Source organism: Rattus norvegicus, chromosome 14 (assembly GCF_036323735.1).
Source record: "Rattus norvegicus strain BN/NHsdMcwi chromosome 14, GRCr8, whole genome shotgun sequence".
NCBI classification, from domain to species: Eukaryota; Metazoa; Chordata; class Mammalia; order Rodentia; family Muridae; genus Rattus; species Rattus norvegicus.
In genome coordinates this window covers 101376607-101953322 of record NC_086032.1, presented here as the reverse complement: position 1 = coordinate 101953322, position 576716 = coordinate 101376607, and the positions used below count along the sequence as shown (strand labels likewise).

The window sequence follows — 576716 nt, the reverse complement described above, 5'->3', positions numbered from 1 at the left end:
TCCTGTTTTCTTTCAGCCAGTTATGGGAACAGAGTGTTCTGCTTTCAGGTGTGTAGTCGTTCCTGTCTACTGGTGTTCAGCTGTTCCTGTGGGCATGTGTCCTGAGTCCACCAGGCAGGTCACTTGGAGCAGAAAAGTTGGTCTTACCTCTGGTCCTGGGCCTGAAGTCACTCCTCAGGGCTGGGTTTCAGCTCTCCGTGAGGGCAGCAACCAGAATAGCAATGAATAGACTAGTAAGAGCACCAGTGGGTCCCTGTGTGCAGGGGGCCCTGATGGCACTAAGTGTTTTCCTCTAGAGTCAGAAATGTGGACAGAGAGCAGCAAACCACTGAACTGAGAACGGGACCCCCATTGAAGGAATCAGAGAAAGGACTGGAAGAGCTTGAAGGGGCTCGAGACCCCATATGAACAACAATGCCAAGCAACCAGAGCTTCCAGGGACTAAGCCACTACCTAAAGACTATACATGGACTGACCCTGGGCTCCAACCTCACAGGTAGCAATAAATAGCCTAGTAAGAGCACCAGTGGAAGTGGAAGCCCTTGGTCCTGCCAAGACTGAACACCCAGTGAACGTGACTGTTTGGGGGAAGGTGGTAATGGGGGGAGGATGGGGAGGGGAAGCCCATACAGAAGGGGAGGGGAGGGACTAGGGGGATGTTGGCCCGGAAACCGGGAAGGGGAATAACAATCGAAATGTAAATAAGAAATGCTCAAGTTAATAAAGATTAAAAATGAATAAAGAAAAAAAAGAAAAAAAAAAAAAGAAATGTGGGCAGAGAGTAGTCTCCTCTGGTTTCCCAGGCGTGTCTGCCCCTCTGAAGGTCTAGCTCTCCCTCCCACGGGATTTGGGTGCAGGAAGCTGTTTGACCGGATCCCTTCAGATCCAGGCACATTCTGGACCGCAGGGCTCCTGCAGCTTGAGCGCCTATCTTCCTGTTCCCAGAGGTCCTATCGACATAGCCTATTCTTAAGGAGCCTCGATAAAGCCCTGCTACCTTCACCTTCCTCCCTTTTGTCTAATCTGTAGCTAAATGTCATGCGGTAGTTTGAATCCTAAGGATAGGAGCGGTTGTGGTGTTTTCTCTTTTCTTCCACATGGGATTTCGAATTCCGAAGGCAGACAATCTTGTGTGTGTATTCGTTTCAGTTTGGTGGGTGGAGTTGGATTTGGAGGCGCATTGTCCAGAGATTGTCTCACGTCCAAGATGTTAGTCAACTAAGAACCACCCACATTCCAGAGCCAGGTGCCTCCCCACCTTCAGCGACTCTGCACTAATGCCCCGTCATCACTTAGAGCCAGTGTGGCACGTTTCCAGGAACGAGTATTTTCCCTAGGCACGTGCTCCATAACCCTCACAAAGCCTACCAGCACAACCCAGTTGCCACTGTCTCCATCCCTGCTCAGAGGCAGCCGTTCTGTGTCCCTCCTCCCCAGTAAACTCCTTGCATAAAGTCTGTGTCCTGCGGTATGATGGTTGTGGCATTCCTTGACCCCTTTTGCAGCAAAAGTCTTCATGAGTGGATTGACTCAGACAGGCTTACTGATGGTGTTGCTCCCTTCCAGGGGGTGAGCCACACCAGGACCCTATCCCATCCACTCCACCCTCGACAAGACCCTTCTGGCCTTCATCCATCACCAGCAATTGCTAAAGCAATTACTCTCAGTCAGTGTAAATGCTTTCTTGAGTCCAAGGAAGTAACCATTGAGCATTGGGAATCCCCTCTGGTACTCTTGGAGGGAGACATACCCTAGCCACAGACTTTAAGGCCACAGAGGACCCTCTTCAACTGACCCCACCCCTACCCTTTCTCCTGGGTGAGACTTCATTCTTAAGCTTGGTTTTTCACATTTGAACATCACTCGAACGCCCTGGTATCAGACACTGAGTCTTCTCAGGCTATTAGTCCCTGGCCCCTGCTGAATGCAGTGATGACCCACTGGGAAGCTTGTGTCTTCTCTTGGTCCCTGAAACACGGGGACACCCACAACTACAGGTTTAGGACCTTCTTCCCTTCCTTCTTTACAGGAATGGTGTTTTCCATATCTTCTGCCTTTTAGAAAACCTCCAGACTCTCTACCTGGTACCCAACCTGAAGGACCTCAAATTTATTCACTTTTGCAATAAAAAATCGCCTCAAATATCCCTTAGATAACCAATCCAAATGGCTGTGGCATCCTAGATCTCAATACTAGTTGGGACTTTTACAACACAGGAAAGTAAAGGGATTCTCCATTCCCTATTTCTCTTTTCTTAGCTCCAAGCCCTGTTTTGTCTGCTCTCCCCCATGTACTGTAAATGCCCTGTCTTTAAGTTACTATTGATCTATAAATTTGTTACAAAGTGGGAGAGAGGAGCCAGATCTATCAGGAAGGGGAGAAAGAAAAAGTAGGCCACCTGCAGTGTGCATCACACACACACACACACACACACACACACACACACACACACACACACACTTGGTGGTAAAGCAAAAGTCCTCACAAGAAAGTTCCACAGATCGAGTACCAACACGGAAAAGAACTCACTCTTTCTGCATAAACAAAAAGCTCCAACCTTTATTGCTCAGAGAAACAAAAAGCTTCTACAGCTAAATGAAAGAAACCCAAGTGTGTAAGAGAAAAGCCCTGTCCTTGTCAGTAAGAAGAAGCCCTGCTATAAAGCAAAAAAAACTGTCCCACGTTAAGAAAAAGCCTGCCTGCTCTCTCTGCAGCGCCTTCTGCGTTCTCCTTCTCTTCTTCTGCTCTCCATTGTCCTGGTTCTTGTTAACACAGTCTGTCAAGAAGCAAATCATCTACCTAGTGTCTCATAGATAAATCAGGTCAATATTTTATCTTCTGTCCTTTCACGTGCAATAAATTTTTATGACCATCCGATAATGGTTTTACAGCCTGAAGAAAGGTTTTCCTTAATTGCAAATCTCCTGCCTGCTTTCTATCTTAGTGCCAATAGCCCATGACACAGGAAGGGTTCCAGAATCCTAATTGCAGTTTTCAAATTACAGAAGGCTCGACATTACCTGTATAATTTTAGGAATTCCATATAATCGCTATTCGGAATTAAGAAACCATGTCTTTGTCTACATAGCATTGCTACAGAAAAGCACATCTTCGTTCATCTGCAGAAAATCTGCCCAACAGGCTAAAGCCCAGGAATTGTTATACTAATTTAATAATGACAGGAAAGGCATATCAGCCTCCTAGAGCTCATCCATCACAGTCCATGCAAAGGAAGGTGGGTCATCTCAGGAAAGTTGTCTGCTAGCCTTTAGCATATTCTAGATGGCTCCTGACATCCTTTACTCTCCCCTCTCCCCTCTCCATCTCCTCACATGGCCTAATTCAGGGTCACGTTAACTCTGGACTTTCCCAGATGTCCCTGGCTCTGGCCTTGTTCTCCCTTTTATCTATAATAAAACTTCTACACCATACCTAGAAACAGTCATGTACTTCCTTTTTTCATTCATCTGGTGCCAAAACCACAGGATGTGTGTGTGTGTGTGTGTGTGTGTGTGTGTGTGTGTGTGTGTGTCTGTGTCTGTGTCTGTGTCTGTGTCTGTGTCTGTGTGTTCTCTTCCAAGGACCCCAACCAAGCTGCTGATTTGACTCTCCTAAGGTATGTATGGATAATTTGTTTCTGCTGACTCCTGCCATCCGTTGAATTTGATCCCAAATTCTAGAGTCTACCTTCTCAGCTACTTCTCCTCTGCATGTACCCTTAACCATTCCTCTTCTTGTGTATGCCATAAATGTCTCTCCGGTTCCTAGTTCCTTCTATAGGCTCCCAGGGTACCCACTGGGCACTCACCTCACATCTCTTGGCTCTGGCCTGCTACACATGTTTGGATGTCTCTCCTAAAGGCACTCACTGTCTTCCTTTCCCCCTGCTCTCTGGTGTGCAATCCCGTAGCTTCCTTAACCCTGCCCCAGATTGGGAAACCCTACTCTCCTATCTCTTGGCTCCTGCCTGCAGTTCTACAACTTCTTCTCTCAGCTTATAAAAATTCCCTCTAGCAGAGTTTTATTTTTTAGCACCTACCCTTTTTTCCTTCTTGGACTACAAACAGCTTGGCCTCAGTAAGATCAATCACCAAAAATTGGTGTACTTGGTTTCCAAATTGTCACAAATCATGACAATTTACAGAAAGAAATAATCCCCAAATCTAAACTTACTCTGCTCACACTTCCTCAACCTCCTATTCTTTTTTTTTTTTCTTTTTTTTCTTCGGAGCTGGGGACCGAACCCAGGGCCTTGCGCTTGCTAGGCAAGCGCTCTACCACTGAGCTAAATCCCCAGCCCCTCAACCTCCTATTCTTAAAATCTGTTTAACTCTGGAATTTCTCTGTACCATAAATCGTCTCTTTAAGACTATGCTATAAACTCTAAATTAAGATTTGTAGATTCATTGGATGCAATTAAAAAGAAACTATAAAATTTGTAACAAAATTTAACTTAAACCTGTAACAAAAAATTGACAGTTAAAAATTCATGCATAGGGGCTAGAGAGATGGCTCAGTGGTTAAGAGCACTGTCTGCTCTTCCAGAGGTCCTGAGTTCAATTCCCAGCAACCACATGGTGGCTCACAACCATCTGTAATGGGATCTGATGCCCTCTTCTGGTGTGTCTGAAGACAGGGACAGTATACTTATATATAATAAATGAATAAATTTAAAAAAATTCATGCATAGATATGTGATTTAACTCTTGTTTAGAAATACTATATATGCAACTTAGATTCAACTCTTGTTTAAAATATATCTAAAAAATAGATAATTTAAGTAGCAAACACATGGTGGTTAATGCTTTTAACTCAGAATCATTTCTGGGTCCCCAAGATTTTACTATGATGAAAAGGCTTGAGTCTATTACCTTTTCAACGATGTGAATTTCAGTACAGATTACCAACAGAGGTAATGCTAACATACCTAAAACTTTTATCTCTTTTTTATGAAGCAAAAATTTTATGTAAGTTTCAGGGGATCAACTTGAATATGCCTCTCACAAGTCAGACTCCAGGTAAGTACTCCTACGTTTTCTCACCTGTCTACTCCTGAGGGGGGTGGGATCTCTCTCTCACACACACTCTCTCTCTCTCTCTCTCTCTCTCTCTCTCTCTCTCTCTCTGTGTGTGTGTGTGTGTGTGTGTGTGTGTGTGTGTCTGTCTCTGGGTCTCTCTCTGTCTCTCTCTGTCTCTCTCTCTGTGTCTCTGTCTCTGTCTCTGTCTCTGTCTCTCTCTCTCTCTCTCTGTCTCTCTCTCTCTCTCTGTCTCTCTCTCTCTCTCTGTCCTTCTCTGCCCCCAACTTGGGCTTGAGATTCTCCTCTCTAAACTACTAGAACTGTGGTCTCAAGATAAACGTTTCTCCTGAACTCCCTAACTTTACCGTGTCATATATGTGTGTGTATGTATGTGTACGTACACATACATACATACACATACACACACACACACACACACACACACACACACACACACACACATTTTAGTGGATTTCCATCTGACTGAGGACTTCAAACTGCTCCAGTGTGGTTTACCTATTACCTTACCTCTCACGATAAGCAAAAGGGAGGAATGTTTGTCAACTAAGAACCCCCCACATTCAGGAGCTCAGATCCTCCTCACCTTCGCCTTCAATGACTCAGTGCCTCCAGCCCCATCACCACTAAGGGCCAATGCAGCACGTCTCTACCATCTCCACGGGCACACATTTCCCTATACACATGCTCCATCCCCATATAAAGCCCACCATTGTGACCTGATATCTCTCTCTCTCTCTCTCTCTCTCTCTCTCTCTCTCTCTCTCTCTCTCTGTTTTTCCATCCCCACTTTTGTGCTCCTCTCCAATAAATCTCTCGTGTGAGGTCTGATGGTGTGATTTCTATGGTGCTCCTTGGCCCTGACCACCATGACACTCTTTCACTTCTGAATCCTGTCAGGCATCCTCCCCTCTCCCTTGGCTTTCATGAGCCTCTGCTCTTCTGCCTGAGTTAGCAATCAATAAGAATCCCCACATTTGTTCAGATTAACTAGTCAGATTCATGGCAGCTCAATGCCTAATCTACATGTAGGTAGAAACAAACCGGCCTATTCCAAGAGGATAAACTTATGGTCTCCAAGCCACTATTTAGCATTTAATTCTTAATAGAGCTTGTTTGTTTGGCTGTCTTCTACTGTCCTCACTAATCAGGCATTCTGTATGATCATGAAACAATAAATTCAACTCCATCCCAAGAAAAGGGTAACACAGTGGTAGAGAAAAATTATTTACGGTTTTGCTGAATTTGGGGGGGGGCTCTAATGTCATCACTGTCTTGCCTGTGGTAATCTTACAAATTATAGAAAGTCATGAGACAAAGGCTAAAAGACAAGATCTAAGTGTGAGGCGAATTAAAGGTTTTCTCCATTATATGTTTGGAGAAGCAGGTCTATTTTTGGGGGTTTTTTCCTAAGTTTTAAAACTATGAGCATATGGTATCTGTGTGTGAATACGGCATGTGATCACAGTGGCTTTGGAGGGCAGAAGAGGGCATCAGATGCCTGGGGTTACAGGTGGCGGTGAGCTGCCCAATGCTGGGAACTAAACTGCAAGAGTAGTACATGCTCTTGACCTCTGCGCCTTCTCTGCACCCCTACCGGCAGCTTGATTTTCAATCCCAGCCGAGGAAAATGAGGTATTCTAGATCCCACATACTGAAAAAGAGAACTGGATTTTGTGGGATCTACAACCTCTTTGGCGTCTTCTCTTTGGAGGTCGTCTCTTGGCTCCCACTCCTGCATTCCTGTTCAGCGCACTAATTTTGCAAGGTACAAAGATGTCATAGCCTCGCAGTCAAGAGAAGAGACATGGTGACTCTGGCTAGAGCTCCAGGACACGGCCATGCTGCAGTATCCACGTGCCATACAATTTGCGCACTTAAATGGCACAGTGAAATATTTTTGCTATTTGGTGTCAGATCTGCACCCTGATGCTGGTCTCTGGAGTCTGATTCCTGGGATTCTTCAAGTGATTTCACTACCTCTCACCCCTATCCTAGGTCTTGTTCCCACACACATCTACTGCCCGTGTGCCCAAATCTTCCTCATTACCTACCCAAGCCATGTGCAGCTGAGGCGGGAGGTAGTGACTGGAATTTCGTGTATATCTTACGGCTGTCCTTCCAGGAGGGAAATGGTAGCACACACATTACTATTGCCATAGATCAGCTATCAGCAAGAGTACTCTGCTCGTTTTGTTGCCATGACTGTGGCCAAGGTCTTCTGAGGAATTCTGCTGCAATCCTGTTTTGTGACAGTGATGGTCATATCACACGTGAAGGAAATAACCATATCAGCATCCAAAAGACCAATTGGACTCTTTTAGATTTTAGACTTTTGGGGCTGGGATGCTCAATCAGTTTACTCAGCTTTGCACCCTTCATCACAATCGAGTGTTCTAGGCCACACTCATTACACTCACCAGTAGTCGATCCAGGCGTCCCAAGCCCTAGGCAAACACTCATCTACTTCTTGTCTTAATTAATTTGCTGCTCCAAACGTATGAACGTGTGAGCATTTTCCATGCCACTCTTCTGCATATTTTGGTCTACATCCTCTTTTCTTTATTCCTGTTACGTTTGTTGCAGGGTATATGCATGTGCGTGGGAGGCACAGATGACTTGTGGGTATCAGCTCTCTTCCTTCAACATGTGGATCCCAAACATGAATCCCAAACAGATCATCAGGTTTGGTGTCAGGTGCCTCTAACCACTGGGCTACCTCACCAGCCGCCTAATTTTCTTTAATCTTCTTTCAATACTTTAAAACAAGAACAATACCCAGAGTTTAAGCCTTATAATGCTTTGACCTGTATAACATCCATCTTACTCATCTTGAAATTCAGCTCACAGATATGGCCCCACTGATAGTTTCTTTTCAGAGACACCAAATGCTTGACTATTCTAAGCCTATTAAACTTGTACACAGCTCAACTTCCTAGTTTGTAGCTCTTGACTTGCTGAGTTGGGACATGTCAAGAATCATCCAAAATATCGGACACGATTTGTTAAACAGAATGAAATAGAAAGATAAAGAAATAAAAGGAGAATTATCTATAAAAATTCCCCCTTGAGAAATATGGCACGCTATTTAAACATTCATTATAACTAACATTTTTCAAGAACAAAGACTTTTTTTTTTGAACTACTTGTCCTCATCAATTAATTATTTGCTTTCATTATCAAAACAGGGCCCCTGACTGGAAACTACCAGCTTGCCTTGCTTATTATAGCAATTGGTTATAGTGACTTCTAGTGAGCCCTTGGGTTCTTTCCCTACATACTAAAGAACTATAAGATTTAAATCACCTCTCTATTGCCGCTCAAAAAAAAAAAACAAAAAAAAAAAAAACACCCTAAGTTTTAAGCTCTGGCTTAAAACAACAATAACCATCATGTGGTATTTATTGTATGCGTTTAATGGGTTAGTAATTTAGGAGGAGCTCTAGGAGATCATTTTGGCTTTTTTTGTTGCTAAGCAAACACCTAAGAAGAAGGGACAAAGGGATGAAGGATTTCTTTGGGCTCGTGGTCTTTGGGTTCATAGACCATCATGGCAGGGCAGGCCCGGTGTTTGGAACAGTTCAAACTGTTCCTTGCTACTCCCTCACTTTCCAAGGGAACAGGAGCAGAGGGAGGTAAAGAAACAAGACCAAGCTCTGCCTTCCCCACCCCCACCTTTTCTACACAGCCCTCACCACCCGAAGGTTCCACAGTCCCTAAAACAGCACCGCCAGCCTTGGAGCAAAAGTTCAAGCACACAAGCTTTCTGAAGATGTCCTACATCCAAATCGGGAAAGGATTTGTCATGCAAATGACTGTGCAGGAGAACTTGAGAACTAGAAGAGTGGTTGCCCTGACGAAGCAACTCTCTTTCTCCACGTGTGGATCTCCCCACATGGTCCTTCTACACAGGCTGGTTGTGCTTCCTCACAGCATGGCTGAAGTAGGAGAGGAATGAAAAGGACGTCCCCCTCCCCCCCCCCAGGAGTCTGGCTGGTCGAGGCCTCTTGCCAGCTAAGTAACACTGGCGGCACAATTTACATTAGCAATGAAGGTTATTGACATAAAGATAATATTCCTTTGCGTACAGATAGTTCATGAGTTCATGTTACGATGGTGGTGAACTGGGCTTAAGGCGTGAATGTCTGTGACCCGGGCTCAGGCCTCATTCCCCTTACAGACATTTTTGCCAAGCTTACCGGAGATGATTTGTCAACAGCGAAGCTATTCTACCGCTGCACCTCTCTTCGTTCTAGGCTGTCCCCTGACGCCCGCGATCCTGGAAAGCGTCGCTCAAGAGCCACCCACTCAGCGTCTCTAGCAGTCCTTTAAAGATTACAGATTCAAAATACGAACTCAACGTTCTGGGTACTGGAACAACAAGAACGGCCGCTACGTTCTAAACAGTGTGTCGTGTGTTGCTCCTTTGGGGCAGTAGTTTGGAAGGTCAGGCCCTCTTTTTACTTCCAGTAACGCAACAGGAAGTAAACATGCCTGGCCACGGCGCCCATGGCAGATTAGCCTAGTTAGAAAAAGTGAATCTGGGGCTCAAAACCCTGGGTTCGGTCCTCAGCTCCGGAAAAAAAAAAAAGAAAAAAGAAAAAGTGAATCTAAAATTTTGTTCTGAGAAGAAGGCTTCTGTAATCTGACATTTTCTTCTTCTGTTTAAAACTATATCAAACCATCCTAGTGAAAGACCCCAGCTTAGCAGCAGTAATGCCATTTTACAAGGCTATATTTAAGACGACTGGTTCAGAGAAAGGTTAGAACACTGAGTACACAGCAGCTGCCAAGCAGGATGTGTTTGGTTGAAGGCCTGGCAACAGGACGACTTCGGTTGAGCACCTGACAATGAAAAAAAGCCCCGGGAGAGGTCCCACACCCTGGTGGGGGGCCGAGTCAGTCATTATGTTCCAAGAAGGTAGCTAAGAAACTTGCCCCCGGGCTAAACCATTGGGGGGCCGAGTCAGCCGTTATGTTTCAGGAAGGTAGCTAGGAAACTTGCTCCCGGGCTAAACCCTTGCCATATTAAAATCCACCAATTATATCCCTGTAACCATGCATCTGCTTCTGTATGCTTGCTTCTGCTCCCCAAAATCCTATAAAAGCCCATCCTTGGTTCCGTGGGGCGCGCCAGTCCCCCGAGAGACTGAAGCGCCCGCAGGTGCCTGTGCCTGTGTATCCCGACAATAAACCAAATCCTCTTGCTGATTACATCCTGTGGTGTCTCGGTCTGGTCTTTGGAGTTAGAAGATCTCCATCCCGAGGGAAAGTTCTCCCTGAGAGCTTTTCATTTGGTGCATTGGCCGGGAAAGGAGATCCTCCACCCAGGGACCACCGACCACCCACTGGGAGGTAAGCCGGCCGGCGTCTGTCTGTCTGTCTGATTTTGTCTCGTTCTGCCTTATTCTGTCTGTTCTGTGAGCGCTCAGCCAGGTCTGTTCTGTGAGCGCTCAGCCAGGTCTGTTCTGTGAGCGCTCAGCCAGGTTGTTTGGAATTTGGGCGGGACGAAGAAGGAGCTGACGAGCTCGGACTTCTCGCCCCGCAGCCCTGGAAGACGTTCCAAGGGTGTTGGGGCCCGACTTTTCAGGGCCCAATCTGGGAGAGGAGAAAGATCCGGACTAACGGCACCTCTGTCTGTATTTTTGGCTTTCAGAGGGCCCCGGACCTTTGCCACCTCCATCTGACTTTTTGCTTTCATTTTGGTACCAAAGCCGTGCAGCACGCCTGTCTGTTGTTTGTTTGACTGTTGGTGTTGTTTGTTTTCTCTGTGTTCTAATCTTCCTTAGAACTAACATGGGACAGTCCCTAACAATGCCCCTAAGTCTCACTCTTGATCATTAGAAAGACGTCCACGACCGGGCACACAACCAGTCCGTCGAGGTTAAAAAAGGAAAATGACAGACTCTCTGCACATCCGAGTGGCCCACTTTCGGAGCGGGATGGCCAGTGAATGACACATTTAATAAGATCATTATTTTACAGGTTAAAGATCGGGTCGTCCACGGACATCCTGACCAGGTTTCTTATATTATCACTTGAGAGAGTCTCGCCTTAAACCCCCCCCCCCGGGCGGAACCCTTCGTGGACCCGAATTGGCCTCCCCTCAACCCCCAGCCTGTCCCCTCGGCCCCGCCCGGTCCGCCGGCCACGTCTTCCTCTCTCTACCTTTGTGAAATCAGAGCCTTCTAAGAAACCTGTCCTCCCGGCAGACCCAAACTCCCCTCTCATAGATCTTCTCTCTGACAGGCCCGGCTAAAACGGAGGAGGCAGAGCCGCCGGCCAGATCAGTTGCCGGGCCACAGTCTGATAAGGGTTTCTCCCCTGTCGCAGGGAGATTGCGCAATAAGCGCGAGGTGATGCCAGATTCAACCTCCCAGGCTTTCCCACTTAGACAGGGAACCGGTGGCCAGACCCAATACTGGCCGTTTTCAGCAGCTGACATTTACAATTGGAAACAATACAACCCTTCTTTCTCCAAAGATCCGGTGGCACACACCGACCTAATAGAATCTGTTTTACTTACCCACCAGCCTACTTGGGATGACTGCCAACAGCTCTTACAGGCCCTCTTAACCTCAGAAAAAAAAAAACAAAGAGTGTTCCTAGAGGCCAGAAAACATGTTCTGGGAGATGATGGGCGTCCCACCCAGCTGCCTGAAAAAATTGATGCAGCATTCCCACTTAAGAGACCAAACTGGGATTTTAATACAGCTGAAGGTAAGGGACACCTACGCCTTTATCGCCAGTTGCTTCTAGCGGGTCTCCGAGGGGCTATACGACGCCCTACTAATTTGGCTCAGGTAAAACAGGTATTACAGGAAGCAGGGGAAACTCCCTCCGCCTTTCTAGAGAGACTTAAGGAGGCCTACCGTATGTACACTCCCTATGACCCAGATGACCCAGGACAAATGATGAGTGTCTCTATGTCCTTCATCTGGCAGGCTGCTCCAGATATCAGGACTAAGTTACAGAGGTTAGAAAATTTACAGGGCTATACATTACAGAATTTACTTAAAGAAGCTGAAAAGATTTTTAATAAGAGAGAGAATTGAGTCGAATCTTGGCCGCCGTAGTTCAGGGCCAAGAAAAGAAGGGAGATAGGGGGGAGCTCGAAAGGGGCTGAAGCTGGATAAAGATCAATGTGCCTATTACAAAGAGAAAGGGCACTGGGCCAGAGAGTGCCCCAAGAAGCCTGGCGGACCCCGAAAGCCTCGACCACGAACCTCCCTCTTGGCTCTAGATAAAGATTAGGGAGGTCAGGGCCAGGAGCCCCCCCCTGAGCCCAGGGTAACGCTTAAAGTTGGGGGGCAGCCGGTTACTTTCCTGGTAGACACAGGAGCCCAACATTCAGTCCTCACCCGAGCTTCAGGACCGGACGGCCTGGGTACAAAGAGCTACTGGTGAAAAACAATACCGATGGACTACGGACCGCCGGGCTCAGCTGGCTACCGGTAAGGTGACCCATTCCTTCTTACATGTTCCAGACTGCCCGTACCCTCTGCTGGGCCGTGACCTGCTCACCAAACTAAAAGCACAAATTCATTTTGAGGAAAGAGGGGCCCAAATAACTGGCCCCCACGGAACTCCCCTTCAAGTTCTAACCCTATGAACCTGGACAGGACACTGGCTTGGACAGAGACTGGTGAGATGGGGTTGGCGCTCCAACAGCCCCCCTTAATTACAACTCCAGTCTCCATAAAACAATACCCCCTGTCATATGAAGCTTATCAAGGTATAAGGCCTCACATTACGAGGCTTCTAGATCAAGACATCCTAATCCCCTGCCGGTCACCTTGAAATACGCCTCTTCTGCCTGTTAAGAAACCCGACACTAGAGATTATAGGCCAGTACAAGACTTGAGAGAGGTCAACAAGAGGATAAAAGATATTCATCCGACTGTTCCAAACCCTTACAATTTGCTCAGTAACTGTTCATTGATGAGAAACGGGTATGCTAAAGGGGTCCTAACACAAAGGTTGGGACCCTGAAAACGCCCTGTGGCCTACCTGTCTAAGAAATTGGACCCTGTGGCCTCTGGCTGGCCACCGTGCCTAAAGATGGTGGCTGCTATTGCTGTCCTGATCAAAGATGCTGGAAAATTGACTTTAGGACAGCCACTCACCATCCTAGCACCCCACGCAGTGGAGGCCTTGGTAAAGCAGCCCCCAGACCGCTGGCTCTCTAATTCTCACACCAAGCCTTGTTACTGGATGCAGAACGGGTTCAGTTTGGGCCCGTAGTCGCCTTCAATCCTGCCACCTTGCTTCCTCTACCTGAGGAGACAGAACAGCATGACTGCCTAAGTACATGGAACCAGGCCGGACCTATCGGACCAGCCTCTTCAGAATGCTGACCACACATGGTACACGGATGACAACAGCTTCTTGACAGAGGGAGAGCGAAAGGCTGGAGCTGCGGTCACTACGGAGGACAAAGTGATTTGGGCGAAAGCCCTGCCTGCTGGTACCTCCGCACAACGGGCTGAACTCATCGCCTTGACTCAGGCGCTCAAGATGACAAAAGGTAAGAGGCTAAATATATATATACAGACAGCCGTTATGCCTTTGCCACGGCACACATCCACGGGGAGATCTACCGGAGGCGGGGGCTGCTCACATCTGAGGGTAAAGATATGGCTAAAATTCTGGCCCTCTTAGAAGCCCTATTCTTGCCCAAAAGACTGAGTATTATACATTGTCCAGGACACCAAAAAGGACACAACCCAGAGGCACGAAGAAACCGGCTGGCCGATGCCACGGCTCGAGAAGCGGCCATGAACAAACAAATCTTGCCCTTAAATAGCCCAGACCAACCCACGCCCCCACCAGTGGGACAAACTAGTTGGGTTTATGCCCATGAGGACATAGAGCTCCTAAAAAAATGGGGGCCATCTACCACCCTCAACTAAAACAGTGGGTCTACAAAAGACTTTTGAATTGATCTCCTTTTTACATAAGAAGATAAAAACCTTACTAGATCGAGAAGAGATAAATCTGTGTTTTTTTTTTTTAATTGGGACAAAGCGATACAAAAGGTGACTGAGAGTTACAAAGCGTGCGCTCAGGTTAACCTGGGAAGGACCATGATTGGACAAGGAGTTCGTCCTAGGGGACACCGTCCCAACATCCATTGAGAAATTGATTTTACTGAAATTAAACCAGGTATATATGGATACAAGTATCTCCTAGTGTTTGTAGACACCTTCTCAGGATGGGTCAAAGCCTTCCCCACGAAGCACGAGACTACAAAAATGGTCACCAAGAAGCTCCTCGAGAAAATCTTTCCCAGGTATGACATGCCTCAAGCGTTGGGGTCGGACAACGGGCCCGCTTTCGTCTCCCAAGTAAGTCAGTTGGTGGCCAAATTGCTGGGGATTGATTGAAAATTACATTGTGCCTATAGACCCCAGAGTTCAGGTCAGGTAAAACACATAAATAGAACAATTAAGGAGACTTTATCCAAACTAACGCTTGCAACTGGCTCAAAGGATTGGGTGGCCCTCCTTCCCCTAGTTCTATATCGGGCCCGGAATACCCCGGGCCCCCATGGTCTAACTCCTTTTGAAATAATGTATGGAACACCACCCCCATTTGTCCATTTCTTTGATTCAAACATTGCTGATTCTGCTGACAGCCCTTCTCTGAGGGCCCATTTACAGGCCCTACAGATTGTGCAGAGAGACGTCTGGAGACCTTTGGCCGCTGCTTACCAGGACAAGCTTGAGCATCCGGTGGTGCCACACCCGTTCCAGATTGGAGACACCGTGTGGGTACACAGACACCAGACCAAGAATCTCGAGCCACAGTGAAAAGGACCCTACACCGTCCTCCTGACTACCCCGACCGCCCTAAAGGTAGACAGAGTCTCGGCTTAGATCCACACACCACACGTCAAGACAGTCCGGTCTGAGGAATTGACTAATCACAACACTACACCCCAGACATGGAGAGTTCAGCGCACTCCAAACCCCTTAAAGTTAAAACTCCTACGTGGCTCCTCCTAGCCCTTTTGTGGCCTAGAGTCAGTGAGGGAATAAGCCCCCACCAGACAGAAATTTCTTGACCAAGTCGAGTGAAAGATTTCACTCAAAGTTAACAAAAAAAAATGGGGGAATGAAAGACCCCAGCTTAGCAGCAGTAACGCCATTTTACAAGGCTATATTTAAGACGACTGGTTCAGAGAAAGGTTAGAACACTGAGTACACAGCAGCTGCCAAGCAGGATGTGTTTGGTTGAAGGCCTGGCAACAGGACGACTTCGGTTGAGCACCTGACAATGAAAAAAAGCCCCGGGAGAGGTCCCACACCCTGGTGGGGGGCCGAGTCAGTCGTTATGTTCCAAGAAGGTAGCTAAGAAACTTGCCCCCGGGCTAAACCATTGGGGGGCCGAGTCAGCCGTTATGTTTCAGGAAGGTAGCTAGGAAACTTGCTCCCGGGCTAAACCCTTGCCATATTAAAATCCACCAATTATATCCCTGTAACCATACATCTGCTTCTGTATGCTTGCTTCTGCTCCCCAAAATCCTATAAAAGCCCATCCTTGGTTCCGTGGGGCGCGCCAGTCCCCCGAGAGACTGAAGCGCCCGCAGGTGCCTGTGCCTGTGTATCCCGACAATAAACCAAATCCTCTTGCTGATTACATCCTGTGGTGTCTCAGTCTGGTCTTTGGAGTTAGAAGATCTCCATCCCGAGAAAAAGTTCTCCCTGAGAGCTTTTCACTAGAATAGTGTTGTTTAACATATACATTGCATTGCTATACATGAAATAAAGTATGTGTTTTAGATATTTAATAAAGATGACAGCTTCAAGCCAGGTGGTCTTATTGTGCATACCACACTATGTTCTTGGCGATTTACTTCCTTTTCAAAGGCCCAAGAAAGGATCTAAATCACCTCTATATGTATGCATATTTCTGATGCATAAAGTCTATATAAGATGTCTCTTAAACTGAGTGTGGTAGCACTTGTCTTTAATCCCAGCACTTGGGAAGCAAGGGCTGGAGAGTTCAAGGCCATCTAGAGCTACAGAGAGAGTTCCTGGCCAGCCAGTACTACAGAGTGAGACCCTATCTCAGTAGTGAATCAATTATAATTATGACTTTTAATAAATTCCAACTCTGCTTCACGTTAGATTCTCCTACATGATTTTCGGTGTCAGTCCCAAGGATCTGCTTTTACATGAGTTGACACTCCTTAGAGGGAAGGGAACTCCTAAGGCTGCTGCAAGTGACAGTGTGTGTTTCCATCCCTGCAGCCATGACACAGACAGCCAGGGAAAGTCTGTATGCCCGAACGGTTGCATAGCACGGCTTCTGCCGTACTCTAACTGGTCACCTAGTCAATGTGACTTAGCCCAGCTTCAAAGAAGCCACAAAACTCTCCTCTTTATGGGCGAATGGTTAAGGAAGTTGCAGAAATATTTTAACATTGCCTGTACCTCTAGCTTTACTGGCTACATTCATTGGTTTGTGTAATAATTTCTCATCATTTTCCTCCACTCCCATGACGCCCTCTAAACGTTTGAAAATTTAAGATTTCAGCTTGACGTATTGTACTTGGTTCTTCTGTGTTCAAGTGCTAGGTCTAAATCTTTCCTGCAGCTCTGTGCTACTCTGCCTACTTCCTGTTTGCTTAACGTTTTATTTCCTGTGCTGTGTCAAAAGGCTTGGTCAGAGTTGTAAACTTCGATTATAACGTAGGAACTGTGTTCTATATTCAAATCTGCCAGCAGTCTTGGGCAAGAGTAGGAATATAGGAACTGTTAAACATAATACAGGAAACGAAGTTTAAATTCTGTCCCTTTTGTTGGCCTTGTTTGTTTTGCTTTGCTTTGGTGCGTTGACACTTTGTAGCTTAAAGTTGCCCAGAGCGTTGTATATCTAGACTGGCCTTGAACTTGTAGCAATTCTCCCGCTGCAGCTTCCCACTTGCTGCAATTACAGGTGTTAGACACCACACTTGGCCTGTCTTTATATTGATTGAATTTGTCATGTGTGGTGGATGGGGCATGCCAACAATCCTAGCCCATTGGATATGGAGGCATGGGGATCAGGAGTTCAAGGCCAGCCTCAGCTCCATAGCAAGTCTGAACCATCTTGTACTGAGATTCTATCTTTAAAAGGAAATAGAAAGAATCTAATGGCCATTTTAAAGAAATATATGATTTAGAGGAGACCGTTTCCTGGGAGTTCAGGTCTCAATCTGTTCACCTGCTCTAGCTTTTAGCTAGACCACCAAGGATCCAGTACACTCTGACCTCCACACACGTGCCACAACACATACGTGCATGCAAAATAATAAGTTTAATGTAAAAACCCTCAGAATCTTCCCAGATTTTTCTTCTCCGAAGTTTGAAGTATGTTGGCTTTATCTTTAAGTAGCGATCTTAAGATGACGTTTATAGTTTGTCATATCAGATACAGTAAAGGCCAATGAATTATGAATGGAAAAACCAACCTCTTAGTCTATATATTGTAACGAAATATAAAAGAGTAGGACATTAGATAAGAACAGAACAATGTTTTCTCCAGATAGATGGATGGGTGGGTGTTGCAGTAATTATTAAAAAGTGGTTTTGGTTTTTTTTTATCCCATGCTAGTGCCAGCACCATAGGGCCACATGGCATCTGTGGGATATTTTCATCTCAGTCAGCAAAGGGTCTCACCCGCTTTGCTCCATCCCATCTCACACTGCCGAAGTCTACTCTCTGAGCTGGACAGCAATCTCTCTAGTTCCCAAGGCTGGTTGCTGCTGCACCAGTTTCATATAGAGACCGTCTATCTTGCGGCTCTCTTCCTGTGGACTCTGCTCACATTCCCAGCCTCCGCTCCCTGGTCCCAGCTGCGGCTACCCTCTGGTAACTCTCTGCCACTGCCCTGTTTACATTCCCCATATCTGCCCCCTAATCGTATGGGATAAACTCCCAACAACCTGTTAAAATCAAGACTCAATAAACTGTAATTTAGTAATCAGATTTATATGTTAAATTCTCAATCCACAAGACATCCACACAATAAACTCCTAACCAATTGATAAGGATATAAACCTCCCACCTAGATAAATTTGCCTACAGAAATTCATCCCAACTACCTTGGTAATTCAAGACCACCTGGATCTGGGTCATCCTTCTCCGTCCCCATCTTGATTCTCCTTCCTTTTTTTTTTTCCTCCGGAGCTGGGGACCGAACCCAGGGCCTTGAGCTTGCTAGGCAAGCGCTCTACCACTGAGTTAAATCCCAACTGATTCTCCTTCCTTTTCTCCTGCTTCTCCCTCTCCTTCTAAAGCCTCTGTTCCCACCTCCCTTCCTTCTTGCCCAATGGCAGGCCATGTTTTATCTTGTCTGCCTTTACCTGAAAATGACATCAGCCTACAGATGGGTGGATGGATGGATGGACAGACAGATGGCTGGATGGGTGGATAGATAGATGGATAGATGACTCGCTAAGTTCAGTTTATGCTGCCCATATGATTGCACTGTGAGGCTGTCTCACCTGCCTTGTGGCCAACTCCTCCTGACTCTTTTTCCTGGGTTCCCTGACTAGGAACAGAAGCACAGTCTTTCTATCTCTTCTCCCTAGTCATTGGCTGTTCAGCCTTTGATTAACTAATCAGAGATAACTGGGGAGCATTCCTTATAGCACATTGATACAGGAGATTCTTCAATATTCATGACAATGCCTGTGCCTGTCCTGTAACTAGATCTCAGGGCACAGACATCAGCATCTAAGTACACAGAACACAAGACCCTCTCTAACATCTCCCCCTTTTAGTCCAATAAAAGGCTCTTTTTCATATTAACAAACCATAGGCAATAAACAACTATGAAACTCTCAGGTAAGAATTACAATCATAATTGTTCTGGTAGTAAGCGTTCAAGACTTAGATGGGAAGGTGGGAGTACTAGAAGAAACTCAGTGGTCATATATTACAAGTGGTAGCCCAATGGGCTGGAGCTCCAGTGGAGGAAGACATTGGAACCGGTCTCTAGAAACTGTACTCACGATGCACTTAGAAAAACTTTGAGCACAAGCAGTGCTGACTGAGGTGTATATACTACAAGTGTCATATGCTGTTTGACAGAGGAAGATCTTCTGTGCTAAATAAATCAGGAGAGAAGAGATCATGCTTCACGGCCTTGTGCCCATTTCAAGTCTAATCACCTTAACTGGAATGGCATATCCACAATCCCACTAGAAAGTAAGACACTAATGCTGGGACTTAATCTCTCTTCATGCTTAGAACAACGTTTAGCGTGAAGTGCATACTGAATCATGGGCTGATTCAACGAACGTTTATTTTTTTATTAGATATTTTTTTATTTACATTTCAAATGTTATTCCCTTTCCCAGTTTCCAATCCAAAAGCCCCCTATCACCTCCCCCTCCTCATTCTTCTATAAGGGAGTTCTCCCTCCCCAACCATCCCCCCTCTCACCTCCCCACCCTGACATTTCTCTACACTTGGGGAGTCCAGCCTTGGCAGGACTGAGGGCCTCTCCTCCCATTGGTGCCCAACAAGGCCATCCTCTGCTACATATACAGCTGAAGCCCTGGGTCAGTCCATGTATTGTCTTTGGGTAGTGGTTTATTCCGTAGGAGCTCTGGTTGGTTGGTATTGTTGTTCCTATGGGGTTGCAAACCCCTTCAGCTCCTTTAATCTGTTCTCTAAATCCTCCAATGGGAACCCAGTTCTTAATTCTTAATTCAATGGTTGGCTGCAAGTGTTCGCCATCTCTGTATTTGTCATACTTTGGCTGAGCCTCTCAAGAGACAGCTCATCAATATTGTCTAGTTTTGGTGGATATATATATAGATATAGATATAGATATAGATATAGATATAGATATAGATATATAGATATATAGATGATATATAGATATATAGATGATATATAGATATATAGATGATATATAGATATATAGATGATATATAGATATATAGATATGGGCTGGATCCCCAGGTGGGGCAGGCTCTGAATGGCCATTCCTTCAGTCTCTGCTCCAAACTTTGTCTCCATATCTCCTCCTATGAATATTTCTGTTCCCCCTTTTAAGGAGTGAAGCATCTGCACTTTGGTCTTCCTTCTTCTTGACCTTCACGTGGTCTGTGGATTTTATTTTGGCTAATATCCAGTTATCAGTGAGTGCATACCATGTGTGTGTTTATGCGATTGGGTTATCTCACTCAGGATGATATTTTCTAGTTCCATTCATTTGCCTAAGAATTTTATGAAGTCATTGTTTTTGGTAGCTGAGTAGTACTCCATTGTGTAGATGTACCACATTTTCTGTATCCATTCCTCTGTTGAAGGGCATCTGGGTTCTTTCCAGCTTCTGGATATTATAAATAAGGCTGCTATGAACATAGTGGAGCATGTGTCTTTGTTGTATGTTGGAGCATCATTTGGGTATATGACCAGGAGTGGTATAGCTGGGCCCTCAGATAGTACTATGATCAATTTTCTGAGGAACTTCCAGTCTGATTTCCAGAGTGGTTATACCAGCTTGCAACTGGAGGAATGTTACTCTTTCTCCACATCCTCACCAGTATCTGCTGTCACCTGAGTTTTTGACCTTAGCCATTCTGACTGGTGTGAGGTGGAATCTCAGGGTTGTTTTGATTTGCATTTCCCTGATGTCTAAGGATGTTGAACATTTCTTTAGGTGCTTCTCAGCCATTCGATATTCCTCATCTGAGAATTCTTTGTTTAGCTCTGTACCCCATTTTTATAGGGTTATTTGGCTCTCTGGAGTTTAACTTCCTGAGTTCTTTGTAAAGATCTTTTCCCAGTCTGTTGGTTGCCATTTTGTCCTAACAACAGTGTCCTTTGCCTTACAGAAGCTTTGCAGTTTTATGAAGTCCCATTTGTCGATTCTTGATCTTAGAGCATAAGCCCTTGGTTTTTTTGTTCAGGAAATTTTCTCCAGTGCCCATGTGTTCGAGGCTCTTCCCCACTTTTTCTTCTATTAGTTTGAGTGTTTCTGGTTGTATGTGGAGGTCCTTGATTCACTTGGACTCAAGCTCAACAAATGTTTATTGTTAGATTTTCACTTCTATATTCACAATCCCATGACAACTTACAGAATTAACGTGATGAAGACAAACATTATTTATTTCATTCAGTAAATCTAGGGATATATAAAAGTACACTTTTATTAATTATATGATTACTTCAAGTGAGCACTAAATAACACTAAGTGTACCTAGACACAGGGGTACACAGGGGTACTCCTAGTACCTGGGAGGAGGCAGGAGGATTGAGACTTTGAGGCTAGCCGGAGACTTACAATGAGATATTGGCTCAAATAAATAAATACATAAGTAAATATGCTTACTATGAAAATGAAAATATTATCTGGAATATGAAAAAATAGATTTCAGTGTTGGATTAAAGATATACCTGTCTTCAAGTTACAGTAGATATACTAATCTCCAACCTGAAAAGAACAGCTGCCTCAGAATGTTCCCATTTCCCTGGAAAAGCTATCCTCCACCCAGCTCCTCTCTTAGAGCTCAGTAATAAAACCCCTGTAGCACAACAGCAGGATGCAAAGTATAAAAATAGGTGCCTGCTGCATTTGCCTGTGAGTCTACACACTGACCCAGTGAAAGTCATGTCATGATATATTTTAAATGATTACTATTGGAGATCATCAAACAGGAGTGGGAACCAAGTTGACTCATTTTCTCTGCCTTAATGTTTGACTGGGATCTGGGATCTGTGTTGTAGCCATGGCCCTAGGTGGAAACAGGACATTTCACACTGCCCCAAGATGAGTGTAAAGAGAACACACACTTCTATATTCTACTTTTTGTCTTCTTTCATTATTATCTTATGGGTAGGATTGTTTTATCTGAATATATGTACATCTGTTCACCACTTGAGTGTCTGGTATCTGAGGAGGGCAGACGAGAGTGTTAGATCTCCTGGAATTGGAGTTACAGTCATGCCCTACGTGGATGTTAGGAAACGAACCCAGGGGGTTGGGGATTTAGCTCAGTGGTAGAGCGCTTGCCTAGGAAGCGCAAGGCCCTGGGTTCGGTCCCCAGCTCCAAAAAAAAAGAACCAAAAAAAAAAAAAAAAAAAAAAGAAGATATGACAGCCATTACAGATGGTTGTGAGCCACCATGTGGTTGCTGGGAATTGAACTCCTCCTCCTCCTCCTCCTCCTCCTCCTCCTCTTCTTCCTCTTCCTCCTCCTCCTCTTCCTGTTCTCCTCCTCCTCTTCCTCCTCCTCCTCCTCCTCCTCCTCCTTCTTCTTCTTCTTCTTCTCTCTCTCTCTCTCTCTCTCTCTCTCTACTTGAGTTGTTAACTTGAGTTTCATTTAAAGAATCATTAAAGTCATTTTGATCTTGTTTATGATCAGAATTTCCAAGTTTCTAAGACAGAGCCATACATGCTCGTGGTATTTTTGCATTACGTGTTTATAAAGCAGCCTTTTCAGCATCAACAGTTATGAAGACACAATGTTTATCAACTTTGAAAAGCACTGAAGACATTCTCTAGTGTGTGCTATCCACAATTTAACTAACACTGTTGGGAGCTGCTGTGGAATTCACCGTGCAGCTCACGGTGGCCCTCAACTTGTGGTAATCCTGTCTTGGCTTTTTGAGATTAAATCTGTGAGCCACCATACTTGGATAAGAAATATAGTCTTATGTAGCACGTACTGTCCACCAAGCTCTTTATTAGATAACGATGACCTTCAATTCCTGATCCTCCTGCCTCTACCTCCAATGTGGAGAGATTACAGGCTTGGGCCAACACACCAGTTAAGAATTTTTTTTAAGATTTATTTATTTCTTATGTATACAGTGTTCTGCCTACATGTATGCCTGCAGGCCAGAAGAGGGCATCAGATGCCATTACAGATGGTTGTGAGCCACCATGTGGTTGCTGGGAATTGAACTCAGGACCTCTGGAAGAGCAGTCAGTACTCTTAACCATTGAGCCATCTCTCCCAAGAATTATTTTAAAATAAGTTTCTCTGTCATTTGCTATTAGTAAATGGTTTGTAAATCTCTTTGTGTATACATATATATATATACATATACATATATATACACATACATATGTATATGTGTATATATGTGTATATGTATATATGTATATATATGTATATGTATGTATATGTATACATATATACACACACATTTAAAAATGTAATAAATTTGTTACTAAAATAAAAGCATCCCTCTCCCCCATGAAACAAACAAAATACTCCATTGATATTTTCCTTATTTCCTTTTTTCATAATCTTATATATACCCATATTAGTCAATATTAGCTACTTTACCAAACATAGAAGTTCAATACAAGGGAGCTAAACAGAATCTCTACCTTTTTAATTTTTTTTTTTTTTGAACTGTTTGCTCCACACAATCACTTGGGCTCCTTCCGTCTCGTTTCTCAGGCATCTCTAGAAGCCTACCTCAGCAATGGAAATGGAGCTACATGCAATATAGGGTCTGCAGCTGTAGTAGGCTCTACAGATTAGCTTAGTGTAGGACAGAACTGCTTTCCTCAAGCCTGTGGCTGACGCAGCTGAAATGTATCCCTGCTGAAGAAAGAAACACTGGGTGCTTACCTGGCAGTGCAGAGGCCATGACGGTGACGGCAGCTCTCCCAGTGCGAGGCTTAGCCACTGTACTCCAGAGCTGTTGGCACCGTGACCTCTGCAGATATGGGAGAATCAACTGCACAGCTGTTACAGTGAGGAACTGTATTCAAACTCTTCCCTGTTGAAGAAAAGTAAAAGAAAAAAAGAAAACGTGAGAGACGGAATGCAGCGGAGCAAGTATCTATTACGTTACACGTAGAAATTTTGGTGAGAAGATGGATTCAGATCGGGTCTAACTACGTAGCCCAGGCTGGCCTCAGATTCACCGTGGAACTCCTATCTGATTTCGCCTTACGGCAATCCTGCCTTAGCCTCTCGAGCACCACCGTCTGTGGCTTTGAAAATGATGATAGAACGGGCTGGTGGGCTTGCTAGCTGTTTTCCAGCCAGTTCCTCGTGCCAAGAGATCTCATTCAGTCTTATGGTGGGCCTATGGAGCAGGTATCGTACTACAGCCCAGTTTACAGATGAGCAAACAGAGGTGAAGTGACACCTTTAATGACTCACAGTTAATTATCTCAGTCTCAGATCCAAAGCCAGGCCTGTGTGCTTGCAAAACCCAGGCCGTTAGTATAGGACAAAGGTAGTGGACAGATCTTCTCCCAGTTTCCGGTCTGGATTAAAGACTCTTACTTTGCCTGACTTCTTACTCACCCAGAAGTCTTGCAACTGCCTTGGGAAACAGCTAGGGCCCAGGAAGAGGTGCCTCGGGACTAGAGCACGAGCTCCCCTTCCTCACACAGCTGTTCTCAGCTCTCAGCTGATACTGGAAAGAAGACACCATCTAGCCCAGGTGTAGGAAGTGTAGGAAGCGCACGGCCTGTCATTTCCGCTCCAGTCTTTGAAAGATTTGCACTCTGATAGGCAACACTTAACCTTGTGCTCTCCAGTTACCGCCAAGTACTCTTTTAGCCCCTGAGACCAGATCGTTTTCCTTTAGCCTCCATTACCACCATTACCGGCTGAGCTGTTTTCATTTTCCATAGTGGTAGAAGGCCATACAATGTTCATTCCTTGGGATTTTCCTTTTGTTTATAATAAAGATCCAGCAATAACATTCTTCCTACAATGCTGCTCCTACATCTTCATGCTTTACAACGTGAGAACGCTAAGTGATATCTCTAGGTTTACATATTCTTAGACGCTGGACCCTGTTGAGATTTTATAGCATTAAGTTGAAATTGCATCACTGTGTAGCTGAGGCTAGCCCCAAGCTCATGACAATCCTCCTGCCTCAGCTCCTGAGTGTTGGAATTACAGATGTCAGATATCACACCTGACTCGATGTTATTTTTTTATTAACTTCTTTCTTTTTATTCTTCCCTCCTATTGCTGTTAGAGCATTACCTTGACTTATTTGAAAGTACACATTTAAGGTAGATTTTGATTTCACTGCAGTAAGTAAAGGGTAATATCAGATGCATAAGTTATTAAACATGGGCACTGACCTGATAAGGTGGAGAAGAAATATTTTGATACTAATGAATATGCCTTAAGCATAGAAAACAATTCTTTTGACAGGTTCTCACTATGTAGCCATGGCTGGTCTGGGACTCATTGTGTAGACCAGGCTGACTCAGACTTACACTATATAGATCTGCCTGCCTCTGCCTACCAAGTGTTGGGACTAGAGGTGTCTAGGACCATGCCTGCACATACACACATACACATGCACATATACATGCACAGGCACACACACACCTTATAGTTTTTAATAACACAGCAGTGAAGAAGTCATAATTCAAGAAACTCACAAAGCTAACAAATGGATATTTCCTGGGTCCATGACCCCAAATAAAATATCAAAAGAATAAAAAAAATGTTCCATGAGATTTTTGTTGAAAGAACAAAGACATAGCTGCCATCAAACTGAAGAGATGGATTATAATCAAGTTTCAGAATAAACTCCAGTATAGAGTTAAACTATAGTATAAAGTCCTCCATAGGCTCAGAACTGTAGTGTAGACTCCTGAGAACCAATGAGTGTGTGCGGGGGTCACAGCTGGGACAACGTGATTATTTACAATACTGACATTTGCACTCCACAGACATGGCACATCTCTAGAAAGGAGTATTCTGGGCAGAGGAAGAAGAACGAAAGCAGATAAATAAGAAACCACCTTGTTTATACATCTCAGGGGCTATAGAACAGTTCAAAAGGTATAAAATACAAGATCTAGATAGCAAGAAAGGAGGCATGGCCTCCTGGAAGTGGCCAGAGACTAGAAGCCATGTGTTTGGACCCAAGGATGGTTTTAAATCACAAATGTGGTGTGGGTAACTTTTACAGCAATAAATTTGAATCGGCTTTTAAAGGGGACAGGAAGAAAAAAACACTTAGAACATTCCAGTACTTCAGAAGAGACTTAACAAAGATTTCCCAATGACACTGGTAGTCAAAATGAAGATGAGGCTCGCTGGCATAGCTCAGTGGCAGACTTAGGGTGCTTAGAATGTTTCCACGTGAGCCTATCCTGCATTCCATGGGCTATATGTGTCCTAGGATAGTTATGGGGCAACTCAGCACAAAATCATGAACAGTTAAAACAGCATGAGCAGATTTTTTTGCAAGTTTTTTTTTCAATTTAAGTATGCTTTTCCCAAGTATGAACTTTATAGGTGACAATGTATAATAACAATGTAAAGAGTGGACATTTCTCCAAGCCTTAAATTTAATCCCTAGCAACAAGAAAAGATGAAGACGACGATGATGACAATAGAGAAGAAGGAGGAGGAGGAGGAGGAGGAGGAGGAGGAGGAGGAGGAAGAGGAAGAGGAGGAGGAAGAGGAAGAGGAGGAGGAGAAGAAGAAGAAGAAGAGGAAGAGGAAGAGGAAGAGGAGGAAGAGGAGGAAGAGGAGGAAGAGGAAGAGGAGGAGGAAGAGGAGGAGGAGGAAGAGGAGGAGGAAGAGGAAGAAGAGGAAGAGGAAGAAGAGGAAGAAGAATTAGAGGAAGAAGAATTAGAGGAAGAGGAAGAAGAAGGATTAGAGGAAGAGGAAGAGGAAGAAGAAGAATTAAAAGAATTAGAAGAAGAGGAGGAGGAGGAGGAAGAAGAATTCATTACAATAGGCTATATGGTGAATGGATGCTGTAAGGCAGGCTGAGGTGGTAGGAGGGTCGATCACGGCTCCCAGGCTGGAGAGACATCTCACTAAGTAAAATGCGTGCTAAGCAAGCGTGAGGAGCTTCTTTCCGGGGAGGGGTCAAATGACCCTGTTACAGAGGTCACATATCAGATAAACTTCACATTGGCTATTTACACCATGATTCATAACTAGCAAATTACAGTTGTGAAGTAGGAATGAAAATAATTTTATGGTTGGGGTCACCACAATAGGAGGAGCTGTATTAAGTGTTCCAGCATTAGGAAGGCTGAGAGCCATCGCTTTAAAGCCTTTTAGAAACTAGTGAGTAGTCAATGCCTTTTAGCAAAGGCAGCTCCTACATTCCTGCCTTGGAACAGCAGCCACATCCTGTTCTAGCACCATCTGCACAGGAAAGCTCCACCCTGGCATCACCCACCTCCCTCACTACCTAGTCCCAACTTCACCCTGCATGATGAAAGGCCTGGGAACCAAACTGCCATGCCAGAGACTGAAGTGCTTACTGATACTTTTGTTTGTTTGCTCCTTCTGCATTTTCAGTCTTACTCTGTAGTCCAGATTTCCCTGAAACTTGTAACAATCCTGCTCCAGTCTCCTAAGTGCTAGGATTATAGCTGTAAGTCAATAAGCCTGGTTCTGATTTTCTTTTGCCAGTTTCTTTTTCCTAATCTCTTTGGAAACTAAGGTACTGTGTACTAGCCTGGTGTGATCTGGCGTGATCCTTTTCCCTCCCTTCGTAAGGCAGCCTTAAAGCTGTTACATATCTGTTATGGGCATATGTGGCAGAAACATGGACGGACATGTTTGTGTCTTTCTACAATGTCAGAGTGTACTGAGCAAAAATAAATTCACAACCTACATCGGTTTTGTTGGCTACAATTTCCCAAGTCTCCAGCAGACAGTTGGAAATCAGTTCTTTTAACTGTAATCATTAGCCTTGACTCTTAGATCACATAATACATACGTGTGTGTGTGTGTACACATGCATGTATGTAACAGGTTAAATGATGTCTGAGAAAGGGTAAGAGAGGCTACAGAATCCAGAGGCTTTCCTGAAGTCAAAGGCAGAAAACAGATGCAGGCAACAGGAAGAGTTTGCATGGGTTGGGCAAGACGTCTTACAAACCGCGGCCTGGAGTTGTTCACATTAAATGCCAGTCCAAGTGACAAGACATTTCTAGGGTCAGTCTGATGTGAGCTGAGTGTCACCTGTGGGAGACTCTTCGCTTTATCTGGAGACTGATGTGGAGGCAAAATGAGTCCTTGAGGACTCATAAAGGCAATCATCCTTTATGAGGCTTATGACAGGTCACTGGGGGACAGTTAGCATGCCTGTCATGTTTTGGTCTTGGGGTATTCCTTCTTTTATAGTCCCTGGGTCAAGGGATTGATTACATGCAACGTGTTGCTTAGTTTGTGTGTGCTGTGCTTCTGACTACCAATTGATACATCTAGCTCTCGGTTTGTGTCTCGCAGTGTGCTGGCAGATAACAGTTGTTTGCTTGTGTAAGCAAGATGCAGACTCACTCTTTCTTGGCACTCATACTCAAATCGGAGTAACTCTGGTCATGCTTGTTGCTTTGCAAAATGGAATAACTCAAGGCAACTGTGGTGGTTTGAATGAGAATGCTCTCATTAGGCTCATATAGTTTAACTTGGTTTAGAGTTGGTACTATTTGGGAAGGATTAGGAGGTGTGTCACTAGGGGTAGGCTCTGATGTTTCAAAAGCCATTCCCAGTCAGCTTTCTGCCTTGTGGTTGTTGTCACAAGATGTAAGCTCTAACTACTGCCCCAGTGCCTCCATGCTCCCCACCAGGATGGCCATGGTCTTGCCCTCTGAAACCATGAGCCCTCAAACTCAATGCTTTCTTTTACAGATTGCCCTGATTGTTCCTGTGTTTTATCACTGTAACAGAAGAGTAACTGAGGTCATGAGGCTTAGCCTACAAGGTGATAATCCACATCATAGACTTAGTGAGAGCAGGCCCAGCTGAAGATGCCTGGGTCACTCCTGGAAGGGAGCCAGTCAACTCACAGGGGACTTTGGCTAACTTATTAAGCCCGAGGTTGTCACTGATAGACCTGAGCATACTATAATCCCACTCCATGCATTAGCTAATACTCCATTTCTGTTTTCTTCAACACTCTTCCAAAAGTTTATCTCATCCGTCAGTCTCTCCTTAACCAGCTTCATTTCGGCTTTTATACTCATCCTCTTTAAGGCACAGCTCTCCACTCACGAATGACTTCCATTCTTTATTTCATAGGCAGTCTCTCCATATAGCCTGGGCTAGCCCTGAACTTTGGAATCTCTGGTATCAGCCTGCCTAGTCTTGGGGTTACTGGAAAGAGCTGTGCCACCACTTTAACGACTTCCGTTTTGTCAAACTCTAGTTCATTAAAATAAAAAAATCCTCAGCTGCTTTTCAATTTTAGCAGCTGACTCTGCCATCAAACATCCGGCCTTCCTTTCACCTCATCTTCTGCACAAACACTAGTCCAACATCATGGTTCTAAAATTTTCATTGTGGCAACAGCTTAAATGCCCTGCCCTTGCCCCTCGGAAGCATATGTTACAGTGTAACATACCAGCCAAGATAAAATCTCCGAATGAACTGGTGCATCAATTGCATAGAAGTTTCCAGGAGCAACCACTGACTCAGCTGAAACATGGCTTCCACAGTGTCCTTCTGTAGAGCCCAAATGATTTCTACTACCCCCACCACCTTATTTTTATAGAAATACTGTAATGTAAACATTCATGTACGCTTGTGTTTGAGACAGTCTCCCCATAGCTCTGGCTGGCTTTGTAAACTCATTAGATATCGGAGTGTGATCTTGAAACTCTGCTATTCCTACCTCTACCTCCCAAATGCTGGGATAACAGACATTGCCACACACTACTAAAACTTCCACACCAGTCTGTATAAAACCCAGGCAGCCTTTCAGGTGTAGAGTGACAACCCTTCCCCCAGCACAAGATCTAAAAATCTCCATGAGAATTTAAACCTCCCTTTGCTTCAAGATGTATCTTCCTAGTTACTTCTTTGAATAAAGATAGTAAGTAGAAACTGTGTCATATGGATATGGTTGTGTCAAAGGCTGAAGTGTGTGTGTGTGTGTGTGTGTGTGTGTGTGTGTGGTGTTTTGTGGCTCAACCTAGCTTAAAAGTTATGATCCTGCGGTTTTGGCCTCTGGAGTGCTGAACATAATTAACTCTGCCAACTGCTTTTTTTTTTTTTAATATTTAAATCTTTGAGGCTTGTCTACGGTTGTGTTCAACCTAAAAGACAACTCTATTTATACTCTTTGTGAAGACACTTTGAAATTAGCAGATTTTAATAGTTTCTTTCACTTTGGGGGAGTTCTACAACAGGATTTTTTCTTTTTGGTATGAGAGAATAGTATATATTTTAAATATCCAACGCCCCTCCCCCCACACGCACACTTTGGTGCCCTTTCAAGCGCACGCGTTTGGGCACATGCAGAGTTAAGAGGACAACTTTTGGAAGTTGATTCGGTCCTTCCCTGATCAAACTCAGACTGTCAGGCTTGGTGGCAAGTGGTTTCTCCCTAAGACACCTTGTTGGCCATACAAGTCTATTTCCCGTCCATTACTTATTTTAGTAAGTGACTAGAGAACGCAAGAGGCGGAGCCAGACAAGCCTGAGTTATTTTTGTTGTTGAGACAGTCCACCTGCCTCGGCCTCCCGCGTGCTGGGAGTGCGCTAAACTGGACTGGATAATCTTAAACTTAAATCGTGCGTTTCCTTTCTAGAACTCTAAAGTACCGACAAAGCTCCTCTGCTCCTCCAAACCCCAATCAACTCCAATACTCGTGTATGCAATGAAATGCTAATAGACCAAGAGAACAGGTGCCTATTAGCAAGGGAAGGCGAATAAGATTCCGCCAGACCTGTCAAAGCACTAAAAGTTCGGTCCAGGCCACAGGCTGTGGGTATCTCGGTCAATCTCTGGACGTCGTGTTCATTTATACAGGATGGGGCACCGGCCTCGCAGCGCAGCTGAAAACCTCTGCTAGGTAAAGACGTAATGTAGATATAGAGGGAAAATAAGGCTGCGGGGGTCCCCGTATGCAAATCTGTGCCTTACAGCCGAACGCGGGCGCCCGCGCTTCCGCACTTCCCCTCCAAAGCCACGCCCTCCGGCGCGGGGGCGGAGATTTGCATGTGCGAAATAGGGAATAGGGGGAACCACCGGTCGAAAACCCCGGGCGGGCCTCTGGCGGCCAAGGAGCGAGCCGGCTGCACCGCCCGGCCCGCCTCCGGCCACTCGGCCAGCGTAACGTCACGGACACGCCCCTCGGTTTTAAGGACTCCGGAGGAGGGGGATTTCTCAGAGGCCAGCGGCTTCTCACGCGCGGAGCCGTCGCCGCGCGCCCCCGGGAGCTCCCCGCGCGAGCGCGCAGGCCGCCGTGGCTCTGCCGGGAGCGGAGCGCACTAGCCGGAGCCGGGAAGCGCGCCCGCCGCGAGGCTCCGCCCTCGTCCCGGGTAGGCGGTGGCGCGGGTGACGTAGGCAGCGGGAAATCCCCCCCCGTTCCGCCGGGCGGTCCGCTCCGCCCCCTGCCCCTGCCGCGGCATCCTGGCAGGGCGACTCCAGGACACTAGTGACCGGAGCGCGAAGATTCGGGGGTGGGAAGGTGTGAGCCGCAAACCCAGAGGGGCCGGGAAAGAAGAGGAGGCCCGGGGGTGGTCGGAGGACTGGGGTCGCGGCTGCAGAGGCTGCTCGGCCTCCTCCCTGGCTGGCTGGCTAGTTGGCTGACTGACGGGCTAGCTGGCTGGCTGACTCACTCACTCACTGACTGGCTGGCTGGCTTGCAGCCTCTGGCCCGACGCTGGAAGCTGCGGCGAGCGGCGCGCGAAGCGGAGCCATGGCCTCGAGTGAGTACCGGGGCGAACACCTGCGGGTCAAGGGAAGGAGCTGTCGGGGGCTCGGTTTGGGGTTGGGACGGTCTGCCTTTCAAGTCTTTTCATCTGGCAAATTGTCAGCCGTTTAAAAAGTTACCTGCTCCAGGGTTTGCGTGTGAAATCAAAGCGGCGCAGTGTAATCTGATCTCCTGGTAATAGCCAGAACCTTCGAAATTCCCAGCCGCGTGCTTTTAGGATCACAGGGCGTAATCTCAGTAAAGGCGAGCAGAGAATTCTCGAGTTTAAAGACTGAGTGGGTATGGAGACCCGGTTTTACATTTTTAAACTAAAAAGAGGAACCTCCGGACCTCAGACGAGCTTTCTTTTTTAAGTCCAATCTTGCTAGTTACTGATGGCTCTTGGTACAGAATGTGGTGTGGCTGTAAAAGTCCTCAGTGGCGTTTTAATTCGTTCCAAGCGAAAGCATTACCTCCGCTCCCAGGAACTAAAGGAGATGCTTGTCTAGTTTATAGTGTAGAGACCTCGATCCACTCAACCCCTAACCCCAAACCTGCGCCCACATTCAGCAAGAGGGCGAGAGGATTTTTTTCACTAGGTACTGGTAGGGATGAAAATGTCATCATTTGATGTCAGTGTTTATATGCCACTAGTAAGTATTGGATCGCCTGCTTTGAGGAGGACACATTTATAAGAAACAGTTTACAGGACAGGGGCGTCTAGTATGACAGCCCTGCAATTTGTAAAGCAGGTGCTTCAAGCAGCTGAGGTGGTGGTGGGGTGCTTTCCATCGTGGGAGCTAAAATGACACCTTCAGTCTGTAGCAGGACTCTGACCCTTATCTTCCCAATGACCCACAGTAGAAGGCAGCCGACGTCTGGCAGAGAAGAGGAAGTAGAAAGCTTAGTGACCGCTTTAAGAGTTGAGCAGAGCAATGCCATAACTCCTGCTGTAGGCCGTAAAGGAAACTGGGGTGTTTCACATGACACTTGATTTCAGTTTGTCTGTGGTTTTCATGAGAAAACAAGTGTAGTTTAAAATATTTCAACTTTCTCTTTACCCATTTAAATGAACCCAGACTTTCAGATACTCTAGTAAATTCGTAAATTTAACTCGTGTTCAGATTAAGAAGCACGGAAAGGCTTTAAATGTTTAATTCATTGGTAATCCGAAAGAGATTTTTGTATGAAATGTATAGAGTGGCAAGCTTTGTTAAAACAGCTCTGCCCTTGTCTACTTAACAGGATTTTATTAATAGAGTGCACGACTGTAATGCTTGAAATTTTTCAACAGAAAAATCATTTATTAAAGGACTGTAAGACAGCTATGATTTTAAAAATTAATACGAATGCAGTTTGCCTAAGGACACATATTATGTGCTGTTATAGAAATGATTCCAAAAGTTAAAAGGGGGAACTTTTAAAAGAAATAGCAAGTTTTAAAGATTTAGAAGTTGGGTTGGACTTGCCCAGCTTCTGTGAAGCCCTGGGTTCAGTTCTCAGTACTGTCAGAAAAAGAAAAAAAAAAGAAAAAAAAAACCAACAAACATAGAAACAAATCTGAAACTTGTAGTGTCATTATCTTCTTGCTTTTTGATCTTTTGTCAAGGGTTGCACTAAATGAGACTATTTTAAATTGTAATTTAGACTATAATTTAAATTGTAGTTCGGTTATTTGAAATTACTAGGTGAAAATATAGTTTAAAGGAGCCTAGAAGCCGTATCAGTTATAAAGACCATATAAGAGAAAACTTATGAAATACATTTAAAGTTCCCATTCCATTTGAAGTCATTTAAAAGCATCAAACTGCTTATTTTATCATTATGTAATTTAGACTCTTGTTTTCGATGTAGTACTGAAACCTTGAGAAGTGTTTCTGTCGATCGCCAGGTATTTACGTCCATTCGTTCATTCCTTCTCCGGATGTCATATGTAAATAGGTGTGTGTAATTTAATAGGTGGTGCCTTATAAAGGCAAAGTGTCATAGATCATACTCTCATGAGCAGAATTCTATAAACGTCCTGAGTAGACAGGGTTTTATATGATGATTCTAATTATTGTTCAGGTAAGTTAGCAAATTAAGACCTCCTAGCTAGCCCTTAAGCTGACTTTCATTGCCTTTTAAACAATACTGTCCTTTGATTCTGGCCTTTTGATGAGATTAATCATAGCAGGCAAAGTGCAGAAAAGTGTTCCCGATCAAAGTCTGCATATTTAGGAAGTCATTATCCACGCAGTTCTATTCTATTTAAGTCACTTTGTGTCCATGTTTAAAACTACTCATTATTTCCTAAAAAGAACAAAATGGAGGGAGGTAGCCCCTTACTTTGTGAGGCGAGTACTACAGGTTGCTAATGATTGCCACCGTCTTCGGTGAGATGCACTTTTAAATGTAGAAAGTTTGTATTTAGTCACACTTTTCCTTGAATATGATTCTGCTGTGTCACATAACAGGAAGGAAGAAATTATCTTTGTAGACCTTACTACTCACTAACTTTTTGTGTGTGAATTGCAGTAACCCTCCCCCCCCCCATAAGTGAACATAGCTGTGGGACCGCTTACCCTTTAATAATGGAGCCGGGGGCTGGGAGTGGCTGGCTGAAACAAATGACTTCCTTTTTTTTTTTTTTTTTTTTTTAAGTAAGACAGCTCACAAATACAGATATTTCAGAAGCGAAGCACATGGGAAAGAGCTAAAGGTGTTATAATAATTAGTGAGGTAAAGAGAATAAATGGAGAAAATGATGGGGCACGATCACGATTAAGAACGCGGGATATATGTGATCTCTTAAGTACTACCTAAGGGACTCAATTGCATTTCATTCCAGTTTTCTCCCGTCTGTGTTCTATGCACGATCGTGTTGATGATGAGATCCTGTCTCAAAAGGAGAAGGATGTAGCTCAGTTCGTAGAGTAGCTGCCCAGCCTTAAGAAGTCCTGATCTGACACAGCACTGGACCAAGTCTGTGATAGTGGAGCCTGTAATTTCAACACTAGGGAAGTGGGGGCTGGAGGCTTACAAGTTCAAGACCAGCCTAGGCTACAAAACAAGTTAGAGGTTAGCCCTAGAGAGATAAGACACCGTCTTTTAAAAAAAAAAAAAAAAAGGAAAGAAAGAACACAATAGTTAATTTTCCCTAAACTGATCTTTTTTGGAATAATTGTGTTATACAAAAGTACCATGATTGTTGGTCTACAGGATAGAAAAGTTACTTCCAACTGGAGAATATGGACTATAAATTCTGAAATGTGTTTTTGCATGAGGCTTGTTATCAATGGAGAGTTCATTTTTATTGTTGTTATACTTTTGCTTTTTTTTTTTTTTTTCGCTTTTCAAGACAGGGTTTCTCTGTGTAGCCCTGGCTCTCCTGGAACTCTCTGTAGTCCAGGCTGGCCTCAAAAATCAGAGATCCACCTGCCTCTGCCAACCCAGGACTGGGACTAAAGATGTGCCCAACCACTGCTTGGCTCAATGAAGGATTTCTACAAGAAAAATAAATATAAATGAATGATATTACATGACAATATTTAGGTAATTCTTACTACTTTAAGTTATTTTTTAAAAAGTACTTAACTCTTAAGTTCTTTGTATTTTATAGTTTTATAAATACACTCTGAGGGGTTAGGGATGTAGCTCAGTGGTAGAGCGCAAAGGCCCTGGGTTCGGTCCCCAGCTCCGAAAAAAATAAATAAATAAATAGATACACTCTGGTTTAAAGAAATGTGTAACTTGCTTTGAATGACCCTACAATGTTTTTTATACTTCTCCTTCAAAAAAGGTAACCAGCTACCAGCAATGATGTCATTACATATCAATTTCCCATCAGAATACCTCTTAAGTAATGGGCTGGGATTTATTTGACCTTTTAGTTCAACCACATAAGTTCTTTAAGATGCCACTGAAAAAAAAATCATGTTGAATTTAACGTACTTGAAAAGAAAGGTGCGTTCTCTTAAGTAAGTCCTACAAGAATGCATAGGCTATGAGATATTTAAAACTAAAAGGTAATTTTATACATACAGTGATACACAAGTTGTAAAATATTCATTTGCCTTATATTTCAGTACTTAGTATGGATTTGGTTGGTTTAAAATAGTTTTCTCTTTCTTTTTTTGGTATTTGTTGTTTATTTGAGTTCTTCTGTTTTGTTTTGTTTCTGGTTGGTACTGAGATTGAACCCAGATCCTTTGGCCTGCTTCCTGTCCTTTGAATAAGCAAATGAGTGATAGATTCAGATGCAAGAGGTCTAAATCAAAATGAGTAAAGTTAAAGGTAGCAGTAATACATTATTGAGTAACTCAGATCTCTGTCTGTCTGTCTGTCTCTCTCTCAGACACACACACACACACACACACACACTCTGAACTCCAAGGTTCCCCCTGTCTCCCCTCCAGCACTGGGCCTACAGGGGTAGGCTATGCTACCATGCCTGGATGTTTTTATGGATGCTGAGGCTTGAACTCGGGATCTTATATTGAAAGCCAAGCACATTTCTGACTGAGCTGTGCCCCTTGCCACCCGTGATTAATTTCCCTTTGATGTTTAGATAGCAAACTATGTCAGCTTCGTTTTATGAAACACTTTTTTTCTTATACCAGCCATATTTCAGACATGCCCACATTTTTGCTCGTGTGACAATACTCTCCACTTAATGAATGTTTGATTTTCTTCAGTTCATTTATTTGTAATCAACCGTGGTTCAAAAATATTAAAAGGAAAATTTCATAAAGTTTTAAATAGCTTGTTTTAGTAGTTCGTTATAACTGTTCTATTTTATTGTTGTTAACCTCTTATGTATGTATGTATGTATGTATGTATGTATGTATGTATGTATATTTATAGGAGAAAAATGTGTGCGTGTGTACGTAAGTAATGTTTGAACTGATCCTTTTTTTTTCTTTTGTAATCTATCTACTACCTCAGAATTCTTACTCTAGAAAGCTAACTTGAGCTTGTGATTTCCCTGATTAAAGCACTGATTTCTCTTCACGTGTACAACGAAACGCCTATCACCAAATGCACTTGGACTCTGGGTTCTCTTTCTAAGAGTGGAATCGCTCCACTTCCATTGGTGGTTGATGGGATGGACAGTTACTTCCCCTTTTCTAAAATGGCCTTCCACTCTTGTTACATTTTCCCTCTCTCAAGCTGTTAGATCCTCTTTTGTTCTTATTATAATTTTCTGCAGAACTTTGGTAGTTTCGCCCTTTCGTACGCTAACACAATGGTGGCCCGTGCCCATCACTGCTTGCTGTCGGGTACAAAGTCCTTCAGAGCAGCAGTTGTGATGGTGGTGATGTCACTGCCTTCTGGAGAGCATCTGAAGTACAGTCGTCCCATTTACTGACCGCCTCTTGTCTGTGTGACATTGGGGAGAATTTAACACACATCTTTTACAGAGAATATTAATAAGAAGGTATTATTAACACAGTTTTGCTGGACTCTTTTTTTTTTTGGTTCTTTTTTTTGGAGCTGGGGACCAAACCCAGGGCCTTGCGCTTCCTAGGCAAGCGCTCTACCACTGAGCTAAATCCCCAACCCTTTGCTGGACTCTTGCTGCATCTTACTTTGTCCTGATAATAGAACTCAGGAGGCAGAAGCGGGAGGATCACTGCAATATCTACATAGTAAATTCTAGAAGGAAAGAGAAGGGTCTGGTTTGGAATAGACCTCATCTCATACTATATTTTTAAAAAAAGTCATTGTTTTACCGTCTCTGAAGCTCGTTTGTATTCTAACAGGATAAGCCTTAGTGAAATGGATGTATGGCTTGGGGAATTTATACTCCTAAAATAAAATCACATGGTTACCCGCCCTAACTTAAAATCACAGTTGTCTATATTGAACTTCTATTTCCATGACTTAGCTAATTAAAAACAGGGTGGAGATGCATATATTTTAAAAGTTTTATTGACATATACTTAATTCATTGTAATGTAATAATTATATCTAAACTTTTTTTGTCTTTTAGTTTTTTGATACAAGATCTCATTATGCACTCCTGACTGGCCTGAGACTTACTATATAGACAGGGCTGGTCTTGAACTCACAGAGATCAGCCTACCTCTGTCTTTGAGATTGCAAAGATTAAAGGCCAGGCCCTCCACACTTAGAATATAATATGTATGTGTGTACATATACATGTGTGTGCACACACACATATCATACAATTAAAACAAACTTTCTCTTCTTCCAAGTTTAGATAAATAGTGCTCAGCTTTCTTTCATTATAGATTGGCTTACATATCTGGAGTTTCATGTAAATGGGTGGTATAGTGTGTGCTTGTTTTCGATTAGCCTCTTTCACTCAACACACTCACGTTGATAGTTCTATTAATAGTGTTTTATCCTAAGTTGCATGTGTTCAGCATATGAATTACATTTGTTATGGAAAGCAAATGACTTTATTAACTCCACACTGTATGTTACATTCTGGAGGAGATTTAGATAGAACTAATTTGAAACTGTAGTTGAGCCCAAAGTCAGTGTACTGTTTTGGGATATTGCGTACAGATCCTTTGGTGTTCCAGACTTGCCCATACAAGGACATAATAAGTACATTTTAATTTTCAGGGAATGTCCTTTCACGCAGTGGTAGTGTAAAACAAAGCAGTTAGGTACATTTTACTTGGTTTTGGACTATAGTGTATCTCTGAATACTGTGTTCTTCGCCCTTCTTGGGAAATGTTGGGAGAGAAATCTTCTGATTGGCCTCAGGGGGCAGGTGACTCTAAAAGTTGTTACCTGAGAACTTCATGCACTTATTAGGTACAGACGTTAGGCAGCAGAGCACTAATCAGTTATGCGTCACTACTACGTAGAAACTCAGTCTGTACAAGAAAATGGTGTCTTCCTCATTTAACCTTTGATGATTACATTTTTTTAACCTTGTCATTTAATGTGGGGAAGGAAAAAGATCTTTCGGTGTCTGTTTTTTTTGAAAACCAAGCTGTTAAAGTCCATCGTATTACCATTCTAATCTCATCGCCCCGCTCTTTTTAATACTTTCAGGCGGATATAATCCCTACGTGGAAATCATTGAACAGCCAAGGCAGAGGGGCATGCGGTTTAGGTACAAGTGTGAAGGTCGCTCAGCCGGCAGCATCCCAGGGGAGCGCAGCACAGACAACAACCGGACTTACCCGTCTATCCAGGTAATGGGCCTTTCTTCAGGATCTCGCCTTTAGTGCTTCATTCTGTCTTATTGTCTTCTAGACAGGGTCTCTGTGTGGTCCTGGCTATCCTGGAACTCACTCCATACACCAGGCTGGCCAGAGATCTCCCTGCTTCTGCCTCCCTCCCAAGTACTGAGTTAAAGGTGTGCATTACCACCGCCTGGCTGAAGGCTCAGTCAGTCTCTTAACCGTCTTTCGCAAGCCCATGCTCTGGGCCCCCCCTTTTTTTTGTGCTTGTTCTTCATTAGCTAGATGTATAGGGATCTCTTAAAACTGTCGACTCTGTCCTGCTGTATAGTTCATGTATTAATGTAACCGCAGTGATTTGCAGGGCTTATCACACACTGACAGCTTAGGAGCCAATCCCTTCTGTTAACACAAAGCACTTGATGAGGAAAAGGCATTCTTTACGCATATTGGCGAGTGCAGTTAGTGTATATGTTAAAGGTAGATTTGGATCATCTTTTGATATTTTAATCATGCCTTTATAATGATCGCTGAAACTCTTGCGTTATTAGCATCGTCTAAAGTATCACTCTCTCTGCGTGTGTGTGAAGTGTGTGAGCGTATGCTCGTCTTGTGTGTGTGAATGTAGACACTTGGGTACCTCAGTGCCCCGTGGGAGTCAGGACAGTTGGGTGGGTTCTGTCTCATTCTTCTGTTTCCAGACAGTGCGTCTTTGCTGTTTTTCCACTTTAGACACCTGGTCCACCAGCTTCCAGGGTTCTTCTGTTTCTGATTCTCATCTCCTTAGAGGAGTGCTGCTGCTACAGGCTCGAACTGCTGGTCTCTCTCTTTCTTTGACAGACAGTGCTAGGGATTGAACCTAGAATCTTAGGAATGCCAAACAAGTGTTCTGCCGCTAAGATATATATCCCTAGCCTGCAAAAACAGTTTTTGGGTTGGAAATAAATTTAGCAAATGTACTATATTTATTAGGTATGTTTATATTTTATGTTTATACATCATATACACTTGCCTTTTCATTTTTATAATTTATTTATCCATGTTTAGTGTTTTGAAACAAAATTAGCCCCGATCTTGTAGTGACCTCGCCTCCTGCCTCTGCACCTTCATACTGGAATTGTAGACATGGGCAGTCATGCCTAGTTAGTTTTATCGTTTGAGTTCCAATTAAAAACCTGAATGATGAGTTGCAATGGTAGCACGTGACAAACATTTGGGAGGCAAAGCTAGGTAGGTATTGAGTTGAGAACTGCCTGGCTACATAAGAAACTCCAGGCCAGTCTAGACTATTCAAGCCAGACCTTATCACTGCAAACAAATGGAAACAAAGTTACTAGCACATCAGGGGCAGTGTCACCCACCAAAATCTCATCTACTTGGGAGGCCGTGGTGGGCAGATGGATAAAAGGAAGACACTGTCTCAGAATGGATTTTGAGATATGGTTCTTAATATTCCATCCATAGATCTGAAATCACTGTTTTGTGACTAGCTTATTATTTGCAGTTTAATTTTATTGAACCTAAGAAGAATTACAAAATTAAAAAATAAGTCAATTGCCAAGTTGTATATTGATTTCCAAATTTCTGTTTTTATATTTTAACTGATATATATATATATATATATATATATGCTTAAATTATATATGTTAACAGGATGCCATGTAATATATGATACACGTATGCATCATGTAATGCTTCAATCAGGTTAAACACACTTAGCTCCTCAAACGTTTATCATTCCTTGTGGAAACACTCAAACCCTCCTAGTTTTTTGAAATATACTCTGGTCCTATGGATGGTCAGTGCTCTTAGCTGCTGAGCTGTCACTCCAGACCCATAACCTCATGTTTCCAAATCACATTTTTTTGCAACAATATTGATTTGTATTATCTGAATTCTTTTTAGGTGTTCACATGAAAGATACAGTGAAAAGTTAATTTAGAGTTCTATTCTTCCAACCCTGTGAGTCATTTTTGGCTCCTCTTAAGAAATTTTCTGTTCCTAAATTAAAGCATTCCAGAGGAGAGAGTCTTTATCCTTACTCCCCTACTCCAGTGTATCCTGGTAGATCTGGACGTTAGTGCAGGCAGCGCACAGCACATCTGCTGCTGTCTGCAGCATACGACAGACACTGCAGCTCTGGAGACGGTTTTCAGACATGTTTTGAGAGGATGTTTCAGATACTTTGGGAAGGAGGTGCCTCAGAAAGGCAGGTCCAGGTCTTGCTCCGTTTGTGGTCTCACCCTCCACCAAGATCCCAGCTTTCCCCTCACCTATGGTGTGGGTATAGCCAGGGGTGAAATTCAAAACCTACTTCTGTTTTCACCTTCCTTTGCCACAGGATTTTCATGGGCAATGTGGTCTCAGAGAACGCTGGCTTTTTTTTTTTCTTTTGACACTTTTATTTCTCTCCTCCTCCTCCTTCTCCTCCTCCTCCTCTTCTTCCTCTTCCTCCTCTTCCTCCTCCTCCTCCTCTTCTTCTCCTTCTCTTCCTCCTCCTCCTCTTCTTCCTCTTCCTCCTCCTCTTCTTCTTCCTCTTCCTCCTCCTCTTCTTCTCCTTCTTCTTCTCCTTCTCCTTCTCTTCCTCCTCCTCCTCCTCCTCCTCTTCCTCCTCTTCCTCCTCCTCTTCCTCCTCTTCCTCCTCCTCCTCTTCTTCTTCCTCCTCTTCCTCCTCTTCTTCTCCTTCTTCTTCTTCTTTTTCTTCTTCTTCTCCCCCTCCCCTCCCCCTCCCCTTCCTTTCCCCCTCCCCCTTCCCTTCCCCTTCTCCTTCTCCTTCCTCCTCCTCCTCCTCCTTCCCCCCTCTCTCTCCCCCCCCTCTCTCTCTGTGTATATACACACATGTAGAGGTCAGAGGACAACTTGCAGGATAGTTCTCTCTTTGTGCTACTGTGGGATCCAGAGGTTGAAGTTGGTGGTGGCAGGTGCCTTTACCTGTCTACCATCTCACCAGCCCTTAGTACTTTATGCATCAAAACTATATGTAAGGTTTGTCTCTTTTCTGTCCTAATAGGTTTTTGCTGTAGTAAATATATATATAATCAGGTTTTTGCTCTGCCTTGGATCATTCAGTTCCCAGATTAAAAACTTAAAACCGTTTATTTATGATAAGCCTTTAAAACAGTAGAGCTGGGCAGACGTCTGCCCTCTATGATATTAGTGTCTACTTCCTATCAATAACCCTGAGTTACAATTTTCCATGTTCTGCCTGGGCCACTCTTACCAGTTGGCCAGCCCTCTTGGCCATGTTTTCATGACTCACTTACCCCATGGCATCTTCTCTTTCCACCTTCTCCTCCTTCCTTCATTGTCTCCTGCCCCAGTGCCCAAGCCCAGGAACCAAAACTCCACCTATCTCCCTTCTGCCCAGCCGTGGGCTATAGGCATCTTTATTGACCAATCAGGATAAGTTGGGGGTAAAGGTTACATAGCATCATTTGGTGTCCATGAGGATCACCCCTCTCCTGAAGCAGCCAGGGCCAGTGCATTGCAGTGCATAGCAACAGACAGTTTTAAATTAAGAAGCAAGCTTCGCCCACCAAAGTCTGGTAAATGTGAGAATCATTTATTTTGGATTTTTGAGGCAGGGTCTCTTTGTGTAGCCCTGGCTGTCCTGCAGCTCACTCTGTAGACCAGGCTGGCCTTGGACTCACAGAGATCTGCCTGCCTCTGCCTCCCAAATCCTGGGATTAAAAGTATTCACCACAGTGCTCAGCCCACTTACCTGGTTTAAAAGGAAAGTTTTATAAGATGATAAAACTAGATGAAATTAGGGCAGAAAGAATCATTTTAGGAATCGAAAGGTGTGTTTCCCTGCTGACAATACTCTCTGAAAACTTTAATCTCCAACAGGTTGCCGAATGTTTGAACTTCATGACTTGCTGACCACATTATATAAATTGAACTTAAATTAATGGATCAGTTCTTTTTATTTGCTTGCTTTTAAAAGAGGGCATTATGATATGTAGAACTGGCTGGGGCATTATTGTAGGTAGCCCAGGCTGGCCTTGAACTTGTGCTGATCTTGCTTCAGCCTTCCACAAGATATATTTACAGGTTGTCTATTTAATTTCTCTTTTCAGATTATGAACTACTATGGAAAAGGAAAAGTAAGAATTACATTAGTGACAAAGAATGACCCCTATAAGCCCCACCCTCACGATTTAGTTGGAAAAGATTGCAGAGATGGGTACTATGAAGCAGAATTTGGACCGGAACGCAGACCTCTGTTGTAAGTAGACAATGACGGAAATCTTCAGCAGTAGGACCAACAGATAATTTTAGTTTTTAGCCAAATAAATTAGTTTTGTATTTAATTTACTATAAAATGTATCTTTACATTTTATTTTTATCCGGGGGGAGGACACATGTGGAATTGGTTCTTTTCTCTGCCACGTGGACCCTGAGGACGAAACCCAGGTTGCAGATATCCTTTACCCTCTGAGCTGTCTCACCAACCTGATGTTAAAATTTTTGTTTTTAACATTTGCATTCACTCTTTATTAATAGATACCACACATGATAGTTAGTAGACGCTCTTCCTGATGTAGCCTAGGCTAGACTCAAACCTATTATGAAGAATGACTGTACTTATAGTCCTGCCTCTAACACCCAAGTCCTGACATTACAGGAAACACCCCTATCTGGCTCAGCAGGAGGATTTTTTATGTTATTATTTTGGGTTTTTTTTTTTTTTCTCAAAACAGTTTCTCAGTGTAGCCCTCACTGTCTTAGAACTCGCTCTGTAGACCAGGTTGGCCTCATGCTCAAAGATCCCTGCCTCCCCAGTGCTGGGACTAAAGGCATGTGCCACCTCCACCTGGCTTTTATTTTTTTTCTTAGGCCAGAGTTTCCTGTAGAGTTTCAAGTACTGACATTACAGGTATGAGATCATAGCCATAAGACCCTACCTCCAGCTTATGCAGATTGAACGTGAGACTCTGCACGTTAGGCTAGAAATCCGCCGACTGCTACCTGTCTGCCACTTCCTATTTTTACATTTTGACTGTTTTAAGACAGAATCTCACTGGGTAGCTCAGCCTGGCTTCCAACTTGTAGTTCCTTCCCCAGCCCCCAGAGCCCTGGGATTATAAGTAAGCATGCATTACCATATCTGGCGAGGCGTACTTCTTTATTATGATTGAAAGTAAAGAAAACATACGTTGTGATTGATCTCTTCATTCTGCATGATCTATAAAAAAATGTGTGACTATCCCGGAGCAAGACACTGTCTCCAAAAAAGTCCCTCTTACTAATAACACAACAAGCACATTTGACAAGAGAGATTGCTGCCTGCGTGTCTCGGCCTTCCAGCAGTGTTTTAGTCAGTCATTTGCGTCTTGAAACACTCTTTCTTGATTTTTGTGAAGACAAACCTAATTGTAACCTGTAGTTTCCTGGCTATAGCCCTAGGTATCCTGGAACTCACTCTGTAGACCAAGCTGGTCTTGAACTCAGATCTACCTGCCTCTGCCTCCCAAGCGCTGGGTCTAAAGGAGTGCGCCTCCGCTGTCCTGCTTAGTACCCCTCGTCTTACATCGTGGGCATGAGACCGTTCTTCAGTTTTCTCTACTCACAGTTTTCTTTCAGAGGAGCCTTTTTATTATCTATTTCTTTCGTCTTTCTAGTTCAGGTCTTACTTTTTTTTTGCATGTGATTAGTAGTTCACAAGACTCGAGCTAGCAGGGTTGTTTTTTGTTTGTTTGCTCATTCGGTAGTTCTTTTTTTTTCATCTTTATTAACTTGGGTATTTCTTATTTACATTTCGATTGTTATTCCCTTTCCCAGTTTCCAGGCCAACATCCCCCTAACCCCTCCCCCTCTCCTTGTCTATGGGTGTTCCCCTCCCCATTAAAGACTAGTAGTATCATAGGCCTTGTAGGCTCTTTGCACTCGATGTCCTACTCAGTGACAGGAAAGCAGGGACAAAAGATGTGAGTGAATGAACATGCTTGCGTTCCATACAAACTTTTATGTGCAAAACGAGCAGTATACTGAATATGGTCCATGATTTAGAGTTTGCCAACCCCCCACCCCCATCCCAGACATTCAGCTCCATAAAGGGAGAAAAACTTCTCTCCGTTCCTTTCGAGAGTTTCAGTGCACAGCGGGACCCTAAGCGTGTCGAATGACTATGAAGGTGGACACTGAGTGAACGATCAGATGTCCCGTGATTCTTGGTTTCCTTAAGTCAAGGGCTTTCGCCTCTTTCCCTTCTCCTCTTTCTTCCAGTACCAGCTGATTCCGGGTGGTGGCGAGTGCTAGACAAGCACTGCACGACTACGCTAACCCTCGCTCTCAGCATCTTAAAAGTCCCCACTGCCTTTCATATTCTTTCTATACCTACCAGATACGATCGTCCAGATGAGAGAAAGCCAAGTAGTGCGTGCGTGCTAGGGTGAAGAATTATTTTGTTGTAGGATTTCAGGAAAGGATTTAGAATTCGTAACTTTTTTTTTTTTTTTTTTTTTTTGTTACTGGAGGAGGAGGAGGAGGAAGGAAGTGGTAAAGTTATTTTCGATGCTGATGAAGTCACAGGTGTGAGTGCCAAGCACGGAGCATGAGCGTAGAGCAGTGTGAACATGGAGTAAGGCGAGCCAGGCCGCCTCTGGCTGCAAGTGCCAAACGAAATTTGAAGAAGTCGTGATGTTCTTATCGTTGAGTTTTGCTTCCTTATTCACACCCACCCATCTCAAATGATGTCATGGTTTTTCCATGTGGGAACAAGTATGACTGGGTGGTGGCAGGGGAGTCCCCTTCATGATTTGTATCACACATATGCAAATGAGTAATATTTGTAGCTATTGAGTTTTCCATAAATGACCCTTTGAAATTGTTGCTAAATATTGTATCAACCCTCTCTAATAAAAATACTTCATTTCCTCTGTTGTAATCATATAACATGGCATAGAGTGAAAACTCTGTAGTCTATGAAAACATGGAAGCCAGGCTAGGGCCCACAGCCAGACCGTGTATAGCTGCCAGCCATGTCATCATGGCACACTTTTCAGTGCCGAGCTAGGCAGGCTGCATAAAGGATCAGGGAGAATTAGATATAAGAAGGCTAGTCTGGTCCCTCGTCAAGGTGGACAACTGTGTGTCGATGGGGCTACGGGCGCTCAGCTCTGGCAGACTGCCTCTGTGCCCACGTGGTGCTAGCAAACCTCTGGAATGTTCGTGAAGCCACAGGTACCAATGCTCAGCTCCGGTCACTTGACTCTTAAGTTTGGTAATATATATATAGATTTTTTTTTTAAATGCACTAGTTGCTCCTATACAATTTAAAAAAAAATACAAAGGTTAACACTGCTATAAGTTCAGCAAAACGTACCTGCATATTTCAGGATCTGGCTGTCTTTGTACCTCTTGATACACCAATTTTAGTAAATTGATCATGAATTTGGTTGGAAAGTGAAATTTTGCTTCTTGGTAGTTTTAGTTTGTTTGGTATATTTGACTAGGCATATTGGCAAAATGTAATTATAAAATAGTATATTTGAGAGTTATATAGGACGCAATATACTTTTTCAGTTTGGTCTTTCAAGACAGGTTTTCCCATAATCACAGGCTAGCCTCAAACTTGAGAGGTAGCCAAGGTAATCCCGTGCCCCCACCTCCCTAGTGCTGGGGTAAAGCATATCCCCGAGTGCTCGATTTTTGCATTAACAGTTCTCTCAGACAGGCCTACGTCTGTTTCTCGTGTCTCTTTATTTTCACAGTTAAAAACAGGATCTGTGACCCCGTAGCTGGTGTGTGGTAGGAAGATGACTTCTCAGTGTGGAGTACATTTGATTTCTGTCACGGTTTTATTTGACTATGATGTGATTGTGAAAGTTTTGTTTTTTGCTTTTAGTTTTCAAAATTTGGGTATTCGGTGTGTAAAGAAAAAAGAAGTGAAAGAAGCTATCATTTTAAGAATTAGCGCAGGAATCAATCCTTTCAATGGTAAGCGTTTTGTCATCACCTCTACTGTTTATATATCAATGCACTGTGATTTGTATTTATATGACAGTTCCACTTGTTGGCTTATATTTAAGTGGGCGCCTCATGCCCTCCCTTGCTGTTTATTTTGACATAAGGTCTTTCTGTGGAGCTCTGGCTGCCCTGTCACTCAGTGTGTACACCCCAGACTGGCCATGAACTCCTAGCCGTCCACCCTCACTCAAACAGAAACCCCCAAATGAAACCTCCTCCAAGTGGTTTTGTTTTTTTTGTTTTTTTGTTTTTGTTTTTGTTTTTTTTTTTTTTTTGATTCTCTTTCGGTATGCTGCTCCTTTATGCCTGTCTGCCAGCTGTCAGGATTCACCCTGCCTTCCGAGTGTTGAAGGGACACTGTGTTATAAAGTATTGGCCTCCCTTACCACCACCATTGTTTCACAGTGATCTCCTACAGCCCAGCTAACTTGAATTGCTGTCTAACTGAGGCTGGCCTTGGGCCCTTGAACTTTGGCTCCCAAGTTGTCATAACAGGCATGAGCTCCATTCCTGGCCACGCAAAATATTCTTTAGACTTCTTTTCAATTTTTAATGAGTGTTTTGCTCGTGCGTATGTAGTATGTGTACCACATACGTAGCTGGAGGGCAGAAGAGGGCATCTGATCCCCCAGAACTTGAGTCGCAGTTGTGAGTCGCATCTCCAGGATGTGACTTGGAACAAACCTAGGTCCTCTGTAAGAGCAACGAGTACTCTTATTTTTGAAGTATGTTTTTGTATTGGTAAGATAGGTCCTACTGTTCTGTACATTTTATCATGAATAGCATTTACTAAGTAAGCATTTTTTTTTAATTTTCTTGTTTTGGGGACAAGATCTTGACATAACAAAGACTAACTTCAGATGCCCCACCTGAGATTTTCTCTGTGTTCAAGTCTCCCTCCTGCTGGGGTTACAGGCATACACCACCATTCCCAGTTTAAACATTTGATTTTTGTCGTTGTTGTTGTTATTGTGTTTTTGTTTGTTTTGTTTCTGCTTTTGAGACACGCTCTCATGTGTTCTGCGCTGGTCTCAAACTCACTATGTAGCCAAGAATGACCTTGAATTTCGTCCTGCTCCACCTCCCGGTACTGGGATCATTCACGTACATCGTGACACTTGGTTTTGCGTCCTTGGAGATTGAACTCTGGGTTTTGTGTGCGCTGAAGAGGTGCTCTGCCAAGGGGGCTGCTTCCTTGGCCCTAAGAACATGCTCTTTATGACACTCTTGGCTATGGCATCTGGTACCTTTTTAGCATTCTATTTTGTTGAGTAGATGAGTGATTTAAAATCTCCATTCTAAAGCCCTCCGTCGCTATTGACTAGTTTTGTTTGCCTAGGCATGATAGAGCACGTGTGTATTTCAAGCTACTTAAGATGGCATCCTCAAACTGTCTGCGTAGCTGTGGATAATCAGTCTGTATGAAAACTCCTGTCTTCAGTGTTTAGTGAAAATACGAAGATGCTACATTCAGCCATTCTGAGTTCCTAAGACTTTGCCTGCTAGGATAGACTCAGTACTTGAAGGTGACAGCCATGTAAGATAAAAACCTTAAGTCCAGGTCTGGTGCTGCACTGGTTGAGAGAGAAGGGATATTTCTTCTATTCCAGGATGAGGCTCAGACTTTGTAGAAAATTAGCTCAGGGTAGGGAGTATGACTAAGTAAGTACAGAGCCTGTGACATAAGCGTGAGACCTGAGTTCAATTCTAGCATCCATTTGGAAAGAGCTAGGCATTCCCAACACAAGGGAGGTGGCTCCCGGTGGATTTCTGGGGCTGTCAACGTTCAGCGATTGACCCTGTCTCAAAATACAGTGGAGGGCGGTCGTCCTGATCTCTGCCCTCCACATGACTTATCTGTACATGCGTGTGCACAGACCAGGCAGTTCTCAGTCGAGCTTTCACCCTGTACTGAGTCCAGGGCTCGCCTGTGGTCCCTGGTCATCAGTGATTTTTAACCATGTTGTACAGAGACGGGAATGATACTGATGCAGTGAAACGGTCTCTCTACATAGAGAAAGAGCAAAACAAAATTCCCCAAATGATAATCCTTTGTGAAAATAGAATTTCTTGCCTTTGATAGAATCATTGTGTGGCTAACTATATTTATATTTTAGGTTATTAGCCATTTTATTTTTCGTTTATATATCACTTTAATTCTTTAAACTCTCATTGGCAAATACCTGCACCCAGATACAGCCTCTCATGTAACCTCAAGGCAAAGAAACATTTCCCCACCCACAAAATGGCTTTGATCTTTCTTAGTCAGCTCTCTCCTTCATGTCCTGCCCCAGTCAACAGCTCCATTCCTTTCCGCCAGCACACCTAACTTTTCTAGGGTTTTATAGAGTTGGAAGTATATTCTTTTCTAGTCTATATGTTTCCCTGTCTGGGTCCATTTGGTCTTACTGTTTTTGCAGTGTGTATTGTTGGAGTGTATAGCCACAGTTTGTTCTTTACTGCTGGGTGTTAGTCCATTCTATGACTATACACAGTTTGTCTCTATTAACATAAATTTATTTGTAAACTCAGGAGCACCTAGCCATTCATTGATTTTGTCTGTCTGTCTGTCTGCCTGTCTGCCTGTCTGCCTGTCTGTGTTTCTCACTAGCCTAGAGCTTGACCAATAGTCCTGCTTCTGCCTTCCCAGCCTGGAATTATTACCCAGGAGCCTTACTACTGCACCTGGCTTTATCGCATGGATTTGGAGGGCTGAGCTTGTACTTACAAGGAAATTACTTTATCCACTGAATTATTTCTCTCAGCCCCATTTTGACCTTTCTAGTTGTACGGGTATGTTTTCATAGACCCAAATGTTAGGCCTAAGAACACTGACACTGGAAGAAATCTCAGTGTTAGGATAACTCCTGAGACTGTTTGACTGACATTGTGTGAGATACTTTTTTTTTTTTTAAATTACTCATCACCTGTAAGACTGGGGAATTTAGCTAGTTATTTTTCAAATTTAATCTTTTAATTTTGATAGCTGCATCCCTTCCAAGTAAATTTTTCATGTAATTTAATGAATTTCGTGCTTTTAAAATATGACATATATTAGTAATAATGTATTGCTACAGGCCTAGAATATTTCAAAAGGCAGCAATATTTTGTTTTAGAAATGGACTTCTTTTCAAATATCAGTGCAAAGAGGCTATTCACCTGCAATATTCTGTGGCAAGGTTTTATATTTTTTCAGGACCGTAAAAGTGCCCCGATGTGCAGTTCGTTTTTAAGCTGACTTGATTTACACATTAAGTTAGATCACCGGTATCTTTTTCTCGTTGCATCTCTAAAATGCCGGGGCATAGTTAATATGGCCCCTCTGGTTCAAATTCCCACACTATTATTTAGCTGTAAAATTTGGGACAAATAACGTCATCTCCTTAAAATCCGTGTCTCACCTATAAGAACACGGACGATGACGGTTTCTGCTAGATTAGAAGATAATTACAGACTGGGCGAAGTACTGTGTTAAATGAAGAGTGCCTATTTGCCACCACCTATGAATTGTGTCCACATTTAAGATTTTTGCTTTATGGTGGTCAGTTTATGGTTCTGACCTTAAGTCTCTGGTCTCTGGTGTGGTCTCTCCCTGAGCATGGCTACAATTTACCATAGGCGGTTAAATAGTGAGTGCACAATGAGCTGTAAGGAAAGCTAATCTTGAGACGGTACACCATCCTAGTTCTCTGCAGACAGAGGTGCAGACTGAGCTTATTGGGTGTTGGGGAGAGAGAAAGACAGCAGGATTTTGGTCTTATGTAAGTATTAGTGTTATGTGTTCTCCGCTCTAAGCCTGAGATTGTACCATTCAGTCCCTGAACAGCAGCTGCTGGACATTGAAGACTGCGACCTCAATGTGGTGAGGCTGTGCTTCCAAGTTTTCCTTCCTGATGAACATGGTAACTTCACAACCGCGCTGCCTCCCATTGTTTCCAACCCGATTTACGACAACCGTAAGTGCTTTGATTTTTTTCTTATGTCTGTACTCTTAGCTTGTCTTGTTTCCTTGACTGCTGAAAGGTCTAAAGGATTTTCATAACTTGAAAAGGAGTACATTAGGTGGGATTAGTGGTTTGCACATATAATTCTAGCAACCAGAAGTCTGAGTCAGAGGTAAAGTTTGAAGGCATTATGGGATGTACGTTGAGACCTCATCTCAAGAAACAAAAAGAAGCCAGTGGTGGTGCATGTCTTTAATCCCAGCACTCAGACACAGATCTCTGTGGGTTCAAGGCCATCCTGGTCTACACTGTGATTTCCAGGATTAAATCTTATTAGATTATTATTAAAATTATAAGATTATTATTAAATCTTATTAAAGAGATCCTGTCTCAAAACAAACAAACAAATAAATAAAGCAGTGTCCATTACAGAAAAAAATTCCTCAAGTATATACACATATATAGGAAGAATAGCAAATGACTGTTAGTCCCCTCCAAAATGGCCACTGTCCTCAAACACACATTGCAGTCCCTTTGAACAAACACAGACACCATCCTTCTCAGCACTCTCATTCACCCACTGTGTTTGGCAACTTAAAAAAAAGGATCAGTGATCTTTTAAAAAACCTTTTTTCAATCCTTCGTGGTAGTGCATGCCTATAATCATGGCACTTGGGAAGTCGAGGCAGGCAGATCAGGAGTTAAGTTTTCCTTGGCTGTGTTTAAAAATAGGAGTTCAAGACGATACTGTGTTACATGATTCCCCAATTTTTCTCTCACAATGTATCTTGAACCTTTTTCAATCACATTTTTCTTTTTCTTTTCTTTTTTCCTTTTAAACACTGCCAGCAATTGAACCAGGTCGTCGTACACAGCTATACCCCAAGCCCCACTTAGGTTTCCAGTAGCTACATATTTTCTTTCATCCATCCATCCTTCCTTCCTCCTCCCTCCCTTCCTCCCTTCCTTCCTCCTCCCTCCCTCCCTTCCTTCCTTCCTTCCTCCTCCCTCCCTCCCTTCCTCCTCCCTCCCTCCCTTCCTCCCTCCCTTCCTTACCTCCTCCTCCCTTCCTCCCTTACCTCCTCCTCCCTCCCTTCCTTCCTTCCTCTTCCCTCCCTTCCTCCCTTCCTTCCTCCCTCCCTCCCTTCCTTCCTCCCTTCCTCCCTTCCTTCCTCCCTCCCTCCCTTCCTTCCTCCCTCCCTCCCTTCCTTCCTCCTCCCTTCCTTCCTTCCTCCTCCCTCCCTCCCTTCCTTCCTCCTCCCTTCCTTCCTTCCTTCCTTCCTTCCTTCCTTCCTCCCTTCCTCCCTCCCTCCCTTCCTTCCTTCCTTCCTTCCTCCTCCCTTCCTCCCTCCCTCCCTTCCTTCCTTCCTTCCTTACTTCCTCCTCCCTCCCTTCCTTCCTTACCTCCTCCTCCCTTCCTCCCTTCCTCCCTCCCTCCCTCCCTCCCTTCCTTCCTTCCTCCTCCCTCCCTCCCTTCCTTCCTTCCTTCCTCCTCCCTTCCTTCCTCCCTTCCTTCTTCCCTCCCTCCCTTCCTCCCTCCCTCCTTCCTTGTTTCCTCCTTCCTTTCTACCTTCCTTCCTTCCTTCCTTCCTCCCTCCCTTCCTTCCTTCCTCCCTCCCTCCCTTCCTTCCTTCCTCCTCCCTTCCTTCCTCCCTTCCTTCCTCCCTCCCTCCCTTCCTTCCTCCCTCCCTCCCTCCTTCCTTGTTTCCTCCTTCCTTTCTACCTTCCTTCCTTCCTTCCTTCCTTCCTTCCTTCCTTCCTCCCTCCCTCCCTTCGTTCCTCCTTCCTTGCTTCCTCCTTCCTTTCTTCCTTCCTTCTGTTGCTTTTCTTTTTCTTTTTTTCAAGAAAGGGTTTCTCTGTGTATCAGTCCTGGTTGTCCTAAACTCCCACTGTAAATTAGGCTGCCCTTGAACTCACAGAAATCCACCTGCCTCTACTTCTGCCTCTGCCTCCCATGTGCTGGTATGAAAGGCCTGTGCCACCTTGTTCAGCAGCATGATTTTATATGGCTATGTATTAATTTTAAGAACTCATTAATATGATATTTAAGAATATATTTGGTTTGTTTCCTTTTTAAGGATTTATTTATTATTATATTTATATGAGTACACTGTAGCTGTCTCTGTAGACACACCAGAAGAGGGCATCAGATCCCATTAGAGATGGTTGTGAGCCGCCATGTGGTTGCTGGGATCTGAACTCAGGACCTGTGGAAGAACAGCCAGTGCTCTTAACCACTGAGCCATCTCTGCAATCCACCCTCACTGCTTTTGATGATGAACTATTACATGGAACCATGAGTGAATTAGCCCGTTCCTCCTCAAGCTGCCTTTGGTCATGGTGTTTCATCACTAGCATTACAAGACAGTGCTGAGACCCACTGTTTTTAATCCTCTGCATTTAGGTGCCCCAAATACTGCAGAATTAAGGATCTGTCGTGTGAACAAGAACTGTGGCAGTGTCAGGGGAGGAGACGAAATATTTCTGCTCTGTGACAAAGTTCAGAAAGGTATTTATCAGTTTTGTTTAATTGAATTAGTAATATATGTTTGATTAGTATATGTATTTTACTGTTCCCCCATTGTCATTATTCTTTGGCCTCTTATTCACTAGATGATATAGAAGTTCGTTTCGTGTTGAATGACTGGGAAGCCAAAGGTATTTTTTCACAAGCTGATGTGCACCGCCAAGTTGCCATTGTTTTCAGGACGCCTCCATACTGCAGAGCCATAGTGGAGCCCGTGACAGTGAAAATGCAGCTGCGGAGGCCTTCCGACCAGGAAGTCAGCGAGTCTATGGACTTCAGATACCTGCCAGATGAAAAAGGTAGACGAGAGCCGGGGGTGACGTGTGTGTGTGTGTGTGTGTGTGTGTGTGTGTGTGTGTGTGTGTGTGTGTGTATGTGTGTGTGTGTGAGGTGTGTGTGTGTGTTTGTGTGTGTGTGTGGTGTGTGTGAGGTGTGTGGTGTGTGCGTGTGTGTGTGGTGTGTGTGTGAGGTGTGTGGTGTGTGTGAGGTGTGTGGTGTGTGTGAGGTGTGTGTGTGTGCGTGTGTGTGTGTGTCTGTGTGTGTGTGGTGTGTGTGTGTGAGGTGTGTGTGTGTGTGTCTGTGTGTGTGTGTGTGGTGTGTGTATGTGTGTGTGTGTGTGTGAGGTGTGTGGTGTGTGTGTGTGTGTGGTGTGGTGTGTGTGTGTGGTGTGTGTGAGGTATGTGGTGTGTGCGTGTGTGTGTGTGTATGTGTTTGTGTGTGAGGTGTGTGTGTGTGTGTGTGTGTGTTTGGGTGTGTGTGGGGTGTGTGTGGTGTGTGTGTGTGTAGTGGTGTATGTGTGTGTTTGGGGTGTGTGTGGGGTGTGTGAGGTGTGTGTGTGTGTGTGTGTGTGTGTGTGTGTGTGTGTGTGGTGTGCGCACATGTGGGTGGACTGGAAACAGACTCATGTAGCCCATGCTGTCTTTGAACTCCCTATGGAGCTATGGATGAGGATGACTCTTAGCTGATCATGGGGATTACGGCAGTGTGCCCTGTGCACTCCCTGCTGCCTTTTTAAATGTGGTGCTAGGAATTGGGCTCAGGTTTTTATGTGCACTGGCAAGTGCTGAGCTGACCGAGTCCCAGTCTCTCCTGAAGAATAGATCGTTGTCTTAAGCTGATCATGTTCGCAATATTGTAAAATAAATATTTCAGTATAGTTTTATATATTCAGAATCTGTATTTTTTCCTTGGAAGTTTTCAGTTGTATGTTTTTGTCTTGGTTTGTTTTTTTCCTCATAGTCTTTGCATTTCTTAGGAGAGTTTGAATAATTGTAGAGTTCTTGAACTGTTAGATCATATTTTCTATGTATGTATTTTAGGAATTTTTTTTGTACTTTTTGAACCCTTTTATAGGTGGGAAATTTGTTAATCATAAAGCTGTATCTATTGTGGTTGATTGTGTTAGTTCATGTTAACTTTTAGGTGTTTTTAGGTTGAAAAATGACTATTTTTAAGCTTTTTAAAATTAAAAGTGAAGTGTCCTTTGTAACCGATATGGATGTATTGTACAATAACGTACTTAGAAGCCTGTATCACTCACGTGTATTTAAGACTTCCGTATGCCGCTGATAGAGCGCATGTTACGGTGGGGGAGCCAGAATCCCATGGTTCACTGCTTTCCCCTTTCTTTTCCAATCAGATGCCTATGGCAATAAATCAAAGAAGCAAAAGACGACTCTCATTTTTCAGAAACTGCTGCAAGATTGTGGTAAGAACACTTTGATTGAGTTATATTTAAGTAAATGTCTTCTACTTGCTTTATTCTGTCTTTAAATTTTTAAAGTGATAAACTATTTTTTCAAAATACATTTAATAATAGAAAAACGTATCATACCAAGTCACTTCCCTGAGAAAACAAGAGCTGTCCCTCTGGAGTCAATTGGAGAAACAAGATTCATCAAAAAAGGTATTCTATCCCTGTAAAATACTGTTTGTGCGTTTTTTAGGAATAACTTCTTTTTAAATCTCTTTCTTCCCCACAGTCCCTCACATTCTTACTGTTGAGACTGGGCCTCTGAAGGCTATGTTGGAACTGTTATATTTCGGGGATAGGCACCTGTTTATAACTGTTGAACTGTCGAACATGGCTGAGCGCCCTTGGTTGTGTACTGTCTCTCACGGCCATTTTAAAATGGTGCTAGGGTAGGACCTGTGGCATGCTGACCAACCACTTGCCGTGCCCAGCCCCAGGCCAGACCAAGAGTCCCCTCTCTCTTCTGCTACAGCTGCAGAGCTGGACAGTTCCCACAGAGGTTTTCCCGACACAAACCTTAAAACGATCTGCCTTTTAAAGAGGGTATTCTGTAATCCCCTAACGAATCCTTAAATGGGTTCTTTATCCTGGTTTTCATAGTACTTGTGCAGTTATAAATAAATGGAGGCATTTTTCCTCAGTTTTCCGTGATGGGGAATTCTGTAAGACCTCAGGGTCATGTTCTCCATCCTCCCCGAAAGCAGAGGCTATAAATTATAAGATGATTTGGGCTTTCGGACACCTGATTCTCATGTTTAACTAGAAGAAAATTACATATGCCAAAATAACTCTGAAATCATTTGCATGTATTTCTGTGACCATCTGCATGCTACAGAGTTTAGTCTTGAACTCAGGTAATAACTCGTGTGCTTTAATTTGTTTGGAATGCGTCACTTCCCTAGGAAGGTTTTAGTATGTTTTTATAATTTCAATTCAGAAATAATACTTTACATCAATTTGTTCATCTTGCTCTGTAAAATATATTTTTTCTTCTACAGAATCCAACTTGTTTTCTCATGGTACAGTTTTACCGGAAACGCCCAGGTCTTCAGGAGTTCCAGGGCAAGCTGAACCCTACTATTCTTCTTCCGGGTCCATCTCAAATGCATTGCCACATCACCCGTCAGCCATGCCCTCCATGGTCCATCAGCCTGCAAGCTGGTCACCGGTGACACACCCCACCTCACACCCAGGCAGTACTAACACCCTGAGCAGCTTCCCGGCCGGACAGCTTTCCTCTAACTCACAAGGTGTCCTTCCGTTCCTAGACGGGGCTGGCATGAACGACTTAAGTGCCTCTAATGCTTGCCTTTTTAGTACTGATAACCTGGCTAGGATGGAGACGCCGTCCATGTCACCGACCGACTTATACAGTATTTCTGACGTCAACATGCTGACGAATCGGCCTGTGAGTGTGATGACAAGCAGCACTGATGGCATGGGGGACACTGATCACCCAAGACTTGTGAGTGTCAATCTTGAAAACCCCTCCTGTAACTCCAGGTTAGACCCAAGAGACCCGAGACAACTGCATCAGATGTCTACTGCCAGTATGTCAGCAGCAGGCACCAGTTCCAGTTCTGTTTTTGTTTCACAGTCGGATACATTCAATAGACCCCACTTCAGTTGTATAGATAATGGTCTGACAAATGAACCCGGATTAGCAAACGACGCACATCATCCTAACTTTGCCCAGAGCAGTCAGTACTCAGGTATCGATGCTCTGCAGAGTGAGCAGTTGGGCGACTCCTTCGAGTATAGTTTTTTCAAAATATAAGTTGTAGGACTTAAATAGGTGTACAGACTATTAAGAGGAAGTTCAGATGTCAGAACTTTAAAGCTGCCACTGTTTCTTACTTTGAAAAAGATATGCCTGAAGTACATGTGCTTGATGCGAATTGTTTTTCTGTATTTCCCCAAGACCAGCTATGGGTCTTTATAATGTATTAGTTAAATGAAAGGATATTTGCTTTCAAGCAGATTTAAAGTAAAACATGTAATGGCTATGCCATTGGGAAATAAACTCATTGTTGTTGAGGCCCATAGGCCAAAGTGACCCCTAAGGGGTTTTCTGAGGTTTCTTGGTATTTTAGAGGGTGTGTGTGTGTGTGTGTGTGTGTGTGTGTGTGTGTGTGTGTTAAAGTAAGCTTTCAAGGTATGGAAGGTTTTTGTTCTATTTTATATTATTTAGACCCTTTAAAGTTACATGTGAAATTAGCTTGATATCTGTATTTTCAAGAAAAAGTTTTCTTGAGCCTTTTCTTTTTAGATGCTCTCACTCCCTTTGATTTCTTAAAGCCTGTCTACTTATCTATAAAGAATCTGACCAGGCATCCTGGGCTCATGTCTGTGATCTCTGTATGTGAGATTGTAGGTTCACAGATGCCTGAACACATGGCAAGCTCAATACCAGCTAGAGCGGCTTACGGAAAGCTTGTCCCAAAGAAGAGAAAAGACCAAGCGTGTGACTCAGTGCTGGAGCTTGCTTAATGTGTACAAGGCCCATGTTCAGCCCTGTGTAGGAGAGACTAAGTAACAAACTTATTTCAGCTCAATATATCCATACAGAGTGTTGAACTTTTCTCAGGACTCGTTTCTTCTTCAGCCTTTACCACTCTGCACATTTCTATGCCATGCTTCCAGTTCCTGAGGCAAAAGCCTTGGTGTCACCTCTATGCTTCTCCCTCCCACATCTTTCTCATCCATCATTAAACGCAGAAGGCCATTTCCTCTGAGTGCCTCCAAAGCTCCCCGTCTCCTCTGACCTTCTGATCTTCCTGCTCTGCCTCTGCAGCGCTGGGATTGCTTGCGTGCTCCACCACACTAGATTTGTGTGGTACTAGGGATGAAAGATGGGTCTCTGCTGGGAGAAGTCTTCTCACAGTTGAGATACTTGCTCAGCTCAGACTAACTGCAGTCACTCTGTATTAGTGACACTGACAGACCTGGACATAGCTACTAAGGAGCTCAGCAGATGTTACTTGCACATCGACTTATTTCAGTTTTTCCTGTAAGGTGAACTAAGGTATGTCTACATCTGTGTTTAGAGCATTTTCAATTGATGTTTTATTCTCAGGTGCTACTTACTGATCACAGCATTCAGTGTATAACTTCCAATGCATTTATCGACCCGTTTTTCCTTTGCGTCTGGCTGCATTTGTATCTCACGTGTTTTGAGAGAATTGGCCTTCTTTTCCAGATCTCACTTGTGCACTACATCCCTCCTCCTGTTCCCAGTAGCCTCGTATCACCAGTTAGTTCTTGCTCTCTTTGAACAGAATAAATATCTTCTTGAGCTTAAAAGGAAAGGCTGAAAAATATTCCCATCCAAGTACCAAGAACCCTTCCCCTATCACACCCTGTCCTTCCACGTCTTCACCTGGAAAGTGTCCGTGCCTCCATCTCTCTCACTCCCTCCTTCTCCATCCACCTCGGCCTTTAGTCCGCCCCACCCCGTCCCTTATCAGCCTTCACCCTCTTCATCTGTGCTGTCCACAGCCTATCACCTTTTGATGAACAGGATCCTGTGCGTTCCTAACCCCAGCCCAGCCTGCATGGGCTGTTCTGTGTGCATCTCAGCACCACAACTTCTCCTGCTATCCGAATGCTCATGACATTACTGCTGTCACGGAGAGAATTCAGTAGAGACTTCAAAGTCATATCTGGTTGACCTGCTTTTGAGTCTGCCTACTCAGTGTCATGCATCTGCCCCTTCTGTTACTGGCAAGTCTTTATTCTTTTTCTTCAATGAATATCTTTTCCATTTGTTTAAGTTTTTTTAATAGCTTATTCCTCTTACACTTTGTAGTTGGGACCTGTTGAATTTATTCCCACAGGTAGTGTGTGTGTGTGTGTGTGTGTGTGTGTATGTATGTATATATATATATATATATATATATATATATATATATATATAACCTTTTCTGCCTCTGCTCCCAACACTTACCAGCAGGCTTCTCTGCAGGGTTTGGTCATGCTGCCACAGTTGAGAGGGGCAGGGTAGTCAGTTAAGTGTTTCTCACTTATCTCTGGGACTCTAGCACTTGACGTAGACTCTGGCCTAACCGGTGCTGAATAAATGTTTAGAAAGGGGGGATGATTATACATATAATGATCATATTTGATTTTAATGGGAAAGGTGCTTCACCCTGCAGGGAAACTAATGATGCCAGATCATCTTTCCTGTGAGATATACTTCTCTTCTGGCCAACCGCTGCTGCTGCTGCTGCTCCTCCTCCTCCTTCTCTTCCTCTTCCTCTTCTTCCTCCTCTTCCTCTCCCTCCTCCTCTTCCTCCTCCATTCTCCTCCTCCCCCTTCAAAAACTATGCAAAGACTGGGACATAGCTTCATGGTAGAGCATGGCCCTGTGTTTGATACCCAGAATTGCAACAATAATAAAATTATAATAGGAAAGTATGTAAACTACCCTGAGGCTCTTTGATACCCAAAGCAGCTCTCTCAGAAACTGTAGTACCAACAGTATATATAGTATCAGGTAGAAATCCCAAGTACCCCAGTGGTACCCCTTGACAGTTTACTGTGCATAGACATGTTAGTAGCCTGTATTCATGTAAGCCATGTGACATTTTTGTAACTGTATATTATACAATGTACCATGTTCCATGTAGAATATAAGAGGAGAATGGTATTCAACTCTTGTTCTCAAAGAGGAATCACACATACAGTCAATCACATAAACATGGACAGAGTTTAAGGTATAATTTGAAGAATTTTGGATTATGTAAAGACTATGTAACTACTATGTTTGGGACCCCAGAAGTTCTCCTCCATTCCTCCTGGTTCTGCTGTTCTGATTCTATCATGAGAGCCTGCTGACTTCCAATCCTAGCCACCTTTTCATTTGCCTGCTAGTTCTCCATTCAAAAATCTTAGTGTGGAGTAACTGGCCTGTCAGTTTGTCTTCCTATGCTGTGTTGTGTTTCTGCAGCCTCGGCCACATGATATTTTCCCTGGTGAGACTTAAAATTGGTGATCCAGGTTGTCTCTACCATACCAAGTTCTAATCATAAGTTGAAAATTTGCCATAAGCTATCAGACAGCATGAAACAAGGTAAAGAAGAAAGACTGACTGTAGTCAGTTAGCCTAGATGGAGCTGTTGGTCCTCTGACACTCAGACAGAAGATCACAAGTTCAAGGCCTGCAGAGTGTGCAGAGTGAGCGCAAGGGAACAGCTTTGTGAGCTCTTACCTCAGAATATAAAGTGGAAAACAGGTTGCGATGCAGCCGGGTGATAGAGCACCTATGATTTACAGCTGAAGACCCAGAGAAATGAAAACCTGGCCTTCCTACGTCCCAGGTGTGTTTTGTGTTGTCTGAACTGAAACACTGAGTTAACGAAACCGATAGCTGTTTCTCATGGGCCCTGATTAGTGTATTACCCAAACATTCCTAGTCACTCAAACCCAGAGAAAAATCACGGGGTGGGTAAACGCTTTGTGAGATTATGACAGGTTTCTCTTTAGACAGACGTCTAAACTGCCCCCTATGGAGAAGGTCTTTTTTTGGACCTCGCTCTGTCAGAGCACACTTTCTTACCGAGGGAAGTCAGTTACTGGCTTTCCTTTTGGAATTTTGTGACTTGATTTCTTTGTAGAAGTTGAGAGTTTTGGGGAGTCCTTTGACTTTTGTGATGCCGCCACTGCAAGATTTCGGGTTTGCTCAGAGGTTGGATGTGTAAAGAAGGGGCTAGAATGCTTTTGTATCTATGAATGAGAAGCCCATGCAGCAGTGGGCCAGGAGGCACAAAGGCACTCCTTGTGTTCATCCCTTTAATTGAATATTTAAGCTGAGCGCAGAATTTAAACCTCGAGGTCAATGGTGGAGAAGACCTAATTTTTTTCATGTATGCAAAAAGACCACAAACCCACACATGTCCTCACCACCTTTTTGTCTGTGTTTTGTTTTGTTTTAGGGAGGTTGAGTTTGTTTTGTTTTTTTCCAAACAGGGTTTTCTCTGTGTTGCCCTGACTGTTCTGGAACTCACAGAAGTCATCTTCTGTCTCCCAAACAACTTCAGGAAATTTTTTTTTTGTTGTTTTTATTTTATTTTATTTTATTTTATCTTTTGGAACTTTAAAGAATCACAAACAAGCCAGGTGGCAGTAGCACACTCCTAAATTTAATCCCAGCACCCAGTGGGCAGAGGCAGGCATATTTCTGTTACTTCGAGGCCAACGGGTCTACAGAGTGAGTTTGAGGCCAGCTGGGGATACACAGAGAAAACCTGTCGCAAAAAATAGCAACAAACCCAAAACCAAAACAACAACAACAAAAGAATCATAAACAAAATAAAAGAAATGTTTACTTCTTAAATTGAGTTTTTAGCAGATACATAATATTTGATGAAACACCAAATTGCAGATACATAATATTTGATGAAACACCAAATTTATCTAGGCTAATTTCTTCCTAAGCTTCTTTAACCAAAATGCAACTCTTCCTGTAAACGGAGTGAGATAAGGCTGGGGTACCGTGGGCTCTCGATGGCATTCGTCGCTGCTCTTAGTGAACCAGCTGTGGCAATACATCCTGTAGCTCCAACCCGTGGAAGACGGAGACCTCAGCCAATCAGTCATCAGTCCAAGAACTTTAAAACGCTGTTGGCTAGGGCTAATAGACTGCAACAAAACGGTGAACCCTTTGCTGTTGTTTTGACTTTAAGTTGAGTATCGACCTGCCTCTCTCTCTCTCTCCTTTCTAAGTACTAGGACTACAGGCATATGCCACACACCTCCCCGGATGTAAAATACTTAGATTGTGGAGAGGAGAGGAGCCTCACGCTGGGATTGAACCCAGGGTTGCATACAACTTAGGGTTAGTGTCAGTACTCCACCACTAAGTTGCCTGCATTTGAAAATGATTGTATAGGCTTGATGATGAATGAATTTTAAGGCTCTGATAAAAATATTTTTTAAGTTCTCAGATGTTGGTCCTAAGAAGTTAAGCTTTGTATCAAGATGAAATATTTTTTTAAATGTCAAGATACCCTTTATTATATAGAATGAATATTGTGTTACTTTTGTAATATCTTTGTATACTGTGATTTTTTTCTTGATGTAATAAACTATTTTCTAAAAACGCTTGTTAGATTTTTACTACTTGCTTATAAAATATCAGTGAAATTTCTTTTTTTTTTTTAACATTTTCGTTTTTTAAGGGGTAGCTATTTGTTCTCAGAATGTACTTCTATCTATAACTACTCTTGGAAACAGTAGCCTCAAGATGTAGTTGAAAAGCCCTTTCAAGGATTCTTGGGTGGGTTTGTTTGAGACCCTTGGGGTCTCACCGTGTCGCTCAGGCTGTCGTGGAACTCACTATGGGATCAGACTCTTAGACACCAGTGTTCAAGACACTGCCCCACACCTGTCCCCTTCCCTGCCCCTCCAAACTCATTTCCACACGCGAAGAGGCAGCAGTCTCCCTGTTGCTGTTTGTGAGATTCTCCTGGCTTGCAGGCGTCAGTGCCCTCACAGAGGTAAGGAAGAAGAGACTGTGAGAGCAGACACTGAGATCGAGCACTGTGGTTTCCTCCCTCACAGAGTTTTCATTACATTTTATTCATACCGTGGTGCAAGCACATGTGGAGGCCGGAGGACAGCTGCAGGGTTAGTTCTCTCCATCATGTGGGCTCTGTGAACCAGACTCAGGTCACTGGATCTGTTTGAGGCAGGTGCTTTTACCCACTGAGCCATCTCGCCAGTCCCATTTTTACTTCTTTAAAGATAACCACTGCCCCCACCGCCCCAGTTGTGTTCTTTGCCTAAGCCACTTCCCCAGTTCCCCTCAAGTCCATCCCAACCGTCCAACATCCCATTCTCTGACGTCAGCGCTTTAAATTTTCATGCATAAATTGTGTCATGTGAGATTCGTCTTTTCTGTGCCTCACTTACTCTGTGTTTATCTAAACTGTTACAATGGACAGGATTTCCTTTTTTCCTTTTTCTTTTTTTCCAGAGCTGAGGACCAAACCCAGGGCCTTGCACTTGTTAGGCCAGCCCTCTACCACTGAGCTAAATCCCCAACCCCAGGATTTCCTTTTTTTTAAATGGCTGTTACCATTTCATTGTATATTTGTAATGTATTTTCTTTTTTTTTTTTTTCTTTTCTTTTTTTTTTTTTTTTTTTTTTTTTTTGGAGCTGGGGACCGAACCCAGGGCCTTACGCTTGCTAGGCAAGGGCTCTACCACTGAGCTAAATCCTCAACCCTTGTAATGTAGTTTCTTTATCTATACATCCCTTAATGGGCACCCTGATTGGCTTATTTGGTTGCTATAAATAATGTCATGGACATGGGAGAGTAGACATCAACGTGCTGACTTTCCCCTTGGGATACAGATACAAACCCAGTGCTGGGATGGCCAGAGCACACAGCAGTTCTGCTTTATTTGAGGAACTCCCACAACAGCCGAAGCAGTGTCCATCCATTCTCAGCAGCACTGAGGGTTTCCTCCTCCGTGTGCTTACCCAAACTTATCTGTTGGATGCTGGGGACTGAACTTGGATCTTCTGCAAGATCAGCAAGTGTCCTTACCTCTGAGCTGTCTCTTCAGCCCTTGGCTTCCCTCTTTTGGACAATAGCTATTCTGGTAAGTATGAAGTGGTATCTCGTTTTAGTTTTAACTGTATTTCCCTGATGGTTGAGTTTTCTTTCTCATAGGCTTGTTGGCCCTTTGTCTTCCGAGAACACAGGTACTAGTAGTTCTTGATCCATTTTGTCAATTACGAACTTTTTCTTCCTAAACATGTGGTCTTAGACTCACTGAGTGGATCAGAATAGCCTCCAACTCAGAGCTCTGCCTGCTGCTGCTTCCAGAGTCTTGGAACTAAAGGATGACCTCACACCAGCGCATCCTGTTTCCTTGCTATTGGAGTGAGTTTTGGCTAGCCACCTCTTACCAGATGTATACTTTCAAATATTTTCTCCCATTCTACGGGTTTCTTTCCACTTTATCTTTTCTTAGATGTTCCAAAGAAGCCTCTTTGTTTGTTTGTTTGTTTGTTTTTTTGTAACCCCATTTATCTACTCTTGCTGGCTGTTCCGTTGGTGGCAAACACAAAATCACAATTGTCTAGACCATAGTCAGGGTGCTCCCCCCCAACCCCTTTTCTCTAGTTTTAGTTTCAGCTTTGAAAATGTGAGGTGATTTTTAGGCGACCTTTAATATGGTGTGATTTAAAGGAACTTACTGTGTGCATATGCAGGTAGACCCAGGTTCCCAACACCTTGTATTGTTCTTTCTCCATTGTGTTCTTGACATTTGTCAGTAATCAGCTATGTGTAAATGCATGAACTTAATTATGCACTGGAGTGTGTACACTTGGGCAAATGACTACTGTTTGGATTGCCAAAATGTTGAGGTACATTTTGAAGTCAAATGTCATAGTCTAGGGTGGCTTCAAATTCTGTGTCTTCTGTGTCATTGAGGATGAACTTGAACTTTTGATTCTTCTACTTGTCCCTTGCAAGTGCTTGGGTTTGGGGCATGAACCGCCATGCTGTTTTAACAAGGTATCGAGCATAGAATCCAGGGACTCATGCTTGCTAAGCAAGTCCTTCAGGCATTGCTCTGTATTATTTTGGAACAGGGTCAGGCTGGCCTGAATCTTGCTGTATACCTCAAATTCATGGTCTTCCCACCCACTCCATTTGAGTCCTAGGATTTCAGGTTGAGTCACTATTCCTGTCTTTCCAACTTTGTTCAGGTTTAAGCTCACTTTGACTGCTTGGTATCTCTTGTGATTCTATACATATCTTTGTTTGATGGGGCTGCTAAAAATAGCATTGGAATCATGATTACTTTTGTCATACTGAACCATCCTTGAATCCTTGAGGTAATCCCACATGGTCATAGTGAGCTACTTTTGAGTATGCTGTTGAATTTGTCTTGCTAACATCTGAATTCTTTTCCTTATGTTCATCAGGGGTACTGGCCTGAGTTTTGTCTTAGTGATGTCTTTGTTCGATTCTGTCACCAGAATTTGGTCGTATTTCTTCTTTACTTGCTTTAGAAGACTTGCTGCCAAGCTCAACCCCCAGAACCCACATGGTGATCAAGAACTGAACTGACTCCCACAAATTATCCTGACCGCCACATGTATGCTGTATCACATATAGACAAACACATGGTGAATGTTGTATGAAATTTATCCTAGAAAAAAAATACCGTTTTCCACAAAAGGCATCTGATCGTCTTAGAGAAACTGCCTATTCCGTGGCTAGTGCTGAGGGAATTCAAGGAGAAGCATCTTTGTTTTGTAAGAACATGCTCAAAGAATGATGATGCAGATAATGTCAAAAGGACGGGAAATGAGCTTGAGAATTCCCACTGCGCAGACTGATACCTAGAAATAATATCAGTGACAAATTACCAATCCACTGAATAAAATGAGACTCTACGAGTGGGGTATGTAGCCTGTGACAGTGCTGCTCTGTCTTGGTTCAGTCCCCAACACCATAAAAACACAGCCCAGACCACAATCCACATCTACGCAGTGAGTAAACGAGAGAAGGCCCTGCCTCTCAGTGCCAGGCCAATCAATACATGTGGAAAGAATGACAGGCGGTAGGAACCATATTCAGAATCAGTAATAACTGTGTCAGGTAGAGCTCTTCGGTGGCTTCCAATTGGTAAGACTGGAGGAGTTTGATAGGCAATACCTTACCCAATTACCAGATTTAATTACCCACACCCACCCCTCAGGGACTGGGAAATTTGATAAGGTGCAAGGAGGAAGCATATTCTCTGTGGTGTTCTCACATGCCTAAATCAAGTATGGGAGCTGAAAGCGGTCTTCTGAGTAACTGGTCTGAAGTTGTACAACTGCTTCATGAATGTCAACATACACTGACTACAAAGTGGGAGGGCTTGGTCATGAAGCCTGTGTCAGACAGACAGACAGACAGATGGACAACCTGAGTGATGCCTTCAGGCTAGGTAATGGTGGTCTATCAGAGCTTACTTCTTGGTAGGGTGGGTGGCCTGTGATTTACAAGACGCCTTCTAGGAATTACACACTATGTATTTAAGATGGTGAGGTGGTGTTGACTCAGCAGCTCTGTGGGAAAATTCCTTTGTACTTTTTAGTACTTTTAAGTTTTGAATCATTTTGAAATGAGAAAAAAAATTTAAAGCTATGAAAGTAATTCTTTCTTCATAATAAAAAGCAGACTCTGCCAGCTAGTTCTTATGTTAACTTTATACAGGTGAGGCAATCTGGGAAGAGGGAATCTCAACTGAAAAAATTCTTCCATAGGATCAGCCTGCGGTGCAATCGTGATTAATGATTGATGTGGGAGGGCCTAGCCCACTGTGGGCAGGGCCAAGCTCATGGCCCTGGGTGCTATACAAAAGCAGGCTAAGCCGGATAGAGCAAGCCAGTAAGCAGTATTCATCCTTGGCTTCTAGTTCAATTCCTGCCCTGACTTCTGTCAGTGATGGAAGAGCAAGAGAAACAAACCCTTTCTTCCCCAAGTTGCATTTGGTCGTGGCGTTTCATCACAGCAGTGAGAAACCCTAACGAAGCAAGTACCACTTTAAACCCAGTCAGAAAAGCTTGCATCTGGACTAGGGGTTGTAGCTTGAGAGTGTAATCCAGATACTTTGAGAGGCAGAGGAAGGAGGATCATAAATTCAAGTCCAGTCCAAGCTACAAAGCGAAACCCTATCCCGGTGACCTCCAGCACAAAGCTTACTTCACATGGTTCATCTCAAGTGTGGATTTAAAAATAAGACTCAGGAGTAGAAACAGTAGATGAGCTGGCTTGTGAAGAGTGCTGAGACATAACCCTCTCAACAAGATGACTGTAGCAATCAGGACCTCGAAGTACCTACAGAAGCCCACGTGGGTAGGGAGTAGATTGGGGGCCCTGTTCCACCCCGAGGAACTTCTAGCTGCTGATCGATGCTGAGCGGGCAGTCTCAAATGTTGCATCTGTGTGAGCATCTGTGTGTGAGCATCTGTGTGAGCATCTGTGTGTGAGCTCACTGTTTTACACCTATGCCCACAAAGGTGGTTAATCCCAGCGGGTCACAAAACAAAGACATGAAGGTGGGAAGGGGTCTTCTAGGGAGGGCTTCTGTTGGGGATGAGGGAGAGAAGATGGGGGTCAGTGTGCTGGTACAAGTCTTGAATCCCAGTGCCTTGGAGGAAGAGGCAGGCAGGAACCTGTGGGCTCTAGGACAATCAGGGCTACAGAGAGAACCTTGTCTCAGGAATAATACGAAAAAAGAATGGGGTATGTGCAACCACTGTGTGATATTCATGTATGAAACTGGCAAAAAATAAATTTAAAAACAGAGAATAAAGCTCCAAGTGAAAGAAAATGCTGGCTGTCTCTTAGGACATGGAAATTTAACTTATTAAGTCACTTAACTTAACTTGCAAAGTTACTTACTAGGGAAATTCTCCTCTATCAATCAATTCTATTTTTTTCTTGCCTTTCTAGCTCTCCAGAGTTGGTGTGTGTTTGGTTGTTTGTTTGTTTTTTTTCTGAAAACAAGCTACAGGTTATATTTGCAGCAAAGATAAGAACAGGGAGCTCATTCTACAAATAACATAAACACTGCTTCTAACTTAAACAAAGCATACAGAAGAGGAACGAACACTGAGCAAAGGGAAGCAAACCCACAAGACTTCCTAACCCTTTGTCCTCAGGTCCACATTTGGAGTAAATGTCTATTGCTACCGTTTACCTTTCAACGGGAAATAACTCAAGGAATGCTTTGCTGGAAGTTCCTAACCTTCATGTTTTAGGTCCATTGCATTTAAAACTGAGCTTTAAAAAAAAAAAAAAAGGCATGCTCAAAGACTCCCCCAAATTATTTAACTCTTAGGAGCAAAATTTCATCAGAAGCTGAGAAACATCCAATAGACGTCTTTACCTTTTAAATTTTTTCAGTTAAATTCTGTTATACCCTTTGCAATTTTCTGACAATGAGAAATCCTTTGCTATTCTTCATATGATGAAACCTGGTTTCAAAGGATCAGGCTGCCCTTTTCATCCCAATCAAAAACATTTGCCTGGTAAAATACATCTTAAGGACTGGTGTGAATTGTTTCCAAGATGAGAAACGTGAATAGTCAAACACTATTCAAATCAATGCATCAAAAAGAGTCAAGACGTTGCATTAACTGATGAAAGTTTTATTTAAATCTAAATTTTATTGAGCTTCCCTTCTGGCATTTTTAATGATTAACTCTTCTTCTTCTGGTTCAATATATATTTAAGATTTCTCTCCATCATGCCATTACAAGTGACAATTATATGAAATCATATAAGACAAACATTAGCCACTTCTTGGGGGCGGTACTTGATATCCAAATTCCAAAAGCCATCCTCCTGGCTTTGTAACCTAACTGGCATTCTTGAGGGCACTGTCATCCACAGTGTGGCAGGTGCTCCTGACAAGGGTTTACAGAAAGGATCCTGGAGATACAATGGTCAGTACCAGAGCTGGTTACAAGAGTAACTAAGTGTGTCATTTAACTTTTGTTTCCTTGTTTGTGCTTGAAATTAGAAAATAACTGAAACACTTAAATAAGCTTGTATTGGTTTAGCATAATCAAATTTTCAAATTTGTAACCCTGGGACAAAAGTTACTGAAGGCACTTGTTTCTGTTTACTTAAAGACAAAAGACATAGGCAGTGTCTAGAGTACACCTCCAGTGGTAAGGCTGTCACTTGCCTTTACAGGAGACACAAACTGACAATTTTCGATTGTCAAAATAGTAACATGAGGTCATAAGGACTATGACAAATCATTCCTTAAAGTATTTCTATTAATAATAGAAGCCTGCTGGAGGGTAATTGGGAAATATTAATACAGATTTACATTTGACATGTTGGAATATCCTAGGAAACTCTTCCACATGAGTCTAGTTGTAACATTTACACAGATGATCTCATAGCCTTAGCAAATTGCTTTAAAGGAACCGCCTCCTGGAGGAGACTGTGCTGGAGGAGATCGAAGCTCTCCTGATTGACAGTGCCTCCCACTGCATGCCTCCCACTGCATGCCTCCCACTGCATGCCTCCCACTGCATGCCTCTCGAAGGAACACGATTTAGAAGGAAAATGGTTTGATTCCTCTTATTTTGGTTTTGTGGTCATGAGACAGGGAATGAGAAAACATAAGACATTCTTAGAACAACACAACACAAAATATGCGTACACGTAGATCCTGAGATGTTACAGTGAACTTTAGGAACAGATCAACATGATCCAAGTGGTTTTGAAGACACCGCTATGGTGGGTAAACAGCCATTTTCCAGACTATTCCACATCATGCCAGGAACCCCTCTGTAGTCAAATGCGACAGCTAGTCATCCAGAGCTGGCGGCCAGTCAACATCTACAGACTAAGGGAGGAAGGCAAGCCGTTAACACAGAAACTCGGCAAGGATCTCTGGGACAGTTTTACCATAAAGTAAGGGGGTTACACTTGCTAAGAGCAGCAAAACTGGCGGCCCATTTCTGAACTGACAGAGACATGATCACTATTAGACCTCTCAACTCCTAAGAGAAGAAACTGAAAAACTAGAATGTCAGTTATGAGTGAAGTATAAACAAATTCAAAGCTGTGCAGCCACACTTCTCCTCAGAAGGAAACTGTTGCTTTGACATCCTTCATTCTACCATCCTCCTATTTAACATAGCAAAACTGTAGGGCCTTGTGCTGAGAAATGTGTCATTCGGAGACTCCATCGCTGGGCAAACACCACGGTGTACTTATTCAAACTATGGTATGATGTCACTAGGTGACACTCGGTGGGACCACTGTTGGCCAGAATGGCACATGGTTCAAGCAGCCTGTGACTAAATGTGAGACACATAAATTCAGAAAATCAGCAGAACCAGAAAAGTATCAATTATCTTCTCATCTTCTCATCCTCAAGCCAGATGTCACAGATGTGCCTGGAATCTTAGCACTTCAGAGACAGAGGCAGGAGGATGGGAAGTTCACAGCCTACCTGAGCTCTATCAGACCCTGTCCCATATCATCAAAGAACTAAATAAATCCAATTAGTCTCCACTGCTACTCACCCTCACTCCGCTCTGGTAGATAAAAGTTAGAGCAAGCAATCTCTTCCAGCCCACAGCCACATTCCAGACACACCAAAACACACAGACTCACATTCCGGGCAGGTTGAACACACCCTGTCTTAGTTTCTCTGTGGGGCCTTAAGAAAAGCCTTGCTGGATGCAGTGGTGAGCATCTGTCCTCTCAGCGCTGGGCAGTCCGAGTCAGGACAGATCAGCAGACGCTAGCCTCAGCCACGAGGCAAGTTCCAAGCCAGCCTGGGCCGAGTTAGGACCAAACAAAAGCAAAAGCTTTCTGTGGCTTACTGAGACACGCGGTCACTAGCCCATGGGTCACTTCATGCTCCAGATCCCCTAACAGCAGAAAAGCCAGAGAACCACTGCACAGGTCTACCCAGCACAAAGCTTTCATAAATTCCAACACGTGTATGTATGTGTGTGTGAGTGTATGCATGCTCATGCATACACACGTGCCCCTGCTACGACACATGATGACGTGAGAGTGGGGTCTCTGCTTCTACCGTGTGGTTCCCAGGGACTGAATTTAACGGAACCTAGGCAGCAACTGCCATTACTGAGATGAGCCCAGCCCCAAAATCATCCATCCAACCCAATATTTGAGAGGGGCTATCTCTAAATTGCCCAGGCTGTCCTGGAATTGTGTAGACCAGGATGGTCTTCACACACACACACACACACACACACACACACACACACACACACACACAAATGTAACCCTAGCATTCGGAAGGATGTGTGAGGCACAGTTACAACTTTATTTCCTTGTTTTCTTTAGGGTTTTAACCTGACGCCATAGGTAAATTAGTAAACGACAGGACCTGATACCAACTAGTAAATTAGCTATATAATCCATAAGTATCTCAAATGGGATCCTGGTTTGTGGTTTGTTTTAATAAGAATTCCAAAGATAATTCCTTCCAGTATCGGGCTGGAGAAATGCTCAGTGGTTAAGAGTTATCAGCTGCTCTTTCTCAGTACCTACGTCCCATTCTCAGCACCCACGTGGTGGCTCGTGACCGACCATCTGTAACTCTGGTTCTAGGGGACCCAGCACCTCCTTCTCAATTCTGGGAGCACCAGGCACAGACACATGCAGACAAAATACTCACAGACAAAAAAAAAAAATAAGTCTAATACACAAAACACCCTTCATATAAAAATACCTATGGAGACAGGTTTACTGTCAGAAGACCTAATGGCTGAGTGTGGCTTTCAGATGTGCATCCCCCAGAAAGTACTTTACCTCCACATCTAGCTCAACAATGTCTGCAGTCACGTTCATCAGAGAGCCAATGTTTGGCTTGGTTCTCCCGAAGTCTCCGTGTACAAATTCTTTAATGTAACTGGGTCTCTTTAAGGAAAAGACTACGCGGTACTGCTTTGGCAAGTAGAAGGGAAAAATAAATAGAATTTAAAAATGTTATGAGAGGCCATTTCTAAACTCTGACTTGAGATGTGTATCTTAAAAAACAAGCTCTGGCAACCTGGTTCCCAAGCAGCCTGATGCCAGCACACAGCCAGGCCTGCTTACATCAAGCCTACCAAAGGCTCTGACTTGAGTCAGGGGTCGTGCAGCCCAGACTACAGAACTTGACTTCAATCCTCTCTCCCACTTTCCAAGTGAGGGATTGGAAACACTGGTGACCCGAAAACCCCTATCCCCCAACCTCAGCCCAGGTTTTTGTTTTTCTAATTAGCTCATCCTAAAATTCAAAGGTTTGGGTATACATTAAATCAGCTATATAATTGGATATTTTTGTTTGTTTTTGAAACAGCATCTCACTGTGTAGACCCGGCCTGAAGCTCTCTATGTAGACCAGGCTGGCCTCAACCTCACAGAGATCTGCCTGCGTCTCTCTCCTGGTGCTGGGATTAAAGGCATGCACCACAAAGAACTAATGCTTACCATGATTATGATGATGGTGATGATGCACGTGTGCCTTGTGAGTGCATGGCACACACATATGGGTGATGCTGGAAGCCAGAGAAGTGAGTGGGAGCCCCACCCCAAGCTGGAGTTACAGGCAGGGTTTGCTTGCTTCTTTGTTTCTTTCTGTGCTTACACCTCTAGGTGTTCTGCTTGGACCCACTGAGTGGAGTGCGCGAGGACCCGTGCCTCAGAGCTGGCTGAATTCTTCTGGGGGCTGGCTTTAGCAACTTTGCTTTCTCCACACAGGTCTTACATTCTGAAGGCAATGGCTAAAGCTGGAACTTGTTATTAAGATTAGCAGTCTACAGGACTCTACTGTGGCCCTAACTTTAGCTGAAAAATACACCTTTTCTCCATTGCTCACTAAAAACCAGACAGGCAGCACTGGTAAACCCACAATGGAGTAGAAGGCAGCCAGGAGTGTGCACAGGGAGGGAATGGCCGCAGCCTCCAGGGAGCTAAGGAGGAGCAGCACAGGCCTTCTCACTGCTCCACTGTATGTGTGACTCAGACAGTTACCTAGGACCTCCTTTTTCCTTAATTCAGAATTCTCTTCAACCATTCTTTTTCTCTGGTTTTCTTCAGAGAAAGCTAGTAATAATAGTAGTAGTAGTAGTAGTAGTAGTAGTAGTAGTAGTAGTAATAATAATAATAATAATAATAATAATAATAATAATAATAAAAAGCAGCAGCCAAAAAGCCCCAGAAGAAGCAGTTGAAAGGTCTGGACCTTGTTCATGCTGGCGGGGTGGACGGAGGGCAAGCAGGCCTGGCTCTGAGCCACACACGACCAACGGTTGAATGAGTGAGGTACTATAGTTGTGCCAGTTTTTCTGAGCTAATGTATTAAGTACATGCATGTGGCTGTTTCCAAATATTTCTTGACACTCTTGAAAAGGTATTAGTCTTTCCTCTAGGTATGTAAAGCTAAAGACAGCACTCGCTTTACTTTGGTTTAGAATCTGAGGTAGGTTGTGACGCTCATGGTAGGGTATGCACTTACTGTGAATGAGCCCTGGGTTCGTCCCCATACCAAAGTGAAAATAAATCTGGACATGTGGTTTCTTTGAATTCCAAATGTGCTCCAGACAATAAAGGTAAAGCAAGCTGCTCACTAGAGTCTACACAAACCACCCCGGATCCAAACTACACGGCTTAAAAGCGATTTGGAGTACATAGGCTCTACCTCCAGCCCAGCGGGGTCAGTCCAGGCCACTCGGGGGTAATACAAAGGAGGAGGGAAGGGGTGTGTGAGAAGGAGAGGCATGTGCTTGTAGCAGTAAAGAGGGGAGAGCGAGCTTCTGGCTACTCGCCTCACTCCTCCCACTCTGAGAGGTTTGTGCTGTACACAGGACTGGCATTACCTTCATACCAGTTAGAAGAAATTTATCATTTCATGCGACTAGATCTGGGTCTCTGGATTTCTCTCTCCCTCTCCCTCTCTCTTTCACACTCTTCCCCCCCTCTCTCTGACACACACACACACACACACACACACACACACACACACAGGCACGGTGAGACATGCCTGTTATCCTGGCACTTAGAAGGCAGAGGCAGAAGCTCAGAATCTTGAGGCCAGGAAAAGCCTAGTATTCAGATGTAGTCTTGTAAGAAAGTAACTATTGAACTAAGCCTAGAACACTGACATTCTCCAATTAAAACCTCAGTTCTGACCCCAATGACACGAGTCAGAGTAGCTTATACACAAACACGAGCTTTAGCACGTAGATATTTAGCACTCTAAGTTCCCATCTTTTCTACTTAAAACATAGTCAAATGTTGAAATGCTAACGCAAATATATTGTTGCTTAAGTAAGCAACATGTAGTGCTTCTTTTCCTTTTTCACGAAAGGCCAGTATATTAGCTACAATCAGTATGTGCAGAAGCACTGGAGACAGCCACGTGTCTGTCTGATTCCTGCTGTCTTCCTGGGAAGCGGAAACAGAGAATTGCTTAAGTTTCTCTAATGAGCCTGCCCAGGCAACACCATGAGAGCTTGTCTCAACTTTAAACAAAGTAAAATGCCACAGTTTCCTTCTACCACCTGTCTAACCAGTTGGGCAAACACTGGAACACTTAGGGGACCAAACAGAGTTACATGTGACTTGTAAAACATGTAAGGACAGCAAATGAATCAAAAGTACTTCCTGAATATATCATATGTTCTACAACGGTAAGACACTGCAACACAAGTGTGGACTCCAAAGTTGACATTGAACTGACAGATACCTCACAGTTTAAAACTTTGCTTTGAAACATAAATAGGAAGACAGGCATCAAACGAAGGAAGTGTTGATTCTACTCCAAAATACTGAATACACTCAAGTTCTTTTCAAAATATCCCAGAGCACCTGAGGCGCCGCGGGCCTGTAATCCCAGCACTTGGGAGGATCAGGAGTTCACAGTCAGCCTGGAGTACATGAGGTCTGGGGTATATAAGAACACATTTCAAATGAACAAGCGACACCCACCCACCCACCCCCCGCACCCAATCAGTAGCCCCTTATTTCTAGGCCCCTGCGGGGCGGAGGATACGTCCCTGCCTGGGTCTTCAGATGCAGACGAAAATGGTGCTCATCCAGGTAGTGTGTCTTCATAGAGTGAATGGCCCGTGTTCTCACAGCCAGAGGCCTGCGGTGAAGGACCCGCAGAGGTGTTTTCTGGTCAATCTTCAAGTCCTAGAGGAGGACACAGAGCAATCGGAGTCAGAGGCAGCCTCACAGCAAGGCCTCAGTGCTGCCTTGGCCTCCCGTGGTTCAGCACAGGAGTTCCCAGCATTGTCGGGTAGGTGGGGAGGCTAACGTCGGAACCAGCTACACCTCCCAAGCTCTAACTCGTGGGACTTCACAGAGCCTAGTCCCAGCTACTCCTTTCTGAACATCACTACTACCCATACATAAGAGGGGGCTCGGAAGGGAGACATCCCGAGGGCTCCCTGCCTTGAAACGCAAGGAATCAGTCAGGATTCTGGCGCAGGACTTTGCTAGAGGATAACACTGTTACCTTGGTCTCTTAATGCTACTAAGTGAGGACTGGAAGAGAAGTGGCAGGGGGACGGTGGGACCTGAGTGTCACTTGTGTGTACGGGAAGTGGGCACATCTTACAGACAGTATACTCCTATTTGGGGGTATCTGGAAAGGAGCATCAGTGTTTATCAAAATGGTTCCGTTAAGTAAGCGTGACTGAGTCTGTACAGTGACTCACACTCCTCCAGTATTTCTTAGCCCAGACTTACAAACATAATGTCCGCTGATATTTTAGCAATTCAGATGTTTCTCGGAGATACAGGCTGCTTTTTTCTTATAATTATGTCCAATTAGAGATTTCCCCTCATGTTGTAAATTAAGAAACAGGGATTCATACTATAAAAGGTCAACTACTTCAAGCTTTTAAAAATAGATTTTAGGCAAACCAGAAAAGTCAGTTCTTAAGAACTCTGAATTCTGTCTTGCTGGAACAGCTCCTCCTGATTTGCATTACTGTGAGCGGCCGCTGCTCTGCTCAGAAAGGAGTCTGCATTCCCTTCCAGACGCTAGGCCAAGAGCAGGTTCCAACAAAGACCACACTCAGAGGGCATGTGGATCTGGAAAAGCAGTCAACAGCCCCTCCCCACTGTGATTCTATAATTCTTATGAGATGGGTTGTCTAGGAGGCTTGACTTTTCTCTAGTAAAAAGGCAACTCTGCTCAAGACTGAGCTGAGAGCACTCACAGGATGGACACAGGGATGTGCAGAAAGCAGACACAGCTGTCCTTTAAGTTAGCAACTACTGTTGGGCATGGCAGCACATCCTTTAATCCCAGCACTCTGGAGGTAGAGACAGATGGATGGATCTCTGTGAGTTTCACGCCAACCTGGTCTATATTATGAGAGCCAGAGCTGCATAGTGAGTCCCTGTTTAAAAATAACTAACAAAACATTATAATAAGTAAGTAAATATCTAGTGAGAGCTCCTCTCCCTGCTTCTGTTACTCCCGTGTCAGGACTGACACACACTGACCACCAGAGCCAATCCAGACACAGCACTCATCAGCTTCAGGCCATGTGTCCTTTTAGATCTGCCTTTCAGACCACAAAAGGAAACCATTACACCCACTCTTAGCACTGGTCACATACAAACACACACACACACACACACACACACACACACACACACACCACACACACACTCAAACCACACACACACACACACACACACCCCACACACACCCCACACACACACCACACACACAGACCACACACACACACACACACCACACACACAACACACACACAAACCACACACACATACACACACAAACCACACACATACACACCACACACACACAGACCACACACACACAGACCCCACACACACACACACGCACACCACACACACACACACCACACACACACACACCACACACACACACACACACCACACACACACACACACATTCTTTCTCAGAAGCTGCTCTTGAGGAGGAGACAGCAGTGGACCTACAGTGCTGCTTTTCTCAGAATAGAGAACTCACTCAGCTTTATCGTTACAGCAGTGGGAATTTTATAAAAATATAAAAGTGTTACTAGAAACCACCCAGGCCCAGGAGTGTGCCTGGGAGTGGCCTCTGACTTCTGTCTCTCTATAAAATCACCTTTCTCTGTTAATTTCCTGCCCAGATAACCCCCATATGCTGGTGTGGTTTTGTTTCTGCTGGGAATCACACCCAGGGCCTTGCACCAGGCAGGCCCTGTCACTAAGCTGCAGCCCCAGCCCTTGAGTCTGTTTTTACTGGATTTATTTTTCACTGAACCTCAATGCCAGCCCCTAAACTTATTGTTTGCAATGACATTTTTTATCAGCATTTTAAATGATTCCTATATCTACGTTTGCAATGACATTTTTTATCGGCATTTTAAATGATTCCTATATCTATGTTTTTTTGGCAGGTTTTTGGTTTGTTTGCTTGCTTGTTTTTTTAAATAGACAGGAACTCACTCTAGACCAGGCTGGCTCTGAACTCAGAGATCCATCTGCCTCTGCTTCCCGAGTGCTGGGATTAAAGGTGTGCACCATTACACCTAGCTGATTTGTAAGTGTGAAGGATTATGTGGTTCACAGGGTTTCTGGATCTGTCTGCACTGTATCCTCTCGTCTGTGGCTGGAGATGTGGCTTTGGTGCAGTGTGTGTGGTGCCCCGGGTGCAACCTCTAGCGCGGTGTAAAAAGCAGGTCTGGCGACACAGTCCTATAACCCAGCACTCAGGTGGATCAGGAAGATGAGAAGGGCAACATGACCCTTGTCACATAGTGAGGTCAGTCTGGACTATATAATAACCCCATTTAAACCTCGACATCATCAACTAAAACCTCAATTAAAACAAAAACAAAACAGAGAAACAAAAACCCAATGTTTTTAAGTTTTTTTTTCTTTTTTTTTTTTTTTTTCGGAGCTGGGGACCGAACCCAGAGCCTTGCGCTCGCTAGGCAAGCGCTCTACCGCTGAGCTAAATCCCCAACCCAACCCAATGTTTTTAAAGGCCCTAGACAGCAGGGCCAAGTACAACGCCTGCAAAGGGCGGCCATCTCTTGGTGGACAAGCAATGTGGGCTTTCCCTTCAGCTCCCACGGCCTTGCTTTGTCTGGATGAACTCTAGCCCAGGTTAAGAGCAAGCTCGCCCTGCTCCTGCTGCTAACAGCTGTGAGAAGCGTGTTGAGCCCAGCACAGGCTCACTCAGGGTGTGGCCTGTTCCCTCAGTCTCTGCAGCCCTGCTTGTCCTGAACTCACGCCCTTTATGTGCTGTGTCACTTCATCCAGCCAACACCATCTTCTTCCAGTTTGGTGCTGTTGAGTCAGGAAGGCCCCTTTCCTGCACAACCTTACACAGGAGCCATGCCCCTCAGAAAGGGTACGCTGGGCACACAGAGGCTTCTGAGACTTCGTCCACCTCTGCTGTCAATCTGTCCTGCTGTCAATCTGTTCTGCTGCCAATCTGCTCTGCTGCCAATCTGCAGCTCCTCCCCACCCACTCGTCATGGCTCCACTGGCTGAAGGGAAGAACATGAAGTCATGCACTACTGTGTCCTAGAGGTGGAGCTGCACTACAAACCACGCTGGGTCACCCCGGGTTGCTCCTTTTCCACCATCTGCTCCGATCCTTCACCCATTTCTCTCTAACCTACTGGGTGCCTTACTCTCCGTAACTAATGATAAATCCTATTTTTGGAAACTTTTGCCATATTGTTTTCTCCATAGCCATCCGTGTGTGTGTGTGTGCACATGATATGGTTGGGTGTGCTGAAATCACAAGGCACATGCTCCCAGTACTTCCCCTAGCATCTAGGACAACGCTTTCCGTATGCTAATAACCATCACTTTAAACACTTTGGTTCTTTCCAATAGAGTCTCGCTGGATAGCCCATGCTGGCTTACACTTGTGATCTCAACCTTCTGAGCCACCACACCCAGCTCTACCCCGTGATTTAAAGATCTGGGTAGTAAAACTCCATTATACAGATAAACTGTGTGTGTGTGTGTGTGTGTGTGTGTGTGTGTGTGTGTGCACGTGCGCGTGCATGCGTGCGTGAATGTATGTGCGCATGTGTGTATAGTGTTATTTAGTAGGTCATCTAGACTGCTACAGAACACTGCCCATTTAAATAATATCAGATAATGTTGTGCTCATTTATGCTCCTTCAAACCTTGCACTGCAATTCTCATTCTCTGCCTTCCCCTTGGCTCACAGCCCCCTCCCCTATCCCACATGCACTCTCCACCTTACTCCTCTCAGACGGGCTCTCACTGAACCTGGAGCTAGGCTGGCAGTCAGCAAGTGTCAGCAATCCCCTGCCTCTGCCTCCCACAGCTCTGGGGTTTCAGCATGCATGGCCATGCCTGGCTTTAACACAGGAGCCAAGACCCAGTCTTGGGTTCCTGTACTTGCACAGGGAAGTACTCTTGGCCACGTGACCACCTTGCCCGTCCTTCACAGTGCCATGCTTCCAGAATGCTTCACACAGTTCCTGCATGTATTCATTCATATGTGATCTCAGGATCAAGATCTAGTAACATGCTTTGTTTATATTTAACTTTTATAGATAACCAAATATAATAGCATTACTGAGTATTTTCTAGGTAGTTGGTTATGGGGTAATGGACCATGAGAGAAGGCTTGGTAAGGCTGAGCTAAGGTTGGAAGCCCCAGAGACCCTGAAGGGACTATAGGAGCTTTGCCTGCTCCTGCAACCAGACCCCTGTCACGTAGCTGCAGTCCCCCACAGGCCTGCCCCCCATAGAGAGGTCTGTGGCCATCAGTCACGTAGAGGCAGCACCCCAAGCCCTCCCACATGTAGACCAAGCCAATAGGAAGCACCTACTGTCAGACCCTGACCCACCCCAAATCCAGAAGGAATAAAGGTGTGTGATAATTACTCCACCTTCTGAGAGCTTCTGTCCTAAGAGCTATTAACACCTCTGCCAGGGAAGAGACCTGCTCACCTGAAATGCTACCAGACGCTCACACCCCTAGCTGGCCAGTCAGCCTCCTGCCGGCTCAGAAACGCTTTGTGTAAGTGAACTAATTTAATTTTTCTAAACTAATTTTACAGATGAAAGCATAAAGAGGTTAAGGAATTTGTCCAAAGTTGCACAATTTGTTCTAAGAGTTGACCCTAGCGTCTGTCTTCAGAGTCAGCAACACTGACTGCAAGCGTTAGACCACCGTCCATCCAATCACTGGGCCAGGGAGTGGGAAGCCAGGATTTGATTGCAGGTCACACCAACCTGAAAGCCTGGGCTCTACGGTGTGCTGGGAATAAACTAGAAGACGATGAGCTTTTCATAGGCAGAGGAGAAAAGCAAGCAAAGAGCTGCATGCTGTACCTTTAAGTCATCCAGGAACCCAATGTCCTTCTTCTGTATGGCTCTATTCGTCCATATCAAGGCACTGTAGGTCTTAGTCTTTTCTTCTTCGCCTTCCTTCATATGCCCAATTGCCTCTCTAAACAGAAACAGCAAAGGAACTTTTGTGTCAACACATAAAATACACACAGACCTTGTCCCAAATCTGTGTCCTTACAACAGCCTGGCTGAGGAATAACTTGCATGCACTTCCTCCACTAAAAGGACACTTCCTATGAATTTTACTGCTTCTGGGGATGTGCATCTAGCATAATCTAACCTATGACACTTCTGTTGCCCCCAGAAAGGCCCTCCATACCCATGACACTTTCTTCCCATTACGTTCCCCAAGACCTGAATACCTACTACCTGACTTTCTATCTTTACCATTTCCCTAAAAGTTTCTTGTCAGGCACAGTCACAGACTGCATGCCATCTGGTGACTGGACTCTGCATTTAACAGTGCTGTCAAGGTCAAGGAGCATCTGTAGGGCAGTATGAACCAGTACTCCATATCTCCATATCAACCAGCACCAAGTAAGTATGTAGGTTCCCTTTATCCCTGGGTTCTCTTTGCCTGCTGTCAACCTCAGACTAAAAGTTATTATGTTCAACAACTTAAAATGAGCTCTCTGTACCCAGATCCCCTGGGAAGAGAGCTGGATTCTCAGAAGTGCAGACAATCCTGAGAGCACAGGTGAGACCACCTCTTCTGCTCACATTCCTGGCCCAAGAGGAACAGGCCTGGAGCCCTCTGGACATAGGAACCCAGGAGCAGTCTGGGACAGGATCCTTATAGTTTCTGCCTACCCCAGAACTGACCCTGTGACACAGCTCTCTGTACCCAGATCCTGCTGGGAGAAAGCAGGTCTCCAGGAATGCTAGCTGACACATGGGCTTACAGGAAGGTCAAGCCACTGTGAGAGACAGCAAGACCAGCCAACACAGGAGATAAGCAGATGGCGAGAGGCAAGGGCAAGAACCTAAGCAACAGAAACCAAGGCCACTTGGCATCATCAGAGCCCAGATCCTCCACCACAGCAAGTCCTGGACACCCCAGCACACTGGAAAAGCAAGATTTGGATTTAAAAATCACAACTCATAATGATGTTAAAGGACTTTAAGCAGAACATATATAACTCCCTTAAAGAAATATATGACAACACAGGTAAACAGGAAGGAGCCCTTAAAGAGGAAACACAAAAATCCCCTAAAGAATTACAGGAAAACACAGGAGAAGGAATTGAGCAAAATCATCCAGGATCTAAAAATGGAAAGAGAAACAATAAAGAAATCAGAAAGGGAGACAACCCTGGAGATAGAAAACCTAAGAAAGGGGCTGGGGATTTAGCTCAGTGGTAGAGCGCTTGCCTAGCAAGCACAAGGCCCTGGGTTCGGTTCCCAGCTCCAAAAAAAAAAAAAAAAAAAAAAAAGAAAGAAAGAAAGAAAAAAAAACCTAGGAAAGGGATAAGAAGTCATAGACACAAGCATCACCAACAGAATACAAGAAATAGAAGAAAGAATGTCAGGGGCAGAGGATACCATAGAAAACAAAGACACATGATGTGAAACACAAGAAGCTCCTAACCTAAACCATCCAGGAATCCAGGACACAATGAGAAGACCAACCCTAAGGATGAAAGGGATAGAAGAGAGTGAAGACTCCCAAATTAAAGGGCCAGTTAATATCTTCACCAAAATTATAGAAGAAAACTTCCCTAACCTAAAGAAAGAGATGCCCCTAAACATACAAGAAGTCTACAGAACTCCAAATAGATTGGACCAGAAAAAGAAATTCCTCCTGTCACATAATAGTCAAAATACCAATGCACAAAACAGAAAAGAATATTAAAAGCAGTAAGGGGAAAAGGTCACGTAACATATAAAGGCAGATCTATCAGAATTACACCAGGCTTCTCACCAGAGACTAGAAAGCCAGAAGATCCTGGGCAGACATCATATAGACCCTAAGAGAACACAAATGCCAGCCCAGGCTACTATATCCAGCAAAACTCTCTCAATTAACATAGAGAAACCAAGATATTCCATGACAAAACCAAATTTACACAGTATCTTTCTACAAATCCAGCCCTACAAAGGATAATAGATGGAAAACTCCAACACAAGGAGGGAAACTACACCCCAGAAAAAGCAAGAAAGTAATCTTCTTGCAACAAACCCAAAAGAAGAGAGAGACACAAACATAATTCCACCTCTAACAACAAAAATAACAGGAAACAACAATCACTATTCCTTAATATCTCTTAACATCAATGGACTCAGTTCCCCAATAAAAAGACATAGACTAACAGACTGGATAAGTAAAGAGGACCCAGCATTTTGCTGCCTACAGAAAAAACATCTCAGAGACAAAGACAGACACTACCTCAAAGTAAAAGGCTGGAAAACAACTTTCCAAGCAAATGGTCTGAAGAAACAAGCTGTAGTAGCCATTCTAACATCGAATAAAATCGATTTTCAACCAAAAGTTATCAAAAAAGGTAAGGAAGGACACTTCATATTCATCAAAGGAAAAATCCACAAAGATGAACTGTCAATCCTGAATATCTAAGCTCCAAATGCAAGGGCAACTATATTCATAAAAGAAACCTTACTAAAGCTCAAAGCACACATTGCACCTCACACAATAATAGTAGGAGATTTCAACACCCCACTCTCATCAATGGACAGATCATGGAAACAGAAACTAAACAGAGACGTAGAGAAACTAATGAAAGTTATGATCGTAATGGAATTGAATGGGTATCTACAGAACATTTCATCCTAAAACAAAAGAATATACCTTCTTCTAGCACCTCATGGTAACTTCTCCAAAAGTGACCATATAATCAGTCACAAAACAGGCCTCAACAGATACAAGAAGATAGAAATAATCCCATGAATCCTATCAGATCACCACAGACTAAGGCTGGTCTTCAATAACAAGAAAAATGACAGAAAACCCACATATACGTGGAAGTTGAACAACACTCTACTCAATGATAACTTGGTCAAGGAAGAAATAAAGAAAGAAATTAAAGACTTCTTAGAATTTAATGACAATGAAGGCACAGCATACTCAAACTTATGGGACACAATGAAAGTTGTGCTAAGAGGAAATATCATAGCTCTGAGAGCCTGCAAAAGAAACAGGAGAATGAACACATCAGCAGCTTGACAGCACACCTAAAAGGTCAAGAACAAAAAGAAGCAAATACACCCAAGAGGAGTAGAAGGCAGGAAATAAACTCAGGGCTGAAATCAGCCAAGTAGAAACAAAAAGAACTATACAAAGAATAAACAAAAACAGGAGCTGGTTCTTTGAGAAAATCAACAAGATAGATAAACCCTTAGCCAGACTAACCAGAAGGCACAGAGAGTATCCAAATGAACAAAATCAGAAATGAAAAGGGAGACATAATTACAGAAACTGAGGAAATTAAAAAAAAATCATCAAATCCTACTATAAAGGCCTATACTCAACAAAACTGGAAAACTGGACAATTTTCTAGACAAATACCAGGTATCAAAGTGAAATCAGGATCAGATAAACCATCTAAACAGCCCCATAACTCCTAAAGAAATAGCAGTTATTAAAAATCTCCCAACCAAAAAAAGCCCAGGACCAGATGGGTTTAGTGTAGAATTCTATCAGACCTTCATAGAAGACCTTGTACCAATACTGCCCAAACTCTTCCACAAAATAGAAACAGACGGAGCACTACCAAATTCCTTCTATGAAGTCAAAGTTACACTTACACCTGAACCACACAAAGACCCAACAAAGAAAGAGAACTTCAGACCAATTTCCCTTATGAATATCGATGCAAAAATACTCGATATAATTCTCACAAATGGAATCCAAGAACACACCAAAACAATCATTCATCATCATCAAGTAGGCTTCATCCCAGGGATGCAGAAATGGTTCCAATATACAAAAATACAACAATGTAATCCACTATATAAACAAACTCAAAGAAAAAAAACAAATGATCATCTCATTAGATGCTGAGAAAGCGTTTGACAAAATTCAACACCCCTTCATGATAAAAGTCCTGGAAAGAATAGGAATTCAAGGCCCATACCTAAACATAGTAAAAGCCATATACAGCAAACCAGTCCCTAACATTAAACTTAATGGAGAGAAACTTGAAGCAATCCCACTAAAATCAGGGACTAGACAAGGCTGCCCACTCTCTCCCTAACTATTCAATACAGTACCTGAATTCCTAGCCAGAGCAATCAGACAACAAAAGGAGGTCAAAGGGAAGAAATCAAAACATCACTATTTTCAGATGATATGATAGTATACTTAAGAGACCCCAAAAATTCCACCAGAGAACTACTAAGCCTGATAAACAACTTCAGTTGGATATAAAGTGTCTGGATATAAAATTAACTAAAACAAATCAGTAGCCTTCCTCTACTCAAAGGATAAACAGGTTGAGAAAGATATTAGGGAAACGACAGCCTTCACAACAGTCACAAATAATATAAAATACTTCTAACAAAGCAAGTAGGACAAGTATACTTTGTATAACAAGAACTTCAAGTCTCCGAAGAAAGAAATCAAAGATCTCAGAAGATGGAAAGACCTCCCATGCTCATGAATCGGTAGGATTAATATTGTAAAAATGGCCATTTTGCCAAAATCAATCTACAGAATCAATGCAATCCCCATCAAAATTCCAACTCAATTCTTCATAGGTTTACAAAGAGCAATGTGCAAATTCATCTGGAATAACAAAAATCCCAGGATAGGAAAACTATCCTCAACAATAAAGAACTTCGGGGGACTCGCCATCCCTGACCTCAAGCAGTAGTACACTGCAATAGTGATGAAAACTGTATGTTTGCCACGTGAATGCCTGGTGTCCTGTGAGGCCAGAAAAGGGAGTCAGATCCCCTGGATCCAGGGGTACACGTGGCTGTGAGTCACTGTGTGCACTGGGAACTGAACCCAGGGGCTCTGTAAGGGCAGCAAGTGCTCTCTCTGCTTCTGACTTGTTACCAATTCTATTAGTCAATCCTTTTCATCACCTGTGTGCAGGACAACATACTATTCATAGATTCAGTGCTAGTTACAGTCGCAGGTGTTCACAGGAAGTCTTGGGATTTCTAAGGATCAGAAGGGATGACTTCACACTGTGGTTTTCTATAGTCAGACAAATAGTATCTACTACTACCTTTTTTGTTTTTTAACATAAGAGCATTATATAACCCAGGCTGGCCTCAAATTCACTACTTGCCCATGGATAGCCCTGAATTCTAACCTTCCTGCCCTGACCAAGCAGTTGGTAGAATTACAGGTCTGTATTACTACTGGCTACTTCTCTGCTTACAAAAACACTACTATAAACATCTGAGTGTGGTCTTTGATATATACTTTCATTTCTATTGTTGATGTGATATCTAGAAGTGGAACATCTAGGTCATACGGTCATTGTATGTTTGAGCTTACGAGAGACTGTCAAAGTGGTCGCACTTTCTTTCTTTTTTTTTTTTTTTTAATTCTTTTTTTCGGAGCTGGGAACCAAACCCAGGGCCTTGCGCTTGCTAGGCAAGTGGTCTACCACTGAGCTAAATCCCCAACCCCAAGTGGTCCCACTTTCAACCCCATTAACAACACACAAGGCATTCCTCTATGTCCTTGCCAGCAATTGATATTTTTCTGTTTTTGGTAACAGCCATTCTCCTGGGTGTGGCTGATTTGCACAGCCCTAGTGCAAGATGGTAGGCATTGTTTCATGTTTACTGACTACACATACATCCTCCTTTGAGAAAGGTCTGCTTAATCTCTTTCCCATTTAATTGGGTTGTCAGACTTTTGTTTTCCTTAATAGACTCTGTATGTAATTCCCTTTCACATACATGATCTTTGGAAAGTTTCCTTTTGAACTCACTCTAACACATCCATTCTTACCTGGTGACAAGCTGCAAGTCACGGACTTGGATTTTGTCAGATGATTTATTAATTTTCTGCAGTAGAGAAAGAACAGTTACCGGCTCAGTCCCGCTCAGGCACAGAGCTGACAAACACAGGCCTGGCATGGCCATGCAGCCCTCACCTGCTGCAGCTCCTTAATTTCTTGTGAAGTGAAGTGCACTCGATGAGGATTCAGCAGCTCAACCGCAAAGGGCCTTCCTAGCAGGCACGCCGGCGGGAAACAAAACCGCGTTCACAGAGTTACCATTTGGGCAAATGCAGGAGGTGTGAGAAACAGGCTGAGTTCCAGAGGACTGAGAGGTTAGAGCAATGTGGTGCCCTACATCTGGGGGACTGAAGGACACATGAGTGATGGGGCGTCTGGGCCCTGGAGCAAGGAGGCTGCTCAACCCCATGCAGGCAGTGAAAAGGACTGCGTCCCCAGAGGTCCTCACACAGGCTTGTGCCAACTACAAAACAAAACTTCAGTAGCCACTGACTAAGGTGGATACACTGATGGAACTAACATTGTCCAGAGAGCACTGCCCAGAGACACCAAGGTGAGGTCCATTCTCCCAGCCACTCTTCTAAGTGTGGATGGGTGGAGAGGGAGAGGGAGAGAGAGAGAGAGAGAGAGTCTTTGTTTGCTTCTGAGACAGGTTCTATCTGTATAGCTGTGGCAGTACTGGAACTCACTATGTAGGCCAGACTGACCTAGAACTCAAGAGATTTACCTGCCCTGTCTCACCAGTACATCACCATGCCCAACCCTGAGTTAGTCAGTCTCTGTCTCTCATGCGCGTGTGCACGCACGCACACACACACACACACACACACACACACACACACACACACACACACACTCTAAGACATGACTTCTCTAGGTAGCCCTGACTGTCCTCAAACTACATCTGCCTGCTTCTGCCTCCCAAGTCCCAAGTGCTGGGATTAAAAGTGTGTGCCTGAGAAGCTCTTAAATGGAATAACTAATAAACTTTGAGGGAAAGATTTCCTTCTTAAGGCACATACAGTCATCACAGCCTGCAGGCTTCCGGTAAGAAAGCCTCCAAGGAAATGACTGTCGTTTCAGACAAAGCCCATAGTCTGCAAAGGCAGCTGCATACTGCACAGGGCTCCCCATCTGCAGGATCCTGGCCCTCCCTTGGTTCTGAGCGGCTATAGTAGCAGGCAGGTTCTAACCAGGTTAGAACGCCATCTTACCATTTCCTAAAGTTCTCACATCTACATCTTCTCGTCCAGAGGATGAGAAATTAAAACCTGTAAGAGAAAAAGATGAGACCCAGCAGCTCTGCAATTCTTTGTTCCAACCTGTGGTAGAAATCATCCCAGCAATCCACAGGAGGTGACCTCAAGGGGTGAGGTCCACCCCATCTCTAATCTCAATCTTGGCTAAAATAGTAATGGTAATAATAAAAAAATCTATGCCCCTTGCTGGGGTAAAACTATACACATCACTTTAATTCCTATTATAACTTCACGAAGCATTAAACAAATGAACATTAAATTCCGTAGATTTAGGCAATATTCCCAGGGCCAAACAACCCAATGGCAGAGCTACACAGTTCTGATGCCAGAGCCGGAGTTCAGCTAGCACCTATGCCCCATTCTCACGGAAAGTCAAGGCTAGGAGGAAGGCCCATCTTCCTGGCCACTGGCTCTCTGCAAAAACTTTGTCTTTTTTCTCTCAAGTAAGCAAGTCTAACATGAGCAATCATGTTAAAATTAAACGCTATGGGAAGAAATTGAGAGAAAGATCTACCCTTTAAATAGCAAATTAGTTACATAACCAAACCCACCATGGAGCCATGCTAAAACCATGCATAACCCAAGATGAATTTATCCTCACAGACCAAACACTGAAAACGTCAAACAGGGGGATGGGTTTTAAAGATCTACATAACGAAGCACACAGGTTCAGATCAAGGGAAGCTGTCACTGCCACAGCAGCCGCCATTGCAGACATGGTGCTCTCCATCTTCCTTCTAAGGAAGGTGGACAGGCAGGACAGGATTGACAAATGCAGATCTGGTCGCAAGGCTGGTGGATCCAGCACTCTGACACCAGAACCCATTAACCACTCAGTCAGACTGGAACCAGCGAGACAGGAGCAGAGGATCGGGTTGAGGACTGAGAGGGGCTGGGACGCATTGGCTGCCCTGAGCAGCCTCTACAGTGCTGAACCAATGTGGGAGACCATCAGAGTCCTGCCTCACAAAGGCACTGCTGCATTCCCTCAGGATGTCTGCTATGGCAACACACTGTGCTTGATGTCAGAGACAAAGATGTTTGCAGTCCGCATCCTCAGAGAGAAGCCACTGCTGGAAAAGTCTGATGTGACATGTAGACACAGGGTAGGAGACAAATGTAAGAGCCCCCTGCACACACATTCCTGCGACGGAGCGCAGTTCCACATCCCACCCTTTATTCTGTTTACTGTTATGTTACATGTGGATATGTCTGTGTGACGCGTTATGGTACCGGCATGTACCATGGTGTTCACGTGGAGGTCAGAGGACAGTGCAGGTCAGCTCTCTCCTTCTACCATGAGGAGCTGGGGACCAGACCGAGGCCACCAAGCTTAGCAACACATGTCTGAGCCATGTCACCAGGTCTCTTTAGAAAATGTTTCAAACTTGAAAGCTAAGAAAACAAATGGAGCCCTAGATGGAACCTGGAAGCCATTTATGGGGGAAGCCTCCAGACCTTGTGAAGTGTGTGATGAGGACTAGTTGGGGGAGAAGTCTGTAGTACTAGAGAATACACGCTTAAAACTTACTTTTCTGAACCGGAATTGTGACTTGCCTTGTCCCCTCTAGTTCTACATCTTAAGGAAATGTCAAAGGAAAGGTCATGCCAAAAGCAAATGAAGAACGAGGATTATCAGGGACCATTAAGTGGTAGGCCCGCTCTGCGGTGGCTCTCAGACCCAGGGCAGACGGCTGAAGGCTTGAAGGCTGCAGGAAGCCAAGACACAAGGCTTTGACCACAGGGAACTGGCCCAACAACCGTTATTCAGCAAATAAGGCAGTGAATGTAGTGGTAGGGAAAAGCTTCCTTGATTCATGGACCTGGAGAATGCGTCAATACGCAGTACTTATTACCTACAGCATTAGCAGGCACACTAACAGGATGGACTAGTTCAAAGCAACCGAGAGACAAGTGTATCTGCCCTCCTTAGGAGGCAGACGGCTGTGTAGGAAGCAAGGCCGCTCCATTCAACACTGGTTTGTTCCATACACTGTCAAACTCAAGGACGTAACCTTCAAGCTCGTCTTCCCAGAGCCCTCAGATATGAACCACAGATCAGAAGTTACAAGCCACCCAGCTGAGAGACATGGCTGGCCAATGATGGTCATCAACCCGGGATTCTGGACAAGCTTATAACCGCACACCACTACCACACAGGAGCCAGTCACATGCAGGCCCAGACGACTGCTGTCTCTCAGCAGCTTGTCAGTTTCTCAGGGAGCACACTGAGCAGACAACCTATTTTTGTTTGTATGTTTGGTTTTTTGCTTGTATGTTTTATTTTTTGTTTGTTTTTTGAGACAAGATTTGAGTATCCCTGGCTGTCCTGGAACTCTCTATGTAGACCAGGCTGGCCTCAAACTCACAGACACCCACCAGCCTCTGCTTCCCAGAGCACTAGGATTAAAGGTGTGAGCCACCACCACCTGGTCTGTTTGTTCTGAGGTTCCTGTTGTCGAGAGTGGGTCCCACTGTATACTTCTGGTTGTCCTGGACCCTTAGAGATCAGACTGACTCCGCCTCCTCAGTGTTGGGGTGAAAGGTGTGTGCCACCATGCCTGGCCTGTTTTTATTTATTCGTTCTTTGAGACAGAGTCTCAGAGACCCCAGACTGGCCTTGAACTCACTATTTCGTAAGGATGACCTTAAACTTCTAGGTCTCCTGTCTCCACTTCCTGAGTACGAGGATTCCAGGCCTACACCACCATGCCCAACTTACTGGTGCTGTCAATCAATCCCAGAAACAACTGAACTACATCCTCAATCTCAGGGTCCATCTATTTTCAATTAGGGACAGCATTTCCCTCTGCAAGAGGAAAATGACACCCCCCCACCCTCACCCCCACCCCCCACCCCCCACCCCCACCCCCCACCCCCACCCCCCACCCCCCACCCCCACCCCCCACCCCCACCCCGCTAAAAGGATTACCTTATGAAAACCTGAAAGGGGAGTTTCAGAGCCTCCAGCAACCCTGGAACTCTGAAGAAGCGAGGGGTTTCTTTGGGACCTAAGTAGCCCAACTGAAGATTCCAGAATCCTTATAGAAAGGAAGTGAGGGAGCCCCCCCAAAATGTGAGCAGGACTGCTTTACGTTTTTATCTTTGATGCAGTGCTGTGAACTAAAGCCAGACTCTAGTGCACACTGAGTGATGCTGTCAGCCCAAGCTGGGCTTATTGTCAAGCCTTCATAACCCTTATAAAGAAAAAGCAGTTTGTAAATATTAAGTAAAAGTTCGAGGGGTTGGGGATTTAGCTCAGTGGTAGAGCGCTTGCCTATCGAGCACAAGGCCCTGGGTTCGGTCCCCAGCTCCGAAAAAAAAAAGAAAAGAAAAAAAAAAAAAGTTCGCAGCAATGCCACAGTCTTCTTTCCTAAATATTTGGGAAATATTAGTCTTCTAGGTCGCTTTTCTCTATTCAGAAAGAATGCACGGCAGCTAGGGAGACAGCGAGCCACAGTAAGTGCTTCCTGCATAAGCGTGAGGACCCACAGCCCTGTCAGCACCAGGAGTCCTAGCTGGGGAGATGGCTTTGTGGTAAGAGCACCAGCTGCTCTTGAGCAGGACCTGAATTTGGTTCCCAGCAACCAACACCCAGAACTCCAGCTCCGTAAGACCCAATGTTCCTAGACCTATGGGCACAGCACTCATGTGCAGAGAGCCCTCCGCCCCCCACATATATGCACATACATGATTTTTAAAAGTCTTTAAGACAGCGAAGGATGGCTACATGCGTCTTTATCCCTGGTACTTGGTGGGCACATGAACATGGCAGATCCCTGGAGCTCAGTGCCTAGCCTGGCTAGCCACCTCGGTGAGCCCCAGGTTCAGCTCCTCTTGTCTCATAAAGCCAGGTGGAAAGCGACTGAGGAAGACATCTAGATGTTCTGGCCAGTTGTGTGTCAACTCGACACAAGCTAGAGTCATCAGAGAGGAAGAAACCTCAGTTGAGGAAATGCCTCTGTGAGATCCAGCTGAAGGCATTTTCTCAACTAGTAATCAATTGTGGGTAGGGCCGTCCCTGGGCTGCTGGTCTTGGCTTCTATAAGAAATCAGGTTGTGCAAGCCAGGGGAAACAAGCCAGTAAGTAACATCTCTCCATGGCCTCTGCACCAGCTCCTGTGTCCAGGTGCCAGCCCTACCTGATTCATGTCCCGCCTTCCTCTGATGGTGGCCTATGATCCGAACAAACCCTTTCCTCCACAACTTGCTTTTGTTGATCATAGTGTTTTCTTCATAGCAATAGGAACAAGACAGCAGCCAACATTGACCTTTGGCCTCTCCATGCACGCTCATATGTGCCAATTCATAAGAGTGAAAATAATAAAGTAAATAATAAAAGTGAGCTTAGTCCTACGACAGACAATAAATCACGAGTGAGATGTAGTCTGAAGTGTTTGTTCCTAACAAGTCAGAGGGCTAGACCTCTGCCTGACTTTAGAGCATGCTCCTCGATGTTTCTCAGAGAGGAAGGCAGTGCCTAGCCGATCCATGAGAGGCCTCACTCCAAAGACTGGCATCGCCCACTGGGTGCAGTTTTTCTTTACAACTGAAGTCTTGGACCTTTCCTTCTCCTTCAGGCTCCCTCCTACAGAAGACACAAGACCTACGTGCCCACCTTTGACATACAGGCCTGTGAGCCCAGGAGGACATAAGCTTTCCCAGCTGACTCACCCCACAAGCCTGGCTCATTAAAACACAATGCACTCCAGAAAACCTCTGTAAACAAATGGCTGTTCTTGATTCGTTTTCTCCAGTCCTGAACTTCCAAGTCACTGTGCAGGTTAAGGCGCTAAGTACTAGAACAAGCACTAGACATGAGAGGCGAACTTCTTCATGTTCCCCCAAAGAAACTTGCCAACATTAGGGATTAATGCATTTGTCTAAAGCAGTCTTGGGTGTTTTGAGTTTCCCAGGAGAGAGCAGTCACTGAGAAAGGACAGCTATCCTTGGCTATCTGGAAAGCCTTCTGAACATTGACAGTAACTATTCTGGGGAAGCCTGGAGCCAAGGAACCCAGGCTGGGCCTAACTAACCAAATAGAGACATTTTTCCTGGAGCCTCAAAGGCATCCTCATGAGTGACAATGTATTTAAAACACGAGCAGCATCTTAACACTTACTCTCTGCTTTGAATACTGCCAGCAGATGATCTGAAATTAATTCTTCCACCGAAGATTCCATTTTCCTTTCCCCATCAATTATCCAAGGAGTTTGTGGCAGATTCCTGGAGTATTTATTGTATCTGCCTGCCAGAGAAAGATCAGGAAGTTGGAGGATGCTGCGATTAATGTGTGAGGACAAACTGGGAGGCAACAACTACTTAGTAAGTTTGCTACGCTGGATGCTAGGATAGAAAAGAAGGTCCAGCCCTTAACTAACAAACAGTCTAAGGTGGGAAGCCGTCACATAAACATGGAGATAATTAAGGTTTAAAGTAACAATAGAATAGCTAGCTTAGAAACAGAGACAGTGTATCAAATGACTGAAACGATTACTAATGTGACTGGCCGGCTTAAAGAGTTACACGATGCTGTGAAACACAACAATAAGACTGCCTTTCCAATCATTTCAATATCATGGTCATTGCTGATGTATTACAGAGAATTAATTCTGTGAAAATTTTAAGGACTTCTAATTTAAAAAAAAACAAAAAACAAAACTCCCCTACCCCCTAACAAACTATGACTCACTGCCTTTAAGAATAAAGCTACCAAAAAAATAAAATAAAAGCAGCAACAAGAGGCAATCAAAAGTAAAGAGCAATTTCATTTAAGCTTTTATTATAGAGCAAATATAACTTTTGAAACAAAGCAAAAATCTGTTTGCTATATACCAATTAGGAAAGTCAATACATTTTCTTTTTCTCTGGATAAAGCCAAGTGTTTAGACACAGAGAGGAAAGTGAAATTAGTTTTCTTAAGTTGGTTTTTCATGTTACTAAGTGCCCTCTGCCTTCCTAGCCTCCTCTTGCTCAGGTTCGGGCCTCCCTACATCAGTGAGACCAGAGTCAGCAGACACGTTCAGGAAGGGGCTCACAGGGTATGTATGTCTAGATGAAATATTTACCAGCAACGAAAACAGCACCATGCGTGCATTCAACTTCAAGGACAGTGCATATAGTTTTGGGGGAGTCTGGAGGACAAGGAAATTGCCTGAAAAACAAAATAAACTTTATGGACACTAATATTTGAGACACACATCACAGAACCAAGCTGCGTCAGCCTGGTCTGAGAAACTCAGAACTCAAAGATGGTACCTCTCCCTACCTCAGAGGTTTAGAGCAGAGAGGGTTCTTTGGGCCTGCTACTTTTCAAATTTTACTGTGTTGTTTTAAAGATTTTTATGTACATGGATATTTTGCCTGCATGTGTGTCTATGTAACACATGTGTTGAATGTCTATGGAGTCCAAAAATGGTCGATGGATCCTGGAAATTGAACACAGGTCCTCTGAAAGAACAGCCAGTGCCCTTAATCACAGAGTCATCTTCCTGTCCCCATGTCTGTTTAGACTGAGATAGGGCCTCGCCCTGTATCCCAGGTTGGTCTGGAACTTGCTATGTTGCACAGTCTGGCCATAATCCATTTGACCTAGCCTCCTGAGGTCTAGGTTACAGGAATAAGCTATGACGTCAGCTACTGAGTGCCACCTTCTTTTTAAGATTTATACATCTGTGCATCCCATGTGTGCCCGGTGCCTGAGGAGGCAGTGAACTCCCACGTGGGTGCTGAGTTCTACTTCTAACACACAGCAGTGGTACCAAACAAATTGGGGTTTTTATGCTGCCCTACACAGTCAGGGGATCTTATCTGCCCAGTGGTAATCTCTAACAGCCTGCAGACTTCTGGGGAAAACCCACACACACACTGTAGAAGCCCCTCTAGGCTCTTCAGTCATTTTGTTCTATCTGGCACTTGCTGCTGGCTTAAACAACCCTGCATTGCCTGGGTAGAGCTGCCCTGTGGTGGCAACTGCTCCCACTTATGGGGGTGTGCCCTACCTATGGGGACTCCTCCTGCACTTTCCCTCCTCCTTCCTTCTCATTTCAACTGTGACTGTGGCAGTTACCCCCCAGAGTCCCGAAAATCGACAAGCGTGGGTGCTACTCTCTTTGCCTTTAGTCTGAGAGCAGAAGTAACAACGTAGCCTCTGTCCATCATTTAGGAAGTCCCAGAGCAGGACTGGAGGCTACCTGCAAATAATCAAATTCTGACCTAACCCCAAACAGGGGCTTGGAATTTCTCTACGATTTCCCAACATACCTTAACAATAAAATCATTTAGAAACCCAGGAACTAGTATTTATATAGTCTCCTTTTTAATTTCAATTTTCTGTGTATGAGTGTCTTGCCTGCATGTATGTCCCTGCATCATGTGCCTGCCTAGTGTCCTCGGAGGCCAAGAGAGAACATCGGATCCCCTGGACTGCGTTACAGTTGTGAGCTGTCATGTGGGTGCTGTAACTGGCCCCAGTCCATCTTTCTAGCCTTGACATACAGTACCCCGTACTTTATAAAATTTAATAAAAATATTTCTATTGTAAGACTCATTTCTTACTTCATAAACAATAAGAAGCCCCATAATTTTTTGCTTGATATTTATTCAAGAATCTTCTAGAAGGGAAGCTATAGTAATCCATTTTTTTAAAGCACTGATAACTAAAATAGAGTTCATTGCACTTCTACATACACAGAAGACGAGATAACTAAGATCCCTAGTGTGGCGTGCAGAACAGATCTGAAGCCAGGCTCCCTGACTCTCCTGCCACGCTCCTCTGTCCACGAGGACACTCGCACGCCTCCTCTCTCTCCTTCAGAGATGGCCACACTACAAAGTATCAGATTTGGGGATGGAGCAGGAAAAGCACTAGGCCTATGGACCAGTAAATTACTCAGTTGAAAACCTCCCTTATTGGAAATCAATGTCCTCCTCTCGAAATCAAAAGTTTGGGTTTTGGTCCCAAGGACTGGATCCAGGCTCAGCTCTGCCAGGCAAGTACTGTCCCAGGGAGCCACTCTCTGGCTCCTCTTCTGTGAGACACGGAAGTCCGGGCTCGCGTGTTCATGTGATGAACATTTACTAAATGCTGCACGTGTCAGGTGCTGTCAGGCTAGGACAGGCTATGAGGAGGCCTGAGAAGCACACAGCCTGAGTGACAGCCAGGCTGACATTCCCACCGCTTCTAAACGTGCTCAGTGCTCCGTTTCTGAACTTACGTGAGGAAGTCTTCTTCTTTTATCCTACTCAACGCTTTCAAAACGGCCATTCTGGTGAATACTGACTGTATGGTGTGAAATGAAGAGATATTCATCAACTAAGCAAGAGCTGAAACACAACTGATTAGAGGAATTACATCACTCTAATATTTAAAATCAAGAAATACGTAAGAGTCCGGGCCCCCAGAAAGTGAGTCAAACTTAAGTGCTCTTAACTTTAGCCTGTACCTGGCATGCCTCTCTAGGCCTCTTCTTCAGTCTACATTCTTAACAAAAGCAGCCAGGGCATCACGGCATCAGGAAGAAAGACACATGGGACACTTGGATTCAGCTCATTGTCTCCTTCTTGTACAGTTCTGTGAGCCGAAATCTTTCCCTCCAAAATATTCTGTCAGGGTGTTTTATGCAGCAATGGGAAAGTAACCAAGGCAGGGTCAGCACTGAAGCTGCCCCACTGCTGGGTGATGACCGGACTTGCGGCAGGAATGTGGAAGAGCTGGGAACCCTGAGGAGAGTAGCTCTTGAATGTTCTACAGAGCCTAATGGGCCACTCTCATGGAAGGGATAAGAGAGCTGTGCAGAATGTGGGAAGTTCAGGCCTGGTTCATGAGGTGTCAGGCAGAACAAAGCTTCTGTGAGGACAACTAGGGGCCACTTGTGGGACCTCCATTAAAGAGATGAAGAGAAACCTCCTGCCCAGCACTGGGACACAGGAAAGGTGTCCCGAGGGCAAACCTCCTGCCCAGCACTGGGACACAGGAAAGGTATCCCGAGGGCAAACCTCCTGCCCAGCACTGGGACACAGGAAAGGTATTCCGAGGGCAAACCTCCTGCCCAGCACTGGGACACAGGAAAGGTATTCCGAGGGCAAACCTCCTGCCCAGCACTGGGACACAGGAAAGGTGTCCCGAGGGCAAACCTCCTGCCCAGCACTGGGACACAGGAAAGGTATTCCGAGGGCAAACCTCCTGCCCAGCATTGGGACACAGGAAAGGTATTCCGAGGGCAAACCTCCTGCCCAGCACTGGGACACAGGAAAGGTATCCCGAGAGCAAACTGCACACACTGAAGGTTCCACCTGTGAAGGGTCAAATTCATCCGAAGGAAGTAAGCCTAAATCAAAGGGGTTCTTGGTTCCTAGAAGTGTTTCCCCAGGGTCACCACACAGAAGATGATACAACTGTGGGCCAAAGGAGCCAGACTCCAGCCTGAGCCAGCAGCAGAACCCAGCAGTGCATTCACAGGGCACTGGTTTGTTAGGTACAGAAGATGCAGGATTCAGGGGGTTGTGGAGCCCGGCTGTGTGGTTTCTGAGAACTGCGACTGGGTAATGTATGGAATGACTGCAGTCCTGCAGAGAGGCCCTTAGATGGATGGCTACAAGTTCCAGGCCAAACAAGTTTATACAGGTTGTTCTAGGTGACCCCGAATAGGCCTGTCTCAAAACCCCAGAAGAAAATAAATAAATGCATAAGGTAAAAAAATGCATTGACCAAATGGAAATATCTAAAGACCAGTTCTTGTGATGTACCAATGCATATTCACTTCACTGGTAATATAACAAGGAAAACTACCTACCTGTTTGTTTTTGGCTGGTTTGAAACAGTCTGGGCAAACTTCACCTCTGAAATAAAATTTGAATTAAGATAAAAGTTTAGCCAGGTGGTGGTGCACACCTTTAATCCCATCACTTGTGAGGCAGAGGCAAATGTATCTCTGTGAGTTTGAGGCCAGCCTAGTCTACATAGTGATTTCCAGGACAGCCAGAGCTACAGAGTGAGACCCTGTCTGAAAAATAAATAAATAAATAAATAAATAAATAAATAGGAGGAGGAAGAGGAAGGAAGATGAAGAGGAAGAGAAGAAAGAAAGGAAGAAAAGGAAGAAGAATCTTTAATGAAATTATATTAGATTGACATAATCAAAATACATCATATATGCCTATATTTATATATTTTTATATATTACATATATATACACATATATTTGTGAGTTGCATTGGTTTCTCCAAGGAATCTCTACAAAGGGGCATATTTTAAATCTAAGACATGACAAGTTCTAAAATGCTCACAAGAAAGAAAAACAATACTATCCTCATAAAAAAGGGAAACATTAACAGCTTTACATAATTGACACTTTTTATGGGGCAACTTACAGGAAATGGCAGTCTTGAAGTGTTTCTGGGTGAGCAAAGACCACACTCACTTCGAACAAGCTCTACAAATGACAGAAGGTTTTCAAATGAGCAAAAGGAAACTAGCAGTTACCAACTATGAATGGAACAGAAGCCAACCCCCAAGACTGCTCAGAAGGGCTGCAGGGACCTAGAACACTGGTATAGCACTCTCGAGCCTGCCTGTTTGCTTTAGGAAGGAGGCGCTACTTCTAAACCCAGTAACCAGTGAGACTAGCAAAACTTAAAACTAAGGTTGTTGCTTTGTTTGCCTGTCTTCTGAGATTGTAATATCATTCTGACATTTCTGTCTTCCCTTCCCTCCATCCAAAACTCCCGATACCCTTCCTCCTAAATACGTTTTTAAGTCAAGTCAATCTGTGTCGGTGTTGGACAAATGCATACATTAGAACAGAGATGGATTAAAAATTCAGGCCTGGAAGGACATAATTAAAAATCGAAGAGACCTTCCAGGTCCCTACTGACCAATTACTAGCAGGAAAAAAACATTTTGTTCAATTCTTTCAAGAATTCTGCATGGAGCCTCTGTGTGTGTGCGTTGTGTGCGTGTGTTGCGTGCGTGCGTGCGTGCGTGCATGCGTGCATGCGCGTGTCTATTTGGAGGCTAGAGGCTAGCCTTATTTTCTGAGCTGGGGCCCTCGTACTGCAACTGTCCCTCACCAGTTAAGCCAGGCTGGCTGGCCAGCTCTCTCTGGGAACCAACCTCTGCTTGGCTCGTGTGCAGTTCTGACGATCCTCACTGTGGTCCAAATGTCTGTGTGGCAACACCAGCAGAGCCATCTCCCCAGCTTTTAAGCTTATTCTTAAAGTATTCAAGTTTGGTTTTTTTAAAAATGTTCTTAATTTTTGTTTTTTCAAAAGTGACACTTCCCCATTATAAAATAATCGAGCACACTCCCACCCCTCAGTGTGACGCCATGAGCTGTTGAGTGTCTCTCTTCTATTAGACACACCGTTAGACATTTTAGAAAGCTGCCTTAGTAATTGTCTAACTTCATGGGTAACTTTCAGTTATAAGGACTGTGAGACATTAAGTTATAGAAAATAGTCAAATTATTAAAAAAATTGCTGCAGCAAAAATGTCTGTATGTGAGTAATTTCATGCTATATATATCTGACCTCTGCAGAGACTATTCAGGACTTGACACTGAAGCGAAAACTACCACAGCCGACTGTCTTTTCATTGAGCTCTCACTACGTCTACCAAGCCTGTCTCTGGAAACACAGTAACAAACGGTTCCTGTTTTGTTCTGTATCCTAATCTACAGGATAAAAATAAAACTAACCAAGTATTTCCTACTCAAGAAAGCCAGCTGGAACCTACGCACACATTACTAGGTCTTTTGTCTTCCACTTTCTGCTCTTTGACTCAGTATGTAAATTCTAAAATTGTCTGCTTCAAAATTGAAATTTGAGGTAAGAACAGTTTATTAATGACTTCGCTAATTTCCAAAGTACTTTTGTTACTTTGTTTCCCTCTCAGACCATCTGTGAGGTAGTTTTACTGAATTCTTTCAGTATTCAGTTTAAAGAGCTGATCCTTCTGGTCTTAGTCCTTAAGAGGGGAGGCAAAAGGGTCAGGAGTTCTCAGCTCTACAGTAAGTTCAAGGTCCACCTGAGTTATAAGACCCTGTCTCAAAAAGAAAAAAAGGGGGAGATTATTTTTTTACAACCATATAGAGCGTATCGTTGAGAATGGTTTTTAAAAACCTGATTAGCTTTAAAGATGGCATTGTGACTTTACTTGAGTAGGGATCTATCTAATACTTGGGTAATTCCCTTCATGCAAAACGAGCAGTGAGCCTGGACTAGGGAAACCTACTGTCCTATGAGCTGGGCATCTGTGCCGTGTTTACACAGGGAAAACCTGGCAAGCTCTCCCAGGACTGAGGCCAGGCGATCTCTAGAACTGAACAGAGGTCAGGTGTCCCTGATTCAAAGGCCTAAATCACAGAGTCTTGAAGTAACTCAGGTATTATGGGATGAACCCACTTCACTGTTTTTCAAAATCTAATGTCAATGTACTTGAAAGCAAGATTAGGCACAGGTCAGTCAAAATTAAATAGTCTCGAGTTAATTCAATTCTTGCTTAGATTTAAAAACCCTGTGTGTGTACATATGTGCACATGCCTGTGCGTGTGTATGTGTACACGAGTATATTTTGTGTGTGCAGTGTGTGTGTGTGCGTGCATGCGTGCGTGCGTGCATATGTGTGAGTGTGTGTGTGTGTGTGTGTGTGTGTGTGTGTGTGTGTGTGTAGGTCAGAGGGTAAACTGTAGTAAATGATTCTCTTCTGTCACCGAGTGGGTGTCAAGGACAGAATTCGGGTCATGAGGCTTCATGGCAAGCACCTATACTCCTGAGCCATCTTGCTGGCTCCTTGATCAGTTTTTAATAGATTGCTCTTTATCAGTACATCTGTCCTTCCAGCTAAACTGCAAATTCATTTCAGGTAAAGATTCGGTCCTAGACTTTTAAGGTCAGTGTGTTCCCAGTATTTGTTATCTTCCTAAGTGTCCTGGACCACAAAGAGAAAAAACAAGCAAGAGGCCCTAGCGTGAATTTTGAGAGTTCTAAGTGAACAGTTAAGACCTTCAGAGACATCACTGAGTTACATAGCTTTTGGTTAACCAGGCATCCAGCACTAATGCGGTGGAGCTGTGAGTAGAGGTCACCATGGCACTGCCGTTGTCTGATACCTTCCCATCAGTGGGGACTCCCAGCTCCTCTGAAAACAGGGGGTGAGTTATCCACTTGTAGGCTTCCTTCAGCTGAACGACATCATTTCTTCCCAGGGACAGGCTCTGCTTTCTGAATAACAGAAGAATTAATTTACTGCGTGAAAAAGTCACTGTTCATGTTAACGAGAAGAACAGTTATTTTAAAATAATGAGTACCTACTATGTGTCAGGCACTGTTTTACATAGTAGACAGACCATTAAATAAATGCGACAAAAATTCCTCGCCTCATAGGCCTGTATTTTAGAGACAGCAAAGAACTGGCATTTTTAGTGGTGTGTGAGCCTATTTTTGAAGATCCAATGAAAAAAGCACACTAATTTATTTTCCTGAGTTGGAATCGCCAGATTCCAAGATTTACATATTCTGGAAAGGTCAAATAAGGTGAATGTTTACTGCTTGGAATTACGAAAGTATCTAATACAATGTTATATCCATGTTACAAACATTTATATCTCCTCCCTTGCTGAAAATGGCACTTATTTATGGGAATCAAAGTAAAAGTTGCTGCCTCTCCAACCCCTCATTGCTTAGGAAGAAACATTAAATCCTGAAGTATCAACATTCTAGAATGTTCACCAGTGTAATATGAATTACATAAAAATCTCACATTCCCCTAAAATCTACGCATGAACCAATACATCCGTTTTGATAAATGCCCAATGTGAGAGCTAGCTTTAGTATGCAACCTGCAATTGTTAATAAAAGGGGATTAAGGAAGTAAATACAGAGTACAACATTACCAAAACCCATCTACTTTGTCGAGAACCCCCAGTTATTACTAAATAACAAACACGGTGAGGGCTGGTCACAAGGCTTGTGACAACAGATAGGGCAGAGTCCAGTCATGAATAATCTCTTTTGTTTTTGTTACTGTTGTTCAGGGACAGGATTTCTCTATGTGGCCCTGGCTGTCCTGGAACTCATGTAGACCAGGCTGGCCTCGGACTCTGGTTCTAGTGCTGGAATTAAAAGTGAATGCTGGCACACTCCACCCTGAGTCACCCATCTTCCCGTCTAAATCTTCACTGACAGAGTTACTACCTATAAACAATGCAATCGGCAAGACCAGCCAAAACTACTAAGTCCGGTAGGTAAAGTTACAGTGAGTTGATCTGGAGAGACTGTGGGTACTAGGAGTCGAGCATGGACCCTCTGGAAGAGTACCAAGTGTTCCCAGTGTGGAGTCATCTCTCCAGCCCCAAGAAGTATATTTTAAGGGATTAAAAAGTAGAAACAGAAAAATAAACTATTTTGAAATTGTTTATAAACCCGAGAATCTAAAGAGCTAGAGCAAAAGCTAACCCTGTTAAAACATTGTTCTCTCTACACTTAAAAAAGTTGTTATTCCTAAATTCTAAGGCTTTGAAACTTAACACCTCATTAAGCCTGCAATCTTTGATAAGTATGTGGCTATTTCTCCTTTGAAAAGGGAAGATGCAGACATGAAATACAAAACAAACAACAATAACAACAACAACAAAAAAAAAGGGAAATCTCTGAACCACCGATAATCTTCTAATATAGAAAGCTCTGTTTCCTTCTGGGTTTTTCTCACTGAAGTACATAGGAAACGCCAGTAATCACACAGGCCCTCTTTAAGTCACAGAATGTTTAGTTAAGAACAAAACAAAACCGAAGAATTAACAATGTTTTTTAAACAGGATTTGGCAACCAAATCCTGATTTGAACATGTAAGATTCTGTTTACATAACCTGATGTGTGACGTTTTCTTCAGTACAGGAATGGCTCATTTAACTACATAGTGCCACCCTGAAAAGGGTATACATTATATGTGGTATTTAACACCATACTACATTCCTTAAATCCAAAGATCTAAATTCCAAGGCCTATTTGTCTTCTAAGAGACTGCCCGTAAGTGTTCTCTGCAAACTCACTGTTGCTCTGATAAGCAGAATGTTACTTTTTATGGCTTATCCTCTAGTTTTATAACATAGCTTCAAGTACACATCTAAAATTTGTTATCTTAAGATAGCCTCCCAAACTACATGCAGAACTGCCTGATGCTTGTAAATCTGTGTCTATATTAGATGAGTCTGGTCCTGGCTGCTGTATAAGGAAGCCAACTAGGCCTGGTGCGTACAGAAAGTAGCCCTGTGCCAGCATCTCTGTAGCTGCTGAGTGTACCCTACAAGGTGAGGTGGTGGCAGTGTAGTAAAGGTGCCCTAAGAACTAGGTGGCTTGCATTTAAATGGCAGCAAAAACTCCCTACCAAAATTACTTACCCCATTTCCTGTTTTACCAGCAACCATGCAGCATGCTGTAGGCAAGTTAGTCACACCCAGAAAGGAGAGAAAAGGGAAAGTGTTCAGTAAAAATGAAGCTCCAACATCATTAGCAAAGGGCTTAAACAATTTGCTAATTCAACTCCTCTTACTAGAAGATGAGACAGTATTTACTGCAGCAACCTCAGGCTCCGTTCAAATAAAAACACCTAAGATTTCATTTTGCAATGCTGACTTGCTGTGCTCTAGGGATTGAAAGTAGTAAGGCCTCGTGGTATATACACTTGGGAGAAGCAGGAAGATCAGAAGTTCAAGGCCAGCCCTGACTGCCTAGCAAGTCTGAGGCCAACCTGATTGACATAAGACCCTATCTCAAAACCAAAGAGCCCACAGTGACTGAGCATACACACTGCATCTAAAGCAGAACTGAAGGGTCTGGTTTCAGTTTTCTTCTATAACTCCATCTGGCTCATGATATATTTACATGGTCAGGAGTTAAAGTAGTATCTGCCTTCAACTCTCTGAAAGACAACAAAAACCAAGACAGATTTATCCAAATGAAAGAATAGATAAGCTGGGCGTGGTGGCACACACCTTTACTCCCAGCACTGGGGAGGCAGAAGAGGCAGGTGGAGCTCTGAGTTCAAGACCAGCCTGGTCTGCAGAGGGACTCACAGGAAAGCAAGGGCTACACAGAGAAACTGCGCCTCAAAAAAAAAAAAAACAAAAAAACAAAAAACCAAAAAACAAAACAAAACAAAAACCAAAAAACAAAACAAAAAAACCAAAAACCAAAACAAACAAAAAAAAAACCCAAAGAAAGAATAGATATACAACAAAATATATAGTAAAATGGTAATACTTATGGAATCTAATGTGGGTTGACATTTCTTTCAACTTTTTTCATGCATTTAAAAATTCTACAGTGTTAGGGAAACTTAATCTGGGAAAGAATAGTTAAAACTTGCGAACTTTGGAGGTTAAAGAGGCAGCTTAGGTTATAAACAGAGGCTGCCCTTACAGCATCCACACAGGAGCTCACCTCACTACTCCTCTTCTGGCCATGGGGGCCAGGGATGCACATACATACAGGCAGGCTAAACCTTGTGAGCACACACGTCATACACATTAGCCATTACAGCTACAGAGTGTGAGCTCTGACTAGTCCACCACGGAGAGGCTACGGTTGTTACCTTAAGAGCTCACCTACAGATTACAGAACACAAAGCAGATGCCCGCTTATGTCTGCAGGAGTTGATCACTCCTTTGCATCCCCAAACCACTATGGTAATTCCGGAGTCTCCCTCACTGATCAATATGAACTATAGAAACCCTTTGGACACAATCTCTTATCCCTTTCTCTGCACTTCTGTTGTTTTGAGACAGGTTCTCTTTGTGTAGTCCTAGCTGACCTAGAACTCAAAGTGTTGGGACTAGATGTGTGCCCCACCACACCTGGCTGTCTGTACTTTCTAGTGACCTTTCTGTCTCTTCTTCTGAGTTACTTCCTCATGATGACATCAGGGTACACCGTGATTATAGAGTGTCAGAAAACTGGAGATTGCCGAGGGAAAACAAACAACCATGTGTAATACAAAATTAAACCAAAAGCCTTCATATCTGAGACTTGCTAACAAGTTTTCCCTTCCTAATCCTCTGCCGGTTCCCTGCTCAAGCAAGCTGCAGGTTGTACAACACTAATCCCACAGCAGGAGATAAAAGGGTGAATCCCCCAAGAAGTCAGTTTTTACCACATGCTAATAACTGCCCACACCTGTTTCTGCCTAAGGAAAAAAAAGAGCATGTCTCTCCTTTTCAGGTCACCAAGAGAACTTTAATAAATGTTCTATTCTTTTTTTTTTTTTTTTTGGTTGTTGTTAATTCTTTTTTTTATTGGATTTTTTATTTACATTTCAAATGTTATCCCCTTTTCCAGTTTCACATCCATAAATGCCCTTTCCCATCCCCCTCCCCCTGCTTCAATGAGGGAGTTCCCCACCCACCCACCCCTCCCCAGCCTAACATTCCCCTACACTGGGGTATCTAGCCCTGGCAGGACAACAGTCTTCTCCTCCCATTGATGCCCAACAAGGCCATCCCCTGCTACATATGCTGCTACAGTCCTGGGTCTCTGTGTAGTCTTTGGATGGTAGTTTAGTTCCTGGGAGCTCTGGGGTGTCTGGTTGGTTGATATTGTTGTTCTTCCTACGGGGTTGCTAACCCCTTCAGCTCCTTCAGTCCTTTCTCTAATTCCTCCATTATGGACCCAGTTCTCAGTTCAACGGTTGGCTGCCAGCATCCACCGCTGTATTTGTCAGACTCTGGCAAAGCCTCTCAGGAGACAGCTATATCAGTCTCCTGTCAGCATGCACTTCTCGGCTTCATCAATATTGCCTGTTTGGTGGCTGTATATGTATGGGCTTGGATCCCCAGGTGGGGCGTCTCCGGGTGGCCTTTCCTTCAGTCTCTGTTCCAAACTTTGTCTCCGTATTTCATCCTGTGAATATTTTTGTTTCCCCTTCTAAGAAGGACTGAAGCATCTGCACTTTGGTCTTCTGTCATCTTGAGCTTCATGTGGTCTATGAATTCTATTTTGGGTAATCCAAGCTTCTGAGCTAATATCCACTTATAAGTGAGTGCATCCCATGTGTGGGGTTTTTCTGTGTGCTTGTTACCTCACTTAGGATGATATTTTCTAGTTCCATCCATTTGCCTATGAATTTCATAAAGTCATTGTTTTTAATAGCTGAATAGTACTCCATTGTGAAATGTACCACATTTTCTACATCCATTCTTCTGTTGAAGGGCATCTTGGTTCTTTCCAGCTTCTGGCTATTATAAATAAGGCTGCTATGAACATAGTAGAGCATGTGTCTTTGTTGTATGTTGGAGCATCTTCTGGGTATATGCCCAGGAGTGGTATAGCTGGGTCCTCAGGTAACAAGCACTATGCTCAATGTTCTGAGGAACCTCCAGACTGATTTCCAGAGTGGCTGTACCAGCTTGCAATCCCATCAACAATGGAGGAGTGTTCCTTTTTCTCCACATCCTCACCAGCATCTGCTGTCACCTGAGTTTTTTATCTTAGCCATTCTGACTGGTGTGAGGTGGAATCTCAGGGTTGTTTTGATTTGCATTTTCCTGATGACTAAGGATGTTGAACATTTCTTTAGGTGCTTCTCAGTCATTCAATATTCCTCAGCTGAGAATTCTTTGTTTAGCTCTGTACTCCATTTTTAATAGGGTTTTTTGATTCTCTGGAGTCTATCTTCTTGAGTTCTTTGTATATATTGGGTATTAGCCCTCTATTGGATATAGGATTGGTAAAGATCTTTTCCCTGCCATTCTGTCAGGCTGCCATTTTGTCTTAATGACAGTGTCCTTTGCCTTACAGAAGCTTTGCAATTTTATGAAGTCCCATTTTTCCATTCTTGATCTTAGAGCATAAGCCTAAGATTTTTAAGATTTTTTTTTCTGTCCAGGAAATTTTTCCCAGTGCCCATGTGTTCAAGGCTCTTGTCCACTTTTTCTTCTATTAGTTTGAGTATATGTGGTTTTATGTGGAGGTCCTTGATCCACTTGGATTTAAGCTTTGTACAGCGTGATAAGGATGGATCGATTTGCATTCTTCTACATGCTGACCTCCAGTTGGACCAGCACCATTTGCTGAAAATGCTATATTTTTTCCACTGGATGGTTTTAGATTCTTTGTCAAAGATCATGTGACCATAGGTGTGTGGGTTCATTTCTGGGTCTTCAATTCTATTCCACTGATTTATCTGTCTGCCTGTCTCTGTACCAATTCCATACAGTTTTTATCACTATTGCTCTGTAATACTGCTTGAGGTCAGGGATGGTGATTCCCCCGGAAGTTCTTTTATTGTTGAGAATAGTTTTCCTTATCTTGGGTTTTTTTTTTTTATTCCAGATGAATTTGCAAATTGCTCTTTCTATCTCTATCAAGAATTGAGTTGGAATTTTGATGGGGATTGCATTGAATGTGCAGATTGCTTTTGGCAAGATGGCCATTTTTACTATATTAATCCTGCCAATCCATGAGCATGGGAGATCTTTCCATATTCTGAGATCTTCAATTTCTTTCTTCAGAGACTTGAAGCTCTTGACATACAGATCTTTCACTTGCTTGGTTAGAGTCACACGGAGGTATTTTATGTTACTTGTGACTATTGTAAAGGGTGTCATTTCTCTAATTTCTTTTTCAGCCTGTTTATCCTTTGAGTAGAGGAAGGCTACTGATTTGTTTGAGTTAATTTTATACCCAGCCAATTTGCTGAAGTTGTTTATCAGGTTTAGGATGATCTATTCTTTAGACAATTGGGGGGAAAAAATCCATATTCTAGAATAATCAATAAATTCTTCTGCCCCAACAGAATCAAATGGCATTAACGTTAACACGTTTAATCAAGTTGAATACCAGAGGCGATATGTTACACCTCCTGAAGGTTCAGGAGCCACTCAGTTTAGTCCTAGACTCAGCTTACCCGCAGCTGAGAACTCATTCTAGCTGGCACATCCTAGGGAAGTTGGCCACTGCTAGCTCAGGTGCTGTGTTTGCTGGTCACACACTCTGGATGCTGGTACGCATTCCTCTAGCTACAAAGAAGAGTGAGCTGGGGACTGGCACCCATCCCTCGCTGAGCTTCCTGATGGACGTAATATGACCAGCTACCTGCTGTGCTTGTTCCCACACCTTCCCGGCCACGAACCTCTGGGAACTCTGAGCCAAAATACACGCCCCACCCCCACCCCCACCCCCTGGTCTAAGACTAGTAATTAAAACAAACAAAACTGGAATAGTCAGAATGTTTTGAGTGCCAAATCAGGACATGAACCCAAAGACTAAAACCAAAAGGAATGGTCACATTCACATGCACACACCTCACACGTATATGAGAGCTACGCTTGGTCCTCAAGTCTATACAACCCATCAAGGAAGGCATCATGCAGGCGTGTCCATCGCCTTCTTATGGGCTAGCGCGGGAAAAAGATGGAGAACCTCCTGTCCTGACATTCATCACACACAGGAAATTTAGCACAAAGTCCTGAGTTTCAGGGGTCTGAGGGAGTGGAGGGGAAGGTCTGGCTTGGAAATTATCAAGATGCACTGTATACATGTACGAATTTTAAAATAGTAAATGAAAAAAATTCTAAAAATGATAGTCATATATCCCAGAAACATGAAGAGAGCCCACTCCTCATTTCTTATTTTCCTCCCTGGTCCTTACAGACATCTAAGTCTGTAAGGGAGAGAACAAACCCTTGCACAGAAGATAGGTGCTCTCTCTGAGTAACCACTCGCAAGGTGGCTTTCTCGTCAGCCCTGCATATCTTAGCCGTAAGGTAAAAAGGTTTCAACACTTTGTCATTTGTGGAGGTGCCTCCTGTGTAGTAAGATCTCACTAACATGCAGAAAGACAGACAAGTATCTGCCCATGAACAAACCATAAAAGAAAAGAAAAAGGCAGTGAAAAGACAAGAAGCATTAGTAGCATGGGGGTCGGGGGTGATAACATCACTGGGTTATATCTGAGGACAGGGGACCCCCTGTCACACACAGTTTGAGGAACTGGTTCCGAGAACTGCCTGTGTGGCCAATGGAGAACGTATACTCCAAAGAGAGGAAACTATGGTGCAAAGCCAGAGGGTGTTAGGAAAGCTCCTGGAGCTCTAACAATGCGAAGGTTGGGTGGTGAGGCAGGCAAAGGTAGACACAGGAACTTAGTTCACAGGATTCCATGCTAAGGCAAATTCAAAAGCATTTCATGGAATAGAGCAGCAGCAGGTCGAGCATATCTGTCTCCAGGAACACTCACTGTGAGTGTTCTAAGCAAACCAAAGATACCAGGCAGTAAACCAGTGATTCAAGTGAGAAATGACGTGTTTTAGTACAGCTGCTGAGGATGAAGCACAGAGGTGACTTTAGGAAGTAAGGAAAGGGGCTGGAAAGATGGCTCAGCAGCTAGGAGCACTGGATGCTCTTCTAGAGGACCCGTGTTCAATTCCCTATACCCACAGTTTACAACCCTTTCCCTGGGGTTCAATGTCCTCTTCAGGCAGGTTGTGGGCACTGTATACACAAAGTGCACATACATATACAGAGTGCACATACATACACATATGCAAAACACTCGCATGGACTAACAAAAGTGCTAAGGAGGTAAGGAAGGCACCAACTAGCAGAACGTCTGCACCAGCTGACATTTGGAAGTTTGTAAATACTACCAATGCCACTGAAAACCTGAAGCCTTCCGAAGCCTATGTGTCGTTTCAATTTATTTATAGCAAAGATGGGACAAATATGGACTTCTCCCAGTGGGAAATGCTAAGAGTTATGTGGGTAGCTGGGGGCTCACAGCTAATGTGTCACATGTATGCATGCAGAGACAGAGGGAAACGGAGAGATCCTCTGTTGTTTTTCTCTGAGGGTTGAGAAAAAGAAAATCAAACAAGACACTAAGCCTTCCTTTACTCTAGGTTCCCCACTATGCTGCAGTAGAACTGGAGAGTGTTGGAAGGCTTTGTCAGACTATAAAAGGCAGGGAAAGCAAGGACAGATCTGTGCAGACAGAATAAGCCTGCAGGGCTCAATTGGTTACAGGTCTATCTATTTACCAGGTCCCAGGAGTGGCTGCACTGTGAGTTTTATGGCTTTCCACTGTCTAAAACTGCTATTTTCTTAGCTCTGAAAGATCTGACTGGGAACTAGGAAATTCCATGAGTGGGGTGGAAAAACAGGTAGGAAAGGTGATCCAAACAGGCAGAATGCCTGAAGACTATTCCTGAGCTTTAACTTAGCATCTGAATTCTGGAGTTAAAAACACTGAAGCAAGGACATCTACTGCCGGCAGATGTAGCTGGGGTGTGCGAGTGTAGTTTCCTCTGAGCTTGGTGCTGGAACACATACCTTACGAGCGCAGCGACCAAACCTCTGCCTACAGGCTCCCGAGCCCCTGCCTTGGCACGGCACTGTTCAAGAATTCGCATGACCATCACGAGAAGACGATGAGGCGGCTCAGAGTGCAAGGGCACGGACTGCTTGTGCAGAGCACTCAGTGTGACTCTCGGGTCCCAGCTCCCAGCTCAGGCAGGTGACAACTGCTTTAACTCCAGCTTCAGGGGACCTGACCTCCAGCCTCTATAGAAACCTGCACTTGTGTGCACGCGTGCATGATTAACAAAATAAGAATAGGGCCGGTCATGGTGGCACAGGCCTTTAATCCCAACACACGAGAGGTAGAATATCTCTAAGCTCCAGGCCAGCAAGGACTACATAGTAAGACCATGTGCCAAGCCAAACAAGTAAATAAAGATCTTTAAAATGTGAGAAAGGGGCTGGAGAGATAGTTCAGTGGTCAAGAGTACTGCTGGTCTTCCAGAGGACCTGGGTTTGACTCCCAGTGGCAGCTCCAGTCCATATGACTTCCATAGGTACACCATGGCGTGGTGTGTGTGGACACACACATACACACACAGATACCACACACACACACACAACAATAGTAAAGAATTTAACACATTTTATTTAAAAACTTTTTTTTACAAAGATTTATTTATTTCATGTATGTAGGTACCCTGTCACTCTCTTCAGACGCACCAGAAGAGGGCATCAGATCTCATTACAGATGGTTGTGAGTCACCATGTGGTCACTGGGATTTGAACTCAGGACCTTTGGAAGAGCAGTTGGTGCTCTTAACCACTGAGCCATTTCCAGCCTTTAAAAACTCTCTTGTACTAATTCTAGTTCCCTGTTAAAGCTTGAGCTTTTCATTTTTATCTCATTAATTCTCAAAGCTCTAGTTATTAAGAGCACAAGCCTATCTCTCATTACACGTGTGTGTGTGTGTGTGTGTGTGTGTGTGTGTGTGTGTGTGTGTGTGTGTGTACTGGTGCTGGACGGTGCACATGCACATGAGCATGTCAGGGGTCAGCCTGGGGCTGCCCCTCACAAGCTCCCCACTTGTTTCTCAGAGACTCTCTCATCTAGGACCTGGGACTCAATAATTACACTAAGCTGATTGGCCAGCCAGCTCCGTAAACCCTCTTGTCTCCTCCACCTCCCCAGTGCTGGGATCCCAAGCACAGGTCACCAGGTGCTCCTGGCTTGGTGTCTGGGTACTAGAGATCTTTTTACATGGGCATGGGGATCAAACTCGGGGCCTCAAGCTTGTGTAGCAAGCTCTTTACTGCCTGAGCCATCTCCCTACACATTTAAATTACTTCTCTTGTTAAAATACTACAAGAGCCCTTGTTTCATTTCAAAACATTCAAAAAGCCAAGTATTCTTTCCCTAACTTTGAAGATAGCACAGTATTTGGAGAAAGAATCAAAGAAGGTACATCTGTCCTTCTGTCCTACAGACATAAAACAGAACCCGTGCTGAAAATCTGACCAAATCACAGTGGGCAGTACGGCAAGCAACAGTCACAAGAGCCCTCTTTGGAGTGGGCAAGTTCAGAGTTAAATCCTAACTCTACTGTTCATCAGTAATGCAGCCTTCAGTCTCAGGTTCATCACAGAAACAGAGAGAAGCCTCGCCTTCTTGGAGGGTTGTGATGTCATAGTGAGATTGCCTTAGTGGCAGTGGCTTACCTTCATAAGAAAAGAGTTTTATCTTGCTAAAAAAAAAAAAAAAAAAATTTATCTCCTTAAAAACACAGCACTTAACGTTTTATATGTGACCTATGCTTTAAAAATTCACATAGGTATAAATCATACACAATTTACTATAATTATTATACATGACGTTCAGATACAATCATGACAGGATTACTAAATCTAAAGCACAGTGATTATATCAGTCAAAGCAAAACGGAAAAAATGTTTAAGAGATGGTTGGCAGGGCTTCTCTGTGTAACATGAAAACTCAATCAGAACTAGGAAGAGCCTAGATTAGAAGTTCCTTGTTGTGAGACTCAGTACGCGAGGCCCCAGTCCTAAGTTAATGCACCCAAACCCATGGCACAAGATTCTCCACAGTGGGCAGGGGCCATGTGCTACTGTGGTATCCGACAGAGCCACACTTAAGGGGTCTGCTCTGCCATGCTTCCCTTTCAATTCTATACAGTACAGGTTCTGACGAAGCATTCTAAAGCTGCTATGTGACAACTCTCAGGCACACACATGCAAACCAATGCAGGAGACCTCGCATTTAAGGGCTGTTTGTGTTCTCAATGCAGCCTGCATCCGTCCATCCACACAGTGGAAAACCATGGCAGCCATCTCCTCCCTCTTGTTCTTTCTCCACCCAGACCAGCTGGAGACAGGCCAGGAAAAAAGACAGGGCTGGACATGTATGTCTTTAATCATTTAAAACACATGCTCGACTGTGCTTTCAACTGTGTTCCTGGATCTGGGATATAGTGTATTTCCATGGAGGTCTAGCCCTACGTGACCACTGCTGGATTAGAACAAAGTTTAATACAAATATAAGAAAATACCCTAGACACTTGGAAGGAAGGAAGGAAGGGAGGAAGGAAGAAGGAAGGGAGGAAGGAAGAAGGAAGGAAGGAAGGAAGGAAGGAAGGGAGGGAGGGAGGGAGGGAGGGGGAGGGAAGGAAGGAAGGAAGGAAGGAAAGCAGGCAGGCAGGCAGGCAGGCAGGCAGACCCTAGTGAAGCCTGATGCTTTGTATACTTAAAATACGTTATAAAAACAATGTGAGTAGGTAAGAAAAGGTTATTCTCGGGCTGGAGAGATGGCTCAGTGGTTAAGAGCACCAACTGCTCTTCCTGAGGTCCTGAGTTCAATTCCCAGCAACCACATGGTGGCTCACAACCATCTGTAATGAGATCTGATGCCCTCTTCTGGTGTGTCTGAAGACAGCGACAGTGTACTTATATACAATAAATAAAATCTTTAAAAAAAAAAAAAAAAGAAAAGAAAGAAAGAAAAGGTTATTCTCATGGAGCCAAAATGGTCAGGTAAAGTCAAATACACTTTAAAAGAGCAAGAAAACACATTCAAATTCCAATAACCATAAGACCATCATAGGGCCTCTATGAGCTCTAGGCTTTCTTTTCAAATGAAGACACCATGCCTAGACAAGGAAGTGGCCACCATCCTTAAGGATGGAAAGCACAATTACTTTTTTGCCAATCCACACACTAGAGCTACATTAAACTTGAAGAGGGCCACCGAGACAGTTCAACAGGTAAAGGTACTTGTCTCTAACACGAGGACCAGAATCCAATCCCCAGGCCCATATGGTGGGAGAGAGCCGACTCCCACAAGTTGCCTTCTGACCAGTACATGGCATGCACACACATACACATGTACACTCAGAAATGACACATACATACATACATACATACATACATACATACATACATGTCATGCTGGTTTTAAAACAAATTGGCAAGATGGCTTGGTGGGTAAAGGTGCTTGCTGTGCAAGCCTGGCAGAGTGAGATGGGTCCCTGGAACCTATAGTAAGGTAGGAAAAAACTGAGTTTACAAGGTGTCCTCAAACATCCACACGCTGTGGCCTGGCTCCCTCCCCCAATGCAGAACGTGCAGGAACACACACCTACACACACACACACACACACACACACACACACACACACACACGCAGAGTGAGAACTTTCAAACTGTTAAAAGGCGACCACCCTAAATACCAAGATTGGGAACTCAGACTTTTTGGCAGACATTCTCAAAGGTAAGAATGGGTTTGCACCTGGAGAGGTGCGCTCACCAGGGCTGTGATAAATCACAACAGTGTATAAAACTATCAGCTTTTAAATCAGATGCCACAAAGAGCTAGGGAGCCATGTTCTACACGACTAGCAAGGTATCTTAAAACCCTGTGATTCCACGACTCTTACTATTTATTACTGCATTCTTACTTGTGTGTGCACGTGGGCATTTGTGCACGCCCTGGTGTACATGCTGCGGTCAGAGGTCAATTCTGTGAGCACTGGCTCTCTCCCTTCCACCATATGGGTCCACAGCACTGAGATCGGAGCTTGGCCTTGGGACCTGCGATAACTTGCTGAGTCACCTCACTGGCTTCTCCATGACTCTCAAAAGTACAAAACCGCACATGCTGGTAACCCACAGGGCAAGCTCTTGGAGGTACATCTTATAGAAGATGGATTTGGACAGCTGCATAAGTATACTTGTGTGCTATGAATATCTCTACAGTTGTAGCCTGGGAACAGGAAAGATGGTCCAGTGTAGAGGGCCGCTGCCACCACAAGATGGCGCTGGCTTCCACTGCGCCCCACGTGGAAGGCCAGGATAGCTTCCACCATTACAAGATGGCGCTGGCCCCCGCCGCACCAGCCGACTTCCTTTCAGGAAGTTAACTGTGTGCGCATGTGCAAGAGTGCCTTCGTGCCAGGTCTTTGCCCACTCCGGGGCATGCCTAATGAGATCATGGGTAAGCGACCAATCAGGTGTGGATGCGCCGCGCTAGGGTGTATATAAGCCGCGCCATGCGGGCGCGTGGGGCTCTCCTTAAGATTTCAATAAAAGTTTTTGCTACAGCAAGGACTCTTATGTCCCCGCGTGTTTTCTTGCCAGCGAGAGGGCACGCGTGGGACATTTGGTGCCGAGAACCCGGGATAAAAAACGCCACACCATCGCCAGGCGCCGAGAGGGAGTCCTCCGTCCGCGGAGAGAATCCAGAAGCGGCAGGAATTGAGGTAAGCTCCGAGAGACATGATAATTTCCGAATTGTTTGATCTTGACCTATCGTATCTTTCTCCTTCTGCTGAGGGTGCTGTTGAGGCCTCTATTACATGGTAGTCTGAGGCCGGGAATGTTAGGAATTTGGCAGATGGTTAAGGATTGTTTAGGTAAAGACATTTTTCGTCCTATAATAGCGGCAGGCCAAGAGGCCCTGGACAAAATTCAGGAAAGCATGTCAGAAACGGAGCGTAGTGAAAGGTTGCAACGAAAAAATGATACTGATCGATCTCAAGCACCAGGCCCCTCTGCGGTCTTACCACCGTCAGAGGTGATAGTATGGGGAAAGGACACCCCGGGGACAGTGGCCACCTCGGCTACTGAGGGAGGGACCCTGAATAAAAAAGGGGGCCCCCCTGCTAAGATTAAATTAAATAAACAGGGAAAGGAGGAGAAAACCCCGAAAAAAAGCCTTTATCCGGTAACGGAGTTAGAGGTTTTGGGGCTTGATAGTTCAGAAACAGACGAGCTTGGCTCCTCTGAGGAAGAGGATTTAGAAGATGAGGCAGCTCGCTATGAAGAAGAAAGATATGGGCCTAGGTGGAGAGCCACTGTGAAGAAACCGAAAGTTATGGATCCTTCGTGGACAAGGCTGGTAATTTTGTTTATTTTTTTCTTTGTGTGGGAAGCCATTACAGCCGTTAGGACAGGTCAGAGGGTCCTTACAGAGCAACAAGAAAGTATGTCGGAGGGAGAAAAGGTCTCTAAAGAAAAAACGAAAAGAAAAGGAGATAAAAGGAACACAGTATTTTGGGAGAAAAATTTTGTCTTTGTGCTGGTAAAAGGTGTGATCAGGCTCTATAAGCTTTGCAGAGTCATACTGATTAGGCTTGATAGAGGCAGACCGCCTGAAAATTTATTCAGGAGAATCAAACAAAAGGACATCTCAATGCCCATGCACAGCTTGATGGAGTTAATGTAATTGGGTTGTGAGTGGAAATACTCAGGACTGTGTTTCACTTCCATACCATTTGTGAATGTCAGTTGTGCTGCTCAGATATCTTGTAATATATCTCAGTATCTTACAGGAATTGGGTTTCAACACATTGATGGACTAGTCCAGGAATTGAGACAATCCATCGTCCATACTGACTCCACTCAAGTGGATAGTCACTGTGAACACCATCTGGTTTTTTCCCTCTTTGTCTATTGTCTGTCCTTGGTGCACCAGGATGTCCCCATGTCTGTCAGTTTATGTCTGTGGTTCTTGCTTCTCGTTGTTTAAATGTTTTATGTTTCATGTTCAAAAGAAAAAATGGTAAAAACTTTATCTGCTGGTCGTTCACACCTTGATTTGGTTTTAACTCATTTCAAAAGGGAACAAATGAATAAAAAAACCAGTTTCAATCAGGCCTTTAGAGCCCTACACCTGCAGCCAGGAGTCTAGGTTAGCTGGAGAAGCTGCCCAGAGGCTAAGCGTCTGCACGAGATGATCTTAAAGGCGCCAGCAGCTTCTCAGCTTCTTTGGTACAAGAGCTGAGAGCTGTTTCTCTTAAAGAAATCCCTGACGTATTATTTGACTCAACAGGTGACAAGGTGCTTCTCTTAAAATCATAGCTAAAAAGGTAAAAATGGTGTTTGGTCTAAATATTAAAGATATGTGTAGCCACTTCAATTTTGTTTCTGATTGGTTTTAAATGTGTAAATATGCTCTACTTGCCTTGGTTATGGACTATTGGCTTTCAAGTTATTGGATATGGTTAAAAAGGTATAATATTGGTAACAGAAAGTTGACATAAAGCTGGTAATTTGGATGAAGTCATTCTAGACAACATGTGGCATGAGCCAACCCAGGGAAACAGGTTTAAATTGAGATAATATTTTTATGGAATTCTTATCCTAGAAACCAGGCTTCTAAAAGAATTTAGGACAATGTCTCTTTGTTGAGGTACTGGAGACTACACCATCGTGCGTTCATATGTAGGAATTGACAGTCAAACTTTGTACTAGATTGTTGGAGGTCGAGTTTTGCTTTCCTAGTTGTGGTTTGCCCTGAGGCTATCTGTATTTTAATGCTAATTCCACTGCCCCAAGGACAGCTGCCTAGTCATGTACTCAGAACTCAGGTGACCTTGTGGTTGTGCTCTGGTGTTACAAGGAGAACTTAAAGATTGTGATTAAGGATTGCCAGTGTTACACTGACTAACTCAAACTTATTTTTAATTAAGAAAAAATCAAACAGGTAGAGATTGTTACAAGATTTATGAAAGATTGATGAGGTTTTAGAACTTGTGAGAACATTACAGCCAGTCTGTTTACTCCAGCTGCCATTTCAAGATAGATTTAGAGGATTGATTTTGAGTTTTCATTTCGTGAGCCTGCTTATAATTTTAGAGAGCCCATAGAGTGATATCATTAAGAATGGCTAATAGCCTTATATTATGTAATTTTGTTGCTTCTTCGATGTAAGAAGTTAGAACCTTAAATCTTTCAGTGTATATGGAAATTTTTACTACAAACCTTTGCTCTCAAAATGAGCTTTTATATTTGGGGAGTAGCTGTTACACTACTCCAAAAAAAAAAAAAAAAGAATATTTAAAGCTAATTTTCAGCTTCTAAGGATATGTTAATTGGCTAAGTACCTCACCCTACCAGAGGACTTAGGTCTTTGTTATGCACATTGGAGATAAAGCTTCAGCTGTGTTAATACAGAATTGTAGGCTAGAGTCATGGAAGTATTTTAAAAAGAAACCTGGTGAAACATATCTTATTCCAAACAACAGTTAATTGGTTATTACAAAATACTGATATTTGGCCTATTACATATACAAATTTTTCAGGCAAAATTGATAATTTTACTTTTTAGATGCTTTTGTACTTCCTGTATATTTGTGCATGCAACCCATAGGAAATGCGCTTACTGTATTTATAGGTGGTTCATCTAATGAAAAGGCTACATGTATGATTGGATCACTTGTTTATTCTCTTGAGTTTCTGTTGCTTCAACACAGACTATTAAATTCCGGGCTTTAGCCACTGTTTTTAAATCAAGCTTTCAATTCATATACTGATAGCCAATGTGTGGCTTGTGGTTTACAATTGATTTCAATTACTTAATGCTTTATTAGAGGCAAGTTTTCTACGTGAAATCAGTGAGTGATTTCAGTGTAAATTGTCTGACAACTCACTGTCCTTTCAGTGCTCTGGCTCAGACAACTAAACAAAACCATAGACCGAGCTCTTTAAAAATGGTAATGGAGTTGATAACACACCCTCATGAAAAGAGGAAGACTCCATTTGCTTACTTTCAACTCCCAGCCTCACCCTGCCAGCTCAGGGATTTCTAGTAAGACTGAAATTGGACAATATTTACAAGATTTGACATTTCTAATTAATGCTTATGTTTAGGTAAATAAAGTTTGTGAAGTGCTAGAGAAATGGCTTAGTGGTTAAGAGCACTAAGTACTGTTCCTTTATAGGACATTTAAGAACTCAAACTGGATTGCCTGGGCTCCTTAACAAGGGAGGGCAATGATACCAGACAGATTATAGTTCTTACATAGGAACAATTAGTCAAAAAATCTCATTCTTTATATATCCAAAACAATAATGCTGGATGGAGACAATAATTTGGTATACAAGTCAATCTATAAATACAAGTGCTCAGTGTCCTCAATTTAATCCTCGAGGACTTACCTTAATAAATAATATCCTTACTATATCTTAATAAATAAATAGGGGGGAGTTATCCCTGTATGCTAAATAATGCTCTTTTTATTTCAATTTTAAAATTGGGATGCCAAAGTTTATGGCACCCTACAACTAGGCATACTTCTGCCTAGGTGAAATAGAGAGATCCACATATTGACATGATCCTGTCCAGATATTTTATATGGGGAAGAGGGAATGTTTGTGTTTTTTCTACAGGATGCTACAAGAGTGTGCCAGCTGCCTGAGTGGTTGCTGAGACTTGCTGATCCTGGTAACATTAAGATTCAGCTTTCGTGGTTCGGGTCCCTGGAGTCATTCCTCCGCCCTGAGAGGAAGATGAAAGATTCCCCCTCCTCATTTGTCATCACAGAGATTTTGCCGTTGCTGCAGTCAGTGTTACCGCTGCGTGTGTCCCGTCCCACTATGGCCCGCTCTCTGACCCTCTGTGCACTGCTGCTTGCTTGAGAAGACTGGACTCCATTACCCCTGTCCTCCTCATTCCCCTGGTGACTTTTGCTGCCTTAACTGGTGTTGTCATTTTACAGACTGCAGCTTCACAGGAATGCCACCTGCGTAAAGCTGCTGTGGACTGGGGAACTCTGCCCTGGTTGTACAGATCTCAGAAATGGTTCCATTGCCTGCTGGTTGTTCCAGAGATCCTGAACTGTCCTGGAAAAGAAGACCTTGACACTTTCGCTGCTATTGTAGCAGCCATTACTGCTGCAGACATTGTATCTGCAGTGTCTGGAGTTATCCTCCCCCAATCTATTGTTAGACAAGCACAGCGGGTAAACTTTCTGGAGTAGTTACTAACGATTGGGAATTCTAAAATTTTATTATAGGAGCGGCTTGACTACGGCCCTTGGAGGTAACAGCTGAAGAGGACCAAATGAGGTGCCCACTACTTATCGGGAGTGGCTCTGTTTGGTGCAGCCCTATGCTGTGGATTAGTGTTCATGCTATGGTTGGTTTGCAAACTCAGATCTCAACAAAAACGTGACAAGGCCGTTATCACTTGTGGCCATTGAACAAGTGGCCTCCCCTGGAATTTGGTTATCTATGCTCAGTTCTCTGCTCTTGCACCCCATGGATCTGTGGATCCATTGCACTGGGATGAGAGAGACTCTCTCTCGGTATCTGAGTTCTCTGCTCTTGCACCCCATGGATCTGTGGATCCATTGCACTGGGATGAGAGAGACTCAATGATCCTTTGATGAGCCCTTCCACATCGCTGAGGTTTCCTCATTGCACGTGATAGGGTGATCATGATGTTATAAAATAAATGATTTGTTATAATATAAATAATAAGGGGGAGATGTAGAGGGCCGCTGCCACCACAAGATGGCGCTGGCTTCCACTGCGCCCCACGTGGAAGGCCAGGATAGCTTCCGCCATTACAAGATGGCGCTGGCCTCCGCCGCGCCAGCCGACTTCCTTTCAGGAAGTTAACTGTGTGCTCATGTGCAAGAGTGCCTTTGTGCCAGGTCTTTGCCCACTCCGGGGCATGCCTAATGAGATCATGGGTAAGCGACCAATCAGGTGTGGATGCGCCGCGCTAAGGTGTATATAAGCCGTGCCATGTGGGCGCGTGGGGCTCTCCTTAAGATTTCAATAAAAGTTTTTGCTACAGCAAGGACTCTTATGTCCCCGCGTGTTTTCTTGCCAGCAAGAGGGCGCGCGTGGGACAGTCCAGTGGGCAAGAGCACTTGCTGTGCAAGTAGGAAAAAAAAGTCCAAACCCCTGCACCTATTTAAGAAGCCAACTACGCTGCATATGAATGGGAGCCTCAGTCCTGTGGGGCTGGTGCTTGCTAGCTGTCGCCTAGCTTCAGGGTCGGTGAGCGACTATCTCAAGGCACAGACAGGGCAGGGAGTTAATGGTAGTTCTCCTCTGGAGTGCACTCACGGGCTGTGTGTAGCTGCATACCGCATATACACAGTTGCAGTTGGTAAGGCTGAGAGTGCCTGCCGGTAAAATTCTTGCCACCAAAGCATGAGGACATGAGTTTGAGCCCCACTGTTATAAAAAGCCAGGCCTGCTGACTTACAATGGTGACAAGTGGGTTCCTGCCACTCAGGCCAGCCAGCCAGCTTAGCCAAAATGGCAAGGCCCAGGTCAGTGAGAGAGACCTGTCTCAAGTTCCAGATGAACTCCAACGTTGGCCTCTGGCTTCAGCATAAGTACACATGCACACATGCATGCACATAATAAAACCACGACTCTTTAGACTAAGTAAGGACTTTAACAGAGGACGATTTTACCAAAGAATCCAACTCAGAAAAATCCAAGGATCTGTAAATACATGCAAGACTTCGAGTATGTGCTTCTAGTTCTTTTTTCCTTTGTTTTATCACTGTATAGCCTTGGATAGCTTTGAACTCGCGATCCTCCCAGCCTCTTGACTGCTGGGTTAAGAATTACACTATGCCAAGTGAGTATGTGCATTCTTAGGACAAAGTAACCCATTATTTTCTTCAGACCCTAAATAAGATCAACGGATCCGAACTGGTAAGGAGACCACAAATTTAAATAAAACAAATGTTTAAAAATACTAATTTATGAAATTTTAAGAAAAGATAATTTCTTAAGTAAAAAAAAGTGCTGTACTTTTACTCTTGACTAATTGGGAATATTTAATGGAAAGCACAGAGACAAGAAATACTTGGATCTGACAAACAAAACCCCAACTATACCATATGGCACCTGGAGCAGAGGGAGCTTCGTATAGTCTAGCATTCATGACACACTGTAACTCATTTAAGGCCAGTAGGGTGAGCAAAGGGGTCAGCATACACTAGCTGTAGGATGGGAATGAACCAAAGTACAATATCGCCCTCTGCTGGACTCAGCTGGTTAAGATAAACCTCAAAGAATCAGCAAGACTTTTCCCAGTTCAGTCTGGGGTATCCTAGACAGCAATGTCAGCATCATGTTGAGGTGTGGCTTTACAGCAGCAACAAAGTCTACCTGGATTAGGCCCACAGCACAGGGAGGAACCGGGAACAGTGCTGCAGCCCAGGACAAACGCTCATGATGGAGAAGGTCACAGGCTAAAATGGAGAGCTGCCACTGCTCATTAAACAGTTATGTGTCTCTTGAAACGACTTCCAAACACATGTTTACGTCCAGACTGCTGCTCGCAGCCTCGCTGATGGCAGGTAATGTCCCTGTTGCAATTGCATAGACTTGCCACCCAATTTCTGAGAATAACTGTCTACTGTGTGGCATAGTACCCAAGGCTCAGTCAGACACGGAAGATAGTCACCACTTACATTGCCCTCCCCTCCGAGGCCCCAGGAACATCACAGAAGGGGCAGGAGAGGGTAGCATATGGTGTAGCCACTTCCTCTGGGCTGAAATATCCTCTCATAGAAGGGGCACGACACTCATGAGGCTCATGGAACTTACAGGAGGGCTGGCAAAAGTCTCAGCAGCTGAAGGGATTTGTGGCCAAGTCAGACAACCATCTTGATCTCTAGTACTCACACAGTTTAAGGAAATAACCAACTACTGTAAGCTGTCCTCTGACTTCCACAGACACACTGTGACAAATGCTACACACACACACACACTCTCTCTCTCTCTCTCTCTCTCTCTCTCTTCCCCCCTCCTTCTCTCCCTGCTCCCCCCCAAATATTTTAAAAGAAACAGTAACCTCACAGTTCTCAGAAAACTCACAAAAGTCCCAAGACTCACAAGGTCCCCCTCAGCCCACCAGGGATTAGATGAAGAGTAAACAAGCAAGAAAGACAAGAGACTCTTAGGTGAGAAGCCAGGCACAGGCTGGACAGGGATTCCATGAAGCACCTCTCACGGGATGTGACAAAGACCTGGGATAAGGGAGGCACCCAAGAATCAGTGGGGGTGAACTTTACAGCATTGGGGATATGGAACCTGAAAAGGCCACCTCCTGTAGCCAGGCAGGACCCCCAGTGTTGGGGACAACATACGATGACACGGACTGCCAGCAATAGGCCAGGATGGAGACATCTCAGAAGCCTGTGGCAGCTCCTTGTAAAAACTGGTTGTCCTGACTTCTACACAGGTACACACTCACACACACTCATGTATACGCATATGCACAAATAAAGCAAAATAGAAATATAAAAAGAATCAAGAGTATTAATTCCTCAAAGTGTAGTCTTTGTAATACTAGCACGGGTCAGTTTGCTGTTTAGAATGCAAATTCCTAAGCCCAACCTGACCAAATACAGACAAATCTCTGGGACAGTGTCTGGGAAACTCTTTAGGCTAGGCTCAAATACCTGGCGGCCCTTCTGCCCAGCTCCTGAATACTGGGATTACAGGCAGGAGCCACCATGCCTACCTAGGAATACACCTTATATATGTTGAGAGTTTAGGGACCTGTATCTAGAAGACACTTCAAATAAAAAGTTCTCAAATTATGTACTGTTAGCTAAATGTGATTTTTATCAATGTAGCCTTTTAAACTGGGTGACAACCACATCTGGTGTCATATAATTGAATGTGGAGGGGTTACAAGAAAAAAACCGACAGTGGTAAAAGGTGTCTGAATGTGCAACAACCAAACTTAATTCAAAATCACCTGTGTAATGAATCTGAGACACATCTGGCCATGCTCGCTCACGTCCCATCATGCAACACTGCAGCCTTGGTTCTGCACACACAACATGCCCAGGCTGGCCTCAAACTCCTCACTATCCTGCTTCCACACCCAGTGCTGAGGTTACAAGTGTGAGCCTTTATACCAAGCTTGCATCCCCATTTTTGTTTTTTAGAAATTAGAAATCCCTAGCATACACTTCACACATGCTCTGAAGTGTGCAATGACCTTACCTCTCTCACAGACAGCTGCGGTGGGAAGGACACAGATAAAACCACGCTGGTGAATTCAAACCCAGAGGCTTCAACCTTTTGGCACACCTAGAAGAGTATTACAAACAGGTAAACCCCCAAGAATTTCTGAAAATGGGGCTCTAATAATGAAAGTTCTCCAGGAGCCAACACCGGATGGCTTCCTGGCCCTCAGTCAGGAGTCGGGGGCTGAGGCTCAGCGGTGCTGCACTTGCCTAGCACGTGCCAGGCCAATCTCTAGCTCGGCCCCAAACGAAGGCAATCAAGAAACGTCCACATCTGAGTAGCTCGAGCTTGTCATAAACATCTTGAGGTTAAGTGACCTGTACAACTGACAGTTTCAGGATAACACGCTGGATGTCAGTTTTTATTAATTCTGCAGTATGTGGATACAACGATTTCAGAATAGTTGGCCTTTTTTAATGAAGAGATGTTAGTGACCCCCTGGACTAAGGCAAGCAGGTGTGAACGGTGGTGTTCAGGAGCGGTTACGGCTGACCCCACCTGTCGTCACAGCTCTGCTGAGGAATGGATGTTTACCTCTGTGATAAAGTCCTTCTCGCAGAATCCCTGAAGAATCCCTAAGCAAACATTGCACACTCTCCAATTTGAAGGCTTCGTGGCCGCCATGTTTTCATCTTCAGTAACAGAGACGCCCTCCTCTCCATTTGCACTCAAAGTATCAACCCCATCTTCGTGTAGACGAATCTTCTTCAACGGTGGGTCTGGACCTTCCAGAATTAACTCACGGTTCTCAGATTCCAGAAATGTTTGTAGATCATCGAGCAACTCCTGAAAAGTTAGTAAGAGAAAAAGCAATGACATTTTAAAGTGGCTCTGAGGGTCTCACAATGAAGCATGAAAGTCAGCCAAGAGCCATGAACCCCCTTTTTGTTTGCTTGCTTTGTTTAATCAGTAGTGACTGACCTTCCCAATAGAACCAACAGCCAGATTTGTAATCTTGTTGGGGAACCTTTCTCCTTAAAGTCAGGGTTTTAGCTTCACTGATTTATGAAATTCTTTTGGAAAAAACATTCATATGCAGTAGGCATTTGATTAGTGCATGGGTTAACTACACTAATAATAAATTCAGTCACCAGTAATGGATGATGTCACTGGTCTTGCACAAAGGACCTGCCTGCCTCTGAGCACTGGTATGAAAGGACTGCCTGCCTTGCATGCCACAGATCCCAGCCCTCTAGAGCCCACAGAGCAGGCTCGGGCAGAGGCAGCAGATAGCTGCTGAGTTCAACCCACCCAGGGCTACCAATGAGGCACTGTCTCAAAACAAGATGTAGATAAGACTAATTGCAGGCCTCACAGGTCGGCCGGGGCTCACACATCACGGGTTCATATCAACTGAGGAGTAACCAACTGAGTACAGCACTGACTTTCTAGGAATCCAACACACATGTACATACTATCTTATATAGTTAGACATGAGCACACACAAGTACATACTATCTTATTTAGCTAGACATGAGCACAAACATGAACATACTATCTGATATAGCTAGACATGAGCACACACATGTATATACTATCTATCTGATATAGCTGGGCATGAGCACAAACATGGACATACTATCTTATATAGTTAGACATGAGCACACACATGTTCATACAACTTCTATAGCTAGACAAGAACACACACATGTACATACTATCCATCTTATATAGCTAGACACGAGCACACACATGAACATACTTATATAGCTATACATGAGCATACACATGTACATACTATCTGATATAGCTAGATATGAGCACACACCTGTATATATTATATAGCTAAAATGAGCACACACATGTACATAGCTATACATGAGCACATACATGTACATACTATCTATCTTATATAGCTAGACATGAGCACACACATGGAAATACTGTCTTATATAGTTATACATGAGCACACACACACCTGGGGGGCAGGTATAGCTGATTTTTATTCTTGCTAAGTTATTTAACAACGTCCTAAGCATAGTGTGAGTTAACGCAAAATCTTATCATTTAGAGATTGATTAAGCAAAGACAATTTTTGAGACAATTTACCAAAATATATAGATTTGGTAGTACTAAAATTTGGGGCTATAATTATGTTCTATTTATATGCATTAAGCGAAAGCAGCCCTGGTCTACATTTGTGTCTAATTTCTGTCATCTGTGTATTTGAATACAAGAACAAGGATTCACTTTCAAAGGTTGCTGCTTCTGCCACTCCACCCAGCAAAACATTTTGCTTTCCTTGTGCTTCTACTACATCAAGCCAGTTTGACTCTTCAGTTGTTGGACAAATCCACTCAAATTTAGTTAGACTACACTAACTCGAGAACATTTTTTCAGTCAAACGTTGTTGACTGATTAGCAAGCACTCCAATTTTCACAAGCATCATGCATACACACATACTGGTATATTATGACCCACACGAATGTTAATTGCTAACATTTGTAACATTAGTATAAGATAGTATGTTCATGTGTGTGCTCATGTCTAGCTATATAAGACAGTATGTTCATGTGTGTGCTCATGTCTAGCTATATAAGACAGTATGTGCATGTGTGTGCTCATGTCTAGCTAAATAAGATAGTATGTACATGTGTGTGCTTATGTATGGCTATATCAGATAAATAGTATGTGCATGTGTGTGCTCATGTCTAGCTATATAAGACAGTATGTGCATGGGGTTGGGGATTTAGCTCAGTGGTAGAGCGCTTGCCTAGGAAGCGCAAGGCCCTGGGTTCGGTCCCCAGCTCCGAAAAAAAGAACCCAAAAAAAAAAAAAAAAAGACAGTATGTGCATGTGTGTGCTCATGTCTAGCTATATAAGATAGTATGTACATGTGTGTGCTCATGTCTAGCTATATAAGACAGTATGTGCATGTGTGTGCTCATGTCTAGCTATATAAGATAGTATGTGCATGTGTGTGCTCATGTCTAGCTATATAAGATAATATGTACATATGTATGCTCATGTCTAGCTATATGAGATAGATAGTATGTTCATGTGTGTGCTCATGTCTAGCTATATGAGATAGATAGTAAGTACATGTGTATGCTCATGTCTAGCTATATAAGATAGTATGTACATGTGTGTACTCATATATAGCTAGCTATATGACTGAAGCACAACAAAGTTTAAAACATTTCAGAAAAGCTTTTGAATATTTTGTTTATATTTATTCACAAAGAATATTACAAGTCAAAATTGCTACCAGTTTTATACATATTTTGAATCTAATAAATAAATATATATATACATATATATATATATATATATATAGTGTGTGTGTGTGTGTGTGTGTGTGTGTGTGTGTAAGAGAGGGGGGTGTGCAAAGAGCATATAAGAAAGGTTACACAAGGGTTGGGGATTTAGCTCAGTGGTAGAGCACTTGCCTAGCAAGCACAAGGCCCTGGGTTCGGTCCCCAGCTCTGAGGGGAAAAAAAAAAAAAAAAAAAAAGAAAGGTTACACAAAGCTGGGTATAAGCTGAGCATTTTCACACAGCGACTGTGACTGCCTACGTGCCATTACTGGTTTCCAATTGCTTGCACATACTTAATAATTGATATCATCCCTTAAAGTCCAGTGAAGTAGAAGGTGTCACCATTCCCATGCACAGAGTAGTAAACTGAAGCTGTACAGTAGTAGAGCTGAGATTCAAATCCACATCTTCTAGCTCCAAATTCTAGGCTTTGGATTCAGACACACTATTCAATTCCTAGCTTCCTCATTTAATAGTTGTTTAACTTTGGGCAAGCTGCTTAACCTCTCTGTGTTTCAGTTGCTTCATCTGAAAATAGAGACAATCATAGCATGTACTTACAAATGATTAAATGAAAGCCTGACACGTAGCAATACTAGACACACACTAAGCACTATTATTATTTCTAACATAGTAGAAACAACACAATGACAGAAAAATGATAGCAACTGCCGCATTGTTTATTAGCAACTTTGAAAATAGAAAACTAGTGTATGAGTATATTTATTTACTTACACATGTATACAAGTACTGTTAGTTCAACCATATGTCACAAGTATGTTATGTACTTTATGTGAAAGTATTCTATGCAACAGCACAGCTCTCCATGTATTACTGTAAATGTTAAAGACTCTATCTAAAGGTTCTTATGTTACCAGTTTCAGGAATAATGACTCAATAAGCACTTGCCTTTAAAGGCTTCCCACAGAGCCAGGTATCACATAATGCTCCTGACAACAGCAGACTGCACAGCTGTGGACGGTGGACCCTTAGATTACACAGCCTCATATCCTGCAGCCATCCTAAGTATACTCCATCACGTTCACACAAGCAAAGAGTCATGTCAGGACATATCTCTCAGAACATATCTCCTCAGTGAGTGAAACCAGCGGCAGGCTGGTGATGTGGATCAGTGACAGAGTAATGGCACATGTGAAGCCCTGGGTTCTGTCCCAGCACAAGCATACATATACACATACATTTAAATGGTAAGACACAACAACGGACTGGTATCGTAGGCAATACAGTATTAGGTAAGAGCACTTGTCATACAAGTCTAACGACCTGTTTGATTTCCCAGAGTCTATGGTGAAAGGAGAGAACTAATTACAAACATACACGCATACACGCACACACACACACACACACACACACAGAAGTGCTCACATCATATCATAAATAGAGAAAAATTCAATTTTAAAAAGCATAACCAACCTCACTTTCTATTTAAAAGAAGAATCAAGATTATGGCCTGCCCATCCTTGTTGCTTTGCATTAATGTATGTGAGAAGCAATATCTTGTGGTATTGTGTCTAGATGCCCTTTATAAAATATCTACACAAATATTAAACATAGCAAAAAAAAAATCCCACCAAAGGTCCCTCTCTACACTGTTCAACAGTAGTCACTTGAAACCTACTATATTCCTACATCAAATTTTTAAGGTAATTGCAGTTTCAAAATCACCTCTGTAGGAATCATTCTATTAATTAATCCTCCTTCTTAGTGAAATTATAGGCTGCTCGCTGTACTCAAAGCTAGTGACTGACATTGATTCCACAAAAAGCTTCCTTTAATTTAAAAAGAATATACCTTGTATGGGCGTTTGTAAGGGGCCGGAAGATCCACGCCGCAGAATCTGAAGATGCATCTTGGGCAGGTGCCAGACCTGAGCAGCAGCTGGGCCACACGTCTGTTCTCCTCCTTCAGTGGGAACATACTGAACAGCTCCAACTACAAGAGAAACCAAAACGATCAGTTTCAGCATTTCACAGCCACAGACAAACATGTCCTTAGAAAGATAAAGCTAGCTGTCATTTGAAAAATTCTATTTTGTACTCTACAAATACTGCTTGTCATATCTATATTCTAAAATATGAACTTGACTATGTGATTATGTGGGTTATAGAAGAGAGGAACGAAGAAAGCCAAGCTTGCTCTGGACATGACATTACGAACTTTCAGATACCAGGACTTGGGACCACTCAGGGTTGCCTGTGTAAACCTTTCAAGAAAGTACTTACAATATGGGGATATACTCTATTTAAAAAAAGTCAAGAAACTCTGTGTGATCAAGTATTTATTTCAGTTTCAGAATCCCTCTATCAGTTCACTTAACCTATTAATTTAATGTCCAATAAAGAGTCTATGAGGAGTTGGAAATAATTATGTAAAAATGCATCTTCTTGCCAGGTGTGAGGACTCGCACTTATAACTTCAGTACACAAGAGGCTGAAGCAAAAGGATCTCCATGAGTTCAAGGCTAACCTGGGCTAAATAGAGTCAAAGTCAGCCTGGGCTACATACAGAGTGAGACTTTAGAGAGAAAGAAGGGGAGGAGAGATCTTCATAGTCCCCTAACAGAGAAACTTGACTGGTTATTTTATTTTTTCCTGTTTCTGTTAATTAACATCAAATATTTGATTCAATACAGAATTAACCTTTAAATAAATATAGAATTAACCTTTAAGTAAAAAGAGAAACAAATACATTGAAAAGAAAATTATACAAATTCTAGGTTTAGAAATATAAAATTAAAAGAGTTAGCCCCAAAAGCCACAAACTCAGGGCTAAGCCCTGCCGCCAGGAATAGCAGGCCATAAAGATAAAGAAAAGGAATGCAGGATCCAGCTCAGGCTATCGAGGACTGACCCATAAACCATCCAAAGACGTCCCCCCAGCTTACTCAGAGTCATACTTTAACCAGATGTCCTCCAGACCCTGATAAGCCCCTACTTGTGCTTTTCAGCCATTGTGTCCTACAGAGAGCACTCCAAGAAACCGGACAGCCCAAGCCTAACCAGAGGTGTTTCAAATACAAATGCTCCATCAGTTTTGACAAATGTTTAAAAATAATGAGGACCTGAAGACCCTACCCTTCTCCTGATTTAGTAGCTCTGTTCCAGGAACCAGGGGGCCATAAAACCTTCTGGCGTCCCCTTATCTCCTGGAGCCATAAAACAATCTTGTAACTTGTGGTACATTCCCCTTTGACATCCCCCATCCCCTGGTGCTCACAGCCTCTGCCTTTAAATACTCTTTTTCCCAGCCTCTCGGGGCCGACACCTCTGTCTCCTGCGCGGGATTCGTGTCGGCCCGGAGATCTCTGTAATAGGTCTCCGTAATAAACCTCGCCTTTGCTTATTACATCCAAAATGGTCTCTCTGTGTCTGGGGTCCGCGATTTCCCAAGACTTGAGTAAGGGTCTCTCTGCGTGGGATCTTTCATCATCTCCCTCTAAAAAACAAGTCTGTAAGCTCTTTAAGAGGACACTTCATAGTGAAACCTCTCTGGATTTAATTAACAATATTCAAATTTAGGCTCTTCCTTTTGGCATAAAGACTGCTCTTTCTCCATAGTTCACTAGAATAAAGGCATCATGCAAAGCCAGTAAACAACACACCACCACCTCCGGGCTGTGAAAAGTTCCCAAACCTGATTAAGAATTACCAAACTACCTGTTCTGAGTAATTTGATAAGGTTTCAAACAACTTAAACAAAAGTCCTGTCTGTGTGTGTGTGTGTGTGTGTGTGTGTGTGTGTGTGTGTGTGTGTTAATAACCAGAGCTGCAAGCCCTTTTCACCTAGCAATAATCGTGACTCCTCAATCATGTAAACATTAAAAGGACATACACGTCGAAGACGAAATGAATCGTAGGATTTCGTAAAACGAAATGGGTTGTCTCTGTTACTGGATTTATCTTTGAAAACAAGCCCCGAGAAATACTTCTTACACTAAGTTTTTCGATGCGGGACTCCGCTGGTAAGAGTTTTACTGTTTGAAAGAACTGAAAAGTCACAACAAAAGTCCCTCTCAGATGTCAGAATCTCTAAAGGGATTGACTCCCTTCTCCACGCGCCACATATCTAGACCAGTCTCATCAAATGGAGAGGAAGGATTTTTTTTATATACCATATATATTATATATAACATATATATTGTATATATATATATCGAAAATATCTCGAAAAGAAGGCACCGGAAAGAGGAGGTATAGCTGAAAAAGTCTCGCGTTTCACACCATAAGATCTTTTTTTAATGCATTTCCTCATGCACAGGCATGGTTCGTCCTCTGCATGGGGGTAGGGGAAAGGTAAGGGAAACCCTGTTCTGGCCAAACAAGCTCTTAACTCCATTTGCTAAGGTTCTAGAAACTTCCCACTCCACCTGGCTAACAAACAAAAAGGACTGCGGCCACGCCTCTCGACGACCAGTCCCTAACCCCTCACCCCATACTTCATAGGCCTTACCTTCTCTCCAGATGCTGCAGCCAAGACTTAACCCTTTTCAGTCCTGGGTGGGAACGGGGAAGACTAAAGACAGCGCACCTCCTGCGTCCAGCCGTTCTGTTCCCCAAGGAAACAAGGGCTTTACAACGAAAGTACCAGGCCCCCTCACGAGAGGAATGCATGAACCCCCTTTCGATACAGGGTGATCTGTAAGCCTGTCCGGCTGGCAGCCTGGTACTCCAGGTAGCTCCGCGAACGCTGGACTGCGAGGGGCTTTACTGCTAGCCTTAAAGGGTCGACCCGCAAAGGAGCCTCCGATAGACTAGGCACCTAGGTCGTAGTAGCTGCTGCCAGAAACGTCGATGAGCCCCTACTCAAATTTGAAACCCAAACTAGGGAAAAGAAAGAGGAACATCCTGCTCTCCCCACCTCCCACACCCACCCCAGCGAATTAGCTGTTCCCTTCCTCCTTCCTCCAGCTTCGGCGGACCACACGCCTTGGCCTGACGTCAGGCGTGGGCGGGGCGGAGGGCTCGGTGCTCTGCCTGTCTTGCCTGGCAAGCGAGGCGCCCCTTCACCCAGCCGTCGCAGTCGCTGTCCTGAGCCGGAGCGGAGCAGGCGAGACATGGCCTCCCAGCCGCCGCCGCCTCCCAAACCCTGGGAGACCCGCCGAATTCCCGGGGCCGGCCCTGGGCCGGGCCCCGGCCCCACTTTCCAGTGAGTGTGATGTGCTTGGGCCGCGAGTTTGGAGGCTAGAGCTGGGACCTGGCAGGAGGCGGTTGAAGCCGTTATTGGGGGGTGGCGTTGCTTCCCGTTGCGGGCCGGGGGCGAGTGCGGAGCGGGTCTCCAAGTCCGGCGTCTGCCGGTCTGTACGGCCGCGCCTTTTTCCCCGAGGCGTCCCCGCTGGCCCCACGGAAGCCGGCGCTAGAGAGAAAAGCGGCGCTTCCTGTCCTTATTTGCGGGACTAGGGGGGCGGGACAGCCTGACCCGCTTCAAGGCATCGAGCTTGGGTCTGCTGCCGAGCGTGGCGACGTCGGCCCAGTCCGGACAGGGATAGGGAGCAAAAGTCACTGGAAAAGCTATTTACAGCCTCTCCAGAAGTTGGTTGAACGCCCCAAAGGTCACTTTTACGCAACCTGGAATCCAGGCTCATACCCTTGGCTTTCTTTTCCAGAATAATTTAGCTTAACGTTTCAGGTGGAGGGTTGAAAGAACAACTCTAAAACAGGAATTCGAAGTCTGTGGGTAGCCTTTGTGTACAAAATTGTGTGTGTGATTGCCGTCTAAGGCCTATAAAGTTTTTATTTGCTTTGATTTAAATCAGTGACAGATGAGTCTGTCACTTTTGAACGATTAAGAATTAGAGTTTCGCGAACCTGTGTGTTTTCTTTGGGTAAATAGACACCTTAATCCAGGAGACAGGATTTCAGAGCAGATTTGTACGTTTTCCTGGCGCATCAAAAAATCTCAGTACCAGTACGTTAGAGCTCTTCTCTGCTGTTGGGGAAATCTGGTGCTCTTTTAAAAGTACTAAAACACTTGGAACAGTAACTAATAGATACAAATAGAGTGATAAACTTTATTTACTATGTTAAACCAGAGCAACACTTATACTGGTACTTTCTAAGTGTGTTCTGTGCTATCCCGTTAAACTTCTCTCTACCTTAGCCTTCTGAGTTTGTTGTTGTGTGTGCCTTAAATTTTATGGTTGGCTTCTATACTGTTTGTTTGTTTGTTTGTTTTACTAATAGTATGCAATTATGGGTCATTCCATTAATGTTGAACTTACCTTGCATTTTTAAATGAATAGATTTAGCTTCCTTTTTAAAATATGTTTCCCTGAATTCTGTATTATTTTAAGGTCTTTATGTTCCTATGTGATACCGGATTCGTTTTTTAATTAGACTTTTGTCTTTATATTTGTTTTATAACAGGAAATTTTGCATTGAAAATTTTTATTGAAAAGTTTCCATTTTATTTCTTTATAGGTAGAAGGTTTTCTCTTTAAGATTTTTTATATAATACCTAGGTTCTCTGTGACATAATTATATATACATGTTTAAAATAAATCTGTGGGGCTGGGGATTTAGCTCAGTGGTAGAGCGCTTACCTAGGAAGCGCAAGGCCCTGGGTTCGGTCCCCAGCTCGGAAAAAAATAAAATAAAATAAATCTGTATTTTTTCAATCCATGTCAGTATCTATAGTATTCAGTACTCACAGTATTTAAGAAATCACTTATTTCTTTTTGTTTTTCTGTCTTTTTCTCCTTTCTGTCTTTCTTCCTAGACAAATGTCTTACTAGGGAGCACAGGCAGCCTTGAGCTCCCAGTGGTTTTTCTACCTAAACTTCCCCAGTGTTGGGGTTTACAGGCAATCACCTTGTTCTGAATTTTTCTTAACTCACCAAAGATTTTTCCATAGTTATACCTTTAAATATTGTTTGAACATTCATCTTTAAACCAGTGAGTCTCAACCTTCCTAATGCTACAACCCTTTATGGAGTTATGTTATGGTGACCTCAACCATAAAATTATTTTTGTTGCTACTTCATAAGTGTAATTATGCTACTGTTAGGAATCATAATGTAAATATTAGAGCTAAAAGGTTGCCAAGGAGGCTATGACACACAGGCTAAGAACCTCTAAATATTGTATCTGAGACAAGACGCATTATCTAGTGTGCTTTGAGCTGTAAAATACCTTCTGTTGACAACAAGGAATCTGGACATCAGCTGTCTTTAACATCAAGACACCTATTTTTTTTTCTGGCTTTTTGTTTTTAGGTAGCTTTTTGATAATTTCAGTCATCATCTTTTATTCTTGCCTAAAAATGTCCCCGTCCCTGAACCCCTGCCAGCTGCTTTCACTATTTTTCTGATTGTCCGAAGTTGTTTGGTCACTGAATAGCAGTGAACTATTTTAGGCCCCTATATGTTTTTCTTATTCTGAGTGGGAGTCATAGGAGTACTTAGGTCTGACATTGGTATCTTTCATGGATTCAGGAATTTTTCAGCAGTTTGTTTTTGGTTTGGTTTGGTTTGGTTTGGTTTGGTTTGGTTTTTTGTGTGTCTGACACAGTCTCGATAAATTGCCCATGTTGACTTCAAACTCAAGATCCTCTTGCCTCAGCCTCTGAAGTACTACTGGATTACAATAATACCTGGCTGGCCTGTGTGTGGGTGGGTGGGTGGATGTACACTCGCAGGTCTGTGTCTGTGTCTAGAGGCCAAAGGTCAACCTCAGGGATCTTCCCCTATCACTTTCCACCTAATTGTGAGACAGGGTCTCACTGAACCTGGGACTAGCCCTTTAGATTAGACTGCTGCCAAGAGAAACCCTGGGAACCTCCTGCTTCCTGGATTATAGGAGCATGTCTCCATGCCAGGTTTTACGAAAGTGCTGAGATCCCAGCTCAGTCCTTATGCTTACACAGCAAGGACTTTACCACCCAGCCAAGGACTCAGCCCTAAGCCTGGCTCTTATTAAACCAGCCATTGAGTTCACAGATGGGAAGGTTTCTGTTCATTTATAATTTCCTTTTGGCCTGACTTTATGTCGCCTGAGAAGGCCTTGTCTTTCTTGGTTTGAATATACCAAGCGCAGTTTAAGTTTGAAATCTGTTTCCTTTTCTGGATTTCTCTGTAGCTGTGGAGCTCTGTGTTGTTCAGTGTTCTTTTAAAGCAACAATTTCGTCATCACGGAGGCCCAGTTTTGTTGTAGAGAGCTGAACCTTACATAGATTATATATAATCTTCTATGACTGAGATGTCTCACAGAGACATGTGAGCTCTCTTCCTCCGGAGACTTACTTTTCACTATCAGAGCAACGTAGTGTAGGGTACTTTAATCCAGTCAAGGATTGGGCTGATTTGAAGCGTATTTTCTGTTGTTTAGACAAAAGCTGGTCTATTTCCGCTCAATCTTTTCTCCCTTACTCCTAGCACGTAGTCCTTTAAGGTCCCAAGCTGAACTTGCCCCAGGCATTTTGCTCACCGGCCTAAGCAGCTGTGTCAGCAGCCATCTCTTCCTGGATCAGACCCTACAGACGAAGCTAAGCTGGTGGACTCTAGATGTCTTCTTTCCTCTTGATTTTCAGTTTTCTCAGTACCTTGTTCTCTAATGCTTTAAGCAAGATCTGTTTCTTTTGTGACCCAGCGGCAGCAGCGGCAGCAGCAGCAGCAGCAGCTTTTTTAGTTAATTGTTTCTGAATGGAGAGCTAGTCTGATTATGAACTCCACCCTTCCCATACAGTTCTAGGTCTCCACTCTGCTCTGTGTACAACTGATTTTTTTTCTTGTATTATACTTACAAGGCATTCCCTAAAGCTGCAGCATCATGTCTGAGATTTCTAATACATTTCTTCACATTTACATGTTTTTATTTCATTGGTTTGTTTTGCGTTTTTGAGAGAAGGCAGGCCTGGAACTTCTGTGTAGTCCTGACTAGCCTCAAACTCAGGGCTGCACCGACCTCTGCCTCCTTCCCAAGTGCTAATATCAGAGGTGTCCCACCGTGCACAGCTCATTTGACTTTCTTAAAAATAGATAACATTGATGAATTTAAAGAACTAGAATCTTTGTATTGTGCTATAATTTTTTCCTTTAAATTTATTTTTAGTACTGATTTTTGTTAACCTGGTATCTTAATTTTTCTTTTCTTCATCTTCATGGATTCTATAAATTTAGGAATTTTAGAATTTTACTTTTTCTGCATAGTAGTCTCCTTGCTATTATTGCATCCATAGCACCCAATCCCACATTTACATCTGATAAGAATCAGATATAAAAACAGTGGATTAGGCCAGAGAATTACATATTAACTGTGGAAGTTAATTTGTTTCCTGGGCTTGAGGTGTGTCAGTGGCCAACCCCTTTCTTAGGTCTGTGACTTTATTTTTAAATTTTTGTGTATAATATTTTGTTTATTCTTTGACATTTTCTTTGACATTTTCATTCATACAAACAATGTATCTCGGTCGTATCATACACCTCCTGCTCCCCAGGCCCCTCCAACGTGCCCCTTCCCCCCACAATCTTTTCACATCTGTTTGTAGGGCACTGTTTGAATGTCTGCCTGTTTGAATGCTGACTTACAATGTTGTTGGCTTGATGTTGTACAGGTTTCATGCGTGTTACATAGCTGGTGAGGTGCACTCATAAGTTAGGAGGCCTGGTTCGGTCTAGAAGACTGTGTTCACATCCTTTGGCTCTCACATTTTTCCCACCCCCTCTTTTCCAGTGTGTCCTAAGCTTGTGAGCGAGGGTTGGTAGAGATGTCCCGTTTAGGGCTAAGCAGTCACTTACTCTCACTTTGACCAGTTAATGACCAGTTAAGAGTCTCTGCTTTTAACTGCAAAGACAAGCTTAAGCTTCTCTGGCCATGGTCAAGGATAGCCATGTGTATAGCACAAATATTTAGACGGTAGTTTACAACATGGCCAGTTAGCAAAACCATTTAGTATCAGATAGGCCTCCCTGTCCCCACCCCCACCCCAGAGCCTTTTATCTGACTAGCCATGAGGGTTTTTAACCAGATTTATGTACCAGACATGAATTCTTTCCTCTGGAAACCCAGGACCAAAATGTAGTTGTTTACTTGCCATTATTCATCATTGGGTGTATCTTATCTGGCAGGATAGTACACTTCTGGGTAACACCATGATGGTTGGCTCCCATGTGGCCTGCATAACACCTTCTGACACAAGCTAGATAGCCAGCAGGGAGGAAGTTTTACGTCACTTCCAGCTTGATTTCTGTATATTCTACAGCCAAAGTGTGCTGCTCCTTTGCAGTAGGATTTTACTGTCTAGTTCTGGAAGGCAACTAAGAAGAATAGCAAAACTGTGTTGTTTTGGGAAGATCTGTAACTTTCTTTTAAAAAGAAGTTGACAGAATATTTTGTAGTAGGTACCAAGGTCCCAGCTCTTAGCCCCAGTGAACACTTGAGTTCATTTGAGTAGAACCTTCACTCTTGTTATTTCTAGTTCCCTAACTCACCTTGTGATTCCTGACACAGAGGTGAGTGAACCTGTAGCATCAGCCTTCATCAAAGGCTGAAATGAAGTATGTTTTCATTTGTGTTTCGTATTATCTTGTGTCACATCTAAATAGATGAGCTCTCTGTTTTATGCTGTAGCAGCACTCCTTTGTCAGGCCTTCCCAGGCCTGTTTGCTGTTTGCTAGGTAGCCCTTTTCAAAGTTTGTTCCTCTTTGTAAAGACTACCTTTAGCTGTTTGTGTTTTTAAGTGAGAGTTCTGTAACTTGTTTATAATGTTAAGTCAAAACTTTCCGTCACATCAGATATTACCATTTTGCAACTAGACATGACACATGTGATATAAACAAGGATCAGGTGTAAGTGAGGGACATGTATCCACGCCACCTGTGTGGACATCAGAGTGCTACTTTTGGGGGTCAGTTTTCTTCTCCTAATGTGGTTCTAAGGATCAAAGTGATGTCACCAGGCTTGCAAGGCAACATGTTTTATGCACTGAGTTCTCTTGCCAGTGCTGATAATCCTACTTTAGAATATAATGGGAAGAAAAATTCAAATGCAATGCGTAAACTAAATTTATAAATTTTTTTATTCAAAAACCAGTTTTAAGAGTTATTTTGAGGGAGTTGGACAGATGGCTCAATACTTGCTACTTTTGCAGAGGACAGAGGCTTGGTGCCCAGGACCCATAGGGCAGGTCATAACCCTCTGTTAACTCTAGTTTCAAGAGATCCAACACCCTCTTCTGGCCTCCACAGGTACTGAATGCATGTAATACACATACATACATGGAGGCAAAATATTTATCCACGTAAAGTAAAAGTAAATGTTTTGTTAAAAAAGACATTTTTACTCTTCCAACTCAGTAAAAGATAAATACTAAAAGGACCATGATAAGAGGCCCGTTTAGTTGTCAGGAAATGAGGTAGCTGTGTCGTACAGCCACATCCTGGGACCCTCATGCTGTCCCCTGACCTCCAGATGCACTCCATGGCCTGTGCCCATTCCCCATATGCGCACACACAAGTAAATGAGGAACGTTTAGAGCTGTTTCTTGTGGTAGGATTGTAAGTGGCAAAGGACATAAAAAGTACTTAGTATTATTACTCTTCAGAGAAATGCAGACATAGATGATCAGAAGTTCAGAGTCATTCTTGGTTTTGTAACAAGTCTGAGGCCAGTCTGGACTACATCAGACCCTGTCTTAAAAGAACCACAGTGAGATGTAACTCTCTGGCCATTAAGTTGACTATTGTTTAAACGCCATTAATAAGAGAGAATGTGGGCAAGCTGTGATCTTCAAACTCTGCTGGTGAGAATATTTGTAAAAGTGATATGCTTGCTTTGGAAACTAGTCTGACAGTTTCTGCAAAGATTAAATGTAATATTTAGTATGCAACCCAACAGTTCACTATAGGAGTAGACTCAAGATACAAAACTGTCTATACACGTCAGTCTTTACTAGTGACTTTACTCAAAACAGCCAAAGCATTGTAACAGCCCAATGTCCCCCAAGCAATAGTCTATGGGAGTAAATATCCTTTGGCTATGAAGAGTAATAAATGTTCCAAAGTTTAAAACTTCAAGAGAGTAATGACATAATTTTATTTTATGGTTAATTTTACAGCTGACATTAGGTAATACTTTGAGGTTAAAATAAACATTTACCTGTAATTCAAGCACTTGAGAGGCTGAAACATAGGGTTCATGAATTTGAAGCTTGCCTGGACTACATGGTCCTAAAACAGCCTGCGGTAAATAGGGAGACCTTGTCTTTAAAAAAGCATATGAGTTGAGAATTAAGTAGGTACCCTACTCAGATGGGAGGAACGCCGTTGAGTTCAAGGCTCCTGAGCTACATAGCCAGGTCTAGGCTGTCCAAAGCTGTGTTACAAAAATTCATCTCAGAAACAAGCAAAAATCACAAGCATACTAAAACTTGTATGAAATTACCATCAAGCTATGTGTGTAAAAGTGTACAAAACACAAGTGTTTCACTTGAATGCCATCCCCACAACACCTCTATATGTATACCATGTTCCAGAACTTCAAATCTGAGACACTTGTGCTTTGAGGCATTTGGGGAAGAAGTTCTCACATGAACTGATTTTGATTTGTTCTGCAATAGGGTGAGCCTTGGAAATATGCTGAAGTGAAAGAAGCAAGCTTCAGATCACACCTACTGTGGGACTAACATAGACCCTCACTCTTTATAGATCCCATATTTACAAATTTGTCTACCCACCAAAATTCACTATAACCTCAAAATCAGCACTTTGTCATTTGTGTGCATGTATACATGTATAGGACAGTGAAAGATGTGTAATCACAGGTGAAGTTGAGCAAAGCAGTGTTCAAGCTGATTTTAACCCTAACAGCTGTGAGATCATGGCCATTGTATAGTCTGTTTAGTTCCGGGGTTTTCACATTACGAATTGATCTCACTTTTTAAAATGGCCCCCAAGTTAGATCTGTCTAATAATCCAAAGTACAAGGTGTATGTGAAGCTTTACTAAAGAAAAGGTGTAAGTATTTGAGTTGTTGAAGCATGAGTTATTGTGCTGACACATTATTAATACATGGACAAGCTGGTGTATGTACTAGTTGGTTGATTAAAGTATGATTTGAAAGACAGGCATGGTGGCGTATGCATTTAATCCCTGCACTGGAGAGACCAGCTACACAGTACAGTATAGGCCAGAGTGGGCTGTCTCAAAGTGATCTAAAGCCTACAGAAACCTATCACTCCTGGGCATAATGATTGGGTATTGGCAACTTTATAGATGTTTTAAGAATATTTCAACAACTGAAACCAACTATATCTGAAATACCTAGACTAGATAAGGTCATAGAGACAAAGTAAGTTTGTGTTTACCAAAGGTTAGAGATGGAAAGGAAACTGGAAGTGACTGCTGGTGAATACAGGGTATTTTAAAACTAAGTAATACAGTGTGACTGGCAACGGCTTTCATTATGGTGTTCTCAGCTATGTCCTTATGCTGTTAGGATCTATCTTTTTTTTTTTTGGTTCTTTTTTTTTCGGAGCTGGGGACCGAACCAGGGCCTTGCGCTTCCTAGGCAAGCGCTCTACCACTGAGCTAAATCCCCAACCCCTGTTAGGATCTATCTTAATTCTCATTGCCATCCCTGTGACCTCCGAGTGTCTTTCAGGAGTAATGAAAGTATTGCAACTAGGAAAATAATAAAGAATTTTATATTAACTGGGTAAACTAATGGTAACTGGATTTTACGTCAAAGCTATTTTACACTTCTGGGGAAAGGACTAGTTTATTTTTTGTTTTGTTTTTTATTAATTGTGTTATTGATTGTATGAAACTTTAGCTTTCAGTGATGGGGTAGTAACAAATGTTTTTTTTTCCCTTGGGAAATGCCTTCCAAGATACATACAGGGTAATGTATCAAGTTTAGAAGTTAATTTTGGTTATTTCAAGAATTTGTGGACCAAAGTGAGAGAAAAAAATATGGTAAGATCATAGTAGTTATTGAATTTACATTTAAAAATATGTATGTATTCCGCCAATTTTTTTCTGTTTAAAATGTTTTAAGAGCTGAGTGGAAGAAAATAGCACAGCATTACAGAAGTATCATCTGTCTTCTGTCGTGGGCTTACTTAGTGTTCTTCACTGTGCTGGTCGTGATAACAAGCAATAAACATGCCCTGGACAGTAGGCGGCGCGTGAGCGTGAACGCCATGGAGGTCAGAGGAGGCCGTTGATTCCCTCCTCACAGGGGTTACGGGTGGTTGTGAGCTGCAGTGTGTGTGCTGGAAAGCAAACCTGGGTCCCCTGGAAAACCATCCAGTGTCATCTCTCCAGCAGCTACTATACCGACTTTTAACATCAATGAAAGAGAAATGGAATTCTAAAAAAGAATACATAGCCATAATTATAATTAAAACTTACTTATTAGACAAAAGATTTTGTGCATAATAACTTGGATTTTTTTGTGTGTTAGATCTGCTGACTTGGGCCCTACTTTATTGACAAGACCTGGACAACCAACGCTTACCAGAGTGCCTCCACCTATTCTTCCCAGGCCGTCCCAGCAGACAGGCGGCAACAATGTGAACACTTTCAGACCTGCTTACAGTTCATTCTCATCTGGATATGGAGCCTATGGAAATGCGTTCTACGGAAGCTATAGCCCGTATAGTTACGGATACAATGGTTTGGGCTTTAACCGCCTCCGAGTAGATGATCTTCCTCCCAGTAGGTTTGTCCAGCAAGCTGAAGAAAGCAGCAGAGGTGCCTTCCAGTCCATTGAGAGCATCGTGCATGCGTTTGCCTCGGTCAGCATGATGATGGATGCCACTTTCTCAGCCGTCTACAACAGCTTCAGGGCTGTCTTGGACGTAGCAAACCACTTTTCCCGGCTAAAGATACACTTCACCAAGGTTTTTTCAGCCTTTGCGTTAGTGAGGACTATAAGATATCTTTATAGACGGTTACAGTGGATGATGGGTTTAAGGAGAGGCTCTGAGAACGAGGACCTATGGGCAGAAAGTGAAGGAACTGTGGCCTGCCTTGGTGCCGAGGACCAAGCAAATAACTCAGCAAAATCTTGGCCAATATTCCTGTTCTTTGCTGTCATCCTTGGTGGTCCTTATCTCATCTGGAAACTTCTGTCTACACATAGCGATGAAGTAACAGGTAAGAATAATTAAACCACATAACAATCTAAAATTTCAAGAATGATTTTGTTAAATTAGCATTCCTTATATTCATTTGCATTTCCTATTTTAATTATCCTTTTAGTTAAGAGCTTCAAAACCAGAAAAAGAATGTGTAACAGAGACAAACTTGCTGATTAATTTATTCAATTTAGTAATACACACTAACCTAACTCATTTACAAAGTGAGTACTGAAATTGATGCTATGGAATATATAAAGATCCAAGAGCACAATCCCTGTTTTTCTAAAATAATGGAAGAGAATCATCACAACAATATATAGGCAATTTTAATAGGGCAAAACTGGTTTAGTGAGGCAGAACCAGAAGCAGATCTGGGGCTAACTGATTGTTAACCCGTATCTGTCACCTGGCAAAGAGATCTAGAAGCGTGAAACCACTATTTTTGGCCATATTAACTGTGAAGAAATGGCCTCTGAGTTAGCTTTTGATAGCTCTTTATTATTGTAGGACTATAGCTCATTGGAGTGCATGTAGCCCAGGGTTCAAGCTCTAGTACCACCAAAAAAAAAAGGAAAGTTTTTATTTAGTAAGGAAATGATGGTTTTTGTGCTAAACATTCGTAACATAAATAGTTTTCTAAAGAGTTCAGCCTGGGAATTGGAGGTATAGCTCATTGGAAGAATGTTTGCTTGCTTCCCACGTGTATGTAAGACCCTGTGTCTGATGCCCAGCATATGAGGGTGGGGGTGGGGAGGAGGAAGAGAGAGCACAGTAAAGGGTTGGGTTATGTTGAGTATCTAGTAACCCGTTTGGCACATTAAAAACAAAGGCTTCATAATTAGTAATTTGAAGAATTCAGCTAGACTTGATGGAAGAGGTTGAAGACTAAATGGGGGTATGTGAGAAAGGACAGACACAGTCGATTCAGTTGCTTGTTAGGTGTGGTTTATAGAAGCAAAGAGGGAAAGTGCCACAGGCTTTTGAGCAGGTTATTATGGATATTTTACTGATTAGTCTGTGTTAACTGAATACCTAATACAGGTCAGTCACAGTTCTAGATTCCGGCAGGGACAGAAAGCACGCCTTTTGTGGCAATCTGCTGACTGGCAGTAAACAGAATATGCAGCGAGTCAGGAAATAATGAGTACTGCAGGAAAAAATATAATCAGGAAGGATGCTGGGGAGTCCCAGAGGAAAGGAGGAGGAGGAACCTGTTATAGCACCATGGATATTCAAGGAAGGCTTCCTGAAAGAGGAGTAAAGCCCTCCAGGCTACTGGAGAAATGTTTGAGCTGTAGAATCTGAAAGGTATTTCAGTAGCAGTAGCCTGACCTGATAATCAGCAAGGAGGCCAGCAAGGAGGTAGTGATGTAAGAGCGCAGGAGACGGGAGGGAAGAGAGCCGTCTGTGCTTCTGTAGAGTCGCTCTGCCTGCCACTGGGATGTTTGAGGAGGGCGGGGGACTGGGGGTGACCTTTTTTTGAGGTAGGTAAGGGGTAAATTAAGTCAGGAAATGTGTGTGTGAGTGGGTGGGGGTGAGCACCGACTAGGAGAGGGGAAATAGAGTATGATCGATTGGTGTAGTTGTCTTGGCCTATGCACATGCAGGCTGAATGAAGGCCTTGAATGAAGGTCTTACAGTAGTCTCCTGAACTGCGTTCTTAGCCTGCTTTGTCTCTTACAAGTCTTAGAGACAGGTTAGAGATTGGTGTGGGGATTCAATAACAGAGCCTTTTATAGGAAAGAGGAGAAAAGGTGACACAGAAGTAAGTCAGAAGGGGTTGGTCAGGCAGTAGAAATATTTCTGAGAAGTAGCATTGAGAAAATTTAGCTCCTATCTCTGCTCCTTAGAGCAGACGTCCACAGACAGTTGTGTGCTAAACCTACAGTTCTTCTGCTAGTTATGCTTTTCAGTAATCAGAAAAAAAGAATTTTAAAATCAGAAGAGAGGCTGGAGAGATGGCTCAGTCGGTCAAGTGCCTGCCACAGAAGCAGGAGGACTGGCTTGAATTTGGATCATCAGCACCCATGTAAGAGGAGACAGAGCCTTGCATGTGTGACTCGAGAACTAGCATGGCCAAGAGACAGCTAGATACCTGGATCTAATCCCAGCCTGCCTATCCAGTTCTATCCTATTCTGGTCGCCAAGCCCAATAAGAAACTGTGTCAAAAACACAGTAGACAGAGAAGAAAATAGTATCAACCTCTGACCTATACACACATGCTCGTTTACGTGAACACTTTTTTTTTTTAAATTCAGGTTTTTGATGTGAAGATTATAGGAAATTCAGATGTTTATAAAGTTTTATTGAAACATAGCCATACTTACACATTGCCGTGGCTGATTTTGTATTGAAACAGCAGAGTAGCTTGTGCAAAGACCTTATGTGGATTAATGGATTCACACTACTGGCTGAGCTGCACTCTACAAATCTCAAACTCAGTTCCAGTTTGGCAGCAGACAGAGTGCCATGTGTATTGTTTTGTTTTGTTTTGTTTTGTTTTTTTGTTTTTTTGTTTTTTGGTTTTTTTTTTTTCCGGAGCTGGGGACCTAACCCAGGGCCTTGCGCTCACTAGGCAAGCGCTCTACCTCTGAGCTAAATCCCCAACCCCTTTTTTGTTTTGTTTGTTTGTTTGTTTGTTTGTTTGTTTCTTTTTTTCCCGGAGCTGGGGACCGAACCCAGGGCCTTGCGCTTCCTAGGCAAGCGCTCTACCACTGAGCTAAATCCCCAACCCCCACGTGTATTGTTATAGTGTTGTAGTGGCTTGAATGTGAATGCCCGCCCCATAGGCTCATAGATTTCAATACTTAGTCACAGGGAGTGGCAGTATTTGAAAAGAGTAGAAGCCATGTCCTTGTTGAAGGAAGTATGTCAAAAGCCCAAGCCAGTCCCCGCAGCTCTCTCTTCCTGCTGCCTTTGGATGTGGATGTAGACTTCTGAGCTACTGTGTCTGCCTGCAGGCTGCCCTGCTCCCCACCGTGAGGATAATGCATTGAAATGAACTGTAAGCCAGCCCCAGTTAAATGCTTTCCCTTATAAAAGCTGCTGTGGTCATGGTGTCTCTTCACAGCAGCAGAAACTCTAAGACAGTATTTTTTGGTGGTGCAGCTGGGAATTAAATATAGACTTTAAGCATGCTAAGCTAGTGCTCTGTTCATGAGCAAAGTCACTGTCTTAGTTAGGATTTCATTGCTGTGAAGAGACACCGTGACCAAGACAACTCTTAAAAAGGACAACATTTAATTGGGGCAGACTTAATACTTTCAGAGGCTCAGACCATTATCATCTTGGTGGGAAGTATGGCGGCATCCAGACAGGCATGGTGTGGGAGAAGCTGAGAGTTCTACATCTCCATCTGAAGGCCACCAGAAGACTCATACTCAGGCTGCTAGGAAGAAGGTCTCTTCTGCAGTGGGTAGAGAGGTCCAGAGCCCACCCCTACAGTGACACGCTTGCTCCAACAAGGCCACACCTCCTAATGTTAGCACTGCCTATGGGCCCAGCATATTCAGACCACCACAGTCACATACTACGTTTCATAAAGAGGTTGTATGTAGCACACTAGATCTGAAAAGGAGGGGTTATCCTTTAAAGACACAGTACAATGAATTTTGGTAAAGTACTTGTTCACTCTGCAATGACACAATAGTTGTGTTAAATTATTACAGCTGCCAGACTGAACAGTAGTCACAGAAATCAACACTTAAAAACTAAAAATTTCCTACTCTACCCACAAAAGTAAAGGAAATAGAAGCTAAAACCAAAGTTTAATTTGCTAGCCAGTGAAGGAAATCTTAATTGATAATTATTACAACAGCCAAAGAAATTTATCTGCAAACAGTAAGTCTCTTTAAGGCTGTTAGCCTGTCAATGAGATTGGTTTCTTAACATTCAGAATGGCATTGCCACCTGAAGATAAGTGAAGGGTGCTGGCTGTATGTTATCAGAGCATGTGCTTAGCATGTGCTTAGCATGTGCAAGGACTGGTGTCAGACCTCACCTCACAGAAGAAGAAAAGGGGGCGAGTTATTTGAGTGGCTTTCTCTGGCTCGTGATAACCCACTAGATCCTGACACTTCACAGTTGCTTGAGGCGGCCGTGGTAAATCTGAGGTAATGATGTAGTTTGCCACTGTGAATAGCTATACAATATGACTAATTTTAAAACTGGAAACACTGATTTATTATAGCCTGAAGTGGAATCTACTAAGCAGTACTGCAAGAGTAGTCAAAATATGTGAAGTCTAAAAGGGTTTAGTTGAACAAAATTTATAAATCTTTGAGAAACATTTTCTAAGTTAATGGTTGTTCAGGTTCTGTTCAGCCACAGAGACTATGGGCAGTTCCTGAGGCTTTCCAGCTGCCCGGTGATGCAGCACTGTTGTCATGTCAAGTGGGGCCACAGAGATGGGGCAGCAGTTACAAACCGACTTCCCCTCCAGGATTTTCTTTTTTTTTTTTTTTTTTTTTCCTTTTCTTTTCTTTTTTTCCGGAGCTGGGGACTGAACCCAGGGCCTTGCGCTTGCTAGGCAAGCGCTCTACCACTGAGCTAAATCCCCAACCCCCCAGGACTTTCTTAATAGAAGTTGGGGATGCTGTGTTTGTCTTTTTGTTTTAATATCTGACAGGGTCTCGTGTGACAGATTACTTGGAAAGAACAAGGGGTTAACAGGAGAGAGAAGGGACGAGAGGATGGGCTAAATATCTCCAAGTGCATTGTACCCATTTATGAAAATGTCATAATGAAATCCATCACTATGTATAATTAATATATCCTAATAAAAATGTTTAAATCGGGCTGGAGAGATGACTCAAAGGTTAAAGAGCACTGACTGCTCTTCCAAAGATCCTGAGTTCTATTCTCAGCAACCACATAGTGGCTCACAACCATCTGTAATGGGATCTAATGCTCTCTTCTAGTGTGTCTGAAGACAGCTATAGTGTATTCACATAAAACAAATAAATAAGTCTTTTTTAAAAAATGTTAAAAATCAGTGAGATTTCCACTCCCATACAGGTTTCCAAGTTCAAACTGAGTCCCAGAAGCAGTTTTTGGACTTCTAGTTGCAAAGGAAACAACATTTCAGACTCTAACTGTAACTGACAAGCTCCCACTGATGTATCATTGGGAAATGATTAGTCAGCAGTGTGATAACATGGTACACAGCATAGTTGAGAAATGTGAACAGAATTATATCCTAGTCTGTCACTCTCCCAAGTAATGGGTGTGCTTAATCAAACCTGGATACCCGAGAATTGCACCTCAAATCTTACTGCCAATTAGCATTTCACAAATGAAATACAGAAATGAGTGTTTGCCATTGAACCCAAAATAAATGAAATATCCTTCCCCTGAGTATTCTTTTCTTCTGAGTAAACATGTACTACCACTTAAAATAAGCAAACAAACAAAAAACCCTGCTATTTTGAATTTTGCCTAAAAAAAAACCCATGAAATTTCTTTTTCATGTTTTATAAATAATTATATACTATCTAAGAAACTTTTCCTAGTGGACTTCAATATATAAAATGTACACTACTCACCCTCTATGAAGAAAGGGAGGAAAGAATTGTCAGCCCCTGACTGAAAGTGAGAGGGTAAGAAAGGGGAAGAGTTTGTAAGGAATGTGATAGTGTGGTAGTTCGTTCGTACAACACTAAGCCTGCCTGCCCTTCACAGTGATCCTTGTGAGGAGCTACTTAGGAAGGGAGGCCCGTCCACTTGGCAGCTGGATTTGTGCCGCTTACAAGCCACAGCCAGTGAACATCTGCATTTTGCTAACTTTTTAACCTACCATTGATTTCGTCTGTAGACAGCACCAACTGGGCAAACGGTGAGGACGACCATGTAGTTGCTAGAGCAGAATACGACTTTGCCGCTGTGTCTGATGAAGAAATTTCTTTCCGTGCTGGTGATATGCTAAATCTAGCCCTCAAAGGTAACAAGTTGTAATTATCTTTAGTTTTTAATAATTGTAAAGGTATTATTTGAAACTGAAACAAAGCACCTTACAGATGGTTACCAGAGTTTTGCTTTTGTCTGTTTTTTTTTTTTTTTTTTTTTTGGTTGTTTTTTTGTATGTTTGTTTGGTTGATTGGTTGATTTTTTTTTTCTTTCTTTTTCTTTTCTTTCCTCCTTTTTTTTTCTTTTCAAGGAAGAGATTGAGACAGGGTCTCACACTGTATAGCCCAGGATCACAAGTGTTAACCTCCACTGTCCCCGTTATCCTCTTGTCCCCTCCCAACCCTACTGACCCCTTGCTCTTCTCAACTCATCCCCTTTATTATTTTGTACATGAGACCCTGTGTCAGACACAGTAAAGTCAGAGAAAATGCCTCATACATAGTATTAGAAGACTTCCCTGTATAGTCTCTTCTAAATTCAAAATTCTTGTTAATCCCTATACAGTATACAATGCTTTTCATAGGACTATTTAGTATGCTATATAACGTATACTTACAATACTTTATTTTTTCTATTTATTATATTTTATTACTTTACTAAACTGTAAATTTAAGAATGGGATTGAAGCGTGACACTATCTATTGTCCCTACTACCTAGGAGGCTAAAGCACTTAGGTGACTGAGATTCCATCTCTTTATTTTAAAAGAAAAATGGATCTAGACCGGTTAGGTGCGCTAATGTTTGCTTTTGAGTGTGTGTGCACATCCTACTCATTTACCTGTCTCACTACAAGTTTCTGACTTTGTTTAGCATACATTATCGTAATATATAAATAAATAAATACACACACACACACACACACACATATATATATATATATATATATATATATATTTTTTTTTTTTTTTATTCCAGAGTGTACTTAAAAACTGTCTCTCTCTTTCTTCAGAACAACAACCCAAAGTGCGTGGCTGGCTTCTGGCTAGTCTTGACGGTCAAACAACAGGACTTATACCTGCAAATTATGTCAAAATTCTTGGTAAAAGAAGAGGCAGAAAAACAGTAGAATCGAGTACAATGCCCAAGCAGCAACAGTCTTTTACCAACCCAACATCAGTTAAAGGAGTCACTACCACCAATTCTTTGGAGGAACAGGAAGCTGCCTTTGAATCTGTTTTTGTTGAAACTAATAAGGTTGCCGGTACACCTGATTCTACAGGGAAAAATGGAGACAAACAAGACCTTTGATGTGTTTCATGTTTGCGGGCAGGTGAACAATATTTTAGAGTATTTTTAAAATTATTTCTTACAGAGGAATTAATTTGCGGTTGAATGAAAGCATTTGCTCATGGCTGTCCCGGGCGTTCTGCTGCTAGAAGTTATGTAGTCACACGCTAGTTGCTGGTCAAGTGATCTGGCTACACTTGATTGTCTCTTGGACCATGAGGACATTTGTTTCACTTAGCTTTTAAGATTGTGGAGATAGTTGTCGGCTCCATCTTATCTCAGTCCCCAGGCTTATTGGATCAATAAATTTGATGAACAATAGAACACACAAGTTGCCTCAGAAGGGATCACTAATGCTTTTTAAAGTTCTGAGTTAGTTGACGTGAAGTCTTCAAAAATTGAGTGATAACAACTACTTATAAGAACAGACAAAAGTCTAAATTTTTATAACCTTATAAAGAAACTAAATAATAAAAATTTTCTGATCTATATTATGTCTGGTGTTGAATTTACTTTAGGCGATGTGGTTTTTACCTGCCAACAATTGATACTATCATCTTTTATTGTATTTATAAACGTTTGTTGTTAAGAGGTCACTGGAAGCACCGTGAGGGAGATGGTTCTAGAATGACAGCTCCTTAATCTCTTTACAGCATCACGAAATGGCATCCTGAGCCATCACATGTATAACCAGATCTCATCCTGAGCCATCACATGTATAATAACCAGATCTCATCCTGAGCCAGTCACATGTATAACCAGATCTCATCCTGAGCCATCACATGTATAACCAGATCTCATCCTGAGCCATCACATGTATAACCAGATCTCATCCTGAGCCATCACATGTATAACCAGATCTCATCCTGAGCCAGTCACATGTATAACCAGATCTCATCCTGAGCCAGTCACATGTATAACCAGATCTCATCCTGAGCCATCACATGTATAACCAGATCTCATCCTGAGCCAGTCACATGTATAACCAGATCTCATCCTGAGCCAGTCACATGTATAACCAGATCTCATCCTGAGCCATCACATGTATAACCAGATCTCATCCTGAGCCAGTCACATGTATAACCAGATCTCATCCTGAGCCAGTCACATGTATAACCAGATCTCATCCTGAGCCATCACATGTATAACCAGATCTCATCCTGAGCCAGTCACATGTATAACCAGATCTCATCCTGAGCCATCACATGTATAACCAGATCTCATCCTGAGCCAGTCACATGTATAACCAGATCTCATCCTGAGCCATCACATGTATAACCAGATCTCATCCTGAGCCAGTCACATGTATAACCAGATCTCATCCTGAGCCAGTCACATGTATAACCAGATCTCATCCTGAGTGATCACATGTATAACCAGATCTCATCCTGAGCCAATCACATGTATAACCAGATCTCATCCTGAGTGATCACAGTTTATGGATTTTTGGTTTTCTCCTCCAAGACAGAAGTCCTTTAAGATTACACTTCACGATATAATCAGTACTGGCAGTAATGATTGTTAATCCTGAATTTTCTGCTTCTGCATAAGATAATTACTTTTATAAATTCCAAAATCAAGTTCAGCTTTAAATATTGAAAACGTGTTATGTTTCAGTACAGTTTCCCCACTTGGAAGCTTTATATGCTTACTGTGAATATAATTGTACAGATTAGTACTGTCAGAATAGATACAGAATTCATTTATAGATACTACTAACAGCTGTGGTTTTTTGATAAAAAGTGACTTGGTTTTGTTTCTTCCATAGATGTGTTTGTCAATAAGTAATTCTAGAGCAGTTGACACTAACCCACGTCTCACCCAAGATGTCCGGGAACAGAGAGCTGAAGACCCATTAGGAAGGAGATGACAATACAGTAGGTCATGTGTCCTTTCGACTTAGAACAGAGAAAAGCACTCAGTACTTATCTCTAGGCCGATCTTCTCACACTTAATAGGAGCCTTCCTACCACTAAGCCATGGTCCTGGCTCGCAAAACCAAGTCTTTTAACAAACTAACTTGAGACTTGAGATGTCTGAACTGTTCTCATGTCTAGACATCTAGATTAAATACCAGTAATAAAGTAGGAGTAATGTCGAGTCAACACTATTTAGGTTTGGGGTTGGTTTGTTTTAGAAGGTGAGCTTTGAAATAGGGAAATAGGGTTTGTGGCCTACATTTCAGTTGTGTAGAAAAGAGCTTAGACAATTAGGTGATAAAACTTTCCTTTAGGGTCTTTATTGTTTGGCTGACTATGATAGATTGTAGTAGTAACCTAATAACCACCTATTCCACTCTTCATTAAAATCATAGAAAAACAATTGTAGGACTGAAATGGCAGAAAATTTTGCTGTTTAGAGGAAACGAATGGACTGGTCACGGCTCCAGTATTGTTTTCTTAGGGGCTTACTGAAGTAGTGTTACTTCACAGGAAACTACATTTTCAATTAAATGAATCAGAAGATACAGTAAGAAAACAGACCTCAAAGGTTGTAACTGTATTTTGTCAGCTTTCTTTTCAGACTATACATCTTACTCGTCTGGCCAGTCCAAGTTGTTCACTCACCTGACTGCAGCTGCTCTTTATTTTGTGCTGTCTTTAATGGAAAAAGAGTACATTACAGTCAAATTTTTTATTTTAATAGATGGTGAAAACAGTTTACTGGAGAAATAAAAATATTTGAAATTTGATTTCTTTTTTCAAGATAAATGTTAACTTGCAATTCAGAGTTAACTCCCCCCCCACTCCAGGACATTGTGTATATGTTACTACAAACCGATGAGTCTTGTTCTCTTTCTTTTTCCTTCTTGCTGTTGTTGTTGTTGTTGTTGCTGTTGTTGTTGTCGTTTTAAGACAAGGTTTCTCTGTGTAGCCCTGGATGTCCTGGAGCTCACTCCGTAGACCGGACTGGCCTCGAACTCTGCCACTCACCACCACCACCACATAGCTATTTCTTTTTTTTTTTTTTTTTTTTTCTTTTTTCTTTTTTTCGGAGCTGGGGACCGAACCCAGGGCCTTGCCCTTGCTAGGCAAGCGCTCTACCGCTGAGCTAAATCCCCAGCCCCAGCTATTTCTTTTTGATTAAAAAAAAAAAAATGTAGAAACATTGTCTACAGGCAAATTAAATAAAAATACCTCAAATTTAGATTTTGAGAAACCTGGGCCACTGAAATGTCTCAGTGGGTAAAGCATGCTTGCCACGGATCTTGCCTTCCTGAGTTCAGTCCCTGCCCTCTGGCCTCCACAGTTATGCTGTATCACACACAGTGAATAAAGATGTATGTGATTTTCAAGACCTGGCTCAGATTGGACACTACACTCACTGTAAGTTCTAAGTGCCATTATTAATTTTCTGTTTCATCATTGATAACTTTGAGGATAGTTGCTACATCTACCTCTTATTGGAGCTTTTCTTAAGGATATTAAAAAGTAAAATGGTGTGTGGATCTCATGTTTTTCCCTATGCACATAAACATTTCAAGCCTTTGTAAGTGTCAGAGTATACCAGCCTAAGCCTCAGATTCACATGTATGTAGTTAGGAATTAAAATTAGGGCCTACAGAGATGGCTCCTGCAGACAGTCTAGGCTCAGTTCGTAACACCCACACCCATCTGGGATCCAGCCCCTGGGGGGCCGGGGCCCTCTTCTCGCCCCACAGCATCTCCATGTATGTAGTACACAGAGACTCATCCAGGCACATGCACATACACAAAATAGTAATTCAAACTAGTGCTGGGCATGGTCATGCAAAATGTAACTTTTTTAATTGGAAGCTGGGGGTGGTCATACACCTTTAATCCCAGAGGGGCAGGTGTTCAAGGGTAGCCTGGTCTATTTGGTGGGCTCAAGGATAGCCAGGGCTTCACAGACCCTGTCTAAACAAATTAAAAAAAAAAAAAAGGAAAACAAGTGGAATAGTTACCAAACTAAAGACATTTTCTTAGTGTTACCTTGAAAGGTCTTTTTATATTGTATAACCTCTTAATTCATCTTTTGGGAGAATAAAGTTTTGTTTAAAGCCAGTTAGTTGCTTATAAATCATGTGGCAACTTAAGAATATTTTTTATTATACATCACATTTTGAAAGAGCATTTAATTCTTACAAGTGTCTCTGCTCCCATAAAATAAATTTTGTTCTTTGCTCATAATTGTGGACGCCAGTCTCACCCCGTACTTGTCACTCCCACCCGCATTCAGTGTCTGTATCTCCTAGGTATCTTACAGACTTTGAATATATTCCTTAGAACGTTACATAAAAGTTTGTAACTTTTTAAGTTAATTGTATTGGCATTATATACTGTGTATTTTATAAAATTGGGTTTTCAAAACTTACGTATGTGCTTTTGGCCAGCAGATACAACTCTGTTGTGTCTCCATTTTATAGTCCTGAGTACTTGTCTCCCTGCTTCTGCAGGTCTGTCTCCTTAGGAGTTTACTTGGTCCCATCTTTGCTCTTTTGTCTTAGACTAGATGATCCAAGTGTTTCGTGTGTGCATATTTGCTTTAGAAGCTAACCTTTGTATTCTCTGTTTCAGTTTTCCCATCCACCAGCAAGACTTGACATTCTCTCTTCCCTTAGCATTCCCCCTTTGTTAACCATGTAAATGGTTTTTTCTCTTTAGTGTGCACTGTCTGATTACTTCCAATGTGTATTAGGTAGCTTCCTCACCCTGTGACCCCCTGACGGAAACAGCCTAATACAAGGGCTTATGTTGGGTGCCTGCAAGTATCACAGCTGGGAAGGGGTTAACGTGAAACTTGATTGAGCACAACTTTAGCAGGTGCTGGGTCTGACCAAGCTTTAAAAGCAGTAAAACACTGGGAAGAGGTTTCCACACAACAGTTACTACAACAAACCTTTACATGGCTACATGAAACTCCCGTGGAAAGTACAGCTCCTCACTGAGGCAACTGTGACCTTCACCGTAAAAATGGGTTCTTACTCACAGAGAAACGGTTTTCAGAGTTAGGGCCTGGGAGATTGGTAATAAGCATGAGGACGGGCTATATCAATCGAAACTGCAAAGTACATGGGACCTCTTTCATGAGGATGTATTCTAGCCACTGGGAGAAAAGACTCGGGATGTTAGCAAAAGATCACTAGCCTCTCAGACAACATCCACTCCAGCCTTCCAGGCGAACAGACACTAGTCATCCTCTTCCCTTGAAGAAAAAGCCTTCATGTTTAACACTTCTGGCTTCTCTGATGTTTTCTGTGAGCTGTGCCTCCTACAGGTTTACTTCTTTTGGTTAAGTGTTTGAAAAATGTCGGTTGATGGTGGCAGCAGAGCAAGTCACACCCGGCAAGCAGGCAGACCACAGGACGGGGCCTCCCACTAATGCTGTCAGATTCCAGCCTACCAACGGCTCGCCCGCTTACCGGTCAGAGACGTCTAAATGTAAATTCCAATTCTGGAATTGCCATCATGGACACACAGGTTACATGCTTTACTAAACCCATGCACTTCTCAGTACAGTCGCTAACAATATTATCCATCACGGGGAAAATACATTCTCCTTTCCCAGTCAGTCTGGTTTCTCATTTGTGGTGTATGCTTACGTCTTACTCACTGTTTTAGCGTAAGACGCTGTCTGTACTTTTAATATCACTTGCCTACCAGGTCGAGAAGTTGGAGATAACTTAGCGTTGCCGTTGGCATTTATTAATTCTTGGTATCTTTAATATAATGGAAATTCTCCCTAGTTTGTTTCGCATCTTGCTTTTCTGTTACTTTATAGTTTTGCTATAACATTTATATCTTGAATTGGAGTTGAATTTCTTAGCTGTACTTTGAAGTTTGAGCCCAACCTAAGATCTCTGCTCATTAATGGAAAAGAGTTACCCTCTGATAATGAGAGGAGGAGAAAAATAGGAGCGAGGCATAATGAGTGGTTCAGTCTTCAGTCCCAGCACTTGGAGGTGGTCAGGAAGATCCTATACCACACAGCGAATTGGAACCAGTCTGAGTCCCTGTCTCAACCCAAAAGGCAGCTGGTTCTCAGCACACATTCTGCTGCTGCTTTTGTTCTTTGCAGGACGGTGGAACTTACCTCTAGAGATTTTTCTGGCTTCATGTTTTCTGTAGCGAGGAAGTTTTAGGATGTCCCTCTGGGGACATTTCTGAGCTAAGAGATTTATGAGGGCCTTTCTCTGGTCATGCATTGGTATCAGAGATCAGAAACCTGAACATGTCTGAGACTTGACAATTGAAACGGTTGTCTGGATGCCTCATGCGCCTTTCCTGTGAAGTAGTTCCACTTATGACGTCGTGAGTTTGGGCAGGGACTGGTATTTTCCCATCCACAGACCTTGGTGGTGATGTCTGGTATTTCAGAAGGGAAGATGCAAAGGAATGGCTGCAGTATGCTGCCATTTGGTGCCTGCTACGGCTGGGTACTGTGCCCATTTTGGTTGTGTGTTCATGCAACAGCATCCAGGAGATTCTGAGGACTTTGATTTGGAATCGAAGTGCTGCGGCTCTTTTCTTTCTTTTTTTTTCTTCTCTTTTTTCTTTTTCTTTCTTTTTTTCTTTCTTTTTTTTCTTTTTTCTTTTTTTTTGACATTGTTGTTTGCACTTTGCAGGCCTCCCTCTTAGAGAAATGGGGTGGACTTTGTGGCAGAGTTGTCTGTCTAAAGTTGCACGGAAACAACCAAATGGCCAAAAAAAAGAATGTTACCTCTGCTGTGCTGTTTAATGCACTGTACCTTTCCATAAGCCTAAATGACCCTGCTGCCTGGTTATATCATTTTGAGTCTTTTATCTGAGCGTCTTCTTGCTATACTGAATAGAGTTATAACCAGCTTCCCTAATACTATCTACTTAACTACACATATTTCCCTCTTTTTGCTATGAACCAAATCCTTGTATTGTAAAATACTCAGTGTATATAGTTCCTTACCCAGGGTAATACTTTTTATCTGTGTGTACAATGTGGATGCACAGGTCTGTGCATGCCAAAGCATGTCTGTGGACATCAGGAAACAACCTCAAGTGCTTATTTGAACTCTTGTCTTCTTTGGGTCTTTTGTCTTTTCCCACTGCATAATCCAGGCTAGCTAGCCTACCAGCTTCCAGGGGATTCTCCTGTTTCCCCGCTCCGTCTCCCTGAAGGAATGCTGGGATCACAGGCACATGTACGACTACACCCAACCATACCTGAGTTCTGGGCATGCAAAACTTAGGTCCTCACACTAGCATGGCAAGCACTTCTTTACCCACTGAGCTATTTCCCCAGCTGACAAAATTGTCTTAACTTTGTAGCATGTCTTCTTATCCAACGGGAATGACTTATCCTCGTATTACTCTGCTAAAAATAACTACTTGGGAATTTTATTCTTCTGAGTGGGTTTTACCATCAGTTCAATTCCCTAAAACAAACTGATGTGATTCCTATTAGAATTGCACTGAATTTGTAGCTGAATTTAGAAAGACTTGACATAATCTTCTCTTCAGTCCTTATCCTCCTTGCTCCCTTCTGTTGAATGGACAGGTTTGTCAGTCTGTTTCATAGAAATTGTAATAAACAGGCCTTTTTATCGTCTTCCCACCTGAAAGTCTAAAGCTGCTCAACTAATTGCCATGCTTGCTGTCTTAGGGTTTTACTGCTGTGGACACACACCGTGGTCGAAGCAGCTCTTATAAAGGCTGGCTTACAGTTTTAGAGGTTCAGTCCATTATCATTATGCCGGGAAGCATACAGACAGACATGGTGCTGGAGGAGCCAAGAGTTCCACATCGATCCAAAGGCAGCCAGAAGGAGACTGTCTTTCCAAGGCAGCCAGGAGGGGAGGGGCTAGATTACACTGGCCAGACCTGAGCATAGAGCTGAGACCTCAAAGCCCTGCCTCCACAATGACACACTTGCTCTAGCAAGGCTGCACCTCCTCCAATAAGGCCACACCTCCTAATAGTGCCACTTCCTATGGGCCATGCATATTCAAACCTTTCCTGAGAAAGTATTTGGGCAAGACCTTGAGCAAATCTTGAGAAACAGAGGGTCATCCATGATAAGTGCATTTAAAAACAAACCTGGCCGTGAGAACTGGCAACCTGCCTATAATACAGTTAGAAATATTAGGTTGTGTTGGGCTTCAAGGAGGAACAGTTTGAGAGAGAGAAATTGAATCATCCCTCTAAGTGGCATAGAGTCTGGTTCGAAGGAAAAGGTTTCGGCCACCTAGGAAGAGCAGAGCCCGTTCTTTTAAGGTTCCTTGTGAGAGAATAAGGTGCAAGGAGGTAGTTTGTTGTGTGGAAATGGGTTCATGGTAGCTGATGTGGCCTAACTAGAGTAAGAGACACTGAATCCTTGTACTTCTGGCTGAGGCAGGTGTTTGAAAAGTCCAGGGACATTCTAGATAAGGCACACCTGGAAGAACAGTAGACCTACTTAGTGACAAGATCACCTGTCCTGCCTGTAGCCTTTCTCTGTTAGGGCCTTACCATCAAGCAGGGCCTGTTCAGATAGGGAGAGTCCCTGTGTATGTGACATGAGAGGTTGTCTAAGTAAACTTTACTACTTTTAACCTCTCTGTAGCACCTGCCAGGAGTGGATCAAAGGGAAATACCTCTGAGTTCCAAAATCATCTGTGGAACAGGAAAGTGCAAAGATTTTGATCAGCACATGCCCCAAATAATCAAATACAGGTAAAAATTAAGACTCAGCCATGCATCAAAAGGCTGAGATATGCGACCAGAGAGTCTGTGTTAAAGACAACTCTGGATGTCTTCCACCACCCCTCTTCCTACTACTCCACTCACCCGTTCTGATCGCTTGCACTCCCTCTCTCTACCATTTCCTGTAAGGCCACCAGTGTTTTTCATGAGCCTCAGCCACAACTAGAAATTCCATCCAATTTCCAGGCTCTAATATAAAATTACTTATAAGTTTTACCTTGTGGGAAATAATATATGGTGGATTTGCTTCTTTTAGGTGCTTAGGGTTTTGAAGTAGGAAAAATATTTCATTTCTAAAAACTAGTCCTTAATTAGAAATTAGCTGGGAAATATGCTCTTAGTGGAATATGAGGAAAGGGGACTTAAAAGACACTAATGCTAGAAAATAGAAAAGGGGTATTATGTATGAGTCTAAGGAAATGGTGTTGACAAACATTTTGTCATTTTTGTCAAGAATCTTACATCGCCTTAAACTGAAATTAGCACTTAGAAACATGTGCCTTAAGACCTGGTAAATCTCCTAAATCTTTTGTAACTCATCAGAGGAAAGGAAAATACTTTTATGTGTGGTTCATGTATGTTTTATAAATCTATAGTAATGTTCTTTGAAATCCTTGAAAATTAGCTGGCCATGCATGATAGACACATGGCAACTACATCACAAATTCATTGGAAAAACAAACCTCAACTATTGTATAAAATCGTGTTTGTTTTTCTACTTGTATGTGAAAACACAAACTTCAAAAACCAAGAAGCAGTTGGCAGTAGTGAGATAGTTCATAGGTAAAAGATCTTTTGATACAAACTGTGCGATGTGACCCAATCCCCTGACAGCCACACATGGGCCGTGCGTGTACACAGACACAGAAGGGCAGATGTGTGCACACACCACATGCACACATACATTTAAAAGGAGAAAGAGCAGGGCTGGGGCCCAGTGGTCAGGATTCTTATCTAGCGTTCACAAAGCCCCAGGTCAGGGTCAGCAGCACTGGGTAAAGCAGGTGCCGTGCCTGCCTATAATCTCAACACTTGAGGATTGGAGACAGAAGGATTAGAAGCTCCAGGTCATCCCTGCCTGCATAGTACCTTGTTAATACGAAAGGCCAGCAAATATTCCTTCTGAGCTTTTAGGTACTACCAATATTTAATTTCTAATAACTAGTCCTTAACCTGAAGTTATATATAATTCCCTATGTTGAAGGTGGATCAAGGTCTTTGATTTGGGGGGGAGGGGGCTGAAGATGAGAAGATTAAGATGTTTGGTGAATTAATAAAAGTTATTATGAACATTCAATTGGGGAGTCTAGTTTTGTTTTTGTTTTGTTTTTCACTTTGACTACTAGTCACATTTTGAAGAGCAGAATATTTCACTTCTAATCACTTTTTTAAATGTTGAGTCAGGTCTATGTTTGCATTCCAGCTTTGCCATTTTCGTAGAGTTTACCCTCGAACCCCACTTTCATCATCTATAAATGGGATAAGAATCATACTGTGTGGTTTGTTGAAAAGACTACATGTTACACACTCAGCCAAGCACTTGAACATATAGTCCCATCTTACTTTCGACATTTTATGTACATGAGTGTCTTGCCTTCATGTATGTCTGTACCGTGGGCACCAAGGTCAGTAGAGGGCAGCAGATCTCCTGGGACTGAAGTTCCGTGTTGTGAGCTCTACACGGGTGCTGGGAATCAAATTCAGGTCCTCTGGAAGAGCAGCTGGTGCTCTTAACCACTAAGCCATCTCTCCAGCTCTGAGACATTATTTCCAGTAACAATGGAGCTCCTTTTTAGTCTCACACTTTACTGTGGTTACGAATGCAGAGACTCCATCCAGAGAAGCAGGTAGGCCAACTGCAGATGGCCACCTCTCCCTCAGCTCCTCCAAAACCAGTCCCCCAGTTTTATCTCTAGCAAACCGTCTGCTGCGGCTTTTCCTCGCTCCCCGCCCCCATTCCCAGGGCACTTAGCAAATCTTGGTGGAGTATCCTGCTTTCTTCTTTCCCGTGGACCTCCTTAATACCCCTCCAGCCCATCCCTATCCCTAAGTGTCAGGTCCCAATTTCTAGAAACATTTTGCCTGGAACATCCACTAGCCAACCTATCAGGATCCTAGAAGAATTTCCTAACCATGCAACAACACATAGTCACCGCACTCTCTTACTAGAGAGGGCAACGAAAACCAAGGAACACCCAACAAAGACAAGACTAGATATCAGTACCTAGAATTACAGTCTTCCCAAAACCCATGTGTCTGGACTCAGGTGTGAAAACAACTAACAGCCAGGACAGTATGTCTCCATTAGAACCAGCAATCCTACCACAGCAGGTCCTGAGTATTGCAACATAGCTGGAACACAGGAAAACAACCTTAAAATGGCCTTTGTAAATATGATTGACGTCCTTAAAGAGGAAACTAATAAATACCTTAAAGAAATGAATAAAACAGTTTATGACCTGAAAGTGAAAATCGAATCAATGTAGAAAACCAAATTGACAGGATCTGGAAATGAAAGATGTAGGAACTTGAACAGAACCTCAGAGGCAAGCCTCACCAACAGTACACAAGGGATGGACAAGATAATCTCAGGATTGAGAACATGATGTGATAAATGGATAATCCAGCCAAAGTAAATGTTAAATCTGAAATCATGGCACGAACAACCATGAAACCTGATATATACTATGAAAAGACCAAATCTAGGAAAAATCCAAACAGGAAGGAGAAGAAACCCAGGTCAAAGGAACAGAAAGTACTTTCAACAAAACCATACAACAAAATTTCCCTAATCTAAAGAAGGAGATACCTATCAAAGTACAAGAAGCATACAGAATACCAAATATAGTGAACCAGAAAAGAAATTTCACTCACCACATATTAATCAAAACATTAAATGTACAGAACAAAGAGTATTAAAAACTACAAAGAAAAAGACCAAGTATCATATGACGGCAGACCTATTAAAGTAACACCTAACTTCTCAATGGAGACTCAAAGTCACCCTGGACAGATGTGATATGGACTCTTAAGAGACCACAGATAAATGGAATCAAATTGAAGATCCAGACATAAATCTGCACACCTATGGACACCTGATTTTTTACAAAGAAGCCAGAAATACACACTGGAAAAGACACCATCTTCAAGAAATGGTGAAAGTGAAACTGTATGGCTGCATGTAGAAAAATACAAGTAGATCCATGCTTATCACCTTGCACAAAATGGATCAAAGACCAAGACATAAAACCAGATACACTGAACCCAAAGAAAGAAAGTAGAGAATAACCTTGAACTCATTGGCACAGGAAGATTTTCTGAACAGAATACCAATAGTACAGGCACTAAAACAGCATTAATGAGTCAGACCTCATGAAACTGAAAACCTGCATGGCAAAGGGTACCATATTTGAGACAAAGTGGTAGCCTACAGAGTGGAAAGATCTTTACTAACTGCACATCTGATAATGGACTAATATCCAAAATAGATAAAGAACTAAAAAAAAAAAAGCTAGATACCAAGAAAACAACCCAATTAAAAATAGAGTACATATTGAAACAAAATTCTTTTAAAAAAGGAAACTCAAATGACCGAGAAACACTTAAAGCCATGTTCAAGATCCTTAACCATCAAGGACACACAAATCAAAACAACTACTTACACCATCAATGGCTAAGACCAATACAACAAGTAACAGCTCATGCTAGCAAGGATATGGAGTAAGGGGAACACTCCTCCGCTGCTTGTGGAAGTGTAGACTTGTATAGCCACTATGGAAATCAATGGGAGTGGATTTTCAGGAACACAAATCAATTTACCTCAAGATACAGATATATCACCCAGGCATTGTAATTAGGGTTCAGAGTGTCAAAACTTATGAATGAACTTATGCATTCATTATATTTATCATATATAGAGAAGGGAGATTTATTAGAACAATGTACAAGCTGCAGTCCAGCTGATCCAACAATGGCTGACTGTGAGGTCCAAGAATCCAGTAGTTGCTCAGTCCACAAGGCTGCATGTCTTGGCTGGTCTTCAGTCTACACTGGAATCCTGATGAAGTAGGCTCTAATGCCAATGAGGGAATGGACTTGCAAGGTGAAGGCAAGCAGGCAAAGAGCAGAAGCTTCCTTCTTCCATGTCCTTATATAGGCTTCCTGTACAATGTGAGGTCTAGACTAAAGGTATGTCTTCACACCTCAAGACCTGGATTATCCTATCTAAAAGGCCTGGATTAGAAGTGGATTTTTGTGATTGTTGGGGGGAGGGCGGTAATGGAGGGAAGATGGGGAGGGGAACACCCACATAGAAGGGGAGGGGGAGGGGTTATGGGGATGTTGGCCCGGAAACTGGGAAAGGGAATAACAATTGAAATGTAAATAAGAAATAATTAATTAATAAATTAATAAATTAATTAATAAAGGTGGAGAAGAAGGAAAAAAAAAGAAGTGGATTTTTTTCTTACTTCAAATTAAGCAAAACTTCCCTCACAGGTTTAACACTTATTTGGGGGTTTTAGTTCCAGATGTAGTCAAGGCGATAACCCAAATTAGCCATCACTGGCACTGTTTTAGTTATGGTTACTTTCATTGTCTTAAAGAGTGCAGACCCAACCTGCCCAGGGTAACTCCATCCACAGTGTGCTGGGGCCATCCCACACTGGTCATTAATTAAGGAAATACTCAAGCCTGGTGGTGTTGGCACACTCCTTTAAGTCCAGTATTCAGTGGACACCCCTTGAGGTGTGAATGACTAGCCTTACATCACCATGGACTTTTCTATGTCCTTTTTCCAGCCTCTCAAATTAGACAGTGTCCGGGGCTGGTCCTGCAAGGAAAAAAAAAAAAAAGAGCCCAAGATCAAGCCACCAAAGCCCTCCAATCCCAGGCTACCCTGGATAGCTCTGGTCCAAGGAAACCCTATGTGAATCCTTCCTCCTGCTCAGTTTGTTGCTGCTTCTCACGCAAGCATCAGCAGTCACTCTCTTGTGTCTTTCCCAATAAATCTCCCGTGTAGGGCTTGTGTAATGTGACATTATGATATTTCTTGACTCCTGACTGCCAGAACCTTTCCAGAGCTGTAACACTTGCTTCCCCCTCAGAGCTGCAAAACCCCCACTGGGGAGATGTTTATCTTCTGTCCTAGCACTTATAAGTCGCTAATTCCCTTTTTATGACCTTTAGTTAACGGTTTTACCACAGTTATAACAGTTTATAACTCTTGGAATGTGCTCTGAGTGGGAGAAAGTCTGGTTACTATTAACTGACTGCAGTCAACTGGTGACACTTGGGAGGCTGACAGAGTTCTCATTGCAGTTTTGACTGACAGAGAAGGACCTAACAGCAGTCCCACTATAACCCAGCTTAACAATCACTGACATAACTTTAGGAGTTCCTATTGGATCATCATAAAGAATTGAGAAATCATCTATTTGTACATCTTCGTAGATCTGCAGAGATCTGCTCAAAAGGGTGGGTTAATACCTAGTAGTTGTTACTAATAGCAGGAATCTCCCTAAAGCAAATCTGTCATGGATTATTTTAATCTGAGACAGATCATCTCAGGAAGATCGCCTGCTACTTATTAGCTTGTCTTGTGATGGCTCCTGACATTTTTCAACTGAGACTCCCTCTTCTCCGATGACTCTAGCATGTGTGTCCACTACAGAGACACCTGCTCAGCCATGCTTATTGCTACTCTGTTCATAACTGGCAAAAATCGGAAGTAACCTACATGTCCCCCAAGAGAAGAATGGATAAAGAAAATGTGGTACATTTACACAATGAAATATCACTTGTCCATCAAAAAGAAAGAAAGAAAGAAAGAAAGAAAGAAAGAAAGAAAGAAAGAAGGAAAGAAAGGAATCATGAAGTCCTAAGTGCACGGAAAGTGATGCAACTAGAAAAAAAGTAATCCTGGGGGAGTAGCCCAGATCCAGACAGACAAACAGAGTATGTATTCACTTATATGTGTATATCAGCTATTAAGTCATTGATAACCCAGTTACAATCCATAAGTCACAGAGGTTAGGTATAGAGTAAGGGACTAGGAGGGACATATGCAGCTGTCTCCTGAGAGGTTCAGCCAGAGCATGACAAATACAGAGGCAAATGCTAGCAGCCAACCATTGGACCCTATTGAAGGAGTAAGAGAAAGGATTGAAGGAGCTGAAGGGGCTTGCAACCCCATAAGAACAACAATATCAACCAACCAGAGCTCCCAGGGACTAAACCATCATCCAAAAAATACACATGGACAGATCCATGTTTCCAGCTGCATAAGTAGCAGAGGATGGCCTTGTTGGGCACTAACAGCCTGCCAAGACTGAACCCCTCCCCCCAGTGTAGGGGAATGTGAAGGTGGGGAGGTGGGAAGGGGGAGTGGTTGCAGAGGGGGAACACCCTCATAGAAGAAGGGGTAGGGGGATGAGATAGGGGGTTTATGGACAGGAAACCGGGAAAGGGGATAACTTTTGAAATGTAAATTTAAAATATCCAATTTTTTAAAAAAGATAGTAACAAAACACACAAAAAGGAGGGACATGGGGATTATTAGGAAAGGGAAACAGAATAGATACTTGTGGATGAGGAGCTAGAACGGGAGGCTCTAATGGGAAAGAGAAGGGAGAGGGGACAAGGGAAGAAATACCAAGAAAGACAGCCAAAATTAAGGGCCATTTGAGAACTATGGGAACCTAATACAGCAGAACTTCCTAAACTGTGCACCTACATGAAGGTGATCTAAAGGAAATCACCAAATAACGGGAGACAGAGGCCGACCCATCATCTCTTTGCTACCAAACGAAGCTTCCAGTCCTGAGATTGGGTTACATCTAATTCAGTTGTTGGGCAAATGGGTCCCATGGGAACCCCAAACAACCCCGGGCTGTTGTCAAAACTATAGGTTGCTCCCCAGAAACTGGCAATGGGGCCCCACTGTTCAAGAAAACTCTAACACAGCTCATTGAACATGGAGAAGTCAAGCGGGCACCTGCAAAGAGCTCTCACCCCATGTCGGGTACAGAAAGATACTCTACATGCTACCAAAGGAGAAACATAAACACCAACCAGCCACAAACCCTCTGATTGGCAAGGGTGTCCTACCCAAAAGACATGCTATTTTAACAGTAGCACAGAGCTTGTGGGAGTAGCCAGCCACCAAGTGTCTGATTGGCCTTGAAGCCTGCTCTACAAGACAGAACTCATACTCCACACTGCTTAGTTGACCAAGAACCTGAGGTCAAGGACCTAGGGTAAAACTAACTAGTGTTCTTTTTTTTTTTTTTTTAATTTGTTTTCTTTTTTTCGGAGCTGAGGACCGAACTCAGGGCCTTGCGCTTGCTAGGCAAGTGCTCTACCACTGAGCTAAATCCCCAACCCCTAACTAGTGTTCTTAATGAAAAAAAAAAAAAAAGAACTACTTAAAAAATTTAAGTCACAATCAAATGACTCCTGATGTCACTCTGCTGTACTCACAGATCAGTGCCTTGCCCAACCATCAGAGAAGCCGGATCCTGCAGCAGATAGGAACAAATGCAGAGACTGACAGCCAGATATTATGCAGAGAGACAGAGTAGACGGATGGATGGATGGACGGACAGACAGACAGATCTTGGAACACTCAGCCCTCAATGGAATGTCTCTATCAAACCCTTAGAGCTCAGGGTGCCCTGTGGAAGAGGAAAGAGGGTAAGCACCAGAGGGGAGGGAGGACACCAAGAAAACAAGTCCCCTAAACCAACATGACTAAAGCCCATGAGAACTTGCAGAGACTGAAGCAGCACGCACAGGGCTGCAGCCGGCCCTCAGCATGTGATATGGCTTCCAGCATAGTGTTTTCACGGGATTGCTATGTGTGAAGAAGTGGGTCTCTGTTTCTGGTGCCTTCTCTTGTCTCTTTCCCTTCTGTTTTTTTTTTTTTTTTTTTTTTTTTTTTGTCCAATTCTAGTGTGATAATTTGTGTTTTACATTTTATTTTATTATTAAAAAGGGAATAACTGTACAAGCGTCCTAGTGTTGCCACGGTGACTAAGGTATACAATAGATGCATTTCTGGCGTGTATTTGTAAGTGCTGCGTAGATGGTAGGCTTCCTTTACTTCATGGATTACCATGACAAATGAGCCCTCGCAAGTCTGGTAACAAAACCTGGGTATCCTAAACCAGGAACTGTGGACACTTGGCTGGGTATGGGATTGTGTGAGCAACTCCCCACCAAAGCTGTCCTAAAGCACGGCTGTTCTTAGAAGGGGTGTTAGAATCCTTTGGTCTCCGTGAGAAGGGAGGTAAGGTTGCCATCAAGGGCATGAGTGTGACCCAGTATTGGAATGGCTTACCTGCTGCAGCCGATGACTTGGAGGTCAAAAGCTAGATGTGTGGCCACTGACCTGACGTTCAAGCATTCTCGCCTAAGAGCAAGACAGGGGCCATTAGCTCCCAGCAGGAAGCCCGAGTCTGCCAAATGATCGCGGTGCTTCTCTTACTGTGCTGCTCAGAGCTTTGATGAAGGCTGAGGCCCATTACCAACTGTGGAAGCCTCATTCCTTGGGCCCAGTTTGGACTCCTCCTGCACATTGAGACCATCTCCCCAAAGTAGGAGGGGAGATCCATTTGAGTGGATGGAGGGAAGCCTTGGCAGATACGGCGATTAAAGAGATTAAACAAAAACAAAACTTTCAGATTCCTCTGGGAAACAAAAAGAAATGAAGATTTGATTGAAACCATAACCTTGAGACTTATTTTTACATTCTTTTTGATATACAGCTTACACAGAATAAACTGCCCGCCCTCCCTCCCCCCCCCCCTTTCTGCTTGCAAACTGGTTTGTTAGAGGACAGACACTGTTTTAGTTGAACCTTGCCAAAACCAACGCAAACTCACATTCTGGCCTCTAATCCATTTCTGTTAGTGCTCTAAGACTGAACGTTAACTAGTCTTCCAAGTTTAACATTGGACGTCATTTTCCACACTACATCTGAGAAGTCACCAGCTTTTCAGTTTACAGTATGTTTCTAAACGCCAGCCAACGCCCTATCAGAGCATATAATTTTTCTGTTGTACCTAAGCAGCTTTATAGCAAAATGAGTTATTACTCTATTCTTTTAATTCGAGCTCCCTTTATCTCCCACGTATCCCTTCTTGAGCACTTGCTCCAAGATCATGTGCTGAGGATCTAGTTGCTAAGAGACGGGACGCTGAGAGGGTGGGGACGCTGCACTGCGACAGGCCTGAGAGGAAGAGGCAGAGAGGGCAGGGTGAAGAGCAGGCTCAGCGAAGCGCTGGGCTGCGCTCTGGCCGGGCCCGCACCCACCCGCCCACAGGAGCTCGTCACTCATTGGATGCTGCGCTGCGGCGCTAGCTTGCAATTGGCCGGGCTACGCAGCCGGGCCCCGCCCCTCGGCGCTACTGCAGGACGGCTGGCTAGCGGGCGCAGGCGGGTGCGGCCGTGGCTCGTGAGGCCGCCTCAGCCGGGCGTGTGCGCCGGGTCGCGCCGTTCTGGGCGCGAGCGCGGGCGGTGCCGGCCGCTGCAGGTGACACCGGTGCGGTGAGGGCCGCCGCGGCCCTGTGGAGGTGAGAGAGACGATGAGAGGCTGGGGCAGCCACCCGGGAGCTGGAAGTGGGGCGAGGGCCGGGAGCGCCGCTGTCCATCCCGGCGGGCCGGCCGGCGGGCGGGCCGGTGGGCCGTGCGGGGCCCCGCTGTCCGGAAGCCCGCGGACTCCCGGGCGCAGCCCGCCGGCCCGCCCGCCGCCGCTCTCGCCCGCGCGCCTGGCGACGGAGCCCAGCTTCAGCCGCCGGACTCCGGCCCTCGCCGTCCCTGCCAGGCTGCTTTCCGACGCCTTTGTCTGCTCCTCTCCAGCCCGCGCCTCCAGTCGGCGCCCACGCCGCGGAACCCGGGTCCCGAGGACGCGCCGCGCAGGGAACCTCGGACCCGGGCTTGGAAGGGCTACTTACCCGGGTGGGCAGTGTTGTCCTATCCTTGAGAATCAGAGCCAACCGCCTGGGTCACACATGTGGACGAGAGTCAGGAAGTCTGTTGTAGATCAGTGTTAACAGCTTCCCTCTGCGGTGCCAGAGGCCTTCCACCTGCCCCAGTGACCCCCACCTTCCACTCCTGCCTCTCCCTAGGGGAAAAGCAAGAGCCCCCTTTTCACTGAAAAACGAATAAGCCAAAATAAGGAAATAGGTTATGTTCTTTAAAAGTGTAGTGTGTTAAACAATAGAATTTTTAGGTTTTGGTAAATGTTATTTACCAAATATGTTATGCCTTAAACGCTTTTAAAATATGTTATCATGCACGAGAGGATAATTTTGAGTTTCAGATGTTTTCTTTTGGTCATAGTTTCTTATACGTTTATACCTTTCTCCAGAATGAGATTCATGTGCCAGCTGTTTTAAGACTGAATATTATTCAGACCCTAAAGGAAACGTTCTCATAGATTACTTTAACTAGAATACACAATAGTTTTTTCCCCTTGATTGGAAGGATTCAGTTGTGTCAAGAGAAAAAAAAATTCACCCCAAGTTACTTAAAAATCATTCATTAACATGAATAAATGAGTATTATATTTAATATATAAGTTTTTTAGAATTTGATGAAGAGAACATTCTTGTAATTTTAATTAAGAACTAGGGACTTAGCTCACTTGTAGAGTATACTCTGCCGCCACCACCACCACCAAAAAAACAGAAAAGGAAATTAATTAAATTTTCTGGAATTAAAAATAAAAAAGCAGCCACAAAGGGCCTTTGTCTTAAATTCTGCTTTAGACTGTTTTCTTGCCTTTTCTCTTTCCAGTGCTGCTTGTTAAATCCAGGGCCTCACTCATCTCCATTCCCACCCTAAATGTTTACTAAGGTCCAAACAAATTATAATTAAGCACTCCTTTCCAAATCATGCATCTGTAGGAAAAAGTGATGCACACTTACCCATGTAAGTAGAGAACAATATTTTGTTCACTGAAAATTAAGATTCCACATTTATTTTCATACTGCATACATACATATTCATGTAAATTGTGAATCTTCAGCTTGGAGTGGGTTCCAAAAGATACATTGTTTCTTCAAGGCTCAGAGGCTTTATTAAGTCAGCAAACACTGGTTGGTGCTATCTGCTTTGCTGGTCATTCTTTTGAGGAATCAAAAGTAAAGAGCACAGCCCAAGAGCTGAGTTTGTAATCCCTGTGCCCTGTGCTCTGAAGTCATGAGTTAGAAGCCAGCCTGCCTTACAAAGCAAGGCCTACCCTAGGTGGAAAAAAGGAAATCTTGTTCTGGGCAATGCTTTCTAAGGGATTCAACAAATTCTTGAAAACAATTATGTCAGTAACAGTCAAAAAGAAGTTGCCATAATTGTGGTGCACATTTTACATGCTAGACACTGCTGGTTGCTCTGTGGTGTTATTTAATTCTCACAGTAATCTTAAAGGTAGTTATCGTTTTCCTTATAGCAAGTCCAAGATTGCACTGCTAAAAATGGTGATGCTTGGTAAGTATTCATAGCCTGTTTTATTCCTTTGATTGGCAGCATGCTTCATGTTAGGTCTTCTTATCTTTATGAATGTGCTTAAGGATCTCAGAAATGCTACTCCTGTAAACATCCAGTCCTCACAGTGTCAGTGGATTCTTCCACACAGTATCACAGAGAGACAGAGCGCTACTGTCTTACCTTTGTTTTGCAGATGAGGAAACGGAGACACGGATTATCTGAACTAGAGAATATCTTACTGGTAGAACCAAGATATAAAGTTGGACAGTTTGACTCCAGAATCTATTCTTGTAACTACTACACTGTGCTGGTCCTTCAGTAAGGTACAACTCCGGAAGCTATGCCTTTACAATGCTTAATGCTTTTTATGCTTCTTTTGTTCTTTTGTGTTTGAGATTTATTCATTATTTTATGTGCACCTGTGTGTTTGGTTGCTTGCCTGTATCTGTGTGCACCATATACATGTGCAGTGCCCATGAGGGCCAGAAGAGGGCATTATAGTCCTGTAACTGGAGTTACAGACAACTATAAGAAACCACTTGGGACCCAAACCCAAGTTCTGCGTGATATTATCAAAGCTGTTGATTTTTAATGTTTATGCAGACACATAGGATTGTTTTGTTTTAACAGCCATTTGATGCCCTAGGACAGCGGTTATATAAACAACTAATGCTAATGACTGCTTCTACATTTCTACTCTGGTGAGCTATTTTAAATGTCACAATCCTAGGAAGTGTCTTTTGTCTTTACATATCATGCCTCATTTGTAGCTGCTTTTATTATCTTCAGCGTACCTTCCCAAGGTGATCCTTTTTGTTCTCTGTACTGACTGTCATAGGCTTTTAGGGTGGCGTGTGATGATGCTAAAAGCCAAACTGGACCTCCAGACTAGGCACATGGCTCTTGGTCGGTTAGTCATCTTTGCCCTACATTATGCCACCCTTTTCCACAGAGCAGCTCATATTTTCAAGCGGTATTCCTAATCTAGAAACGAATGGCAACTACACTATAAAAAAACCTGATTAGCCAGAAACCTTTATCAATGTTTTCTTCTATAATTCTTTTTTTTTTTTTTTTTTTGGTTCTTTTTTTCGGAGCTGGGGACCGAACCCAGGGCCTTGCGCTTCCTAGGCAAGCGCTCTACCACTGAGCTAAATCCCCCACCCCTTCTTCTATAATTCTTGTTCCAGCTTCAGCTGCAGTGCCTGACACATAATGGAGTATTCGTAAATTCATGGATAAATTAGTGTATCTTAAATCGACTGCCATAAAGAGCTTTCTAAAATACTTTAGCTTGGATGGGTAGTTTCTTTTTCTTTTCTTTCTTTTTTATAATCTCCCCAGACCACCTCATGGGCCAAAGCCTTCAGAGTCATGTCATTGAAACGTACCTGGCTTTACAGTTCTTTCTTTCCATCCTAAGCCACCATCTCCACCCCACTCCTCCTTAGAGAATGGGGAAAGCATAGATCGAAACATGAACCTCTCCTCTGCATCTTGGTAGATCTATGGCACTGTGCAAATTGCTTGACTTCTCCAAACCTGTCTCCTTATGTTGTAGGATTAGGACGAGCTCTGCTCTCATAGCGACCACAGGTTCCTTCACCTCTCTGTGGCTGCCCCCGCTTTGGCTCTTGATATTACCCATTTTTTTGCCAGATCAGTCAGGTCCGTGTCACATTGCTTCAGAAGATAGGGTTGAAAAATGAACTTCACAGAGAGAAGTTGTCTCAAACATACAAAAATAACACAACATTGTTATAATAACCAGAGATACATTAGCCGCTATGTTAAGTTGCTAGACTGCTTCACTGTATGTCTGCAAGTTCCCTGTGCTCAGTCACAGTCCACAGTGTGCACCGTGGACAGCTGCTCCAGGAGCAGCAGGAGGGCATTACTTAGGGACAGAATGGAGTTATGATACTTTCAGCAAGCTTCACACTGAGTTCTTCATGGTTTGACTTTATTATCTATGAATAGTCCTTGTATAAACTGCCTGCTTACTGACTTTTTAGGAAAATAAAGTCTACTCAACTTTTCCTGAACATTTTAGCTAGAAAAAATTAACATATAGCAGGGACAAAGTTGGTTTTTCTTGTTTTTGTTTGATTTTTTTTTTCTTTTTTGTAATAAAAACCCAAATGCCTGTCACCTGGAGTTTGCCACTAAGACTCTGCCTTCTAAGCCAGGCATACTGGTGTACACCTTTAAGCCCAGCACTCAGGAGGCAGAGGCAGGTGAGTCTCTGAGTCACAATGTGAGTTCCAGGGCAGCCAGGACTCCACAGAGAAAGCCTGTCTTGAAACAAACAAAAGATTCTGCCTTTTTATGGCATATTTAATCTGCCCATCCTTATATACCACCTTTCAATAGTCAAAGGTTTTATGGTGGAGAGGTTTAGATGAGCAGTCTCTGTTTGCTTTATGTTAGTTCTGTCTTTTTTCTTTACATAGTGGCAGGTAACTTTTAGGAATGGACTATAACTAGTATACAATGTTCTGGAAACATCCGAATTTCAGACGTAATAAGACTGGGTTTTCCCTATTTCTAGCTCTAGAAGATGAGTCGTGGGTGTCCAGAAAACAATAATTTCCTGACTAATAATAACCAAATGGTATTGGATATGATCCTTTATCCATTGATTGGAATCCCTCAGACCATCAACTGGGAAACTGTGGCAAGGCTTGTGCCTGGATTAACACCCAAAGAGGTAAGTAGCAATCCCTGGGTCCCTCCCAAACATACAGATGGCAGCAGCGACAGGTTAAAATTGACACCCCACCACCCCAACACACACACACACACACACACACACACACACACACACACACACACACACAGTGAGATTGAAAGAAACATCCAAGTGAAAAAATTGTGTCTATTTTATTTTGTGTGTGAGTGTTTGGTCTTCATTGATTTCTGTGCACCACATTCATATAGAGTTCAAGGAGTCCATAAGGGAGCATTATATCCTCTGGAACATTAGTTTAAAATCCTAACACTCAGGAGTTCGAGGCCAGCCTGGTCTACAGAGCAAGGTCCAGGACAGCCAGGGCTACACAGAGAAGCCCTGTCTCAGTAAATGAATAAATGTTTTTATAAATAAATAAACAAACACAAATAATGTAAGAGCACAGGCTGGCCTTAAACCTCAGCTCCACCTGCCTCTGCTTCCCCAGTGCGGGATTAAAGGCGTACACCACCGTCTATGATGAACATTTGACGTATCTTTGGTATAAATTATCAGGAGAAAAGCAAATGGGCTCTGAAATACTGATAGGCTAGCTGACCTTTTTTTTTATCTTTATTAACTTGAGTATTTCTTATTTACATTTCGATTGTTACTCCTCTTCCCGGTTTCTGGGCCAACATCCCCCTAACCCCTCCCCCTCCCCTTCTATAGGGGCTTCCCCTCACCACCCTCCCCACAAAAATCACATTCACTGGGGGTCCAGCTTTGGCAGGACCAAGGGCTTCCCCTTCCACTGGTGCTCTTACTAGGCTATTCATTGCTACCTATGAGGTTGGAGCCCAGGGTCAGTCCATGTATAGTCTTTAGGTAGTGGCTTAGTCCCTGGAAGCTCTGGTTGCTTGGCATTGTTGTACATATGGGGTCTCGAGCCCTTTCAAGCTCTTCTAGTCCTTTCTCTGATTCCTTCAATGGGGGGGTCCCTTCTCAGTTCAGTGGTTTGCTGCTGGCATTCGCCTATGTATTTGCTGTATTCTGGGTGTGTCTCTCAGGAGAGATCTATGTCCAGTTCCTGTCAGCCTGCACTTCTTTGCTTCATCCATCTTATCTAGTTTGGTGGCTGTATATGTATGGGCCACATGTGGGGCAGGCTCTGAATGGGTGTTCCTTCTGTCTCTGTTCTAAACTTTGCCTCCCTATTCCTTCCCAAGGGTATTCTTGTTCCCCTTTTAAAGAAGGAGTGAAGCATTTGCATTTTGGTCATCCTTCTTGAGTTTCATGTGTTCTGTGCATCTAGGGTAATTCAAGCATTTGGGCTAATAGCCACTTATCAATGAGTGCATACCATGTGTGTTTTTCTGTGATTGGGTTACCTCACTCAGGATGATATTTTCCAGTTCCATCCATTTGCCTATGAATTTCATAAAGTCATTGTTTTTGATAGCTGAGTAATATTCCATTGTGTAGATGTACCAGATTTTCTGTATCCATTCCTCTGTTGAAGGGCATCTGGGTTCTTTCCAGCTTCTGGCTATTATAAATAAGGCAGCTATGAACATAGTGGAGCATGTGTCTTTGTTATATGTTGGGGCATCTTCTGGGTATATGCCTAAGAGAAGTATAGCTGGGTCCTCAGGTAGTTCAATGTCCAATTTTCTGAGGAACCTCCAGACTGATTTCCAGAATGGTTGTACCAGTCTGCAATCCCAGAAACAATGGAGGAGTGTTCCTTTTTCTCCCCATCCTCGCCAGCATTTGCTGTCACCTGAATTTTTGATCTTAGCCATTCTCACTGGTGTGAGGTGAAATCTCAGGGTTGTTTTGATTTGCATTTCCCTTATGACTAAAGATGTTGAACATTTCTTTAGGTGTTTCTCAGCCATTTGGCATTCCTCAGCTGTGAATTCTTTGTTTAGCTCTGAACCCCATTTTTTAATAGGGTTATTTGTCTCCCTGCGGTCTAACTTCTTGAGTTCTTTGTATATTTTGGATATAAGCCCTCTATCTGTTGTAGGATTGGTAAAGGTCTTTTCCCAATCTGTTGGTTGCCGTTTTGTCCTAACAACAGTGTCCTTTGCCTTACAGAGCTAGCTGACCTTTTTAATTTTATATTCAGAATCAAACCTAAATTTAAGAACTCTTATAGAGAAAACAGAGTCTTATAATACACTCATGGACACTAGTTTAAGATTTAGAAACTCCAGTTTTTGTTGTGCTTTGGTTTCAGTGGGCTTTTAAATATAATTTATTTAACTATTTTATGTGCATTAGTGTGAGTGTGTCAGACTTCTCTAGAACTGGAGTTATAGACTATGGTGAGTTGCCATGTGAGTGCTAGGAATTGAACCTGGATCCTGTGGAAGAGTAGCCAGTGCTCTTAACCACTAAGCCATTTCTCCAGCCCCTGATTTGTGTGTGTGTGTGTGTGTGTGTGTGTGTGTGTGTGTGTGTGCGCGCGCGCGCACATGTTACAACATAACTCAGTGTGAAGTATATTTTGCCTTAACCTCTAAAATGTTGGATTATAAAATTGCACTACTAGGAACTCACTATGTAGTTTAGGCTGGCCTGGAACTCATAAAGATCCTCCTGCCTCAGCCTCTGGAGTTCTGGGATTACAGTATCCAGTAATTACTCTGATGGTTTCATTTTTACCTATTTATTCTCAGTGTTGGGTTTTCTTGTTCTGTTTTGTTTTATTTCTTGAGTTTAGGACTCTAATTTGTCTTAATGCCACTGAAGTAAAAATCATGGTAAAACCTTCCATCATTTACAGCCCAGGCACAGACAAAAATCAACAAAAACTATTTGTGTAAAAATTGATGAGATGAAACGTGAGGTGAAACAGAAAGAATTCAAATATGAACCCAAAACTTAACAAGAAAGGCCATCTCTATCACTTATCTCCTCAAAAATGTTGTATGAATATCAAGTCAAACCTGTAACATGTTACCTAGATGGACTTCAAGTAGACCACAGGACACTGTCTTGAAATGGCCGCAGGAGGCTCTGCCATCTAACGGGTGACAGTGAAAACATTTGTTTCAAATGGGTAGACAAGGACAGAGTGGTGGGGGAGAGTCAGACTTACCTTCTATCTTTGTAGCCCGTCACCCCTGCCTTCTAGGAAAACTCTCCCCTGTGACCTGTGATGCCACCTTCCCCACTAGGTTTAGTCTAGTCCAAGATAATTCTATTCCGATCAATTCTTCTTCCTTCTGTGGCCTCCTTGGCAGCTTTGGCATCTTTGAAGGTAGAGTGCTTCCCTAGTGTGTCTGAGGCCCTGGCATCAGTCCTCAGTACGACAGCCTGAGATCTACAGTAGATGAAAAGAAAACAGAGTGTTACATGTCAGGGCCTCCTGGTTTTGCTTTCCATTGAAAGTCGGAACTTATTAGGGCTAGGGATTGCTTAGTGGCTCAGTCAGTACTCTCATCAGATAGTGGGGTCAGTTCCTAATCCCAGGGTGGGGTGAATTCTATGGCCATACCACTCAATAAACCCAGTCTCATTTGATCTCCAAAGCTAAGTGAGATTAGTCCTGGTTAGTACTTAGATGATGACAGAATTAGGTATTACTTGATGGAAACACATAATAAAAAATAAAAGCCAAGTAATCACTTACTAATATTGCCAACTGATAACAGATACATACCAAAGGGAAATATGGCTAATAAAGACAATCTTTACCCTCTTCAAGAGCATGTGTCCATTATTCCTATGAGTTAAGTACTTTTTACCTTATTTAAATATTTATGTCTGGGGAGTTTTGTCTGCATGAGTGTGTGCACCATGTACTTGGGACCCTTGGAGGCCCAGGATCTGGAATTAACAGACGATTGTGAGCTGCTATGTGGGCTATGGAAATTGAACCTGGGTTTTTTGGAAGAGCACCCAGTGATCTTAACCATTTAGCTCTCTCTCTAGCACCGAGTTAACACATTTTTTTTTTTTGGTTCTTTTTTTTCGGAGCTGGGGACCGAACCCAGGGCCTTGCGCTTCCTAGGTAAGCGCTCTACCACTGAGCTAAATCCCCAGCCCTGAGTTAACACATTTTTAAAAACAACTTCTACTCTGACTTTTAAAGGAGAAAAAAATTAAGTTACAGAATTTTTACATACTAAAACATGCAAATTTTGTTCATAATCCCCCAACAAAAAATATAGAAAAATATCTCTAGGTACTGGAGAGAGGATTCCTTGTTAAGAGCACTTGTTCTTGCAAAGGACCCAGGTTCAGGTTACAGCATTCATACAGAGGCTCATAACCACCTGGTAATCCCACTGCCGGGGGTGCAGCACCCTCTTCTGGATTTTGGGGACATCAGGCATTCACAAGGTGCACATACATACATGCAGGCAAACCACTTGCACATTTTAAATAAAATAAATAAATCTAAAATAATTTTAAAATGAAGTATCTTCAAATAGAGTCAAAAATTCTTTTTCCATTATTTTTACTTTGCCTATATAGTTATATAATCTTAATGATATTGAAGTTGATTATTCAAAACTATGAATAAATGTATCTTCTCTTCTATTAGTCAGGTCACTCAACAATATATCATTAAGTTTTATTGACTGAAGATTATCATTCATGATTACTCAATGGTTACTCTTATAGTATTGCTCAATATAATTGCATGTATTAAGATAGTAAGCTTATATGAAATCATTATGTGCTTTTTAGACTTTTTGATTGGCCCAGAAACTACCAGAGTTGCATTTTTACACAACATGGTTTTGGTTGTTGGTTGTGGTTGCTGTTGTCTTGTTTTGTTTTTATCAATCTTTGTTTTTGTCATTTTATGTCATTGCAGTGTGTGAAAAGATTTGATGAGCTGAAGAGCTGTGGAAGTTCACCTGTTGACAACCAGTATAACCCTTTAATGGCTGCCGGAGAGGGTCCTGTTGAAACTTTAGCCACTTATATTAAATCTTCACTTTTGGATGCACAAGGAGATTTCCAAGAGACTCCAGTTGATCAAGATACAGTTTCTAAAGCAGGTAGGGTTATAGAATAAAATGTAGTACTTGTCCTTATAAGTTCTAGCCAACCTTCCTTTCTTTGTTTGTAGGCTAATTCAAACACTTGTGTAAACTCTTAGTATTTTATCTTTGTGATAAAAATTCCATTGTCGTCGTTGTTTTTCAAAAACTTTAACTGCCAACATATAGGTCAAGTATTATTTCCATAACTGAATTTTAACCATACCAAAATGATTTACTTCAGTTTGTTATCCTAGTTTTTTAATATATGTTTATTTGCTATAATTTTGTTTTTTGAGAAAGGCTGTCACGATCCCAGACTGGGCTTGAACTCACTACGTAGTTGAGAATGACCTTGAACTTCTGAGTTTCCTGCCTCCTCTCTCCCAAGTACTGAGAGTGCTTGTATCACCACACCCAGCCTGTACAGGGCTGTGGAAAACCTCACTCATGCTACACAGGTCTTCCACCACTGAGCCATATTCACCACTGAGTCTTTATTCATGTATTTGAAATGAATTTAACATAGATGTTTGTAGCAAATTTATGTTTCATTTTCTATCCTGTCTCATGTTTATTCCACCTAAAAGGAGTAATAGACGTCTCCCAGAACTAAACCAGTCAGTTCGTAATCCATCTTTACTTTTACGTGTGTGTGTGTGTGTGTGTGTGTGTGTGTGTGTGTGTGTGTGTGTGTAACAAAGTTTCGGGTGGTCCAGCTGGCCGCAGACCTCTTATGTGGCCAAGGATGATGTTGCGCTCCTGGTCTTCCCAAGTGCTGGAATGGAAATATGTACCACCATGGCCACTTTAAAATTTTATTTTGTTTGTTTTGAGAAGGGATCTCTCTGTGTAGCCCTGGCTGTCCCCAAACTCACTGTGTAAATCACTAAGATCCTTCTGCCACTTCTTGCCAACTGCTGGGATGATAGGCCTATGCTTCCAGGCCAAACTACTTCAAAACAAAACCAGTAGAGAACCTTGCTCATCTCTTACATCATCTTTTTTTACCGCTAGTCTTACGAACTTAACAGAAATTCAAGTGGCACAGTGACAAGGTTGAAGAGATGTTTTCTGGAATTATGTTTGGAAGTCATAGGCTTTAGAAGCTGTCAGAATGAGTTACTTTCGTTTCAGCCGCTGTCAGAATATTGAAATAGAAATTTACTTGAGGAAGAAGAGGCCGTGCTATGCTTTTGAGCCCTTGACTTAGTTTGGAATACTACATCACAGTCTTTCGAAAATGCACTGTAACATTAGCAGTTTATGGTTCATTTTCTATGTTCTTCCATTTGCCTTTAAAATAGTAACATCAGAGCAAGAGATGCCACCTTAACTGCCTTGGAAACTGCATTTACCGTGTTACCATTCCATAAGTAAAACCCATTCTCAGCTAGAAATGCTAACCCATCCCCTTTTTCTGTATGTGTCTGTTTCTGTATTTAAGGAAGACATAGTATAGCTACCACAAGGAATTGCTCTTCAGAAAGTGAGAACTGTACTGCTCGTAATGCTGGAGAAGAGACTGGAGACTCTGAAGGGTAGGAGGCTAGTTGTTTGTTGGATGAGAGTCAATACCGATACCTCTAACTGAAAGTGCATGGTTGGTGCTAATGTTCACACTTTAGGTGCTTATGTTACACAACTGCTAAAACCCTGGAGTCAGAATCATCTGTGCGTGAACAACAAAGATGATACCTAACACATTACTTGCTTGTGTTATTATATATTTTGGGGGTTTTCATAAAAAATTGGCATATTTAAAAAATTAGAAATAACATGTACTAGCACAGAACATTGAAAAGTAAATTTCAATGCCCAAAGAAACGTCTTTTAAGTAATTAGTTCTTGAAACTTATTAATGAAATTAGGTGTTTATTTTAAAACTATTTTAATATAATTGCTATACAGATATAGCAGAATGTATTTCAGATAAACCAGAATGTATTTCAGTATGCTTCAGCTTTTGATAGTTTGAATTGTTCTGTGTATTTCTATAGGATAAGTTGTATGCACAGTAAATGATTACTTGTTTTAACAAACAGTACACCATAAAACTTATCAGCTAATGAATATATAAAACATTTCCTCACCTCTAAAATATCTTTCCTGTACCTCTAGTTTTGGTAGATTTATAACAACAGCTTTGTTATTATAAAGTTCACATATGACAAAATTCATCTACCTGGCTACCTTTCATCCTCCCCGCTCCAGTCCCCACCTCCCTTTCTTCCTGATGCGGAGGCTTGAGCCTAGGTACTGCACATGCTAGGGAAGCACTCAGCCCTGAGCAGTGTTTGCCGCCCTTAAAACTCATTCCGAGTCAGAGTCCAGCCGGGTCCCTAGTTAGCCTTGAGTGTGCCGTTCTGAGATGTGCCCCATAGTGAACATGACGGTCAGGGGTAATGGTAGAAGTCAGTTTTCTCCCCCACCAGTTGGACCCAGGATTAAACTGAGGCACCCATCAAACTAGGCACCAAGCACCCTTTCCACTGAGCCATCTTGTTGACCTGACTTTGATTATAATATTTTTCTCATATCCCAATTGTATATAAAACACTGATTTTGTAAAATTGAATTAATCACAAAGTAATTCACATTTGTAGTACTTATTTCTTCCTATTTATTTCCTTTTTGTAATGACATGAAGACAGCACATCTGGGCTTTTGTTTTTTGTCTTATATATTTTATTTATGTGTATGACAGTACATATATGAAAGCCAGAAGACAACCTTGGTTTTGCCTTTTTTTTTTTTTTTTTTTTTCTTGAGACAGGTTCTCTATGTCCTGGAACTTTCCAGGTTGTCTAGGCTGGATGCGGCCAGGTACTGATCTTCCCAGCTCTAGAGTTGAGTTACAAAGTGTGTCGTCGCACTGTGCTTTAATGTGAGCCCTGGGAATTGAGCTATATCCCTACCCCTACCTTTTCTCTTTTGGTTGATGTTGCGATTTTGACCCAGGATCTCCCTGTGTGGCCCAGGATGGCCTGGTGCTCACTATAGAGTACAGACTGGCTTCTCCCTCGTGGCTGCCCGTCTGGCACTGCAGGCTCCCATGCCTAGAGTTATGCATGTAGACTGCTGCACCTTGAGACATGTATCACTTTTACAGAGGGTAAATCCAAGGAGTATCTAATTGTGAAGCAGACTTTCAGATGCATTATGTAAACTTACTAAATCTGTACTCATTAATATATATTTCATGAATGCCTGGACCCAAACTTTGTTGATGCTAAAAGTAGCTAAGTAATACTGGTTTTTAATCTGATTGAAATTTGAATCATTTTAGATATTTTTTTATTTTCAAAGGTGTAAAGACGTTAGTCATTACACAAGAATCTAAGTCTATTATTTGCCCGCTCTATGGGAATTAAAACTTGAACAATAAAATGTAAGCTCTCTAATAATTAGTCCTTTAGTAACAATATTTTTTTAATTTCTTTACTAAGTGGACAACCTGCTAAAATTGGCCACAGTCTGAGGTACAATCAGATAGACAAGAGATGAGAAGTCCTGCATGCATGTCAAAGCCTGTAAAATATACTTTTGTGGTCCAGTCCTCAAAAGCCCTTTGCTCTCTAAGCTCCACTAAATGTCTGCTCTTGCCTCTTCTCACATTCTAACAGTCTCATTTCTGTGTGACATTTTCTTATGAAGGCCAAACATGGTGATCCATGTATGTGATGAAGCAAAAAGCTTGAAAGAAGATTTTATTTGCCCACGAGATCTTTTGATATCAGAAATGAAGTACTTTGCTGAGTATTTATCTGTGGACGCCCAGCGCTGGGAAGAGGTGGACATTTCAGTTCATTGCGATGTTCACATTTTCAACTGGCTGATAAAATATGTTAAAAGAAACACTAAGGACAGTAAAGACTGTGAGCTTCCTGCTCTAGGTAAACAAACAAACAACAATCTGTTGCTTATTTTGTGGTGAAATTTGTGTGTCACCTGGTGTCTGTTTTAGGCCCACACTGAGGTGTGGGAGTTTATTTGACTATTAGTATTTATGTTCATATTCAGAAACTGATGCTTTATGCCACCTAGAAAGGGTCTTAGAGACTCTTTCAAAGGTGCACAAGGTTGACGAGATTTACACAAGGCTGTTCAGAATGTGGAAGGCAATGCGTGCAAGATGATTGAGCTTTGTGGCCAGAGCAACGCAGGACCACAAGCAAACTGTACCCTCATTGTCTCCGTACCATGGCCGCATGGTTAAAACAGGAAAGGGGGAAAATGTATGTTCATTTGTTCTTGACAAAGCAGGAAAATGACTTTATGAAATCTCAGCGCTTGGGTATTTGTCCCTGTTGGTCTGTGTGGTCCTCAGGACTTCTGATGTATACCAGTACATGACTGTCTTGAGGGAAATCATCTTTACAGTTAAGCTATGAGCTAAGCCAGCTGACATTTAAAAGTAGAAAGACATGTTTATTTGAAAAAACCTACTTTCATAAATTATGATTATTCAGATAGGTACTTGACACTTTTTTAATATAAATAAGCTAACCATGTAAGGGAAAATAGTTGATAGTATGTGTTATTAGTGATAAAAAGCCAAGTTTTCAAGTGGGAATTAGAATTCTAGAAAATTTACCTGCTCCAGTAGTACTGACAGCTTCTCTATACACAAAATCTGTTCTGTTGAAATCCTGTTGGTCTTATTAACACTCTGACTTTTAAATACCTCTTTAGAGTGAAGCGTCTGAATATTCAGTAAGCTTTTCCAAACAAAAGTTGTCTAAAAAAGAAATTCTGTAAAGGTTTAATGACTCCCTCACAGTGAGAGACTAGTCACTGAGCAATGTAGAAGTTTATTGATAGGACTCTGGTTCTGTCACACTCAACCCTCAAGAAATACTGTTTGTCATGGTTTAGCTTAACAGCCAAAAGCAGTCTACACACAAATTGAATGCAGAAGAAGCTGACATAAAGCCAGACATGGTGGTTCATGCTTATAATTCCAGCACATGGGATGCTTAAAACAAGGGTATTGCCATGATTCAAGACCAGCCTGGGGTACAGAGTGAGAGTCTGTCTCAGAAAGACAAAAAGAAGCAGATAGGAGAGTCCTGCAGTCCGTTGAGTTAGACATTGACCAGGGAGTCACAGAAAAGCCATTCAGTGCCACTCACTGTGTCATTTTCATTTTGAAGATATTTTCACAAAAAATATGTTTACAATTAATAAGATTATTGTATTTTAAAACTGACTTCTAAAAATTTCTCTCCTTACATAATTTCTAATATGGTAGATATTGATGCATATGACCACATAAGCAAGCTGTTTAGGAGTTTGTTTTTAAGATTGTAAAGAAGTCCTGAAACTAAAAATGTGAGAGACAGTGTCCTTAATGATAATAAGGCCACTGTTAAGGGACATGTATATATGAAAATGTCATAATGAAACCCATTATTTTACATGTTAAGATAGTCATTAAAAAGAATAGTAAGTAATCTTGCAGTGAGCACAGACTTATATAAGAAATAATACAATCTACGCAACATCAGAATTCACATAATAAATACACATAATAGAGGTTGGCAGTGCGTCCCAGTGGTAGAGTGCTCACCTAGCGTTCACGAGGACTGGGGCTCAGTTCTTAGCACTGTGAGCAAACAAAAATCTACTAATATGCTTATAGTATTGAAAGGACATAAAATTTTATGATATTATAATGACAAAACTTATGGAAAAGATTTCTTTTTTTTTTTTATTAACTTGAGTATTTCTTATATACATTTCGAGTGTTATTCCCTTTCCCGGTTTCCGGGCAAACATCCCCCTAATCCCTCCCTCGCTCTCCCCCCAGCAATCTAGTTCACTGGGGGTTCAGTCTTAGCAGGACCCAGGGCTTCTCCTTCCACTGGTGCTCTTACTAGGATATTCATTGCTACCTATGAGGTCAGAGTCCACGGAAAAGATTTCTAAATAAGAATGTTTTCGATAAAAATTCTAATTCTAAGATTAAGTCAAATTTCAGCCAGGCTGGAGAGATGGCTCAGTGGTTAAGAACATTGTCCAGGGGACATAGGTTGGATTCCCAGTATGGTGGCTTACAACCATCTGTAACTCCAGTTTTAGGAGATCCTGTGCCCTTCTGTCCTCCTCAGGTAGTGCATGTACACAGTGCAGACATATATACATGCAAAACACCCACGTACAAAAAAAAGTTCTTAAACATTTTTAAATTGTCTTTTAAAAAATTTAAGCTAAAGACCAGATTTCAGATTATCTAGTCATGAATGAATGAACACACACACACACACACACACACACACACACACACACACACACACATATATATATACATATATATATATATATGGTGAATAATAGCCTGTTACAAAAAAGTAAGATTATATACACACACACGCACACACACCAAAATGTGTTTACTGTAGCATATTCATGTATAAAGAAATAGCCACTGCTGTAAATGTAATGTTTTTCTAGAAGCAGTCTTTATCTTAACTAAGAAAGGATGCTTACTTAAATCTCCTGTAATTAAGGAACCGGTTCTTAATTGGATGGTGTATCCTCAAGAACAGTTTCCCAAGAAGCTTTCCCACCAGCTTGAGAACCTTTAACTAGAACTGATACTTGGGATATGTTGGAATTACTTACCCATTGTTCTGCTACAAAGTGTTTAGAGTGATTATTGGTACCAGAATGAGGGAAAGCGGCTGGGGTTTTTTTCTTCTTAAATATATTTCACGGAGATGACAGATTTACCTTCTTCCCCTCTCTGTGTGCCGGGAGACCCACCTAGTGTGGCAGTAACGTGAGCATTTTGTCAGGAGATTTCTCATTGCGTTTCAGAGTCTTTTAGATTTCAGTATTTATTTGCCAGCACGACTGTCTTTTGAAATAACTTCCCGAATCAGTGCCCTCAGCAATTCCTGTCTGACTTCTCTCACTGTCACTCTTGCACGTCATTCTCTTCAGCTACGTAACATGGATCTAATCCAGGAAGTTTGCCACGTCTCTCTCTACCCATGGTTTAAATTAAATCTCTCCTTTGTTACCAAGTTAACCGATATAACCAAGACATAGCATTTTTATTAAAGTAACAAACTCTTTTAAGATGAAAAGAGAAGACTGAGTTAAATGTCAAAAGGAAATTTCATGCTCTTTCTTTTTATTAGAGCCAGGAAATGTCATTTCAATCCTTATTTCTTCAGAGTTCTTGAAGATGGATTCATTAGTAAGTATTCGTTTTAAATATCTAAGCCCCTTTATTGACCTAATGCTTTCCCCCTTCTGAATGTATAGAAAGCAAAATAGTTGTTAGTTCAAGAGTATAATTTGTAACAATACTTTGTTCTGGTGAGAAGGGGTTAAGGCTACTGTGTATTATTTGTATGTCTATAGTTGGAGCAACCATTGTATAATTTGTGACTAAACAGAATAAATTTTATTCCAAGATTTTTGTCCTATCACTGACAAAAGAAGAATTAATTGGAATATATTATTTTACTATTTAAATCATATTTAGGCTTTGTTTTGTTTTGGTTTTTGTTTTTGTTCTGAGACAGAGTTTCTTTGTGTAGCCCTGGATGTCCTGGAACTCATTCTGTAGACCAGGCTGACCTTAAACTCAGAGATCTGCTTGTCTTGGCCTCCTGAGTGCTGGGATTAAAGGCATGTGCCTTCCCTGCCCAGCTTTTTAGGCATGTTATATTCTGTGTCTTCCTTATGGTTCAATAAACAAAAAGCACATATCCAGCTACTAAGTGTAGTTTATGTTTACATCATATCTCATATCGATAGCTTGAATGGTTGATCAAATATAAAACTATAATATATACACATCTATTTCAAGCTATAATGTTAAAGATATTTATTTTTTATTTATTTAATAAATACTTAGGCCAGCATAGGATGCATAGTCAAACTTGATGTCACAAAACAAAAACCAAAATATCTTTAGAATTCAAATGGCTTCATATGCTCATGGTTGACATTTTATAGTTATCATTTAGATAAATGCTTGGGATTTGTTCCTGTACAGAGCTGAATACTACTTCACTATGTTGGCAGAGGAGCTCACGGCTTGCTTGGCTCTCACTAGGTACTGTACTCCTTGTCTTCTCAGGGAGTTGATTATATTGGCTTCAAGCAAGGAGTACAGGAAAAAATTCAGAGTTCTTAAACGCTGAGGTTGGAAACCTAAGCCCTAAAAGATGACTTTCACACAGTGTTTGGAAAGTAGAGACTACACTCTCTACTCTCACACTAATAGATCCACCTCAGGTTAGAACAGAAGGAAGTGAAAGGTCAGATAAAACAGGCTGAGGAAATACTTAAATGGCTGAAATTTTAACTCTCTTACCTACAAGAATGAGACAAACTATAAGAAGTCATTTGAGGGCTGGAGAGATGACTCAGTGGTTAAGAGCACCGTCTGCTCTTCCAGAGGTCCTGAGTTCAAATCCCAGCAACCACATGGTGGCTCACAACCATCTGTAATGGGATCCGATGCTCTCTTCTGGTGTGTCTGAGGACAGCAACAGTGTACTCATATACAAAATAAATAAATAAATCTTTTTTAAAAAAGGGGGGGGGGGGTTGGGGATTTAGCTCAGTGGTAGAGCGCTTGCCTAGCAAGCGCAAGGCCCTGGGTTCGGTCCCCAGCTCCGGAAAAAAAGAAAAAAGGAAAAAAAAAAAAAGAAGTCATTTGAGGGGCTGGAGAGATAGCCCAGTGGTTAAGAGCACTGAGTGCTCTTCCAAGGACCTGTGTTCAAGTCACAGCAACCACTATATAATACTGTATACAATAATACAAGATATCCTCACAGATATGCATGCAGGCAAAATACCAATGTATATAAATAAAACTAAGAAGTCATTTGAATATGCACTATACTGTACAGATTTAGATTTATATCTGCTGCTGTCACTCAGAATACACTATTGCTTTAAGTAAAATGAATTAGAAATAGTTTAGCTACGTGTGTTTTTAAATTTACCTATTTAATAGCATTCATCAACAAAATTGGCAAAACCCAGTTACTGACTATATATGTGTGTGTGTGTGTGTGTGTGTGTGTGTGTGTGTGTGTGTGTATTATATGCATGCTAGACTTTTCATGAATTTTGTCTGAAAGGTCTTACTCTGACAATATCATTTTTATTTTGTGTTTTTCAGGTTGAACAATGTATTCAGTATTGCCATAAAAATATGAATGCCATAGTAGCTGCCCCATGCAACATGAACTGTATCAATGTCAACCTCCTTACACGCATAGCTGACCTGTTCACACACAACGAGATTGATGACTTAAAAGACAAAAAAGATAAGTTTAGGAGGTAATCTTTAAACTGTCCTTTTAAACCTATTATATTTTATTAAGTATATTTCTTCTTAATTTTAGTGAGATTTCTATTTTAAAATCTATAACAATATATTTCTATTTTATTTTTAAATAAAAAGCCAAAAGCATATGGTTAAATCTTAATGATTAAAATTGTTTTATTACATTTGATTTTAGTGTATGAGTGTGCATTTGTGTATGTGTGTGTGTGAGTGTGTGTGTGAGTATGTGTGTAAGTGTGAGTGTGTGTGAGTGTGTATGTGTGTGAGTGTGTGTGAGTATGTGTGTGTATGTGTGTGTGAGTGTGTGTGTGAGTATGTGTGTGAGTGTGAGTGTGTGAGTGTGTGTATGTGTGTGAGTGTGTGAGTGTGTATGTGTGTGTGAGTGTGTGTGTGAGTATGTGTGTGAGTGAGTGTGTGTGAGTGTGAGTGTGTGTGTGAGTGTGTATGTGTGTGAGTGTGTGTGTGAGTATGTGTGTGAGTGTGAGTGTGTATGTGTGTGTGAGTGTGTGTGTATGTGTGTGAGTGTGTGTGTGAGTGTGTGTGTATGTGTGTGTGAGTATGTGTGTGTGTGTTGTGCAATGCCTACAGAGAAAAAAGATGGGATCAGACCCCTTGCCCTGAGCTGCAGGAGTTTATGAGCCACCCAGAGAGGATACTGGGATCTGAACTGGGATAGTCTGCAAGAGCAGTGTGTCCCACCTCTCCAGCCATGGTTTTAAAATCTTTTTAAAGTATTATTTATTTATATATATGAGTACACTGTAGCTGTCTTCAGACACACCAGAAGAGAGAATCAGATCCCATTACAGATGGTTGTGAGCCACTATGTGGTTGCTGGGAATTGAACTCAGGACCTCTGGAAGAGCAGTCAGTGCTCTTAACCTCTGAGACATCTCTCCAGCCTGGTTTTAGAATCTTAATACCAAATCTTATAGTGAGTAAACACAATATAACTTTCTATATACTTATTCCTAGGTATTTAATTTCTCACTCCTATTATAAATGCTATTGTAATTTATTTTCTGTTACCTAGAGAGTATTAATTAATAAAGGCTACTCATTAGTTAAAGGTTTGGCAGAGAAGTAAAATCAGAGGCACTTAAAAAAGCCAGTGAACTAGAAAGGAGGGAAACCAAAGTGAGTTCTGAAAGGGGAAGGTGACTGACAACAGTGTGGAGCACAGCTCATGCGCAGAGGAGATGGGTCCTGGGTGTAGAAAGTGTGCAGATGTTTGCTCTGAGTGGTTGCTTAGAAAAAGAAAGAGATTGGCAATTTGTTAGGGTAAATGGACTCAAAAGAGATGTTTTTTAAAGATGGTGCTAGAGTTTGTTTTTAATTTGCTAATCAGTCCATTAAAAGAAATAGAAATTGATAATGAAGAAGATTATCCAAGAATTCAGACCCTAAGGGAATGAAATATAAGGAAATTACCTAAGAACATACTTGAAAATGGGAATGGAATTCAAAATTCATATGTGGCCTTTAAGACCAACCAAAATATATTAAGGGAGATGGAGACAGGAAGGGCACATGGAGGAGACTTCAAGCTCAGTTCTAGTATGCGTGATAAGTACGTACCATTCATTTCTTCATACCGTGCCTGGCGTTACTTGAAAACAGCTTTATCCTCATGAACCTTGTGAGCTCGTAGTTACTAGCCATATTTTATTATTTTCACTTGACTTTTGTTTGATGTATCATAGAGCAGGTAGAGGCACCTGTCACTGCATACCAATGAAAGTCAGAGAATAACCTTTGGGCATCACTTCTCCTTTGCTATTATTTTCTTGGCCATCTGCTGGCCCTACTAGCCACATGTAATAGATGAGAAAACAAAGTTCAAAAAAGCAAGTTACTCAAAGTCATATGCCTAATTATTGATAGTCTCAGGCTGTTAAATTTGTAAATTGTTAATCTTGAATATTCCAGTAAAAAAGAAGTGAAAGAAAAGCAGATGTCTGTCAGCTTCTTTTCTGGTGAAATATATTCTTGACACATATGGTAACATATTCCTATAACTGTAGCACTCAAGATGCTAATGTAGGAAGACCCAACTCTGAGGCCAGCCTGAGCTACATAGTGAAACCCTATTTCTGAAAAACAAGTCAGGAAATGTGAGCAAAAATGGGTGTCCTGGTGCATGAGCCTATAATTAACATTTGAAGCAGAGGAGGCAAGTGAGTTAGGAGTTCGAGGTCAGCCTGAGCTACAGAACAAGTTTAAAGTACTTGAATTGCAAGAGACCCTGCCTCTAAAAAGTTGGCAAGATAACTCAGGGGTTAAGTGCACTTACTGCCAAGACTAATGACCCGAATTCAGTCCCCAGGACACACATGGTAGAGGGAAAGAACTGACTCCTGAAAACACTTCCCGGATCTCCATGTACATATTGTGGGGCACACGTGCGCATGCGCTCAAACACACAGACACACACACACACACACACACACACACACACACATACACACACACAATATAAATATGTAATTAAAAAAAACAGAAGAAGAGAATTTTGATCAACAATAGGCTTATTAGAAGTGCAAAAATGTAATACCCAAAGAGAAGCTCCTTGGGAAACTTGTTTTATACAGGAATGTATAAGGATAATACTTATTTTTGTCACCGTAAGCTAAATTTAGGGCTAGAGATATGGTTCAATGCATAAAATGTGTGCTTTGTAAGTATGAGAATCACCAGCACCCATAAAAAAAGGTCAGGTGTAGCAGTGTGAATCTGTAACTCCAGCACTGGGGGATAGAGACAGAAGCCACTGAAAAGGAAGGGAAAAAGGGAAGAAAAGAGTGAGGAATAAGAGAGGAAGATTTCCGGAGTGGACCTCTGTCCCCCATATATGATGCACAAGTAAACACACACACACACACACACACAGAGGCGGGGGGAGGAAGAAAGGAAGGGAGGGAGGGAGGAAGACCACTAGCTTTAAGATACTAAATATAGATATTTAATTTATCCATCATTTGTTTTTAATAGCAAACTGTTTTGTAAGAAGATTGAAAGACTGTTTGATCCTGAATACTTCAATCCAGATTCTCGAAATAATGCAGCAACACTCTATCGGTAACACGTTTTTCTTGGTGTGCTGTATAATGTAGCTGTACTACCTGCCACATTGAATTCTTTTCTTGAGTGCTTTCTAGCATTTCCTTTTTGTTACAGATGCTGTTTGTGTAAGAAACTTTTAACTAGAGAAACAGAAAGAAGAATTTCTTGCATCCCTGGAAAAATCAATGTGGATCGACATGGAAATATTATCTACATCCACATAAGGTGCGGTGAAGATTAACTACGGTTTTTACATGTGAATTTCAAGAGTACTTATAAAAACGTAGCTTACTTTTCTGGTGTATAGAGACCAAGTCTTGTTTGCTATATAGTCTAAACTAACTGAACCTAATGTCTTCCTACCTCCAAGTGTCAGAATTATATGCAGCACCGGCATACACATCCTGTGTAACTACTTCTGTAAGCAGCAGGACAGCAGCTGAGCATAAGCCTAACTAGACTTAGAAAAGTGCTGCTTCCAAACAAGGTTATTGTAAAAGCTACATGGTATTTACTAGGTGAGTTTCATAATGTCCTAGAACTTCAAAATGTTACAAATTATTCTATATATTAGTCTTAAAATATTCTGCTCAGTACCATTAAGGTGATTTATCACTAACATTTTTATCTATGTAAGTATTCTATTGAATTTTATAAGAACTAAATTTATTTTCAGCTTATTCTTGATGACTGAAACATTAAGGTACTCTATTCTTCATCTTGGTTATACTTTATCAGTATATAATACATATCATGCTTATATTCTGAGTTGGTGACATATCTCAGAAGAAGAGAAATTTTCAAGACACACAGCCTCTTTGGCAGCATCCTACTGTTAGGAACTTTTACAAAGAGGTATTACTGAGTCAATGAGAGTGTTTAACAAGATCACTCATTACTTATTAAATATATGAACTAGCTGCCCTATTTTCCAAGAAATCCAAATGACTGAAAAGCTAAAATACAGGCATATAGCTGTACAAACGCAGCAAATTTTTTTTTTAAAAAACTACTCATGTGTGCATGAGCGTACATGTGTTCTCAAAGACCAATGGCGTCAAATCCCCCAGAGCTGGCACAACCTGAGACTAGGGATCAAACTAGGCCTCTCCAAGAATAGTACACGCTCTTACGTGCTGAGCCGCAACTCCAGCCCCTGAAAGCACTTAGTGAACTTCAAGACTCAACATTTGCTCCAGGGACCTCCCTTCTTTCTGTTCATGCTTCCTGTCCAATGGCAAAATCCAACTCTTAATGTTCACAGGTGGGGCAGCCATGTTTCCCCGCAACCCAACACAGCCGAGTGTTGGGGAGAGCCAGGCCTACTGCTTCTGTCTGGATGGTTTGCCGATCAGAGGGTGACACTCTAGACCCTCTCAGCAGCCAGCCACAGTCTGCTTTGTCTCGTGGCTTGCAGTGTCAGAGTTCTTTACAGACTTCCTTCTGGAATCATTGGGATTTAAGCATCTCCACCCAACCCCTAAAGTGCTGTCCTGGACTTGCAGAATGGCTAAGCCCTGAAGATGCCATCCCAGTACTCTGGATATGGAAGCAAGATGATCACAGAAAATTAAAGTCATACTTGGCTACATAGTGGTCAGGACCAGCCTGGGATATATTTTTGTAAAAAACACTTAAAGAACATAATCACTGAAATATTAACTGTTGCTCTACATGATTCTTTTCTGTATTAAAAGTGTGTAAGTGGACTGGAAAGATAACTCAGTGCATACAGTGCTTGTACACAAGCATGAAGACCTGAGTTTGGATTCCCAGCGCCCACATAAAAGCTGACTGTGGCAGCTTATGCTTGTAACACAGAGGCTGGGGGTGAAGGATCCCTGAAGCCTGGTGGTGAGTCAGTGAGCTCTAGGTTTAGTAGAAGTCCCTTCTCAAGTCTTAGATAGAAAGTGACAGACAGACAACTAATGTTGTCCTCTGGCCTCCGTGCACATGCACATAGCCACAAGCTCCCGCAGGGACAAAGATCTATGTGCCACACATGCAAAATAGCTTTCAGAATTCATAACTGCATGCATGCTTGTATCCAGTACACACATACACACATACACACTTAACCTGACATCTGTAACCCAAGAACTTGAGAAATGAAGGCAGAAGGATCAGTTCAGATCAGCTATAACACAAATACAACTGTTTCGTTACAAAAAAGAATCTTCAAGCATTATATTTGAAACATTAAAATAAAAATACTGGGGATGGAGGACTGGAGAGATGGCTCAGAAGTTAAGAGCACTGGCTGCTCTTCCAGAGGACTGGGGCTCAATCCTTGGCACTCACATGGCAGCTCACAACTGTCTGAAACTCATGTTGTAGGGGATCTGACACCCTCATACAGACAAAGATGCAGACCAAACACCAATGACATAAAAATGAAAAATCATTTTTAGAAGATGAACTTAAAAAAGATTTAAAAAACAAATACAAAACAACCCTTAATTTGATGTTAGTATTAATACCACAGTCAACTTTAAAATGTTTTATTTTTCTCTCAGTAAGTAGTTGCAGAATTTTCACTACTTATAGGCACATGGAATCGTGTGTGTGTGTGTGTGTGTGTGTGTGTGTGTGTGTGTGTATGTCTTGAGACTTTGTCTTTTGAAAATTACTTCAATTCTAACAGCAATAACTGTTAGTAGTAGTAAGTGGAAAGAGTAAATCAGCATTAATGTCAGCATCTGATTTTGGTGTTCTAGTCATTCTTCTACAAGAAAACAGTTGATACAAACATTTTAGAAATTGTCTTTTGGTCAGTTAAGAGCACTGACTGCTCTTCAGTGGACCCATGTTCAATTCCTAGCATCCACATGGCAACTCACAACCCTCTCTTACCTCGAGTTCTGGAACATCTGATGCCCTCTTCTGACCTCTTTGGGCACTGCACAAACCTGGTGCACAGGCATACATGCAGACAAAATATTCATTCATAAATAAAAAGTAAAGGGAACAATATGTTTTACATAAACAAATTTCATTAAAGCCAGGCATGGTGGGTGTCTCAATGCCTAGAATGCCAGCATTGGGAAGAGTGATACAGGAGGGTTGTTACTACTAGTTCAAGGCAACAGGCTATAGGGTGCAATCCTGTCTTAACTTTAAAAATTGTCTTTAAATAATTTTTAAGACAGATGTGCCTGTGTAGTTCATAATAAGGTATTTACACATTATTTACTGAACTACACACAAAAATAATGAAAATTTTTAAAGTTTTAAATGGAATCTTAGAAAGAAGCTGGGTATAGTAGCCACCCCTGTGATTCCAGCATTCCAGAGGCTCGGGCATTGGCATCTCGTTTTTTGAGGGCCCACTGAGCAAGCTCCAGGCCAGCCTGGGCTATCTAGTAAGAACCTGACAGGGATACATACATACGTACATACATACACACGTACATGCATAGCTATAGAGAGATAACCTGACTCAGATAAATAAACACTGCAGTTATATATGATCATGGCAAATATGGTGTATGTCTTTGCCCAATGTTAAATGTATACAGCGAAGGCCTACAGTATTGAGACACACAGCACTTAGTAATACTATATTTATATTGCCTAAGTACTAGAAAATACTGTTGAAAAGGAATGTAATAAGTCATGACTTAATTGATTTAGAAGCACTAATAATAACAGCACACGTGCAACATGTACAGCTAAAATAAAGGTCCCAGAGTTCGTGAAATGACTTGTGGGGCAAACCTCTCACACCTGACTCTATTCCAGAAATACTGTCTCTGTACCAGAACACCCACCTCCTATTTCCTGCTTAAGCTAATAGGCCAACATCATTTTATTGACAGACGATGCTGCCATACATTGCACAAGAGTCTCTCTACAATGGTGAAAGAGCAAACCAATTCCCACAGATTGTCCTGTTGGCCTATATATGTGTTTCTGTGCACACGCACATGCGCGTGCGCGCGCGCGCACACACACACACACACACACAGTGTGGCACATGCACACATGTAAACTCAAATTCATATATAGTAAACGATTTTTTAAGTAAAGTGAAATGAAGTAAAGGTACTGTTTGACAAACCTCTCCTGATTCTTAACTACTGGCCTGTTTAAACTATTTAATTAATATTTTTAGAGAGATATTCAACAGATTTATTTATTTATTTATTTATTTATTTATTTATTTATTTATTTACTATAAGTACACTGTAGTTGTCTTCAGACACACCAAACGAGGGCATCTGATCCTATTATAGGATCCCATGTGGTTGCTGGGATTTGAACTCAGGACCTCTGGAAGAACAGTCAGTGCTCTTAGCCACTGAGCCATCTCTCCAGCCCAATTAATAATATTTTAGTTCAACAAAATAAAGATGTATTCAACATCTTCATACTTTCTTCTGTTGCCCACAAAGTTAGTGTTCAAAGGAAGTTGAACCTGTTTTTCAGTGTAGTCCATAGCACACATACCACTTGAGTATTCTTGGAAATGAGCCACAAATGCCGAAACACTTGGTTAAAACAGATTGTGTTCCTCAAGTGTATTAATCAAGGCTTTCTTTCCAGAGATAAAACCTGGGATGTCCATGAATATTTGAATAGTCTTTTTGAAGAATTAAAATCTTGGAGAGATGTTTATTGGCGTCTGTGGGGAACAATCAACTGGCTGACTTGTTCAAGGTGTTACCAGGTGAGGCTTAAGGAAACTAGTGGCGAGAGTGGAACTGCATTGTCTGTATCTGCCTTTATTTCTTTTGTCATTTTTCCCTTTCTTCTTTCTTATGTTTATTGCTGAAACAAGTGCAACAGAGTCTTTGTTATCTAATCCATTTTTTAAGGTATGTGTGTATACATATGAACACATATATTTATTATATATAAATATTTATTTTTATATAAAAATAAAGATATATATCTATATATATATATAGAGAGATATATATCTTCATTGCTCTTATTTCCAGCCAAACTATTTCTCAGTTGGGCCATAAACTCCTTTAGAAATTCAGGATCACTTTAGACCTTCTGTTGTTTTAATTTTCGAGACAAGGTGTCTGTGTAGCCTGTGCTGGCCTTGAACTTATGACCCTCCATGTCAGCCTCCCTAGTGCTGCTATTATGCGTGTGTATCACCACACCTAAATGCTTAGTGACAATTGCATTTCCTAAAATATTTTGTTCTCTCCCTGACCCCCATACTATCGTGGGCTCTAAAGTTGGGCCTCAGGCTGTACCACCGAGCTATGTTCCCAGCCTTGTTCATGGTTTTAATAATTTGAATTTTAGGCAAAAGCACAAGTGTGTTAGTCCTTGAAAGGACTTAAAACTTTTTACAGAGTCAGTCATTCCTGATTAATATTACATAATTTCAAAGTTTTCTACATAAAAATCATAAAAAACACCCTCCCTTTAGATTTTTCACTCCCTTGATTTTCAGCAGCAAGAAGGACAGTTTATCAAAACAGTCAGAGTTTGGAGTGCCAGACTGTATGTAAATCCTACTCATTATGTTCTCCGTGTTGCAAAATGTTTAACACTGGATTTATTGGAGTACATCTTATAGAGGAAACCGTTAATCCAGTTTGTGAGGTTGGTGCATATGGTGATGTTACTACCATCAGAGCATAGATCATTTCCAGTATTGGTTCCCTGTGCTCTTTTTAAAACCAGCTCCTTCTTAGTGGTTGGCAGTCACTGTTAAATTGTCTGTCTGCAGTTTCTCCTTGTCTAGGAAGTCACATAGAGTCATTCAGTATTAACTACTTGACTGGAGAGTCTTTCGTTTCGTGAGTCTATCTCCTTTCACTGGTTAAGCAGCCTTCTGTTGTGAGCATCACACAGTTGTTTAACAATCCAGCTGACAGACGTGTAGTGCTTTTAGTTTGGAGCCTTTGTGAAGACAATTGCTGTAAATATTTCCGTACAGGTTTTCACAAAAGCATGCACTTGGTCTCTTGAGTAATTGTCTACAACCAGAACAGCAGTGCACAACCTAAGTTACCGCTTTCTAAATGTCCTGCCTCCCTTTGCACTCCTTAGCTGTCTGTGAGCATTGTAGCTGGTCCTGTTAACATGCTTTGAGACTTGTCTCCGTTGTTAAACTAATTGTTAATTTTGGTTTTGCCTTTAAGTTTTTTTTTTAACTTAAATGTCTATTTATAACCTATCTCACAACCATACTATGGCAAGTTATTGTCTTAATGACTGGAAGTTAGGCCACAGGGTTATTTTTGGTTTTTTTTGTTTTTTGTTTTTTTGGGTTTTTTTTTTTTTGTTTGTTTTTTTATACTGATTCTAAGTATTTACCATCAAGAAAGTCAAGGAATAACCAAGTGAGGTAAAATTATTTTATATTTCACCAGAATTCTTAAAATTTATCGGTCAGTTTTAATTAAATGTTTATTCTAAGAACATTTTACTCATCTGAGGCTTGAGAAAGCAGCTTTGGCTTTGTTCTTAGGAAACGTCTTTGGGGTGTAAGTGCATGCCGTGAGGTTCATTATTGTATAACTCACTGATCGTAGTGAGTTCCCACGGTTGGTACCACCGACTGTACACGTTCAGTTTTTGCCCTCACCTCAGAAAGAGCATGTGAGCCTCCACTCTGTTCTCGCCTCAAAGCCTGGCAAGTGCTCCTCCCTGGGAGCCTCTGTAGACAAGCTGTTACTGTGCATGTCATAGAATGAAATACGCAGTGCGTGCTCTTCAGAGAAGCATGTTGAGATTATTTCATGGCGAGGCTAACTGTTAATCCGGATGTATTCCTTTCACAGGCTTTCCTCTGCATTGAATTCTCCCACTGTCAGTACCACTCAGAGGTGGTCGTTTACTCCAGCGCAGTGAACTCACTGAACACTGTGGGCACTGGAATTTACCCCTGCTGTAACCAGAAAGTTCTTCGATTTGATCCCACTCAGCTCACAAAGGTAAAGTGTTTAACTCTTTGAAAGTTTCAGATGTCTGTACACTGTATGTTGGTCACACCCGTGCACCACTGTCTCCAGCTCCTCCTAGTACTCCACCTACCTCCCTGACAGCCTCGTGGTTTTTATTGTTATTAATAACCCTCTGAACCTAGTTATTTCTGCCAAAGGAACTAAAGGTAAGTTTTGAATATTCTCTTTTATACTTGAGCAGCCCCTAACACTGTTATGTAAATTTTTCCTTTTAAGTGTAACTGTATCCACATAGGAAACTACAAAGAGTGCATACAGAAGTAAAGAAGGACTCAGAAATCTCCTTCCACCACTTCCTACCTTCTCATAAGTAGCAACAGTTAACAGTTTGCTTTCCCATCTTTTTTTTTCTTTTTAATCACTCTGATGATTTCACGCATGTCTAAAATCTGGATCCACTCATCCCTCTTATCTTCTTCTGTCTCTCCTGCCTCCTACTCTTCCTGCCAGGAAGTCCCATCATGCTTTCATGTCTTTCTGTATTGTATTGGCTTTTGTTTGTGTCCTGGTGCCCATGAACGTCAAAAGAGGGCATCAGATCTCCTGAAACTTGAGTTGTGGATGGTCTTAAACCACCATTTGGGTTCTGGGAACTGCACTTGGATCTTTTGCGAGAAACAAGTGCTCTTAAGGCTGAGCCTTCTTTCCAGCCTCCCTTTTAAAGATGGGTTCTCCAGGCTGTCTCCAACTTGCTAGGTAGCCAAGAGTGAGCTTGACTGTGTGTCCTTTTTGCTTGTGTCCAGAGTGCTAGAATTACAGGCCTGCGCCACCACTCTTGGTTTATTCAGTGCTGTGGGAGGATCCCAGGTTTTCTCTGTATGTAAACAAACGTCCATCAACTGAGCTACATCCCCTGTCCAAAAAGGCTTTTCTATTTGTTGTTGGTTTTTGTTTTGTTTTGTTTTGTTTTGTTTTTTGCAGTGTAGCAGGTAATTTTAAAAAGTCCACACTTGGTCCAGCTAGGATCCGGGACCAGCAGCTGCCTGTCCCTCCTTGCCTGATGCTGAAAACAGCCATCTGGCCCTGGTTCCGAGGCTGGCTTGCTAAGACACCCAAACCCGTCCTTCCTGAGAAGCCCTGGAGCTACCACTCACATTCCACAGACTGACCTCCCGGTCCTTGGCTACACCGACCGCCAATGACCACTCTGCAGTTTTGCCCTCTCTCTTGCCCCATAAATTGTCACAAATGGAAAACATCAGACAGCCTTAATATTTAATGCCAGCTAGATTTGTATCAGTAAATCTCCACCCCCAGTAAGCCCGTGCAAAGAGCGCACGATCCGTTAGAATATTATAAGCTGTGCACTACTGTGTAAGGCTGGGCAGATTCATCACTAACTGCTCTATTCCCACCCAGGAGATCCCTGCTGCTTGCAGCTCCTCCAGACCTTGTGCTTCTGCTCCATCTCCCATCTCCTCTCCTCCATCTTCCCTCTCTCCGTCCCTCCAACTCACTGTCCTCTTCCGCCCTCCTCTCTTTCTTTCTCTAAAACTTCCAGCCCCACCTTCCCTTCCACTGCCCAGTCACGGGCTCTAGCCTGTTAACCATTTAACCAGGTAACCAGTTAAGACGGGGAGCGAGTTCACATGGACTTGCCCGAGTGTGTGACCCACTCTTGGTCAGGGGCAGGAGTGGCATCAAAATACAAACAGCAGGGGCTGGGGATTTAGCTCAGTGGTAGAGCCCTTGCCTAGCAAGCACAAGGCCCTGGGTTCGGTCCTCAGCTCCGGGGGAAAAAAAAAAAAACAGCAGCCAGGAGACCCACAACATTGCAGTACTAAGACTCGAACGTAGAGCCTCACACATGTTAGCCAAGTACTCCTACTGAACAGCATTCTCACTTCCTACAGAATTCTGTCTTTTTTCGTTTTTCATGCAGTAGCTTACTTAGGCTATCTTTCATGTCATTTTATTTGACATATATCATATTTAATTGTTCTCCTAGGGAAGAACATTTGCGTTGTTATAGTGTCCCAGTAAACATCCTTGCATATAAATCATGATATGATATCTGAGTATTACTGTATGTTAGAGTCCTTGATCATCAACGTTTCTAAAAGTAATTTCGGTTATTGTGGGGTGGGGGCGCTATTGCCCCAGCGCACTTGTTTATTCAGATGACAACTTGGCAGCAGTCAGTCCTCTCTGCCATCATGTGGCTACCAGGAGTCACACCCAAATCACCAGGCTTTGCAGCCACTGCCTTACCTGCCTGACACAGACTCAACCTTACCAGCCTAGTCGCTATTCTTTAATGTTTGAACATTGGAATTTTAAATTTCATGAGAGGATGAAAGGAAGCTAATATGCACTAAGACTGAGCCATGCACAGATGTGAGAGGCATCTGTCTGTGACGTGTCACCTCATTGATCACCAGGGTTGATTTGGATGACCTGGTTGACTCGATGAGTTTCCCGTCCTCACTCACAGCTCCATGCCTGTCCTTGTTACAATAAATCTCCAAGCGCAATAAGCCCACGCAAGAAAAATGCGACTCAGCTATATAATTATAGACCGCACACCCATGAACTCCCAGCTGGGAAATCCTTGCTACGTGCAGTTTCTCCAGGACATGCACTTCTGCTCTGTCTCCTTCCAACCTCTCTCCCTCTGTCTTCCTCTCTCCACTGTCTCCTCCAGCTCCCCTCCTCCTCCTGTCTTGCCTGGAAAACCCACCTCCTCATTTTCGCCCAGCAATTGGCTGTTTGTCTTCTTTATTAGCCAATCAGATGATTAAGGAAAATTCCTCTCCATGTCCTGAAGCTGCATCTCAATGGAAGGGTGCACAAGTAAACCAGGCATGGTGGGTCACACCTTTAATCCCAAACTCTGGAGGCAGAGGCACTCAGATCTGAGTTTAAGAGGCCACCCTAGCCTACATAGTGAGTTCCAGGACAGCCAGATCTGCATAGAAAGACCCTGTCTCGGGGGGTGGGGGGGAGATAAATAGTCACAGAGTGGGGCTGGAGAGATGGCTCAGTGGTTAAGAGCACCCGACTGCTCTTCCAGAGGTCATGAGTTCAATTCCCAGCAACCACATGGTGACTCACAACCATCTGTAAAGAGATCTGATGCCCTCTTCTGGGGTGTCTGAAGACAGCTACAGTGTACTCATATATAATAAATAAATAAATAAATAAATAAATAAATAAATAAATAAACAAACAAATAAATAAATAAATAAATCTTTAAAAAAATAGTCATAGAGTGGAATACTATACATTAAAGCAAATATTACAATTACATGTGGTAGCATGGCTTAATTATAAATACATAACATTAAAGAAAACAAGGCAAAACTAGCATATATCTACAAGAGTCAAAAGGATAAAGAAAAGAAAAAAGTGACTATCAGGATTGGAATATGGGACAGAGGCTTTCTGTTGAGAGAAAGGAGACAGCTGGGTAAGATGGGGTGGGAGCAGGAAGAGTTAGAGACGCATTCTGACTCCTCTTTAAATGGTTATTACATTTTTGAGGACACATGCCATCGAGTGTGTGTGGAGGTCAGAGGACACACACAGAGGAGTGGGTTCTCCTTCTACCCAGCAGTCCCAGGGATCCAGGCAGTGGCTTGAGCAATCTCTGTACCCTAGGGTGGTTTCTTGTTAATGATGTGCGTGTGTCTGAGCTTGGATGTGCCCATGTGAGTGCAGGAACACAGAGGCCAGCAGTGTCGGGTCATCCAGCGCTGCAGTTATGGGTGGCTCTGAGCTGCCTGATGTGTGTGCTCTTAATTGAACTCTGTTTCTCTGTGTGGTGGTTTGAATAGGTGTGGCCCCACAGACTCGTGTGTGAATGCTTGGCCATCAGGAGTGGTACTATTAGGAGGTGTGGCCTTGTTGGAGGAAGTGTGTCACTGTTGGGGCGGGCTTTGAGTTCTCCTACAAATGTTCAAGCTCTGCCCAGTGTGGAACAGAGTTCCTTTTTGCTGCCCGTGGATCAAGATAAAGAACTCTCTGCTCCTCCAGCACCATGGCCTGCACACTGCAATCCTTCCTGCCATGATAGTAGACTAAACCTCTGAAAACCGTAAGGCAGTCCCCGTTAAATGTTGTCATTTATAAGAGTTGCTGTGCTTCATAGCAGTTAATTACAAGTCATCTTTCCCAAGTACTGCCATTTCCTGGTGACTATGCATTAAACATATGCGCCTATGGGGGCCATTCTTACTCAACCACTACATACAGATAACCACATTAACTGTGATTTCCTGAGTGTAGTATTCATGCCATGCCCAGAAAATAGCACCTCACAGTACTTCTTCTCCCTGTCCTACATTTCTCCCTCCTTTTCTGTAATGTTCCCTGAGCTCTGGTGTGTGTGTGTGTAACATTACTATAGGTGTCTCATGGATGGCTGACCACTGCATCTCTTAGAAGATTGTTTGTATAATGAACCTACCTCTAACAGTGTCTCTTATGTCTGACAGGGCTGTAAAGTGAGGGACCACATGGTTCTTCTTCATGACCAAGGGGAAAATGATGATTCACTTTCTTGTCCAACTGCTAAAATACTGGATGATCTGCATAAGCACAAAGATGTCATTGCTGTACCGTTTTTAAAAGATCCAGTTAGGTGAGGAAAAGGAACACTACTTTTCAGCTTTATTCAATGGTTTCCATTTCATGATCCACTGTCCCAAGTGTTTTCCCATATAAATATTGTCAGTCCTGAGATAGTTACAATTTCAGAGCGCTGAACTGAAGGGCTGGGGATATAGCGTGATGTACAACAGCTGCTTATCCTGTACAAGGATCTGGTTTGATCCCAGCATTAGAGGTCCTGTTGCTGTGATGAAACACGGCCAAACCAAGTTGTGGAGGAAAGGGTTTATTTATTTGGCTTACAGTTTCACGTCTTAGCTCATCACTGAAGGAATCAGCACAGGAACTGGGGCAGGCAGGAACCAGCAGGCAGGAGCTGATGGGGAAGCCATGGGATACTGCTTACCAGCTTGTTCTTCATGGCTTGCTCAGGCTGCTGTCTTACAGAACCCAGGACCACCAGCTCAGGGTTGGCTCCGCACCACCAAATCATAATTAAGAAAATGCCCTAAGGGCTTGGCTGCAGCCTGATCTTACAGAGGCATTGTTTTTAAATTGAGGTTCCCTCCTCTCAAATGACTTTAGCTTGTGTTAAGTTGACATAAAAGATCAGAAGAGGAGGTGAGGGTGGAAGGGAAAGAACGTTTCACTGAAATTATGATGCTTTACACCCAAAACAGGTTCATTTGACGGATAAAAATAGAAATACAGGAAGTCCAAGGTGTTAAAAAACTTAATAAAAAGAACTTAGAAACTAAAAATACTGAAATCTTAAATCCAAATTTTGAAATTTTGAGTTTGTTTCCTCCTTTTCTTAACTCCTACCCCAACCCCAACCCCACCTGGTCTCACACTGTCTCCTGGGATTAGGCCTCGGGCCTCAAGCATGCTGAACAGGCCTTCCACTGGTGCAGTGAGCTAGCCCGGTGCCAGGGACTTGTTAAATACTTGACGGGCACAAATGGGTAAGACAGAGCAGCTGGACCACCGTTCTGTAACTTAACTCTTAAATTGCAATCACTTCCATGGTTTTGTACCTGCAACAAGCTGTCAAGCTAGTCCTGGGCTAGAGGACTCTAACTGAGGCTTTCAGAAAGCAAGACCAGTACACCAGCCCTTTTCCACCCACCACCTGGCAGATAGGACTTTTCTATTGCAACTGTGTGCCTCTGATGGGGTGATCTATCTGCCAGAGCAGTTACTAAACATATTAAAGTAAATACTGCCAGCCATGGGAAGAGCAATGTAAGACCAGAGGCAGCTAATCTCTTTGTGTGAGTTTGAGGCCAGCCTAGTCTACAGAGTGAGTTTCAGGATAGCCAGAGCTACAGAGACCACCCACCTCCCCAAAAAAAAGAAAGAAAAAAGTAAATATTTAAGCGATATCCTTATAATCAAGAACTAGTATTAATACTGAGGCCACATGCAAGAACTTGTATTTCTTAAGCTGTAAGAAATATTTGCAATAACAGTAGTCTGCATGTCTGCAAGAGCACTGTTGTGCAGTGCCTAGGGAGGCAGAAAGCGTGTCACATTTCCCTAGAACTGGAGTGGCAGTGGCTGTGAGACAGGGTTAGTGCTAGGAACCAAATCAGGTTTCTCCACAAGAGTAGCCAGTGCTCTAGCCCCGCCTGTAGATTGTTGAGAAATTGATTGTCTTTCTGTAAAAATGTCTTCTTCATTTAAGTGATCCTGGGGTTGGCTCCTGTGATGAGAAGGGCCTGGAATATGAGATTTTACTGGAGCCAAATACACCGTGGGGCTCCAAAACTGGGGAGCTCAATGCTGTGAGTAACTTTTCAATTTAATATACGTATGAAGCTATGGATGACGTTATCTTTGGCAGGCACCTAGTACGTTTAAGTTGGAATTGGACTGACTGCCCAGTCATAATACAGTGGTTTGCTGGGTTATGAAACTGTGAAGAGTAATGAGTAATGTGTTATAGACTTCAGTGAGTTGGTAACTGACAGAGCTTTATGTAAAAACCCTTCAGTCTGTCTGTTATGGACAAACAAAGAATTGAGAATGGAGAAAATGGAAGTGCATACTTTGTTTCTTCTCATTCTATAGTATTTTGATATGAAATGTGTTTCATTTTTCAAAAGCTTCAAAATTGAAAACAGTTAAGGGTGAGCAGAATAGCTTTGATTCCTTGATTCAGGTGATTTTTGTTACCCAAGCCCAGGGCATCTGTTAACACTGCCTTAGATGGGGGAGACAGAATTTGCGTGGGAAAGTGAAGACCTCTGACAGCTACGCTGGTGCTGACTAGCGGTATAGGGCTTGCACGTGCACTGTGTAGGTTATAATAAGTGTAAACATGAAGATTTACAGAAAGAGGATACAGGTGAGAAAGAGGAGCTGCGTGGAGGAGACAGGGACAGGGAGGGGGGACGGGGGGAAGCAGGGAGAGGAGAAAAGGAAGGACAGCTGGGATAAAGGGGAGGCAGGGAGAGGAGAAAAGGGAAAGAGGTTCATCTGCTATCTTATACATGAGTGGGAGAGCACAGGGGAAGCAGGGCGTCTCTCAGAAGACACATTCTCAGCGAGGCAGAAGGGGAGAGGGAGAGAAAAGTGAACTAATGGAGAAAGACGAGAAAGGGAGAGACTGAGGGGAGAGAGGAGACACAGAAGAGAGAACATAGGAGGACAAAGATCAGGAGAGAGCGAGAGGGAGGGAGGGAGGGAGGCACAGTGGTCATTTTGTGCACTGCCGTAAGCAAGCACACAGACAGCTTCCCAGCCACGAGCGCTGAAGACAGGACTGCCCTGGGTAAGGTGTGTTTTCAACACTCAGCAGGGCATAGGAAGAGTAAGAGAGAGATGGAGGGGAGAAGGGGAGAGAGACAGGACAGAGAGAGAGAAAAGGAGAGAGGAAGAATGGGAGACGTGGGAAGGCAAGAGGCCAGTGAGGAGAGACAGTGAGAGGGGCCACACCTAGAAGGGCAGAAGTATGGCCTCCATTTTATACATAACTGTCAGAGCGCACTAGAGGAGCAGGATTGTTCTCAGGCAAAATGCATTCCCGCTGGTCCCAGGGCAGAAGGAGAGGGGGTGGGGAGAGAATGAGAACAGAGAGGAAAGCATGGTAGGAGAGACAGGCTCAAGAGGATGGAGAAAGAACAGAGACAGGAAACAGGAAGATGAGAGGTGAGGTAGAGAGGGACAGCAGAAAAGGAGGAGAGGAAGCATGAAGAGGACTGAGTGGAGAGACAGGAGACACAGCAGAAAGAAGGGAGAGGGCGAGAAGAAGAGAGGAGAGGCTGTTGAAGGGGACGGTGAGGAGATAGCAGGGGCAGTAGACAGAGGGCAAAGTGAGACCTCACACACGGATGTAAGCACACAGACAGCTCCAGGAAAAGCAGGAGGTCTCAGGAAGACACACGCTCAGCCCTCAACACGGTGCTGCCATTCCCAGCTTCGTGCCCCACAAACAGCCATGTAATACATGCACTACATACATGTATGCAATACACATATGTGTAAGTTCTGCGTCTACAATAAAGCGTGCAGTATTTGTCTTTCTAAGCTTGACTGAGTTCACTTAGCATAGCGCTTTCCTTCCCTTTGCAGCCATTCTCCTGCAGTCTCCTGCAGGTGCCATTCTCCCCAGGGCTCCACTCAGTCCCAGTGTGTGTGTGTGCCATGTTTTATTTGGCCACTCCCTTGGTGATAAGCACCCAGTCTGGATGTGCCCTGGCTTCTCTGACTAGTAAGCAATGAGCATGAGTAGGTGACGGTCTTGTAACTCGTGGACTCGGAGCCGCTGGGATGTGGACACAGCTCATGCTGAGTCATCGTGTGGCAGCACGAGCTTCAGTCTGTTGACGAAAGAACCTTGGTACTGAGTCCCATAGTGGCTGCACACGTGTGGGCTCCTTCTGCAGCCTCGTGTCTGCAGCCTCGCTGGCTGGCGTTGGTGTTTGTCCTCCTGATGCTAGGCAGGGATTTTTAAAGACTGACTCATTAGACTAAGATATCACCTTCAGCCTAAGTTTTGAATGAGTTAAACCTGAACTGTAACTTGTAATCATGTGAGGGTAAGGAGCCGCCATGCAAGGTTGCTAACCTGCTGTTCTTCTCCTTGTAGTTTTTGTCACTGAAAAACTGGACTCTGCAGTTGGTAAGTGGGCCGCTAGGTTCAGCGTCTGTGGACTCTTGCTTCTGCGTTGAAGTTCCATAATGCAATCATAGCATCTGATTTTACAAACTGGTTAAGTGTCTGTCTTCTGGGTGGCCTTTCCAGTTTTGCTTGTATAAAGAAAATGCCATAGATTATTTAAGAAAAACGCACACCCTGTGGTGGTGACTTAGGCCTGTAGTCCCACAATTTGGAAGGCCGAGGCAAGATTCTGGTTAGAAGACTTAAAGAAAAGATGGCTGCTTGCCACCACTGTTGGGGTGCCCTTGAAGCCAGAAGAGGCGGGCGTTATCAGAACCGCCAGCCATTGTGATCCACCTGAGGCCTGAGATGTGAACTGTAGTCCTTTGCAAGGGCAGCAAATGTCCTTGTTCACTGAGCCATCGCTCAAGGCCCTGGTTTAAAAACTTAAAAATCACCGCTAAGTCACTTTTAGGGGCTGTGATATGGCATAACAGTTAAGGGTGCTTGCCCCAAGCCTGAAGACCTGGGGTAATCCTTGGAACCCACAAGGTGGAGGGGAGAACAGACTCCTGGACGTTTTCTCTGAGCTCTTCTTACCTGTGTCCACATACTAAACAATGAAGCATATAAATCATATAAATGTGACTAAATCACATTTGAGTCTAATAATAAGTTCCTGGGGGGGGCATTTTGTTTTTTTGTTGTTGTTGTTTTGTTTTGTTTTGCTATTTGACTTCTCAGACAATTTCTTGTTGCCCAGGCTGGCCTGGAATCAGAACATGACTCTGAACCCAATCTTCCTGCCTCTATGTTCTCAGTGCCGGGATGGATCACTGGCATGTATAATTGGATTGTGTGTGTTTGTTCATTTTTCTGAGGCATAGAGGCACTGTGTAGAACAGGGTAGCCTCAAGCTTACCATACTTCTGTTTTGGCCTCCCAAGTGTTGACATTACCAGAGCCAGTACTTTATTAGTCCATTTTTAAGTATTTATTGTCCTTTGTCTGTGTGTCTGTGCACATGCATGTCTGAGTGCCCACAGAGGCCAGAGGACTTGACCCTGAGGAGTCAGTTATGGGTAGTTGTAAGCGATGGTCCTGCTGCGGGTTCAGGGAACCCACTGGTGGCCTTCAGGAGAGTAATGCACATGTGAAACTGCAGCGCCATGTCCCTAGCCCCACTTCATAGTTCTTACTGGGTAAGTGTGTTCTGAAGAGCTGCCTGTGACAGTACTGTGGAATTTGAAAGAGATGAGTCTTTCTCTACACTTAGAAACAGCAGTCGTTGTTCTCAGAGGAGGAAGAGTACACCACCGGGTCTGAGGTCACTGAAGATGAAGTCGGTGATGAAGAAGAAATTTCCAAGAAACAAAGTAATTAAAATCAACCCTCACTATATGGAGAGTTATATTCTAAATCTTTTAATGCAAACATGGGGGATTGGCTTTTTATGTCTGATAAGATTACACAAGAAAAAGGAACGAGAAGGAAGATCCATTAGTATCCCCTAACGCAGGCTGGCATGGTGGCTCACTAGGAAAAGACGCATGCTGCCTGCCGAGCCCTGCCTGGAACCCACGTGGTAGTGGAAGCCATCTTCTCCCAGGCTCACACTGGCTTCCACATGTGCGTGCGTGTGTCCACACAAGCACAGAGAAGTCGAATAGACCGATGCTCTGTGTAGAGTCTGTACTCTGGGGGTGGGGTAGGGGGTGGTTTAGAGTTGAGAAAGCTTGCTGCTCTTCTAGAAGACCCATGCTTGAGTTCCAGTACCCACATCAAGTGACTTACAACTTCTGGTCTTCATCCACTAAATTGTAATACTAACTAGTGGTCTCTATGAATACATTTCTCAGTTAAGAAAGATCCTATCAGGGTTGGGGATTTAGCTCAGTGGTAGAGCGCTTGCCTAGCAAGCACAAGGCCCTGGGTTCAGTCCCCAGCTCCAAAAGAAAAAAGAAAAAGAAAAAAAAAAAAAAAGAAAGATCCTATCTGGTCTGCATTCTAGGTTTTTGTAGTGAATGAATGTTGTAATGTAGCAAATGCTTTTTTACTTTAAGATCATACAGACTTTTTCCCTTTATAATGTCAGTCTGATATTGATTGACTTTTCAAGTGTTAAACTGCATTTGTTAAAGAGATATTATGTTTATGTTTCATACCATTTGACATGCTAATAAATTACTAAGAAATTTTTGTTGATGTCCATTGGAATGTTTTCAGCACTCAGGAATTTTTTTTGAGTTTTGATATCACATATACATAACTTCCTGAATGAAAAAGTGTATCATTTACTCTTTTGGTAGGGGTAGGAGAGGGAGTAGGAGAAGGGGTAGGAGAAGGGGTAGGAGATGGGGTAGGAGAGGGGGTTGGAGATGGGGTAGGAGAGGGGGTAGGAGATGGGGTAGGAGAGGGGGTAGGAGAGGGGGTAGGAGAGGGGGCATAGAGGTCTCAGGCTCCTCAGCAGTGTTTGTCACTGAGCAGCCCCCCAGCCCAGACATCTCTTTTCTATAATTGCATGTTCAGACTTTCTCTCACAAGTCATGATAAAAATCAGCAATGACACGGTTTGGCCCTGGAGTTTTCTGCATAGGTGGTTTTAAATTATAAATTTGATTTCTTTATTGTCATGTTGCTCAAGTTTTCAATATTTTATGTGTTTTGTTAATGCATATTGTTGAAGAAATTGTATCCATCTCTCCTAAGTCATTGGCACCAAGTGCTCGTCCTTTTGCATCTGAAGGACAGGTGATGCTGCCGTCTCTGGTTGTCATATTAGATTTGTCTTCTTTCCTTGGTTAGCTTAGAGTTTTACTACTAACGATTTGAAAGATCCAGACCTGCATGTCCTAGATTTCTCTATAGTTTGTTTTACATTTGCTCTCACAGTATGCCCTTCTGTGGAATTGCTTGGAACTGAGTTTGTTTGTTTGTCTGTCTGTCTGGTCGGCTGGCTTTATAAACACAAAATGAGTTTATTAGGATGGTTCCCACTGATCTTGAATCAGAGTGCTTTCAGGGCTTCTTTCTCCTGCAGGAGAATCCTCCTGTAGGAGCCACACTCAAGGTTGCTGGTTGTGCATGGGTAAGGGGCATCTCTATCCCAGAGGTAGGAATTTAGGCTCTGTAGCAGGTGCCTGTCTTGTGTTTCGTCTCTCCTGTTGAGGGGTGAGGGCGAGTCTTTTCAAAAGCCATGTTCTCTCTGGGACGTCATCACTGCCAGAAAGGTATTTTTTTAATTCTTAAAGTAGAAGCTTAGGTCACTGGTGTGGATGAACGGGAAGGACGTTTACTGTCCCGCTGCTTCAGACAGGGTCTCTTGTAGCCCCAGTGGCCTTGGCCTTCCATCCTCTCTGCAGTTACAGCCTCTCTGCAGTGTCCAACCAGACTGTTAGTTTCTTCTTCTAAAGTATGCTGGGGATATTTAAAATGTTTTACCCCAAGTACTACTGCTATACACTTGACAAATTTTGACCTTTTTTTTTTCATAAATACACATACATATACAGGGGTTAGAATTTGTGTGTGTGTGTGTGTGTGTGTGTGTGTGTGTGTGTCTGTGTGTGTTGCTTTAAGACAGGGTCTCATATGTCCCCAGCTAGTTTATAATTTACTGTATAGTCAATGCCCTTAAACTTGTGATCCTCCTTTTCTACCTCCTTTGTGCATGGTAGCCAAGCATCCTACCACCTGAGCTATATCCTAAGCCTGTGTTGTTGTTTTCCTTTTTGAGATGGGGCCTTGTATGTCATGTTTGCTGGCCTGTACTTGAAATGTAAGCCTAAGGCAGTCTCCCCTCAGCCACCAACGTACTAGATAGGTGTGCACCACCATGCCCCGCTTGGCTTATAGTCAGTCAGGTGTTTTCTAACTTTCCTCATCAGTCATTACTTACAAGGATGTCGTTTCCTCACCAGCCATTACTTACAAGGATGTTGTCTGATTTCCAAACTTGCAGGTTTTCCAGATACCACAGGTTTGGTCATTTCTAATGTTCTGTGTTCACACTCACTGATTCTTCTGCTAGTTCCAAATGTCTCCTGAGCTTACATAGAGAGACTCCATGTTAGTTATGCTTTCTGCTTTCTGCCCCTCACTTTGTGTTTATTAAAGAGTACTTTTCTTATAAATAAAGACTAACTAATCCTTGGATGATACTGCCCACATTCAGGGTGGGTCTTCCCTCCCCAGTGAAGCCTCTTTAGACGTATTGTCACAGACACACAGGCAGAGGAGTGTGTGGCCTCAGTCACTGTGTCCACAGTCAAGTTGACAAGGAGGATTAGCTGTCACAACCAAGAGTCCCAACAGTTTCCAGTCAGATACCAGGGCTCACTCCTTAGTGTCTCCTTGCTTCCTAAGTTCTCCATAGACTTTTAGCTGTTTTTCCAGATCCAAGTGTCAGTGCCCTCTGACACTTTAACCCAGTGATCTGAAGCTTGAGGCATGTGCAAGGATGAGTTAGTTCAGTTGGAGTCAGAGAAATCCCTGTCATCTGACCAGCAATAGTTCTTTCTTGCAAGCAGAGGTGGCCTACTGAGGGGACAGGGCTTCTCACACTGGCATAGTTTGACACTCAGCTAAGTATGTAGAGCTCTGCTCACACTTCCTTATAATGGCAGCTCTATAAGCTGCGTTGTGTCCCTGGGCAGGTCCAGGTTGGGTTCTTCCCTGTGGGTCCCTCTTTAGATAAGAGGACCCAACATTCTTATCCCACAAAGTTCTCTGGTATAAATTGCCTAACTCTGTGCCTGGCTTTGATTATTTTGATAATATTTTGTTTTCATATCAGTAACTTAGAAGGCATTGCCCTGCCCTGTTCCATACCTTTACCCTATGTCCTCTTATGCCGTCAAGCCATGTATACCTCTTGATGTATTATTATCTTGCCTTTTCCTCCTGTGGTATTCTCGGGATCATTATGTGTGCATCTTATCTAACAAGGTTTCCATGTGCAGTAGTGACAGGTTCGTCCTTGTTTCACGACAGAGCCAGTGTGGAGGTAGTAGACAGAGGTCTGTTCAGGAGAGCCAGCCAGTGCATTCTCCTTGCCTTTATACTTTGTTCTTAGAGTACTGTCCCGTCCCCAGCAGATTCCACTTCTCTCTTGACCAGAATGGACTCAGGATATTGACTTCAGAGGCCACATTCAGAATATAATTTGTCCCATCCTGCTTCCCAAACCATCCCTGCCTTACCTCCTTCCCAAACAAAATTCATTTGAAGGCGTTTGTGTGCGTACATCGATGCTCTGTCCCTTATTCTCAAATCACATTTTTTCTAAGTTGATTCCACTGTCAAATTAGATAAATAAATATGTAATTTCACTGACATTTTAAGTTAGCACTCAAAGCCGTGGGCTTGCTTACTCTGCCTTCATTGTTCAAAGCTTCTGATCAAGTACAAAGAAGAGGTAAGATTGGAATGAGCCCTGTGTGGCAACTTCAGTCTGACTCCTGTGTCGACTTTGCAGGCCCTCATCCTCTCTCTTCTCAGAAATGGAATTGGTTAAGTGTCTGTTTTATTGAGAAATAGCAGTGGCGTTGGCAGGGAATGAGACTCTTGTTCCTAATATTGTCCTTTGTTTATCAGGGAAAAAGGAGAAGCCAAAGAAATTTACTAAGCCACCAAAAAAGCAACTGTCCTCACCCTGTTCTCAAAAGAAAGAGAAGACACTGGAGAAGGTGACTCTTTGGTTTTTAGTCCTTAAGATGTAAACAAGCAAGTGCAGTCAAGGCAAATGCAGTAATGAGTAACATGGTGGTGCCAGCAGTGTTAGTAGCTGAGACTCCAGACGAAAAGAAAGGCATGAAACAAAGTATAGGCACGGTTCACCACCCTCCGTGTTAAGAGATTTCCTCCCTTGGGCATGAACCATGTACGTGTAGAGCTGCACAAGCAACTGGTAAGTGATTGTTCCCAAGAGCTTGACATGGAAAGGACTTGTACAGACACCGCATTGTGTGCGCTGCTTACCCTTCTCACCTTGTAACCAGCATTCGTAAACAGTAAAGACACCCTTAAACTGAAGTTAATTGTTTTATTACCTATAAAATCCACTTCTATTTTCCTGTGTCATAGAAGAGATAAAATGTCAGAACTGATAGAGCAGTAGTAGCTGCAGGTGACTGAAGAGAATCCCTGAGTTCCGAAATGTATTAAAGGCCAGTTCTCCGGTCCTCATGGGGCTGGAGAGATGGTGAAACACTGCACTGGTGCTTTCCAGAGGACCAAGGTTCAGTGGCACATGGCAGCTCAGAGCTGTGTAGAATTCCAGTTCCTGGGGATCCACGCCCTCACATGGAGGCAGAACACCGATGTACATAAAATTCCATAAGAAGAAGATCCACAGTAACACTGGGGGGAGTACATTCATCTTAGTCAAGAGATGACATAAGCGCAATATACATTATATAAGCTTATTAATGTGATTTTATTAAGACGATATAATCTTATGTGTAAAATATTTATAATGTATTGCATAAGCTTAGCATAAATCCAGTGAATAAACAAAGTATTTTTTTCTCTTTGATAAGTTTTTTAATTTCTCTGAAGTTAAAAAGGTGGTTTCACCACTATAGGTCTTTTTTTGCTGCAAGACTGACTGTTTGTCTGTTTAACGGAGTCTCACTGTGTAGCCCTGGCTGGCCTTCATCTCATGGAGCCTGCCTGCCGCTGCTGGGGTGATATGGGCACCACCACTCTAGCTGTTGCTGCAAGGTTTAAATGAAATAACAGTTGTAGATGTTATATATATATAGACATATATAGAGACATATATATACTCTAATTAGACAATGTTATCTTCTCTTTTCTTCAGTCAACTTCTAGAGATGTATCTCCTTTTGTGTGAGTATTTGTTCCTTGATCCAATTGGATTTATTTCTTTTTTTGCTTGTTTTTTTGGTGGTGGTGGTGGTTTTTTGTTTGCTTGTTGGTTGGTTTTATTTTCGACACAGGGCCTGTGGAAGTGCAGGAAAGCAGTCTCAGTGTTGTTCTTGTGGGATCTGTCCAACAGTGTGAGCATGCAGAAGAACAAGTGGGACGCCACAAGATCCTTGAGATTCAACCAGGATGCACAGAGAGAGGACGGTGAGTGTCGTTACCTGAGTAACAGCGAGTCAGGTAGAAAAACTGTGTGTGTTGGGGGTCGTGAGTGCAGTACCATTCCAGCCAGAAGAGGACGACAGATACCCTGAGCCTGGGCTTAGAGGCAGCCATGAGCTGCCTGATGTGGGTGCTGGGGACCAAACGTGGGACCCCTTCGAGAAGAATTTGTGCTCTTAACCACTAAACCATGTCTCCAGCCCCAAGAATTGTCTTTCATAAAGCATGCTAACTGCTTTTGAAGGTTACAAAATAAGGCCCAACATGTGCACATTCTCTAGGCACCAATCAGTTCATCACCAGAGCCTCCAGTGGGGAATGTGTCATTTATACATCTGTGACTTTAAGAGCTCTTATACTTTGCTTCTTACATAGTTTACTGTGAAAATTAGTAAATATGTTCTAGGCTGTGTCTTAGCCTTAGTGTTCTTACAACAAAATACTCAAAGCTGAGAATCTTATAAAGAAGTTTATTTAGCTCACAGTTTTGCAATATCAGTATCTCCTGGGCTCAGGTGAAAGTCTTCTGGCTACTTTCCTAGCACAGCAGACGGCATCCTGGGGATACGAGAACAGGGGAGCGAAAGAGAGCGTTTGTATAGCAACCTGACCATACAGGAACTAGGCAGGGCCATGCAGTAACAGCACTGATCTCTTCTAGGATTGCTGGTCCCAGTGAGCTTTCCACTTCCTGCCATGCCCAGCTCTTACTCCTGTAGTAGGGATCAGACTTACAGCACACCATCCTTTGGGAGACTTACTCAAACCACATCCACAGTCTGAAAGGCAGTGCAACTGTCTGTAGATTAGCAATTGTTACAGCTACCTTAAACTATTCACAGATATATGGAATTATACACCTGAAAAATAGCAAAGGATATTTTCATAAACTTTTGTCAATTATAGTCTTTCTTAAAAAATGAAAACTATGTTAGTCTCATGAAAAGTAATGTTCTATTTTTTACCTCAGATCAGCGGCGGATGTCTGAAATTACAGGGCATCTAATAAAAATGAGACTGGGTGATCTGGACCGAGTCAAGGCAAAGGAATCAAAAGAAGTAAGAATTATTTACCAGTATACTATACTTACATAAAAATGTCGTCCCTAGTTTTATTTAATCAGGAAATATGAATAAGACAATAATTAACTATTATTGTGTAGGGATACCGTGACCACGGCAAATCTTATAAAGGACAACATTTAATTGGGGCAGGCTTACAGATCAGAGGTTCAGTCCATTACCATCATGGTGGGAAGTGTGGTGGAAGTATGGTGCTGTGTAGGCAGACATGGTGAGGTAGGTGAGAGAGAGCACTACATCCAGATCCATAGGCTTGAGCATCTGAAACTTCCAAGGCCACCTCCAGTGACACACTTTCTCTATCAAGGTACCTCCTTATAGTGCCTCATTTCCTGTGGGCCTCTCAGACTGTTACACTATACTCAACCAACATGTTACACAACTGTATACTGTACCTACAGTAGTCCTGCTTTGTTTTATTTTTAGCATGGGAAATATGAAGACTTTTTAAGAGGATGTTAAAGGGGGGTTGGGGATTTAGCTCAGTGGTAGAGAAGGCCCTGGGTTCGGTCCCCAGCTCCGAAAACAAGAAAAGAAAAAAAAAAAAAAGAGGATGTTAAAGGAACATCCTAGATATTTTTATAGTCACTGCCAGTCAAAATTCGCATACAAGTTTTCGACATCTCCCATTATCTGTGGTCCATAGGTTCTCTGTATCATGCATGATAAACATATACCTTTAAAGTACAATGTCACACTGAGTGGGTTAGCTTTGCATTATTGGCCAGTGGCTGGAGAAAGTGCTGGATTTGTTACTTTCATATAATATTGCCTAGATGTCAGGTAAGATAAAATACTGCCTTGCAAAAAGTCAGACCTGCACTCTCCCTGCACTGCCTTAGTGATTAGCATCAATAATTACATATTGTCAGCATTTTATATCATTACTGTCTGTATTATAAGTGCACTGTAGCTCCTGCCCTAGTCCTGTCATGGAGATTTTTACTTCCTTACTGGGATGCCGCCCCTTGGTAGAGCGCATGGCAGAATGCGCAGGGCCCTGAATTGAATTCTCAACAGTAAAAGTCAAGTGAGACAAATGGACTACATAAAAGAAAATAAAATTTACAAAGGAAAACAAACTGTAACCTTCAGTTAGGTAACTTGTGTAGCTAAAAGGCCTGAAAACTTGTGCACATATATGCACACGTACACATGTGATCACTAAATTAATTGTGCAAAAACTTTTAAGTTCTTAGCATCAATACTATAGCATGATCCACAAAAGAATAATTAACCAAAATTCACCAAAATGAAAATTTTTCTTTAAAACCACTGTAAAGAGAACTGAAGGACAACCGGTCTAGGTGGTGGGCGACCCAGAGCCATATAGTGACACCTGTCTCAAAACTGCAAAGAAGAAAGGATAACAGACAGTTCAAACATCGTAATCAATTATGTGCAAAGCATCTGTCTGATAAAGGATTCCTGGGAAGGGAGGGAGAATGTCGTGATTAAGTTACAATCTCAAAAAACGCTCAGTAACTCAGTAGTAAAATAATCCAACAAAAATAAATAGGCAAGCTGGGCATGGTGGCCACACCTTTAATCCCAGTACTCCGGAGACAGGGCAGGGGATCCCGGTGAGTCCCAGGCCTGCCAGGTGGCAGGTGGCTCTTCCAGAGCACCCACATGGCTCACAACCCTCTGCCTGTCCAGCCCCAGGGGACCCAAGGCCCTCTTCTTGTTTCCAAGGGCACACGGGTATACAGGCAAAACACCCACCCATACATACAACATAATTAAGAATTCAAACAGTGATGCATGAGTAGACAAGGCAAAGGATCTGCTGAGCACTGTGAAGAAAGGGCTGTGGTAGCAAGGAGGCACAAGCAAATGGGGCATCGCTAGTCATTACAAAGCACAAATCAGCCTCCAGTGAGGCCTCAGACGTCGTTTGGGTGCCTGTGAGGATGTGAAGCAGACACCGTTCTGCTGTACAGTCTGTAGGACAGCACAGGAAGGGCCATTCTGTGAAGGAGCGCATTTATACTGCAGTATTCATAATTGTGAAAAGCTAGAAAGATCCCAAAACAATGTCCTTGACCTGGTAAATGTGGCAAAATTCTGAGATTGCCTGGATTTAAAAGGGCTGCAAAAGAGATAGGGGAAGCTTAACTTACAGCAGTGTGTATTGTGCACGCCTGTAGTCTCAGCACTTGGGAGGGTGAGGCTGGATGACAGCCACAATTGAATACTTTTCCTTGTATTAATTTACCTATTTATTTACTTTATGTCCTGATTGCAGGCCCCACCTCCTCCCATCCCCCCGCCCCCACACACACAGCCTCTCCCTCACCTCTCCCCTCCCATTCTCCTCTGAGAGGGTGGGGCCCCCTGGGTATCACATCAAGTTACTGCAGAACAAAGTGCATCCTTTCGTACTGAGGACAGACAGGTCAGGCCATTAGGGGAACAGGATTCACTCAGCGACAGCCTGCTCCACTTGTTGGAGGACCTGCATGAAGACATATGTGTAGGGAGCCTAGGGCCATTCCACACTCTCTCTTTGGTTGTTGGTTCAGTCTCTGGGAACCCCCAAGGGCCCCAGTTAGTTGACTCTATTAGTCTTGTTGTGGAGTCCCTATCCCCTTTGGGTCCCTTAGTCCTTCCCCCAACTCTTCTACAAGACTCCTCCAGCTCCACCTACTGTGTGGCTGAGTCTCTGTGTCTCTTTCCTCAGCTGCTGGCTGGAGCCTGGTAGACGACAGTTAGACAAGGCTCCTGTGCAGACACAGCAGACAGTCGGTTCTTGCACATGGGCTGGGTCTCAAGCTGGACCAGTCACTGGCTTGCCGTTCCCTCAGTCTCTGCTCTGTCTCTGTCCTGCACATCTTGTAAGCAGGACAGATTTTGGGTCGAAGGTTTTGTGGACAGGGTAGTGTCCTCATCCCATCACTAGGAGTCCTGCCTGGCTACAGGAGGTGGCCACTCCAAACTCCATGTCTTCTGGTCTCATCTAGAGTCACCCCCATTGCCTGCTGGGGCCTCCCCCCATACCCTACAGATGTCCATCCCACAAGGACACTTGCTCACCTGTGTTCAGTTGAATACTTCTAATTTACAGTTCACTGTACACTGACTCAGCTCCCTAGGAGCCTTACTAATAATGGAGCTGTGCTCCAGGACCTGCCCTTTCTCTAACATCTCATTAAACCCTTTTCTTTCAAATAACCCTCAGGCTTAAGAGTACTTGGGTGCTAGGGCTGTAATCCAGGTTGTAGAATGCTCACCCAGTATGCTAAAGGCCTGGGTTTGATTTCCAGTACTACATAAAGCAGATGGGGTAGCACGTCCCTGCCCTCGAAGGGTGGAGGCAGAAGGGTCACAAGTTCAAGTTCATCTTTGGTTACTTATTAGTAATTTCAAAATCAGCATGGCCTACATAAGACCCTCCCTCAGGGGAAAGGAGAGTTCGGGATTTTGCAAATAAACTACACATATTTTTAAAAAAATAAGGAATAGGGGCTGGGGATTTAGCTCAGTGGTAGAGTGCTTACCTAGGAAGCGCAAGGCCCTGGGTTCGGTCCCCAGCTCCGAAAAAAAGAACCAAAAAAAATAAATAAATAAATAAATAAATAAGGAATAGAGTCAGAGAAATCACACAGTGGCTAAAAGCAGATGAGAACTGGAGCTCTGATTCCAGCCCCAGACAAGAGCCAGCATGTTCCTGTGCCTGCCTAGAACCTAGCACCCCGGAGAGTGGAGAGAGCAGGACCTGTTGGCTGCAGCCAAGCTAAAAATAACTTGAGTTCCAGGCTCAATGGGAGACTGCACTGAGGACCACTGATACCTTTCTCTAGCCTCCACAGGAGCACAAGCGTGTAGAGTAAGAGCCGCGTGCACATATGTATCCCAACATGGACAAATTTGTACATTATGCTAAGTTAGGAAGAGAAAGAGATGGAAAGTGTCACGTGCTGCATAATTCTGTATGCCTTGTGTTGTGGGGAAATGCTAAACCATATGACGAGGGAAGAGAACGGGTGCTGATGGAGGTGTCAGATGAGTGGCCTCAGACAGACTGAGGATGTTTTTAGGTGTGGTAAGACCGGTCTGTGTGTTCATTGCTGAAGGTTATACAGTTGCATACGTTTGTCAAAGAACCAAAACTATGTGCTAAAATGGTAAGTTTTACTGTTCATAATACATCACAGGCCTGAGTTTTATAGATCAAAACTAAAATTACTTTCTAAAGTTGGAAGTGTGTCATGTTATGTGTTAGACTTTATTTCCTTGCAAGTAAATTAACCTCCTCCTTTGTTTCACAGTTTGCAGGAGGCATTTATTCTAGGCTTGAAGCCCAAGTCAAAGCCTCAGTGCCTGTCACTGCCCGGCAAAACAGCTCAGACAAAAACCAGAGGTAAATCAGCAGGAAGCAAGCAGGATGCTCTAGCTTTGCAGAGTAAATCATGTGAATACTAAAAGCGTGTAGTATGAGTTCAGTTTCTTATTTCATCAAAGTCAGAGTGAATCTTAACTTAAAATATTTTTAAAAGGTCATGGGCACAAACTTTCAAGTCAGCTGATACAAAAGAGCTGTAGTACCCAGCCTAGAGGTTTCCTAGTGCTTTCCTAGCACACCCAACACCCCGGGTTTGATCTCTCAGCACCAAACAGTAACAATACTGTGCCAGTAACAACAGTGCTGACTAGTGCTCTTCATCCAGTCGTACAGATTGGCAACACTGCCGTGACTATGAGTAGAGTGTGTGTCAGTGTTGGAGATCCCTAAAGCATCTTTCCTGTTCTGTGTATATATTCTCTCTCTCTCTCCCTCTCTCTCTCTCTCTCTCTCTCTCTCTCTCTCTCTCTCTCTCTCCCTCCCTCCCTCCTCCCTCCCTCCCTCCCTCCCTTTCGCTCTCTCGCTCTCTCTCAGTGTAGAAATAGGCAGAGTGTGTTGTGGAGTGGAGGGCAGTATATTTTCAGGCTGTGGAAGTGATCACTGACCAGAGAGAACACAGCTCACCCACATTTTAACTAGGCTTTGCATTTTTTCAAAAGTCTCTTGAACAGTCAACTTTCCTAAGGCTTTATTCTGCCCAAGTGGTTGACAGACCTGGTTAGCTCGACCCATTTGCAAAGAAGGCAATAGGATGTCTTATTCTTTATCAGACACCTTCCTGAATATGATAGCATCTTACTTCATAATAGAACTAACTAGTAGTCTTGTGCCATTTGCATAAGTTACAGAGATGTGGGCACAAGTGCGAGAGATGCTAATATGCCTGGTCTGTAATTCTGAACTCCATGAAGCTCAGAAATCAAGATGTTCAGCCATCTGTGTTCAGCTCCCTTGAACTGCAGTGACGATCGCTGTGCTTTTTGCTCTTGTCATACTCTAAGCGTGCGCTGTTCCCTGAGCAACACTGTGCTCCTTCACTCATTACAGGTCTGCTCCTGACCTGTGTATACTCTGCAGTAAACAGACTATATTCTCTTCCCAAAGATTACTTTAAAAAAATTGAATTCCAAACTGCATCTCACTCCAGGGGTTTTAGAAGACTTGTGGCGAGCAGCACAAAGTTTCACAGGATGTTGATGTTGTCAGACAGACAGACGAAGGCAGCAACGGCATCCTGCTGTTCTAGAAGCCCGAAGTCTAGAAGTCTGACTTTGTTTTCTGTTTAAAAAACCTAGGTCTAAAAGTCGTTTTGGTCAAGGGCGTCCTGCATAAAGACCCTAGATATAAAAAGAGCGAAGGCACACTCTGGACATCTGAAATGTTCACTCCTCGAAGATCTTCAGTGACTGCTAGGTGCTCTATGAGTTATCCCTGCAGACCACACAAATCATGCTACGGTGACTGCTAGGTATTCCATTAGTTATCCCTGCAAACCACAAAAATCATGCTTACACAAATATATAGTTAGGTTTCGTTAAAATCTTAACTGTATATATAAATTTTCCTATATAAATTTCTCTTTGTATAATTCTAGGCTGTGTAGAAAATAATTGCATACATAGTTAATATTCTCAATATCTGTTGCCCTTTATTTATTTGACAAAGAAGAGTCCTAAGTTGGTAAGACCCTAAGAAATTAAGGGCACAGGCCTGGGAGTGTCACTGTGCAGTACACTGACCGCTGTATGTTTGGGGAGTGTGGAGTCTTAGGCATAGCGTTGGGAAATGAATTTGTGTAATGAGCTGTCGGTGATGTTAAATTTAGCTGTGTGGATATTAGGGAGTGACAGATCCCGATGCGGTGTTAGTAGAGTTTCAAGTGAGGGCATCGCAGTACTATGTTGGTCAAGAAGGGTTCATCTTTCAGGATTATTATATGGAAAGTTCAATGTTAGTTCACCTTCTGTTTCTTTCAATTTTTCATAGTTATCTGTAAATCATAGGAGCCTAAAATGAGGTCCTTGCCCTTCTCCTCTGTGAAGCTAGTGACACTGGCCCACCGAAGGCAGCGTGAGCTGGCCTGGGGTGCTGGGTCACTTCAGCTCTGTGGCACAGGCAGACGCAGGCTTCTCACACCCACTCATCCTCTGAGTCTCCTTCAACCCCCTCACAGCAAGGGACTGCTAGTCACTTAGAGACGGCTTCAAACTTCCCAGATAAAGGAGACGTTCAAATAAAACTAGTTTACAGATCATGTTTTTAATTTTTTCTAACCAGGTAGACAGCACACTCAGGGAAATTTTGTTCCAGACTGTAAGCATGTACTGTTACATGTTTGGAAATTGTTTATGGGTCTCTGAGAACCATGAGATGTACACCGTTTCTATGTTTAGTTTTCCTTTGCCTTGTGACTCACATCTTTGGATTATTCAGAGAATAAATCTTGTAAAAGATTTACACCTAGTTCACACAAAAAAATTATAATTGTTAGTATCTTTTAGTTGCTATATGAAGCTCCTAATTATTTGTTATTTATGTTTTTAATATCTATTTGGAAATTTTATTCTGGTATACAGATGCTTTTTAGTTATCTGATACTTCAGAAATAGCTTTTATCATATTTATTTTCAAGAAAGTGTTCTTTGAATGCGATGTGTAAGTCCCATGAGTTACCAGTCTTACTGTTGGCTCCTGGATTCTCTGAAAGAAAGATTTGGATTTATGTATGTAAGCAGCTTGTGATCATTGTAATTAGAAGGAAATATGCTCTTTTGATTTTCACAAATGATGAAAGTGCTCATTGCTTCTCTGCAGAGGGGGCTGATTTACTGACTGATGTTAACAGACTTTGTTGAAATCTGATTTCATGTGGAATGTGCTTTTTATTTTGTGTCTGTCTGTGATACACGGACAGGCATTTCTTCTACCAAGTACTTTAAGGCTTTCCTTACATTAATTCTGAATTCAAACTTATTGAAATAAATGGCAATGACAAAAACTGTGGAGCAAGTCCCTTGATCTGACTCATTCTGCTGTCTGAGAAGACTGGAGGCTCTGTATTCTACATATTTCCCTGGAAAGTTAGCTGTGGGAATCCTAGGTTTTAAGATTATTATTTGCGTGTGGTGGCACACCCCATCGCTCTGGAAACGGAAGTAGGAAAATCCCCCATTCGAGACCCTGTCTGAACACTTAGCCAGGCATTTAAGGGTGAAGCACTACAGGGGACCAGGTACACAGTCAACAGCACAGGATCCCCACTGACAGGCGTGAGGGAAATGCCGCAGGAAAGGCAATCTGAGCGCTGCTGCTGCTGCTGCTGCTGCTGCTGCTGCTGCTGCTGCTGCTGCTGCTGCTGCTCGATCGCCCCAGTGTGTGCTACCTTTCCCTGCAATGTTCAGTCAGGAATTGCCAGGTACCTGAGGCTGAAATTGTCGTATGTTTTGGTTTTTTTTGCTGATGGCAAATTTAAATAAATACTTAAAAGCCTTTGTCTCCAAGCCTGGCAGCTCTTCAGCCAACCTGTTCCTATCATTGAGCAACTCCCAGGCGGAGGCACGGGCGACCTTAGCCAGTCCAGTGCTAGTGGGCTAGCCCTCCCAGTCTCCCTAAAACCTGGTCTATATGGGAGGCTAATTCTGGGATAATGTTATAGATTATTGGAAGTGAGTAAATTAGGAGGTGTAAATAGTTAACGCAGTACTTCGTGGCCTATCGTGATATCTCCATAAAGATCAAGTAGTGTTGCCCTTACGCTATTCTGTGTTTGGAAGGCAGCGTCCAGTTCTGTAAGATGAAAGTCTGTGTGCCTCTTCCTATCATCTGAATTAGAGAGTGGAGGGGGAAGGGAGGGAGAGAACGTGTGTATATTCAAGAAGAGTCATTACTTAGCCATTTTGTCAGTGCCATTCCCTAGACCTCTGCTAAGTTGGTTTGGCAAGGATGCCTACCTCCCACAATGCCCACCACGTGGTTATCATCTCTGGATGATCAGTGTCCTTGGTCTGCAGGTGATGTCTGACCACCTGGCTTGTCCTCAACGAGAATCTGATTCCATCACTTTAGCCAGAAGCATCCTCCCCCAAATATTTCCTGTTAGTTTTCCATTCACCGACTCTCCACTGATCTGGGCTAAGACTTCCTGTTTGTCAATCTCCACTACAATGCCCCATGGCATTGGTCACTGTACCTGCCTCTGCGGTCCTCAGGAGTGTCTTTCTGTTGTGCTTTAACAAGTGCTGCTGCATGTTTTTCTGCCCCGTATGTGTGTGTTCGGGCCTAGGAAGGGAGGGTCACCAGAACCTGTTTCTCTCTGCCTCACTATCCCTACCATCATACCTTTTACAGAAGTGCTACAAACGCTCTGACTCCCCCGGCTGCCACTCCTGCATTGTATAATCTGTTACAGAGCAGCTCTGGTGACTTGAAATACGAGTGAGTTTGTACTCACACTCTAATACTCTCTGCCTTACTCCAGTCCACCCAGCAATCGCAGTAAGTGTCCACTGCCTCAACTTCTCCTACTGAGCACATTCCGACTCCCTGCAGGGATGGCCCTGTAGCATTTATGCTGAGATTACACGCATCTTTCCGTCTCCCCAGTGGTTATTTTCAGTTCCCCTCTTCAGCCATTCTCCATCCTGGTCCTCCGAGAGGAATCTCTCATTCACCTGGAGTTTTCGTTTTTTCTGCTGGGGTGATGGCTAGACAGCCCCAGCATTAGGGTTATAAATACACAGCCATACTCAGACCTTCGTGTGTGTGCTGAGGGTCTGAGGGCAGGTCAGTGTGCTTGCTATGCACTTACCCACTCCGCCGTCCTCGAGAGCCACTAGTGTTGAGTCTCGTGCAATTGCTTTCCGTCCTTATATTTCATCCACCCCTTTCTCTGCTTTTTCTGTATGAAAATAATATTATAGGCTTTAGAAGGTGGCTCAGCAGATGCTTGGAGCATAAGCAAGATGCCACAGTTTAATTCCCAGAGTCCATGTTTTAAAAAACATGTATGATGTCTCCTGCTTGCAATCTCAGCAGCTGGGAGGCCGAGAAAGGCAGATCCCTGGGACCCGATAACCAGTCAATCCAGCCTTCCAGTGAGAGACTTTGTCTTGAAAAACAGTATGGCTAGCACCCCGCTTGCACACACACACCACCACACACCTGTGCAACAAACACATGATACACTCATGTTTAACACAGTAGTACAGAGAAAATGAAGTATGAACAGACTCTCAGAGATGGCGCTGTTAATCTCAGCTGGGTACGTATCGTGAATGTGCGAAAAGAATATCAAAGGGTCAACACAGCCGAAAACTTAGTGCATCTAAGAAGTTCCACAGACATCAAGTCCTTCTGTGCGTTCACAAACGCACAGTTGAGTAGCAGTGCTGAAGGACAAAGCCCCGAGAAGGATGACTCATCCCCCGCAGGAACTCCACAGAGCCACTTGCTAGAGCAGCGTGGGGCAGGGGCAGTGCTCAAAGGAGACCCTGTCAGCACAGACATTCAGCAATAGTAGACAGAATGAATATGGCGTGTGCGCGTGCGCGTGCGCACAGGCTTCCCCATCGCATGCAGGGCAGTATTCTAACCTACCTTTTATGGATAAACACCCACAGATGGAGGCTTGTCTAGGGGCAGTGGTATACACAAAGTGACCCTGCCAGCATCCTTGGGGACACTTACTAACCATCGATAACTACATGGGGCATACATAGTAAACACCTGGAAGACGTGGCCTCGAATCCTTGTCCCCCAGACTGTGATGCTTTTGTTCAGGGCCTGCCTGACTTATGCCTCCCCTCAATCTGCCTACCTCTCTGTTGTCTGAGTTGTTCTGTACTCAGCACATTGACACGGTTAGCGGTCTGCAGCTCTGTTGGAATCGTCCTGTATACGTAAGACCCATCTGAAACGTGGCAGTTTGCACATTAGTTAAATTTGAAGTTACTTGAAACTCCATTCTCACCTATGATTAAATATATTTTCTCAGTTACAAATTTAACAAAATTAACAGGTGAGGTGTAGTCACCTGTCAGAATTGATTCACATTACGTAAAGTGATGTGCAAAATGAATGTGTGAGAGAAATCCTTGGTGTGTTTCACTTTGGCCACAGGCATTGATCGTGTAGAATCATACACTTAGGGCAGAAGGCTGACTCCCTTGTCAGGATTGGACAGTTTGGGTTTTGTTGTTTTAATAATGCTTCGTTTTGTCTGATAAGTAAGCGTTAAGACTCCTCTAGTAGTGGCTCAGAGCTGGGCGTGGCATTGGTATATTAAAGGTCACCAGGTGACTCTTCCGTAAGTTAGAAATACGATGTTTGGTGTGATGCTCTTTAAATGGCCAGCACTGACCCTGCACCACCAATGTGGTCAGGAGCACACAGGAGTCGGGAGAGCCTGGACTCTGACCACAGGACGTCACCACAAGAGGCTGTGGCTTAGGCTCTGCACATACTCAGTCCTCAGGGCCAGCTCTGTATGAGGGCACCTGTGGGAACTCTGGGAGAGGGAGAACACTGTGAGAGAAAGCCACTCAGACAGAAACGGCCAGCACAGAGACGTCTAGGAGGAAACGAAACCAAACATGGGAGACTACTTACAAGGTTAACTTTACATTCTATGCCCTTCAAAAGCCAGAACTGCCCATTGTGAGATCGTGAGTTTGCATGTTTTATTCTCCAGGGTCTGTAAGTACTTGGACTCTAACTGTCCTGAAAACCTAAAGAATAGACATGCTTAAGTACTCCAAATGAAGCAAAAGAAGCAAAGAGATCAATGCAGACAAACAAAAAACACATCTCCTCTAAGCAAATATTTTTACTAACTTAGCAAAACCACAGCCTATATAATGTATAAAAGTAAGTTGCACATTACATACTTGTTAAACTGCACACTGAGTCGTGTGGCTACCCGACCTACCCTCCTAGTTCTTCCCATGGGGCAGATTTATAGCAATATATTGGCAGGGCTGGGGCAGGGTCGATAGAGAGGGTAGGACAGCAGCTAGGTGCCCGTCCTAGTGCCCAACAGCACAGCATTAGACATTTCATTAGGGATAAAATGCTCCCCCTGTCTCACAGATGACACTACCTCATCTTCCTGTCTCAGAAATGAACCTCTCCTTGAACTTTATATTTACTGTGCTAGTGAATGTCTTTATGTCTGTATTTTGCACCCACAATATAATGTAATGTACAAACCTAATGTGATGACGTCATGCTATACATATCCTTACGTAGGTTTTACGTCCTAAATTATACCTTTTAGAGTAATATATGTTAATCAGGTAACTGAAACTTATTTATAGCTTATTCAACAGTATCCTAGTTAATGAATCTCCTTAAATACATTTTTCTGTTTCCTGTCAGTAAATGTTGACATTATGGTTCAGGCTCGAGTTTGGTTTTATTCTTTCTAGGTGGTGTCTTACTCTGTGGCTCAGGCTGGCCTCAAGCTTGCACATTACCCAGGTTGAACTCATCCTCCTGCCTCAGGCTCTGGAATGCTGGGATTATAGACATGTGCCGCCACTCCTAGCTTCTGTTTTCCCTCTTACATTCCAGTACTCATCTTCTGACGGACATCAGTCTCCCACGAACACTGTTCTTGTGTGTAGGTTGTTGAACGTTTCCATTTTCAATCTGTTAAGTCTTCCTTCAGAGTTGCTCCAGCATGGACCGCTGCCAGCAGGACTGGCGACTCCGACTGGGACGTCAGTCAGGACAGTCCTGTTGCAGTAACCCCCAATCTCAGTGGCTTGGTTCACAAGTTGTTCTTGTGCATGAAGGGACTTGGCTGACAGAGGCTCCATCTGGCACTTGAGGGAGGGAAGAGTCTTACCAGGCTTAGGTGTGGCCAGTAATCTTCCTGCACAGAAATGTATGCCTTCACCTTTAACGGACCCAAACAAGTCACTCTCAGCCTTCAGGTCACAGCGTTCCCATTCCTACCCTCAGGATACTAATGTCTACAGTTTTCGTTAGTCCAGAGAGAGTGGAGTCGTGTCAGCGTTTTTGTTTGTTTGTGTGCCTTAGGGAGCTTAGTGTGTGGTTACACTTGTATGTGTACTGGTCGTTCATGTTCCTTCCTCCCGTTCTTACATTTTCTCCTGTTTTTCTAGACAGGATTTCTCTGTGTAGCCCTAGCTGTCCTGAAACTCTGTAGACCAGGCAACCTCAGAACTCACTGAGCCTCCCCACCCCCAGCCTCTGCCTCTGCCTCCCGATTGCTGGGATCGAGGGCATACGCTATCAGCTCTTTCCATTCCTAGTCCATCTGCTCATGGCTTGTGCTAACAAGCTATCCTAGAGAACAGGGCTGTTCTCTTAATCCCGCAGCCACGATCCACGATCCACGATAACCTCCTGAGGGGCGGGCTCTGGGTTGCATCCACAAAAGAGACCTCACACAAGCTCAGCCAGTGCTGTGTTATGCCTTCCAGACTAGGAAGCTGGACACAGCAGCACACACTCAGCCTCCAGTCAGGAGATTGCAATTTTGAAGCCAGCCTGGGCTACGCAGTAAGACAAAACAAAAATACTTTTTTTTTTCTTTTTTTCTTTTTTTTCTTTTTTTTTTTTTCCGAAGCTGGGGACCGAACCCAGGGCCTTGCGCTTCCTAGGTAAGCGCTCTACCACTGAGCTACATCCCCAGCCCCACAAAAATACTTCTTAATGTCATCAAAGTGATAGCAACTGAACTTTGGAGGGGACAGGTGTATTAAAGTCATTGTCTCTATTTTCCTTTAAGCTTTAAGACTGTGTGTGCTGTCTGTGTGCTTGTGCTCACACTAATCCGTCTTCCAGAACACCATATTTCTTTCCATTTTGTTTAATGTGCTTTTATTTATAGAAGGCTTTTTTCTAGTTTCCAATGTTTTGAGATGGCATGACTGACCTGGAGCCCAGCAACTCTCCTGTCTTTGTTTGTTTGTTTGTTTGATTGATTGATTGATTTTTAAGATGGGGTCTCCCTGTGTAGAGCTGGCTATTCTGGAACTAACTCGGCAGATGAAGCCGGCCTCAAACTCAGAGGTCCATCTGCTTCTGCTTCCAAGTACTAAGATTAAGGCACTGAGCCCTGCAGTGTGATCCACCAAACCTACAGGAAGTTAATTCAGAATATAATTATATACGTTAACTTCCCCCCCCGTAAGCTATCTCTTTAGGGAATCTTTTCAGATCCTTTATTTACTATAGTACTTATGTTTAGAGGTTTTTTAAGACTTAAATTTTCACACTTGGGTAGAAGGGCCTCCCTAGACTTGAGGCAGTTATCTAGGATCTTGGCGTTGTGAAGCTTGACAAGTTTCCAGACTGGCTTAGCTCCATTCATGGCTCCCTTTCAGTGACTAATGATGCTGCCTCTCACATCATCTGTCTGTGCGTACCACAGATGATTTTGCTGAATTCATTTCTTCGTCCCGTTCTGTAATAGATTCATCAAGGTTTACTTTATTCTGTGTATGACGGCATGAATGTGTGTGCAGTACCCACGGCCTCCAGAAGAGGGCACCTGACCCACCCGTGCTGGAGTTAGAGACAGCTGTGAGCCCTTACTTGAGAGTCCCTGGCAAGAGCAAACGCTCAACACTGAGCTGTCTGCTCCACAATTTCACTTTGTGTTATTGACAACTTATAAAATGCCTTTTAGCTTGTAGCCACCTTACATGTTTCATTGTTTATTTTTCTTAGCAGTTTACATCATTTATTTTGTCTGCTCCACAATTTCACTTTGTGTTATTGACAACTTATAAAATGCCTTTTAGCTTGTAGCCACCTTACATGTTTCATTGTTTATTTTTCTTAGCAGTTTACATCATTTATTTAATAAAGAGTATGAACAGACCATAGTAAGAAAACAAACTAGGTTTCCCAAGAGTGGCTTTACTATAAAGGAATTAGCTAAAGAGACATTAAATCATTTTAAACTAAAGAGGATATGAAAGTAAAGGCTGGACGGAAGAAAGCAGAATCATTAGAACAGGGGGTGGTGAGCTCACCTTTGATCCCAGTACTCGGGAAGCAGAGACAGGCGATCTCTCTGAGTTTGAGGACAGCCTGGTCTACATCAAGTCCACGAAATCCAGGGCTACAGAAAGAAAAGCCCTGTCTCAGAAAAGAAAAAACAACAAAACCAGCAAACAAACAAACAAGAGTTATTAGGACCTAGAAGCTCTGAGGAAGGGCTTCCAGAAGTATGATTCTAATAAATTCCAATTTTTTCAGGCCAGTGCGATGACTCACTGAGTAAAGGCTCCTACCACCCAGCCTGATGACCTAAGCTCAAACCCTGAGACCCACACAGTACAAGGAGAGAACTGACTCCTGCAAATTGCCCTCTGACTTTCATGCCATGCCATAACATACATGCATGCATACATACATACATGTAGACATATGTACATGCAGACATACATACATGTAGACATATGTACATGCATATACAAATTCACACACATATACTAAATAAAATGAAATTAAAAAATTAAAGTAAATACTAATCTGGAATTAGGTGAATACCTTATAAGTTCATATGGAAAAATATCTATTTAGGCTTTCTTTAAAGAACGTTCAGTTTGATAAGAGACAGACTAGCCCTACTAGGTAGGGATGTGCAATGATTCGTCTGAATCTGACATTTGAGAAGCTGAGTTGGGGCTTTCTACAAGGCCAACCTCAACTACACAGTAAGTTCCAGGGCAGCCTGGGCTCTTGTAAAACCCTGCGCAGTCTAAACTATGAAGTCTGGCGATGATAATGCAGTCAGGTCTTTACTGTCCAGAATCTAAACAGAGTGAAAGGCAGAGCCTTCTGATCTAAAGTCTGAGCAGCAAAGTCCTGCCCTGCAGCTTGGTCTTGCTAACAGAGCAAGTTACTCTCGGGGTGACTCGATTGGGAATTTTTCTGAATTCTGGCTCCAGGTTGAAGTTAGAACACGGTGCATGGATGAGCTGTATCCCCAGGCCTACATGTTATCTGGAGATATGACTGCTCCATGAACAGAATCCTTCTTAGCTCTGTGGTATCCAAGCTCAATCCCACATGATCTGTGATTATAAGCATCAGCGGATCTATCCCAGTGCCATACTCTAATCAAGGAAAATGACCGTGAATGTCATTCAGGAGCCATTGTTCCTTTGTTGGGCTGTGTCATTTTCTTTGGTATAATTTTGGATATAAGGCAGCCTTAGTAACCACACCAGCTACCCAAGGATGGTGCTACCTCTCAGAAGGTGGGTACATAGATGCCTGTAGGTCTTATCTTCTACCTCTTTCTGATATTCATTTTATTTAATATTTGTTTACTCTATGTATGTGAGTACACTGTAGCTGTCTTCATACACACCAGAAGACAACATTGTATCCCCATTACAGATGGTTGTGAGCCACCATGTGGTAGCTGGGAATTGAACTCAGGACCTCTGGAAGGGCAGTCAGTGCTCTAACCACTGAGCCATCTCTCCGGCCTGTTAGTATTCTTAAAACAAATCTGCTCTGCTGCACATACAGGCCTCTGGCATGGTCAAAAGACTTTTAACTTTTAAAATTGTAATGGAAAGTTTTAATAAATAAAAATTTGAATATCAAAAAAGCAAAATAAATCAGTCTCTATTACTGACTGATTTATTCTCTATTCTGAGCTGCGTTAGAAATCCCACAAGCAAGTTCAGGGAAATCATTTAGTATATTGTAGAGCCGGCGTCTCACATGCCCGGAGCTGGCTCTTAAGGAACAGCATCGGGACAGTTGAATACAGAATTTGAAAAGATTGAGGTTACGCCAGACTCCACACACCAGGATAAAGTGTACGTGGATCAGAGACTACAAAGGGTAGGGTGGCAGAGGGGGCAAAACCATGCCAGGTTCATTGCTAGGGCAAACAGGCGACAGGCTCTTTAAAAATCAGTATGAAAATAGCAAAGAGATGAAGGCCTAATGAAAGCTGCAGAGATCCCAGGCTGCTACATAACAATTTCAGTTCCCCCCAAAGTGTAGTAACGTGCTAAGGCATGACATAGTATGTGGACACATGCTCAAGCTTGACTTGCACTACTGACGAAACACAAACCTGGATATGCAGTAATAGTGAAATCAGGGAGCAGCAGCCAGAGATGGAAAAGCTAAAGAGTGCATAGGTAGGGCCGTATGAGCACTGAACACAGCCAGCATCGTAATGTGCATTGAGGCTCATTGCCCGCTTAAACCAGTTGCGTTTTGAAGAAGGCATTGTCTTCTGCAAAAACGGAGAATGTCATAACTGGTATATACCTATACTGCTCTCAGGAAGACACAGATGAGGTAAAGTTTACAACCATGCACCTTATCTGTGAGTACAATCCAGGAGGAAAACTACTGGAAGGAAAGCGATGTATCAATCATAAGTCAGTGGATTGTGAGCAGAACGTAGCTCAGCCAATACATGAGCTTGGCTCCTAGGAACTCATACAGAGCCAGGTACAACAGCACACATTTGTGACCCCAGCACCACGTCCACGGGAAACACCAGAAGCAAAGGTCCTTGGGAGTTTGCAGACTAGCTAACCTGAGGCACACAGCTCAGACAAGAGACTGTTTCAAGGGAAATGGAAGGTAACCGGTGCACGGTTATGATCTCCACGTGGACACCGGGGCACACTGGTCCCTGCACTTACATGCAAATGCATACCAACATCATGCACATTTTTATAAGACTTGTTATGCTGAGTGTCATGCCTTCGTGTTTGTGTCTGCGCTGCATACATGTCTGGTTCCCACAGAGGTCAGAAGAGGGTGCTGGGTCTCCTGGAACCGGAAGGCTGTGAGCTTTCATGCTGGTGTTGGGAATGAAATGAGGTCATCTGCAAGAACGTCAAGTTCTCGAAACCTCTGACGCATTGCCCCAGCCCTGAAACAGAAATTAAAAAGACAGTCAGGGGACATCAGCGGGAAGTAGATGACAATGTGGTGACTCAGAGCAGACAGAGGAAATGGTCTAGATGTGGAGTTTTGTCTTGGTAAGCCGCCGAGTATGTAAGGAGAAGCGTGAGAAAAGACTGACATCCCTCTATGCGTCTCTCACTCTTCAGAGATGGAGAAAACAAATAGAAGGAATGAGCTGTGGGTCTGGGGAAGCCAGATCTGGACTGTTTCTGAAAAGCAAGATGGGGCTGGAGAGAAGGCTCAGCGCTTAGGAGCACTGGCTGCTCCTCCAGGGCTCCTGAGTTCAATCTCCAGCAACCACATGGTGGCTCACAGCCATCTGTAATGGGATCCGATGCCCTCTTCTGGTGTATCTGAAGACAGCTACAGTGTATTCATCCAAATAAAATAAATTTTTAAACAATATTTTAAAAAAAGACTAGAGGATGTTGCATTGGTTAAAAGTGGGTTTTGCATTATCAAATACCTAAAGGTCATGAAATAGATTTATAAATCCCTATTCTTTTAGTTTTCATCTATTCTTAAACAGAGAAATTTATTAAGAAATCTTTGAAGATGGCTATATTTCCCTCTTTTTCCCCAGCAGTGCTCCAATTTTGTTCTGATATTAAGTATCCAATTTTCTTAACTGAGGCTGGCCCTTTCCTAATCCTGTAAGGCGGTATTGTGTACAGTAGCAGCAGTGAGCAGATTCCCTTGTGGTGATTCATTTAAAAATATGAATGGGGTTATGGACAGTAGCGAGAGAGCAGATGACAAACATGTCCCTGGCATTTTCAAGCAAGTGTGCTTCCCTTCCCCTGGACCTGGCTTAGCGCAGCAGAACCATACCACCTTCCTGAGGCACTGTCACTTTAAAATTATTTTGCCTTCAGTGTAGTCACGTTTACCTGCGTGCGTGCGTGCGTGCGTGTGCGTGTGCGCGTTGAATTCCCTGGAACTAGAATACAGTTGTCAGCTGCCATGTGAGGTCCTCTGCAAGGGTAGCCAGTGCTCTTAACCAGTGAGCCATCCCTCCAGGCCTTGAGTCTCACTATGTTATACTTAAATTGTCGCAGAGTTAGACACTGGGTACAGGGCTCCATTTCTGGGTTTTACTTTGTGTGGTCTCCAGCTGGCATAGAATGCTTTGAGCTCAGCCCGCTTTCCCTGTTCCTCTGTGGAATGACCTCTCCACAGAGCACCCGTTCCTCAGAGTGCAGGGGGCTGGAAACTGGTTCCCAGGTAAGGTAGCTTCTGTTGCCATGTTTCGGCTTCCCAGCCTACTCTGTGGATTCAAAGAGTGCGTAGTGTTAGGTTCTCTGTGTCTCACCCACACCACAAACCAGCGACGTGTGCTCACAGTTCTGAACCCGGTTCCATCTAAAAGGATTCGTTCGAACTCTCCATTTAAACTTGTTACCTTCCTCTTAGTCAGTGAGAAATTTGGCTATAATTATCTGAAATACAGCTATGTCTCTGCTGAATGCCCTGTATGGGTCAGTCTTCTGCCCCGTCCAGGCTGGCCCTGCGCTTCTCTAGTGCTGTCCTCATCATAGAGCATCATAGCCTACTGCCCTTGACTACTCCTGGTGACAGCATCTTATATGAGGTGCCATTGTGTCTCATCTGTCACATCAGTTGATTTTGAAGATGAAGGCCCCAGCCTCTTGTCTTAGCAGTAAACAGATACCGAAAACTGAAGAGTGGCTACTGGCCCAACTTTTATATCGACATAGCAATGTTTTAAATACCTACTCAAAACTGCTACTCGATTTTAAGAAGTAGGCTCTTAAATATTTTGAGCTAAACACTGGAATTAACAGTAAAAATACACAGAATACCACCACAGCCTAAAATGAACTCTTACTTATACACCCAAGTGACTTCTGACAAAGGTGCCAAGACAATTCAGTACAGAAAGGATGGCATTTTTACCAAATTGTGCTGGGAAGTCCTTATGTCCACATGTCAAAGAATGGACTCAGATCATTTACTTAGTGCCATCTACAAAAGTTTGCTCAGACCTTTGCATACGTAGGTACTCGGGAAAGAGTGCAGAACTGTGAGTTAGAGGTGGGACTGGCAGTTTGAATCAGCCTGAACTGGACAGTAAGATGTTTAGAAAAATTAATACAAAATCATCAAAGACTTAAATATTAGGCCTAAACCTATAAAAATCTGATTTAGCATTATTTTGACCAATGTATCAATTTCTTATATTGTATCTTCCAAGCCTGAGATTCTTTATAGACCTTGAAAGAACAACTTCATATGGAACAACAAACCCAGGACAGTAAAACAATTCTGAACGATGAAAGAACTGCAAGGTATCCCGTTCCGGAGTTCAAGTTCTACTACAGAGCTATAGTAGTAAAAATACTACGTGCTATTGGTATAGAAACAGGCAGGTCGAGCAATGGAATTGAATTGGAAAATCCTGAAATAAACCCACACACTTATAGACACTTGATTTTTTTTTATAAAGAAGCCAAAACCATACAATGGAAAAAAGAAAGCATCTTCAACAAATGGAGCTGGTTGTCTGAGGTGGACAAGAACGCAAATAGACCCATATTTATCACCCTACACAAAACTCAAACCCAAGTGGGGGAGCAGCCTTGATTACATGGGCACAGGAGACAACTTCCTGAACAGAATGCCAACAGTTCTGGCACTAAGATCAACAGTCAACAAATGGGACCTCATGAAACTGAAAAGCTTCTGTAAGGCAAAGGACGCCATTGGTAGCCTACAGAGATCTTCATCAACCCTTATCCGACAGAGGGCTAATATCCAAAATATATAAAGAACTCAAGAAGTTAGACAGCAACAGACCAAATAACCCAACTTAAAAAATGGAGTACAGAGCTAAACAGAGAATTCCCAACAAAGGAGTCTTTAATGGCTGAGAAGTGCTTAAACGTTCAAAGCCTATAGTCGTCAAGGAAACACAAATCAAAACAACTCTGAGGTTCTGTCTTACAAGGTCAAAATGGCTAAGATAGAAATCTCAAGCTATAGCCCCTGCTGTCCAGGATGTGGAGCAGGGGAACACGTCTCCATTGCTGGCAGGTGTGCGAACTTGTGCAACCACTCTGAAAATCAATCTGGAGGTTTCTCCAAAAATTGGGAATAGTTCTCCCTCAAGACCCAGCTATACTACTCCTGGGCATATATGCAAAAGATGGTCCACCATATTGCAAGGATGCTTGTTCTACTGTGTCCATAGCAGCCCGATACACAACAGCCAGAAACTAGAGAACAGATACCGAAGAATGGATAACAAAAGTGTGGTTCATTTACACAGCTGAATACTACTCGGCTATTAAAAACAAGCACATTGTGAAATTTGAAGGCAAATAGATACTAGAACATATCCTGAGTGAGGTAGCCATGTCCAAAAGGACATGCATGGTATGTACTCACTGATAAGTGGATATTAGCCATAAAGTACAAGACGCCCACTCTACCATCCACAGACCAAAAGGAGCCAAATAACAAGCAGGGCCCAAGGGAGGATGCTTGACTCTCTCTCTCAGAAGGGGAAATAAAAATGGTGGAAAGAGGGAGGGAACTGGATAGGAGAGGGGAAAGGAGGGAGGATGGGGAGAGAGGGCCTGGAGAGTGAACAGAAATTTGCTGCAGGAGGTGTGTGTGTGTGTGTGTGTAAAATTCAAACAAACAGTAACTCTCTTAATGAAGCTTTAGACTCACGTAATACACTTCTTAGCTACCTCTTAAATAGATTTCTTCTGGACCAAACTTTCACGTAAATAAAGAATACTCATCCCAGACAAAGAAACAGATTAAAGATTATAAGACTTATAAAGTAATTATACATTTATCAAACTGGAGAGTTTAACCTCCTCCTCCTCTACAAACGCACCAGCCACAGCAGTGAACAGCCCTGTGGTGCTGCTAACATGGTCTCACCCTCACATCGAGCAGAGCAGGAGAGGACTTGATGAAAACGTCAAGGGCTGGGGACAGTTCTGTAGGGCTTCCATCTCCAGCCCGACCGAAGGGAACAGGAAGAAAACCGAGCAAACGCTCCTACTCCGAGGACTCCCCAAATGCCACTTCTCACCTTTAAAAGGTGTACTACCTCACATAAGACACGCATCCTCTACGCGTCCAGCTACGAAACTGCTGGCCACGGAGGCAAAGACACCATGAAAACACGTTAACCCACAGGATGACAACCGAGAAGGCAGAGAAGGCTGGGCCTGTTAGAACAGTTTATTCGCTCACTGCACTGATTCTACGAAAATCTACCTCCAGACTTCCAGAGGTCGGGAGAGATAAGACAGCTCTGATTTAAACCGGAAAGGAAGGACAACCAGAAATGGAAGATGTGGGGAGTAAAGGAAGGATGCAAAGTTTTACATAAGATTACAAATATTAAATATGTATACATACATATATATACACATGTTATAAAGAAAAAGGGTTTCCCTTAAAACAAAAATGGTTTAAAAACTTCAATCTTGTAAAGAGTTTTGCAGGACTATCAAGCTATGGCAATACACAAAACTAAAGTATCTGGAAACATTGTGTTGCCTGTTGTCTCCTGTGCAATCACAAAGTACTCAAAAACTCTTTGACCTTTTCAACCAGACTTTCATGTTTGTCTTTAAAGTCCTCATTAACATCCAGTGTGAGGATAGGCGTCTCTTGGAGACAATCAAAGTTGGATTTCAGAGTATGATGAGGGAACCAGCTTTCGTGTTTATAGTAAAGTTTCTCTAAATATTCAAGAGGAATGCCTTGTTCTCCATCCCTTCCCCATATATATATTCTATTTAAGCCTTTCTCTGGAGTAGCTTGAAGATAAATTATTCCATCCAATTCAAGGCTTTGGCCAAACTGGCTATTCATCCAGTCATGCCAGTCTTGATATATTGCCCATTGTTTCGTTCATGCAGTCAGATTCATACAAATTGGATGCAAAAGTACACCTGTCACTATACACAGATCGTTCCAAAAATAATACAGGTTTCTCTGCATCCTTGAGCCTGCCGTTGAGAGAGGCAAGCTGGGCTCGGATCCGGCTGAGACAGGTGTATGATTGGAAGGTAAAAGACCACCGCTCGGGTTTCTCATACATCATCTGAAGAGCATTCCCACCGCTCTTCGGAGATGCTGTCAACTCCTCAGGGTTGCCTTGGGTGTTCTGCACATTGCACCACCTGGCGACGGGCTGAGGAACCACGCCCCAATCCTCACAGACTCGCTTTAGGATATTCACAAACGTTGACTTCCCAGCAGCGATGTTCCCATCGATGGAGATCTTGATGCGGGTGCCCTCAGAGCTGGTCAAGGGAGAAGGGCAGAACCTCTTAGGTGGGGTGGCCATGCTTAGCGCCAGACAGCTCGGATGCGGGACCTGCAGGAAGGCAGCGGCGCGGGTGGTGGCTCGGGGTTGCAGCATCAATTTCGCGCCAGCGGAACCAACACTTTGACTTTGGCGCTCGGAGGCACAGGCGACTGGGAGGGACTGTGAAGGACCCCTGGCAGCCCTGACTCCCACCCTCCCCATCTCACCCTTGTGGGATCTGCACTGCGTGTGGCTCCACCGGGAGGGTGAGGCGCCCCGGGCAATTATATCTTATCAATTAGATCAGAGGTTGTGTTGTGTGTTCTTTCATGTGGCCATTTAAGTTTAAGAGAGTGTGTGGTGGTTGGAGACACTAGGCTGCTACAGAATTGGGATGTGTATGTCTGACATGGTGGCAACCTGCCTTGGGAACTAGATGGGTAGAGAGATTGTTGCCAGGTTCAGAGAGAAGCCATGGGCAGTGTGATATGGGATGGAGCAAAGCCGGTGAGAGGCTTTGCTGACTGAGATGAAGATTTCTACCAGATATCTTGGGGCGCTGCGGTGCCAGACCTAGTGCGGGATAAAAGACAGCATTTATTTATTTATTTTTTTTAATTTACAGCAATATCCCACAAAGACACTTATTCAACTATGTTCATAGCAACTTTATTCGTAATAGCCAGAAACTGGAAACAAGTCAGATGTTCATCAACTGAAGAATGGATAAAGAAAATGTGGTACATCTACACAATGGACTACTAGTCAGCCATTAAAAACAGAGACTGCATGAATTTTGCCAGCAAATTGATAGAACTTGAGAATATCATCCTGAGGGAGGTAACCCAGTCCCAAAAGGACGTGCATGATATATACTCATTTGTAAGTAGATATTAGTCATAAAATACAGGTACCCATGTTACAATCCACAGACCCAAAGAAGCTAAACAAAATGGAAGACACACGTGAGAATGCTTGAGTCTCATTTAGAAAGTGGAATAAAAGTCACAGGAGGCAGGTGGAGGGAGGGAACTGGAATGGGAGAGGTTCAGGATCAGGTGTGGAAAGACAGGAGAGATGGCTAGATGGAAATCTGCTACTAACAGAAGTAAGGGGTGAGGGGCATCTCCAGGACGTGACAGAGACCTGGGGTAAGGAAGGCACCCAAGAATCAATGGGGGTGCCCTTTGCTGTGACTCACAGCATAGGGGATATGGAACCTGAAAAGGCCACCACCTGTAGCCAGGTAGGAACCCCAGTGGTGGAGTAGGAATACCAACCCACCCATCAAACCTTCAACCCCAAATTTATCCTGTCTACAAGAAATGCAGAGACTGAGGGAACAGTCGACCCACAACTGGCCCAACCTGAGACCCATCCCATGGGAAAGCACTAATCCCTGACACTATTAGTGAGACTGTTATGCTTGCAGACATGAGCCTAGCATGGCTGTCCTTTGAGAGGCCACACTCAGCAGCTGACTCAGACAGGTGCAGACACCCACAGCCAAACAGTGGATGGAACTTGGGGACACTTATGGAAGAATAGGAGGAGGATTGAGGGCCCCTAAGGGGATAAGAACTCCACAGGAAGACCAACAGAGTCAACTAACTTGAACCCTCAGGACTCTCCGAGTCTGAACCACTGTCTTAGTCAGGGTTTCTATTCCTGCACCAGCATCATGACCAAGTTGGGGAGGAAAGGGTTTATCAGCTTTCTTCCACATTGCTGTTCATCACCAACGGAAGTCAGGACTGGAGCTGATGCAGAGGCCACGGAGGGATGTTTCTTACTGGCTTGTTTAGCTTAACTTGCTCAGCTTGCTCTCTTATAGAACCCAAGGCTACCAGCCCAGGGACGGCACCACCCACAATGGGCTGGGTCCTCCCCTCCTTGATCACTAGTTGAGAAAATCCCTTATAGCTGGGTCTCCTGGAGTCATTTCCTTAAGGCTCCTTTCTCTGTGATAACTTCAGCTTATGTCAAGTTGACACACAAAACCAGCCAGTACAACCACCAACCAAAGTGTGCACACAGGCTGGACCTAGGCCTCCCTGCACATATGTACCAGATGTGCAGCTTGGTCTTCATGTGGGTCCTGAACAACTGGAGTGGGACTAACCCAAAAGCTGTTGCCTGTCCATGGGCTATGTTCTTCTAGCTGGGCTGCCTTGTCTGGCATAAGCGGTAAAGGACCGGCCTAGCCCTGTAGACACTTGATGTGCCAGGGTGGGGGGATATCCAGGGGAACCCCACCTGGTAAGAAGAAGGGGAGAGGAGATGGGGGGAAAGGATTGTGGGAGGGGGTAACTGGAAGGGGGCAGTGAGCAGGATGTAAAGCAAATAAACTAAAAAAAGAAAAGAAGGGCTGGAGAGATGGCTCAGTGGTGAAGAGCACTGACTGCTCTTCCAGAGGTCCTGAGTTCAAATCCCAGCAACCACATGGTGGCTCACAACCATCTATGAGATCTGATGCCCTCTTCTGGGGTGTCTGAGGACAGCGACAGTGTACTCGCATACATAAAATAAATAAAGACTTAAAAAAAGAAAAAGAAGAAAGAAAGTAAGTGTTCTTGGGCTCCCACACCGAGCTTCCTGCTGTAGGACTCACCCACTTGCAGACCATAAAGAGAGCACAAGGTGGAGATTCCAGAGGGAAAAGGAGAGATTGGAGCCGGGATGAGTGGGCGGGGCCAATGCCGGAAGGAGACTTGTCAGAGAAGAGGAAGGCACTCGCCGGCCGGCGAGAATGGGTCAGGGTCGGTGGCACCTGAAGCACTGTCTGGGGCCTTTGAAACAGAATGGTAAAGAAAATCAGTCAAGAACGCCAGTATTCACGTGGGAATTATCCGTTCAAGGACTCTTACGAGCCGATATACAAATCGTCATAAATCAAGAAAATAGCATATTTTCACTAAGTGAATTACATCCCCAGTCTATGTTCTATGTTGTGTCTGTATGGTCGTAGCTCATCTTTTTAAATGGTACATCGGGCCATTTCTCCTTCCAAACAAAATGAATGATGTGTGTGCTATCTGAAGTTCTGCCCGCTGTAAAGATTTTCCTTCACCAGTGTCTCAGCGTTGTCCCAGGAAGAGGCTGCAATGTGGCAGCTGTCCACGTCTCAGTGGTGCCGGCAAAACATGTATAACTCTCAGTAAACCAGGTCCTAGTCGATTTTTCCTTAGACGACCAATCACAGGGCTACTACAGTGAATGCTTGGCAGCACGCGACGTTTTAACAGAAGCAGAGACCATGACATTTTAACAGGAGAGACCACAGGCATTTGGGCATCTCCTTCATGTAACTCATTTGTGCCTTCAGGACCTGCTGTGGCCCCATTCATATATCTATATCTATGTCTGTATCTGTATCTGTATTTATATATCTGTACCTGTATCTGTATCATCTGTATCTGTCTCTATATCTGTATCTGTAACTGTATCTGTATCTGTAACTGTATCTGTATCTGTAACTGTATCTGTATCTCTAACTGTATCTGTATCTCTAACTGTATCTGTAACTGTATCTGTATCTGTAACTGTATCTGTATCTCTAACTGTATCTGTATCTCTAACTGTATCTCTAACTGTATCTGTATCTCTAACTGTATCTGTAACTGTATCTGTATCTGTAACTGTATCTGTATCTCTAACTGTATCTGTAACTGTATCTGTATCTGTAACTGTATCTGTATCTATATCTGTATCTGTAACTGTATCTGTATCTGTATCTGTAACTGTATCTGTATCTGTAACTATCTATATCTGTATCTGTAACTGTATCTGTATCTATTTATCACTTCCATTTGATAATAGTCTGCTGAGTGTATATCCCACCTTAAGACTTGGTTGATCAGATAACACCCAGTTCATGATGGGCAGCTCAGATCACATGGTAACTTGGTGGCCCACTGTCAAACATTCAGTTCTCACTAAGGCCAATAGTAGGCTAAAAGCTGTCTTTCAAAGGGCGATTGATTAGCTGTCCCCAGATGACGGAAGAGCTTTGCTCCAAAATCCCGAAGGTCTGTTCTATGATTCACCTACAGAGGCCTGCCAGAGGCTCCCAACAGTACCTCTGTCTGCCACTGACACCTCAAGTACCATCAGGTCTGCTGGATCACATGGTCCGAATGGTAGGCATCCTGTACAGCGGCCTGGACCTGATGAAGAGCCTTCTCCTGTTCCAGGCCCCACACAAAGCTAGTAGCCTTCAGAGTCACTTGATAAATGGGCCTGAGTAACACACCCAAGTGAGGAATGTGCTGTTGCCAGAACCCAAACAGACCCACTAAACGTTGTGCGTCTTTCTTGGTGGTGGGAGGGGCCAGGTGAATAACTTAACCTTTCACCTTAGAAGGAACATCTCTGCACGCCACACACCACTGGACTCCTAAGAATTTCACTGATGTAGACGGTCCTTGAATTTTAGTTGGATTTCTTTCCCATCCTCTGATACATATCATATAAGTGTTACCAGTGAGTCCAAAGTGGACGTTACCTCCTGTTCATCTGGTCTAATCAGCATGATGTTGTCAATATAGTTTGCCAGTGTGGTGTTTTGTGGAGGAGACAGACAATTAAGATCCCTGCTATGTTCTGACACAGGGCAACTGAGCTAATATGGCCCTGAGGTAAAACTGTAAAAGTATCCTGCTGGCCTTGTCAACTGAAAGCAAACTGCTTCTGGGGATCCTTATGGACAGATACTGAGAAGAAGGCATTCGCTAGATCGATAGCTGCGTACCAGGTACCAGGACGGGGTAATCCGCCCAACACCACACTGAGTACAGCAGCTGCAGTAGGAGTCACTCCCTGACTGAGTCTTCAATAGTCAACTGGCATTCTTCCCGAGCCATATGTCTTCTGCACTGCCCAGACAGGAGAGTTAAAGGGAGATGTGGTGGGAACTACCACCCTTGCATCTTTCAAGTCCCTTGATGGTGGTGCTAATTCCTGCCACTCCTCCAGGAGTATGATATTAGTTTAGAGTCACTATTTTCCCTGTCAGAAGCAACTCTAAAGGCTTTCCAACCATAACAACCCTCACTTTACAGGACAGGGAACCAATGTGAGAATTCTACCAACTTCTAAGTATTTCTGAGTATACATTCTGAGACTGCGGAAATGACCACAGGATGAGTTTGGGGACCCACTGGACCTACTGTGAGTCAGACTTCAGCCAATACTTCATCAATCACTGGATTTACATAAGTTTCTATTTTTAACTGGAGGGCCACAATGTTTCTTGAGATCTCCAGGACTAGGATTCAGAATGTACCCAATAAATCCCTGCAAAGTCCGCTTGCTTCCTTTCCTAATACAGTTACCCTTGTAAGAGGCCATAGGGAGGGGTTGGGGATTTAGCTCAGTGGTAGAGCGCTTGCCTAGGAAGCGCAAGGCCCTGGTTCGGTCCCCAGCTCCGAAAAAAAAAAAAAGAGGCTGTAGGGAGCTGTGGAGACTAACTGGGAGAAGGCTAGCAATAAAACATGCTGGTGTTTTATCAAGGTTCATCAGGGAAACCTGGCTACTCTTCTATTCCATTTGAAATCAGGCTTTTTAGTCTGGTTATCTCCTACACTTGGCTCCATTGCACTTCCTGGTGCTTGTTTCTCCCCAGCTGTACATTTCGTATTTTTCCTTGCTCAGCTTGCTCCTTTTCAATATAGATCTCTTCAGGAGTGAACGCTAATAACCAGATGATGGCGTCCATAATTAGGCTGTTTTGAGATTTCTTCTGTCAGTGCCACTATTTTAAAACTCTTCAATTTAGCCCCAGGCACACTTTTTGGACAGGGGCAAAAAGCAGTCCCATTCTTAATCAAAATATCATCAATTGGGGGCAGGGTAGACATTTCCCAGTGAAGCTTCAATGACAGCTTCGATTAAGTGAGGCAAGACCAGTCAGGACATGTTCCTAAAGATTCAGGGAGGGTAATGACATCTCGGTCCAGCTAGGGATTGCAAGGGTGCTGATGGGCCGAAGACCGCAGGCCGTGCCACAGTGGCTGGAACTTCCTGTTTCTGTTGGGGCCTCAGGGAACGGGAGAACTAAGCTTGGGGGCTGTTGGGGAAGACCATTCCCATTTTAAACTGTGTGTACAGTAGTTGTAGCTACTGTCCTATCTTTTCTTACCATCCTGCCCATCCTGTTTTGTGCCTTTATATATTTTATCAATCCTTTTAAACTATCTATGGATGTCAGTCAATCAAAGCACTGATCCCCGGTAACCTCGGTTTGGCAGATCCATCGATCTCTGTCCGCCCGACTTTCTCCACTGAGTCCTCAGTTCTTTTGCCTCTTTCTCTCTTTTTAAAGAAGGTGTCGTAGAGCCGAGGCTGGTTCACTGTGAAACTGATGGACTTGAACTCTCACGTCTCCATCCCTCGAGACCTAAGATCACAGGCACACGCCCACCATCAACACAGCTTCCTTTGCTGTGTCAGTAAAGTATTTCTTCCTTCCTCTTTCCTTCCCAACCCAGCCCCCACCCTTTCCTTTTCCCTTTTTGTTTCTTGATGGCAGTGGATGGAGCCCAGGGCCTCGCACATCCTAGGCAAGCTAATATGGAACCGTACCCCACTCCACAGAGTTCTGTCTTCAGGAAATGTCATGCGTTTGCATTTTTTCTAGACTAGTAAATCATGACAAAGCCATGTCCAAATGTTTGGGTGTAAACAGAAACCTGGCATGTTGTAGATGTGTACATCATGTTAATCGTGTTTTAGGTAACGTTATCAGAGTGGAGGGCACTGTGACCCTTGATTGCTATGTGAGTGGTTGTGCATGAAGTTCCAGGACTCTTATTGATGGGGGCTGATAAACACTCAGGGCAGGGAAGAACCTCACCCTTATCTAGTCCTCTTTCTGTTGCTGTGGTAAAATCTGAAAGGACTGATGTAGCTCACACTTCCAGGTCACAGATCATTGGAGGATGTCAGAGACCCAAGCGGGAACTTGAAGCAGAAACCACAGAGGAGGTTGCTTACTGGCTGGCTGTGCTTGGTACCAGCCACAGGGGCTGAGCCTTCCCTCAATTAACAACTGAGGCAATCCCCATGGGCATGCTCACAGGCCACAGAGATGCAGGCTCTCGGCTAACTGTGTCAGGTTGACAAAGATGTAAGGAATGCCCCCTTTTAATTGGCTTTCTGTTATTTGGTTGAGCTGATTTTTTTTTTTTTTTGTAATTTGATTTTTTAAAGGAAAATTTTTCTTTAGTTTTTAAAAATGTCCTCTGTTGTTTGAAAGTTTTGCCGTCTGTATTTTCTACACAGGTAGCCTAGAGCCTGCACAGGTGGCCTGTGAGCATGCCCATGGGGATTGCCTCAGTCTTTTATTGAGGGAAGGCTCAGCCCCTGTGGCTGGTACCAAGCACAGCCAGCCAGTAAGCTGGCTCTGTGGTTTCTGCTTCAAGTTCCCGCTTGGGTCTCTGACATCCCCCGATGATCTGTGAAGTTCATATTGCTGCTTATTTTCTCTTAAAACCCAGAGGAAGGACTTGACTCTGAGGGCAAACTAACAGGCTTTGACCGCAACTCCACAAGTTTCAGGTTTGGGTATGAATGCATTGCTGAGAGCTGTAATCTAGCTCTTAGAAGGCTGAGGCTGGAGGATTGCTCTGAGTCCAAAACCAGCCTGGACTAAACATGTGTGAGTTCCTGATCATCTGAGGCTACAGAGTGAGGCCTTGTCTCAGCAAACAAACCAGAGAAGAGTGGAGAAGACTGTGCTGGAGGTCCGAGAGGCGACTCGAGGAAAAAAACGCTCCCAGGCAACCCAGGTGAGCCTGCTGCTCTGAGCTCCTCCCTCTGGATGGACACACTCCCTCCAACAGGAAGAGGAAGTGGGAGCTCATGAGACCCAGGAAGTTCAGAAAGGCTTCAGAAGCCCCGAGACCCCAGAATCTTCCGGGATTCGACAATTAGAAAGGGCACAGTTGCTGGGGGAAATGAGTGTCATGCAGGCAGGGCACAGAGTTCCAGGACACCATTTTCCTGGGTCACCCACGCTCCTGTAAGTAACCACTCACCCACACTCCCGTGAGTGACCCTCACCAAATTCCTGTGAGTGACCCCTCACCCACGCTCCCGTAAGTGACCCCCCACCCACGCTCCCGTGAGTGACCCCTCACCCACGCTCCTATGACCCTCACCCACACTCCTGTGAGTGGCTCTCACCCACGCTCCTGTGAGTGACCCCTCACCCATGCTCCCGTGAGTGACCCTCATAGACTCATTGGTTCACCAGGTTGGACATGGGTGGAATAGCTGCGTTGCCAGTGTCCTGCCTTGGGGAATAGAGATTCGCCCACATCTATCTCCTGTGTCCTACATTAGCGTCCTTCTGTCTGTTTCTGCTTCCATCCTCCCTGCGGTGAACTCTGCTCTGCCTCATGTTCTTAGCTGAGGACCGAACCCAGGGCCTTGCGCTTTCTAGGCAAGTGCTTTACCATTGAGCTAAATCCCCAACCCCTCTGCCTCATGTTCTTGATGCCATGGTCCTCAGGCTCTGTAGTAGAGCCAGCTGCCTTGCACTGACACCTCTGCCACTGTGCACCCTGCCCATCTCAGCTCTCTTCTGAGCCTTCATTATGGCAACATTTCTTTCTAGCGATGAAAAAGAAAAAAAAAAAAAAACAACGAAAACAATAAACACCTTTGGTACCTTTTCCTTGGCCAGTGGGGATTGTGTGGATGTCTGGTTCATTTAGTTTGTGAGGACTGATGCCTCCCTACATATAATACACCTAGTAATAAGTGGTTGACCTGCTCTTTTCTGGGATGCATTAATTTTAGCCTTTGAGAAAAGCTATAAAGGAAGTCCTGGGTGTAAGTGCAAAGGTATACAGCAAGTGAAGGAAGAGCAGAGCTGCTGTGTAAATTCGGGGCAATTTCTTGGCCTAGGACTCCAGTATTCCGTTTGGGTGTTATTCATCAATACCACTGGCTTTCCTTTGTGCAGCTGGCGGGCCTGTGAGGCGGCCTCGGCAAGGCAGAGAGCAAGTCTCAAGGTGCAGTTTACCCAAATCTTCGTCTTAAGGCTTAGGTATGGAGGAGGAAGTTCTGAGGGGTCGAGAGACGCCACTGTCCTTGTGTACGGAGTGGTTGCTCTTACTGGAGCTTCTGTGGAGCTTGACCAGGCTACTTCCCAAACATTAGCAAGCGCAATTTCAGATAACAAGAAAACACGAGTTAAGGCAGAAGAAGAAAGGAGAGTGGAATAGTAAAACGGTGGGACTTGAAATATATGCCTTTTATTGCACAAAAAAAAATGTGGCTGTAGCTGTTGGACTTGTTCTGTAGTGTTAGAGGTTAGACCTAGCATCTCACATAGGCTCGGAAGCACTCTGCTGCTTGGCGAGCCACACCTGAGCTCTGGAGAGGGCAGGCAATGAGAAGTGTGTGACCTGTGGTACAGCCTGAGCTGCAGGGTAAGCGCCTGCCCAGGCTGCTCACTGCTTCAAACCTCTTCTGCCTTTGAACCAGTGCCTGTGACTAAGGAACTAACTCACCGGCCTTAGAAACTGGCTTGTAGTCAGAAAACAGTCTTATGAACAGTGAGTTCATTTATAAAGTCAGTTCCCGCTATTTTCACTCAGCTTGTATGTGTGTGTGTGTGTGTGTGTGTGTGTGTGTGTTAGTAAATGTGTTTGCTCACATGTGTATATACATGTGGGAAACCCCGATAATTAAGATTGCAGTCTACCATGGCTCAATAGTTCCTCTGAGCTCAGTGCAAAATGGAAGGCTCCCTTTGCCTGCTGGAGCTCCCTCTTCTCTGACCTTGTCTGGGGAAGCCAGAAATCCCACAGCCGATACCTGGTGCTGGAAGGACTTCTCCACACAAATGAGGCATTCCGGAACTTTAAACATCACCCTAAGAACCACCTTTCCCCACTCTCCAAGATTCCTTACATGTGTGTGCGTGTGTGTGTGTGTGTGTGTGTGTGTGTGTGTGTGTGTGTGTATCTCCCTGGCTTGCCCCAATAAAGTCTGAGCTAAACTAAAGATTGTGTTGGAGTTTCCCTGAATGTCAGGTTAACAGAATGCCTGGTTAACAAAAGCCATGCTTACAGCTGATTGGCTTTCTTTAGCTTCAGGATCTAAGTGGGTATCGGTTCTATGGGCCTCACTGAATCTTTCTAGAAACACTCTAGAACTCTCATCCTTACCTTGGGTAACCTGGCTTGCCTTGGGCGGCCTCTCGGAGGCCCCCCATTAGAATGTGGTGGTAGCCCGGAGTCTCTCCCTACCCCCATCGGGGGTTGGAATTCCAGTCAAGTTGAATCAGGGAAAAGACCGCATCAATATCGACCTGAACCTGGGTGGGCAACCCATTCGCCCCCAAAACCAAGGCAACCACCTCCTCCCCTCTTCTCAGTTGCTGACAGTCATCCTGGGCGGGCTGTGAATCAGCATGACGAAGCCTAGAAGAGCTCTAACACCCGAAGGCCTTTCATCTTCCAATTATACTGGCAAAGGCAAGTAGGTCATAAACTGTCTCCCCAGAAGATCTGGGCGTCCCGTGGCCCTGAGGGGTAGGGTTGTGGTCAAATCAGCCCAGTGAAAAGCTGAGTCGGCTCTCTCGGTGGCTTGAGCCGGACTCCAGGTTGAGTCGGGTGTTTCCTTCTTCTGCCTGCGCCCGCTGGGCAGGGGCTGCAGCAACAACATACAGAGGGGGCAAAGACCCTCCTCGAGAGCTGAAGGAAGGAAGTAAGGCCGGCCACGGGCTTGCCCTCCTTCAGAGGAGGGAAAGCAGAGAGTGGTGCAGCCAGTGACAAAAGGGGTTTCATCAAAACGGGGGCTTTCCACTAAACACTGCTACTTGATTATATAAGGAACCTGGTCCGGGTGACTATCGCTTTTACCCAGTAAATGATGGGGAGATGGAAAGTTCCCTCCTTGGGCCAGCTAACCTTAAAGCTGGGCCACTCATTCCTGCGAAGTCGATAAGTTTACTGAAACAGACGATTTGCCCTGGACCCTCTACAGTATGGAGGAAGTCCCTAAAATGACCCAGAACCAGACTCAGAGGGGTGCTCTGGTGTTTTGTTTTGTTTTGTTTTGTTTTGTTTTGTTTTAAATTGAGATGATATTGCCTAAAAACTGGTACAGAATGATCAGGAACAGAGCACACAGAGACAAACACAGAAGGACAGGTCCGGGAGAAGCAAAGCAAACCAGGAACAGCCTTTCAGACGGTTCTCAAGATTCCAGGTGAGCACACTGGGGGCGGGACTCTCTGGGGGAGTCCCCCTGAGTCCCTGTTCATTGTGTGCAGCCAGTGCGCAGCCATCCACATCTGCTTTGGCCCTCTGGGCCTCCAGGTTGGCCATAAGCGGAAACAAAAGCACAGACTGAGCACTCCCAAACTTACTCGGTGGGGAGAGGAGAAGCTCCCCCCCCAAACGCTTAGCTATTTCATTTGAGTGGGGGTCTTCAGTGCCTTCTGGGCAACACACCAAATGTTAGGGTCCACAAATTGCTTGAAGTATAATACCCCAGACTCAAATAGTGTGCAAAAGAACATTTATTGAACAAATTCCTGCATGCACCGGCCTGATTTGGTTGGGATGGAAGGACCCCTACTGAATTTGCAGGTTCAGTTTTAAAGCCAAAAGGAGGAACGTTAGGGAGGGGTAGGTGATCTATATCTTGATTGGTGGGTCCTGTCTCTGGGGGTCTAGGTGATGCTATGATTCGGACTCATTTTGCTTCCTGTCAAGCAGGAGAAGCTCTCCTCAGCCTCTTGGCTACAAGTCTGACTAACTGTCCTTTTATAAGCTGGGGTACTTTTTACATAAGCCTGCGGTTGTTACAGTAACTGGCTTGCCCAGTTCTGGGGAGTAGAAGCCCAGGCCTGGTCTCCTGACCTGATAGTTTGCAGTCTGTCAGGAGTCAGCCTGCATCAGGCCAATTCACTTCTTTCACTACTTCTGGATTAAGATGTAGAACTCTTGGCTCTCCAGCACCAGGTCTACCTGCATAATGCCATTCTTCCCACCACAGTGAAAATGGACCGGACTTCTGAAACTGTAAGCCAGTCCCAAGTAAGTGTTGGCCTTTATACGAGTTGCCTTGGCCAAGGTGTCTCTTCAAAGCAATGAAAACCCTAAGACAGAAGTTGGTACCAGAGACTGGGCTATTGCTGTGATAAACATGACTATGTTTTTGTTTGGAGGAATGTGGATTTTGGGACTTTGGGTTTGGAAATCAATGGAATGCTTTAACTGGGGCATAATGGAGCATCCTAGTAGAAAAATGGAAGGCATGGGCAATAAGGATGATTTAAATTGTTGGGGCTCGAGAGGTTTCAGAGGAGAATAATTTCGGTATGCTGCCTGGTCATCCTTCTTACGATGTTTTGGTGAAGCATGTGACTACCTTTTGCCCTTGTCTACCTGAGGCTAAAGTGGAGAAATTCAGACTAATTGCATTGACAAAGGAAGTTTCAAAAAAAAAAAAAGCTTATACTTTTTCCTCTGATTTACTCCCATGGAGAACATTTTGACCTAGCATAGCAAACGTAGAAAGGAAAAAAAAATACAACATGTATGGCTCAAGAGGCACCAGGAAGTGCAATGGAATTAAATCCTGTGTTCAAGGATATTAAATGGAATTAAGGGAGTGGGGTCAGGGCAAGATCCCACCCAGCTAGGCTTATTGTTTGTGTCTTTGAAGTTGAAGAAGGGATAGTTATATAATCTTATGCATCATTACCTGGTTATAGCTTTCATTTGTAAATTTAGTCTGGAATGAACTGCAATCCAGAAATGGAGGGCACTCTTGTGACCAAGATCTTGAGGCTAGAAGTCACAGGCTTTTTGATCTGAATCTTGAGGTATAGTGACCACGAAAAGCTTAGGTTCAGGTATGATGGTACATACACAGGAGGCAGAGGCAAGCACGTCTCTGAGTTCAAGTCCAGCCTGTTACAGAGCAAGTTTCAAGTAGAGAAAAGCTTAGGTCCGGGTGTGGTGCCTAATCTGAGTTAATCCCAGAACTCGGGGGACAGAGGCCTGCAGACCTCTGAGTTCAAGGTCGATTTACAGAGCAAGTTCCAGGACAGCTAAGCTTAGGCAATGAAGGATGTAAGAGAACAAGGGGGTCATGTTCTAGCCCCAGAAAGCAGCAGAACTTGACAGCTTCAGCCATGTGGCTCTGGCTTTAGAGTCAATACTAGAAGTAGTTACCATAACAATTAATACTGGTCAGCTGGAGCTGAGAAATTAGCAGTGATTAAGAAGACCAGCATCCCCGAGGTGAAATCTAGGAAGTGTTTTCTGAGAGCACAAAGAAGCGGGTTCTGGAGACAGCCAAGATTGTACCTCATGCTGCAGCTGTATTTGGTAATGTGTAAGGATCACCCAGGTGGTACTGGTTTTGAAGGCATGAAGGGGTCATGAAAAGCATCTGAGGCTTGGCACTGTGAGAGGCCATGGAAGGCCATTGGTGAAGGTGCAGCCTCAGTTGCAGCTGACAGCCCAGGACTGAAGGGCCATGCACAGAAGTTGGTTGATAAACGAAAGGAATGAACTGCGTGATAAACTTGCCTGGCTCCAGAATGAACAATCTAAAGGTTTCTAGATGTGCCCTTGAAGAGAACCTTCTCTCCAGCAGCCATAGAGCTCAAGTTGCAGAAAATCAAACCGAAGCCCTTGTTGTAAGTTTTGCAGAATTACAGCAAAAATTCGAGTCTCAGACTCGGAGGGTGTCAGCAGTTAAAGCGAGCACATTGATTGGCCAAGAATGGGATCCTTAAACCCGGAATGGGGGTATGTGGGAGGACCCGGTTGAAGCTGAGAACTTTGAAGAAGTTTGAGTACCTGAGGAAAAAGTACTTTTAGCCCTCGCCCGTGAAATGCCCTTTTCAGTCAAGGAAATTAATCCTTCATTGTCTGATAAACCAGCAGTGACTTTCTGAAGAAAATGTCAGGCGAAACAATATGGATGTTCCTCAAGGGCCCCCCCAGTAGTTTCTTCTGGACCTATAACCAGACTCAAGGCAAAGCTGGCCCTTTCGAGGGGATATACAGGATCCCAGATATTGAAACAAGAAGCTATGAAGTTGAAGTTGCCTTGGAGACCCCAAGATGTTAGAGACGCCAGAGCTGTGGGACACCTGCTGAGGAAAGCTGCAAACAGGGGGTGGAGCCAGCCCGAGAGGAAGAACTGTGTTGCAGCCAACAACACTGAAAGGAGATGGACAGCAGACGCGGAGATGCAGAATTGGAGTTTTCCCAGTCAGTTTTTGATCTTGTTTCTATCCAGGGTCTCTTCACAATGATGTTTGGAATGGTAACATATCCTGTGATGTTGGAAGTGTGTGATCCGCTTTTTGATTTTGATTCTGTAAGGGAATTACAGGAAAGAGATTGCATGAATATCAGAAGAGACTTTGAACTTTGGACTTTCTTTTTTTTCTTTTCTTTTTTTTTTTTTCCTCCAGAGCTGGGGACCGAACCCAGGGCCTTGCGCTTACTAGGCAAGCGCTCTACCACTGAGTTGAATCCCCAACCCGAACTTTGGACTTTTAAACACTGTTGAGACTCTAGGTACTTTGGAAGGTGGACTGAATAGATTTTGTATTTTGCTATGGCTTTGAATTAGGTATGGCCCCATAGCTTTAACAAGCCAGGGAGTAGAATGTGGTGGTTTGAATATGCTTGGCCCACAGGAAATGTCACTATTAGGAGGTGTGGTCTTTGGAGTGGGTGTGGAGGAAGTGCATCAGTGTAGGGGGGGGTGGGCTTTGAGGTTCTATGCTTAGGTGCTGCCCAGTGTTGAAGAGAGTCTTCTCCTGGCTACCTTTGGATTAAGATGTATTGCGTCTGCATGCTTTCTGTCATACCGATACTGGACTAAACCTCTGAAACTGTAAGCCAGCCCCAGTTAGATGTTGTGTGTTATAAGAGTTGCCTTGGTCATGGTGTCTCTTCACAGCAATGAAACCCAAATTAAGGCATTGCATGTAATTTAAAAAAAAAAAAAAAACAACCCATAGCTTATCCTGCTACACCCTGGACCAGCAGCCGTCCACCTACTAGCCAATGCCTCTCCCACAAATGCTGGCTTTGCCTCTCCAGAACTCCGAGATCACTCTCCTGTGGGCGATCACCTCTCCCCTGGAGCTTGGTCCTTAGCCCAACCTTCCTGTTCCAAAGCCTGGCTAAATTTGGCCCAGGCTGTGTTCTTTCTCTCCCGCCCGCCTGAGTCACTGCAGAAAACACCAGACAGTGCTAACACTTTAAAACCTGCCCGATAGCACAACGGCTAGGCAAAGAATATCCTGCCCCAGTAAGCCCGTGCAAAGAGCGCACGATCCGTTAGAATATTATAAGCTGTGCACTACTGTGTAAGGCTGGGCAGATTCATCACTAACTGCTCTATTCCCACCCAGGAGATCCCTGCTGCTTGCAGCTCCTCCAGACCTTGTGCTTCTGCTCCACCTCCCATCTCCTCTCCTCCATCTTCCCTCTCTCCGTCCCTCCATCTCACTGTCCCCTTCTGCCCTCCTCTCTTTCTTTCTCTAAAACTTCCAGCCCCACCTTCCCTTCCACTGCCCAGTCACGGGCTCTAGCCTGTTAACCATTTAACCAGGTAACCAGTTAAGACGGGGAGCGAGTTCACATGGACTTGCCCGAGTGTGTGACCCACTCTTGGTCAGGGGCAGGAGTGGCATCAAAATACAAACAGCAGCCAGGAGACCCACAGCACCAAGTCTGAAAGAGAGCAGGTTGTAGGGAGCAGGTGGGCGATGAGCTAAGATTGCTTACCTTTCTTTCTCACTTAACTTATAACGATATTATGTACCTAGGTTTGGGTGAGAATGTCCTGTTTGCAATACTTCAATATGAAAATGTCAAACATTTAGAAAAAGTAAGTGTACCACCATACCCATAATCTGTCGTTTATTTACACCACGGATGCAGAGACTGCTCAGGCTGGAGAGATGGCTCAGCAGGTAAGAGCGCTGGCTGCTGTTGCAAAGGACCCAGGTTTGATTCCCAGCGCCTACGTGGCCATTCACAACCCTCTGTGACTCCAGGTGCTACAGATCTGGCCTCTGAGTGTCCTGCATGCACACAGTGCATGGAATGCAAGTTAAACACCCTATGCCCAAAACAATAGAAGGATCAAAATCCCTTAAAAGGAAACTCCTATCCAAGACAATGTGTGGCTTTGTATGTTGGAAGTCATTTACTTCCATTTCTATTTTGTTAAGTAATTTAATTATGAACCAAAGCTAGATATTGTCAAGGGTGTCTCTCAAGTCTTTAACAATAGTACTTATGGGATCTCAGCTGACAACAAAAGGTATACATGGCCATCTACAGGGCAGTAACCGCTTAACAGTAACCCAGAACAAAATTCCACCAGCTCTGGCCAGCTCTCAAAGTCTAGGAAACTAGTAAGTAGAGCCACTTGTCCAGGATTGAACATAACTTTCCAGAAAACACTCAAAATAAGAAGCAAGAAAAACCATAATAGAACAATGACGTAATTACATTATCTTGTCCAAATGGACCCCAAAGGTCAGACTCACATAAGTAAATCCATGGCCACCAACTGTTGAAATCGCCCTCATGGAACAGATTAGGATGAGATTTATTTTTATTAAAAGCGTGTATTGTGTGTGTTCTGTGGAACGCCTGTGTGAGTGTACAGGAAAGTATGAGCAACTATGTTCACACGCATGGAAACACACATCTATTGCCAAGATTAGTACAGGCAGATTGACTGGTTAAAAAAAAGGAAGAAAGAAAAAAGGATTTCTTTTTTAGCAAGGACCAAGGTTAATTTTCAAAAACACATGCTCTCAAGGGAGAAAGTAAACCTCTAACCTGAGACAAAAGCATGAACACGACACAGTGGTAGACATTAGGACAAGGAGTAACTCACAGGAGTGCATATACTGTGGTACGTTGGAAGCCTGAGTGAATGGTTAGGAAACAAGAAGAACTGTGTTCCCAGCCTCAGACAAAATACTTTGACAATATCCCTTTAGGTGCTAACTAGTGAGCTGGACAGAGGCGGGGGTTGAGAGCACAGGGTTGGAGTCCCAGCACCCACACTGGAGGCTCACAACCATCCAGTTACAGTAGATCCTGTGTGTCCTCCATTGGCACAGGAAACAAATACATGGTACACAGACATACATGCGGGCAAAACAACCATACACGTACAATTAAATAAGTCAAATGAGTCATTAATAAGATTTGTTTCTTCCAAAATTTAACAAATTATTGCCCAGTGAGACATTGGCCCATCCTTCTGACTGTAAGACGTGACGCTCTACGCTGGGTGGTACTATTTTAATTTTGTTTTATATCTGTGGTCCTTGCCCGTAGCTTCAAATAATGCTTACTAAGGGATACCAGCCCTTGACCTTCTTTCTATTCAGGGCTTCTGGATCGCTCTGGAAACTACATAAACCCCAGCGAGGGACACTTCTGACATACATGTCAGTTCATCTGGAAAGAGCCGTGTTGGTAATTGCCCCGGGACCCAACACATTGGATCTGAAAACCTTTGAATGTGAGTGATGTTATGATAGAAACGAATGTGAGTTTAACTGTTCGAATGCCAGGGTTAAAGCAGATCAAATATGCTTAAGGGGGATTGGGGGGGGTCTTGCAGCTGATACATGGCAGCCTGGCTAACCAGAGAGGAGAAGGTTGAACAACAGCAAAGCCACCACAGAAAACTCACTTTTGGTTTAATTAACCCACCTTTTGTGTTTATACTAATTGTAGGTCTGGAGGTCTGGAGGGGTGGCTCAGCAGTTAGAGCCCTTGCTGCTCTTCCAGAGAAACCGGGGTCAGCTCCCAGCACTCCTATCACAAGGCCCTCAACCATCTCTGACACCGGTTTCAGGGAACCTGGTGCCCTTTTCTGGCCTCTGTGAGTACTGCATGCATGTGATGCAGGCAAACACATACATAAATGCAAAACACACACACGCATAAAATTAAAAGGGGCTGGAGAGACTCACCGGGCAGTTAAGAGTATCTGTTGCTCTTACAGAAGAGACAGAACGCTCTGTGAGTTTAATTCTTCCCACCTATGGCTCATAGCCACCTTAACTCCAACCCTTCTGGCCTCCACAGGGAAACCTGCACACGTGTGTGTGTGTGTGTGTGTGTGTGTGTGTGTGTGTGTGTGTGTGTGTGTGTTCATGTGCATTCAGGAGAGTGTGGGTGTGCACCCAGGACGGCAGGGGCCTGGAGCAAAACTGAGACTGACACCTATCCAAACCCTAAAAATCCTCCCCTGAGCCCAGCAGGGGTTAGGACCCCTCTCTCCCTGCTCTGGGCCTGCGTGCTCCCCTCATGTGGGCCTACAAAACCTCGACCTCCCCCACCTCTGAGGACAGTCGTGTGATCTATGGCCAGATTACAGATTCAACTCTGCCCCTCCAAGTAAGAACATGATTGGCAAGAACCTGGAATTCCTCTGTCCTAGTTAGGGTTTTATTGCTGTGAACAGACACCATGAACCAAGGCAGGTCTTATAAAGGACAATGTTTAACTGGGGATGACTTACAGGTTCAGTCCAGGCAGGCATGCCATGGGAGGAGTTGACAGTTCTATATCTTCATCCAAAGGAAGCCAAGGGCGGGCTGAATCTCTCTTTCCCCACTGGGGAGAGCTTAAATTTAGGAGCCTCAAAGCCCACTCTAACAGTGACAGGCATCCTCTAACAAGGCTGAGCCTCCTCCAATAAGACCACACCTCCTAATAGTGCCACCTCTCATGGGCAAAGCATATTCAAGCCACCACAATCCCTTTTATATAAATGAAGCATTTCGAGCACCTCAGGTTCAGCCAGTGTTGTACACCCATCCTGAAAACCTTACCCACTCCCCAAGGACTATGTAGCCCAGTTCACCCCAAATGAAGCTGAGGTGTCTCATGAAGGTAATCCTGGAAGTCAACTCATCATACTCACAGCTGTCTAGACCCTATACCCCTCCCCACACCTCTGCTCCCCTTACCCTCGTGGTCTGGGTGGCCGATCACCTTCAGGGAAGGTGAAACCCACAGAAGCAGCAATGGATTCCCTGGAGCTGGAGTTATAGGTGAGTGGGAGCTGCCTGGCACAGGTGGGAGCTGCCTGACACAGGTGGGAGCTGCCTGGCACAGGTGGGAGCTGCCTGGCACAGGTGGGAGCTGCCTGGCACAGGTGGGAGCTGCCTGGCACATCTTGATGTGGGTGCTGGAAACTGAATCCCGGTTCTCTGAAAAGAGCGGCTAGTGCTCTCAACAATGAGCATCTCTCAGCCTTGTCTACTGTTACAGTTCTTGGTGCTCCTGCTGAACTGACTGTACCATCCTGCCTTGAATGAGTTTTGAAGCAGGCATATATAAGGTTAGGCTCTAGAAAGCCATCTTCAAGTGATCCTGACAGCCTCCTGAGCTTACAGTCTGATGCCTTTGAATATAATGTAAAAACCAAAGTGGGTATCTTCCCGGTTCCCAGAATTAAAGTAACAATACATAGAAACTTACGGTATCTATCACCACATCACATTCAGTGAGGGCCAGGGGACAGGCTTACCTGCACTCAGGATGTACCCTGTCTGTCTGTACTGTCAATCTTGGAAACAGGAGCAGCTCACAGAAGTACACCCCCTCCAGCGCTGCTGTCTGCCTCATACTCACACTAAGGCCTGAAGGTGGCTTGTTTCCTGTCACACTGAGGCATGGTGTCCACCCAGACGACAGAGTAGACTGCGTGTGCATATGTGTCTACTTGCACAGCCATTAGTAGATCAAAACAAATCACCTCTGTCTTCTCAGAAGCAGCCTTGATGTATAGAATAGAATAGATTCTAGGTCTCACAGCCACAGGAGCAGGGAGTGTGGGAGAAGCTGTGTGCGCTCATCTAGGAGCCTCGGGCTGGAGGAGTCCTCCAGGAAGTGTCCTGATTCTGCCAGGAGTGTCCTCAGCTTGTACACAAATTGACCTCCAGTCCCCCACTTCCACCCCACTCCACACTACAAACTATTCAGGGATGGAGAGCCTTTCTGGATGAGATGCTCTTGCTCCGGCCCAGCCAAAGACCCCTTCTGTGGTATGAAGATCTCTCTCTCCAAAATTCACCTTTCATAGTCTGTCCCCAGAGCAGCAGGGTTGGGGCCTTTGGGTGCTGTTTGGCAGAGCCCTTGTGAACGAGGTCTGGAGGGGAGAGTGTGCTCGGCCATGAGGCTGTGGAGTGCACAGTGTGGAGCACTCCTTTCTTAGGGAGGACAGTGCAAGGCAACGGCTGAAGGGAGCCCAGACCTAGCCTAAAGGCTCCTTGATCTCAGGCTCCACCTTCCAGAGGTGTGAGGAATAAATTTCTGTCCAGTACAAAGTATCCATCTGCAGTCCTCTGAAGTACAAAGTATCCATCCGCGGTGCTCTGAAGTACAAAGTATCCATCCGCGGTCCTCTGAAGTAACAGCACGGAGTGGACCAGCGCCCTGACCCGTTTCATCTAGAGATGCTTTCCAGTGGGCAGAAGCTGCCTTGTTTTGTTTTGCCTTTGTTTTGAAGCAGGGTTTTGATAAGTGATGTTTTAAAGCATAATCCTCCTGCCTGAGTCCGCATCACTGTGCCACCACGCCTGGCATTGTTGCACGTTTTCTTAAGTTGCTTTCACCTAGGAAGACGCAGCTCTGCCCTTCCTGCTGTGGATTTACTCTCTTACCTGCTTAGGTCAGACCTGTGTTCACCTTCTGACTTATCGTCTTGTTTTATTCCTGCTTCCTTGGGCTGCGGCCTTCGCAGCATCCGGTTGTGAGTCTAGAAAGCCAGTGCGGTGGAACAGGAAAAGAGCATAGGCCGTTCCTCCTGGAGAGAAGTCCTTAAGAGACCCTGATCCAGGCGTTCCAGGTGGGTTTCAAAAGGGAGTGCACCAGTTAATCAGGCCTGTGAGAAGAATGGTTGGTGAGACCAGAGTCAGGAGAAGGAAGCTACGATCTGGAAAAGCCTTTTCTAAAAAAAACCAGCCAAGACCATGCCACATGCCCTCCACCCCACACCTCGGAGAGCAGCTATAGTCCACAGCTCCCAGAGAGGTTGGTGGCCTTCCTGCCCTCAGGTCGTGGCCTGGAGCTCAACAGTTCCATGGTTCTGTGAGGTCACTGAGAGAGAAGAATCAGGACTTGGGTCTGTCTCCAGCTGTTCCAAGTCCTCACTCCTTTGGGTTTTGGCAATTTTGGGATGAGGGGAGGTCAGCTGAGTGAGCAGTGGGTCCAAGTTCAGTCTCCCCTCTGGCCCCCGCAGTCTCTTACCGCCTTTATGAAGAGAAATTAGGCAGCGTGAGTCACTTCCACCAAAGCGAGCCGAGACTCCTCCGTGAAGCCCCACAGAGTGGGAGAACAACACCGAAAACAGCCTTTTGCTCTTCTGTTTCTAGACCTCGAAGAACAAACTAGGCTGAACAAGAATGTTTGCACAAAGCAAGTCTGAGAAAACAGAGGACATTTTAACATTGAGCACCGTGGCCTTCGAGACCAAGGCGATCACGTTCTTCATCATCCTGCTCATCTGCTTCTTTTGTATCCTCCTCCTCCTGGCGATGTTCCTGTACAAATGGTATAAGCCCCCGCTGATGGTCAGAGTAGGCCACAAGCACATCTAGAAATAACGTGAAATAGTTTCAAATAGCTGGTGGCACACACTGGTGAACACCTATAATCCTAGAGTTCTGGAGGGAGAAGGCAGGAGGGTTAGGAATTCAAGGTCCTTCTTTTTATGACACAGAGATGGCAAGGTCAACCTAGGCTATGGGAGACCCTGTCTCAAACCCCAATTGAAATAGAATTAGTAATGTAGTAAGTACCCACTTCGGGGGGTTAAAAGTGCCAGTTTCCTGTTCAAAGGCCAAAGTCCTGGACCATGCCGTAGAGCCATAGAGCCTTCCGTGTTGAAGCTTCTTTGTTATTTTAGTTACAGAAGTCAGAGCTTTGAAGAGGCAATGAGGCCCCTCTGTACAGGTGAAAACGACGATGAAAATTGCTTAGCTGTTAACACACAGATGAGCAGACCTGAAGTTAATGACAAGTAAGTCCAGAGACTGGGGAGTGGGCTTGCCGCTGAGGTATGACACCCCAAGTTTGGCTCCCAGCACCCACGTAAAATGCAAGTATGATAGCAACATCTTTAACCCCAACTGGAGGCAAAGACAAACAGATCCCAGCCCAGGGGAGCTGTGCACTTCAGATTCACTGACTGATCTCACCCCCACCCCTGCACCCCAAAAAAGCAAGGTGACGAAATGACATCTAGATGGCCACAAACATACCCAGTCACACACACACACACACACACACACACACAGTCACATACATGTACACATACACAGTATACATACACTCAGTCACACACAGATATACACATACACAGAGTTACACAGTCATACACAATACACTCTTAGACATACACACACAGACACACAGTCTCACACAGTCATGCACACATATACACATACACACACAGACATACATAGAGTTACACACACAGTCACACACACTATTATACACACAGTCGTGCACCCAGAGTTACACACAAACACATACCAACATAAAGTGATGTGGAAGTCCTGGCCATTTGTATGTGCGGTAATGTTGACTAAGACATATGATCTTTTGTTTTTTTAAAACTCTTGATGCCTTTCCAGGGTCCTACTGCACTTCGTAAACATGAACATGCCAGTGAGACCTGGCATTCTTGTACAAAGGCAGAATAAGAAAGAGATGGCCACATCCTTAGGAGACATCAAGACAGAAGAGTACAGAAACAGACAGACATATGAGCCTGCGATTTCTAGAGAAACCAAGCATGAGGTGACACATTCTCTCTCAGGGGTTGCTTGGGTTTGGTTGTGAGGAGGAGAGTCACCATGTGGGTGGAGTTAGTCATGATTAGAAAAGGCATTGTCAAGCTACAGGCTTCCACGGTTAGCTTTCATTCGTCTTAATATTTCTCCTTTGTTTGTCTTATACTCCTGGGATCTTAGAGTTATAAAAGTCCCTGCACCTTACCTAGGATCTAAACTTCTGTCATGTGGAAACCTGAAGTGAGTTGCAACTTTCCTATGGCTGTAAACAAGTGCTGTGCTCTTACTGCAGTCCCAGGAGCTTTCCACATCCGCACACAAGCACTTGTAGACTTCATGAGCTCCCCCAATGCCTCCGTAGCCTAAGGCAGCATACTAGGCCATGTTGCTGTCAGCTTTGACTACACTCCTCAGATAACATTAGTCTGAATCAATGTACCCCTGTACGGCAGGGGAATATCACTGCTGTCTGTACCATTGGGAAATTCTTGTTCTATTTCTCGTTCTCAATGTGCATATGAGCAGTGCTTTAAAACATGGGGCTCCTCGCTGTTCCTGGGTTGGTCATTTGTCCGTCCCCTTCTCTCTTCAGGGTGAGTTTGCTGAGAAAATACCCATACATGTCCACAGAACTCCTACAGATAGAAGCCAAAAAAGACCTATCAAAGGAGTGACGTTTTCTAAGGAGGTGATCGTTGTGGATCTTGGCAACGAAGATGCTACACCTCGAAGCTATGCTCGAGAGCACAAGGAGAGGAAGTGAGGTGCAGGGAAAAGCTGTTCGACAAGCGCAACCTTTGACCGGCTGGACTCGGCTGACGTACTGGGTCATGCCAAGACAGCAGGAGGATGAGCAGTGAGCAAACGCAGATGGAATCCTACCTTTGCGGGAGGAGAGAACTGTGCAAAACTCTGTACGTAAAATACTGAGCCCCAGTATAGTTTTAAACAAACAAATCTGAGTTTGGTAAGTTGACTATAATAAATCTCCTTAAATGTCCGTCTGTGACACGGCGGCGAGCTTCCGGTGCTAGACTTGGATGTTAAGATCCTTTGCATTCTTTGATCAGAGGCACTCCGTGAGCATGCTGCCACTACCATCATGGGAGTCCTGAAATCTATGTCTGGGGTCCTCTGTGTATTGCATATAGTCCAGAACCTTCCCTGTCCTGATTATTACTTTATAAGATTGGCAAATTACTGCCAGCAAAACCTACTGCTAAATTTGGCAAACTTTAGGATTAAACAGTTCTTGGTTTCTGTCCTTTAAAATTACTACCAGAGGCAGGAACAGCGACACGCAGCTGCGGTATCAGCTGCTTGGGAGATGACTCGAGTTTATGTGAGACTAGGCTGGGCAATACACCAAGACCTCATCTCTAGTAAAATGTGCTGTTCAGACGCGGGATATTCAGCATAGAGCAGAATGGCCACCTTCAGAGGACTGCGGGAAACATGAGCAATGTGCTGGGGAATGGAAAGTCTGCCGGTTACAGCTGAGGAGGCTTGACCGACCGGTAACTTGGATAAACTGAGCAGCTGACAGGGTCCCACATGAGGTAGAAGCATGGTGGGAGAATGCATTAAATTGGTCTGGGCTGAGAGAGGTGGGCAGAGATACTGAGCCTCTGTGTTCTCAGAAAGCATTTTAATATTTTACCAGCATTACAATTTTGACTTTACATTACAATGTAAGGTAAAACGCACATACACCTGACGCTCAGTGGTGGAAAATTCATTCCCGTTGGTATACGGCCACATTTCCAGCCATTTGCAGAAAACGTCTCATAGAACTGCAACACTGAGCCCCAGTGTTAGCTCCCAGTCCCTCCTCCTGTCCCTGTTGCCAGGACTTTGTCCCCGTGAATCTGACTACATGTGTTTCCTTCCGAGGCTGGCTTGTGTCGTCTAGCAGTGTCCTCACACCCTTCATCCCTGTATAGAGGAGTGACATCATGCTGAGCTCAACCTCCATGTGTTGGTGGACAGTTCTGTTGCCTGCTTTTGGACCACCGTAGTGAATATCATTTAAGGAAAAGATCACTTACCCACATCTCTCTATTGCTGTGTGTTCTGGTGTAAGCTTGTGATTTCAATGTCCAAACCAACCTCTGCATTTATGAAACCAAGTTATCTCATCCTAAACTGATGAGTGCAGGTGAGATTAATACTTAAACATATGTCGGATCAGTATTTCCTGTACTCGTCAAGGCTTGGTGAAACTCCATCAGTAGCTGTCATGGTCCAGACACACGGGCTCCCAGAAGTCCACAGGCCTCAGGACCGGAACACAGCAGCAGTGCACTTAGGAATAGCCTGTTGTGTTTTATTGTTAATTTGAATTTTATTGGTTCTGTGGTGCTGTTTGCATTTACTTGGTTCTGTTTTTATCTTGGAGTCAATACCCAGGTTCTCATTTCTTTATACTGAGGTATGGACAATTGATGGCACTAATGGGTGGGGCAGGGACCCGTGAATGGTTAAGATATGGAGATGGCTCTGGTGCCAGTTCAGGAGAGAAGGGTACAGATGTGACATTGGGAGGTGATCAAGCAAGCAGACAGGGGTGTGGTGGCTCCTGAGTTTGGAGGTGTGAGAGACTCCCGAGTGGGATTCCTAGGGGAATGATTGGTGGTATCTTTAAAGTGGATTTTAGCTCTGTTGGGTTTGTAATGTTGGTCAGAGGGTCAACTAGAGATGTCAGATGAGGGCTGGGTGTGGGTGGTCTATGCTTGCAATCCAGGCTGGAGCAGAAGGGATGTGAATTTGAGGCCAGCCTGAACTACATAATGAGATCCTATCTCAAATAAAATAAAAATACAGATGGGTATTTAAACAAATGGCCCACTGAGGGGAACGAGTAACAGATTTCTGAGTTTGAGGGTAGCTTGGTCTACATAAGATCGTGTTTCAGACCAGTTGGAGTTATATAATGAAACCCTGTTGACTTGGTTACTTTTCTGCTGCTGAGATAAAACACCATGACCAAGGCAACTTGTAGAAGAAACATTTGTGTGTGGCTTACGGTTTCAAAGGGTGAGCCCACGAGCCTCACAGTAGAGTATGAAAGCAGATAGGTGTGGTGCTGGAACAGTAGCCAAGAGCTTACCTCCTGAACCATAACCAAGAGGCAGAGAGACTGGCTTTTGGTATCTCAAAGCTCACCTCACAGCGACACATGTCCTCCAACAAGGACGACACACATCCCAATCCTTCTCAGATGGCTCTAGCCTATGTCAAGTTGATACACGGCAGCCAGCACACCCACCATTACAAAGTAAACCCAAAATGTGTTAGTCGATGTTCTATTGCTGTAAGAGACTCCATGACCACAGTAACTCTTATAAAGGACAACGTTTAACTGGGCTGGCTTACTGCTTCAGAGGTTCAGTCCATTATCAAGGCTGGAGCACGGCAGCATGCATGGCTGTGGAGCGGAAACTAAGACCTGATTCACAGGTAGGGGGAGAGAGAGAGGGAGGGAGGGAGAGGGAGGAAAAGGGGAAGAGGGAGGGAGGGAGGAAGAGGGAAGAAAGGAGGGAGGAAGGGAGGGAGGAAGGGAGGGAGGGAAGGATGGGGATTGACTGGGACTAGCTGGGGCTTTTTGAAAACATCAGGGCCCACCTCCAGAGACTAGATTCCTCCAACCTAATCCTTCTCTAAAAGAGTTCCACTCCCTAAAGACTAAGCATCCAATTATCTGAGCCTGTGGGCTATTCTCATTCCTACCAACCCGCCAAACAGCCCTATAAAGACACTTGGTAGAGTGCAGCAGCCGCCTTGCCTGGTGAGATCCCATCTCCTGAGCAAAGGGGAGGGCGGGAGGGAGGCTTAAATGCTCGTTTTGGCATTTCTAAACCAATCCAAAACCAAGATATGATTTTTTTATCTGTGAAATCCTGGAAAATGGGTGGTATTGATAAAGGGATAAATGTGTAAGTCAAAGGCTCCTTCATGATTGAGCAGGACTGATTGGCAAAGTTTCTGGAGGATAACTAGGCAGTTTGGCTTTTCTTGAGACAGTGCCTCTCTGTGTAGTCCTGGCTGTCCTGGAATTCACTGTGTAGACCAGGCTAGCCTTGGACTCATAAAGATCAATGGGCCTTGGTTTCCTGATTGTTGTACCATGTCTGGCTTAGTTTTTTAGAAAGTGTATGTTCTTTTCGAGCCAGGAATCCCTCTGCCTGGATTTTATCCTGTAAATATTAATAAAACAGTATTAATGTGTAAACTGTTTGCTTCTTCCATAGCCAGGGCTAGGGGAGGGAGGAGTGTGGGCAGGAAGATGGACAGCCCAGTCTTCACATGCTGCTCCTGAAGTCAGCCCATTGCTGTTGACCTGTTCTCGAATCGGAAGCAAGTCGTGGATCACCCCACACTCGGGAGGGTTTACCCTCTGTTCCAAGAAACAGAGAGAGGTAAGGCTGCCCACTACAGAGTCCCAGAGACTGAGAGGAGCCAGCATAAATCTCTGGGGACATTGGGGCCCGGGGGAGGTCAGCAGAGAGTAGGTTCAATATTTCCTCTGATTCTAGAGAGTGTGGAATGGGGTGGGGTATTGGCCCAGGGCCATTTCTCAGAGCTATTTCACCTCATCTCTTGAAACAGGGAACTGGGGCTAACTGACTAGGGCAAGCTGTCTGAAGAGCTCCCAAGAGATCTGCCTCTCTCTGCCCACAGCACAGAGGTTACAGGCATGGCCTTGTACATAGGTGCTAGGATCAGACCAAGGTCCTCATTTTTGGCAGAGCAAGCCATTTTCCCAATCCCAATTCCAGAGGTTTTAAAGTACCTTATGCTATTGCCTGCTGATGCTGGTGGGGAGTGGGGGGCCTTTGAGAGATAAAAGGGAAACCTAGGGTGTTTTCCAGGAAAAAAAATGTTTTTAATTTTATTCCTTTTATGACGATGAGTGTTTTGCTTGAATGTATGTCTATAACATGTATGTGCCTGTTGTCTGTTGTGACCAGAAGACAACTGGACTTACAGATGGCTGTGAGTTGTCAAGTGATTGCTGGGAATCAAAACTCAATCCTCTGGAAGAGCGCCTGGTCCTCTTAACTACAGAGCCATCTCTCCAGCCCCAAGGAGGAAGAAATATTTGAGTAAAGTGTGGCGGGCAGAAGCAAGGGTGAAAAGTGCCCACTAGGCAGAGGCTTCTGTAAGTGGAAGAAACTGGCAGCAGAGTCCAGAGCTGTGCACAGACATGTAGGAAACAACACCATAGAAAGTGAAAAAAAAAAGAAGAAAAAGCTATAGTCGGTGAGGAACTCTGCATCATAAAGATAGAAGCTGGAGCAATACTTTTCTTTAAAAATATCTCATTTTGTTGTATGTGGGTGTTTTGCATGTGGCCTGCTACCTTCTGGAGTTAGAAGGGCGTGTTGGAGCCCCTGGGAAGGGCAGCCTGGGCTCTTTTTTTTTTTTTTTTTTTTGGTTCTTTTTTTTTCCGGAGCTGGGGACTGAACCCAGGGCCTTGCGCTTCCTAGGCAAGTGCTCTACCACTGAGCTAAATCCCCAGCCCCCAGCCTGGGCTCTTAATCACTGAGCCGGCTCTCCAGCCCAGAGCAAGCTCTTTTTTTCTTTTGGGCAATGTGAGACAGTGTTTCTCTGTGTAGCCTAGAACTCTCTGTCCTGGAACTCACTCTGTAGACCAGACTGGCCTGGAATTCACATTGATCTGCCTGTCTCTGCCTCCGGAGTGCTGGGATTAAAGGCATGCATCACCACTGGTCTCCCTTTTAGTTTTAAAACTTAATTATTTTGAAGCAGACTTTCAACTCTGTCGTTTGGGCTGACCAAGACCTTACATCACTGTGCCTAATCCTCCCCAGCGCTGGGATTACACGCATGCACCTGTAATTTTAAAATTATTTACATTCTAAGGAGTAAACAAGTATTTGCTAATCACAGTTATTTACAAAAATGGGAAACAATGTATAGTTGACTAACATTCTGATGCCACCGGCAATTTTTTTGGCTGCTTCTTTAGCCCAAGTACTGCAAAGTCTGAACAAGCAATGAAGCAGGGTGGCGTACAGGCTGATAATTTATATCATGACATTCGTAAGCTCATGTGTGTCAGCACGTGCTAACCTGCCAGCATCTCTAACCACGTGGTGTCAAGCGTCCCAGCCACCTTAGATGTTCCCAGATCATAACCTGCCAGGGTAGGAACTCCAGGTCTCTGTAGAGAGGAGTGCTGCATTTCAGTCTTGCATAGCTTATTAAACAAACCACACTTGGGCTGGAGAGATGGTTCAGTGGTTAAGAGCACTGGCTACTTTTCCAGAGTTCAATTCCCAGCACCCACATGGCAGCTCTGAGACTGGAGTTAGAGACAGTTGTGAGCTGCTATGTGGATGTAGGAATCTAGGTCCCCTAGAAGAGCATCTAGTTAACCACGGAGCCATCGTTCAGCCCCAGTAAATCTCTTTATGAAGGGGGAATGCAAGAGAAGGTGCCTGGTACTCTGCTCCGCTCGCTGCATTTGTACGTGCAGGCATTTCTTGGCCCTGCACACCTAGCTGCACACACATAAACACACAGACACATACAGATTGTCATTACTTTCAAAACAACATATCTGTAGGCTTAGATTTCTTTGAAACCTACTTTAATAAGGGTTCTAAAATACCTCCACCCTCTTCTAGCCCACCATCCAAAGGTAGGGGAGAAAAGGTGGTAAATAGGACGGGGGGATGTGGACCTGTTTAGGAGTTCTTTGGAGCGATGCCAATCTTTGTCAGGATGCCAGCAGTCCAGTCCAGTAGCGTCAGGATACCCAACACCACCCAGCAGAAACTGCCAGGCCTCCACTGAATTGTCAGAGTCAGCAGGGGCAGCCGGGGATGCCTGGAGAAGATGCCTGTCACATCTCCTCTCACCGCTAGCTATGCAAGCACCCTGTCACCGTCCACTGAGTCCTACCTATTTCTACTCTCTCCAAACATCAAGTCCTCTCAGGCGTCTTCCCTCAGCTGAGTCTGCATCACATGACAACTTCCCCCTTACATATCAAACTTGCTTTTTCATTGGAATGTAGTTATTTTCCCCACAAGATCCAGGGTGTATGTATAAGCCATTTTATTCAATCCCTGGGGTCCACATGAAGGCAGAGAGCTCACTCTGGGAAGTTATCCTCTGACCTCTGACCTCTGACCTCTGACCTGAGCTGTGGACTATGGATAAATGTGAGCAAACAAACTAACAAACAGAACAAAAGAGTCTAAAGGGACAATTATCCCGTCCATGCTCTAGAGAACAGCACAAATTCAGTTTGTTTACACCAAACAACCTCCCACCAGCACCCAGTGGGCCTCATCTGACTCCACTTTTCCTGGAAATATGGCTTCCCAATGCAGTCGGTTGCCCAGGCCGTACCTCTAACATCTGTGGTTGCACCTCTTTAGTCCAGAGTCTTCAAGCTCACTGCCACACAAGGGTTTTCTTTTTGCACTCTTTTATTGTTTCTTGAAAATTAAAGAAAGCTTCAATCAACTCTGGACAATCTGAATTTCTTAAATGTCTCAAGTCTTGTCACAGTCTATAAATGCCCCCCCCCCCCAGGAGGGACGGGCACTCCCCCGTTTTGTTCACTAGCTATTGGTCCAGTACTTTTCCTACTACAATTTCCTTAGGGTCTGCCTTTCCCACTGTTTTACTTTTTCTGTTGTGTTTCTTTCCCATTGTCCCGATCCTCCCCTCCCCCCAGCTGAGGACAGAGCCAAGGGCCTTGCGCTTGCTAGGTAAGCGCTCTACCATTGAGCTAAATCCCCAACCCCTCTTTCCCATTTTTCCCATGTCTTATCAGAGGCCTTTTTTTTTTTTTTAAATCGCAGATCTGAAGACTTGCCTCAGCGTCCATTGGTCTGTGTACCTCCAGCTAGAGTCACAATCGAGTTACATTCCAGCGAATGTCTTGTACAATTTTGGTATTTACACATTTTAGTGATCATACCTAAATCTTATCATGTAATGTTTTTATCAGGAACAATCAGAACTGGATAAAAAGCAGGCCAAGTGTCTGGCAGTCATCCTTGGAGTCTTGCCTTCTGTCAGCTGTGCTTTTGCTATGATCAGATGAACTCCCAATGCCGTTTGATTTGAGGGGTCACAGCATTGCTTCAGCGGTTTGAATGTTGCTCCAGTAACACAATAGCCAATAAACACCATGGTCCTTTCAGCTCATTTTGCAGATAAGCAGACCGCTGGCTGGCACAGAGCAGCCAGGTCCTTCCCCACCTCCCGTTGAACTACGTATTTTATTTGCTAAATAAATCTCCATAGAAACACTTTCCAGATGGTTGTTTCCGGGTTGTTTTTTTTTTTTTGTTTTTGTTTTTGTTTTTTTGCTAGAAGGTGAAAAACGGTGAAAAGAATTAATAAACCCTTGTTGTAACTGTATCCACAATCCCGGGCTCTTGCAAGCACAATCTTTGAAGGTTGCTAGAGGAGCACTGCCTGAATAAAGTGTTCCTTCAGTAACCCCTCGACCAGCTCTGCTGAGGAACCTGCGCAGCTCACTAGCTCGTGGCCCAGGGACCTCAGAAAAGGGACAGCGGGCTCTCGTAGGAGCCCTGGGCGAAGTCTAGGCCAGAAGTCGAAGCCCTAGGCCAGAAGCCCCGCCGGTCGACAGGAACCAGCAGCAGGAACCAGGCGGCTCAGGGGATACAAAGCGGAGGATGGAGCCAGGGCGGAGTCTTAAGGACTGGGGACCCGGCGAAGTCGGGGGAGGAGCCTAGCAGAAGACGCCGCCGGGAGGTGCCGCATAGGGCGGGGTCTTAGGGCCGAGAGGCGGGGCGAAGTCCGGGTGGGGGAGGATCCCGGCAGAGGGCGGTGCCGGGAGGTGTGGCATATTGGGGGCGTGACGGGGTCCGCAGCAGAGTGGATGTGGGGCGGAGCGGGCTGCGGGGAGCGGGCAGCGGGGCGGGGCAGGCTGCGGCCGGGCCGGCCCGGGGCGGGGACTTCTGGCACTTTCTGGGAGCTGCGGGCGTGCGGCTCACAGACCTTCTGGCCGGAAACCCGCGCGCTCCCGCTGCCAGGGCCCTCGTCGTCAGCGCCGCCATGGCCAAGTGGGGCCAGGGGGACCCGCGCTGGATCGTGGAGGAGCGGGAGGACGGGACCAACGTGAACAACTGGCATTGGTGCGGTGGGCCCGGGGCACGAGCAGGCGGGCGGGCTCCTGGGAGGGCCGCGCGGCGCCGCAGCACGGCTGCCCGTGGCGGGAGACGGTTCCTAACTGCCCTGGTCCTCCGGCTTCAGGCTGCTCCGGAAAGTTGGGCCGAGCCCCGCGAGGGACCTTCTGCCTCACTCCGCCGACAGCTGTGCCTCGGTCGCCCCTCACCCGGCCCTCCTCGGCCTTGAGCTGCGTAGTGCGCGTGCGTGTGCCGACGGCGCTGTGTCCGTGTGCAATAGGAAGGGCAGGGACTTGGATCTCACTTTCTTTGCTTTGTCTCAGTTTGCACTGTTATCTGCCCCCTTTGTGTCTCAGGAATACCGGGAGATGTCTGCCTCTCTGGCGGGCGTTGGAGAAAGCTCAGGGAAGCAGTTCCCAGAGCAGAGCCCAGTCCGCACCTTAAGATGACTTGGCTGCCCTGAAAGAATGATCTCGTGCTCCCGGCTGTGTTCCGTAGCTAGGACACTGACTTCTCAAGCTGCTCTTTGTCCCCTTAGATGGGAACAGTAGAGAGAGTGCTTAAGATAAATCAAATATGGAAATGCCTTATAACTGATATTGTGGTTAAGGCTATTTAAATGACTACCACCATTACAGATGGCCTCATCTTAGCCCGCCCATGTCCTGGGGTGGGGGCTGGGGGGAGATTGCTGGACCCTTCTCCCCGGGACTATTGTTTTTAAGGTTACCCATTCTTATATGGTGAATAAGAGTGTCTTAAGAAACTGATCAATAGGCTTAGAAGATACCTAGTAGAGACCTCATCAGAGAAGCACATTTGCGAGTTGGAGGCTGCTTGAGTACCAGGGCTCACCTGGTCTGGGTTTGGATGGCATCTTGGCTGGGCAGATGGAGACCAGCTGGGCCATTCACCCGCGTCTTTCTGTTCTCTGGCAGGACAGAGCGGGATGCCACCGTTTGGTCCAAGGGGAAGCTCCGAGAGCTCCTGGTTGGCCTTGCTATGGAGAATGAGGCTGGCCGATGTGAGATCAGTGAGTTGAAGCAGGTGGAGGGTGAGGCTTCTTGTAACAGCCGAAAAGGGAAGCTTATTTTCTTCTATGAATGGAACATCAAGCTGGCCTGGAAAGGTAATGGGGTCCTGGCAGGAGGCAGGTTGGGGACACCCTGTGTACAGTCCGGTGTTCGGATGTGCTTGGTGTTGCTGGGTTCTGAAAGCTGCACTTCTCCACCACTCGACGCTTGAGGGGGCAGTACTCTGGGGGGGGGGGGGCTTTTTACCAGCATCTGTGACTAGGGCCTCCTTCCCTCAAAAATGTTTATTTCAAAACTTAAAAATTATTTACGTGTGTGTGCACACACTTGGGTGTCATAGCACGTGTAGAAGGCAAAGACAGCTTGCAGAATTCAGTTCTACCATGTGGTCTCCCAGGATTGAACTGGGGTTAGCAGGGTTGGTTCATAGCAAGCGCTTTTACACTCTGCTTTTACACCTTGCTAGCTTACTCTTGTTATCTTAAAAAATTATGGGGGCTGGGGATTTAGCTCAGTGGTAGAGCGCTTACCTAGGAAGCGCAAGGCCCTGGGTTCGGTCCCCAGCTCCGAAAAAAAAAAAGAACCAAAAAAAAAATTATATGTATGCGTTTGGTATATGTGTGTGAGCATGTGTGCCATAGTGGGTATGTGAGGGCCAAGGACACAGGAATTTAATTCAAGTCGTTAGGCTCCAGCAGTAAGCGCCTTATCCATTGAGCCATCTTGCCAGCCCTCCCTTGGGGATTTTATCCTGTTTGGGTTCTGTGGCTTTGCCTCAGGACAGTCCACACAGATAGACGCTGTCATATGTGAAGCTCCCTGACTGCTTTCATTGCACACTTCCATTTCATGTTGAACCGTGTTTTCATACTTCATGCTTTTTTATGTGCACTGTATGGACGGACCTTATTTTGTCTACCTGTTTACCTGTTGATGGGCATTTTTGTTTGTAATTTCCTTGTCTTTGCCAAGTTCTCCTGTGGTAACTTGACCCAGTACTTGTTGACATGACCAAGGACCAGATACAGGGAAAGGGAGAGAACAGGAAGGAGCTGGGTGAGGAAGACTGGACTTTGTTAAGAACATGGGTCTCTGCCTTGAGTTGCCTGCTTTCCATGTAGTTTGTTAAGAAGAAGCTCGCTAAGCTGGTCTTGGTCTCTTGAGTCAGGGAGGTAGGTGTTCAAACCTCAAGTAGTCCCACAAAATTCCCTACAAGTAAGGCTAGCCTGAGCCACAATAGAAAGATGCACTTCACAAAAAAGCCAAGAGCTTGGGTTGTAGCACAGCATCAGCGTGCTTGCCTGGCGCGCAGAAGACTCCAGATGAGTGCACATGCACTGAGGCAGTCTCACCGGGACTGTGAACAGACCCCTCTGCTTGGGCACTGGCCTCACTGTCTTTGTGGTTGTTGCTGGCTAGATTGTAGCAGGACTCTGGATAACTTCATGGCCTATATCTTTTCCCTTGGCCTAAACAACCACTTTTTTTGCATGACAAGAAGCATGCTTTTCCAGAAAATAGACCTCAGACCTAGGAGGAAAAAAAATACCTGCTCTCTGCTGCTGTCATGGAAACAGTCTCTGAGGCAGCATCAAGTATGTGGAAGGTCCCTCTGAAGCTCCCATCCATCATGGAGATGAATCTGTTGGTTGGCATCCTGTTGTCTGCCTATGGGACTAGACCTGGAAGCCCTTAGGTGATGGGGTTGGGGGTGGGGTCAGAGACCAAAGTGGGCATAAAGCCATGAACCCTGTGGCTGCTAAGGACAAGGGTAAGAAGTAGAGGCAAGTAGGCTGTCCTAATGACCCCATCAGCTTATTTCACTCTTTGACATCTCAGGTGGCAGAGGTGAAGGGGATCCAGAGCTGAATGATCTTTGCACTTTAGCACAAGTGTTTCCTACAACCCTCCCCTTCAGAGAATGTAGTCAGAGCAGCACTTCTGGAGCCTGGCTCTCTGTCCAAGCCACTGGAGGACTCTTCTGCTCTTAGGTTTTGCCACTGTGTACTTGCTGACACTGTTTGAAGAGGATTGCCAGAGTCTGTAGTACTCCGAGCTGGTTTACTCTTCTGCACTCAGACCCATGCCTCAGGGCTTTATGCTCAGTGGATGCTAAGTATAGTCTGTGTGGTGCTTTGTAAATAAACAGGTATTCCAGACCCTGGAAGATAAGGATTCTGGATTAAATTTCGTTTACCAACCAACAAAATGAACAAAATCTCAAGACATTTGAAGTTGTTCCATGTATGGTTTGGCCCTCAGAAAAATCAGTCATTCCCAGTGCCCCATGCAGCATAAACTTGACTAATGAGGCTGAGGTCATGAGTGGGTGGTAGAACCCTTTCTCACCTTGTCTTGTGGCAATGAGATAGATGCCCTTAGATCATGCCAAAGTATCTCACTGTGTGTGTTTCTGAATGTTGTTCCAGTTGCATGGCCTGCCTATGCACTTGGTACTCGTTTTTAGTCAAAACTATGTTAAATACTCCCCCTGGCCCCAGATGAGTATACTGAAAGAGTGATATACGTGTTGTTTGTCATTATTAATATTGACCATGTTGGCTGGTCAAAGTCTTGGTTGATCTCTGATGTGGTCACAACCCTGTAAGGGGAGTGGAGCCACATAAGGGCTATTCATTCAGGCAGCGGTCTTTTGAATAAACCAATTATTAATTGGGTCCATTTTGCTTATTTTAGGTACAGTTAAAGAATCTGGTGCAAAACACAAGGGATTGATTGAAATACCCAGCCTTTCTGAAGAAAATGAAGTCAATGACACCGAGGTATCTGCGGTGCTCTTCTGTTCTCTGGCTAAGCTTCAGCTCTAGATGCTGGGCATTTGCAAACTGCTTATTAGACTGTTTGGTTATACTGTGGTAGTTGTGAATTGTGGGGTTGTCTGCCACTGTATGAGATGTGGAGCAGAGGTGTGGGAAAAGGAGGAAGTCCTAGGAAGCTTCAGACTTCCAGGACCAAGTGTGGTATCTGGGCAGGAGACTGACAGCAGTCAGCCTAGCTCTCTTATCAGTGCAGTTAGTTTAATCCTTAAGAAATGCTTTCAGGTTAAAAGTGACCAGTCATGTGCTGGGAAGTGCTTGCTTGGGCCATGTGCATCTTACTGAATGTGACTGTTTCCCTTTAATAGGGACAGTTCTCGGCCTTTAGCCATCTTCTTGGACTCATCTCATTGCTTCTTTTTTGATGAACCTGTTGCTTTAGACTGGCTGGCTTTCCTAGTTCCCCTAAGAGGAGCCTGCTTACTCCTGTGCCCGCCTTGCCTCTTTGCATTGCCTCTGGGGTTCAAGACCATTATACAGCATCTGTAATTTCCAATCTAGACACTCTGGCAAAGTCTAACATAGACCGAGCCGTGTTTTCAGGTCTTGTCTTTACTGAAGGTCTCTGAGGCCATGTCTCAGACTTGCCTTCAGACTTAGCTTGCTCTACTCTGGTGCTGGCTGCAGTTCCCTATAGACCTCATCAGCAGTGCAGCTTTCTGGCAGCATATTAAACAGATCTAAAGTATGCTGCAGTGGGATGTAGCAGAGCAGATGCCAGCCAGACTTAGGTGCAGCCCAGCCCCGAGTTACTGGGCCCTGCAGTAGTTTGAGACTAGCACCTTCTCCAGAACTCCAGACTGCTTGATCCATCCTTCTCTCTCCCTTTCTGTTGCTCTCATCTGTATTTCCTTTCCCTTAGCTGCTTCTCCTCTCTACCAAGAGTAGATGGCTCAAGTTCAGGTTAGATGGGAACTTCTTGGTTAGTGGCTTCAGGTTTGTAGACTGGCATTATTAAGTATAAATGCTACATAATGCAATTTAAATTTCTCTAGTATCCAGATTAAAAACCAGGTAAGATAATTTTAAAAATGTAATCCATGGGAGAGTAAGTATAAATTTAGCATGAAATTAATAAATTATTGATAGGGTACTTGACTTTTTTCTTTGGTATTAAGTCGTTGGAGTCTTACAGCATAGTTCAGATCACGTACCTACCACACCAGACTGTCTCTAGATAAAGCCACAAGCAGTTTAACTCCTGTGCTTACACATACAACTTCAAAGGTAAATGAAATGGTTCGTCTTATATGCCATCCATTCACAGTGTGGCTGCCAGCACTGGCCTCAAAACTTTTTAGATTCTGTCAACTGTGAAGAAGCCTACGTCTCTGGACCACTCCCTCCGTCTGTCATCCAGAGTTCAGTTATCATTAGGATCCAGCGTTCTAAGAATACATTCAACCAGTTTTTCTTAGGTTTTTATTTTTCTGGTTTGTAGGTGAACGTGAGTAAAAAGAAAGGAGATGGGGAAATACTGAAGGATCTCATGAGAACTACAGGCACCGCCAAGGTCAGGGAGGCCCTTGGAGAGTACCTGAAGGCACTCAAGACGGGTGGGTAAAGAAGGCATCCCTTGTGAACCACAGGGCCCCTTACTATTTACCCAAGTTACGCTCTACACAAGGGCTGGATTCCCAAGTCAGACTCCTGAAACAGCTTTAATTGCAGAATAAGTTGTAGTCTGGGTGTTAAAAGCTAGTCGTGGGTAAGACAATATTAATTGATTACATGGACCAGTTTGCCAATTGTCAGTAGTTTCCTGGGCTGGGCATGGTCCCAGCACTTGGGAAGCTGAGTTAGGAAGACTGTTGCTAGCCTGGGTTATATACTAAGACCTTGTTCAAAACAACAAAAAGCCCCATACACCCCAACCCTTGGAATGGAATAGTTTTTGTGTAATTACTTGTTTAATGTCTGTCTTCCCTGCTAGACTGTATGCTCCATGAGGGCATGGAAGGTGTCTGTCTTGTTCACTGCTGTATCTCCAGCATCTAGCACAATGCCTGACACATAGTAGGTGCATAATAAATCTTTGCCAAGTGAATGAATGTGTGGATGAGAGGTATTGATAATACTAGATAACCCAGTATGTATGGAAGTGACTATGAAAAGCTATCGTCACTTCCCTAACTTAGAGGTAATAGCTGGGTAGAGTGGCCAGCAGGGCTTTTTCTGCAACTCATCCTTAAAGCTTGCTCAATTGAGTGTCCAGGTATTGGCATTCATAGGCTTGGGGCCACCACTCTTCCTGCAAGCTGTCTTTCTTGGCTGTGAAGACTGAGTGAGGTTAAGCTTTGTGAGAGGGAAGCAGAGTTCTGACAGTTGGTGAGGACCGTAAGCTATTAGTAGTTAATCATGCACAACCTAGCTATTTAGAAATGAACTTGTGGAAAGTATGCATTTTAGAGGAGTGTGGTAAAGCAAGTCATCGATAGGAACAGAATCAAAGGCCTTTGTTAACAATCAGCAATGTATGTCAAGGCCTCAGAATGTTTTTATAGATGCCAGTTAGACAGAAGGAAATAGGTTAATAAAGTTTGTTTCCTTACAGAATTTACAACAGGAATGATCTTACCAACAAAAGCCGGAGCGACCCAGGCCCTGACTCTTGAGAGGAAACTGACTGAAAACGCATTGCAGGTACGAGCCTGTGGCTGCACGGGGAGGGGGTGGGGGGGAGACACGACACGACGACACACCGGACGGACGACGACGACACCCTTAGTGAGTTCCCCACAGCCTTTTCATGAACTTGGGTTGTAGATGAGGAACGGGTGTTGATCCACACATTTCCTCTTAAGATGCTGATGTCTTTTTGTGGAAATGACAAAGTGCAGCTTTTTGGTATTGTGCCGGGTGGGTAGGTGTGGTGCCGAGTGTGCAGGCTGGTATGTGCTGGGCAGGATTCTGATCACCTTTAGCCCACGGTTCCAGTTCTTGATGAGGCCTTGCAGAAATACCTGCATTTCATCCAAACTATTAATAGCCTGACCTTAGATTCATGATGATCCTCCTGCTTCAGTTAAGCTGGCGCCTCTGAAGGTCAGATATTGTGATGAAGCTTGGCATTAGGAGAGTGTGGGGAATTCTTTCTAGAATTGGGGAATGGGAATGTATATGTGCAGTTAACACCCTGTTGTCTTACTTGGGTTTAGTAGTCTCTCTTCCCGTGGTCATGTCCTGGGCCCCTCTGAACAGGGCAGAGTATTGAGCCATAGCCTAGGAATGGAGCAGAGGTAGAGTGCTCATGGGAACACGTGTTGGGGAGCAGAGGCCTTTCATGCTGTTCTGCCATTCTCTCTGGATCTGCTCACCATCTTGAATGCCTTTCTAATCTGAGATGCAGGCTTCTCCAGTGGCACTGGGTGTGAGGATTCCCACAGTAGCTTTGCACTTGACAGAGCTGTTTGACACGACAGTGGAACAGCTGTACAGTATCTTCACTGTAAAAGAAGTAAGTAACATCTTAAACTGCTCTACAACATGAAGATACATCATAAAGAACACAGGCTGTTTTTGATGGAACAGGGACACTGGCCAGGGATGCCTTCCGAGTAACTTACGGGGACAATGATGGGCACACGTGGTGTTATCGGCACTTGGTGGTTAATACGGCTTTCTCTCCTCTATAAAGAAGAAAGCTTTGCATTTTATTTGTTAGCAAAAGCTCTGTGTCCAACAGAAGTCAAACCAAGCCCAACTACATCACTGGTCAAGTGGTGCTCATCGGTCACGGAAGACCCTGATGTTCTCGCCATGTGCACAGGGTGACAGCATAGACTGCAATAATGTGTCTGTTTTGTTGCTAGTTGGTGCAAGGATTCTCCAAATCTCCGGCTGTATTAGAAGCTGAAAAGGGAGGGAAGTTCCAGATGTTTGACGGGAACATCACTGGAGAATACGTGGAACTGGTAAGCAACTACAAGGTCACACAGTGAGCTGGGGTAATGTTGTTCAACTCATGTTATTCTTAACGTGTTTTAGAGGTTTTGGTGAGCGCAGTCTCAAATGCTTTTAGTAAGGTTCCCTGTAGAACAAAAGAAAAATGTTACATGCTCTGCTCTATCCATGGTATTAACACTGCCCCAGACACCGAGAGCCTTGGCCTGTAAGCTGGAAGACAGGGTTATAATGCTTTGTTGGATTCCTCGATCGTACTGCGCACACTTCAATGTTTTCAGTGGAATGTCTCCTTTGTTTTCAGGTAACAAATAGGAAAATCATCATGAAGTGGAGATGTAGGAACTGGCCAGAAGGTACGTTCTATGCAGTTCTACGGAAGCTAGCAACTGAAGCTGCCATAGACAGCTTCTTCCTGGTGTCATAATAAAGCTCCTGGTTTTTTCCCCAGAACACTATGCAACAGTCGAACTGAATTTTGTGCCTGCTCCAGGGCAAACGGAATTACAATTGGACTGTAAAGGAGTTCCTGTCTGTAAAGAGGAGCATATGAAATTCTGTTGGCAGAAGCAGCACTTTGAAGAAATAAAAGGTTTACTTCAGCTCACCACCCAGAATGCTTGAATTAGTTAGGTTTTTAAGGACATCCTTTTTTTTTTTTTTTTTTTCTTTTTTTCGGAGCTGGGGACCGAACCCAGGGCCTTGCGGTTGCTAGGCAAGCGCTCTACCACTGAGCTAAATCCCCAACCCCAAGGACATCCTTTTTAAAGCAGAAACCTGTCCTGTTTACTTACCTCTTCTTTCTCCCTTAAAAAGTCCCTCCCCTCAAGGCCCTTAATTTATTTTGTATTGGATGAAATTCATGAAACTATACAATCTGAAAGCATTGTTTGTCCATTTTTGACTCTGCGTTGAGTGAAATCACCTTCCATGAGTGTTTCCACGGGAAAAGTAGGTGGGGAGGGAGGCTGAGCGCCCAGGCTAGGGATGGTCAGGTGATCTGTACTGCAGGCAACTGAAGCTTCAGACAAATGAATGGCGAGTCACACTACTCCTTTATTCTAAGCCGGTTTCCAAGGTGTAGTTCTTCCGAGTGTCGCTGTGAGGGCTGCAGTGTAGGCTGCACGCTGTTACACTTCTCTGGCTCTCCTTGCTGTCTTCCAAGCAGTCACACACTTGGGGACAGAGGGAGGAGACATCTGCATGGTAAATTAACTGTTCTGGGCTGAGGAGGACTTCTCAAATAGCAGAATGGCCACATGGTTCCTTTCAGTCTCCTTCCTGCTGTCATTTGAAGAAATTGAAACAAGTTATGTAACAAAGGAAAAGTTATCACAGTCAGTTTATAAGTACACAGAGCAGCAGTCATGTCAATAAAAATAAAACAATTATTTTACATCAAGTGTGCTTTATTTCCCCCACAGGTATTCTGTTAAATAAAGCACCATTTATATACTGCCAGGCCACAGCTAAAGAGGATTCTTTACAGAATCAAATTTCTTGTGGTTGTTCCGTATACAAGTAAACTTAATTTTGATAATAAGAACCACAGCGATCAGAGGCAATCTGCCTCTCTTATTTTAAGGTACAAAACTGGCACAGAGGACACCATATTATTTATACACAGTAAAAATGCTGTAAGTTTAAATTACATCATACAGGGTCAGAGCCCTGTTTCTCCCAGAAAGCCATATTAAATGAAAGCCACTACAGTGAACTCTTAATTACATAAAACATCCATTATCTGATTGATTGCCCTTTAGAAAGTATACAGAAGATGCACATTTTTTCATCTGGAATTCTGCCTGACCAAGAATTGAAGCCTATAAATCTATCTTGCCATTCAAGCAGAGAGCACTGGACAAACTGAAGCACAAAACAAAGGAGCAAACTTGACACAGGGCAGAGGGGAGGGCACGTGAGCGCAGACATTGCCACATCTAACGTCAAGAAGCAGCTTGGTTTCCTTTGCCAGATATCCTTGTGACCACATGGATTGTTGATTCAATGGTCCTACACAGGGTATCTAAAATGTCGTGCTGCTGCATGTGACTAATGAGGCCTCTGGAATGGCCACAACTGAGTGATACAGCAGCTTCAGGGTCCTGGGAGGACAAAGCTTGACCATCACAGCTTCTCAGATCAGCTAAGTCAGACAGAACTGCAGAGATGGACGTGGAAGGGAACTCTGATTCATCGTCGGCTAGTGTAGCATCCTTGGAACTATGGTCTTTACAGCTGTCGAACCTGCCACTGTTAGACTGTTCCTCTGCATGCTGTGACCGGGTATGTGACCCGTCTTCCGAAAACGAAGATGGGCCTTCCATCCGATACTCTTTGACAGAGCCATTTTCAGGGGATGGCAGATCTTGCTCTGTCCCTGGATCAATAATCGATGAGTCTCTTGTCTCATTGTCTGAGGTGCTAGTGGGGGTCAGGACGTCCCTGGCATCTGTCTTTATGTCTCCAATGCAGCTGTCTACAGTGTGCTCCTCATCACTGCTCACTCGCCGCCTCTTAACAGGGGTTGCCCCTTCATCATCTGTGGGGGCAAAAGGACATTAAAGCAACCGTCTTCAAAAGGGGGCATTTAAACCCTATTGGGGGGGGGTCATTCTTGTTAGCCTTTTTTTTTTTTTGGCAGTGCTGGAGGTCAAAGCTAAGGACTTGCAGCACTAGGCAAGAGCAATCAGCGAGCCGCACCTCCAGCTTGTCTTCATCCCAGCCCCAGCCCTCAGCCCCAACCCCAGGCAAGACTTAGTTGACACAGCTAACCTTTCGTTTTCCTTTCTTTGGCTTCTTGCTCTTGGAGTGAGTTTCTCTGCTGCAGACAAGTCCTGCACTTGTTTAAAAGCTCTTGCAGAGTTGGAATCAGAGCTGGGTTTAACTGTTTGGGAGTGTGTACTGACAGGAGCAAAGCAAGTGCCCTCAGGTCCTACAAAAACCCAGACAGGAAGAGTTCAAATCCTGAAGGCAACATGTGGACAAAACTTCACAGTTAAATGAAGATGTTTATTCCCCAGGAATCTGTTTGGTTTCTCTGGTAATGTGTAAACTGCTAAAACCAGCATTAAGACAGTGTCCCGTCAGCTGGCATACAGCATCTTGTTAGTTAGGGGACTGCTGCTGGTGACAGTGGGTGTTCCCAGCACTGGTGTGTGCTTACTGGTGTAGGCCACATTTACTCTTAAATCAGAAACCAGTAATTTCAAAATCAAATCTCACTTGGCACACCAGAAATGTGCGTTTTATTTCATAGAAGTCAGTTTCTCAAACTCAGTTATGGTGGACGTCTCAGTAAGGAGCTCTCTGCTTATCTTGGTTTGGCTGTCGTTAGCCAACTTTGGCTGGTAAGAGTCTTGCTGGTAAGATGTTCCAACCTACGGCTGAATGTATGCAAACCAACAGTCTCTGGTGGTAACTGCCTTTAGAATCGTAAGTGAGACTGTTGTGATTACTTAGCCATAGAAAACAATACACTGACCAGTTTAAAACATGTATTCTGTGTTTGATAGACTCAGATATCTAGCCCTGCCAGGCTTGGAACTCGTGTACCAAGCTAGTCTCAAGTCGCCACCCACCTTCCTGCCTCTGCCTCTCAAGTGCTAGGGTTACAGGTATGTGCTGCCATCTCAGGTCTTACGGGTCTCACTCCCTATTATGGAATGTCCTCGGGTCTTACGTTCTCAATACTGCAAAGTGTGTGCTTTAAGTGTGAACACTTAATTAAAGCAATGCTTCTCATCATACATGACTCTTAAAACAATAATTTAAACTCATGACAACAAAGTTATACAAAGGCCAAATAAGAGCTGAATTAAGGTGAGTTTTGAGCTTTTTGACACAGTTCTTACCCCATTTAAAGAAGCACTTGCTTTTGAAATTTCAACTCGGTTGGTGAAATCAGATTGTAGGTTTTGATACTGATTTATCAGGTTTGTAATAAGGGTACTGATCAAACTGGCACAGTTTGCTTCTGAAAATACTTGACTTTGAACCTGGAAAAGAACTCACGTCCATGAATGTGTACAAATACTAAAATTCAAGACCAGCAATAACAGCCACACATAATTACACAGAAATGACATTTCAGAAGAACTACATACATACCTTTAGAAGGAAATGTGTCATGAACGTGTAGACAATATTGTTGTTTAGAAAAGTTCTTTCATCCATTAGGATACATTTAATGTACTCTGCAAAAACAGGATCCTCACACAGAAGCTTGACGCAGTTTCTTGACATAGCTGACTGCAGTGAGGAAAAGAAGCACTGCGGTTAGCAGCTGGGGACCTCAGTTTAGCAGGTAGAGCTAGAGGAAGGCAATGGCAAAGCCCAGCACATGTGTTCATCTGTGTACATATGTGTCTATCCCATGTCCACAGAGGTCAGAAGAGGGTGTTAGATACCCCATTGACTAGACTGCAGACTGTTAGCAGCCATGTGGGTGCTGGGAATCGAACCTGGGTCCTTTGGAAGAGCAGCCAGTGCCCTAAGCACTGGCCATCCCTACAGCCCTGTCAACACATACTTTAAAAGAAGTGTACCTTTATTACCCAGCACTGAGTTAACAAGGATTGGAAGCAAGCCTTACAGCACAGGATATGATTGTTGTAAGGGGACAATCAATGGGTAAACTAATAGATAACCAGACCTCATACAGACCAAGAGAAGACAAATTCTAAGAAGAAATAAAATACGTCTGCTAGGAAGTTAACTAAAGTTTACTATTGGATCTCATTTTGTCATTTGTCTCACATAGATTTTTGGGATCTCAATGTTTGGAAGTTCTACTAAAATCTGACTTTTCTGTTTTGCTGTAACTTAAACACAAGTAGTATGTCTTTCAACAGACATTCCATCTACATTACATATATGGATGTATGTATCACATGAGTAAACAAGGATTTAGACAAATGCATTTATTAACATGTTTTGGTGAGTAAGTTCAAGGCCACTCTAGAATTTAGGATTAGAATAGGGTGGGCTCTTTTTAGACCCGTAGTGCTGGAGGTTGGGGAAGATGGCTTGGCAGTTAAAAGCTGCTTTGCCAGAGGATCTTGGTTTAATTCTGGGCACCGGCATGGCAGCCCCCAACCATCTGTAACTGTCCAGTCTCAGAGGATACAGTGCTCTCTTCTACTCTTGAGGGTGAGGGCACTGTATGCACACGGTATGGTATGTAGACAAGACGCCCAATTATATAATTTAAAAAATTCAGACCACTGGTGATACCTTTATCAATGAAAAGATCAATAGTAGTGACAGAAAGGGGAAAGCAGAAATCTGCTCCAATTTATTGAACAGATGACTCAGTTCCAGGTCAACCAGTGCACCCTTAATCCTAGCATTCCTGAGACAGGCTAGAGTACTAGCATCTCTGAGTTTGAGGCCAGCCTGGTCAATACAGTGAGTTCTAGACAGCGAGAGGTACAAACAGACCGTGCCTCAAAAATAAAGTAAACCAGTAAGTTATTTTTTGTGTGCCCATCACATCAGCTAATTAGGATCAATGCCTTCTGAAGACTCATAGCATTCTTCCCTGTAACATTTGTTGTAGTAATAGTTCAGCCTTTTACTTAGTAGTTACAGTAAACGCTACTGTAGAAGCTAACACTCTTCAGGGTACAGGTGATGCCATAGTCTTAGAGTTTAGGGCATGTAATAACTACTACAGTGGCACAACATGCTCAACATGTAAGGAGATGTGCCCACCGCTGCCCCATAGGACAATGGGCACTGTATAGTTTTACCTAGGAAAGGGTCAGTCTTTCCTCTGGCAGAGGGAAGACACAACTAGGAGAAATCAAACAGTTGTGTTTGTGGAGATCCTTTGGTTCAAATCCAAAGAATGAGACACACATTACATTAGAGTAACCGGGCTTCTGGATCCTTCACAACTCTCCAGCACCTTACAAACATTACTTATTTACTATGGGCCAGCTTTAAGAACTTGACTTTTTCTTTCCTGAGGCAGGGTCCTGTTATGTAGCCCAGGCTAATCTTGTATCTGTGACTATCTTCCTGCTCCAGCATGGGCTGGGATTGCAGTTATAAGGATGCATACCATACCTGGCTAGGAGCTGACTCTTTGAAGTGTAAAGTGAGTGAGGTAGCCTTTTCTGCTGTTTGGTTTTAGCTAGAGACAGGTGGAGCTAAAGGCCAAGCAACACTGTTTCTGTTAGAGGTTTCAGTGGTGAGAAGAAGAGACACTTGGGGTGGGGGAGCGCTGGGAAGGCTATGAGCTTGCTTTCCCCAGTACTTCTGCAGCTTAGACTTGCTGCTTCTGAGCTACACATGAGAAGTCACCGACGTCATCTGAAGAATCATTTACTTTACCTGAGTCTGGCACAGCTCAGTCCAAAGTTTGGGGAACAGTGCAAGGTGAAGTGGCAAGCCTTCGTAGGCAACCAGGACACCTGAAAAGAACAGAACATCGCAATAGGTCATATGTCATAGTGCTGACCTACTGAACGGCAGACACACTGTTAACTATCTCTGTATCTCTGCTTTGAATTGCATCCTGCTGGCACTGCATAGAAAACACACAGCGATACTTACAGGAGAACTCATTTCAGTGTTTTAAGCAGTGCAATAATTTAAAGTGTGGAGTTGTGATTTTATTCATACAACCTTGAACCTCATTCCCAGAGGGGTCTAAGACAACTTCAACCAGCTGTTTGCGTCTGAGTACTGGTCTGTATCATGGAGATTAAAGTAACTGCAGTGGTTTTCAGAGCTTCTTGGAAAGGAGACACTGCATATCAGAGACTCTGCCGAGTTGTTGGGCTTCAGAAGGGCCGGAAAGAAGTAAGGAGAACTACAGTCCAGGGCACTCCACTTCCTCCTCTTCGGTTCTCTGTGTACTTAAGTAAATACTGCTGTGAACCTATTACTGCCTCTTGCCTCGTCCTCAGGATGTTCTGGAGAGATCAGACAGGACTGTCAGTGACTGCTGCCTAGGACCGTCCTCTGCTTGTGTGTGCTTCTGATTGTATGTATGTGTGTGTCTTCCTGGGGTTTGAAACCAGGGGCTCAGGCACATAAGCTACAGTAAGTACTTTACCACTGAGCTACAGTCCAAGTTCTGGACCCCCCAATTTTATCTTCTAGATGTTACACAGATGTTCACTCTATTCCTCTATCCCTCCACCTTCTTGCCTCTCTCACAAAAAGCTGCAATGTCGGCTCCCTTCATAAAAGTCCTATTGACCCTCTTTTACATCTCTTTACCCTCAGGAAAAATATAGCCACAAAGAAGACTATAAACTACCTTCCAGTTAAAGAGTATGGGTTGGATTGGGAGTGGCGAGCAGACAGTAAGTCTGGGCCTTGTGGCCACAGGATGCCTACTGCAGACCCTGAAGTCTTTGAAGGCAGCACCCAATGGCAAAAAGGGCAGCAAATGACCAGGGATAGCGGCTCCAATTACAACTTCACACATACTAAAATTTGAATCACAATTTTCATGTGTCACAAAACAGTCTATTCTAACTTTAATGTACAAATAGGAACCCTACTCTTAGCAGGCTGCTGCTAGCTTTTTAAGAACTCCTAGTAGGTAGATTGTAGTGTGCCAGTTCTTGGCCAAGACCAAGGCTTTGAGATCTTTCAATAGCAGATCACACATAGTGATATCTTTTAGAATTAAGCTTATTGGGGCTGGGGATTTAGCTCAGTGGTAGAGCGCTTGCCTAGGAAGTGCAACGCCCTGGGTTCAGTCCCCAGCTCTGAAAAAAAAAAAAAAAAAAGAACCAAGAAAAAAAATTAAGCTTATTAATTAGTCCTCTGTAAAGACATTTGTTATCATTTATTCTAACCTAGTCTGGATTACGCTGGACGCATTTATCCATAATAATACGTGTAAACGAACCATCAAACTAGTGACTACAGGAAATGGTTTCAATAGTCACATTTTCTTTAGTTGTAACTGATCATGAAATAAGGGTTGAGAAAATATGACCGTGGGGCCAAGCCTATGCTACCTGTTTTATGACTAGGTGAGTTACGAATAGCCTTTACTTTGTATTTAACTATGACTCCATGGTTTCTTGATACAAAGCCCAAGCTGGTCTTGAAACCCACAATTCTTGTCTCTGCCTCAAAGGTGTGGGATTATAGGTGTTGAACTCCTAGACCTGGGAGTTGTTATATTTTCAAGGATCAATAAAGACAAAAACATTAAAATAAACAACGATGGCAACAAGCCAAAGAAGAAGTGACCTGTTACTAGTAACCAGGTTTCCGGTCTGCCAGTCAGTTTCTGACTGCTGACTGGATATAAACTCTCATGGAAAGTCTGCATCAGCACTGATGTTGTTAACTTTTTCTTTCCTCAACAATTCTTCCTCAAAGTAGAGCAGTCCCTTATGCTTAGCTTTCAACAGCTCCAGAGAATCAGCATCAAGTGCCACAGCAAACATCCTGTACGTGTCTTTGTGATCTAAAACCCGCCTTTTAAAACAAGGAGGAAAGGAACGTTTACTGGCACCTACTTTATTAGGCATGAAAAATAAATTCATTAAAATTTCACAGGTTTGGGGAGTATTATTCAGTCCTCATTTACTTCCTGAGACAGGTTCCAGTAAAACCACGCCTGGTCTGAGTTACATGAGTCCCAGCTATCTAACCTCAACGCCCGTGTCTTTCCAATAATCTACTCGCTCCCGTCCTCCGAGCCATTGTTTTCTTAGTGTCTTGCCCACCACACTTTGTACAGGGATCAGCCCGGGGCCTTGGGCAAGCTGAATGGAATGTTCTTCTGTGGAGCTCCTCAGGCATGACAGCTCAGTCATCAGTGAACTCTGGACATTATGCCAGCCAGTGTTGGGACATGAAGCCACCTTCCAGCCCTTCCAACTCCCTCTCAAGCTGCTTCCTCTGGAAAGAAGGTTGCTCCTTCAAAGCAACAGCGTTTCTGAAACTTCTCAAAGCCAACACTGTCTTAACTCTATCTACTCCTCCGTCTCACTGACCAGGTACAACCCACATGGAGAAACAGTCACCACACACCTGAGACTGTAGAAGCCGCTATGTGGTCTGTCAGGAAAACCCTTCAAGTTCCTTTTGTAGGGAAAATGGTATGATTGTTGTGAGGTTAAAATATTTCATAGTCACAATTTCTTCTATAGCAGTGTCATTCCCACCCATGGTCATCTAGGGAAGCAGTGGCATCAATAGAAGCCACAATCAAGACACCTTAGGCAAAAAATACCAGTTCTCTGACAGAGCTCCTGTTCTCACTCCACACCCACTAAGTAACCGCCTGCAGCTCTCCTGCAGGCTACTGAGCTGGAGTCGCCAGCCAGCCACATGGGTCCTCTGGAGATGAGCAGGCTGGCATGCAGTTAGGCTGTCTCCTACGTCATCACCGTGTGCAACTCATGTGGATTTCCTCCTACTTGGCTGGAAAAGCCGTGTCTGCATTAACTGTCAGGGTCTGCAGTGCCTGAAATACATTCACCCAATAACTCACTAAACCTTCGAGAGAAGCAGGCGTCAGAGTGTGCTTTCTGTATCTGCATGTCATGAAATCCTATGTTTATTAAGGAAAATTCATTTTAGGGGAGAGACGGCTTAGCAGTTCAGAGCACTTTGCTCGTACAGAGGACTAGGGTTTAACTCTCAGTACAAACAGAGGCTCATGAGCTCCTGTAATTCTAGTCCCAGGCTGTCCTCTGGCTCCTCCAGACAGCAGAAACACATGGTGTACAGAAACATATGCAGGCAAACACTCACGTACATCAACAAAATAAACAAACTTTAAACAGTGTATAGCAGCACGCCTGGCCTTTAAACCAACCAGTCTGAGCTGGGTGTGGTGGCACTCCTGGAACTGCAGCAAGTGCGTCTCTGCGGAGAAGCCAGCCTGCTCTACTCTAAAGTCCTGGATAGCCAGAGCTGTACAGTGAGACCCTGTCTTAAAACTACTTTTGTTTTATGAGTATATGATACTTGTAAAAACATCTTTTCTTAACATATTCAGACAAATTTCATAAATAATGTTAAATGCTGAAGGCACAAGACTCTGGTTTCGTCATTAAAAATGAAAATGTTAATGATCTAAAAGAAATGCAGGAACGAAAATGGAGCAGAGACTGAAGGAAAGGCTGTCTAGTGACAGATCCACCCCATGGGCAGGCACCAAACCCTGACACTATTACTGATGTCATGAGGCTCTACCAGCAGCTGACTGAGATGGATGCAGACAGGTAAGGCACCCCTGTGGGAGAGTTGGGGAAAGACAGAAGGAACTGAAGGGGATGGCCACCCCACAGGAAGACCAACAATGTCAACAAACCTGGACCCCAGGGAGTTCCCAGAGACTGAGCCACCAACCAGTGAACACACATGGGCTGGTCCACAGGCCTCAGTACAGAAGTAGCCACGGACCTTGTCTGGCCTCAGTGGAAGAGGATGTGCCTAATCCTGTAGACATGATGCCCCAGGGAAGGGGCATGCTTGGGGGCTGGGGTTGGGGAGTACCCTCTCAGACAGAACTCTGGGAGCAGGGTGTGTGTGTGAACATTGGGTATGTAAATAAATTAAATAATCAATTTTTAAAAGTAAAAAAATAAAATCTGAATAAATAAAATGTAAATAAAGTTGAAATGTAAGGATTTAACCTGTACCTGACCATTCTACTATTCATTTCGGGGAGGGGAGAGTAATTATAACTTGCAATACCATTTTCTATATCCCTCTAAGAATTCTAATCACAAGTTGGACATGGCCAAGGATTACCCCTGTAGTAAGGAAGCAATGAAAAGCAGATCTCTTAGGTTAAGCCAGTCCAGTCTCCAGTGGTATGGCGGGCAGGGCTACATAGAAATACCCTGTCTCAAAAAGCAAACGGCCAACCACAGGATTTCACTACAAATAATTTCCCCTGTACAGGTAGGTATATAAAAGCACTCCGTGATCTTACCTCACATAATGACAGCATTATTCTCTTGGCTTTTTGTTTGTTTGTTCATCTTGATAGTGTCTCACTGTGTAGCCTTGGCTATCCTGGAACTCACTATGTGGACCAGGCTGCCTGTGGACTCAGAGGCCAGGTGGTTTGTTTCTCTAGTGCTGGTATTAAAGGTGTGCACAACCACAGGGGCCTTATACTGGTTACTGTGGTAGGTAACTCGCCCTCTGTGAGGCTGTGGTAGTAATCTTTGTGCTGCTCCCTCACCTGCTGGAGGACGGCGCTGCACACTGTCAACTCCATCTTCGGGGAGTTTTTCTTCCTCATGTAACTCATGAGATGTTACCATGTTTGTTTTGAGGACTATATAATACCAATGAAATGTCTTACTGGGTATTTTTTATTTCAATTCATATACACTATGAATAAAGTGAAAACGAACATCCTGTGTGTTGTCTTCCATTTTTATGAGGACAGAGCAAATCTCTGTATCCACTCTGCTCAGCACAAGGAAAGAACATCTAAGTTTTAACGGACAGTGCCAAACTGCCTCCCAAAATCGATAGTGTTCCATTCATTGGCTCTTTTCTCTTCATATCTGAAGAATGGGCACAGCCAAAATGTGTTCGTCCCCTAATCCACTCTCTCAGGTTAAGTCATCGTTTGTTTTTCTATGAATGAGGCCACTCCTTACACGGCTAATGAACACTGTGTGTGGGGATGACAAAACTATTCTTGCAGGGACTTTGTTTAGTTTTCATTTAATCAGAGCCCAAAACAATCTTGTGTATTGGAACCTACTTATCTGCTTAGTCTGCCAACACTTTCCCATTAAGTGCTCTGTGATTTCTGGTTTTGATTTGGTTTTGGTTTTTGACAGGGCTTTACCAGGCAGTACTGGTTTACCTTCCACTCGTAGATCTGCTGTGCCGCCACAACGACCCGCCACAACCCACCAGCACATGCTTTGTGATGTCTTCACAATCTAATAATTTCAATTTTTGTGTAACCAAAGTTATCTTAAGCTAAATATGGCCATGTTTGTATTTGCATACATGTGTGGTGAGGGTGCACGTGCTTGTGTGGAGGCTGCTAGGCACCCTTTTCTATTGATTGCGCTCTCTTGCCATCCCTGGAATAGGGGCAAAGTCTCAAGCAGCCCAGGCTAGCCTCAAACTCATTATATAGTCAACAACTATCTTGATTGACTTCTTTTTTTTTTTCTTTTCTTTTCTTTTTTTCGGAGCTGGGGACCGAACCCAGGGCCTTGCGCTTCCTAGGCAAGCGCTCTACCACTGAGCTAAATCCTCAACCCCTTGATTGACTTCTTGATCTTTTTTCATTACCCCTCAGTGTATGGCCCACCATGGTGATATAATACTACCTCTACTCTATTAATTGGATATTATCTTTAATTGTCACTAAACATGTGTGTTTGGTCTTTTTTTCCATGGTTTGAACCATTCTAGTTTACAAAATGAAAGAAAAAAAAGGACAAAGACATGAAATTATGGAGCTATTCAGGAATGTGAGGGATAACTTTGTTTTTTGTTGAAACAATCCAAGCAGGCAGGGAATGCCTAATTCTCTTGCCTTAGCAAGAGTTCTAGCATGAGCACAGGCACAAGCAACCCCATGTTTTGTTCAGTTGCCCATATAAAAACAACAAAGACTTTTCTTCAACTTTGGCAACCCAAGGCACATTTTAAGACAATCTGCCCATGGTAATACATGGACTATCTAAATTCAAGACTCAAAGGAGTAAGATGTCAGTGTAAACTCCTCAAACCTTGGCATTACTAATGCTCCTCACCACGGCTGTCATCAGCCTAAGTTTTGTTTTCCTAAGCCCTTGCTCAGGTGCCTTTCTTTGGAAACAGTGGTGAAAACTGTCACACTCTGGGCTATCCTGTTCCCACACACGGTAGGCTGCCCTTGTCCTAAAGTCTATCTAACTGCTAAGAGGATATCCAGCTTTGCGCATTAGCCAAGAATGGACAGAGGAACTTTCCGGTTTTTAATCTACGGTTTGGGTTTGGATCTAGTGGTCTCCTGACAGCCAGTCACTGGCTATGTAAATTTAGTCTCACTGGGATTTGGTCACATTTCAAAATTTCAAGCTAGTATGGCTAGTAACTGTCACCCTCTGGTAATACAGAGCAGCCAACGAGATGTGCATCGCTGTAGACCCCTCCAGAACACAGTGTGGATACAAGGAACCAACCAATGCAGAATCAACAGTGCTGCATGGTTACTTAGAGGAGTGATGGTGGGTACAGAAAGGTCATGGACGCTGACTTGGTGTGTGACTGTCAAGTGCTAACCTTCTCTCTCACTTTTACTTAGTTATGCTCGTCTTCAAAGGCTGCTTCCCTATGTAGCCCGGACAGATCTTAAATCCATGGCCATCTTCCTGCCACAGCCTCCCGGGTACTGAGAATTCAGACATAAGGGACCACATCAAGTTACCCAGATCCATTTCTAAATTCCATGCAAGTATATATTTGTGTTGACGGAAGAGACAGTCGAAAGTGGTAGGTCACTCCCTACTTGGTGAAAGCTGTCCCAAGTGTCCAGAGCGGCTCCTCACATACTTTGTTATAAATTACATAAGCACAGTTACCTGCGAGTTGCCCAAAGGTCAGCATCTTTGCAAACACCTCCGATCTGAGCATAAAGGCTCCTGAGGATTCTCTTACACCTGATCATTGCTATTGCTAAAGCTTCAGGCTTTTACCAAGTGCTACAACCCAGATGCGTACTTCTGAAACAGACAGTCTGCAGATATCCTTACCGCCCATATCTTGGCATGAGCCACAGATACGCAGGTATAATCATCTAATGGACTAGGAACAGCCTTCAAAATTGAGGATGCTCTCCTCGCTTACCAATAAGGTGACTTTTCTTAAGAGGAGCTATCCCTGACAGCTGTAACCATTTCCTTCTTCCTGGATAATGAAATCTATGACTGGATCCCATCTTTTGCCCTACCTAGAATGGCCAAAACCTTTTCCATAGCCTATTCTTGATCTAAGCGGGTAATTTCCTAGGTATCACTCCCCATGCTCTGAAATGAAATCATAGAGGCCAGAGAGAATCCTGGCCCATCCTTGATAAAATCAGAAGGCAGGACATACAGAACGTGGAGGTGCTGACCTTGAAGAGAGCCGTCAGACACTCTCTGAAGTTGTTTTCTCCCCTATGTCTCCCTGAAGGACTTGTTTTCTCGTCATTACCTGGCTCCTTTCTTCTTTGTCTTCTCACTTTGAGACTTACCTCCTAGTCACTCACATGTGCACCTCTGCTTCACTGCCAGGCCCGCTTGGCTTTGCTCGCACCAGCTGCACCGGCACTAACGAGCTCCACTCACCCTGAGGTAAGGGCCAGGGAAGTCTGTCTCTAGGCTTTCCCCCAAGCAAGGCAGGCTATTTTGGAATTCTGCTGTGAAGATGGTGGACTTAGACTCCTAAGTACAAAGTGCTGACCAGCCCTGCTCCACACTCCTTTATAGACCAGAGGAAACTTGGGGCAGAACTATTCAATGGAAACCAGTAAGTTGGTATTTTCTTAATAAAAGTTAAAATATTCCCAAGAATTCTAATTAATATTTTTAAACATTCACTTTAAAAAAGAAAAAATAATAAAGGGATTGTCATGTATTTCCCCTTCCTGTATGGCTAGGGGCTTAAGGAATCCAGCGGCGTTTACTGCTCATCTGTCATACTTACTCAGCTTAACTAACGTCTCAGTAAATTTTTCACAGTTGATTGCAACTCGGCATACTAGGTGGATGAGCTGATGGTAAGAAAAGAAGAAGTCTAGCAGCGTACGATCATAACCGTCATCTTTGCCCTGAAGGTTAAAGATGATAAAACGGTTGCACTTAAATTGTAGAATAAAGAGCATATTTTGTGCAAATGTAATAAGATTAAGTAAAAAGCTAATTAAATCTTTAACTTCTATAAGAATCTAGTTTTAAATTCCAATTTTCTAGGGTGTTAAGATCATAACTGCCCTAGGTTTATTTCCGTGAGCAGGTGCTACCTACCAGCTGTGATTACCCATCATTCCATGACTCCATAGAGGAACAGCACTGAGACGTTAGCATGGCTACGGACATGGCATCAAGAAGACTGACTTACATGTGATTTTTGAATGATCTGAAGGTATTTCTATACGGGTAACTATAATATTAATTATTTTTAATATTTTATCATAGGAGAATTGCTCAATTATACTTAAGATCCAAAAATAGTAGGCAAAAGGCAGTGTGAAGGAAGGTGTGGATGAAGAAAGCTAAAGGGGAAAAATATTTTTAAAAAAATGTTAAAGCTAGGGTAAATTATCCTATATTAACATAGCTTACCGCTATAATTTAGAATTGGCACTATTTTAGAGTAAGTGTTAGAGAGCAGAAGCCAGATGATGACTCTGTCAGTGGCCTGGGCAGTTAAGAAGACCTAACCGAGGTCTTAATTATGTGGCCAAATTAAAAACATCTCAAGTGCCTAGCTGAACGTTGTAGATTTAAATGCAGGACGTGGCTACAGTTTAGCCTGGTGTCACACTAAGGCTTACTGTTAAGCTCTCTTCTTAGCAGAAGGAAAATCTTAAGGACCAGTTCATGCTGTTGATTTTGCAAATGCCAATCAACACGTAAGAGCGCGTGAAGCGAGACGTCCAAAGGAATCTGATTATTGATCTGATTATTAGCCTTCATGAAACGTTCACATAAACCTAACGGATCCAACCGCCAGGGGGAGCTCAGATTACCTTGTTCTATAGAAATACGATTTTCCTGGCATCCCAACATACCTTACTGGTTTCCACCATTGTGGGCAAGAGGCACATATTGAGTTCAGGGCGCGGAGGCCGAATATTGCTTTTCCCTCCTATTAGCTTGATATTTTCTCGACAAGGGAAATAAGGTCCAAGAGACACTAAGACATTAAAAGTGTACAATAAGAATAAATGGAAAACATAAATCTCCAAGCTTCAGTGTGCAGAATGATACATGTCAACCACATTCAGGGATTATGTTAAATAAATACGTACTTGGTATATTACTGTGATGGTAAGTACAATGGTTGTGCTGTAGGAAGGGAACCAGAGTATGCAGAAAATCATGGGGGCTCAAAAGGACAAGTTCCTTGAGGACATCTGAAAAGTAAAACAGTTTGAGCATTAAGCACTGGGGGGGTTAGATGTACCCACTGCTTCTCCACTCCTGAGTCCTGACGAGGTTCTGGTGTGGTGAGCACCACACACTGGCGGAGCTCCTCACACAGGGAGAGACGCTCTGATGCCCAACTCAGGATCAAGAGCTACGACAAGCAGAGCGGAGGCCCTTACTTAAGACAAGACATTTAAAACACTATCCTTGCTCCCCCATCCCCCTGCTTCCATGTAGACACACACAGTCCAGTCAAACAGCAATGTGCCATATCATTCATTGCTATAAAGTCCATCACAACAGCTTGGGTCCGAGAAACAGCTGGTAACCTGCAGTCTACTATTCAAAGCTTGGTGATATTGGCTGGACTGATTCTCACCCACTGACCACACAAGAGTCAGTCTCAGGATGGGCAATTAGTTGTTTTTGCTATTCTGAGAAATTACAAACAGTTAATAGTCTAATGCTCACGACTTCAAGCAGTTCCTAAGGTAGTAAAAAACTTCACTCTGTATTTAAAACGAAGATTCTTTTAATAGTTATACATTATCATTTTATAAATGAGTGTTCGCTCACAAGTGGGTCTATAGTTACTGAGAAAAAATTATGAACAGATGAAGTACTTAAAATTTTCAATTAGAAAAATTCAGCAAGACAAAAACAAGCAATCCCTGCTTCCCCCAGCCCCCACCCTGCTCTAGCTCCTGTCTATAGAGCAAGTCACCGTCTGACTTTTGTTCCTTCTTTCCTGGCATCCGCCTCTAAGCAGCACACTCTCATTCTTGTCTTCACGAACTGAGAAGTGTTTTTAAGGCCAACAACCCACAGTGAAAGAACTAACCTTACCCTTACAGGTGATGTGGGATCAGAAGATCAGAACTGCAAGAAGCCTACGGACAACTGAAAGAGACCCCAATACTCAACACACGAGTGTGTCAACACTAGCATATTAACAACACACGAGTGTGTCAACACTAGCATATTAACAAAGAAGTTGCCTTTCTTGGGTCCTGCTTGCTTGGGTGAGTTACACAAACAAGTTTCATTGTCTTCCAAACACTGTAAATCTAATATCACAACCTATATAAACAGGACAAAAAGCTAAACAAACCAAAAATTTCAGAAATATTGGTCTATAGTTTTTTATTTTTCAAGTAACTTACCAATGCAAGCATTTCGTAATTCTGGAGGGCTGTAGGAATTAAGAAGGGTTAGAAGTTTATGGGCGAATTCAATTCTCTCCTGCCACTGGATTAGTGCCTGCTTCACATCTGCAAATATAAAAGCAGATATAAATGGGCTTTTGAATAATCACAGGCCCTCATAGTTTTTCTTCTTTCTATTGTGATACATCAAGAGTTTTGAATTAATTACATAAAACACGTTTTGGTGAAAGCTAAGTGGTTAATTTTATGAGATTATTAGATTATTACATTAAACCTACTCTTCTTTTTGGCAGGAGCAGGGTAAGGGTGGAGAGAGACTGGCTCTGCTATATATAGCCCAGGCTGGCCTGGGACTTTCCTGCTCTTGCTATATATAGCCCAGGCTGGCCTGGAACGTTCTTGCTCTCCTGGGTAACCCTCCTGAGGGTGAGGATTGTGGGTGTATGCTAAACATGTTACATCTTTTCTATTGTAAAAAAAAACTACTATTATTTGTGCATGTGCACACTGAGGGTGGAAGAGGACTGAAGACATGTGTCACGGTGCACGTGTAAAAGTAAAGGACCATCTATGACCCTCCGTCTCCCCTTCCACATTTTGGTGGGTTTCAGAAAGCAGACTTAACTGATCAGGATTGGGTAGAAAGCACCTTTATCCATTAATCCATGTCAATGATGTGAAACACACTAGATTTCCTAAAGTACTTGGTTTTATGACAATTATATTCCACTTTTTTGTTGAGATGAGGTCATGAGATCTGCTCTAGGTCTGTCTTAAATTCTAAAGCTCTAGGGATCTTCCGTCTCAGCTTTTCAAGTCACCAACACTGCAGGTGTTATATATAAGGCACTGATACATTTCATTTTCTAGATCATGATGTTCAGGACTAGTAATAAATATTTTTACACTTATTTCTACTAACACTAAAAATGACCTAATTTGAGCCATGAATGTTAAAACAAACAAACAAACAAACAAACAAACAAACAAACCCAACTTACTATTGTGTGTGGAAGCTTTTCCAATCTCCTAAATCTTGACTCTCATACTATGCCTATTGTTTTTTGTTTTTTTTTTTGTTTTTTGTTTTTTTCCGGAGCTGGGGACCGAACCCAGGCCCTTGCGCTTGCTAGGCAAGCGCTCTACCGCTGAGCTAAATCCCCAACCCCTTGTCTATTGTTTTTAAGTAGGTATGAATAAAATCTATAAGAACATTCCACTCCCCCTTTATATTGTGAGATCATGATAAACACTGTACAATACTAACTAGTTCAGGAACCAATGGCTCGGGAAGTAGGAAGTCATCTTTTGTGAGGCCTTTCATTTGTAAAACAAGTCTCTTAAATGGCAGCAAAATGGTAAAAAAATAAAAACTACACATGACCAAACCTTTTCTCTGGAGATATGGGCGTGTAGACTTCAAAACCGAAAGGAATATTGACAGAAGCTCTGCTAAGTCTCCAGTCACGTGGCAGGCTGTTGCTTCGTGGTACATCATGTGCAGTGTGTTGAAGGACTACAAGGGATTGAGGAAGCAACATTTAAACCTTCAACTTCATGTCTACTTTAGACAAAAAGGAAACTCTTTATCTTCTAAAAGGCATTTCCAGACTCAGATTACATGTGCATATACGTATACCAAACAAATGTTCTTTGTATGTGTGGTGTATGGTAAGTGCATGTATGTGTGTACATGTGTGCGTGCATCTGTGTGTGTATCTGTGTGTGTGCATGTGCGTGTGTGCATGTCAGATGTTTTCCTCAATCATTCTCTACCTTTATAAAGAAGACGTCTTGAAAAGATTTGTGTGTGTGTGTGTGTGTGTGTGTGTGTGTGTGTGTGTGTGTGTGTGTGCACGCGCGCTCACCGGTGTGCCTAGGAAGGGTAGAGGACAATTGGCAGAGCAGGGCTCTCTCCAACCCCTGTGCTGAGCGGCTTGTGGCTTATTTGTGTGGTCTTGGACAGAGCGGCTCACAGACCCTGGAGCCCGCTCACCTTCCCAGTGCTGTGGTGAGGGCAGGCCCACTGCCTGGCTTTATGTGGGTGCTAGGAGTCAGGTCCTCACGCTTGCAGAGCAGAACTTTATTGACTGGACCACTTCTTTAGACTCCAGTCTTTTTAAAATAATACAACCTTATTTTAAAGGTCCTTTACCTTCAGAGCTGTATTTTATGTAAACATTCTAGTGTAAAAAATAATTTAATAATATTTTTTAAAAAATTCCAATTATTGCACTATTTAACCTGTAAACTGGCAGACCAGGAATTATATGGTTTGTTAACTGCCACATTCTTTTGCCCAGCGCAGTACTTAGCAAAGAGTAGATATTTCAATCAGAGACAAACATTCCTTGTCTTTCAGCTCAGGGAGTAATCTATTTGAATGTTCCCCATGAACCACTGCAAAAGTTCGAAGTCTTCAAAATGTAGTTTCTTATTCTGTTCCTTCTCTATAATACCATTAATGAAACAAAACAAAACCAACAGTATATCTTAAATCATATAGCGCTCTCTGAGTGTTCAATTTTATCTTATCTCCAGCACACATCTAAAGAGTATGATGTACTTCTGGTAGCTTTAAGCCATCTTGCCCTTGTGAACTAGGAATCATGGGAAGAACTGACTGAAGGCATCAGTCTTGTACAACTTCCTCAATACCTTCTCTTCTGTCTTTATTCCACCAAATAAGGAACTCTTGGGAAATAATGTGCACCCTTGACTACAAAACACATGTATTTCATTTTTATTTACTAAGTAAAATAAATAAAACTAGTTAAATAAACCTAAATATAAAGTGAGGACTAACCTATCTACAACCCTGCACAGACAGTTCAGCTTACACGCCCTATACACATGCAGTAGGAACTCTCGGAAATGAGATGCATTCACAGTAAAAGGCAATCAGGATTTACCTCAGTCATCAGGATTAACCCTCGATTAAACACTACAAGAAGTCTGTCTTCATCAGATTCTAAGAGTATTCTGAAGGCACTAGAAGAAGAAGAGAGTCCAGTCTGAATACAACAGAACAGTCTGGTGACGACAAAGACACAGAAGTCAAATTGGCTTAAGCTCCTAACTTTCCACCACTATAAAATAAACTGACTACATCTGTTGTTTCTTAATTTTCAAGAGATTTTATTATGTAGCCTGTATTTTGTGGCAATCCTCCTGGATTAACTTCATAATCTGGAATTACAGCCATGTACACTATTTTTGAGTCTCAAGTCTAGACCACTCTGAATCTCAGACTAACCCAGCAGGTGGCACTCAGGTATGGGACATCTTACTTTTCCACTAGTACCAGTTTGCAAATTTGCCAAAGTTTAAAAAAAAAAAAAATCCTCTGAAAACACAAGCATTTCTACTTCTACGTACTCTGGGTTAAGTTCTGCAAAACAGTACATTATACTATAGTCCAAAAGCACTTATCAGTTTTGGGAAGAAAGGGTAACATGAAGTGCGGCCTGGGAGATTTACAGGAACAACCCTGAAAACCTTAAGATTAAGTCATGGGCACATTGTGACTTACTGCTGTGCTCAGAGCTCATTCTGTGAGGTAACAAAGTGCTACTAGAGAGAGCTGCAGACAGACACTTTTACTTCCACTGGATGCTTCTTTCCTTTACTTAACAAGCAGCAATACTTAAACGGAAAAAGCTGCAAACAATAAACCATGCTGAACTGAATGCCAAACATTTAAGAGAGTTCCTTTAAATGGAATTGGCAAAAAAAAAAAAAATAATAATAATAATAAATAAATAAATAAAAATAAAAAAATGCTCATTTCATTTTGTAGACCACTGAAGATGAAACTCCAAAGCCTTCTGAAAGAGATCACCTAATCTTTTCTTGGGTTCACTAGTTTAGTATTATAGTGAATGCACAAAATTGTGCCCACTGTTTTTACGTCCTCTCAGCACTACACATGTTGTGCAAAATTTAATTTCCTTAGGTAAAGAAAGTAAAATAACTGGAAGCAGTTATTGTCTGAGTCCTCAGCCAGTTCTGCAGCTGAGAACAGTTTATTGCACAGATGCTTCTATTACTTTTGCTAATTCTAAAAAGTCCAATAGCTCTGAGGAAAAATGGAAGAAATATTAATAATATCAGACTCATCTTAAGATGCAAAAGCTGTTTCCCAAGACCTCTAGACTGGAACTACCCAAACGTGGGTCTGAATGAACTGCCACAGACAGAGCCTTCAGACTTCATACATTAAGATCCCTTTAAATACTGAGAGGACAACACACAAATATAAGCCAACCAAACCAAACCAAAAAACGCACAAACAAACAAACAAGTAACTAGGTAAAGCTGTTCCTTGGTACAGAAGTGTTTGCTGATGACCTTGAGAACTCTGTAAACTAGGAGAGCCAAGCATGCAGCTCAGCTGGCACAGTGCCTGCTGACAGTCGGGAGCCCTGGCTTTGACCCCAACACTACACAAATAGGGCACAGTGGCGTGCAGCTGCAACCCCAGGACACACAATGTGGAGGCAGCACAAGGACCAGAAGGTCAAGGTCACCCTTAGGTCACAGTGCACAGTAAAAGGCCAACCAAAAGGCTACAAAAGACTGTATTTAAAATAATAGTAAAAAACTTAAAAGAACAAAGTTTTAGTTGTAATGATTTAATAAATTTTTCCTTTAGTGTCAAAAGGAGAGGTCCCATGCTCTTACTTGGAAAGCCCACCCAGAAGCTGGTCAGAGAGCCCCCCTCTCACCTTATTAAAGTGGTCCAACAAGAGCGGCCATCTAAGCAGCGCAAGTAACAGCTTATGGTTGTTTTCTTAAACTGTTTAATATCTTCTAACTCTTCTTCTCGCATGTCTGGTCTCTGCGCTATAAACAGCTGCATCAAATTAAACAGTTCTTCCACAGCCTAAGAGAGGCGGAGATAAAACGGTGATCTATGCCTCCCCACTCTCCGTGAATGTTCACTAGCCAACTACTGAAGTCATGAATCAATCTACTACTGCAGAAAGCAGGGGTCATAAGTCAGTAATCAAATGAACTTACACTTAAATACATTATATACTACCACAAGTGTCTGACCTTTAGTATTATTGCATGACATTGTCACCAATAAAGCTCTTCTCAGAACAGCCACGTAATCAGATTAACCAAATAAAACATTGTATTTCAACTTGTTCATAACTCCGTACTGGGCAGTGCCAGATGATGCTGGAGTGAATGCGAGCTGCACGCGGCTCCTAAGCCCCTGGACATGCCTGTATGATCATTAAAACTGAAACTCACCAAAATTCTAACTAGACACAAGTCTTAATGCTGCTTAAAACACTAGCATTTTAAATTTAAAGGTGCAACTAGTGACAGGCTATACTTATTCTGTTCCCATCCTTTAATAGGTGAGAAACCATTAGTTTGTTTTAAAAACATTTTTATTGAGGGAGAGGAGCAAGGTACACGTGCATGGAAGTCAGAGGAGAGCTTTCAAAAGTCGCTTCTTTCCTTCCACTCTGTGGGTCCCAGGGGTAAAGATCAGGTCCTTCATCAATTTGGGCAAACGGCTTTACCCTTGAAAGCATCTCACTTCTCGTAAGGATTTCCAACACTTAAATGAAGCCTGAATGATTTAAAGCTGTTTCTGAGACACACCTTGTACCAACATTTAAAACATTATTCTAAATTAATGCTTAGTGATAAAATATGGGAAATAATATTTAATAAAATCCTTACTGTAGCTTTATAAATTAGTTTACTTACATAAATATGAAGCAACAGTTGAGTTTTAACACAGCTACTAATGAATTAAAATGTGTAACTTTAAATTTTTACACCACAATTTTCATGAAAGTTCCTAATAGTTAAGTTCTACCACAAAGAAAGAAAGAAAGAAAGAAAGAAAGAAAGAAAGAAAGAAAGAAAGAAAGAAAGAAAGAGAGAGAGGGGGGGGGAGGGAGGGAGGGAGGGAGGGAGGGAGGGAGGGAGGGAGTGGAGAAGGGCGGTCAGAGAAGAGAAGAAGGAAAAGCCCCTCTCCATCTGACTGAAGAACCAGCTCACAGAGACAGGCAACTCACACCTGGTTTACGTGACTCCAGGCACCACGGTGACTGAGCTAAATGTCACTCATGTGAGCCATGATGAAAACTACTAGAAATGATGCTATCACGAACCCTTCAGCCTCTGACAGACACTCAATCTCTCTTCTCCATTTTCCAGTCTTAGCTTTGAAATCTCTGGTACTGAATGATGTTTCCTTTTTCCATTACAAGTACTCTAATTTTCTGAATTGAAAATTATGCTATTCTGTCTGGGTAAGAAAATCTAAACGTACTATACAGCAAATAAGAACAGTTTAACTTAATGAAGGACAGTCCACTTTGAAATTATACTCCATAAAGATGCCTTGATCTCTTCAGTAGGTACACATTGAAGATGCATTTACAAAGCATGAATCCGGGTCGGCAGTATCTGCACAGCATGGCCAAGCCCCTGGTCTGTTCCCCAACAGTGACAAACCAAAGTTAAAGCAGGAAAACTATGTGGTATGTGCCACAGGTAACAGAACTTTAATATTAGCATAAGAAAATATAATCACTTATTTTATAGATTGTATGAGGGTATCTAAGAAAGCAAACCTTTTACATCCTTACACACGGCTGAGATGGGTCTGGAGAGATGGCACAGAGGTTAAGGGCACTAGGTTTGATTCCCCAGCATCCACACGGCAGCTTGGGATCATCTACAACTCCAGGACCAGGAAATTCTACCCCTCAGAAATTGGCCTCAGTGGGCATCAGAACTACATGTGTAGCACAGACAAAACTCCCATACACATAAAATACAGTTTTAAAGAAAAATATTTAGAGAAAGAAACAAGGTTGGGAGGGAGTGCCTGGCGTGAACAGGGGACTGGGTACAGGCACAGCGCTGAAAGCTAGGTAGGGAGTGGGTAACCAGACTACTCTACAGCTTGCCAAACGTACTGCTAACCATGTACAGGAAACAGATATTAAAAGTATGAACTGTACTTACTCCAGGGTACTGGCTGGCGTGCGGTGTGAGGTTCTTAAAGGCCCACTGGATGTTCTGATGAGAAGCTAGCTGTCTAGTAAATGCAGGTGACTGCTCACAGCAGAGCCGCAGAATGCCATAGTAGGCAGGCAGCATCCCACGGTTAAAAAGCACCACATCCTGGTCGTCATGGTCAGCAAGGATGTAATTGAAGGCAATGTTCTTGGTTACCACTGGGTTCTGAACAATAAGGCGGATATTCTCTGGACACTCAGTACACACATTGTACCAGAACGAAAGCAAAGCCTGCTTATTGTGATTTGTAGCTATTGCTGGCTCAGACAGTTTAGGCTGGAAAAGGTTCCACAAATCCATGAAATATGTGGAAAACATCAGCTTCTCAGTTTTGGAAATTAAACAGTAAGTCATAAAGCTAAGATAGGGCACTAGCTTTGTAGTGCCGTGAACAGCAGCATCAACATAAAGTTTGGCTCTTGAGAGCAAACCAAGGAGCACGTTGTAGACCTGATGCAGGACTACTGTTGTGTCAGGACTGAGTGGAAGGTCACGGGTTGGGATGTGCAAAGACCTTGTTGACCGGAACATCTGGCGGAATGAATTGCTTGGTATAAGGGACACCAGAAGATAAGCTGCAGCTATAAAATGTAAAACAGAACTGTCAGATCCTGGAGCGACTTCCGTAAACTGAAGAGCACTTATTACACACAAAACCACTCTTCCCTTGATTAATAGAAATGATTAAGAATTAAGGGACATGACATCTTTCGGATATCCTTCCGATTACCTGTTGTCCAGAAGAAGGGTTCCCAAAGGACCATAGGGAAACTCTCCACTCTCCACTGCCGTGTCTAAGTGGCAACAACAACCACCAGACTCTCTTGACACCCAAGCTCACCTTCAACTCCTAACCTCTCCTCCCAAGCACTGGCATCAAAACTAGTTTTCTAGCCTATTCTGTTCAGTTTTTCCACAATGTAGAATTTTCCCACCTCAGAATTTATTTTTTCTGAAGAAATAGTATGATTTAGCAAAGAGAAAAAAAATTAGAATAAAACGGCTTACAAAAAGCACTTGAAACCATTGAATCATTTAATATTTTTGCAATGATTTAAAGATAATGCCATATAACATACGTAAGTTATAAATATATAAGAATACATATATACCACCGACACAGTATGTAACTTTTGAGGGTCCCATCCCTTTTTGGAGGGAGATGTGTTACCATGTGTACGGGCCCAGGCTGTTTCCAATCTCCCCATGGTGTGTCAAGTGCTAGGAATAAAGATACTACTAGCTAGAAGCCTTTCAATAGCCTAAGGCAACTCCCTCAGGAGGGGAACTGCTTCTCAATAAAGCTGTTTGCCCGTCTATCTTACAAAAAAAAAAAAAAAAAAAAAAAAAATCTGCTAAAGGCTATTCTAAGGGTCAAAGAGATGGCTCAGAGGTTAAGAGCACTGACTGCTCTTCCAGAGGTTCTGAATCCAATTCCCAGCAACCACATGGTGACTCACAACTATCTGTAATGGGGTCAATGCCCTCTTCTGATGTGTCTGAAGACAGCTACAGTGTACTTATGTATAATAAATAAATAAATCTTTAAAAAAAGAAAGCTATTCTAAGAGAATCCCGCCTTTTGCATGCCATTAAGCTTATAATTACTACCGCTCTGCTGCTGTGATTTATGAGATGAGTCCATTTGCATAAGCTAAAACCTGAGCTGGACACCAGGTCTTTTTTCATACTAGGAAATTTGGAATAAATTTACTTCACATAGGTCTTTGATTTGGGGGGAGGGAGAAGGGAGGGTGGCTGTGCATCTCTAGGTTTCTCCATGTGTCCCTGGCTGTCCTGGAACCCACTGTATAGAGGCCAGGCTTCACATTCAGAGACTCACCTGCCTCTGCCTCCCGAGTGCTGGGTGAATGGTGGGTGAATGGTGGGATTAAAGGCATGCACTACCACACCTGGCTACAATAGATCTAAAAATGTCTTAAATTTTGTTTATTTATATATTTTATGTGTGAGTGCTCTGTGTGCACGTAGGCCTACATGCCAGAAGAGGTGATCAGACACCCTTTTAGGGGGTAGTGAGCAGCATGTGGCTGCTGGGACCTGAACTCAGAACCTCTGGAAGAGCACGGCTGAGCCTTTCGCCAGCCTCTTTCGTGGTGTTTTGTTCTGAGACAGGATCTCACTATGAGGCTCTGGCTGGCCTGAAATCACGATGTAGATCAGGCTGGATGTGAATTTAGACCTGTGCCTGCCTCTGATTCCCAAGGGCTGATACTCCAAGCCCTAACCAAGGCTTACCTATTTTAGAGTTTTTATAAGTCCTTTAGCTTTTCATTTATGTTATTTGAATTATTTTAAAATATATTCAAACTTTTCAAGTATTTAGACCCTAATATTAAAAAAACTGTCTTTTTCTAGTTTTTAGTGATTAAAAATTTTAAACTGGTAGCTAACAATTTGTTTCCTAACTAAAGGACTTTTGCTATTGCTAAGAGCCCTGGTATTTGCTAAGCAGCTCAACTGGTATTTTAAGAGTACGTCCTCTGCCCCCATCACTGAGATCGCAGGAGTACAGGGCATCTACCCATGTCAGAGGTTACTGGACATTCTGGATGAAAGACTTCTATGCAAGTACTGAAATGGGGCATTATAAACGTTAGAGGAAGGGAATGTATTTTTTAAAGGATCATGGGACAAACAGGTGTGGCCCATTGTAAGAGTAACATTACAGTGTCACTACAATGTCAAAGAATTTATTTCCACAGCACCATCATGAACATCAGTGTAACATCTGGCTAATATCCTCCAACAGGATTGTGGGGGTAAATAAAATGTGTCTGGAGACTAAAGCCAGCGCACGGGGAACCTCCACTGAAAGGTCCTCTTTGCATACAAACCTTTGACCTCAGACAGGTACAACACAACGCCCATAAACCCCACCAAGTTCCTACCACGATTAATATCTACTATTATTATGAATAAGGAAAAAAGGCAAATTAAAGATTAGAGTTTGGGGGTTGGGGATTTAGCTCAGTGGTAGAGCGCTTGTCTAGCAAGCGCAAGGCCCTAGGTTCGGTCCCCAGCTCCGAAAAATAGAAAAAGAAAAAAAAAAAAAAACACACAAAAAAAGACAAAACAAAACAAAACAAAACAAAACAGAGAGTGTGCCCCACCCTTTTCACTGGTTGACCCGTGGTGCTTTTGCATGCTTCCAGGATCCGGCCTGGACACCCGGTATTCCACTGTCACACGGCTCTTCTTGTGCCTTTTTCTCAGAACCCCTGTGATCAACCACTCTGGCAGTTAGTTGTGAGGAGTACTGTCAGGCAGTTCAAAGAATGTCTCAAACTGAGGTTATTTGAGGCTTTTGATGGTTCAGCTCAGAAATTAGGAGTTTAGAAGAACAGAGCCTGTGACTTATCAGGAGTACACTCCTCACGTGGGCTTTCTGATGTGAGCCTTGACACTTGCCTAATGGTCATGTTTCCTCACTGTCAAGTTACCTCTGACATTTCCTCACTCTCCTCTTCCACTGTCACTAAGCTCCTATCAAGGAGGAGTTGGGGTCCACCCCTTGGGGAGGATGCAAAAATAACTCAGTAGTCTCCTTCATGAACCTGTTTACCTCATTATTTAAACTGTGTGTTGTGGGCATTTATGTCTGTGTACCAACTGGTACCACGTGCTAGCCTAGGCCACAAGAGTGCAGAGTGGAGTCACATGGGTGTTATGAGTACTGAGGGTCTGGGAATCAGTATGAACTTGTTTTTGTTTTTGTTTTCCTTTTCTCGGAGCTGGGGACCGAACCCAGGACCTTGCGCTTATTAGGCAAGCGCTCTGCCACTGAGCTAAATCGCCAACCCCCAGTATGAACTTGTAAATAGCATTTTATACTCTGGATTAAAACAGAGTATCATATTACTTGTTACTGAAATTGCTGTGTGCCACTCTTCCGTGTGCCTCTGACACAGCCACATCTTTTAGCAAACTGGGCATCTCTACACGGCACTACACTAACCCTTAAAGCACCAGTTCATTCTGACTACTGCCTGTCCTTAAAATCTGTCCTTTCTCACAGAACCATGAATCTGTATTTTACTGGAAAATGGTGTTTAGAAAGCATATGGATATTAGCTGTGTTTCTCACTGAGGTAAAGTCCTCTCAGCTGAGAAACAGCATGTCATTGACTGGAGACATTCTAAAAATTAATTTTGATTTTCATTTGTTTGAACTATAAAAAAGAAAGTACATTATGTTTACTAACAAACAATTTCCTATCTCACCCATTGTCCTTTTTCTATATGTCCAATTATCATCTAAGAATGTATCTGTTCATTCTCCGCTGGCTTACTTACAAAAAATATTATGTAACTCTCAAAATTACAGCTATGATTTCTGCTGCAATTACTATTTTAGTCTTAACATCCTCAAGAGTTAATTTTATTGTTTGTTTTTCAAGACAGGGCCTTACTATGTAGCTCTGTCCTGAAATCAAGAGTTACTTTTAAGAAAGAAGTTTCTCGGGGTTGGGGATTTGGCTCAGTGGCAGAGCGCTGGCCTAGGAAGCGCAAGGCCCTGGGTTCGGTCCCCAGCTCCGGAAAAAAAAAAAAAAAAAAAAAAAAAAAGAAAGAAGTTTCTCATCTTTTACTTTCTTCAATAACACTTAAAAACAAAACACAAAATACTCATAGTGTCAAGAATTTCAAATATTAACACACACACACACACACACCACCTGGTCTTTTATGACACCTCTCAGAGCATTGCATAACGGGCATTATCATTGGGTTACCCCCCCACCCCCCAAAACCCTAAAAGTTGAACTCTAAACAGTAAAAGAAACCTAAAATTTTGAACAATGAATAATTAGCTAAATTTTAAACATTTGACTTACAAGTCCTGACTCTAGGATAATTGTGAGCCAAAAGAAACCGCTCGACCCAGTTTTCCATATTCTGGAGCACCCAGCTGTGTGCCAGCTTATTCCGGGGTGTCTGCACTGCCAACCAGTCCAGACACTGAGAAGGATTGTATTCAATAACCTATAAATGAAATGAAAAAATACGATATACAATAAACTGAATGAGAATTTGATTTTCATTTTCTTTTGGTATATGCCATTATGTATTTATTTACTTAACTCTTTATTGATTTTGTGTATTTTACTACAAGCATAAATGTGCACCCCATGTGTGCCTGCTCCTGAGAAACGTAGAAGAGAGTGTTGGCTCCCCTGAACTGGAGTTTTATGAGTGGCTGTAAGCTACCATGTGGGTGTATGAGTGCTGGGATTTGAACCTGGGTCCTCTCCAAAAGCAACAAATGCTCTAAACTACTGGGCTATTTCTCCAGCCCATATTTTTTCTTTTCCTTTAGAGTCTTCACAAAAGTTTTACCCATCTTTTCCTACTGTACTGAATAGATTTACTTATAAGTAGCAAGAAAAGAAAAACTCAGAAAAATTTGTTTCTAGTTTACAAATTTTAAAATAATGTAGGATGAACATGAGATTCCATGGGCTTGGTAAGTTGGTTCACTTACTTAAAATTTAAATCTGTCTTGGCTGGTGACATGGCTTAATGATAGAACTAAATCCTCAATGTTATCCCCAGCACTTAGAAAAATGAAAACCCCTTTAATTTTCTAGAGTTTGTTATCTGTCATTTCCTTACTCAATGGTCAAACTAACACTGCATGAGACTAGAAGGATTGCTGTGAAGACTCTTCTCATGGGAGAAGAGTGGTTGGCAATCCTGGGACTGTAGGCCAACCCATCACTTGATTTGAACAAGCTTATTGTTTACTGCTACGTGAATGGCCTTTAGGTTACAGTAGCACAGTTGAATTGCTTCAACAGGAATGTGTGATGGCATTTGGCCCTTTGGAAAAAGGTTTTCTTACCCGGGCTTTGAGCTTTTCCAATCATCACAAGAAATCTGTTAGCACAGCAATGACCCCACAGCAAGGGGTCTTGGTCTTCCTTCTACTAACTTTTGTCAACTGCTAACAACACCTGGTTTACATTTCTAAGGATTCTAGATGCTTTATGGAACTTTCCTTCTGAGGAAAATTATTTTTTATGACAACCTGCCACTGTCTGAAGCCACTGATTAAGTAAGAAGAGAATGTACAAGGGTAGAAGCAGTAAGAGAGCGAACTCCATGAGGGAGTAGGGCTGGGGGAAGGTAGCTGAACCTTCCACTCAACTTGGTTATATTTTGTTTTTCTGTAAGTAAAATTACCCTTAATTTAAAAAAAGAAAAAGAACAAATTGAAAGAAAAAAGAAACAAACAAACAAAGGTGAATCCGAGGAAGACTGGAAACATGGACTTACCTCCCAAATCCTCTGCAGAATGTAAGATGCAAAGGGGGGCGTTCCTGGGGGCCCACCAGCAAACTCCATCAGCATGGTCAGCAGTTTAAAGAAAGGATTGGCTGCCTGTAAAACACACATGTCTTTACTGAGACACACCTATGAGCCTCATTTACATCTGCTCTGATTTCTATCTGAGCTGGCAGGGCTCAAACGGCTGGCAATCCTACCTATGGACTTGAATGACCATAAAATGTCGAGCAGTTAGAACATACGACCAATTACACAGAAGCAACATTGAACATGTATCTCTGGATGTCAAATGTACTTAGCAAAGAAGTCATTCAAGGCTGTTATTTGTTTATAAATTGACAAGTGAATGTTCATTATACTTTGAAACTCTCTCTGTGCATCATGGCTAAATAGAGCTAATTAACACGGGTTATATATTTGTCTTGTTTTGTAATAAAAATACTTAAATCCATTGCCATAGCATTTTTCAAGTACAGAAGTATGTTTTTCGCTACAGTTCAATCTCTGGAATTCATTTTTCCTGTCTAATAGAAAGAAATTTCAGTAAATTTTGGCAATGAAACAAGTATGCTTTATTGAAAACCTTGTATTATTTCTTTTGCAATTTCTGATCCTCAGGAAATCACTTACTTTGATGTTTTTTTAACATGTACTAAAAAACTTAAACGCTTCTCTTTTTGGGAAAATGACCTTTTCTTTCTTTGGGATGGAAGATGAAATAGTGTCTCTCTACGTAGCCCAAGCTGTCCTGAAACTCACTATGAAGACCAGACTGGCCTTGGTCTGCCTCCAGAGTCCTGGGATTGCTAGATGGTTTCTATCTAATACAGACGCTCAGGACACTGTTCTCCATCTTCCATTTACTCTCTACATACACCAAGTTCTGGATAGTTTGTGAAATTAGCTTTAACCAAACAACCTTGAAGTTTGGCATAGAAGCAGCACTCTGGTATATAGAATTTACATGTATATATTCACATGTAGTTGGAAAACTGTATTTGCAATAAAAGGGGAATTAACTGTTAGTTCAAATTTATACCCATTACCAAACCCTTACATACCTCAGGTGTCAACTTTGCTATTGAAGTGAAAAGCATAGATACAATCTGAAACAGGAAAAGTTGGATTTTAGAATATTATTTTTAAAATTATCAAAAAAGTTGACGATTCCTTTCAGTACTTACATGTTCTGCAAGTCGATTGTTGTACCGACACAGGCTAAAAATGAGATTACAAGTTTGTCTTATATTGATGCCGTCACGGATATGTTGAAATAAGAAGGGAAATCCCTGTTAAAAACACAAGTTGTTCGTTTAAGAACTACTATATTGTTTTTAAAATGGTTGAATTGTTTACTACTAGTAAAGGGGTTACCTTTCCTCCTGTTAGTGCAGCCATGTCAGTCTGTGACAATGTCAAATGCCTAAAAGAAAATATTAGTGGAAATAAATCTTTCCCATGTGTACTAGCTTTTAGCTATTAACAGCATGACATGCATGAAACCTGTCAAGTCTATTATACCCATATCAACTGCCACCATAAAATCTGGGGGGGGGGGGGGGATGGGGGGATGGCTAGATTTGCTTGTTAAGCATCTCAGGCAACTTGGCAAGATCGGAACATGGAGCATCCAAGACTACTGCCGAACTTCCATTTCACTAAATCAATTAAAATGTTAAAATGGGTCTAATTTTATTTTGACAGCTATTTTTCTGAAATTCTAAGAAATATTGGTTTTACTGTATAAGTTAAAGAAAATATGTTTAACTTCTATAAAAGTTTAGGTTTTTAAAAAACAGGAGAGTGTCGAGAAGCCATCATTCAAGTTCAAATTTACCCGAAGCACAGCCAATCCTGCTCCACATTTACCACCAGTCACTCAATACGCAATTCTGAGGCAAATTCCACGTCTGCGTTTTTTTTATCATTTAATCCATAAATCTCAGTACATTATCTCAGGAAAATGTCAAAATCAAAACCACAGTACCACTATTCACACCTAAAGTAAGGCAGCCGGCCTTTCTCTCTTATGTCATCAGTGAACTCATTTCCTAAAGTGTCTAAAAACTTTGTACTTGTTTTGTTCCCATCTGGATGTGAATGAAAGTCTTTGGCTACAATGGCCTTCCTTCGATGTCTTTAAAATGTTTCATCTACGGTCTCCCCTGGAGCCTCCTGCAATCTACCCTGTGAAGAAAGCAGTGTGTTTGTCCTGTAGCAATCCCGTATTGTGTCTTGCTAAATGAGTCAGTCCTGATGGTGGTGTCTAAGCACACTGCTCAGTTCCTGTAAAACAGTAGGCATATCTAAAGACTTGATGAGATCTAGGCTTCACTTTTTAATCAAGGATATTTGTAGGCTGTGATGTAGACTTTCCTCGGGGAGACACATAAAGAAGGGGTTCCACCAGAGATGACCTTGGAAGCATTATTTCACTTAGGGTCACAAAACAGTGGTTTTCTAATTCCAACACTCCTTGCTCATGTGTTAAGTTGAAACATCTGTATCGATGAACTTCCCCTCATTCGCCACTCAGTTGACATGGACGTTTATTTCTTGCAGTAAGATAAACATATACTTTACACCATTTCCAAACAAAGGTTTCATTTCTCAGTATATTTCAAACGTTGCCAACAAGTTTTTCAAGTTGTCTTTTCTGGTACCATTCTGAGATTATCAATGTAAGCATCTTGATGTGTTTACATTCCAGCACAGTTATTCTTACTTTTGATGTGTACCTTGTTCAACATAAAAGCAACAGAAACTCCTAAAGTATATTGTTGAGTCCTTTAAACATCAACCCCAGAATAGTCTGTTTAGTCTCCGTGCTTCTCATAAATAAATAGATAAATAGATAGATAGATAGATAAATAAATAAATAAATGCATTCCAAAGAATCTCACTCACTTGTTGCCCACTGCCTGGACACAGAATACTTCCAGAATAATTCTAATTATATTAGTAACAACACGATTATCAAGACAGCTTAAAATAACTTTGCAATTCCTTCTTGTCCTCTGCGTACAACCTGTTGGGAACTGACAGTGGACATGTTCTTTACCTCCTCTGCAGGGGCTATATCACCCCGACTTTGACCTCCAAACACTGCTTCTGATGTGCTTACTTATAATTATACAAAACATTTACACGATTCAAAAACTAAAGCCACAAAACAAAAACATTTGGTTTTGTCAAGCTTCCATTTCTATGCCTTCGACCGTGTTTTCTCTCAAAACCATATTATTAACTGATGATTTGATTTATAGCTAATTCTTGATAATTGAGTAGTCATGTTCTATAAAATGGTACAATGAATTACCAAAAACCAAATCATCATGCTATGGAAACAAAACACAGACCTAGGTCCCTGTGGACATGTTCACACATATTTATCAGCTGAGTAATAATACATTACCATATTTTACAGGTGTTTCTGTTTAATGACACCTCAGTTAATATGTATGATTAATTAGGTGAAATTGAACTTACAGCCAAACAGCATTGGAGCTCATGCCTGAATGAAACGTGTCTACTAAACTCATTCCCACCGAGGCACAGCACAGCCTTTGTTAAGCTCAGGACACTAAACAACACTTCAGCACTATTCTTAGGAACCATTTAAACAGTGACATAACCAAAGGAAAAGCACAAGTATTTTTTAAATGTGGCATACATCATAAAAGGTACATTTGTTTACAACATGAAAAGCAACACAAGACAGCAGGTCACTGCCTTGTTTGACCTTAGCCGTTAGCTGGGAAAGCGTGTGCCGGGAAACTTCAATTTTTCACACTCTGAATACATATGTGTCTGTGGATCACACTGAAAGCTCCTCGGTATTGAATTTTTAGCTTTACAGATAAACTGAGCAAGTCTGTGACTGTTAAACAGGAAATGCAGGAACGAGGACTGCTATATACACATACATTCTCTTTCTTAATTTTCCTTTTCCTAAAATTAGCAAATATATACAATCTTCTCTACTTGTCTTTTGAAAGGAAGAGAGGAAAAGAGAGGATGTGTGTGTATAATAAAGATTTCTGTATGTAACACAGATGAATTACACATTTCATTAAAAAAAACCCAAACAAACAAACAAACAGGCAGACAGACAACTACTGGGGACTGAATGGATTTCTTAATTTGTCAATGACTAGGTCCCCTTCTGAAGTGCACTTGGCTGTCTCTGACTTTTGCATACTAGAAATGGTATTTTAATAATTACCTCTCCAAAAATATCTTTCTGTCTTGGGGCAGATCCCTGGAAGCATAATTGCTGGGGTAAATAATGAATGTCCATTTAATTTTGTCAGACACTTTACTTAGACTTCTTCAATAACCACTTCTAGCACAACTCAGACGGGTTAGATAGAAAGGACTGAAATTCGTGAGCCACAAGAGTTGAAGTGATATTATTATTTTAAAAGATTTATGTAATAAAAACTGAATAGTGATAGAACAATTATGTATAAAAAATAAAGCCAAGCACGCTGTAAGCATTTTGAATGTTGAAACATTTCACCTTTCTGAGCGAGACTGTTCAACCAAAAGAGCAACTAAAGCTATCATCTTTTCAAGGGCAGCGGGTCTGTACTTTTCTTCTGCCAGAGAGAGGATGTCTTCTTCTTCCTCCTCTTCTTCCCCTTCTTCCTCTGACAAGACTTCAACTTGAGGCTAAGCAGAACAAAATTGAATTTTAATATGTGATTAGTTTTAATAGCATATTGAAAACAGCTGACTTGTTTTAGTATAACTATTGGAAAAGCACAGCAGGAGCATGTACCAGGTAAAATCATTCAAAGGTCAGACCCTACCCTGATACAGCATGAATGACAACTGGACAGTTAAATTTAGGTAAGCTGAAGGAACTACACAAAGCAACAGTTCTCAAAAGTATTCATCTTAGACAGACGCTGGGATGGGCTATATATGCTTAGCCCAGGCAGTGGCACTATTTGGAGGTGTGGGCTTGCTATGGGTGTGGGCGTTAAGACCCTTGCCTAACTGCCTGGGACCAGTCTTCTCCTAGTATCCTAAAGATGAAGATATAGGACTCTCTGTTCATCCAGCACCATGCCTGCCTAGATGCTGCCACGTTCCCGCCTTGATAATGGACTGAACCTCTGAACCTGTAAGTCAGCCCCAATGAAATGTCCTTATCAGAGTTGTCTTGGTCATGGTGTCTGTTTGCAGCAGGAAAACCATAACTAAGACAAACCCTTTAATAACTTTTGTTTTATTGGAATCAAGCTCTATGGATAATTAATTGGGATAAAAAATTATGATAAAATAGTATTTCCTGGGAGTAAAAATGTCAGTCACATTACAAAACACATCTTAATTTGTAGTTTCTAGATAATCTAAGTAGTAGTTCTTTCAAGAGATACTCATATGGGTTCTTGTTAGGAATGGTGGTATTCAGTTGGTCAAAGCAGGAGGTTATTAAGTCTGAGTTTAGTCAAGGCTACATAACGAGATTCTGTCTCCATCAAAGAAAGAGAAAAGCAGCCACAGCTGCCCCTGCTGTCAACGCCACAGCCACAAAGGCTGGACTTAAGGCTAAACCAACTGCTGTCCTTTAGGAGACAGCATCGTGGTTCTGAAAGAGACTTTGCAATCAGCAATCTGACTTACCGTGATCTAAGACAAGAGAACTTCTCTAAGTTTCAGCTGCCTCATTTTATGTCTGTATTACAAACATAAAAACTGTGCTTCTCTCTTAAGGATGTGAGCAGGCTTGAATGAGATGCTGCACACGGGTCATGAAATCCAATGTAGTTGTCACAGACAATACAAAATTCATCTATAAATTACTATATTATTAAATTTACTAGCTATATAAACTTTCAGAAGACTCTAAAAAACCAAACAGTAAGAACTTAAAAATATGACAATCAAACCCACAAATCAAAACAACACATTACTTCAAAGACTCTGTAGTTAAGCTGTGGCGACTAGGATGAAAGCAGTCTGCTTTGTTTCAGACTTACAATGAAAAACTTAACAGTCAACTTGTTTTACTACTCGGTATGGTACATGCACTATAAAAGCAGTAGCAAGGCCAATAAATCTAGGGCCCTTACTGTTTCCAAATACAAAAAGACAAAGACTTTAAAGGTTCCCGGGATTGGTCAGGATCCGACATGATGTGAACTATAAAAAGCAAGGTTGCTGAATGATACATAACAAAAGTGAACTTACATTTTCAGGTCCTTTGGTTCCCATATAGAAATGGACCATTGTAGATATGGCTTGCAATGAAAGTAGAAACTGGCTCTAGAAACAAGCAATTTAAAATTTTACATAAAAAACAAACTGAAAATGTTAAAAGGGTATATAATTCAAAACAAAAACCAATCAAACAAGAACTAGCTTTACCTCTTCTTCACCCATTTTGGCAAACTCATAAAGGAAAGCGAAATACTCGGTGAGATGTTTGCTGTGAGGTTTCACACCGTGCTCCATAATTAGCAACAGAGTTCTGACAAATCGAGTGACACATGAGCGACCTCCAATGTCTTCTACTGAGGCATCCATATCATCAGACCTGGAAATGAAAACAAACAAACCTCAGAGAACACAACACATCTGCAGACAGATACTATCTAGGATGAAAACTACTCTTTTGGTCTTTGTTTTGTTTTTTTTTGTTTTGTTTTGTTTTGTTTTGTTTGTTGAGACAAGGTTGGCTGTGTGGGCCTGGATGGCCTGAGATCAAAGGTGTGTGGCAGCTACTAGGGGAACAACTGTTAAAACCCAATCCTTTAATTTTTTGAAGCAAATACCAACTTAAATAATGCACATAGTTATTCTCTCATTACAGGAACTAAATCAATACAAACAAAAAGTTGTTTAGTTGGCTCAAAATCTTAAAGATGCATTTAGTTAAAACTTCAAAACTAGTCTTCCTTTCTTGAGACAACTTTTTATATTCCAGTATCTCCTGAAGTCCCCTCAAAAGCCTTGGTTGTGCGGGCCTCTTACCCGTCCTCCATCCCTGGCTGTAGATAGAGATGCGCATGCACGGGTCTCAGCCTCTGGATCACATGGATGCATAAGCGCTGGAACATCTTTAAAGGAGAAGCTCACATTAGGGGGCAGACATAGCTGGCCCACACCCACAGGAAGGGGAGCACGAGCGCCACCTGCTTGAGGCACCTCTGTGATGTCTTCAAGTGGAGGGAGACCCAACAGAAAAGTCAGTCAGGGACACAGCTTGATAGTGCCGTGGACTTCAGAATGCACCAAAGTCCCAAGTATAATCCCCAGCCCAGAAAATTATCTTTAGGAATTCAGCTTTACGGATGCTAAGAGGGGACACTCAGACTACTGGACTCAGGAACATAGATTCAGACTCTTTCGGACCCTCCTCTGCTGGTGCATGTGTGTTGGAAAAGATGCAGTGAAACTGAAGCCCACACATATCCATTTAGAGAAATGTGGTGCTGTAGACTCTCACAGGATGGAAAATGTTAATTAAATACAAGAATGACTATGTATAACCTGTTTGAAGTATATACCAAATTCCACTTTTAAATATATACCAAAACAAAATCAAAATAAACAGATCAAAATAAAATCTTACAGGCAGATGGCTTTATCTGCTTTCAAAGCAGCCAGAAAGTAGGAATACAGTTGTATGGAGGGCCACACCCTCCAACACTGATATTCTGTATTCTGAGACAGGAGGACTGGTGCAAGTTCCAAACGAGGCTGATTATCTACCTAGTGAGTTCCAGGACAGGTAGTTATACAGTCAGACTCTGCTTCAACAAAATAAGTGAAAAGCAGAAATCTCAAATGTTCAACTAATGAACAGATAAAATATTTTAACCCTTCAATGGGAAATGAGGCTGGGGGGTGGGGGGATGAAGTACGGATAGGGTTTTTTTTACTTTTTCCTGTTTGTTAAGAACAGGTCTCACGGGGTTGGGGATTTAGCTGAGTGGTAGAGCGCTTGCCTAGCAAGCGCAAGGCCCTGGGTTTGGTCCTCAGCTCTGGGGGGAGGGGAAAAAAAAAAAAGAATTAAAAAAAAAAAAAAAAAAAAAAAGAACAGGTCTCATTGTTTTAGCCCAAGCTGCTCTCAAACACATGGTGATCTTCCTAAACCCTCCTGAATGTTGGGATTATAGGCATAAGCCACCAAACCCAATTCCAGAGACACATTTTAACATGGACAAATCTTAAAAGGATTAAGTCAAAGCAGCCACTCACGGAAGAGCTCACCATAACCCTGTAAGAATGCAGAGAGCAGAGCAACCACAGAGATGACGAGCAGAGGGGCAGCTGAGAGGCAGCTTAGAGAAGCTACTAGGGATTCCCTGGGAGGGAACACATGTCCTAAGGTTACACAGTGGCTACTGATATTCTGAATGTACTATAAAAAAAGATATCAACATTTACACTCAGATTTGGGTAACTTTTAAATAAGACTTCTCTTAGGACTATGTGCTATAGGTCATTTAGAAAAGTGTATCTATGTAAATAATGATAATGTTCCCAACAAAAAACTGTCCTTCAATAACAGTTGGTAAGTGGCAAAATGCAGATAAAGGTTTTTTATAAAGATTTGTTTTATTTGTATGAATACACTGTCACTGTACTCACACACACCAGAAGAGGGCATCAAATCCCTTTACAGATGGTTGTGAGCCACCATGTGGTTGCTGGGAATTGAACTCAGGTCCTCTGGAAGAATAGTCAGTGCTCTTAACCACTGAGCCATCTCTCTACCTCAGATTAAGTTTTTGATATATGAAACACGACTTTAAAACAATGCTTGAACATTCACTGGTAACTTTTCTAATGATTTAAGGGAAACAAGCGGATCCATTTGGCACAAGAATGAATTTTCCCTATACATGTAGTGTTCTACCACAATACTCAGGGCAGACTCTGTAAGGACAGGAAAGGGACTGGCAATAAAGGCTGGACCTATCATACAAAGGGAAGAGCTCCTGTCACTTCCTAGTGGCACTTGGTATTAAAGGAGCTGGGGGGAAAAAAAAAGCAAATGACTTTTATGGTAGGAGACAGAGCTTTACAAATTATTTTCAATGCCATGTATAGACCAATTTACAATGAACTGAAAGTTACTTCTCTTTTTAAAGATCCTTCCTTACCTGTCTCACAATTTGATTGGGACACTTAATTAGTATCTGCATTGGCCACCAGTCATCATCAGCCATGCGGTCTAAAAACCACTGTAAGAAAATAGAACGTGATTTAATACTCAAACAATACTTGTTAAGTTAAAGAAGACAAATCACAAATAAAAATATTTACTTGATGTTTCCATTAGTTTAGCTCCTAAGATGACCTGTATAACTGTTATGAAGCCTTAAGCCTTTATCATAGGGCTCCAGAGACGTCACTCCATCACTGTACAGACACAGTGTGAGGTACTAGGCAGGACAGAGTGTCATGGGGACAGAAGGAGCTGTGACAATATAGAGAGACTTAAGAGAAATGCAAATGTAGACCTTGTCCAAACACTAATTCAACCCTAGTGAAAACCACTGTTGGCGGAGGACACCAACCTCTGTGCTTACTGAACACACACGACTGCTTAACTTCACTTGTTACAGATTTGTAAAGTTCTCCTCTGTTCAACATACATACTGAGTATTTATTATTAAAAATATGAAGCTTACACCTTTAATCCCAGCACTTGAGAAGCAGAGGCAGGCAGATATATCTCTGAGCTCAAGACCACCCTGATCTACTGATAGACATAATTCAAAGATAGCCAGGATTACACAGAGAAACCTGTTTGGTCAAAACCAAAACCAAAACCAAACCAAACCAAAATATATGCTATTTCTGAGAATGCTGTGTAAGCATATCTCTGACAGAAGGTGTCAGAGAGAGCTTAGGTACTGAAATTACTCTCTGTGGAAGCTGTGTAGCAGGCAAAGCAACATTTCACTTTGACTTTTCCCCATGTTACTTAAAAACTTAATGCAATTTCGAAGGAACAGGTTTTTTAACAGTGCTACCTGCTAAAATTACAGGATATAAGGAAGAAAACTCTTCAACTTAATTTCATCTTTTAGCAGCTATGCCACCATTTTCCATGTGTGAAAGAGTCCTCATTCCTGGGAAGAACTATACTTCTGTCTGCGATCAGTGACTGCATTAGGACAGGTTGTCGCTATCTACAGAGTTGTCGCTATCTACAGTAAATTACCTAGGGACACACTTCCCTTCTAACGGGGAGATTAAAAGTGGGCAAGAATCCATCTACCAGGATATATATGAGGCTTTTAAAAAAATTGGTGTGTATTACCATTCTGCATGTATATGTGTATGGTACATATGTGTGTGCATACATGTGGGAGTCAGATGGGCTCAGGAGAAAACTCACTCCTCCCATCATTAAATGGTCTCCAGGGATTGAATTCAGGCCTTGAGGCTTGGGAACCAAGTACTGCTAGGCATCTTGCTAGGTTCTCGATGTATTACTTAATATGAAAGTAAAAATTAGTTAAGAGCTGAGTGTGGAGGTGCAGGCCTGTAACCCCATACTGAAGGACTGAGGGGCAGAGAAAGACACCTCTCTGTGAAAAGGGGGAGGAAGTCCAAGAATGATGTGGACTGTCACTGACCTTCATGCAAGGTCTTACTACATAACGCCGGCTAACCTTGAACTATAACTCTCGCATTATCACTCTGTCTCCACACACACACACACACACACACACACACACACACACACACACCCCTCCATCCATCTCCATCCCACACTGGCCTCGACTCATGATTATTCTGTTTCCTCCCACCTGTGAGCAGGGATTACAATTCTGCAGGATCACACTGAAACTGATTTTTTTTTTTTTCGGAGCTGGGGACCGAACCCAGGGCCTTGCGCTTGCTAGGCAAGTGCTCTACCACTGAGCTAAATTCCCAACCCCAAAACTGAAATTTTTATACTTCTATAACACTATGAAAGACTATGAAAATGAACTGATTATAAACTTAATCTGTGTAATAGATTTGAAGTATAACTGTCTAAGTGATCAAATATTAAGAACAACATACATGAGACTCTTAACAGATAAAAACAATTTTTTAAAAAGATTTTTTTTTTTTAATGAGTACACTGTAGCTGTCTTCATGCACACCAGAAAAGGTCATCAGATCCCATTACAGATGGTCGTGAGTCACCATGTGGTTGCTGGGATTTGAACTCAGGACCTCTGGAAGAGCAGTCAGTGCTCTTAACCACTGAGCCGTCTCTCCAGCCCGAAAACAATTTTTTTGCTTTATCTAATTAAAAACAAACAAACAAACAACGTTCAAGTTAGAGAATTTTGAGCTGTGCAATGTTGGCTGTCATCTTACCTCACAGGCTGCTTGACTGTTGTTAAACTGTTTGGTCAGCAGCTCAATCCACTGAAGCATTGTTGGCTTAAAAAGGAAAAAATAGTCAAGATACGGATTTTATGCCAATGATAACAAACACCAAAACATAATTAAAATGATGTTGATGATGGTGATGATGATGATGATGACGATGACAGGCACAAAAATCTGCGGGGGGGGGGGGGGGGGGATATACACATACCTTTTCTTTTGAATGAATGAATGTCTCTAAAACAAAGGAAGTGCTTAGCTGTTAAGAAAAACAAACAAGCAGTTAAGCAATGAAAGGCTCAATTATTGCATAGCAATAAATCTGACAAAGCCATGTGAGCCAGTCATCACCTTCGCTGTCATCAGCGACACAGCTTTAGGGTCTGGTAATGTGCTAGGAATACAACTACACAGCTGCCACATAAACCTGGAATTTAAAAAGAGTTAATTAAATTCTTACAGAAGTCTTTCTTTAGAAGAAAACAAAAAGAAGACTAAATTTACCCAAACTTACCCAAAATAAGTGTGTTCGAAAATGTTTTTGTCTTGTAAAAATTGCATGTTATCATGCCAAATCCACTGGAGGAAAAAAATTGCATTTATCAGAATGCAGTTTAATATATTTTACCAATATTTTTATTTCACAAGAAAAGGTGTATCGTAAAAACTTACAAATTTACCACACCAACAAATATGCATTAAAATTCAAGTTGACTTTTTCTTCCAAGTATAATTAATATAAAAGTAGTTCCTAGATTCTGAGACATGGCTCAACCATTAAGAACACTTGTTATTCTTATGAGGAACTGGTTCAGTTCTCAACTCCCACACAGTGGCTCATAACCGTCCATAAACCCAGGTCCAGGAAGCCACTGCCACCTTCTGCCCTCCACAGGCACAAGACACATATATGGTACACACATACAAATGCAGGCAGAGTACACACATGAAATTTTTAAAAAATACATTAATCTTAAAAGAAAGGCGGTTACTGACTCTACCCTTTGTTTAAAGTTTTTATTTGATGTGTATGGGTATACCTGTGTACACATACGTGTAGCAGTAGTGTACTTCCTGCTATGGAGGAAAGAGGAAGGCTTGGAACTGTCAGAGCAAGAGTGACAGGGCTATGAGCTAACACTAGCTGGGAGCCAAACCTAGGTCCTCTGTAGGCACAGCGGTGCCTTAACCACTGAGCCACTGCTTCAGCCCCACAACATGCCCTTCTACAATTTGTTATTTGTCTGTCCATCTCAGTGGTCACAAGTATTTAACATTATTTATAAAGATTTTTAAGTATAAGCTCAGAAATCATGCCGGAAGAACAAATATGTAAGAAAATGTAAGGCATGCTATAATTTGATAAAGACAGAATTTAAAATTTGAAGATAAAAATTGTGTGGTAGATTTTAATTAGACACTGAACAAGGTTCTTGCATTAATAACTGAAGTAAAACAGTGCTGCAACTGTCCTGTCCTGCTGTCCTAGGAAACCCTCCACGCTTCCAGCCTTGTCTTTGGGGACTGGGTGCCCTGAGTGTCCTAACCATGTGCCCAGGTTCATTACATTTTAACAGACTTCTGTTCGAAATATTGCCACTGCTATGTTCATCAGCTCTACATTTCCTTTTCTTTTTTATTTTTATTTTTGAAAGAGGACTTGGCTTTAACTGTAACTGGCTTTAAAATAACAGCAGTCCTCTACACAGACTTAGCCTTCCCAGCACACACCGCCATGGTCATTTCATTTAGTGAGCACCTTTATTCTCAACTGACAGTACCGCTTTAATTCTCCAGTAAAAGCATTCCACTATGTCTACGTGCTGTCCCAGCCTGTATCGGGGCTGTGCCTCAGGGTGGCTGGGAGATTACAGGTTCCGTCACTGAATGCCTAGTGCTGCGCAGTTTGAGTACTTCTAGACTGGACGTCTGCCATGCTAAGAAAGCTTACCTTATAAGAAAGCCCTTTCCCAAACATCTTACCTTCAGTCATGCTCTCATTTCTAGTTATGTAGTAAGAGCCAGGCTCTTAGCCTCTGCTTATGGACCTAAGCATAGTGTGTCTTAGAGAAGAGTCAATACTTGTAGTCTACTTCCTAAGTAGGCCAGCTTGGTTCTCTTCCAGTCCTTTTGGTAATGTATCAATATACTGTGTTTAAAGTTAACTGGATGTATGTTAAAAGGTTAAACTTCCATACTATACTTTTAAATCTTCTCGGTTTAACCTCTTGTTGTTCAGATTTTCCTCCTCTACTCACTCAACATTACAGCAATATATCTTTTTTTAATTATTAAATATACCAATAAGCAGAATTTGACGTGTGTGTGTGTGTGTGTGTGAGCATGTACCTGCAAAAGTTAAGTGTACATTTAAAAACAGGCATTTTTAGACTATAGAAGTGTCATTTTCTATGGCTCTGAGGCCACTGGTAGTTGTGAGCTCCCAGGTGAGGGTGGGTGCTGGGACCTGCATGCAGGCCTCTGGAAGAGCAGCAAGCACTCTTCCCTGCTGAGCCACTGCCTCACTACCTCATACGTACTCACTCCACTCACCTACTGTGGCCCAGTATTGTTATACTGGGTTTGTTTTTTTTTTTTAAACTTATTTATTCTTTTTTGTTATGAGTACACTGTAGCTGCCTTCAGACACACCAGAAGAGGGCATCAGATCCCATTACAGATGGTTGTGAGCCACCAAGTGGTTGCTGGGATTTGAACTCAGGACCTCTGGAAGAGCAGTCAGTGCTCTTAACCACTGAGCCATCTCTCCAGTCCCATTATACTGTTTTGTAATTATCCTAAACTCTAACTGGGGTTACAGATCTTAATGTTACACTACTAGCTTTTATACTCAAGTATTTTTTGCACAAACACCTAATGTAATTAAAACTACTGCTAAAAATAAAAGCAATGTTTACCTCTAGTAACTCTGATGAAACGTCAAATTTGTATTCTCTGCCATTTTCTTCTTCTGGTTCCATGCGTTTGTAAAACAGCATGTATGCACTATGTGTCTTTATGAAGCAAAGAGAAAACATGATTTAATTTTTCACAAAGTAAAAAATGAAATTAAAAAATATAGGACATTGTTAAATTATTAGATATGAAAATAATGATCACCTTTTCAAAGGAGAAATCCATGAATTTATCTGTAACCGAATCATAGGTTTTTGTCTGCAGCAAAAAAAAGTACAAACATAATTTCATAAACACCCATGTGAAACTTCAAAGTAACCTTGGAAACAACATGGAAACTGCAGTAGGTTCATAGAAATCCTATACACGTGTGCACAGAGCTTACTTCAGTGGGAGGCCCATTTGAGACTCAGGAGCGCATGTGCACACATGGACATTTTGAATAACCAGCACGTTTAATCATAATCATTCTACCTCTATAATTTGATTTCTATCTTACGATTTAATTTTTTCATCTGGCTTTCTTCTTCTATCTATGTTTAGGGTAGAAATAACACTTTTAAACATTTCTTACTGCCTAGCATATACATCAAACACATAACAAATCTTGGATTGAATTAACAACAGATGTAAGTGAGTATGATGCTAAATCTTATAATTAACTAGGAAGTCATAAACTACTTACATTTCTAAATCAAACTTACCGTCATCTCGCCACCAAAGCATTCAGAGGCAAGCTGAGCAGAATCAAAAGGCTTTACCTCAGCATCGTTAAAAAGGTACCTACAACAGAGCAGATGCACTGACAAATGTGTGTGTACTGGATAGCCACGTACATACGCAGACTGTATTATTTAAAAAGAAAGACTTAGGTTATCAGTCAAATTATTTGATGAGGTAGATTCCAATAGATTCTTGTTTTTATAACACTAACCTAGAAATCGGGAGTGTAATTTTTAAGAACCAAAATCACCTTAAAAATCTAACACGTCTCTGGATGGCCTTTCCTTCAGTCTCTGCTCTACACTTTGTCTCCAGATTTCCTTTAAACAGGAGCCATTCTGGGTTAAAAATCTGGAGATGAATGGGTGGCCCCCTCCCCCAACCAGGGCCCTTGTCTAACCCAGAGCTCCCAGGGACTAAATCACCAACGAAAGAGTACACAGGGATGAACCTATGGCTCCAGCCACGTAAGTAGCAGAGGATGGCATTGTCTGGCATCAGTAGGAGGGAGAAGCCCTTGGTCCTGTGAAGGCTCAATTCCCCAGTGTAGAGATTCCCCAGGGTAGTGAAGTAGGAGTGGGTGGTCAGGGAGCTCCCTCATAGAAGCAGGGGGAGAGGGGAGGTTCTAGAGTGAAAACCATGAAAGGGGCTAACATTTGAAATATAAATACATAAAATTCAATTTAAAAAAAAAAAGAAAAATAAAATCTACGACGTCTGATTTGGAGACTTTTGCCTCACGGTGAGACAATGGAATCCATCCCTAGGGTACACACACTCATGCAATCTGACAGATTCAATAATTATTGGACATTACCAAAAATAAAGGTGTGCTTAAATATCAAACATACAAGTAACTAGGAAAGATTAAACAATGTGATCAGATATAGACATCATTTAACATATCTGAGCAGAGCAGTTGAACCCTCTCACAAACATGTCTAAGTAGATAAAAAGCATGGATGGGAGGGGCTGGAAGGAGAAGTAGGGAGCATGTGTTTCTGAAAAGGGACATTTTAGCAATGACTAAAAAATCAGACCAAGAGCTGAATGTAATTATTCTGGAAATTTCGTGGAGATCACTGAGCAGCCGTGTGTTTTGTCCAAAGCAGCCTTTCCAACAATCAGACGAAGGCCTGATCACACACACAGATCTGTACACAGGGCACTTCCTAGAAACATCTAAAGACCAGAAAAGGTCAGTCATCAAGTGACTGACCCTTACTTGATTTTAAAAAAAAAAAGGGGGGGGGGGGGTTGGGGATTTAGCTCAGTGGTAGAGCACTTGCCTAGCAAGCAAAAGGCCCTGGGTTCGGTCCCCAGCTCCGGAAAAAAACAAAAAACAACAACAACAGCAAAAAAAACCAACAAAAAAAAAAATCCCAACAAAACAACATGTGGAAGGAGTAAGGTAAAGAGAACAAACAGAGGAGATGCAGGTAACTTTTACATAGCATACAGAACACTCTGTAACCACTAGATAGATGGCATTCAGTAAACAGTGTCTGAAAGAGTGAACAAGATTTGGAGGGTACAATTTTGCCTATGGATTTCCTAAGACTGTTAATAAAAGTTTAATAAAAGACTGTTATTTTTCAAAGGAAGACTTATATTACATTCTAAAAATTTTAGACCTATTTATCAACTTAAGAATTGATTTCTAAGGCTGGAGAGATGGCTCAGCGGTCAAGAGCACTGACTGCTCTTCCAGAGGTCCTGAGTTCAATTCCCAGCAACCACATGGTGGCTCACAACCATCTGTAATGGGATCTGATGCCCTCTTCTGGTGTGTCTGAAGACAGCTATAGTGTACTTATATATAATAAATAAATAAAGCTTTTTTAAAAAGATTTCTATTTGTTTGAGAGTTGCCTTGAACTGAAAAATGTGTTTTCTAGACTACCAAGCCGGCTCAGCAAATATAGGTACTTACTGCCAAGCAGGACCACCTGAAGTGGATCCCTGTGACCAGCACAAAGTCTGACTTCAATGCATCCACCAGTCTATCTGCCTACCCATATAGACAAAACAGACAGACACACACACACACAGACACACACAGACACACACACACACACACACACACACACACACACACACACACAACACAAAGTATTTAATATTTTGCCTAATTTCATAGAAAGTTTCTATGAAACTAAAAATTCATCAGAAGGAAGAACTACCATAAACATATATCCTTAAAACTGGGATTTTATTAAAGAAGAACACTGAAAACTCACCATTTATTGTTCTTATAAGCATGAGGATTGACTATGTCTCTGATGAAGCTGTAATAGTGCCCACCATCTGCTGTTCCTGTGTGCACAGTCACTCCGATCAAGTCATACTCATAGCTCTCTGTGTCTTTTGAATGATCACCAACGTCTTTAAAACCTTTAAAATAATGTACATGACATAATAAATCATTTTGAAAACATGTAACAATGTCATTTTAAGATTATGTTTTATAAAGTATTTTAGATACAGAAAAAGAAATAAAAACTTTATATATAAAATATGTATAAGAACTATTTGTTAGGCCATAGCTTACTGATAGAAGGAACATACTATATAATTAACTGAGAAAAATTAACCATTTTTAGTTTATAATTACATACAGTCCCAACATGAACTGTGTTTAATCAGTAAACCCTTTAAAATAGTATCGCCTTTTTCTTCCAAGTTTATTTTTCCCATCAGCAAGTACAAGACCTAAAAAGCCTTAGTCATTTGTCTTATGCTAAGCGCTGCATTGACAGCATCATTCTAATTTGAAGCATTTTAAAACCAAAAAGTAACAGTGGACACTAAGCAAAGATACTGATTGATCTGACAAGTCTAAAAATGGCATAGGTCTGTGATCTATACTCCCAGCAACACACAAAAAGAGAAAACCTAAACGTAGGAGGAAGGCAGAGCAGACTGGCTCCAGTGTGCAGGCTACAAGATGCAACAAGGAAAAGTCGCAGCTTTAAAGCCATGGGCAAGGAGCCTGAATATGCGCACGGAAGCCAATGCTAAGATCTGAACGTATAACTAAAGCCTAACAAACTCCTTCAGGCCTCCATACGAGTAACGAAGCATCACATGAAAATACAATGGACGCCTAAGAGGGCATCGCACCATGATACTCCAAATGGGCTGGAAAGGTCTATGAGCAGGGTGAACATAGACAGTGGCCACTGCTCATCCCTACTTCCAAATTACTCACGGAGACCGCTTACTGCAATGCCATACAAATCCTAAGAAGACCTTTCTCCCTAACTTCGTACTCCTTCACTCTGACTGTATGCTTTCCTATCTTTGAAGAATCAGTTAGTTCTCTTGAAGAAATCAGACTATAGCTCACTGATTACATTTCTCATTTCCCGTTCAGTGAGGCTATGTGCTTACTATATATTAAAATGCTAGCACTGGAGTGAGGATTAAACTGGATGCTCTTTCCTAAAGTTAGGATAGGATACTGGCTTCCTGATTCACTAAATTTTACACACAACATTGCCTTAGCCCTCACCGTAGAACAAGGAACGTGGTGTTATGAAGAAATGCCCTTAAGGAGCCCTCTGCTGGGCTGGCTGTTGTGGTGCAAGCCTTTAATCCCAGCAGCAGGGAGGCAGAGGCAGGAGAATGAATCTCTGGCTTAGGCCAACCTGGTATATATGGCAAGTACACCCAGGGCTACAGTGAGATCCTATCTTGAAAATTAAAAAAGACTAAAAAAAACCCCAAAAGCAAATGAAGAACAAACCAAAACAAACCTCACAAAAGCACAACACACAAAAGCTCTGTGGTCCTTGAAATAGTTTGGTGGTCACTGTTACTTAGCTCTGTCACTTAAATCTGGCTTCCTGCTTTTTTTTTTTTCTTTTTTGAAGCTGAGGATCAAACCCAGGGCCCTGTGTTTGCTAACCAAGCACTCTACCACTGAGCTGAATCCCCAACTCTCCCACTTTTTTTTTAACTTTATTTTTTCCTTTTTCATTTTTCTTTTTTATTTATTTATTTTTTTTAACTTGAGTATTTCTTTTTTTTTTTTTTTATATTAACTTGAGTATTTCTTATATACATTTCGAGTGTTATTCCCTCTATGTCACCTGGCTATACTGGAACTCACTCCGTAGCCCTGGCCTCAAACCCAGAGCTCTGCCTACTCTGCTTCTGCTTCCTGAGTGCTGAGATTAAAAGAGTGCACCCCATGCCTGGCTCCCACTTCTACTTTTGTTCTAATTAAAAATCAACCCTCATGGCTTCTCATCCCGTCTCTAGTAACCGAGTAAGCTCTGGTAAGCAAGCGAGCTGTGTGTGTGTGTTGGGGGGGTGGGGGGGGACCAAGAGCTGTGTGTGTGGGGAACCAAGAGCTGTGAACCAAGAGGCAGGCAGATCTCTGAGTTCAAAGACAGCCTACAGAGTGAGTTCCAGGACAGGCAGGGCTACACATAGAAACACGGCCTTAAAAACAAATGAAACAAACCAATCTAACGGTCATATAACAAATAATAAAAAAGGACAAAACTGTTAATATGGTCCAGGGCCATAACTACTGTGCTTTAGTTTGTCTCCATAGTCATTCTGCTACCCTTGTGCTCAAGAACACGTCCCTTCTCCTCATGCTCTTACTCTGTCCACATCTCAGCTCTAGTATTACTTTCTCACAAACACTGTGATTCCTCAAGACCCGTGACACTCATAGCATTTGGCAATAAATTACAATTTCAAGCTCAGTATAAGACTGACCACGACTTCAGTTTTCCGAGGGCACAAATAAACAGTCACTGGAAAAAAAGATAGACCATGGTCCTCAAAGAGTCTGAATATGAGCTCAGTGAGTAAATACACTACATGGTCTCTAAAGCAAGTGTCCTTTCTGGGATGGAGAGAAAGCTCAGTAGGTAACAACACTGCCGGCTTTTCCATAAGACCGGGGTGAATTCCCAACACCCAAATCGTGGATCACAACCATCTTTAACTCCAGCTGCAGGGAATCTGATGCCCTCTTCTGGCTTCTCTGGACACTGTATGTATGTGCTACACATACATGCAGACAGCATGCACACAAATAAAAATACTTTTAATAAGATTTTATTTAGTTTTTAGAACCATGTAGTTGAAAGGTAGCATAAGCCCTTTTCCGTTCAGAGTTTCCTTGTTAACAAAGACTTTCACTAACAGAGGCCTGAGAAGAAGAACTTACCTTCTTTCCTATCACTCTTCCCCATGAGGAAATCTTCTGTATAGGGTGTCATGTCCAAGCGTAAGGGGAAGGAAAAGTGCGTATTCACTTTCTCTTTCATCATCGTGACCATATTAAATGTATATCTCATAGTATTGAAACTCAGAATACGAGGTAATTTCTTGAAACAAGCCCTGAGGGATGAGGAGGGAGACAAATTTATTAGATTTTCTATTTAAAAATACCTTAGTTCCATTTGTATTTGTGCTACATCTATTAATCTAATAATCAACGTAAAGTAGCAATACTACAAGTCGTCTATTGTGACTGGGGTGCGGGGAGGAGTGTGCTCATCCACACAGCCATCTATGGGAGGCCAGGGGTTGACATTAGGAAACATCTATCATTCTCTGTTGTATTTCTTTAATAGCTAGAATATTTTATTCATTGGTTGGATTAGTGTGTCTGCACATATGTGCACACTCTTGTTGAAGTGTGTGGACAGCATTTATCATACCATTGGTGTAGTATTCAGGGGATAATTTATGGAGCTGGACTTCAACGTCCACAATGTGCATCCCAACAATCAACCGTGGGCGTAGGTCTTAGGAACAGAGAGCCTTTAACCTTTTTTGGTTTTGTTAACGAAAGGATCTCTCAGTGAACCTAGGGCTGGCATTTTTACTGTTGGCATCTTCCTACTTCAACTTTATAGCACTTGGGAAGCAGATGCATATTCCCATGCTGGTCTTTCATGGTGGGGGCTGGTGGTCTAAACTTAGGTGTACACTTGCTGACACAGCAAACAATTTGTGACCATTGAGCCATCTTCCCAGATCAGTTTTTAAAATTTGTTTGTATGTGTGTGTATGTATACGTGTATGAAAGTCAGACACAACTTTTAGGAGTCTTTCAGGAGTTTTCTCTTCTCTCCTTGTTGATGCAAGGCCTTGTTTCCGCTGCACTGTATGTTACAGACAGATGGACTGTAAGCTTCCAGGTGACTGGTCTGCATGTACTGTCTTGGGTTAGGAGTACTGAGAGGATGGATGCACACGCCACCACAGCCACTGTTCTACATGGGCAGCTTCTAGCGCTGAACTCAGGTCTTAAGGCTTGTGCTGCAAATGATGCTTCTATCTGTGGCTCCATTTTACTGACTCCTCAAGCATTTAAGTAGTAAGGGAGAGACAAGAGGCTAGAAAGATGACACAGTTAGTAAGGCACAAAGCCCTGAGTTCATACCCCCAGGATTTATATAAAAGCCTGGTGCAGTAGCAGCACCAAAAAGACAGAGAAAAGAAAAGCCTTGGGACTTTCTGACAGACTCCATAAACAGCAGGCTCCGTATTCGGTAAAAGACTTTGTTTTTAAAAAAAAAAACAAGATGGAGGCTGGAGAGTTGGCTCAGAGGTTAAGAGCACTGACTGCTCTTCCAGAGGTCCTGAGTTCAAATCCCAGCAACCACATGGTGGCTCACAACTATCTGTAATGAGATCTGATGCCCTCTTCTAGTGTGTCTGAAGACAGCTACAGTGTACTTATATAATAAATAAATAAATCTTAAAGAGAGAGAGAGAGAGAGAAAGAGGGCTGGATGTGGTGGCACACAGCTTTACACACAGCACATGGGAGGCAGAAGCCGGCAGATCTCCATAAGCTAGAGGTCAAAACTGGTCTACAAAGTTGAGTCCAGGACAGCCAGGGCTCAGTTACACAGAAAATCCTGAAGAGCCAAAAAAAAAAAAAAAAAAAAAAAAAAAAAAAAAAAACCCACACAAAACAACAACAAACCCCAACAGCAATAGAAAAACCAAGACAGATATACAACATTGACCTGTGTTTTCTACACACACACACACACACACACACACACACACACACACACACACACACACACACACACACACATATATGCCTATGTGTATCCCTGCACACATGTATGCTCACACACCATAAAATCCATACTCATGTCTTAATCGTGAAAGAATAGAAATATATGAAAGTGAAAGGGACTATAATCTGGTTCTATAACTTGGTGATGGCAATGCTTCCTCTTTCTACATGCTTTGTCTATTTCTCATGGACACCACAGTACAAGCACAGTGACCCCACAAAGACTTAACCTGTTAATTCCATAATGCACTACTGCTGAGCCATCAAACGGCCCAACTGACTGAGAAACACATGGCATCTCACGTAAAAAATTTTAAGAATGAATGTGTTATTATGGCACAGGATCAACCAATGTGCAGGAAATAATCATTTTTACAATGAGACTACTTTATAAACTCCTACCTAACTGAAGTAAAATGAGGGACTTTCTCTAGAAGTACTGCGTGGGCTGCTGGAGGTACTTGGTTTAGAGGGAGTGGGTGGACACACAGTTTTCCCAAAGGCAGACAATGCTTTTTTTCTTTTTTAAAGGGTTTCACTCTCTCCTCCCCTCCTCCCCCTTTTGTCTCTCCCCAAGTTAGCCTTGGATGTCCTCGAACTCATTCTGTAGACCAGGCTAGCCTTGGATTATTATTTTTTTAAAGGTTCACTTTTACTTATATGTATTTCTGTGTGTCCATATATATGCAAGCCATATGTGGGGGTTTCCATGGGACCAGAAGGGCCATGAATACCTGTAGCTGGAGTTACGTTTCCAGTTGATGTTTGTTTGATTTTGGACACAGGACATGTAGTCCTGCCTGTCCTAAAACTTTCAAGAGTTCCATCTGCCTCTGCCTCTGCCTCTGCCTCTGCCTCCTGAGTACTGGATTTAAAGACATGTGTCACCATACCAGCCCTTGAAGCTGGAGTTACAGGCAGTTATGAGTCACAGATGTAGGTGCTAGAAACTGAACTCAGATCCTCTGGATGATCAAAGTGTTCTTGTATACTGAGCGTCTCTTCAGCCCACACTTTTGCTACTCTTTTTTAATAGTTTGCTGGGGTGGGGGTGGGGTGTTTGCAAAGGTGCATGTATGAGTGTGTGTCCTTGAAGCTCCTTGGAGCTAGAGTTAAAGACGGCTATGAGCAACCACGAATGTCCTCAGCAGGAGCACTGTGGAATGCTTACTAAGCTCCTTCCGGAGTCCCAGCTATGTTTACTAAGCTCGTTCCTGAGTCCCAGCTATGTTTACTAAGCTCGTTCCTGAGTCCCAGATATGTTTACTAAGCTCGTTCCTGAGTCCCAGCTATGTTTACTTAGCTCGTTCCGGAGTCCCAGCTATGTTTCTTTTCTACATTTGAGGAATGTTAAACTATTATTTTCCAAAAATATCTATAAGAATCATAACCCAAGGAAGTGTTCATGATAAATGCATCAAAACACAAGTAATCCAAAAGAGAATCAATATCTGTAGTGCAAGGGCAAGAACGACTTGGAAAGTTCTACAGAAACTTAGTACTTAATAATGTGTGAGTATCTGCATGTACACCTGCAAGCCAGAAGAGGGCCCAAGATTTCACTATATTTCATGGTTGTGAGCCACCATGTGGTCGCTGGGAATTGAACTCAGGACCTCTGGAAGAGCAGTCAGTGCTCTTAACCACTGAGCCATCTCTCCAGCTTTAAACTTTTTTTTTTTTTAAAAGATTTATTCATTTATTTTATATAAGTACACTGTAGCTGTCTTCACACACACCAGAAGAGGGCATCGGATCTCTTTACAGATGGTTGTGAGCCACCATGTGGTTGCTGGGAATTGAACTCATGACCTCTGGAAGAGCAGTCGGGTGCTCTTAACCGCTGAGCCATCTCTCCAGCCCCAGCTTTAAACTTTTAAACTAAAATTTTAACCTCCAAATTTAGCTTCCGCTCAGATCTTTTTCTAAGATCCGGTCAGGAGGAGACTGCTTATAAGACAGTTCCGGGCAGAGAGAGCGCAGGTTGAGCAGACATAAACTGTTCCACTCATCTGAATCTGCTGCCCTAGAGACCAACATTCGAGAAGTAACCCTGATCTTTCTGTGAAACCACACCTTCAATTGTTAAATTAAAATTGAACAAAAAACAATTTTGATATTAATAATAATGATGATAGTTAATTTACCACAACATGATGTACTGACTAAATTTAATCATGTAAAAGTACTTCCAAACTAAAAAGTGCTTTATTATCTAGAAACCAGTCACTAAAACTAGACACCTGAGTCCGTGCACACACACAAGTATGATCACTACCCTCATCTTTCATGTCTCTTCTAAGAAGACGCAGAGAGATGACAAGTTTAGAGATTCCCACTTCCCATCCTCCTGTATATGTTAAATTAAACTTCACTGAATGGTAACAGTTCCTTAGTGATACTGAGCTTAAACAGTAATATGCCTGCTTATACTATACCGTCTGTCCATTACTGACATCACATTTACACACAGTTGCTATCAAGGTCTACACACTATCCTTAGTTTGTCTTTCTATTCCTGTGGGTAATTTATCAAAGTGATAAAATTACATTCCAGACAACATACCTTTTCTCCGCTCGGACTTTCTTCCCACAATGAGAACAAGTGTACATGTTGTCCCCTTCTAAGGTATCTTTAATAGTGACTTCATCAAGAGATTCCTATGTGTAGACCAACATTGGGAAGTTGACATGATTGACAGCATGCAATTTGATGAGAATACACAAAAAAAATCAATTTCCTTTTTGGTAAAAGGCAATTTCAAATTAAATTAATTTTTTTTTGGCTCATATGAAATCTAACTTTTAAAAAACATTTACCCTTTTACTGGGAAATAAGCAATTAGATAGTCTAATACTTAAAGAGCAAAAAAAGAAAAAAATGCATGGAAACAGCAATTTCTTCTTATGACGAATCTGTTGTGTGAGTGTGTGTGTGTGTGAGTGTGTGTGAGTGTGTGTGAGTGTGTGTGAGTGTGTGTGTGCAGCATCACTCACGTAGATATTCTTCATGTCTGCCACCTGGCACCTCACGGTATAAAACTCTTCAGCAGTTTGACTGACATGTTCACAATCCTGGATGATCAACAAGCAAAAATTAGCAGTTTATTACAAGTGTCCCTACCCAAAAAAAACCTTAAAAAACAACAAACAGATATACTTACCAAAGAAACAACATTGTTTGTTATGACACCTCCAAACAGGCTTTTGACAGTATTTTTCTTTAATACAAAACAAATCGGAGTCAGTGATTGAAATTCAAATTTCAATAAATTTCAGACAAATTTTCAGTATTCTGGCACTAACCAGTTCTGGAGACATTTCTTCCACTTTGGTAATGAGGTCTGTGAAAAACTCTGTCATATCCTTCTGCTCCCCGGTGTTCAGAGGCTGCTTATCCATCGTGTACGTCTTACAGAAAGGCCTAGGGTTGTATGCTTTGCACTCACTCTCCTGCAAGAGAAGGGAGGAAGAGACTCCAGGTGAGGAACGAATGAACACCAACAACAATCACACAGTGTGGAAACGCCATGTCCTCAGCACTTAGAAGGTGTAAGGAGAAGGACCTGGAATCCAAGGCTAAAAAATCAGGACCTCCTGGATTTACAAGAGACTCTAGCTCAAAAATGTAAGAACAAAAGCCAAACAATTAAACACTGAAACAACAACAAAATCTCTGCCCCAACAGAAAATAAGACAAACTCAAAACAACAAAGCAAGTGAGAACGTTTGTTCCCATCGCCACCCTCCCACCTCCCCCCACCCCCAACTCATGGTAGCCCAGGCAGACTTCAAAATATCCCGCTGCCTGTTTTAGACTCCTGCAAGCTAGGGCTGGAGGAATTCTCCACTACCGTCAGCTGAAGACAATTTTTCCAGATACGCCCTTCACTTCTCTTGTCTGAGTTGAATGGTATTTTTAGTTTAATGATCCAGATGTTGAGATTATAAAATTTATCTTATGAAATTATTATTGGAACTAAAATTTTAATTATAAAGCATAAAATAAACTTTTGCAAGCCAAGCAAATTTCCATACACTGAACTTTATGGAATTTTCTTTAAAGCAGCTCAGATCAGAGTTAGGAGTGAGGGCACAGTGTTGATCCCAGTGCTCAGAAAGCAGAGGCTGGGATACTGCTGAGTCTGAGGCCAGCCTGCTCTACGGCTGCTCCAGGACAGCCTGCTCTATGGCTGCTCCAGGACAGCCAGGCTAAACAGAGAAACCTTATTTGGCAGAGAGGGCTTGGTTTAAAGAGCAGTTTTGGATTCTGTCACTTCAAATGTGCTCAACCTCTCTTAAAAGGAAAGTTTAACAACCAGGGCACAGTGGTGCTGTGCCTGTATTCCAAACATTCACATAGCTGGGACAGGATTTTAAGAAAAAGATCCACATACACAGCAATACCCTGCCCTAGAATGAGGCAACATCAAAAAGAACCAATATATTTTCTATTTTATTTAGAAAAAGCACATTTTTTTCAGTCTGAGATTACAGGACACTAATGACGTAATCTGTACTGAAGATTCTAACAGGTAAAACTTAGTATCAGAAGGAGAAGAGAAACACAGAAACTCACAAATATTTTGTTGACTCTAAGACCTCTAGTTGATTAGACAACAGGAAGGAAATAGAGAAAAGGTCTGAAAAGCCTTATACAAATAACCATACAAATGGAAAAGCAGCTAGGTAATGGGCTTCAAGGGCTCAATGTGAAGCTGGTTAAGTAGCATGAATAAGACAATAAATACAATACATCCTGTAAAAAGAATGAAATGTTTTAAAAACTTCTCCTGCTATGAGATATGTGCTAAACTGTCAGCTCTGAAAACATAGATACAAGAAACAGTATATCTCCTGAATAGGCTATATTTAGGGATATATATATATATATATATGCATAGATACACACAGTAACAATTGGTGGGGGGAAAGACCAAGTGTTTGAAAGAGAGCAGGGAGGGATATATGGAAAGTTTTAGCGGTAGAAAAGGGATAGGAGAATTGTAATTAAATTATAATTTCAAAAAAATAACTGAAAAGGCATGCCGTAAAATTCGCTTTCTATTTTAATCTATGTGTGCGTGCACGTACTGTCTGCATAACTAGGGAAGAAAGCTGGGTTTACAAGCAACTGTGACTGACTGATACAGTGGGAGGGCAAAACTCAACAAATACGGCGAGCTCTAAACAGCTTTTAGTGAGGTCCCAATACAGAAAAGATCTTGTTGTTTCCAGTTTTATAACTTTTATTTACTTTTACTTTCTTTATATGGAGCCGTGTCTGCATGTCTGTCTGTGCACCAAGCACATGCAGTGCCTACTGTGGCCAGAAGAGACCATCAAATCCTCGGGACCTGGTTACAGAGGGTTGTGAGCTCCAGATGGATGCTGGGAACAGGACCAGATCCTCTAGGACACCAGCTAGATTCTTTTTCTCTTTTTAAAGATGTATTTACTAGTTTGTGTATATGAGTACACTATAGCTGTCCTCAGACACACCAGAAGAGGGCACTACAGATGGTTGTGAGCCACCATGTGGTTGCTGGGAATTGAACTCAGGACCTCTGGAAGAGCAGTCAGTGCTCTTAACCACTGAGCCATCTCTCCAGCCCAATCTAGTTTTTTTTTTTTTTTTTAAAGATCCATTACTTTTGCTGATGTGAAGATAAGACTTAAAAGGGACAAAGAGACACCAGTTAGAAAGTTTGTATAAAAGAGTTAAATCAGTGCAGTGGCTGGTTTCACATCAACTTGACACAAGCTAGAAATCAGCAGAGAGGGAAAACCTTAACTAAGAAAACATCTCCGTGAGATCTGGCTGTATGCAAGCCTGTGGGGCATTTTCTTAGTGACTGATGAGGGAACACCCAGCCCATCATGAGTGGTGCAATTGCTACACTTGTGGTCCTGGTTATATAAGAAGGCAGGCTGAGCAAGCCCCGAGGAGCAAGCCACTAAGCAGCACCCTCCATAGCCTCAGCATCAGCTCCTGCCTCCAGGATCTGCCCTGTTTTGGAGTTCTTGTCCTGACTTCCTTTGGTGACAAACAGTTTACTGTGCAAGTGTAACTTTCCTTCCCAAGTTGTTTTTGGTCATGGTGGTTTCCTTGAAAAGGCAACCAGTGACAGGAAAAACACAAGAAATAAAGGACAAATTAATAGAATGTAAGTAACTCAGTTGTGATTACTGAAAGTCTTTATTACAAAGAAGAAAGATAACAAAAAACTTTGTTTGAAAACAGGAAGTCGGGGTTGGGGATTTAGCTCAGTGGTAGAGCGTTTGCCTAGCAAGCGCAGGGCCCTGGTTTCGGTCCCCAGCTCCAAAAAAAAAAAAAAAAAAAAAAAAAAAAGGAAAAAGAAAACAGGAAGTCTAATCAACAAAGTCAGTATAATATTTATGGTCACTACCTTTACTTTTTGTTTAAAAAAAATCTTAATAGTTAATTTTGCAAATTTTTCAAACATACCATTAAATATGTAAACATTTTCTGGAGTTCCAGAAGAGTAGTCTTGTGCTTCATATCTTCTGAATACTGAAAGTCAAGAGGAAACAGTGAGAACATTAAGGGTGGCAGTGGACATGCCCAGAGACCTACAATGTGAATACTGCACCTCTTCATCCTTTCAGCTGTGTGGAAGGAAACACCTCACATTTCACTCTCTCTCTCTTAGAAAACTCAGGGTATCTCTCCACCACAATAAATACAATGACGGCCACTATGATGGAAAATTGAATATACACCAATCTTCTTAAAAACTGTTCTCTAGATCTCATACCTTATCGAATCACAAGAATAAAAAGCACTTCAAGAATGTAAATTCCCCTGTAGCGTTAACTCAATATTATAAATGACAACTCAGTATCAATTAATCATATCTGTTCTTTTTCCTGGAACAATAGACTTAAATCCTAAGACAGAATATTGTTCATGATTTTGTAAACAATCTAAACATTAACATACTACAATCCATGACTGGAGACTCTGCTATAATTAACACCCTGACTGCTTTTATCTATATTTTCATTTGGTTAATCTGTGTGCGCTGTACATATGCATGCACTGCAGAGGTCGACCTTCAGTGTGGACCACAGGAGCTGCCTTACTTCAGGATGCGTTGTCTCCCACTGGGACCTCCTGTATTTTGGCTAAACTGATTGATCAGCAAACTTCGGGATAGCCTCGTATCTGCCGTCCCTACATCCGGATCACACAATAGGCACCAAATACTTGGCTTTTAACATGGGTGCTAGGGGTCCAATTCAGAATCTTTTAGCTTCCACAGCAAGTGCTTTACCCAATCAGTCATCCTTCCCTTACAAAAAGAAAAAGAAAAAGGAAACAGAAAAGACAAGTCCTCGGGTCCGGTGAGGTAGCCTGTGTAGTGCTTTGAGTAAGGATGCCCCATAGGTTTGGGTCTGAATGGGTAGGAGGTGGCACTACTGAGAAAGGACTGAGAGGTTGGGATTTGTTGGAGAGGTGTCATTAGGGTGGGCTTTAAGGTTTCACAAGCCGAAGGCAGGCCCAGTCAGTCTCTCCTCTATAATCCAGATGAACAGTCAGTCTCTCTTCTATAATCCAGATGAACAACTCTCTCTCAGCTCTCAGGTCTGCCTGGGAGCCACCATGTCCCCTGCCTTAAGGATAGCAAACATAAAGCTCTGGGATTGTAAGCATGGCCCAATTAAATGCTTCCTTTTCTAAGAACTGACATGGCGTCTCTTTATAACAACACAACACTGACTACCACAGCCTGCAGCTTGTGGTCTTCCTACCATGACCTCTCACGTGCTGGAGTCACAGTGTCCGCCACTGTGTCTGGTGGAGAGCTAGTTCTCTTTTAGGAGAGATCCCAATACAAGTCAAACACTGGATAGATAAGCCTAAGTTTCAATTCAAGTATTAAAATCACTGTGAAGGGTAGAGATGGCTGCCGCTGCCTGTCAGCCACTCATTGTGAAGCTCCTGAGAGCGCCAGGCTCAGCGTCATACACCTGCTCTCTGTGCCAATCCGGGGAGAGAGAAAAGCAGCACAGCTTTGCCGTTTACCATTATAAATGATTAAGAAAATAAAAACCTGTGTTGCGCGCGCACACACACACACACACATATGTATATATATACACACACATATATATGTATATGTGTGTGTGTGTGTGTGTGTGTGTGTGTGTGAGTGTATAATTAATTGTAAAAGGTTTGAATAAAAGGGATTAACAAATTGGGAAAAATACTTAAGAGTATGTGTACTTTCAAAGACGGACCTAATATTTGAGCTTATGAGAAGTCATTTAAAATATAAATTTCCAAACTCAGTTTTCTTTTTGAAGACAGGCTCCGTCTTGGCAGCTTTGGCTGCCCTGTAACTCACCATGTAGTCTAGGCTAACCTCCCTGGTTTCTAAGCTAAAAATGCATACTTCCACATTCAACTAAACAAACAGATTTTAAAAATACGAAATGTTACATAGATTGAAATTCAATTTTAAAATGTATTTTATTTTTGATTCTGTTATATGTGAATGCATCTGGGAGCTCCAATCACAGATGGCTGTGAGAACCCTGATGAGGATGATGGGAAGTGCCCCATTTGTCCTTTGAAGAGGAAGTGCTAACCGTCTCTAGTATTAGCTCGGGTTTAGGTCTAACTGAACACGTTACTTTTTGTTAATGCTAACTGCCGACAGTGCTGGAACTTTAAAGAGTTCTTTAACATGAACAAAACAAACAAATAAACACCAAAGCGATGACCACACCATTATCTAGAGCGGAAGAAAAGCGCTGAGAACATGACTCTTTGGTAAGTCTTTGGTTTTATAAAGCAGTCCACGCTGGGCAGTGGTGCTGCACAACTCTGATCCCAGTGCTCAGGAGGTGATGCAGGAGGATCTCTGAGTTCAAGGCCAGCCTGCTCTACAGAGTGAGTTCCAGGACTGCCAGGGCTATATGCAGAAAAGGCCTGTCTTTAAAAAAAAAAAAAAAAAAAAAAAAAGTCAGGGGTTGGGGATTTAGCTCAGTGGTAGAGCGCTTGCCTAGCAAGCGCAAGGCCCTGGGTTCAGTCCTCAGCTCCAGAAAAAAAAAAAAAGGAAGAAAAAAAAAAGTGAGAGAGCCCACCCCTGACTTTATTAATTACTCTGCTGTGCTTGCAGAGGGAAGCCTCAAATAACTGTCTCCTGAGAGGCTTCTCATCAGCAGGGGATGGAACAGATGCACAGACCACAGCCAAACATCAGGCAGAGCTTGGGGAATCTTGTGCAAGAGTAAGGGAAAGACTGAAGGAGCCAGAGGGTACACCATAAGAAGACCTAGAAAGTCCACTAACCTGGGCCACGGGGGCTCACAGAGACGGAACCACCAACCAAAGAGCATGCAGGGACTGGACCCAGGCCCCCACACATTTGCAGAAGATGTGCAAGTTGGTCTTCAGTTGAAGCCAGGGCTGTCTCTGACTCTGCTGCCTGCCAATGGACACCCTTATCCTAACTGGGCCTTGGTGGGAGAGGAGATGCAGAGTCTTACTGGACTAGATACCCCAGGGTGGGGTGGTACCCAAAGGGGTCTTCCGTTCAGAGTACTGGGGCAGGGGATTTGTAAGGGTACAACTAGGAGAAGGACGGGGAAGGAGGGTGGCAATGGGATGTAAAGTGAACTAACAAACTGATGAAGCTGAACAGAGATCTCACTCACATCACTGAAGCACTAACTACGCACGCTAAACACACAAAGCCCACAAATCACTGTCCTTGGAGAATTCACACATGACAGTGGGAATAAAATCAAATATAGGAAAGAGTCAGAACAACAAGAGTTTCCTTTCCCATATATTCTTGATATTAAGCAATATATTATTATATCAAAATAATTATGATTTATGCAAACTCTTTAAGCTTGGGTTTACAGTTCGGACCTCTACCTTAGCAGTGAAGACAGCCTGCCTCGCCTCTGGTATCATATAAAGCTGCTGAATGGTGGAAGCCAAGTAGCAAGTCGCTCCAAGGTTAGTCAGGCCGACAAACCGGCATTCTGCACGCACGTCCTCATGAGGCCAGTAGTCCCACTTATAAGGTGCATGGGCTGCTGAGAAAAAGAGGGAGACGAGGCCCCAGACAAACGTAAACACATCTGGCTCTGATTGGCAGCTACTGCCTCCACTGATTACCTAATTAACATATAGAGAATTGTAATTTAAAATATTAACTGTATAAAAAACATTTTAAATCTAATTATGAAAATTCAGATAATACTCAGAGCTTTATTTTACTTGGTATTATATTACTTTATACAAAAAAGGCACAAATATCTAGAATACATAAAGGTTTTCTACATTTTTCTAATAAAAACCAATGCTGACTATTTTATCAAATGTGCATAACAAAGTGTGTGGAAAGCTGATGCTTTAATCAATGTTCTTTTGCCTTTCCCTTCTGAGTTCAATGTACATTTGCAAGAGAAAGAAGATGCTTACACTGCATATGCTGGGCCATGACCCAGTTGTGGACTAGCCTGTAGTTCTCCACAGACCCTTTGACCATCTCTACCAACAGGTCGTAGGCCGCAGCTCGAGAAGAATGGGACTTGCACTTTGGCTGCCGCCGGTCCTTTAGACTGGGCAGCAAAAACAGGAGATTGAAGACATCTCTTAAAAATTCCTAGGAGGTAAGAAAAAAGGAAGCACCAATTATATTCCAAACAAGCTGGACGACAGAACGCCTGACTCTGATTTACTAAGGTGTCAGACATCATCATCTGACAGTCTGACCAGTGCTCTTTCTCTTGAAGACAACGAACTAGGATGGACCCATCCTTTAGTTACTCCCCTACTGAAAGTTCACATCTATCCCGACAGATTATTATTGCACAGTATTATTATTTAAAGCCTTGTTATTCCCTATTTGCCAAGTCCTACTAATGCTTCTCCATCTGGTGAACAGCAAGAACAGAAGCACCTCACGCACCCTGAGTGCCAGCCATGCAGAAAAGCAGAAACATTATTAAGAACCTTGTTAGTAGTCAAAACTGCAATGAGAACTCTGTCAGCCTCCCAAGTGTCACCAGTTGACTGCAGTCAATTAATAGTAACCAGATGTTGAGCACATTCCAAGAGTTATAAACTGTTATTACTGTGGTAAAACAGTTAACTAAAAGTCATAAAAAGGGAATTTAGCGAGTGCTAGGACAGAAGATAAAATGTTCGCTGGGTTTATCTATACAAAATTTCACTAATCACTTAGTTATGGTTTTAAACAGTCAGAGAAGCTGTGGGCTGTGCTGGTACATGATTCCAGTCCCTGAAAGTCTAGCACTCACACATTTAAAAGAAATGACCTGGGATATTAGTCATAAACTGATCAGTGTTATTTCTTAAATACTGTTATCAATCAATAAAAACTAGTACAAAAATCAGTAACAAGTAAAAAAGGGGTTGTGGAGTTTGTTACAGAGAAGATGAAATAATACAAGTTTCATAGAACCAGTACTTTTGTGTATGTATGATGTATATGTATGTGCACACACTTTACACATACACATATATACGTTACATACACATTATATGTATATATTACACACATACATACACAATACACACATATACATCACACACACACGTCATGGTACCCTTTTGCTTACAGTGTATAATATAACATGATAAGTAACCTCAAGAAAACAGCTCTCAAAATGAGAAGTAATTTCTTCACTGCAGGAGATGAGAAAAGTACCAGTAACAGTCATTAGGAGTGGTAAATATTCAAGACACATTTCAAGTAGGCCTTAAAAATATGAAAGCATGAGCAGGAGAGATGGCTCAGTGGTTAAGAGCATTGACTGCTCTTCCAGAGGTCCTGAGTTCTACAGCAACCACATGGTGGCTCACAACCATCTGTAATGGGATCTGATGCCCTCTTCTGGTGTGTCTGAGGACAGCGACAGTGTACTCACATACAAAAAATAAATAAATAAATCTTTAAAAAAAAACATAGGAAAGCAGGTGAAACCATTACATACAGAATGATTATTACCAATTGATTCTAATATGTGAGGACTCGAGCGCAAGAGAAAACATAGGTAAAAACGTTTTCACACAGGAAACGTGAAAGTAGATATTTCCCTAAGTAACAAATTAAAATTTGTTTTTACATCCTAAACATATATTCTAAGCATCTTATTTTCACTGTTAATTTATTCAGAGCCCATCACCAAGTTCTAGCAAACATGGCTTTGTAAAGCAAAAGAGAACACACATCCAATGTAAAAAAAGCTTCAATTATGATTCATAAATATATTTTAAAACATACCTGTCCTTCTCTTGAAAATTTGAAGGGTGGTTTGTGCTTAATAACACTGGTTGCAAGCCTCAGAAGCCCTGAAAGCCCATCGTCTTCGAGATTACCATCCAGGTGATCAAGGATCTCTCTACTATGAAAAGAATACGAGCAAAAGATAAAATAAAGACATTGCTTTATCTTTGTTCAATAACATAACTGTTAACTCTGCATTAGATGTTTACCTTCGAATACAGTCAGCCAAATGTCTTGCCAAAGCATCTAAATCGAGGAGTGTTGTCTTAAGGCAAAAAGAAAATACAAAATTCAAATATAGATTTATATTTGATGTGTCACAAATTAGAAAAATACAACTTATTTCATTATATATAATAAAAGTCACATTAACTAGGTCATAAACTCGATGTACCTATTCTCCTACATAGTATCAAAACCAAACAAACAAACAAGAAAAGCCCCAAAACCTATGCTTTCAAGTGTATCGCTAACGGTCCACTAAAAAGAGCAGTGGTGTGTGACCTAAATCTTGGCATACAGGAGGCAAAAGAAAAAAGAGAGAGAAAACTCATGGTAGAGTATCACAGCCACAGTAGTAATTATAGTACAGCAGTAAACTCCTGAGAAGGCACTGGAAGTTTCTTCCTGACTTCCGTTAATAAGACACAATTTACACAATTTACTTGTAATGTGTATACAGTACACTATCCTCACTTCCTTTTTCCTATTGTCATTACCTTTGATTCACGCTTTAATGATAAACTAAATATTACAGTTAATTTCTACCAGTTTTAGTTTTAGATCTGAAAAAAATAAAATTAAACCAGACTTCATAGACTGAACATAATCCAAATCAATGCTCAAAGAAACCAGAACTATAAGAGGGAAAATTATTTTGACAAAAATTCTACCTTCTTCATTAGCATAAGTAAATGGGTAATGTCAGATTTATAAGAAAATGTTTATCAGATATAACTGGTTTAAAAAGTAGTAATTACATAAGTTAAAACTTGCTCAATGTTAAATTTGTAATTACTTCCCAAACAAAAAGGCTTTACCAAGTTACTTATAAAACTGAAACCCAGACACTATAAATACCTCAGGCTATTTTTATGATGGCTATAGACTATTCTTCCATTTGTATTTTTATGTGTATGCAAAAGCTAAGATAAAATGGTTCCCAAGTATCAAAATCAATCCTCCTTAAGCTATTCTCACTTCTTTAGAATTAACACACATGCATTTCTGGTTTAACTAAATTTATATTAAGGAGGAAAATGTAAAGTCTATGTGGCAAGTTTATCTTGAAAATTTATTTTAAAAATTTATTTGTGGGGTTGGGGATTTAGCTCAGTGGTAGAGCGCTTGCCTAGGAAGCGCAAGGCCCTGGGTTCGGTCCCCAGCTCCGAAAAAAAGAACCAAGAAAAAAAAATTTTTATTTGTAGCTGGACGTGATAGGGCACACCTTTAATCCAAGCACTTATATGTTCAAAATAAAATGTTGTTTTAGATTAACTTAAAATAACTTCAATTAAAACTTTATTTTTTACTTATTTATTTTTACATATTTTAATGAACATTAACATTTATTTTATACATCCAGGGCTGTATATATCTACCTGCTATAATATATAACTTAAAAATCCAAATTTCAGGGGTGGAGAAATGGCTCAGGGGTGAATGCACTTGACGTTCTTCCAGAGGCCTGGCTCTGGTGTACAGGCCAAGTGAGACGGCATCACCACCGCCTGTAAGAAAGCCCCAGGCCCTGGAGTGTGTCAACCTTCCTGATGCTCTCACCCTTTACTACAACGCCTCATGTTCTCCTCACACCCAACCATAAAATTATCTCATTGCTACTTCATAACTGAAATTCAGATGTGGTTATGAATCAAAATCTAAATATCTGATATGAAAGACATTTGATATGTGACCCCCCAAATGGGTCATGACCCACAGGTTGAGAACCACTGATGCAGGGAATAATATGTCCTCTCCTGGGCTTGGTGGGCAATGCATTTATGCCAGCATGCATAATACATATGTCGCTTCTAATGGAGGCCTTGCGGATCTCAGATTGGTCAGAAGTACATATAAATGAAGATTGAAAGTCAAAATAAAAATAAGAAAGGAACGAGAGCAGAACAGAAAGGAATGATGTAACAGGAAAGTTAGGGCAGCACTGGCTACTTAAGAGACTAATAAACGTACCATCAGCTAAAAGGACAATTAAAAGGACAATGAAAACCATGTACAACCATGTGCATAACTTGGATATTTGTTGCATATTAACATTTACTAGGTACTTTTTTTAACATACCTGACTAGCGTCCTTTATATGTATGTTGTCCACTAATTTGCATAACAACCAAAAATATTCTTTACATCCAGGTTTTAACATTGGTTCTTCTTCATAATCATCTATCTATTAAAACAAATTTTATCTTGTAAAATCACTTTTAAAAATATTAATATATTTAAGCAGGGAAAGACTTTACAAAATTACATGTGCTTTAACAACTAAATAAAACACAAGCAAGAAGAGTGAACTCCTGGTGAACTCTAAAGATCATGAAAGCAAGAGATAAAGAAAACCAGAATATCAAGGTGCCCACAAGAGAAGACAACTGTAGTTCAAATTCAATCTGGAGACAGAATAAAACAAAAAACCAACCAAACAAAACAAAACAAAAATAAGGAAAAAAACTCCAATTATTTGGAAAAGATATAATCATAGAAAAATATGCAAACTGTACAGTGTATATTTTTGTAAATTATTATAAAATACTACTGAACATTTTATTATATAATAAAAATTATTATATTTATTATGTAATAAAAGCGTTTTACATTTTATAAAGTGTCACACTAGGTAAAACGAGAGGAATTAAAAGTCTGAAAATTTCATGAGGAATTAAAAGAAACAAATGAACGAAGAAGGTGCTCCATAATTTTTCAACTTTGAGGGAACAAACAGTATTTCCAGAACAGCATGCTCATGGCAGATGAGTCAAAGCTGACCCAATCATGCGGGTGCTGTCAGGGGCTGGAAGGCTGATGCTGAGGACGGTGAGGCATCTGCTGCGTGCTCACAATCCCAGTCCTTCAGGGTGGAGAGGGGGAAATCAGGAACTTACGAGATACCCACAAGGATACAGTACACAGGAACAAATTTGCAATGAGGTAAAATCTCACCCTTAGAGGTTTGAGTGCTTGAGCATCAGGAAGGAATTTCAACAATGTTGAGGCAGCCAAAAGAAGGAAAGATCGATGGATTGAGTCTCCTCCATCTAGGCCTGACAGAGATAGCTTATAGAGACCATTGCAAGATTCGTGGCGAACTGCAGTCTACAGGAAAAATCAGAGGCAGTCTTGAGTACTAAAAGGATGTTCACAGGCTAGGTAAACAGCTCAGTGGTAAGAGTTTCCTTTAAGTTTGCGACCCACTTTCAATCCCCAGCATTTTATCAATCAGGTAATAGTAAAGCACACTGAAATCCCAGCACTGGAATGCTATGCTCAACTACTCAGTTAGTTGGAGGCCAGACGGTCTCAAGAAATTCAGTTTATCCTAAACTGCATTATCAAACTGGGTTACATGAGACCTGAGAGAGAGGGGGGTTGGGGGGGAGGGAGAGGGAGAGGGAGAGGGAGAAGGAGGGAGGGTAAAGGGTAAAGCCTGGAATAAACACATACATACAATCCAGCACTAGAGCAGCTGACAGCATGAACAAGGCCTCGGGTTTGCACCCCAGCACTGAGAAGGGAGAGAAAGATGCCGTCAGGAACGGGAGGAGCACTTGTCTGTGTGTGTGCACGTGTTGGGTGGGGGAGAAGAGAGAGGAGAGGGAGGGGATCATGTTAGCAGAAACAGAGAGAGCTTTACTAAGTTTTTTGTTTGTTTGAAATAAAACTTCTATGTTGCCCAAGGTAACCCAAATAATAGCCTAGCGTTGCCTGTCCTCATGCTGACAACACAGGTGAGTATGGTCATCTGTAACCAAGTGTTTTGTTTTACTGAGGACTGAACACAGAGCCCTAGCACACGTAACACAAGCAAGTGCTGACTCACATCACCAGCCTAGCAATTATTTTATAGCATAATATTCTGACTACACACATATGCATGTAAACAACATATAATCATATAAAGTATTCACTAGTGCATGGCAGTACATGCTAACTTTATTTTAAAAGAAATGCTGGGCTTGGGGATTTGGCTCAGTGGTAGAGCGCTTGCCTAGCAAGCGCAAGGCCCTGGGTTTGGTCCCCAGCCCCGAAAAAAAAAAGAAAAAAAGAAGAAAAAAAAAATGCTTAACTATGGTTATAAAGCAGAAACAAATATAAAATATACAGGTATAAAATTAAATAGATTAAAGGTTTTTCATAATTATGTTATTTACGTCATAAATTACAAGACAAAACACTTTAGAACCACAAGCAACTTTTAAAACTAAAAACTTACTTTAGTCACTTCACAGATTCCAAGTGAACTATCCAGATATGGCCACCTGGACATCCGGAACACAGCACAACTTAAAAGTGACAAATAGGAGTGTATGATATTTACACTCTTTAGTTTATCAGACCCTGTATCTAAATGGTAAATAATGAAAATGACTAATGGAATCATGACCATTCCTTCACCATTATTTGATCTTGCTAATTAGCAATGCTAATAATACAAAGGCTTGTAGAAGCAGCAGCACCGATCTCTCCTTGTTATCTTACCTCAGGAATGAGGAGGGTCAGTTTTCTTAGCCAGTCTTGTAAATGATCACTGTCCGCAAGGCTGGACTTCACTAAAGAGCAGCAATGCGCCCAGCTCACCAAGAGCCACATTGAATAATGGGACACTGAAAAAAAATAAAGGCATTACATGGTTTGTGTTATAAAGACAAAATGCTCATTATTAAATACAGAGTATTTAACCATGGCTCTTACACACTTTACTTACAGATTAAAACACCTATAATACACTTTGTTGAGCTCTTACCTTCATGCCTAGACCTGTGATCAGACTGAGCTTTCAAAACCCTATAAAACAAAAACACGACATCACTCCTAATTAAATTTGGCAATGAAGTCAAATAATTAATATATATTCTTAGTTTAGAACTTCACTCCAAATAAATCTTAAATCTAAGAAATTTACATAGCTAGACTGTAATCATCACTTAATTTTAAAACTACTAGTAAGTAAAAAATTCCTGGGAAAGCAACAAGATGGTTTTCAGGAGATAGGATAAAATAGGGGGTTATTGTTAAAAAGTAAGAAACGTCAGAGAAAAGGAATAAGTTTTAAGGTCTATTACAGAGCAAAGTAATTATATGTTAATAAAAACACACTGATTGGGCCGGGCGGTAGGGGCAGTGCCTGTCTCTGATCCCAGTGCTTGAGAGGCAGAGGCAAAGATCTCTGTGAGTTGGAGTCCAGCCTGACCTACAGAATGAGTTCCAGGATAGCCTGGACTGTTTCACAACACCCAAAACAACAAAAACAAACAACCCAATAGTAAACACTTTGATCTGAGATATGGCTCACTGGTAAACAAAAGTCCAAAACCGTAACAAACCACATTAAAGCACCATGCTACTACAATTGTTTCCCTAGCACATAGTGGCAAACTCCTGTTTCTCAGATAAAAGGCCCTGGGTTTGGTTCTTGATACAAAAGCAAACAAACAACAGTGTATTTCACAATAAAATAAAAATGTCCAGTAATTCCAGCCAGTCAGGAAGCTAAGGCAGGATAGTTTTGGCCTAGCTCAGCTGACTGCTGGGCTTCGCTCCTTCCATCGGTGTGAGTTCTGAATGGCCTAGTTCCTTTATCTAAGTGGCCTAGTACTAGTACCTTTATCCTCCCTCAGCAATTTTGTTGGCACCCAAAATTAATTTCTAAACTCACTTACACATTAAAAAAGAGATACATTAATATATCAACCAAGAACTTGATATAATCACTGTGTGTATGCATGTCCCTTCAATTGCTGGTGGCAAGCACCTTTACTACTCACTGGATCGCCTGCTGACCTTTGTTTGTTTTATAACACAGGATCCTCAAATGCAGCTCAGGCCTATGCTGAACTACAGTGCTTCAGTTTCCACAGTAGCTGCGTTAAGGAAGAGCACCCACAGAACTGACCCTCATGTTTAGTTTTTATAAACTGATACTAGCTCAAGACATTTAACTCAGGAGCAATCCATATGTGTCTGCGTTAGAAAAATTTTAGTAACTGGTGAAAGGTTCCTTGGGTTACAGCTTTAGAAAACATTACAGCATAGAACTCAGACAAAATGAGATCAAGAGAAGCAGTGCTGCAAAGATTATAATAAGCCTTTTTATGTTTCTTTTAAGAATGTGTATAATAAGTTCAATCCAATAAAACATAGTATGAAATATTTAAAATTATCACTCTCTAATATAATTTATGACTATATGAGATATAAAACTAGGTCCCATATATTAACCAACCCATTCTTTTTGGCTCTTTCCTTTTTTTGGTGGTGATGGTCTTTACAAACAGGGTAGCCTATGGAGCCCGGAGCTGTCCTGAAACTCACAGAGAGCCACCTGCCTCTGCCTCCCAAGTGTGGGGATTAAAGGCGTGTGCCACCACCATCATCACCACATCTCAAGTGGCTTCTGTAAGACAGCTTGAATAATTTGAGAAAAAGAAATAATGACAATAAAGAATTTTACATAAATATTTCAAATCCATCAATAAAAATTAATACTAAGTTAGCTGAATAGCACTAAAAAGTGTGTCTCCTTCTATGATGGGTTATCCAATGACACTGAAGAAATACTCATAATTAGGAACATCGACATTTAGCAGAGATAATGTTAACATTTACTCAAGAAAAACATTTCTGATAAAAGCTCAAGTTACTTGAGGTTTTATGAGAAGCAGGAGGCTGACAACTTCAGAATGTCTTCACACTTACGGCTTATTAGAAGGGAAGTTTGGAGCAGAGAAACTAGGAATGAGTCAGATTAACTCTTAAAATTAGTATCATCAATAGCAAATGTACTATCAAAAACATGTCACTTCTGAAATATAACTACTAAAAATGTAAGAACCAAACTGAAAAATGTTCTAGAACAACCCCTTTTGTTATCTGGCCCAAGCTGGGCATAACAAACACAGGCCTGGATTCTCAGCATTCTACAGGCCAAGGCAGGAGAACTGCAACACTGAAGGAAGGCAGATCTGGCAAGATCATGTTTCCAAATTAAAAAACAAAATGGGCCTGTACTACTAAAATGTCAGTATTATGAAAAGATTGGGAAAGTATCTATACTGACAAAACAGGGAAGACATATGACAACTAATGGCATCACATGATGCTGAACCAAGAACGAATTATCAAAAGTATTAAAGGACCACGAAGATGGCCTAATAGTCACTGCTCTGCAGCATGAATATCTGAGTTCAAATACTAAGCACCACGTTCAAACCCAAGGCACGGCTGCATTTCTCTGTAGTTCCACCCCTGGAGTACAGGCAGAGGCAGAGCTCCACATAGCTTGTCTCACAGAGTATGTGGAGAGCAGTAAAGTAAGACACACACATCTGGCTCTAGGATCAGCATAAACTTACCCAATTCACAGGGGTTTTTGACTCTAACTTACTGTAAAATGCTTGTCTGGAGCCTATCGCTAATTTAAAAAAAATAAAAAAATCAATTTAATGAGACCATCTGGTAGGGACTATTAATTGAATATATAAAAACTGAGGATTTATCTTTGAGTGTGTGTGTGTGTGTGTGTGTGTGTGTGTGTGTGTGTGTGTGTGTGTGTACACGTACGTACATAAATATGCACCCATGGAGGCCAGAATAGTTTACTATATACCCTGGACCTAGAGTTATAGGCAACTAACTGTTGGCTTCTGGGAATGAATGTTGAAATCAAATTCCAGTCTTCCTAGCAAATACATTACAACCACCTGTATGTAATTTCAACTTCAAGAGACTAGAAATCCTCTTCAAATCTCTGCTGATAACAACAGTCATCACTAGTACACATCCACTCACATCCACAATATTAAGAAAAAGTCTAGTACAAAAAAAAAGTCCTGGGTTTTAAGAAACAAATATCAAAATAGTCCTACATAGCCATAATGTCTAGAACTTCGTTCATGAAACTCCATAGAATGTATAAACACACACAGGAAGATATTCATGAACATATGTTGGACAAATGTTTACAAGATATGTAAGTCTAGGTGAAAAGTAGGGCACTACGTTATAAAATCCTATAACTTCTTATTAACTGTTTTCAAGATGAAGTGGCTATTTATTGTTTTAATGTATATGATATGCATGCCACCATGGTCGGGGTGGACGTCAAGTGTCCTCTCTTATTCTCCACCTTCTCTTTAACAAGGGTCTCTTTCTTACTACAACTGGGGAATGCCGAGTTGGGTGGATGGCTAGGCCTGGGGATGGTCCTTCCCGGCTCACCTCACCTCTAGCACTATGGGTACATCAGAGCTCAGCATCCGGCACTCATGTGGATGCTGGGAGTTGAACTCAGGTTCTCACACTTACAAAAGTAAGCACTTTGACTCAGTCACCTCTCAAATCCAAAAGTAAACAATCTACCTGCCTCTGCCACCACAGGACTAAGACTAAAGGTGAGTCCCACCAGACCCAGTCCAAACTGAAGCTTAAGAACTGAATGTACACACACACACACACACACACACATGTACATACATACACACATACACACACATACATACACACACATACACACACATACATACACACGTACATACACACATATACACACATACATACACACGCATATGTACATACACACACACTACACACACTACATACACACATACACATACATATACACACATACATACACACATACACACATATGTACATACACATACATACATACATACATACATACATACACGCATACATACATACATACATACATACATACATACATACATACATAACACAAAAGTGCATACCTAGGAGCCAGATGATCATACGTATAAGCAACAGACATAAGTCGCTGAATCAAACTGGTTCCTTGGACGAGCACAAGAAACACCTTTAAAAACAAAAACATCGAGGGAGAAAAAAGAAACTTTGAATACACCAAAATACCAAATGTACTTTCATTTCCACCACCTTCCCTAAAATCATGCAACAGTAAGTTTTATTTCTTATGTGCATACTAAGCTATAATTGTTTGGTAAATAATAAATATGCGAGATCTCTGACCAAGTGAGTACATGTTCTAAATGGCAGGCCATGTCTGACTAGACGGAGGTTCATTTAGAGAGATAGCTCAGCATTAGGAACACTTGCTCATTTTGAAGAGGACCCGGGTTTGGTTCCCAGAACCCAGTGGAAGCATCCCTGTATGCATTTCCATTTTCAGGTGATCCAATGCCTTTTTCTGGCCTCCTTGGTCACCTGGCACTTACCAGGTGCACATATATACGCACTAGCAAAACACTCAATACACATAAAAGTAACCAATTTTTAAAGGAAATTATTTCAAGAGTTAGTAAAAAAGAATCACATCAATTTGGTTATTTATATTACAATGTGGAAGACTTCTTCTGGTAAAAACATAATAGAAACAAAGAAATTACCAAGTACTATTCCCACTAGTTAATACAATGGAAAGCATCTCAAATCCACAGAACTTCTTATATTTACAAGATGTAAATAATTTCCAATACTAGGAGAGATGAATTTTCAAATGCAATCTCTTAACATTGGAAAAGTGAAACATACTTTAGTTATGTTATACCAACCAATAGTTCCTAAATCTTATGTCTACCACCAAATTCCTCTATCTGTACTCATTACTCTTGTGTTTTGGGGGCAGGTATTAGATAAAGTGTACCTCTCAAGGAGTGACAGAATGAGGAAGAGATTTCAATAAGAACTCATTTTTCTTCTTCCCCAATCCAAAAAGGAGATGGTGAGGGGGATCCATTTGATTATTTGATCAAAAAACACATTGTCAAAAAGATCGATCTTGGGGCTGGAGAGATGGCTCAGTGGTTGAGAGCACTGACTGCTCTTCCAGAGGTCCCGAGTTCAAATCCCAGCAACCACATGGTGGCTCACAACCATCTGTAATGGGATCCGATGCCCTCTTCTGGTGTGTCTGAAGACAGCAACAGTGTACTAATACATAAATAAATAAATCATAAAAAAAAAAAGATCGATCTCTGTCTCTGTTTCTCACTCTCAAGACAGAATCTTCTTCCTATTAACTCTGGCTTGGCTGAACATTCAGCGATCTGCCTATCTTTGTTTCTGGAGTGCTAGGACCCTAGATATGTGTCACCACACCTGGCCCTGAGCTCTGTTCATGCTGAAAGATGTGACCCTCCACATCTGGGTTCCTAATATAAGCTGTTGTACTAGATAGTGGACTTCCTTGTTTTTGAATATTGCTCCAGAGGCTTTTGACCAGAAGAGATAGGCTTTACATATTAAATTTAATTTTATGTGCGAGTATGTGTGTATACATGTATGCAGATACTCAAAAAGGCCAGAGTAGAACATTAGCTCTCCCTGAAGCCAAAGTTATGAGCTATGTGGTGGGGTTACGAACCAAATTAAAGTCTGCTGGACACGGAGTAAGTGCTCTTAACCTCTGAGCATCTCTGCAGTCCCAGTCTTCTGCTTTCTAAAGGACTCATTTTTCTAAATCTAGTTCAACAGGTTCTCTCCGATAAGCTCCTAACTCCTTCAAAACTCCAACAATGATCTTCATCCAGCTCTAGGAATAAATAGTTCATTGCCTGGCTTCCTTTAAGACCCCATTTTAGAGTTTTAGCACTTCAACGCACATATATGAAATCTATCTTCTGCCACGTTTCCTCTGTTGAAATATGTACTTCTGAATGAATTCTGACATACTCAGACTGTACATCATAAAGTTCTAATAGTACATGTAACTGTAAAGTTAGATAACATATTAAAATGGTACACTGTGCATTTCTATTAAATGAAAAACTGAAAACTATTACCGAAACATCATTACAATGTCAAATCATGATGTTGCTGTGTTTGACGGGCGGTATTATAGCAATCACTTATGTGTTAGTGTATTTCTTCACTTTGTAAAAACCACACCACACCTTTTCTCAAGACTTGAGTAGACTTCATTAGAATAATTTGACGTGACTTTCTAAACCATACCTCTGTTAGGCGTGGAACATGGAGACTCTTGGCGTGGTCACCAGCAGCCTTTCTTGATTTGCCAGGCCAGGCTCTTTTCCTATGGCTTTCGGCTATGCCAGACCAGGCAAAAACATCATGATAAGCTAAATCCAAGTCTGATGGGTCTACTGCAAACTGGCAGATTAACTTCAGCAAGCAAGCAAGACAATCTAGCTGCCACTGCGAATGAGAAAACAATGTCAGCTCTCTATTTCATTTATGATAGGTATGACCACTATACAACTTTGAAATTAAGAGACAAAAACCATTATGGGTAGACTCTCATCAATGTGCTACATGACTTCTTTAAATTATGTAACTTTACTTTAGGAAAGTGATCCACTACAAAGTTAAACTCTCAGGAAACTCTTTACCGTGAGTTCATAAATACAGATGTTAAACAAAGCTTCCCTTTAAAGTGGTAATTTTAATACATTAAAGATAATTGTTCATAAGAATTATTTCAACCACCAAGAGGTCCCTTCAACTGTCCCCTGATAGCCACAGCATCACAGTTTGGAGTGTTGCTTCTCCATCTAGAATGTATAACTCAGTGCCTCTGTTTAATTGAAAGGGACAGACTGTATGTGGCCCACTAGGGGAGAGAACAAGGCATCTGTAATACAGACAACACAATATCAGCAAACGGCCACTGATCTCAGGACTCACTGCTTCCTAAGTAAATGGAGCTCTTAGCCGAGCACACCCCATGGGTACACTTTAATTTCAATCCCACAAGAATAAAGGGTGACACCAGGCGGTACAGTGTACACCTTTAATCTTAGCCCTCAGTAGGCAGAGGCAGGCATATTTCTGTGTTCAAGACCAGCCTGGTCTACAGATAGTTCTAGGACAGCTAAGGCTACACAGAGAAACCCTGTCTTAAGCCTCTCCCCTAAAGAATAAAGAGTAAAAAAGAAACATAAATTACTCCAACAGGCTTCTCTTCACAGGCAGCTAGGTCCTCCACACAATTCACAAGGCTGGAGCTGCTAATTAATAAAACTAAGGCCTCCTTTTCATTCTGATCTGCGGCCACTTCCACTGCAGGCTCCAGACTCAAGTTCTGCATTCAAAAGCTATTGCTATTATTTTTATTTTAATTTTCATTTTTAAATATAAATTGTAAGAGAAAGAAAATAAAATTAGAAATGACATATTTACTTCCCATGGAATTATTATAAAATGTTCTTAGTAAAAGCTAACAGGGAAAATATGCTCTAAAGAATGTAGTTTTCAAATTTATTAAAAATACTACTAGAGGACCAGGCATGGTCATGAACAATTTTAACCCATACACCTGGAAGGCAGAGGCAGGTGGGTCTCTGAGTTCAGTCAGCTTGATTTAGACAGTAAGTTCCAAGCCAAGGAAAGTCATTTTAAAACAATAACAATAACAAAAAACTAAAAGTCCCTCACCAGTAAGATGAACTGCAAAATAAATTATTACATATCGCTGCTCCTCTACGCTAGTGACTTGCTTTTCAGAAGACCCCGTGTCTCACTATGTAGATCTGACTGGCTTGAAGTGGCCCTGTAGATCAAGCTTGGGATTTAGGGACATACTAATACTCAAAAGGATGTTTTATCTAAAAATCTTACAAATGTAGTTAAGGTAAACATTCAGTAAAATAAATAGTATGAAAAAAATAAAATTTACAATGAATTTTAAGCTCTGATAACAACTCGAAAAACTTTCTTTAAACAAGTAAATTGGATTATCACTTACACACAAGAGAAGATTTTTAGAAATTTCATTACAACAATCCTTGGCCTCCTATTCTCCTGATTCCAGTGCTAAGTGGTACTTAGATCTATCTACCAGAAGAAAAGCATCCTTCCCTCAGTAATAGCAGTACCACGTTACTAAACTTCAATGTTCACCAAGACCATTGATGAGAATACAGAACAACTCCACGTACCGCAGCACGGTGTAGTAAACCCAGCTGGAGCAGGGCTGTGGGGCTGCAGGGCCCAGAAGGATGACTTTCCAACCACCAGATCAAAGAGCAAGCAAAGGTGCACGGGTCAAGGCTAAGATGAGCAGCAAGTTAGCTCTGGCCTCCACATCAGGTGCATGAGAGCCTACCAGCAGACACACATGCATGTGACCCATACACACACACACATACATACATACATACATGCCTCCACCACACATAAGAAAAATCATTCTGACCCTGCAATACATTAAACGAAATACAATTTTCAGTGAAATTAAAAACACCTCCTAGAAAATACTGTTGGCTGCTGGAATAGGCCCGGTGTGGCAAAGGCACTTGCCACCAACCCTAATGACCTGAATTCAATCCCTAAGACCCACAGAGTAGAAGGAGAGAATCAGCTCTTTAAGCTATCCTCAGATCTCCATGAGCACGCCAAGGCACAGGCATGACCACGTAATATACACGAACTAAATCACTGAGGAGTAACTAGATGAGGGAAAAGGCTGTTTAGGACCCAGAATGTAGCTTAGTGAGTAGAGCGCCTGCTCAGCACACACAGATCCTGGAGGTCAATTCTCAATACAGCGTAACACAGACATGGTGGGGCACAACCACAGTCCCAGCACTAGAGAGGGACATACGAAAGTTTAAGAACACCTTCAGCTATGTCCAGATTTACATCTCCTGCCTCTTAAAACGACACTGTCAAGCCAGACATGGAGGGTCCCAAAACATAGGAAGCTGAATCGGCAAAATGAAACATCAAGGTCATCCTGAACTACAAAACAAGACCATGTATGAAAGAAACAAACAATAAAACCCTTCAATATACACAACAAAAACATTCACCATATATATTTGCATATATAAGTATATATGTATATAGTATACACACACACACACACACACACACACACACACACACACACCTGAAAAAAGGAAAAACGAAGTCTTAAAAGCTCTTGCAGATGAGGAGATGAACCCTGGGACTCACGCAGAATAAGGAAACACTCTATGAAGCAGTGAACAGTGCATACTCGGGTCACGCAGGATAAGGAAACACTCTATGAAGCAGTGAACAGTGCATACTCGGGTCACGCAGGATAAGGAAACACTCTATAAAGCAGTGAACTGTGTATACTCAGGTCACGCAGGATAAGGAAACACTCTATAAAGCAGTGAACAGTGTATACTCAGGTCACGCAGGATAAGGAAACACTCTATAAAGCAGTGAACAGTGTATACTCAGGTCACGCAGGATAAGGAAACACTCTATAAAGCAGTGAACAGTGCATACTCAGGCCTGGAAAGTCTCAAACACTAACTCTTGATCAAAAGCAACCACTTGAAAGGATGCAGAGTAAGAAAATTCCTTTATGTTCTACAAAAGATATTCACTGAAAAACAGTTTGACAGCTTCAAATAAATTTAAATTTTCACTTACATTATTATGCAGTGATTTTATTTCCTGGAATTTACCGAAAAATATATGTGCCCCAAAAACTTATGTCTGAGGATCCATAGCTTCTTCAGAGGTCCATTAACAAGTAGATAAGCAAATTCTGGTATGTCATATAAAATACACTATCAACTATAAAAACCCACTGACTAGTAACACAATGTCAAAACGTTTTGAAACACAGACAAATGTAAAAGATTACTTAAGTACTTCTCAAAAAGTACATAAATGTATATTAACTGAAGCTTTAATTTATGATTCAGGTTTCCTAGAGCAGCTCTGTTGGAAGAGAAAGTGTTTAGGAAACAGACAGACCCTCGGGTAATGAGGTGCTCTGTGTATTTAGCATGCCTGAGCACTGCACAAGCAGAGAGGCTTCCAAAACTGCAGCGTTCTGAAAAATAACAGCAGCATTTGTATGAATAAAATCTCACTAACGGTAATGGAAGCCTCAAGGACAAATTAAAATGAGAAAACTTAGATGAAAACAATCATAAATCTTCACAATAAAAGCACAAACCTCAAAAAGACAAGCAACTTAACCAAAATTAGAATATGTTTCATGTAGGGGTTGGGGATTTAGCTCAGTGGTAGAGCGCTTGCCTAGCAAATGCAAGGCCCTGGGTTCGGTCCTCAGCTCCGGAAAAAAAAAAAAAAAAAAGAATATGTTTCATGTTACAAAGGAAAAGTTAACCATTTACTAACACAAAAGTATTTGAAACCCTAGGCTTGCTAAGAAATCAGTATCCAAAACACATATTGGGCATTAAAATTCAACAATAAAAGCATTCAACAGACCAGAAATGACATTTATGCAAAGGAGATACAAGATGGCTATGGTGGTTTATGTATGCTTGGCCCAGGGAGTAGCACTATTAGAAGCTGTGACCCTGTTGGAGTAAGTGTGTCACTGTGGGTTTGAGCTTTAAGACCCTACTCCTAGGACTGGAGAGATGGCTCAGCCGTTAAGAGTACCAACTGCTCTTCCAGAGGTCCTGAGTTCAATTCCCAGCAACCACATGGTGGTTCATCTGTAATGGGATCTGGCGCCCTCTTCTGTGTGTGTCTGAAGACAGCAACAGCATACACATACATGAAATAAATTCTTTAAAAAAGAAAAAGACCCTCATCCTAGCTGCCTGGGAGCCAGTGTTCTGCTAGCAGCCCTCAGATGAAGATGTAGAACTCTCAGCTCCTCCTGCACCAGGCCTGCCGGGATGCTGCCATGCTCCCGCCTTGACGATAATGGACTGAACCTCTGAACCTGTAAGCCAGCCCCAATTAAATCTTGTCCTTAGAAGAGTTCCCTTGGTCACGATATCTGTTCACAGCAGTAAAACCCTAACTAAGACAATGACCAATATGCACACAGAAAGTTCTTTATCTTTCTGTGTTATCGGGAAAATATAAAACAAAACCATGGGAACATCTAACTTCACCGGCCCTAGACTGTTAAAATCTCAAAGATAGTAAATGACCTTGGTGTGGAAACTAGGATAAACAAAACTGGTTGGAATATAAATGGTAGACCTGTGTGGATGATTCTTAAAATATTAAACACAATAATTGCTGAACTCAGCAATTAAAATTCCTAGGTATGCACACAGGTTGGCGATATTCACAGGAACTTCTTGATAACACCCACAAGTAGAAACACTACAAACACTCATCAACTCATCCTGCCTAACTCAATAGGTATTTGAAAAAGTATAAAAATATGTATATACAATCAGAAACACACCAAGGACCAAACCACAGAAAAAGATGCTCAGCCTTTCATAGGAACATGGAGAGACCCTACTAAAAGACAGACAACACAATCCTAAAGAAAGCAAAACATTAAAACCACAGAAGTAACTAGAAGGCAAACAGGGCGTCAGGTGAGGTGGCACAGTGGGTAAAGGCATTTGCCATCAAAACAACGCAATCTAAATTTCTGAGTAGTCACCAGAACCTAAAATGGTGGAGAGAAAGAATCATAAAGTTGTGAATATTGCACTAGCAATCTCCTTTACCTAATATAATAGCATTGTTGTTAAATTTCATAATAGTAACATAGTAGGGTTTTTTTTTGAGAGAGTACAATATTTATGTGAAATATTACAAAAGGAATAGACCCAAAAGGACATGCATGGTATGTCCTCACTAATAAGTGGATATTAGCAAATAAAAAGGTATAGAATACCCAGGATACTGTCGACAGACCTCAAAAAGGTTAACAATCCAAAGGGCCCAAGTAAGAAAGCCTCAATCCCACTTGTGAGGGAAAAGAAAGCAATCATGGAAGGGGGAGGGAGGGAAGAACCTGGGTGGAAAGCAGGGGAGTGGGGGGACGGACCCCCATCCAGTATTGGGTGGGAAAAAAGGACTGAAGCCTGAGGGCCAGCAGAAAGAATGGAAACAGGCAACCTCAGGAGGTAGGAAGTAGAATGTATCAGAGACCAGGAAGGCAAGAGACTCTCGGGACTCAAAAGGGAGGGACCCCAGATGAAATGCCCTACAGCAGGGAGAAGGAACTTGTAGAGCCCACCTCCAGCAGAAAGGCAGGGCATCAAAATCTCTGACCCATAATTGTTCTTGTCTGAAAGAACTGCAGGGACAAAAATGGAGAAGGGCCTGAGGAAAAGGAGGTCCAGAGACAGGCCCAAAGTGGGTTCCAGCTCAAGGGGAGGCCCCCAAGGCCTGACACTACTACTGAGGCTATGGAGCACTCACAAAAAGGGACCTATCATGCCTGCCCTCTGAAAGACCCAACAAGCAGCTGAAAGAGTCAGATACAGATATGAGCACCCAACCAATGGACAGAAGCTGCTGACCCCAACCAATGGACAGAAGCTGTTGAATCAGGGAAAAGCTGGAAAAACAGAGGAGGATGACCCTGTAGGAGGACCAGCAGTCTCAATTAACCTGGACCCCCGAGATCTCTCAGACACTGGATCACCAACCAGGCAGCACGCACCACCTGATATGAGGACTTCAACACATGTACAGCAGAGGACTGGTGGGTCTGGGTTCAGTCAGAGAAGATGCACCTAACTCTCAAGAGACTTAAGGTCCCAGAGAATCGGGAGGTCTGGTTGGGAGTGGGGAGGGATGGGACACATCCTTGTAAAGATTGGGGAGGGGGACAAGGGGAGAAGGTATGGGATATGGAATAGTCAGAGACTGGGAGGGGGATAAAGTCTGGAGTGTAAAAAACAAAAAATTTAAAAAAAAATAAAATTCTAATTATTATAAAAACAAAAAGGTTAATTATCCTCAGTTTCTCGATGCCATGGCAGAGAAATCAGTGTGGTCTAGAAACACTTTTTGTGTACTGTTGCTATAAAAGCAGAACTAGTCAGAACAAAAGATACTCATTTGTGAAGATAGAAGGCACTGGTAAACGACTTCTTGGGCACATAAGAGGGCCTGCATCTAATCACTGGTACTACATCCATCCAGGTAGCACATACATGTAAAGGAACCATTTTTATTGACTTTTTCTTAAACTTAGAAACAGGGTTTCATCATGTAGCTTTGGCTGTCCTGGAACTTTTTGCTATAGCCCAAGCTGGCTTTGAACTAAAAAGTTGGCCTGTCTCTGCCTCCTGAGTACTGGGATTAAAGGTGTGGGCTTCTCCTCCTAGCCTGAACCACTTTTAAAAAGCAAGTAAAGGTTGGCATAGTGGCACAAGTGTAATCTCAGGAGGCCAAGACAGCCTTGGGTAGAGTTAGTGACAGCCTGGAAGACACAGGGAGACCCTGACAAAAAGACAAACAACACAACTCAAGAGAAAGTGAAAAAAATTCTGAAACCATATAAATACTAATAAGTGATTTAAACAACTGAGAAGTAATTGTTCATGAACTTGTAATATTTCTGAATAATTAAATTTAGCACTTATTCATGTCAAGTATGTTAAAAACGCTCTAGCAAGGTGGAAGCCTGCCTTTAATCCTGGCACTCTGGAGCCAAAGAAGGCAACCTCTGTGAGTCTGAGGACAGCCAGGGGCAGTGAAAGAAACCCCATCTCAAAAACCAAAAGTAAGCAAAAGAACAGCAACGACAAGACCGAAATAGCTTATATCAAACTATATTATCACATGCGTGTGTGCACACGTGTGTGTGTGTGCGTGTGTGCGTGCATGTGTGTGCACGTGTGTGCGGGTGTGTGTATGTGTGCGTGTGTGTGTGCATGTGTGTGTATGTGTGCGTGTGTGTGTGCATGTGTGCGTGTGTGCGTGCGTGTGTGCGTGTGTATGTGTGCACATGTGTGCACATGTGTGTGCATGTGTGCGCGTGTGTGTGCATGTATGTGTGCATGTATGTGTGCATGTATGTGTGCACATGTGTGTGCGTGTGCGCGTGTGTGTGCATGTGTGTATGTGTGCACATGTGTGTGCGTGCATGTGTGTGCACATGTGTGTACGCGGGTGTGTGGGCTCGCACACAGGTAACAGAGGTGGGAAATCCTATGTAAGGTCAGAAGATAACCTGACCTTTGAAGCCTGTTCTTTCCTCAGGCTGGTACGTGAGTTCCAGGGATTCAACCGGTCATCAGGCTTGCATGGCAAGTGCTTCAGCCACGGAGCCATCTGAACACACCAAAACTAACCTCCCCTTTGCTTCATTAAGTTACATTTCAATGTACGTCAACTTACCAAAACTCTTCCTTTCTATCGTCTTAGTCAACTGAACCAAGGATGACTGAGATAAGGTAACAACTGTCATCAGCCGACATGACAGTCCACTTACCACAGTCCATGACTCATGCTCTTTAGGTTCCAGCATCGCAGAGTTGAAAATCTCTAGTAACTGCTGAAGACCGCCAGCAGCAACAAACTGTAAGCAATTTTGAGAGCAAAGGTGAAAGAAAATTAGTTATATGGAACAGTGACAATCTGTTTTGATGACTTAGTTAGCAAGTGTTTTTTTTAAAAAAAAAATTGTTTTATTTAAAAATCACTGTCTAGAAAAAAAAAATTAATTTAGCAGGGGCAGTGAAAGGATTTCTCTGTGCAGCTTTGGCTGTCCTGAAAATCACTCTGAAGACGGTTTGGCCTTGAACTCAAAGATCCGCCTGCCTCTGCCTCCTACATGCTGAGATTAAAGTTGTGAACCACCACCACCTCACTAAAAGTAACTCCTATATAAAATATTTTCAGAAATTATTTAAAAAGTCTTGTTAGAGTTTATAAACATGACTTCAAACTTTGGCTATTGAGCCTCAGATACTAAGAGGTCCTAATTTCAATGTGTGTTGGAGAACAAGGAAACAATGATGACAGTGACGTGGGATAAACACGAGTACTAAAATTAGGCTAAAACTTAGGAGAAACAAAGCATTAAATAATCTCACTTACCATTACTATGAAAAAAATGTAGTTTTCACCTTCACTTTAAGAGTAAATTAGGCACAACTAAAGACAATCACAGCTCACTCAGTAAGAGCCTAACCCTGTAAACACAGGACTAAACGCAGTGCCTGAAAACCACCTAAAAACATGATGGTGCTTATGAGCACAGCACAGGGAAAACTGAGACAAAAGTATGCCTGGGGTTTGCTGATCAGTCAGGAAGCCTAAGTGACAAGTTCAAAGCCAATGAGGCCCTATCTCAAAGGGTGTATAAGACTGACACTAGAGGATAGCCATTGGCCTCTACACATATCCCCCCCCCCCCCACTCCCCACTTCCAGAAGGCCACGGTGGTAGGAGATTTGCAAGCAGGAAGTCAGAGAGAAACAAATACTCCCCCGGCTCCTCCCTGTATTACAGTTTTATTCAGTCCAGGACCCCTCTATGGGATTGTGCCACACTTTTGGGGTAGGTCTTTTCATTCCCATTTCAGTCTCTTTGGAAACTCTATGCTAAGGGCTGTATTTCCTCGGTAATCCCAAACCCGACCAAGTTGACCATGGGAATGAACTGTCACCTGAAGCTTTAGCAATAATGTACTTCTCATCTTGGGTCCCAGTAGCACAACTGGCATTTTTGCCACTGACACTTTTCCATACTTGGATATCATCAATGGTTTATTCAACTAGTTCACAGGCAAAAAGTGTTTTCTGGGCATTGGAGACCACTTATAACAAACAACCCTGTCCCCATAGCCTGGACACTGTCCCCTATTTTTGAGTCTCTGTTGCTGGATGGGACTCAGAAGTCTTTAAGAGCATCAGGCTCTGGTGACAGGTGCTCATCACCTTGGGACTTGTAGGACACTTCCTTTAATATCTTATGGACAACTGGAGTCTTCAAGCAGGAGACCAGGAGGCTGGCTTGTGTGGCATTTGAGGGGTGGTTGCCATCCCCCACCTCCCTTTCCCTGGAGCATCTGTGACTATTCAAGAGCCACTCTCAAAGTCCCCATGATCCCTCAAATGGCTTAAATAAGCTTCTTGTCTGCCTTACATTCTGTACACACGCACACACACTACCACTCTCCACCCAGCATCTAACTCTCAGCCTCCCTCCAAGGCTGGAGACATGGTTCAGTTACTAAGAGCACACATCGCTATGGCAAGGGACTCAGGCTCCCACAGAAAGGGCTACATTCATCTCTAACTCGACTTCAAAGGGATATGGAGAACCTTCAATTAGCCTCCACAAGCAAGCATACATATATGCAAGCAAACACTCAAAGATATAAAACTAAATCTTTAAAAAATCCTTAAGATAATGATTTACAGAACCCAAAAAAAGTAGTTTTCTCAATCTTTGAAAAAAAATTATGATCAAACCTTGCAAGTCCAGGAATTTTTACTATTTTCCACTTGATCTTCACTTGAATCATCAGAATCTGGATAAAGATCACTGTAACTTCCCTGTGAGGAGGGGAATACAAGTAAGGGAGGTTATCAGGAGAGACATTACTCAGGAGAGAAAGGGTAGTGTGATTTGGAATTCTAGAGGAATAAAGTCTGTAGTGATAATACTGCATGTGTAGTTACCGTTGACTCTCTTCTTATTCTTCTGTTAGGCTTTCCGAGTGCTTCAATAATTTCAAGAGCGTATAACAACTTATGAGCACTCTTAATCTTGAGAAGTTCCTTCCAATTAACTCCATCATTACTCTTAAATTACAAAAAGAAAAACAAGTTGTTTAGCAAGACAACTTCCTAGATAATTCTCTAAAGTCTAAAACTCATAAAAATGAATACTGGAATGAAACAAATACTGCACACTTTAAAAACATCAAAATATAAGAAGACAATATCAGAAATGGTACTGGTGACATATTTAAAGCACAAACTATTCATTAAATATGGTTAAAATAAAAAATTTTATCAAAAAAGAACAGCAAAAGAATTAAATTAGAAAATTGCTGTTTGTGCTATCAATATATGAACTAATGTTTGCATAATATGTAGCTTTGAGATGTTATTACTAAAGTAATCTCTAATCACATTCCAGAGCTAATCCTTTTTCAATTCAAATAACTTAAGAAGTCAGAAGTTCTGAACTCATGCAATGGGTGCCAAATCAGACAGTCAGTGTGGTGTGTAACGACAGGCCACTTGGTTCTATATTCATTACTTGAGTCTTGCAATAGATCTTCCTTGAAGAAAACCCTTGTTACGTAGCTTTTTAAAGCATTGTTGGGCCAGGTGTGGAGGCACCCACCTTTTATCTCAGTACTTGACAGAGGAAGGCAGATCTTTCTTATTTCAAAGACAACCTAGTATACATGATGATTTCCATGTCAACCAAGGCTACCTAGTCAGTCCCTGCCTCCAACGGAGGTAGATAATGTTCCCATCCCTCAAAAAGGGGATAGAAAGATGACTAAGGTTAAGGTTACATACTGCTCTTTTGTAGTTCCCAGCATCAATGTGGGGTGGCTAAAAACCACTTGTAATTCCCACTCTTGGGGATCCAATACCCTCTTTCTGCCTCCATAGGGACCTTCACTCATGTGCATACATACACATACTCAAGAACATATCACTGAAAGAAAATAGCATGTCTTTCATTGCAAAGGCATTCTACAAGGATATCCAACACTTTTTATATGTAATCTGATACTTAAGAAACATTAACTATGTATTAAATTTTGTTGCTTTGTTTTCTCAATTCTGTCATTGGATCTGTAGAACAATCTAAAACCAGGTCTGACCTATGTCACTCCATCAAATCATATTGATCTCAGTTTTACTAGTTTTGTTGTCAAAAAGAAATATTCAAAACATACAAGTCTTTAAAAATCTCATCAATAAAAACACTACTCTGCGGCTGGAGAGACAGCTCAGTAATTAAAAGTACTTATTGCTCTTGCAGAAGACTCAGAGTCAATTCCTAGCACCCAAATGGCAGCTCACAGTCATCTCTAAGTCCAGTTCCAGGGGACTGACCCAACACCTTCTGGACTCTGCACCACCAGGCATGCACATGGTGCACAGACATACATGTAGGCAAAACACTCAAACACATAATAAATAAAATCTTTTAAAAAAATCAAATTCCAATATTTCTAAAGACAATTTAATAAAAGATTACTTACAATTTACCTAGTATGTTATGTAACTTTAAAAACAAATGGATATTTAAACTGACACTTTTTTCCTAATAAGTTAGCAAAAGGAGGTTGGTGAGATGACTCAATCAGCAATATATTTACCACAGAAGCATAAAGATATGAGTTTGGACCCCAAACACCTCTGGAAAAAGCTAGGCATAGCTGTCTGTATTACTGACACTGAGAGGGCAGATAGGAAAATACATACAACCCAAGGGCCAACTTAGCCTAATCTGTTCATAGAAAAAACAGGGGTGGGGAGGACGCCGCATACACGACTGGACAGGAATGATGATGACATCCAACAAAGACCCCTAGCCTCCTTATGTCTGTGCACACAAACACTGCCCGAGAGGGCACACAGCCTGCGGCTCACCTGCTCATCCGAGATACTCTGGAACGCCGTCAGCATGTTTGGACAAGTAGGAAGAAGCATGAGCAACTCCCACACACGCCGTGAAAGATTCTCTGCATGAAGATGAAGTTCTTCACACTTTAAACTCTACATAAAATAAGAATACTGTTTCATCAAACTAGATCAGAAGAAATTAAAAAAAAAAATTGAACGTCAATTTTCACAACTGTTTGCCAAAATTCCCTACCCTCACTTTTAACAGTCTGAAAATTTAATACTACCGAACAATTAGGTGGAATTGGCAATTTTTCCACTTTTCATCAACCTTTTCTTTGTTTGTCTTTGTTTGTTTGTTTGTTTGTTTGTTTTCATGGACGAGAGCTCTGCTGCATGTACACCTGCAGGCCGGAGGAGGGCATCAGACGCCTTCACAGGTCAGCACCATGTGCATGCTGGGAGCTCAGTTAGGGCCTCAGGAGCAGCGGCCAGCGCCCTAACTGCTGCATCTCCCCAGCCCCTCAACAGTGCTTATATTGGCATTCACTGATCTCAAGCGACTTTTGAAATTGGATGTTAGCCATTTGTTTCATAATTTCCACATCTCTTTATTTCTTCTTTGCAGATTATCATTCTATATACAACAAAGACTCACTAAATTAAATTCTGACCTATTTGTGAAGAGATTAAAGGAAAAAATAAAGTTTCATAAGCCTGATTTTTGCCATTATCATTTGATAAAACTTAAGTTGAATAAGGTGAGCAAATAAAACAAAGACTAGAAAAAGGATGTTTGCGGAAGCACATTTAAAAAGCAAGTTTTCATCCACAGCCCAAGTAAGGCAGCACTGCAGAAGGAAATTTACAACAAATAAGGTGAATTTATTTTTTATTATAGTGCTACTGCTATAACCATGGCTCCCAGTGTGAAGGAAATGCATTGAATACCAGAGAAAGATTCCCTAAGAAACAAGGAAGACCTCCTCACAGTCATTCTATAAGCTGGTATAGTGGCCCTCTGTACGTGGCGGCAGACAACAAACAACAAAAGCGGAAGGAGTCCCACTGAAGCAGCAGAGACATCAAACCTTCAATCCAAAATCTGTCCAGTCTCAAGAAATCAGGGAATGGGGCTGAAGCCAAGTCTGAGGGAATATCTAACCAATTACCTGCCCACCTTGAAACCCATCCCATGCGCAAGCACCAGTCCCTGTGTGAGGCTCCACACGGCAGATGCTGGAAACAGATGCAGACCCACAGCCAAGTAGTAGAAGAAGCCAGGGGACTCTTATGAAAGAGTTGAGGGAAGGACTGAAGGCCCCATAGGGGATAGGAACTATGCAGAAAGACTCAACTAACCTGGACCCTTGGGGCGCTCAGAGACCGAACCACTAACCAAGGAGCACTCACGGACTGGACGCAGGCACCTTGCACTAAGATATGCAACTTACTGTTTAGGTGGGTCCTGAACACCTGTCTGTGGGGTATGATCTTCTACCTGGGCTGCCTTGTTTGGTCTCAGTGGGAAAGAATGCACCTAGCCCCACAGAAACGTGTTGTACCAAATGGAAGCTTCCATCCTCTCAGAGGAAAAGCAGAGGAGGTAGGGGGTAAGGATTGGGGATTGGGGAGTGAGCGGTGGGGGGTGGGGAGTGTGATCGGGATGTAATATGAATACAATTTAATTACTTAATCCCCCCCCCACCCCGGGGGCTGGGGACCGAACCCAGGACCTTGCACTTCCTAGGTAAGCGCTCTACCACTGAGCCAAATCCCCAACCGATTACTTAATTCTTAAAGAAGAATATTAATAATAAAGACCTTAAGATAGTCGTTATCAAAGCCACTGGATTAAAAACAAGCTCTACTGACAAGCACAGTGGAGAGTAGTGTAGCCTCACTGTCAGGTAGAAAAGGTAGGGGGACTGAGCTGGGAGGCCAGCCTAAGGTACAAGACAAGAAGTGAGAGAGCAGAGAAGCATATGGATTTGAGTTGTTTCCTTGACATTCGCAACTGATAACCTTCAAGCATCCATCCTTCATTTTAAATGGAATCAAAGTAATTGGTCGAGTCAGAAACCATTCACCATTCCTACATCTTCCTCCTTAAAGACTCACTCTGTCCTCTTTTAAGTCTGCCACAAGGTGATTGTGTTTCTCACTTCAATCACACTTTGTCCACCACTGCCACACTGTGCTAGGACACTTCCAATTCTGACCTGGACAAATGTTCTAGGTCCTTACGACCTCTGAAACTTGCCAAACAAACATGCTTCATTTAAAACAAAAACTAGAGTCTGCTTCTGCCTCCACTGCGGTCACCACGGGAAGTGTTCATTCCAGAACCTTACAATCCTCCCCTCTGCCTCCCTTCCCATCTCAGCCCTTTCACTCCACTCCCTCAGCCAGTACATTGGCTGTAACCTTGTCGTGCGTGAGTGCTTCTAAGAAATGACTTCCAGGAAAGAGTGCTAAGCCTCAGCTGGGACTGCCTCAGGGTTGAGGTGTGAAACTGTGCCTCACAACCAATCACCAAGCAAGGGAGCAGATACGCAAGATTAAGACTACTGCTGGCCCTGTAACACAGCGCTGGGCAAGTTCAGACAGGAGAGCTCCAAGTGCAAGGTCAGGCTGTATGACACAAGTGGCTCACAGCAATAATAAAACAGGAAACTGCTACATGCAGATCATTTCTTGTCCTCATAACTAGCTCCTTCTTACTCCTCTAATTCAGATTTTGGGGTCTCACTGAAACCACACGTGTGGTTTTCTTTTACTAGGGTTCCCTAATTAATCCAACAGCAGTTTTTGGATTGAAAAACCTATTCTGTCTGAAAAATATTTATGTTAGCTTACTTGTAAGGCATGTCATTATAGGTCTTCCATAATTGACTCAATGAAGTATAAAATTATTTTGTAAACAATACTTTTATTATAGTATGCCCAGGTCATATTGAACTTAAATATATTAACTTGTGGATAATTAACCAACAAACAAGTGATTCCTGAGCAAGCAAAACAAAACAAGCCCCACCCCACCCCACCCCAAAAAGACCCTATTTAGGCTGGGAGGTGGAGGTATATGCCCTTAATCTCAGCACTTGGAAGGCAGAGGCAAGAGGACCTCTCTGTGAATTCCAAGACTGCCAGGGCTACACAGAGAAACAAAAACCTAAACGAATAAAAAGGCTTTCACGAGAAAATTGTTTCTTAATATCTCAAAAGAAAGATAAAAATCTATGGAAAGGAAATCTGAGCATTACCTCACTGTCATCAACTGCCACTTTTCCTGAGGGTGGTTTAAATGAAGCAAGCATTTCTAATAAATCAAAGAGAGTAGTTAAATGAGGTTCCTGTAACAGCAAAAGCATGGGAATGTTGTCCTTTTGAGGTGGTGGGAGGCAAGATGCAGGCAGTTGAACACCTTCTCCTTTTCTTTCTCTTCTTGGGGCACCCAAAGATACAAATACCATCTACAATGGGAGGGGGGAGGAATAAGAGAAATAGGAAAAAATATATTAACTGTTTTATTTAAGAAAACAATAAAATTGAGGTATAACTCTATTTACAATTTTAGTGCATAGAATTAAGAACTATTTAACCAGACTTCAATCATTAACTTTCTATGTAACATAAAACTCAAACTACAATTTATTTATGTACCTGCATATCTTTAAAACCAAGTTCATGAAGTGCTTTTTCATCGTAGTCTGTTGTCAACTCATGTCCAGAAGAGATCATCCTGACAGGCCCCATGAGGCCACCTTAAAAACAACAGAAAAGGGAAGTACATTGCTGATACCATTTGTTAGCAATGACACAACAGAGCAAAACATTCACTGTACATTACAGTTAAATCTCTAACTCCTGAGAAGCCCAGAGTAAGTGTGCCTCCTAAGTGTTTTCTATGGTCGTAAATTACCTAGGCACTAGTATAATGACAGTAATCCCTGTATTTTATAACAAGACAGCAAGAACCTTCTTGGAACTTACTGAATTTCCCTCAGTATGTGCAGAGAACTCAGATTCCTTAAATGCATTGGCTATGCGTGCGCGCGCACACACACACACACACACACAAAAGCAAAACCCCAGTTTTTCTCAAAAGAGCACCCCCTATTTTCAAACAAGAACAAAACAAAACACAGCAAATATTATAAAATAAAAACCAATCTGTTGTACAGACAAAAAAAAAAAGAATACCCTTCAAGATCTGTCAAACTATTCAATAACCTACTATTAAAAGACCAATGAGTTTGCTGAATAAATTCAGCACAGGTCATTTAAGAATGCCTAAGAGTCTGTTGCAGCTTATCTATCCCTTGAGTTCAGTTCCCATCACCTCCCCCTACTTCACAATCCATGCTTCAGCTACCAGACTCCATGCTTTTCTTGTTCTGACAGCATTTCACAATGGAGGCAGGTGAGTTTAGACTGCAGCTCTCTGTGTAGACTAGGCTGACTTGGAAATCTTCCTCTTCCTCCTAAGTGATTGGATAAAAGTGTGTGCTGCCCTGCTCAGCTCCTTGCCCTTTCTGTAAAATGTGTCGCCCCTCCACCTAAAGAAATAAAATGTCTACGCCAGGAATTCACAGGACATATAACTTGATTTTCCTCAAGGCATTCAAAATGAGAGCTACTGTGTGAGCATGAATGTCTGAGCGCCCACCTCATTACTACCCCTTCGGTTTATCTTTACTTAAAGCAAGTCTTTCTTCACCAAAGTAAAATCAAAAGTTCAGTTTCAACAGGGATGGCACGTTTCTTTTTCTTATACTTACTGATGGATTCCAGCCACTAAAACATAGTAGACACTGAAAAGAATTACTATATCGTCAATGACAATAATAATAATAATAATAATAATAATAAGAAGAAGAAGAAGAAGAAGAAGAAGAAGAAGAAGGAGAAGGAGAAGGAGAAGGAGAAGGAGAAGGAGAAGGAGAAGGAGAAGAAGAGGAGGAGGAGGAAGAAGAACAGGAGAAGGAGGAGGAGGAGCAGGAGGAGGAGGAAGAGGAAGAGGAGGAGGAGGAGGAGGAGGAGGAGGAGCAGAAGGAGGAGGAGGAGGAGGAGGAGGAGGAGCAGGAGGAGGAGGAGGAGGAGGAGGAGGAGAAGAAGAAGAAGAAGAAGAAGAAGAAGAAGAAGAAGAAGAAGAAGAAGAAGAAGAGGCAGCAGCAGCAATACTAATGTTTAATTGGGAAATAAAACAGACTTATTAAATGTAACAGAACTTATTCAAACACTGGTGTTGGTTTTGCTTTGTTTTTAAGTTAAATAAGTTAAGCTAAATAGGATCTCACTGAGAAGCCAAGGACCCTGGCACAGCTTCTTACATATGGGATTATAACCATGTGCCACCCCACACAGCTGCCATCCTCCAATTTTATCTGGTGTGAGTGATTGCTGATCACAGGTCCAGAGATCAAACCATCAGCCATGTGAAACAGGACTTACACCCTTAGGTAAACACTAATCTTGAATTTTATTAAGATAGAAACTATTTCGAGAGTATGAAGCAACTATTTTCAAGAGTAATGAGTAAAGGGTTGGGGATTTAGCTCAGCAGTAGAGCGCTTGCCTAGCGAGCACAAGGCCCTGGGTTCGGCCCCCAGCTCCGAAAAAAAAAAAAAAAAAAAAAAAAAAGAGTAATGAGTAAAACATACTATGTAACACTTCTTTACATAATGACACACATTTCTATTTTGATTATGGTAGCGAGGCTGGGGATTAAACGCAGGACCTTGCACAATCTAGCCAAGTGCTATACCAAATCAGCTACAGCCACCACCCAATAACAGGGCACAGAAGGTGTCAGTTTCTCTTCTACTTTATACAAAGAAGACTGATACAGGGAAGCATTCATTTCTAACACTGAGACTGAATCTGTCAATTTTCTTTTCCTTTTTTTTTTTTTAATCTTTATTAACTTGAGTATTTCTTATTTACATTTCGATTGTTATTCCCCTTCCCGGTTTCCGGGCCAATATCCCCCTAACCCCTCCCCCTCCCCTTCTATATGGATGTTCCCTTCCCCATCCTCCCCCCATTATCACTCTCCCCCCAACAATCACATTCACTGGGGGTTCAGTCTTGGCAGGACCCAGGGCTTCCCCTTCCACTGGTGCTCTTACTAGGATATGCATTGCTACCTATGAGGTCAGAGTCCAGGGTCAGTCCATGTATAGTCTTTAGGTAGTGGCTTAGTCCCTGGAAGCTCTGGTTGCTTGGCATTGTTGTTCATATGGGGTCTCGAGCCCCTTCAAGCTCTTCCAGTCCTTTCTCTGATTCCTTCAACGGGGGTCCCATTCTCAGTTCAGTGGTTTGCTGTTGGCATTCGTCTATGTATTTGCTGTATTCTGGCTGTGTCTCTCAGGAGAGATCTACGTCCGGTTCCTGTCAGCCTGCAATTCTTTGCTTCATCCATCTTATCTAATTGGGTGGCTGTATATGTATGGGCCATTTCTAACAATGAGCCTGAATCTGGCAATTTTCTTTGCTAGAGCATAAACCATGTAGTTAACCTATAAGGCAACCTTTGTTAGGTTTCCCAGAAGGTTTCTTGTAAAAGAAGCGGGCATCCTGGGTACTGCACTAGGCTCTTGGGTGTTCCTTCCCTGAGCATGCAAGCCATGTTACCACTGAGCTAAAGACCTGGTCTCTACAGGACACCTTTTAGCCTAAGCGTCGCTTAACAACTGTGACAAGATTTCTTGCCTTAAAAGGAAATTATCATACCAAACATGGTGGCTCATACCTATAGCCACTTATGAGACTAAGACAGAAACTGCTCCAAGTTTTGAGTTTGACAGTAATACACAGACTATTAAGCAGGAAGAAAAATATAAGATCCCTTTAAAATAATATTTTGATGCAGGAAGAAGTAAATCCTTAATAAAACTGTTTGTAGGATCAGTATATAAAATGTGCTTGCTAATAACCATCACATTCTATGCTCAACACCTGAACCAAACATGGTTAAAAGTGAGAACAGATTTTCACACGTGGTCCTGACCACCATAAGCATGCCCCGGTATGTGCCTCCCCCCAGAAGATATACACATAAATAGGACATAAAAGTATTTTAAAATAACTCTGAGGACAGGTAATATGGAGAACACCTTTAACCCCATCTCTCAGAAAGGAGAGGTAGGTGCATTGCCTGGAGTCTGAGGCCAGCCTGGTCTACACAGTGAATATGATAATGAAATTCTGTCTTAAACAAACAAACCATAATACAAAAAACAACTAATTAACCAATGCATATGCTGTATGCAGACCCTTAAGAAATATCCAGAGTAAGCATCCAAAATGTAAGACATCGTTCAAGGCACTGGAAAGCCCTGTACTAGACAAAAGACAAACAGGGAGCTTCCAGAAATGACCTCATTCTTAATCTAGGCAACATGAGTTTCCATTTATGCTAGTTTCACACAGTATTCTTTATATACAACCATTTAAGTCTGTAAGTGGTCCAAGAATGTTTCCAGGAGTCTATGTGGACAGGGGTTCCTACTCGTTTGCACACTTGCTTGTGTGCTTGCCTTTGTGTATGCCTGTTCAGGAAATGGCTCTGCTTTATGTAGCTGTCTTCTATCACTCTCCAATTAGGAATCCCTTGGCTAAATTTAAATATTATAGTACTCCATAGATAAACATACACAGAACAACACTTCTATCCAAAAGTGTTTCAAATTTCAGGATTTTCTAGTTTTTGAAGCACATGCATCCCTAATCCAAAGCCTCCAGCTCAAACACCTTATGGGATGAAACTGGATAACTAGCCAAATAGACGAGAAAGGTCATCAACAACTACAAGTGTTTACCACATCAATGCCCAAACTGCTTTTATGGTCACAACAAAAAGCCTACAGAGAGAGCACAGAGAAAGCAGGAAAGTAAATACATTATGGCCAGCCTGAGGAGCTGTTTGATTCCTAGAGCACACATAGTAAAACTGGTTCCTACAACCTGTTCCTGACCTCCACATGTACCCTGTGGCACACACATACTCACTACACGTTAGGTGGTTGGATGGATGGGTAGATGGATGGATTAAAGACAGACAGACAGACAGACAGACAGAGGAAAGTTATTTCTAGAAAGCCTGAAAAGAATCCTGTAAAAAAAAAAAAAAAAAAAAAAAAAAAGATGTCTCCAAACAACACCTAAAACCACTGTTACACCAACACCTACCTAACACTAATGAAACCAAGGGTCAGCAAAAGTAGCCCCTGAGGCCAGTAAAGGTCTAAAATTGCTACAAATGGCCTAAATGTTTATGTTCCCAAACAAAAATGTTACTGAAATTTATTTCTTCATGCAATGGTGTTTGGAGGTATAATTATGGGGACAGTTTAGGACATCAAGGCAGCATCCTTACACTTGCAGTAGTGTATAGGGGGACAGTTTAGGACATCAGGGCAGCATCCTTACACTTGCAGTAGTATCTAGACAAAGGTTCCTTTCCTTTAGACCTACTTCCTGCAATGTTAAAGACTAACACTTATGTATTGTACTGAAAGCAGAAAGCAGGCCTCGTCAGATTCTGATCTTACACATTATACCCAGACCCTAAGTCTACGGCCCCGTGAGAAACAGACTCAGGCTGCTTATACTCTATCTGGCTAGGTGTAGTGGCTCACATGTATAACCCCAAAGTTTGGCTTTGGAAGTACTAGCAGAAGAATTCCTAAGACTCTGAGTCCAATCTGGGGGACACACAGTGTGGTCTAGGACTCCACAGTAAAGATCCCATTTTCAAAATTAAAAACAAACAAAAAATCACCACCATCAACAAAACTCCCTACCATTTAAGCAAAGGTTAGAGCAACACAAGCTGGACTGGGACAGTCGTTACACAATGAAGCCTATGATGGTGTGAACCATGTTTGGTGTTAGACTTACCAGGGAATTCTCCCTTTCTGCTGCTTTGACCAAACTCCTGCAGCTGAGCTTGTTGATTTATCTGTTCTTTCTGTAAGTTTTCATACCAATGAGTTACTTCAGCCCTGAGATCTGCTACCTGGTCACTGGGGTACATCTCAATAGTCATCTGAAATATAAGATGTACCTAATTAAAATCACCAACAACCACGACCAAATGAACAATCAAAGATCTGAAAGAAGAAATGCTACCAAAGTCAGAAATTAAACCTTGGTAAATACCTTGTCAGGAAGTCCAGCAGGCTGACATACAACCCTCAGAGGCAAAGACTGTTTGTCACTCAGTGCTTTCAAGTGACTACTAATACCAGTGCCCTCAATTTGCCACTGTCTCAGATGATATGCAAACCTACAACAACACACAGAAAACCATTTTGAACATTTTAATGTTACAGAAGATTTTTTTAATATTTTACAAAATGGAAAAGACCATAAGTTATACAAATTTTAGATTCATCATGGTGACTTGAAGTTAAAGACAGATAAAAATTTATAATTAAAACACATTCCCAAAAAATTACTGAAAGAAAAAAAATCCCATTATAAAAACAATTATTTAAAAGGTGAGGAGAAAAACAGGACTCAACACAAATCGAATAATGAAATACCAAGTTATGATTTTTACATTCAAAAAAAAAAAAGATTTTAAGAAATACTCTCAGAAAAAGACATCGATAACATACATAGACACACACATACATTCATTCTACAAAAGTATTTTTTAAATATGATAATATAACTCATATTATAAAAATCAGTTTCACAGAATATGAGATTGAATTAACCCAAGAATGCAAAAATAACCTGGACTGAAAGACTAAATTGAGTGGAACAGAGTGATGCTGCTTTTCTGGACAGACCAGGGCTCGGTTCCCAGCACCCACAGGGAGGCTGATAACCATCCATTACTTCAGTTCCAGTGGATCTGACACCCCCTTGTGATTTTCCTGGACCTTGGTATATACCTGGTACATATATATATATATATATATATATATATATATACACACACACACACATAAGTAATAGGCTCACACATATAAAATATTCTTAAAAGGAATCTCCTGCACCGCCCCCAAAAGGCAGCTAGCATGACACATACTAAATACGTGAAACTTCTCTGATTCTTTTTCAGTTGTGGAAGACAAGGTTCCTGGATTTTAAATAAATAAGTAAATAAGAAAGAAAGAAAAACAAACAAACAAACAAACAAAACCAGCCAACAGGAGGTTCTGAACAAAAAAAGATGAAAATTATATCCTACAAGTGAAAAAATATCTAGGTCTATGACTGAGCAAGAGAAATTAAAAGAATGCCTTCTAATGAATATTTTCAAAATTTAGTCTTCCACCTTGGTTCCACTGACATTTTGAGCTCAATTATTTATATTGTCCTTGAAGGCAATCCACAGGCTATCTTACACACCCTAAAGTGTTTACCAGTACCCAAGGTGTCTAGTCACTCAAAGCCAATACACCATTTTCCCCTTTTGTTTGTAAGATAACAAAACAAAACAAAAAGATAACAAAGAGGAGGAGGAGGAGGAGGAGGAGGAGGAGGAGGAGGAGGAGGAGGAGGAGGAGGAGGAGGAGTTGTTTCCAGATATTGACTACTGCTCCTAAGAAAATAAGCGACTTTTGAATGAAAGTCAGTGCTGAGGTTAAACCATTTTCTTTACGATATTACTGTTACTCACTATTATATAAACATTTTTATCTACATATGTTGCATAATTTCACATCTGTAACACTAAGCACATTTAACACTTGATACACAAGGATACAAGATCTGATCTACTGGGCAATACACAACTTTTAGGCTATTGCTACAGATGTTTTTCTTCAATATTATACAATTCATAGTCTACTAGCTTCTCACAGATCGCTACATAACTTAACAGCAATATTAATTTTAGCATAAAATAAACCAAGATACGTATGAAAGACACAGCACATATCTCCATAACAGGACAAAGCTAGTGTGTGTAAGACGGGACGCTGGGTGTAAATACCAGACACTCAGGAAGAATGTTATGAAACCTTTGCAAACACAAACTAAACACTGGTAAAACTACACTGTACAAGACCTAAGATATGTGCTAACAGGACAGTCTGCTGCTCTTCACAATACAAAATCCTTTTACAAATAATTTCGTGTATCATTAAAGACAAACATGTTTGTTTCCCATGACAGCTTAGCGTACTGTTTGAGTTATAAAAGTTTGTTTGACTTTTTAATTAATTTGAATGAAACCACCATATTTGCTTATTTTTATTTTTCTAAAGTAGTAAAGGTTCTGAGGCTCTGATGTGTCAATGCGAGAACTCAAGGGTTCTCTTATACATTCTTTAAAAACACAAGAATTCAGTAAATTTCTACAACCTACAATCATACAGCAATCTTGCACTACACAAGCTTCAAACCATGTACACGTCAGGAAGAGCTGTAGGGCTAACTTGCTTACTCGGCATTTCCTTACAGTACAATAAAATGTCAAAAATATAAACTGTACGTGATTTTATAAATATCAAACTAAGATCTGAAGTTGAAAGAAGTTATAATTTTAACAAATTTTCAACACAGTTCTTAGTACTTTTACAATTACTCATCGTTAAATGACTTTTAACAAACAGAATTTTGTAATTAAAACTATCTACTCACCTTTCATTTCAGTTGATATATTCATAAATGTTAATTTGCTTTATTTCTGTATTACACAGGGTATGTCTAAATTAATTATACAGATATTCATTAACACAGAAATTTTTGGTCATGTTTCCATGGTAAATGGAAATTCAAAATTAAAATACTCTCTCCTAGTCCAGGAAGAAAAAAAAAACAGCAAATGAAACAAATGATTCAACTTGATAAAATATGAAAGATTACTTGATGCTGCTGGGGAGAGTTGTGGTGTAACCTGTCTCAGTGTTGGTGTTCCTGCCTTTTCAGTCATAATTAACACCTCAGCAGAGATGAAATTCTTGTCGAGTTTCTTACTCATGCATAACTGCTGAGACCCTAAAGACTTTAAAATCTGATTATTTATGAGGAAAGGATAGTGCCTATTCAACGGCAAAATGACAGTTTCCACAGCAACTATTTCCACTACTACCCACTTAGTTTGGGTAAAACAGGTTTCCAACATTCCCTAATAAGAACTCTCAGAATACGTTTAGACATGTTAACAATATGAATACTGAAATCCATTCATATAGTACAGTGTAACAAAATTACCTTCTCCTAAATGCTTCCAGATGTGTCTTCAGCATAAGCAATCCTCTTTCTATAACTGTGAGGCTTGAGTGTGATTCTTGTTCAAGACTGCTAGACGCTATCATAAGACTTTCCATGCACTTACTAATAAATTCTTGTTCCTTTTCCAAACCCGTTTTACCTGAAACCCAGATATATATATTCATTACACTTTTACATCTTTATTTATCTGTTTTAAAGAAAATGAACCAAACTGAAGCTTAATCAAATCTTGTCACATAAAAAAGTACTTATTAGAACTGCCATCAGTAGGACATGCCTGTTAGTCCAGCACTCAGGAAACTTAAGCAGGATGGAGAATTCTAGGCCAAATTTGGGATACAAAGCAAGAATGAGTCTCAGAAAAAGAAACACAGGCTGGCAATGGTCCGGAGGACCCAAGTTCAATTCCCAGCACCCACATGAACCATCTGTAAAAGCAGCTCCAGGAAATCTTATGCCCTCTTATGGCCTCTACAGCACTGTACACATATGGCACACATATATACATTTACACACTTATAAACATAAAATAAAAAGTATCAAAAAGTTTTAAAGAAACAAATACAAAGAGAAATCTTAAAATATTACGAAATTTTAATTTTAATTTTTAAACTTATTTTAAATTACTCACCATTAATATAGTAGGAGTTAATATACTGAATAGCTGCTCGACTAACATCACCGGATTGTGCTCTTAAGGCGATGCCCCAAAATTGGTCCATACCACACAGCTAAGAAATAAAAATCAAACATGTTTTAAATTTTATTTGTTAAATGATGACACTATCAGTAGATTAAAATATCACACATATAATTACACACTAAAAAAACAAAACAAAACAAAAAATTACTAAGTTTAATATTTTATAAAGTATTAAGAGGGCAATTTATAATATATGGATATTAATAAATAATCAACAAAAGCTTGTAAATTTTCTCAGTTAATGAAGAACTTTTACAACCAATTGTATTTATTTATGAAGGAGGAAAACAATATGATGCTTAATAAATTATATAGTACAAAAACAATTATATAAGACATGTCACGAAAGAATAATAATCTAGTGTACGGCTTCAATGCTTTGCTTTGAAGGTAAACTGATTAGGCTGCCACTTTTAAAGAATCACAAATGATTCACTGGATACAGTAAACAAATTACTGTTCATATTAGCAAGTTAACTATGAGATAACGAAAGTCATGTTTCTGCTAAAGGCTGTGTAGTAATAGCTGAAGTGAAAGTTCTCGAAACACAGTGAGAGATGCAGTCTTCCAGCGATGGCCTAATAACCTGTGAGCGTCAGCTACCGCAACAGTCTTAATTAGGCAAATAAAAACTGTGATTAACTGAAATTAATAAATGTAAACTTACTAACACTGATGTAAAGAAAAGACCCTAACAAAACAAGCCTCACCATCACAATGCAGACAAAAGCAACAGTAGAAAGATAGGAAAGCACATTTTACATCCAAGCAAAATTATCACCCTGTGAAACAACATCTCATGTTGTTCTAGAATGGCCTAAAACTCACTATGTAGCCAAGGATTAACCAAAATTCCTGACCGTCCCAGTTTCTACCTTCCAATAATGAACTAGAGGTGTGCGGCACTCTGCCTGCATGGTTAATGTGGTTCTGAAAGCCAGGGTTCTGTGCGCGCTGGGGGACCACTCTACCAACTGCATCGCCAGCTCTAAAACTACTCGTTACACCATAGAGATTATTAACTACTTTCTCCTGAAATAACAAACTACAAAAATAAAGTTATTAACTAACTAACAAGAAGAATGTGCAACAAAAAATACCCTTGAATAACAGTTTATATCAGAAGAATATAATGACAATCATTCAAATACACTGCAGTCATTCAATTTGGAGAGGAAGCACATTTTAAGGCCAAAGCTAAGACTACAAATTTATAGGAGTGTGCAGTCAGTTAATTATAATGAATCATCTCTATGGATTATATGAGGATAAAAATCAATATATATCATTTATTAGTATATACTGCTATAAGGAGAAGTGAAAAGCTTAGCTACAGCAAATAGCATTCGTATTGGATTTCAGAGCCACTCAATGGCTCAGTGCCAAAAAGAGCTAAATCTGGTGGACAATTTAGATTCCCCATGATGTGATGGAAAAAGCAGGTCGACTCCGGTAAGCTGTTCTCTGACTTCCGCATGTACAAATATGTGTACACATGCAAAGTAAGTGAAAATGTCACACAAATTAAGACTTTCATAAAATGAAGTCCAAGATCTGCAAGGAGAATAACAGAATAGGCATCTCTCCTTGTAAACAAACCATAGAGCGTATAACAAGGCTTTCTTGAAGCAAAACCACAGTTCTCGTTTGAAATTTAAAAAAAGAAAAAGAAAGAAGACAAAATCACACCAAAATTGCTTTCAAAGTAAAAATACAAAGTTTTAGAACTTGAAATGAGGTGGACCTTCGTAGCAAGTCAAAGTTTATAGCAAGAACACGTGCAACCCGATTCCAGACAGGAAGCTGGTCTCATAAGCCTTACCTCAGAGTTAGAGCCACCATCATAGGCACTGGTAGCCAACCGAGCCAAGTTACAGAGATGCTGAAACAGGTTTAAGCCAGTCATGCTAATTGTTTCAGGTTTCAGCTGGGGCATCTTAAGGAAAAAAAATGTTAACAAATTTTATTTTACTAAAGATTATTAATTTTACTAAAATCAACATGGAATTATAATTTGGATAGCCTGTAAACACTTGAATAATTAAACATGCAAAGCCTAAACAGATGCTTCAAATAAATGTACCCTGCCCAACGTGTGCTTCTATTTTCAATATATGTTATATGTGAAATTTTCATATACATAAATGACTAATTTTATATATGAAAATTTCAATATACACATACATATGAATTCTGAAAGTTGAATATATTTACATATATAACCGAACTAGGGAAAAGTAAATACAATTTGTTATCTATTAAATACCTTGACTGTAAATATTTATGAGATAACCAAGCTAAATATAGTTTGCATTAAAAGGAATAATGCATGATAAATGGTATTTATTTGCGCCTTACCCTAAAACTTATTTGTATATACACTGAGAGACACTGAGTTTGCAGAGAATCTTCCCAATCAGCCACAACAACAACAACATTAAAAACATGGAAAGAGCCAGGTGGGGGTGTCAAATGCCTTTAATCCCAGCAGCACTTGGGAAGCAAAGACAGGCAAATCTCTGAGAGTTCCAGATTGGCCTGGTCTACAGAGTGAGTTCCAGGCCAGCCAAAGCTGTTACACAGAAACCCTGTCTTGAAACAAACAAACAAACCACTTAAAAATGGGAGGGGGCAAAAATCCCTTATTTTTGAGACACAGGCCCTGGTAGCCCAGGCTGACTTGCTATCCACCTTGCTACCCTGGACACTTGAATGCCTCACGCTCTTTCCAACGCCTCTCAAATGCTGAGATCATAGACATGTACTGCACACCCAACGCACCCCGTACTATCACTCATGTTTGTTATGGTTTATCAAACAAGTGACTACCTACACCCAGCGAGAGAAACAAAGGTCCTTCCTGTCACCACTACACTTACTGAAAGGGCTTCCCAAACAGCTAACAGTGCATGCTAGCTAATAATCTGGCCAGAAGACGCCAGCAAACAGACTTAAACTATGGCCATTTAACTCAAGAAAACTCACATACATGGGTCTTATATTTGGGACCATGGGCACACATTTCACAATAAGACAACCATTTTTTAAATTAATATCTATGATTACTACCATACTTAAATATTATTCTAACTACTCCAAATTCTTGACTAAGTAATAGACTCATAAATAAAACTAAATTTACATTTAGTTAAAAATAAAATATAACAAGACAGAAAAATCTGAATTGACAAACTTGTATGAGGATTATCAAAAACTGATGTTTTTGTCCAACTTAAAAACTATGTAGGTGAGAGAAGGACAAGACAAAGAACGTTAAAGAAGTCATATTGGGTGAGATTAAAATGCATATAAGAGAATATGCAAATCAAACTTCTAAGAGGAAATTACCTTCTCCAGGAAAAGATGTTTGTAGGTCTCCATTCCCATTGCGTGTTGATCTTTACTTCGAACTTGATTTAAAAACCAATGAAGTGCATCATCATAGCACTCAGAATCTTCCACTAAACAATGCCATAAAATGTCGACTTGCTCTAAACTTAACCCTAAAAAGAGATAACATATTTTGTACTTAATTCGGGAGGTGGGAGTGTGAAACAGGGCTGTACTACACCGCTCACTCTAGTCTTGTACCTCAGCTGCCTGCCCCTTCCGAGTAATGCAATGCTGGAGAGTTGCCACACCTATGTTTTATACACAATGTTAAACAGTTCAATACTCCTTTGGATACATATGTATACGTGTTTGTTTTCATAAATATGCAGATGATAATTACTAGCTCAGTAGGAATTCCTATGGTTTTTTGTCTGGAAATTTTTAATCAGGATATACAAAACACTTGGGTGCCTAATTCACTGGGCCAAAGCAGCCAGCGTGAGGTATGTAAGGGAGCTAACTGAGCAAGCTTTATATAAAGCATTTTAAAAGAAATTCCATAAATGAACACTGTTCAAGTAGAAACATCAGAGTAGAGACAAGACTCAGCAGTAGAAGGGGACCCAGTACCTATATTGGGTAGCCTATAAGCACCTCTAACTCCAGTTCCAGAAGAACATCTCTGGCCTCTGTGAGTACCAACATACCTACATACAGACACATACAATACATAGGTAATTAAAAAGGAACTATCACCTATGCATAATCCTAATTAAAACCAAACAAGTTAAAAGCCATTATATGGCTGGGGCAGAGCACATTAGCCTAGCAGGATGAGGCCCCTGGGCTCAATCCTCAGCAAAAGCAAACAGAAGCTAAGTATTCCAGAAGAGTCGTACAGTTAATAGGTCTAAAAATTATGTAAGGTTCATGAAAGGTGAATACATCACTGAATTATGATAATAATTGGAGAAAGGTAATCACAAATATTTTTGTCAATTCAATTTAAAGTTGAGAATTGTAAGAGTAGAAGTCATATCCAAAAGCTGTCTAAGGAAATTAAGGAGCACAATCAATATTTTTTTTCACGATCAATATTTTTACAAACTACAGTAAAGATCCTTCTGAAGAACAAGGCAAAGGTGCAAGAAATGATGTGATGCAAGGATTCACTTGTTCTCACTCTATAGTGCTCTGACCTAAGGATCAAAGGACCCCTATGTATAACAAGGAAAACCAGATACAGACTCAGAAGAGGAAACATTACAGGCATTACAGGCAACCACAAGTCCAAATAAAGGGTTAAGAAAAGACAACGCAAAGGATGTTTAACTTCAGGAGTCCATTCAAAGCCTACTCTAGTTTTCTACAGTGTGGAAAGACCAAGTATGGGAATGACCAAAATCCCTCTAATTACTAAGAATCAAACAGCATTCCACATTATCCAATCATTCACCTAAGTATCAATACTGTCTGCAAAGTGTGTGTGCAGTAAGAGTAACCTCAGCAGCCAGGCCACAGGCAGAAGAATCTTCAGTTCAAAGTCAACTACTAAGACCCAGGGCCATACAGGGAGACCCTGTATCCAAAGAAACATACAGAGCTATAAATCGTTTTCTAGGAAGGATGTGTGCTGCTAAGAGTCAACATGAAGAGTTGAAAAGGTGTCCAGCAGTTAAGAGGACTTGTTACTCTGGTAGAAGAGTTCGATTTCAAGCATCAACATCTAGCGGTTCAAAACTGCCTCTAATTCTGGCTTCAAAATATCTAATGTCCTCTTCTATCCTTGGTGGTTACCAGCACATATATATGTACAGGTGTGTGTGTGTGTGTGTGTGTGTGTGTGTGTGTGTGTGTGTGTGTGTTTGTGTGTGTGTGTGCGCGCGCGCATATACGCATGTGTAAGACACACAAACAAATCTTAAAAGACAAGAGGCAACATAAACAATCAGTAATGTTTCATATGGAATTAAACAACACCGATTATTTAAAAGAGCAGGATAAATAAAAGATGCCTCAAAATAAAAAGGATGGTGGTTAATTATAATAAGGTACATAATAAGACTTGGAAAGAGTCACTGAACCACTAAAACAGTCAATAAATAATTGTAATTTTTATAAATTTTTCAAAATTGTTCTTACTGGGATATAAAAGTCTGCATTAATGTACCCAATATAACTTAATCATAACTAGACTATATTTATCTTTTGGGTGGAGTGATTTTGTTCTGACTTTCGCTTTTGGTGGTTGTATAAAGCATAAAAGCACATAAAAGCAGCTATCAAAAATTATTTATACTAATCATATTTATTTTATTTCCTATCTCCATATAACATAGTAATATTTTCTTCTTTTTTTGTTATAGTCATACTAGGGTACAAATATCTAATAAAAACAAAACATAAATATGCTATAAAAAAAAAAAGATGTTTAACTTTCGAAATGTGCTGGTATCCCAGTATTAGGTATGTTTCTTACAGTCTGAATCTGAAGGAATCCCAGAGATAAACCAGCAAGAGCAACACGTGGCACACCTCAAGCTCAGCGAAGGAGTTAAGAGTGATGGTGGCACACCCCAGGCCAGCTGCTAACTATCAACTACAGTGTATGAATGGTGGGAGTTAGGAAATGAGGCTGCTCCAACATGGAGACACAGAAAGCACATGACAGTCAGTGCAATCACAGTGAGAGCACCAAAGAGAGCAGTCAGTGTTCTTAACTGCTGAGCCATCTCTCCACTCCCAATGTTTTATTTTTAAGATGCATACTTTAACCTAAAAAAACTAACATTTGAAAGCAATGAGGCCACAAAGAAAATATATCATGGTCATTCTTATATTTTAATAATGTCCTCAAAAAACATTAATAGTTCATGTTCATTCAATGATCGATGTAAAAATACTTAAAATTGTTATAAAAACCCATGGGGATTTTATTTGAAATGTCTATCAAAATGTTTTAATTAAATGTCTAATGCCAGCATGTAGATAGGCCACTATGCCTGACAACTGGACTGATCTCATGTATTTTAAAGTGCACATACAAACATAGAAACAAACATGAGAGAAACTGCAGGCTTACTGAAGTGGTCAGGCGATCCCAGGGTTGAGAACACACAGGTCAGGAACTGAAGTCGGACCTGAACTTCCGCACTATGGCTGTACCTATAAAACCATCAAAGAGTTAACACAGGGCCTCAGGCTTTCTCCTCTTGTGTTGTCTTAAAACCAGGATCTCCGGTGCCTTAAATGAAGAATGACCTTGAACTCACAGCAACCGTCCTGGTTCACCCTGCCAAGCACTGCAGTTACAGGGCTAGGTTACCACCCGAAACGAGATGCAGTATCTTAGAATATATTTAATTTTTCTAACCATGACGTGCACTAAAAATGGAGAAACCCCCTACAGCTCATAGGGCCTCACTGTCTTTAATTTTACAACTGGACACATTGAGAAGTTCATGGAAATCTCCAGACTAGAAAAAAAACATACTTTCAAGTTAGTATTTTTAAACCTTAAAAACATTTTTTTAGATTTATTTTATGTACATGAATGTTTTGCCTGTGACAACAAAATTAGAAAAGGCCACCAGATCCCCCAAACCTGGACATATAGATTTTTATAAACCATCACAAACCCAGGTCTTAACCACTGAGCTATCTCTCCAGCCCTCAACTTAAGTTTTTTAAGTATGTAATAAAAAAACTAAAAGAAAAAAGAATTAAACAAAAAAATTCCATTTTAAAATTATAGTTATCACATAAACTAAAAGTTAACAAAGACTACATGTTCTTCTGTAACTCGAATGTTATCCTCACTATCCACGTGGATACTCTGTAACTCACATGTTATCCCCACTATCCTCGTGGATACTCTGTAACTCACATGTTATCCCCACTATCCACGTGGATACTCTGTAACTCACATGTTATCCCCACTATCCACGTGGATACTCTGTAACTCACATGTTATCCCCACTATCCACGTGGATACTCTGTAACTCACATGTTATCCCCACTATCCTCGTGGATACTCTGTAACTCACATGTTATCCCCACTATCCTCGTGGATACTCTGTAACTCACATGTTATCCCCACTATCCACATGGATACTCTGTAACTCACATGTTATCCCCACTATCCACGTGGATACTCTGTAACTCACATGTTATCCCCACTATCCTCCTGGGTATTCTGTAACTCACAAGTTATCCTCATTATCCACATGGATATTAAGCATATCCTATAAAAACTAGTGCTATAAATGTTATCTCAAACCTGAATAATTAAATGAACAAAGCTTAATAGTAACATAAGAGTTGCTGTGAGCCTGATTCATTAAGTGAGTTCACAGAGCTTTCTAGAATTGAGGTGGTATGCATCTGCCAAGCACCACATTCTAAGGGAAAAGTTTCAAAAGGTAGGCGATTACCAGAAAGTAACCAATCTGAATACCAGAAAAAAAGAGTTTTGTATGTTACAGACAGAAAAGGAGTCCCTGAAAGGTCAGGGGCAGGGGAGGAAGTGAGAACAACAGTTGGATTTGTATTTAAATATCCTTCAGCAACTCAGTGGTCTGTGTTCTGAAGGATCAGTATCTGTGGAATAAAATTAAGCCATGAGTATTTATTTGTGAGAAAAGACACACTGCCCTGCAAACTGCTCGAATTGCTGGGCCAACTACAGTAGCAGCCGATACTCGCTAATCTACATCCAAGTTAACAGGTAACTGTGACAACCCCATAAGAGAAATGCTTGTAATTTCCTACTAAGTGTAAAATTACAAGTGTCATAAAAGCTATACTATATTTACTATTAAAATTCAAGGGTTAAGGGGTTGGGGATTTAGCTCAGTGGTAGAGCGCTTGCCTAGCAAGCGCAAGGCCCTGGGTTCGGTCCCCAGCTCCTAAAAAAAGAAAAAAAAAAAAAAAGAAAAAGAAAAAAGAAAGCTGGGGAAATAGTTCAATGGTGAAAGGCTTGCCACATGCCCTAGACTGCGCTCTATTGCTGTGATAAACACAATGAGCAAGAGCAGGTTGGAGAGGGAAGGGTTTACTTGGCTTCCATGTCCCGATCACAGTCCATCAGAGGAGGAAGAGAAGGGCAGGAGCAGAAGCAGGAACTTGAGATCAAAAACTGAAGAAAACATGGATGGAGGAATGTAGTTTACTGGCTTTGCTTTTCATCGTCTGCTTAAATGTCTTTCCTATCCCCTAAGACCATTCACCCAGGGGACGCAATGGGCTAGGCCCTCCACCATCAATCACTACACAAGAAAACGTTCTCACGCATGGCCAAAGGCCAATCAGATGAAAATCATTTCTCAGGTGAGGTTGCATCTTCCCCAGTGAGTTTTGTTTGAGTCAAATTGATATCATGCAAGGGTAAAGACCAGACTTTGACAGCCCATCCCTACCCAAGAGCATGTAAAACGCCAGGTGATCCATGTCTGTGCACTTATAATCCCAAAGCAGAAGAGGTGGCAACTAGAGAGTCACTGGGGCTCACTACTGGGCAATCCTAACCCATTTGGAAAGTACCAGGTCTTAGGAAGCCTGTGTCAAAAGCTACAGTACACAGCTCCTAAAGAACAATACTTGAAGCTGATCCGTCTCCCACGGGAACATGCACACAGAAAAATAAAAAGTTAAGTAACTTGGGGTTGGGGATTTAGCTCAGTGGTAGAGCGCTTGCCTAGCAAGCTCAAGGCCCTGGGTTCAGTCCCCAGTTCCGAAAAAAAAGAACCCAAAAAAAAAAAAAAAAAAAAAGTTAAGTAACTTAAATCACTCTTTGGAGTTTTAATATCAAATAGCTAAGTCTTTTCTCTAAGAAGCCCTACATTTAAGATGCTCTTGTAGAAATGAATTGTGTTTCCTACCCAACAGTATTTTTCCCCAAACTCTCAGCACTTCTCCATTATAGTCTCCACTGGAGGTGAAAACTGCCACAAATTCCTATGATCAGTGTAAGAAATGAACATTATTACAAATCCTGGAAGAGCAGAGGAAGTACTCTAAGGCAGTCCAGATACTTCTTCTGTACTCTGAATATCCGTGAGTACACTGATGGCAATAAGCAGCACTTACTAGCACAGAGAGTTCTAGCTTGGTGTGGGAATGTACGCCGGAAATCACACCACTACTGGACGACTCTAAGTTAAGGTCAAGTTAGGTTTTTCAGTTCTAGACCAACAAAATCCTGCTCAAAACGTAAGTAGAAATTGTGAATGCTAGAAACACACTGCTAGGACATAAACCCTAGGTCCATTCTTACTCAGTGTGGGGCCTTGGGTAAGTTATCTATTGTTTCCTATCTTTAGGGACTGTCTTCCTCAAAAGGGCTGCTGTGCATCTTTAAAAGCTACCACTTAATGCTTTACTGATGGCTGTGTCGCTGTGTGAGGAGAGGCGGCTGTGGTGCACCATACTGGCAAGTGTAAGAAGACAATGACAATAAAGGGCAGCCAATCAAGCGCCACCATAGCTTTTCAGACAGGGTCTCTTGGGATAGAAAGATGGCTCAATGGATTCCATTCACACTAAGCACAGAGTGGCTCACATCTGTCTGTAACTCCAGGTTCAGAGGATCCTGTACACACTCTTCTGGCCTTCTGCAGCCAAAAGGCATGAGAGTGATAGAGCAAATCACACTGGTGGACATGAGAACAAAACACTCATACATATAAAATAAATAATTTAAAAATGTACTCATAATCTTAAAATGCAAGTCCTTCTACATTAAAAAAAATATTAAAGATTTCTAGATTTTTTGGTGGGGAGAGGAGGAGTTAGACCGGATATGGCTATGTAGCCCTGGCAGTCAAGTCACTCTAGACAGGTGGTTCTCAACTCAGGGATCCACCTCCCTCTGCCTCCTGAGTGCTGAAATTAAAGCCATGGGCCACCACCATCAATTGGTGAAAATGTTTACTTCTAACTCTTAACAACAATGACTTCCAAATAATTTCAGTTAACCAAGCCCCAAGTTAAACAACTTAACTTTTTAAGAATTAGGAAGTAACTTCATAAAAATATTGCAACATACTATCTTTGATTTCTCTTATAATTTTTTAATAAAAGGGTTATATTTTACATAGTGATGAAATAAAGGCAAAAGATTATCTGTCAGAGGACGAGAAACCACATAACTTACTCAAAAGGTTACTTACAGTGTGTGCTTTTGTCTGCCTTCCCTTATGCCCTGAATGTAATACACCAGATTGTCAAAGAAAAGCTTCATCATGTTCAGTTCTTTCTCTGCCCACCTGCCCAATTAAAAGGAAATAATCTTAAAAGGGAAAGAGACAGAGAATAAAAATATGCTTAAAAGAAAAAGTTTAAGAAATCTTGAAACGTAGAATTTTTTATTTTGGTTTGTTCTGGCTGTTTTTTGAGATAAGGTCTCTCTGCAGTCCTGGAACTTTCTCTGTAGATCAGACTGCCTTCAAACTGTTGGGATCGCAGCCATGTATCACCATGCCTGGATGACAGTACGCACACAGGAGGCAGCTGGGGCTCTATGAACTCAAGGCCAGCCTGGCCTACTCTGCAAGTCCCAAACTTGCCCAAGCTATATTATAAGACTATATCTCAAAAAAATGTTAATTTATTGGGCTGGAGTGATGACTTAGTGGTTAACAGCACTGGCTGCTCTCCCAGACACCCTGGGCTCAATTTTTAGCACCACATGGCAGCTCACCACTACTTCAGTCCCCGAGGATTAAGACACTTTCATTGGTCTCCACAGGCACTGGACCCAGTAGATGCTCAAACACACAGCCAAAGCATATCCAAACACGTAAAATTTAATTAAACAAATGAAATAATTTTAAGGTAAAGCAAACACTATCGTTTTATTTCCAAGTGTATGGGTATTTTGCTTAAGTGTTCATCTGTACAACATTTGTATTCAGTGCCAAAAGGAAGCCAGAAGAGGCTGTCAGCTCCCCCGGAGACTGGTGTTTAAGTTGCCATGTGGACGGTGAGAATCAAATCCTAGTAATGGAGTCTCTTAACAGTTGTCATCTCTCCAGCACGTAATTATAAAACTTCAACACCTAAGAAGGGACAAAAATACTGATTTTTCTTTCTTTTGCAGACTAACTCATGAACTCACTACATTCTAAACAGAAAGCACAAGGTGAAACAGGACAAAGTGAGATTGTCTCAACATGTAACAAATAATATACAAACAAGTAAAAAGCTTAAGAGATAGATATGCCACAATGCTGTGCAGTCCTACATGACATGCCAAATGCTGAGTAACGAGAAACAGCACAAGAGCGCAGAGCTTTTTCCCACCAAAGCACTGTCCTTCCAAGAATTATTCAGCACTAACTGATCCTAACTGCCTAAGTGTAAAGAGTAACACGGCAGTATTGAAGCTATCACTATTATTCTCAAACTACAAAGAAAACAAAGACCTACTAATAGATGATCATGATGCATGGTTAAAGGTCAGAAAGCGGGTGCACAATGTTTACATTATGAAGCCCCCTTTACTCCTCAGGCACAGAAGAAGCCACTGTGAAGCCTGGCAATGCAGCTTTCAGAGGACTGTGCACACGCACTTTCTATCACTCAGTCACTTACATTGTGATCCAATGCGTGTCATAACTGCTACCAAACTGCTGGAAAGTACCAAACAGCTTCGGGAGGAGACGAAGTGAAATCACTACTGATCTGAAAAGGAAAGCACAGATTCATAAGTAAAACACAGAAGTGACTCTAGATTTTCACAGAAATCTGGTCCTTAAGAATCTCAAGTGTAAAAACGATTTTGTTTCTAATGTCTAATTTATGTATATAGAGATAATTCCAGGTTTAAAACTTTCAAACCAAAATTTAGGATTCAGAGGGCATGTATGTTGGTGAACATCCTTAATTCCCACATCTTAGAGGCTGTGAATTCAAGGCTAGACAAGGCTACACAGTGAGAACCTGTCTCAAAACAAACAAAAACCCCAACTAAAAAAAAATAAATAAAATAAAAAATAAAATATCTGGGTTTAAATCCAAAATGAAAAGGCCTTTTAAAGAATATTTTTCTTCCTGAAAATATTTATCATAGTTATTATCACCTTTCTGATATTATTATTTATATTAAAACTGACCATTACTGCCTTGTATAGACTGTGTTTCTAATAAAACTGCACTTCTTATTCCAAAGAAAAACATTTTAAAAAAGGACTCACTCGGGTTGGGGATTTAGCTCAGTGGTAGAGCGCTTGCCTAGGAAGCGCAAGGCCCTGGGTTCCGTCCCCAGCTCCGAAAAAAAAGAACCAAAAAAAAAAAAAAGGACTCACTCTAAATTCTAAGGAAAGTTGCTGAAAAGACAGCTCAGTTGGTAAAGTACTCACCTTCAGGTTGGGATAGGAAACAACAGTGCACTAATATCTGTGAAATCCTGGGTACGATGTGTGGGAAGAGCGAGTAGGAGGTTGCGGGGCAGCATCCTTTGTTTTATACATTAAAATCCATACACAAAAGTTTATACTAAATACATAGTTGTTCTTAAAATGAGCCAAAGAACTTAAAAGATAGAAACACACTTCAGTGGTATAAACTAATAAGAAATAAAACAGTAAAACAGTAATGGAGATAATGACATCTAAGAACTAAGTCAATATTTTAAATAAATATTTAAAATTTCTGTGTTTTGAAATAGTCAAACATGTTTGCTAATAAGATGGCTCAGTAAGGAAAAGCTCTTATCAAGCAAGCCTGACGGCCTGAATGCTGCCTGGGAGCCCCTGGCCCTGGCCGAGGTGCCGGATATCAACCCTAGGTTTGTTTGTACAAACTAAGCAAGCACTCTATCACCTAAGTTGTATCTACAGTCTAAAATCCAGAATCATCATTAAACAGTCCTCTCTCAAGCTTCCTGAAGGATAGCTGTGTGTGTGTGTGTGTGTGTGCGTGTGTGTGTGTATGTGTGGGTGTGCGTGCATGTGTGTGTGCGCGTGTGTGTGCGCGCGTGTATGCATGTGTGTGTGTGTCTGTATGGCGTGGGTGTGGGTGTTTGTGGGTGCGTGTGTGTGCGTGTGTACATGTGTGTATGTGCGTGTGTATGTGTGTATGCGTGTGCGCATGCTTGGGTGTGTGTGCCTATGTATACGTGTGTGTAATTAAAAACTATATAGACAGCTGCTTGCATGTGCGCACTCACACCTGAGTCAAAGCATATATGTGAAGATCAATCGATAAGCTGTAGGCAGAGGAAGCATGCTTTGGGTCCTAGAGATAAAACTCAGGCTTCAGGCCTGGCATCATGTGCTTTTACCTACTGGTTCATCTCACTGGCGCAGAATAACAGGTTTTATATACTGTATATAATGTATGTGTCAATGGGAATAAAAGAGACTGTGCACATGCTGATTTTATTTTTCATTTAAAAAAAAAAAGCTGGCATAAGACTAAAAAACACACCAATTTCACTTGTCTTTACAAAAATAAAATCAATGAAAAACCAAAAAATATTTTGAGAAAAATATCATCATAAATCACAAAAGCAAATTTCAGAATTGTATATTGAATACAATTTCAATGACAGTTTTTTAAGAAGAGAAAGACTGTCTTGAGAGACAGCTCAGTGGTTAAAGCCCTGGATGCTCTTCCAGAAGACACAGGTTTCATCCCTAACACTCATAGGGTAGCTCAGAGCCACAGGACTGCGGTTCCAGGGGATCCTATACCCACTTCTGACCTGTACAGACCCCAGACACTGCCATGGTGCAGACATACAGACAGGCAAACCACTAACACACCTAATAGTAGTAGACACTTTCTAAAAAACACGAGCTACACTTAGCTTGTGTGTTTGTGCGTAGGATCCGCTTGCCACAACGAACCCGCACACTGCGAGGTCAGAGGTGACCTCTCTAAAGCCTGACCTCCCCCGCCACTGCTGTCAGCCTCGGTGGCAGCCTCTTCACACTCTGCCCTTGCCCCTACTTCCAAACACACGTCACAGCACTGCACCAAGAAAGCTGCTGTGCACTGGAAACCACTGTCCAGATGCAGCTCGTCTATGCGGGTTAATGGCAGATGTTGGAGAAGTGGGTAGTGCACGTCAGAGAGGACATCTCTTACCGACCTCGCTCGTCACACCTCAGTCATGGTTTCAGTGTGTACTCCAGACCAGACTCAAATTCACAATCCTTCTGTCCCAGCCTCTAAAGATGTGGGCTAACAGGCGTGGGTTACAATATATAGTATGCTGTACTTTGTAGAAATCTACTTTATTGGAGTATGAATGACGCATAAAAACTTTACATTATGTACTTGAGTCCCTAACCTAATTCTTTCATACTCTACAGAAGTGAGACCAAAGGGGAAAATAAACAAAAGCAAACAATAAGCCCCAACTTCATCTCCTTAGAACAAAGGTTTCTGAATGTGTACACGGCAGATGCTAATCTCACTGACGTAACTTCTTTACATACAGGTAAGGAAGCTCAAGGACAATACAGTTGAAGACAAAGGAAGCACAGCTGCTGCCAGGAGCACAGAGACTTTAGGCCGTGTGTGAAAGTACCACAACGACTCTCATTATCTTGAAAATAAGTACATGCAGACCATTTTTTAAAAAATAAAAAAAAAGTTACATCCCTTTCCTTTAGAGATAAGCTAACCTGGATGCTGAATTTAAAAAGAGAACTACCACTGAGTGTTAAGTATTGACCTTGTGCGAAAAAACATCCCTAAACAGAACATGGACAGTACACTTATTCTCTACAAAGGCACAAAAAACACTGCTGTTCAACAAGAAAAAAATTGGAATCCATCTTTACCTGTTGTTCCCTAAATTTTCAAGGCAGCCTTCAATGAATCTCATTCGAATCTGTCTATCCGTAAACCAACAAACCAAAGAACAGAGAAGTTTCTCTGCCTCATTTATTAATCCTTCAGAAAGATTAATCTACAAAAAAACACATGTAGTTATTACTTATCCTGATTGGATTTTGCTGTAAATTTTATGTCCTTTGGATTTGTGTACAACTTACCGCATCATCATCTTGCACTATATCCCACAATAAAGTATTTCCTTTCTTGCAAACATTATCCAAATTAATATCTGTCACAGCATTGCTACTAAATTGATGTTTATGAACTGCAGGGCCTAAAAGGAAGCAAGACAGCTGAATGTAACCAGAAATTACAGAATTTACAAATTAGCAAATCCTAACAAAACTTTAACGATAAATTCTGACATTATAAAATATATCCAACACAGATCTCTCACTAATGAATGAACATCAATAGGTGTGTTTACAGTGAAGGCTAAGGTAAAACAGTAGTTTTCATTTCTATTTTCTCTATTTTTAATAAATAAGATATATACTATATATAAATATGGATCATATCAAAAGAACTCTATGAATACCTAGAACTCATGAAGCATATACATGACATATAAAATGAGACTTTATTAACTGAACACTCCAGCAGATGTCCTTTGGTATAACACTTCAAAGCCTTATCCTTAGTTTGCCAGAAGAGTTTGCACTGCCTTCAGTTCCAGCACGCAGGAGGCAGAGGCAGGGTTACAGGACAGACAGGGCTACACAGAGACACCCGATCTTGACAAACAAAACAACCAACCAACAAAAATAAAACCTGTGTTGTGGGATGGGGTAGGGGAGGGGAAAAGGAGGAAGGTGTAGGGAAAGGGAAAGGGGAAGGTGTAGGGAAAGGGAAAGGGAAAGGAGCGGGGCGGGGCGGGGCAGAGAACAGCACACACCTTTCCCTCCCCCACTCAGATGAAGAGACATGTAGATTTATGCAAGTTCCAGGCCAGCAAGGTTATGGGGAGACCCTGCTACTACCAACCCCCAGTACACCTCAGGCAAAAAAAGGAGAAAGAGGGAAAAGCACTAACTGCTGTTCTAGGGGAGCCAGGTCTGATTGCCAGCACACACGTATGTGGTAGTGGTTCACAACTATTTCGTTAACTCCAATCCCTAGGGATCTGACACCCTCTTATAACCTCCACCAGCAATGAATGCACATTGCATACAGACATACACACAGGTAAAACACCCACACTCCAAAGGAAAAAAAATTAAAATAAATCTTTTTAAAAATACAAATTGGATGATTTACTTCAAGTAGCCAATTTAATCTAAAGATTCCAATTTACAAATAAGACTTTCTAATAAAATGTTTCTCCAAATCAGGTGTGGTCTTATTACTTTCAAGTTCAATTTAAGGTGATCTGACTAATCATTTCATTACCAGGTTAAAAAAACCCTTGTTCTTAGCAGTGATGTTTTCTTATCTTCCCAGCCCTCACTAAATCCAAGCAATCTGTACGTTTTTCTATAGATCTGATCACTATAGACATATCATATAAATGGAACCATACACTTTTGTGAAGATCTCTCATGTTGTATTTATCTATGGGTTCTAAATTACTAAAAAGAAGCTCTATTATAATCACATTTCCAAAATATATTTTACTTATCATTAATACGCACTGCCTTTCTCAGTTGAACATACTTGATAAAAATATAGATCCAATGGCAGAATAATTACTAACAATATAAAGAACCCTTTCTATACGACTCCAGTACCTCAAAATTAAAGGTCTCATCTATATCCAGGATGAAGCAATCAGAATGATTTTAGTCTCTTGAGAAAAAGCTATTGTTCAAATTATTTTAGCAAAACCACTTAAACATAACAGTAACAGTTCATTACTTTTAGCCATGCAGTTAAATGAGCCCTGCTTTGAACGCAGTCACATTTACTTACCTTGACTAAGATGCTCATGGTAAATCGATGCTAAATTGGGAAGATGTTGTTGAAGATGAGATGTTAGTTCTGCATGTGAATTTATCTGAACTAGTTCCTCTTCACATCCAGATTCTTCACCATCAAAATCAGCCATGTTTTTTTCTGATTTTGCACTGACCTGCGAGCTACTGCAGCTGACATCATCTGCACTTAGCATATCGTCAACCATATGTCTACAAGACACGGAAAAACATAAACTTAGTAACTACAAACCTTGTTTTAGGATGGGGGGATGCGAGGGATTAAATTCAGGTCCTACTGCAGGCTATGCAAGCACTCTTACCCCTGAGCTGTGTGGGAGCCCTTGGAACTGTAATTTCATCACACATCACAAGCATGGTTTTGGTTTTCAAGGCAGTCTCCCTGTGTGGCTCTGGGTGTCCTGGGACTCGCCCTGTAGAGCAGCCCAGCCTCAGACTCAGAGACCCGCCTGCCTCAGCCTCCCAACTACCGAAACGGAGGTTGTGCAGCACCATGCCTTGCTATGAACTTCTCTAACTCTTTTCTGTAACATTTAGCACAAATTATTATTATAATCAGAAGGTATTTTAAATAATATTATTAATACTTATATATACTATCATATAAATTTAAATTCATAGTGAAACCAAAGAGTTTGTTTGTATTTGTTCATTCTCAAATGAGAGAGCAGAGACAAATAGAGCAAGCAGTGTGAGGGAGGCAGAAATCTAGGTAGACTCGACATTACCTGAGGGAAGACTCAAAAGCATGGATCAACAGCACACCACAAACTTAACACGGACAATGCCCTGCACTTAACCCTCAGCACCACCAAAAAACTTCCAGTCTCCAGCTAACTTTGACAAAGCTCCATTGGAGTGGCACATATTTCTAAGCAATATCACACGTGGTTCTTTTCAAGATATCAAAGACAAAATGAAAACAAAGCAAGGTTCAGGGTTGATTCAGAGACTGACAAGCTATAGATTATGGAAAAGGCCTCAGGAGAAATGCAATTATTAAAACTTGAGAGGTAGACATTTAAAATATTATTACTATGGACAACATCTAATCTTTGAAAGGCAATGTCCTCCCTGCGCCTTAGCTTTACCATGCACTACCTGTTGGGTCATCATCAGCACTGCTAGAGACAGTTGGTAACGTACACATCTGTGTGAGGCAGTAAGAAAATGTTTTCATCAGTGCTGATTTAGCTCCCACAGGGATAATTACACAATGCCTATCTACATTTTTATCCTGTTCTTGTTACAAATGAGAGGTACTGGCGTCTTCAGACAGGAACTGAGGATGCTGCAACAGCATAAACAACATCCGAGAGGCACTCAGGCCGACATAAGCTCAAAACAGAAGAGTCCTCTGGTTCGAAATGTGCATGGTGCCAAAAATAAGAGACACTGTCTTGATCTGATAGCTCAGCAGTTAAGAGCACTGTCTATTCTTCCAAAGGACTCAGGTTCAATTCTCAACACCTATATGGTAGCTCACAAACTCCAGTTCCAGGGGACATACTTGCAGGGGAAGCACCACTGCACATAAACTAAAAATAAATACATTATTAAAAAACTAAAGAAACGGGGCTGGGGATTTAGCTCAGTGGTAGAGCGCTTACCTAGGAAGCGCAAGGCCCTGGGTTCGGTCCCCAGCTCCAAAAAAAACAAAAACAAAAAAAAAAAAAAAAAAAAACTAAAGAAACCGTGTCTGAAAAACTTGAATACCTTTACAACGAAAAAAGGAAAGTTACATATATACAGTTCACTTAACTGAATTTTGGAAAATTTGGAAAAATAGTAATTCTCTCTTAGAAATATATTCTGAGTCCGACAAACCAAACATTTACCTCTCACCATCAACCTAAATATATCTACTTACACTGACAATAGACCACAGGTGAAAAGTTAATTACATATTTGTGGCAAGCATAATAGTTCATGGAATTCTCGGGGTTGGGGATTTAGCTCAGTGGTAGAGCGCTTGCCTAACAAACGCAATGCCCTGGGTTCGGTCCCCAGCTCCGGAAAAAAAAAAAAAGAAAGAAAGAAAGAAAGAAAAGAAAAAGAATAGCTCATGGAATTCTCACAAGCAAACCCATAAGAGCTCCTGTTGTTGCTGTTTGCTTTGTTTTTCTAACAAAGGTTTCCAGTCATGGTGGCACAAGCCTGTAAAACCCCAAGCAGAGGCAGACGGATTAGATACTATCTCAAAGAAGAATAAAAGGAGGAGGAGGAAGAAGAGGAAGAAAAGGAGGAGGAGAGGAAGAGGAAGAAAAGGAGGAGGAGAGGAAGAGGAAGAAAAGGAGGAGGAGAGGAAGAGAAGGAGGAGGAGAGGAAGAGAAGGAGAAAGAAGGAAGAAGACAAGGAGGGAGGAAACTAAAAAATTTAAGAACTTCGTCCTACTTAATTCCGCAAATAAGAGAACAACTTACTATTAAATACCATAGATAGACTTCACAAATACAAAACCTGTTACTGCGACCATCCTTACTAATAACCTAAAATTGATGTTTTTCATCAACATTTAATCTGAATTTCCACACGTGGTCTTACATGTGCTTTCAGAAAATTGCTACAAAGAGTTGGGGAGATCCAAATTTATGCTGTCTGGTACAGTATCTGCTGTGTACCTGTGGCCATTACACAGATGTACTGTGATGCTAGCATATACACTGAGGGGAGCCAAGAACACAGCGAAGGAGATGCTTACACGGCACAAGCAAAGTACTGGACTTAAGTCCCAGCTTTGTGAAAGCAGACAGACATGCACAATGCACTGCTTAAAAAGAAAGCACTAAGTGCTCCAGTTTTGTACTGGTTCTGTATTTACCATCTTTTAAGTATTGCTTAAATAAAATATGCAACTAAAATGAGCCTTCCTTTCTTCAATGTTGTGGAGTGAACCAAGGGCCTTGGGGTACACTAGCAACAATCATATTCTTAGCCTTTGTTTTGCATTTTTTTAAGCTGACAATAAAATTTAATATTACCTATTTGAAAGTTGCATTTATATTTTGCATTGTATCACTCCTAAATAGTATTTAACTAAATTAAATAGCAATTGAAAAATTCTAGCAATAGATCACTAAAAGAAATACAAACTAGGTATTTATTTTTAAGCCTGCTTACCCATCGTGGTGGTGGTGGTGGTGGTGGTGGTGGTGGTGGTGATGGTGGTGGTGGTGGTGGTGGTGGTGGTGGTGCTGTGGACCAATGAACTGCCGACAATTAAACAACTCATTCCCAATAGTCTCCCCAAGGAAGTCCCCACTTCGGGTGATGCAAGACTCCTGAGAACCTTGTGCTATGTGAGCAGAACTCATTTCCCCTGAAATATCATGTTCTGGGTCTTCAGAGTGAGCACAGGCATCTAGCATTCGTATTCGGTTATCCACGGACGGCAAGGGCTCAGTGTTAAACACCAGGTCCTTTCCTGCTCCGCCATGTGTCCCATTCCTTTCAGATGTGGCTTGGGATTCCCCCAAGCAGATGGCTGCTTGGTTTTCTAACTTTCTGTTCCGCATTTCTGTTCCACAAGTATTTTTGGGAGGATTGTGAGCATGATCGTCATCGTCATCATCATCATCTTCTTCTTCATCATCTTCTTCTTCTTCTTCATCTTCTTCCTCTTCTTCTTCCTCCTCTTCCTCCTCCTCCTCCTCCTCTTCCTCTTCTTTAAGGGCCTCAATGTCTGCGATGTCTTCGGATTGCAGCTCACTCCCAGGGCTCCCCGCAGACTGGCTTGCATGGCTCGAGTTGACTTCATGGCTCGACCCGTCACTCTGCCCACTACTGCTACCAGGCCCACTGCTTCCGTCCTCGCCACTGTTGGCGGTTTCATCAGAGCTCCCTTGCATGGATTCCTGTATTTACAAATACAATTAAAACTTCACATCAGCTAACAAGAAAGAGACTGGCTAATTTGATCTTATTGATTCTGAGTGTCTGTATGCACGTGTTGGGGCATGCGTGTGGAAGACAGACAGCTTGCAGGAGTTGGTTCTCTTGCACTGTGGCTCCGTCCGTCTTGGTGGCAAGTGCCTTTACTTCTGCACTACCTTTTGGGCCCCACAACATACTTTTTAAAAATGCTGACAACAGCCCCGCCATGCTTCTTTAAACACTACAAAATATATATAAACCTCCAAAACCATCAAAAGTCCTATGCCAGGATGGTATTTACACTGTCAGTTCAAAGAACAAACGGCACCGATCTTTACGTCTCTGCAGAGACGTCCTCACCTCTGTGTCCGACAGGCGCTGCTGCACATGCTTGTTTCTATTGATGAGCTGCTCGTCCATTTCAATGTCACTGGCTCCACTCTGATGGGTGTCACTGTTATCACTACTTTGAGGACTCGCTGCAGGGGACCCTAAAAATAAATTCTACATTTTAGTTTCTGATTTGAATTAGCATACATCTGATAGGATACCAGGCTTTGATTCCTTGAATTATTTATCGAAGCTTATGCTAAGCGGCCAAAAATAAAATCTCTAAATACTAATGATTTTAAATAAAACTGGTAAGAGGAAGTGTGGGGCTATAGCTCACTGGTATAGCTGTTTGCGGTCTAGAAGGCTTAGGACTACTGCAAGAGAGATTTTTTTTTAAAAAGATGAATAGTTTATAGTTTAAAAATATGTCTTTTTCTCAAAATATTGTGACTGTAGCATAAACTGAAAACTTCATACTACATAAAATCAACAAGCTCAAAGATCACCAGAACTCCAAAGTCACACTGCCATGCATTTCTAAGGCTCGACTTACAAGGTGAAGGAGCTGCTCTTCTAAGCTCTTCTTCCTCTGAAGGAAAAGGAAAAAACAGGAGGGAAACATTCTAAGTGACTGAGCTTCTCTGAGATAGCACAGACGTTTATGTAAGTAAGACACAGTTAAGGAAGCCCATTATTGTGGGTGCCTGCACAGAAAATTCTAGAACAGAAGTATATGTCAAAAGAAAACTTAGGATAAAGTATATAAACTTTTAGAAACTCCTTCAAAATTACCCATACACGCAACCAAGAAGTTAGAAAAACTCCAAAGGTGGGACTGCTGTGTTCTAGTCTTAAAATTACTTAACAAAACATTTTGTTCCTTTTCCAAAGGAAAGAAAAATTAACCATGAAAAAATTTACTAACGTCTGAAAATATACGTTGTTTACAGGTTCAGCAAAGAACAGTACCCAGACATGCTTTCTTAGTTGTCTGATACACAGCCTGATACACAGGGATAGGTTCCTATCCCAAACACAGCACTGAGTGAAGATGAACTAATGTGTACATGTTGACAATCTTTTATCTGAAATACATGTGATTTTAATGTGTCTCAGATTGTGTTTATTCTAGAATTTTAGAAGTCTGAAAAAATTCGTTTTTGATTCACATACTTCTTACACAAACGTCCGTTTCATGGCTTACGAACACAGCCTACAGGTTCTTTACATACTACCTGTAGTGCACTTCTGACTAGACAGTCAGCAGCCACATCAGTAAGGATGTAGACTTCCAATGTGTGAGAACAGTCTTTACCACAGAGTTGTGAGGTTTGGAGCCTCCTGAGCACTCAGATGAGGAGTGAACACTGAGCACTCAGATGAGGAATAAACACTGAGCACTCAGATGAGGACTGTACACTGAGCACTCAGATGAGGACTGTACACTGAGCACTCAGATGAGGAGTGAACACTGAGCACTCAGATGAGGACTGTACACTGAGCACTCAGATGAGGACTGTACACTGAGCACTCAGATGAGGAGTGAACACTGAGCACTCAGATGAGGAGTGAACACTGAGCACTCAGATGAGGACTGTACACTGAGCACTCAGATGAGGACTGTACACTGAGCACTCAGATGAGGACTGTACACTGAGCACTCAGATGAGGACTGTACACTGAGCACTCAGATGAGGACTGTACACTGAGCACTCAGATGAGGACTGTACACTGAGCACTCAGATGAGGACTGTACACTGAGCACTCAGATGAGGAGTGAACACTGAGCACTCAGATGAGGAGTGAACACTGAGCACTCAGATGAGGAGTAAACACTGAGCACTCAGATGAGGACTGTACACTGAGCACTCAGATGAGGACTGTACACTGAGCACTCAGATGAGGACTGTACACTGAGCACTCAGATGAGGACTGTACACTGAGCATTCAGATGAGGAGTGAACACTGAGCACTCAGATGAGGACTGTACACTGAGCACTCAGATGAGGAGTGAACACTGAGCACTCAGATGAGGAGTGAACACTGAGCACTCAGATGAGGAGTGAACACTGAGCACTCAGATGAGGAGTAAACACTGAGCACTCAGATGAGGAGTGAACACTGAGCACTCAGATGAGGAGTGAACACTGAGCACCAGATGAGGAGTGAACACTGAGCACTCAGATGAGGACTGTACACTGAGCACTCAGATGAGGACTGTACACTGAGCACTCAGATGAGGACTGAACACTGAGCACTCAGATGAGGAGTGAACACTGAGCACTCAGATGAGGAGTGAACAAATGTACTAGCAGAAAATACCTGACACCTTAGTAATAACTCAAAATGGGAACAACTTACTTCAAACTACAACACGCTTGACTCACCTTTCTTATTTCCAATGGGCATATTAGTGTTTAACAAAGATGCAAAAGAACTCTGCTTCGATAGCTGAGCCTTAGCTGCAAGTGCATTATTCCACAAAGCTTTAATTAACATGGATGCCAAGTACAGTGTCTAAAAGAGAGAGATTAGGGTTAGCGGCACTGGGTCAGAAATCTAAGAAATTTAACATTTTTTTAAAAAACCGAAATGGCATTAAAACAGTACATGAATTCAAGTGAAGCGACTACAGAAGACAAAGCACACAGTGTCCTCATGTGTCTATTACCTGCTCAGTATGAACGCTCGGCTCAAGAGCTGAGACCAGATTGAGTAAATGTCTAAGTGGCACAGGATCCAGGTTCTTGATGAGTGAAGGGAATAAGTCATGAATATACCGACTACAGTGTTTCAGCTGAAACAAAGAGACAAACATTTAACAAAGTGCCCCAAGTAAACTAACCAACTGACATAAAAAAACCAGGTTGAAAAATCAACAAACATTTCATACACTGGAAAAAGAAACCCTAGTATCAATGCCAATAACATAAAAATAAATAAATAAAATAAATAAATAAATAAAATAAAAAACAGAAGGGACTGGGGAAACATACGCATAGAGTGTGAAACCCTGGGTTTCATCCCCAATACTAAGAATGATGGCTATAATATTGGCAATTAAAGCAAAGACGGGGGCTGGAGAGACGGCTCAGCCCTTGCTCAGCACCTGGCTGCTCGTGCAGAGGCCCAGGGCTCAGTTCTCAGTGCCCACACGGCCATCAATGTATCTCCAGTCCCAGGGAATCCGAAGCCTCCTCTGGCCTCTGTTGGGCACTGCACACATGGAGTGACATGTAGTGTGCAGACATACATGCAGGCAAAATATCCACATACATAAAAATAATCAAATGTTTAAAAAATGATTTGAAAAAACAAAACCAACAAAACAAGTAACAAGCAAAATGTTTCCAGGTAGATTATATTCTGATTACTAAAGTTTTACAAATATTTAACAATTTCTAAAGAACTACTAGAAATGCTTATAAAAATGATTCAAGACTAAACAAAATGATAAGAAAAATCTGTTTAATAAAAAGTACAAATCTAATATACACAAGAAAAATGTAATATTAATTATGAATGTCATAGTTAGTATTTTATATAATTTACATATCAAATTTAACTTTGGTAATAAAATATCTTATCTTCAGATGAAAATATCCAAAAGGAAAAAATTATAAAATTTCATAAGAGGCAAAAAAGCATTATAGGCCCCAGTTTAGGTCTGTATTTTATGAAATCCAATTGTAAAAGTACAGAAAGTCAGACATTCTATCAATGAATGACAACAAAGTCACAGGTTACACAAAGAAACAGTAAGGTCACCAGGTTAATATATACAGTTAGGCTAGGGCACAGGCCTATCTTAAGAAAGAGTAAAATCGGTGTGGCTACTGCATAGTCTGAGACAAGCTTGGGCTCATGAAATACTGCCTCACCAAGAAAAGGGGAAGAGGAAAAGAAGACGGAAAGAGAAAAGAGGGAAGGGGAAGGGAGGGAAGGGGAGGGGACAGAAGAGGAGAGAAGAGGACAGGACAATTCTATTTCAGAAGGCTTACCATCATGACAGCAACTGGACAAAGACTTTTTTCAACACCTACATTATAAAACCTTTCTAAAGCACAAGAGTGGATGGAACATATCCTTAATCCCAATATTTGAAAAGCAAAAGGAGGTGGATCTCTGTGATTTCCAAACCAGCCTGGTTTACAGATCAAGTTCATCCTACACATACCACACACACACACACACACACACACACACACACACGAGGGGGGTTTGGGGGATAAGAGCTACGCCTATCTCTCTTAGTGTACACAAACACACACTCACACACACACACTTTTAAGGGTAAATGAAGCATGCAAAATATGTAAGACCAGCAAGATGGGGCTGGAAAGATGGCTCAGTGGTTAAGAGCACTGGCTGCTCTTCCAGAGGTCCTGAGTTCAAATCCCAGCAACCACATGGTGGCTCATAACCACCTGTAATGAGATCCGATGCCCTCTTCTGGTGTGTCTGAAGACAGCGACAGTGTACTTACATATAAATAAATAAATCTTTAAAAAAAAAAAAAAAGACCAGCAAGATGATCGATGACAGCTACATGTGCTTGAGCCAAGCCTGAGAACCTCCTCAATACCTAATGGTGTACAGAGAGAACTCATTTCTGCAATTTGTTCTCTGATCTCCATACGTATGCCCTTCCCAACAGTCAAATAAAAGGGATTAAAAAAAAAGAATCTTCAACAATACAGTGTTTGAACAAAGATCATCACTAGGGAATTACAAAACAAAAAGTTAAAGAGAACACCTAGAGATAAAAATTACAATAGCTGGAATGAAAAAAAATACACTATTTGGGTATTTCTCAAAACATACTATGGGGGTTCAGAGATAGGTATGAGCTACAAGAAAGAAATCAGAGCTGGAGAGACGGCTCGTGGGTTAACAACACTCACTACCCTTGCAAAGGATCCAGTCAATAAAGAATACATATGCATCCCAGGCATGACAACAGGAGTTCAGATCCCAAGCCTCCACATAAAAACCAGGCACAGCAGACACCTGTAATCCTAAAACCAGCCAAGAGACAAGAAAGTCCCCAGGGATTGCGGGCCAAGCTAGTCTGCCTGACTGAGTGAGCGCCAGAGTAAATGCAAGACCATGAATCAGAAAGGAGGGAGGGACGGACAGATGGATGGACGGACAGACAGACCAATCACAGGTAGAGAGTAAGTGAAAAATACACCTCATACAGCCCTCAGGCCTTCATGTGCATATACTTGTGCATAGCTACAGGTAAACAAACAAAAATACACTTGAATACACCACATGTTCAGAATTAAAAGAAAAACCAAAAATCCAAAATAACTTCTCTACAAAGCAATTACATGTACAACCAAGGCAAAGTGAGCCCCCCTTCCCAAAACTAGTAAGGACACATTAATGACCACCAAATGGGGATGGGCTGGTTGAAAGTCTATACAAAATAAGTCAAAAGAATTAAAAATGTGAGCTGGAGAAATTACTCAGTGGTTCAGACCACTAGCTGCTCTTCCAGAGAGTGACTCTCACCGAACTCACGACCTCCTGTCATTCTAGTTCCGGGGACTCCTACAGTCCCTCCTGGCCTCTGGGAGGACCGGGCATGCAAACAGTACATAGACAGGAAAACATCCACACACATAAAACAAACCAAAAAAGAGAAAAGAAACGTAATGGTTAAAAGGAGGCAAACCGCCATTGCGAATGCTACACCCATATCCTCAAGTCCATCTTACTTTCTACCAAACACTTCTCTTTCTCTTAGCCCTAGGCTTAAAATCTGTATTAACTGGAATAATAAACTCTAAATCTATTTTAAACAAAGAAACAAACAAAAACATATTGTGTCAAAGAAGACAAGCATCACAACACTTCTCCAAAACCCCCAATGGCCTAAAATTAGGGCTGCTTGGACAAAATCCTAAAGAATTAAAAGAACAGCTTTTGTTTCTTTTTTTTCCAAAGAAACGAAAAAGAACATAAATTCCTGTATGGCTTTCAAAATAACACACACTGAAATACAATAAAGAAGCCAATACAGGATATAAAAATGAAATTCAATAAAGAGATATTGAGAAAGAGACTAAATGATGCTAAAAACAAAATTCAGTAACATAAGCAGAAGTCATTAGAAAGTCTCACAGGCAGAATGGACCAAGCAGATGACAGAACATCAGAGCTTAAGAAGAAGCTGGAGTAAGAGCTGTGTTCAGGTAAGAAGAAAGCATTTAAACTGTGAACAGTAAACACTGTCAAATACCATGAGAAAACCAAGTCTATGAATATACAACGCAGAAGGAAAGGGGAAGGATCAGTACTGTAATATCTGGCAAACAGGAATTTAAACTAAAAAACTAACATAAAGGATAGAAAATATTTTCAATAAAAGCAAAAGAAAAATCTGCGAACAGTCCGCATGAGCAAAGGCCCACTGGCGTACAGAGACATACAGAAGAGCAACGATACACAGGCCAGAAACGAGCGAACGACACAGTAACCCACAGCATGTAACTAAATTAAATACAGGGGCTGGGGATGTAGCTCAGTGGTAGAGCGCTTGCCTAGGAAGCACAAGGCCCTGGGTTCGGTCCCCAGCTCGGAAAAAAAAAAAAAAAAGAAAAAACAATATTAAATACAAGAATTCTTTTTAAAACGCGGAGAGTGTAAGGCTCATATAAATGCAGCCCTGTCACAGGAACAGGAATCTGAAAACTCAGAACGGCAGAGAAATGCTCATTTCAGGTTCTGATGACCACAATTATCAACTCAGGCTACCATACCCAGGAAAACTGTCATAATGATGGGAAAAGAAAACTATTACAGGATAAAAGCAGTCATTTCAAAAGATAGCTATGACCATAAGACAGTTCTAAAGAGGACATCCCAGAGAACTAATTAGATTAAAGAGAATAATAAACATTCTCAAAGTTATAAGGGAAATTTAAAAATTAAAAAGTTGCAACTATAGTTAAATGAAGATTAGTAAAACACTGAAAACTATAAAAATCAACAAAAAGGGTTGGGGATTTAGCTCAGTGGTAGAGCGCTTGCCTAGGAAGCGCAAGGCCCTGGGTTTGGTCCCCAGCTCCGAAAAAAAAAAGAACCAAAAAAAAAAAAAAAAATCAACAGAAAATGAAGTGTTACTAAAGATCTTCCACAAGTAACAATACATATTAATGGTTTTAATTCTCCAAATAAAAAAAGAACGAAGTTAGAGCTTGAGAGATGGCTTAGTGGTTAAGAGCACTAGATGGTCTTCCAAAGGACCTGGGGTTGATTCTTAGAACTCTCATGGTGGCTCACAACTGCCTAGAACTCCAATCTTAAGGATCAATAAGTAATTCTAGATTCCCATGGGTACTGGATGCATTTGGTGCACAGCTATACAAACTGGTAAAAAATTAATACATATAACCTATCTTAATTTAAAAAAGAAAAAAACTAGCAGATTAGATGACAAGCCAGGCTCCAAGTATTTGTGTCCCCACCAAGTATTTGATGCCTCACCATCAAAGCCAGACATTGTTTTAGGATGAACAGAGACATTCCAAGCAAATGCAACTGGGGAAAGAGGTGGATCAGTATTCTAAGAGTTGACACAGTAGACTTCATACCAAACAGATGAAGTAAAATAGAGAAGGTTATGTCAGATGGCCTTAATCCCAGAACTGGGGAGGTTCAAGTAGGCAAATCTCTAAGGTCTGAGGGACGCCTGGTCTACATGGTCAGTTCCTGAGCAACCAGGTTTACACAGAAAGAGGATGGTGTTAAATATACAAGATCCTAGAGCGGTGTTTCTCAGTCTGTGGGGGAGACCACTCTGGAGGTCAAATGCCCTTTTACCAGGGTAGCATAAGACCATCAGAAAACACATTTACATTATAATTCATAACAGAAGCAAAAGTACGGTCATGTAGTAGAAACAAACATAACTTTATGGTTGTGGGTCACCATGACACGAGGAACTGTATCATTAGGAAGGTTAAGAACCACTGCACTAAGGAGAGATGTGGGTTAGGTAAAAAGTAAAGCTGAGAGAAAGAAGAGCCCATACAGTCAGCAATCCCTGGTATACACCACGACTATGCAAATAGCCTCAGTTAAATAGGTGCCTCAGGTCACTGAGAAAAGGATGAGTTTCTGAACAAATGAGTCTGGGAAAAATATATTAAATGACAAAAAAAGGATTATGTACGTTTCCTTAAACCAAGATAAATTTCAGTTATATCCAAGATAAAAAGTATAAAATGCTAACAAAAAATATATAGGAAAAATCGACATTTAATTCTAAAGGGTAATTTAATTGTTTTATAATCTTAGAGGAATAAAAGCAGTTTATCCTTTCTTATTTTGTTTTATTTTCTTGTTTTTTTTTAAGACTGGGTTTCTCTGTACATACACTCTGTACATACAGTGGCCTTGAACTCAGAGACCTGCCAGCCTCTGCCTCTTGTTGCTGGGATTAAAGGTGTGTGCAGACACTGCCCAGCTAGTAAAAGGATTTTATGACACAAATGTCACAGGCCAAAAAAACATTCAATCACAATTCTGAAATCACAAACTTTAGTGTAGACATAAGCGCTGGAGAGATGGCTCAAGGGTTAAGAGGGCTTATTCTTTCAGAGAACTGAAGATCTGTTCCCGGCACCCACTTCAGACAGCTCTTACCTCCCTATCACTCAGTTTGAAGCGATCCAAAGCCTCTGGGCACCTGGAACCTCATCAGTCATGTGGCGCTCACCCCAGACAGGGCACACACACACACTAACATGATAAACTTTAGAGAACACTAGATACAGGAGACATTGGGTTGGAATATGGAACACACACACACACACACACACACACACACACACACACACACACACAAAATCAAAGGCTGGGCCACTAAGATGAACTCCCATAAGCTTTTCTTTGACCTCGTGTGTATGCCATGGCATATGTGCCCCCTCCCTCAAATAAATGTTTAAAAAGAATATTCAAACAAGGCAACTAATAAACATCAAAGAATATAAAGATATTTCCAGAAAATAAAAGCTATCAACTCCTTTCATAATACAATAAGTGCAAAATAAGATACTAATATCTTCTCATCCATGAAATTTGCAAAAGAAATAAAAACCAAGCTTAATGGCAATGCACAGTGCGCTAAGGACGGAGCGGCACTGCCTTGCCCTGTTGGGAAGAAGAAAGCACAACCTGCTTTCCTGTCAGTCCTGCTGCAGTAGGAGCTGCTACTACACAACAGCTTTGGACGACACGGAAGGAGCAACTACCACACACTACCTCACTCTCCTTTAAAAAGAGGACTTATGGGGGTTGGGGATTTAGCTCAGTGGTAGAGCACTTGCCTAGGAAGCGCAAGGCCCTGGGTTCGGTCCCCAGCTCCGAAAAAAAAAAAAGAAAAGAAAAAAAAAAGGACTTATTTATTCATCATATATAAGTACACCTTTCTGAAGTGATGGAAATGTTTTTAAGGTTTATTTATTCTATATGAGCACACTGTAGCTGTCTTCAGACACACCAGAAGAGGGCATCAAATCCCATTACAGATGGTCGTGAGCCACCGTGTGGTTGCTAGGATTTGAACTCGGGACCTCTGGAAGAGCAGTCAGTGCTCTTAACCTCTGAGCCATCTGTCCGAGAATGGGACTGATTATTTTCCACCTAAATTATGGCATATCAGAGACTTAAAAAGACTATTAACTGGCTACAGAGATGGCTCCCTAATTAACAGCACATACTCCCCTTGCAGAGTCCCTAGATTCAGCTCCCAGCACCAACGGAGAAGCTCACAACTGCCTGTAACTCTGATTCCCGGAGATCTGACACCATTATTCCTTTTTTGGTTTTTGCCTCCACAGGCTTCTGAACACACATGGTATGTGTGTGTGTGTATATATATATATATATTTTTTATCCAGGCTGAATATATATGTATGTGTGTGTATGTATGTATGTGTATATATATATATATATATATATATATATATATATATATATATATACATATATATATAAATATATTCATATTCATCCAGGCTCACACACATAGAAACTCAAAATAAATCTCTTGAAAAATATACAATGATAAATGAGATAGACAAAGACAGACAGACAAGCTGACTAAACTAATTTAACTGATTTTAAGCTGTTCTTATACCTATAATCCCCACATTCGGGAAGTTAAGGAAAGTTTAGTTCCAGGGTAGCTTAAAATACACAGCAACGTTGCCAGAAAAAAATAAAGCAAAATGACACAAGAAATGAACACTTGTCTGTTGGCATGCATTACCTGTAAAATCAAGAGAAAGAAAAAATATACATAGTGAGCTGTGTATGTATATCTGTCAGCACTAAGGATAAGAAAGCTGCTTCAGAGACGAAGGTGCATGGAAAGTACCAAATACTCTGGTATTCACGGGGATGTAGGGCAAACATCATATAGAACTAAGGGAATGCCTACTGGGTTTTTGTTTTTTGTTCTGCTTTTGTTTTTTATGGTGTGTGTGTGTGTGTGTGTGTGTGTGTGTGTGTGTGTGTGTGTGTGTGTGTGTGTGTGTTTCTGTGTGAGTACTTTCAGACGCTATAATAGGGTGTCAGATCCTCTGAGACGGCTATAAACGTTTGTGAGCCACTTGGCATAGGTCTGGGAACCAGTACAGCAGTCCTCTAGTAGCAAGAGTTCGTAGCCTCTGAGCCACCTCTCCAGCCACACTAACCACACTTTTACATTACAAATTCCTGAAGCATAGAGATGGATACAGAGTAACTCAAAAAGTTAAAGAAAAGAAGACAACAGCACACATCCAGGCATGCTGGTGAAAGTAATCCCAACAGTAGGCAGAGGATAGCCACCCAGGGCTACACAGTAAGAACCTGGTGTGGAGGAAAGGGAAGAGCAGGGGGGGAAGGCAGGTAAGCCATCACAGGAGAAAAATATAAAACAATCATGGTATCGTGATATAAGGGTTGACTGACCTTTTATAAAACTGATGTGAGTTCCTGTCACATCTTTCCCATTTCTTGGTCTCCTCTTATAAAACAGTAGCATTTGAAGCATTATAAGAAAACATTGAGTAAGTAAGGAACGTAAGCGTTACCTGTGCTGCGGCCCAAATGCAGTCGATATGCTGAGTACTGAGTCGTCCCTCTGCCGCCAAGAAATTCAAAATCACTTGGCACTGCTTGATAATCTACGAGAGGAAAACATGGTATAGTTAGCTTTGTAAGCCTCTCTGTATACAATTAAGAAAAAATCCAGTTGTCTACAAACCTCAATGTGAAGATTTGGTCCAAATATGTGCTCTATTACACTGTTGCTAATAAGCCAGTCTGCAAGTTCTTTTGCAATGGACCTAGAACCAAATGATTGAGAAAATGATATTTAAAGCCTTTTCCCATGGGTAAAAAAGGAAGACACCACAGAAAACTTCCACACAGTACAAAGAATTATAAAAACGTTTCATAGTACTACAAATCATAACTGAACGGAAACGTAACAATCATCACATTCCGTGAACTTATAAACAATTATCACTTGAAAAGTTAAGGTAACGCCACCAACTCCTGAGATGAGAACTTTGTGTCTATGAATTAATTTCCACAGTAGGCACTGGGAAAAGAGTAGCATTTAGAAAAGATTTCCCCATACCCTTCTGTAAGGAGTTAAGCAAAGTAGGAAGGAGTTACCTAAGAGATGAGCATGACGGATTGTACCCAAGAACAAACTGCATGCTCCTTCCTAATACTAATGAAGAACTGATCCATGAAGAGGTAAGCCATTCACAGATAATGGTAAAGTAGAAAGAAAAAAACCAATACTGCCAATATATTTTAACTATTTCTGTGTAGATCTACTATAGATATGATCCATAAAATTAAGTTTTGATAATTAATATATGAAATTCATCAAAATAAACTTTCAACCCTAGCCCTCAGGAGAACAAGGAGATCACCTTACATTGGAGGCCCTCATGTTCTACAGCAAGCAGGTCTGGGTTACCCAGAGCAACACACTGACTATCAGCTCAATAAAAGCAAACAAAAGAAATTGTTGGGTTACTTTTGGGCCAAGGTGAATCATTTTTAGAATAAAATTTATCCTTCCTTTTAAGGACTAGTAGATAAAGATAGTACACCCTGGTAAGAAACAGTATAAACAGTGAGAAAATTAGAACAAATAAAAATACAATGTTGAAGACCAAACTATTTTTTTAAAACTTTATTTAAGATAGACATATCACACATACTGATTCACCTATTTTAAATGAAATGTTTTCAATGGATTTAAAAAACATTTCTGGGCTGGAGAGATGGCTCAGCGGTTAAGAGCAGTGACTGCTCTTCCAGAGGTCCTGAGTTTAATTCCCAGCAACCACATGGTGGCTCACGACCTTCTGTAACGGGATCCAATGCCCTCTTCTGGTGACTGCTACACTTGTATTGTCTGTGTTGTGTGGATCTATGTATGCACATATATGGGCAAACCCATGTGTGGAGCCTACAGGTTTATGCCAGGTTATCTTAGCTAACTGCCCTCTATCTAGTGTACTGAAGCAAGCGCTCACCATTCAATTACTCCAGTCATCCAGTTTGCCTTCCTAGCACAGGGCTCCAACAGGGCCCATTTGTGTTCTAACTGGACTGGAGATCCAACTCCAGTCCTTAGGTTTATGCGCCCAGCACTGACACACAGAGCCCTCTCCAGCCCTACAATCCTGTTGGCTTGTGTTTAGTTTTATTTATGACATAATACATACCATACTTTGCCTATTTGCCAGGCTTCTATTTTAACTTATATTCATAATCCTTTCCTATTTGCTTTTTGGTGGTGCGATTTAAACACAGGACCTTGCCATGTAGGACAAGACCTCTATCACTGAGTTTCATTCTCTTTTAATCTGAATGGTGTTGTTTCATGATGTAAATTAAGCAAACGTTTTTTAAGTATGGATGTGTGGGTGTGTCTGTGTAGACAAATGAGTGTGCCTGCCTAGTGCCTGTGGAGACCAAAGAGGGCAACTGACTCTTTCCAGCTGGAGTTACAGTGGGTTCGAGCCACCCCATGTGGGTTTGTGAACCAAACTTAGGTCTTCTAGAAAAACCTACGTGCTCTTAACTGTTGAACCATCTCTCCAGAATGAATAATTCAAATTTTCTATACATTTACCAGGCTCATTAAATGGTAGTATGTATTTCTTATTCCCTAATAGTATTACATCATGCCAATATACTACACTGTTTATCCATTTATTAAGTTTATATTGTAGTATGCAGCATGCATTCTTTTATAGCTAAATATCATTACATTGTTTATGGTTTTCTTTCTCTACTCAACTGTGATTGGTATCTGGATATTTTCTACTTTTAAACTGCTAGTTTCATTCATGTGCCAGTTTTTGGAATATATGACGGCACTTTTCATGACGGGTGGTGATTAAGATTGAGCGTCATGACAGTCGGTTTGTGTTTAGCTTGAGGGGCGTCTCCTTGGTACTGCATTGTTTATTAGCACTGAGTAGTGCCCAGGTAACATTCACTGTGGCTTTAGTGTGTCCGCACATGCTCCTTGACTCTCACATTTGTTGGGAAACTCAGGATCCTCCCTTGTCTACCTACCAATGTCAGAATCACAGCATGTACTGCCACACCCATCCCTGCTTCATGTGTCTGAGCTGCTCGCCAGCTCAGTCTATGTGTGTGAGCATGTCTGTGGAAGTCCAGAGTGCTGACTCCCTGGAGATGAAGTTACCCAAAAAGGGTACCAAGAAGTGAACAAGAACACGGGAAGCAAGTGCTCTCAACTCCTAGTCCATCTCTCTAGCTCCAGTGTTTGTTTGTTTTTCTTAAAGATTTTTTAACTAACATATACTCCTCTGGTGGGATGTGCATGTGTGAACACTGGCTCATGGAGGCCAGAGGAGCACATGGGGTCCCTTGAGTTGCAGTTTGTTGCAACGCCAGTCAACTGACATGGACCTCTGGGAGACAAGCAACTGCTCCTCACCATTAACCCATCTAGCAGTTAAGTACATGCATCCTGAAACACATGTTTGAACATATTGTTCCATAAAAATTAAATTTCCAATAAACACTTAAAAGTCAAATAAAGTTGAGAATTCTATCTGTATATAAACAATAACAAACCTGTATACTCAGCCAAGGCATGGTGGCACACACCTTTGATCCCAGTATTCAGAAGACAGAAGTAGACAGATCTGAGGCCAACCTGGTCTACACAGTGAGTTCCAGGCAACCAAGGGTTTAGACTTTTTTTTTCAAATGTGTAACTCTGTATTAACTAATGCTCCTACTTACGTTTCTGTGTCTGATACCAATGATTCGTTATTGCACACATCATTGAAAGTGTGAAGCTGATTCTAAGATTGAAGAAAAGAAATTAAGGTTTGCCCTTTTAACAACAAAACTGTTAGCGAGTGCCAAGAAACAAACCCCTTACATATATAAAACACAAGTGACATGACTGCATTCATAAAATAGAAGACATAAAACTATGAGTATACTAATTTATCATGTTAAATACTAAAATTATTTGCAATAGAAATATTTATGCTTCATCTCATTAAACACATTCAAGAAAATAAAGCTGAGTATGGAAAAAAAGAGGTCAGTCCGATCGAGTCAGAACACCATCTGTCAGGACAGACAAGTCTCAGCACAGGCTTCGGAGGCCATGCTGGCTCGAGATTTACCTGAGAAAAACGGCAGAAACACTTTCTGTATTTACAAACCCAACACCTAAGTAAGCCAGATCACTTTACATTTTCATGCTCCAAAAAGAGTAAAGCCAGCAAGGAGCGGAGGAAACTGAGGGTACACCCATTCTAAAGGAGTCAACTACCTGTCCCCAGCAAACTGCTTATGCGACACTCAGTCCTCACCTATCCCCACCTCTACAGATTCAAACACACAGGTTGAAGAGTCACCCACTTTAAGTAGTACTTGACAGCAGAGTTAAATGTGCCTGCTACTCAGTGAACTGTGGCCTCTGCCTGAAAATGAGCTCACTGCCAACTACTGCTCTCTTAAGTCACTGTCTTATGCAGGTGAGATGACATGAGAACCATTAAACAGGTCACTGTGTGCACACCTGTGATTCAAATACTCAAGAGGCAGAAGCAGGAAATTCTATGTTTAAAGCCATCCTGGGCTATATAGCCAAAACTTGGATCAAATTCAAGATTTTTTTCTTAACAAACAATATAATATAATAATTTAAGAACAGCCAGCTGTGGCTGCACTCTCAGCAGCCAAGATGTCCAAGCGGAAGGATCAGGCATTCCAGACCAGCCTCAGCACATGGTGAGTTCAGATTGGCCTGGGACCACCACACAGCACGGTCGTATAAAACCTTTAAAGAAAAATGACCCCAGGCAACCGCTCAGTAGTGCTTGCTGTGCAGGCCTAAGACTCTTAATGTGGATCCAACATTAACAAAGCTGGATACAACAGCACATAACTGTCGTCACCATGCTGCAGGTGTGGCCAAGAGGAATGCCCAGGATTTAGTGGCCACCCACCCTAGTTAAACACATGCACTTCAGATTCATTAAGAGAATCTATGTCAAAATGAGGAAGCAACTGAGGAAGTCACAGATATCAACCTCTGCCCTTCACTCACATGAATACACACGCACGCACACAGGCACACACACAAACTGGAAATAGGTGTGCTGGTACACTTATAATCCAAGGCAAAGCACAAGGCTGGCGCCTGAGTGCAGGAGGAATTCAAGGCCAGCTTTGACAATACAGTAAGACACTGGCTGAGTGAACAATGCAGACAATGGTGAGACCCTGGTCTTATTTTTTTAGATCAAACAAATCTAAAGCATAAATCAAAGTTTCACTCTTAATTTTGAAATTTTATTTTTATTTTATAAATCATAAAAAAGGCCTAAGATGTCATGGATAATGAGACTCAAACCAGGTCCACTCAAGGGCAGCAAATGCTCTTAGCCACTGGGCCGTTTCTTTAGTCCTCACTGATCTCAATTTTAAAATAAGGAAAAAACAGAAATTATCTGTGAAGGCAATACAAAATAATCCATGCATTACGCCTAGCAAAATAAAAGTCCTTCTCTGGTATCATCATTATGTTTATCTAGCAAGCAAACAAAAGAGTTACCAGAAAACAAAGGAAACATTGCTTACTGTTATCTGACTCAATCCAGCCAACCTCATGGTCAGAGTTGGTGACATAAAGTACTTAAATGCAAGGTCTAGACTTTCCTTATCAAAGCACAGTGTTGTATCCAATGGCTCTTTCACTGTACTCCACATAAGGTCAGCCATATTTCGAGCCGCACTCTGTCGTAACTCCTGATCAGAGAGCTTGCATAAATACCTAAGGGTTCAAAACAGAAAGTACACGGGCTCACCAACAGGAATCCATCAACAAGCCTCTGCTGCAAATCTCCACTTAAATATCAGATCCCTGGAATCTTTGCATTTACTTTTAACTTAAAGGTTTACATTATTTACTGTGTGCGTGGTCTGTGGGGGTGTACCCCAACATGGGTGTGGAGGGCAAAGACAACTTATGGAGTTGGCTCTTACTACCACTTACATGGGTCACAGTGGACGGAACTCAGGGCATCAGACTCAACTACTTCTGTCCACTAAGTCATCTACCTAGCTGCAATTTAAACTATTTTACTTAAAACTTTAAAAACCTCTTAATTGTGAAAACATGACATTGCTTAGATTCACAATTGCAAAGAACCAAGTCATTAATCATTTGGTGCTCCATAGTGCCTTGTCACTCTCTAAAACCTGTCATATTACAGTTCCGGTTTTAGTAATTACCAGCTGACTTCATAAGAAACAGCACATTTCCTTCCTAAGCACTGGCAAACACTGTTAAGATATGCATTCAAAGCACTGGAGTTTTTTGTTTTTCTTCTAAAAACCAATAAACATATGATTCTGTAAAAAGAAGTCTGTCAGGACCTCGCTCACATCGGTGGGTGTTAACTGTCTGTTATCCAACCTTTCAACATCTTGGGATCTGTAAACATGTCACACATGCCTCTCAATGTCATATGTACAAGTGTTTACAATGTGAGGCCAAGGAGGCATCAACAAGCAATCGGATATAGGAAAGCTCGGAGCTATGGAGCTTGTCCTCTACTGCTACAGTCTGTCCTGCCATCAAAAGAAGAGCACAAATCAGACGGCATCGTGAAGAACGGTCTCTGACTGACCAACTCCCATCAAGTAACTACCAAACATGACTGAGCAGCCTGTTTGCTAACACCCATTAGGCTGCTAGCCACAGAACAAGGCTATCCTCAATCATGCAGCTTCAGCCAACCAGTCCAAAGAGTTGACTTATCTCTCCTGCCAAGTATGAGAAATAATAAACACCCCTTACTTTAAAACACTAAGGATGGAGGGAGGGGGTGCAGCTGTTTGCTTACATAGCAAAAGCAACTCACACAGGGCTTAACCCTAGACTCGCCTATATTTTCTTTCTTTTCTCTTTAAGTGACCTCATTTGCTCTACTGGTTTCTGAATACTGCTGTCATGCTGACAGTGGGGTGGGGTGAGGTTTTCATGTGTGTATGAGTGTGGTGTATGTATTATGTGCCTGTGTATACACAACCATTCGTACGTATGGAGGGCAGAGGTCAATATGGGATAGCCTCCTCAGGTGCTCTATGCATATCCTCTACTTAGTTATCTACCCACTGACTTACTTATCTTATGGATCTGTTTTGCCTGTTTGTATGTCTGAGAACCATGTGTATACCTGGTGTCTCAAAAGGCCAGAAGAGGGTGTCGTCAGTTATCCTAGAACTGTGTCACAGTTATGGGAATTAAATCCAGCTCCCTGAATGGCTGGCTGGTCAATGAAACCTAGAAATTTGTTTCTAACAACAACTAAGTGACTTTCTTCTGAACTTGGAGCTCATGTCTTCAATTTGCCAACATCATATTAATGACTCAAAAGGAGTGTAGAGTCTTACCTAAGCTTTCTCAGTCTTTAGGTCACTGATAATGATATCCAGAGCGAAAGAAAATCTGAGAAGGAGTGGGTATTTGTGTCATCTGTAGTGTTACTTTTTCTTTTTTCTTTAAGTTTTTTTAAGATTAGACTTATTCGTTTTATGTGTGTTTTGCCTGCGTGTACAGGTGACATGCGCATGCTTGGTGCCCATGGGGGTCAGAAGAATGCGTGAAATTGAAACTGAAATTACTGATGGCTCTGAACCATGGAGTGCTGGAAATTGACCCCAAGTCCTTCCCAAGCAGCCAGTGCTCTAATCCCTGAGATATCTCTCCAGCCCTGCACTTTCCTTGTTCTGTACAGCCCCACCATCGCTAACCTTAGCGACTTTATTTTCACTTAATGTATCTATTTTCAATATAGCCATCAATAATCTGGGTATAATTAATGTAATTTCTATCTACAACAAGACACTGGACTTTTAAACTAGTCCCTTAGTTTCTAGTTTAAAATGTGAACTTCATTAAAAGCCAAATTGGTCTTTTGAAAACCATTATGACTCATCTGCCCCACTGGTAATCCCGAATGCTGCCAGTAACCTACAGGGATCTGAATAACCTGCCCTTGCTAAACACTATACCTTATATCCTAAACACACCCTCCCTTCCTTACACAGCAGGCTCACACCGTACACTTCCAGATCCCCTATGTCAGACATTTCTGAGTCTTTGTCCCTGCAGTTTGTTTTCCTAGAACATGATCTTGACACCACATGATTAGCTGTTTCCCATCCTTTGTGAAGTTTTCCTATTTCCTATCATATATATTGCCTTATTTACATGGAACTTAGCACATCCAAGACATCCTGACACTCTGATACTCTGAAACACCTCGAACAGTACCAGGAAAAGTAGTAAACATTCAACACTTTAAAAGTGAATGAATGAGGGAAAATTGCAAAGAACTGATTTTTAATTTAAAAAAATTAATTCTTAGAGCTCTCACAGTTCATATCAACACATCTTCTTAGGTTTCTTTCTTAGGTTAACAATAAAACTCAAATTCACTTCCACCTCAAAAAGACCTTTCTCATTCCCAAAATTTAACTTATGTGTGTTCATACATACAAAAGTGTGGTTACAGAGGTTGACAATATCATTCTTAAAGAGACCAACACTTTCTCAGTTTTTGTTTGAAACAAGGTCTCTCGTTGCCTGGAACTTCATCAAGCAAGCTGGGGGTTGGGGTGAGGGAGTTAGGGGTGGTGTGATCTCTCGCATACCAGTTTCCAATTTCCATCTCACCTACAAACACCTACATCGCTCTCATGAGTGATGGGTCCCCTGTGCACTCAGTCCTCACACCTGTACAAGTGCTTTTCAGCCTGAGTCATCTCTGCAGGCCTTCCTCCACCCGGTACTTAAAGTCACAGTTCCCTATTCTTACTGTTCCTACTTCTGTCCTGGTATTTATCCTATGTGCTTGTGATTTTTATAGACCATAACAATTTACTTACTTTTTTTTTTTTTTTTGGTTCTTTTTTTCGGAGCTGGGGACCGAACCCAGGGCCTTGCGCTTCCTAGGCAAGCGCTCTACCACTGAGCTAAATCCCCAGCCCCAACAATTTACTTTCTAAATATGCTGTTCCATAACATAATATTTAAAACTACTTACTGAATGAACTCAGTAAAACCATAATAAATCAGTTTAGTTCTTCCTAAGCTCACATGTAAAAACCAAGACTAAATAAATTTTCCAAAATTTAAGTATCAAATATAAACTCATACACATGCATAAAATTTACTACCTCATCATTTATAAACTGAGGTCCTCCCCAGAGGATACATCTGCAAGGGTCTTTCAAAAGCAACAAAACTACTACAAATTACTCAATTGCACTACTATAAATTAATTTAATTAAAGAAATTGAGACCACTCACCTGATAACATACGTTCTAAAAGGAATAATGTGCTGCATGACAGCAGGGATATGTAGCCATATCCTAATCTGTAAGGAAGTGTAGAGAAAACAGTGTATAGTCAAATGTAAGGCATTCCAGAGTCTTCCAATTAACTTAAAACAAAAGTAATTAATATTTGGCTGCCTCTAAAACCCCACATATTTTATTTATAAATTGTGAATAGGAAAAGCTATAAAAAATAATTCCATCAATTAATCTAATTTACATACAATAGTATAAAATCAACTTGAATAATGCTAAAGCCATGTTTTCCCATATCTCTCTGTATGACAACTGTAACTCCGAGTACTGAACTATCTCTATTTAAAACCATCTCAGCCTTTATTTCATATTAAATTATATGATCTGTAGTCATTTCAAAATCCACGCGAGACAAACGTCCTTCACAGCTGCATGAACAGTACAGTACCAGTAACCTAGAAGACAGGGATCTGGCTGCAGCCGCACCACTTCACTGACCGCCGGGCTTATCTGCCAGATCTAGGGGTGTGCCCTTCTTTCACCATCCACACAGAGCTGAATACACACATACATTCCCAATTCACCATACACTGCCAAAGCTGCAGCACTCCACTCCCAAGTGGACGTCCTTCAATACGAGTCCAGAGTTCTCCCATGTTTACCTTTCCAGAAAACAATACTTCCTACAAAGCTCCAGAAATTAGAGGATAGAAAAACCTAAAGGACGATATTAGATATGAATATGCTTCTCAGGTTTACCTCTGCTAACTCTCTGTGCTAATAATATTCTAGCAAAGCTCTAACCACGTTAAATATCTCCCTAGTAGATAGAGGGAAATGTTCTCTGTTCCCCCAAAGCTTATGACAGAGCTATTTTTGATAAAGTAGCAAAATAAAATTCTTACCAAAAAACTGTCAACCTACTGTCTGATCTGGCATGCAGATATGTGAAATTACATAATCCTAAGCTAATTTTTATATTCAAAAGCCTCTGTTCCTCCACTTGTAGAAGCAGTCCATTTTTAAGGGGGGGTGGGAGAGGCAGGATCTTATTCTTGTCTCTAGCTGGCTTAGAACTCACTATGTAGATCCAGCTGCCCTCCACCTCAGAAACTCACCTACTCTACCTCTCAGTGCTGGAATGAAAGCATGACCCACCGACCTGGCCAGAGCGGCATGACAGAGTCCAGCTTACTCTGCCTACCAGGACAAGCTTACACTTGATCATATTTCTACTCAGGAACATAAGCTACACTGCTTCTGAAAGTACACTTGTACAGTTATTTGTAAAGTTTATTTATTTATTTATTATTCCTAGTTGGAGACAGGAAATTTTCAGAAAAGAGTTAAGAACTAAGAAAAACTGGGGGTTGGGGATTTAGCTCAGTGGTAGAGCGCTTGCCTAGCAAGCGCAAGGCCCTGGGTTCGGTCTCCAGCTCCGGAAAAAAAAAAAAAAAAAAAAAAAAAGAACTAAGAAAAACTACTCTACCTAGAAGCAAATTTAACATAACAGAGAGAAGAAAAACCACCACCACTGCAAACCTCTTTTAATTTATGTTCTACTACTCCAATCTGAGATAAGTGATAGGAAGCGTCCTTTCCTAAAGACTTAAAATAATAACAGCAGAAAATAACAATTTTTTTAACAATGTCTTCTTTCTGTGGCTAGATCTATTACTTCTAAGAAAGGATCTGTACAAGTGGGCTAATTGTACAGAAAATAGAAATGCACTAACCTGGGGTTGGGGATTTAGCTCAGAGGTAGAGCGCTTGCCTAGCAAGCACAAGGCCCTGGGTTCGGTCCCCAGCTCCGGAAAAAAAAAAACGAAAAAAAAAAAAAAAACCAGAAAAAAAAAAATGCACTAACCATCAGACTAAGCCAGCCAGGAATGGTGGTGTAATCTTTAATTCCAGAACTTGGGAAAGAAAGACAGGTGGATCTCTGAGATGGAAGGCAGCCTAGATAGTGAATTCGAGGACAGCCAGGACTACATAGAGAAACACTCGTCTTTGAATAATAATGATAATAATAATGATGACGGTAGTAATAATTATTAGTTTTCTTTCTGTGTTAATAAGTAAAACTCCAGACGCTAGCTTTACTGTGATACAAACTTAGCATTACAAGTTTAAATTCTAAAAGATTACAGTCACCACTCATAAAACTACTTTTCCTCAAAAAGTCAAGTACTCCATCGGGCCTACTGGGGCACGCCTTTAATGCGAGCATGGAGATCCCTGAATTCCAGGCCATAGCCGCACAGCAAAACAATGTATCAAACACCCCCAGACCCTCTAAAAAGTGAACTACTCTAAAACAGGCACAGTTCCCAGGAATATAACTCTTCCTCTATGGGGCATATGATTTACACTGTAAAAGAAATAAGGACTCATTAAGGCCAGTATATCTACACTAGCACATGTGTTAGGATTTCGAAGTTACTGATTTTCTTTACCCTTTATTGTATTCTGGGTTGAAAGCTCATGTGAATTTTTAAATTCCAAAATAGGGACAAGACTCGAGAAAAGAAATGCACGTTAACAGTGATAAGGATAGACAGGAATGGTTAACATAAGCCGGGGCATAGCAAGTTTAAGGTCGGACTAGACTAAATAACAATTTCAAACAAAAAAACCAAAGTGAGCAACAAATTACAGTTTATATAATAACCAAACAGAAGAAACCACTGTGTTCCAGCTGGACATGACAATACCCACACAAATCCTGAAACTTACAATGTCCATTCAAATGTACTGAAGACACTGTTTAGGAAGGAGTGCACTGTGAAACATGGTGTCACTATGCAGACTACACTGTCCTTGAACTCACACTCTGTCCCTCTGCAGTGCCAGGATTAAAGGTGTGTGTCCTATGTCCAGCTTCACTGCCTGTTTGTTTATAAACTTCAGAAAGAGTAGGATCAAAGTACCAAAAGCGGAGTTTTTAAAAAGCCAAAATTCCTAATGTTTATCTGTTTTTAATTTGGACAAACTGTTTCTCAATTATCTTAGTTTCTCAGAAAGGTTCGTGTGGCCCAAGCTAAACTCAAACCTGCTTTGTAGCCAAGGCTGGGCTTCAACTCCATCCTCTTCATTAACTTTTAGAGGGAAAAGGGGGCAAGAGGAAGCCAAAGTGAACAGAACGTCTATTGGCAAAGTTAGACTGACGGTCAGTTAAATACTTCACAGCAGGGGAGTAACACAGTAGTTACTAAGTGCACACCAAGTGCTGCTATCCCAACTTCACGCTGAGTCTCCTTTTAAACCTTCACTTTGTGAGAGTGGACACCAGCATGCCTGCCACCCACCGCATGTGCGAGGAAGTCAAAGGATGTGTAACTCTCAGGACCATGTTTCCTCCTGCAACCTTATGAAATCTGAGGACAGTAACTAAAGCCATCATGCCTGCCACAAGTACCTCACATCTTGCCAGACCAAGATTGCTTTTACTGTTAAATCCCATTTAATTTAATGTATAGAATCAACTAAGGAAGACACCATCATTTTCATTTTAAGAATAAAAGGTAACATTTTGGACTGGAGAGATGGCTCAGTGGTTAAGAGCACAAACTGCTCTTCCAGAGGTCCTGAGTTCAATTCCCAGCATCCACATGGTGGCTCACAACCATCTGTAATGGGATCTAATGCCCTCTACTGGTGTGTCTGAAGACAGCTACAGTGTACTTATATATAATAAATAAATCTTAAAAAAAAAAGTTAACATTTTAAACTAAACTTTAGAAAGGGAACATTTAAATTCACAAGTAAAATCCAACTATAAACCCCAAGGGGGCTAAGCTTGATGGTACACACCCTAAGTTCTAGCAAGTACCAGGCAAACACACACAAAAAGTCAAAATGGTACATACAAGAAATGTGCTACAAAAAAAGAAATGTGCTACACTCACTTTTTCTATATTAAAACTTTCTGAATATATAAAAAGCCATGGAATTATGGGTATAAAAAAGATGTTGGTAAAAATCACTTATTGCAATTAGACACACGCAGGCACACATGTACGATGTATCTGAGTGAAGCCGGCCTCCTCCCTTTCCAGAGCACCAGAGCACCGTAGAGGTTACCACTGGAGACAATGAAATACAACAGTGGCCAAGGACTTTCCACATACTGTTTTTATCTTATATAAATTTTATTTAAATAATACAAAAGTTTAGGTTTTGGTTAAGTTACATTTAACTTCATCTATACTCTTTCTACAATAACCACAGTAAGTTATTAAAGGCTGAATATATATACAGATAATAAAATTATTTCTCTGATAAAATTTCACTGTGCCCCACAGCTCTACAGTATAAGAGAAAAAGCAACATTACATCATCATACATAATGCAGAGGGAAGTCAGACACACTTCAACAGTGAAGCAGCAAACATCATTAAATAACACAAAAAAGGAAACAGAAAGCCTTCCCAGGACAAAATCCTAGCTAAGGGTTAATTTTAACATAAGCCTTTAAAATAGGGCAACCTTACCTATTTTAAATTTAAAAACTGACTAATTTTATTACCTTACATGTAATAGACTTACATATCTAGTTTTTAAATTAGGTACAAATTAATTACACATGCAAATTAATAAAAACCTGTGATTTCTGGACAAAAAATTTCATGACATTGAAATGCAAAATGTTATACTAAAAAAAGTTCAAGAATAATTCCAAACAATACTTACATTAGAAACAACTGTAATAAATGCATGTGCTATAAGAAATGGTAAAGTTTCAGGAGTCCCATATTCAAAGCAATCCTTCATGAGAGAAAGGCCATTTTTCCCACAAAACAGACAGACATAACGAAGCAAATGCAAGGGTACTTCTACATCCTATAAAAACAAAAGTGTATCATGTTTAAAGTTATTATTAATCCTGTTCAGTTTATGAGCAACACTGAATCACTATCAGATGTAAAAACTCAAAAGAGAAAACCAAACATATCCCATAAACCTTAGACTATAAGATACTTACATTCATATCACAGAATGCCCCTAATATGTTACTTTCTTGTGTCGATATATCCTAATTTAAAACAAAAAAAGTAAATATTAGATCATTATTAAATGATGACCTAAAACACATACAATTTCCTAAAGGGGACCTAGAGGTCAGGAGTGTGTTCCCAGCCATGCGCGCCCTCCTGAGGAGCCTTCCTGCAGCACGCACTGCACGGTCCCTCCCTGCCAGGCTTCCCTCACAGGACCTGCCAGGGTCAGCCAGAGCTCTACAGCTGGGCCACACCCTAACTTTCTTTCCTTTTTTCTTTTCTTTTCTCTCTCCGAGGAAGAGGGTCCCGCTGTGGAAGTGCAGAATGGCCTTGAATTTGTAATTTCCTGTCTCCCTTTTCATTGCGGTTGTGCATAACCACACTGGACTTATTATTCCTTCTCAAATGCAAACAATTTAAAAATGCAAGCTTTCCTTTAGAATCAAGATGAACTGTGCTGGGTAAGATACTGTTTAGCGGTGGAGCACTTGTTTAGCATGCATAAGGTCCTGGACTGCAACATTACCACTTGGGGGTGGGGAGGCACAAGTCAAAAGAGTCAGGGCAATTCTTATTAACACAAATTAGGTGATTTTCAACCTACACTCAGGAATTCTCTAGAGAATTCCTCCAGAGAGTGTGTGTTCCATATATCAGATTTGACTGCCTAACGCACACTCGTTGATGACCATATAAGCAAATATGTTTACGGAAGGATAAACAGTATTTATCAATATTTAAAATATGAACTGCAGATCATCTTTTGAATATTTTAACCTTAAGAAGTACCAAGGTAAATGGTGGAAATTGTATATATAATTACATTCACTGAAACTAGTAGCAAAACTAAATTCAACTAATACTCATCGATCAGGTAAGTAAACAATAGCATAAACACCCAATTTTAGAGAAGCTATCAGAAAGAAAGCACTTAAAAACTGAGATGTGGTAAAAGATTGACAAAACTGTAAGCATATGACATATAGGTTAGACCTTTAAGAAACTGCTCAAAGCACACCTTCAACCCCAGAACTCCAGAGGCAGAGGCAAGTGGATCTCTGAGTGTGAGGCCAGCCTGTTCTACAAAGCGAGTTCCAGGACACCCAAGGCTACACTGAAAAACCCTACCTCAGAATAACAAAAAGACCTGTTAAAAATTTTTAGAAAAAAATTAAATAGATCTGTATTTTCAAGAAAAGAAAGCAGTCCGGCCATGATGGCACACACCTTTAATCCCAGAACTCTGATGCCACAGGCAAACAGATCTTTGAGTTGGAGATCAGCCTGGTCTACAGAGTGACTTCTAGGACACCCAAGGCTATATCAAGAAACCCTGCCTAGGGAAAAAAGTAAGTAATAATACTCTCTATAATGTTCATTTAAGAACACAACTTATTCAGGACCCGATTATCAAAATTGTTTAAAAACAGGATCATACAGTGCTTGAGAGATGGCTCAGTGATTAAGGGCACTGGCTGCACTTCAAATCCTAGCTCCCACAAGACAGCTCATTTAACTCCAAGATCTGACACTCTAACAGGGACATATGTGCAAGCAAAACACCAGTGCACATAAAATAAAGAGGTAAATAATTCAAAAACAAAAACAAAAACAAAAACAGGACCATGCTATTGGACAGCACAGGCAAGCTAGAGTTTCGGTCCTCCTGGCTTTGGTTTACTGAAGCCAGGATTTAGGGGTGCGCAGTACAAAGCCTGCTGATTGGTTTAGGAGGATCACAGTGGGATTCGAGACAGGGTCCCACACAGCCCAGGCTGGCTTGGACTTCCCAAAGCATTCAAGGATGACCTTGAACTTCTAATCCTACTCTCATCTGTCAAGAGCTGAGATCCGAGATAATAGGTGTGGGACCAATATGTATTTCTTTTTGGAAAGTCTGTAACAATATAAAGGAATTAGGTAAAAAGCTGTGTTTGTCACTGTGGAAGCATTGAAAAAACATATCTAAGGTTCAAGTCTTTAAAGTTTTTATTTTGTATATTTTTTTAACTTGTCATACTATATATAAACTCATCTGAAAAAACTCATTCACCCATTCTTTTTCATTACCTGTTTCACATAAAGATGAATTGTTAAAATGAATCTGAAAATGACTAGCAAATCAGCACTCTCAGAACACTGCAACAGAGTTAGAATTATCTAAGGAGTAAAAGCACTTCGCAAAATAGGTATACTAAACCTAATTGTTTTTAACTTTCTTAATGCAGAGTTTCAAATCTCTTGACACGATTTTCACAGTCAAGGACCTTGTCAGTGGCAGAGCACTGGCCCAGCATGTTTAAAGCTTTGTGTGGGTTCCAGTCTCAGCACAAGCAGGAAAACTTCCCAAGTTTAACAATTCCTGTGCCACCATTAAAGTATCACGGCACTGACTCAGAACCATGCTGGAATACTAGTGTGGAACAAAACACAGGAGCTCTGACAGGGTTCCTATGCTCAGTTCAACAGGTTCCACACAGAGACCAGAGCAACTGTCTTCCTAGTGCTAGTTACCATTCTGCCTGGTCCTTCCCAGTGCACACATACACACATACAGCCAGGTTACAAGTACTCCGTAAGCAATCAGAAAAATTATACCACATTTTAGAAGCAAACAAAACTTTTTTTTTAAGTGTGTAACTAAATTAGAGACTGAATTAATTCTCTATCTAAGAAACGCTACTCAGTAACTGAGACATAGGGAACGAGAGACTACCCAGAATTAAACCTGTGCTTAAAAAGTCATAGCAGTTACGCAATTCTAGGACAACACTAAAAACAAGGGGGAAAACCTTGTAAGATCTCTCAGAAGGTGCTTGCTGCCAAGATTGACAACTTGAGTTCAATCTTCAGACTCCTCATGGTACAGAATAGGAACTGAGTCCTAAAAGTCTACTCTAACCTCAAGGGAATTTTTGAAAACACATACACAGGCACATACATACACTAGACAAAATAATAACATGCAATAAAAATACTTTTAAAAATTTATTTTATGACAAGATCTTGCCCTTGCAGCCTTACACAGCCTCAGACTGTGCCGTCATATCCAGTTCTAAGGAGGGCATTTGTTTTGTCAGAAACAGTCTCATATACAGCCCATGAAGGCCTCAAGCTCACACTATATAAGCAAGGGTAACCTTAAAATTCCTGATCCTCCATCTTCCCAAAACTAGGATTATATGCATGAACCTTCCCAAAACGAGGAACATGAAACACAATACCCAGATTACCAAGTAGAAGGAATCAAAATCAGGACTTTGTGCATGCTAGACAAGCACTATACCAGCTGAGGGGCTCATGGCCAAGTATGTCAGTAATCTTCAGGGGTAGAAGAGTTGCCATAAACTGAAGCTTGCTGAACTACTCTAAGTCCTAAATACCAAAGGTTATACAATAATAACCTCTCTCCAAAACAAAACAATTTTTTAAAAAGGGCACACACACCCCAAAAAAATAGCAGTTAGTAAAGATGCCAAAGACTTGAGTTCAAGGCTATCTTTGCCACACGGTGAACTCAAAGACAGCCTGAACTACAGAAAACTCTCCTTAAAAGTGGTAGAGGATGTGGCAAAACTTCAAATGGATGCACACCGTCTGCCTCAGCATACCGTGTATGCACAACACTAAACAAAAGGCAACCTGCTTCCCAAGGGCTGAGATTAAAGGTATGGAGCACTACAACCAGTCCCCAAGGATTAGAGGGGCTGAAGAGACAGCTGAGTTCTTAAGAGTACTTGTTTTTAAAAAAAAAACCTTTTAAAAAAAATGGGTTTGGGGATTTAGCTCAGTGGTAAAGCGCTTGCCTAGCAAGCGCAAGGCCCTGGGTTCGGTCCCCAGCTTGGGGGGGGGGGGGGGGGCAGGGGGAGTACTTGCTGTTGGAACTAGAGAGATGGCTCAACAGTTAGGACCACTAACTGTTCTTCAAGAGGACCAGGGTTTAATTCCCACATGGCAGCTCACTACCATCTGTAACTCCAAGATCTGATATCCTCACACACACATACATGCAGGCAAAACACCAATGCACTTAAAATAACTTAAAAAGTAGAGAAAAAAAAAAAGTACTTGCTGTTGTCAGGTGGTGAGGTGTACACCAGCACTGAGACAAAGGCAGGATGATCTCTGCAGGAGCATCTTTAAGTTCAAGGCCAGTCTGAACTACACACCAAGCCCCAGGTCAATCAGGGCTACAGAGAAAACTGTCCTGAAACCGTGAAAAGGAGGGCCTGCTGCAACGGCCTAGGTTTGGCTCCCAGCACCTGGGTGCTGCCTAACACCAGCAATCACTCCAGCTCCAGGGAATCCCTCCAAACACCAAGCATGCACACAGTACAAACATAGTATGCTGTAATATATGTGTAAACTACCCAAATATAATATATACTAGATATTAGATGTACATGCAAATGAAATATCATACATACAAATACTTTATAGGGGAGAAATCAAGTCATTATGTTGTCCCTCCCATCTGAGTAGACTAAGTCAACTGTAACAACAGTCACATGTCACTGCACTTTGCGCTACAATTTTTATTAGAACACTAGGGCAATAAACCATTTCCCAAAATTACTATAAAAATACCCTGCCCCCAACAATATAACCTATTTCTAATCATTAAATATTTTTAAAGATTTTTAACTTGTATGATGACATACAAGGCAGGCCGTCTGAGCCCCACTAGTTCAAGACCAGCTTAGAATAACACATCAAGACACAAAAACAATAGGTAACAACTCAGGCCTGGGCGCTGTGTCTCAGTAGGAGCACTGGCCTACCACACAGGAAGCCTTAAGAGTCAAACCCTACTACCTTACCCTGGGCTCCAACCGCATAGGTAGCAATAAATATCCTAGTAAGAGCACCGGTGGAAGGGGAAGCCCTTGTTCCTGCCAAGACTGAACCCCCAGTGAACATGATTGTTGGGGGAGGGTGGTAATGGGGGGAGGATGGGGAGGGGAAGCCCATATAGAAGGGGAGGAGGAGGGATTAGGGGGATGTTGGCCCGGAAACCGGGAAGGGGAATAATAATCAAAATGTAAATAAGAAAGATTTAAAAAAAAAAAAAACCTACTACCGCCCCTCCCGCCATCCATACGCACACAGGCTACTGTGTATATACATAGATAAACATGCATATACTACTCAACTTTAAGAGGGGTGCTAGAAAGGAAGGAGGGGAGGTGGAGCGTCTCTAAAGTTTCCAACCTATTAAATATTTGCTGTGATAATTAGTTCAAATTATCAAGAAATTGTGAAGTGTATTATAAGCCTGACTTTAAGACTTCACAGCAGTATACAGCAGAAATCTGTAAATATTTTCTCTATTTAATAAGAGCACTGACCAGGCTTCTAGTCAGTGTCAAAATATGAACAACATGAGTTTTGAACCTTTGCCTTATAAAAGATTTCAATGGAGCTGGAGAGATAGAGCTCAGGGGTTAAGAGCACTGACTGCTCTTCCAGAGGTCCTGAGTTCAAATCCCAGCAACCACATAGTGGCTCACAACCATCTGTAATGGGATCCGATGCCCTCTTCTGGTGTGTCTGAAGATAGCTATAGTGTACTGGTATATGATAAATAAATAAGTCTTAAAAATAAATAAATAAAAGATTTCAACAAGTTGGGTCTCTTAAAAATAAAAATTCAAGTAAAAGGCTTAATCAGGAAAAAAAACTGCACAAGAATAAAGTTAAAGCTGGATGGTTTATGAATTCAGAGAAAAGAAGGTTGGTCCGGGCAGCACCCCTGCAACCCCAGAGCTTAAAAAGTGGAGGAAATAAAATCTGTGTGGTGCTGAAGGCCAACGTAGGCCACATAGCGAGACGGGACCCTGCCTCAATAAATAGCAAAAGAACTAGAAATGAATCGGGACCGAGTGCCACTGCACTGCTCACTAAGCACTGGCCTTACACACTCGTCAGCACAGAAACATGGCAGATATAAATACACAGAGCACAGCAAGTGAACGAAGATTCTGCACTTCCGAAACAGCCATGATCGACAGGCATTACACGATCACCAGGCTAGAAATCACACATTTCAGGATATTTTTAACAATGAATAAGAATAGAACATTTAAAAGCATATGCCTATATAAAATTTAATACAAAAACTCCTTTACAGATCTTTTTCAGAAAAATAATTTTATTAAAGTTTTTATAAAATTTCAAATAAAAATTTTTATAAAATTTCAATAAGGTAATTTTACCTCAAACATTTTATGAAACCATTACTTTCAAACAAGTAACCACAAAGAATTACCTTGAAAAGTAGCAATAACAAGATGCTTTACTACAAACAAAAATAGAACATTTACAGAGTATTATTTCTAAAAATAAATAGAAAAGCATTGCTTAAACTGACTTAAAGAACAAAACATCAGATTCAGTATTCCTTATAGTGCTCATAAAGAATTTCTCTTTGGTTCATGTCTTGAGCCAAGGTCCTACCCTGAAGCTCAAGCTGCTCTAAACTGACATGATCAGCCCACCCTGGCCTCAAACTGTGATTCTCCTGCCTCAGTCTCCTGAGACCTGGGATAAAAGCATGAGCTGCCACTTCTAGTTTCACTAACCAACAGTGTCAACCAGCAGGGTTGGAGGCAAAGGTAGGCGGACGGTGACTTCCAGGACAACAGGTCAGCAATGCAAGCTCCGTGTTAGCCCAGTAGCTACAAAATAAGGTTCTGCCCAAAAAACTAATTAACTGAATAAAAGAATAAAATTCATTTCTGAATGAACTTCATATAACTACATTTCTTTCTTTCTTATTTTTCTTTGAGGACCGAACCCAGGGCCCTGAGCCTAGCAAGCGTTCTACCACTGAGCTAAATCCCCAACCCCATAACTACATTTCTTTTTTTTTTTTTTTTTTTTTTATTTATTATATATAAGTACACTGTAGCTGTCTTCAGATACACCAGAAGAGGGCATCAGATCTCTTTACAGATGGTTGTGAGCCACCATGTGGCTGCTGGGAATTGAACTCATGACCTCTGGAAGAGCAGTCGGGTGCTCTTAACCGCTGAGCCATCTCTCCAGCCCCCATAACTACATTTCTAATGAAAGTATTTCTAATATCTTTCAATATGAGGCTAAACACAAAACTTACATTGTATTGTAAAGATTAAATTTTTAAAAATTTTAGATTGATTTTCATTTCATGTCTGTGGGTGTTTTGCCTACATGTGATTCTGTGCACCATGTGCAAACAGAGCCTTTATACGCCAGAAGAGGGCATGGGGTCCCTGGAAAAGCTGGGTGCTGGGAATCCAACCTGAGTCCTCTAGAAGAGCAGCCAGCGCTCCTAACTACTGAACGACTGATCTCTCCAGTCCCTGAAGACCAAAGGTACAGCAATTTACTTGATAAAAAAACTCCGACATTTTTTGATATGTTAATGTATCTTATTATATATTCTTTACAAAGTTTCTACACACAAACAACACACTAAATTCTAGAAGAAAACATAATCTACTTCAAAATGTTCTTATCAATATTTCTAGTAGGGCTAGTAACCATTTAATGGGCTATGTTTTCTTAATACAGTTTAAAAATACTCCAATAAAGGACTTATTTTTCAGGTGAAGGAAAGTATGAAGGTAACAGAACATGTAAGCATGAAAACAAAAGCAAAAATAAAAAACCGAAGCTGGATGGTGCTGGTGAACAACTTTAACCCCAGCCCTCAAGGCTAGGGAGACAGAGACAGGCATATCTCTGTTCAAGGAGCGCAGACAAAGTGCCAGGACAGCCTGCTGGGTTATACCGAGGAACCCTGTCCCAAAATACCAAGGAGAACGGTGGAGGAAAGTTGGAGAAAACGGGAGGGAGGGAGGGAGGGAGGGAGGGAAGGAAAGAAGGAGGGAGGGAGGGAGGGAGGGAGGGAGGGAGGCAGGCAGCAGTAAGCAGTACCCAGGAGGCCAAAGCAGGCAGTTCTGACTCTGATGCCAGCTTGGTCTACGTAGCACACTGCAGACCAGCCCACACTACATAGTGGAAGTCTGTCAATGGGTGGGTGGGTGGGTGGGTGATGTGAGCATGTGGCAGATTCACATCTCAGTCTTATAAGATGACGATCCAAGATATAAACGAGGACTAAGGATATAGCTTAGTTGACAGGGTATTTGCCTAGCAAGCACAAAACCATATTTGATCTCCAGCATCCCATAAGCAGATATGGTAGTTTATGCTTATAATTCCAGCACCCAGGACAGAGGAGCTCAAGGTCTGCACGTACTACGCAAGTCTGAGGCCAAGTTTATAATGATAGTAGAAACTACAACACTTTGCCTTTCCTCCCCAACTAAAGGTAGAATTTATAATTTTCTTCACCATTCCTTTGAACCTAAATGCCCTTATGAATTCTATCAGTCCCCAAAATGTAACAAAACTCATTCAATGCCACTTCAGTGGCACCCAAGACGCCTTAGAGCACCTACTTTCATATCTCAAGCATATCTCATATCTCATATATCATATCTCATATCTCCTACAACCACAGAGGGAGGAAGATGCCCACCTGAGTAGGAGCAGCAGCTACGGAAGAAACTACAAAGAACAACTCACAGAGCAGCCAGGCTGCTGAGACTCTGACCTTAACCCATCCAAACACGAGATAAACACAGCACATAAATGAGCCATACAAACCTGGTAGGCGCTTCCAGTCTCAGAAAACGGCAAGTAAACTATCAAACTGACACAAATACATCACCATATAGTCTCAGTTCCTGCTTTCTATAAATATAACTATCTTCACAGATCTTAAGTTATTAAATTTCTGAAATGCTCATAAAAATAACACAAGTGGAATTAAGCAGTTGACTTACAAAAAAAAAAAAAAAATACCACTTAAGGGCTGGAGAGATGGCTCAGTGGTTGAGAGCACTGACTGCTCTTCCAGAGGTCCTGAGTTCAATTCCCAGCATCCACATGGTAGCTCACAACCATCTGTAATGGAAACCATTACCCTCTTCTGGTGTGTCTGAAGACAGCTACAGTGTACTTATATAAATCTTTAAAAAAAGAATACTATTTAAAATGTATATATAATTTGTTAAGCTCTGCTTATTAATGAAAAATTCTAGTCTAACATGTTTCTAAGGATGAAATTTAAAACTCTGTGGTTCTTTACACAGCTATTTTTTTTTAATTTTATGAATACATGTGTGCTTAGGTATGTTTTTCCACCACAAGCATATAGGTGCCCAAAGATATGAGAAGCAGGGTCAGATCCCCTGGAATTCAAGCTAGAGTTGTACATTACCTCATGGATCCTCTGCAACTAATACTTTTGCTTTTGACAATGTTGGCCCAGAGTGTAAGACCTCACGCAAATGCTAAGCAAGCACTCCATCACTGAACTGTATGAGCCCAGCCATTGTTGTTGTTAAAGTCATAATGAACAGAAAAAAAAAAACATTTAATCACTTAAAATTTAAGTTCTTCTGAGTTCAATTATAAATAGATGTTGGCAAAACCAGTAATTTTTTTCCATCAAGCTGGAACATGATTACACAGCTGTAACTCAAACACTCAGGCCAAGGCAAGTGAATTAAACTTCAAGGCCAGCCCTGAAACACACACACTGCAGAAGCATACAGTGAGATCCTGTCTCAAAGAGAAAAAGGAAGGAAGAAAGGAGAGAATGGAAGGCAGACAGAGTAGGCAGAAAGAAAATTTCCCATCAAAAAAATAGCCAGTTTCAGTCATTCACAGATAAGGAGGCAGTAGCAAGCTTAGCAGGACTTGATAATACAAGAAACATCAGACCTACTTTACATACCTCAATAGTAGGATGAGTATTATGCTTGTAAGCAGTATATAAGGGAAACTGAATTTGAAAAATTTTTGCTACACATAGTAATAGTTTTTCCTTCTCATCTGTATTCCATAAACTAAAAGGATCAGAACTCTTTGAAGATTCCTCCTCAGTCAGATTACAAATTCCTGTAGAGTTTGATTTTTTTTCTATTGATTTCTGTCTTTCTGTATGTCCTTCATTACATTCTCTATCTATACTCAGTGGTTCTTCCGCTTCATTACTCTCATCTTGCCACGTGGAATCTGTGTTAGTGGTAGTACAATGTTTACAAAGCTGGTCCCGGAGCACTTGAACTTGGGCAATCACTAAGTTAATAAGTGCACATACTACTTGGTTAAAAATCTCCAAATGCTTATATTCCTTGAAGCAGCATAGACATTGCCTATAAGAGAAAATAAAATGCAATAAATAAATGCTTCCTAAAGAGGGAACAAAATATATTTTAGTAAGTAACAAAAGAAGCAAATACTAAAATACTTTTCGTAAACATCAATTTTCCCCTTTCTGCTAGGGCAGCACGGTATTCATTTTTAAGAACAGAATCACAGGCTGGGTATGATGGTGCATGCCTTTCGTCCCAGCATTTAGAAGATGTAAGGTTCAAGGACAGCCACAGGGTTATACAGAGACTCTGTCTCAGAAAACCAAAAAATATAATCGTAATAATAACAACAATGACTTCATTAGTAAAACTGCTGGTTACTTAATACAAGGTATTTTATCACCTAACAAAATGTATTATCTACCTACATTTTTAAATGAATTTTTGAAGCCTATTTAGGATGGGTATTCTGACCCTATCTGGAAAAGCAAACACATTCAGAAACACAAAACCCTCTTCAATGTCAGTAAAAAACAATAGGAAATGTCAGTATGGTGGGTATTACACACAAATCTAGTTCTCTTAGGCATACTGCAGGTAATTAAACTTGTGTAAATCAGTAACTAAATGGTACACACACAAGTACCTAGTTCTAATTACATTAGTATCCAAACATTGATGACAGATAATCAGTCATTACTTATAACTTAGTCCTTGAAGTATGAGCAAAATGTTTCTACATTGTCGAAATAGATCACCAACATGCTGGATGACCACAAATGAAAATAATCTCATTTTTATAGGCAGGATAAACTTAGACATATGAGCACAAAATCCTTGGCACACATTCATTTAAAAGGCAAATCCTAACTTTCTTTCCCTAGAGAGCAGAAGAGATTTCCATTGAGCAAACCGTGGTAGTAAGTAAAGGAGGAGAGATCTAGGATTAGGTCGTAACACACTGCACCCACTGCCTGAGTTAGCAACACTCACGCTGCCTTCAACTAAGGCTTCCACAAACACTGACAACAGAACCTCTGGCCCCTAAAGCCTCCACATAAGTGTATCATGAATGCCTTAGTTATAGCCTTATAAGCCCATCCCAGAATCCCAAAAGTCCGATTCCACTGTAATACTGTTTCTACTTAATTAATTAAATATGATTTTTGGAAAAATTTGTTACACTGATTGATTAAACATAGGGACTTTTATTTCAAAAGTCCCTTCCAGCTAGAAAATACCATATCACCTTTTCCCCGAGTTAGGTCTTACTAAGTGGCTCTGGACAGCCTACAACTCACTATGCAGACCAGGATAACCTCAAACTCCTACGTCCACCTGCCTCTGACAAAACATAAAGGCATGTGTCGCAAAGACCAGGCCTCTCTTCATGAGTGCGTTTGCGTGTGTGAGTGTGCGTGTGTGAGTGTGTGCGTGTGTGAGAGTGCATGTGTGAGTGTGCATGTGTGAGTGTGCATGTGTGAGTGTGCATGTGTGCGTGTGTGAGTGTGCATGTGTGAGTGTGCATGTGTGAGTATGCATGTGAGTGTGCGCGTATGAGTGTGTGTGCATGTGTGTGAGTGTGAGAGTGTGTGTATGCTTGTGTGTGTGAGAATGTGTGTGAGAGTGTGTGAGTGTGTGCGTGTGTGAGTGTGTGTGCGTGTGTGAGTGTGCATGTGTGAGTGTGCATGTGTGCGTGTGCATGTGTGAGTGTGCATGCGTGTGAGTGTGTGTGCGTGTGTGAGTGTGCATGTGTGAGTGTGCATGTGTGCGTGTGCATGTGTGAGTGTACATGTGTGTGAGTGTGCGTGTGTGTGAGTGTGTGTGCGTGTGAGTGTGCATGTGTGTGTACGCGTGTGAGTGTGTGTGCATGTGTGTGAGTGTGAGAGTGTGTGTATGCTTGTGTGTGTGAGAATGTGTGTGAGAGTGTGTGAGTGTGTGCGTGCATGTGTGTGTGAGTGTGTGTGTGTGTGTGTGTGTGTTTGAGTGTGTGTGCGTTCCTATGAAGGCCACAAGATTGCATCAAATTCCCTGGACCTGCGGCTCCAAGCAGTTGTGGGCCACCAGACACAGCTATTAGAAGGTGAAGAGGAGTCCTCAAAAGAGCAATGAGCCTCCCCTCTAACCCCCACCCACAACCAATACTGTATGTGAGGAGAACAAACAGAATGACTGTAACATCAAAAGGCAGGCAGATCTCTCCAAGTTGAGGCTAGAGTGATTCCAAGTGAGCCTGGACTAAAGTGAGACACCACGCCCCAATCTTAAACAAACAAAAATTACTCATAGTGTTTTCTTATGAGCAGCCTGCCTACCTCTTATCTCCTACCTCTTTTTTTCTCTTTTCCAATACTTGGGACAAATCCAGGACTTCACATATACTGGGAAAACCCCCTTAACTGCTGAGCCACATCCCTGCCCATTTTTACATTGACAGGGTTTCCCTCAAGTTGAGGCTGGCCAGGATCCTCCTGCCTTTGACTCCAAAATTTGAGGATTATAGGCATGTAGCACCACTCCAACTCAGCTTCTTCCTATAATGCTAATGCAAGATCATCTTTAAAGTAAGAAGTTGCAGACTTAGGCAGTTTTCTTAGTAAAGCTACATTCTGAGTTCTTAAAAGATCTTGGCTAAGGCTTAGAATAGGAAAGACAAATTTACTTCTAAAAATTTACAACTAAAATTAGTTGTCAGAAAATGGGAATTGGGGCTGGAAAGATGGCTTAGTGGTTAAAAATACTGGATGCTCTTCCAGAGGACCTGGGTTCAGCTCCCATCATCCATATGGTGGGTCACAATTATCTCTAACTCCAGTTCCAGAGGGATCCAACACTCTCCTCCTCTGGCATCTGCAGACACTGCAAGCGTGTGGAGCACAGACACATGTGGAGCACAGAGGCACATGTGGAGCACAGAGACACATGTGGAGCACAGAGACACATGTGGAGCACAGAGACACATGTGGAGCACAGACACACGTGGAGCACAGAGACACGTGGAGCACAGAGACACATGTGGAGCACAGAGGCACATGTGGAGCACAGAGGCACATGTGGAGCACAGAGGCACATGTGGAGCACAGAGACACATGTGGAGCACAGAGACACATGTGGAGCACAGAGGCACATGTGGGGCACAGAGGCACATGTGGGGCACAGAGGCACATGTGGGGCACAGACGCACATGTGGGGCACAGACATACACGTGGAGCACAGACACACGTGGAGCACAGAGACACGTGGAGCACAGAGACACATGTGGAGCACAGAGACACATGTGGAGCACAGAGGCACATGTGGAGCACAGAGACATGTGGAGCACAGACACACATGTGGAGCACAGAGACACATGTGGAGCACAGAGACACATGTGGAGCACAGAGACACATGTGGAGCACAGAGACACATGTGGAGCACAGACACACGTGGAGCACAGAGACACGTGGAGCACAGTGACACGTGGAGCACAGAGACACATGTGGAGCACAGAGACACATGTGGAGCACAGAGGCACATGTGGAGCACAGAGGCACATGTGGAGCACAGAGACACATGTGGAGCACAGACACACATGTGGAGCACAGAGACACATGTGGGGCACAGAGGCACATGTGGGGCACAGACGCACATGTGGGGCACAGAGACACATGTGGGGCACAGACACACAAGTGGGGCACAGACACACATGTGGGTAAACGCCCACACACAGAAAACAGAAAAGAAAAGAAAAACAGGAATTAAGATGTGTGGTAGTGTATGCCTTTAATCCTAGAACCAGGAAGGCAGAAGCAGCTGCATCAGTGGCTTTCCAGACCCACCAGAGACCCTGTCTCAAAAACAAACAAAAACAACAAAGAAAACCATTTAAAGGGCTGGAGAGATGGCTCAGTGGTTAAGAGCACTGACTGCTCTTCTAGAGGTCCTGAGTTCAAATCCCAGCAACATGGTGGCTCACAGCCATACATATATATGAGTCCAAAGGACATGTCACTGTTAAGTAAGACTATTTTAAGGCCAGCCTGGTATACCAAGCGAAGACCAGCCAAGTTACATGATCAAACCCTTGTCAAAAAAACAAAGAGAGAGAAAAAGTCTGTTCATTTATTTATACCTATCATTTAGTACGGATCATGACTTTAAAAAGCTGTACCACCCACAGAGAATATCCAACTCACTTTGTTCTGCCCTTGTCTTAACCATGAGGGACAGCCAAGAATAAGTCTTTGTAAGAGGACAGAAGGCTCAAAATAAACTATAAACAAACTTATGTCACCAAAGATGACAAAAACAGGGCTGGAGAGATGGCTCAGCGGTTAAGAGCACTGACTGCTCTTCCAGAGGTCCTGAGTTCAATTCCCAGCAACCACATGGTGGCTTACAACCATCTGTAAAGAGATCCGATGCCCTCTTCTGGTGTGTCTGAAGACAGCTACAGTGTACTTGTATATAATAAATGAATAAATATTAAAAAAAAAAGCTTTAAAAAAAAAGATGACAAAAACAGAAAGGAAGGAAGGAAGGAAGGAAGGAAGGAAGGAAGGAAGGAAGGAAGGAAGGAAGGAAGGCAGGCAGGCAGGCAGGCAGGCAGGCAGGCAGGCAGGCAGGCAGGCAGGCAGGCAGGCAGGCAGGCAGGCAGACAGACTCTGCCTAGCTCGGTGGTGCACACCTTTAATCCCTAAATTCAAGGCAGGCCTGATCTACAGAGCCAAGACTCTCTAAAAAAAAACGGAGGGGGGTCACAATAAATGTATTTATTTCCCTCAGAAAGAAATGTTCTAGTTTCCTTTCTAGTGGATATTATTGATAAACAGTGTCCAAAACCAACTCAAGGAAGGACAGGTTTTGTCTCATCTTGTTACTTCAGGGGCTGAAATCCCTTACTTGAGCAAAGACAAGAACATCACAACAGAAACCTGAAGCAGGACCTAAGCAGAGGCCGTGAGAAGGTGCTGCTTATTAGCATACTCCATGGCTCACCCTGCTGGCTTTACCATAATTCTCAAGGCTACGTGGCACAGTGGTCTGGGACCAGTGACACAGCACTGCAATCCTTACACCAAGAATCTCCAGTCACAAGTTTGTATAAACAATTCTTACCATTTATTCTCTGCCTTGTCAATAAATGCTGATTACCCAATGGTTGGGCAGAATAGAGAATAGGGTGGCACATTCTCCAACCAGAGGAAGCAGAGAGGGAGAGAGGGAGACTTAGAGGGGTAGGCAGGATGGAGGAACTGCAGCCATTATGAAGGAGACTGAGATGAATAATAAGAAGCAGGTGTCATGGGGTGGGGCTGAGAAGTAGGCAGATCAGCAGTGAGTTAAAGGACATCATTTCTGCTCAGTTACTGAGTGCAGTTCTAGATAAAACTTGGGTTTCTCTGTACAGTCATTGGGGACTAGCATAAAGCAAAGAAACAGAGCCACTGGGTTCTTTATATACATTTGTATTAAAAATAATTCATTTACAACTTAGACATTATCAAGTTCAACTCCCCATTTGAGATACAGCCTTGGCTCCCCTAAACCACAGTTTCTGTGTGCTGACCCTGAGGAAATAAATCCTCCCCCAAAATTTCACCTCGATGATACTAGTGTCTTCTTACCCACAGCTGCTTTTTCAGCACCAGCAAACAACAGCAATAGTCTCAGATAAAGGTTTCATTTCAATGGTTACACTACCCATCCATTCAGAGCAAAGGCTTGACTGCAGCTGACCAGAACCACAAATCATTAATGCAAATGAATCACCATGAAGCCCTAACAGTTTCTGCTCCCCATGAACTCTCACAAGGCAGGCCTTCATTACCTGCCCTATCTGCCCTATTCTCAACACCATCTTCCAAGTTCCCACGAACAGTTCTGTGCACTAACGACTTTTCCAGCCCAAAGTTTCTATCACTTTCACAATACTCCCAAACAACACGGTCATGTCTGTCACTACTAGTTTTCTGGTACCCACTTTTTGTCTTATTTTACTGTATGTTGTTGCTATGATTTTAAAAAAAAATTGGCCAAGAGTGACTAGTGAAGGAGAAAAAGGATTTTATTTAGCTTACACTCCTTGATCTACAGCACATCACTGATAGAAATCAAGGCATTAAACTCAACTATGACAGGAATCTGGAGGCAGGAGATAAACAGTACCATGGAGGAGTGCAGCTTACTAACTTACCCCTTAGGGCTTGCTCCTCCCACTTCACAGTCCCTACACAAGGGCAAGCACCACCTACCAAGGGCTGGGCCTCCCACACAGTCATTAATCAAGAAATGCTTCATGATCTGCTGATCTGATGAAAGCAATTTCTGAATCAGTTAAAGTTACCTTTTCCCAGATGACCACAGACTGTTTCAGGTGGGGGAAAAATAGAGCTCTTGCTCCTCTCTTGCTCTTTGCTCTTCCCCTCTCCCCCTTTGTCCCTTCTCTCCCCATTCCCCTCCCCTTCCCTCCACGTGCTTATGACCAGCCTCTACTCCTCTTCTCTTCTCACTCTGTCTCTCTGTCTCTCTGTTTCTGTCTGTCTCCCTCTACCCTCTTAACTTCTCCTCCCCATGCCCCGAATAAACTCTATTCTATACTATAAAAAATTCTATACAATTACAAGAATTATCTATACTTTATAATACTTAAAGAACTTAACAGATATGATGTTATTGAAAGAATAAATGTTATAAAAACCATGTGAGATTATAAAACTGAGCCTTTGAAGGTGGACATGAGGCTCAGTGTTAGTTCAGTTGCCTTTGTGTTTGTGTAGCCCTGGTTTCCACCCTAAGCACCACTGGAATAAAAAAACCTCTTTAATTGTACATAGACTGCTAGTATGCCTTCTAAATAAATAATTTATCATTTTAAACCCAAATAAAATTTTAGCAACTTATAATACATAACAGAAGTTCTAAACAAGCGACTAAAGCAATCTCTCAAAAAGGAAGACAAGACTGCCAGTGCAAGAAGAAGAGAACAGAGCTTGACCAATCAATACTGACAGGCCTGAAAGACAAATGGACATGAAGGGAAGATAAAATAAAAACTCTCAAGAAGTCTTATGTTTTTATTTCAACTTATTGGAAGATTTAAATTTACATTAAAAAAACTAATGAATGATGAAAGGTGGCAACATAAAAATTAAGGGTTGAGTTTTAAGAACAACTCAAGGAAAATACTTCAATACATAAAATGTGAAAAAATAAAATTACTAATCAAAAGAGCGACTACATCTGAAGCATACTTAAAACACTAGTTCTAACAGCATAATCAGAAATTTAAGATTTTTCATGAGTGGTCATATGCTAATCCAATCAAGCACAGTTTTAAGGGGTTCCTAAATATAGCTTAGCTATCACTTACTGAGACTTATAATTTTCTGCTGGAAGAAATATTTTTCCTTCTCATAAGCCCCTTTCTAGTTTTCTGGCATTTGCCCTCCCTCCCTGCCACCTAGGTATGAATATATGCAAAGTTGTAAGATTTACATAAGAGAAGGTATGTTGTATGCCTTTATGAATCTGGGTCACCCAATTAATAAAATATTTCCAAGTTCAATATACTTTCTAAAAGTAGCAAAATTCTATTTTTCCTTACAGATGAATAAAACCCCCTTGTCTATGTCCCACATCTCCAGTCTCCATTCTTCTCGGATGGGCTTCTGCATTTATTGTGTCCCCATGCTGTCATAAAACAATGGCAGTAAACACAGAGAAGGAGCGGTGAGAGGATTTGTCTCTCAGGTACAAGTCCAGGAGTAATATAGGTGGATCTAAGGCTGGAGAGATGGCTCAGTGGTTAAGAGCACTGACTGCTCTTCCACAGGTCCTGAGTTCAATTCCCAGCAACCACATGGTGGCTCACAACCATCTGTAATGGGATCCAGTGCCGTCTTCTGCTGTGTCTGAAGACAGCTACAGTGTACTCACATGCATAAAATAAACAAGTCTTTTTTTTTTTTCTTTTTTTTCGGAGCTGGGGACCAAACCCAGGGCCTTGTACTTGCTAGGCAAGCGCTCTACCACTAAGCTAAATCCCCAACCCAAATAAACAAGTCTTAAAAAAAAAGTTCTAGCTTGTGAGGTCTGCTAGTGCACACCTTTAATCACAGCACTCGGGAAGCAGAGGCAGGTGGATCTCTGAGTGTGAGGCCAGCCTGGTCTACAGAGCTAGCTCCATGACAGCCAGGACTTCACAGAGAAAAGGAAATCACCACACTTGTTTTCATAATGGCTGTTCAGTGTACATTCCCACTTAGACCACCTCCAGCTTTTGTCCTCAGTTGTTTTATGATATTGATTTTCAGAATGAAAAGGCTTATCCAAACATACGACACTTGCAATTCTTGAAATACAAGGAAAGTATCCTAAAGCTTCCAAGGAAGGTATGAAGAGAAAGCTAAGGGGAAAAAAACTGCTAAAATTGCTGGGTATCCTGACACACATCTATAGTTCTACACTCAGAAACCTGAGGTAGAAGAATCCCAAGTTTTAGAACAATTCTGGGCCAAATAGAACTACGCAGGCAATATTTCTAAAAGGAAAAAAAGCTAATACTTCAGAAAAGCAACACTGGATCCCTGAAATTCAATGAAGCACAACTTGGACAATTCTGAGAGAAATGACTTTCCACCCAGAATCCTGTATTCAAAAACAGCATATATGACAAAAGCACACATAAAGGATACAAGCTTTAGATATGCCAACTGTAAAGACCATGTTTTCCATACAGCTTTTCTAAGAAAAGGTCATAAAATAATAATAAAGCAACAGGCACCAAAAACACACTTCTGGGCAGCGTGAGTGAGAAAACAGTAAAAGTCCAAGGATGTAGTCTGAAGGGAGGCTAGGTCATGAGCAACAATACAAACTAAAGCTCAGAGGACACGGAGCAGCAGTAAGAAATAACCCATCAGTGCTAAAACGGTGTTAAAGAGTTTAGAAAAACTGTGTGATTCACATACAGAAAATTATTTAAATAAGAACAGGTCAGGAGAGACGCCAGAAGACAAATAATGCGGCCATTTAACATTCTAGCAAATCTTTGACTAGCATTTCACTTTTACAAATATACTAAGAATTGATGGCAACTATATGGAAAAGATGTGACAAAGCAAAATCCATATGTCGTAAAAGGAAGGTCAAGATTAAAATTGACAGATGAAGCAACAGATAGATGTACAATGATACAATTTCAGAAGACAGAATATTAAACCATTAAGTTGAAAATAGAAATAGGATTGAGAAGGAGGACTTAAAAAATACTATATGCTTTTTCTTTCAATCCCATTTTGAGGTAGGGAGAGACAGTCTCACTGATCTGGTTGGCCTAGAACACACTTCTTTGACAAGGTTGGTTTCACACTCAAAAGACCTACCTCCTTTGTCTCATGTAAAAGTGCCCCATGCCTGCATCAACTACTTAACACTTGCTTGGCTTCTTGTATTCACTGTTCTGTATCACAATGCCAATCCTACCTTTTTCTCCATTCTACACCTTCTATTTCTAGCCTAATTATGAATTTATCACCCAAGTAAATAATATGCTTCATGTCTGAATTCAATTTATATTGAAACCCATGTGACCAGGGCTAGTGAGATGACTTGGTGGGTTTAAGAAAGTACTTCCTATACAAGACTAACAGCCTGAATTAAATCCCTAAAGTAGAATGGAAAATAAACAAACCCTGTGCATGCACATATGCACATCTTACACATACCCATGCTGATAAGCTTTTCAAATGCAATGACAGCTCAAAACATGTAGCTTTAATAAATGTCAGCAGTAAATGCTCATGAAGAACTGTTAAGACGAATACATTTCTTAGGACAGAGTCTAGATTTCATATGACAACACATATTTTCCCTATCCTGCTACTGTTGAAAGCATTAAAGAACTACTAAACGAGGCTGGGAATAGATGGCTCAGTGGTTAACGGTCCAGCTCCCAGAACCCACACAGGAGCTCACAACCATCAGTAACTTCAGTTCCAGGTGATCCAAAGCTCTCTTCTCACTTCCTAGGGCACCAAGCATACTTGTGTTACACATACATGCATACAGACAAAACATTAACATAAAATTTAAAAAAAACTTTACAACACAGGAACTATTCAACATCAGGGAAAAATGTCTCCAGAGTATCTGCAACAGCACCAGCAGACACCAAGGTCCAGCTGGGTCAGCCCACAGCAGATGCTCAGATTTCAGACTCCCCCAAGTACTAAAACAACTAGGTTACTTGGTTAAACCTTGGCTGAGGGCTTCCAGTTCTCAGCACCTTTTTTTAATCAATTATTTCAATTTGTCCATTTGAAATGTAATTAATAACTTTCACAGATATTCTACTGAGAAATAATTAAAAGTGTTTTGGAGTTCTAATCATATGAAGGTTATCAGAGACAATAATACTGGCTGGGTGTGGTGGGAAGTCTTTAATCCCAGCATTCAGGAAGCAGTGGCAGGCAGATCTCTGTGAGCTAAAGGCCAGCCTGCTCTGGATTCTAGTGAGTCCCAGGACAGCGTGGGCTATCTATCTATACAAGAAAAGAGAGATGGACAGAAAGGGAAAAAAGAAAAAGAAAACAATAAGACCTTGCCAAATCTGTAAATTAGCCTTATCAACTCTGTGTTACAAGTTTTCCTTGCAGACATTTTGTGTTTGTTAGACAAGATCTAACTATGTCGTCAAGAATGGCCAGGGACGTGGGAACCTCCTGTCCCTGCCCTCTAAGTGCGGGAGCTCAAGCTGAGCCAAGGTGAGGCAAACTGAAGCTTTCATCTAGAACCTCAAAAACTGTTCTATAGGAGCTAAATTCTGGAGAAAAATAATAGTATAAAATCTTTCTTCTTTTGTTTTTCTGAGACACGGTTTCTTTGTGCCACCTTTGCTGGCCTAGAACTCACTCTGTAGACCAGGCTGGTCTGGAAATCAGACTTCTGCCTTCCTCCGTCTCCAATTACAGGTGGGATTAAAGGGATCACCAACAGCAACCTTTCTCTGTTCTTCCTTCTCTCTTCTTAAAGGAGGGTCTCCTTACCATGTAGCTCTGGCCGGCCTGGAACTCATACACACCAGCTCGGTTTGGTACTCACAAAGACCTGCCTATCTATGTCTCCTACAACTAGGCTTAAATGAATGTTCCACCATGCACAAGTCAATAATTTAATTGTTGTGTGTGTGTGTGTGTGTGTGTGTGTGTGTGTCTGTGTGTCTGTGTGTCTGTGTGTCTGTGTGTACACTCGAGCAGGAGCTTTCACAGATTAAGAGGCATTGGATCCCCAGGAAGTGGAATTACAGAGAACTATGAACTACCTTGTAAATGCAGAGAAGCAGACTGGAGTCCTCTGCAAAAGCATTAAGTATTTTTAACCACTGAACCATCTCTCCCAATAAATGTATTTATTTCTATTGTTTTATTAAGGGTTTTTGTTAATTATTTATTTATTTTGGTTTTGGTTTCACTGTGTATCCCTGGCTGTCCTGGCTGTCCTCACTCGGTAGAACAAGCTGACTTAGAACTCAGAGGTCCTCCTGCCTGAACCTCTCAAGTGCTGGGATTAAAGGCTTGTGCTACCACTCCTGGCTAAGATTTATTCCTTTCTCTTTTTAAGTATTATTTATTTAATGTACATGAGTACGCTGTGGCTGTCTTCAGACGCACCAGAAGAGGGCCATCAGATCTCATTACAGATGGTTGTGAGCCATCTTGTGGTTGCTGGGAATTGAACTCAGGACCTCTGGAAGAGCAGTCAGTGCTCTTAACCACTGAGCCATCTCTCCAGCCCCCACTGTCCCTATCTGTCCACTCTTCCTTTCTTTTTAGAGTCTTTCTACATAATTCTTGCTGTCTTGGAATTTACTATGTAGACCAGTCTGGCCTCAAACTCAATAAGATCCCATTGCCTCTGACCCTCTGAGTGCTGGGATTAAAGGGGTATGCCAACACACCAAGCCTCCCACACATTATTTCTTAATATTATCTTTCACCTATCAGTACATTACAGTGGCAAATCCTGACAACTGATCCTACACTGACTTGACAATCTCTGTATTTGTTTGTGGTACTAGGAATGAAACCCAGAGTCCTCACAATGCTGAGCACACTCAACCACATTATGTCCATGCAGTCTACTGATAATACAGGAAAGCTGGAACGCTCTTCTTCATAAAAGGCCATGAATGTATTAGTTACCGGGTGTGGTGGCACACACCTTTAATCCCAGCACTTGGGAGTGAAATGCAGGGGGAATCTCTTCCAGTTCAAGGCCAGCCTGTTCTACAAAATGAGTCCAGTACAGCCAGGGCTCAGTTATACAAAGAAAGCCTGTCTCAAAAAAAAAAAAAATGAATAAACAAGAAGCGTATAAAAACACTTATCTTCATTACTAAAGAATGTTCTCATTTAATTCACAAAGAAGCAAATATAAATAATATAAATTACAAATAAAGCTTTAAGTTTTCTAGTTTGGCCATTTAGGTTAAATTCAGCTTACAGAACCACACTTCCGTTTATATTTTATTTCCACAAGAAAGTTTAGCAGTTTTGATTAAAACGAATGTTCCTTAAGCTATGTGTATGAGAAGTGGAAATGTAGCTCATACCAAGCAAGAGAGGCCTGACACGCACACACACAAGCACACACACGCACGCACACACACACACACAAACACAACCACACACACACACAACCACACACACGCACAAGAACATACACACACAAGCACGCACACACACAAAACCATTTCTTTTCAAATACAGGTAGCTGGGCAGGTGTCTCTCCACAGTCACAAGGGAACTCCTAGCGCCGACACGGCTGGTAGCTAACAACTTCAGTGCCAGGGAATCCACTACCTCTTCTGTTCTCCACGGACACAGCATCAACATGGTGGTCACACATACACATAAAATGGTAATTTTTTTGTTTTGGATTTTTTTGGTTTTATGAGACAGTCTCACTATGTAGCTTCTGCTGTCCTAGAACTCATTAATTAGACCCAACTGGCCTCAAAATCAGAGATCTGCCTTCTTCTGTCTCCAAGTGCTAGGACTAAAGGCCCAGCTAAACAAACACATTTTTAAAGACAGCACTAAACTGGGGTTTGGTGGTTTGTTTTTCTCACCAAGCAACAGCATGATAACTTCATAAATGAGTGTGTTCTCTCACAGAGGTGAGATGCTTCACCAGCATCACAGAGTGCACAGGAGATGAAGCACAACTTTAACCCACGTCTATGTGGCTCCAACGTCACCTTCCAACTCTGTTAGGAAGTAACTGATCAAGCAGAGGTTCTCACTGAGAGCAAATTCTGGTATTCTGCTAAAGTCTACTAATTACTGTCTACAACTGTACATATCAAGATTTCCTTTGGGGGCTGGAGAGATGGCTCAGTGGTTAAGAGCACTGACTGCTCTTCCTGAGGTCCTGAGTTCAATTCCCAGCAACCACATGGTGGCTCACAACCATCTGTAATGGATCCGATGCCCTCTTCTCGTGTGTGTGAGGACAGATGCAGTGTACTCACTCACATACATGAAATAAATTTAGGAAAAAAAGATTTCCTTTATAATTTCACTGCCTTTGTTATTATTTCTTTGTAATTTCATTCATAGACTCTAATTATAGGTAATATATTAGGAAAATTATATTATTTTTATGAATTTCACTTTATCCAGGTGCACTTAATACATTCTGAAATTAAAAGTTTCTCCTAGTATATTATATTGCCATCTAGCTGGGGCTACAATAAATTCGAATTTATGACTCAGATATAACTTTTCTCAACAAATCACTTAAGTTATTAAAGTTAATTTAAAATTAATATTTTAATATTGTAAAATATATATTCATCTAGTCTACTTACAACAAAACCAATAACTCAGTCCAAAGCAATGCATCTGGTTAATACTCAAAAGTCACGCCCATATCAACCTTGTATGTAAGTTTTAAATACTTAAAAGCTACTAACTTTTGTTGTTGTTGTTTCTTTTTTTCGGAGCTGGGGACCGAACCCAGGGCCTTGCGCTTCCTAGGCAAGCGCTCTACCACTGAGCTAAATCCCCAACCCCAAAAGCTACTAACTTTTACTAAAACTTGCTTATTTTACTAAGAAAAATATAGTGTTTAAAAAAAAAATCACTAGGGCTGAAGAGATGGCTCAGCAGTTAAGAGTATGTGGGAAGCAAGCACCCGGGGGCTCACAGCCATCCGTACTGGGACCCCTTGTCCTCTTCCAGTGTGTCTGAAGACAGCAATAGTGCACTACCATTAAATAATAAATAAATCTTAAAAAAAAAGAAATCACTATAGCAGGGCAGTGATTGCACATGCCTTTAATCCCAGCACTTGGGAGGCAGAGGCAGGAGGATCTCAGAATTCAAGGACAGCCTGGTGGGGCTGGAGAGATGGCTCAGAGCACCAACTGCTCTTCCAGAGATCCTGAGTTCAATTCCCAGCAACCACATGGTGGCTCACAACCATCTGTAATGGGATCTGATGTCCTCTTCTGGTGTGCATCTGAAGATGGATATAGTGTACTCATACACATAAAATAAATAAATAAATCTTTAAAAAAAAAAAAAAAAGGACAGCCTGGTGTACAGTGTGATTTCCAAGACAGCCAGAGTTAAACAGAAAAACCCTGTCTCAAAAACCCCAAAACAGGCAGGCAGGCAGACAGACAGGGAGGCAGGATGCTCATTGATCACTAACTAAAATACTTCAAGTATTTTATTATATTTTGCATTCACTACCAAATTTGGTGGTGCACATCTTTAATGCTAGCCATAAGGAGACAGAGGTAGGCAAATTTCTTCAAGTTTGAGGTCAACTGGGTCTATAGAGTGATTTCCAAGATAGCCAAAGTTACATAAGAGGCTGTCTCAGGAAAAAAAATTTATATAGATATACTCTGTGTGCCCTCACACACATGTATGTCTCACATACATGTCTGCATGCATATACTGAAGCCATGACACATGTGGAAGGCAGTTCTCTCCTTCTGCCACACATGTCCCTGGGTTGAACTCAGGTTGTCAGGCTTGGTAGTAGGAGTCTTTGCCCACTGAACCATCTCTCTATCCCACTTTAAACCTTTTCCAAACTTACTCAGTGGTACAGACCAGAAGCTGCTGGGTTTGAACATCAGTACTGTAAACAAACATTGTTTGCCACTACTAAATAAAATCACACAGAGACATAAGTTTACCGTCTTTTTCATAGTGATTGTATTAACAACTATGATCTTTGAGTTTTAGTCTGTATATTCTCAACTTAAATATTATATAGAAGCTGATCTAATATGCATAAGAGATGGAAAAATATTTACACAACAAATTTTTTAAATAAACTAAGTTTGCTATAAGCTTGTAGCTATTCCACAAAAATTTTCTTATCTTGTTGAGCAGTGCTGGTTCACCTTTGACCCCAGCCTGCTCTACAGAGAGTCCCACAGCATCCAGAGCTACACAGAGACTCTGCCTCAAGCAGTTTCTTATCTCTCAAAATGATTCCTTCTCAAAATTTTAGTGACTCATTCCTTAAGAATGAAGGAAAGGTAAAAGAAATCAATTTTTATGCTGTTTTAAAAACAATGTCAAAATTAAAGCCATGATTAAGTATAAAAATTAAATCTTGATAAACTTATCATTAATACAAAGAATGTAATAAAACATCCTAAAGAAAAATCTAATGACAATTAATAGCAGTTTATACAATCCATCCAGTTAGTCTTTGAAATACCTACGACTGCATACCTCTGAGTCCAGGAATTGATATAAGCAAATATTTTGAGAGTATGTTCCTTTCTGAGCTGCAGTCCATCACCACCTTCTAGGTCTGATACTGAAATAGAAGGATAAAAGTATGAATAAATGTCAAATGAATATTAAAGTCAATACTACTTAAAAATAAAACTTAGATACACAAATGCAAACAAACATCAAATAATTCTTTTGCTTTCACTGAAATAAAATCTTTGATTACTGGCTGTATTAGTTATTTTCTATTTCAATGATAAAGATCATGACCAAAAGTAACTTGGTGAGGAAAGGATTTATTCTGCTTAAAGCTTTCAGTCTATCATCAGAGAAAATGGCCAGAATGAAAGAGGCCATAGATAGACGCAGCTTGCTGGCTGCTCCTCACTGCTTGCTCAGCCTCATTTCTCAGTTTTTGTTTGGTTTAGATTATTTGTTTTGGTCTGTTTTCATTTTTTAGGTTTTGGTTTTTTTCTTTTTTGGGGGGTGGGGTGGAGGGAGTGGGTGCAGGGACATCGAAGATAGTCTCTTCTCTGTTCTAGGCCAGCCAAGGCTACATAGTGAGATCTATCAAAAAGAGAAAGAGGTGTATGGGTAACAAAAGCATTTTTATAATTTACGGGATCTTATATTGATGTATATGTGTGTGGCCCTGTATGGGTATGTGCTTATCATGTGCGAGCAGGATCCCTGACCATCTGTGGGTGTCAGAAGTTGAGTCCAGTTCCTCTGCAAGAGTACTAGGTTCTCAGGGGTTGGGTAAGATTTAGCTCAGTGGTAGAGCGCTTGCCTAGCATGCGCAAGGCCCTGGGTTCGGTCCCCAGCTCCGAAAAAAAGAAAAGAAAAAAAAAAAAAAGAGTACTAGGTTCTCCACTCCACTGGTCCATCTCTCCACCCAAATGAGCTACTTTAACAGCTAAATTCTAGTCCACTCCTAATGCCTATGAAATGCCTATCTAGGCCAAATCATTCCTCACCACTCCTGTGACGTATGTGTCCTTACAGTGTTTAAAATGTTATATATTATAGATAGCCTGAGATCATTTTTTTCACTTTACCATTCCATACTTCTGATCTGAATCTTTTCCCAGACTATAGATCAGGTCTAAAAACTCTGGTAATGCTAGGCAGGAAATCACAGCTCCTAAAAAGCCATATACTCATGAGGGTAATACAATTTCAATACAAATTTCTCTTTAAGTTCCCCAAATGGGAGAGCGAACAGCAATCTAAAACTCTATCTGCCAATTTATACTATTCCTGAAACATCACCAAATAAAGCTTCAAAATCAAAGGAGCTAAAGTCCTCAATCTTCTTAGTGTTTTTAACTGTACATGTGCTACTGCGGTGAATCATAATATAAATATCTGCTATGTAGGATATATGAAATGCGACCCCGAGGTCCTGAGTTCAAATCCCAGCAACCACATGGTGGCTCACAACCATCTGTAATGGGATCTGATGGGTGCCCTCTACTGGGGTGTCTGAAGACAGCTACAGTGTACTCGTATACATAAAATAAATAATTCTTAAAAATAAATAAATTGATGTTTCATTTATTTTAAAAAGAATGTGACTCCCCAAGAGGTTGAATCACACAGGTTGAGAACTACTGAGCTAGAGAGATGGCTCAGCCGTTGAGAGCCTTGGCTGCTTCTCCCAAAAACCAGGGTTCAATCCCCAGTAGCCACATGACAGTTCACAAGTGTCTCTAATTCCAGTTTCAGGCGATCCAATGCACTATTTCAACCCCAGCAGACAGTGCATGTAAGCTGTGCTCATACACGCAGGCAAAAATACCCATTTGCATAAAATAGTAAAATAAAAATTTTCAAAAATTTCACAACCTCTTAATTACCAACTCAGTAGTCTTTGTTATTGCCAAGACTCAAAGAATTAAGTTTGAATAACATTACCACTCTTTCAGACCAATAACAAACTGAATCCAACATGAGAACTTCAGATTTAAAATAAGGGTAGATTTTTACCCTCTAAACAAGCCATATTAAAAAAAAAAAAAAAGTTAAAAGCTGGGAGTGGGAGGTGAGTGCTGGAGGAAGAGCTCCGTGGTTAAGAACACTTGCTGCGGGGCTGGGGATTTAGCTCAGTGGTAGAGCGCTTACCTAGGAAGCTCAAGGCCCTGGGTTCGGTCCCCAGCTCCAGAAAAAAAAAGAACCAAAAAAAAAAAAAAAAAAAAAGAACACTTGCTGCTCTTCCAGAGGAATAGAATTAATTTGGCTACCAACATACAGATCAGGCAGTTCATAACCACCTTTACCCCCAACTTCAGCAGGAGATCAGATTCCTACTCTCTCTAGCTTCCAGGGCATCAGAGCACAAATTTGTACACACACACACACAAAAATATGCAAGCAGAATTTTTTAATGGAGCAGGTGATATGCTCATCAAGTAATTTTTGCCACCAACCCTGGAAACCCAACTTTAATCTTCAGAACCCGCATGGTAGGAGAGAACTAACCTGTGAGCAAATTGTCTGTGCTCCACGCGCCACACACACACACACACACACACACACACACACACACACACACAAATTGTCTGTCCTCCACACACCTCACACACACACACACAAATTGTCTGTCCTCCACACGTCTACACGTCTAAACACACACACACACACACACACACACAAATTGTCTGTGCTCCACACGTCTACACACACACACACACACACACATTGTCTGTGCTCCACACGCCTCACACACACACACACATACACACACACACAAATTGTCCTCCACACGTCTACACACACACAGACATACACACAAATTGTCTGTCCTCCACACGTCTACACACACACACATACACACACACACACACAAATTGTCTGTGCTCCACACGTTCACACACACACACACACAAATTGTCTGTGCTCCACACATCTCATCATACACACACACACAATAAATTTAATTTTTAAAATGGTTTAATATTTTTAAATGTTTTTAAAACTCAATTTAAGTTTTGGGTTTAGTGATATCAATTTCTATTTCTTCACCAAACTAGAAGTTGGTATTTCACTTAATATATGATTTATCTTGCTACTGCAGGAACTCACCATGGAAGAGAAAATAGTAACAAAATACCGTTAGAACAAAATAACCTTCTGTTGGCCACAATAATGTATTACTCTACGAAGCAGTGATGCAGTGTCCCATTACCTTCTTAGTTTGAATACAAGTCCAAAGGCCCTACTGTCATCACAGCATGGTAGTGTATTAGTAGACCACTAATCCCAACACTTGCATGGCTGAGGCAAGAGGATCTTGAGTTCAAGACCTTTTAAAGGGGTTGGGGGATTGGAGGTTAGCTGTGAGCATGGAGATGGCCCAGTGATTAAGGGTTGCTCTTCCAGAAGATCCAGGTTCAATTCTAATTGGGTTTAATTCGAAGCACACATATAGTGGCCCACAACCACTTCTAACTCCATTCACAGGCGATCCAATATCCTCTTCTGGTCTCAGTGGACAATAAACTAAGCTTGCACATGGTGCACATGTGCCTACAGGTAAAATGCCCATACATATAAAAGAAAATAATAATAAAATGAATGTAAAGGAAAGGCAGGCTGGAGAGTCGGCTCAGTAGTTAAAGAGAAAGTGTCACTCTTGAGAGCACGTGGTTTGATTCCCGCACTCTTAGGTGGCCCATGATTATTGGTAGCTCAAGTTCCAGGGCATCAGACTCATCTTCTGACCTCACAGGCACCAGGCATGCATGCAGTGCATACACATGACTCAGGAAAAACATTCATATACATAAATTTTATTAAAAGAAAAGAAAGACCACATGACTATGTTATAGTATGACCAAATAATGGAAAATTATAGTGAGACTATAAAAGGTATGATTTAATTGACTACTGATCAGAAAAAGGTGCTGATATTTTTCCTCTTTATTTTGTCAGCAGTCTCATTATGTAGGTCAGGATAGCCTTGAACTCACAATCTCTCAGAATCCCTAGTTTTCTATTGCTGGAATGACAGGCATATGCCACAACATCCAGCCATAATCTGTATCTTATAAACATAATTACCAGTCATACAATACAGTCATTTTAGGCTCATTTGGGTTACAAAAGATCCTGTCCAGGGGGTTAGGGATTTAGCTCAGTGGTAGAGCACTTGCAAGGCCCTGGGTTTGGTCCCCAGCTCCAAAAAAAAGAAAAAGATCCTGTCCAGATGGATGGATGGATGGATCATGGATGGATGATGGGTGTATACATGGGTGGATGGGTGGATGGATGGATGGATCATGGATGGATGGATGATGGGTGGAAGGATGGATGGATAAATACAGGTAAGATAGCTGTGGAGATAATTCAGTGGATAAAAACAACTAATGCATAAGCATGAGGATCTAAAATGAAATACCCAGGCATGGCCACACAAGCTTCTAACCTCAGCATAGTAGAGCTGAGAGCAAATATTGGGAGCTCACTGGTCAGCCAAAACCTCAAGCTTCGGGTTCAGTGACAGACTCTGTCTCGAGAGAATAGAATAAAAAGAAGCCATCTAACTTCTTCCTTTGCCTTTACATACACACTAACACACTTAATCCCTCCACACACACGAGTGGGACAGCATGCGCACACTATAGATAAATGTTTTTAAAGCAGAGCTGTAGCTCTGAAACAGAACATTTACCTAATGTGTAAACAGCCTGAACTCAATCTACAACCTGGAAAAAAGGAGGGAAAAGTAGCCATGTCAGAGGGCTACAAGTGTGTTTATCGCCAGATTGATTCCTTAGTATGCACAAGGCCCTGTAATTAATTACCAGCACCACGAAATAAATATTAGAGGGATAGATATAGCTCAGTGGCGGAGTGGAAACCTTGAGTTCACCTCTATCAAAATAAATAAATAAATAAATAAATAAATAAATAAATAGTCTAGAGCAGCATGTAAGACAAGTTTAATTAAGAAGCCTGAGGTAAAACAGAGAATGGATTAAGAATTAAGAATGGGGGGTAGGGGTGGGGGGAGGTGTGTGGAAGGAAAGATGGCTCAGTGGTTAAGAGCACTGACTGCTCTTCCAGAGGTCCTGAGTTCAATTCCCAACAACCTCATGGTGGCTCACAACCATCTGTAATGAGATCCGATGCCCTCCTCTGGTGTGTGTGAAGAGTAACAGTGTACTCACATACTTAAAATAAATAAATCTTGAAAGAAAGAAGGAAGGAAGGAAGGAAGGAAGGAAGGAAGGAAGGAAGGAAGGAAGGAAGGACGGACGGACGGACGGACAGATGGACTGACCGACCGACCAGCCAGGCTACAGGCTGTGCACAAGCCTTTAGTCATATATAGCACTCAGAAGGCAGAGGCAGGCAGAGCTCTTTAATTTATGCCAGTCTGGTCTACAAAGTGAGTTCAAGGACAGCCACATGAAGAAACACAACTTTGAAATCCTCCCCTCCCCAAAAAAAAGTAAGAATTAAGAACTAAGTAAGTGCTTGCTGTCAACTCTAATTACCAGAGTGCAACAACCTCTAGAACCAGAATGGTCATAGGAGAGAACCAAGCACTGGACGTTGTCCTTTTACTTCCTCACATGGACACATGCACACACACCGATACAGGCACTCACACACACTCACACACACACACCAGAGTAAGCAAATAAATACAAAAAATTACTCTTTTTTTTTCCTTTTCTTTTTTTCGGAGCTGGGGACCGAACCCAGGGCCTCACTGAGCTAAATTCCCAACCCCAAAAAAATTATTTCTTAATGTATTTACTTGTTAGGTTTTTTTTTTTTTCAAGGCAGGGTTTCTCTGTGTAGCCCTGGCTGTCCTGGAACTTGATATATAGACCAGGCTGGCCTCAAATCTATAGATCCACCTGCCTCTGCCTCCTGAGTGCTAGGATTAAAGGTATGCATCCATCCCACTCCCCTCTCCAGGGTCTCCGTTGATGTTCCCGCAGGCCAGGACATGTAAGTATCCACTATTTAAAAGTGGTTAAGGGCTGGAGAGATGGCTCAGCGGTTAAGAGCACTGACTGCTCTTCCAGAGGTCCTGAGTTCAATTCCCAGCAACCACATGGTGGCTCACAACCATCTGTAATGAGATCTGATGCCCTCTTCTGGTGTGTCTGAAGACAGCTACAGTATATTCATATATAAATAAATAAATCTTTAAAAAAAAAGTGGTTAAAAGTATAAATTAGTCGGGCTGGGGATTTGGCTCAGTGGTAGAGCGCTTACCTAGGAAGCGCAAGGCCCTGGGTTCGGTCCCCAGCTCCGAAAAAAAAAAGAACCAAAAAAAAAAAAAAAAAAGTATAAATTAGCTTTTTTCCCCCAAAATAACGTTTTGATAATACTGAGTACAGGAGAAGATGTCTAAGTACCACAGTAAAGGAAAACAACAGTCAGTATCCTCTCAGAAAGCATACACATCACCAGCAGAGTTCTTGGCTGACAGACACATGGCCAAGCTTTATTCTGTACTGCAAAAGAAAAAAAAAAAAGACTAGAAAATATAATGTTTAAAGACGTGTGTGTGTGTGTGTGTGTGTGTGTGTGTGTGTTCTCACACGTATCTACATACCCCAAGAGACAATTAGATGCCATTATACATGGTTTTAAACTACCATGTAGGTATTGGGATTTGAACTCAGGACCCCTGAGAAAGGAAACCAATGCTCATAACATCTGAACCATCTTTCCAATCCTCAAATATAATTTTTCAACACAGTAATCATAAATCTAGGTAACAACACATCTTGAAATGCTTAATGAACTTAAGATACAATCGAGAGGTTGTACCACACACTGTTTATTCCAGCACCTGGGAGGCGGAGGCAGAAGCAGGCAGATCTCTGACTTGGAGGGTACAGAGTTAAGTTCCAAGACAGCCAGGCTACACAGAGAAAACCTTCCGCCACCTACGCCACCTACGCCACCTACGCCACCTACACCACCACTCCTAGGTTTCTCTTTCTGACCAAATGCTAATAAGACAGACCCAGCAATTAATGCCTGTAAGTCCCAGCACAGAGAGCTGAGGAGGCTGCCATGGGAATGTGGAGCTGCCTGAGGTGTCTAATGCCAGTCTCTAAACAAAAGTAATACAGACATGCAGGAGTAGTTACTCTGTACTTTAAAAACCTAAAAACATACACATATAACATCTTTGAAAGATGAATAAACTTTTGTTTACTTCCAAAGAGGAAAAACTCAGTATTTACCTAAAACTGCTAAAACTATTATTCCCACAGTGTAGGCAATTAATTTCCTATAAACCTTTAACTAGCTTCGAGGTAAGTTCAAGGTCCTCCTCAGGTACAAAGCAAGTCTGAGACCAGCCTGGGTATAGAAGACCTTGTTTCAAATAAATACAGGCTTCAAACACTAAAATAAAAATTTAAACCTCTCCAAGTAACATACAGAAATACATAAAACAGGGCTGGAGAGATGGCTCAGTGGTTAAGAGCACTGACTGCTCCTCCAGAGGTCCTGAGTTCAATTCCCAGCAACCACATAGCGGCTCACAACCATCTGTGATGGGATCTGATGCCCTCTTCTACAGTGTACTCATATACATAAAATAAATAAATTAAAAAAGAAATACATAAAACTTTGTGACGAGTGTCCACAGCACTAGAACTGTAGTGTAGACCAGCAGCCTCGCCAAGCACACTAACACACACCTCTAGCACAGCACTCGGGAGGTGGAGGGAAGCAAAGCTGAGTTTGGGGCCAGCCTGGTCTGCAACTGGCCAAGGCAACACATGGACCCATCTGCAGCCAGCAAGATGGCGCAACAAGTAAACTGATTACCACCAAGTCTGACAACTGGAATTCAATGCCTGGTACCTAGAGGAAAACAGACTCAAAACTGGATGTACCCTGACCTCCACATGCAGACTGTGCCATGTACACACAGAAACGCCAATCTTCTAGGAGCCCTAACTATATTTACTTGCACATAGAAATAATCAGTATACTTTATATATCAAGTTTTCATAGAAAACTGCAAACTATTGTCTGTACAACTGTAAAAATACTGTCTGGGAGCTGAAGAGATGACTCTGCAGGTAAGATCACTTGCCACTCTTGAGGAGGATCCAAGACATTTTCAACATCCACATGTCAGCTCACAAGAGCCAGCAACTCCATCTGCAGTGGATCTGAAACCCTACACACACACACACACACACACACACACACACACACACACACACACACACACAAAATATTTTTAAAAGAAAACATCTGTAGCTATTTTAAACCATATAAAATTGTATTAACAAAGCATGCTATCATCCTAGCACTAGAAAACCGAAGCAGGAGGATAGCTGTGAGTAAGATCAGTCAGGGCTAATGAATTGTGGTCAAATATAGATAAAAGTTAATCTCTGGGGGCTGGAGAGATGGCTCAGTGGTTAGAGCACTGACCACTCCTCCAGAGGTCCTGAGTTCAATTCCCAGCAACCACATGGTGGCTCACGACCATCTGTAATGGGATCTGATGCCCTCTTCTGGTGTGTCTGAAGACAGCTACAGTGTACTCATATACATAAATAAGTTTAAAAAAAAGTTTTTCCCAGGGATGGAGGGATGGCTCAGTGGTTAAGAGTACTGACTGCTGGAGCCTCCGGGTCGGGAGGCGCCCGGCCCGGCGGGCAGCGGCAGGAGCCGATGGGCTGAGTCGGGGCCGGGAACATCACCCGAGAGTGGGGATGACGAGGTGTAGGGCTCAAGTCCGGTGTCCAGCGGTGTGAACTTGTTTGCCAACGATGGCAGCATCCTGGAGCTGTTCAAGCGGAAGATGGAGGAGGAGCAGCGGCAGCGGCAGGAGGAGCCACCCCCGGGCCCGCAGCGACCTGATCAACCGGCCTCCACCGCAGCGGGCCCAGGGAATCAGAAGAGGAAGGGCGGCCCAGGCCCCACGTTCAGCTTCGTGGGCAAGCGCAGAGGCGGGAACAAACTAGCCCTCAAGACGGGAATAGTAGCCAAGAAGCAGAAGACGGAGGATGAGGTATTAACAAGTAAAGGTGACGCGTGGGCCAAGTACATGGCAGAAGTGAAAAAGTACAAAGCCCACCAGTGCGGTGATGATGATAAAACTCGGCCCCTGGTGAAATGACCCCCCGGGTGCTCACTACCTGGGACTCCGAGATGTACATAATATTTAATGCGGTAACGGCAGCAGCCTTCCTGGAGGACTGATACACAGAAGGAAACCCAGGCGCTTCCCGTGGCCGCAGACCATTCTCCAGGACTCTTTTTTACCTTGAGCACTTGCCTCCTGAGGCTTACTAGACCAGCGGTTTACTGTGCCCTTTCTTCCCATCACCTTGCTCTCTCTGGCTCTGTCTGTCTCTTCTTGCTGTCTCTCCTTTTAGCAGTCACTTCTGAGAAGTAAAGAACCCGACTTAGTGCTGGAAAAAAAAAAAAAAAAAAAAAAAGAGAGCACTGACTGCTCCTCCAGAGGACCTGGGTTCAATTCCCAGCAACCACATGGTGGCTCACGACCATCTGTAATGAGACCTGATGCCTTCTTCTACAGTGTACTCATATACATAAAATAAATCAATTTTAAAAAAACATGAAACAAGCAAGACCCTCCTCTTCCTAGTTCTGCCCTCCACCTCTTCTCCCAGAACCAAGCCTATAAATCATAACACTATGACGCCATCCTTTATCTGCCACCTTGAAAGCATTTCCTCCACACAGTAAAGCGGCAGTCCTGTCTGTAGCACCATAGCCCATGGTTGTCTTCCTTTTTCTTATTTGGTAGAGACAAGGTCCCATGTAGCCCTGGCTCACCTCAAATTCCCTGTGTAGCTGAGGATGACCCTGCACTCTATTGATCCTACTGCATCCACCTTCCAGGTGATAGGAATACAGGTGTGAACCACTAAGACTGGTTTTATGGGATACTGGGATCAAACAGAGTTGAGCATGCTACCACGGCATCTTCTTTCTTATTCTGTTGTTGTTGTTCAAGACAGGGTTTCCCTGTGTAACCTTGGCTGGCTGTCCCAGAACTTGCTCTATAGGCCAGGTTGGCCTCAAACTCAAGAGATCTTCCTTCTTCTGCCTCCTAAGTGTAGCTAGGGTTAAGGTTGTATGCCACCACTGCTCACCAAGAGAGCAGTTTTCGCAGACACTGCCTCACTCACGGCCTCCCACGGCCCAAAAGACAACCTAGCAGTCATGCCGGCAATGGCAACTCTACCCACAGTTTCCAGCCTACCTGCACTAGGACCTCACTCACATCATGAGGGGACACTGCCACAAGTCCCACTGCTCAACAGATAAGCAAGCATGCTGCTGCAGCAAGCTCGACAGATAAGCAAGCTGCTGCTGCAGCAGGTTTGTTTGAGAATCTAACACTCTAGGCCCATGTACGTGGCACCCACAGAATACACCCAGAGAAAGCTGAATATACTACTTTCACAGAACTTCCTTGAAGGCCATGAGCTTTTATAACTGAAGAAAGTGGGCTGGAGAGATGGCTCAGTGGTTAGAGCACTGACTGCTCCTCCAGAGGTCCTGAGTTCAAATCCCAGCAACCACATGGTGGCTCACGACCATCTGCCCTATTCTGGTGTGTCTGAAGACAGCTACAGAACTCATATACATAAAATAAATAAACTCATATACATAAAATAAATAAACTTATATACATAAAATAAAAAAAAGGCTGGGCCTCTTGAAGCAAATACAGAAATCAAGAAACAGTCTGTGACCTAGTGACAGGCCATGGTCCAGAGAGACATCACTGCTGCACAGTGAAAGGGTAAAGAGACAAAGGAGTTCTGACGGAGGATACTCTAAGACTCCAAACAAGATGTAGCTTCCCAGTGAATGACTAACAGCCACTGTTTCAACCAGAACAGGAGAACTGGATGTTTTCCTGAATGGCGAGGCTCACAATCTAACCTAAGCTAAGAGCTGGAAGAAGACTCTGACGATTCTTATTAGAAGTAACAGTCCCCGACTAAGGGATCAGACTTGTAGTCCCAGTCTAGCATCCCCTGCCAGGTCACCAAATGCAGGTGCTCTTCTTAAAATTCCTGTGAACGAATGAACATTGTTCCTACATCTCTACCACAGCGTCCTCAATGACAGAGAATAGTTCACCCACTTCTTCCTTGCTAACTGTGATTTCACTATGTAAAAGAGGACACCACATCCCTCACAGTGCTCCCATTTCCCCTCTCCTTGCTTCCCAGGAGAGGATGCTCTTTCTGTTCCTTTGCTAAATGAAATGCAACATAAAAGTTCTGTTAGGGGCTGGAGAGATGGCTCAGTGGTTGAGAGCACTCCTCCAGAGGTCATGAGTTCAAATCCCAGCAACCACATGGTGGCTCACAACCATCTGTAATGGGATCTGATGCCCTCTTCTGGTGTGTCTGAGGACAGCTACAGTGTACTTATATATAATAAATAAATATATCTTTAAAGAAGATTTATTATTTTAAAAAAGTTCTAATTGTTTCTTTTTAAGTAAAGAAATAGGGATTCTGAAAGAGCTCAGAGTGCTCATGGTTCCTGAGTAGCAAGCCCCCGCCTACAGCACCTCTATGGCTGATACTTTCCAGCTGCCAGGGGCTGAGGCTGGTTCAATACAAAGTTCAGAGACAAGTTACCTGGATAAGTGAGAAAAGCTTTACCAAACACTTGTTTGAGATCTGCTGATGTGCAAGGTGGCTTCCAATCAATTCTACAAGTGCTTTTCTAAACTGGGGATATCCGATCTTACCTCTGCAAAGCTGAGTCAGCTGATATTGTCATTATTACAGGATCTCATGGAGCCAAGGCTGCTCTCAACTCACTACGTAGCCTTGAATTTCCTGCTTCCACCTACCAAGTGTTGGGATTACAGAAGTTCATTTTAAAGTCCAATTTATGTGGTACTAGGGACCAGACTCAGGGCTCCACATGTATCAGGCTTGCATTCTACCAACTGTGCTACATTTGCAGTCTCAACACTACCTTTTCTTAAAACTATATACATCTCTACTTGTGTGTGTGTGTGTGTGCGCGCGCGTTCACGCTGCCACACATTAAATTCCCTAGAACTACAATCATAAATGTTTGTGAGCTGCACAATGTAGACACTAGGAAGTAAGCGCCATTCTTAACCACTGAACCTCTTCCATTTTGCTGTTGTGTACATTTATTTGCTGTGCGTGGCAACTGTGTCAAAGTCAGAAGGCAACGTGCAGGAGCTGCGTTCTCTGTCCACCAAGCAGGTTTCACACAGCAGACTCACATAAGCAGGCATGGCAGCAAATGCTCTTCTGGCTGAGCCATCTTGCTGGGCCCCAATAATATTGCTTTAAAAAAAAAAGGTTTTTTTTTTAAGCTGAGGTGAAGGCAAAAACCTTTAACCCCAGCATTTGGGAGACAGAGACAGCCAGATCTCTGAGGTTAGCTTGATCTACAGAGCCAATTCCAGAATAGCCAAGGCTACACTAAGAACCAGGTCTCAAAATAAATAGGTAGGGGGTTTGGGGATTTAGCTCAGTGGTAGAGCGCTTGCCTAGCAAGCGCAAGGCCCTGCGTTCAGTCCCCAGCTCCAAAAAAAAAGAAAAATAAATAAATAAATAAATAAATAAATAAATAAATAGGCAGGCAGGCAGGCAGGCAGGCAGGCAGGCAGGCAGGCAGCAGGCAGGCAGGCAGGCAGGCAGGCAGGCAGGCAGGTAGGCAGGCAGGCAGGCAGGCAGCAGGTAGGTCATCTTTGCAAACATGAGATGGCTCAGCTATTATGAGCACTGTCTGTTCTCCTGGAGATCCAGAGTTCAATTCCCAGCACCCACATAATACAGATGGCTCACAACTGTCTATAACTGTAGCCCTGTCTGAAACAATGCCCTCTTCAGACAGACAGACAGACAGACAGACAGACAGACCGACCGACCGACCGACGGGGCATGGATTCTTTTAAAGTGTTTTTTTTTAATGTATGAACATTTGGTCTACATGTAGGTATATATGCTACGTGTGTGCCTGGTGCCTCCAGAAGTCCAAAGATTCCCTGTAACTAGAGCTAAAGATGTTTGTGAGCCTCTATGTAGGTACTAGAAATCGAACCCAGGTCCTGTGCAATGGCATCGTACACTCCTAACCACTGAGCCATCCCTCTAATCCATTCGATACCATCCTTTTTTTTTTTTTTTTTTTTTTGTTCTTTTTTTTCGGAGCTGGGGACCGAACCCAGGGCCTTGCGCTTCCTAGGTAAGCGCTCTACCACTGAGCTAAATCCGCAGCCCCCGATACCATCCTTTTTAAAACACACACACAAATGTCACTATGTGAGGTGTGGTGCACACACCTTTAATCTCAGCACCTGGGAAGTGGAGGCAGGCAGATCTCTGTGAGTGTAGCCTGTCTGGTCTACAAAGCGAGTTCCACGAGAGACAGAACTATATAATAAGAATCTGTTTCCAAAAACCGACAGAAAAGGCAGTAATCAGTGTTCATCAACAGAGACAATGTCGATACCTTCCTATATCAACATACAATATATTTTATAGTGCTTCATCATTTGCTATTCTGATTATAGCAGATCATGGTAGCTCACAAATGTACCTATTCCTTGGGAGGCTGAAGCAGAACTGTTTGAAGATAGCCTGGGATAGCTAAAGAGACCTAAGATCAAAATACAAATAAGCAATATCTGGCTGAAAATTGTGAATAATTTTCTTTGTTAGGCAGTGTTGCAATATTAGTTGGTTAAGGAAATATTAACTTAAAATTTGCCAAGTTAAAAAAAATCCATCATCAGGGTCTGGAGAGATGGCTCAGTGGTTAAGAGCACTGACTGCTCTTTCAGAGGTTCTGAGTTCAAATCCCAGCAATCACATGGTGGCTCACAACCATCTGTAATGAGATCTGATGCCCTCTTCTGGTATGTCGGAAGATAGTCACAGGGTACTCATATATATAAAACAAATAAAAATCTTTTTTTAAAAAATATCATAATCAAAACTGAGAGCCATGTATAATACAAGCACTTGGTAGTATAAGAAAAGAAAAAATAGGGCTGGGGATTTAGCTCAGTGGTAGAGCGCTTACCTAGGAAGCGCAAGGCCCTGGGTTCGGTCCCCAGCTCCGAAAAAAAGAACCAAAAAAAAAAAAAGAAAGAATATTACAAGTTCCAGGTCAACCTAGACTAAAAATCAAGATACTGTCATTCCTCACCCTAGCCTCCTCCCTATATAAAAGCCACAGTAGTTCATGAATGTAAGGCCAACTCTTGAGAGGCTGAGTAAAGAGGACCAGGAAGGCGTGCCCTTAAACTGTCACCAGATTGGGGTAGATACCAATAGTTTAGCCCTTATTTTAGGATCCTCAGCCTGAGTCCAGACTTTAATCGGACTTTCAACTGTAGGTAAATTCAGTGCATAGTTACATAATGTATGTTTCCATGGTGAGAATTTACAGTTTGAGAACCTCAACAGAACTACAGGACTACTGATATATTAACACTGTACCTAAATACTGACGACAAAGTAAACCGTTTAGAAACTATTAATGATCGCTTTTTTCTTGATATTTTGCATTCTGACAGATTTGTTTGTCTAGTTTCAAGACAAGGTTTTGCTGTGAGCTGTTTGACCTCAAACTCAGGATCTTGCCTCAGCCTTCCAAACACAGTCCTGTATGCCCCACAATGTTCTGCTCTCTGCCAATTTTGTTGTTTTTACTACTATGAATTTTATATGTCTGGTGTAGTATGTTCACATACCCATAAGGACAGGAGAGAGTTGTCTGACCCTCTGATTCCCTCAAGCTGTGAGCTACCCTACCTCTTCCAATGTCGAGTTCTTTTTCCTTAATAAAATTTGCATTTGAGTCCCTTAATAATAAATTGCCACTACACATCTTTAACAGCAGCATTAAAAAGGCAAAGGCAGGTATATAATCTATGAATTGAGCCAGCCTGGTCTACATAGTGAGTCCCAGGAGTCAGAGCCAGAGAGAAAGACCCTGTCTCAAAAAAACAGACAGAGTTGGGCTGGAGAGATGGCTCAGTGGTTAAGAGCACTGACTGGGGCTGGAGAGATGGCTCAGTGGTTAAGAGTACTGATTGCTCTTCCAGAGGTTCTGAGTTCAAATCCCAGCAACCACATGGCGGCTGACAACCACCTGTAATATACATTAGATAAATAAAAATTTTTTAAAAAAATTTAAAAAAAAAAGAGCACTGACTGCTCTTTCAGGGGTCCTGAGTTCAAATCCCAGCAACCACATGGTGGCTCACAACCACCTGTAGTGAGATCTGATGCCCTCTTCCGGTGTGTCTGAAGACAGCTACAGCATACTTAAATTTTTTTAAAAGCACATGGTTTGAAGAATTTAATTCTGAAATTTGAATCAAGGTTGAATACTCATCTTTGCACAACCAATGGGGAAGAAAAAGATAACCAATACATAATTACCAAGTGAAATTACAAGAAGACATATAACCCACTTCAATTTAAAAAGCTCATTTTCTAGAACCCTAACTCCAAGGAATCTGATGCTCCTTCTGACCTCTGAGGGCACAAGACATGTATCTGGTACACTCATGCATATAAAATAAAATTTAAAAATCTAAAAATGAAAAAAAAAAGCAACTGATTTTCTGTGTTGCTTTTGTTCCGGGTGGGAGGTGCCATTCCTGGGGTCTGAAACCAGCAATTCACCCACACTAAGCCACACTACCACCGAGCTGTACGCCTACAACTCTTACTTTTTACTTTAAGAAGGTGTCTCAGGGGGTTGGGGATTTAGCTCAGTGGTAGAGCACTTGCCTAGGAAGCGCAAGGCCCTGGGTTCGGTCCCCAGCTCGAAAAAAAGAACGGAAAAAAAAAAAAAAAAAAAAAAGAAGGTGTCTCACTAGCTCAGGCTAGCCTTGAACTCATCTTGTAGCCCAGAAAGATCCTTGACCTTGTGATCCCCCTGCCTCAGCTTCCTGAGTAGCTGGGATTACAAACAAACCTGTACCATCAGGCCAGTCTAATTCAACAAGTTTTAGTCAAAGTTGGGCCACCATGTTCCTCATGAAGCTCCACCCATCTTGTATACCACTGAAGAATAAGCTGCCTTGTTCTCAGAGCAGTGTTATACTTGGGGTACAAGAACAGCTCAGTGACAATATTGTTTTGAAACAAGGTCTCCCTACATATGAAAACATTTAAGACAACTACAGTGGTTTTTTAAAAAAAAAGAAAGTTTCTCCTGAGATGACTGAAGGCTTATTTTTTACAATGAGCCTTAAAACACAAAAAGGGATTTTGGAAACCTCTGATTTACACAGTTTCAAGATAATCGTAAATTTCAGATAATCTTAAACAGTACCTTTTTTTATTACCAACTTACATGCATGTGTGTAAGAAACTGTGGCCCCTGGAATAGATTCACTCAAGTCTACAGGCTTACAGAGTAAAGCACCTTTCCCTGAGCAATCTCACCAACCGGTAAAAGTAGTATCTTTCTTTATCATGCAAATGTCATCTCTTCTCAAATTTTCTTTAGATACTACAGTTACAACATTCCTAGTTAGGCTTAAAATAATGTTTTAAATCACACACTAAAGGGGCTGGAGAGATGGCTCAGTGTGGTTAAGAGCACTTGCCCCTCTTCCAGAGGACCTGGGTTCAGTTCTCAGCACCTACATAGGGCAGCTCACAATTGTAACTCCAGATCCAGGGGATCTGATGCCTACTTGGACAGCTGCACTCACAAGACTATCTCCACAAACAAACACACATATACCTACATAATCTTAAAATCATTTCTCCCAGATTATTTCTCCTAATGCATACTAAACAATAAAGCTACCTTCAAGTTGGAGAACAAAGTCAGAATCATCAATGTATTTCTAAAACACAAAAGGTTTTGCTGAAATAAGTAAAAGAACTGTGTTTACCATATCACTTGTACCAAGAATGAAATTTATGTCAAAATAGGAATAACCTTAAAATACTAGCAAAATTTAGGATGACACAAATATAGGAAAATGTAGTTTGAATATATACAAACACCTACTTTAATCTGTCAGGAAGTAAATACATACCTGAAAATAAATTACAAACATTTTAGCCATTAAAGTGAAATTCAAGACCATAACAGAGTAAAAATTAAAAAACCAAAAGGGAATTCCAGTAAAAACCGACTGTTTAAAGGAATGAATTAAAAGGTTTAGCTAGTTCTGAAATCTGTCAAAATATCACACTGACTATGAATTCCAATACCTCAAATGAACATTTCTCACAAATCAAGTATGTGTAAATTATCTTTTCATCTAAACCATCTCTTCCAGCCTGGGCCTCTGGGCCCATAAGTAGCCGACGTGCAATATATCCCTTGTTCTTTAAGCAGAAATGCAACCTTGCAAGGCCAAAAATAAAATATGTAATATAATAATAAAGAATAAAGAGTAAGGCCTTTCATTTTCGGAGACAGGCCATGACTACTCGGGGTGGTTGTCGTTGGTACAGAGATCTCCTTACAATAGATTTTACTACTTAAGCGACGAATGGTACTAAAGAAATACTATCGCCTTTATTTTTAATTAAGGTAAGACAGCTCCAATCATCACTATTGCAGTTCATTTTCTGCTATTTAAGGGCTGGCAGATGGATTGAATACACCCACACACCCTCAAGGGAAGGAAAAAATCACCACCCTTCTCCCAGGGACTTTAATGAAAATTAGCAGGTAAGCCAGGCCTCCCCGGCACGCTGGAAATCAAAGAGGGCGGCCCTGAGGCTCGGACTGCGGAGCAAAGCCTAGCCCTGCGACCCCACCTCCCTACACCTTCTCGCAGGGGGAAAGGGGCGGAAGGGCTCATTAGTGCCTTCATTAATTGACACCTGTAATGAGGAAACTTTCCGAGACCGCCCAGGCCTGACCGGGCCCGGGCTGCGCCGCGGCCTCTCGGGCGCCCAGGTAACCCGGAGGCCTGGGCCCGAGGCGCCGCGACGGCCCCGACACCACGCACCTTCCCAGGCACACAGGCCCGGACGCCGGGCCGGCCCGGTCGCCGCAGCCCGCAGGCCGCGGAGGGCAGGCCGGGCAGGAGAGCAGCCCGGGGACCCCAAGCCGTGCACCCAGACAGGTCCCCTACCCGGCTACTTACTTTCATTTAACACCTCCACCAGGTCTGCGCAGTTCTCGCACATCGTTCGGCCGCCGCCCCCCCCTCCCCCGCTTAGGATCGCACTGACTGATCCCGACCGGCGGGGGGGAGGGGACAGAGGCAGGGGAGGGGGCCGGCCTGCCGGCGGGGCGGGGAAGCGGCGAGGGCGGGCGGCGGCGAGGACGGGGCGGGGAGCCGCGGGTGGGGGAGGGGGCCGGCGGGCCCGGGAGCGGGAGCGGGCGGGGGCGAGGAGGAGGGTGAGGGAGGTGCAGGCCTCAGGGGCGCCGAGGCCCAGGCGGCGGGGGAAGGGGGAAGGACGGGGGAGGGAAGAGGGAGGGGTGGGTGGAGAGAGAAGCAGCAGAGTCACTTCACCACCGACCAGACGCCGCGGCCACCGCCGCCGCCGCCGCCGCCATTTTAATGGAGCGCTCGGGCTGCGCTCGGCTCTTTCCGCCCAGGCGAAGGAGCCGAAGAGAGGCGCCTCGCGCTCTCATTCCTCCGCCCTCCCTTGCTCTCCCCGCCCTCCGCCTCTCTCCGCACACACGCCGCACACCCTGCCGGAGCCTCTGGCCGCCCTCCCTTTCCTCTTCCGTCCAGCCTCCCCGCCCTCGGTCCACCCCCTGTGCGCGCTCGCCCACCCCGCCCAGCCCGGATCTCTGTCAGCGGCCGGAAGGGAAGCGCGCCGCCCGCTGCCGCGGGGGGAGTCGGGTGAGTGGAAGATGGCGGAGGCTGCGGGCGGGTCGCGGTTACGCGGCCTCTCCCGCCCTGTTGGGCTTCGAGCTCCGAGGAGGCTCGGCCAGCGCTGAGGTGGGTGGCCCGCCCAGTCCCCTGCCGCAGCGCGTCGCCCCCCTTGTCTCCCGCTGCCCCGAGGGGAAGCGGTGGACTTTGCCGTCATTCGGGTACTTTGAAGGTGGAGACAGCCGCGGGTCAGCGGATCCCGGCACGCGGCTCGCTCCCCACCTGGCTTCGTGAGAATGGAACAGCCCAGGGCGCGTCTTAACCTGAATCCCTGTTTATCGCTGTCGTGCGGTTCTGAGAGACACCTTGACAGGACTAGAAATGGCGCGATTGAGAAACCATGACATCTCGTTTTTACGCATGAGGTCTCATAACGTGCGTCTACCCATTCATTCCTCATCGGAAATTGTCTATTAAACATTTTCATCGGAGAAAGACAGCGAGAGCCACTACCCGTGAGGAACGAAGCCCGGCATGATGGTTTACGGCAGTACTTCCTAAACGCAGGCAGGAGGGTTGCTCTGAGTTCGAGGGCAGCCTGAGCGACTTTAAGAAACCCCCCAAACCCCTTCGCCAGTGTCAAAAGAAATGGGAGCCAAAAGGGAACAAGAGAAAGGGACACTCAGATTAAGTTTGGTATTGCATTAAGAACTAGAAGCTCAGAGAGATGGCTCAGCAGTTAAGAGCAGCAGAGGACCCGGATTCAATTCCCAACACCCACATGATGGCTCACGACCATCTATATCCTGTTCCAGGGCATTCGAGACCCTCTTCAGACTTCTGTGGTCATCACAGTCACCACGCACACTAGTGGCACACATACATTCATTGCAGACAAAACATAAAATGAATGTTTAATTTTTTTTAAAGAACAAGTTAATTTTGGGTCGTTTTCCCCTTATACCTTCACTGGTTTCTAAGATATTTACAAAGGGATATGACAACAAAGTCTGAAAGGTTATGTGCATGACCCCATACTGAATCCTGAACGAAGGCCCTCTTTGAAGATGTAGAGATTGAAATACATTTAAAAAAATAAAAACATCTTGTAGTATCGAAATAGTACATTTTCAAGGTGGATTTTTGCTGTGTTAGCCCATGCTGACATTGAATTCAAATTCCTCATGCTTCTGCCTTCTGAAAACCAGAATTACAGGTGGGTGTCACTATGTACGTCTATACTTTACCCACACACCCATGAACATTGGAGTTACACATAGGATAAAACCTAACCTTACAATTGATAGACAGGGTAATAAAATCTGGGTCACCACCAGGTAGAGGTGATGCAGGCTTTTAATCCTAGCACTCAAGAGCCAGAGGTAGACAGATTTCCCAGTTCTAGGACAGCCTGGTCTATAGAGTGAGTTTCAGAACAACCAGGGCTGCATGGAGAAACCCTGTCATGGAAACAAATGAAATAAATAATCAATCAATCTGCTTGACCAAGTGTCTATCCTTAGGCTGCTTATGTGAAGAAAATGAAAGTTTCTGACAAGTCCCGTAGCACATGCTTAGTGACAAAAATAAAAGCATACACACTATAGTAGTCAGTCTATCCTTACGGTTCTTGGGAAGCAGAAGCAGGGCTGTCACATCGGACCCTCCTGGTTTACATGCTGAGTTCCAGGTCACTCAACCCTTATGATACAACCCTGTCTCAAAAAGAAATGAGTCGGGATGTAGTTGAGTGTTAGATAGCCTGCTTAGCGTGTGTACACCTCAGTTCAGTTCCCAAGGACGCATATAAACACACAAGTGATCTGAGAATCTGGAGAATTCTCGGTAGGGATAATGGTTCTTCCATTATCTCCGTCAGGGTTCAACAAGTGTGTCTAGTAAGTGCCAATGGTGACTGTTTAGACTACAGAGCACAGGAGCCCCAGTCATTACAAGCCTGTAAAGGAGCAGTGGGGAGGCTGAGTATAATGACACTGCCTGAGAGTAGGACTGGGGAGAGGGCTCGCTGAGCAAAGTGTTTGTTGCACAGCATGGTAAGCTTTGAGTGGAACCCCAGTACCCACATAATGTTAAGTGTGACAGTGGGTGCCTGTAAGTAACCCAGGGAGGCGAGGAAAGGGAACTAGGCAGGAAAATCCCTCAAGTGCAATGGTTGAGGAGACAACTATCCAGTACGGCAAGCTGTAGAGTTAGAGGCCCTGTCTCCAAAAGGAAAGAAAAGAATGGGTGAGCTGGAGATTCAGCTCCGCGCTTAAAAGCACTTAGTGCTCTTGCAGCACCATCAATAGACAAGATACTTGAAAGTCACAGTTTCAACATGTTAGAAAATACTACTCTTGGGGTTGGGGATTTAGCTCAGTGGTAGAGCACTTGCCTAGCAAGCGCAAGGCCCTGGGTTCGGTCCCCAGCTCCGGAAAAAAAAAAAGAAAAGAAAAGAAAAGAACTCTTATTTGTGAAGCTACCGCAAACTGGGATCATCGAAAAATGAGCATCCCAGCACATCCCAGCACCTAAGGGAAGAGCAGGTAGATTTCTGTGAGTTCAAGGCCAGCCTGGTCAACCCAACACAGAGAAACCCTGTCTCAAGAAAAAAAGAAAAGAGAAGAAGATGGAAAAGAAGCTGTACTTACTTGGAAGCTTCACCTCTACTGGCTTCTCGTGGTCCTGGAAAGTGTCACGAACATTGAAAGAAGTCACCTTCAGATTTCACCCAGCTGTGAACCCTGCAGGCTGCAACTGGCCTGACAAAGTATGTCATGTGATGTAAACCGCCTCTGATGTAAAGCCTGTTTCATGGTAGGAACCCATACCTACCACTGTTAAAGGGCCAAGACCGTGTGGTAAAAACCCAGTATATTACTCTACTAAGTAGCAGTAATATTAAGCCAATCCCTTAATGACTTACAGCTATTCCCATAGACCAGAGCTTTTCTTGGCAGTAGATGGCAATTAACACAGAGGCTCAACTACTCAATGTGAGAACAAGACAGGCTGTGGACTGCTCAGCCCTAAGTGGGGTGTACACATCGCACTCCTTGCCCCAGTGCTCGCAGGGTCTTTAAGGAAGAGGAGACAGGAAAACTGTAAGAGGCAGAAAAATAACACCAAGTACAGACTGTTCTCCAGAGGTACCGGGTAGCTGTACACTTGAACTCACAAGGATTGTGACAGTTCCAGCCAGACGAGGTCAGCACAGAAGAGAGGGTGAACACACTATCCCACCAATATCTGGGGACCTATAGGCATTTGAGAGCCATTCGCAAAGGTAGAATAATTTTTTATTAAGGAGGTGACCTCTGGTAGGAGACCACATGCCAGGGCAGGCCCCACTCCCAGATACAGATAAGAAACTGCTAATCTACAGCCCCCAGTCCAAGTCTGGTCTACTGCATTTTAAAACTTTTTTTTTTCTTTTCTTTTTTTCGGAGCTGGGGACTGAACCCAGGGCCTTGCGCTTGCTAGGCAAGCGCTCTACCACTGAGCCAAATCCCCAACCCCTACTATTTTTATTGATTATTTGAGAATCTCACATCATGAACCCCAATTGCACTCATCTCTTGGTGCTCCCATGTCTGCCACCACTCCCCATGACCTCCCCGCAAACCCAAAAACAGAAGGAAAGGGGGGGAAAAGACCATTTTGTGTTGTCCATACATTTGCTTGCTCCAGCACCGTCAGACTTTTAGCGGCCAGACCCGGCTCCCCACCTGCAACCCACCAAACCCCGATCCCCACCTGCACCCCTCCCCACACAAACCATCAACTGTGGAAAGCTACGCCCCAGCACCGCATCACAACTTTCTACTTAAGCTCTCCTTGATGGTTTCCATCTTTTATGTTCCTCTTTCTCCGCTGTGGGTCTGCAGTCACCAATAACACTGCAAGAGTGGCTTCCGAGCCCTTCACAGTCATCCGGAGCACAAGCACAGATCCTAGGCTTTCCTGTAGTTTCTGGCAACAGCATGGACCCCACTTGGTCTCCAGCATCAGCATGTGCCAGGGACCTCTCGGACTAACTTGATCCTCTGTCAAAACTCTGGCCACTGACCAGGGCATGGCCTCCGGGAGAAGCATGAACCATAGAGGTCTTTCAAGGAGGCCCATTCTTCATCTCAAACTTCCTGTTGCTGTTCAGAGCCAGGTCGATCATGCGGATGTGCAGCTTGTTCGAGGGTTGAGTCCCAGCAAGCTCCAAGCTGTAGCACGGCATCCTGCAGACCCTACTGGCTAACAACCTACTCCTCTATCAACTTGCAGCCCTTTCTCACCCCATCGTGGCTGACCTGGCTCCACTTCCACTCCTCTGTCTTTCCTGCCTCCACATCATATAGCCATTCGTTGTGCTGACACTGGAAGCTTCACACGGGTCACACAGTATAGCCTTTTGTCACACCAGGTGTCCTTGCAAATGTTCATCGCAATGAATCATCGGTCTGGTTTGGGGCCTCTGACTTCCTCTACACTATCAGTATTGGACTCTGCCGAGACTCCTCTCTAATATCCTGCTGTTTGTTGCCCAGAGTCATGGAGATCCTTTGGCTGTGGTTCCACAATACCAGCTCCTTCACAAGCTCCAGAAGCTCAAAGGTGGGGTGGAGCTGTGCACACACTAGGCAAATACTAGTGACCAACCTCATCCCACGTTGTTCAGTGGAGAATACCAACTCAAAGCAGTCATCCTTCCTGAGCCTCCAAGTGTTAGGATGACAGCTGTAAGCCACTACGCTCAGCCTGAGTCAGGAACTTCAGACCATTGGCTGGCAAGCACCATACTTACTTTTTCTTTCTTTCTTTCTTTCTTTTAAGATTTATTCATTTATTATATATAAGCACACTGTGGCTGTCTTCAGATACACCAGTAGAGGGCATCAGATCTCTTTACAGATGGTTGTGAGCCACCACGTGGTTGCTGGAAATTGAACTCAGGACCTCTGGAAGAGCAGTTGGTGCTCTTAACCACTGAGCCATCTCTCCACCCAAAGTATAACATTGATATTGGAGACCAGTGCCAAAAAAGATGGCTCTGGGTAAGGGTGCTTGTCAAGCCTAAAAACCTGAGTGTGGCTGCAGAACTCACATGCCAAGGAGGGAAACAACTCTCAAGGCTTGTCCAGGGCCCTCCACACCAGCCACATGGCATTCATGTGCTCAATTGCTTATACTCCTCCTCCCCAGAAAACAATTACATGCAAAAATAAAGAATGGCTTTGAGATGGCTCCATGTGACAAGGCACTTGCCCCACAATCCTGGCCACTGAAATGTGAGACCTGAAACCAGCATAAATGTTGAGTGAGAAAACCAACTTTACAAGAATTGTCCTCTGACTTTTACACAAGAGTCACAGTACATGTACTCAAACAAGTAGTACACACTCATATTAGACAGAAATGTAAGCTGGAGAGATCACGATTAAGCTCAGAGATTAAGAGCATTGATTGCGGGGTTGGGGATTGGGGATTTAGCTTAGCGGTAGAGCACTTGCCTAACAAGCACAAGGCCCTGGGTTCGGTCCCCAGCTCCAAAAAAAAGAAAAAAGAAAAAAAGAAAAAAAAAAAAAAAAAGAGCATTGACTGCTCTTCCAGAGATCCTGAGTTCAATTCCCAGCAACCACATGGTGGCTCACAACATCTGTAATGGGATCCAATGCCCTCTTCTGGTGTGTCTGAAGACAGCAACCGTGTACCCACATACATGAAATAAATAAATCTTTAAAAATTAAGTCAATTTAACATATAAAAGAATAGCCTCCTAGGGTGTAGCTTGCTGATTGGTAGAATGCTGACTTAGCATGCATTGAAGCCTTAGGTTCAATCCTAAGTACCAAGCATCCTTAGTAGTGAGTTCAAAGCCAGCCTGGCTACGTGACACCCTGTCTCAAAAGAAAAGGCTTCCTGCTAGGCAATTCCATCAGGTAGAAAGCAGAGACAGGACTATATAATAAACCCTGCTTTTTGTTTGTTTTGAGACAGGGTCTCTCTAAATAGCACTGGTTGTCTGCAACGCACTGTATAGACCAGGCTAGCCTCAAAATCACAGAGATCCTCTTGCTTCTGCTTCATTTGCTACCATGCCCAGAAGGCTTGCTCTTAGACAGGACCTGGGCTGGATCCACAGCGCCCAGGCAGTGTTAGCAAGCATCTGTAGCTCAAGGCCTAGGGGATTTGGTCTACCCCTCTGAATCTACTGAGAATCAGGTATGCATGGTGTGCATAAACAGGCAAAACATCCACACACATAAATTCAAACGGGGACCTCCTTGGTTCCATCCTCAACAGTAATTTTAAGGAGGTGGGGTGCTAGAAAGATGACATAGAAGTTAAAGGTACTTATTGCTCTGGTAGAGGACTTAGGTTTAGTTTACACACATGTGCGTGCACACACAGACACACACTCTCATACACACTTGTGGCAGCTCACAAAAATCCAGAATCCTCTTCTGGCCTCTGCAGGGAGTAAGCACAAGAAGTGGACAGACATACGGACATGTGTGCTGGCAAACCACCAACACACATAAAAATAATTTAAAGAGGGAGGGAGAGAGAAAGAGACGGAGGGAAGAAACACTTTACTTTATGCCAGGTATCATGATGTACACTTGTAAACCCAGGACTCAGGAGGTGGAAAAGACTTTTTGAAGAATTCCAGGCCTATCTGGTAGCTAGAGCCTGTCTCTAAGAAACAAATTTGATTGCATTGTAAGCCATTCCCAATGCACAGGAGACAGGCAAGCCTGGGCTACACAGGAAAGACCTGTCGCAGCACACACTCAGGAATGGCTTATAAGCTTGCCTAGCACTGGTTAAAAACTTAAATTTATAAGCTGAGAATATAGGTCATTGGTACAATTAGAAAGACTTTGGTTCCTCCCTAGCACCACAGAGGCTAAAACAGATGGAGTTTATTTTTCTCAAGTAAAAGCCATGGACTCCAACACTGGCCATCACACTAGCTAAAAGAGAAAAAAGGCCTAAGCTCTTTCACTTTTACCCTACCTAAAACAAGTTTCTTCCTCCTACTCCCAGGACAGCCATTGTAACACTAACAAAAATTTGCTTTTTTTTCCCCCCAGACACAGGCAAGCTTGGTCCTCCCCTTAGGAACCCATCACAGCAGAAGGAGTCACCAGCAAAGACATCCTTTTGCTTCTTGCCAGCACCAACCTTGGCCTTCAGCACCCTGACCTTGTCCATTCGACCTTTCCCCATTTTTCTAGCAATCTTTCTTATGATAAAGACCGTATCTTTCAAGTCTGTGTTTAGGTGCATTCTTTGCATGATCTCAAGTTGGATCTGAATGTAAATACAAACATCATTGCCAGCATCTCCCAGATTTCTCTTTGATGCCATGCCAGGATGAAGGACATCAATGACCACTTGCTTCCTCTGAAGCACACGGTTCGTCATGAACTTCTTAGTCTCTTTTGGTGTTGTGTCCTTCATGATCTAGGCAGCCTCAAGCTACCAGGAAGGAAAAAGAAAGGAAAGTGAATGGGAGTTAAGAGGGCTTTGGACCCCTTCCCCCAAAGCAAAGGTAGTTTCGTCTTTGTGTAACTCAATGTATAGTACTTCTCTTCCCACCTTAAGACAATGCAATAAAAGGGAAGAGAACAGTGACTGCTGAATCTCTGTGGAATCTGCCAAAATGGGTAATCACAGGTCTATCATCCAAGCATGTAGCAGGGTGGTGGTGGTGCGTGCCTTTGATGCCAGCACTCGGGAGTCCCTGTTAAGTTGGAGGCCAGCTTGGTCTACAGAGCAAGTTCCAGGACAGCCAGGGCAAAAAAGAAACCCTGTCTCAACCAAAAATAAAAACAAAAAAAAAAATAAATAAATAAAAACAAAAGGAGGAGGAGATGGAGGAAGAGGATGAGAAAGAGAAGGAAGGGGAGAAGGAAGAAGGGAAGGGGAGAAGAGGCAGGCACACTATCATTGAATAAAAACCCAGCTGTTTTGTGTGAAACACTTCCATTGGTGCACACACCCTGTGCACGCCAGAACAGTGGATACAATTTCCCTTGGTAACTTTCCATCTTCCTTTTTTTGAATTGGTTTTGTTTTCAAGGCAGAGTCTCTGCGTAGTCCAGACTGTCCTGGAACTAAGCAGTCCTCCTGCCTCTGCCTTCTGAGTGCTGACTATAGATGAGCGACCACTGCCCAACTTCCACCTTCCTTTTTGAGACACACCCTCATTAAACCTGGAGCTTCCAACTTGTGTATTCCAAGTCAAAACTCAGTTCATCAGTCTTGGTAGCAAACACCAAAACCCACTGAGCCATTTCTTGAATTCAGCTGACCATGCCCACCCCAACCTTACTTGGTATGAAAATCAAACTTAAAAATGAGGTCTACCAAGTATTTCCTTCTAATATTTATGTATATATCTTGACAGCACCCATGTAAGTGTACCACATTTTGTGCCAGGTGCCCGGGGAAGCTAGAAGGCATCAGATCTCCTAGAATTGGAGTCATAGAAGGTTGTGAGGTACTGAAAACTGAACACGTTCTCTAGAAGAGCAAACCAGTGTTAACCCATGAGCCATCTCTCCAACTTCCCACAAAGGACTAAACTTAATACTGAAAGGTCATGGGGGAATTGACTGCCAGAGCCTTATGGCAATGAGATGCACAGTAATAAACATAAAACATGGGAATTTTGACCTGGTAGCTGGGGGTGTGGCTTCAGTCAGAATGCCTGCTCAGCGTGTAGAGAGCGCACTGGGGTCTGTCACCAGCACTAAGTAAGTCCATAATTACAGCCCCACCAAGTCATGCAAAATCACTCTCCCCATATTGTAGGTGTTGAGGGAAGACTGAGCTAGAGACACTGCCTCAAAAATAAAGCTTGGAATGGGTGTAAAGAATAGGGACCACTTGCCTCCTTCACACTGCCAAGTCCTGGGTTTGAACATCAGCACCAGTGAAAACTGTTTTAGGGATTTGCCTGTATTTCAGGTGATACTGAATTCCTGAGGTCAAACTCCTCGACTTGCCAAGTAGCTGGGACCAGCATCCTCCTGGGTGCTCTAGGGGTTTGCTATTTAAGACAGAATTTCGCTAAGCAGCCCAGTAACTTGCTATGTATGTAGTCCATCACTTTCAAAAGTATACTTTGATATTCTGGTCAGATTGATATTGAATGGTCATCAGACTCCTGTGCAAAGACAAGACCCAGGACTGGAGAGAGAGAGCTGAGGGATGGAGAGTGTGTGCTGGATTTTGAAGAGGACCAATCCAGGTTCGATTCTCAGCACCAACACTGCAACTCAAAAAGACCTACCTGAAAAACTTCTATGGGGACTCAAATGACCAAGGTACAGCCTCAGATGCCAGGGTGCCAAGATTAAACTTGCGAGCCACCATGCTCATACCTCCATCAAAAGCTAACCTACTATATGCAGCCACTAACCAGGGCCACGGCGATGGTCCCTAAGCCCCAAAGGGATTTAAAATAGTATCCATCAGGTTTATGTGCTATCTTTTTTGCTTAGTCTTTTGAGACAAGGTCTCCACACACAGCACAGGCTGTCCTAGAGTTTACCATGTGTAGCCCAGTCCCTGCCTCTGACAGGACTAAGACTTTGGCACAAAGCGCTAAAACTTGCCTACGACCTTAGAAGCCGAGTTTTGGGGAAAGTCTCTATTATGTAGCCCTAGCTGTACTGGAAGTCTCTATGTAGATTAGGGTAACCTCAAACCCAGAGATCCAGTCTCCGCCTCCCTGGTGCTTGGGCTATAAAAGCATGAGCCGACACTCCCAGCTAGCAATCCTATTTCTAAGACAAGGACCAAACCAGATAAAAATATTGCAATTCTTAAAATCACCTTCATTAATTTAAAAATAATTTAAAGCCAGTGAAGGGAAAATAAATGTAAACCAAGTTTATTTTGCCTTTTAAGTAGTGTTCTTAAAGCACTACAGCTTGGTAAACAATGTGAATTAGTATAAGTCATCTCAAAAGCCAGAGTTTTGTTTTCGTTGTTGTTGTTTTTTAATGAGTTGTTAAAAAGATGCAGCCTATTCTAACAGGATAAATATTTTTAACCATTTCACTTTGAGTTAATGAAGGCTCACAAATGAGCAACACTCCTCATTGAGGAAAACAAAAAGCTGTTGTCGACAAGCGACAGCGCACACACACAAACAAAAGAACTGTGTAAAAATAACTAACTGTTCCCATACTTTCGGAGTTACTTTACAATGGGATGATATGCACATGATCTTGCTGCAACTCGACACACAGACCGTAATACATGTAGTCCAGAGACAACGATTCAGCTCAGGAGGCGCCAACTCCAGACAGCGCAGCGCTATAATCCGTTAGCGCAACTGCTTTTACTCAGTATTTCCTTCTAGACTGAGATACAGACTAGAAAAAATGCTCCCTAATTAAAATTTGTATTGTTTACAAGAAAAATTTTATAATTAATTTGTATTAGAATTTACAAGTATATTCTCAAATCATACTTGCTGCCTTCCCCCAGCATTGCCTCAAAATGGGCATGAAGTAAAAGTTGTTTAAAAATGCCTTAATTTTCAACTTCATGCAAACTAAATAAAGATGACCAAAACAAAAGCTTAAACAATGAAAGGATATTTCACAGAAAAGTTCTTATACAAAAAACACATAAGAAAAAGGGCCACTAGGTGACATTTTAATTTACAAATTGGCATCATTTTGGTCGACAGAGAACCCATCTGCTGCTCTCCCAGGACAAACGCTGCACAGGGAAAAGAGCCTAGCGGGGCTTCGGGACTTCAGATTTAGTCACACATTTCTTCTGGGATTTCATGTGGGTTAAGGATTCCAGGTACAGACATTTGAAGTTTATGTTTCTCCTCCTGAGCCTGTCGAAGAGCTGTTTCTCTCTCTTCCAAAAATAGATCCGATGTGTCTTCACCTGCAAACTCCTGTGAATATAGATAATTGAAACGTCAAATACAGTAAGACGTCAAGGTGCTTGAGGCTACAGTGTTTATGTTTATATATATATATATATATATATATATATATATATAATGTACATATGTATGTATACACACACATACACAAATAGCAAATAAATCTTAAAAACATGGAGCACGATCATGGAAATTGTAGCTCAAACAACACACGGTGCCAGCCACGGTCTTCAAAGCGTTTCACACGTGATCGGGCATCAATTCTCAGCAAGCGGACGTGAGAAGTTAAGTGAGGGATAGTGTTTGTGTACAAAGCACAAAGCTCTGGGTTTGTTATCTGAGTTAGATAAGGACTCAAGTGGTGGTGGCACAGAGCACATCGCAGCACTCAGGAAACTGCTGTGGGAATTGTTTAAACTCACAGGTTTGCATGAAGCACAGACAACACTAAGAACTTGTCTCAGAAACAACAAAGGACTGGAAAAATGGCTAACAACCAAAAGCAGGAATAGTGAAGCCTTTCCCCAAAATGTGAATGGACATTGCCTTAAGAGGAACAGAAGTAAAAGGCCATCAATGTGCTTATTAAATAACAAGGTTAAGTGTAGTGGCATGTCTATAGTCCTAGCACTTGAGAGGACACTGCTGAGTTCAGGACCAGTCTAGTCAACATGATGAGCTTCAGGACAGTCAGGGCAACAGACAAACAAGAGACAAGAAAATAGAAGTGCTCTCCACCCCCTTTTTTCTATCTGAGACCCCTTTCTCTCTCACTCCAAGTGTTTCCTCTTCCCTTCTCTTTCCCCCTCCTTTGCCTCTACCCCCTTCCCTTCTCAACTACCCTTCCTTTGATCCAAAATAAACTCTATTCTATATAAAAAAGGGGGTGGGGAAGATAAGGTGGTGAGGGGGAGAAAAGGGTTGGATGTAGCTCAGTAGAATGTTTGCCTGCTATATGCACGAGAATATGATCTAAATTATGTGCACACTTATAAAAACGTAAGAGATGGACTATAGAGTAGGTAAGAGCACTGACCGCTCTTCCAGAAATTCTCAGTTCAATCCCCAGCACCCACATGGTGGCTCACAACCATCTGTAATGAGATCTGATGCCTTCTTGTGTGTCTGAAGGACTCATACATATAAAATAAAAAAAAAAAAAAAAGAAAAAGCCAGACTTAAAAGAGACGAAAGCACTCCTGGACCTTGCTGAGTAGTCTGTCCTAAATATGAGTCTGTCCTAAATGAGTGAGCTTTAGAGTCCTGCTCTCAAAAGGACACAGGCAGCATTCCTGAAGACCTCCACCATATCCAAGTGCAGATGTATGGACACAAACAACATTTAAGTCAGCCAGGAACCTTGTCTCAAAAAAGTCAAAACAAAGAAATAGAAAACTTAAATACCTTTATTTGAACTAAGAAATCCCTTAGATGTTCTTTGAAAGCAGGAATATCTTGATTTAAGCTGAAAAGTCCTGTCACAAAGAGCTTTACTTGAGCACTGCAAATCAAAACAAAAATTAATCTTTAAAACCTAAACATTTAAAGTGCCATTTAAGAACCATTTCCTTATCCCCAGTACATTTACCAAATTAAAAAAACTTCAATAACAGAGAACTAGATATTCAGCCTGCAAAGGTGCTTGCAATAATAAAGCCTGGTGGGGTTGGGGATTTAGCTCAGTGGCAGAGCAGGGTTCGGTCCCCAGCTTCGAAAAAAAGAAAAAAAAAAATGTGCTGCAGTGATGTCTTATTAGGCAGAAGCTCTTACTTTCTTCCCAAGAATCCAAATCCCAGCCCCTGCACCCCTATCAGTTAGCTAGAACTGCCTCAATCTCCATCAGAATGGCTGCCTTGGTCCTCCACCTAAACCCACCCATACGGTAATAGTAATGTAATCATTTACTCTTGTAGGTGAGGGAACGCAGACTTAAGGAGATTAGCCACGTAGTCTTGAATAAACATCTGGTTGCTAACTGGACTTCCGGGATTTAGCGGTGTGCTTATCTTTCCTTCTTCAACCAAATTAAACATATATGCGAGAATTGATGCATGCATTGTTAGACCTGTTGAACAGAGCAAACCGATTAATCCGAAGACGGACCCTAACAACCAGAGCAATGAGAGGTTAGTCACGTTCGGCTCTTACCCGCAGTATGTGAGGTGTCTGTCACAACAGAAAAGATATGCTGAAGAATGTCACAAAAGTACGTTTGGTAAAAACTCTGCGCTGCAGCTTCTTCTTGTGCAACATTTTGTAAAAGTGTAAAAAGTATCTGTAAGCCTAAAACAACAACAACAACAAAATCATTACAAACTATGATTTGTGTAAAAAAAAGACAGGCTCATGAGGTGGTCTTGGCACTGGGGTTTCCTTTGTGAGCTGCTGAGATAGGAACTCTATCGCAATGACTTACTTCTAACTTCTGAGCATCTCAAGCTACACACAGTTATATTGTAATTTACAGCAACAGAAAGCTGGTTAAAGCCTGTTCTTTGTAGAGGATAATATAAAACTTCTATAAATACTTAAATATGGAGCGCCTCATGATAGTTAATGCTAATGTACACTTGTGGAAACTTCCTTTTAAAAAAAAAAAACATTTATTATGTATACGTCATACAGCTTTCTACCTGCATGTATGCCTGCAGGCCAGAAGCGGGCATCAGACCTGATTATAGATGGTTACGAGCCAACATGGGGGTGCTGGGAATTGAACTCAGGACCTCTGGAAGAGCAGACAGTGTTCTTAACCTCTGAGCCATCTCTCCAGCCCCCTGTGGCAACTTCTTAATCCACGACAGGTTCCAAATTTAATCTGGATTTTCTTTTTTCCCTTCCTTTTTCTTTTTTTGGAGTATAACCCTGACAGTCCCAAAACTTGGGTATTATGTAAGACCAGGATGGCCTCAAATTCAAGCTGTGCCCCCCAGTGCTGATATTAAAGGTATGTGGTGCCACCTTGTCCAGCTGAGCTCACCCCATTCCCATTTTTTTTTTTGCTTCTCTCTATTCATTTTAAATTAGCAACAGAGCTCACAGACTCCAAAGTATGCCAAAGGCATCATAGCACATAGTCAGATACTAAGCAAAGACAGGCCGTTTATTTACTCAGAGTGGTGCCCTGTAAATGAGGCTGGCCTTATGCTAGAAGCCTATCATTATGCCACTTCAACTTCTCCAGGATTAGGATTAAAGGCATGAATGACCAAACCTGATATTTGGGTTATTTTAACCAAACATTTTAAACTACTTTTTTTTTTTGGTTCTTTTTTTCGGAGCTGGGGACCGAACCCAGGGCCTTGCGCTTCCTAGGTAAGCACTCTACCACTGAGCTAAATCCCCAGCCCCTTTAAACTACTTCTTAAGTGAGAGAGTTGTATGCCCCAACAAGAAGCCAGATTATCACTAGAGTTGTATCAGTGGTTAGGAGCTCTTGCTGTTCTTCCAAAGAAGGTGGTCCATAGACATCTATTACTGCAAAACCCTTTTCTGGCCTCTGTGGGTACCAGGTAAATGGTGGAGGTGCACAGAACTATGTGCAGACAATACTTAGATAGTAACTAAGGTCTAAGATGCAGCGCAGCCAGCACGGCCAGCACGGCCAGCACGCCCAGAACTTAGGAATTAGAGATGTGGTTGCTAAGCTGGTAGACTGGCCTGGAATACCTGAGACCCTGTGTCCAGAGAAATGGGAGCTGGAGGGATGGCTCAGCAGTTTACAGCGCTTGTTGCTCCTGTAAAGAACTGATTCCTGGCACCAACAGACATCAGGCCTCACACTATGCACGGGCCCCAGGTAGGAGCGCGGAGTAAAGACAGCACTCATGGACAATGGCTCTCTGTCCGTGATAGCAAAGGTGCGGGATAGCCCTTCCATACAGTCAGCCTACGACACTGGATGTTTACAGTACAGTTCATAAAAGTAAGCAAGATCACAGTTATGAAGCAGCACTGAAAATATCTATGGCTGTGTTTACAATATGAGGAACTGCATTAAAGAGTCACAGTGCTAGGAAAGAAACTAACCATTGCTTACACAGTAAGCAGGATTAAGATGAATTAGCCATAAAACTGCTTTGTTCAGTGACATTCTCCTACCCTAAAATTTAGGTCATTTTTAACATAGAACTGTTTCACATAACTTCCTCTTGAAGATTCAAACAGCTTATAATAAAAACCAACCTTACCACTATGCAATCCTTCGCGTGTGTTCACACAGTCGGATTCCCTAAGAGAGGTACACAGGCTCCCAGAGAAGCCACCCAAAATGCCCAGGAAACAGTTGCAGTTAGTAAAGAGTTAAGAGATCCTGCCTTTCAGCTTATGTGTATGATTGTTTATACTGTCTGTCTGTCTGTCTACTACTACCCATACCCACATCCACCACTGTGTCTTATGTCTGTGGAGGCCAGAAGAGACCACAGATACTCTGGAACCAGTTACCAGGAGTTGGGTCATTATGCAGATGGATGTTAGAAATCAGACCTAGGTTCCCAGAAACAGCAGTAGGCACACTTAAGACTTGTACATGTACCACAGCACACAACTGCACTCACAGGCAGAGATGAAGTGGGGGTGGGCTGGGGTGTTGAGAATTAATAAACAAACTACCACACACAAACACCGGGTATAGTGACACACTTCTAATCCCAGTACTTGGAAGGCCTGGGCTACGCAGAGAAACAAAAAAAGAGAAGAAAATCAACAGTTCTAAGACCAAGCTAGTTTTTATGAAATGGCTACTAAGGGCTAGTGGACGAAGAACATGCACAGAATGAGCTCCATGGAGGATGATTAACATGTCCCCACCACATGTTCATAATGCTGCTTGACTAACACAATTTAAAAGTAATGCACTTTCATTATTGAATTGATTCAGTATTTTAGAAACCTGGTTTACCTCTGTCAACTGAATATCCCCCAGAAATCAAACAGTAAAACTCAGTGTATATTTCTGTTTATCAGCCAAATGACCTAAAGGTATTTACCTGTATCTGCGACATTCCTCATAGTATGTTTAAAAGCCCAAATAATAGAATCCAAAACAAGCTTGAACTGGGCAGGTGGAATAGCAAGGAATGCTGGGAAACAGTGAGAATTGACAGCTTGAAGTAACAAGAAAAAGTTGGTTCTGTGTTCTGGATACTCTTCAAAATCCTAAAGTAAGAAAGAAAGAGCACCTGAATGCCGTGTTTATTAAAAGACAGAAAGAGCCAGTTCTACTCGCGTCCACCTTCAAGCTGCCCCCAAAGGAAACTCCAAATTATAGGATTTATTTATATTTCCTTAAAACAAAACAAAACAAAAACCTTATTTATTCATTTGATATATATGAGTACAGTGTAGCTATCTTCAGACACACCAGAAGAGGGCATCAGATCCCATTACAGATGGTTGTGAGCCACCATGTGGTTGCTGGGAATTGAACTCAGGATCTCTGGAAGAGCAGTCAGTACTCTTAACCTGTTGAGCCATCTCTCCAGCCCTGGAAGACCTTTTAAAAACATTATTACTACCCGATTTTATCCTGCTACATCTTGAAACCAGTAAAACCAACAGAGCATCTGGTGTCCCCCAAGTTTTAAAAACTGTACCATAGCTTCAGCCCAGACTTAATAATCCCCACCCCTCCCTTTCTTTTGTAGACCAAGGTGGCCAAGGTATATAGCAAGCTGTTATATGTATGTGTTTTATGTCAAAATCCCAGCTGTGTTTTTTAGTTTTTGATTATTTGATTACTTAACTCTTTACTAGTCTGGAGTTCGTAGGGCTCACCCTTAATCCTAGAGGTAGGCAGATCTGAGTTCTAATCCAGCTGTGTCTACAGAGTGAGTTCCAGGACAGCCATGGCTATTCAAAGATCCATCCACCCACGCTTCAAGTACTCTTAGGTGTGCCCATGACCAGTTTTTAGTATTTCTTTTTGTCATGAGTTTGCTATTAGGATGACAACTACTACTTGTACTTCAAATATAATACTTAATTCTAGGACTTTTAAACTCTTAAAAAAAATGCCATTTATATGCGTGGAGAACATGCTATAAAATCCTCCATTATATACTAAGATCACAAATCACCTACCTTATTTATCATATTCAATGTGCACTCAAAAACTGCATCAAAAATCTGAGGTATTTCAGCTGTTATATGTCCACCGAGCTTGTTGACAATAATGGCCATAGTACTGAGCACTTCTGGCTCTCTAGCAGCTGGAACATTTCTCTGGTAATCAATAAGAACCGCATCCAACAGAGGAGGAACAAAGTTTTCAGCTACCTGTTGGGGGGAGAAAAAGTCCTTTGTAATGTAAGCAATGCAGGCCAGCCCGATCTCTAAGGTCATTCAGATTATCTGATGAGATAGACAGCATGCTAAAAATATTTAACAACAGGAATCAGTAAACATTAACAATGGGCACAGATACAGGATAATTTAAGTATTTCAATGCTTCTCATTATGTAGCTAGGTTATACCCAAACCCACGGCATTCATCCTGCTAGTTCCATGGGGCTGTGATGAGAGATGTGTGCCAAACACCACCTTCATACACATTCAGTAGTCAGGAGCTCTAAATTGGCTACATCCAAAACACTACAAGACCACATTTCTTAGTATGCTCTATAGAGTGGGGCAAATAAAATCCAAGAATATTCTGCGGCCAGCGCTATGAAGAAGCCGATGCAGGAGGACTGGCTCGTGTAACAGGCCAAAGCCAGGTACAGTGAATGGTTCTCTGTACCCATACAACCTATAACTCTACATCTAGGGTATGTGACCTCTTCTGCACATACACAGATAATCCTTAAAAAACAAATTAAAACAAACAGACAACAGGTAGCTGGACTGCCATAGCAAATCCCAGACCATATGAGACACTGTCACAAGGGCAAGGTTTCAAGTGATTTCTTGACTAATCACTATTTGTACATTAAAGTCATTCCTTACGATTGTTATCAGAGTTAGGGCTGACCCACGAATCCTCAGAACCGTCCAACATCAAAAGGAGAAGCACACACAGGCTATTTGTTCACATCACACACAGCAGCGATAGATAGACAAGAGCGCTTTTTGATAACTTCCCCAAGCACAAGGCCAAGAACTTCTTGCAGAGGAACAGCCGTCCAACCCGGGAGCACAGCATAGCTCTCCTCACCTATGCTAGTGCAGTGAGTGACCACCCGCTCACCTACTTCACACCGCCTTTACTTGAAAAGCTGTTTCAGGCAGACTTTGCCATTCTCAGCATAAAATCTTCAATGGATTAAAAAACAAAACAAAACAAAAAACCCAAAAGACAAAGCAAAAACCCCACACCTCCCCCACTCTTGTGTAGCCTGAGCTGTCACAGAACTCGCTCTATAGATCAACCTGACCCTGCATCCCAAATAAGTGTGCTGTTCCTCCACCATCTGAAACGTGTAACTCAGGCTGGCCTCTGACTGCCGACTCTCCAGATCTGCCTCCTTTGGCAAATCCTCCCCGTGCTATGCCAAGTGGCAAAATAACACTCTTAAACTTAAAGGCGAGGGGGATGGGATGGCGCTCATTGTGACAAGGACACAGGGAAGGACTCACGCCTGAGCAGATGCTGCTTTACTTATCTATAACAGAGAACTCAGACAACAAATGTTAGTCATCCAAGATACAAAGGCGCAAATACACATCAGGCTTTTCTTATGTGCACACAGATGCACAAATCCATGGATGACAGACAGTGTGCACATGAGCTGGAGAGATTAATCTGTGGGAGTTGATTTTCCTTCCTCCGTGTGGGCCCCGTGTGATGTGGCAGACAAACTCCTTCACCCACTGCCTGGGCTCAGAGCTATACCACACACCAAGAGTGAAGAGGGCAGGATCCTCCCAATTTTGGTGCTGCTTTGAGGCTTAGATGTAAGAATCTGTTATAGTGGTTTTTTCTTTTTATGTAGTTTTAAGTCAATAAAGCTCAAGATCAATGAGGGGGTTAAGATGATTCAAAGCCTTAATCTGCAACCTTTTCTCTTCTTACCTCAAGGCCGCCATATTAACTTATGAACCATATGGCCTGGATTTCCTTGTGACCTAGTACAAAACACGATTTCTATTGACCTTTTACCATCTAAGTTTTTATTTTACCAACCCTGCAATCTACCTTTGAGCATATCTCTATAACCCCAAATAACCCATTCTTATCTATTATCATCTTCTGTAGCAAAAAGAAATTTCTTCAAAAAGCTAAATTGCTTCTCTGTTAACCATAAAAGGACCCCAAAAATACCAGTACCAAATAACCTTAAACACAGATATCTATCTTTTACTTAAGTAAAATACATGTAGATATGGCATATTGGTGAAAAGAAAAACAAAACAAAAATCTTACCATCTGAGGATCATTGGAACGGCTCACCCAACCAGATATTAACTTTAAAGTTTCCCTTTTTACTGTTCGCATACTTCTAATCAGTGGTTGCTTTGTAACCATCTCACCTAAAGAAATCAAATAAGTTAATAGTATGCAAAGTCAGGTCTACTTCAAATGTTATCATTCTACTGACGATTCAAAGAGCTAAACCTCCAAAAGAAAGGCTGGAATATTAATGGAACGTAGAATTCTCAAGTGTGGGCCACCAAACAGTCAAGATCAAACACACACAGCTTTGGCATTTTGCAAAGCAGTCACTCTGTCAATTCTACAATACTTGTAGGCAAGACTAATCTTAATTGGGGTAAGCAAACAACTGTGGAGAAAGGGTCTTAATTAAGGCCTTCTGACACCCCAGACAGCAGGTTTACATGAGTATGAAAAGTGCAGAAGTCAGTGAGAAAGAAAACAAAACAAAACAAAACAAAACAAAAAAAAACAAAAAACAAAAAACAAAACCAAACCCCAAAACAACACCAGATAATCGTTACTCAGCATTCTATCTTCCTCAAGAGGACGGAATCACTCACCGTTAGCTTGAATGGCTGCAGAAATGTTTTCACTGAGGCACTTGTACACATTGAGCATGTCTAAGTAAATCCTCCCCAGCTGAATCACAAAGGGGTGGCCAACAGCCTTGCAGGCTCTCACATTAGTTTTTAGTATGCTCCCCAGCTGCTTGACTGTCTCGGGGTCTTTCAGGATATCCACATTCTGAAACCACCACAATGAAACAGTCTCATTTACTGGAAACATTATATTTGTAATCTCAAAAGACAAAGGCCAAGGGTTTCAGTTCAGTGCTAGAAGTTTTTATAAACACCAGGCCCTAAGCTTAATCCCTATCACCTTAAGCTCAACTATCTAAAACCTACACTAAAAATGGAAATAGTCTCACCTAAGATTAAAACAGAGAATATTCTCAAATCAGCCATGTTGGCACCTAGATCTCTCCAGGGCACCTAGATCCCCGCAGTAAACTCTCTCAAATACCATAAACTACACAAAACAAAATTTTTCTTCTGTCTTTCTTATTTTGACAGAGTCTTTCTAGGTCTCAGGTGGCCTCCAACCTGTTATGTTGTCCAGGATGACTTTGAACTTCTACTCCTGCTCTATTTCTAAGTGCTAAGATCATACGCATGCACTGCCACACCTGACGTTTGTACTGTTTCAATGGTTAGACTCGCATGACAGCACGCAAACATTAGGGAATTGGCTTGGATTAAGGGCCTGTCACATAAGCCTCAGATACCCAAGAGCAATGGTAAAGATGGGCTCAGAATAATGCTCTCCCAGGACCTTCCAGAAGTCACAGGCTTGAGACCGTCCCCAAAACTGTTCGATGTAAGGCCCAACACCCAAAGTTATCCTCTAGTTTCCATGTGTGCAGTGGACACTCTCATATAAATGAACACATTATAATTTTATTAATAAAATATTTGAAGTGTACATTTCAGTGTTGAGGCTAAAGTTTAAACATTAGACCTCAAAAGAAAACCCCCAAAAAACTAAAGAAAATGAACACATACAGAGAAAGAAACAAAACCAACCAAAACATAAAAAATAAAAACAGAAAACTTACTTTGGTTGCCTGTTGAATTATACTGTCCCATACTTGATTAGGGAGTAGCATGTATTTTTCTATCAAATGCTCTTGAACTGTCTGGTCTGTCTGTGCACCAATCATGTACCCCACTGCTTCATAAAAGGTATGAACCTGTTTTTAAAGGCAAACACTTTTATTTCCATGCTCTCACGCACCCAAATAACGGAATACATGTAACCGAATGACAGACTTACTGTATTAATACTTATTTTCCCGATTTTGAGCCTGTTTCTGTAGCTTTGACCGTGTGGATGCATGTGGGAATGGGGAGCTATGTGTGCATAAGTGTACATGCCTGAAGAGACCGGAAGATGACAATGGAGAACTTCAAACCCTGAATTACAGGAGTAATTAAATCTGGATGCTGGGAACCCAAGTCCTCTCTACAAGAGCAGTGCCCACTGTGAAGTGCTAGGCTGCCCTCCACCCATGACCCATGAGCACATCACTTCTATAAACCACAAAGGACTGGGCAGGGACTTGGCACTTAGGAGGACTGGCTGCAGAGCCAGGAACACAGGTTTAAGCCCAATCACCCACACCGTGGTCAAGGTTGTAACTCCAGCTCCATGGTCTCTGATGCCCTCTTCCCAGCTTCTTCATGCACCAGTGAAATAGGAGGTGTACATGCATGCACACACACAAGCAAAAGCTCACACACGTTTAATAATAAGCACTATGATATGACATGTATACCTGCTGAGGCTGAAGATCACAAATTATAGTATTTATGTTGTTTAAAATCTCATCAATAAACGGCATTACTTCTCCAACTTGAACCTGAACAAAATGTCTACGGCATTTTTGAGCTATTTTAATAAATGTGTCACAAGCCATGTCCTGGACTCCATCATGGGTTTCTGGCAAAGTAAAAACATTCATTCATTCACTTTTGGTTCAACATAACAAATAAAAAGTAAAATTAGATACCATGAGTTTATTAGGTGAGACTTACCATGCATGAATTCGAAAAGCTTGTTTACTACTGTCTTCAAAAATTTCCAGTGTGCTCTCAGAAACCGTGGGTACTGGCCTACTATGTACATGATATTCGATGCAATGATGGCTTTATTATCCTTGCCTCTCTTCTGCTCACATAATCCTAAGAGGTCCTTGATAACAGTGACAAGGAACCGCTTCTCATCCTCCTCGTGCATCGCCCCACTGATGGAGCCTATTGCCCAGCACAGTGTATTCAAATTTTTCCATGACCATTCTGTACCATTCACTTGATTTTGAAGTTTCTTAGTCATTATTATTTCCGTATCTACATAATCCAGATGGGTAAGATAAACTACAAAAACCAAGAGAAAAATGCAGATGTTTCACATGAAAACAAAATTTTTTCTGCTAAGGTTTAAGAGCATACTGGTAAGCATATGGTTTCTAAAGGAGTCAGGTAAATGTAGAACTTGGACCAAACATTTACTTTTCACAAATATGGCAAAAAAGTATAAAAATTGTCATTTATTTACTTACCTAATGTTTCTCTCATATTCTTATACAAATTTATGGAATCAGTATCCTTCATGAACTCTCTTACAACTTCTCCCTGATCATTTTCTACAACCAGTACCTCCTCTGGTTTAGCCATGCGACTAACCATCAATAAACGAACCTATTGATCAATAAACCAGTAAAGGAACTGTGTTAAGACATTTAGAAGCCACATCAAATATAGGTCAACAGGACTGTGGATCCCTCCCCTATTTAGAGGCTAAGACTGGCTACCAAGTTGGAAATAAAACTTTCAATTAAGGCATAGCCAGCCATACACGCTGGTGAAAACCTGGGAGGCAGATCCACGAAGACCAAGAGGTCAAGGTCAGTCTCAACTAATTAAGACCTACCTACACTTTCAATTGCAAAATGCTTGGTTCTGTGATGCAAGTCTGTAATCTCAGCAGTGGGAAGGCTTTCTAATCTCAAAATTTACTCTTTTGGTTTTTCTGGATAGCCTTGGTTGTTCTCAAACTCGAGATCCACATCCTCTGCCTCCTGAGTGCTAGTATTAAAGGTCATCACCCCGTTTGATCTGTGTTTTTGATCCTATCAATAAACAGTCAACTTCTAATCTATAGACTTCATGTTTTATTGAATGACTAGATCGGGGATAGCCAATGAACAACATACACTTTAGTAAATCCAAATGATGCAAGGATGTTAGCTTAAAAAACATCCTTCTAAAACATTCTTGACAACTGGAAAACCTCTCAAGTTCTCTTCCCAACACTTTAGGCATCAAAGCTATAGTAAGGCTGGAGAGCGCTCACCACCGGTTAGTTCATCATTACCTTGGATAACACGGTCAAGTACAGCTGTCTCCGAGGAGGAATATCAAAGTGCTGACTTCCAGATAACAATGGAGAAGCAGATGTAGAAAATGGACTCTCTCTGTAGAGCTCAGCTGCCAAGTGATTCCAGTACTCAAGACAGATTTTAAAAATTTCAGTTTCTTCCACTTCAGACACCAACAACATGTAATGAAGAGCCTACACATTAAGACCAAAGGAATTAGTATTATCACAAAATTTTCAAATTGCTTCCCCAAACTTAGTAAGAATTAGAAACTAATATTCTGAATCTAGGCACATACATGCCTTTAATCCCATCCCAGCACTTGGGAGGTAGAGAGCCAGGTGGAGGTCAGTCTTGTCTACAGTGTGAGCTCTAGGACAGCCAGCCAGAGCTACAGAGGAAGCCTTGTCTCAAAAAGCAAAACCAAAAAACTATTATTTGAAATACATAAGGAGGGTGCTGGAGAGATGGCTCAGTGGTTAAGAGCACCGACTGCTCTTCCAGAGGTCCTGAGTTCAAATCCCAGCAACCCCATGGTGGCTCACAACCATCTGTAATGAGATCTGATGTCCTCTTCTGGTGTGTTAGAAGACAGCTACAGTGTACTCATATACAAAATAAAATAAAATAAAATAAAAAAATAAATAAATAAATCTTTGAAATACATAAGGAATTTCATTCCTCGAACAGACTGAAAACTGGCAGCAAATTTTTTTCTAACATGCCCTCCAATGTTTCCAGAGTACGTAACAATACAGACTCTTCACACAGCTACGCCCTATAGCTCTGGTGCCAGCTCATAGGAAGGCACAAACTGCACGCCATGCTCAGGAAACCACAAGTTTGAAGTCAGCTACAAGGCCATATGGTGGCAGATGATGGTAAAGCAGAGACTAGAGTCACAGAACTTTGAGAGTGGATGGTTATATATAACCCAATTTCACTCACACCACTACTTTGAGGACTTTGTCTCAACAAAATAAAATACTATAAAGGCTCAGTAAACACAAAACATGAACACGTTCAAAATGAAATATCGGGCTGGAGAGATGGCTCAGCGGTTAAGAGCATTGACTGCTCTTCCAGAGGTCATGAGTTCAAATCCCAGCAACCACATGGTGGCTCACAACCATCTGTAACATCTTCTGGTGTGTCTGAAGACAGTGACAGTGTACTCATCATATATAAAATGAATAAATAAAATCTTAAAAAAAATGAAATATCATATAACAATGAAGAGCATAGTAATGTCAGGGTTGGGGATTTCGCTCAGTGGACTAGCAAGTGGAAGGCCCTGGGTTCGGTCCCCAGCTCCGAAAAAAAGAAAGAGAAAAAGAAAAAATAAAAGAACATAGTAATGTCACAACATACTAAGGTTGGGGATTTAGCTCAGTTGTAGAGCGCTTACCTAGGAAGCGCAAGGCCCTGGGTTCGGTCCCCAGCTCCGAAAAAAAAAGAAAAGGAAAAAAAAAAAAAAAAAAGACTAGAGATACAACATACTAAAATATACGTTGAAAAGGTCATGTATCATATCATATATATAAAAGTAACAGACAAATCCAGAGACATAAAGCAATGGATTTGGACCTATGAGACCTGATATAACAGTAATGATCTCATGGGCACACGATATGCTGTGGAGATAGTGAAAATGTTTGAAAACTATATTACTGTTAGCTGAACTGGATTTGGAACATGCTAAAATATATGCTACTTTGTTCTTTGAGACAGGGTTTCCCGTGTGCCCCACATGCTCTATCTAGAATTCAGAGGGCTGGGATTAGGTTTACACTACTACACTTGGCAATTTTTATACTTTTAAATTAGAAAACTTTAGATCACAAGACAGAAATCCAGACATGGTGGTGATGCTTAGCATAGAAACACACCCAACAATAAATATCAGGCCAGTATTTAGAAATCTAGTTTTGAAACAAGACATGCTTTATACCAGTGATATGAGTACTTGGAAGCTAAGAAATGAGTTCCCAGTAGTTCAACACTAAAATGCTCTACTGAGCTCCAAACACCCAGAAAAGAGTATGAGAACCTGTCTCCAAAAAAAGAGCCCAGTACATGCATACAGTGCCAGCATGTGGGAGGCAGAGGCAAGTACACCTCTGAGTTTAAGGTCAACATGCTCTACACAGTTGAGTTCAAGGACAGCCAGGCAGGAGGACATACAGGGACCCTGTCTCCAAAATCCATGATGTAACGGGCTCATAGTCAAAATCATCTCTTGTAGAAATAAATGTCAAGAAGCAGACCTACCTCCATGAGTGCTTCCCTGAGATTCAGCCTTTTCTCTAGAAGTTGACCATGCTCCTTTAGGAAGGTGCAGAGAAACAGACTGAGATTTTGAATAAAGTTCTGTTCATCATCTTTCCCATTCGAATATGCAAGTCGGATATTAGTGTTTAAAGGAAGCATCTGCAAGTTGAAACCATCATCAATCTACATATCATAGAAGCATCAAATAAAGTGGAAGCCCTAACACGGCAAGAGCCGTCTGCAACTGACACACAACATACTATCTCAGATTTGTTGCTGGTCAGTCCAGATTGATTTTATAGTTTTTCTATCAGACTTTCTCTCAAGACAACAAACCTGTAACCGTGCATCCGGATGAATCATACTGGGGTTTAAAAAGTCCTTTTACACTCGGAACAACAAATCTGAACTATATCACGGTATCAGTAAAACAATATTTTTAAAAGAAAACATAAAAATTTCCACCTAGAATTGCATGTAACACACACACCACATCATGGCTGATCTGTAGTGACTGATGGTTTAACTTAAAGCTCGCCTTTTAATCTGCTTATCTGGCATTGCACTGCTGTTGGTTATGAATCTAACAATTTCAGGGCAGTGGTATGTACCTGTTTTAGCTGCATCATTGTAAGTGTAAACAGAGTTTCAAACTGCTCCTCATACTGGCTCACACTCACACCAGCAATCTCCGTGAGGCACTTTAGAGACACGTTTCGGAACATCGGAACATTCAGGAACTATTTTATTAAAAGAAAAAATATCGAAGTTAAACACAAGAAATGTTTTATTTAAAAATGACAAAGGGGAACGGGTTGGAGAGTTGATGGTGGATAAAAGCATTTGGGACTTTTGCTGAGGACCCAGACTCTTCTCCCAACACTCACAAGTAGCAATTCCCAGCGACACTCAGGTGACACATGTCCATGCATGCAGTCAAATACCATTCCCACAAAAAAACAAATGTAAACAAAACAAAGCAACTTTATGCAAATAAATATAAATGTAATAATACAGCCAGCCTATTATGTATGAAATACAATATACTCAAAATACTGAAATCTTTAAGGGGCACATGTTTTTTTTTGTATCAGAGATCCAGGTGCTCTGCACCTGAAGAAGACCTTCAACTTCTGACCTTCCTGTGTTGCATCACAGATGTTCACTACAGGGACAAGCCTGTGCACACTAAGCAAAAAGTAAGCCACAGCTCAGTAAACGGGGTATGGGAGGCACCTGTGGTAACTTTCTCAAGATTATCACTATGTCCAATGGACTTGAGACCCTGACTAGGGCTCATTATAAAATAAAATAACCAAAAGTATAAAATGTTCAAAGGTACGACTAAAGAACTTGAAAACTGACATTAGCTAGAGACCACTGTGCAGTACATCCTTTGCAGGAGCAAGACTAGACAACGGTCAAAGAGAAAATGTTCACTTACATATCAGCTATGATATCCGCTATACTGAATGAGGCTGACTTGAACCATGATGCCCATACCATTTCTACACCCCCCAGTGTCTTAAGGAGATAATTAACATAACTAAGGTTAGGAATGCTATAAAGAAATTCAGGGGGTTGGGGATTTAGCTCACTGGTAGAGCCCTTGCCTGGCAAGCTCAAGGCCCTGGGTTCCGTCCCCAGCTCCAGGGGAGGAAAAAAAAAAAAAAAAAAAAAAAGGAAAAAGAAATTCAGTTATAGACCCTGCGTATCCTTGGTGGTTAGTTTGTGAACAGCCAGCTCACAATGCTCACCTGTTAATCTTTTTTGTTTTGAGAACAACAATTGGGGGTTCATCTTATTCTACTCATCAGATAAAATACTTTTATGACCACAGTGTTGGAGCATTTGCAGCTAAGATTGACGACCTGAGTCTAATCCTGGGGACAAGCATTTACACAACAACGTAAACAACCCCCCCATTTACAGAAGTAAACATCTGATTTTCTTCACTGTGACTGAAACAAAAGAAAGCAATTTACTAATTGTACCAGAAATAGCATCCTCCAGTTTTCACCCTCACCACCCCTACACCCACCCTCACCAGCCCCCACCCTCCCCACCACTATTATTATCCTTTTCTGAGACATGTAACCCTGTAGTCCTTAAATCCTGGGCTAACCCAGCCACACACTGATTAAATGCTGGGATTTCAACTCTGGTGTGGCCCACAGAAGTCTGTGCTTTGTCTTGCTTGACCCTTGAACAAGCACGAACCCCCACACCCTGCTATGTATAGGCCGGCCTCTGTAACATGTCACACAGGTGAAGGCAGGTACAAGATAGAACAAAACCTGTCATTGGAAGAGAAGGATGGGCGGAAGTTTGAGGGAAAAAGGAGACTGGAATGGAAGGACAAAGGAGAGGAAGCCGTGGAGAGAACATGGAGGCTGATGTAAAGATTCCACTCTGTGTATTTACAGGTTGTTATGAATGTTCTTAAGGGATGGGTGTGTACAGGGCTTTGCATGTTTAGGTGTTCAATTATATTTTATCAACTGGATCATAGGTGGTGTTGTGTGTTCTTCCTTGTGGAGATTTGAGTTTGGGAGAGTATGTGTCAGCAGAGAGACTGGGGCACCACGGATGGGATGTGTGTTTCTGGCATGGTGAATGAAGCCTGCCTTGGGAACTAGATGGACAGAGAGATTGTTGCCAGGGTCAGAGAGAGACCCCTGATTGTGTGATATGGGATGGAGCAGAGCCGGTGAGCCGCTTTGCCGTCTATAGTGCTGGATCTAATGAGGGTAAAAGACAGCTTTTTATTTTTACAATTTTACAACAAGAAGCCTCACTCAAACTTGAAATCCTTAGACATGGAGCCTCTGAGAGTGCTTAGAAGGTTTTAAAAAAAAAAGCACCTGATGTTCATTCCCACACCCCCATGTGGAGCATTGCAGGCAACCACCCACAATACACACAATATTTAAAAAAAAATGCACTAAAAGATGGTCTGCTTCTGACTCTATACTATTAGAATCAACGCTTACGGGCTGGAGAGATGGCTCAGGGGTTAAGAGCACTGACTGCTCTTCCAGAGGTCCTGAGTTCAAACCCCAGCAACCACATGGCGGCTCATAACCATCTGTAATGAGATCGGACACCCTCTTCTGGTGTGCACAAAGACAGCAACAGTGTACTCACATAAAATAAATAAATCTTTAAAAAAAAAAAAAGAGTTGGAAATTGAACCTCAGAGATAAGAAGTTCTGGGATCATTTGCTTGTGGGAGAAGTTGTTATAATCTGCAAGAATTTGGAAATCAAGTGTGCCAATTGTTGGCCATTGATCTGTACTAAGTCCAAGCTGTAGTAATAAAAGCTGAGTCTGTGGAAGAAGAGAGAGGCTGGCAAAGGGAACACCACATGCCCTCTTCTGGTGTGTCTGAATCAACGCTTACCACTAATCCTTAACTGAAGAAAACAAACAAATCCTACATAGGCTGAAGGATTCCTTGTAAACAATGACTAGCAGCAACCTTGGAAGCAGTCCCTTCATTTCAGAAAGAGACACGGTGGGTAGAGTGGCAATGAAGGGAACTATTTGTGATTTCCAGAGACAAAACTGAGGTGCACTGGCTTTACCTTGTAAATCAAGGTGCTGATTAACTTAGTCTCGAAGATGTATCCCAGGGGAATCCAGTTCAGAAATCTCAGCAGCGTTTCTAATGTAGCATGTACAAGGGGAGCATTCTGGGAGTTTTCCTGGAAACACAAACATCATACCATAAATATACTTTCCTCTAACTCTTATTTTAAAAAAGAAGAAAATTAAAACCACTTACCATCACAAACTGGCAAAGCTGGAATATTTGTGAAAACTCATTGCACATGCTAAGAAACAAACAAACAATGTGATTTAGAAAGGAGGGACCGACAACATAATAAATCCCAACTTTAGGGGAGACCTCCCTGATGGAGGGCAGGGAGGACATCTTATGCACACTCCCCCTCCCCCTCCCTCCAGTAATGCAGACACTGCTGATGGGATTCCACTAACTTTTACACTTAGAGCTCCATAGAACATTTGATGATGTAAAACAAACACTTGCCTGTCTTTTAAATGCTTGGCTTTAACTTGGGTTATCTGTCCACTAGAGAAATCAAACACTTCTTCACTCAAGAGTTTAAGAATCACCATATTATTTTGACATAGGCTTTCACTGGTCCTACTTGCTCCAACAATGTCACTGATAAAAGTTGGCCAATGTTTGGGCCACTCTTGCTTAAGTATCTAAAATTAAAAATGAAATGTTATTTGACAAGGACAAAACGCCGTCAAAGTGAGTGTTACTCACTCCCCCTTTTAATATACCAAACACAAGTATACAACAGTGCTTTCAATACTCAAAGACCCCAGTTATCCTGACATTTATATATGGTCCTAATGTGTATAAATATTAACATTTGCTTGATAGATATGTATAACCTGCCCCAAACTATGAGACCTAACTAAATGATGAAGTGTGACAGGTTAACAAGGTAAGTTTTGGGGCTAGACAAAATGTCCATCTAGTACATCAGCCACTGGGAGCAATCCTGCTATTCCAAAACAGACATCTCCTGCTGATGTAATCTAGTCCTAACACTATTGAGTGCAGTGCTAAAGCTGAAGTCAGGCTCTTTCTTACATGATTCAATGCCTCCAGGCCCTGGTTTGACAACATTATAAGCTTTGAAGTAGATAGCACAAGCCTTAGCTGATTCATCTATTAAATTGCCAATGAAATGTGTTAGATGTCCCGCATTTGGACAGTGACATAGCCAAGCTGTCTTCCAAACAATCTACAAAAGAACGGTCTGTCGAGATTGGCAGAGGAGACAGGCCAATGTGAATTTTCCAAACTTAAAAGTCTATACGGGCAGTTAGGAAAGAATGGATGGAGATTAAGAGGACACATTCCATGCAAGGATATATAAACTGGAATTTTATATGTGAGCCCATGTGAGGGCTGGAGACATGGATCAGCAGTCAAGAGCACTGACTGCTCTTCCAGAGGTCCTGAGTTCAATTCTTAGCAACCACATGGTGGCTCACAACCATCTGTAATGGGATATGATGCCCTCTTCTGGTGTGTCTGAAGACAGCTACAGTGTACTCACATATATAAAATAAATCTTAGAACAACAAAAAGAAGAGCCCCATGTGAAAGAGAAATAAATGCACAGTAGGAGGCAAAGTCTAAGAATCCAGTTACCTCAAAAATTTGAAACGCCAATACATAATCCACTTTGCATTGAAGCCTTCTGAGTCTTTTAAAATAATTGTTGATCCTTATCACCACAAATGTTAACCAAAGACCCAACTTTAATTCCCATGTCAATAATAACCATGTTTAATTCTGGGTCCGTAAATCTCACAGGCCTTCTGGCCTTTGTTGGACCCTCTACTGCATGCATATACCCACTGGCACTCACACACAACTACATAATTAAAAATAAAAGTAAGAATTGTAAAAATATATTCATCTATGTAAGGAAAGATCCAGCTGTTAAGTGTAACAATCCTTCAATATTTTTCTGAGGAAGATGGCTAATAGAAAGCTTACCTGAACAAGAATCATATTCAACTTCCCAATATACACCTTTTCTTTCTAGGGAGAGGTGGGAAAGGGGTTAGATCAAGTAAGTGCCTAAAGAATTCAGTATAGACATAAGCATAAGAAATGATTACAGGCTTATCTGAAGTATGTACGCTCCTCGTGCTATTAAAAACAGACTAACTTTTTTTTTTTTCCCAGAGCTGGGGACCAAACCCAGGGCCTAGCAAGCGCTCTACCACCGAGCTAAATCCCCAACCCCAAAAACAGACTAACATTTAAATTATTTTGCTTTCTTAAATACATTCTCTGGGAACCAAGGAGGTAGTTCAGCATGTAAATAAAGCAACCTGAGTTCAAGGCTCTGCATCTACCTGGTAAAAGAAAAAAACCAACTCCCAAAATCTGCCCTGTAACCTCAAATAGCACCCAAGTATTTACAAACATGCACACAGGATAAATTTTACTAAAACAATAAATAAATTTAATTTAAAAAACCATAAAATCTCTGGAGCATCTGTAATGGCTTACAGTGTAGACATAGAAATTCAATCTCCAGATCCATGACAGGAGAAGTGAGAGTCTTCTGACCTCGACACGCATGATATACGCACTCTCATGCACATGCACACACATGCACACACAACTTAACATTAACATTTTCTTACCTCTACACAAGTTGGGTCAGAGGATGTCTTGATGATGAGACCAACAACGTATTTTTTTATTCCTATAAAATATACATAATACATAAGAATTTAACTTTACAAGATAGGCAAGGAAGTTTATGCCTGTAACTTCAACTTTTTCACTTTGAGCAAACATTCAGGACCTGGTAGAGAGCAGAGTCAGTTTCCAACTCCAATTCCTTCAACAGTGTTGGCAACTGCAAAGAATGCCAATAGTACTATGGCAGTAGTTCAATACTCAATAGTAAAGAGCTGACATAACACACAGAACTCCCTAGGTTTGAGAGAAAACACTTCAAAAACTATTAAGGGATGAGTTTCCATCTTCTGATCGAGTATTTTAAGCTGTGAGAAAACAGGACCTATGTAGCTCTAGGCTAGCCATGAACTAGCTAGCCATCCACCTTCCTCCTGGATCCCTTTCACTCCTGTCTGATAAGATTACAGGCATCTAATACATCCATTCTGTAGGACAACTATACCACGTACTATGTACGCTTTGATTAAATGGATATACCTGCCCTGGTTTAAATAGCTGAGACTAAAGCAGGACAATTGCCTGAAGCTCTGGCCAGTCTGGCTAAATATTGACGCTAATTTCATTAATTAAAAAAACAAAACAAAAACAACAAAAACAAACAAACAAACAAAACCCCCTGAACCCAGCACACTAACTCTTGCTCCTGCCTCCCCTTATAGGAGCGTGATAACACAGATTAATTTTCATCTTCTCTTTCTTTTTCAAGACAGGGTTTCTGTGTAGCCTTGGATATCCTACAACTTGCTCTTTAGACTAGGCTGTCCTTGAACTCTTAAGATCCTCCTGAGAGCTGAGATTGAAGATGTGCCCACCACCACACAGCTATATACTTTTAAACGTTGTCATTTACTTGTCTGTGACTGTGTGTCACCTGTGTGTGAAAGCCCAGAGCAACAGATGAATGGCTAAAGGTGTCAGGAGCTATGTAACGTGGAGCTTCCAACAGAACTAGAACTTCTGTAGGCCTGGAAGAACAGCAAAGGCTCGTAATTGCTAAGTGATCTCCAATCCAGAAAATTTCCTTTGCAACTGGCCTTTTTTTTTTTTTTTTTTTTGCAAAGAAAGTCCACACCAAACTAAGACTCTTGGTGTGTTTTCTTCAGAAGATCACTTACTGTTTTAGCATTTACTGATAGTTTCTTTTTTTAAGTAGTAACCATCCTGCCCTCTGCCTAATAACAGAATGACAGTATTTATTTCTTATAGCTGGACTGGTCTATGTAAAACTCTTATGTAATTAAGGATGATCCTGAACTCCTCACCCTCCAAGCTATGTTTGAGAAAGTACCTAGCCTGAAACACTGTGTATATTAGGCAGGTTTTGAATTTGATTTGATCTTCCCGTATCTGTTTCAAGTGCTGGAATAACACTCAAGCCTGCTTCTTTTCACTCACTGCCTCTTACCTTTGAAATAAGGTCTTAACTTAGTAGGCTGGTCTCCACCGACTCTGTAGCTGAGGATGGCCCTCTGTTATATTGACTTGATTTTTTATTTTTATTTCTTAAATTTCAAGCTGGATCTCACTGTAGAGTCCTGGCTGGCCTAAACAGCTAGGATCAGAGCTTAGGAGGCAGAGGCAAGCTCATCTCTGTGAGTTTGAGGCCAGTCAGAACTACACAGTGAAACCCTCTCTTGAGGAAAAAAAAAAAAAAAAAAATCCAGACAAATACAAATAAAAAAGCATCGCAGACACAGAAGCCTGGTTTTCTGTTTGTTCTGTTGCCTGACCTTCGCTGTGAGCACACATGTGAGTGGTGTATGTGCACAGCCCAGCACCTGCGTTAGAACTGGGTTCGGCAGTTTTGGAAAGAGGATCTTAACCAAGCTTTGCCTGCTCTAGATCAGATGGCCTCCGGGAGCTACTTCTCTCACACAGGTTTCAAGAATGACCCTATAGCATCCGGCTTGGTGGCAAGTGCCTTACAATATCCCATGAGCCATCTCACTCTCCTCCAGGATCTACAGTTAGTAGGTTTTAAAGTGAAAAAACTAGGGACTAAAGTGGATTTATAAAAGACCATCACATTATACTTAATACTTAGGTTAATCCCTACTACAGATTGTTTCCTATGTGTCCTTGTTGTCAACTAAATTCATCTTTAAAATTCTGACGGTTAGTCCCTTATGGGTTCTACACAGATGAAGTCCTAGTAACAAGGGTAACAGCACCAGACCCGGCGACACAGACATCCTCAGTGGCCCAGGTAGATGAGCCTCTCAAAGCTAAGTGGGGCTGGGCTCACTCATCAGGTAAAGGCTCTTGCCACCAAGCAGGATGGAGAGTTCAATCCCCCAAGAACCAGCTTGTCCTCTGATTTCCTCACGGGTTCTATGAGTTCTAAATTCTGCAGTATAGACCACACACATACCTGCCTCCCAAAAGGGACATAATTTTAATTTTTAAAAAAGTAAATAAAATCTAAAGGAGGGGCATATCCATATAGATGTAGATCTCCGAAAAAGTACTTGACTAGCATGTACAACGTACTGGTTTCAAATATTGGCACTATAAATATCTAAAACCCTTGTAAAAACAACACCAGTATTGATCTGGGGGAAAAAAAAAATCGTACTATCACCACTCTAAAATCCTTTTTAAAAACCTTAATAAAAATATTGCAGGAAGGATTAGAAGGTGGCATATGGGGGTTGGGGATTTAGTTCAGTGGTAGAGCGCTTGCCTAGCAAGGGCAAGGCCCTGGGTTCGGTCCCCAGCTCCGAAAAAAAGAAAAAAAAAAAAAAAAAAAAAAAGGAAGAAGGTGGCATATGCCTTTTAATCCCAGCAGAGACAAGCAGATCTGTGAGTTTGAGGCCAGCCTAGTCTACAGAGCGAGGTCTACAGGGCTACACTGTATAAAACCCTGTCTTGAGAACAGCAGCAACAACAAAAGCACAGCAAAGCATCTCGACACAGGCTTGGTATGGTGGTGCATGACGTCAGCTAGGGCTACATGTTGAACCCTGTCGAAAAAAAACCCAAAAGCTGGATAATTTGGTTCTGAAACAAATGTTTCCCTTTAATGGTTTTTATGGGTAACGCTTAGTTTGGAGGTTCTACCCCAAGACAACATGGGCTAGGGGTAGAGGAACATGCTTGGAACTAATCTTGGCTCCTGGTAATGATAATCAATAAATGCTTAGTGTGCATTCATCACAGCAGTGGTGGTTGAAGTCTGTAATCACAACACTCAGGGGTAGTAAGGAGACCAGAAATTCAAAGCCATCCCCAAGGGCCAATGAGCTGGTTGGCTCAGCGAGTCACAAAACATGAAACTTGAGTTGAACTCAGGGCCCCACACACAGGGAAGGAGAGAACAGAATGCTCCAAGTTGTCCTGTGACATCCATTTGCTTGCACACACACACACACACACACACACACACACGTGCGCGCGCACACACTTACAAGCAGACCCTCCGACGGTAATCAGAAGTGTGACTTACTGCTATACTTGCTTTGCTCACATTACACTCACTGGTTTCTCTTTAAGTTTCTGGTAATTTCATGAGATCCTCGCACTACAACAAAATTTGTACACATCAATTTTTTTAAGGTGTCAAAGCAGCTGGGTAGCACAGGCCTTCACCCTGAGAGGCAGAGGTAGGTAGACAGAGTTCTTGGCCATCTTGATTCACATAGTGATTTCCAGAACAGCCAGGGAAAACCCGATCTCAAAAAACCTAAGAGTGTCATGCAGTAAATTTAACTTTTAAAAATACTAAGAAATATTTCTTTTAAAACTTAAAACTTCAAGAGACAGTAGCAACACATGCTTTTAATCTTAGCACTGGGAGGTAGAGGCCAGACTGGTCTACAGAGCAAATTCCAGGGAAAAGAAATTCTATGCAGGAAAAAAAAATTGCAGGTGTATGGGAGGTAAGATAACCTTAAACCGATGCAAACCTGCTACCGGGGCTACCCAGAGCAAACTCTTGGTCTCCTTGGCTACAGTGTCTAACAACAGCACCAGCATGGCCACCACCACTAAGACCCTAAACTACAACTAAAATGTAAACCCCTAAGGCACTTGAAGAAGTGAAGTAAGAAAACCCTACTAACTTGAAAAATACTTGTTTAGTCAATACTAGTAAATTACTAATTCAATATCATAAATACACAAAACTACAAAACATAGATGTTATTTTCTGGCCTAAGGTTAAATGGCCATTATAGCAATGCAGAACAAAATTTTAACAATTTTTTTATTACACATTACATTACCTCTTTTCTCACTTTTAGGAAGTTGGGAGAGGTGGGAGCAGCAGGTCTAAGTGCCTGGTGATCTTGCAGAGGACTCAAGCTTGGTTCACAGCACCCACTCACAAGGCCCAACTCAAGAGCCAGGCAATCCTGTCCCCTTTTAGGACTGTGCGGTACTTGGTGTACACATACACATTCAAGGACACACCCATGCATATATTGTGTGTGTGTATGCTTGCGCGCACACGCACGCACACACACACACACACACACACACACACACACACACACACACACACACACCCCTTTACATTTTTGCTGTCATTTAATGCCATTTCAGAACCAGTCTCACTTACTCAACCCTCCAAGGCTGCAACTACCCATGTGTACACTGAGCCAATGGATGCAGTTATAAAATGGTCTTTGAGTCTTTCTGGCAGAAGGAAGGTAAGCAAGGTTCACATGAAGTACAAGGATGACGAAGGTCAGTAAAAGGCACAGCATACAGAAATAACTAGTCCAAGAGTCTCTCCTTGCAGGTGTCAGTCTGGCCTCATGGCACACCTTTGTTCAGCCCCAGCACTCGAGAGGCAGAGACAGGTGGTTTGAGTTTGAAGCCACCTGGTCTACAGAGCAAAGTTCTCAGTCAGACAGCTAGGATGGCACTAGAAAACACTGTCTACAGAAGAGGAAACAAGCAAAGAATGGATGTGCTTGTACTGGAAGAGTGGAGACACTAGTACTAGTACTAGTGCTCCAGCAGAGATCTGAGCTTCCAGAGAGTGTCTGTCCGGCCTATGAGACCTGGTATTTGCTATATAGCAAAGATGGCAATCTTCTTCCTTTGCCTACATACTGGCTGGGATTCCAGGTTTGCATAATCACAACCAAACAGGTTGGCTTCTCTGAAGTTACTAACCTGATTATCATGAATGTCAGACCTGTAACGATTGGGTTGAAAGGTATCTGGCTAGCACTGACATCAATGAAGTATGAACACAACACTCTAAGGCTATGGCTAAGGCCATGTTCATCCGGCTGGAAGAAGGCTTGTTTCTGGGTCTGGGTCTGGTCAGAACTCCTCCCTGTGCTGTGGGGCCTCAGATTCTTCTTCCCAGTCCTCAGGTGTAGGAGGCACCAAAGTCATCCTCACCTACAAACAACCTGACTACAGTAGGCACCATCCCAACCAAAAACAAAGAAATAAACAGGCAATTGTATTAAAAAGAAACAGGGCTGGAAAGATGATTCAAGGGTAAGAGCACTTACTGCTCTTCCAGAGAGCCTGTGTGCGGTTCCCATCACCGACTTCAGAAGCTCCAGGTCTTAGTTGTTTGCTTCAGGTTTGTTTTTAAGATTTATTTATTTATTATTTATTATGCATAGAGTGATATGCCTGCATACCAGAAGAGGGCACCAGATCTCACTGTGGATGGCTATGAGTCACCAGGTGCTTGTTGGGAATTGAACTTATGACCTCTGAACGAGGTCCAGTGACTTGGTTTAGGGTTTTTGTTGTTTGATTTTGAGACACAGTAACCCTGACTGTCCTGAAACTCTGTAGAACAGGCTGGCTTCAAACTCAGAGATCCGCCTGCTTCTGCCTCTGAAGGGCTGGGATTAAAGGCCTGTGCCTTTTTTCATTACTTGTAATTCCTGCACCAAAAGATCTGCAACCTCCTTCTGTCCCCACAGATGGAGAAGTATGGACAGGCTGACTGCCCGCTTTCCCTCAAATAAATCTGGGGGATCGGGGAGAAAAGAGCATTTACTGCTCCTTCAGAGGATCCAGGTTTGGATTCTAGCACCCACAGTCAGTTTGAAGCTATCTGGGGCTATAACTCTAGGTCTAGGGGATCCAAGTGACATCTGGCCTCCACACACATGGTACACTTTAGAGGTTGGCAAGATGGGCCACGGGTAAAAATACCTGCTGTACAAGCCCTGTGACCTGAGATCAATTCCAGAAAGTCCATGTAACAAATAATGGCGGATGCAGAAACTCAAAACAAACTTGTCGTTTGGCCTCCAAATCTGGAAACCAAATTCAAGTCATCTAGAAGCTTGTGCTTTGACAACTGAACCATCTCTCTAACCTGTTACTGTTTTTTGTAAAGTATCATTTCAGCTGGGTATGGCGATACATACCCATAATGCAATTCAACAATCACATCACTCAGAAGTCTAAGTCAGGGGCTTGTTGTTAAACTACTAACGTATTTGTCCTGTGTGCACAAAGATATCTTGCCAACAGCACAGCTTCATGTGCTGGTCAGCTTACAGATTTGGCTCCGCTATGTAGGTCCTGGGAATTGAAGTTGCATGGTCATCCTTGGCAGGAATATACCTCCGTGTACTGAACCACTTTAACTGTTTCTCTTACTCTGTGTGTGGTGTGCTTATGGAGCAGTGCGTGTGGTCATCAGGCCTGGAGGCAGGTGTCTTACCAGCTAAACCATCATCCTGATTGACCCCCCCCTTTTTTTAAAAAAAGATTTATTCATTTTTTTATATATAATACACTGTAGCTGTCTTCAGACACACCAGAAGAGGGCATCAGATCTCTTTACAGATGGTTGTGAGTCACCATGTGGTTGCTAGGATTTGAACTCATGACCTCTGGAAGAGCAGTCGGGTGCTCTTAACCTCTGAGTCATCTCTCCAGCCCCGATTGACCCTTTTTTAAAAAGTTGAGATGGATACTGTGCAGCCCAGGACTTGCATTCCCAATCATCCTGTCTCCATCATACTCAACCAGGTACTATTTTCTTTTTTACAGAGTTTAAAGTGACAGCCATCCCTTTCCTCGAAAAGATAGCCTACTCCTTCCCAATACAAATAGATCCTGCCATATAACATTAATCAACTCAACTGTAATAAAAGTGTCGGGAGCCAAAGTCTACATCATTTGCCCTTAAGGTGTTTCCTACCTTCACACTGGTTCCTTGGAAGGATCTTCCACCTTGTTTTGATCACATTTTCCAAAATCTGTAGTCCATAGTACTGAAAATTGGAGAATAGAACTATGTGAATTTCTTGGCACAGGACTAGGACCTTTCAGGATTCACAAATGGACAGACACTCACACAATTATAGCTAACATTTCAAAAACATTATGCTATCAAATTTAATTACATATATTAAACAAGAATCTATTCACCCATAAGCTGAGATTTCATGCATTTTCCTCATTTACTGTTTACTACTTTACGAATCGTCCTGCTGTTTATACATGCTCACACCAGGAGGAAGAACCAAATAAAAAGCCCTTTAGCAGCCAAATGGGCTTATCTGTAGAAGGAAAGATAACAGCCAAACAGGGATTCACAGTGAAAGTGACTGCTCATGGGCTCTCATGTTAACACAACCAGGCTCCTAAAATTTAGTAGCTTGGATGCTATCAAGCTTCCTACCACCCTCTAGGAGTTACAAGCTTTAGCCAAACAGCAAGTATGGTCACAGACACTTTCTGTATAGTGTTTAAGATCACTGGTGTGTTACTTAAAGGAGCAGCAAGACAAACCCATGGGTTTATTTGATTTTAACCCCGCCCTTATGCAGTTTCTATTTCTACTAATTTAAAGATAAACTTTTGTGCACAGTCAAAATACAAATGCATGTTGCAATCTGTATCTACCTTTCAGGTATTCCTTATTAGCATGGAAGCTGTAATTACATTTGCGAGAAAGTTCAATAACAGACAGCACTTTCAATCCATTCTATCCCTCCCACTGCTTATGCACTCTAACCGTCAGCAGCATTTAAGAATTTGTAATGCTCCAGGGTTCACTACCTAAAATCATCACTATGACCAATTAGTGTGGATAGGCAGGAGAAAGAAAAGGAACCAGAATGTAGTTTGGGGACTCTAACCACCAGCTGTAATACCTGAAAGGTAAACTCATTCACACAGACACAGCCTCAGATTGCAAGTGTTGGCTGAGAATAAGAGTTCATCTTTAAAGTTGTTAGTCATTTACACAATAAAATAGGAGCATTAGTATTTCAACCAAAGGGATCATATAAATGCTCATTTTAGCCACAGCACAATATAGACTGTCCCAAACTACATTGTGCTTAAATGTTTTTGCTGTTTTCTCTCATTTTAATATTCCATACTTTACAAAAATATTTTTTTTGCAATCTCTACTCAAACTCTACATTTGCAGAACATTCCTTAAAGTCATCTAAAATAAGAATGAGGCCAAAACAAATTCTGAAATTAGGAAATAAATGTCACTGCACTATTTCATAATCAGCAGTAGTGAATGAAGCTTACTATCCTGGTCAGGCGCTCTGCAGATCTGGTGCTCAGAAGCACATCAAGACAGACGTTCCTCTAAGCATAAAACTCACTACTCTATACATTTTTTCAAGCACAAATCACACTATCTAAAGATTCAAAAGAAAAAAATAAATAAAGCAGAGCCAACTATATTAGATTATGTCCACTTGCAATAATAACCAACTATAAAGACCCATGAAGCACCAAAACAACACCATAAATACAACAGACTAAAAAACAAAACCAAAAAAAAAAAAAAAAAAACTCTTAAGGAAATTATTTTACTTGACCTAATTATTGTTTCTCACTGAAACACCCACTTCCATTACTGTCATATTTGTTCATTTACTTATTAGTAATGATTGGTACCTGTTATGTAATATTAGTTTATTACCTACAACCCTTCTAACAATTACAAACATAGAACAGCTTATTGAACACAGGGTTTCTAACTGGAGGACTGGAGCCCAGTAAAAGGAATCTATACACGCGGTCAGGATAGGTGCAGCTATCAGCACAGTCTAAGGCCTAACTAACGCCTCGGCAAAAAGGACTCTGGATACGAAACTTGGGAAGAGAACTCTTGTGCCTATGGGAAAATAATTTTCTTCATAAATGATAGGACATAACCAAATCACCAAAAAAACAAAAGACAAAAACCAACCCTACTTCTCCCTTTAAATCTCAAAACTTGAGTAAGCCACTGCTGAGCTATGAAGATGAGGGACAGATAACAGCAAAGACTACATGAAAAAAACAAACGCATGAAATGATCCCTATGGCAGAAACCTGAGCCCTCGGAAACACTTATTTATGCATTGAGTTTCCCTTCCCCACCCACCACCCATGAAACAAAAACAATCGATGAACAGAATCCAGTTAAAGGGAATGAAAAGGGTAGACCTTGTGGAGGCCTGCCGGCAAAGCCTAGCTGTGTCAGTTGCACAGGAAGACACCCTTTTCTTCCTATTACAAGCAATCAACATAACGGAACATTGTGATTAATATCAGGTAGTGTTAACATCTTTAAAGAAAAAAAAATGATTGCATAAAAGCCAAATGTCATAGTGCATAAATTTAGCACCAAATCATTTGTAATTTATGTAAATTGAAGAATTCTTTACCTGTTGCTTTCTTTCTGTTCCTCTAATCATCTCATTTTTCACAAGACAAATTTGAGTTTTTAAAAATACTGTTGATAAATCAACTTAAACATTAGTAATGTCTGTCAGTATAAAAAGCAAAATTTACCAGGCAAGCAAACAGGCAAACACTGCTATGCTACTTAAGGTCAGCACTTTGAGGAAGTTCTGGGCTGCATTTTTGCCTTAAAATTTACAAGATGTCAAAACTAATTAATATTTTAAAACTGTTAACTAACACACTCTGATTTCATAAACGTGCACATGGCAATTTTTCTGTTTTAACACAATGTGTATCAAGTAGAAACCCTTTGTGCATTAAACAGAGCGCCATGGCATCTTATTACTTTAAGGCGTTTAAAGAGAAGCGTGAATCACCAAACATTAAAACAGTCAAAACACATTTGATCAACCCTTCTGTTCAAACTTAAGGGAAAAAAGCCCTGAGTTATAACATTTTCAATTGCAAATAAGAACTGCTGTCTCATTGAAAACACTGATACTGTGGAATAGGGTTTTAAGCTGTCCATACTACTGGATGTTGGTGGTGCCTAACCTGTATTGTATTAATTGTCCGAAATAATGTTATGTCTCATCTCTGAATAATGTTTACAACTTATGCTAAGACCTACTATACACATGTTCTAAAAGGAAAAAACACCCAGCCACCCCCAAAAAGAACACCTTGCACACTAGTCCCAATTATAAAAGCTTCATAATTCTTAGGACTATTTGCAAGAATTCTAAACTTTAGAGTAATTTGAAATAACTTAGCAATATAAAATGATTTGATAATAATTGCTAATACTAAAAATGAGATACCTTCCTCAAAGTTTACAACTGGAAGGAAAGAACAATGGACTTCTAAAACCACCATTGCTTACTTTTGTGTTCATGTTCTGCGAAAACTCCAAAATGGTGTCGACGCGCGTCCAGGCATCAGGATGCTCCTTTAGATGTGTCAGTACTTCTTGAGCCATTCTCTGCTGTAATGTTATACCAAAGGAGTTTAAGTTAGTGTTCCTTAGAAATCATTAAGATGTAAAGTACATACAGAGAGCAGCACTGTGAGAACTCCACTTTCTGGGAACACAGAAATGAACTCTTCCAGGACCCAGGTTCAGTTACCAGCATTCACATTAGGTAGCTCACACCTGCCTGTACCTGCAGCTCCAGGGGATCAATTAACATCCTCTTCTGGCCTAAGAGCACCTACAAACGCACCACCCTATTAGAAATACACTCAACATATATTATGGTTGTAAAAGCTACTGTGGAATTTGAAAGAACTACAAGCCTCTGGCTTCTACACTTTAAAATTACAGATGACCACCACCACATCCAAAGTTGTGTCTTATCTTAATGTTCTCCCTGAGAATACCTACAGTATGAACTTGTAATACACAGTAGAAATCATGTCTCTTCACCCAGTCAATCTTACTTGGCCCAACTGCTACTCTCATTCATTCTTTCGTGTGTCACGACTGTTCTGAACCAGGACTAACTCGCCTGCGGGCCTGAGTCACACCGCTCACACAGGTCTGAGCATTTGATGTGCTAAGCATCATATGTGCAAACACTTTCCACACCGCAGCCTTTATCTCAACCTCTACATGGTGTCCTTTGCTGCTGGTCTAGCATTGCACCCTAGCGCCTTCCTTGCTCTGGTCTATTTCCCACTCTCCTCACCTTATAACCTCAAAGGGGGCTTAAACACAAAATAGGAACAAAGAGTAAAGGAGAAAAAAAGTCTAACATCACCCATGCTATTTAATAAATATAAAAGCATTTCTGTTCCTTAGCTCAGCAGTTAAAAGTATCAGTTGCTACTGTAGAAAACCCGCTCACCATTCCTGGCACCCATGTGGTGGCTAACTACCATTTAGAACCTCAGTTTTAGGGGATCCAACAGGCACGAATATGGTGCACATATATGCTTACAGGCAAAAGCTTTACATAACGTAAAATAAATAGTTAAGGGGGAAAAAAGCCCTTCTCTGCTCACTTGTTTTTATTTAATCCTTGAAGGTTTTTAAGTTGCGAGTTTTACATGTTAGTGTTTTGCCTGCACATATACAGGCGCCAAACTCAGTGGGTAGGAGGCTTCAGATCCCCTGAAACTAGAGTTCAAGGGTTGCTAGGAGCCTTCATGTGGGGACCAGGCACCAACTCTAGGTCCTCCACAAACCAACAAGTGCTCTTAACTGAGGCCATCTCTCCAGCCTCCCCGCTTTCTTTACAGTCAAACCAGCACGACACGATTCTCCACGTGAATGAGAGTACCTGTGCATAGTTTATCTCCCGTTCATTTTTTAACACTTTATAAACAATACCCACCTTTCTGGTTTCTAAAATGCATAACACAAGGTCAAACAAGAATGCTGAATGCCTTGGGAGGCAGGGTGCACAGATCTGAGTTCAAGGCCACCCTGGGTCTACATAGTGAGTTCCTGGACAGACAGGTTACACAGAGAAACTCCGCCTTAACATATCCCCACCTCACCCTCCTCCTCAAAATCCCACAAAAAGCAAAATTAAGTTCCAGCAGACAACTGTTCAAGGAATCTAAGCTTCTGGCAACAATAGTTGTTGCACTGTTAGATGCTGTCATGGTATAAGACTTTAGGGTCAAAGAGAGAGTACTTGAGACTGGCTTTGAACCTGGCCTGTAGAAGTTAATCCTTAGTGTCCCTAGTGCTGGGATAATGAAAAGCACGCTTCACCACGGCCAGCTTTGTTCAGAACACTGCACTCTTCCTTCTCCATACGTAATTTGAGTATGAGAATGTGTACATTTTAGTCAGAAGACAACTAACTTTCTGTAGTGGGCTCTCCTCCCACCTGGTGGGTCCACTAAATCCAGGTTGTTTACATATCACCAGGACAACTGCACACAATTTTACTCAAAGCCACTACAAAGTTTCAGAATTTTGCATTTATTACATGGCTTTAACAATCTACATATACTCCTGTCTCATAACCTTTCCTTTCCAGTTTCCTTTGAGAGCTAAGGCTGACATGAAACTTGCCTGTGTCACAAGTGTTAGCTAGAACCATAGGCAAACAGCCTATTTTAGTAAGTGTCAAATCAAAATATAGCTTATTTTTAAGGTAATTATCTACATTAAGATCTTTTCAATAACACAAAATCCAAATAACAAAAACTCATTTTTTTTTAAAGTTCTTACCTAGCCTGGAGCTCACTGTGTAGACGGAGCTCATGTCTTCTCCCTGCCTCCGCCTCTTAGAGCGCCAAAAATAAAGGAGCCACACCTGGCTCATACTGAGTTTAGATAAACACCCAAAAGACTTCTGCAACTTCAATATTTAAAAATTTGGGTACAGGTCAGTAAGATGGCTTAGTAGCCATAACTATCCAATTTGAGTCTCATCACTAGAATTCACAGACAACCAAGTAATCCTCTGACTGCCACATAAGCAACCAGGTGGCACAATGATATCCTACATTAAAAATAGGACATAAGGCTGGAGAGACGGCTCAGTGGTCAAGAACTGACTGCTCTCCCAGAGGTCCTGAGTTCAAATCCCAGCAACCACATGGTGGCTCACGACCATCTTTAATGGGATCTGATGCCCTCTTCTGGTGTGCATCTGAAGACAGCTACAGTGTACTTATATGTAGTTAAGTAAATCTTAAAAAAAAAAAAAGGATATTAAAATCCAGGCAGTGGGGGCTGAAAAGATGGCTCAGTGGTTATAAACATTGGCTGCTCTTTTCAGAGAACCCAGGTTCAATTTTCAGCAACCACATGGTCCCTCACAACTGTCTATAACTGCATTTCCAGGCGATACCATCCATCTCACACAAGCATACGTGCAGGAAACACACAAATGTATATAAAATAAAAATAATGAATGTAATAATATTTTGTAAGTCAGACAATGGTTTATAAATGGTGGTGGCACACCTTTAGTCCCAGCATCCAGGATGCAGAGGCAGGAGGATCTGAGTTCAAGGCCAGCCTGGTCTACAGAGTGAGTTCTAGGACAGCCAGGGCTGTTACGCAGAGAAATCCATCTCAGAAAACATAACCAGAAGGACAGGAGAGATAACTCAGCTGTTAAAGAGTATTGGCTACTCTTCCAGAGGTTCTGGGTTTGATCCCCATGCTAGATCCCTGCCTGCAACACTAGTCTATGGGATCTGACACTGGCCTCTATGAGCTGGGCACAAAATGATACAGACATACAGGCAAACACCCATATTCATTAAAAATTAAAATAAATGGAACAAAAGACTATTCACTCCAAATATATATAAAAGAACAAATGACCTCTTTTGTACTGGAGTTACACGTATCCATCACTATAAAGGGGAACAAGTACACTTTAGTAAGCTGCAAAGAATGGACACATGAAGGCTGGAGAGACTGTCTCTGCAGTCTGTGTTCAGTTCCCAGCATCCACAATCAGCAACTTACAACTCTAGGATACCTGGCCTCTAAGGTACCAAAAAAAAAGGAGCCAGAATTGGTGATGCATGCCATCAGCCTGGTCAATAGTTGACTGTCTCAAAAGGAAAAATAAAAAATAGAAAAGCCAGACAAGCATAATCCTAATTTTCCCTCTTAACCACATCCAGTATTAATACTTTACCCAGACTAATTCTCATTAGCAAATAATTCCAAATTTATATGAATTATAAAATATATTCTACTGTGTCACACTTTAATGATTGGTAAGTGTTCGGTCCTCTCCTTTACCTGGGCTCCTTCCCCGTGGTACAAGCAGTTCACCACATTGTCTAAAAGGTTGATATCCAGCTTCTGGCTGAAGTCAAGCAGCTGACGGGCTGCATGGTCTGCTAACATTGTCATAATTGCTGGCATAGATTACTGAAAGGGAAAAAGGCAGAATCACTTAACAAGTTTGGACAGCAGTTAACACTCAAACTCTCTAGAGGTAATTTAATTATTCACACAAATACTTGGATTACAGAAATTTTACCTAATTATTATGAAACGAGTAGCAAAATTGCATTACCAAACTGTTCAGTAACTTACTTATTAGGTTCATTCAACTTTACCAGTGATCTACTGCTCCACTTACTACACCAATCTATCAATCAAGTTGGGTCAATTATGATTCCATAGCCCTCAAAGTTGTTTTATTTTGGGGGTAAGGGTGTGATGGTGGAGGCAGAAAGACAGGTTTCACTATATAAGCCACCAGTTTCCAAATGTAGGGACCACACAAGTGTGTGACCATGACAAGGCTACCTACAGACTATTGCTGGAGTGATTTTCCCCCTCTCAGCTTGTCACTGTCTTCAGCCCTGGCTTCCCTGAATCTCTGTGTAGTCAAGAGTGACCCTGAACTTCTGGCCCTCCCTCTTGTCTTTACTTCTCCAGTTCTCTTGTTCCACACCTTGTTTATGAGGTGTTAGGGATGGCGCTAGGCAAGCTCTACCACTTGCATGCCCAGCCCTTTGTAAGTTCTTGTTTTAAAACTTTAAATGTGATCTCAAAGATTTGTTTTCTAAAATATTCCTAAGTGAATCTTTTGAATAGCTTAGTCTAAACGTTTCAGACCAGACAATCTTTTTTTTTTTTTTTTTCGGAGCTGGGGACCGAACCCAGGGCCTTGCGCTTCCTAGGTAAGCGCTCTACCACTGAGCTAAATCCCCAGCCCCCAGACCAGACAATCTTAAAACACTAATTTTTGCATCATACACAGTAGTTGTAAGAACAGAATTTTTTTTTTGTATATCCAAGCTGCTCAGCTACATTACTTTCCATTCTTAACTGTGTTTAAACATTAAAATACCATCCATACCAAGGACATATTACATGCATGTAACCCAGAACTTGAAAAGTTGAGGCAAGGAGTCTAATCTGAAGTCACCCTGGGCTCTAAGTACTGACAAGTGCCATGCCAGACTGAGACGCACAGCTCTTATTCCAGAGACACCAGAATCTGCAAGCATACACTTCCTGAATCAAAGGAAAGAACCAAGTCATGAATCCAAAGTTTGCCTGGACTGAACGGTTAAGACCCTGTCTAAAAAGACTGGAGGAGGGAGGACTATAAGGCTACCCTGAACTATCCTGATCCTAAGGCAGTCTCACCCCACCCACAGAATGTGTAGCCCTATTGACTCAACCGTCAATCCTGAGCACTAGCTTTGAGAAACCAAACAGAAGAACATGTGGGGCGCATGCCTCCAATCCCAGCACTGTGGAGGTAAGAGGATCACACTTCCTGCATTGGAGACCAGCCTGAGTCGCAGTAAGAACTTGTCTGAATCAATCAAACAAACAAACAAACAAACAAACAAACTCCAAAACATGAGGCTGGGCTTGGCGACACTAGGGGTGGGGTCAAAGGCAGGTGAAGCTCTGAGAGAGACCAGCCTGAGCTACACTGCAACTCTAGGACAGCTAGGGCTACATAATAAAGCTACTGCACCCAAAACTAAGTCAGTAAGTAAGGCAAAAGGAGAAAGTGTCTATTATATTCTGGGCAACAGAGGCTGGCAAAATGGCTCAATGGTTACTGCAGTTAAATAGCCAGTTTAATCCAAGGACCTACAGGCATTCACGTGCGCACACAATGGAGTGACCTGGCCCTTACAAGTTGACCCCTTACGTCCAAAGTGCACACAAAAATAAATATTCTGCCAACTTCCCTTACTCCTGTAGTACTGAGGTGCTAACTACAGCACACTATCACTGGACTATTTCTCCACCCCTCGGATTTATGTTCAGATAGGTCGGAGTTGCTAGCTGGCAATGAAGTCACTCTAGCCAGGCAACCCTTGAACTTGCCATCCTTCTGTCTCAGACTCAATACAGCTTGGAGTTTACAGGCTGGGCTTGTTCTAACAATAGAATCCTTTCCTGACTACAGAGCTGCATATGAATATTCTGCTTCAACCATCCGGGCACAGGGACTACAGGTGTAGTGTGAACCACTACATCTGGCTTGCAGCTCAATCAAACAACTTTGCACACCATTTAAAGAGGATGCGTTCCACATATCCATGATACCTTTTACAGCTTGTAAGGATGCGGAAAATGAATAGCATGAGTGATTGCAGTTTCTGAATAATTAGGTTGGTAAGAAAAGTTGTTTTTAAGAGTTATTTTTTACTCTGTGTTTGTGTGTGGGTCTGTGTGGCTGAGTGCAGGTGCCTGTACAGGCCAAAAGCAGGAAGATGGGATCCCACCTGAGCCAAAGTTAGTGATTATAAGCCACCCAGAATGGGTGCTAGGTCCTCACCAAGAGCAGGCAGAAAGAACTCTTAACTGCTGAGATACTCAATCCCATCCTTTTTGAAACCTGTACAAAAAGGGCTTGGTGGTTTAGTCCTATATTCCACCACCAAGGCGGTGAAGGCAGAAGTGTGAATTCCAGCACATCTTGGACTGCAGAGGTCACCTAACCCTTCACCCCAGCCAAGGCTGCATAGTGAATGAAACCTGTTCAAACCCAGTTGAAGGCCAGCAGTTTCTCCATGGTACTTTTGTGGTGCTGCTGATACAAGTTCAACACCAAGATTTTATTAATCATGTCTAAGATATAACTTAGCTACAATAAATCAAAGATTAGGTTTGTCTCAGCCAGTAAAGTCTTCTACTATGCATGAAACCCTGGGTTACAAACTGGAGGAGGTTATGTGCATCTGGAATCCCAGCACTTGACATTCAAATAAGAAGACCAAGCCAGATCAAGCCTCATCTACACACAGAGCTAGGGCTAGCCTGAGCTATGAAGCCCTATCTCAAGTAATAATCAGGCCAAGGCTAAACCAAAGCCCAGAACATGAACCCAGCACACTACTGTTAGTAGACAAAGGCAACAAGACCCACCTGTGCTCTCTACTCAACCCCCACCCCTTCTCAAGAGTCCGTTCTGTCACGGGTAGAGATGTGCTTACATTCATGTAAAGATGAACTGGGCTGGAGAGATGGCACAGTGGTTAGTAGACTGTGCTTCCAGAGAACCCTGGGTTCAATTCTCAGCACCCACATTGCAACTCACACTAATCTGTAACTCGGGTTCCAGGTTTTCTGACACCTCCAGACATACACATAGGCTAAACAGCAGCGAACATAAAGTAAAAATAAATTATACATTAAAAATTAAAGAAAGCACTTGGGGGACGATTAACTCCAAGGCCAGCAGCCTCATTTATATAAAGTTCAAAACCCCAACAAGCATAACTCTCCTTAAGAGATGAATGGTCTAAGACATCTGCAACCCCAGAAGAGAAGGAATCACAGACTGGGACAGTGAGACCCTGTCTTAGAAAGGGGAAACGATCAAACACTAATGTACAGGACAAAGTAAACCCCACAGACACATGGCTATACTTTCCAATGCCTTCAAGTGTCAGAACTTCTACAGATTAAAACAGAAATTTCCACTTTACAGTTAGAAACTGCACCCAGCTTGTCTCAGACACTATCACAATTTATAGGGATTTTTAAAAGTAATAAATGATTAAATGTTTAGTCAAGTGCCCCTACACCTAAGTTTCATTTTTCAGGTTGGCCTTCTCTAAGAATTCAGATACTAGACTCATGTGGGGGAAGGGGTGCAATCTAAATACAGTTGCTGGCCTTTCTCAGAACTACTGGTTATCTTCCAAAATGACCTACCTATTCTTCAACTATAGGTAATCCAGAAATGGCGGCTCTGGTCAATGCCGAGCACATTTAGCAGCCCCAATCAAAGAGCTTCCAAATATTCTTTCCTTTATCAGCAATGACCCCCCCTCCGCCCCGCTTAATATACATAATCATGCACTAAGTAATAATGCAGCTATGGAGGGAGTGTTCACTTTCTCAATGGTTCACCTTTCTCATTGGTGTCCTCCACTCCCAAAAATGCACTCACAGTAGGGAACCACTGAGACTCTACAAGTGAGTATCCATATACCTTCAATGGCACAGCAAGCAGCAACACACTAACTACCAGTTGCCATCTAAAAGGTAAGTTCACATGAAGTCAAAAAACAAGACGCTACAAAAGACTGTTACTCGGTGTGTGGGCAATCGCCTGCTTCATTCAGTAAGAAACACACGCCTCACTAGGAAGGGCCCGCCCTCCCCTGGCTTCCCACCCGAACGACTCTCAGCACTTCTAACTATAGCTCACAGGAGCACGCATTCACCCCGCCCATACTCGGAGGAGGCATTTAGACCCGGCGCCTTAAGTTCACCGCCCTATTCTCTCTGCAGCATGTCCTCTGAGTGATCCGAGGTCCCGCCTCGGCGAGTATTCAGTGCATCCTCTACAACCACCACTTCCTCTCCTCCACCCCAAACTCAAGAAACCAGAAGGAGAATCAGGGAGGGCATCATTCACTATGTTCGCGGTTCCACCAACAAGACATGTAAGCCCCGGGCGAAAAAAAATCCTATAACACGGAACCTCACTTGCAGATCCCCGAAAAGAGAAATTAACTCGGTTTTTTTCTACTTCTTGTTACACACACACAGACACACTCACAAAACCAACAACAACAACAAAAATTCACCCACAAGGCTTTCGAGTTTCTTCACAGAAGAAGGGACTCGGTAGCCCCTCCCTCCCCCATCCCAAGCTCTCCACCGAGGGGGCCACGTGATGCAGGCGGACGTTTCAATGCTGCTGCACTAAATATTTCTGGAAACTTCCACTCCTAATAATTTACAGAGACGTTCCTGAAATCACCCCAACTCTCCCCAGCCCTTTGGACTGGGGAAGCCCTTCCACCCACGCGCAGGGGCTCAGACTCACTACCACGCTCCTCGCCTTCCTCCACCGCCACCCGCACACGCCGATGACCCAGCAAGCACTCCCCTCCCGCGGCCGCCTCCCCGCCTCCATCACCGAGCGACAGAAGCGCTTCCATTCAATCGCAGGCTCTGCCGAGGGCCCCGCGCCCGCCGCGCCTCATGCCCGCCGCGCCGCCGCCCGACCCTCGGCCCCGAGCACACGACCGACTTACCCAGAAATTCAACCAACTGCTTCTTCCTTCCTTGTCCGGGCTTGGGGCGAGGGAAGGTGGGGAGGAGGGAGAGGGGAGGAAATCAAGGTGGGTTTCACAGTTTTCCCACCTTAAAAAAAAAAAGAAATTAAAAAGCAGAGAAGGGCAAAAAAAAAAAAAAGCTCAATATTTACTATTCCAGGGACAACTCCACCCAACACACACGCACACACACACGCGCGCACGCACACACACGCGCCCCACCAAAAAGGGGAATTAATCCGAGGAATAAATGCTCCCGCCCGGCTGGGGAGAGGGAAGAACGGGGGAGGGGAGCGGGCCGGTCCGTGAGACGGAGCTCAGGACCCTCCAGCCACAGGCGGCGGCGGGAGCAGCAGCGCGAGTCCGTACGGCCAGGGCCGCTCTGCCGCCAGTTGCAGTCCGGCTCCCCCGACCACACAGGGTTCCCTCGCTCACGCCGCTCCGGCGCCGGCCCCCCCAACCCGGGCTAGCCTAAACTTTCCCCCCTTCGCGTGCTCCTCAGCGACTGGTGGCTCCCCCCTCCCCCTCGGGATGGTTGCACGACTGCTGCAGCAAAGGCTGGAACAGGTACGGCTGCCGGGGCTGTAGCTACTGTTGCTCTTGCTGATGCTGAAGCTCCCGCTGCTCCTGCCGCGGCCGCTGCAGCCGCTTCTCCCCCTCCTCCTAGTGCCTCAAACTCGGAACCGGTTGAAACCGGTTCAGACTGGGAGATTCCATCTCGGTTGAGTTTTCAGCCCATGGCGCCGCGGAGCGTTTGGAACCTGGGCCTCCGCCCCCAGGCCGCGCGCCCATTGGTCGGCCCCGGCCACAGCCGTGTCATCAGCCTACCTCCTATTGGTCCGAGCGCCCGTCAGTTCTACCTCAAGGCTCCACACGAGCCTGCCGCTTAGGCCCCCGCCTCTTTCCAGCAGTGATTTGCCCGCAGAGTGGGGGAGGGGAGGCGGGGCGGGACGCAAAGGAGTGAGGGGGGGTGGAGGAAGAGAAGGTGGGACGTAGAACAGAACCCAGCAAAGAGGAGAGCGGAGAAGCCTCACGGGGGATTGGCTGGAGTCAGCTGTCAGTCAAGTGCAGCCCGCCTTCGACATCCCTTCCCCCTCGCGTGGCTCCCCCTCTCCGTCCCTCGCTTGTAAGCCCGGCCTTTTCGGCTCGCCCATTGGCTGGGCTCCTTTGGTGACGAAGAGGGTGGGGTTCGCCCGTGAGCTGAAGGAGGCGCGAGTTTGAGCGCCGCGCGCGCGCCGCTCTCCTCTCTGCTTTTCCCCGTTCCCTGGCGGCCCGCCCCCTCGGGCTCCCGCCAACCTCAGGGGCCTCGGCCTAGGGCCCCAGCACCCGCCCCTCGGATGGGGTCTGTGCTCGCAAAAGGGAGGGCACGCCCTGTTTCTACATCGAGATAGGCGGAGGCGAAGGACCGCAACGAACACATAGGTGGCAGATGGTAGGCCCTGGGCCTTGGATCCATTGTAAAGACCTGGGTTTGGACACTGCAGTTGGGGACGGGAATAACACGGGCAGAGGCTGGCATAAACTGTGGGGAGTGCAGTTTTGGCGCCTCATGGTCTCGGAGTCCTAGAAACGGTTAGTTACTGGGCAAACCTCCTTAGAAATTTAACTCTCTCCCCAGACTTGCTTCAACAAGAAGTTAATTTCAGTCCTAAAAACACTGAAAGCCCTTTTACCAACTTAACAGTGCATATAGACTGACCTTGTGTCAACTTATTTCAACTTGGTGCCCTTAATGTCCGTCGCCCAGAGGTTAACAAATGGCTCCCAAGTGCCAGGTCAGTTTTACTGATTAGGCTTGCTTAAGACAACCAGCAGTTGGGTGGTGGTGACACACACTGGGAGGCAGAGGCAGGCACATCTCTTGAGTTGAAACACAGCCTGGACTATAGGGAGAGCTCCAGGACAGACCAGTTGACCTGGCATAATGGCACAGGCCTGTACTCCCAGCACTTGGGAGGAGGTGACAGGAAGATTAGGGATGTAAAGCCATCCTCAGCTACAGAATAAATTAAGTGTCAGCTGGAGTCAGAAGATGCTATCCCTATACACAGAAACAAATGTTCGGAACACAAATCTGACTCGTTAAAATCTGTTCTACCCCCATGAATAGGGATATGGAGATGTAAAAAAACGGAGTCTGATACCTGAATTCAATAGGTATGGGAGACGTTATGTGCAATGCTCCATTGAATACAACATATAGCCCCACGAGGAAGTTATTTTTTACACAACATTTCTGCCCCGGAATACACATACAACCTCATACTACCCTATATTGTTTTCGTTTGTTTGGGTCAGGGGCCGCTTGGCACAGCTCAAGTGTGGAAATCAGAGCACCTTATTGAGTTAATTCGTCAGTTCCTTTTTCTCTTTTGAGACAGGGACTTGATGGATAGCCCTCACTGGCCTAGAACTGGCAGTGATCATCCTGCCTTTACCTCCCGAGTGGCCCTGTACCCTGTAACTACATAGATTACAGGCTGACCTTGAGCTCAAAATTTTCCTGTGTTTGTCTCTAGTGCTTGCTGGAATTACAGGTATATGTATGCCCTTCTGAAAAATAGTCTTTGTTGCTGGACACACCCTGGGGAGGCAGAGGCAGGCAGAGCTCTGTGAGTTGAAGGCCAGCATGGTCTACATAGAGAGTTCCAGGCCAGCCCCCTGTATTAAAAGCAAGCAAACAAACAAACAGTGTTTTCCAAGTGTGGTTACATGCCTGTAACCCCAAGGCTCAGGAGGCTGAGGCAAGAAGCCTGGACTGCATAGTGAATCCATAGCTCAAAAACAAACAAAAGAACAAACCAAAACCCCCAAATTAAATAAAACTACATTCAGGGGCAGAAGAGATGGCTCAGTGGTTAAGAGCACTGACTGCTCTTCCACAGGTCCTGAGTTCAATTCCCAGCAACCCCATGGTGGCTCTCAACCATCTGTAATGGGATCCGATGTCCTCTTCGGGTGTGTCTGAAGAGAGTGACAGTGTACTCACATATATGAAAAGTAAAATCTTAAAAAAATAAACATATATTCTATCTTTGTTAACAGTTCTAGCAGTGACAAAAGAAACAAAGTAAAGCTCCCTCCCTCTGCCCTTTTCCTTACCCAGAAGCAATTATGTCTAATCCACTTCATCCTTGGCAATAGAGCTCGTGTGTGTGTGTGTGTGTGTGTGTGTGTGTGTGTGTGTGTGTAATCTTTAAGATAGTCTTAGACTAAGGCACTGAAGCTAGTGTTGATCTTTTATCTTCCTCTTTTTACCTCCTAGGCTGGGATTTGGGGTATGGACCAGTGTGCCGGATCTCTCCCGCCTTTTCAGTGCCTTAAAGATTGAACAGTTTCCTTCCAGTAGATAATTAAGCTATTTCCTGTTTTGCCTGCGACAAGGCTGAAGTTAGTAATTTCACACACTTAACCTCTGGTACAAACATGGACATATTTCTAGGTTAAAGTCCTACATTTGAGATTATGGTGTCAAAGGCCATGCATATTTGTTTTGATAGGTCCTGCCCAAGTGTCTCCTAAAAGATTATATCAATTTGACACAGTCTCCCATTGCCTGGAAACGACCTTGTTCTTTGTTTTGTTTTTTTTTGGAAACAGGGTCTCTCAGTGTAGCCCTGGCTATACTGGAACTCACTCTGTAGACCAGGTTGGCCTCGAAATCACAGAGATCCTCCTGCCTCTGCCTCTGGAGTGCTGGGATTTGTCGGCCATCACACTGGGGTACAGTGAGCATTTTTTGTTTGGTCAATTCTTTTGAGACAATGGCTCTGTATAGCCCTGAATGGCCTTAAATGCATGATCCTCCTACTCTGTCACTCCAGTGCTGGAATCACAGGCAGCCACCACACCAGCTACTCAGAGCTCTCTGTGTGTGGTTACTGGAAATCAGACCAAGGGCAAGCATTCTACCGTTATTGCTACCTAAGCATTCTAACTTGAGCTTCTGAGCTGTTTGAAGAATACACAACTTACAAGATTAGAGCTATAGTATGCTTCAATTTTTTTTTCTTTTTTTCGGAGCTGGGGACCGAACCCAGGGCCTTGCGCTTGCTAGGCAAGTACTCTACCGCTGAGCTAAATCCCCAACCCCAGTATGCTTCAATTTTAATTGAAGGATTAATCTTTTCACGTACACACACACACACACACACACACACACACACACACACACACACACTTTTTGAAAACAGAGTCTAGCTCCATAGCCCAAGCTGGTTTTGAATACACTATGTATTCTTAGTGTAGACCAGGATGGACTTGAATTCTCTAATCTCAACTTCCAGACTGCTAATGTTACAGAGGTGTTCCTGGTACGCTCATTTCTTGGATGCGTTCATGTGGGCATGCGCATGTGTGGGACTGGGAACATGGGCATCTGTGTTTCATTTTTAGATTTTTTTTTAAATATTATTTTAAGTATACAGCTCCTGTATTTGCACACATGTGTGTGCTTTGTTCATGTTCAGTACCTACAGAGGTCAAAAGAGAACATTGGATCCCCTGGATTTGGAATTTTCCTAGGTGGTTCTGAGGTACCGTGTCAGTGGTTGTAAAGGAATGGGAGTCGTCTGTCTGCCAAGCTACAGGCCTTAACTGCTGAGCCACCTCTTCAGCTCCCATTTCATTTAGCTCTGGTTTGTTGACACAAAGTCTCACTATCCCAGATAGACCTCCAATTCTATATGTATCCAGGGATGACCTTGAACTTCCGCTCTTCCTGATTCTGCCTCCCAAGTGCGGGGCGTTATATGTGTCTGCTATCCTACCAAGGCTGTGTGTCCTTGGGGGAGGGACTCGGGACTTCCTGTAGACTAAGCAAGCACTCTGTTGACTAAGACACGGCTCCAACCTGCTACTGGCTTATCACCTGCAGACTGGATAAGAAAAAGGTTTGGGTTGTTTTCTCGTTTTTCTTTTTCAAGACAGAATTTCACTATGTGACTCTAGAACTACGTAGACCAGGCTAGTCTCAAAATCACAGAGATCTACCTGCCTCTACTACTCTGGTGTGGGTCTTACGGGCACACACCACCACATCCAGTAACTTTCTTAATATTTATTTTCGCCATTGTTTATGTATGTGTGTTTCGGTGTGTATGCCACATGTGTGTAACACTAAAGGTGTCTCTGGTGTCTCCTGAAGCTACCCTCAGATCCTAATTATAGGCAGTTGTGAGCCTCCTAACTTGTGTGCTGGGAATCAAATTGTCATCCTCTAAAGAAGTAACATGCCTGGGTTGGGGATTTAGCTCAGTGGTAGAGCGCTTGCCTAGGAAGCGCAAGGCCCTGGTTCAGTCCCCAGCTCCGAAAAAAAGAACCAAAAATAAAAAAAAAGAAGTAACATGCCCTCTCCACCACTGAGCCATCTCCCCAGACTTTGAACCAGGATCTGGAACATGCTATGTAAGTGCCCCACCACCGAGTTATGTCTCAAACTGCACACTTTGGTTTTGCTGTTCTTGCTTTGAAATAGGTCTTGCTGTATAAAACCTTAGCCTAGAACCCATTATATAGATTAAACTGACCTCAGATTTATAAGCCTCTTCCCCGGCCTCCCCAGTACTGAGATCCCAGATATGTGTCACCATGATTGGCAAGTAGGCTTTTCGCTCAGGGAATGAAAAGTCAGGAGCTTGAACAAGGGATCCTGGCTTGCTGCAGTGTTTTGAATAGGTATGGCCCCTATATAATCATGTGTTTGGACATCTGACCCACAGGAACAGATAAAGGTGCGGCCTTGTGGAGTAGGTGTGGCCATGGAGGAATTGCAACACTGTAGAAGCAGCTTTTGAGGTCTCCTAACTCCAGTGTGGCTCCCAGTCTCCTCCTGCTGCCTGGGGATCCAGATATAGACCTCTCCTCCTCCAGCACCGTCTGCCTGCACTCTGCCATGCTTCCTACCATGACAGTAATGGACTGAACCTCTGAAACTGTAAGCCAGCCCCAATTCAGTGTTTGCCTTTATAAGAGATGCCTTGGTCACGGTGTCTCTTCACACCAATAAAATCCAAACTAAGACACCAGACCTTTCAGTGGTGGTTGTTGTTGTTGAGACAAGGTCTCTCTACATAGATCTGGATGTCATAGAACTGGCTGTGTGACCTGTACCTGCAGATCTGTGCCTGCCTCTGCCTCCTGAATGCTGGGATTTAAGGCATATGCCACCATAACTCTTGCTGCCTAGAACTGGCTGCCTAGACCTCACTGGCTACTACCTCCCTCTGCCTTGAGTGCTGATTGCAGGTTTAAGCAACTACTCTTCATTTCTTCAGTCTTTCGAGATACAAGACCATCTTCTTTTTTTAAGTATTATTTATTTATTTTTATGTATGTGAGTACACTGTAGCTATCTTCAGACACACCAGAAGAGGACATCAGATCCCATTACAGATAGTTGTGAGCCGCCATGTGGTTGCTGGGAATTGAAGTCAGGTCCTCTGGAAGAGCAGTCAGTGCTCTTATCCACTGAGCCATCTCTCCAGCCCCCATTGGTGCTTACCCCAATGGTGCACAATCAGTAGTTGTACAACCCTGAGACTCTGCCTCAAAACAAATCAAAAGAACATTTCCAGCCAGACAGCATTGGCGTACATCTGTGATCCCAACTGTGAAGGAAAGCTCCTGAAAAGAAGCCGTATGTGCAGAGACTGATGAGACCTTCAGTACTGTGGAATACTTGAAATGCTACAGCTCCAGAGGGTGATCACCTTAGTCTTGGCAACCTTTAGCCTCCAGAACAGCTATGCCTTGTCTACCTCTGCACAGAAACCAACATCCTGTAGCTAACAGATAAAGACTCTTTGGAATTTATTAAATGTAGTGGACTACTAGTTTAGATCAATCAAAATGCTAGAAATGTTCTCATGCAGCATCTTGGGGCTTTAGAAAAGCTCCCCCCAGCTTGCTGTAACTATCTCCTGATGTGCTTAGTGATATATTTCAATCTTGCCTTGACTTATGACTTTCTTTGTTCTTAACAACAATAAAACATCATGAAACTGCTTCCACGTTCGACATGAAGTTTGGGGTAACCTAAATCTGTATCCTGGGCATGGCCCTTCAAAATGGCTCCAGAATAAACTATCTCTTGTTTCCTTTAAGATGAAACCTATAGGTTTTTACGTTGACACAACTCAGTAATACAGGAGGTGAAAGTTATCACAGGTTTAAGATCAACTGGGAAAACTTTGGAGACCATGCTTCAAGAATGAAAGATTAAGGCCTGGCAAAGAGACTTGACCAGTAAAGCAATCTTCCACCAAGCCTGAGGGCCTGAGCTTGATCCCTGAAACGAATGGTAGAAGGAAGGAACCCAGTCCCACAAGTTGTCCTGACTTTCACACACATGGCTCTGTGGGTAAAGGTGTTTGTTACAACCCTTGATGACCTGAGACGAGTCGCGGGACCCACATGATGAAGAAGAGGATCAACTCTAGCCTGGCGTGGCCCCTCCCCTAATAGATGGACAGAAAGGTGAATGGGCGTTAGAGGTAATGCAAAATACAAAATTTTAATTTAAAAAAGAAGCCAGTATGGTGTCCACACTGTAATCCTAGCACTTGGGAGACTGAGGCAGAAAGGTCAGGAGTTCAAAACCAGCTGTTGAGGCCAGCCAGGCCCCGTGGTGAAACTCTGAAATAGGGAGTCAGAGGCAGGTGGACATCTATGAGTTCAAGGGTTCAAGGCTAGCCTAATCTACACAAAAGGGTTTCAGACCAGCCAAGGCAAAAAGTAAGAGCCTGTCTAGAGAAAGAGAAAGAGAAGAGGAAGAGGAGGCAGTCCCTCCGAGTCACCAGTTGCCATGACGCTTGCCTGGGCCTGACAGGTTTTTGGTCTGAGCCAAAGCACAACTGTTTTAACTCTTTTTCCTTCCCTTTTGTCTCTCTTTAGACGATGGCCTTTCCTGCTACCCTGCACTTTTTGCTTTTTTTTTTTTCCTAAAGCCCCTCCCCAGTACTTGGTTGCTTGCCCTCTGAGTGTTTGCTCTCCATGCTAGCTTAATTAGCATGGCTTCTCACCTTCTTCTTCTCCTCCTGAGATGGGAGGAGGCAGCTGGGGAGATCTACAGGTGTCCTGGTCAGGGCTCTCTGGGTCACAGAACTCATGGGTGGTCTCTGTACAGTCAGGGAATTTGTTGACAAGTCAGTCTGTAGCCCAGCTCCCCAACAATGGTCAGCAGCAGCCGTGAATGGAAGTCCAAGGATCTAGCAGTGGCTCAGTCCCACAGGCAGGCAGACAGGCGAAGAGTCCTCCTTCTTCCAGTGTCCTTATGTAGGTCTCCAGCAGAAGGTGTATCCCAGATTAAAGGTGTGTACCACCACGCCTGGATGTGGGACTTGCTTTGTCCCAGATGACCTTGAACTCAGAGACCTCCTTCCCTTACTCTCCTGGGATTCATAGTCACTGTGCCTCAAGATCTCCATGCCAAGATCCAGGTTAGAAACTTGTGTCTCCCAGCCTCAAGATCAGGATCACAGGTGAGCCTTCCAGTTCTGGATTGTAGCTCATTCCAGATATAGCCCAGTTCATAACCAGGAACAGCCACTATAACAGGTTCCCGGCCATAGGAGCGTTTCCTTCTAATTAAATTGTCTTTGAGCTGATAAAAAGAAAAGGCCAACAGAATTTCAAATCCAAATAAATCAATAAATATATTAGTTATTGATTAATTGTAAAAAGGACTGAGGCTGTGCTGACAAGGAGAGCACCTGCCTAGCATGCACGACACCCTATGCTCGATCCCTTAGTACCAAACACCAAACAGAAAATAGTAAACAATATTGCCTACCAATGTCAGAATCAATACATTACAGGTTAGAATGGAAATAGCAATAAAGTGTAATAGTTCCAGGACAGCCAGTGCTGCATAGAGAGACCCTATCTCAAAAACAGAGGGAAGGAAGGAAGGAAGAAAGAAGCACAATAGTAAGGGTGAGATGATGCTCAGTGGTTAGGAACATTTGTTCCTCTTGCAGAAGACCTGGGTTTGTTTCCAGAGCCCATAGAATGGTTCACAATCTTCTATAAATAGATCCAGTCCCAGGGGAATCCAATGCCTCTTCTGACCTCCACAGATACCAAGCATACATGTGGTCCATGGATATACATACTGAAAGAACACACATAAAATCAATTGAATAAATATCAAAAATTTAAACTAAAGACTATAGAAACCGAGTAGTGGTGGCACGTGCCTTTAATCTTAGCACTGGGGAGGCAGAGGCAGGAGGATCTCTGAATTCAAGGCCAGCCTGGTCTTGGTCCCTGGGGCAGCTGCCCAACTGTTCTCTTGCCGAGGATTCTGCTCGAATTCCTAGCCATCGGCACCCTGTGGTTAGCTGTCCCATAACCTGGCAAAATCAAAAGTCTAGAGGCTTATAATTTCTCCGTCAGATTTATATCAGTAAATTCTCAACCCACAAAATGCCCATGCAAAGCACTGAAAACTCAGTTGACAGAGCACAAGCTGCCACCTCGATGGGGCACACACACTCTACTTATTTCATCATCTGAGAATCCCCAATACGTATGGCTCCCAGGACTGCGTGGTTCTGGTTCCTCTTCCTCCCCTATAGGTTCCAGCCTGTCTCCTCATTTCCACCTCCCTCTCTGTCTCTCTGTACTCAGCTCTACAAAACCCACTTTCCTTTTCCACTACCCAATCATGGCCCTCACCTTAGCTTGTGCTGCCCTCCCCTGCATACAGAAAGCCGTTCCCATACAATAACGAACGTGTCGCCATTTTTGAGGGTTGCAGATGGTCAAGAAGAAGATGCCACCGACATCTGTTAATAGAGGCCAAGGACACTGCAAACATCACATCTGAGGCAGCCTTTTCCCCAGCAACTCACAGCCTCCCCCAAAATGTTAACAGCAGCAGGGGATTAAAATACAGGATGTTTGGAGTTATTCCAGCCCACTAGGGGGAGGAAGAAGAGGGGAGAAAGCTGCAGCCCAGCTGGATTAACTCTTTACATTTTACCATAAACAAGAACCACCCTGCAGGCCTATGGAAGTGCATACTTTGATCTGGGTCTGGCACAGACCTGAAATTGTTCTCAAGAAAACTTTCAATCAATGTTGATGACAATCTACCAACTATCGTCTCAATAAAGAGACCCAGATTATGCCATCGAAGTACCTTGTGGTAGGATGAAGACAGAGACTATTCAAATTTGAACTGATCTGGGTATGGTGGAGCAAACCTTTAAACCCAGCACTGGAAAGGCAGAGCAGGTAGATTTCTCTGAGTTTGAGGCCAGCCAAGTCTGTATCGTGAGACTTGTCTCAAAAACAAAACCAACCAACAAACAAAAAACAGAAAACTTGAGTTGAGCAGCATGGGTGACACCCCGCACTCCAAACATCATTCATGCAGAAGAGCCAAGAGTCTCAAGGTCATCCCTGGCTACACAGAGAATTTCAGGTCTGAAGGCACAGAGCAAGACTGTGTCAGATGGGGGTTGGGGATTTAGCTCAGTGGTAGAGCGCTTGCCTAGGAAGCACAAGGCCCTCGGTTCGGTCCCCAGCTCCGAAAAAAAAAAGAACCAGAAAAAAAAAAAAGACTGTGTCAGATGATGGTGGTGGTGGTGGTGGTGGTGGTGGGGATAATGGTAGTGGTGATTGTTATGTCTTATAAAAAGGTAAGGAAAGAAGGAATATGGTGGACATGCAGTCAGGTGTGGGGGGAAGGGGTGCCTCTTCCGGCCCATGCTGAGGCATCCCTCCCTGCCCACCCCCAGGGACCAGCCACGCTGCAGTATAGTATAGAATAGAGTTTATTTGGGCATGGGATGGGGAGTTGAGAGGGTAGAGGGTAGTAGAGACAGAGAAAGGCCCAGAGACAGAGACATAGAGACACAGCAGAGACAGAGAGAGACAGAGAGAAAAAGAGAGAGGAGTAGAGGCCACCCATGAGAGAGGGGGGAGGCGGAGAGGACAGAGGGAAAGCAAGTAGATGAGAGAGAGGAGGGGCCAAGCAGCCCCTTTTATAGTGAGTCAGGCACACCTAACTGTTGCCAGGTAAATGTGGGGTGAAACTTAGACAAAATACTAACAGTGATGATGATGACTGACTGGAAGTCACATATTAGTCCTGAATGATTTTAAGACTATTGCTTGGGCTGGAGAGATGGCTCAGCGGTTAAGAGCACTGACTGTTCTTCCAGAGGTCCTGAGTTCAATTCCCAGCAACCACCTGGTGGCTCACAACCATCTGTAAAGAGATCCGATGCCCTCTTCTGATGTGTCTGAAGACAGCTACAGTGTACTCACATAAAATAAATAAATCTTAAAAAAAAAAGAATATTGCTCATAGGGGTGGGAAATCCAGACTCTGAAAACAGTATAGGCTATTGAAATGGCCTTTGGTGTCTCCCAGAACTTAGACGGTAAGAGCCCATTTTGAAGACACTACACACTTCTGCCACATGGCTTGGAGGAATCAAGCTAGTGCTGATCTGGAGACCTGAGGACCAGCACTCATAGGACTGTGAGATGCTGTGCAAGGAGTTAACAACCCTGCCTGATTGTTAAGCCTCAGAACGTGACCAACCTGGCAAGACCTCTCCAGAGGTTCAAAAGTGGCACTTTTCTCTTGGGGCTAACCAACAGCTCTCTAATTGGATTTAAGGTCTGCTCGGTTAGGCAGAATTTGTGCTTGGTCCAGCCAGTCTGCTTGAGAAGTTGTGGACCCTGCAAGAAAAGCTACTGCTGTGATTTTCCTGTCAGGACTATTGTAATCGGCTGTCCTTACAGTCCAGGTAGGTACAGCTCTCACCTCTATTCAGAGAAGCTTCTCTCTATAGCAATGAGAAGCATCTGCTCAGCCCCACTGAGCACATCCACAGCACAATCCCTGAGCTCTTGGAACATTGCAGAAGAGGGGGAACGAAGGCTGTTGGAGCCAGAAAACAAGGCCACCTGCTGCTAGACAGTGACTTCCAGACGTGACAGAGAAGCTGCACCCATGAAATCTCAACGTGATTGCCTCAGTGACACCTGCATAATGGTAATACCAGTCGCCATTGCCAATATTGCCGATAAGAACACAAGTTGGCGGGCCAGTGTATAAAGGAGAAACCAAACAACGCCCCCACCCCTAGATGAAGCGATACAGGAAATCAATGGCTACTGAGAAAGAGAGAGACAAAGTTTACTCCAAGGATGAGCCCCTTGATAAGTTATGCAATCCCAAGTGGGTCAGTCTGAAACACATGTACAATGTGTTTACATTGTACAATACCTCAGTAAGGTATTTATACATAATTGGAGGAGGGATGAAAATTATGTAAATGCTTATTGAAATTCTGACCCCCAAAGGCAATGCATACATGCAGTAAACAGACATACGTGCAGGCAAAACACCCAAACACATAAAGTAAAAATAAAGGTTAAAAATCAACAGTGCGGGGTTGGGGATTTAGCTCAGTGGTAGAGCGCTTGCCTAGGAAGCACAAGGCCCTGGGTTCGGTACTTACCTCCGAAAAAAAAAAAACCAAAAAAAAAAAAAATCAACAGTGCTAGGTAGAGGTGGCACATGCCTTTAATCCCAGTGCTTGGGAGGCAGAAGCAGGTAGAGCTCAGAGTTCAAGGCCAGCCTGGTCTACAGAGTGAGTTCCAGGACAACCAGGGCTACACAGAGAAACCCTGTCTTGAAAAACCAAAAAACCAAACAAACAAACATTTTTTTAAAGATTTATTTTATTTATATAAATATGTATATTTTATATATAAGTACACTGTAGCTGTCTTCAGACACACCAGAAGAGGGCATCAGATCCCACAGATGGTAGTGAGCTGTCATGTGGTTGCTGAGATTTGAACTCAGAACCTCTGGAAGAGCAGTCAGTGCTCTTAACCACTGAGCCATCTCTCCAGTTCACAAAAAAGATTTTTAAAGGCCATTTTATGTGTACATATTTTATACATATATACATACACATATATATAATACACACACGCGCGCGCGCGCGCGCACACACACACACACACACACACACACACACACACACACACGAATGATATAGTAGGTAGCACTTGCCTGTGATCCTAGTAATAGGAAATTAGAGGTAAGAGGATCAGGAATTCAGGATTCCCCTCAGCTGCATAGGAAGCTGCAGGCCTGCTTGAGATACATGAGCCCTTGTCTTAATAACTAAATAAGTAACGTGACAGCTGAGCAAGAGCCATATGCTACACCCGACCCTGCGACAGGACAAGCCTGCAGACCTCTGCACTGAAGAGTGAGAGAGCAGTGCTGGCCTCCCGCAGAGGCCCAGGCAGGGAATTCCAGATCCTTTTACCTTAGCCTCACAAAAGCTGGTGTTGCAGACCACCAGCATGCCTAGCATTGAAAAGGGCTTCTTAGTGAGGCAGCAGAGTGTAACTATGATAAAAACACATTGTACGTATGGAGTTCTCAATAAAAACCATTATAGTTAGATAAAAACAGCAGAAACTTTTAAAATGACGCTTATGAATTTCACCCATGTAAACAGTTCCAACCTTTCCCCGCTGTACCAGGATACAGATGACAAAGCTCCTTATCATGTACACAGGTCTCACTTCCATGGCTGTGAAGAAAGTGATTCTAAAGGCCAGGAAATCCATACTATGCAGATTAGTCCAAGGCTCCGAAAGCTTCAGGTCCTGCACCCGTTTTTTTAAGGTTTATTTAACATGTCTGTCTGTGTGTACGTTGTGCACATGTGTGTGCAGATGCTCTCATAGGTCAGAAGGGTGTTAGATCCCCTGCATCTGGAGCTGTAGGCTATTGTGAGCTGCCTGCTGTGGGTGTTAGGAGCTGACTCATGTCCTCTGGAAAAGCGGCAAGTGCTGTTAACCTTCGCCATCTCTCCAGCCCCTCATCCAGTACGGCTTTTGCAACACCTAAGTTCCCAATGGCCGGTGTTGCCTGAAGAATTCTTGGGTCTGTTGCCACAATTAGGAAGCTCGGAAGCAAGTCAGTGGAAGCCTCAGTTTAGCTGTGTCAGAGTTCACCAGGTTTACCTCACAGTGGGCGGGGCTCTAGTGTTATAGGGAGATAGAGAAGCCAAAGGAAACCCTTAACGGAAGTAAGCCTCCAGTAGAGTTCTCGGCATTTAAATGGCTCCGCCTCTTTCTACCGCTCAAGTGTACAGGCTCCCAGCTCCAGGGGGCCTGCAGCCTCTGGGCCTCCAGGTTCCTGTCTTCTCTGTTGAGGACCCACTCTCCGGCTGAATCTCAGCAGAGGGAGTACTTTATAGGGCAATGCCCCTGCTCAGCCCACCACAGCCTTTTCACACTGGAGTCCTTTCCTATGAAGCCAAATGACTGTAGGCACCAGGGCACGCCTGGGACTCATCTGTTATCTCTGCCTTTAGGGAATCAGAACTGAGGTTGGGACCAGGGTTGCTTCTCCCCATTTTCTTATGGATGGAGTAGGGTTGGCTCTGTATTTTCAAGCAATGAACTTAACTAGGGGCAAAAGATTAGCACATACATTTTTTTTTCTTTTTTTCGGAGCTGGGGACTGAACCCAGGGCCTTGCACTTGCTAGGCAAGCGCTCTACCACTGAGCTAAATTCCCAACCCCAGCACATACATTTTTTAATTAAGGTTTATTTATTTATTTCATGTCATGTGAGTACACTGTGTCGCTCTCTTCAGACACACCAGAAGAGGGCATCAGATCCCATTACAGATGGTTGTAAGCCACCATATATATGGTTGCTGGGAATTGAACTCAGGACCTGTGGAAGAGCAGTCAGTGCTCTTAACCACTGAGCCATCTCTCCAGTCTGCAAATATATTTCTTCAGAAGCAAAATAAGGTTAGAGGGAAGGGTAAAAGGAGAGGGAGAGGGAGGGAGAAAGGGAGAGAGAGCATATCATTAACCATTTAGATGTAAAAGGAATCCAGGCACAGCTATAACCCTAACACTCCAGGAAGGAAGGCTAGAAGAACAGCTGGTCAAGGATAGCCTGGGCTATATAGTGAGTTCCAGATACAAAACAAGAGCCCATCTCAAGCAAAACAGATTTAAAAGTGACCTGTGTGTGTGGTGTGCTGTGGGGTGTGTGTGTGTGTATGTGTGTGTGTGTGTGTGGTGTGCTGTGGGGTGTGTGTGTGTGTGGTGTGCTGTGGTGTGTGTGTGTGTGTGTGTGTGGTGTGCTGTGGGGTGTGTGTGTGTGTGGTGTGCTGTGGGGTGTGTGTGTGTGTGTGGTGTGTGTGTGGTGTGCTGTGGGGTGTGTGTGTGTGTGGTGTGCTGTGGGGTGTGTGTGTGGTGTGCTGTGGGGTGTGTGTGTGGTGTGCTGTGGGGTGTGTGTGTGTGTGTGTGTGTGGTGTGCTGTGGTATGTGTGTGTGTGGTGTGCTGTGGTATGTGTGTGTGTGTGTGTGTGGTGTGTGTGGTGTGCTGTGGGGTGTGTGTGTGTGTGTGTGTGGTGTGCTGTGAGGTGTGTGTGTGTGGTGTGCTGTGGGGTGTGTGTGTGTGTGTGTGGTGTGCTGTGAGGTGTGTGTGTGTGTGTGTGTGGTGTGCTGTGGGGTGTGTGTGTGTGTGGTGTGCTGTGGGGTGTGTGTGTGTGTGTGTGGTGTGCTGTGGGGTGTGTGTGTGTGTGTGGTGTATGTGTGTGTGTGTGGGGTGTGCTGTGGGGTGTGTGTGTATGTGTGTGTGTGTGTGGTGTGCTGTGGGGTGTGTGTGTGTGGTGTGCTGTGGGGTGTGTGTGTGTGTGTGGTGTATGTGTGTGTGTGGTGTGCTGTGGGGTGTGTGTGTGTGTGTGTGGTGTGTGTGTGTGGTGTGTGTGTGTGTGTGTGTGGTGTGCTGTGGGGTGTGTGTGTGTGTGTGTGGTGTGCTGTGGGGTATGTGTGTGTGTGTGTGTGTGTGTGTGTGTGTGTGTTCTCGAGGTGGGGGCGTGGAGGGGGAGTGTAGTTTAGTGGCAGAGCATTCAGGAAGCCCTGGGTTTGGTGCCCAGTACTACAAGTAAATAAAGGGGCAGGGAAGACCCGGCAGAAACAGCGCGGTGTAGTGGGGCTCTGAAGTCGGAGCCTACATTGCTTACAATGTTGAGAGGAAAATCACAAACCAATCTACGAAGATGGCCCACAGAAGACTACCAAGGCCTTGTGCAGGACATAACTTTGTTGGCCGTCTAAGAACTGAGACAATGTGGCCTCCTGGCATACAGCAAACCCCCAAGGTTTGCTCAGGGGACAAGCAAACCTTCCTTAGGAATACACACCTCTATCCCATTTCTGCTCCTACAGGGAACTTGTTACCGCAGTACGGCGAGTGTTATAAGCCAGGTACGGTGGCACACAGCTGACATCCCAGCATGCTGTGGCAGAGGACAGAGCAACAGAAGTTCCGGGCCAGTTCAGGCTACCTGAGACCTGAGACAAAACAATCCTAAGAACACCAACAACAAAAGTGGACCCTACCTGAGACAAAAACAATCCTAAGAACACCAACAACAAAAGTTTAAGTTACAAAGTTAGACCATGCAAATATTAGACGTTCATTAGCTGGGCGTGGTGATCCACACTATAATCCCAGCTTTTGGGAGATGGCTAGGTAGTTTAGTGCTTAGCTTTCGTGCAGAGGACCCAGCTTTACTTCTCAGCATCCGTAATCATCTTATGACGGCCTGGAACTCCAGGTGCAGGGGATCAGATGCCTCTGGCTTCTATGGGCACACACACACACACACACATACACACACACACACACCACACACCACACACACACAACACAGCACAACACACACACACAACACAGCACAGACACACCCTGCAACACACACCAACACACCACACCACACACACACACCACACCCCACAGCACACCACACACACACACACCAACACACCACACCACACACACACCCCACAGCACACCACACACACATACACACACCAACATATCACACCACACACACACACCAAAACATCACACCACACACACACCACACACACACAACACACACACACAACACAACACACACACACAACACAGCATAGACACACCCCACACAACACAGCACAGACACACCCTACACCACACACCACACACACATACACACACCAACATATCACACCACACACACACACCAAAACATCACACCACACACACACCACACACACACAACACACACAACACACACACAACACAACACACACACACAACACAGCACAGACACACCCCACACAACACAGCACAGGCACACCCTACACCACACACCAACACACCACACCCCACAGCACACCACACACACACACACCAACATATCACACCACACACACACCCCACAGCACACCACACACACACACATACACACACCAACATATCACACCACACACACACCAACATATCACACCACACACAACACCCCACACCCACACACCAACATACCACATTACACCACACACACACACACACACACATACCAACATATCACACCACACACACACACACACATACCAACATATCACACCACACACACACACCCCACACCCACACACCAACATACCACATTACACCACACACACACCACACCACACACACCACACACACACACAAAATTAAAAGTTAAAAAAAAAAATCGAGCCGGGTTGTGGTGGCACGTGCCTTTAATACCAGCACTCCAGAAGCAGAAGTAGGCGGATCTCTGTGTTTGAGGCCAGCCTGTTCTACAGTTCAAGTTCCAGGACAGCCAGGGCCACACAGAGAAACCTGTCTCGGGGAACAAAAGAAAGAAAACAAATCAGAAAATGAAAATAGGGGTTCTCGTTAAAGGTTTGCCTCTTCCCCTCTTTCGTCTTTTGTTGATTTTTATTTCTTTGCTTATTTTCTTTTACAGTTTCATGTAACCCAAGCTGGCTTCAGAGTCTCTAGGTACCTGAGGATGGCTTTACTGTCTAGGCCTCCCTGCCTCTGCCTCCAGACATTGTGGACCCTTTGCCAGGCCTGCTTTGGAAGTTCCTTGCTGCTGCTCCTGTGCTGTTGAATAGAAAAGGCCACTCTGACCCCAGGGCAATGGTTCTCAGTTCTCCCTTCTGAAGGGGGACTGCAGGGCAGGTATGGTGGTGCAGATCTCTGATCCAAGGACCATCGTCTCCAAAAAATGCTTTCTTTAGCTGGGCGTGGTGACCCACACCTGTAATCCCAGCTTTTGGGAACCTGCGACAGGAAGATCTGAGTCTGAGACCAGCCTGGGTAGAGAGTGAGACATGAGACATTGTGTTTGTCCCACCCCCGCCCCACCCCTAGTGGTGGTGGTGCACACCTTTAATCTCAGCACTTGAGAGGTAGAAGCAGGCAGGTCTCTGTGACTTCGAGGTTGGTCTAGTCTACATAGTGAGTTCCAGAACAGCCAGGCTACACAGCGAGACTCTCGCTAAGGGGAAGGTGGGTTTCTTCAGATCAGGTTTCCTTTTCATATAATTTACAAATAATCAACACCTCAAAATTTTTGCTTGAAACCTTTTACATTTATTTATTCCTGCATTTGATGTCTGTTCTTGGTTGTCAACTTGACTACATCTGGGATTAACTAAACCCAAGAATGCACGGGTTACAGTGCTGCAACTGTCTACCTTTGGGGGGCCTGCATGAGCAGGACCATCAGTACCCAGGCCCAGCTGCTTTCTCTCCTGTGCCTGTGTAGAAGGCTTCTGTTACTTCTCCTGGGCCATGCCTGCCTGTGTGCTGTCCCGCTGCTCACCACGATAATGGGCAAAGCCTCTGAGCAACCCCCACTGAAAGGCTTCTTTTATAAGGGTTGCTGTGGTCATGGCGTCTCATCACAGTGGCAGAGCAGTGACTAAGTTATACCTGTGGGTGTGTCCCCCACTTGTGTGACTCCCCCTGGAGTCATTTCTATGTGGTCCCAAGGCTTGAACTCAGGTCCTCAGGCTTAAAGGCAAGAACTTTCATCCACTGAACCATTTTGAGGGCCCAGCGTTGTTTTATAGATAGATAGATAGATAGATAGATAGATAGATAGATAGATAGATAGAAAGAATATAGATACATACATATATATATGTATATATATATTTGTTTGTTTAAGGATGCCTTTAATCCCAGCACTCGTGAGGCAACAAAGATGTAAGTTCAGGACCAGCATGGTCTACATAGCTCCAGGTCAGCTTTCAAACTTCATTTTTAGGAGAGGGTTTCTTTAGCTCTCAGTGTCCCTGCTTCCATCCCTAGAGAACTGGAATTACAGGTGTGTGTCATCAGAGTTACAACTCTGCTGTTTTTGTTTTTGTTTTTTTAATTTTTTAAAAGTCTATTTACTTTATGTATGTGAGTACACTGCAGCTGTCTTCAGACACACCAGAAGAGGGCATCAGATCCCATTACAGGCGTTGTGAGCCACCATGTGGTTGCTGGGAATTGAACTCAGGACCTCTGGGAGAGCTGTCAGACCTCAACTGTGGAGTCATCTCTCCAGCCCTGTTTTTTAATTTTAAAAAACAAGGACTTACTGGGTAGCTGTGGCTATTCTGGAACTCACTATGCAGACTAGGCTGGCTTCAAGTTCACAGAGATCTGTCTATTCAAGTGCTGGGATTATAAGCTTACACCACTGTACCTGGCTCATAAACTTGATGTTTACATTGAATTGTTTAAAGGTTTAAAAATGGTCTTTGTTTTGTTTTGTTTTGTTTCTGAGGCAGTAGGTTCTCACTATTCAACTCTGGCTCTCCTGGAACTCATTGTGTAGTCAAGGCTGACCTGGCCTGGAACTCACAGAGATCCACTTGTCTCTGCCTCCGAGGTGCTAGGATTAAAGGAGTGCACCCCTGTTTTATAAGCTATTATAACGAATCTAGCTGTGCTCTGCTGCTGCTGCTGCTGCTGCTGCTGCTCCTCCTCCTCCTCCTCCTGCTCCTGCTCCTCCTCCTCTTCTTCCTCCTCCTCCTTCTCCTCCTCCTGCTACTGTCTTCCTCTTCCTCCTCCTCCTGCTCCTCTTCCTCTCCCTCCTCCTCCTCTTCCTCCTCTCTCTTGCTCTCTGAACTCCAAGGGAGAATTTTTTTTTTTTTTTTTTGGTGGTATCACTGAAATGGAGTCACATTCTATAACCCCAAGAAGCTAAGTTCTACCACCCATCCCCATCCCTGAGAAGGCAATTAAAACAGACAAATTAGTAGTAGTAGTAAAAAGCCACCAATTCATGGTGGCTACTCATGCACAATCTCTCCCCCCCACCCCCCCGATTTCTGAGGCACAGATTGTGACTCCAAGTTTGGTCCCACTGTTGTGGTGGTCATGATAAGATCTCACGTAGCGGGCTGGAGAGATGGCTCAGTGGTTAAGAGCACCGACTGCTCTTCCCAAGGTCCTGAGTTCAAATCCCAGCAACCACATGGTGGCTCACAACCATCTGAAATGAGTCTGATGCCCTCTTCTGGTGTGTCTGAAGATAGCGACAGTGTAATCATAATATATAATAAATAAATAAAATGTTTAAAAAAAAAAAAAAAGATCTCACGTAGCCACGTAGCCCTGTAGGCTCCCTCACTGTGTGAACAAAAGTGACCTTGGACTTCTAGCCCTCCTACCTGCAAGTCTACTTCTAAAGTGCTAGGGTTAAAGGCCTCTGTCATCGCACTTGCTCTAGGAATCTTGTAACTTATAAAGTATTGTCACAGAGCCAGCCAACTCACAAGAAAATGTGTCACTTATGGGAGAAAGTCATTATAGTTTATTGATAACCCATTAATGAAAATCAGCAATAATCTTCACGATTATCATACACTTAAGTACACTTAGTTTATAACGAAGGCTTGAATTGTATTTCAACCTTTACTTAGTTATTCCCACAATGTAAAGATTAATGCAGAACTGGACATAGTGGATCATGTCTGAAGTCCCACTAGTTAGCAGGTTTAAGTAGAAGCTCCAGAATCATTCACAATAGTTTAGCTTTAGGACTGAGCTAGGTGTCCAATAAGGAATGAGTAAGGAATGGGAATAAATGTTTATTCCTCGTGTGTGTGTGTGTGTGTGTGTGTGTGTGTGTGTCTGTCTGTCTGTCTGTCTGTCCGTCCACCATGGAGGAATATGCCTTAGAGGTCAGAGGACAACTTGAGGAAACTGGTTCTTTCCTTCCACCATGTGAATCCTGGGGATGGACCAAGAAATCTCACTAGTTTGGATGAAGTCTTACTTCAGTCTGGTGTTTGGCGAGTTCTGCACTTTGTGCCTCTGCCAGACCTATAGGCTGGCTTGCTTACGTACTGTTTTGGTAACCTCTCTTAAATAAAGCAAAGGGTAGACAAGTGAGAAGCATTGGGTGCACCCCCTGGGCAAGCAGAGGTAAGCAAGACAGGGGCTTGGAAGTAGGTAGCCCTTGTCTTGGGGAGAGAGGGGCACGGCACCAATTCCCAGAAACCACACACACACACACACACACACACACACACACACACACACACCACACACACACAAAGAGTGTCTCTACTCACTTACCCCAGACCAAGCCGTGATCTAATCCTTCACACACTATCTCTCTTAGTCAATTCTTGTGACAACTGCTTTTGGTTGGCCTCTGTAAAGGTGGACAAGATGCTAGCCCAAAGGGTTGGGGACGTAGCTCTGCAATTAAGAGCACTTTCCTTGGGGCTGGGGATTTAGCTCAGTGGTAGAGCGCTTACCTAGGAAGCGCAAGGCCCTGGGTTCGGTCCCCAGCTCCGAAAAAAAAGAACCAAAAAAAAAAAAAAAAAAAAAAGAGCACTTTCCTTTCTTGCAGAGGACCTGGGTTTGGTTCACACCACCCGTCTGGTGGCTCACAGCTATCTGTAACTCCAATTTCAGGCTTCCCTCTGACCCACGTGGGCACTGGACACGTACATGATGCAGTGCATGCATTCAGGCAAAACGCATACACACACATACTCATACATACATAACTCACACATACATGTCCATGTACACATACGTATATAATATGTTCAGAAACAATCAAAGCCATGGCCAGTTTTCATGCACTGTACCAAGGCCATCTGGGTCCAAAACAGAAAATAACACGTATGCACACCCCAGCACGAGTCACACAACAAGTCCCTGTGGATATGTGTGTGATTACCTCACTAGGCCCTGGGAACTACTTTCAAAGGGGCCCCCAGGAACCCACTTAAACAATTTTTTCCCACATTTTTACTTTGAGTAGACCATGCATTCTCACAATTCAAGTACTTAAGAACAGTTTCTGTTCTGCTTGAGAAGTGGAGCCGTAGGGACCAAGGCTGGCCTTGGCTATATAGCAAGTTCCTGATAAAGCTGGTCTACAGGGAACACTGGCGGGACACGCTTTAGTCCCAGCACTTGGGAGGCAGAGGTAGATGGACCTCTGTGAGTTCAAGGCCAGCCTGGTCTACACAGTGAATTCCAAGACAGCCAGGACCACACAGTAAGACCTCCTCCCAAAAAACAAACAAACAAACAAACAACAACAAAACCCAACCCTAAAACCAAAACAAAGTCACGGCCTGCTCTACCCTTAGCTGCCTGTCCGTTTGGACCCAGATTAAAAGATAGCCCTGTTGTAATGGCCTTGTAATGTAAGAATCATTCCAGAACTGCCTTGTGAATGTGCAGATGGTGCTATGTATTATTTTGGCCCCTTTCCCCCTCAAAAACAGTATTATGTTACATGTATTTTCTGAACTTTGTTTGTTTATTCAGTTGGTGATTTAAAATAAAAAGATTTATTTATGTATGTATTTATTTATCTAATTATGTATAAGTACCCTGTAGCTGTCTTCACACACACCAGAAGAGGGCATCAGATCCCATTACAGATGGTTGTGAGCCACCATGTGGGTGCTGGGATTTGAACTCAGGATCTCTAGAAGAGTCAGTGCTCTTAACTGCTGAGCCATCTCTCCAGCCCTGGTGATTTTTTATATATTTATTGAGACTGGTCTTGGTATATATCCTCAACTAATTTGATACTTGATACTGGTATGTAGCCCAGGTTAGGCTAGAACTGATGGCAATCTTTCTGCCTCAGCCTTTCAGATACTAAAGTCAGGAATTACCAGTGTGTGTCACCATTCTAGGCTTACAGAGGGGTCCTGAAGATCTTTGTTTTAGTTTGGGTTTTGTTTACATAGTTATTATTTCTTTATTTTAAAGATTTGTTTATTTTGTTAATACCAGTACACTGTCACTCTCTTCAGACACACCAGAAGAGGGCATCGGATCCCATTATAGATGGATGTGAGCCACCATGTGGTTGCTGGGAATTGGACTCAGGACCTCTGGAAGAGCAGTCAGTGTTCCTAACCACTGAGCCATCTTTCCAGCCCCCATATTTATTATTTTTAAGTGCGTACATGCGTGTGTATGCTCGCTCACCTATAAAGGTCAGAGGATGGCTTTGGGGAATTGGGTTTTTCCTCATACCAGGCAGGTCCCAGGGGTTGAATTTAGTTTTTTAGGTTTGGGGGTCTTTCCCCACTCAGCTCTCACACTAGCACATTGGTCTGAGTTTTGAAAGAAGGTTCTGCTGTACATCACAAGCTGGCTTTGAACCACATTTCCCAGGCTATCCTGGACAGTGTCACCTTCTTGCCTCATGCAGTCTCTTAGATTCCCCTTTCCCATCTTTTATAGAGCACTGCTTTTCTTGGTGGTATAGTATTCCATTGAATGGATAAACTAGCATTTGTTTACCAGTTTCTACTTCAGAACCTCTGGATGAGTTCCAGGTTCTTGCCTTTTTTCAGACAGGGCTGTGATGAATCACGGTGTTCGTAGACCAATTAGCACACATGCAAATACATCTGAGGAACAAATTCCTAGCAGGGTATTGTTGGGTCAAGGATTCTATGCATTTGTAATTTTGACAGATATTGCCAAACTGACCTCTACAAAGATTAAATCAATTTATACTTCTATCAGCATTAGGTGAGGGCACCTGTTTCCCCACAGCTTCTTAGCAGTGTTAATAAACCGGTAACCTGCCAATCTGAAGGATAAAAAAATGGCACCACCACATTTTTCTCATCATAAGGGAGGTTGAGCACTTTGCCTTCAGTTTAAAAGGCTTTATTTTCTTTTTCCTGAAACACCTAGCCTCGGTCTGTTTTCCTTTCATTGATTTATTAATTATTATTATTATTATTATTATTATTATTAATTATTGAGAGGGTCTCAATGTAGCCCTGGCTGTCCTGGAACTCACTATGTAGACTAGGCTGGCCTTGAACTCACAGAAACCCACTTGCCTCTGCCTCTTAAGTACTGAGTGCCACTTGGCTCAGCTTGGTTTTTTAATTCTGCATGCGCAGGTCTGTGTATGGGTATGGGTATGTGCCCAAGGAGGCCAGAGGCTTCAAATGCTCATAGAGCTGGGGTCATAGGGAGTTGTAAGCCTCCCGGTATTGGTACTTGGGCTCAAACTTGTCCTCCACGAGAGTATTGTGAACCTGATAGAAACACAAAACTGGCCTTGAACTTTTGTTAACTCTCTCTGCCTGAAGTCCTGAGATCCCAGGTATGTGTCACCATGCCCGGCTCTTTGTCTGACACAGGGTCTGGGGGACTCAGGCTGGATTTAAACTTGTTATGAAACCAGGGTGACCTCAACCTTCCCTTTTGTTTGGTTTAGTGTGTGTTTTTGCAGGCAACCCTAGAGTACGGAGGTTGACATCAGGCTCACTTCTCTATTGCTCTCCACTGTGTATGTAGGTTTGGGGGTGTCTGTCTGTCTGGTTCTCCACATTATTTCCTTGAATGCTCTTTTACTGACCCTGAAACAGGGTTGGCATATACACTTCCAACTTTGGGAGATAGCTCTCAATAAGTACTGCTGGTGGGCTCGGAACAGATGAGGCTGGCCTGGAATTCACAGAGATCTGCCTGACCCCACCCCCTGAGTGTTAGGACCAAGGGCATACACCATCGTGCACAGCACTGGCTTTTTCTTGACCATGTGGGTGCTGGTATTAGAACTCAAATCTTCATGGTTTTTGACAACCACTCTATTAATGGAGTCCTCTCCCCAGCCCTGATCTGATTCTCCTGCCTCTGCCTCTCAAGTGCTAGGGTTGCATTGTGTGGCACAAGGCCTGGCTCCAAAATGCACCTGGATTTACATCCATTTAATTAATTCTCATATCATTCCTACGAGGCAAATACAACTCAACTGGGCACAATATTAAGTGACCTGTTCGAGTCCTGCAAGGCAATGACTTGTCTTAAAGCTGCATAATCTTGCTGCAGAACCTGGGTGTTAACTATTTATAATCAAGACCAGTTCAGTTGCTAGTTTGTAAAGAAGGAGGAGGAGGAGGAAGAGGAGGAGGAGGAGGGGGAGGAGGAGGAGGAGGAGGAGGAGGAGGAGGAGAAGAAGAAGAAAAAGAAGAAGAGGAGGAGGAAGAGGAGGAGGAGAAGAGGAGGGGAGGAGGAGGGAGAGGAGGAGGAGAAGAAGGAGAAGCAGAAAGAAGGAGGAGGAGAAGGAGGAGGAAGAGGAGGAGGAGGAGGAGGAGGAGGAGGAGGAGAAGAAGAAGAAGAAGAAGAAGAAGAAGAAGAAGAAGAAGAAGAAGAAGAAGAAGAAGAAGAAGAAGAAGAGGAGGAGGAGGAGGAGGAGGAGGAGGAGAAGGAAAGAAACAGCAGCAGAAAGAAGGAGGAAGAGGAGGAGGGGGAAGAGGAGGAGGAGGATGAAGATCAGGAAGAGCATGGCAGCTAGGGATACAGCTCAGTTGGTAAAGAGCTTGCTTAGGATATGTTCCAACTCACTAATGAAATTTCCCCTCTAACTCCAGTCATTTCCTCTATGATCCCCCAGAGTCCCTTGGGGTGCATGCCAGGTTCTCCAAGGCTCTCCCCAAATAGCTCTCAGCTATGATCTCTGGGTGACTTTCTCTCCACTCACCCACAGTGCTAGACCTACAGCCAACCCAGGGCTTTTGCACTTCCGGTGTGTGCCTCCTCCTGAGGTTCCTCCAGTGCTCCACTCTGATCTGTCCTTGGATGCCTCTCCCTCAGCGACTCTGGTGTCCTCTCTTCTGGTTTCAAGGTTTTCTTAGGGATTGCTTCTCCCCTCCTCCACGTACCTGTCTTGCTTGCTGTTACAGCTCTAGACCCTAGGCCTCTGACTGGGACGGTGAGCACAGAAGGGTGCTTCCTACTTCCTTAGAAGGCCTCTCCTGCAGCCATATTCCCACTTCCTGCTGGTTTCAAGGAAACACTGAAGAGTGATTCAAGGGCCTCATGCCCGCCGGGCAAGTGCTGTGCCACTGAGGTACTCACGAGCTAGCCCTGTTTCATCCCTAAAGAGCCTTTTAGATATCGGTGCCTGTTGGTAGCCGTGTCTGCCTGCCAGACTGGCCTCGCTTGGTGTTCATTCCTTCCACCCCAAGTTATGTTAAACCCACCAGATGTCTTTGTGTCCGTCTTGTCCTGTTTCCCAAAAAGGGCTCTCCATGTGTGTGTGCAGCCCCGGCTGCTTCCAGCTCACTCTGTAGACCAGGCTGGCCTGGCTCAGAACTGCTTGCCTCTGCCTTCGAGTGCTGGGATTAAAGACCCACCAGTGTCTTAATTGCTTGTTTTCGGTCTTGCTTTTTCCACTCTACAGCAGTCCTTTACAGTTCTAATTAAAGGCCACAGCCACTATTCTCTTGGGATTAAGAAATTGTGCTCAATAAATGTTTGGAGAAGGAAAGAGTGAACAAATAGAATTTCACTTTTTTTTTTAAAAAAGGAATTATTGCATGGGAATTTATAGTTATTACTTAAGAATCTCTCTCTCCCTCCCTCCATCTTCCTCTCCCTCTTTTGTCAGTGCTGGGCTTGGACCCCTAGCCCCTGTTCATGCTAAGCAAATGCTAAACCATCCAGCGATAGCCTTAATCCTTAACATACTTCTAAACAGAACATTAGCCTAGCATGGATGGCAATGCGTACTCGTAATCCTAGCGCTTTAGGAATCGAGACAGTAATCCAGGCGCTTTAGGAATCGAGACAGGAAGGAGGTTGTCACACCCTGGAGGCCATGCTAGGCTAGAGCGAGACTATCTGCTGGGGGGGAGGGGCGGCGGCTCACACAACAACCAACCAAGCAAACAAGTATAAACCCCAAGTTCCATCTCAGAAACATACACAAACTTTTAAAATCCGGAGTCCAGAGATATCAGTATTTAATTAACTTGTATCAAGTTTCATGCACCCAACAAACCATTAAGACGAAGGCCCTCGTTAGGTGTCTTGGCCCCGCCTCTGCCTGTGAGTGCTAGGATTAAAGACATGTGCGCCACAATCCCAAACGGACTGGGGCCGTGAAGGGCAAATGCTCGATCACTGACCTACGCCTCACCCTCCCGTCGCCTTTTTTTTTTTAAATGTGTAGGCCAGGCTGGCCTCGAACTCGTGATCCTCCTGCCTTTGCCTCCTTCAGCAAATCCTACCGATGTGTGCGCCACCACAACCGACTTGTCACCTTTTTTTTTTTTTAATATATCATTTGTGTGTGTGTGTGTGTGTCTGTCCATCTGTCATCATCTGTCATCGGTCTATCTGTCTGTCCCAGGTGCTCTTAGCCCTGAACTCTCTCTCCAGCCTCCTTCTTGGTTCTTGCTTACAGCCTCCCACTTTCTTTTTTTTTCTTTTTTTTTTTTTCGGAGCTGGGGACCGAACCCAGGCCTTGCGGTTGCTAGGCAAGCGCTCTACCACTGAGCTAAATCCCCAACCCCAGCCTCCCACTTTCAATCCCCTTCCCTCAGCCTTCCGAGGGCTGGAGCTCCAGGTGGACGCCACCACACCCTGAGGCACTGTGCTTTCCTTCCGCTGTCTTATACTGGTTCTCAAAGCTAATGCACTCCGATTGCTCTCCCCTCACGCTCTCTTCTTTCCCAGTCTCTTTACCTCCCCTCCAGCCCTTACTGCCACAAGCGCCTTCCCCAGAATCAAGACTTTGGGACCTATTTAGTTTAACTAGAGCCATGTATTTGGTCACTGGAACCTGGTGGAATCACCATGTCATACAGCTGCAGGCAGTGACTTTCAGAACCCATATGTAGCATGTAGTTCAGCATAGAAGGGCGGGGCCCTGAGCCTCTCCTCTGCCCACACCTGACTGTTCATGGGCCTGTTCTTGTGCAGAGCCGGTGAAGGCGCCTAGTTCCGTAAGCTGTGACTGGACGGTTGTGTCTCTCCCAGGGGACGCCATTTCACAGCCCTTCCCCCATCCACTGCCCTCACCTATCTTCCCGTTTATCTTCTGTGCTGAAATGTTCCCTGAGTCTTTGTTACTGTTGTTTGCTTTGGGTTTTGAGACCGAGGTCTGGCCAGCCTGCCCACGAGTGACCTTGAACTCTTGATCCTCTAACTCCCTAGTGCTGGGGTTATACGTGTGTGCCAGCACACCCAGGAAGAAAACCTTTTTTTTTGTTGTTGTTGAGGTAGGGTTTCTCTGCGGGTAGCTCCGGCTGTCCTGGAACTCACTCTGTAGACCAGGCTGGCCTCAAACTCAGAGATCTGCCTGTGTCTGCTTCCTGAGTGTTTGGATTAAGGGCCTGTACTCCCACTGCCCCCACAAGAAATATTTTTATTTTCTTGTTTTTTAATGTAAATGAAAAGAGACATTTACATTTTATAAATATATTTATGTACACAGTGAGAGAGGACATATAAGTGTTAACAACAGGACGCTGTGAACTGGACTGGACGGCTCCTACTTGCAACTTTGACCCTACCCCGTTCTCCTTCAAGGCCATGTTCCCTCTCCCCTTCCCTGTGTTCCCTCCCTAGCCTGTGCTCTTGGCTCAGCAGTGCTGGGACCCTGCCCCTCTGTAGTGCCACCGGCAAGAGGATGGGAACTGCGAGAGCACTTTTTCTGCATCCACACTAGTAACTCTTTCAGAACACCACTCCCGCTTCTGCCTCTAGGAATGACCTCACTCCAACTTCAGTGGAAGCAGAAATCTTTAAGAGAAACTCCCCCGACTTCCTGCTTCTAAAATAATACCCTTCCTTTCACCTATTAAACCTGTTTTCCCTGCCTACCCTTTTCTTTTGGGCTTTTCAATGTTAACCATTCTCTCCCTGAATCCTCAATCTCCTTCTTTCCGTCTCTGTCTCTGTCTCTCTGTCGCTCTGTCTCTCTCTTCAAGAGCCTTTACCCCGTGGGTTACCTTGTTAGTTTTTCTTTTTTCTTTCTTTCTTTCTTTTTTTTTTTTAATTTATTCTATATGAGTACACCGTAGCTGTCTTCAGACACACCAGAAGAGGGCATCAGATCTCACTACAGACAGTGGTGAACCACTGTGTGGTTGCTGGGAACTGAACTCAGGACCTGGGGAAGAGCAGTCGGGTGCTCTTAACCACTGAGCCATCTCCCCAGCCCCATGGAACTTTCATTCTTGTAGATCAGGCTGGTTTTGAATTCACAGAGATCTGCCTGTGACTGCCTCAGGGTTTCTGAGATTAAAGACGGGAGCCGCTATGCCTGGCCCCGTTTTTGTTTTTTTGTTTTTGTTTTTGAGACGCCGCTGTTGTATCTCGGGTTGACTTTGAACTCATTACGTACACAGGGCTCATCTTGAATTTCTGACCCTCCCATCTCTAAATCCCAGTTGCTGAGATAATAGGCACTTGGCTTTGTTTTTTGGTTTTTGAAATGGTCTTGCTATGAAGTCCTGTCTTGTCTCAGACTTTCAGGTCTCTTTCTCAGAGTCTGAGTCACAAAGACCAGCTGCTAAGTTTTGGCTTTGAGATAAGCATTCTATAGCCCTCTCGGCTTTGATCTCTTGATCTTCCTGATTCCTTTGTTTGTTTGTTTGTTCTTTGAGGCAGTTTCTCTGTGTGGCCTTGGCTGCCCTGGAACTTGCTTTGCAGAACAGACTGGCCTCAGACTCCAGATCCTCCTGCCTCTGCCTCCAGATCCCTCCTGCTGGGACTAAAGGAAGGTGTGCCCCACCGCCTACAACCTTCCTGCCGCTCTGTCTTGGACAAGAGTTGATGTCAGGACAGCTCAGGATCCCGTGCAGCAATCTGCATGCTGTTTACTCTCGAGGTGCGTCTTCCTGTGTTTGTCAACCACTAAGGATCTTCATTTTATGAAATTTCTCAAGTATTCTGCATCCCTTTGTTCTATGTTTTGAACTAAGCATGTAAGAACTAGGCATTTGGCCAAAAGATTTCAACTAGATCATCTCCTAATCCTCACAATCTACTGCCTTGTGTACTTTTTTGAGAAAGTGATTTGTCTATATTAGTAAATCTTAGCTCCTGTATAAAGTGCTCTGTATGTGTGAAGATGTATATTATAAATATGGGTGGTGTATATAGAAATGTATGTATATATTTAAATATTTGGGGATGAATTGAAATCAGGGTTTCACACATACTGGAGAGATACTCTACCTCCGAAATATGTTTCCAGACCCCTGTTTATTTATTTAAAGAAAAATAAATATACTTGTATGCTGATTAGTTTTTACTGTCAACTTGACACACCCTCAGGTCATCTTCGAAGAGGGAAGCTCGGCTTCAGAATTGCCTGGTGCAGATTAGCCTTGTCTGTGAGACATTATCTTCACTGAGGGTTGATGTGGGAGGACCTAGACCAGTGTGGGCAATACCTCCTGTATTAGTCAGGGTTCTCTAGAGTTACAGAGCTTATGGAGTGTCTCTATAGGTCAAGAGAATTTATCGTGATGACTTGCAGTCTGCAGTCCAACTAACCCAACAAGGGGCAGCTGTGGATGGGAAGTCTAAGAATCTAGTGTTGCTCAGTCCCAGGAGGCTGGTTGTTTCAGCCGCTGTGCTGTAGAAATAGGTTCCAACAGATGCGCTGGCAGGGAAGTGCAACAGGCAAAGAAGAATCTTCCTTCTTCCGATGTCCTTGGTCTCCAGCAAAAGGTGTGGCCTTGATTGAGGTGTGCACCACCAGGCCTGGATCTGGGACTTGCTTTGTCACAGGCTGGCCTTGAACTCAGAGATCTCCTTGCCTCAGTCTCCTGGGATTAAAGGCGTGTACTACCTTCCCTGGGCTTAAGCTTTTCATGGCCACTATGCCTCAGGATCTGCATGTCAAGATCCAGGTCAGAAACTATGTCTGCCAGACTCAAGATCTGGATCACAGGTGTGCCCTCCAATTCTGGATTGTAGTTCATTCCAGATCTAGTCAAGCTGACAACCAGGAATAGCCACCTGCCCTGGGCAGGTGAGCCATTAGCCAGTAAACAACCTTCCTAGTTTCTGCCCCAGATTCCTGCCCTGAGTTTCTGCTCTGATGCCCTCAATGATGGGAAATAATAGATGAAATTAACCCCTTCCTTGCAAGTTCCTTTTAGTCATGGTGTTTTGTTAAAACATAAAAAGAACAACTTTTTAATTTTTAAAAAAGTTTTCTAGGGGTTGGGGATTTAGCTCAGTGGTAGAGCGCTTGCCTTGGCAAGCACAAGGCCCTGGGTTCGGTCCCAGCTCCGAAAAAAAAAAAAAGTTTTCAAGGCAAGGTTTCTCTTCATAGCCCTGGCTGTCCTAGAATTCATTCTGTAGCCCAGGCTGGCCTTGAACACAGAGATCTGCCTCTCCTGCCTTCCACACTCTGGGCCCAAAGGTGTGCAGCTCCACACCTGGCTGCAGTGGGTGTGGCAGGAGCCGAAGAACCATGGGCCCAAAGAGAAGTTTGTTTCTGTTTTCCGTGCATTCACATTCAGCACATTTGTTTATGACCTTTGTAAGACCTTCATATGACCTTCGTATGACCTTCGTCCTGGCTGCATATCACAGATGAAATCTGAAAGCAGCATTCATTTATTAATTAAAGAAATCAGTTGTTTTTCATAAAAAAAAAGTATCCGTTTCCAGAGGGAGTTATAAACGATAGTGACAGATATAACAGAGTATCCCCCTGTTATTTTAGATGTAAAACACAAAGAAGCAGCGACTGAGCGCTTGTTAAAATGAAAGATTTTTTTTTTTTTTGTTCTTTTTTTCGGAGCTGGGGACCGAACCCAGGGCCTTGCGCTTCCTAGGCAAGCGCTCTACCACTGAGCTAAATCCCCAACCCCTAAAATGAAAGATTTTTATCCAGGCTTGGAGGCACAGGCCTTTAATCCCAGCACTCAGGATGCAGAAGCGGGTGGATCTCTGAGTTTGAAGCCAGCCTGGTTAAGGAGACTGTCTCACCCGACCATCCCGCTCTCCCCGAAACAGACAGAATTTTAGGATGTCTATAGTCCCTATACTCGGAAAGCAAGAGCAGGAGTTTTGTTGCAATTTCAGGTCGGCGAGGGGCTGTATGGCGAGGTCATATCTCAGGAAGAGACAATGAAGGAAAGAAGACAAGGACGGACAGAGGGAGAAAATATGTGCTGTTTACTGCTGAGCCATGTCTCTAACATGGGCTCTGCATTTTAAATGATCCCCAGGACACTCATGGGCACTCGAAACTTAGAGAAGTGCTGGTTACTCACTGGCTTCAGGGGCTGTGTGTGTGAACACTGGTAAGGCCTGAGGTGGGAAGACCGGTATGCTCCAATACAATGATTGGAGGATGGGTAAAGGGGCTCCCCTAGGTCAGACGGAGCTCAGAGCAAAGGAATTCCCTCCATCCACCAGGAGGATCCTGTTCTAATAGCTCCAGGAACACAAACCATAATAAATAATTCAGCCTGAAATATATAGCTAAGTGTGATCCAATTTATTTTAATTAATTAATTTCTTTCCAGAGTGATCCACACAGTTGATCCAGCTTGTTACTTTCTTTCGAGCGTGTGACATGTTGACAGCCACACTCTAACCAAAGAAGATCAACTTGGGACCGGAATCGTCAGTTCACACCTCCCCTTTGCAATGAGCTTTGATGAACATCATGATAAAATCAGGTGAGAGATCATGTATGGTCGTTGGCAGGACAGCAGACCGGGGCATTTAGGTGAGGTGCCCAAGTTAGAGGAATCCCGACTCTGACTTAGGCAAAGCTTTCAGACGGAGATAACAACCAGACAACACAGAGCACTCCTCTCTTCTCCTTGTGCATGTGTGTGGTGTACACACCTATGTGCATGTGCATGTGCCTCTGTGTATGTCCATGTATGCGTGTGGACTCCCAAGTTGGGTGACAGGGTTACTCTTCTATGGTTCTCTCAGTGAACCCAGATCATTAGGCAGCTATGGGGGGGAGGGTCCCTATTTTTTCCTTCGGTGCTGGAATTGCAGGGGTGCTTCTGTGCCACCAGGGGTTTGTGTGTGTCCTGGGGTCCAAACTAACTCTCCTGTGTGCATAGATGGCACCTTAATGGAGTCGTCTCTCCACTCCTGTGTTGAACTTGTTTTGTTTTTTGGGATAGTCTCATTATGGAGCCTTCCCTGGCTAGCCTGGGACTTGCTTTGTAGTTCAGGCTGGCCCAAGTCTCACGGCCTGTACCTCCCCAGTGCCAGGATTACAGCAGGTTTCTAGCTGGGGACCCTCACCTCCAGCCCTGCCATTGGGAGAACCAGGTAGATGAGACGTTCAAGGTCATCCTTAACTATATAGAGGGTTCGAGGCTTTGGTTATGTGAGACCCTGTTTTAAAAAGCGAAAGCACCACTCAAACAGAAACAGCAAGAAAGAGCAGCCTGTTCTTTCCTTTCCTTTTCCGTTTTTGAATGACCTCTTCTCTCTTTCTCTTTCCTTCCTTCCTTCCTTCTTTTCTTCCTTTCTTTACTTTCTTTTCTTCTCTTCCTTCCTTCTTTCTTTCCTTCCTTCCTCCCTCCCTCCCTCCCTCCCTCCCTCCCTTCCTCCCTTCCTTCCTTCCTTCCTTCCTTCCTTCCTTTTTGAGACAGACTATTGCTCTGAATGTTGGCAGACAGACACCTTCCTCCTCCTGCCTGTTGAGTGCTGGGAGTGCAGCATGCAGGCTTAAGAGCAGCTTTCTCAATGAAAAGATTTTATGAATCACTGACAAATTTGATCCCTAAATAAATTGCCGAGCAACCGTGAAGTGTGGCGGCACGCCGTCTGGAATCTCAGCACTTGGGGAAGAAGTCAAGGGATCAGGAAACTCAGGGTCATCCTCAGCTACAACGGGTTTCAGCCCAGCCTGGGCTATGTGAGATTCTAAGATTAAAAAAAAAAAAGAAGAAGAGGAAAATACTAAGTAAAAACAAAGAAAGCGACTAATTGAGGTGCCACCATCGTCAGCCAAAGTGGGGCCCGGAGAAGAAGCACCTGGTTCTGGAGCTGCTTCTCCTCCCACAGCCACATTTAGAGTTCACAGAAAATATTTGAAAGCAGCTTCTGTGAGGGAATTTCTAATCCCTGTGCTGCACTGACTTGAGCCAATCCCGCCCTTGAGGCACAGCCCCTCCCAGGAGCAGAGGTGGAGGGCGCTATTGTTCTGCGTTTCCTTTCTTTGTCCACTCCCGCCCCTGGCTGGCCACCTCAGCCTTCCCCTCGGCCCTGCTCAGCCCATTAGTTTACAACACACACAGTTGCACCCCTATTTTTAAAACTTCCTTTTCTCCAAAAAGAGCATCTCTGTGTCCCCAAGGACTTTCCCAACTAAGAATAAACACTGGCCTTCCAGCAGAGCAAAGGATCTGCTTGTTGAGGCTTGTTTGTTTTGACTGGGCCTCACCCTGTAGCTGAGGCTAGCCTGGAAGTGGAGAGCCCTCGCCTTCACCTGCAGAGAGCGCTGGATTTGCAGGTGGGCACCTTCAAGTCTAGCAATAATACATTTGTATCCAAGTCATTGGGATACGTTGTGAAATATAGCAAGTAGTCACTTCAAATTTAAAATCAAACCCAGAATATCGGATGTACCTATGAAGTCTGGACCCCACCCCCAGCCCCTGTGGCAGCTTCCTGAAGGCAGGAGCACTGGTGTCATGTGACACAGCCCACTATGCTCCATTCTAAGGATTTTGATCAATGCGTAATTGTAACCCAATGCCTCACAGTCCCTGTCACCCCAGTAGACACAAAGTCAACATGCACAATTAAGAGTTAAAATTGTATTATTACGGGGCTTGGGGATTTAGCTCAGCGGTAGAGCACTTGCCTAGCAAGCGCAAGGCCCTGGCAAGGCCCTGGGTTCGGTCCCCAGCTCCAAAAAAAAAAAAAAAAAAAAAAAGAAAATTGTATTATTATTTTTTAAAGAGTTATTTATTATATGTAAGTACACTGTAGCTGTCTTCAGACACACCAGAAGAGGGCATCAGATCCCATTACAGATGGTTGTGAGCCACCATATGGTTGCTGGGATTTGAACTCAGGACCTCTGGAAGAGCAGTCAGTGCTCTTAAACGCTGAGCCATCTCTCCAGCTCATATTATTACTTATATAAGGAGAACATCAGGCTAATCCCAAAGAATTGTCTCAGCAGCCTTCACTGGGAAAGTGAATACAAATTCATACAGAAAAGATTCCTCACGTGTAGAAGCAGAGAGTTTTCTGAGCATGCAGTTGGACAACATCCTTCTTCACTTAACATACTGTTTTTTTTTAAAAGGGGATAGACTGGGTGTAGTGACGGACACCTTTAACCCCGGCATTTGGGAGGATGAGGCAGGTGGATCTCTATGAGTCTAAGGTCAGTCTGGTCTACATAGCAAGTTCCAGACCAGCCAGAGTTACTTGGTGAGATCCTGTCTCAGGACCAGAGTTTTGTTCCCAGTGTCCCGATCAGGTGACTCATGGTTGGTGATAACTCTACCTCCAGGGGATATGACTTCTGTCCTCCATGAGCACACACATACATGTGCATACATGCACGCTTACACATAGGCCAAGTGTTACGTTATAAACAGTCTTGATCAGTCAGTTACATGATATTGAAGAAAAGGCTACAATATAAACTTCAAAGTGAAGGTTAAAAAAAAAAGGGCCAGATGTAGATCTCTCCTGAGAGACACAGCCAGAATATAGCAAATACAGAGGCGAATGCCAGTAGCAAACCACTGAACTGAGAACAGGACCCCCGTGGAAGGAATCAGAGAAAGAACTGGATGAGCTTGAAGGGGCTAGAGACCCCATATGAACAACAATGTCAAGCAACTAGAGCTTCCAGGGACTAAGCCACTACCTAAAGACTATACATGGACTGACCCTGGACTCTGACCTCATAGGTAGCAATGAATATCCTAGTAAGATCACCAGTGGAAGGGGAAGCCCTTGGTCCTGCTAAGACTAAACCCCCAGTGAACGAGATTGTTGGGGGAAGGGCGGCAATGGGGGGAGGATGGGGAGGGGAACACCCATCAAGAAGGGGAGGGGGTGGGGTTAGGGGGATGTTGGCCTGGAAACCGGGAAAGGGAATAACACTCGAAATGTAAATAAGAAATACTCAAGTTAATAAAAAAAAAAAAAAGAGGGACCGGAGAGATGGCTCAGTGGTTAAGAGCACTGGCTGCAGGGGTTGGGGATTTAGCTCAGTGGTAGAGCACTTGCCTAGGAAGCGCAAGGCCCTGGGTTCGGTCCCCAGCTCCGAAAAAAAGAACCAAAAAAAAAAAAAAAAAAAAAAAAAAAAGAGCACTGGCTGCTCTTGCTCTTCCAGAGGTTCTGAGTTCAAATCCCAGCAACCACATGGTGGCCCACAACCATCTGTAATGAGATCCAATGCCCTCTTCTGGTATGTCTGAAGACAGCCACTTATATATAATAAATAAATATTTTTTTTAAAAAAGGATTAATTTGGAGTTGAGGGTAGGGCATTGGCTCAGCAGTTAGCAGTGCTTGTTTCACAACCGTGAGGACTGGCGTTCAGATGCCAAGCCACATAAAAAGCTGTGTGTGCAGTACATGCCCGAAACCCCAGGCGTGAGAGGAGCTGGTGCTGGAGGACCCTGAGGGTTGCTGACTTCCAGCCTAGCCCAGAAAACACAAACTATAGGTTCAGGCGGAAACTCTGCCAAGAGGATGGAGAGCTGACCCTGTGGCTAAGAGCACTGGCTGTTCTTCAAAAGGACTTAGGTTTGGATCTCAACACCCACAAGTTGTTCACAAACATCTGTAACTCCAGGTCTAGGGAGTCTGGTGTCTTCCTCTGGTTTCAGCAGTCCTTGGGCACGGTAAGCAGAGACACATAAAGTAAAAACATCCTGTACACGTAAAAAGATACCTGATGCCTTCAGGTGTCCGCACCTGTTCACGCACGTGCACATACACTCACACAAACACATATGCACACAGATAAATAGATAAACCATCTCAAAAGAATAAAAGAAAGTTTGAAGTGGAAATTTCTGGTTCCTCTGGAAACTCAGCTATGTCATACAACATTTTGCTGGGGCAGACAGGTGAAAGGATGTTTAGAATGTTGAAGCAGACACGTGTGAGGGATGTTTGCTGAAGCGGACATGAGAGAACACATGATATTAGAAAGAAGGACTACACATATGACCTCACAGACAGTGGGAAGGGGCTCTGGCGTTGGCTAGCCTTGCTCCGCCTTGCTCCGCCCTGCTCCACCCTGCTCCGCCCTGCTCCACCCTGCTCCGCCTTGCTAGTCTTCACTGGCGCGTTAATACATTGGCTCGCCATGCATCACGCTGTGATCTTCTCTTGGCATCATGTCCCACAGAGTAGCTTGCCAAAGAACTTTTTGCACTTCTGCAGACTCAGGCCGATTGGCAGAGCCTCGAGGTTTCTTCTGGATCAATCTGCCATTGCTGATTCGTGGGTGGTGATCACAGAGTGGGCTGGACTGCAGCTGCTGATGTTGGTGTTGGTGTTTGCTAGAGGACTGGACTGCTGACAACGAAGATTGGAATCGCCCCAAAGAACCATTTCTAAAGAGGTCACAACCCCCTTTTCCCTATTAATTTTTCTTTCCCCACTACCTCTGCAGGGTGGTGGGCTAGAAGGGAGGTTGAAGCGATTAAGAACACTTACTGAGCGCTGGAGAGATGGCTCAGTGGTTAAGACCACTGTCCGCTCTTCCAGAGATCCTGAGTTCAATTCCCAGCAACCACATGGTGGCTCACAACCATCTGAAATGGGGATCTGATGCCCTCTTCTGGTGAGTCTGAAGACAGTTGCAGTGTGCTCATGTAAATGAATAGATAAATAAAATATATTTTAAAAAAAGAACACTTATTGAAGTAGGTTTTGAACAATCAAAGCCTACAAACGTTTTGATATGATACAGCAGATCTCTCCCTCCAGGGGGGACAGAAAGGCTTATATGTCAGGAAGGTGGAGACTGTCGAGATTCTCTGAGGCTCCTCACTAGCTACAGACAAAATAAACAACCACCTAGGGAGCAGACACTGACCGTGGAACAGCAGAGAGCGGGCCTCTGGGACCAGAGAGCTACCATCAAGGCCTTCAGGGAGCTCCAGGCCTGTGGCTGCTGGATCCTCATCTCTTTTGGGATGGACTTCAGTAATGTATCTGCTTTTTAAAAAAAGACTTATGTTTATTTCTCTCTCTCTCTCTCTCTCTCTCTGTGTGCATGTGCGTGTGTGTGTGTGTGTGTGTGTGTGTGTGTGTGTGTGTGTGACCAGCAAAGCATATTCAATGCCCTGGAGCTGGATGTGGGTGCTGGGAATTGAACTCTGATCCTCTACAAAATCAGCATGAGCTCTTAGTGGCCCAACCATCTAGCTCTCTAGTTGCTTCTTTCTTCTCTCTTCTTTTTTTTCTTTTTCATTTCTTTTCTTTTTTTTTTTTTTGAGTCATCCCTGCTCCCATAAGAGATCTCTCATCCACACCCCTGTCAGTAGCTCTAGTAAAAACTCTCCAATTCCTCAAGCTGGACTTTGTGTGGTTATTACTTTGGTCTGTTGCTGTCTTCCTTTCTGGGACGTGTTTCCCTGGGTAAATTCTCCCACACATCAAGGAGGATCACAGACCGTTCAAGGCCAACCTGCTCACTGTGAGCTCAGGCACACAGGCTACACAGTGAGACTCTGTCTCAAACTAACAAAATAAAGGTTATTCCAAGTCACCTTGAAGAACAGTTCTGCTGAACTGCCTGGTTCCTTGTATGTTTTTTCCTGATTCCTTTACTGATGAATAAGAAACCAGTGTCTGATATACAAACTGTCTACTCTCCTGCCTAAGAAAAGTATGGCTGCTTTTTGATTGGTTTGTCTGTTATGAGACAGGGTTTTTCTGAGTAGCCCTGGCTGTCCTGAAACTCTCTGTAGACCAGGCTGGCCTCAAACTCAGAGATCTGCCTGCCTCTGCCTCCCATGTGCTGGGACTAAAGGCTTGTTCTACCACCATCTGTCTTATTTGTTGTTTGTTTTGTTTTAGATATTTATTTCTCTGGATGAATTTTCAATTCATTCTGGCAAATAGAAGGAACATGATTACTGGGTTTTATTGTAGGATTCCCCCCCGCCTTCTTTTTCTTTTTCTTTCTGAGACAGGATTTCACTGTGTAGTCCTGGCTGTCCTGGAACTCACTCTGTAGATCAGTCTGGCCTCAGACTCACAGAGTCCGCCTGCCTCCGCCTCCGGAGTGCTTGGATTAAAGGCATGTGCTGTTGCCACCACCACCCAGCAATTTCATTTTATAAGAAACTCAGAGCTGGGCCTGGTGTCACTAGTCTGGAATCCCAGCTACTCAGGAGAGTTAGGATCATGAGTTCAAAGTCAACCTGGCTAGCAAGTGTGAGGGAATGAAATTGGGCTACACTGAGATACCCTGTCTCAAACACACACACAAAAGGAGGAGAGGAAGGGAGGAAATCAAAACAGAACTCTTAAACTAGAGATTCTTGTTTTGTTTTTTATGGGTTCTTTCTCTTTAAAAGATTTATTTCATTTTATTATTTTAATTTTGTAGGACAGCTGTGAGACACCAGTGGGTACTGAGAATTGAACCCGGGTTCTCTGCAACAGCAACAAGTGCTCTTTCCTGATGAGCCGTCTTTCCGGCTCTTTTGTGAGTTTTTCTAAAAGGCATTCTTGCATTCGTGCATGCTTCCTCACTGGTGCAAAGGCCCAAGGTGGGTACCAGGGCCTCCACCATCTACCTCCATCACTCCACCTGTTCCCTTTGAGGAAGGGTGTCTTCTCGAACCCAGGCCTATCTTGTCTGTGCTAGGCCAGGAGCGGGCAAAGCCCCGTGATTTCACCTCTGCCCTCACTTGCAGCTGAGGTTATAGGGACACGTATGTAGGACAGCTGGCTTGTTGCATGCGTGGGTCCTGGGATCCAAACTTTGTTCTTCAGGATTACACAGCCAAGTGCTCTTAACAACTGAGCTGAGCTCTCTCTCTCTCTCTCTCTCTCTCTCTCTCTCTTTCTCTCTCTCTCGTGTGTGTGTGTGTGTGTGTGTGTCTGTGTGTTTGAGTCAGGGTTTCACTATGTAATCTATGTGACCTAGAACTCACTATGTAGCCTAGGCTGACCTCAAATTTGGAGCAATCCTCCTGCCTCAGTCTTTAGCTTCTCCAATGCTGAGATTACAGATATACCATGAAGTTCAGCTCAACAGGTTTTTTTTTTTCTTTTCTTTTCTTTTTTTCAGAGCTGGGGACTGAACCTAGGGCCTTCTAGGCAAGCGCTCTACCACTGAGCCAAATCCCCAACCCCTCAACAGGTTTTTTTTTTTAGATTTATTTATTTATTTATTATGATTAAGAATTCCAGAAGAGGGCACCAGATCTCATTATAGATGGTTGTGAGCCACCATGTGGTTGCTGGGATTTGAACTCAGGACCTCTGGAAGAGCACACAGTGCTCTTAACCGCTGAGCCATCTCTCCAGCCCAACAGGTTTTTTTTTTGGGTTGTATGTTTTATGTTTTTAATTCTGTGGTGGGAAATATGCTAACATGTGTGTAAGGAAAACACACTCCAGAGACAAGGGAAAGGGGTGGGAAGAGGCTTAAAACACACTTTTATTATGCTTTTCCTTCTTTTTTTTTTTTTTTTAAAGATTTATTTATTTATTATAAATGAGTACACTGTAGCTGTCTTCAGACGGGCCAGAAGAGGGCATCAGATTCCATTAGAGATGGTTGTTAGCCACCATGTGGTTGCTGGGATTTGAACTCAGGACCTCTGGAAGAGCAGTCAGTGCTCTTAACCGCTGAGCCATCTCTCCAGCCCTTTTCCTTCTTTTTTTAAAAGATTTATTTATTTTATTTATGAGTACCCTGTAGCTATTCTCAGACACATCAGAAGAGAGCATCAGATCCCATTGCAGATGGTTGAGAGCCACCATGTGGCTGCTGGGAATTGAACTCAGGACCTCTGGAAGAGCATTCAGTGCTCTTATCCGCTGAGCCATCTCTCCAGCCCTCTATAAAACACATTCTTTTTTTTTTTTAAGATTTATTTATCATATATAAGTACACTGTAGCTCTCTTCAGAGATACCAGACAGAGCTCAGAGACACTAGAGAGGGCTTCTTTCTTCTTAAGACAGGGTCTCTCTATGGATTCCTAGTTGTTCTGGAACTCTCTAAGGAGCCTTGGCTATCCTAGAACTTGCTATGTTGAGCAAGATGGCCTCAAACTCACAAAGACCCTCTACGTCCTGAGTGCTGGGGTTAAAGGCAGGTACCACTGTGCTCAGCTTATTCGCGTGCGCGCGCGCATGCGTGTGTATTTACACATGTGTGTGGAGATCAGTCTGTCTCACACAGGGTTACTGGAGATTAGCTTAGGTCCTGAGCTTGAGTGGCAAGTGCCTACCAGCTGAGCCTCCCCAGCTCAGAAGACGTTTATCTTTACAGCTTTATCATTGCTTCTGTTCTAGACTGTTAACTCACTCTATTGGGGGTTAATATTAAAAACTCAGAGGCTGAGAGGTGGTTCAGAGGTTAAGAGTTCTTAATCTTGCCAAGTACCCAAATTTGATTCCCAGCCACCATGACAGGCGGCTCGCTGCCTGTAACTCCAGCTCCAGGGGGTCTGACGCTCTCTTCTGGACTCCATAGCACATGTACTTATTTATACATACCCAGACATGGACACATGCACATACACACGCACACATACACACAGAATAAAAAGATTAAAAACTCCACTGGTAGGCAAGTGTGACGTACGACTATAATCCTAGAAGTGTGGAGACTGAGCAAGGTCTGAGGTCAGCCTGGCCTACACAGAGAACGCCTGCCTCAGAAAACTAAAACAACACCAACAAGTCTTTCATTGTTCCCGGGGCATAGCTTCCTGACAGAACTCTTGTGTAGTTTGCATTAGCCTGAAGGTTTAATCCTTAGCTAAAAATAAAACGAAATAAATAAATCCTTTATAAATAGTGTTGGGAAACAGGTGCGGTGGCTCACACCTGTAATCCCAGCAGCTGGAAGGCTGAGGTAGGAAGATCACTAGTCTGAGGCATGCCCAGACCACAGAGTAACATGCAGGCTAGCCCGGTGTACAGAGTAAGACTCTGTCCAAAACACGCGCGCGCGCACACGCACGCACACACGAATAAGCTGAGCACAGTGGTACCTGCCTTTAACCCCAGCACTCAGGACGTAGAGGGTCTTTGTGAGTTTGAGGCCATCTTGCTCAACATAGCAAGTTCTAGGATAGCCAAGGCTCCTTAGAGAGTTCCAGAACAACTAGGAATCCATAGAGAGACCCTATCTTTTTTTTTTTTTTTTTTTTTTTTTCCGGAGCTGGGGACCGAACTCAGGGCCTTGTGCTTGCTAGGCAAGTGCTCTAGCACTGAGCTAAATCCCCAACCCCTAGAGACCCTATCTTAAGAAGAAGTAAAAGCATAATAAAAACATGTTTTAAGTCTCTTCCCACCCTTTTCCCTTGTCTCTGGAGTGTGTTTTCCTTACCCACATGTTAGCATATTTCCCACCACAGAATTAAAAACATAAAACATACAACCCTAAAAAAAAACCTGTTGAGGGGTTGGGGATTTGGCTCAGTGGTAGAGCGCTTGCCTAGAAGGCCCTAGGTTCGGTCCCCAGCTCTGAAAAAAAGAAAAGAAAAGAAAAAAAAAACCTGTTGAGCTGAACTTCATGGTATATCTGTAATCTCAGCATTGGAAAAGCTAAAGACTGAGGCAGGAGGATTGCTCCAAATTTGAGGTCAGCCTAGACTACATAGTGAGTTCTAGGTCACATAGATTACATAGTGAGACCCTGACTTAAACACACACACACACACACACACACACACACACACACAGAGAAACTCAGAGAGAGAGAGAGAGACAGAGACAGAGACAGAGACAGACAGAGAGAGAGAGACAGAGAGAGAGAGAGACAGAGAGAGAGAAAGAGGGAGAGAGAAGAGAGCACTATGGTGGATCATACCTGCCATCTCATTACTTGAGGGCAGGAAGATTAGGAGCCCAGTGGTATTGTCATTATCCTCAGCTGTGGTGTGAACTAGAGGCTAGCCTGGGGTACATGAGACCCTGTCTCAACACTGCCACACCCCTTCCCTAAAATGGAGGAAGGATTTCTACTGCAGGAGACATGGATGTGGGAACACTGTAGAGGACACAAGCATGTGAGTGGGGTGGACCTCAGAGTTTAGCCTCTCGGTAACAACAGCAAGCTCATAAATAGCTGTCTTTTCCCTCTTTTCCTGTGTGTAGGTGGGACTGAGCCCAGAGCCTCGCCTCATGCCTGTTCAGCAAGCTCTCTACCACTGAGCTCCACCCTTAGACCCAGTAGAGTTCCTTTTCCCAGGGGGCTGCGTGTCAGGGATCCAGGGGGATGTGCATCTGACACCGCTGATGGTAACCAAGGGCGATGGCTCTCCTCAAGCATGGCTGGAGCTCACTGGGCATCGTGGACTTCAGCTACCCCAGGCCCAGGCGACAGGGAGAGAGGGTAGGGTAATGTTTCTAGGTCCACTTGTAGTTTCTGAGAACATGTACTGAGAGGAGGCCAGATGACACCAGGCCTGTGAGAAAAAGAAACCAAAACAAGCCATGTTGTGGAGGTTGTGGCGCGAGAGGAAGACAGGCACTGAGCAGAAAAGACCTCTCTTTGGGGTGAAGAGAGAAGGCAGAGGAGGGGACAGCATCGGTCTTCTGAGGCAGATCAGAGAGACACTAAGAGAAATGGGAGGCATACAGCAGGAGGCAGAAGATGAGGGGACACCAGGGTGGCCCAGCCCCATTGTGGAAACATTTGTTTACTCATCCTACCCCGGGGGTGTGTATCACAATAGCCTTGTCCCTCTGTAAAATGGCAGAGGGGGGCCGTGCCTGGCATACTCTCTAACATTTTAAAATTGTGTTTGTTATTAGTGTGTGTGTGAGTGCAGACTGGCTTGTGCCACAGCACGTGTGTGTGCGTGCGTGCGTGTGTGTGTGTGTGTGTGTGTGTGTGTGTGTGTGTGTGTGAACAACTTTTGCCTTTACATGAGTTTTGGAGCCCTGGACACAATCTTCCTTACTCTCTACAAGTCTGCTGTTTTTAATTCCTAAAATGAACTCCGCTGGAGAGATGGCTCAGTGGTTCAGAGGACTCGAGTTCAGCTCCCAGCAACCACATGGTGGCTCACAACCATCTGCAATGGGATCCGATGGCCTCTGCTGGTGTGTCTGAAGACAGCGACCGTGTACCCACTCACATACATAAATTAAAAATAAATAAATAATAAAACGAACTCCATGACAAGACTTTGTTCATGAGATTTTTGCTTTGTTTTGTTTTCTCAGACAGGGTTTCTCTGTGTAGCCTCAACTGGCTTAGCCTTGGCTGGCCTGGAACTTGATCTATAGACCAGGCTGGCCTCGAACTCACAGAGATCTGCCTGCCTCCTGAGTGCTGGAGTTAAAGGTGTGTGTGCAGCACCACCTCTGGCCATCTGGAAGTTCTTTTCACAGGATCACAGAAGGCAATGTGAACAAAGAACACCCAGAAACTCAGTAAGTGTTCCACATCATGAAGTCCCTGTGTGTACACATCCCTGGTTGTAAGCTTGCCTCAAGCCCTTTGGGGGACGGGGGAAAGTTTGAGATGAGGTCTGATTTATGTAGTTCTGGCTGGCCTGAAATGTAGACTCTGCTTGCCTGTGTCCTAAGTTCTGGGATTAAAGGAGTGGGCTACGACATCCATCTATGAATCAAATTAACTTTCTACCTAGAAACAGAATAAAGGCAATTTAAGTGTCTACTTTCTCCTCTCCCCTCCTCCCCAAAAATGACCTGAGCTGGTCATGGTGGCTCATGCCTTTTACCCCAGCATGTCAGAGGTGGCTGCTGGGGCACCAGCTCCTGCTCTCCCCGTAGATGATATCTCAAACATTCTGTGAGTCACTTGTGGTTCTTCGATGCATTTTGTTTTGATATTTATTTATTTATTTTTAAAGATTTAGTTATTATGTATACAGCGCTCCACCTGCATGTACACGTGCAGGCCAGAAGAGGGCACCAGATCTCATTACAGTTGGTTGTGAGCCACCATGTGGTTGCTGGGAATTGAACTCATGACCTCTGGAAGAGCAGTCAGTGCTCTTAACTCTGAGCCATCTCTCCAGCCCCCTTGTTTTGATTTTTAAAGGGGAGTGGTTGGGGCTGGGGATTTAGCTCAGTGGTAGAGCGCTTACCTAGGAAGCGCAAGGCCCTGGGTTCGGTCCCCAGCTCCGAAAAAAAGAACCAAAAATAAATAAATAAAAAATAAAGGGGAGTGGTTATCTTAGCTCACAATCCCCACTAATAGACCATCATAGCAGGGAAGTTAAGGTGGCAGGACTCACACTTGGGGTCACATGGAGCCATAATTAGGGTCACAACTGGGGCTACACCTGGAATCACACCTGGGGTCACACCTGAGGGTCACAGGGCAACCATGCCAAGAGCAGACAGAAAGGAGTGCATAGGGTGGAACATAGAAAGGGAAAGAAGGAAGACTAGAAACAGCATGCTGATCTGTGCAGACAGTGACAGGCTGGCACTTTTGGTTTGAGGTGGTATGGGACGATGTGAGCTGGCTCAGGGCAGCTCCATACATACAGTTTCCTAGTATCTCATACAGCAGCTCTACCTGATTTTTTAAAAAAAATAGTACCAGTTTGTTGTTGTTGGTGGTGTGTGTGTGTGTGTGTGTCTGTGTGTGTGTGTGTTAAGACAGGGTCTCACTTGGTATTCCTGATTCTCCTGGAACTTACTTTGTAGACCAGGCTGGCCTAAAACTAAGAGATCTTCTCACCTTTGCCTCCTGAGGTCTGGGATTGAAGACATGTGCCTGGCTTGACTTTTTTTTTTTTTAATACTGAGCTGTATGTGGTAATATACACCTTTAATTATAGCACTCAGGAGGCTGAGGTGCAAGTACCTTTATGAATAGAATGAGCTACAGGCCAGCCAGGGCTACATATAGAGATCTTGTCTCCCCAAAACAAAACTATGTAAATGTATTTCTACACACACACAAACGCCTGCTTGTCTTGCCAGAAGAGGAGGTCAGCTCTCCTAGAACTGAGTCCCAGAGGGTTGTGATGTAGGTCTAAGGAATTGAACCTTGGGTTTTCTGCTAGGACAGCATGTAGCTGGTCTTTGCTATTTGTGGGTTCTTCTTCCCACCCTTCCTCCACCCCTACCCACTCCCACCCCTGTTTTGCCCTAATAATAGACAGGAGAGACAGAGAGTGGGGTGTCTTAGGGTTTTACTGCTGGGAACATAACCATGACCAAGGGAACTCGTATAAGGACAACATTTAATGGCTGGCTTACAGGTTCAGAGGTTCAGTCCATTATCATCAGGGCAGGAACATGGCAGTGCCTAGGTAGGCATGGTGCAGGAGGAGCTGAGAGTTCTACATCTTGTTCCAAAGGCAAACTGGAGAAGACTGGCTTCCAGGCAGCTAGGAGGAAGCTCTCAAAGTCCATGCCCACAGTGACACACTTCCTCCAAAAAGGCCACACCCACTCCAACAAATGCTTCTCTCTGGGCCAATCACATACAAACTATCACAAGAGGAGACAGTTACAGATCCCTGAGTCTAATTTCTTTCCTTTGTTTTTTCTTTGAGCCCAAACTACTAACCACACCCAACCCCCTGAATGACCAACAATCGTCTATGCCGCCTCGTAAAGTCCTTAGTGTTTATATAACCTCTGAAACGTTCCCAGAATTCCAAAGGCCTCACAGGCGCAGAAACTGTCTGCAGCTGGGAAGACCACGCCCCTCTGAAGCACCTGCAATCATAGTCAGCTGATACGGGCAGTGTGACGCAACACCCGATCTCCGCACCTGGGATTAAAATGAAAGCACATTCTTATAATATTTCTGTGTTTTTTAAAGAAGCCAAAACTGTTACCACACAGCAAGTGTTCCTCACCCCCCACTCCCTACCTCAAAACAGCCAGGGATTTTCTGTGTGGCCCTGGCTGTCCTGGAACTCACTCTGTAGGCCAGGCTAGCCTTAACTCAAACTCAGCCACCCGCCTGAGGCTGCCTCCCGAGTTCTGCGATTAAAGGCGTGCGCCACCACTGCCCGGCCAGCGAGTGTTCTTAACCACTGAGAAATCTCTCCGGCTTCGATTTATTTATTGTTTTATTTTTTAAGGTTTATTTTACTTTAACATTGTGTGTATGTGCGTGTCTGTGTGGGAGTATGTGCACACGCGCCCTTGGAGTTCAGAAGTGTGTATTGGGGCCCTTGGACCCATTCAGGATATCAAGATACTTGATAAGGGTGTTGCGAACCATGCTCAGGCCTTCTGCAGAGCCCCACGTGTTTTTGTTTGTTTGTTTGTTTGTTTGTTTGTTTTTGTTTTTTCCGGAGCTGGGGACCGAACCCAGGGCCTTGCGCTTGCTAGGCAAGCGCTCTACCACTGAGCTAAATCCCCAACCCCAAAAATGTGTAGCCCAGGCTGGCCTCGAACTCGTGATCCTCCTGCCTCTGCCTCCTTCAGCAAATCCTACCGGCGTGCGCCACCACAACCGGCCATCCCCACGTGTTTTTTTAAACTGCTAAGCAATCTCTCTAGCGTCCTGTACATGTTCTTATCGTCAGTTGTAATCTGAATCCATTGAAAATTGGGGTCACTTTACTTCTGTCTCTTAGCCAGGAAATGACTTGATTCTGAAATTGCAGGAATCTGTGCTGAGGAATGAAGGCAAGGACACAGCATAATGGCGGAGAAAGGGAGAAGAGGCGTGGCGGTGTAGTTAGGCTAACCTTGAACTAGCGATCCTCCTGCCTCCGGCCCCCAGCGTTAGGTTACAGCAGGCTTCCTTCATTATGCATTGTATTCTCCTGGTTTTGGAGACTGGGTTTCACTCTCATCTGCTGGCCCAGAACTTACAGCATTTCTTCTGTCTCAGTGCTCTGAGTACTGAATTACAGGCTACCACCAGCACAACATTTCTTTCTTTTTTTTTTTTTTAAAGATTTATTTATTTATTATATATATAAGTACACTGTAGCTGTCTTCAGACACACCAGAAGAGGGCATCGGATCTCTTTACAGATGGTTGTGAGCCACCATGTGGTTGCTGGGAATTGAACTCATGACCTCTGAAAGAGCAGTCGGGTGCTCTTAACTGCTGAGCCATCTCTCCAGCCCACAACATTTCTTAAATTGATGTATTGAATTAAAAACTAAAAATCCCTTTTGCAGAATGAGTTGTCTGTCAGTGGAGTTTAAACATATGAATCCGTCATTCAAGTCTTGTAGGCAATATACATTTACTATAGCTGTTTTTTTTTTTTTCCCCAAAGCAATATTTTGAAAAATAGGGCACGGCTGTGGTGATGCACGATAGGTGAGGTCAGGAGGATGTAGAACTCAAGGCCAGTTTGTGCTAAGGAGAACAGAAAGGAAAAATAAAAGAAAGGATAAAATACTGTCATAGCCCAGTAAGTGCTCTGTCAATACAGCTCTCTTTCTCTGTGTGTGAGTGTGTGTGTGAGTGTGTGTATCTGCCTGTGTGTGTGTATCTGCCTGTGTGTGTCTGCCTATGTGTGTGTGTATCTGCCTGTGTGTGTATCTGCATTGTGAGTGTGTATCTGCCTGTGTGTGTGTGTGTATCTGCCTGTGTGTGTGTATATCTGCCTGTGTGTGTGTATCTGCCTGTGTGTGTGTATCTGCCTGTGTGTATGTGTTTCTGGCTGTGTGTATATGTGTGTGTATCTGCCTGTGTGTGTGTGTATCTGCCAGTGTGTGTGAGTGTGTATCTGCATGTATGTATGTGTTTCTGCCTGTGTGTATATGTGTGTGTATCTGCCTGTGTGTGTATGAGTGTGTGTATTTGCATATGTGTGTGTTGTATCTGCCTGTGTGTATGAGTATCTGACTGTATGTATGTGTGTGTGTGTATGTGCCTGTGTGAATATGTGACTGTGTGTATCTGCATGTGTATGTATGAGTATGTGTATTTGCCTCTATGTGTGTGTTCATCCTATTTCTAGTTTTTTTTTTTTTTTTAACAGAATAGGGCAGATGTTTGTGAGCCACCATGTGGTTGCTGGGAATTGAACTCAGGACCTCTGGAAGAGCAGTCAGTGCTCTTAACCGCTGAGCCATCTCTCCAGCCCCCTATTTCTAATTTCTGATGGAGTTGAGTTGTGTAACTGAAGATCAATTTAGCTTGATTCATTAATATTTAACAGAAAAGTGATTGATGAGCTGAAGATAAGAAAATTAATTCACTGTACCTAGTTTTTAATTTCGTGATAGAACCACAAGCCTGTGCCAGGGCCGGGCTGCTCCTGGAGACGGTTTTGGCCTCTAGACTCTGGAATGGAAGCCAGCTCCTCCCCTGGTTTTCATTCATCTTTGTTCTCAGACAAGTGTCTCTTGATTGGCTGCTGGTGTCAGGTCGCCTTCATCCCCCACTGTGTACTAAAATCTCAAGCTCTTAGAACGTAGACTGGGAGAGAAAAATTCTCTGCTTAGGGAATGCTGTCATTTAGCAATTCAGCTTTAAAGACTGTATTCGTAATGAATTACAGATAATTAATTGATCACCAGACTTACATGTTGGCCAAATATTCCACAGAATCAAGTAGATTGGTCTTCTTCAGTTCCCAGTGACCTGGGCTTCTGTTTGTTTCTCAGCTTTTTACTTACGGGCTCTGTTAAAAGAAGGTATCCTAGCAGCCGTCTCTAAGCTACAGTTTGTGGGTTTGTAATTGCTGGATCTCTCTTAGATACAGGGGGAAATCACCCCTGAGCATAGCATGTGGTACACCCTATAATCCCAGCACTTGGAAGCAGAGCCAGAAGGAAACACATAAATTTAAGGCCAGCCTTGTGTACAAAATGAGTTCCAGTCCGCATTAGGACCACAGACTGGGATCTTTTCTCCACAACACAGAATGGGCTGGAGAGATGGTTAAGAACACTTGCTGCTGGGGCTGGGGATTTAGCTCAGTGGTAGAGCGCTTACCTAGGAAGCGCAAAGCCCTGGGTTCGGTCCCCAGCTCAAAAAAAACAAAAAAAAAACAAAAAAAACAAAAAAAAAAAAGAACGCTTGCTGCTTTTGTAGAGGACGTGGGTTCAGTTCCCAGCACCCGCATGGCAGCACAGCATCTGTACCTCCAGTTCTAGGATATCTGGTGCCCTCTTCTGAATAAAAGGTATAATAATAAGAAAAGAGAAGAGTCTATGCCCATAGGGAAGTCTGGTGGCAAGGGTCAGGCATGGAGGGTCAGCAGGGTCTTGGTCTTTCTACAGAGCACTGGCTGTTCTGGAACTCTCTCTGTAAACCAGGCTGGCCTGAACTCACAGAGATCTGCCTGTCTCTGCCTCTCAAGTGCTTAATTGAAGGTGTGTGCTGCCACACATCACGCCTGTAACCAGAAGCACACAGCAGAGCGACAGGTAGGAGGAGCTCTTAAACTCACTCGGCTTCTCCAGGCCTGGAATTAAATGAGTATGTCACCACACTTGGCTAACTTTGAATTTTTGAGAACCCAGGAGATTAAATACCATGTAAAGTCCTCTCTTTTGTTGTATAGCTCAACCAGTTGAGAATTTGGAGGGAGTTCAAGACTGGCAGAGAAGCCCGGGAAATCAGCGAAAGCATTTGCTAGCCTAGCACGCTAGCCTCTTGTCGTAGAGTTCATCTTCAAGAGTTTGGGACAGGTACATTATGTTCTCCATACTTAATATTGCTGTGAATCTTCTCCAAGCTCCGCTATTCTAGCGCATTTGGTTTTCTTTGTAACTGGCCTTCCCAACAGTACCAATCCAGGGATTCCCTGTTGTTTGAAATGCAGTACAAGATCATTCAGTAATTCACAACTGCGAGGAGTACCCTATGGTCTATTCACAACTGCGAGAAGTACCCTATGGTCTGTGCCATTCCAGCAGTCTCCTAAGCTCTGTGGTGCCTATCTTATAATAATAGCTGATATGAATAGATGAGGGGAACCTCTTCGCTATGGCGATAGTTGTAGGAATTAGCCCACAGGTCCCAGGTTCAGTACGGCACATTCTCCTCTGAAGAAGAATCCGCTCTCCATTGTCAAAGTCTGCAGAATTCTATGTCCCCAAATCCCAGAATAGGCACACACACACACACACACACACACACACACACACACACACACACACACAAAGGTGATACATACTTATCCCTTTCACAAAACAAGGGCATTTGTTAAGCCCGTGCCGTGAGAATAGGGAATGTGTGTATTTATTTCTCATTGTCCATGTGCTTAAAAGACAGCAGTCCTGGAACCTTACATGGTACACATGAAGTACAGTGCTTGTTCGTAACAAGTGAGCTAACAGGTAGTTGGTCTTAACTAATTATTTTAACATTTTATTATTCTAAATCTTGTGTACACGTATATGCCCATGTGGAAGTGCTGGTGCTCACAGCAGCCAGCAGAGGGCACTGCTTCCCATTGAGCCAGAGTTTCAGGAGGCTGTGAATGGCTTGATGTGGGTGCTGGGAACTGAACTCAGGATCTCTGTAAGAGCCATAGGCAGTCTTAATTGCCCAGTCAGCTCTCTAGCCCCTACTATTTATTAAAAAATTAGACATGTTTATTTTTATTTATGTGTATGAATGCTTGCCTATAAACATGTATGTGCACATGTATGTGCAGTGTATGCATGCATGCTGCTCATGGGGGCCAACAGAACCCATCAGGGATCCTCTGGAGTCACAGAGGGTTGTGAACTACCATTTAGTGCTGAAACTGAGCTTAGACCTGAGGCGAGAACCACAAATGTTTTTAACTGCTGACCTGCGTCTCAATCCCCCATTTATTATTCTTTTGAGACAGGTCTCACTGCGGAGCTCTTGGCTGGCCTGGCTCTCCCTATGTAGCCCAGAGCTGCAACCCCCCAGTCTCAGCCTCCCTGAGTGCTGGGATTACAAGTGTGTACTGAAATGCCAGGCTTTTTTTTTTTTTTTTTTTTTTTTTGGTTCTTTTTTTCGGAGCTGGGGACCGAACCCAGGGCCTTGAGCTTCCTAGGCAAGCGCTCTACCACTGAGCTAAATCCCCAACCCCAATGCCAGGCTTTTTAAGAAGAAAATGTCTTTATTCCTTCAACAATTCCACATACCCAACAATGTATCTCGACCATACCCAGCCCAAACTCTCCCTCTCACTTTCCTGGACTCCCCCCAACATGTCTCCCGGCTTTGTTGCTGTTATTGGTACTGCCTGCTGCAATGTTTGCTGCTGTGCTGGCTTGATCGTCTGTGGGTGACCACAGCTGCTGTGAGTGCATGAGTGCAATGGCCGTGTCATGTCCAGAGGACAGCATTTCCCAGCCCTCCTCCCATCCTCTGATTCTTTCATTCTTCGCTCCCCTTTCCCACAGTGTTCTTTGAGCTGGGATGTTGGGGTGGTGTTTGATAGAGGTGTGCCGTGTCAGGCCGGGCACGCCCCATAAGGCTGAGCACGCCATAGTTCTTGTCCTCAGCACCTCAGCCACCTATTGGGTCTCTCTTTTAACTGCTACCCACTGCAGAAGGAAGCTGAAAGGAGCCCAAGGCCCAAGTCTGAGAGCAGTGTTTCTTTATGTATACAGTGTTACTTTATGTATGCAAACCTAATTGTTTGAAAGGCGGTTTGCTAACATGAGCGTTTAGCAAAACAACAGTAGCACTTTCCCCTTAGACCTAGGAGAGCCAGAACAACCCGGCTTACAGTATCAGCTGTGAATCCCCTCTCCTGGCGCGGACCTCAAATCCAATCAGGAAGTCCTTGGCTGCCCCATAACAACCATGCCACCGTTGCCCTGGTGGATCCACACTGCCTGGTTGTACTGTACCAGGTAGTTTGCTTCTCTGAGAGACCACTGGCGTCTTTTGTCCTCCAGACAGCACCTTCCAGCACTAGAAAAGCCAGTCAGCAGGGAGGAGTCCCCGGATCAGTTCCTGATTTATTTTTCTATTCCCCACAAAGTATGTCTTCACCAGGAGACAGTAGTTAGAGAATAAAAGTCAATCACACACACACAAGCAAACAAACAAACAGAAAAAAGGAAAAAGTTTTTGTCACTGTTGTTACAGATAAGTGAATACGCGAATCTAAAGCTATGGGGTGTGAAGAACTTCTCTATACGCATTTGTTCACTCTGCAGACAACAAACGTTAACCAGAAAAAATGGCCTGTGCCACCTCAACTGGCTGCTCCTCCTCTGCTTATGTTACCTCAGTGTGTGAGGCTGGCACTTTACAACTGGGCCAGCCTTAGCCGCCTTTGTTAGTCTTTATTAACATTCATTTCTTTTTATTGTGTGTGTGTCATTGTGTGTAAATGTATGTGTGAATATGTGTGTCAGCATGTAAATGTCAGTGAATGTGTGAGTGTGTGAGTGTGTGTGTGTGAGTGTGTGAGTGTGTGAGTGTGAGTGTGTGTGAGTGTGTGTGTGTATGTGCGTGCACACCATAGTGCACGTGGAAGGATAGTTTCAGGACTCTGTTCTCTCCTACCATGTGCATGCTGCAGATTGAACCTTGGGTGTTTGGCAGGAAGTGTCTTTTTCTCCAGAGCCATCGTGCTCGCCCTCTGTTTTAATTTTGAGAAAAGGTCTTGTTAGGCACCCTGAGCTCATCTTGCACTTATGTTGTCCAAGCCTCATCTTTCTGAGGCACAGCTGGCTTGGCTACTAGTTTTTTTCTCTTTGCTTTTTAGCTTTTCTCTTTTTAGTTTTCTTCCTATTTTCCTAAACTAAGGAAACTTTTTGTCCTCATATTCAGTAAAAACCATATTAACCTCAAATTATCATTATTCAGTTACTCAGAAAGTATAAAGTTGGGAGAGCCTCCAGCAGCTCCTAAACTCTTCTTTGAAAAAGCAATATAAAACTCGAACAAAGGGGTTTTCTCAGTGGTTAAGAGCACTGACTGCTCTTCCAGAGGTCCCAAGTTCAATTCCCAGCAACCACATGGCGGCTTATAATCCAATGCCCTTTTCTGGTTAGCAGGCATACATACGTTCAAACAAAACCTATAAACATAAAAAATAAATCTAAAAACAAGCAAGCCAGCCGGTGGTGGTAGTATACATCTTTAATCCCAGCATGGGGAGGAAGAGGCAGGGGATCTTTGAATTTAAGAGAAGCCTGGTCTACAAAGTGAGTTCCAGGGCAGCCAGGGCTGCACAGAGAAGCTCTGTCCCAAAAACTAAACCAACCAACCAAACAAAAAACCCAAAAACAGTTGAAAAAAAAAGTTATGAAAAACACCTGTGTCACCAATATTTTCATGGTGGGATGTGGTGATTATGTCCCTAATCCTAGTACTTGGGATTACGTAGAGGTAGGAAGAGCAGGACTGCAAGGTCAGTTTAGCTGCAATCGAGTTCCAGGCTAGTTTGAACTATAATGAACTCCTGACTCCAATAAACAGAACGATAGATAAATAAAATATAAAATGTAAGAAGAAGCTGATGAGACAGGCTGGCAGTTGTCCGCTGGACCCCACGCTAGGAGGAGAGAGCTACGGCTCATTGGCGTTCCAGGGACTGCGCTCTCATACATACTACACATTTTATTAAAGGAAATGCAGAAGGCCGGAGCTGAGGGATTCGGAGGTCCTGCAGAAGGGTGGCTGACTGTAAAGAGCTCAGGGTTAGAGTATTGCCTGTTCTTCCCGTTAAGATGGTAAGGGGTTGGGGAGACGCCTTAGCAGTTAAGAACCCTCAACGCCTCTTCCGGAGGACCTGGGTTCAGATCTGCTCACGTGGTGGTTGACTACGGTCTATAGCTCTATTTCCAAGGGGGTCTAGTGCCCCCTCTGGACAGTGTAGGCATTACATGCACATGGTGCTCATAACTACACTGTCCTGGAACTCACTTTGTAGACCAGGGTGGTCTCAAAATCAAAGATATCTGTCTCCTCTGCCTTCCAAGTTCTGGGAGTAAACTTCTAAGATAACATAAAATAATTTTTTAAAAGACTAATTTATAAATAAGAGTACACTGTAGGTGTCTTCAGACACACCAGAAGAGGTATCAGATCCCATTACAGATGGTTGTGAGCCACCATGTGGTTGCTAGGAATTGAACTCAGGACCTCTGGAGGAGCAGTCAGTGCTCTTAACCACTGAGCCATCTCTCCAGCATATATATATATATATATATATATATATATATATATATATATATCATATTACATATAATCTAAAAGTAAAAAACAGATAGTGTGGGATGCGACTCAGTATACATGAAGCCCTGAATTCCATGCCCAGCATCACATGAAAATGGCTACAATTCTGTGAGTTCCAGGCCAAACTGGGCCCAATTATGTATATAGTTATCATTGTCTTAGTCAGTGTTTCTCTGCTGCGATGAGATACCATGACCAAAAAGCAAGTTGGGGAAAAAGGGGTTTATTTGGCTTACACTTCCACATCATAGTCTATCACTGAAGGAAGTCAGCACAGGAAGTCAGGCAGGGCAGGAACCTGGAGTCAGGAGCTGATGCAGAGGCTATGAAGGGGTGCTGCTTACTGGCTTGCTGCCCATGGCTTGCTGCTTTCTTATAGAACCCAGGACCACCAGCCCAGAGATGGCTCCACCCACAATGGGCTGGGCCCTCCCTCATCAGTCAATAATTACAAAAAAGCTCTAGAGGTTCTGGTCTTATGGAGGCATTTCCCCATTTCCCTCTCTCAGAAGACTATACTTTGTGTCAAATTTGCATAAATGTAGCCAGCATACTTAGAGACATCCTTGGGCTAGAAGTTAAAACTTCACAATATGGCTTAACTACCATAGCCAGCGAAATGAAATGGCTCGTGGGATGGGTCTGGTGGCACAAGCCTTTATTCCTAACAGAGACAGGTAGATCTCTGCATGCTCGAGGCCAGCTTGTTGAAATAGCAAATTCCAGGCCAGTCTGGTGACACAGGAAGACTGAGCCTCAAATAAATGAATAAATGTGGCCCCTTGAATGATTGAGGCGAGAGCGGGTCCCATCGAGGAGGCTGAAGCTGAAACTTCTCGTGGAAGAGGGCGAGGGGTGGGGCAGAGTTCTTTACTTTGGTTAGAGTGGCTGCGAAGGGGTTGGGAATCTACTTTATCAAGAGGGTGTCATGGTTATACAATAGACTCTTGGAAAGATCTCCCACTAAGAGATAGGATTCTATTTCTTGTCATGAAAATTTTCTAGGGTAGACGGTAGGGAGGCAGAGGCAGGTGAATCCGAGTTTGAGGCCAGCCTGACCTACAGAGAGTTCCAGGATGGTCAGGGTTATACAGAGAAACTCTGTCTTTAAAAACCAAAACCAAAACCCAACCAAATCAGTCAGTCAGTCAGTCAGTCAGTCAGTCACACTGGCTCCGTCAGTGAAGTTCCTGGCAGGGTGGCTGAGATGCTCATCAGGGAAGGCCTTTGCTGCCTGATGACTTAAGTTCGATGTCCAGGACCCACACTAAGGAAGGTCCCCTGACTTCTACAGGCACATATTCATACCCAAGGTAAGGTAATGAACACAGTAGAGAAAATTTAAAGCCATATATGATGTGATGAGAGACAGGTGACTCTCTGGGGCTTACCAGCTGACCAGTGAGGAAGCCTATTCCCCAAACACAAACAAGACAGATAGTGTGTGAGGAAGAATGATATCTGAGGCTGTCCTGTAGCACACACACACATACACACTCACACACACACACACATGCTCACACACTCACATATGCACACACACTCATACACACATACACACACACACACACACACACACACACACACACACACACACACACACACACACAGATACCTGGTCAGACCAGTAGTGCAGGCCTGTAATCTCAGCTACTCTAAAGACTGATACAGAAGATCACAACTTCAAAGTCTTGTCTGATCCACAGAGTGGATCCAAAAATCAGAGAAAGCAACTTAGTCAGATGCTATTTCAAAATATCAAGTAAAAAGAGAGAGGGACATGGCTCAGTGGTAGACAGAAACAGAGAGAGAGAGAGAGAGAGAGAGGAGAGATATATAGACAGAGACACACACAGACAGAGACAGACAGAAACACACACATACACACACACACACACACACACGGGGCGGGGGGGGGGAGAGAGAGAGAGAGAGAGGGAGAGAGCGAGCCAGTTTTAGTGGCTCATGACTGTAATCTCAACAGTTAGAAGGCTGAAACAGGAAGTTCTCCCTAAATTCAAGGCTAGCCTCTACCTGTAGTGAATTCAACGGCAGCCTGGGTTTATAGAGTGAGACCCTTGAAAGATGCCTATCACTCCAAAAGAAGAAAGAAAGTAGAAATATCAGTATTATTAGTGTGTGTGTGTGTGTGTGTGTGTGTGTGTGTGTGTGTGCGTGCATATTCGCGCTCAATGGTAAAGTGCTTACCTAGCAAGTCTGAGGCTCTGGGTTCAATCCCCATCACAAACAGGAAGAAGGAAAGAAAAAGGAAGTGGACATCGGCTGCTTGTAGTTTCTTGGGTACTCACTGTTGGACTCAGCGCAGTGCTTGTGCTGGTGACTTGGTGGCTTACGGCACCACGCCTAAGGATCTGAGTTAGGTACAAGGGGTTGAACTCAGGGTTTCCTGCATGATACCCAGTGATCTACCACCTGAGCTATCTATACTCCTATCCCTCTTGTTAACATTTTAAGCATAAAAAATATGTATTAATCAGCTTCATGTGGTGGTCCCTTTGGTCCCAGTGCTCAGGAGGCAGAGGCAAGAGGATTTGTGAGTTAGAGGCCAGCCATGTCTGTCTAGATCGCAAATTCTAATCCAGACAGGGCTACAGAATGAGACCCTGTGGTTGAATAAGAAGGGACCATTGGTTTATGTATTTGAATGCTTAGTCATCAGGGAGTGGAACCACTTAAGAAGGATTAGGAGGTGTGGCCTTGCTGGAGACAATGGCTCCCTAGGGGTAGGCTTTGGGGTTTCAAAGGCAGAGTCTCTGCCTGGTGGTGTGGATCCAGCTGTAGAACTCTCAGCTGTGTCTCTAGCACTGTGTCTGCTGTGTGCCACTGTGCTCCCACCAAGATAATGAACTGAACCTCTGAAACCGAAAGCCAGCCCCAGTTAAATACTTTCTTTTATAAGATTTGCCTGGGTCATGGTGTCTCTTTATCATAGCAATAGGTCACTGGCTATGACACCCCCCCCCCCAAAAAATAAAATGCACTATTCAATAATGGTTTTAGACTTTTTGTTTATCTATGGGGGAAAAGGAATGTTTCTTTTTTTTAATAACAGACTAAGCTCCAAATTTTAAAAAATTAAAAGGAAGTGACAAAAAATGGAGATACTGTATAAATCATCCCACACATGTGTGTATGTCCTCTCTACATGATGAGTTAGATAGCTGGACTATTGGGTTGCTTTCACGGT

The 576716-nt window shown here is 42.9% G+C and overlaps 9 protein-coding genes, 4 long non-coding RNA genes and 2 pseudogenes across 45 annotated transcripts in view; 7 read left to right on the top strand and 8 right to left on the bottom strand.

Moving 5' to 3' along the window:
• LOC120096697 (uncharacterized) overlaps nucleotides 1-9388 on the bottom strand; it is a 17246-nt gene extending 7858 nt beyond the window's left edge. Inside the window, exon 1 of the long non-coding RNA XR_005493497.2 lies at nucleotides 9236-9388. This is a non-coding gene — a long non-coding RNA (uncharacterized LOC120096697). The remainder of the gene's footprint in view (nucleotides 1-9235) is intronic.
• A 21610-nt stretch (nucleotides 9389-30998) lies between these two features.
• On the top strand, nucleotides 30999-62085 carry Rel (REL proto-oncogene, NF-kB subunit). 2 transcript variants are annotated; one of them, NM_001421314.1, is made up of 10 exons: nucleotides 31385-31662; nucleotides 38661-38803; nucleotides 42871-43019; nucleotides 46641-46732; nucleotides 50578-50718; nucleotides 53111-53215; nucleotides 53320-53532; nucleotides 54873-54941; nucleotides 55053-55139; nucleotides 55985-62085. In NM_001421314.1, exons 1-10 carry the CDS (start codon nucleotides 31653-31655, stop codon nucleotides 56761-56763), a joined length of 1788 nt encoding a protein of 595 aa, NP_001408243.1. In that variant the 5' UTR covers nucleotides 31385-31652; the 3' UTR covers nucleotides 56764-62085. The 2 variants fall into 2 exon arrangements, with proteins under 2 accessions (XP_038948810.1, NP_001408243.1); XM_039092882.2 differs by lacking the exon at nucleotides 55053-55139 and having other exon boundaries at nucleotides 30999-31662.
• A 6050-nt stretch (nucleotides 62086-68135) lies between these two features.
• Pus10 (pseudouridine synthase 10) lies at nucleotides 68136-130798 on the bottom strand. 7 transcript variants are annotated; one of them, XM_063273271.1, is made up of 19 exons: nucleotides 130401-130541; nucleotides 127743-127883; nucleotides 123207-123458; nucleotides 122649-122735; nucleotides 102473-102507; nucleotides 100187-100298; nucleotides 97449-97510; nucleotides 96872-96917; nucleotides 95294-95358; nucleotides 93146-93231; nucleotides 92200-92325; nucleotides 87033-87089; nucleotides 85954-86030; nucleotides 85809-85864; nucleotides 79865-79982; nucleotides 74536-74680; nucleotides 72179-72180; nucleotides 71312-71443; nucleotides 68136-69365 (listed from the first exon to the last, which is right to left on the bottom strand). In XM_063273271.1, exons 2-19 carry the CDS (start codon nucleotides 127866-127868, stop codon nucleotides 69327-69329), a joined length of 1623 nt encoding a protein of 540 aa, XP_063129341.1. In that variant the 5' UTR covers nucleotides 127869-127883; nucleotides 130401-130541; the 3' UTR covers nucleotides 68136-69326. The 7 variants fall into 7 exon arrangements, 5 of the variants coding, with proteins under 5 accessions (XP_063129341.1, NP_001388093.1, XP_008768650.1 ...); NM_001401164.1 differs by lacking the exon at nucleotides 72179-72180 and having other exon boundaries at nucleotides 71312-71411; nucleotides 74538-74680; nucleotides 130401-130798; XM_008770428.4 differs by lacking the exon at nucleotides 72179-72180 and having other exon boundaries at nucleotides 68136-71411; nucleotides 74538-74680.
• Nucleotides 130799-130955: 157 nt separating this feature from the next.
• Nucleotides 130956-148650, top strand: Pex13 (peroxisomal biogenesis factor 13). Of its 3 annotated transcripts, none has more exons than NM_001107242.2 (4): nucleotides 130956-131096; nucleotides 140348-141042; nucleotides 146840-146965; nucleotides 147882-148650. In NM_001107242.2, exons 1-4 carry the CDS (start codon nucleotides 131005-131007, stop codon nucleotides 148178-148180), a joined length of 1212 nt encoding a protein of 403 aa, NP_001100712.1. In that variant the 5' UTR covers nucleotides 130956-131004; the 3' UTR covers nucleotides 148181-148650. The 3 variants fall into 3 exon arrangements, with proteins under 3 accessions (NP_001100712.1, XP_038948027.1, XP_038948029.1); XM_039092099.2 differs by lacking the exon at nucleotides 130956-131096 and adding an exon at nucleotides 131363-131499 and having other exon boundaries at nucleotides 147882-148648; XM_039092101.2 differs by lacking the exon at nucleotides 130956-131096 and adding an exon at nucleotides 136294-139857 and having other exon boundaries at nucleotides 147882-148648.
• Nucleotides 148651-166230: 17580 nt separating this feature from the next.
• On the top strand, nucleotides 166231-235704 carry Sanbr (SANT and BTB domain regulator of CSR). Of its 10 annotated transcripts, XM_063273268.1 has the most exons (23): nucleotides 166517-166794; nucleotides 168515-168644; nucleotides 168952-169022; nucleotides 170873-171031; nucleotides 175830-176016; nucleotides 177446-177539; nucleotides 179656-179894; nucleotides 183147-183205; nucleotides 185150-185310; nucleotides 188309-188395; nucleotides 188495-188605; nucleotides 192926-193049; nucleotides 195133-195285; nucleotides 199752-199897; nucleotides 201554-201653; nucleotides 203960-203992; nucleotides 205248-205347; nucleotides 209567-209658; nucleotides 210795-210823; nucleotides 210993-211066; nucleotides 212052-212140; nucleotides 216436-216527; nucleotides 217657-219507. In XM_063273268.1, the coding sequence occupies exons 4-23, from the start codon at nucleotides 170882-170884 to the stop codon at nucleotides 217793-217795; spliced, it is 2259 nt and encodes a 752-aa protein (XP_063129338.1). In that variant the 5' UTR covers nucleotides 166517-166794; nucleotides 168515-168644; nucleotides 168952-169022; nucleotides 170873-170881; the 3' UTR covers nucleotides 217796-219507. The 10 variants fall into 10 exon arrangements, with proteins under 10 accessions (XP_017454738.1, XP_063129340.1, XP_038948024.1 ...); XM_017599249.3 differs by lacking the exons at nucleotides 166517-166794; nucleotides 168952-169022 and adding an exon at nucleotides 166231-166409; NM_001414964.1 differs by lacking the exons at nucleotides 166517-166794; nucleotides 168952-169022 and adding an exon at nucleotides 166271-166409 and having other exon boundaries at nucleotides 217805-219514.
• Nucleotides 233596-235334, bottom strand: Dck-ps1 (deoxycytidine kinase, pseudogene 1; annotated as a pseudogene).
• Nucleotides 235705-246884: 11180 nt separating the features above from the next.
• LOC108352815 (uncharacterized) lies at nucleotides 246885-256186 on the bottom strand. Its single transcript, XR_001841222.3, has 3 exons — nucleotides 255771-256186; nucleotides 254302-255657; nucleotides 246885-249091 (listed from the first exon to the last, which is right to left on the bottom strand). It is a non-coding gene; the product is annotated as an uncharacterized LOC108352815 (long non-coding RNA).
• C14h2orf74 (similar to human chromosome 2 open reading frame 74) lies at nucleotides 255481-258602 on the top strand. Of its 2 annotated transcripts, none has more exons than XM_006251550.5 (5): nucleotides 255481-255621; nucleotides 256148-256326; nucleotides 256681-256794; nucleotides 257411-257576; nucleotides 258162-258569. In XM_006251550.5, exons 2-5 carry the CDS (start codon nucleotides 256178-256180, stop codon nucleotides 258330-258332), a joined length of 600 nt encoding a protein of 199 aa, XP_006251612.1. In that variant the 5' UTR covers nucleotides 255481-255621; nucleotides 256148-256177; the 3' UTR covers nucleotides 258333-258569. The 2 variants fall into 2 exon arrangements, with proteins under 2 accessions (XP_006251612.1, NP_001406284.1); NM_001419355.1 differs by lacking the exon at nucleotides 255481-255621 and adding an exon at nucleotides 255925-256049 and having other exon boundaries at nucleotides 258162-258602.
• Nucleotides 258603-264616: 6014 nt separating this feature from the next.
• Nucleotides 264617-275876, top strand: Ahsa2 (activator of HSP90 ATPase homolog 2). Of its 6 annotated transcripts, XM_006251539.5 has the most exons (10): nucleotides 264617-266715; nucleotides 266834-266949; nucleotides 267650-267835; nucleotides 270438-270523; nucleotides 272019-272133; nucleotides 273132-273220; nucleotides 273927-274034; nucleotides 274390-274491; nucleotides 274785-274836; nucleotides 274932-275363. In XM_006251539.5, exons 1-10 carry the CDS (start codon nucleotides 266636-266638, stop codon nucleotides 275102-275104), a joined length of 1107 nt encoding a protein of 368 aa, XP_006251601.1. In that variant the 5' UTR covers nucleotides 264617-266635; the 3' UTR covers nucleotides 275105-275363. The 6 variants fall into 6 exon arrangements, 5 of the variants coding, with proteins under 5 accessions (XP_006251601.1, XP_006251603.1, XP_063129337.1 ...); XM_006251541.5 differs by lacking the exon at nucleotides 266834-266949; NM_001401431.1 differs by lacking the exon at nucleotides 266834-266949 and having other exon boundaries at nucleotides 266573-266715; nucleotides 267645-267835; nucleotides 274932-275876.
• Nucleotides 275804-466213, bottom strand: Usp34 (ubiquitin specific peptidase 34). Of its 8 annotated transcripts, none has more exons than NM_001271196.2 (80): nucleotides 466055-466170; nucleotides 447937-448024; nucleotides 431833-432253; nucleotides 422027-422077; nucleotides 421735-421884; nucleotides 417040-417107; nucleotides 413301-413493; nucleotides 411444-411505; nucleotides 408400-408481; nucleotides 408227-408319; nucleotides 399805-399930; nucleotides 399521-399650; nucleotides 397687-397722; nucleotides 397161-397291; nucleotides 396048-396781; nucleotides 392905-393119; nucleotides 391155-391270; nucleotides 390942-391069; nucleotides 387742-387831; nucleotides 386319-386414; nucleotides 382232-382314; nucleotides 379165-379319; nucleotides 377639-377752; nucleotides 375744-375843; nucleotides 375092-375251; nucleotides 372080-372206; nucleotides 371819-371966; nucleotides 366578-366678; nucleotides 366178-366387; nucleotides 362939-363064; nucleotides 360998-361120; nucleotides 360788-360871; nucleotides 358801-358887; nucleotides 350637-350837; nucleotides 348437-348519; nucleotides 344434-344474; nucleotides 344169-344293; nucleotides 342633-342785; nucleotides 341758-341862; nucleotides 339665-339720; nucleotides 339453-339573; nucleotides 337625-337808; nucleotides 337073-337233; nucleotides 333629-333694; nucleotides 330466-330612; nucleotides 330324-330380; nucleotides 330157-330234; nucleotides 329726-329820; nucleotides 325285-325457; nucleotides 322334-322487; nucleotides 320075-320153; nucleotides 319575-319628; nucleotides 319373-319468; nucleotides 316969-317033; nucleotides 316806-316881; nucleotides 316666-316713; nucleotides 316443-316508; nucleotides 314222-314302; nucleotides 312084-312169; nucleotides 311478-311646; nucleotides 311301-311375; nucleotides 309622-309773; nucleotides 306474-306522; nucleotides 306284-306388; nucleotides 306161-306205; nucleotides 305088-305192; nucleotides 303647-303794; nucleotides 298737-299371; nucleotides 296462-296619; nucleotides 294647-294725; nucleotides 293124-293250; nucleotides 291732-291839; nucleotides 290451-290555; nucleotides 290211-290335; nucleotides 289124-289247; nucleotides 280820-280899; nucleotides 278591-278731; nucleotides 278335-278478; nucleotides 277256-277415; nucleotides 275804-277022 (listed from the first exon to the last, which is right to left on the bottom strand). In NM_001271196.2, the coding sequence occupies exons 1-80, from the start codon at nucleotides 466095-466097 to the stop codon at nucleotides 276427-276429; spliced, it is 10752 nt and encodes a 3583-aa protein (NP_001258125.1). In that variant the 5' UTR covers nucleotides 466098-466170; the 3' UTR covers nucleotides 275804-276426. The 8 variants fall into 8 exon arrangements, with proteins under 8 accessions (NP_001258125.1, XP_038948159.1, XP_038948160.1 ...); XM_039092231.2 differs by having other exon boundaries at nucleotides 275872-277022; nucleotides 337073-337236; nucleotides 466055-466213; XM_039092232.2 differs by lacking the exon at nucleotides 397687-397722 and having other exon boundaries at nucleotides 275872-277022; nucleotides 337073-337236; nucleotides 466055-466213.
• Trirl1 (telomerase RNA component interacting Rnase like 1) lies at nucleotides 456537-457384 on the top strand. Its single transcript, XM_039092881.2, has one exon. The coding sequence runs from the start codon at nucleotides 456740-456742 to the stop codon at nucleotides 457055-457057; it is 318 nt and encodes a 105-aa protein (XP_038948809.1). The 5' UTR covers nucleotides 456537-456739; the 3' UTR covers nucleotides 457058-457384.
• A 7533-nt stretch (nucleotides 466214-473746) lies between the features above and the next one.
• LOC134481878 (small ribosomal subunit protein eS24-like) lies at nucleotides 473747-474193 on the bottom strand (annotated as a pseudogene).
• Nucleotides 474194-476617: 2424 nt separating this feature from the next.
• Nucleotides 476618-518873, bottom strand: Xpo1 (exportin 1). Its single transcript, NM_053490.2, has 24 exons — nucleotides 518097-518873; nucleotides 512863-512994; nucleotides 509023-509124; nucleotides 505642-505714; nucleotides 498449-498510; nucleotides 497790-497834; nucleotides 496293-496474; nucleotides 496026-496074; nucleotides 495826-495945; nucleotides 492850-492978; nucleotides 492239-492397; nucleotides 489964-490161; nucleotides 489149-489287; nucleotides 488625-488963; nucleotides 488366-488529; nucleotides 487646-487780; nucleotides 486591-486774; nucleotides 486019-486125; nucleotides 483738-483932; nucleotides 482645-482813; nucleotides 479802-479936; nucleotides 479559-479718; nucleotides 479058-479154; nucleotides 476618-477662 (listed from the first exon to the last, which is right to left on the bottom strand). The coding sequence occupies exons 2-24, from the start codon at nucleotides 512986-512988 to the stop codon at nucleotides 477516-477518; spliced, it is 3216 nt and encodes a 1071-aa protein (NP_445942.1). The 5' UTR covers nucleotides 512989-512994; nucleotides 518097-518873; the 3' UTR covers nucleotides 476618-477515.
• A 203-nt stretch (nucleotides 518874-519076) lies between these two features.
• Nucleotides 519077-556792, top strand: LOC134481879 (uncharacterized). 2 transcript variants are annotated; one of them, XR_010057760.1, is made up of 3 exons: nucleotides 519077-519549; nucleotides 550786-550941; nucleotides 555656-556792. It is a non-coding gene; the product is annotated as an uncharacterized LOC134481879 (long non-coding RNA). The 2 variants fall into 2 exon arrangements; XR_010057759.1 differs by lacking the exons at nucleotides 550786-550941; nucleotides 555656-556792 and adding an exon at nucleotides 523838-524145.
• A 7784-nt stretch (nucleotides 556793-564576) lies between these two features.
• LOC120096542 (uncharacterized) lies at nucleotides 564577-568288 on the bottom strand. Its single transcript, XR_005493052.2, has 3 exons — nucleotides 567910-568288; nucleotides 567588-567802; nucleotides 564577-565177 (listed from the first exon to the last, which is right to left on the bottom strand). It is a non-coding gene; the product is annotated as an uncharacterized LOC120096542 (long non-coding RNA).
• Between the last annotated feature and the right edge of the window lie 8428 nt (nucleotides 568289-576716).

Coding starts and splice junctions, on each gene's coding strand:
- Rel (NM_001421314.1), top strand. Junction 46,733..50,577: donor AGGAATCAATCCTTTCAATG/GTAAGCGTTTTG, acceptor TGTACCATTCAG/TCCCTGAACAGCAGCTGCTG. Junction 55,140..55,984: donor AACAAGATTCATCAAAAAAG/GTATTCTATCCC, acceptor TTTCTTCTACAG/AATCCAACTTGTTTTCTCAT.
- Pus10 (XM_063273271.1), bottom strand. CDS start 127,868: ATGTTCCCACTGAAGGAGGAGAACAGACGTGTGGCCCAGCTGCTGCTC. Junction 123,459..127,742: donor CTTACAAACGCCCATACAAG/GTATATTCTTTT, acceptor CTAACTTTTCAG/GAGTTGCTCGATGATCTACA. Junction 97,511..100,186: donor GAGTCCCCACTGATGGGAAG/GTATCAGACAAC, acceptor TGTCATTTGTAG/AGCTTGTTCGAAGTGAGTGT.
- Pex13 (NM_001107242.2), top strand. CDS start 131,005: ATGGCCTCCCAGCCGCCGCCGCCTCCCAAACCCTGGGAGACCCGCCGA. Junction 131,097..140,347: donor GGCCCCGGCCCCACTTTCCA/GTGAGTGTGATG, acceptor TTTGTGTGTTAG/ATCTGCTGACTTGGGCCCTA. Junction 146,966..147,881: donor GCTAAATCTAGCCCTCAAAG/GTAACAAGTTGT, acceptor CTCTTTCTTCAG/AACAACAACCCAAAGTGCGT.
- Sanbr (XM_017599249.3), top strand. CDS start 170,882: ATGAGTCGTGGGTGTCCAGAAAACAATAATTTCCTGACTAATAATAAC. Junction 177,540..179,655: donor GAGACTGGAGACTCTGAAGG/GTAGGAGGCTAG, acceptor TTTCTTATGAAG/GCCAAACATGGTGATCCATG. Junction 199,898..201,553: donor TTTTTAAAAGATCCAGTTAG/GTGAGGAAAAGG, acceptor TCTTCATTTAAG/TGATCCTGGGGTTGGCTCCT.
- C14h2orf74 (NM_001419355.1), top strand. CDS start 256,178: ATGTTTGCACAAAGCAAGTCTGAGAAAACAGAGGACATTTTAACATTG. Junction 256,327..256,680: donor GCGATGTTCCTGTACAAATG/GTATAAGCCCCC, acceptor TTGTTATTTTAG/TTACAGAAGTCAGAGCTTTG. Junction 256,795..257,410: donor AGACCTGAAGTTAATGACAA/GTAAGTCCAGAG, acceptor ATGCCTTTCCAG/GGTCCTACTGCACTTCGTAA.
- Ahsa2 (XM_006251539.5), top strand. CDS start 266,636: ATGGCCAAGTGGGGCCAGGGGGACCCGCGCTGGATCGTGGAGGAGCGG. Junction 266,716..266,833: donor AACGTGAACAACTGGCATTG/GTGCGGTGGGCC, acceptor CTCCGGCTTCAG/GCTGCTCCGGAAAGTTGGGC. Junction 266,950..267,649: donor CCTTGAGCTGCGTAGTGCGC/GTGCGTGTGCCG, acceptor CTGGCAGGACAG/AGCGGGATGCCACCGTTTGG.
- Trirl1 (XM_039092881.2), top strand. CDS start 456,740: ATGGAGGAGGAGCAGCGGCAGCGGCAGGAGGAGCCACCCCCGGGCCCG.
- Usp34 (XM_039092231.2), bottom strand. CDS start 466,097: ATGTGCGAGAACTGCGCAGACCTGGTGGAGGTGTTAAATGAAA. Junction 366,388..366,577: donor TTGGTTTTAAAGATATGCAG/GTACATAAATAA, acceptor CTCCCATTGTAG/ATGGTATTTGTATCTTTGGG. Junction 330,613..333,628: donor AAATGTTTACATATTTAATG/GTATGTTTGAAA, acceptor CTTCTCTTGCAG/GAGAGTGAGTGCAAAGCATA.
- Xpo1 (NM_053490.2), bottom strand. CDS start 512,988: ATGCCAGCAATTATGACAATGTTAGCAGACCATGCAGCCCGTCAGCTG. Junction 482,814..483,737: donor CATTGAATATGATAAATAAG/GTAGGTGATTTG, acceptor TTCTTACTTTAG/GATTTTGAAGAGTATCCAGA. Junction 479,155..479,558: donor GCGTTCCCTCACCTACAAGA/GTAAATGATTAC, acceptor TTTGATTTGCAG/TGCTCAAGTAAAGCTCTTTG.